Source organism: Tiliqua scincoides, chromosome 2, assembly GCF_035046505.1.
Source record: "Tiliqua scincoides isolate rTilSci1 chromosome 2, rTilSci1.hap2, whole genome shotgun sequence".
NCBI lineage: Eukaryota > Metazoa > Chordata > Lepidosauria > Squamata > Scincidae > Tiliqua > Tiliqua scincoides.
In genome coordinates, this window is record NC_089822.1 from 207,493,850 (window position 1) to 208,070,565 (window position 576,716).

At 44.3% G+C, this 576,716-nt stretch overlaps 8 protein-coding genes, 1 non-coding gene and 2 pseudogenes across 15 annotated transcripts; 7 read left to right on the forward strand and 4 right to left on the reverse strand.

Moving 5' to 3' along the window:
• Positions 1 to 8,114: 8,114 nt before the first annotated feature.
• Positions 8,115 to 23,411, reverse strand: LOC136639746 (putative protein-lysine deacylase ABHD14B). Of its 2 annotated transcripts, XM_066614221.1 has the most exons (6): positions 23,337 to 23,411; positions 22,104 to 22,186; positions 21,218 to 21,320; positions 13,843 to 14,078; positions 12,321 to 12,562; positions 8,115 to 10,937 (listed from the first exon to the last, which is right to left on the reverse strand). In XM_066614221.1, the coding sequence occupies exons 3-6, from the start codon at positions 21,238 to 21,240 to the stop codon at positions 10,755 to 10,757; spliced, it is 684 nt and encodes a 227-aa protein (XP_066470318.1). In that variant the 5' UTR covers positions 21,241 to 21,320; positions 22,104 to 22,186; positions 23,337 to 23,411; the 3' UTR covers positions 8,115 to 10,754. The 2 variants fall into 2 exon arrangements, with proteins under 2 accessions (XP_066470318.1, XP_066470319.1); XM_066614222.1 differs by lacking the exon at positions 21,218 to 21,320.
• A 3,872-nt stretch (positions 23,412 to 27,283) lies between these two features.
• LOC136641400 (protein ABHD14A-like) lies at positions 27,284 to 47,785 on the forward strand. 2 transcript variants are annotated; one of them, XM_066617159.1, is made up of 5 exons: positions 27,284 to 27,393; positions 33,471 to 33,747; positions 36,318 to 36,436; positions 39,413 to 39,648; positions 41,757 to 47,785. In XM_066617159.1, exons 2-5 carry the CDS (start codon positions 33,476 to 33,478, stop codon positions 41,943 to 41,945), a joined length of 816 nt encoding a protein of 271 aa, XP_066473256.1. In that variant the 5' UTR covers positions 27,284 to 27,393; positions 33,471 to 33,475; the 3' UTR covers positions 41,946 to 47,785. The 2 variants fall into 2 exon arrangements, with proteins under 2 accessions (XP_066473256.1, XP_066473255.1); XM_066617158.1 differs by lacking the exon at positions 27,284 to 27,393 and adding an exon at positions 27,443 to 27,464.
• An 11,772-nt stretch (positions 47,786 to 59,557) lies between these two features.
• On the forward strand, positions 59,558 to 92,743 carry ACY1 (aminoacylase 1). Of its 4 annotated transcripts, none has more exons than XM_066614018.1 (16): positions 59,558 to 59,817; positions 61,763 to 61,803; positions 61,923 to 62,070; positions 68,064 to 68,128; positions 73,737 to 73,841; positions 78,136 to 78,230; positions 79,762 to 79,838; positions 81,184 to 81,273; positions 82,311 to 82,367; positions 85,138 to 85,211; positions 85,816 to 85,865; positions 88,333 to 88,477; positions 89,162 to 89,230; positions 89,510 to 89,589; positions 89,942 to 90,002; positions 90,096 to 92,743. In XM_066614018.1, the coding sequence occupies exons 3-16, from the start codon at positions 61,953 to 61,955 to the stop codon at positions 90,258 to 90,260; spliced, it is 1,251 nt and encodes a 416-aa protein (XP_066470115.1). In that variant the 5' UTR covers positions 59,558 to 59,817; positions 61,763 to 61,803; positions 61,923 to 61,952; the 3' UTR covers positions 90,261 to 92,743. The 4 variants fall into 4 exon arrangements, with proteins under 4 accessions (XP_066470115.1, XP_066470117.1, XP_066470116.1 ...); XM_066614019.1 differs by lacking the exon at positions 59,558 to 59,817 and adding an exon at positions 59,964 to 60,019; XM_066614020.1 differs by lacking the exon at positions 61,763 to 61,803.
• A 40,807-nt stretch (positions 92,744 to 133,550) lies between these two features.
• On the reverse strand, positions 133,551 to 133,670 carry LOC136643200 (5S ribosomal RNA; annotated as a pseudogene).
• Positions 133,671 to 155,858: 22,188 nt separating this feature from the next.
• SEMA3G (semaphorin 3G) lies at positions 155,859 to 258,572 on the forward strand. Its single transcript, XM_066618501.1, has 16 exons — positions 155,859 to 156,071; positions 195,253 to 195,413; positions 209,835 to 209,897; positions 218,542 to 218,661; positions 222,568 to 222,658; positions 224,195 to 224,311; positions 225,992 to 226,134; positions 239,416 to 239,530; positions 240,854 to 240,923; positions 241,955 to 242,099; positions 243,855 to 244,086; positions 246,807 to 246,898; positions 248,422 to 248,463; positions 250,341 to 250,566; positions 251,358 to 251,497; positions 254,261 to 258,572. Exons 1-16 carry the CDS (start codon positions 155,954 to 155,956, stop codon positions 254,714 to 254,716), a joined length of 2,331 nt encoding a protein of 776 aa, XP_066474598.1. The 5' UTR covers positions 155,859 to 155,953; the 3' UTR covers positions 254,717 to 258,572.
• LOC136643517 (5S ribosomal RNA) lies at positions 214,636 to 214,754 on the forward strand (annotated as a pseudogene).
• A 19,789-nt stretch (positions 258,573 to 278,361) lies between the features above and the next one.
• BAP1 (BRCA1 associated deubiquitinase 1) lies at positions 278,362 to 301,816 on the forward strand. Of its 2 annotated transcripts, none has more exons than XM_066617085.1 (17): positions 278,362 to 278,500; positions 281,749 to 281,778; positions 281,861 to 281,915; positions 282,963 to 283,095; positions 284,552 to 284,671; positions 285,531 to 285,592; positions 285,680 to 285,822; positions 286,636 to 286,714; positions 287,043 to 287,166; positions 288,020 to 288,128; positions 288,539 to 288,723; positions 290,396 to 290,523; positions 293,414 to 293,886; positions 294,787 to 294,947; positions 296,324 to 296,416; positions 296,872 to 296,944; positions 298,655 to 301,816. In XM_066617085.1, exons 1-17 carry the CDS (start codon positions 278,464 to 278,466, stop codon positions 298,786 to 298,788), a joined length of 2,139 nt encoding a protein of 712 aa, XP_066473182.1. In that variant the 5' UTR covers positions 278,362 to 278,463; the 3' UTR covers positions 298,789 to 301,816. The 2 variants fall into 2 exon arrangements, with proteins under 2 accessions (XP_066473182.1, XP_066473181.1); XM_066617084.1 differs by having other exon boundaries at positions 287,981 to 288,128; positions 298,655 to 301,815.
• Positions 301,387 to 450,115, reverse strand: DNAH1 (dynein axonemal heavy chain 1). Its single transcript, XM_066617083.1, has 78 exons — positions 449,906 to 450,115; positions 449,051 to 449,123; positions 448,289 to 448,463; positions 446,460 to 446,616; positions 446,157 to 446,289; positions 442,521 to 442,682; positions 441,628 to 441,880; positions 437,820 to 437,977; positions 429,550 to 429,761; positions 427,469 to 427,767; positions 426,415 to 426,565; positions 424,596 to 424,789; positions 420,992 to 421,217; positions 418,790 to 418,909; positions 416,084 to 416,166; positions 410,868 to 411,009; positions 408,555 to 408,710; positions 408,211 to 408,409; positions 406,698 to 406,951; positions 405,454 to 405,666; positions 401,464 to 401,628; positions 399,207 to 399,328; positions 397,706 to 397,811; positions 396,453 to 396,632; positions 392,592 to 392,732; positions 390,479 to 390,642; positions 389,157 to 389,270; positions 387,552 to 387,740; positions 385,840 to 385,945; positions 382,662 to 382,775; positions 380,151 to 380,300; positions 378,916 to 379,002; positions 377,453 to 377,639; positions 375,475 to 375,566; positions 374,742 to 374,896; positions 371,136 to 371,313; positions 370,559 to 370,753; positions 369,118 to 369,237; positions 368,174 to 368,332; positions 367,743 to 367,847; positions 365,403 to 365,543; positions 364,943 to 365,103; positions 363,239 to 363,396; positions 362,969 to 363,142; positions 361,258 to 361,296; positions 358,816 to 358,994; positions 357,662 to 357,892; positions 356,339 to 356,535; positions 354,656 to 354,791; positions 352,195 to 352,403; positions 349,987 to 350,158; positions 349,473 to 349,664; positions 348,105 to 348,215; positions 344,637 to 344,822; positions 336,483 to 336,674; positions 326,450 to 326,617; positions 323,958 to 324,149; positions 322,983 to 323,114; positions 320,963 to 321,088; positions 318,847 to 318,966; positions 316,865 to 317,014; positions 316,008 to 316,168; positions 315,562 to 315,787; positions 315,274 to 315,469; positions 313,571 to 313,722; positions 311,996 to 312,192; positions 311,347 to 311,491; positions 310,743 to 310,901; positions 309,734 to 309,865; positions 309,094 to 309,264; positions 308,527 to 308,706; positions 307,992 to 308,168; positions 307,363 to 307,533; positions 306,351 to 306,481; positions 303,905 to 304,049; positions 303,025 to 303,231; positions 302,441 to 302,675; positions 301,387 to 301,516 (listed from the first exon to the last, which is right to left on the reverse strand). Exons 1-78 carry the CDS (start codon positions 450,113 to 450,115, stop codon positions 301,395 to 301,397), a joined length of 12,672 nt encoding a protein of 4,223 aa, XP_066473180.1. The 3' UTR covers positions 301,387 to 301,394.
• On the reverse strand, positions 331,890 to 332,008 carry LOC136642238 (5S ribosomal RNA). The gene has a single exon (XR_010793981.1). It is a non-coding gene; the product is annotated as a 5S ribosomal RNA (ribosomal RNA).
• On the forward strand, positions 340,021 to 344,213 carry LOC136641187 (HAUS augmin-like complex subunit 3). The gene is made up of 4 exons (XM_066616866.1): positions 340,021 to 341,247; positions 342,159 to 342,595; positions 343,129 to 343,345; positions 343,995 to 344,213. The coding sequence occupies exons 1-4, from the start codon at positions 340,021 to 340,023 to the stop codon at positions 344,211 to 344,213; spliced, it is 2,100 nt and encodes a 699-aa protein (XP_066472963.1).
• A 33,253-nt stretch (positions 450,116 to 483,368) lies between the features above and the next one.
• LOC136638927 (kelch-like protein 6) lies at positions 483,369 to 491,128 on the forward strand. Its single transcript, XM_066612956.1, has 4 exons — positions 483,369 to 483,453; positions 484,172 to 484,250; positions 487,563 to 487,790; positions 489,688 to 491,128. Exons 1-4 carry the CDS (start codon positions 483,369 to 483,371, stop codon positions 491,126 to 491,128), a joined length of 1,833 nt encoding a protein of 610 aa, XP_066469053.1.
• The last annotated feature ends 85,588 nt before the right edge of the window (positions 491,129 to 576,716 follow it).

The following is a 576,716-nucleotide window of genomic DNA, read 5'->3' on the forward strand; positions in this document are numbered from 1 at the left end:
GGCTGGCACCTTGATTTGATTTTGCACAAAATTGCAACAATTTTATGGCTGTGGCAAAATACATAGAACTGTTTCCATGAAATAACCTGCCCTGCAAATAAAACCCATATTTCTCACAGGGATCCTGCTGATGCAGTGTCAAAACCAAGTAGGGGTGCATGGAGTTGCTAAAGCACATTGAATACACTTGCAGTCTTTCTGAGACACATGCAGTGGGAGGGGCAGGGAGGCAGCATTGCTTTGCCAGCACCCCCTCCTATCCTGGACAGTCTTATGCCACAGAAAGGGATGGACTCACAGTATAGACAGTGCCATCAACATTACAGCTCTGTACTGAAAAAAAATTAAGTTCTTCAACAATTCTTTTTTAAAAATAAATAAACAAAAAGAGAACTTTAAAAAAAGGAAACAGCAGAAAATTGCCCTGTGACCATACTGTAGGACCCCTGGCTTTATAGAACAGCAGCCCAGCCCTGCAGTTCTTGTAAGAACATAAGAACAGTCTCACTGGATCAGGCCATAGGCCCTGTATGTAAAAAGGAGACTGTAAGAATTTGGAGCAGTGGTTCTCATACATTTAGCCACTTTTTAGAATGAGAATCTGTCAGGACCCACCAGAAGTGATGTCGTGACCAAACATCATCACGGAGGAAAATTTTTTACAATCCTTGGCTGCTATCCTACCCACACTTGCCCAGGAGTAAGTCCCATTGACTATCATTCTGAAAAGAATATACATAATAGACTGTTAAAAATACAGGTCATCAACTTGAATATATTAAAAATAAAATGTTGAAATGAATGGGGGTCCACCTGAAATTGGCTTGCAACCTACCTAGTGGGTCCTGACCGGCAGTTTGAGAAACACTGGTTTAGAGTACAGGACTCCCTTGGCTGAGCAAGGTCCATGGAAATGAATTGCTACAGTCATGAAATAGCAGGGATGTAAAGGAGTTTGGCAGGCAGTAGCAGATGGATCACAAGAAGGAGAACTGATCAGCTATACAATCCAGACAGAGATAGTTTCGGGAAGAGTCAGATATCTATAGCACAAGAATAAGAAGTGCTTGATTAGTTATCTGTCATTCAGGTCTCAGCTGTGCCGTATTGTCTCTGTATTATGTTTTATTAGCTGGGCTACAGAGTTAAAAATGAATGAGTTTTTTCTTCACTTAAAGCAGTGCCTCCTTTTCTTAACCTTTCCTGTTGCATCAACAACAGTGAAGCTGAATATCATGCTATTAATCTCAGGTGAGTAATTCTGTGACTGTTCCTCATGTCTCCCCTTTTATCAGACAATAATAGCTCTTTCCTCTTACTGAAGACTTGAGGTGCTCAGTTATTGGGCCACTATTGCAGCAAGATATTTCATCAGTTGGGGGAGAGCTCTCTAGCACTTGTTTGCAAGATCTCTAACCCAGGATGGCACAACCAAAAACATTGCCCTACTTTGAGGAGGCCTCCATGACTGCCCCCCAACTGCAGGATGCAGCAAATTCCCCACTGGCACAGCTATGCCAATGCTGGGAAGTTGGTTAGGATTGCGCCCTATATTATTTACTATTAAAGTTAAAACTATATTACATATAGTTTATTACATATAGGGTGCAATCCTAACCCCTTATGTCAGTGCTTTCCAGCACTGACATAAGGGCAATGCAGCTCTGAGGTAAAGGAACAAACATTCCCTTACTTTGAGGAGACCTCCATGAGTGACACCCAACTGCAGGATGCAGCACATGTCCTATTGGCACCGCTATGCCAGTGCCGGAAAGCACTGACATAAGGGGTTAGGATTGTGCCCATAATTTATTAATTACAAGAAGGCTATGTGCTGTCTCCAGGGCTCGCTCACTGGGAAAAGGAGGACATTTAAGTTCTTTTCCAGGACATGAGGCTAAAAAAGAGGACATGTCCTGGAAAAAGAGGGCATCTGGTCACCCTGCTCTAACCTCAATAAAGAATAGGAAAGGACCAAGAATTTGCAGTAGAAATAAAAAGGCAACAACAACAACCTGCATTTATTACTAAATATTTGTAATATTAAATTAAATACATTGTTAAAAGGCAACTGCCTTTTAAATGTACACATCTCTTTTCATTTACTGTAGAGCTGGTATTGGAGAAAGGCTCTCTGGGTTCTTCTTTCCCTCAGCGTAACATACTTCAAAAGGTTGCTATCAGGATTAAATCCAGTGTTTGTCTAAATTTTTTTTCTGGTCCTCGACACTGCCAGATATTTGATGCGGCCCTCTGGTCAAAAAGTTTGGAGACCCCTGTTCCAGAATATGGGGGACAAAGTAAAAAATGGGTAGGTAGGACAGGTGGCTTTTGGGGAAAGTGACAAAAGATGGCTAACGAAACATATTGTGAAAAATAATAGACTTCCAGGTCACCAAAAGGCCATGTAGTCTAACCCTCTGCTGTAAGGCAGTGGCATCCATGCACATGTACATACAGAACCTATACAATCTGCAGTCTGTTGTCCCACAAGCAGAGAGCAGGTGCATTGCAAAAAAGTGCTTGTAAAGCATTTACGAACTCAAGCAAGACAAGGCACATCCTGCTGAAAATGCTGAAACCCAAGAGAGTCACAGCCCAATCCTATCCACACTTTCCTGGGAGTAAGCCCCATTGACTCTAAAGGGACTTACTTCTGAGTAGGCATGCATAGGATTGGGCTGTCAGTCATTAATCGGACCTGGATGAAAATTCCATCTCATTCCAGAAAGTGGTGATTTTAAAGAAAGTGAACAAAATTCATGTATCATCTCAAAGAAAATTCTATTGGTCGCAACCTCAGTGTGATATGCACAACCTGTCTCTAGTTACAGCAATGCTTGATGACCCCCCAAAGAAGCAGGTGGGAAAGGGAAAATCCTAGGCAAGAAAACCCCCTTCCCAACCGCACCAGCCCGCAGCTAAATCAGAACAGAAATCTGCAGCATGGATGAAGGTTACAGTTTCCACTGTAACTAGAGTAATGTGTTGCGAGTCCTTTATTGCAACTCACAGTGCAGCCTTGACAGAAGAATGTCACACTTGTGGGATGAGACAAACACTCCACAGTAATGTGAGCTGCTACGCAAACAGAGGAGCTGGGTGCTATGACTGAGCACATAGCCGATTGTGTGAGCACTGAACAAAAGTAACAACTGCTCTGAAGGTGGGGGGGGGGAGTTGGGGTGAGGCTGCCATTGCTGGCTGCCTCTCTCCTGGGTACATTCAGGACTTCGTGCCAGGCACCTGTTGGAGCGCAAATACCCATGCATTCAACCTACTGTAAGGTAGGAGCGTAGCAACCAGAGCTGGCCTCGTCTGCGTCAGGAAATTTCTTCCCTGTGAATGGTACAGCAGAGATGGATGGGTGACAAGGAACTGGAGAAGTGGAGAGGAAGGTGTGAGCTGATAATGGTTTTGCTATGAGAAAAAATGAAATAGCATGGGAAAAGAGAGCCAATGAGAAGTGAGCATGTTGGATTAGGATCAGTGAGAACCAGGTTTGAGTCTCAACTCAATTGTTAAGCTTGCTGGTAACTTTGGCTGTCATGTCTCCCTATTTTGTAGGGTTCTTGTGATGATAAAATGAGGTTGGGGATATGAGCTCCTTGGAGGAAGGATGAGACAGAGATGTAATAAGCAAACTGATCTTCAGGACAAGAGGCACAGAGACCGATGGCCCAATCCAATTTGCCATCTTAAACAGCCTGATGCCACTACAAATGGTGTGCCTCTGCCAAGTGCGAAGCAGCCACCACTGGAAACAGCTGGTGGCTTTCCACATGCACCAATGGCCCACCCAGACTGCACTGGAGCAAATAAGGTGGCCCACAGGGGTAGGCCATGGGCAATTTGGGGCTAGGAGTAGGCTGAACGGGCGGGGGCGTTTGAGGATGTGAAGGGGAGGATCTTGGTGGCATTTGTGCATACTGGATCCTATCCCCCTTTCTTGGTCCAAACCTGCCCCCCTCCTCAACTCAGACTTACACCAGGAAAATAGCAGGTGTGTGTCAGAGGGACCCATCAGTGTCCAGAAGGCCTATCAAGAGATAAGTAAAACAGTTTTGTATGTACCTCTGTTAGCCTTCTGGTCGCTCCACCACTACCACAGCATGCGCTCCAGGTTAGAGGTATGCATGCTATGGAGTGTTGCAAATTGGATGGGGCTGTAAATAGGTGTATTGTATTTCTCGATGCCTTTGATGGTGGAATTTCAAAGTTTCAAAGCAATGTCTGAACAAAAGTTGTGTTTCTCCTAAAATCTCCACCTGCTCTTCCTGCACCCAGAGGTCTCTCCCTTTCTAAAACTGTAAAAGACAAGTTGGATTTTTACCCAGGTTTTGAAAGTCATTATTTAGCAGCTCCACAAACAAGTCTAGAAAAGTTATTACCCTATTAAAAAGACTACCCCTCCCTCCCAGCTCAGACAACTACAATCATGTACTGTGATCATGTATCAGCAGCAAGAAAAAAGCAGGGAGGGAGTGTAGGGACATCAACTCTTCAAATTACAAAATCTTGCCTGCATGGCCACTTCAGGATAATTTACTTGCCATAGATAAGTGACTTGTTGCAAGCTTGTGTTATTTATTTCCTTGAGATATTTGTTCCCCTGTCCTTCAGTTTTACAATTCCCAGGGCTGCTTGCAAACTAAAATGTTTACCATGAAATACTGAAAACATTTTATATTGTGTGGCTTTTTATATTGTGTGGCTCAATCCCTCCTTACCTGGACAGAAACGCACTGCTAGCCCTTGCTTGGTGTAGCATAATGGTTAAGAGCATGAGCTATTGGCTGGAAGCTACCAGTTCAGATTTTCAATTTGTTGCAGGGTTGTTTTGTAGATTACTGAGATAATGCAGCTGAAGTGCTTTGAGTAATTGGAACAAGCATTAAATAAACTTCAAATAGTTTTATTACTTCAAAATTCAGAACCACACATATACCTACTTTTTTGTCTAGGTATATAATTACCTGCCTCTATAATTTGCCTCTCAAGTAGGTGCACTTTATTATTATCATCACTTATATATCACCATCAATGTTCATGACACTTTGAAAAGAGTGAAAAGATAAGTCCCTGCCACAATGAACTTACAATCAATGTATTACCAATATGGAGTTCACAAAAGGGGAATCAAGATAGGTATAAGCAGGGGAATTGCATGTGATTGTTTCAGCTAGACGCACTGGCATCGCTGGGGGTGTGTGGGTCACACCAGGTGACATGCACAAGGGGTGACACCACCATTAGCCAAAATTATTAAAATCTTGGTATTTTTGAATAATACAATCGTGTTATATATCATTTGATATGTAATTTCATATGGAATGCAATGAAACAAACCACGTTGAAATATCTATATTATATCAAAAGTTATAGCTAAAAAACCAGCAAGGGCGCGGCAATGGTGCATCACTATGCCCACTACCCAGGGTGTTGCCCCGTCCACTGCATGGGAGGAGATCCATCATGGGGGTGACGCTTTGGCTTTCCACACCCTAATGATGCCACTGGCTAGATGTACTTAATTACAGTATCCATGGCTGGTCCATTTTGTTCGAAGGAGGCACTGTGAAGTAGTGGACTGACAAATAGTAAAACCATCTGATCTACTGAATGTCTACCAAAGCTGCTGCATGCTCTATGATTTATGCAAAAGACTTAGACTGTGCAGTATAGTAGTGAGAGTTCTATGAACAATCCAGATCCAAAGGGATCTCTCCAGTCATGAAGATGTGTTGAATAGACTGGGGGCCCAATCCTATTCAACTTTCCAGCACCAGTGCAGCCACAATGCAGCCCCAAGGTTTCTATGCCTTGAGGAGGCCTCTGTGACTGCCTTCCCACCGCAGGATGCAGTGCACACCCCATTGACACAGTTGCACTGGAAAATTGGATAGGATTTTGCCCTGGGGAATCTTCTCAATTTAAGAACGGTTCACCCAGTGTCTCTTGTCATGAAAAGACCTTATAAACCATACTGCCATGACAATTATGTTCTTGGGTGTTGGTGGTCTTGTGAGATCTGGATACCTCCTTATAGGAGATACAGTGCACATGTGGCTCCAATTCCAATTGGTCTGATGTGTTCTCATGCTATAGAACCTCAGCACTGAGGACCATGGATATGCCAGGGTACTCTCCCTTCCCTTCATCTGAGATGCAGTCAATCCCAGGGCTTTAGATCCCAGATATAGATAGATTTTTCTGATCATGTGGGAATGATACTTGAGACCAGGCCAAGTCCCTGCCAGCAAATCCTTTGCCTAATAGGATCAAGTGCAGTGTTTGACAGCCCTCCTAGTCTCCAGCCAGTCAGGATAGCCTGGGATGATTAGAGCCCACCTCCCTACTTCTTACTGCTGTCTCCATCTGTCTGGGCTCCATCTGCAGAAAATGAACACAAAAGAACAAGGCCAGGTGGCTCTGGAAAAGCCACGTGCTTGACTTTAACCTGTTCCCATCTGTTCACCTCAGCCATTAACTCTGTAATCCCCCAGGCATTTAAAGGAATCCATTTGTGCTAGTACTCCACTGGTGGGGTGGCATTTTTCTCTTAAACTGTAGAAAACTAGATTATCGAATTCTGTCTCACCAGGAAATACTGGAGAATTCAGAAAGGAACCTTGTGCTGATAATACAGGAAAGAAGATGAGCAGGAGGCATCTCCTGTTCTGCAGTAATTTTCCACGCAAGAGACTTTGCGAACTTCACAAAAGAGAAGCTCTCTGTGTGACAGTGAGTTATGAGGGACATCTCCACTGCACCTGCTCCCATTTGCCCTAATTATGCTTGTGATGCCATCAATTGATCTCACCAACATTTTGCTCCTAATGGTCCATGAGACTGGCTCATTTGCTTGCCAAGCATTTCCAGCCCTTCCTACCTGCTTAAGTCTGAAGATCACCAGGGTAAGGTTCAGCAGGCTTTAAGCCTCTTGATCAGGGTTCTTGGCAATACAGTGCCCTGTCCCTTTTATGTGATCTATGGAACTTCAGGTCAACTAAAGGACTCAGAAGCGGTGGACCTGGGGGAGGGGAAAAGCCCCAGGTTGCCACACCTCTGCCCACCACACCATCCCATCTGCCCATTCAAGCAGTTCTGTGGGCAGACAAGGCTCCACATGGTGTTTTGCCGCAGGCAAGAAGCCTTCTGAAGTTTCTCCCACTGTTTTAAGCAATACAGTTTCATTGGGAAACCAGAAGTATTGTTTTAAACAGCGAGAGAAGCTTCAGAAGACTTCTCTGTTGCTGCCAAGTGTTGTGTGAGGCTCCGTTAGGCCTGGGGAAGTATCCTGGGGAGGGGGATGCAGTGTGCTGGAGAGGGGGCGGCATGCCCAGAGGCAGCATGTCACAGACCTGCCCTGGGTCACAATGAGGGCAGGTTCCACTACTGGGACTCAGGCCAATATATTCATGCTATAGCCAAGCACCATCAAGGCTGAATCAAGGCATATGACAAATGTATTGAAAAAGTTAGTTTAACAGCCCAATTCTATCCAGTTGTGTCAAAAAAGCTCATGATGCATCCTGCAGTTGGGGGGGGGGGGGACAGTCACAGAGGCCTCCTTATAGTAAAGGAACATTTGTTCCCTTTCTTGGGGCTGCATTGCAGCTGCACCAGTGCTGGAAAGTTGTATAGGACTGGGCCAGAAGGCTGCAAATTCTATAACCCTTTCCTGAGAGTAAGCTTCACTGAACACAATGGGACTTACTTCTGAGTAGACACATAGGATTGCACTGTAAGGCTGCAATCCTATGCACAGTTACATAAATCTCATTGAACTTGGTGAGACTGACTTCTGAGTAAATTTGTATAAGAGCATGAAAATTTTGCCATATGCAATACTTAACAAGGAGAATCCCATGCATTCTAATTCCCACATTTTTTGCCTACACCTTGGCAATCCCATCTTAATCTTCACAGCTCAACTCCTGACATTTTTCTTATTATTCAACAGACTCCCATTCTGTTGCTCAAAGGATAAGCCAAGGCTACACCTCAATGCTAGATTCCAAATCACTTCCTTTGCTCCAAGAGAGAGACTGAGATTCCTCTATGACAATCAAACTGTGTTCTACATTTCCACAAGATAACACCAAGAACAGTTTCAAATACAGACCAGATTTATTATTATCATCATCTTCATCATTAAGAATATTTCTGTACCACTTATATAACTACAAAAAGTAGTTCACAGAGTGGTTTCCATAGCTCTCCATATTTTTCCCAGCATTCCCACATTTGCTGTAAATTTGTTCCAGACTCCCATGGCTAAAGGAAACATGGGAAAGAGTCACAGAGATACAGTCTAGCTGGATTGGAAGATTATGTATCAACAAAAACTGAAGAGATTTTTGTTCATTTGATCACAAAAAATTCAATCATTTGATTGATCTCCAGGATTATTCCTCTGTGCATTATATCCAGGCAGTTCCCAGACAGCTGACTTACTTCACTTTTCTGATCCAACCTTATTCTTGAAAGACTGTGTTCTCTTACCCAAAGGTCCCTTTGATTATACCCAGGAGAGAATCATTCAAGTATAGTGCAGCCAAAGCATACACTTCTTGTGTGCCGCGGGGCCAGTGAGAGGAAGGCTGCAACCCAATCCTCATTTACCTGGGAGTAAGCCCTGTTGACTATTATGGGGCTTACTTCTGAGTAGACATGCCTAGGATTGTGTATCAAGTCTGCCCCACATGCTGATTGGGCAGCTAGAGAAGCCCTAGTGAGTGAGGAGGGAGGCAGGAGCAGGCAAGCAGGTCGGAAGGGAGCGCTTCTGCTGAGGCCACCAGACCAAGAACTGGCTGGCCTGGTGAAGGGTCCCTGAAAGTCCCTTTCCCTGCCACAGTTGCCTGCAACTGCCCAAGGCCACCCTCCCTGCCTTGTCTTTCGCCTTTCAGTGGAACGGCTTTGGGCCGCAATCCTATCCACACTTACCTGGGAGTAAGCCCCATTGACTATAATGGGGCTTACTTCTGCGTAGACATGCCTAGGATTGGGCTTTTGGTCACACTCTTTTTTCTTAAATACAGGAGCAGGCAATTGGCACTTCTCCCCACCTCACTCCCTCCCACAGGCACATTCCCCCCATCTCATAATTGCAATCAACACCTCTCTTACTGTCCCTCCCTTCACTCGTCCCCACCTTCCAAAGGTTCAGAATCACTTTCCTCACATTCTCCCCCCTACTCCAGCTGAATCCTGCACTTCTTTCAATCATGTGTCTTCATTTCCCCTCACCCCACTATGTGCTCAGTCTGACCTCTCTTTGCCAGCACTTTCTGGCATTACACTTTAATAACAACATTTTTTCTCCTTTCCAGAATCACATATACTCCAAACTTCATACTCTCCAAACTTCTTGTGAATCTTTGGCTGCAATCCTAACCACACTTTCCTGAGATTAAGCCCCACTGAACAAAATAGGACTTACTTCTGAGTAGACCTGGTTAGGATTGTGCCCTTTGTCATGTAATGATTTAATTGTATTAATTATATTAATTAAAAATTAATTGTAATGTAGTAATTTAATGCAAGTAAAAAACTGGTAGTGTGCCTTGACAATTTTAGTGCCTTGACAGTGTGCCGTGAGCTGAAAAAGGTTGAAAATGGCTGCTCTAGCCCCTTTTTTTATTATTTTGTATTATTACAATGGTAAACAAATAGTGCTATGACATCTCTCTATAGGCCATTCATGAAACATCCAAGATGTTTTCCCCAATTGTCAAATTTAACCACATAAGCCAGAGATCATAATACATTATGTAACACATGAACATCATAAAATAGGCACAAACTTTTGAACAAGTCAGGCTTCCTGGGGCAGAAAGTTGTATTTAACATACACAATGTATTGTCAAGAAATGTAGAAAGGGGTAGCCCAGGAGATGCTAAAGATTTTGTCCCACAAAGAAGGTTGTGTAGAAACTGTGAGAGTAAAGTCGGCATAAGTCCCAAATGTTTGCCCAGCACAAGCACTTGGTTACCTTTGTGTGTTCCTCGTAACAGTTTTGTAGCCCTAAATAAGAAGGCAACAGGCTTCAAAACAGAGAAGTGTGGGTAGAATCCCACAGTGAAATATAAGGTTCTGTTATCAAGAAGAAAGAAGTTTGCTGGAAAAGATGATAAAAGATGCCAAGGACACCACCTGTGTTAAGCAGAGGGTTGGACTCAATGACCCCCAAGATCCCTTCCAACTCTAGAGTTCTATGATTCTATGTCTCAGCAGAAGCCAAGATAGACTAGATCTGAAAGACTATTTGATTTGGGAAATTGACATGACCCTGCCTTTATCATACCTATTTCAGTCAGCCCACAGTGCCAACTTTTATGTACAGTTTAATAAAAAGAGAGAAAACTATCATGATCACAGTGGTAGATTTCATGCCACATCACAGATGGTGAAATTGCAGCATAGGCCCAAAAAAATCTGTATAAAAGATCCTAACATCTTAATACAAAAAGTGTGCATACGCTTGACCTATACATCTCCTGACCACAGGAGTGGAAATTGGGGTGGTAACTATGCAGTTAATTAAATGTTAGGCAATGGGCACATTTTACATGTAAAATCCACTTGCTAATTTTTTAAAAAAATTCTGATATTGTAGAGTACAGTCCAGAAAGGGTGCTCAGACTGTTCACAGAACTTCAGAAAGAGATAATATCCAAAAAGTGAGCATTAAAGAGAGAGAGATGGAACTGCCTGATCACAGGTTGGTTGGAAGGGTACAGCTGCCTCTTCATTCCAAGTGCTTCAGGAAGTCTAGCAGACCAAGGTGCCATTCATCTGGCTTGTCGAGGTAACAGGCATGACCTGCTCCTTTCATCAGCATCACTTTGTGATTGGGTAAATTCTTCAGGTTTTTCAGGCTCACCTCCCCCATCTGGACATCTTGGTCCCCATATACAATCAGTGTTGGTGTCTAAGTGGAGGAGAGAAGAGAAGCCACATGTAATCAAATCAACCAGTGGAAAGACTCTGCCCTTCCCAGATGCTATCAGAGCGAGGACCTCAAGTGAAACACGGGCAGAGGCCTGTCTTCCTTCTTGCAAGTTTTGCCTATTCATGGAATGTGCACCATATAATCAAGGGAAAGCACACCCTGGGTTGCTTTTCACATTATAATACTCCCTTACCCATAAATAAGGGTCAGTCAACTCCCTCCGTGATATACTAGAAGCCAGCCCCTGACACACACACTTTCAGCGAACATTGCTCAGTGGACAAGTACTGGCATTTGCCAGCTACTGTACTTGCTTTGCTCATTTCCTACCAAACTGAGACTTCAGGAAGCTAACATCCCTAGGTACTATCTTTATCTTACAATTAGTGCTTAATCTACTGTTAATGCAATAAAGATAGTTACTGACTAGTAGCAATGGAACATTCCTAGTCTGTTTGAAGTACAAGAGGAAATCTCCTAGCAAAGAAAACAAACTTCTTCCATATTCGCAGAATCTCAGAATCCCCATAGCAGAGACATTCAGGATTCATAGGAGTACAAGGAACCCCCACTGTTGTCAAAGCTATTGCCTTGCTGTGTCACACTGGCTAAAAAAGGGTCCAGGGCACAGTGGAAAGGACAGCAGCACTTAGGAAAAGATGAAACTCCAAAGCTTAGGAATCTGGATAAGGGTCATATCAAGTGCTTTGGCATTTATTAGAGCCTTTAGTATATTAGAGTTCAGGAGATGTTCAGTTATGAATTTCATCCCTCTGCTCCTAAAGTGACATTTTCTTACCACTCAAAAAGCAAAACTCTCTTTACCAAGGCAAAAGATTCTGGCAGAATCTGCCTCACCAGTTCAGTAACAGGGAGAAGTTTATCACAGTGATTTTCAAATCTTCCTGGCTCAGACTAATGAGGAACAGTAGGAAATAAAGGCGAAGGAATTCTTGCATCCCACTATTCCCAGTTCTTGGAGACGTTCACCCAAATGGAACTACAGGTAGTGAGTGCAAAGACAAGCAGCCTCTGTTTGTGGCAGTAAGTAAGCCTAGATATGAGTGTGTGTGTGTTTTTTTTAACTCTCTATACAGTATACTGCATCTGAGAATGCAGAATGGGCAGTGCCCTCCAGTGGCCCATGGAAGAACACTCCTCAAGTTTTATAGCTGATCCATGCCTATTGTATGAAAACACAAGCACCTGCCTACCTAGGTTTCCTCCCACAACTCTGAAATTGCAGGCACAGCTCTCAGTTGACTCCCAGGTTCTCTCAATTACAGTCTGTTAAAACAAAATCTGTCCAAACGGTAACCTCTGCGTACCCCTCCCTCCTCCAAGTCTAGCTTTTAGACATACTTTCACACTGGCATATTGCGCGGCTGAGAATTTGTCTGTGCAGATGGGTGCCACTGGGATGTAAGCCTTGAGCAGGTCACTGTGCTGGAAGAGGAATGGAAGTGAATACATCCCGCTGAGAGATGGGCTGATCACTACGGCCTGGTCTAACTGCAAGGCCTCAAAGACAGACTTCAGGAAACTGCTGGGTGCTGGCTCTCCGACCGGAGCAGGGGCAACAGCCTCCATGGAACGACCTAATCCTAGACCACAAGAAAGAAGGCATTCTATGTTACACATTCTTGGGAAGTGAATAATTATGAGGAACTCTATATAAAGATATAGAGTTCTGAAATGTATTCATTCCTAGGGAACTAATGGCTGCATTTGGGTATAAGCAAGTTGTGGAAAATCTCAAGCTGCAGCTCTCTCCTCCAGGAAGAATCTGGAAGTAACTGCCTTGCGCCATTTGTACACTGCCAGTGGCATTGCTTGGGAGATACAGGTTGCACCAGGTGACATGCACAAGGGGGAGACACCACTACTGGCCAAAAATTTTTAAAATCTTGGTATTTTCAAATAATAGCATCATGTTATATACCATTCAATGCATAATTTCAATGTTGAACTATCTCTATTCTGTCAAAAGCAATAGCCAAAAAACCAGTGGGAGCAGGGCAGTGGTATATCACCACACTCACTACCAGGGGAGCTGCCCTGCCCACTGCATGGGAGGAGGTCCATCATGGGGGTGATGAACTGGCTTCCCTCACTGGGTGATGCAAACCTTAGAGATGCTACTGCTCACTATAGCTTTGCATGCCCCATCCTTCTCCTGTAGAGGCTCCCCAACTGAAAGTGTGATTGGGAGAGACAGCCACTGGACAGAGCAGAAAGGAAAATGGAGCTGTTACTATGGTTTGGAGAAGATGGCGTGGCCAGGCCTGGATGCACAGTGGAAAAACAAGTACAGAACTACTGGGTCTTGGCCAGGGGACTTAAGGGCACAATTTTTCCAGAAGGGCTGCTGACAAAGAGCATGGGAGGAGAGAGGTGTAACTTTTCAGCAGCCTTTTATCCCAGAAGAATGCTATTGAAGATGGGAGGCTTTGAACTCCCTGGTGCTGCATCAACGCCAATTTTTTCCCCCTTTTCTTAATTCCAGGAGGAAATATTCAAGAACAGCAAAGCATAAAGGAAATTATGGAACTATGTCCATATGTATATATATTTTGGTATTGTTACACACCTTGGCAAGTTGAAAGCTAAGAGATCATTAGCTTTCCAATATGTGCATAGAGACCAAAATGTGTTCTCATGTGATCATTAGATTTTTATGTACATACCATTTTTGTATGCGATTTGTACGCATTTTAAAAGTAGCACGAGAATTAGCCTAAGAGTAAGTTAACTGTTTTCTTGACGTCCTGGGAAACCCATATTCTTACACTGCAAATTACACCCACATTGGAAGCCTTGTTTTCCACCAAACAACCTGCCAAGACCAAAGTGCCGAGGTGATCCCCTCACCCAATGGACGTACCTGGCAAATCAATAGCTACAGCGCGATATCCAGCTTCTGCCAACTTGGCCAAAGTCTGCAGGTTGAGCCAGGTCTCTGATGAAAAACGAATACCATGCAGAAGCAAGACAGAAAGCCGAGGGGCCTGCTGAGCTGGCTGGGCCTGCCGGTAGAACAGAGTTTGTCCACCCACAACGATGGTACTCTCAGTCAGCTGTGTGGCAGCCATCTCGTCTGGGATGTCTGTTCCAGGAAATCTGGAGGCCAGACCCCAAAATTAGAAGAAAACAAAACAGAAAAGGAAAAGACTTTAGGCAGCAGCTACTTGGGAGGAAAGAAGCTTGGCTCTTTTACGTCATTCTGTGGGCTCCTAGTACTGGGTAGCAAGAACTAAATCTTCAATGTAAACTTTGTGTTCAAATATGGATGCCCAAGCATGCTTTTTTATTAAGTCTGATCAGACTTTTTATTAAGTCTGATCAGCGTTTTTTAAAATTAATACAGTATTTCACAATTTTATACCACCCTTCCTTCAAGGAGCTCAGGGTGGTGTACATGGTTCCTCCCTTCCTTCTGTCCTCACAACAACCCTGTGAGGTAGGTGAGGCTAAGAGATAGTCAGTGTCCAAAGGTCACCCAGGAAGCTTCATGGCTTACCAGGGATTTGAGTCCAACTCCTGAACTGCTACCATCCTGGCTTTCATGCATGTGTAAAACTCAGTGCTGACCCTTTAATTGACCAAGAAGTAGTAACTTAGGAGAGGATTGGATTCCCGCTTCTTCCTATTTTGAAAGGACACTTGTCAAATTCTAGATGTCTACACAGACATCTTCTTTACTCTGAAAATGTCTCTTGTGCCTGAGTGACTATATTAGAATACAAGACGGTATACATGACAGTATACAGGACGGAATACATGAGTATCAGTTTTCCACCAAACCAGCCGCCTTCGGTGCCCTTTGGGGAGAAAGGCGGAATATAAATCAAATAAATAAATAATAAATTTTCAGTTGTGGATAACCTTTACTGGGCTCTAGGCACAAGGCATTAGAAAGAGAAAACTTAAAAAGGTATTCCCATTATTTGAAAAGTGTTCTGGGGTCAGACCCTTCCTTCCAAGACAATTTCTGTTGCAACTGTAGGGCCTGAAGAAGCAAATGCAGGAGCGGATTTGCCTCCTCTCGCTGCAAGGCCTAGTCTGTTGTAAAACAATCTTGCTAATGCTTCTTTACTTCCAGAGGCCACCAGGTTTATTGGGCAGGAGAGGCAGGCAAGGAAGCTCTGGGATGATGGAATGAAGAAGCTGATTTCTGGGGAATCCACTCACTAGCTTTCTCCACACCCTCCCCTCCTTCACCTTGTCAGCTCCACACACAGACTTGAGACTTAACATAAGAACAGTCCCACTGGATCAGGCCATAGGCCCATCTAGTCCAACTTCCTGTATCTCACAGCGGCCTACCAAATGCCCCAGGGAGCACACCAGATAACAGAAGACCTGCATCCTGGTGCCCTCCCTTGCATCTGGCATTCTGACATAGCCCATTTCTACAATCAGGAGGTTGCACATACAAATCATGGATAACCCATAATGGATTTTTCCTCCAGAAATTGGTCCAATCCCCTTTTAAAGGCATCCAGGCCAGATGCCATCACCACATCCTGTGGCAAGGAGTTCCACAGACCAACCACACACTGAGTAAAGAAATATTTTCTTTTGTCTGTCCTAACTCTCCCAACACTCAATTTTAGTGGACTTTGGGCCCCAGCTGAAGCTGCAAGTGCTGTACCACACTGGAACCTGTAAAGAGATGAATGGCAAATGGACAGCTCACAGGACACAGGGCTTAATGAAAGGGCATACTTCTGGAAACTCCCAAGTGCCTGTGAGAACAGTAGAAGGGAGATTTTGGAGCACACCAAAATAAGCCTCTTTCTGAGGTAGACAAATAGCAGAAGTCAGACATCCATAACAAGCAGCTGGAATGCACTTTCACCGTACTTCATATATATTACCTTTTCATAATCCTTATAACAACCCCATGTGATGACACTCATATTGCAGAGGGCGAGGCGAAGAGGCAACTCCCAAACTTGGGCCTTCTTGAGTCATAGCTCCATCTCTTAGCTACTATGAGGGCAAATCCCAAGACCTCCTGAAGCCTGAGGAAGTGTGCCAAATGCTGTCTCCCTTACCTGATAATGTGCCACCCTCTGCACTTCCCATTCTCCAAAGATCTAGCTCAGTACTCTTTCCCCCACTGCACATTTCCTCTTCCTCCTCCAATCCAGGGAGTGGAAGGAGGAAGAAGAATAGCGGAGGCAAGCAGGTGGTCAGAGACAGACACCCTCCCCCAGGGCCAAGGAGAGGGGGGTAAAGGGCCCAGGGTTAAAAGGGGGGCCCAGGAGCCAAAGGCAGGGCCCCAGAAATTTCCTGAATTCTTATGTTTTCCTATCTACTCAGACTTGTTGCCTGCATGGGATGCTGGGGGCACTACCATGACTGGGAATGCTGGGTACCCTACTGATGCCACATGGGTTAGTAGACCTGCGCTCCAAAGACTTATCCAGCTGTCTCTAGCCTCCCTCCACCCTGTTTCGCCCCTCCTTGCCCCCATTCTGCTCACCCATCACCACCTTCCCCCACTCTGTTTCACCCCTCCTCCTTTGCAAAGGGACCCAAAAGAAACTTTGTACCCCCTGATAAAATTCCTCTCAGAGGCCCTGCCCTCCCCCCAATCTGCAGCCTGAGGCAACAGCTTTAGTTAGCCTCATGGATGGGCCGGCCCTGGCTATTCTACACAAGTTTCCCACATGAGCAAGTGTTCCCATGGAGTACCTAGCTCAAAAGTGACTGGGTACTCAATGGTGAAGGGGAACCTGCACCTTGCAAATCTCATTACCACTTAAGGGCCTCCCTCTATGAATGCAAAATCAAGGGATGCCATGCATGTGCAAATAAGCCATTCCGGATATAATGCCACAGATCAGAATGTTCTGTCACTTCACACACACACAGAGAGTCCTTTCCAGTGGAGTCAATTCACACTTCCAGCTGCCGGTAATCAAGTGAAGCACCTGCATGCCAAACCCAACTGCAGGCTTGCATCCATGCAAACGATGTCAAGTTTGGGGATTGCGTTTGCTATTATTTGTAATTAGTGTGTGAGAACTCCCCCTTGATGTTGCCCGTGTCAGCTGCTATCTGTATCTCGGAACAGAGCTGGAGCCAGTAGTCGTTAGCACATCTCCTGGCAGTCTGTTGGACTTTGCTGCGAGCAGTTCGGAGGACCTGCAGGTTGTGCTCACTGGGACAGACCTTGTATGCTGCTTGAGCTCTCCTCTTTTCCTCAATGACTGGTGTCAACTCCTCAGAGTGGGCTTCAAACCAGTCTGCCGCCTTGTTGGTCTTCTTGCCGAATATGGACAAGGCGGTGTTGTAAACGGTATTCTTGAAATGTTCCCATCTGTTGGATGCGTTTGCGTCGGCCGGGCCTGGAAGAGATTCCTCAAGCGCTTGTGCAAATTCCTCCACTTTTCTCTGATCCCGGGTCTTGCTGGTATCAATGCGAGGTCTTCCTTCCTTTTTCGTGTGATACAGTCGCTTTGTTTGCAGTTTCACTCTGCTGCACACCAGGGAGTGGTCAGTGTCGCAGGCAGCACCATGATAACTGCGTGTGATCTTGATGCTGGGAAGGCTGGAGCGTCTGGTGAGGATCAGGTCGAGCTGGTGCCAGTGCTTTGATCTTGGATGTCTCCAAGAGACTCTATGTTGGGGCTTTGTGTTGAAGAACGTGTTGCTGACACAGAGACCGTGATGACAGCAAAACTCTAGCAGGCGTTGGCCATTTTTGTTCATCCTCCCAGTGCCAAACTGACCTAAGCAAGTGGGCCATGAACTGTTATCAGCACCAACTCTAGCATTGAAATCGCCGAGGATGAACAATGGCTCTTTTACAGGGATTTTCTTGACAGTGGTGGCCAGGTCATCATAGAATTTGTCTTTGGCTTCTGCTGGAGACGACAGAGTTGGTGCATAAGCACTGATGAGAGTGATAGGTCCTGCTGATGACTGGAGCTGCAGGGACAAAATTCTTTCACTTCCCACAGTAGGTGGGATGATGGATTTCAGCAGGGTATTTCTGACCGCAAAGCCAACGCCATGTTCCCTGGTTTCGTTTGGTGGTTTTCCCTGCCAGAAAAATGAGAAATTTCTCTCCTTGACAGATCCGGAATCTGGCAGCCTCGTCTCTTGAAGGGCGACGATGTCCATCTGCAGTCTGCTCAGCTCCATGTCGATGACAGCTGTTTTGCGTGCGTCGTCTATTTCTTGCAGGTCATCAGAGAAGCCAGGTGTCATTGTCCTAACGTTCCAGGTGCCCAGCTTTAGGGCAGTAGTTTTCTGTTTTCTGTTGCATGGTGCAGAGTTGTCGATCCGCTTGTCGGTTTTCACCCTAAACCCCACGCACCCCATGAGGTTAACGGACCGTGGCGAGGCAACACCTTACTGGCTGGGGACTGCCCAGCTTAAGGCGGGCGGTAGCTGCCCAATGAGATGCAATGATCTCTCCCACCGTCGGAAGCAGCCCCTGGCGTCATGCTCTACGCCAATCGAGCAAAGACTTATAACCGGTAAACTGCTGCTTCCCGTGTTGTGCCGACGCCGTATGGCGAAGTTGGAGTGTCCTCTCCAGTGCGCGAAGCCTGGGTAAAGAAGGTATGGAGGATAGGCTGTTACCCATGCAGCAAATCCCCCCTCTCCACGTCGCTGGAATGGTCCAATGGAAAGGCAGAAGCCAATACGGTTGGTTCCAGCGGCGTCGCAGGAGTTGCCAGAACATGACTGTGTTCAGCCATGAACTGCCTAAGGGACTCCGGCTCCTGATTTTGCCTCGAGGTTGACTCCTGAAGCCTTTTCCACAACTGGATGTAGCCACAAGGCAGTGGAGGTTTGAGGTCAGAGTTTCCTTCTCTTAGATGAGCTGCCTTCCTAGGCTGACGAGTCCCATCTACCCGGTGGCTGTTTAGTCGCCTCTTACGACAAGTACAGCCAAACCGAGGGCCTATTCTTAGCCCCAGCCCCCAGGGGAGCAAAAAAGACATAGCGGAAATGGAAAAGGTGCAAAAGAGAGTGACTAAGATGATTGTGGGGCTGGGGCACCTTCCTTATGAGGAAAGGCTACGGCGTTTGGGCCTCTTCAGCCTAGAAAAGAGACGCCTGAGGGGGGACATGATTGAGACATACAAAATTATGCAGGGGATGGACAGAGTGGATAGGGAGATGGGATAGGGATACATCAAGGGGATGTATGATGGTATCAAGCAGGCCCTAGGTCCAACACAGAAGAAAATTGCCCCTCTGAAGTCTGCCACAGGCGAGGTCATCCAGGATCGGGCGCAGCAGATGGAACGCTGGGTGCAGCACTACTCTGAGCTATATTCCAGAGAAAATGTAGTCACCGAAGAAGCACTGAACAACATTGAGTGCCTGCCTGTGCTGGAAGAGCTTGACAGTGAACCAACCCTAGAAGAACTTCACGTGGCCCTGGACTCCCTTGCCTTTGGCAAGGCACCTGGAAAAGACAGCATCCCTGCTGAAGTCCTAAAATGCTGCAAAGAGATCATCGTCACTGAGCTGCATGAAATCCTCTGTCTCTGCTGGAGAGAAGGTGGAGTACCTCAAGACATGAGGGATGCAAACATCATCACGCTGTACAAGAACAAAGGTGACAGGGGTGACTGCAACAACTACCGCGGCATCTCTCTCCTTAGCGTTGTAGGAAAGCTGTTTGCCCGAGTTGTACTAAAGAGGCTCCAGGTACTTGCAGAGAGCGTCTATCCAGAATCGCAGTGTGGATTCCGAGCCAACAGGTCCACCACTGATATGGTATTCTCCCTTAGACAACTGCAGGAGAAATGCAGGGAACAACGACAGCCACTCTTTATAGCCTTCATAGATCTCACAAAGGCTTTCGACCTGGTCAGCAGAGACGGCCTCTTCAAGATTCTCCCCAAGATTGGATGTCCACCCAGGCTCCTCAGCATCATCAGATCCTTCCACAAGGACATGAAGGGCACTGTTGTCTTCGATGGCTCCACATCAGACCCTTTTGACATCCGAAGCGGAGTGAAGCAGGGCTGTGTTCTTGCACCAACCTTGTTTGGGATTTTCTTCGCTGTCCTGCTGAAGCAGGCCTTTGGAACTGCAACAGAAGGCATCTATCTCCAGACCAGATCAGACGGAAAGCTCTTCAACCTCTCCAGACTGAGAGCAAAATCCAAAGTCCAGCTGAAATGTCTGCGTGACTTCCTCTTTGCCGACGATGCAGCTGTCACTACCCACTCTGCCAAAGATCTCCAGCAGCTCATGGATCGTTTTAGCAAGGCCTGCCAAGATTTTGGACTGACAATCAGCCTGAAGAAAACACAGGTCATGGTTCAGGATGTGGACTCACCTCCCTGCATTACAATCTCTGAGCATGAACTGGAGGTTGTCCATGACTTTGTGTACCTTGGCTCAACGATCTCCGACACTCATTCTCTCGATGCCGAGCTAAACAGGCGCATCGGTAAAGCAGCTACCACGTTTTCCAGACTCACAAAGAGAGTCTGGTCCAACAAGAAGCTGACGGAACATACCAAGATCCAGGTCTACAGAGCTTGCGTCCTGAGTACACTTCTGTACTGCAGCGAGTCATGGACTCTTCGCCCACAACAGGAGAGGAAACTGAGCGCTTTCCACATGCGCTGCCTCCGACGCATCCTCGGCATCACCTGGCAGGACAAAGTTCCAAACAACACAGTCCTGGAACGTGCTGGAATCCCTAGCATGTATTCACTGCTGAAACAGAGACGCCTGCGTTGGCTTGGTCATGTCGTGAGAATGGATGATGGCCGGATCCCAAAGGATCTCCTCTATGGAGAACTCGTGCAAGGAAAGCGCCCTACAGGTAGACCACAGCTGCGATACAAGGACATCTGCAAGAGGGATCTGAAGGCCTTAGGGATGGACCTCAACAAGTGGGAAACCCTGGCCTCTGAGCGGCCCGCTTGGAGGCAGGCTGTGCAGCATGGCCTTTCCCAGTTTGAAGAGACACTTTGCCAACAGTCTGAGGCTAAGAGGCAAAGAAGGAAGGCCCATAGCCAGGGAGACAGACCAGGGACAGACTGCACTTGCTCCCGGTGTGGAAGGGATTGTCACTCCCGGATTGGCCTTTTCAGCCACACTAGACGCTGTGCCAGAACCACCTTTCAGAGCGCGATACCATAGTCTTTCGAGACTGAAGGTTGCCAATACATGTGTGAGAACTCCAAAGCTATTTGTGGCATTCACTTGCCAGGACTAAACTATGGAGCTCATTTTACTCTGGGGAATATAAACAACAAAGAGAGCACCTGCAAGCACTTTCAGATTGCATTTCCCTCACCCACTAAGTAAACAACACCTCTGGGATTTGAGAAATGGGTGAGAAGTCCAAGCAGGCTTAAACCTCAGCTCCTTAACAGTACAGGGAAATGGCAGTTAGTTCAGATTTTCACAACTCTGTATATTCCTACACCCAGTAGAAAAGCAGAAAGGAAGTGGGTCAGATCCATTTTTTGAGTCACAATTTAACACAGTGGTTTCCAACCTGGGATATGTGCCCCCCCAGGAGTACTTGCCAGTATCTCCAGGAGTACTCAAAAAAGAATTGAAAAATGGTGGAAAAAGGCAGGTCTGTATTAGAATGTCTTGCAGGGCTGGCATTCTTGCCAGGCAGGAACGAAGGCAGCTAGTTGGCTGCGAAAGCCCCACCAACTGATAGTTTCTGGTCATCAAATTGTACGTATATTATCAGATATGGCTCAGTAGTTGAAAACAGATAAATTTGAAGTAGCAGCAACTGTATTCAACACAAACATTTTGCTAATAAGTGGGGTACAATTTATGGAAATGGGCTGCTAAGGGGTACACAAGTGAAAAAACATTGGGAACCACTGATCTAACATGTTTCACAAGTTACTTCTGGGAGGAGACAAAAAACAATTTGCTCCATGGGAAAGCGCCCATGTGCTTTCACCCTCCTGTGCAAAGGAAGCACTGGGAGGTGGGGAAACAGACATAGGCTGACCCATCCCATGTCATGATGGCTGCAAGAGCCCAGATCCATGCACAGAACAGCTGAAGGGCTCTCTGGGAAAAGGCCAGGACAAGAGGGCATGTAGGAAGGAAGGGGGGAAGTTTATCCAACTTTGTTCTGTCTACAAAGCAAAAAAGGTGAAAGGGATCGGGATATACTACCTGTCAGGAACAGATGACAAAGCGATCACCAAAAGATCTGTGGCTTCCCTGCGCTTCCGGAGTCCAAAGGTGCTAAAGGAAGCCTGACGCACGACACAGAAAAGATAATAACAGAAGAGGAAAGTTACAACATTTCTAGGCAAAAATGCACCAGAACATTAGCGACATCTGGTGGGCACAAGTAGCAACATAACGCTGACATAAGCAAAATTACTCTTTACAAATTTGCTTCCTTGATTTGCAAATTTGCTTCCTTAATTAAGCCCCTTCAAGTGGTTCCATTAATTTCAGTAGACCAGAAATTCCCACGAAGATCAATGAATTTAAGGTGTGTGTATTCGACAAGAGTGATGTGTGGAATGTGAAACATCATCAACCCAGACTCACTTGCTGATTAAAAATAATAATAGAGTTTTAATTTGGGGGAATTGTGACTTTTTTTAAAAACCATGAACAAGTACAGTGTGCTGAAGTATCTTCATTTTTATCTAAAACTACCGCTACTAGAAACTTGATCATCCTTAGGCATATCACATAAACAGATAAAAGAATCACATCATACCTAAAAGACCAGCACACATTTGATTCACTGGGTACAGAAATATTACATGAACATAGATATGGTGAGAATACATTATGCTTGTTCATGCAAACATCATTTAACCATATTCATCATTTGCACAGCACTTTCCAAGTCTGAAAAATGCTTCATATGTATAGACAGATGTTTTATTGATAGGTGAGTTATTATAAGTCTGCTTTGCTGTACAGTTGGAATAAAATCAGCTGATCACACTCCCTGCCCCCTTCCCTGCCACACACTCAACAAGATGGGTGGCAACATGTTATCTTCAAGGGTAAAACCATAGATTGCATGGAAGTAGTGAAGCCTGGAGGTTATGAAATGATGGATTAATCTTGCAAGATGCTCTCTACCCAAGCAGGGACAGAGCCTGCACAGTGATGTGGCTGCTCAACTGTCCCTTTTGCTACTTTTAGTAACTAGGCAGAAATTCAAGAAATTCTGCTTTTCCCATTACTGTAACCTCTATGCCAAGAAAAGCTGACCCTGTTGAATTTCCACTTGTCAGGCTTCTGCTAATGGCATGGAAAGAAACTTTAGTCAAGAAAAAGTGTGACCAGCAACGCTCTTAATATCTATTTGAATCCCCATAACCCTGCTCATTTTGATTTTGGTCGCTGTGGTGTAAGAAGCAAATGAACAGTATGTACCCTTTCTGCCTTGTCAAGAAGTTAGCAGGTGCTGGTGATTATCTCCCAAATCTTGGTGAAGAAGTAAGAAAATATTATTCTCTTGGGAAGAGCCTGAAAAATGCTAATGAGCTACTGCAATGGAAAAAGAAAAAAAGTGGTTGCTATTAGTGCTGCTCTCTTGCTTCCCTGGGGTTGTCAATGATCTGGGTGCTGGGTTGATTTTTGCCAACCAGGAAAGCAGTAGTTACTGATCTTGCAGGGATAAAAACACACATGCCAACCTAACACAGTCAGAATAAATAGGTCATCAGGGACCAAGATATTGTGCTAGCCTAATATTGCAAGGTGAAGCTTGCCCTGATTCCAGGATCTCACTGACATAGCATTGTGTGAGGTGCAAAGAATGCAACATAATGGGCAGATTGGCTTTTACAGCAAGAAGAAATTTAAAGGTTATTTCATTTCAAAAGTGGGCTCTCGTGATTAAGTTGTAAAGGTGCAAAAGAGAGCGACTAAGATGATTAAGGGGCTGGGGCACCTTCCTTACGAGGAAAGGCTACGGCGTTTGGGCCTCTTCAGCCTAGAAAAGAGACGCCTGAGGGGGGTCATGATTGAGACATACAAAATTATGCAGGGGATGGACAGAGTAGATAGGGAGATGCTCTTTACACTCTCACATAACACCAGAACCAGGGGACATCCACTAAAATTGAGTGTTGGGAGAGTTAGAACAGATAAGAGAAAATATTTCTTTACACAGCATGTGGTTGGTCTGTGGAACTCCTTGCCACAGGATGTGGTGACGGCATCTGGCCTGGACGCCTTTAAAAAGGAATTGGACAAGTTTCTGGAGGAAAAATCCATTACGGGGTACAAGCCATGATGTGTATGCGCAATCTCCTGATTTTAGAAATGGGCTATGTCAGAAGCGCAGAGCATCTGCCTCCACTCAGTCTTATTACAATGTGGGGTTCCCTCCTTGAAACACATACATTTCGCTTTGGAGACATTTCATTGGTCAGTTACAAATCACCAGTTGTTCAGATTACGAAATCCCATATATCCAACATGTACAATTTACAGATTTTGACCAGGCAGTAGGTGGTACTGCAACCCCTTTGTTCAAAAGCTGACCTCATCTCATCATGACGTTCATTTGGCCTTCGAAATGTAACTTACTTACCATGGGGTTTTGCGGGCACAGCTAAAAAAATGCAGCCTGATGCATTTCTCTGGGAACCTGACCTTTGCAATGTTAACCGGAAATAGCTTTGATGTTAACCCGGAAATGGCTTTGGTGTGTTTTCTTAAACCCTTCTAATGCTGCTAGACCACTAAAACTTACTTAAAAGATGGTTATGTGTTAGTTATATTTGTTTATGCACCAAAACTGGTTTTAAATGAAGAATAAGAAGAATAAGAAAACTAAACTGACTAGTGTTCTTCTATATGAGATTTGGTGTAAATATTGCCATAATACTGTTTCCAGCATGTGTGTGCAGCCTAGTGCTCTGAAAAGCCTTCGAACCAAAAGTTTCAAACTGCGGAAATATTTTTTTCTCTGTGATTTGAAAACAAAGGCCTATTCATTGTGCTTGCTTAGTCTTATCCGTTGTGCCGAGAACATCTGCAGCATGCAGCCAAGTCCAGCCAAACGCTTGACTTGTAAAAAAACCGAAACCATTTTTTTTACTCTAGTTCAGGGGTGCCCAAACCCCAGCCCTGGGGCCACATGCAGCCCTCAAGGCTTCTCAATGAGGCCCTCAGGGAGTCCCCAGTCTCCAATGAGCCTCTGGTCTTCCAGAGATTTGTTGGAGCCCGCACTGGCCCGACGCAACTGCTCTCAGTGTGAGGGCGACTGTTTGACCTCTTGCATGAGCTGTGGGATGAGGGCTCCCTCCACTGCTTGCTGTTTCATGTCTGTGATGCAGCAGAGGCAGCAAAGGAAAGACCAGCCTTGCTTTGTGCAAGGCCTTTTATAGGCCCTGAGCTATTGCAAGACCTTCATTCATTCATATAAGTTCATCTTTAATATATTCATTTATGTTAACTTATGCAAATTTATTCAAATTTTAAAAGTAAATTAATTCTTCCCCCCCCCCGGCCCCTAACACAGTGTCAGAGAGATGATGTGGCCCTCCAGCCAAAAGCTTTGGACACCCCTGCTCTAGTTTAACACTCAGAGAGGTGGACCAAAAGGATGCTGCAAAAACGTCAGGTGAGCATTCCTTACCTCGCATCAGATTGTAGGCCCTTCAGAACATGCTTGTGTCCCAGCCTCTTTAATCAGATTCTACCCTCAGCCAAGCATGGTCACAAGGGCTTCTTGTGCATTTGCACATGGGATGGAAGAGAGGAGATGATGATAATGATGATGATGATGAAGATGATGATGATGTTGATGATGAAGTAGCTCCCTTAGGGCCCAATCCTATCCAATTTTCCAATGCCTGTGCAACTGTGTTAATGGGGCATGCGCTGCATCTTGTAGTGGGGCAGCAGTCACAGAGGCCTCCTTAAGGTATGGGAACATTGTTCCCTTACCATTGTAAGGGGCTGCATTGTAGTTGCACCAGGGCTGGAAAATTGGATAGGATTGGGCCCTTGGATGAGGCATTTCACCACTCCATGAAGGCTGCAGAGATGGTCTCAGGGATTGAAAGCAGACCCTTCTGAGGGCTCTGGGTCTTCATCAGCTGTCCCTCAGTGACAATCCCAGACACTTGACTTCACTGGGCCCCATAGCCTTTTCTGTTTCAGTGTCCTTAAGATACATTTTGCATCAGTATGCTTTTGACTTCAAAGGTTGAAGAAGAAAGGAAAAGGAACTGACTTTTAAAGGAACTGACTTACTGCTACTTACTGCTTCATGTTTTACTCTTGGTCCCTATGTAATGTGCAGTTTTGTACATTTTGCCTTATCTTTAATATAATTTTCTTGTAATTGTGTTTATATAGACTGGGTGTGCTTTCAACAGAAAAGCCAAGTGTTATGTGTAAAAAAGTTGAGTTTGACTGAGGAGGACCTGAGGGAAAACTGCTGCAGGAGAGGCCTATAAAAGGGGCTGCACAAGACTGGGCTTGGACAGACCACCAGGGAAGCCTTGCTGAGAGGAGCTTTAAGACTGAGCTGGGAGAGACCATGCTGCTGAGAGCTGAAACCTGAGCTGAGGAGAGAGTTGCAGCAAGAAGCCCCTGGAAGAGCCACACAGAGAACCAGGGAGCAATCACCCAGCCCCTTTGCCTCAAGTCCTGCTGCCTCCTGCATGCATAGTGCCTGCCTGCCTGCCTCAGGGAATTTGGAACTAGGTTGTGTTTTTATTTGGTTAAGGTTCCATTCCGAACAATAAAGGCCTTAAACCTTTCGTTGGTGTCAGTAGTCTCTTTGGTCCTGCGTAACACAAGGATTTACAAATGAAGAGGACAACACACCAGGGACAAGCAGTGGGTGGGGAGGCAGGTGAGGCAGAGCCTCCCCACCGGAGTCCTTTAAAGAGCACCGCTGCCACGTGAGACACCCAAGCACCCACAACCCACATGCAGAGCGAGGAGGGAGGGCGTGCAGAGAGCAGAGTGCGTGGGTTGTGGTCCCTTGGGTGCCTCACACAGTGGCAGCGCTGTTTGCAGGACTCTGGTGGGGAGGCTCTGCCTCACCTGCCTCCCCACACACCCTGTGCTGCAACACACCCTCTCCTCTGCATGTGCACGCTGCAGGAGAGGCTGAGCAGGGTGGGCAACTGGTACAGCTTTAAGTCTTGTTTGTCGGACGCATCTGCATCGCCTTCCCCGGTCCGGCAGAGGCTTCCAGGCGTCCCGCGACCACTGGAGATCACACCACAGCAGCATCGCAAGCGGGGAGAAAGCCCCTTGCCCGCCAGACCTGAAGGAGCGACGTCAGGCGGGCGTAGTTCCCGTGCCGGCCACTAGGTGGGGCGCTGCGCCGGGATGCGCAGGCCGCGTAGCGGGGGAACGATTCACTGTGACACAATTCGCTCAACGCCTGCCCGGCCGAGGCGCTGCGAGGGAGGGGAGAGGACGCCGCCGCCGCCGCCGCCCCTGAAGCTGTTAAGCGCAGGTAGGGTTGGCTGCAGGGCTGGCCGTCCTGTGGCGGGGGGAGGAGCGCTGCCTCTGGGGCGGTCGTGCGAGGTGAGTGGCTGGCTGGCTGCAAGAGGCCTGCGCGCTGGGGACGGAGGGGGGGAAGGCGCTGCCCGCTGGGGCGCTGCGTGGCTGGCCTGCGTGCGGTGCCCCGCTCTGTGGGGTGGTTGAGCCGCCCCTGCCTGCCTGCCTGCCTGGGAGGGCTGCGGAAGAAGCGGCCGGGGGCTCTGCCCCGACCCTCCTCCTGGGTGTCGAGGGGAGCTGCTGGGTTGCTAAGCAGCGCTTCATCCTTCAGGATTTCAGGCCCCACTTACCGGGGAGTGAGCCCCGTTGACTATAATGGGACTTGCTTCTGAGTAGACATGCATAGGATTGGGCTCTGAGGCTGCCCTCCCATCCACACTTACCTTGGAGTAAGTCCCTTTGACTATAATGGGACTTGCTTCTGAGTAGACATGCGTAGGATTGGGCTCTGAGGCTGCCCTCCCATCCACACTTACCTGGGAGTAAGTCCCTTTGACTATAATGGGACTTGCTTCTGAGTAGACATGCGTAGGATTGGGCTCTGAGGCTGCCCTCCCATCCACACTTACCTGGGAGTAAGTCCCTTTGACTATAATGGGACTTGCTTCTGAGTAGACATGTGTAGGATTGGGCTGTCAGTCACCAGGTCAAATGGGAGGCATTGAAAGTATCTCTTAGGACTGCAGCACTCTGTAGGCAGGTTTTACCCTATTCTGCCCCCTTAAGTCGGACAGCAAATAACCCCGCTTCTCTCTCTCTTTCCAATATATGGGCTTCTTGAAATGTTGACAGTGCAACCTGCCATGGTAGACACAGAGGGATGCAGACGGTGCCCATGCATATGTGTCCTTGAGTATCCAAACATATACATAAATGTTCAGATATACCCATGCGTATCTGAACATTCATATCTCCTCTGTATGTTATACCTATAGGCTTTTGAAAAGTGTTGTTTACCTTACTCAGGAGTAAGCCTATTCTGTTCAGTAAGACTTAGTGTGTATATTGGCAACCTTCAGTCTCGAAAGACTATGGTATCGCGCTCTGAAAGGTGGTTCTGACACAGCGTCTAGTGTGGCTGAAAAGGCCAATCCGGGAGTGACAATCCCTTCCACACCGGGAGCAAGTGCAGTCTGTCCCTGGTCTGTCTCCCTGGCTATGGGCCTTCCTTCTTTGCCTCTTTGCCTCAGACTGTTGGCAAAGTGTCTCTTCAAACTGGGAAAGGCCATGCTGCACAGCCTGCCTCCAAGCGGGCCGCTCAGAGGCCAGGGTTTCCCACTTGTTGAGGTCCATCCCTAAGGCCTTCAGATCCCTCTTGCAGATGTCCTTGTATCGCAGCTGTGGTCTACCTGTAGGGCGCTTTCCCTGCACGAGTTCTCCATAGAGGAGATTCTTTGGGATCCGGCTATCATCCATTCTCACGACATGACCAAGCCAACGCAGGCGTCTCTGTTTCAGCAGTGAATACATGCTAGGGATTCCAGCACGTTCCAGGACTGTGTTGTTTGGAACTTTGTCCTGCCAGGTGATGCCGAGGATGCGTCGGAGGCAGCGCATGTGGAAAGCGCTCAGTTTCCTCTCCTGTTGTGAGCGAAGAGTCCATGACTCGCTGCAGTACAGAAGTGTACTCAGGACGCAAGCTCTGTAGACCTGGATCTTGGTATGTTCCGTCAGCTTCTTGTTGGGAGATTCTTAGTGTGTAAGCCTATCTTATTCACCAGAAACAAACACCTCTAGTTATACTTGAAAGAGGTTTTCAAAAGGGGGCAGAAGCCAGTAGATCAGGGAACCCCAAAGACCACTCTACAAGCATTTCTGGCTAGAGCTGAATGCAGAGGATTTGCTAGGTGACACGGAGAGGGATGTGGGGATATAAATATCAAGGTGACATCGTTCACTTTTATATTGCTGTGTAAACTGCAAGGTGTCCAATAAGGGGTCTTGCATTGCCCCATCCCTTCAGTTGTTTCGTTGTGCACCCACCTTTTTATGTTACTGAAACGGCTCCAGGAGGGAGAGAAGGAAGGTGTGTGCACAGTAGGAGGCAAAAAGTTCTTGTAAACAAGGGTGTGTCCTGCTGCACTGAAATCAGGCAAGAGCAGTGGGAGGCTCTGAGCTTGTCCCAGCAGGAATAATGCCGACTCTGTTACTTCTTGAAGATGTCAATGTTTCTTCTTTCCTGAGAGGGATTTAACTAATGCCTGAGGCTCCAAGGCATCGAAAGGGCAAAGGAACAATGTCACTCTCAGACTGTGAAAGAGCTTGCCATGTGCACCTCTCTCCAACTGTGAAAACTTCGGTACAAGCGCTGTTGGAGCAGGTTGTGTCTGAATGCAATACCTTGGGCCAAGCCCTGGGTTCTCTCTCAGCTAAGTTGGAGAAGCTTGAGAAGCACCTTGAAAAGACAGACCACCAAGTGGAAGCTCTGGAAGCTAAGGTGATGTCCACCCAAAGCTGTGTGGTGAAACACTCCACTTTAGTGAGGCAGCTGGCAGCAGGATGTGTGGCAGCTGACCGCAGGTTGGAGGCCCTGGAGAACAGTGTGCGAGCTCGGAACGTGAGGGTTACAGGTATCCCAGCAGCTGTAAGAGATGCAAATCTTATCCCATTCCTAGAAAATCTGGTGCCATCCACCTTGGATTTAAATGGGAAAGCGGTTCCCATCAGTATAGAAAGTGCATGTCGTCTCCCAGCAAGCAGTGCCCAGGAGAGTCGTGGCAGTACTGTGCTGATAACACTCTCTGACTTACGGCATCGGGAGAGAATCCTGAAGGCTTCATGGGCTTCTCAGACGACAGAGTTCCATGGATGTAAGGTATCCTTCTTTCCTGACTTCAGCCCAGCCACATATGCCAGGCGGAAGTGTTTCATTGCACTCAAGCAACAGTTCCTGAAGCTAGGAGCTCAGGCTTACATATTGTACCCTGCAAAGTTAAAGGTTGTGCACCAGGGGAAAACCTACATCTTCAAGGACCACATGCCTGCGACTCAGCTTCTGGATAGAATCAGACAAGGTAGTTAGTGAAAGGATAAAAGAAATAAAGATACATCTGGAGGTGTGAAATGATGGCTTTCCTTGCTTGTGGCCTCCTGCTGCTGTGTGAAAAACAGCTCTGGCTCTCTCTCTTCCTTGGTATTTTGAACAGAAAGCCATGGTTTGCACAGTAGATGTCGTGGAATAAGATCTAGTTCAAGTTTCTGGCACAGAGAGCCCTTAGCAACTGAGAGATGTTGAATCTTGAACTATGTCATGGTATATTTCCACAGTAGCTATCTACTACTTGAAAAGAGAGGTGAACCCCTGAAAGGCTGCTGTTCTTATCTGCACCATTGTAGGTGCTCATGGCAGGCTATGTCTCAAAGGTTTAGGTGGCAATGAATTACTTGCTAATAGTGTCGTTTGGATGGATGTGGAAAGTCTAGTGCCTGTCCCAAGCCTGAAGTATGCAGCCTCTGAGGGAGGTACTAACTGACTGGCCTTGGGGCACACTTGCTGTGTGAAGGACTGCCCTGGATAGCTGCTTGGACCAGTTTACTCCTCAGCAGTCTGCCATTCCTTCCATTGGCCTCAAATGGCTCATCTTTATGCAGTGGAGATGAAAGCGGCCGCTGCAATACAGATATCATGCATATTGTGTGTCCTTGGTTTCTGGCTTCTCTTGTCACGCTTCTTGGAGGTTTTTGGTAATACAGCTGTCACCTGGGCCTTCACTACTTTTAGATAGTTTGGGTGCCATTTCATAAGTGGAGGCAGGAGTCTGTAAATCCTTAAATATCTAGCTAGAGAGCCAGTAGAGGCAGTTATGGTTTTTGCAGCAGGTGGGTTGGTTTGGTGGTCTTTCCACTACGAATCTGTCTAGTAGTGCTATGCATTTAAGAAAGCTAAAGCATTTTGCTCCAGAAGCAACCACATGTATCAGGAGAGTCTTTGTAATGGAAGAAATGTCTTGTTGTTATCCCCAATTAAAGGCTGTAGACAAATCCAGGTTGCTGGATTGTTAATTCTTCTTTCTTGTCTGAGTTGGGGGCTTTTGGCAAAACAAATGTCTGTTCAAAGGTGAGTCTTTATGAAAAGTAGAAACAAGCTGTAGCTAACCAGATACTAGCGGCAGATGGTTCCAAAGATTTCAGTACATTGAGGGTTTGGTTGTGCAAAAAATGTACACCTTTTCAGTACCTTAATGGTAATTCGATTCCCTTGGTGTTTAGTACTTAAAAACTAAATCCTGTAGGTTCTGCTGTGCAGAATTCCTATTGACTGAAATGCTTTGCAAGTATCTGTACCACCTTGGTCTCTATAGCAGAACATTGCATTAAGCCAGCCTTGCAGAGAATGCAAAAGAACGAAGCAATCTGCATATATCTTTGTGTTCCAGGGTAGCTTGAATGATGGGGTCAGGCAAACTCTTCACTTAAAGGCCTGCAATTTGAGTATAATACAGTTCCAGTTTGCTTGCTTAGGAGGCAAGCTGAAAATAAGATTTCCCTTTGAGAGAACTTCTTCTAGACCTGTAGCAATGGTCTGTGATGGAAATATTATCCTGATAGTCTTTTTCTTTTGTCTTGGCTGGTCTTAGAAAGGTGGGGAATATTTCTTGCCAATTAAATTGATGAAATGCATTGGAATTGTGGCCTCTGCATTGTCTGAGCAAATCCTCTGTTGATGCGAAGCCCATATAAAGGACATAAAGTCAAGGGTTTGGAGCAGCCTAGATCTGGGCTTCTCAGACTTGTGGGGGAGGGGGGAATGGAAATGGAGTTATGCGATCCCCAGGATCGTGCCACTGTCCGGGGGGGCAGGGGCTTTCTTACACTTCGCAGCAGCAGGCACCTGGAGGTGTGGGAAGTCCTGCGGAAGCCTCTGCAGGGCTCCCCAGTGTGCAGAAAATGTGAAAATAACAAACTTCCAATTTGTGATTGCAAAACCAGAAGTGGGTCACAATCTTTCTATGTTCAATCTCCGTGCATCAGGGAGCCCTGCGTAGGCCTCTGCGGAGCTCCCCCCACCCCGGGAGCCTGCAGCTGCGATGTGTAAAGAAAGACCCTGCCCCCTTGACATTAGTGCGATCCTGGGGATCACATCACTGCGTCCCCCCCTCCCCACCCCTTAAAATGCTACAGGCAGAGGACCTCAGGCTGGGGCGTCACGACACCCCAGTCTGAGAACCTCTGGCCTAGATGTTTACCTAAAAGATGTTCAGGGGTTGAGTGTTAAATAGTCTTTCCCACAAATCATAAAATGTAAAATAGCTGTTTCCTCTGCCAACAATTCTTGCATGGGTTGCTGCAGTTTGTGCCCTTGGGTATAACCGTATACCTGTCCATCACCTCTAAAGGTAAAACTCACTTTCTTCCTAAAAAGTGACTGGGGTATTTTATGGTGGGTGTGTGGGGTGAATTGAATTGCCTGTCTTATCCTCTTGTATAACTCTGATATATTCAAGCATAGACATGAGTAAAACAGGTAATTCCTGTGAGGCTGTTAAATGCCAGTTCTTATTCAGGCTTTGAGTTATCTCATGATGTATTGAAGAGCTTTTATTCAGGGGGCCAAAATTGTAAGGGACTCAAGAGTAATGGACAAACAAAAGTTTGACCAAGCCTAGCCTGCTATTAGAAGTTATAACAAAAGGTGTTCTTAAACTTTTTTCCACAGGTTTCACTTTTTGACAAAAATGAGAAGTTCAGAAAGCAGTGTTATTTCATTATCACTGAAAAATCACACCTCTAGTTAGAACAATGATAGAGAGAATCACAGACTGTGCTTTAGGTTATGCAAGATAGTGGCAGGGTATTACAGTCACAGCTCAACTTTTTGAATGTCAGTTGAACTTGAAAACAGGTAATTTTGGAAAAGCTATTGGAAACAGGCATGAGTATGTCACAAACTTCCTATGGCAGGGTGATGTTGTGGTTGGCAAAAGGAGGTAAATGAGTGGAGACCACTTGCCTCATTGCCCTACCATGGCAAGCGCTGCTCAAACTCTCTGATCCTAGTTGTGTGTTTTCTCTCTCTCTCTCAAACTCTTACAGAAAGAATGACTATGAATTTGATCCGCAACAGGCTGGGGCTGCTGATCCTAGGAGTCCTTGTCACTTTTGTCCTCTACCTCTTGCTCCCTGCAATCCAGCACGAGAGATTCACAGCATCTATAGATGTCCCTAAGCCACGGGCTATGGAGGAAGAGATGAAGAAAATTAAAGGCACTGGCAACACCACCATTTTGACAGGGAATATTCTGCAGAACCCTCCTGTTTTCTTCAGAGAAGCTGTACCAGTACGTAGAGAGAGGGGTCCCACCACTGAAGGGTGAGTTGTCCTCTCGACTGCTGTGCCCTTAAGGAGATAAATGGCCTTTGTTGTCTCAAATTAACCAGCATGTGTTGTATACTGTTGGGGGAGACTCTTTCAGTCTGGGACCCAGATACCTGTCTTCTGGTGATCACTGTTCTTTGCCAAACCAGTGTGGCAGTTACCATACAATCTTTGAATTGAAACCACTGTGGTGGTAACTCTCATTCAATTTTTCTGATCCCTAAAGTGAATCCTAACAAAAATACAGTAATGTCTCGGTGAGAGGGGGACAAGGGAGATGTGGTGACCTCTACCTTGGTGAGAGGGGAACAGGAGGGTGCAGTAACCCAAGTTTCAGTCCTCTACAGCGGCGGGGGGAGCAGCATTATATGGTCTGCCCCTGAAGGCTTATAGATCCAGATGGATTCCTGAGGGCTCTGGGGGACTTTCCTGTTGCCAGAGGTGGCGATTCACCTGGCACCCTGGTTGATCTCTGGAGTGGGGAGATGACCAGGACCCTGGATGAGATCGCTCCTGAGCGGCCTCTGCCCAACCGCAGAGTAAGAGCAGCTCCTTGGTTTTCTGGGAAGCTGTGGATGATGAAGTGGCAGGACTGATGTCTAGAGTGACGGTGGTGGAAGACTTGTGCCAAGTCTGACCACACAGAGGCTAGAGTTCATCTTGGAGCCTATTCTATGGCATTGGCGGCAGCTAAAAGATACTTCTCTGCCGCCATCACATTCGCAGAGAATTGTCCTACTGAGCTCTTCTGTGTTTGTGGCCTACTCGATCTCACCCCCACCCCTTACTGATAAGGAGGAACACATGGAGGCTCACTATGATGAATTTGCTAAGCACTTTGTGGATAAAATCGATCAGATCCGGCATGACTTGGACACCACATTAGGAGTATCTAGTGATGTCCTTGGGACATATGTCTATCCTACTTTGTGGGATTATTTTCTCTTTGTAGAACCTGAGGATATGGACAAGATTCTCTGGAATGTGAGGCCATATTCTTGCCCGCTCAAGCCTTGCTTGGCGTGGCTAATTAGATCCACCCTGGGAGGGCTGGCCAAGTGAACAGGGAGGGAGGTTTGATAACTCCCAGCTCTTTCTCTCCTTTCCTCCTGATTCCAAGGAGGCAGTCAAAGTTGTGAATCGTTGTCTGGAGGTTGTTGGGAGCCGGATATGGGTGAACAAGCTGAAATTGAATCCTGAAAATACAGAGGTTCTCCTGGTCCAGAAGTCTAAGGCTCGGGTATTGGACATTTGTCCTGCTCTAAACAGGGTTGCACTCCCTCTGAAGGAGTAGGTCCGCAGCTTGGGAGTACTCCTGGATCAGCTGCTCCTGAATTCCTACGTAGTGGTTTTAATCAGCAGAGCCTTTGCTCCGCTTTGGCTGATTTGCTAATTGCAACCATACCTGGGACACTCAGACCTGCCCACGGTGACGCATGTCTTAGCGACAGATTAGATTTCTGCAATGTGCTCTATGTGGGGCTGCCTCTGAAGACGGTCTGGAAACTGCAATTAGTGCAGAACGTGGCTGCCTATGAGGTTGCTGGGGCTTGTTGGTTCGACTCAGTCGGGCCACTGCTTCAGTGCTACGCTGGCTGCCAGTTTGTTTCCAAGCTGAATTCAAAGTGTTAGTTTTGACTTTTAAAGCCCTAAGGATGGCTCGGGTCCACGGTATTTGAGGGACTGCCTCTTTTCATGCAATCCAACCCATCCTCTCTGGTCATCAGGGCGGGACTTCTAACTTCTGGCGTCTAACTGTGCTGCTACCAGCAGAGGTGAGGGGGATGATGGCAAGAAAGAGGGCCTTCTTGGTGGTGGCTCCCCGTCTGTGGAATTTCTCCCCCTAGAATTGAGAACAGCTCTTTCTTTAGAGTCCTTAAGACATTTTTATTCAGGGAAAGCTTTGATGCTGCCCACTGGGGGGCATGGCACTTTTTTATTAACATATTTTAGTTGGGATCCAAGTTTTATTGTGTTTTATTATTTTTAAATAATGTTTTTCGTATTTTATTTGTAAGCCACTTTGAGTGCCCTTTGCGGGATAGAAAGGCGGCATATAAATTTTATAAATAATTTTTTTAAAAAATAAAGTGAATCCTTACATAACTACAGTAGTCAACCCCACTGGCAGTTATGCTTCTATTACTAAAGTGACCTTTCAGTGAGAAAGAGGAACAAATGCATTTTATGGTTCTCAACTATGGGTAGCAGACTATGTCAGTGATCATGGTTAGTTGGTCAGATCTAGAACTGGCTTCTGAGTCAGTAGCTATATAGATGTCTTTTATAAAGTACAAGAAAAATGGATGCAACAAGAGGTCATCACTGAGTCTTGCTGATGCTGAAGTTTCTCCTCTCTCTTTGTCATACCAATCTACATAGCCTTTTAAAAATGTAGGAAAAGAAACTTAGCAAAGACCATTAGACCTACCTCCCCATCCCTGCTAGCAATCTCTCTGTAAATGTGCACCCCCAATTCAGACCAGCATTGCTTTCATGCTACTTAAACAAATTCATTGGTGTTCATCTACAAAATGTCAAGTTTTCTTTAACTGTTTTCCTAGTGGGCTGGAGGTGATCTTTCTGCATGGTCAGTCCTTCACTTCCAAAACGTGGGAGGAACTGGGCACGATGGCTTTACTGTCTGAGAATGGATATCGAGTGATCGCTATTGACTTGCCTGGTAAGAAAATGCTGCTCACTTGTCTGTATTGGTGCCAGTCTTTCACCTTCAGCGTTGCGCACTTGTGCAGTCCCGCTGTCAGGAATACAACAGTGTGTATCTAACTCCTTGTTTGATGACTAATTTTTAGAGGAATGGTGAGCAAGGTGGAAGGGCCATCAACATTGGTTCTGCCCACTGACATCCACTGCTGCCCCAAATTGGTCACAAATTCTTAAGCTTCCTCCACCTGTCAGCAGAGGTGAGAGCTCTGCCAGTGCTCCTGTTCATCATTCACATTGGTAAGAAAGCTGTTGAGATGCATAAGGAATGAGTCCTTGGAATATGAGGATCAGGTAAAATGACCCTTGGGCTGCCTATTATTGGTTTCTTTCAGAGTGCCGTGTTCTCTGAAAGCTATGGTGAGCAGCACAGTGAAGTGAAGCACTATTCATATTTCTTGGATATAGTCCTCTTTCAAGCTGCTCTCTGTTCATTGGGGAACAGTGCTCACTCCCTGCTCTGGGATTCTTTGTCATAGTTACTCATTGCCTTGGAGATGTGATGAAACTAGCCTGTAAAAATTTGACTTGCATCATGGCATCAGGTGGCTGTTAATTACTGATAACTAGTGGCATACGTGTGAGAGAGAGAGAGAGGTCTCTCTAATGCAGCCATTTTCAACCTTTTTCAGCTCACGGCACACTGACAAGGCACTAAAGTTGTCAAGGCACACTACTAGTTTTTAATTACATTATTATGTTACAATTAATTTAATTAATATAACTAAGGGCACAATCCTAACCAGGTCTACTCAGAAGTAAGTCCTATTTTGTTCAGTGGGGCTTACACTCAGGAAAGTGTGGTTAGGATTGCAGCCTTAGATAATTACATAACAATGAAAGAAATTCCCGAGAAGCATGGAGAGGGAGGTGTATGTGGTTTCTGGAAAAGTTTTGAAGCAGGTCTGTTCAAACTGTTATCAGTTGATATGCACTGATATACCAGGAGGTGTTGGCAAAGAGAGATGAGACTGAGCATACTGAGGAGATGTGGCTGAAACAAGTGCAGGATTCACTGTGGTGGGGGGAGGGAGAGAGAATGAATGGGAAGCAACTGGTTTTGAACTTTGGAAGGTGGGGAAGAGGGAGGGATGGGGAGAGGCAGTCAGAGGCGTTAACTGCAATTATGATGGGGGGATGTGTGTGCAGGAGGGGAGGAGGTGGGGGGAAGAAAAGCATCACTTGCCTGCTCATTTATTCAAGAAAGAGTGCGACCAACCAAGCCTCTTTAAGTCTATTCAGAAGCACCATTATAGTCAATGGGGCTTACTCCTAAGTAAGTGTGGATAGGACTGTGGCCCAGCGCCCTTCCTACCAAAGCCTTACCAGGGGAGGCAACACAGGGAGGGTCACTTTCGGACATTGCAGGCAAGGAAAAGTGTCTCTCCAGGATACTTGCCAGCCAACTGCTTCTGTCTCCTACCTGCTTCCACCATCAGGCTCGCTCTCACTCCCTTCTCGCTCTCACCACTCTTCCAGGCTTCTCTAGCTGACTGGCTGCCCAATCAGTGCAGGGGGCAGGCACCAGTAACAGCAGGAGTGTCCAAGCCCCTTCGTGGCTGCCCCTTTTTCTACTGCTTCTGGGCAAGGCTCCAAGTTTCTCCAGCGCAAGCAGCTGCTGCTGCTGCCTGACTCCTTGGCCCCACAGCACACATGAGGCAGCCTCACAGCTCACTAGTGTGCCGCGGCACAGCGGTTGAAAACCACTGCTCTGATGCCTAGCTGTGTCTACTCCAAAGGAAAGCAGAACTAATTGTTAGTATGTACATTAGTTAGAGGTGAATTGGGATAACAGGAGATGTGTGTAGTTGTCCTTTTTTGCATTCTCTAGAACTTGCACCATCAGCTCTTCTAGAGCCTTTGTTTCAGAGGGTATGAACTAAGCATTGCGTTTTGTAGCAAGCTTCAAGCCTGCTGGAGTGACTTGTGGTTCTTCTACTTAAAGCTAATGTCTTTTCTTCTCTCAAGAAACAATAATAAACATATGTACAGTGGATCGTCTTTATCCATGGTTTTGGAACCCACTACCATGGGTTCTAAACCTGCAGCTGGAGGACCCACAGAGGACTTCCTGGATGCAACCGGAAGCGCCCTCTGGTTGTGTCCAGGAGGCTTTCTGAGGCCCTGAGAAGCTGCACACAGCCTTTCTGGGCCTCAAAACGCCCCCTGGAGGTGTTGGAAAGGCACTTTCGGTTTTTACAAAGACCAGAAGTGCCTTTCAGAAGCCTCTGGGGGTGCATTCTGAGGCTCAGAGTGGCTTGTGATCGCATCTGGAGGTTCTCTGTAACCCCAAGCCACAGATTGTTATCTGTGGGTATATGCATTCATGGGGGTTCTAGGAAGAGAACCCTTTTGGATGCTGAGGGCCGACCTGTTTACTTTTTGGAGGTTACTAAGCTCACTGTTTCAGTGAAGTTTAAAACAACTCATAAAAAGAGCCAATAGTATTCCCCCCACCCCACCCCAATACAGTAATAATGAAACTGAGACTAGCATGGCTTACTCAAGCTATCTTGTGCTTTCATGGCTGAGCTGAATTCCTGAAAAAGGTCTTCTTGATTATTATGGTGCATGAGTTATAGAGAGCACAAACAACTGGAAAACCAGTTCTTTTCCCCATCATTGGCAAAGGGCAATGAGCTTAGTCTCTGCCCTTCCACCAGCTCTTTTGTTGCCCTCCTTAAGCCCTGATTGGCAAGAGGAAAACATCCTATTTTCTTCTAAATGTGGAAGAACAAGTGTGTTTTTTGTTTGTTTTTTAAACTAGAGAGACCAGAATTAATAACTTGTATAAGACAAAATTTTCTTTACTGCTGGGGATAGGTGAGTAGGTAATTCAGTAGCTGGAATTACCTTAATGGTTTCCTGTGAGCTTATTCTCGTTTCCTGCCTCCTTACATTCTAGTTACTTCAGGTCCTTTTTGTTTCCCAACAGGCTATGGGGATTCTCCACTCTCCAGCGCTGTTGAAACACCACGAGGCCGTATTGCCTTTCTGCAGCAAGTCCTCAAGGAGCTGGGCCTTCATAGGCCTGTCCTTATAAGTTCATCCATGAGTGGCCGCTATTCTATTCCATTCCTCCTGGCCAGTGGGGAGCAGCTGAAGGGCTTTGTGCCTATTGCACCTGTGGGTACCAAGGACTTCACTACTCAGCAGTATCAGCAGGTCAAGGTAAGAGATATAGACCAGTATAATGAAGCCACTTTGAATGTTATGGCCTAGAGCTCCTTTGATAAGGATTTCACAGGGGCAGGCTGTGATTCCCCTGAGGAGGTGGGAGATGAGTAGAGTTGGTCCTTATTCATTGACTTTAATGCCTTGAATGGCGCATGTGCAAAACAGACCTGTACATCATCCGTTCATGTGGCAAATATAGAGTCTGGTATGAAATTTAGCATCCCGGGCAGGGGGGAGTCAACCTTCAGTTTTTTTTTAAAATGCAAGCTCTAATTTCCAAAGGAAAAAAGTGTCTGAGGTGGTGTTTGAAGGATCAGAGACTGGAGGGAAGTTGAGCAAGCCAACCAAAGTTCAGTGGCTATGGACAGCTTCAGGGCTTCAGTTCTACCTTTGTGGGTCTATTTATGGTCTGTTAGTTTTCATTCCTTTCTGCTATCCCATTGCAAAGTCTACAGTTCTTCAAAACTCTACTTATGGAAACAGGATAATTTACTTGGGTATGTAAATACATTCAACCCAGAATTACGCAAGTGAAACACTTCTGCTTGGAAGAATGCAACAGGACTACAGCTTGATGACGACAAAGACAGGATTGTTTTCTTAATTACATAGGTTTAACTATTCCTTGCAACTTTGCTTTGTGTTCATATTTTATATATGTTTGGAGCCTGCTGTAATAAAGCCTTCTCCAAAGTATCTTGCTGCTCACGAGATTATGGACTGTTTTTATTTTTATTTTTTAATATATTTTATTTGTAGCTGTACAAAATTTACAAATTTGTATTTATTTTTTTATTTTTTTAAATATATTTTATTTGTACAATATTTGTATTGTACAAATACAATAAATTTGTATTTATATTTATTAAGCTGCTTTGAGAGCCTGTTCAGGTCAAAAAACAGGATATAAATAAATATACCTTCCTTCTGGCATGATTTCCAGTGTTCCCTCTCTTCTGGAGTGACTCTAGGAGCCTCTGCTTCTCAACATCAGGTGTTCTCTTGCATCATGGGTTACTGTTTCATGACACAGCTGTCCTTGATATATTTTGAAAGGCAAGGAATAGAAGTGAATCTTGGAGGAAGTAAAAAGTGATATGAGGAGCCATTATTCTGGCTTTATGGTCACTGAAGGGAAGAAGCTGATGAAGAGATGCCCATTGTGATGCAATCCAGGCATGCACTGGGTTTGTATTCTTCTTCCTGTGGTAAGGGTAACAGATAGCACAGGCATAGCATTAGCCATGTTGAGTAGCAATATGCCGTAGACTGTGGTTGTGCAATATCCATCATGTGTCTTGATGTTGTCTGAGGCCCTGTTTTGTGTACTGCCCTTTTCTGAGGTCCAGGAGAGTGAAATAGCAGGACCTGTAAATTGTGGCTGCCATTTTTTTTGAAACTCCCTACCAAGGGACTCTGACTGGCACTTCCCCCCCCCCCCCCAGCTTAAAAACACCCTTATATATTTCCTCAGATTGAAGCTAGCTAGGTCTGGGTTTTACTTTATCATTGTTTCTGATTTCTTTATAAAGTGACTTAGTCAGTGTAGTTTTAATCTGCTGTTTTAATAGTACAATGGGGATCCCCATATCTGCGGATCCCTTATCAGTTATCCGCAGGTCAGGTCTGGGGGCCCTCCGCGCACACCCTGCTTCCCTGGACCTCCTAATGCCTTATAAGGCATTAAAGACGTCACTTCTGGTTTCTCCTTGAAACTGGAAGTCACATATTTTGAGCTGTAAAGCTCAGTCTGTCCTCAGCCTCTGCTAAGCTCATAAGCCCCTCTGGAGGCGAGGGGAATGGAGCTCCCCTCACTTCCAGGGGGTAGCCTCCCAGACCATGGGGACGTTCGCCTGTATCTGTGGTTTCAGCTATGTGTGGGGGGTTCTGGAACGGAACCCCCGCAGAAGGGAGCAGCCTGTATTGATTTAGGTGCATTTATGTATGCCATCTTGAGATTTTGCAGCAGTTGAAAACATAACTCAGAAACATTACAAATACAAAGAAAGCTTAAACTGTCATCAGATTTGGTGTATTGTGCTCACTTGCAGAAGCTGCTTGGAGGGAACTTTGCTAACATATTAATATTTTGATCTCTCTAGACTCCAACTTTGATTATTTATGGAGAGCTTGATACTGGTCTGGGCACTCAGTCTCTTCAGCTCCTTCAACTGATCCCGAAATCCAGAGTTGTCAAGCTACTTGCAGCTGGCCATGCCTGTTACCTTGATCAGCCTCAAGAGTTCCACAGAGCACTCCTAAACTTTCTGGATGAGCTCAAAGGACTGTAGAATCCTGTCTTCTATCCCTGCCCTATCCTCTTCCAACGAAAGAATCAAGACTTGAGTCTCTGCTATACAACTGGGGTGTTGTGAGTGTGAATTTGTTACTGTCTTTAAAGGGCTGTAGGGCTTGCTGACTGTTCATGGGAAAAGCATCTCATAGTAAGCGGCTTCTACTATGGCTGCTCCAGGCTTAAATGACAGAATCCTGTACTTGGGCAGAAATACTGGATCCAGGGTGGATGGAGTAGGACAGATTTTTTTTTCCCCCAGGATGTTTGTTGCAAAGAGCTCTGGAGAATTTGATCTGCATGTCATCGCCAGTCTCACCCTCTTTAAGTGCTGATCCCTTTGGATGAAGATGCAACTGCAACTCCAGTTTCTCATTTCAGGAGCACAAGCCGCCAATGTTATGTTGAGGTGGCACTTCTCAGTCACTGACTGACTACTCCTACTGGTGTGCACACTCCTGTTCTAAGGATCAAGTGCTTGCCACATGCCTGTTGCTTTATGCCTCATCTCTTTCTTGGGTGGGGTGCCCTAGAACTTGTGTCTCAATGAAACAAGACTAAGTGGACTGCTGTGCGGAATGATGACTGCCCCAGTAAGATGATGGATAATTTTGTCATTATTTAGAAGATCTACACAGAAACAAACCATGGTAGAAGGTGGGGTTTAGAATTGACTAGGAGGCCTTTGAGGGGTGTAGGATAATTTATATAACAAAAAAGTCTATTTAAATGTTCTCCCCCCCCCCAACTTTTGTTAGTATTGCAGTGCTTTGGGGCTTCAGCCCTAAGTTGGTGGCTGTGTGCGGGTGATTTTTGTTTTGTTGATGTTACAGAGTGTTAAATGGACTCTTGTTTGCAGGGAGGGAATACAGGGAGAAGTGATGCACTAAGCTTTCCCATGGAGTACAGTCCTTATTGTTAAGGAAGGAAACTATTGTTCCTGTTCACTAGGTCATAAGTCTTCTAGGATTTTAAATGTTGCAAAACTGTTAGGGGTCAATAAACCATTTGTATAGTTCTTTCTCTGTGTGGACATGCACAAACTAGATTGAAACTGAGTGGATCAGGAGAGTCTTCTCTGATAAGCAGCATGGACACTTCTTAGCCCATCTTCAGAAAAAGTTAGATATTTCGCCTCTAGATATTAATCTATGACAGAGTAGGCTTTCTTGCTATTTGTCTGCATGGGCAAAATGTGCCTTGATCTATTCTTAGCCAGCGCACAAAGTGGGTGGGAGGCCATCCTACTTCTTTTCAGCCAGACCTAAAACTATCCCACTTCTTTTCAATGGATGTCATTAAGTCTGGGCTAATTTGAAATGAAACCATCCCACTTCCTGCCTCTTTCCGCTCATTTTGAGCCATGTTCTTAGCTGTAGTGTTAATACCAAATTGGACGCTGCTCAGCTGTTTTGAGACTGTGTTTTGAGACATCACAGCAATTGCTCAGGACCAGAAAGCACCAGTGACAAAATGGGTTACTGGCTTTGGCTTGATAATGCCTCACAAAACAAAACAAAATCTCAGTAAGATGCCTGGATATTTTCTTTAGGGCCTGAACCATGTGAACCTACAGATAGGTGCTTCTAAGAGGAAGCATCTCTTTTTTTCTTTAAAACAGCTTGGTGGGACAGCAATCTGGTCAGAACTGGAGCATGCAGAGGGGGTTTCATTCCCCCCCCCATGTGCTGTTTTTATCATGAAAATCAGCCTGATAAAGTGGCAATTTGCTTCTGAAGCAAGTATTGCCACATTACATTTCAGCACGCCGGCACCCTTTCTCTAGTAAGACTTCATATGGTTCATTTCTGCAACTTTTTCTTGTGGTGTTACCAGCTTATTCTCACTTACCTTAGTAACCTCCACCAAACACTGAAATTTATTTCTGAGTAATCTTGCCTAGGATAGAATTGTAAAATACCCTCCAAATGTGATCAGGTGATTGCCTTCCTATATTCCTTGGAACACTGAATTGTTCAATTGTTTTGCACGAGATGAATAAGAAGGTACTGTGCTGACCTCTGTTCCTTGAGTCAGCCTGTCGGTGTAACCAAGTTATATTAAGCTGCAGTACAATCACATCTGTATAAGCTCTAGCGTGTTCAGGCGTTCCTGGGTGATCTCAGGGGAGTGGGGGAGCTTTGTGAGTGATTTGCCATGATGCAGACAGAAGCTGGTTTGAAAAGTACAATACAAAGTACAGGTAGTCAAGTAGGTTTTGTTCAGGGTGGAACTGACTGGTAAGTTTTGTTTTTTTTAAATTTTTTTAAGAGAACAAAATTGAATTGTTGAGTCCTAATTAAGTAAGGAAGTAACAAAGGTAGTGGCTTCTTTGCTAGTTTTCAGGTCTAAATATTGGAATTAATAGGAATATTAATTGGTCCAATTACTTAAATGTTGCAATTAATTTTGGAAGGGCAGTGTCTGTCCTACAGACTCTGGTGGAGCTTGTGGCCTTCCATTTGAGTGTCTTATTCTGATGGTACTTCTGTATACCTCCAGTTTACCTCCCCCCATTCTCAGTTTATTCATGAGGATTTCTGACAGTGGTGGAATAATTCAAACTTGAAAGGGGGTACTGGTGATGGAGAGACTGTGGCCCAAGTCGGAGAGGGTTGGATCTGTCTCCCTGAATCAGTGGTTGTGTTCTTGCTTTTCTGGAGATGGTGGAGATTTGCTTGCCTTTACAGCCAGCAAAACAAATTGCTTACTTGGCTTCTCCAGGACAAAAGCATCTTATTTGCAGGATGACATGGCAAGGAATGGACTGCTTATTACTTCAGTTCTCTTTTTCACAGAGACAGGCTAGAACTGGAGATAAAGTCAAGATCCAAAGCGATGCAAAGTCCAAAGAGCTTTTAAACTGCACAGATACTCAAAGATAATTATTAAAAAGTCATTTAGGTGATGTCTTCAGTGGCCTGTGCAGAAGGCAGAGATACAAAGTCCAGCATTTATTATCTGACCAGCTTACTTTTAAACAGTTTATCGCATAAACTTCTCTTCCCTCTGGGATACCGAAGCAGCTTCTGAGTTCACTTTGGGATGGAAATGCTGGAAGAATTCTCGAACATGGACAGATTGTGATATGGTTGATCTGAGCATGGATTTGCACTTTGTGTTGGTTTACTTACTGTATAAAATCATTATTTACTGTAATAGGTGAGGTGGAGAGGTTGGATTGTCAACACAGCCCCCTGCCAGGTACTGCACATTACTAATATGCTTTTCTGTTTCACACTTTAATGTGTTTGCTGCAGTGATCACTGATTTTCACATAGTAGCTACTGCAGAATGTGAAATAGAGGCGCAGAGAGAGAGAGAGAGAGAGAGAGAGAGAGAGAGAGAGAGAGAGAGTCATTGCAAAGTAGAGCAGCAGCTGTGATTTGCCCTAGTGCTACTCCATATTTGCAAATTAGTTTCAATACTAAAAATGCATTGTGAATGGAAGACATATAGTCATTCATTGCCCAATGTAAATTAAGGGAGAGGAAATTCTGTCATGATACAAATAATAATGGACCACCTTGATCCTATATGTGCATTACTTATGTCTAGAATGTTTTGATTTGTTAATTTTCTATGTCTAAGAGGAATTGGGCAAAACATAGCAGCCATCTAAGATTCCAGTCTTTCACAGCAGAGAATTGTATAGCTCTGGCATTATGTGCTGAAAAATGCAGTATTTTCTTTGTTGTGCAAAGTCCTACATTTTTTGACAGATAAGCCCCTAAGGTGGGTTTTTAACATATAGGAAAGTCTGGTTTAGCATAACCCATCGTACACTCTATCTCAACAGCCTGCATGAACACATTCTGGCCCTTTGCCTCAGTGGGTATCTTTTTTCACTCCTCTTTTGGGAGAAGTGGCATTCCCTGATTGTAGTCTTGGTGGAGATGTCATTGCTCATTTTGCATAGTTAACTACTGAGCTACATGGGGGGGCACCATGGAAATGGGGCTAAACAAGTAGCTGGACCAGTTAAAAATCGGCCATGTGCCATTCTGAAGGCTAAACTAGATTTTATGTGGCAGACATGTAGCAGTCAACCTTTTTTCCTTTTAATGAAAGGCATCTACAATTGGCTGCACACTTGGTTAGAGGACAGAGCTGCTTTACCTGTTGCTTCAGTGTTCTCCATTTTTCTACTCACAGGAAAAATGTAGGCCCCTGTATCTTTTCCCCTAGAAGTAGAAAAGTCACTTGGGGAGTGGGGGAGAGAATGTGTTCAGTGGAGAACTGGCCAGAGGAAAAGGGTTAAGCAGCCCCTTCATCTGTTGTTTGTTTGCCCAAACTTGCAGCCACTTGTAAGTGCTTTTCTTTCCTAAAATCCACTGCATATACATAAAACACAGCAGGGGCCTATTACAAGCCACATAACATCTAGTTTGACCTTGATTAACAGCTGCAGAACTAGCAAGCTGCACATTCTCAAGAGCGTTTTACTGTTGGCTCTGGCTATGACTTCTGGTTTGGATACTTCATAAGCTCATAAAAACAACGGTTTTAGTGCAAAGATGTACTTGCACAATCTGATGGAGCTGCTGTACTATATTACCTACCTTACCTAGAGAACAAGCTGTAAAGAATGCATCTGCAGCAGCACTACAGCCTTAGAGTGAACTAAAAGTTGTTCCCTTTCACTAGGGAGCTCTGTGACCTTTAATTTGGGAGTGGGGGAAACGACAAGCTAAGGATCTTTGAACAGAATTCTCAGCACCCTCACCAAACTTCATTTCCCAAGATATTTTAGAGGGGAATCTATACCCCTGGTATAAAACCAGTATGTTCCTAGAAAAACAATAATTATTCAGGAAGGGAGTGGGGTGGTGCAGATGTGGGGGCACACACACACACAATCCCAGCCTTATCCTTCATAACTCAGCTGGAGTTTTCCCCAAATTCAAGAAGTCAAATGTCTTCAGAATGCTGCTGATTTTAATATGCTAATGTTGATCCTATGTAGCTTCAGAAGGAGCATGATGAAACTCACCAATGAATGACAACTATTGCCAGCTTTAATAACAGTTTACACAAATTGGTGTAGATGCTAAGTGACATGCAACATCTGCCAGGTTCATTACATGCGTGGAAATAATGACTGTGCGTCAGACCTAGGTTCATTTCTCCTTGTGGTTAGCATATCCAACAATGTCTCTGTCATTCTAGCAATCAGGAAATTTTGTGCACTTTACCTGACAGGCCTAAACGAAGATGCTATCTTTTTGTATACCCTGCAGCAGCACACCCTTTTCTCAAGGGCATCAGCCTCCTAACCAGTTCAGCAAGCAAACTCACCTAATTAAAAGCAAAAACAAAACCAAATTAGTGCTTGTAGAACAAACTAGAAGCAGCTGGAATTAGATCCCATGAGAGAACTGCTTGCGAACTGGTTTGCAGAATAGCAAAATGGGCAAAACAAAATCAGAGCCTCGCTGCAGGACTCATGATGGCCATAACTAAGAAAGATGTGGTATAGTACTGATGTCCTGAACAGAGCAATGTTACAGCTAAACACATTGTGCAAGCTTTTTTTACACAGAAGAGTTGATTATCTGCTCAACAAAAAATGTGTTTCTTCTCACAATAGTATCTGATGGAAGAGCTACAAGACATGGAGGGGAAATGACTCTGAGAGGAATGAAAGACATGTTGCATATAACCTGACTGTCAAATCCAGAAATGGCTACTTAAGAGTAAATGGGCACATCATCCCCGGTCAAAAGGTCTCTTGAAAGAACAGTATCTACTTGTAATCGCAGGGAAATTCTGGTGACTTGTCCTGCTAGCTGAAATGCATTGCATTGGATAAAAAAAATGAACAGATTTATTAATAAACAGGTGAAAAGCACTACTGCTGTTCATTTCTGCTTTAAAACAACATGCCTGTATCCCCATTCAATAGGGGCCTGTGCCATGTGGATCTGTAAATGCTGCTAAATTGAAGGTTTGCTGCATTTTCAGGAGTGCTGAACCCTTTGCAATGAATGAGAATGTCAGGTAGCTGCAGCACACCTTCAAAAGCTCTTGAAATGGGACCTTAGAGGACTGTTTTGGAGTCCCAGGAACTGGAAGCAGTGCTCAGGCTTGATCATAGCAAAGCTGCCAGAGGATGCTTAACATTCAGAGCATGGCACAGCTAGTGCTGCAGCACTGAATGAGGACAGTGACCTCAAGAAGTTTTGGGAAACACAACATATAACAATAGTGAGCTTGGGCAGCTTCCTGGAAACTTAGGGTAAGATAATGTGGTGTCAATAGCCATAGAACCCCAAGAGGACTTTGGGGAGGGTAATATTTGTACAAAGATCTATGCCAGTCACAAAGCACTGACCAAGTTTATTAAAAGCCAGGGACTGTTCTGTATATTGCTGCACTTCTGCTGGCATGTTGCCCATCAGTTCTTTTTGTGTGCAGCCTTGTACAGTTCAGGTGTTACTTTGCTGCTTGAGTGTCAGTATGCAAACTGAAAGAAGCATCTGATGGATAGATGACTCTGCTTTTGGGCAGAGTAGATTACCTGTCTCTTCTACCTCTAGTTTTGAGAGCCATCGTACTAGGGCCTAAAGTGAGTAGGGCTGCTAGCCCATTCCAACTGGTAATATCGCAACCACTTTTAGAAATAACATCCTTATTTAAAAGCAGTCTGAGAATTGTTAGCTGCCAGTGATGATTGATGGAGCCTCTGTGTGAAAGGGAAGAAGTCTCCTGCTTAAAAAAAAAAAAGTTGGTGGAGCTGAGTTCTTCAGGGAGGGCTTTCCACAGCCAGCCTGTTTCCAGGGTTCTATAAACTGGGATCAGGAAACCTTCCCAGATCTGGAAATGTCAGTAGTTTCATTTCTGACCCTGCTTGCAGTAGATAGACAGCACAATCATCAGAAAGTTTGGGTGAGGCAGCATTATGTTTTGTGCATGCCTGTGTACACCTGCTCTGTGTCTATGGGTGTGATGGGAACATGCCAGTGGTAGCTGCATATATTTATTATATTTTTTTCCTGTAGTGGCTAGAGGGTACATGGTTCCCCTCCCTTTTTATCTTCACAGCAACCCTGTGAGGTAGGTTATGGTGACTGGCCCAAAGTCACCCAGTGAGCCTCTTGGGTAAAGTGGGAAGACTCCCTGATCTGAAGTGTGACACTCTCACCACTGCATGAGTCTGGCTCCAACTGTATACATAGGCATGCAGTGTTAGACCTGCTATGGTTGCAATATGCATATAACTAGTTGATGGGGGGGTATCTCATCCCAACAGTGCCTCCATGACCAGCCTTCCCTGTAAGCTGCATGGTTTTATAGCTGAAATCAAAGCCCCATGCAGCTCACACTTCTATGGCTGCAGAGGTCAGTGATGGTCGTCGCTGAACACCACACCGTAGTAAAAAAAAAAAAAAAAAAAAAGAGGGCCTGTTGTCCACAATGCCGATTTTCTTTCCAGCACCAGACATTTTTGTGAGACTCTCACATGCTCTGCAGCAAGGCGTTGTTGTGTTTTGATCCACACATACTTTATCTTACGTTATGTGCCCAGAATGCTCGATCAGTGCACATCAGAGTGTTGGTACTAATCTTGATCCAGAGATAATGCAGAAAAATATAACATTAGGAGAAATGTTACCATGCTCTGCAAGAGAGCAAATATAAATGCAGGCAAAGTTTGCTTTCAAAGTGTTTTAATCAAAATGCATACAGAGAGAGAGAGAGAGAGAGAGAGATATGTGATAATTGGTTTTTGGAAAAGCCATAGGACAGAATTCAGAATTAAAGCTGTGTGTAAATGCATTTGTAGACTAAAGCAAAACCCTGAAATGATCCTGCTTACCAAGTGTCCTTGGACCTTGATTGTTGGCCGAGCTGTTGCAATGTGGTCACACTCAAATGCCTTGGGCAGCCCAGTTCACACTTCCTGGTGTTTAATTGAAGAATGCCATTCTCTTCCTCTGAACTTTCAGAGCAAGGGTCATTATAAGCACAGAAAAGGTGCATGCCAGACCCTACCAAGAAGGCAGCACAGTTTCACCATGTGTTTTTCTAAATGCTACAAACATCACATAGACTGGATAATGTATAATCATATGCAGCTCTGTTCAAATGTCCCATTAATGATTAGCAAAACCAGGCAAGCATTTAAAGTTTGGACAAGGAGGCAATTCTGTCTGTTAAGTCAACCAAGGTGGCATACTGTATTTTCATGTTATGGAGTGTGAGCCAAATCCTATGCATGTCTAGTCAGAAGTAAGTCCCATTATAGGCAATGGGGCTTCCAGGTAAGTGTAGGATTGCAGCCTGAATCTCATTGAAAAGGCAGAGTAATTAAGAGCCCAATCCTTGATGTGTCTACTCAGAAGTAAGTCTCACTATAATCAATGTGGCTTACTCCCTGGAAAGTGTGCATAGCATTGTAGCCTAAGGCTGCTGCCCTGAACTAAGATTCTTCCTCAAATATCCTACTGCCCCTCTATCCAAGTATATTGGTCTAAGAGTCAGCATTAGAACTAGAGCACTGTTTCTCAACTAGCATGCCCTGGGTTCACCCTGGTTCCAGATTACATTGCAACATCTTGGTCTTATAATAATAATAATAAATAATAATAATAATAATACAGGTATTTCTATACCGCCTTTCTTGGTCCACAGATTTCGCCTCGACTTTATTCAAAGCGGTTTACATAGGCAGGCAATTTAAATCCCCATAGGTATTTTTACAATTTGAAAGAAGGTTTCTATCTTTCAAGAAACCACAACATTCAGATGTTTCTTTCTTGATCTGGTCGCACATTCTGGCCTCCATCCTCCCACGCTCAGAGCAGATGGAATAACTCGGCTCAGCTTGTCAGCTGCTTCAAGGTCTCGCCATTCACGGTGCCAGTGGCCTCAAATTGGCGACCTTCGGATGTTATCTTCAGGCAAATGGAGGCTCAACCCTCTAGACCAGACCTCCTGACCAGACCTTAAGAGTGAACAAGAGCTGACTCTACTATGAGGCCAAGTGAGATGACTGCCTCAGGTGACAGTTTCAAAACTACTAAGTTAGTAGAGTGGGTAATAGTAGAGTGGGAGAAAAAAACCTGATGCATTGGGACAAAATTTGTTAGAAAAACTCCTCAACAACCCTCATTCAAATGAACTTTCATTTTCATATTCATGGAGCTTCCCAGTCAATTATGCCCCATATTAATTAGTGGAAGGAGCATGCCATTTGGATTTTCTACCCAGATGCTAAATGTTTTGGGCTGGCCCTGGAAAACATAATGTGCACTTATCATTTGCTTATGCTTAATACATTTGCTTATGCTTAATACTTAATACAGTGCTTAAACGACAGCCACTCTTTATAGCCTTCATAGATCTCACAAAGGCTTTCGACCTGGTCAGCAGAGACGGCCTCTTCAAGATTCTCCCCAAGATTGGATGTCCACCCAGGCTCCTCAGCATCATCAGATCTTTTCACAAGGACATGAAGGGCACTGTTGTCTTCGATGGCTCCACATCAGACCCTTTTGACATCCGAAGCGGAGTGAAGCAGGGCTGTGTTCTTGCACCAACCTTGTTTGGGATTTTCTTTGCTGTCCTGCTGAAGCAGGCCTTTGGAACTGCAACAGAAGGCATCTATCTCCGGACCAGATCAGACGGAAAGCTCTTCAACCTCTCCAGACTGAGAGCAAAATCCAAAGTCCAGCTGAAATGTCTGTGTGACTTCCTCTTTGCCGACGATGCAGCTGTCACTACCCACTCTGCCAAAGATCTCCAGCAGCTCATGGATCGTTTTAGCAAGGCCTGCCAAGATTTTGGACTGACAATCAGCCTGAAGAAAACACAGGTCATGGTTCAGGATGTGGACTCACCTCCCTGCATTACAATCTCTTCGCATGAACTGGAGGTTGTCCATGACTTTGTGTACCTTGGCTCAACGATCTCCGACACTCTTTCTCTCGATACCGAGCTAAACAAGCGCATCGGTAAAGCAGCTACCACGTTTTCCAGACTCACAAAGAGAGTCTGGTCCAACAAGAAGCTGACGGAACATACCAAGATCCAGGTCTACAGAGCTTGCGTCCTGAGTACACTTCTGTACTGCAGCGAGTCATGGACTCTTCGCTCACAACAGGAGAGGAAACTGAGCGCTTTCCACATGCGCTGCCTCCGACGCATCCTCGGCATCACCTGGCAGGACAAAGTTCCAAACAACACAATCCTGGAACGTGCTGGAATCCCTAGCATGTATTCACTGCTGAAACAGAGACGCCTGCGTTGGCTTGGTCATGTCGTGAGAATGGATGATGGCTGGATCCCAAAGGATCTCCTCTATGGAGAACTCGTGCAAGGAAAGCACCCTACAGGTAGACCACAGCTGCGATACAAGGACATCTGCAAGAGGGATCTGAAGGCCTTAGGGATGGACCTCAACAAGTGGGAAACCCTGGCCTCTGAGCGGCCCGCTTGGAGGCAGGCTGTGCAGCATGGCCTTTCCCAGTTTGAAGAGACACTTTGCCAACAGTCTGAGGCTAAGAGGCAAAGAAGGAAGGCCCATAGCCAGGGAGACAGACCAGGGACAGACTGCACTTGCTCCCGGTGTGGAAGGGATTGTCACTCCCGGATTGGCCTTTTCAGCCACACTAGACGCTGTGCCAGAACCACCTTTCAGAGCGCGATACCATAGTCTTTCGAGACTGAAGGTTGCCAATACAAAAATACAATGCTTAATACATCAGATGCAATGGAATAGTCCGTAAGAATCTAAGTATCTATTAAAAGTAGACTGTTTATACGATTTTTGTTTCATATCTTTAATATTTTGATGTGAAGGAAAGTAACACTAGTAACAGGGAATGGTATATTGCAAGTTGCCTATTACTCAAATGGGCTGAGAACCATTGTAGAAGACCATAGTTCCAGTCTAGCAAAAGTGATGCCTGTATGTAGCTGGTACAGTTGCACATCATAATGCTTATCCAGTACCCATAGGACTAGAATGATTGCATCTGATGCACTCCTATAGAGCTGTGCATCCTCATCCAAACTATACAACAAAGCAGGATTAGTGCTAAACTGAGGACACAGAGTTCCACAAGCCATCTCTATGAAGTCTGTACATTGTATTAAAGTAGATGTGTGTTTGGCAGCTTCAAGTATGATATGAAATTGCAAATTGGTGTACATAATGTTCTAGTGTTTCAAACAGAGGAACTGTGTCTGTGGTATATCAAATTAAGAATAAATGTGATATATCACAATCATGGCTCATCTGTTTTCTAAATGGACTCTGGATCTGGCCATTTTAATTTTTTTTAATGTGCTATATATATGAATAAAAGCAGTTGCTTACCAGGGAGATTTTCTGTCCCATATCATAGTGGTTCAGATAAAGAAATTGGTTTCCAGCTGCAGTATGTCCCCTTGACACACTCAAGAAGCTCCTATAAGGTTGCAAAGTTTTGTTGCATCCCTCCACATTCACCAAGGTGTGCAGGGGACCCCAGGTCCTGCTGCTATACTACTTGACGTCTCCTTTCATAGTCCTCCACAAAGAAAACCAGTCTACAGGCACCAGTGGCATCACTAGGGGGCTGCATTGGGGGGTGACGCACACTGGTGGGTGACACACTAAAATTGCGGTGGTTAGGAGTAACTCCATCATATTGTATACCATTGGATGTGGAATTTTGAGCGGAATGCAATGCAAAAAAACCTGAGTGAAATATCTCCTATCAAAATTTATGGCCAAAAACCTGGAGAACAAAAATGCATGGATCCCTATGGAAAGTGAACCGTATCGTGCATTTACTTGTGAGTAGGTGAACTTGCCTTAGTCCATCGGAAAGGGCAGGCTGAGAGGAATCCAACAACACCAGAATGGTCCTGATCCAATGAATGCAGCCCCCAAAAACACCTGAGAAGGAAGTCCCTCCCTCCAAGCAGATGAATGTATTGAGCCCTATGGAAAGCGAAACTAAGCCTCACAGTTGAGTTTACTCATGAGTAAGCAAATGTGCCTCGGCTGGTGTGGAAGAAAAGGTGAAGCTAAACAAGTGCTCCAGAAGGCAGCCCCCCCCCCCACTAAAAAGGATCAAAACAGGCTTCAGCTGATAAGGTGAATTTTTTTGAGACTTGCAAAGCCAGGTGGATCCTGACTGATCTGGTTCAAACAGAAGTTCTTAAATTGAACTGGGCACTGGGTAGGGCTGAAAACCTTACTGGTTTTGGAGGGGGGGTGTTATTGTAGGCAGGCTACAGAGGAGATTCACTTGGTGCAACAGGGCTGACTTCTGCTTATTTAATTATTTGTTTTACTTTAATTATTTATACTTATTTATTTTAATTTGCCTGATGATGTCATTATCACCATGACATCATTTCTGGTGGATCTTGGACAGATTTTCATTCTAAAAAGTGGGTCCCAGTGCTAAAAGTTTGAGAACTGCTACAATAAGGTGTTAGTGACACCCGAGTTGTGTGTGTGTGATACCAGTAGTGACCAAAATCACTAAAATCCTAATTTGGAGGAATAACACCATCATGTTATATATCAATCAGTGTGTAATTTCATGCAGAATGTGTTCTCTTTGTTCTATCAAAAGGTACAGCCAAAAAACCAGTGGGGGTGGAGTGATGGTACATCACCACGCCCACCACCTGGGGTGTTGCCCCACCCACTGCATGGGGGGTGATGCGCTGGCATCCCACACCGGGTGACGCAAACCCTAGTGCCGCCACTGACAGGCACTTTCTTCCCTTTCACATTAGTTTTCCCTGTGATAGAGGAAATGGGGGCAGGTGTTGGAGTTGGTACAACTCCGTCTGCTTCCACAGGTGGCAGGATACTGTCCTAAAAAGGGTTAAGCTATAGCCCAGTGTCCTTTGCAATTTACCTGTCCCCGTTGGATGACCTATGTGGGGGTGTGGCCCCAGACCCTATTTAACCTTCCCTTCGCTCCAAGCACACCCTCTTGCTCTCTTCCTCACGACCATTGAGCAGACAAGATCGCCGCTCCCAGCAGGGCTCTGCTGGTGACGCCATCTTGACCACATGGCACGCAGGACAAGGCAGCTTCAGGGCCTTGTTATCTTTTAAGTTAGAGTACCTCTGAACATATTCGGATGCTGTAACCATACTTCTATTGGAACCGTGAGTAAATGACTTTCTTTTGAAACTTCAACAAGCCATTGTTGTCTGTGTTTATTGATTAGCAATCAGCCAGGTGTGGGAGGCTCCCTGGGTTGATTCCCAGCAAGAGGGGGGGTCTGCTGCTGAAGCTACTCTGCTTCCCCCCCTAAAGGAGGAAACCAGTTTTAAGAGATTCCTCCAACACAGGGTGGGCGAGCACAGCAGCACCTGCAGATCTACCAAATGGAGCAACTTGTGCAAGAAAGATGTGACTGGTCCTGACAGCTTGGCCATTTTGAGTGTACCAACCTCTGCTGCATAAAGTTCAATGTATAAATAATTGAGGAGAGAGAGTTTACGTGTCACATGAAATCACATCTCAGAAGTGATGTACTGTAAAAAATACGATGCATTAAACATATGGAGCAGGATTTCACTGTGGGTTATTGTTAGGCTAGGAAATAAAAAAGTAGGCCTTGCAGAGAGTGTTGCTAAAGCAAAATCTGTCCGTAATTAGAGGGTGCACGCGAAGTCTGTTGGTGTAGCCAGCAGCTCAAAATGTGAGCTGTGACTTAGGAAGTTCCCAATTCAAATCTGACATGAGTCATGAATTCATTAGTGGCTTGCCACTATCTCTTGACTTCAACCTCAGGCATCCATTCTTCTACCGGGTTGTTGTAAGAATTACAACACGATAATGTGTCTGGAGTGCTTTAAATATTTCGAAGCCAAATTCTATCCAGTTTTTTAGCACTGGTGCAGCCATGCCAAAGGTGCACATTACATCCTGCAGTAGGGGAGCAGTCATGGAGGCCTCCTTCAGGTAAAGGGAGCATTTTTTCCCTTCCTCAGGGCTGTGTTGCAGCTGCACTGGCACTAGAAAGTTGGATAGGACTAGGCCCTTAAAGTGCAGAAAAGGCCCACTGAGTTCAGTGGGATTTACTCCCAAGTGTGTATAGGGTTGCAGCTCAGGCTACAATTCAACACGCACTTTCCTGGGAATAAGCCCCAATGAACACAACGGGATTTACTACTGAGTAAACATGCATAGGTTTGCACTGCAAAGAACCTGATGAATGCTAAATACTACCAGCAGCAGGTTAGAACAAATATGTAGCTGTTTTTCAAAGTGACACAACTTTCTTCAAATGTATTTCATCATCATTGCACTATAATTTTGATATCAAACTTTGATATGACAGGATCAATCACATGGTTTGTGCCAATACATTTATGGAAATAAATTCCCAACCATAATTTTAAAATGAAAAGCATCCATGAGAGGCTGTGACTTTGGGGTGGAAGGGAGAGTTCTGAGGAATATTTACTTTTTTTCCTCAGCAAAATCTCTCCCCCTGAGCTGTTCTCTGCCCCCTGGGATCATGGTTGGCCTTAGGATCTGTGGGGCCCAACTGGAAACATGTTTTTGTGGGGCTCCAGGTTCACAGCCAAGGTCTGTAGAATTTTAGAGATATAAATAAAATTTATTATGGACTTTGTATCTTTATGGTAGAATGGAAAGCAATCAAAATGTGCGCTTAAAAAATGCATTTGAGTTAATGGACCAAAGGGATCTAATCTAAGCACATTTTAATATTGCATACATGTAAGCCAACAAGTAAACAAACAAAATGTCTAGATTACCTTTGAAAATTAAATAGTTACAAAACCACTTGTTTTAATGACTGTGAAATGATTTAGTAAAAATACTGGGTTTTTTGTTTAGAAAAAAAATTCAAAATGTCAGTTGCAATGTATATTTGACAAGACCAGATTACCCTAGTGTGGGGCCCAGTCCGGAGCAATTGGTCCAATTGGCTTAAAGCTGGCCCTGCTTTGTGTAACTGAATGTTGAATCCTGGAAGCTAATGAGCAACCTAGTGAGTTATGTGTGTGTGATTCTGAGCATTGTCAGCAGGGAAAATGACTAACAGCACAATCCTATGCTTTTCTAATCAGAAGTAAATCACATTTAGTTCAGTGAGGCTAAGTCCCAGGAAGGCAGGTATGGCATTTTAGCCTAAGCATCCCACCTCAATACCTCAGTCTCTGCTGTTTTTGGTTTTTGTTAAAATGACTGAGATTTTGTTTCACACTTTTGCTTATTACATTACATGTGTTTGCTCCATAACCTCCAAAGATAGCAGCACTCCCTTGGCTTAGAACAGGATTGAACAATCTGTGATTTACTAAGGTGGATGCAATCAACCAGTTAGGCATGTATTGCAGTATGTAAAGTACTTCACAGGTTCCAGTATGTGCCATTGAGACAGTTTAATTAAGTGAGCTAATATGCATGGTTAGTGGAAAGTGTTTGGTTTGGTGGGTCACCTGTTGTGCAAACTGGCTTGGAAGGAACTGAATGAAAATAATCTGAAAGGAGGATGTGCAAAATGTAGCCTCTAGACCGAATGAAGTCTCTCTCTCTCTCTCTCACCCTTCCCCCAAAATATCATGAGACTTAAACAACAATAATATGGTCAGGCCATTTAATCATCATGCCAAGTACTTTCCAACAAGTGGCATAAAATGGGTCTGATCAGATGTACCTTGCTCTTGAGTCTGTCTCCCACTCAATGGATGCAAACAAGCGTCTCTCTTCCTCCATTGTCTTTCCTTTGTCCTCACTCCTTTCCTTTATGTGTATAGTTAGATTGTAAAGTTTTGTTAGTTTTACTCTTGTACAGCATCTTCTCTTTTTAGGTATACACTAAGTTCCCAAGATACAGACTAATTCTGGAGATTTGTCTGGAAGTTGGAATGTACATGTGTCAAAATTGCCAGCGATTGCTGATCCAGCACTGTTGTGCTGAGAGGTGTGAAGGATGAACACCAAAGATCCAAGCCTGCGAGATAGTTTTCTTGTTACTGGGTCTAGAATGTACAGCGAAAGGGCCCAAATAGTAATTTTCCCAAGGGCAAAAAGCAGTTCACATATCTTACCTGAAAAGTACAACAAGAGATGATTTAGCATAGCAGCTACTGAGAAAGTCCTTGCTTCAAATCTTGTTTCTACTATGTAGCCCAATACTGTGCATATTTTCTCAGAAGTAAGTCCCATTGAGTTCAACAATAAGGATATATAGGATTGCATCAGTACAGCGCAATCCTATGCATGTCTACACAGAAGTGTTTGGCCCATCATGTTCAATGAGACCTACTCCCAGCAAAGTGTGTACAGGATTTCATCCATAGTGTCTTTGGGTGAATCAAGCTTTCTTAGCATATATATATACACACTGATTTTGAAAAAAAGTTCACAAACCCATTCACACAGTAAGCTAAATTAATAAAAAATGGTTCTTTATATATTAGAAATATACTCTTTCTAAATACTCTCAGCTCCTTTAGAGCAGGGGTCTCCAAACCCAGGCCCAGGGGCCAGATGTGGCCCAAGCATCTAGCGGGCCCGCGGCCAGCCTCTTGTCCCCTGAAAGCCTCTGGCCCACTCGACTGAACATGACCAGAGCTGTGCTCTGATTGCATCTGGAGGGTGTTCTGAGGGCTGGAGAGCCTGAGTGAATGAGCCCATTCATTCATCTAAGTTCCATCTCTAATTTATTTATTTAAATTTTATATTTAAATTTTTTTTCCGGCCCTCAGCACTGCGCCAGATATTTCACGTGGCCCTCTGGCCAAAAAGTTTGGAGACCCCTGCTTTAGAGGTTTGTTGTAAGGATTTCACAAGGTTGTGAAACAAACACAAAGTGCTTGGAACATGCAAAAGCGCTGCACAAGTTCTAGCTATTGTTGTAACTAAATGGTATATCCCACTCATCCCCCCCATGGGTTCTTCCATTCATCTGATTATCTTCACTACAACCCTGCAAGATTGGTCAGTTAGACCATGACTGGTCGTCTATTCATGGTGGAAAGAGTCTGTCCCAGACCTTCCCTTTCTGATTCCCAGTTGCTACTCTGTGCTGGCCTTTGGATTCATGGTCACCTGACCATCAGAACCCACTGGATGGGAGTGGCACCCCCTGTAAGTGTCCCCCCCTGGGAGGCACAGTGGCCAGGTATGCTACTGGACTGAGTCTATAAACTGAGTGGCACACCTAGGAGCACTTTCTGGTCTGGGGGCCCAATCCCATCCAACTTTCCAGCGCTGGTGCAACTGTGCCAATGGGGCATGTGCTGCATCCTGTAGGGGGGGGGGGTCACGGAGGCCTCCTCAAGGTAGGGAAATGTTTGATCCCGTGGCTCAGGGCTGCATCAGTGCTGGAAAGGACTGGGCCCTCCGTTGGCCGAATGCGAACCAGAGACTTGCAGCAGCCCACACCACGCGCACCACCCCCAGTGTGTTCAGTGCCAAGGCTTGTGCCACCGGACGAGAAAGTGCTCACTGCAGAAGGGCTCTGGCTGGACCTGCCAGGCTATTTTGGGACCTGCCCTTTAGTGGAGGGCAGCAGCTGGGCAGGGATGGGGGTCAGGGGGGTGCAGCAGCCCCAGGCCACCCCGAGAGGCTCCCAGTGCGCAGGGCGCACCCCTCGCCCGCCCCCGAGCCGGACTTGCGGGTGGGCAAGCAGCCCTGCGTGCCCGCACCTCTCCTGGCGGGGCTGGTCTACCCACGTGCGGCAGGAGAAGGCCCTGGCCGGCGCGGGACGGGGCAGGGCTGCAGCAGGGATTGGCCCTGCGGGCGGCTGGCGGGCGGCCTGGAGGCAGGACCGTTCCCCAGCCCAGCCCAGCCCAGCCCGCCCCGCCGCCGCCGAGGGTGCAGCAGAGTCGGCGAGGAGGGCGGGAGCGAGGCAGCGCCGCGACCGGAGAGGTGGGTGAGAGAAGAGCCGAGAGGGGGGCGCACGGTGCGCTGCTGGCCCGGGAGCAGCTGCAGCGCCTGGCACCGCCTCCGCCTGCGAGCGGGTGGAGGGAGGAAGAGGCCAGCCCGCTCCGAGGTGCCTGCGGAACTACTTGTTTACTTCGCGGCCGGGCAGGAGGGAGGCGGTGGCCGTGCGGGAGAAGTGCCTGTGCAGGTGGGACTCCCTCCGATCGGAGCAGCCCCCAGGGCAGCACTGCGGGTTGCTGTACTCCTGCCCCCCCACTCCCCAGGAAGGCACCACTCCCCCCCCATTCTTTGCACCCACCCCTTCGCAGCTGTACTGGCCCTCCCCCTCCCCGCCGCAGCCCTGGCTGCTTCCACAGCCCCAGAGTCTCCACCTGCCTCTCCTTCACCCCTCCTTTCACTCCAGGGGGAACGGTCCTAAGCCATCCTCTGCAGCACTCTCTCCATTGCCACAGCCCCACCTTAGGAGTCACTGGTGGAAAGTTCTTCTCTGCCTGGTGTGGGTGCAACTCCTTCTGAGGCACCTAGATCAGGCAAATGCCTATTTAGGAGCCTGCCCTCTTGCCAGGCCCTTTTGCTGCATACGGCACCTTATGTTTAGCGCAGTGAGGGCACAAGACTTAACCAGGTCTACTCAGAAGTAAGTCCTGTTTTGTTCAGTGGGGCTTACTCTCAGGAAAGTGTGGTGAGGATTGCAGCCTTAACCCCTTTTGCCCAGCTCACAGGTGTGCACATTTTATCCCTGTTGTGCATATGCAACGTTGGGCAGGAATGGCGTAATGTTGTCCACTGTGCACCACTTAATGATGGGTTTATGTTCTCCTATCCCCGTTGTTATGCGATTAGGTCATTAAGGGAACATTCAGTCCAGTCTATTGCCTTTGTTGTGTAAACAGACACTCCCTGTCAGACACTAACTGGTTGCACAGGCTGCTGGAGATAGCCTCTTCTTTGCATTAAGAGCCTCTTTGTTGTGTAAACAGACAGTCTTTTGCAGGCTGTGAGAGACACAATTGCCTCATTAAGAGCATCTTTATTGTGCTTTGACCACCATCATATATGCAGCCCATCATTAAGCGAACAGTTGTTAAGTGATGCACGCCTGTATATGAAACACAACTCATGTCCACCTCCCGTCCATTTCAGTCAGTGAAGTGATTTCTCAACAGGGACGGTATTGATTCTCAGTGTCATGTAGCATCATGATATTTCTTTGGAAGACCCAGGCTGTTAGAGTTTTGTACTATAGAGTTCCCACAGTAGGTTTTTTTGAGTGCACTTTTTAGTTTTGCTCTCAACACATTGCCACAATTTTTTAAACAAAGAGTCTCTCTCGCTTTGTTAGTTGCGTGCCAGGCAGAAATTCAACAGGTGCAGCTCTCCCACGCATTACCAAGTAACACTGGCTGTGGGATTTCTGTCTGGGATGTAGCCACTAAAGCCAAAGAGCTTGTGAGTTAAAGTAGAGGTGCAGCCCTACTTCCAATATGTAAGTCTGTTTTCCCTTTTGTGTGTGTTTTTTCAACATTTGACGCACGTGCCTTTTATGTAGTTGTCTACTTGAAGATCTCCATCTAGGTAGAACAGATCACCAGTCATTCTAGTACTTACATCAGCATCTTGTTTCCAATACGAGTTGTCTTCGTACAAGGTATCAGAGAATACCTCTGTGGAAACCATACACTTATTTCCAAATTGGATTCTTCAGATGTCATAATGTGAGGTATTATGGAACTGACAGAAAACCTTGATTAAAACCCTTTTGCCTGGGCATGATGATGACTTTGGTGCTGAGCTCAGCTTCAGAGTCGATGCTAAATGTATGCTTTTGTGTGAATGTTTTCAAACTGTCATGATTTTGGAACTAACCCAGTCACAGATCAATTATTTGTGCCACCTGGTAACAAATGGCAATTTCCTCCTGTTGCTATAGGCTCAGCGAAGTGAGAGAAGACGCAGCAGTAATTCACTGTGGTTTGTATAAGTTAATACTTTCAGCAACAAATTCCAGGCTGAACAGTTTATAGGAAACAGTTGTATTCTTTTTTTTCCTGATCCCCACTTCCTGTCTTCCCCTGTCTTATTTCACACAGGGCTCTAACACTTTGACAGGGGAAGCTAATATGCTGCCAGAGAAAGACCCTAAAAGGCCTGGGGAAAAGGACCCCAAGGAAGACCCATCAGTCACTCTTTTTCGGGAGTATCTGAGAATCAAGACTGTCCAGCCAGAGCCTGATTATGGTATGGAGACCAATATTTCTTTCTTCCTTCATTTTAGAAAGGCAAAGTTGTATTTCAGCCTTCTGAGTACAGTACTGTCTCCCTGCTAGGGCTTTGCAAGAACATTGCACAATTATTTATTATTATTATTTTTCATATTTTTATACTGCCCTTCTTCCAAGGAGTTCAGGGCGGTGTACGCAGCTGCTCCCCTCTTTTTTGTCCTCACAACAACCCTGGGAGGTAGGTGAGGCTGAGAGAAAGTGACTGGCCCAAGGTCACCCAGGAAGTTTCATGATTGGGGGGGTGGGATTTGAACCTGGATCTTCCAGGTCTAATTCCACCTCCCAAACCACTACAATTAGTAGGCAATAGGAGCACATCCAGGGAAGCTGGTTAGCTGTGTTAGCACTTAAGAGGAGATATTCTCACATCATTTACCAGGGTGAACAAAACAAACTGATTTCCAGATTTCCACCTAACAAGGTTTATCACCTGTTCCGACTTTAATGTTTTGAACAGATTTGTCAAATATAGAGGAGGCCGCACAGTCTAAAAAACAAAAATTCTATCCAGTTGGAAAAAAAATGTTCATCCTTGCCTGTTGTTCCAAATAAATTCTTTTAAGTCCAGCTCTGTAGTTTTGTTCATGTGATCTTTATATTTTTGGAAACCTTTTGTACATGTGCATTCTAAGTGCATTGTACAGTTTTGTTCCCATATTAACAGATTTTGCTTACAGTTGCCCCTTAGCACTTTTATGAATAATGGAAAAATGTGTTAAATTGTTCTCTTCTTAGGGGCAGCATTGAGTCAGAGTTTTGTGAAGGTCTGCTTGATCCTTGTCAAGTGATTATGATGACATAATTTTGGTTTCTTGGCCATCTGTATGTTAGAAATTTCTTACCTTTGAGAGATGGGACTTTGGCTGCCCAGAAGTCTTCCTTCTGGTGGTCTTGTTTGGTCTCCTGGCAAGTCTGTTATTAGTCTTTGCAAATTGATCAGCCATACTGACTGAGAGCTTAATTTTCTTGAGCAGTTTTTGTCAGTGTATTTTTTTTAAATTTATCTGTATATTTGTATGTAACGATTTCTCTGAGGAGCCCAAAACTGCATATTAGCCTAATAAGAGCCCTGTGAGAAAAGAAACTTTTTTTTTTTTTGGGGGGGGGGGGATAATTGTACTGAATTTTTAATAAAAACATGCAAACAAAACATGATAAATAAAAGATAATAGTAAACAATAATAGTTACTTTCCGTTAATTCAGAAGGCTTCTCGTTCTCCTGTTTCCAACTCAAATCATAAAACAAGCATGCTTTAATTCAAGGAATGTTGCAATAAACTTCCTGCACATAGAAAACTAGTATGTTAGGAAGAGTCCTTCTCCCCAACATTCATTTATCCATGTTCAGAATATCGTTTGTATGATAAAACAGTCTATCTAATGAGTGCTTACCTGCAATCTGTAGTGGTACAGCCCATACATAGGCTTACCCTCCCCCCAGTGAGAACCAGTCCTTAGTTTCCATTCCCAGCATTTGATGTCCAGAATTCCTTCACTGCTCTGAAACAGTAAATACTAGAAGTAGTAAGAGACATTTAGGAAGAGAAGTGAAAATTGAATGGGCAGGATGCTGTCCAAACCATTAGGGCCACAAATTATAGTTAAGCAACTTATAGCTAGACATGTTTACTCAGTAGTAAATTCCACTATGTTCAGTGAGACTTCTAGGTAAGTGTGCATAGGACTGCAGCTTTGTCCAGAGTGACCAGATACAGTGGAGGACAGAATGCCTATACCTTTAACCACTGTAGAGAAGAGGTAATTTTGGCAGGTGCAGCTCAACAGGTAATGGTTTAAAAAGCTGCACCTGCCAAAATTCCCTCTTCCATGCAATTGTTAAAGGTATGGCACTCTGTTTTCCATTATATCTGGTCACCTAGGCTTTGGCTGATTAAATATACTTAAGCCTTTATTGGATTGTGTTCTAACACCACCTACAAACAAAACGAATTTAAAGAGAAATTCCTTTATGAATATGCAAAGAGTTGAGTGTGTCCAGTGGGAATTTTGTCTTTTTCTCCCCTTGAACAACAGACCAATGTGCTGAATTACAAACAAATTTTGAAACTTTCCTGAGTTTCAAAAATAATTTTTTGTTACATGGGACAAAACCATAAATTCACATCAGAAGCCCCATGATACTTGCAAAGCTGGTTGCATCTCTGAATTGTTAGAACTTTAAAAAAAAAAAAAAACTACAGAAAATGAGATTTCCATAATTACAAGATAGAAATATAATTGTTGTTAGGGAAATGAACCAAGACCTACAAACCCTTTGGTGAACAGAGCCCAAAGTCAAAAGTTGAAATCCCCAAAGCAAGAGTGATCATCTTTTGGAATACCATACAGATTACAGAATTGAGCACAGAACTACTACTAGTGCTCCTGCAACTTTTTGAATCAACAGAGCTTTTTATAAAGTTATATAAAACCTGTGACTGTGAAAAATTACTCATGGTTTCTATAGCACATTACATTTGCAAAGGGCTTTGCAATTCTAATTTCATTACTCCTGGTTGGGGGCGTGTGGAAACCTGTGAAATTTCTTGTTCTCATTGTGTGGTTGGGAAGCTAGGGCTGAGAAAGAATGACTTGATAACTGCTCATATGAACTGATAATTAAGTCAGGATTTGAACCCATGCCTCCCAGGACCATATCTGACATTCATCTTACTAGTCTAGAGGGAAATGTTTCAGAATCTGCAGGGGTATCCTCAAAAACAGTGTTCCTTAACTTGTGGATCAGGACCCCAATGGAGTCAGGAAAGACTTGGCTGCTCTTTGGACTTGGGTGCTGAGTGAAGTCTACATTCCAGACTTTACTTCAAACAAATAATGCCCTTCTGTTATCCTGAAGAATTAATGAGTCACAAAGTGAGGGGGCTTAAGCCTTGTTTTCATGGCAACATGAGTAAATCTGTATTCATTGAGCACTCAAGTGAGTTCAGCTGAAACAAAATTTTTGTTGTTTAAAGTATATGTTGGCTCCCATCCATCTTGCTGAGCCAGATGCTGAGCTGCAGTCATGTGAACTTTCATCCTCAGTGGACTCTAAGTTGGCAAATTTACCCTTGCAAATCATCTTGTAACATAGGTTCCAGTTCCCACATTGCCTAATCTGATGTAGGGTCACTGAAGCCTGTGGGACTGCTGTGAAATAAGTGGCTTGAAGACTGAATCCCTAGTTCACTTGGTACATTTGAACAGCAGGGCTTGGGATATGGAGGGGTGGGTTGTGGCGAGGATAAACCACAGGCAAAGTTCTGTGATATTAAATGTTTTGATTGAAAAGACATTGTCAACATGTGCATTGCTGCATGGTGGCTATGAGAAAGTGTTTGAAAAGCAGGAATGGAGTGCCAGTCATCCATGAGTTAGGCTTATACATCTGCTACCAGGTGTAGGATTTAGGTTTCAGTGTACATTGGGATGTGCCAAAAAACAAAAACAAAACAAACTCGTCTGATTGCATGCTGAACCCTGCATGTAGCAGAGGGTGCACATATCTGGCTTGCCATGGGTGGAGCAGCCTAGCTCAGGCTTTGCACATGCTCACCACCTATCTAGATGCCACTAGATCTGGTGGAAACATGATATTGCAAAGTGGTTTTGAAACAAACTTTAATTTTACACTAGAGATGGACATGAATGGGTTTTTATAACATACATACACTGGATATCAAGCAAACCAGTAACCATTTTTTTTCATTCGTGATATCAATAACTTCCTCAGCGCGGGCTATGTAAACATCCTACAAATTTTGTGAGATAAAAAGAAGAGTGTTTCAGTGTTTCAATGTTTTTTTAACCTCAGTTTGCAGAAGAAGGAGGTCACATAAAAGCCAGTTTAAGTATCATGGGTGAAAAAAATTCTCCATGGAGAAAGTTTTTACATGAATTCATGGGGCGTGCAGGACATGGGGAAGGGCTGAAGTTCTTAGTGTAGAGTCTAGACTCAGTAACCACAAACTCCTGAGATCTCTGAGCTAAGCAGGACAAAACTGTATGAATTGTTCCCTGCGTCCAAGGAGAGGAAGGCTACAGGAGGGTTGCACCAGAGGACTTCAGCAAGCAAAGCTGCAGGAAGAATAGATGTTTTGGTGGTGTTTTTTTTTTCCTGTTTTGCCAGAGGGGCCCTGCTGGGAGGAGAATCCATCAAAAGAGACTTAATAAGGTCTGTTTTCTGTTTGCTTGGCCAAGTAAACTACTGAGAGGAACCGCAGTGTGAAAGCAAAAGACTTTTTTTCCTTTTGTGTTGCCCTGCTGGGTCTAAGAGGCCCACGTACAAGATTCTGAAACAGAGTGAGTTCCCAAAAGGAGAGCCAGCTTTGCAAAAGACTTAACTCTGTCCAGGCACAGTCAGCATTGTGCACTTGTCCCCATCATCCTTGCAGAAATTGCCCTCAGTATTGAACCCCCTTTCCCAAAGAAAGTGGGGCAGCGCTGCTCTGTGCAAGCTTCCAATCTTTGGATTGTTCCCACAGTGCTTGCCGGGGTCTGTCACTCTTGCTGTGTGTGGACATATGTAAGGTTGCAATATATGGCAAGTATATGAACTAACAGCACTGACAAATCTTGAGAACCTTTCAGAAATGAGTGATCTTAATATGGCTCTTGCCCATTTCCTGGCAGTATTTTTTTTAATTAAACTCTCCTTGAAACAACATTCATAGTAGAAGGGAAAGGAGGGGCAGGGGCCTTTTCCCATCTCACTCTAGACTTCAGATAAGAAAAAAAAATGGTGCAAGTCCCTGTTGCTGTTGTTCCTTAACTGTCTGTCATGACACCCTCGAGCATCATGAGGCACTTGCTGGCGTGTTGCGGGACGCCCATTGCGCAGCAGGGAGAAAATGCCTCTCCGAACGGCTCTTGGAGGCTTGATGCAGTGGGAAGAGCTTCAGTAGTTTTAGCAGCAGGCAGTTTTAGTGTACTGGGAAAAGCCCTCCTGCCTGTCCTGATCCCCTTTCTTCTTTTTGTAGCAGTGTTTTGGGCCTCCAAAACTGGACATAACTGGTGATGACTTAGGGCCCAATCTTATCCAACTTTCCAGCTCTGGTGTAGCCACGTGCAGCCTCATGGTAAGGGAACACACGTTCCTATACCTTGAGGAGGCCCAAGTGACTGCCCCTGCATTCTGCCTCAGGATGCAGCGCACACCCCACTGGCACAACTGCACCAGCTCTGGAAAATTGGATAGGATTGGGCCCATAATTGTCAATCACTTTTGGAAGCTGTGTGCTGCATTTGCAGCATGGGGAACAACAGGTTGGGAACTGCTGCCCTATACCATTGTCTGTAGCCATCAGCAAAACCAGGTTGACCATCCCCTCGCTCAGGATGCCCATAATTGACAAGATTTGGGAGGCTTGAGTGTAAGTAAATTCCTAGATGATACCTTAAAATCCTCTGTGTTTATGAAATACTCTTAGCCGCTGTGAAGGAGAATTCAGGTTATATTAACATATCATATCACCCAATTCTTAGATACTATCTTGGACAACAAAAACCATGGTCCAGTAGATAGAATGGATCTACTACCCATGACTCACCATTCACTAGGTGGCTTTAGTCTAGTTGTTGTGTGCCTTTGTCAGGATAAACATCATGATATCTATAAAGCATTTTCCCAATTAAAAGAAAATATAAAGAAAGAAAATATATAACCTAGATAAACAACAAGCTTCGTAGAAAACTGAGGAGTCAAGCAAGTGAGCATTCTTCAAGTTCATATGTGCAAAGCAAAACATATTCTTCAAATGAATTTCATTTAGGTCTGATCTGCTTTATCTTGTGTTCCAGTTTATAGTTCATCTTGGGATAGTACTCTGCTGATAATGCTAAAATAAGGACAAGTTGGGGTTGGTTTTGTAGAGGCTATACAAATGTGATTGAAACAAAGAGATGATGTATTGTGCTAATATTTATGGTGGTTTCTGTCCTCATTTCAGATGCAGCAGTGAAATTTCTGGAGAGAATAGCCTCTGAACTTGACCTGCAGTGTCAGAAAGTGGAAGTAAGCAATGTGAAACTCAGAATGTGCCTGAATCCACCATCTTACTGTCTCCCTATGCTTGGGGAGGGTGGTATCAGTCATCTTTTACACAGGAGGCTTTGTTCCAAAGTAAATGGTTACTTACTAGCTCACAGGGACAGTTACTATTTCCTTAGTAAGAATATTTATATACAGCTTTTCAACAAAAAAGGTTCCCAGAGCAATTTACAGAGAAAATCAAATAATTAAATGGCTCCGTCTCAGAAAGGCTCACAGTTTAAATAAATGCAGAAGAATACCAGCAAAGCCATTAGAAAAGACGTTGTGTGTGTGGGGTGTGTGTGCTACAACACAATGCTTTAATTTTACACTATTTAGTAGTAGTAGTAGTAGTAGTAGTAGTAGTAGTAGTAGTAACTTTATTGTCATTGTGCTACAGCACAATGAAATTTATGCACCATTGAGATACAAGCATAAATATATACTACAATTCCAACAATCACACTCTACACACTCACCCACACATTCTATTGAGGAGAATATCTTAACAGTACTTGCCCTTTACGTCTAATTTAGGCTGCTGCTTGTTCCATAGAACTGCAGGACAGATGTTGCTCAAACTTGTTGCATCTGATTAGTTTTACGGTCATATGCCTGCACACCAAGATGACTTTGGGTGCATGTTGGCTGATCATCCACATGGCTCCTGTGGGGTGGAACCTAGATCACATTTTGAATTCCAGAATCATTTCTGTGTGGCCAGAGAAATCTGTTCTTTAACATACTGCTCTGGACAGGAGACTGTTCCTTCCTTCTGAAGACTTGTGCAGTTGAGAGTCCCGTTCACATGTAGTGTTGTTTGAACCTTATCTCTGTGGTATGATCTCATGTGAGCTGGAACTTCATTTGAATGACACAGCCATGTGGGATGGGTACAGAGGGCATGTGGGTCTTCACTATCTATCTGATCAGCACCTGGCTAGAATAGCCAATTACATGGGAGAGCCCATTGTGATTGGTCCTGCCTACAAGATTGCATCATTCAGCTGCAGTTTTGTAGGACTGCATCATGGAGAAGCTGCTTCCCCACATGAAGGGGGGTTCATTGTTGAAATAAGGGGAGTTATTCAGTCATATTATTTGATTCAATTTCTGAGCTGTTTGAACCAACCAAGCATTCAGCATTATAAATTGGTAGCTATTCTAGGTGTAGGCATTTAACTGGTTATTAGTCTTTCTCAAGATTTAAACTCCTTAGGACCACTCTGATTATGTGGTTTTTATATATGCGATAGAGGCCGGAGTTAACTGTCTGTCATGACAGACAGACAGTTAAAGGTACTCTTTGCAAACAGGGAAATATCTGATTAGTGGCAACCACGTTGTGAGAAAAAATTCTGAGAAAGATGGTGTTCTGATTGGCTGTTTACGGTTTGCAGCAAACCTCTTGCAGTCTGTAATCCCCTGCAGAGCTGGCCATCCCATTAATCTCTTGTTACAGGTTCTCAATCTATTTCTGAATAGATCCATCCTGACCCTTCCAGCTTTATGTTCTGTATTTAGAACGATTCTTTGAACTTGACTATATATTTACTCTTTTCCTCTGTATAGGTAAAGCCTGGTTTTCCTCAGTGGCTCAAATGATCCATTGGAATTTGTGTGGAAACTACTACATAAAACAGTTAATTGGTGGGAACATAGACCAGAAAAAGAAAATGAGAAAGTTAAGATCTTGTGGGATTTTTGAATGCAAACTGATAAGGTTTTGGCGCACAACACACCAGACATTACAGTAATAGAACAAAAATAAAATGGCTATCATCGACAGCAATACCTGGTGATAGTAGGACTGATGAAAAAGAAGATGAAAAAAATCAGTAAATATCAGGATCTAGAAATTGAACTTCAAAGATTATGGCACAAAGCAGCAGTAGTCATCCCACTGGTGACTGGCACATTAGATGCAGTCCCCAAAACACTTGAATCACATTTTAAGCATATCTGAACATTGACAAAATTACTATAGGTCATATTCAAAAAACCACCCTGCTTGGTTCAGTGCACATTATTCGCAGATATATTATGACGTCCTAGGCCCCTGAGTGGGGCCCAACTAATAATTAACACCAAGTCCAGCTAAAGAACTGGCAGCTGTGTCCTGAGAAATCATAATAACAATCTGGGGGGGAGCGGCCAGTCAGCAGCCAAGCAGACGTGTCTTTCTCGAGCTCTTGAAAGGAACTCTGTTTTTCCCCAAAACTGCGGATCTGAGGAGATCCGAGGATTGTTTGTCAGGAGAGACAAACTCCTCCATGTGATGGCTGATCCCTGAGGAGATAAAGCCCGGCCAGGGGGCTTTCCCAGGAGATTCCGCCATCTTGGCAGCAATGGTGAAGAATTCATTTTGAATCAAGCTGAAGGCCCCCCGCAGGGAAAGACGTTGAAAGACTTAAGTGTTATTCCGTTTGTGTATGCCTGGCGTGGACTGAATAATTTGATTGCCTGGTTTGTTTTCTTGCTGTGAGAAGAGCTGTTTATCAGTGTGAAGAGAAATCGTAGAGGAGATTTACCAAGCTTGCTATGGATATATGAAAATATAATTACAACTTTACAACTTTGAATTTCGGTGGATTACAAATTAATTGTCCTTGGAAAGTGTGTGTATTGGAGCGTTTTTTTGCCTTGGTTTGTTACTATCGTTTGGGAGTGCCTGAAGGAGCGGCTGGATGTTTTGACATTCCTGCAGAGGAAGGAATGGCGTTGCCAAGGCTGCAAGTATAAATAAGATAAGAGAAATATAAATAAAACAACAGTGCACCAGTGACAGCTAGTGGATTTTAAAAGACAATGCAAGAACTGGATTTGTGTTTATAATTGAAGCAAGGAAGATAATACGCTGAGGACATCTAGTGGCTTTAAAGAACATTGCGAGCAGAAGGAAGGAAGAACGAAGATGGCGGGCAAAACAGTGCAAGTCTGAGGCTCACCAGTATCGGAGATGGGACTTGGAAAATTAGTACAAGAGGAACCGGAAGGGAAAGACTGGAAACAGACTGTGCAAGACAATGTAGAAAAACTGTTGGCAATGGTACAGCAACTAACAAACCAATCTGTACAAAGTCAAGCTAGTGTGGATGCTTTAACTAAATGATTAGATGATCTTACTGGACAACTGATGGAGGTGAAAATTACATAAGAGGAAAATAAACAAAAGATTGAGAGATTGGGACAAAAGATAAGAAAAGATCAAGCTAAAATATCGGAGATAGAAGAAAATCAGCATGATGCAGAGACAATGTTAATGGAAATTCAGACGGATAGTGCAGCTCGAGTGGTGAGGATACAAAATATACCAGAGGAGAAAGGAGAAGATACATTGCGACGGATTGTCAGATTAATATCAGAACAGATTGATACACTGATGGAGGAGATAGCTAAAGAATTGGACTCAGTGAGAAGAGTGAGCACTTTTTATCTGAGAAAACACGAATTACCAAGAGATATCCATGTGAAATTCATCAGAACCTTTTACAGAGATAAATTACTGAAGGCCTTGCAGGAAAAGGAATGGACAGTGGATGATGACAAAGTAAACATTTTGAGATGCGTTGCATGGAGAGTGAGGAAGAAGAGAAAAGAATATGAAAACCTGATAAAATTTTTAACAGAAAAGCAAATACTATATAGATGGCTTTCTCTGGAAGGTATATTTTTTCAATATCAGACACAGAGATATAATATAAATTCAACAATGAAAGCAGAAAATTTCTTGAGTATAGTGATGAAAGACGTGATGAGAAAGGAAGAAAAGGAGGAAGAGAAATCAAGAAGAAAAGAATTAGAAGAATATAGACTAAAAATGGAGTCGGATGAAAAGAAATCATGACTTAGAAGCAACAGATGAATCAGAGAGGGAAGTGCCTAGAGGAGAGAGTAAGAGGCACTCACCAATAGCAACAAGAAAAAGACAAGAAGAGAGGAAGACTAGTAAAAAGAAACGTGACGACTAATGACTAGGCACTAGGGCATTGTTGGTGAATAAAAAATTTGGAGAAGTTTTTGTGGCTTCAGATAAAAAAAAGAGGTGTTGCCATTTATGTTAAAGAAAGATTGAGATCAAAATTAATATATGCAATATAAGATGGATTATTGGACTTTGAGATGTAAGAAGAAACAGTAAAACAATGCATGATAAAACGGGCATAAAATATAGGCCATAATATCACAATAGATCAATGGGAACAGATCTGGAAGCATAATAAAAAACTTACTAGAGCAACAAATTTTATATTATTTTAGATATTATAGATAGAGAAAACGATGTATACCTAGTTATTATTATTTTAACTGTAGCGAGGATCTTATATGCTAGATATTGGAAGGATTCTACAATATTAATGAAAAATGAATTAATAGAGAAAATAATGAATGTGATGGAAATGGACAGACTTTTAGAAGTTTTGGATTAACAAAGAAAGACACAAATTGAGCAAGGGAAAAAACCCTTTTATGCTTGGTTGAAAATGAAGTTTTAGAAATATATGATAGGGCATTTAGATGATTGTATTACATATATATTATCTGTGATATGATACATATATGATGAATGAAAAATGATATTAAGAGGTAAATTTAGAAGAGGAATTGATTAAGTTATGTAATGATTTATTAGTTTTAGTGATATATGATAATGATATATGATTTCCTGCACCCTTTGTGTTTTTTGTGTCGTGAAGTGTGTTATGTTTTTTGTGTTATGTTATGTGTATTTGTTTATAGTTGTTTTTGAAAAAGAAAAAAATTTTAAAAACTGAAGCTTTGTTAGTTTATTATTTGTCATGAGTGCATTGTTGAGTACATTTTTAAAAGGTGATGCCAACCACTTACTTTCTTTCCCATTTTATCTGATTTTCCCCCCAGAGGTCCTGTAGTTATTATGGACTTGTTCTAATGTCTGCTGCAATCAATCTTAGTTGGAAAATACTGCATTTTATTACGTCACTGAAAATCAAACTTGAGAGTTGTGAATTTGGAACTGTCCGGTTTGACTGCAGGAAGGCTCCATGTCTGTTTGGATTCTGAGATTCACATTGATTCTGTCTCAAATGCTTTCTGTCCCATCCATTTCTTTTTTCAGACTTTTTTCTGTAATAAACAGACTTTTTTCAACTTTGCAAATAAGTCCAGTAAAACTACTGGTCCTTGAAGGCTTTCTTTCTGGCAGCCTGTCCATATGTGCCAATTAAACTAACACTTCTTTAAAAGTTTTCGTGTCTGGTCACCTCAAGGTGACTTTTGTTTTCCACGGGTAACCAAACAAGTGGCTCTGCATACCTGGATTTTGATAAAAGTTATTATATGTCTCCAGTACTTAATGGAGTGATCTTGCCATTGTGAGAAGTAAAAAAAACAATAAACCACGGTAAAGCTCAAAAATCACTACAAAATCCCAGCTAGAAGACTTTGAATCCAAGCAGACAGCATCCTTCTTTGTCCTATGCAACCAGGTTTCTTGCTATCGCTTGTAGGCAGAGCTTTCCCAGTGTGTGGGAACCTTCTGCTGAATTTTCTGTCCATGCAGCTCAAAAGAGAGGCCAAGCAATCTCCAAATGACCGTTTTCTATTACAGGTCTGCCCAGGCCGTGTGATCACCATTCTGACCTGGAAAGGGACAAACCCGCAGCTCCGCTCCATCTTGCTGAACTCCCATACAGATGTTGTACCAGTGTTTGAGGTTAGTAGTGGGGGTTGCATGCTGGGGATTTAGGTAGCAGACTTTGTTGCTGCCTGTTGTGTTGCTTTTAGAAAAAGGGCTTGTGGGATGAAAGTGTCCTTCTCTGGAGTGCTTTGCAACTGCCAGGAAAAAACTGGCTGGAAAGAGAAACTGTGATGTTACTGTCCACCGCTTGGTGGCACTCTTCTCTCCATTAGCCTCTGTTTTGACTCTACAGAGGATGCAGGTTACAGTGCTCTTGTATGGACACATACCACAAAAACCTTTGTCACCTGAATAGTTAGTGTAACCAAACATGTTTTTTCTGGTGATGACATTAGATGAGGAATGGGTTGCATGATACCCTTGATATGAGTCTCATATTTCAGCCAAAGGGAAGCCTTGCCCTTTAGTACATTCCAAACCCCAGGTTGTGTAAACCCAGTGCCACCTGGAGAGGAAAACAAAGAGCTGTAAGCCTTCAGACCAGGGCTTCTCAAACTGGGGCGTTGCAATGTCCCTGGCCTCTGCCCCCTTAAGGGGAAGGGGCAGGGGGAGGCAGCGACACGACCCCCAGGATCATGTCGCTAACTGGGGCGCAGGGACTGGCATGTACTCACCAGTTCCTGCATCAGCCTCCCAGGGGTGGAGGGAGCCCTGCGTGACTCTCCGCAGGGCTCCCCAGCCTTCCAAAAGTGAAAGTGTAGCAATTGCGCTCCATTTCCGTTTTTGCAGAGGCAGAGCGTGATAGCTGTGCTTTCGCTTTTAGAAGGCTGGGGAATCCTGCAGAGGGTCGTGCAGGGCTCCCTGCACCCCCGGGAGGCTGCAGCAGGGACTGGAGAGTACATGTCTGTCCCTGTGTCCCTGTTAGCGACGCGATCCTGGGGATCATGTCTCTGCCTCCACCCCCGCACCCCTGCAAGAACTTACTGCAGCTCAATGAGAACCGCTGCTTTAGACCGTTTCTTTAATAATTAGCAGTCGTTCATAGAATCACTGCTCTGCAAAGATACCCTTATTTCAGAACAGTACGTAACTATATCCCAAAACACCCTGGCTTTCAAGATGTCCTTGCCCCAAAACAGAGCGACATATTAACTCTTATTTTTTAAATGTTATCTGACATTGCTAACCACTGATATCTCCCTGAATGGAAAGTAGCAGGCACTTCCTCATTGTCCTCTCAGTTGTCAGAGGGTGCCAGGATGACTTTCCTGCAGTTGTTTGCTTGCTGTCATTGGACTGAGAAGATCACAAACCTGCTTTATTCCGCAGCCAACCCAGGCTGAACTGCATCCATGTTCCCTGCAGATGTCCTAAGTCAGGGGTCTCCAAACCCCTGCCTGGGTGCCATATGCAGCCTGCAGCAAGCCTCTATCCAGCCCGCAGCCAGCCTCTTGTCCCCCAAAAGCCTCTGGTCCACTTGGCCGAACGTGACAGGAACTATGCTCTGGTTGTGACTGGAGGGTGTTCTAAGGGCCAGAGAGGTTGAATGAATGAGCCCATTCATTCATTTATTCACTCATCTAAGTTCTATCTCTAATTTATTAATAAAAATTTTATATTTAAATTTTTTTTTGGCCCTCAACACCGTGCCAGGTATTTGATGCGGCCCTCTGGCTAAAATGTTTGGCGAGCCCTGTCCTAAGTGACAGCATTTGGCTAACTCCACCCTTGCTCCTGTGGGTGGTGGTGGAGGTGTATTTCAGTTTTAGAAATGATTTGGTGTCAAGATCAGGTTTGAAGGCCTTTGCAGACAAGCTAAGCATGATGGTGCTGTTGATTCACAGCCAGGTGTCCACTCACAGATATGAGAGATGATACTTTTCAAATTAGACAATGGCAGGATGACTGTATATTGATTTGTCCCTAGTAGAGAGCTGCACTCAGAACACGTAGAGCACTCTTTGTCTGAGTAAATGCTTTGAGAGGATCTGCCACTTCACTGATATTCCCCGTCTGCTGCAGGGATAGTTCTTTTCTTCAGTTTGTGCAGAGATTGCTTCTTGACTAGCCTGGTAATTGAAGGTGCCCTGAAATCCATGGCGTTCCCTACTCTGGTCCCTTAAAAGTAGTTTTATCACTTCTAGGGAGGAGAATGGATGTGTTCCCAAACTACTTTCCTTATGCAGTTTTAGTTGTAAGCTGTATCATATTTTGGTTGCTTCTACACTAATCATTTTCTCTGGAACAGACATCGTTGTCCATTCAGTGATTATGGAGAATTCAGAAGATGTCATTGTCAAACCATCACAATCCAGTGCTTTCTGCGTTGTCTGTCCATTAAAAAAATTCTTTTGCTTTGTGGCAGTTTTCTTATTTTGTACAGAATTGCAACACCAGGTTTCCACCTGTGGACCAGCACAGCAACCTTGATTTGCTTAAATTTCAAACATTTCATAAGTTAGAGATGTAAACTGATTCTGGCCCAACTGAATGTGTTCCCAGGGAAAAGAGGACCACAAAGGCATTGATCCAGTCACAGGAAGCCCCATTTTCCCCATAAGTGTGGGTTCTTTAATCCTGGACAGGAAACATTCTGAGGCAGCAAAACTCCCAATTACAAACAAACTTGACTACAGATCTCAGCACAGAAAACAACAAGGTATAAGAATTTAACAGGACATAAGCTTCTACCCATCCATTCACTCTCTGACATTTGCTCTTGCATACTTACTTCAAGCCAGCTGAATGTTAGCACACTGTGATGCTTAAAGTGGAGAGCAAAAGGTCAGTATCTAATTCTAGCTTCTGGGATTTTGCTTCTTCAATCCCTTTTTCTTCCTCAAGGAGTCTCGTAAACATGCATGGGTGAAGATGTCATCCACCATTGGCCATCTCAAGTTTTCTTTTCCAGCCTCCAGTGATGAGCGTAGATTGTTTACTGGAATTTTCCAGATAAATTAAGTAGGTGGTTGACCACAATTTCTCTGTCTCCTCATTCTTGAGACATGTGGACATCTAAACAGGTGTTTTTTGGAGGCCCCTCACTGCTGCAGGACTAATGGTCACCTGTCCCATTGTCTTGAGACAACAGGCAGGATTGTGCGACCTTTTGTTTGTGACCATGACTGTCTGTCATTTGCATTATTTTCACCTTGACCACCTCTTGCTTCACAGGGAAGGACATCTGGCCAGAGTCGCCAGACTGGACATCGTCACTTGCCCAACAGTGTTCTGCCTCCCCACAATAACTCAAAGCTAAAGAAACTGCAGTATCTTAACATGAGGAACGGGGGGGGGGGGGAGGAGAGAGAGAGTTGTTTGCTTGCCTGCAAAGTATCTTTTAGCTACATTCAGTTAATATGGCTACAGTCTGTCTCCCAAAATATTGTAGAGATAGCAGCATTCTGAAAGATGAGGCGGTGGGGGGGGGGAGAATAGAAAGAGAGGCTCTATACTGATATTAAGCCTGTAGTCAATGAACATTGATTAGAACATAATAAACATCATATTTTGTAGGCCACTTAGGATGCCTATGTGGTTGAAAAGCAGGGTATAAATTGAACAAATGACTAAATAAGTTATCGAGCCCTGAGCAGCAATTCAAAATGGAGTCCAGAGACTACCCCTCAAAAGGTAGCACTTTGGTTCTGAATCTGACACATATCTCTTCTCCCATTAAATTTACAATCCTCATTTTGGATGTTTACAATTATATTATTTTTATCGCTTCCTTGTTATTGGGAAGCAAAAGCAAACTAACAGAAACGTCATATTTTTATTGTCCTTGATGGACTTCTGACTGGGGATGGGGAGAGGGAAACAGGGAACTGAATTTGTATCCCTTTAGAATGAATCTAAGCAAACACCCCACTCTGCACTGCAGTTTAGGATGAGCGACAGATATTACTCCATCCTTCTTTTGGCTTAGTTATTGTAATAAAAACAGTTTTTTAAAAAAACTTCCTTGCTGTGCTAGAATGGAGCTGTGTTTATGCATTTTAACAACAGTTCTTTTCATTTTTCCTTTGATATGGCAATGGGCATTGTGGAATTTCAGTGGGTGATACAACACTATTCTAAGTGGAACCACAGTTGTAGTTCCACTTACAGCTGAACACCAATGCCTAAGCCACACTGAAGGACCCTAGTGTGGAAAGGATCCTCCTTATGAAGGGTAGGATGACTGAGCTTGCTGCTCAATTCCAACTAATATAGGTTCTCATGTCTCTGTTATGATGGCAGGAGGTGCCTTTCTTGCCCTCACAGCTTTTTCTTTGCTGCTGTAGCCAGGGTGTCACACTGGCCAAGCCTCTTGTCCTCCATCACCCCCCTCTTCCTGATATGCTCTGTGTTGCTTTCCTCTCTACAGGAATACTGGCACTATGATCCCTTTGCAGCTGTCAAGGATTCTGAGGGAAATATCTACGCACGTGGAGCTCAGGATATGAAATGTGTCTCCATCCAGTAAGTCTAACCACCTGCCCTTGTCACCCTCAGGCTGTGCAGTATAGAATGCATCTGTTAATTCAAAGGACTGCTTTCTAGTTACCCCTTGGAGAGTGATGGGAGTGGAGACACAAAGCTGAGAGGATCATTCTAACCCACAGGGCTCACACTAAGTCCTTGTTTTAGATACGTCTGTGTAAATCTGTAGCATGTGGTGGAAGTTAGCTGACAAGTTAATCCTGATTAGCTATTGTAGATGTGTTCTTGTACCGTGTATTAAGTGGAGGTTGTTGGTCTAGTGTCCAGAAGGGAAACTGCACTAGGTGGGCTGCTGAAACATAGGAGTACTATTCCTGGCTAGATGTGGTTGTATGAAAGCTTGCTAGCAGGAAAGAGATGTAGTCACTTCTGCTATTACAGGTGTTTTCTCAACATATGTTGGCTATAATGCGATCAATAAATACTGTGAAACACTGTGAAATGTGAACACATATGTGTGTTGGGTATTATGTGATACCTCTACTGCTTGGAGGAATACAGTGTTTGCATCAACAGAGTCTCCATGTCAATATCACTTGTCCCTCTGCCTATGTCTGAATAACTCAGCAATATCAAAACTATCCTCTTCCCCTATTAAGTTATCTTCACTTTTTTTTAAAGTGTTAAATTTGCTGTAATTCATTATTAAACATGTACTTAACATTTATTTAAACTGTGCAATCCTTTGTGTTAGGCGAACTCAATGGTTCTCAAACTCTTGTGTAGAGCTTGAGCCACTCGAAATGTTGCAGCGGCGGGGGGATGGTGGCAACGCAATCGAAATGATTGCGCTGCCAGCGGGGACCCAGGGGCTTGATTGCTACTCACCCCATCTGCTGCAATGTCTGGAGGGTGCAGGGAGCCCCGCAGAGCCCTTTGTAGAGTTCCCTGTGCCTCAAAACATTGAAGCAATGTGATCACGACCCTTTTCTGGTTTCGTGATCGCAACCTGGAAGTGAGTCGCAGTGGCATTTCGTCAACGTTTTGAGGCATGGAGAATTCTGCAAAGGGCTCTGCGGGGCTCCCTGCATCCTCTGGATGCTGCAGCAGACAGGGGTGAGTAGAAATCAAGCCCTTGGGTCCCACTGGCAATCACTCCAGTTGCGTTGCCACCATCCTCCTGCCCCACCCCTTACAAGGGGAAATGCAGAGCTTCTTAGGCTGGGGCATCACAAGGCCCCAGTTTGAGAACTTCTGGGCTAACTACTGTATTTGTTTCAATTTTGAGTACAATAATAGTTTTGGTGGTCTGCCCCAACTCTATCTTTTCCTTAAGCAATATTATTTGTATTGCATAATTTTCTATCATACAACTATCATAGCAGAAATGATTGTACAACCTTTGGGACCATTTGGTTTGTAAGGTTGACGTGAACAACTTACTTCCATCCTGCCCTGCAAAGTGTGTCTTTGGATCAAGGAGACACTCATCCAGGCTTCAACTAAATGTAGCCTTGCTGGATCCACCAAGGGTTCTGTCTGCCACTAAATAAAACTTCTCTCTTTTTAGGTACATAGAGGCCATCCGAAGACTGAAAGCAGAAGGGAGACACTTCCCTCGAACAATTCACATGAGCTTTGTCCCAGGTAAATTAAGAAATAAGGAGCATGATGCAGCCGGTGTCTTCTAGCATTAGCCCAAAGTAACAACCTGTGTTTGAGAAAGCCCACAGGAGCTGGCAAAGTGAAATCTTTTTTCAGCACAAATCTGCTACAGTCCGCTCTCTCTGCATTGATCTGGGTGACAGCATTTACCCTCCGCCCCCAAGCACACATTTCTGACCTCACAGTTTAGCTAATTAAATAATAGGGGAACAAAATGGGCTAAGCAAAGAAAGAAATAAACAGTTCTATAGAGAGAGATAATGATAGTGATTAAAGCCTAATTCTTTCCCTTTATTTTACTTGTCTCTAATATTTTCTCCTCCCTTCCCAATTCTTTTTTTCCCTTTCCCCAAGCTTTAAATCCTGGGATTCTCAGCCCCTCCACCTGCAGTACTTTCCTTGGAACACTAGAGGGCACCTGCAAAATGTACGCACAGTAAAACTAGACATGGCCAAACTAGATGTGGCATGTGAAGTCTAGAATGTCTCCCAGCATTCTTTTCTTTTACTAAAAGCAGCTACAGCACTCCTGGGTTCAGATCAAAGCTGCAGCCCTGGAGGAAGGAGGTGTTAGTCCTGGTGTAACACCCCTCCCCCCAAGCTGTTGTAGCCATGGAGGAGGGAAAAAGAGTGGTTCAATATAGCTATCTGTCTTTTTTATTATTATTATTATTATTCAGTGGCTAATAGCAGATTCCAGAGGGAGTGGGAGTTAAATTAGAGAAATAACAGGAAAGTCTTGATGTATGCCCTTTCCTTAATGCCAGAGCTCTCTTTCAAACTATTCCCCTTTGCTGCTTTCCAGCAAAGCAAAAAAAAAAAAAAAAAAATTTAGCCTTCTGTTCCAGCCTAATTAAACCAAAATGCTAATACCTGCTGCTTCTGCTACTTTTTCCACGTTGTTCACATCAGTGGCTTTCGGGCCCTTTGAACAGACAGACAGCAATTTTTGATTTATGTATCTCAGGGAACAGTTTTGAAAAGGTTGATAATGAGTGGCTCTTGGAGAAATTTGGCATATGGAACGCTGATGAAAGCAGCTGTTCAGCCTCTGTGGCTGTGTGCCAGTCCCTAGATGGATCACCACTGTGGGCTGGATTGCAACAAGCAGAAGCTTTCTGGGTTCCTGTCCTGAGCTTCCAGTTGCAGTGGGCGATTGCTTTTCACTCTGGAGTTTATAGATATGGCTCTTCCATAGAACAAAGCCACTGTGAGATACAGGAAGCTGGACTAGATGGGCCTATTGCCTGATCCAGTGGGACTGTTCTTATGTTGAAGCAAGGGGCATATTTGGTGACTTTCTTACTGGATATTTGTTTTTATGCAGATGAAGAGATTGGAGGACACAAAGGAATGGAAATGTTTGTGAAGAGACCTGAGTTTGCAACACTTAATGTTGGCTTTGCTTTGGATGAGGGTGAGAATCTGTCAGCCTAACAGTACTGGGGAGGCTTTCTTTGAAAATATTCTATATGAGAGAACCCGCCTGCCTGCCTGCTTTCCTTCTTGCTGAAATTATCCATGGAGATTATGTGGGCTTCCTCCTTAGCACTAGCCATTGCCATTCTGGCACAGACTCACTGCCCAAGGAAAAAGAGCCTTCAGGGTCTTTTAGAGAATTTTAGTGATATAAGAATGGAGTTGCATTTCCCTGGCAGTGTAGGGGTAACAGTTAGAGCAGTGGTTCCCAAACTGTGGATTGGGACCCACCAGTGGGTTGCAACCTGTTTTTTGGTGGGTCACAAAACTGGCAAGCTGATAGCTGACAAAGAAAATGTATTGAGCCCCATGGAGAGCGAAACTGCACCACAAGTGTGCATTTACCTATAATAGGCAACCATGCCTTGGCTCTTATCAAAGGCCAGGCGAAGGGGAACACTCGGCCACCAGAATAGCTCAACAAATGCTCCAGAGGGCAGCCCCCCCCCCCTCCAACATTGTAAAAAGGATAAAAACAGAGGCATAAATGGCTGGTAAATTGAGACTACTACTATTACTATTAAGTTTCATAAAGCTGGGTGGGTCCCAATATAATATTTTTAAAAGTGGGTTCCAGTACTAAAATATTTGGGAACCACTGCAGTAGAGTGTCATTTTTAAAAGTGGGTCTCAGTACTAAAAAGTTTGGGAATCACTGGGTTAGAGTGTTGAACCAGGAAAACCAGAATTCAAATCTCCACTTAGCAGGGAAGTTTCTAGGATACCTTGGACTGGTTACTTCCTATCAGACTCACCTACCTTACAGGGTTGGTGATGATAAAAAGAAGGGGAGGAACCATGCACACTATTCTGAATTTCATGGAGAAAGGGTTGTGCGCTGTTTGTTCATTTTTTCATATTATAAATACGCTGATTTTGAGAAGCTGCCAATACAGCTTCCCACCCAATGTTGCTGTGAAAAACCTGTATTGTAGCTATTCTGATTTGCTGTTTTCTTCCTCTCTCTTCTCCCAGGCCTGGCAAACCCAACAGACACCTTCACTGTATTTTATGGCGAGAAATGCCCTTGGTGTAAGTAAGAATGCCAAATCCATCTTTTTCTCTGTTTATGGTTTCCTACCACATACCTGACTGTTACTTCTGAGCCTGCATCTTAAGATCTATGTCGAAAATGAAGCCTCACACAAGAAAAGATGTACACCTATCTCATTCACTCATTCAAGGCATGAACCCTTCGGAACATTTTCTGGACTTCTGCTGTATGCATGCTGTTGCTGCAAAATAGAGACGCATGAGCAGTCTTGCCTTTAAAGTATGTGACTAGTAGGTGGAGCCAAAATAGATAACAGGAGGACTGGCTTCCTGTTGGAATTGGATTGGGATTTTATGATTCTTAGGCACAGCTGTTTTCTACTGTCACAGCTGATTAGTACCTGTGGATTCATAGTCACATCACTGGAATGGACTTGAACTTTAAGACTCCTGAAGCTGCATGTTCTTGGTGTGGTCTTGTGCCTTTGAATTTTTGCAATGATGTTGGTATCTGTCTGTGTTATACTGTAACTCAGTGGTACTCAAACTTTTCCGGCCAGTGGCTCCCTTGACCCCCGTGGCTGTTGGCCATGACTCCCCATCATGTTCCTGAGGGCTGGAAGTGACATCATTAAATAGGAAGTGATCAGAAATATTAACTATATTAAATATAATATTATATTTATTATAATGTAATATTAAATATATATTAACTATATTAATACTAATTATATTAATCATATCATTAATTAAATGCAGATCTTAAAAATATATTATTAATACACAGCAATAATATAATTATTAATTATACATGCTTTATAAATATACAATTAATATACATGCTTTATAAATGATCAGCTGCTGATCACTGTTGGAGACAGAATGCTGGAGTAAGTAGATTTTGTCTGGTCCAAGAGGACTCATTTTTTTAAACTTTGTAAGCATACCAATAGAATTGTTTTATCAAATGAACTTTGTGAACAACCAGTCTGACCAACATTACACACACACAGTCCTGTGGACCCCAATGCAACTAGTCATTTTTCCCAATCTTCTTGGATAGGATTGAACTCTTTATTAATTTACTGAAATTAAATTTTTCCAGCAGCTGGTGGGGAAAACAAAAATAGACCATGAAAATATATCAGAGCTGATAAAGGTTTAGTTAGGAAGCTGATTTGTCTCCTATACTAGGGGATGCACAGCTCAAGTCTATGCATGTCTACTCAGAAGTAAGTCCCATTAGAGTCAATGGGGCTTACTCCCAGGAAAGTGCGGATAGGATTGGGCTGGCAATCACTTCATCAATGGCTGATAAGTATTCCCTTCAAATAGCAAGATTCATCACTTTAAAAATATTGCCTTTCCTCTTCTGTCAAACAACAAGATTAATAAATCACTTTAAAAACCGTACCCTATTTCTGCTCCTGGCCAAGTAAAGTGTGTGCTTGCCTCTCCCCTCCCCCTTTGCCAACTGCATGGAGACAACTTTAAGGGGAGGGGGAGGAAAGCGGGAAGGTTTGGAGATTGAAAGGGGGGAGTGGAAGAGTGAGGGTTTGAAAAGCGAGATTTCACTTTGATGAGAAGTGATCCCAGGCTGGGAACTAGGAACCAACCAGACAAGGATCAGCGAGGGTTAAGGACTACAAGCTGAGCATGCTCGGAAGAGGGCGGGGCGGCGGCAGCCACTCTCACAGCTGAGCAACTCCTGTTTTTTCCGCTTTTAAAAAAACGCAGACGAGCAGAAGACGGGCTCCTATTCTGCCCTGGGGTGTGACTGTATCGCTGCGAGAGGACATCCCGTGCCTTTGAGTTCCTGGCGCCACCCTAAAGAGCCACACCTCACAGTTTGAATAACACTAATGTAACTTGATAAAACGTGTATATATACGTGCATGTACACACATTACAGAGAAAAAGGTTGACCTTCATGCATGGCTGTTGACAAGCCCGCATAAATGTGATGAGTAGCTTAGAGCTAGACCAGCAAACATTGGAGTCACCTTGGTATGATTTCCAGGCTCCACTTCTCAGGCACAGATCTGCTGGGTTTTGGTGGGAATGTGTATGGAAGAATGGCCATGCAGATGCAGCTGTAGCTGAGTGGGTTGTTGGGTGCTAGCCACTACTTTCTATCCCTTCTGGCTTTGCCTGATCTTTTCTCCCTTCCTCCCTGCTTCGTTTCCATCTCTGTCACTCTGTTTTCCCTGCCCATACTTCATCTGCTCCCTTACTCCAGGCTCCTTTCATCTTCAGCACTAACTCACCATGTTGGTGAGATGCCTGCAAATGTTAGGAATTTGTGTGCAAATCTTACTTGAAAGATGGGCTGTAGCTGAATGGGTGAATCCACACCATTGCCCATTTCTCACCAGGTTCCTCACCACCTTTCAGTTCCTTTCCCTTGCCTCCAGTTTCCCTTTGCTCTTTGGGCCCTCACTTCTCTCCACTGCTTCTGTTGTACCCTGACCTTCAGAGGGTTGCCTCCTTCCTCTACTCCCTTCAAAGGTTCTGGTTCTTGGATGTTTCTTCATCAGTTACATTGGAGGGTGCAGAGAGGCAAAACCATTGTGTTGGCTGCTAATGTCACACCTATCCTTGGCTTAGTGATAATTGCCATTCACAAAACAGAACACCATGGCAGCGAAATACAGTTCTTTCTTCTGCATGCATAGTCCTAATTTGGATTATGGCACATTTGCTTTAAAAATTATGGTGGAAGCTCAGTGTGGTATCTGGGCAAGAAAATGTTTCTTTGCCTTGCTTCGCTTGTTTTTCATTTTGCTCTGCCTTTTCTTAATATTTGCAGGGATTAAAGTTAAAGTAGAAGGGAATCCAGGACATGGATCCAGATTCATTGAGAATACAGCTGCTGAAAAGATGGTGAGAAAGAGGGCTTTCTTCATGACTAGGAGCAGGGTGGGCATGTGAGAAGGAGACTGCTTGTGAGAAGCAACAAAAGAGAGCCAGAGGTTTAGAATGAAAGGCAATCCTTTCATCCATGTGCTGATAATCAGACTGCTTTCATAGACATCTCCTTGCTCAAGCCAGAGGCTTTGAGGTATATATAACAATTCCCGTAGCATCCTATATAGGTACACTAAGACTCCAAGGAATGTACTAGTGCTGTTCCAAAGATTTGTCCGGAAGTTGGACAAAACAGTTAGCTCTTTCTCACCTGTACAAAAGCACCACAGTGGGCAGAATGCACCTGCACAAAAGCACCAATATAGCCATTTGTTACATGCACATCCATTACTTATGAGCCCTGTGTATAGTTATAACCACATTTTGCCCAGCAGGAGACATTAAAGGCAGAGGTGTAGAAGCACGGGTTGCTGGGAAGCACCTGTTTTCTTTATGCCTGATGTCATCCAGGTGTTGAACCATCTTTGAAAAAAAATCTGTCATTTGCTTGCTAGGATCAACTGTATAATTTGGTTTTGATGTCACTGCATCTACAATTGTGCTCTATTTCTATTTCCAGCACAGAGTGATCACTTCCTTCCTAGAGTTCCGAGAGCGTGAAAAACAAAGGTGAGGAAAAAACAATAACCCAGAGGAAGCCTGACACAGCCTTTGCCTGCATTGTTCACTTTCATTCATTTATTCCACAAGAGGCATTGTATTTGACTGTGGAACCACAAAGAGAAAAAATGCTTGGGTACTTCAGAAAGAAACTGGCTGGCTGTTACATGACCTTTCATAGCGTCATGCTTTGTCAGATGCATGCAGTAGCCCACTTATCTTCCCCTTCTTTAATCACAAATGGCTAAAATCCCATAATCAGATGTCCAAGTTTTTCCTGTTGTCCCTACTGTTGCCACCTTGTGTAGCAGTGAACCAATCACTTCCTTGTTTGTGGAGAAAACTCAGTGTTTAATACAATTAAATCATTACATGACAAAGAAACTCACAAGAAGCTTAGAGTGGAAAGTATATGTGGTTTCTGGAAAGGAGGAAAAATGTTTTGAAGTAGAATGTTCAAATTCTTATCAAAAGTGCCAGAAAGTGTTGGCAAAGAGATTGCAGGTTGATCACATAGTGGAGAAATGTGGGGTGAGGGGCAGTGAGGAGACATGATTGAAACAAGTGCAGGATTAAACTGGGGTTGGGGAAGAGAGAGAGAGAGAGAGAGAGAGAATGTGAGGTGATTCTGGACCTTTGGAAGGTGCGGATGAGGGAGGGGAGAGACAGTAAGAGTTAACTATGATTTGTGAGATTGGGGGGGGGGGGAATATGCCTGTGGAAGGGGGTGGGGTGGGGAAGAAGAGGAGAGGGAAGTGCCAATTGCCTGCTGCTGTATTTGAGGAAAAAGAGTGTGACCAAAAGCCCAGTCCATTATAGTCAATGGGGCTTACTCCCAGGTGAGTGTGGATAGGATTGTGGCCCAATGCCCTTCCTCTGAAAGACAAAAGGCTCTGGGGAGTTGCAAGCAAACTGTGACAAGGAAAAGAGACTTTCAAAGACCCTTTTCAGCCAGCCAGTCCTTACCTTGGTGTCCTCAGCAGACTCATACCTGCTTGCCCGCTTCTAGCTCCCTCCTTCTCACTCACTCCGCAGCTCCCACCTCCTGGCTCCTGCAGGCTTCTCTGGCTGCCCAATCAGTACTCAGGCAGGCGACACCACCCTAGTGTTCAACCCTATGCATGCCTACTCAGAAGTAAGCTCCATAATAGTCAATGGGGCTTACTCCCAAGAAATTGAGAATAAGGTTGCAGCCTTAGTCCTGCTCAGCAGCAGCCGCAACCAGCCCCTTCGCTGGCTGCCCCATTGCTTGTGCTACCTGCCGCATGAGGCACAAAGCAGCTGCTTCTCCTGCATGTGGGTGTGCAGCTGCTGCCTGCCTCCTCTGATCCCACAGCACACCTGAGACACCCTCATAGCACACCAGTGTGCCATGGCACAGCAGCTGAAAGCCACTGGCGTAGTGGCTGAGGCTGCAATCATAAATACCCATTCAAGAGAGTAAACCCCATTGAGGCGTCTTAATAAACACACTAAGGGATTGCACTGCAAGAGGATGTAGAGTACTATGATCTGCAAGTTCCTGGTTCAAATCCTGCCTCTGTCCTGACTTTGTTTCCTGGCTATACGCAAGCCAATATCTCCCATCCGCCTATCTCTCGTACTCTGTTACTAGCCTACCTTAAAAACATGAGAAGAGCCCTGCTGTATAGGCCAAAGACCCATCTAGTCCAGCTTCCTTTATCTCACAGTGGCCCACCAGATGCCTCAGGGAGCACACAACACACCTGCATCCCAGTACCACTCCCTTGAACCTGTATTCTGAGGTTGCCTACTTCTGAAACCAGGAGGTTGCACTTACCCTTCATGGTTTGTGACCTGTGATGGACTTTTATTTATTTACTAAATTTCTATCCTGCTTTATCTCTCTGAACAACATTCAAGTAATCTTCTGTTAATCTGTCCAGTTCCCTTTTAAAGGCACAACAGCTTTAATGCACAATACCTGTAATGATTTCTGAGAGATAATATATATGAAGCACAGTGAACACCTGGGAGAATGTGCTATATAAATACTAAGCATACTTATTAGTGAAGGGCAATTATATTTGAAAATTAACTTCACTGATTATTTAATTACTTATCTGTGTTTATCCATCCATTACTTTTAATGTCCAAAAGGGTTTACAGTCTTTAGCGTGTTCAGTGCCACAGGGGAATTTGAGGCTGAGCCCCTCTCTTAGATCCAGTTCCAGTACCATTCAGTGGATCACCTTGGCGCATGGCTTGCTCTCCTGCAGGTGCTTTTGGCACCAGGTTTAAAATGCAGGGTCCCTGTGGCACAACAGTGTTCAGATTCTGTGTGGCTGAAGGTAAGAGTGCTTTGGTGGCCTCCATTACTCACTCGAGTGGGACATGTTTATGCTCAGCTCAGCTGTCAGGTATCGTCTGAGCCATGGGTGCTTTCTACAGTTCATTTTAGTCCAAATTTCTGAGCAAGCGGGATGAACAGTTGTATGTTTTATCTTTCCTGCAGGTTGAAATCAGAGAAGCACCTTACCTTAGGTGATGTAACCTCCCTCAACCTGACCATGTTGAATGGGGGCATTTCCTTCAATGTGGTTCCCTCTGAGATGTCTGCTGCATTTGACATCCGCATCCCACCCACAGTGGATTTAAAGGTATTGAGATAGGAGAACAGGTAGGGGAATGGTGACCAATGTTCATGTTCATGAGATGTTACCTACAATTGACTGGCTGGGGTGTGTGGGTTCTTTCCACTGCAGACTGCAACATGCAGAACTTCCGGTCTAAGCCCCCTGTGCATTACAACTGAGCGAAGCATTCTGTGAAATACTGTAGTAGATAGTGAAATAAATATTTCTCCTTGCTTAATATTATCTAATTAATAATGCAATTAATATTGGGATGGTTCCTTGTAGCCGTGATTGGTTACAGTCACGGCTAGGAGAACTGATTATGGCTGATTTCACCCTGTAACATAACACCAAGAGCTCTGAATGTCAGTAGACCTGAAGACTATCCAGTTCCACTTTTCTTCCTGCTAGAGGATGCCCTTCCAAAGGCTGTAAGAGGTGAAAAAGTTGCTTTGGGAAAGAGTTGAAATGCCAGAGAGCTAGCATGGCCCTAAACTGCTTGAATGAAAGATTAAAAGCTACTGCTTGCAAAGCATCTGGTTGTTAGATTTGCATTAGAAGGAACTGATTAAGCACACAGGATGACATGCAGGAGTGAATTGTGAGAAATCTGGAGTTCTCAGTTACATAAAAACTGGAATTGCTGCCCAAGAATAGCTCTAATCTGCACTCTCATATTCCATGTTGGTGTGTCTCTTTGCCTTGTAGGCATTTGAGGAGCAGCTCACAGCCTGGTGCCGGGCAGCTGGAGAAGGTGTTACTTATGAGTTCCACCAGGTAACTTCAGGGATTCAGGAATTCTCCAGCAGCCTGTTGCTCTTCCTTAGATTAGGAGCCTAGCTCAATTCCTGGCTTTTCAGCTATCCTGTCCTCCATGCTGCTGCCACTGTCTCTCTGCCCTGAACCGTCTGCCTTAACATGGCTGCCCTTTTGTTCTGCACTGTGCCCCCTAGTCTCTCGCACTCCTGCTGCTGCTTCTGCCATGCCCTTGCCACAGACTGTGGGCACCTTAGTGCCTTCTCAAAGTTTCAGCTTCTACCCTTCTTTTTGGGCTAGAAATACACGGATCAGTCGGTGACCTCCACAGAGGACTCTGACCCCTGGTGGAAGGCGTTCAGTGGCACCTGCAAGGACATGTGAGTAAGACATTAGATCTCCCCGTTAGGCCCCTGTTTTAAGACCCTATTAAGGATATTGGCTATTTCGCCTGCCAGAGATGGAGGGAACTGTACACACAACATCAGCTTCTGGGAAGCCGACGTTCAGGTAAAACTCCCTTAAGACTCTGTATACAGAACAAGATTATTCTTCAATAATCCTCAACCTTCTCAAAATCTCCCTAGCTGTGGCATATCAGGTATACCTCCTGTTTTATTTTAAAATGCTTCCCCCTTAAATTCTGCTCTCAAGAACCTTGGAACCCAGAGGGAAGATAACTGGCTAACTTACATGCTGGAGCTCCCCATCATAATATCTGTCTCTTGTCAGGAACCTGAAGCTGAAGTCTGAGATCTTTCCTGCTGCCACAGACAGCCGCTATATCAGAGCAGTAAGTACAACATATTTCATGCCCTTTGGCTTCCTATGTATGTCACTAAGGCCTTCCTGTCTGATCATCACTTCTGTTTCCACTGTGTTACAGGCAGGTCACCCAGCGATTGGCTTTTCCCCCATGAATCGCACCCCTGTGCTGCTGCACGACCACAATGAATTCTTGAACGAGCAGGTTTTCCTTCGAGGAATTGACATCTACGCCCACCTCATCCCTGCACTGGCCAGTGTCCCTCCACTACAAGCAGAGGCCTGAGGGCAGCAACTTGCGGAAGAGAAACCAAAGAGAGACACTAGAGTTGAAAACTGCTGCTGCTCCCTGTTTGTGACACTGGACCCTGATAGATGTTGGGGTTGAGGACTGGGGGCTTACTGAATGAGGACTGCTGGTACCACCCTCCTGGAGAAATTGTGGAGATTCAGCATCTCTTGAGTTGATTGATCCCTCAGAGGGCAAGGCTTGATGGAAGCTGAAATTTTTACTTACATGAACAGAGCTCTGCTTTGTAAGTGTCAGTACCATTTTCATGCTCCCAGCTAAACACTTACCTTAAAAATCCTTATGTCCATAGTTGCTAGAGCATATCCTCAGCTCCCAAACTTTCTCATCAATACATGTCCACTTTGAAGATAAAAGGATAATGCTTAAACACAAGATTAAAGTCTGGGATTTTCACTGCTAAGGCTTTTTGGGGTGTGTGGCCAAGGGTTGTTGACCTACACCGCTGCTTTTAGTCTGAAACCACTCTTAGTTCAAAGCCACACCCTCTGTCACGTGATGCTCATGGCCAACAAAATCTTTCCCAACCCACTCGACATAAGGGAGGGCAAACTGGAAGAACAGGAAAAGTCAAAACTTGTAGTAAAAGCTCCTGTAGGGAGCTTCTCTCTTGGGGTTCCTGCTTGCTTTGATGACTTATGCTGTTGTGGGGGAATGCCCAGTTTGGCAGTCCAAGGACAATCTGAAAGCATCTGTGTGGCTCAGCCACCATGGAGGAATTTAATTCCAGCCTCACCACCTGTATGATAAATGATGGGGGACCGATCACCTTTTCTCTGTGTCTCAGGTCCCTAATTGATGGGGGGAGGGGGGAGAGGAGAAGAATGATGATGATCTGACATCATTCTGTGGAAGATGACTATTCTGAGCAGAGGATGAAAAGAAACCTAAACAAAGATATTGAAATCATCCAGAGTGCAGAGAGGAAGGCAGTTGGTTTTAGCAGACAGTAATTAACATGGCCTTATAGGGAACCTACCTCCCTGTTTCAGCAGGATGGGGTTCTTCATGAATTTGCACTCCTTGGGACTCAAGGCAGTTTCTCTCAAGTTTCTATCAAACTGTAGTCTTAACAAATCACTATGGATGCATGCCAAGCAGTTTGAAGTTGATTTGACTGAATGAATGAATGAATGAAATATGCAAGTATGGGCAGCTGCTCATGATGGGCTGGGTGTCCTGCACTACAGGGAAGTTGTCTTTCTTCTGGTGTGGGGGCTGAGCTGTGTATGTGGCTAATGCATCAAATGGTTGGTGGATGTTTGTCTTCCTTATTCTTTTCCACCTATTTGGGTTTTATTGCTAAGCTGATAGTTTTCTGCAGCTGGAACAGGTGACTGTTATCAACAGGGTGTCAGTGAACCATCATCTCAGGGACAGGGTGCTGTCATCTCCTTTAACTGCCTCCCAGCAGTGTTTAGCTGGATTTCTCCCCTGGCCTATGCCATCACTTTTACTTGGGCCCGGCAGAGTCTCAGGCTCAACAGGTGAAGAGAATGTAATTATGACTGGCTTAATTTCTGGGCTAGGTTGCTGAAAGTGGAAGGGCCTCATTGATCCCAAAGAGCTCCTTCCCAAAAGAGGAGGGAAAATGCTTCTTATAGGCCCTTGGCCACACTGTTGACTGAGCTCAGAAAGAATTTTTCAGTTATTCCTGAGCTCCCCGCCCAACAGAAAGCATGAATGGCTTCTGATCTTATTTTACTTTTGGAACATCTGCCAGAGCCTTCAGCTCTTTTATCTGCCTCCACATTGTCTATGATTTCACTAAATAAAAGTGTTCTTTTGGACTGAAAAAGAAGGTTGTCCTCCAGATTTTCTCTACTGCACCTCTTGCCTATCTCGGCTCTCTTTCCTTGTTTTTAGTAAATCATCCACTTATCAAGGGGATTATGTTTCACATATTAATACAATACAAACCCTTCCTTGTCTGTAGGTACAGTCTCAAGCTCACACTCTTTTTCTGTCCATTCAAGTGGAAATAAGTAACATGTTCCCATATACTTGCAATCACAATCGCTGGCATCATACAGAAATGTGCACTTAGAGAATGGGGAAAAATTGCACCTCTATCTTCTTTTGTGGCTTGAGCATTATACTGGAGTGAGGTGTAATACTTCAGTTTGCCATGAATAACATCTAGAAATAAAGTATCATCTGCGGAAGTTTACTAAAACCAGGGCTGGCTTTAAGCCAATTAGACAAATTGTTCCCAATTGGGTCCTGGTCAAAGGGGGCCCTGTGCGAGGGTAATCTACTCTAGTTTTGTCAAATACAAACAGCAACACATTGCAACAGACACCTAACACCACATTGCAGGTTTTATAGGGAACAGCAAAGATTGTAATTTTCATAGGTAATTTGTTCCCAATGATGTTGTCTTTCAGTTGGAGATTTTTTTTTCTAAACAAGAAATGAAGTTAAAATTTTTAGTAAATTATTTCACAGTCACTAAAACAAGGGGCTTTGTAACTATTTACTTTTCAAAAGTAATCTACACATTTTGTTTGTTTACTTGTATGCAATTTTATAATAAAATGTGCTTAGATCCTTTTGGTCCATTAACTCACCTGCATTTCTTAAGCACAAATTTTGATTGCTTTCCATTCTACTATAGAGGTATAAAGTCCGTAATAGTATTTATATCCCTAAGATTCTACAGACCTTGGTTGTGACCTGGGGCCCCTCAAAAATGTTTCCAATTGGGCTGTGGAGCTCTTAAGGCTGACCCTGACTAATGCTGTACTTTCAGGCATGTGTCTCAAAATTCTGGGTAGCCCTGTAAACAGACAACTTTTAAAAACTTCAAGAACTTAAGAAACAGGTTTTAGATACCTATACAGGGAAGTGTGGGGTTCTCATATATGGGATTCTAGAAGCTGAGTAATTTCTATCGTAAGTCTTGCACTACAGCAGTATCCTAGAAAGTACGTCTGCATCAGCATCCCTGTTGGACTTCTTCATCCCTACTTTCCATCTTTAACAGCACTCCTCCAAAGGTGGGCTCTTCCAACTCTTGGGTAAGTTTCCTAGAAAAGAACAACCACAGGTAGAATTCCAAAGGGACTGCACTTTCTCAGGTGCAACAAGCACTGTTAGTGATCAATGATCAAAGAATCGAAAAGCCTAGGTTCAGGGCATGGCCTGTAATGTGCAGGGTGCAGTTTTGTACTCTGGACTGAGAATGTTGCCAGGCAGAAATTTGCTACCTGTGGAGGAGAAATGGAGAAGATACCTGATCAAAGCTGAGCCCACAGAGGAAATCACAGGGCAACGAACTGGCAGGACTCGCCTTGCCATGAAGCAATCTGAAATGGTCTCATGGAGCAGCACCATTGGAGGGGAGGCAAACAGATGAACCCCCAGTCGATGTGTTCACTGCCTGCTCCAGCATGCTGCTCCACTGGGTACTCCATTTCTCTTCTGACTTGCTGGGAAGTTGGAAGAAGATAGCAGAAGCAACACCCCCAGGGTAAGGAAAAAAAGTTGCCATGGCTCCAAATCACTTCTCCCTGCCTGCTTGTGGGGGAGGGGGGGAGCTATTTGAGCCTACTCCCTTTAGTTTGCTTGCAGGAGTGTGATATGCAGCCTACCTCTTCCATGCCACTTCTGTTGGCATTGAGTAGAAGGAACCCAGACTGCACCACTTCTGTTTATTGCAGACAGAAACAGAGTAGAGAGGGTGCACTCTGTGCTGCTCTTTGAAAGTAAATGGGGGGGGGGGACACAAGGACACACCTTGTTTGCCCACTCACTCTTCCCCTCCTCCATGTGGGGTGCAGAAACGTGCAGAGGAAATATTTGGGGGAGATTCAGGTGGCACAAGGGCATGTGTTGAATCTGGAGTAGGAACAGGAGGAATAAATTGACAAACCAGGACTGAGGGTCCACCCTAAAGCTCAAGGCAGAGGAGGAATCAAGGGGTGTAGTAGAACCCTGGAATGACCCAGGAAAAAGAACTGTTTGTCTAAGGGCTAGGTGGTAACTCAATCCTTGTATACTACTGGATGAGTCTCCCCCTGGCGCCACCCCTTCCTGCTAAATAGGTTTAAAGACCAATCCTTGGATTTGAAGCTTGCCTGGAACACCATCACCTATCCAGTGGCATAGCTAAGAGGGTGCAGGGGGTAGCAGTTGCACCGGGCATCAAGCTTAAGGGGGGCAACAAGCTGAGCTTGACACCAGTGACCAAAATTGTGAAAATCTTGGTATGTATGAACAATACCATCATGTTATATATCATTGAAAAGGTAATTTAATGTAGAAAGCAATGAAATAAACTGTATTGGAATATTTGTATTCTATCAAAAGTTATAGCCAGTTAACCAGAAAATGAAAACACAACTGCCTTATGGAACAAAAAGTGGCTTTGCTTAACTCAACACTGACCTATGAAACTGATTGTTCTGAGTGCCAATGAGATGTTGTTATGATACAGCATGGAACCAATAACTTTTTATTTATTCACTTAATTAAATTTGATTTTGTCATGGAGGGGGAGCTACAAAATCTTCTTTGATCCCAGGTAGCAGATAGATGCCTTACCTATGCCACTGACTGGGGGAGGCAGCAGAGTGAGTGGGTGGTGAACTGCTGGGGGAAGCAGGTGGGTTCCAATTTTCACTTTTTAAAAAACCCAGGTGTGATGTCACTTCCAGTTGTGATATCACTTCCAGGGCAACATTTTGAGCTTGGTACCGGGCTACGCGATCATTAGCTATGCCACTGCACCTATCTATTGTCTGGCATCTGCAGGGGAATGCAGTGCCCTTGCAGGCAAGGATTCTAACCTCTTGGCAGTGTCTGGTTTGGGGATCTATTGTTCAGGGGGTCTTGGGTTGATAGACTTGGGATCAGTGTTGAGGCCTGATCCATTGCCTCTGTGTTTATGGACGTTCTAACCTAGCTGGTCCCTTTCCCACTGAGTCAGTATCCAGATCACTGCTGGTCATTACATTGCCTACAAGGCTGTGACATGAATAATCTCTGCACCCCCTTATACTATTCATGTGGCCAGGGACAGCAGCTTAGCAGAGCAAGAAGAGAGCAAGATCTTTCCTGTCACATTGCCTGACCCAGTTGCCTTCCAATTCCTTCCCTCTTCCCAGTTCCTCCAAAGTAGCCAGCTGTCCTACATGGGAGTGAAAGAGACCCTTCAATTTGCCTGTTTTGATCTATATGTACTTTACAATTGTTTTGCTAGTTGCTTAGTTTTTCTGTTGAGGAGGAAGGTGGAATGAATATAAATTTAATAAAACAGATTGTAAATAAGCAGATGGGCAGCAAGCAGAGTTCATAACACCTGGAGGTATAGTACATTAGCATGTTTCACTTTAAAAATGTGGAATCCTTACCTTCAAAAGGCGTCCACCAGGAATTTGTACCTACGAATCCCATTAAACTTCCTGGTGGCTTGAGCTCAAAGTGCATGTCTCTCTTACTTACTGCTATACTGTAGCCTACTTAAATATACTGTAGCCTAACTTAAATATGTCATAAGGCATGCACGTGTAAGGCTGCGTCTGTGGGCCTATTTGTTAAGGATTAGGGGTTTACTGTTCCGGATCCTCCTTAGCCTTCTTGTTCTCAAATATGCTTTCTAAATAGAGATACAAGCTTGTTAAGACTTGGAAATGCTAGAACACTTTCAAGTTTACTTATTGTTTCCTGTGTCCTAAAATCAGATGTACCGTATACAAAAGTGGTTTTTAAGAGAAAAATATATTCAGATATTGAAAACACAGGCAATGTGCTGAATTTCATTGGCTTGGAACAAGATGCTTTGACCTTCACTCTTTTTTTCCAGCAGATGGCGCATTACACCTGAAAGTCCTGCTCCAGTAAAGGCTGATTTTGCTTTTCAAGGCAGCCTGGGTTCTGGTGTTTAGCTGCAGTAAACACAGCTGCATGAAATGGAGAGTCACATCCACATCCCTAAATGCTCAGGTAGTTCCAGACAGAAGAACAGTAAGAGGAGGATGAGGAAAGTAACAACAACAACAACAGCAGCAGCAGCAGCAGCAACGTATTTATATACCACCTTTCTGGTCATCGGATTACTCCTCTGACTTTGTAAAGGCGGTTTACATAGGCAGGCCGTTTCTAAATCCCTCAAGGGGATTTTTACAATCATAGAAAGGTTCTTTCTTTCAAGAACCACAGAACATACCTCTGCTAGCATCATAAAGACTCCTCTCTGCAGTGCAAGTCTGTACATAGAAGGCCTAGAGCAGGGGTGTCAGACGCATTTCATATAGTGGGCCAAATTGCATTCATGATGCCTGCTGAGAGCTGGAGGTGACGTTTTTAAGCAGGAAGTGACATTATTAAGCAGATGATGGCCAGAAATAAGCACTTTGTTCTCACATAGAAACTCATTAGCTGCAAATGACAGAAGAGAAAATGTGCAAATCTTGTTCATAATTTCAAGATATGAGAGAGCCCAATTGGGTTGGGAGAGCCCAATTATAACTGGGGCCAGAGAAATTGCTTCCAAGGGCCATATCCAGCCAATGGGCCTTATGTTTGACACCCCTGGGCTAGAGAGGCTGACGTACACCCCCACTTTTGTTTTTCCCAAGGTTATTGTAGGGAGACCTGCTAGCTGGGTTATACGATCAATCAGTTTATATGAGTTTTCTTGCAACTGAAGTGAACCTGACTTTATTAGCCAGGGTAGAATAAAAGTGTCAGGAACGCTTTAGTACCCCATAAATGTGCTATATATGTTGTGCAAGAATCCAAGAAAGTCTTTATCAAAGGAAATTGACCCTCACCCCAAATTTTCAGTCATGAGATGGTGGTTAAGCAAGGAAACCAAAACTGATGGAAACGGCTGGTAGACAGTAAACAGGTACACAACGGAATGACACTGTGATGTAGAGCAGAGTCATTGTCAGCATGGAAAAGGATGTTGAGGCAAAAGTAGAACAGGATACAAGAACATTCAGCATAGAGCCCTCTATCACAGATCAGACAGAGTTTCAGCAAAAATCTCTTAACATTGAGAAAGCGGACCACAAAATGGAACAGATAATGACACATTGGTCAGAGTGCAATGAAGAAACAATGACCCTATCTACCTTTGTTTACATTGAGGGGGAAAATGTAAATCTTAACTCTGCACATACAGTGCTGTGGGGTTCAAAATTAGCTGCTGTAAATATTTGGAGGAAGGGGGAAAAGATCTTGGCATAACTGTGGTCGGCTTGTGGAAAACATCCACTCAATTTGCTGCAGCTGTTAAAAAAGCAAAACCGAATGTTAGGGACTACTAGGGAAGGCTGGGAGAGATGGAAGGGGACCTGAGTACTTTTCTGCTGTTGCTCTGAGATCTCTTGCTCTGATTGATGCATCTGGTACTGGATAAAAGAACAATAGCAAGTTAGGTGTTTGGCCACTGGTGAGCCAGTGAGGCTGCCCTTTTAATCATGTGAACCTGCATCTTACTGTGTGCATATGCTCAGGAGACACTCGCTACCCAGTGCTGCCGAGGTGGGGGATGCTCTCAAGTTGTTGAATGAATACAAAACAAGCCTGATCAAAGCCTCTTGTAATAGGCTCATGGTGCAGTCACATCTGGGATTTGACCTGCATCTTGCTGGGCCTCAGAAACTTGTATGTCATGCTGGCCATTTTCTCCCATCAGATAAATCAAGCCAGGTGTAGAGTGGCATAGTTTTGAGTTCCGTTATCTGTGTGCTCTTTACACTGTGGTGCTGCAATCATCCCCAGAGCGCATAGTGATGTTTAAGGGTGTGTATCACAAGGGAACCGCAGGGACTCTTTCCTAGGGGGGAAAGCTGTTTCCACAACAGCCCATGGAGGTTGCGTGCAAATGTTTGCAGAAGCCCCTTACGCTGCCGCCCTGCTGTCTCCACTCCACTCAAAACACAACAGCAAGCTGAATAACTTAAAGGCAGCCGTCAAAATTGAAATCAGATGAGACGCAGAAGTGTTGTGCTTTGAGTCTGAACTTTCCCTCTTCTTGCAGATGAGATCCATGTCTTCCATGGCAGGGGTTCCCTCTTGGGCCCCCAAACCTGCTTAATATGATAGAAGATGATGACTGAACAATTGTGATGACAGGCCCAATGGAGTGTGATAGATTAGTCCATGGTGGGTAGTTCAGTTCAGTTTCCAGCTAGGTGTCCTAACTCACAAAGGAAATGGCACAAGCCGTTCCTTCATCCTGTTTGTTCTTCTGCCAGGGTGCATTAGTTGGCCAAGAACTAATCCAATTGCCCTACAGAAATTGTTGGGTCTTGGGAAGCAAAAGGGTGTGCGTGGAATTGTGTTTCTATAAAAGCCTTCTGTTCCAAAGAAAGCAATCCATACTAAGTCTATTGTTCCAGCTTCTTGCTTTCAAATGTGCTAATCTGATTCAACATACTAGAATTGTTTAATTTGAAGTCCAACCAACAGTGCAATTCCTAGGGCCCAAACAGTGCAACGGTTAATTTTAGAATTTAAATCATTACTGAAAGGTTTAAAAGGTTATGTAACATATTTTAACTGTAATGGTGTCATGAATAGGTGGTTTCTTTACAAAGACCCTATACAATCTCTTGAATCAGGCAGTGCGCTTCAGTTGGATTTTTAGAAATTTTCAGAATTTTCAGAAATGAATTATTTGCCCATTTAACTGAGTCATAGGAAACTGCCTTCTTTTAAAATAGTCCTAGTGTTGAGATAGTTATTGGGAACTGGAGAAGGGAAGCTAAAACCCTAAATATGCTTACTAGGGAGTAAGCCCTATTGAATTCCTTACTGGAAGAGCTGTCTGGTACTGGAATGGTCTGCCCAATGCAGTTGTGGGTTCTGGAGGTTTTCTAGCAGAATCTGGGCCCCACCTAGGAAGCAGTGATGCTATAGCAGTTGTCTGTACTGAGCAGAAGGCTGGACTAGATAACCTCCAAGGTCCCTTCTAATCAGGGGTGACACAGAATGCTGCCTGATATCGTCTCGGGTCCACCCCTGCCCCCCGCGCGACAAAAACCCTCAACTCCCTTAGCATGTTCCTTGTGTGCTGTTGTCAAACTTGGAAGTGTGGGACTTCCAGGTTTTTTTTTACAGGGAAAGTTTTTTTAAAGCCAGTTTGTAAGGAACACATTAATGAGGGAAGTGATGTACTTCTCACTCATGCAAGTGGGTAACATCATTGCGACTTGAATCAGTGGTGGGCTGGAGGGAGGTGACAGTAGCAGATTCATGGAAAAAGGCGCCCCAAGCCTGCCACCCCTGTTGGTCACCTCACTATCTACCACTGATGCAATCTGCATCAGGTGGCATGAGTGGGCTGGCAGGGCTTCTAATCCTAACGTTCCATGATTCCAATTCTCTCTCTCTCTTTTGCTTGCTCAACAAATTAAAACTGCTCATTGATCCTGACAGTTTTTGCATACTCTAGCTTACAATTCAAAAGAAGAGAAGACCTAACTATCTAACCTACGCCTGACTCAAGAAAACAGGAGATTGCACTCGACACAATAGGGGCTGTGTTTCAAGGGGACAGGGCAGTATTCGACCCTGTGGGTTGTGCGTGAATGTGACCCTGTTTGCCCCCAAACCAGTGAGTATATATCTATACAGGGAAAGCAATGGCAGCCTTTCCATTGACTGGAAGGGGAAGTCATGTCGATGAAAAGAGCATTGTGATTAATTTAAATTTGACTAGAGACTGAGGGCCCAATCCTATTCAGTGCTTGCCCTCTGCACAGGTGGAGCACGAGCTCTGCCACTCAGTGGTCGCAAGGACTGCTGGGTAGCAAAGAGGTGGATGGGAGCATGGGGGGAGGCAGGGAGGAGGCCTTCCAAGGCGGGGGAAGGAGGGAAGGGAGGAAGCATTCGCAGGGGGGGGGAGGGAGTGGAGCTGGAGTGAGGTGGGACCGGTGGAGCTTTGCTGCACCAGATCCTGAGCCTCTGTGTCAGACTGTCCACCCTGACATGGAGGCTCTTAATTCTGCACCGACTCCTGGGTTAGCATAGAATCAAGTAGCCCCATTGCAAGGCTACTCACCTTACCCAGGGAAAGGGGACAAAAGTCCCCTTATCCCAAGGAGGCAGCAGCAGCTGCCTGGAGTGCATTGAATGCTGCAGCAGCCATTTTCAGTGCTGCTGCAGCCCCACTTGCCAGGCAGCTCAGGATCGGGCTGCCCGTTAGCTTTAACTCTCTTTTTATGGAGCTGCTAATACAAAGCAAGACTGAAAGATCTCCGTTTGGGGTGCCCGTGTGCGCATGCATGGACTTCTCATTGGGTATTTCATTTACCTGTTGGAATTAATTTAAATATATTTAAGTTTGAAACTAGCCATTTGCCAGCACTGGGAGTAAAGCTTCTGGATTCAGATTCTGAACTGAGAACCCTAGACTGTGACTTAGCTGTCTGATGGGTATATATTACATATGAACTGTTCTTGGATCACAGTTCAGTATAAGGCTGATAATGAAAAAACAATATTGTGGAAAAGTTTATTTTATTCACTAGGGAAGAGAAACTCCAAGCCTACCTGATTTTGGGGGGGGGGGGTGAGACCTCCAGCTGGCTGCCAGATGATTCTATTACCAAAGCCACAGGACTTTTCCTCTGGAATTACTAGCCAAATAAACCTCTGGCTTAACACAGTGCTAATTAGCTAGCCCTAGCTCAAGAACTCATTGTTGAGCAGTGACAAGGGCATTCATCAAGAATAACAATTTAGCAAATGGGAAGTTAACACCTCTCCCAGCAAAAACTAATGGTGAGCGATCCCATGCTGTGAGGTGGCAAAGCTGGGCCGTTTCATAGCTGTGACCAGTTCCTGGCACCAACAACGGCAACTTTTCAGTGAGCAAACCAGGTCAAATTCCCTCATTGTGTGGACACTTGAACAGATGAGGTGTTGTGCTGGTTGAAGATGACAACACTCCTTGTTAACATGGGAAATGTGGGCAGAAATCCCAGGGACGTGATAAGAAACATAGTCTTTTCCACCCAAACCTTGACTGTCATTAATACTGTCTGTATTGCAGAGAAGAAGTTAAGCTGCAGATCTCATGATCTCCATGTAGATGGTCCCAGGTTCAGCCTTTGACACCCCTATTTAAATGATCTCTGGTAGCAGGGTTGGGAAAGATCTTTGCCTAGGAGAACCACTGCACCATCTGTATTGGGTTAGATGCACTGTATTGGGTTTGACTCAGGCTGGAGCTACTCAGGCAGCAGGGTGAAGTGGTAAAGTTCTGAGATGAATACTGGTGGTATACTGCAGACTGTAGGTAGGCTATTGCATTTTTTAATGATCTCAAATGTAATATCCCTTCCTCCCTGCAAACAGAGAACTGCCACAGCAGAGAGAGGGCTCCCTCAGGTGCTACTTTTCTACTTGCAGAGAGGTTCTTTTGTATTACATGGGGGAACACTCAAATATTCCCCACTTGCAGTCCAAAATGATCAGGTCCAGACAGTATTCTGATTCACCTCCTCTGTTATTACCATAGATCAGCCATTTTCAACCACTGTGCCATGGCACACTGGTGTGCCGCGGATGGTCTGTAGGTGTTTAAGGGTGGATTATTTGTTAGTAGGGTCACTTCGAGATGTGAGCCCCTGCTGTCAGTGCTGTGTGCGCTGTCAATTGTAAAAAAAAACTGATGCTGTGCCTTGACAATTTTAGTGCCTTGTCAGTGTGCCGGGAGATGAAAAAGGTTGAAAATCACTGCCAAAGATACTCACCTATAAGATGAGAAATTTGATGGAGATTTTAGAGGGTTAAAATTCTCTTCTCTAGTTTGAGAAAAATAACTGAAATTGGAGCCAAGAGAATGACTGTTGTTCCCTCAAAAATAGGATAGGAGGGTCATTATGTCAAAGTGACCTAAAGAGATAATGATTGGCAGAACATGTAGATCATAACTTTCCCAAAGGGAAAATTCCAGGATCTTGTATAACCAAAGTTGTGGACCAGGAACATTTTGGGATGCAGGGCAGAATGACCACCTAATTAGAGCCGAGACCATGCACCAAACCTGTCATAATAGGCCCAATAAGGAGGTGGAAGTGACATACAGTGTCACATGGGTAACTTGTTTATTCCACGTAATTAAATGTGATTTTCTAGGTGTGGTTCTTTGAGAAACAGGATGGGAAACTGGGAGGAACATTTGTATCCAAACTGAATCAATTGGCTTGTGTAATTCACTTACGATTGTAGAAATAAAGCCTCCAACCCCTTTTAAAAGGTCTGTGACTGTTTGGCATTGCATCAGCGAAAAGAATCTGAAAATCTTTCCAACAATTTCTGCTGATAAATCAACTGTAAATCATCTCCTCTCCTTATCTGCAGGCAGGTGAGGGCTGTTCAGGCAGCCTAGGAGAGCAAGAGGACAATGCAGAGATAATTAAAGGGCTATTTGTCTCCAGAGCAATGAAGCTGATTGCTGCAGCCAAATTTAACCTTTTCAGTTCTCCTTAAGTCAAGGCTCAAGGCTTCCATTTAAATCAAGGAAGCCTCATTCTCTTTGGCAGGATCACGCCCAACCCTTCTGCACCATTTTGCAAATGTTTGGCAGAGGTCTGATTTTTAAAAACACCAGGATGTAATCCTCTTTTCCATCTGAAACAAAGCCCAAGGCAGTGCACCATTACTTAAGAAGCCATGAAAAACATGCCATGGAAAACCATGAAAAACATGGATATTTTCATGGATAAGCCATGAAAAACTTGGATATACTTCTGAGTGAATCAGGTTGCAATTATGTATAGCTGCGTTTGCTCACACTCATTCCTTGTCTCTCTGCTGTGAATTGAATTGCACGCTCCCAGTTATGTGTTATAAGTCGTATGTTATATGTTGAGCCTCTGGCTTAACACACCAGGCACCTTAAAGAAGGATGATTAATGGTTCTACTGGTATGCTGTTTTCAGTGCACTTATTCTGATAGTGTTAATAAAAAAGTTGGGAAGACCAGGATTTAAAAAGTGAATGAATAAAAATGTATCTTATGATTTTTTACTATATTTTCAATAAATTAGAGACTGTATAGTTCTTAGGTAACAATTATTAGTAGGTTATTTTTTCAGGATCTGGCCTCAGGTGAAATCAGACAAAATTATAGTCAGACACCCCCTTAAGTTTAACCCCCAACTTATCAGAGGGTCATAGAAAATTCCATGATTTTAGCTCAAAACCGGCCCTTGACTTAGCTGTGAGACTGACTTATGCTCTAGGATCTGCAGTATTTGAAGGAGGTGCATGACTACACATCTACCCCCCAGTTGGTGCACGTGTGCTATCACCTGATTTAAACACCATTAAGGTTGGGTTTAAACCACACATAGAGAGCTGGTTTGGGTGAACCACCCCTCTGCACAGCTAGGTGCTGCTGAGCCAATGTGTGAGGTGGGGGGGGAGAAGCATGCAGCCACACAGATTCCATGTGCAATCAAAGGAGGCTAGTTGGAGTATTGTCTAAACTGACCCAGTAGGATGTGACACTCTTATTACCTCAGGATTCTGCTGCCTGATTCTGTTTGGTTCCAGCTAAAGGCTCTTTCTGACACAGTGGTGGACCTTAAAGTTGCCAGCAAATCTGGCAGCAAAAAACATGCAAGTACAAAGGAGAAAGAAATGTCCAAAGTGGGGGGGGGGGGAGCGGAATACACAGATAAAAGGACCAGTCTCAAAAGATAAAGTCAAAGAGCAGACACTGATAAGTATGAATCCAGCATATTTGGGATGCTGGACTTCTTATGGACGTGCAGTTGTGACAGCACCCAGAACCAGCTCTAAATGGATCTAATGGATGATCCATCTTGTGTCCATCGATTTCACCACTGTTAAAAGTGTGATAAAGAAGTAAAGGCTTTGCCAGTTCTTTTCAGAGGCAAAAGAACCTCCCTACTAAAGTGATATCTCTGTTTGGCTGTCATGTTGGTCAGGCCCAGATCCAAGCAAAACACCAGCTTTTCTTTTCATGAAACCCAGAGCTTAATGAGATCAGAGTGAATGAAACCAGGCCTGGGTGCTAAGCAGAGTCTTTACTTTGGCACTTGTCTCTTGGCACAGAGTAAAGGGGCCTATCTTAAACTACTGGCTTTGACCTTGAATCCCCAGGAAACTGAACACTGGACTTGGAGGTTACAGAGCAGGAGAGAGAATTCCTGGGGAGCAGATGACTGATTTGGGAGTTCAGGGGAAGCAAGCTCCTAAAAATTAGCTTCCACTCCCATCTACGCATTTGCCTTTTAATGGGCAAATCAAATGGGTAAGCATATAGGGCAAATTGCCTCACAGGATCAGACCAACGTGTATCTAGTCCACAGTTCTGTTTTCTTTACTAGTCAGGTGCCTCCTGGAGTTCACAAATGGGTCATGAAGGTAATGGCCTTGTCTTGCTGTTTATCCCAACACCACCTAGTAATCAGAGGTACCTTACCTCTGTGCAGGTAAGTGTTGAAGACAACATATAAGACCATTTCTTGAATGTGGTGGCTTAATTACTGTTAATTCCTGAATGTTGATGTGCTAGGTAAATCAACAGTCTGACGCAGAAGAGAAGATGGCATATTGGAACTGGGATTTCTTGCCATTAGGTCTGCAGAGTCAAATCCTTTGGCTATTATGAAAAATGCGAGCAATTCTATCACCAGAGCACCCTTCCTGATAGCTGCACAAATGTGTCTTGACTGCATGCCAGCAAGACTGTAAAGCACCAGGGAGCTTGAACTGAGGAAATTTGGCAACAAGGCCCAGGTCATGGACTTTCTCCATAACTAGTGCAGCCTTCAGGCAGAGGGAATGAGTAGCCTGATCTCTGCAATTCTGAAGATGCATTCAGCTAATGGCTAGAGGGTTTACAGCACTTCATTAGTCCAGCCAGATGGGGTCATATGGAGAGCCAACAGAGGCTCAGCTGGCCTTGTATACCTGCCCCCTCAGGGCTGGTTCCTCCTGTCAGACTGTCAGTGTAGTTGTTTATATGCCTTTCTATGTCAGATTATGTCCCCTCCTTCCAAGCCTGTGGCCACCGCCTTTGGGAATCTGACTTCTTGATTGACTAGGGCTATAGTGCTTGACTTTGGCCACCTTGACTGGCACATTTGGAAACTGACCTGTTGCTTGCCTTTGACTATGCTACACACTTTTGGGCCTTCCAGCCACTGTCCTTGAGGATTTGGAAGGTGACCGTTGTAGGGCCATTCTGGGCACTGCCAGGAACATTAAAAGTTCAATTCCCTCATTCTTTCATAGTCGATGGCAAAATATTAGTTAATAATGGATCACCCAAAGGGTCGTGACATGTTGGGGCCACTGGATGTGGTGTCTGAGTTTGTTTGCAACTGCCTTAGGCTAAATTTCAGTCACTCTTTTAGAAACAACAACCAAATAAACTTCTTGTCTAAGAAGGTCTGACTTGCAAATATTACTTCTTTGCGGGTCACTTTGAACCCCCTGACATTTTAACAATTGAGCTATATGGATTCTCTTTGCCTGATATCCATCTCCAAATATCCTTTCCCTTAAACATCCTCTGCTTGAACCTTGCCCACCACCACCAATGGAGCAGAAAATTCAGCCCTGGCATCTGCTTCCTACTTTCATCTCCTTTCTCTGAAGAAGCCATTGAGTGTAGAACAAGTGGGTGTGGGTGAGGGAGATCTGACCTGAGGTATGCATGACTGCAAAGACATTTTGGGCAAGCTCAGCGTCACTGGAACAATAACACCATTGGTGGTGTTGCTTGGGGGGCAAGCTGACTCCTGTCCCTGGATCACTGACTGGCAATTGAAGGCTCCATTGATGGGTAAGGAATGTTAATGGACTGGGCAGGAGTCCCTTCACATGGGTAGATGATTTTCCTCCTTGAAGGAGCTGAAACCTACAGGATTGTCTCTTGCATTGAAACCAGAGACCAGCTCCTTCTTGGCTTCTGCATTTAGACAATAGGAGTAAATGAGGCATCTCCCTGAAGAATAAAACCTGGCTTTTATAGCTCTCTCTCTGCCACACTCTTCTGCCAGTTCAGTGAAGCTTTAAACTGTAGGCCCTCCACGTCTCATTTCTAACCCTCAGCTCTTCTAGCCACTATGTTCCTTCCACCCTCATGCTTGGGCCTCACATTTTTTTCCTTCCAACCTTGATCTCCAGCTCTCATTACCACACTGTAATCTTCCTTCTTAGCCAATTTGTACCACATTGAGGCCTCCAGGAGAGAGTTACTAAAGCATTGCCTGCCAAGGGTGTACCTGCCTTTTGTTTATGCCACCATCATCTTTTTAAATGCTTTGTTTGATGATGGGTTTGTTAATACATTCATGTATAGTCACAGAGCAATACATACAGGGTGATCAGATATAATGGAGGACAGAGTGCAATACAATCTTTAACCATTGTATAGAAGAGGGAATGTTGGCAGGTGCAGCTTTAAAAACCCTTCTGTGTTGACCTGCACATGTCGACATTCCCTCTTCTATCCAATGGTTAAAGATTTAGGCATTGTGTCCTCCATTGTATCTTGTCACCCTGAATACATATTCTGAAAGTACACGCATTGTATGTTCTCAGTGACTCCAACACAAAGTGAAGATCTTACCTGCATGTGTGAAACAGCCATCAATAGCTTGAATGCCACAGCAGAACTTTCACGCCATTTGATCTCATCCCCAAAGCACCATCTCTTTTTCACAGAGGCAGTTCACATATTCAGTTGTGAACTGCAGAGTCATGAGATAGTGAGCCACGTACCTCCATATGTGAATCAACTCTGTATCTGGCTGAAGTGACTTGAGCTGCAATCCTATACACACTTACCTGCGAGTCTCACTGAAATACATTGGACTTGCTTCTGAGTAGACATGCATAGGACTGTGGTGGTGTACTTGCAGTGAACATAACTGGTATGGGAAAGCTCAGGATTTCCTTGCTGTTTCATGTGGGAACAGCATTTGTGTGCAATACTGTTGTAACAAAGTCAATACTAGCCTTGGGGCTTGGGTTCTAAATTGGTGGTTCAGGATTCTGATGGGAGGTTGGGACATTTTTGGCATGGTTGATTGTAATATGTACTTTAAAATCTTATTTTGTACATAGCGAGAGAACAGTTGTACCGTTGTTGATTTACCATACATCAAATAGCACACAGTACACAATGGCTTGTCAGTTTCCAACATACTGTACCCTTTCAAATAATCTGTCCTTCAAAGGCCTGCCATAAATAGAACCATGCAGAAGTTGATGAAGACGATCTGCTTGAGAACAGAGAGGCAGGGAATACCGGAATGGAGTCTGCAGCAGTGTCAGGAAAGCATTGCTGCCTAAGATTTCTTAACAAGAAGCTTCAGAGTTGCCATGGACAATATTGTATATCAGGAAGACCAATCTGGGTCAAAATTCCATGATCTTTTCTTGACCAACATACTGTGAACATCCCTTGCTGTTTTCCTGTCCTAGGAAATGTGGTGAGTGCCATTTTTTCCACTGCCCCAAACAATGGAGTCTAAAATTCATGCAGAAAGTTAAGATTTGAATACTATTAAGGCCTCGAAGCAACCCTTTAGTTGGTGGTGGTGATGGTGGGATTCATTCATTCATTCTTCTCTAAAAAATGTTTATACTGCTCCTCCTGGGACTTCAGTGGTTTACACTTTACAGTAGTAAAAATAACATCAAGAATACGATACTGTAAAATGAACAATGACTATTAATAAAACTGCATAATCCTATGCATGTCTACTCAAAAGTAAGTCCCATTTTATTTAATGGGGTTTACTCCCAGGAAAATGCTATAGGATTGCAGCTACAGCCGAACAGCTCCAGAAAAAAAAAGACACAAGTTCAGCCAAAGACTTGTTGCTAGAGGGAGGTGTGACGTTCTCTCCAAAATGTTGGTAGGCATGACTCTTTTAATCTCTTCAGGGAGAAGCATCCATAGTTTGGGAGCAATAATGGGAATGATTAGGCTTTGTTCTGTTCCCATCCTCAGCTGCTGTGAGTGGAATGGATAACAAAACATGTTGACTGCATTTCAGGTGGTGAGTGGGCCGTTATGGGGAGAGGTGATCTGCAGGTTATGAAGGTCAAGGCCATGCAAGCCTTTAGAATTAAACTCAGCACCTTGAATTGGGTCAACTGCTTGTCTTTTGCAAAAGTCTCTCTCCTAGTGGCACTGACCTTTAGGATCTTGGATTACAGCATCCTTGGCATGAACTGTGGTACGTGGCATCTGTGCTGTGTGTTGCACGTCCCATTAAATCTAACAGTAGGGACCACGCTGCTCCTGCTGAGGAGATATGCACTCACACAATAGAGCCAATGTGTGCTGGTTAATGAAAGCATCTGACTCCAATTACTGCTCCCATGGATTTGCATTTCTGCTTAATTGAGGAAGTGAGACTGGGTCTGGTATGGCTCCTTGCAAGCCCCAACAGCCTTTTATCCGACTAATGTGTGTTTAATTAGCCTGCAATGAGTGGGATGCAGTTATCCCCAGAAGGACTTTATGAAGTCATCCCTCAGCTGGATACATTGCTACTTTACAGAATCCCTGGTTGTCATTTCCAGTGTGGGTGACGGGGCCCATTTGGCACCTATTCTTATGAGTTGGTCACAAGCTTCTGGGGAAGGTATCTCGGTGCTTGTACTTGGATGTTGCACAGCACAAGGAGCGGCTCTGGACTGAGTGTATAAGCCTGAGCCTCGTCTTGTAAAACAAACATGACAGCCTCATCTTGTTTAATATCTTGCATCCTATAGTAACTTACCTTTATGCCAGATAATGTGCTTAGGATCACATAGCATTACATACTCTATGTACACAAACACAAAAGACAGACCAAGGCTGTGCTGACTTTAATTGGTGCTTCACCTTCTTCTAACATCACTATAGCTTCCCACACTATGAACTAGAGAGAGATATGAGATGTAGCTCCAATATTACAATATTGTAAATAAAATGCATGTATCAGTTGCATGACTACTCTCTATATTTCCCATAATGTTTGAAATTATTGTTTAGCTCAGTGATTCTCAAACTTTTAGCACCCAGACAATAATAATAATAATAACAACAACAACAACAACAACAGGTATTTATATACCGCCTTTCTTGGTCTTTATTCAAGACTTTATTCAAGGCGGTTTACATAGGCAGGCTTTATTAAATCCCTTATTAAATAGGGATTTTTACAATTTGAAAGAAGGTTCTTTCTTTCAAGAACCACTACATTCAGGTGTTTCATTCCGATCTGGCTTCACATTCTGGCCTCCATCCTCCCACGCTCAGAGCAGATGGAATTGCTCGGCTTCAGCTTGTCAGCTGCTCCAAGGTCGCACGGTGCCGGTGGCCTCAAACTGGCGACCTTGTGGATGTTATCTTCAGGCAGATGGAGGCTCTACCCTCTAGACCAGACCTCCTGCCCAGACCCACTTTTTAGAATGAGAATCTGTTCAGGACCCACTGAAAGCGGTGTTATGACTGGAAGTGACATCATCAAGCAGAAAATTTTTTAACAATCCTAGGCTACAATCTTACTCACACTTACCCAGGTGTAAGTTCCATTGACTATCATTGTTAAAAGCATATATACAGTAGTAGCCTGTTGAAAGTACATATCTGTCACATTTCTCCCAATGCAGTCACATACCATGGGAGAAACAAAGCTAATAAAATATTGAAGTGAGTGGGGACCCACCTGAAATTGGCTCACGACCCACAGTTTGAGAAACACTGGTCTAGCTGATACAAATTGGTGAGCTGGTCTGATACAGCCACTTTTTGTTTTTATTTTCAAAAAAGGAAAAAAAATGATTGTGCCACAATCTTCCAACTCCTTGCTCAAACAGCCTCAAACAGGCAATATAAATAGGCTTACGGATTCCTGTTTTGTAGGGCTAATCCATCTGTCCCTTGGGGCTGGTCTTTTGAAATGCATGCTGTTGACTAACCTTGAGACCTATAGATGAGTAACATAATTCTAGAGTATCCATTCAAACAGCCAGGCTTTGCTTATCTGCACTAGCACTCAGAAAGCCTGGCTCTGGGTCCTGTCCAGACACCTTACATCCCCATGCAGGCTTCTGCCATCACTATACTTACAGGGCCTTATCGCACCCTCTATAAACACCTCCAGGAAAACCATATCAGTTCTTGCCGGTGCTTATCCTCTGATAGCCCCCTGTGATCCCAGCTCAAAGGGATGCAGATCCCTGAAAAAGAACAAGGGGCTTTTCACAAACTCAACTTCAAAGCAGGTGGACTCTCTCCTGTTTTGCGGAGGGTAGGGATTGCAATTGTTTGTGATGCATCAGACACATCATGATTTTTTGCCCTTTCTGCATGCCTAAACACTTTTTACTAACCCCAGAAAGCAAATGACCTACTTGACTTTCTTCTAGGGCACTAGACAGCCAAGAACCATCTCACTAGCTCAGTGGTTCCCAAACTCCTGAAACCCTGTAAGACTTGGCAGAGGCAGGGGAGGCAACAGTGCTACGGCAATGGCAAAGCCACTGTGATCAAGGGTCGTTTAAACTTACCTGGAGGATAGTGCTAGACATTGGAGGGGGGGGCTTGTGGCCCCCTCTGCAGCCCACCGTCCTGCTGCAAATGGATTGGAGATTGCAGCTGCTTCGATGCTGGAAAGTTGGATGGGATTTGGCCCCCAGGCAACCAGCTAGGTATCCTTCTTTCAGGCCTCGGGTCTGTTTCCTCCATGTCCTCCCATCACAAACCAGAATACATGTTTTCCCTTAGGATGCCAACAAATCAGCTTGCTTCTAGACCTGTTAATCTCAGTCAAAATATTCATAGCTCAAAAGTGAAAGTTTCCCCTTTTATTTAATCCTCAGGTATTTTCTCTCAACATGACATGATGTCTTTATTCTAATTATTCCCCAATTGCCCCAACTTCAACCAGACTTCCTAGTCAGAAACACTGTACAGTGGTGATTCCCAAACTTTTTAGCACAGGAACCCACTTTTTAAAATGAAACTGTAGATTTACCAGACCTTTAGACCACTCTAGGTTTACCAGATCTAGAAATAAATTTTATTTATTTATTTATAATAACAAGAAAAACAGACCCTCAAACATTTATCTCCCAATATTTACACCTGCTTGCAAACTGCAGGAGCTGAGCTCTTTGCAGGGGAATTAGCAGCTACAGTATCTGATTTTTGAACAGTCTCAGGGCTTGAGGCAATTAGTTTTCTGGTCTTTCCATCACCCTTTGGGAACCCACCAAGAATCAGGTTGCAACCCACCAATGGGTCCTGACCCACAGTTTGGGAGCCACTACTGTATGGGATAAATTTAGCTACACACTTTTTCCCCCCTGGCTTACAGGGTAAGCAAACCCTTTCTGCCTCATCCACATGGTGAACCAAAACGGAAAAGCTAATTATTGTAGCTCATCCTATGGTAGAGCTTTTTCCTATTAGTTGTTATGATGTCACCAAGTTGGTTCTATTTCATCTGCCTCTTTTCCATCTTCAGGGATTCAATAATACATGAAGAAACTAGAAGAGCAGGCAGAATTTTAGATGGAGGTAAAATCAGAGCAGGGAGGGATGAATTGAATTATTATACCTTGTTGAATCTTTTAGGATGAATTGTTATGTGCAGAATAGTTTAACAGAGATGGATGAGATCATGCACGCTGTGGAGAAAGTGAATTAGGAACAACCATGTGTCCTTATTATAAAAGAACTAAGGGACACATTATGAAATTAACAGGAAACAGGTTTACAACAGACTAAGGAGGAAGTACTGGTTCATACAACATCCAGCATATTTGGGAAACTCACTTCAAAGACCCATGTGAAGACTGTTAGATTAGCAGGAGTTCTGAAAATGATTGAATAAATATGTGGAGAAGAGGTTCATCCATGGCTATTGGCCAAGATACTCAAGGGACAGAACTTTCTCAAGGTATCACTAAATCTCTGATTCCTTGGAATGAACCGTGAAAGACGACTTATTTTATATTTGCTCTGTTTCTCTTTAGATATTCTAGTCCCATGGTTCTCAAATGAAAAGCAGGCTCCAGAGGCGTAAGGAACAAGAATTTTATCTTCTGACTCTTTCCAGTCCTTACACTGCCAATCTGCTGGAATGGACCAAGAATGCCAAAGTTATAGATTCATTCACATTTTGGAGAGAAAGATTTTTGCAGACTTTGAGGTTTTGCTGAAATGTTCAATGTGGAGGAAAAAAACCACAATAATTTGGCTTTTGTTTATTATCAGGTTTGGGAAATGTAACAAGCACCAAGAAAGTTACTTTCTAAAACAATAATAATGATAATTTCCTCAGATAATGTTGTGTGGTATGCAGGAAGGAAAGCATGGAAACAAGATTTACTGTATATATATTCCTTCTAAATCATCAAGTGCAGTTTAAATAAAACTGCTCAGATTAACGAAGCTGTCCCCTTAAGCTTTGAGCACAAGAGTGAGGGGCTAGTGCCAGGCTTGTGTTTTTGAATGGCGTCAAACTTTCCATTTAGTAATTGAGTCCTCCTCCCCTTCAGGATAATAAAGGCCCCTGCAGATAATAATTCCTCACCCAACTCCACCATGTGCATTGAAATGTCGCTAGCCTCCTGACCTGAGCGAAAGAGGTACTAGGGAAGGTTTAGTAAGTGCTGTTATCCTTCCCGACACAGAAACGTGGACAATAAACTGAGATTGACACGCAAATAAGAAAAGGGGGCTAGGTTACAGCTTTATTTAGAAGGACATTTGGCCACCTTTCTGACCGTTGCAGTCTTCATTGTGCAGTTATGTAACTTATATGGTAGATATAAAATACTGGACTGTGTCCTAGGAACTGCAAGGCTCACTTTTGTTTGGGACATAACCAAATAGTAAGTAATCCTATATAGTAGAAATCGTGTTAAAAATGGATGCAAAATGTATTAGATGTAAAGCATGGCATAAATAATATGCCACAAATATGGAAAGGGGCCACACAAGGGACGACGGAGGGCAAGCCCCTACTCCTGGGCTATGCTAGTTCCTAGAGCTACAGAGCTGTGGGGCACCCATGTGCCTGCAAACCCTGGCAACCCTGGAAAAGCAAGCCCCACAGCTCACCCACCCATTTTCCTCAGGGCAGGCCAGGCCAGGCCAGGCCCTTATGCAAAGACAATAGCAACAATCCCTCTGAAGGGAGACAGGCCAGTGGCCCCAGAGAAAGAGGTATTCTGGAGTAAGTTTGCAGTAAGTCTGTTTGGGGTCCTGCCGCCATGTCCTTTTCCCACCCCTGCAATGTGGATCTGGTGGGGGGCAATGCTACAAGGTCAAAGACTTGATTGCTGATGATTACGAAGAAGAAGGTGGAATTTTCGGAATTGTTAAATTTTGGCTTGAATATATTAACCTACAGTCTACTGTCTGTCTTCCAGGGTTTCAATTGAACCCCAGAACCTGTTTTCACCACTATAGTTAAGGTTTGGGCACATGTGAAGCAACACAAAGAAAGAGGAAGTCCCTTAGCATGTGCCGTTTGCCTTTCCTTCATAGCTGAACAGCCACAAGCAGCTACCTATCACAGGGATTATAGGGACAATAATCTGGTTAAAGGATGTAGGAAAGTTGATGGACTTGGGATCTGTGACACCTCACTGTGGGAGTTAAAGCCTGCATAACAGAATTTGAAAATTGTGTCTATTATGTGGTAAAATACAAATAAGAGGACTATTTGAACATTGCACCCATCACATTTGTCCAAAATTTCACAAGACCTGCTAAAGCTGTGAAGTATGAAGTCATCCAGAAACTGTGGCTGTGCTTGTTATAATTTCTTCAACATACTCGTTCGTTGGCACTGTGCTCAAACAAACCTTCTGGCAATTATCAGCATGTGATCGACTGTAACCCATGTAGCACTGTTTTCTTTTCTTTGTAAAGTACAGTGGTTTTATTTGAACTTAGAGTTCAAGTTTCTCTGAAGTAAAAGGACTCAATCTGCTCCTAGTCATGTGTACTCAGAAGTAAACCCCCCTGAATTCAATGGGACTTACTTCCATCACAGCCTTAAATATCAACTATTTCTTTTCAAGTATATAGTTTGGGTTTTAAATAGAGTTTGGTTTTTTAGTACTATTTTAAGTACGAGTAGTTGTGTAGAAAAAGCAGAAACTCATGCATAATAGTGGGAACAGGAAAGGAAAGTTTAAATATTGTTGTGTACTGTGCACTACCTCTTTAAGAGGAAAGCCCATAAAGAGACAGGACCTGTGAGACATTTTATATATTTAAAAGTTTTATATACAACTTTTCTGGTACTCAGATCAGTGTGCCACATAAAAGTTAAACACACAGAAGGTAAATACATTTCAATAAAAACATTAGAATAAAACCATTAAAAGTATTTAAAAATCATACAAGAGCATTAAATATACATAGAGCATACAATATTCAAGAGCATACAATTAAAATATAAGGGCCTGATCCCAAATTCTCCCATCACTGGCACTGAGCCCTAGCGCCAGCACTAGTTGCCATAAACGTGCCATAAAGCATTTTTATGGTACCCAGGGAGTAGGGAATGCTGGTGCTGGGCCCGTGCCATTCAAGTGCCAGGCCCAGAGCTGGCAGGAGGAGGATGTATTGCCACGGGGGTAAGTGAAACCTGCTGGGAAGCATAGGATTGGGCTGCCCAATAGCTATAACAGAGCATGCAGTCAGTTGTCATTATCCACTAGGTTCCTCGAAAACCTAGTGGAAACCTAATTAGCAGATACCGAATCACTGAGCCTATGGGGAAAATGGGGTTAGGTTCCAGGGGGACCCACTTCACCATGCACTCTATGAACCTTATGAATCTGAATCTTAACTTGAAATCTATGGGGCTAGGTGACAGCAAGGGCTCATCAACTTCTCTAACATCTGATGCTTCCTCCTCCATGCTGGATATCCTTTGATGCGTTGAAGGTTGTGGCAATGACTATTTCTCCATGCTGGCTATCCATTGAAGGTTGCTGCCCCAACAACGAGGCCTCACTCCTGCAGTGGGGAGGGGATGCTTCACCTGTCCTCCGCCTCCATCTGTCTCTTGGCTCCTTCCCTTGGCTTATCCCATCCCCAGAGCAGCCCTCAGGTAGCCTTCTAGTGACCTCTAGAAGCCTCTGATCACTGTTAGGATTGTGAAGGTTCAGCTGGAGTCAATGAGATGGTGTCCAAGACGGTGAGACAAGTCTAGAAGCAGACACAAACGTGTCCAACCTTTTTCCACGGGCCAATACCAATGCCCATTTGATGGAGTACTAGCACAGTATTTGCAGATAAAGAGAACAGAGTTGCAGATAATAAGGAGGCAATTCTGCCCTCCCATAAGCAAATTCACAGATAGCAAACTCACATATAAAGAGAACTGAGTGTAAAAGCAACAACAGGAATCTAAAAGGGGGTCCCTAGGTGGTTCCCACCTTTTGGATGTCGTTCTGCCGCAGTAATGGTGGTAGATAAGAAAACCCTCTTCACTGCCATCGCTGCTGCAGAATGGGCACTGAATTGTAGTCCTGCCTGAGTTCAGTAAGATTCATCCCACAACTTTCTCCAGTGCAACTCCAGGCATCTCCTGAGCCATTTCATAACTCAAAACTCCTTGGTAAACCAAGGAGTCAACACGATTCTGCCACCTGGCTTAGGTCATCCACTGTTCTGGTCACTCCCCCATGGCAGAGGTCAACCAAAGCACTGGGTGAATTGCAGGCCCTAGTATCAGGGAAATCCCCTAAAGGAAACTATTTGGATCTATCAGTATTTGAGGGCAGACCAGACCAATAGGTCCCCCATCCTTACAGAGGTTAGGCATTGCCATCAACCTACACTTTACCAGTTAATGATCTGTCCGTGATAAGGGCAAAACCATAATCTTCTCCACCACCAGGTCACCCTCTGCCCAGCAGTGAAAATCAGGTTTAACATACTCAGGATGGTGTAGCGGTTCTGGTGTTCGATCTAGAAGATTCAGGTTCAAATTCTCGTTCAGCCATAAAGCTTCCTGGTGACCTTGGGCCAGTCACTATCTCTCAGCCTAACCTCCCTCACAGAGTTGTTGTGAGGACAAAAGGAGGAATTATGTACACCACCTGAGGTTCTTGGAGGAAGGGTGGTATAAAAATGTGAAAAATAAACATTTTCACTTTTGCAGCAGAGATTTGTGTGGATGGTTGAGTCTATCTGACCTCTTCAGGACCCTGACTAGTCCTTAGGACTGACTGACCAGTAACTAGGTAATGGCCCAGTCCTATCCACTTTTCCACTGCCACTGCAGCTATGCCAATGGGGTGTGCACTATAACCTGTGGTGGGAAGGGCTGTGACAGAGACCTCCTCAAAGAACGGGAACATTTGCTCCCTTACCTCGAGGCTGCATTGTGGCTGCACCAGTGCTGGAAAGTTGGATAGGATTGGGCCCTAAGGCACCCCCATCAACTTGATCAGCTGATTGAAACATGGTGCTAAATGTATCTAAAAACATTTAGCCATGCAGAGCACTGGCGGTCCCAGAGGGGGGGAATCAGGAGGGGAATAGTTCTGGGGTGCTGTTCTGTGGGGCCTATGAGTGAGGCACTGCTGTACCCACTGCCACTGCCATCTGCATCTGCCCTTCAGAGCCCTTCTGAGGGCCAGGGAGGCCCCGCACTGCATCTGCTGGCCTCCAAAAGCCTTCTGAGGCTCCAGAGGGCCATTAAACAGCACTTCCAGTTTTAGTCGGAAAACTGAAAGTACTGTTTAATGGCCTTCCAGAGGCCTCAGAAGGCTTTCAGAGGGCCAGCAGATACTGCATGATGCTCTATAACGGAGGTAAGTCTCCTTTCTGGGGGGCAGCAATTTGTGGTCCTTTGCCCCCAGCAGGCACAGGGGCCAAGTCCACAATTGATGCAGAGCTCTTTTATACCTGGCGTCACCGACTCCTGCTTACTCAGCATTAACATGCCAGCACAGTGCCCATCTAAACCAGGACTTCTGGTGCAAGCAGGTCAGGCTGCCTGGTTTAGATGTAGCACCAGATGCATGGAACTCTGCATAGGTAAATTTTTTAACTTACACCTGATAGATTGTTTAAACAGGGTCTTAGCTGTTTGGGTTGAAGGGAATGAAAATCGGGCAGGAAAAGTGGAGAGGTGATGCTTGTTTGTGGAGGGGGGGAAGGCAGGAGAGTCACATTCTTGTTCAAACGGGAGAAAGGTTGGGAGGCATTTTGTCTCAGGGTCCTGACTGGTACTGTTTGCACAGCATCAGCAGAATGCAAATGTTTCTCTCTGCGAAGAGGCCCTCTCTTCATACCGTGATTCATTTCTAACTCCAAGTTCAAGCACAAGAAACATAATCCAGAGATACCTCTGTGATTAATGGGTCTAGGCTCCATTCTCCTCACCAATCTATTCAGATACACCTAGATGGAGTGAGATGTATATGGGTAGTGAGATATGTAGAGGAATTCTACATATGTTTGCATAGATAACAACGGGGGAGGGGGGAGATTAGGAACACTGGACTCCGAATTTCTTGGACTCCTGTTGTTTGTTCCATTTCTGAGGCATAACAGCCAAGAAAGCTCCCTTCTCTTTAAGCCAAGATTCAGATAGAAGTTTTGCGCATCTCCCAACTGAGCACCGGAGTAGGAAATGCGGGGAGGAAGAACCTGGAACTCCACAGGTCCACTTGCTCTACTCCACTTGCTCTAGGTCCAGGTCTTCAAATCTTCTGTTCAAGAGCTATGCCTACAAGATCCCATGTGCATCCCATGCCATTTTAACTTGGTTGCAAGTGCTTCCTCGTAGGAACGGATTCCATGTTAAGCACACTTAGGGCCCAATCCTATCCAACTTTCCAGCGCCGATGCAGCTTCGGTGCAGCCTCAAGGTAAGCGAGCAAACATTCCCTTACCTTGAGTAGGCCTCTGTGAGACCTCCCCCCACACCCACAGCACACCCCATTGGCACAGCTACATCAGTGCTGGAAATTTGGATAGGATATGGCCCTTAGACCTTGGCAAAGAGAATAAATGACAGATAATTTCAACCGGCACTAAATTATCTAAGCTGCTGAGTCTGGACCATGCAATTTCACTGGCCTCTGTGTTATCATCAAGCATATTACCCACTTATTTTGCCTGGAGGCTCGTGAAGGCATGCCGACAGGAGGAGTTGTTGAGGCAGCTGACATCCTCTGCTCCATCCCACCTTGACCCCTCCCAACTTCTCAAGCATGTCCCGGAGGCACCTCAAGAAGGATGAAAGGATAGCTTGAGGGCCAGAATCAACAATAGTTCATGACAATGCAGTTGAGGTCAACAAGGTCATAAATAATTGCGAGGAAGAATTTTAATAGGTGCAATTTGCCAAAAACACCCCAGGTTGAAATTCCTTCTTCCATTAGAAGAAAAGGAAACTTTTACTACATAATAATTAATTAGCATTTATATAGCACTTTCTGACTGTGCAAAATGTTTCATAAATATTGTTTTGATGCTGCCCTTACAAAACCTTGCAAGTACAGTGTTATTATTCCCATACTGCAGCTGGAAACACTGAGGCTAAGAGGGAGTGGCTTGCCCAAGGCCACCTAATAAATTTGTGGCAGAGGTAAAGGGATTCAAATAGGGAGAGTCTTGACTTGCAGTTCAGTCTCTTAGGGCACGATCCTATCCAACTTTCCAGCACCGAAGTAAGGACAATGCAGCTCCGAGGTAAGGGAACAAACATACCCTTAGCTTGAGGAGGCCTCTGTGACTGCCCCCAACTGCAGGATGCAGCTCATGCCCCATTGGTACAGTTATGTCAGTGCTAGAAGGTTCATTAGAATTTGTGCCTTAGGTGGCAATTCTAGAGAGTAGGCACCCATTGAACAAAACAGGATTTAATTCTGATTGAACACCCAGAGAATTGTGCTGTTAACGTCTACACTACACCGGCTCTCATTGTTCACCTGGTCAGTCTAGCAATCCACATAAAGGAAGCACAGAGGGATGGGGAGAATAGGATGTTATTCATATATAGACACTGTTTAGAATCCTACATTCCATGACCAGATCTTGGCTCAAAACTCCCACTATTGTTCACGGCATCAAGGTTCTGAGGTTGGACAGTGTTTCAACAAAACATGACAGTACAACAGTTGCCAACTGTGACTGAAGTCTTTCCTGGAGATTTCTTTCTCAGTCTGATGTAATGTTGGAAATTGGTGGAGGCCCTCTTCGAATCTCCAGGATTGCTTTAAAATAGTCACTTGCATGTAAGTGATTCCTGGGGACTCCAGGCTAGTACTGGAGGTTTGGCAACCCTACAATGCAAACCCACAGCCCAACCCTAACTAACTTTCCAGCGCGGATGCAGCCCAAGGTAAAGGAACAAATGATCCCTGACCTTGAGGAGGCTTCCATGACTGCTCCCCCATGGCAGAATGCAGCACATGCCCCATTGGCACAACTGCATCAGTGCTGGAATGTTGGTTGGGATTGGGCTCTAGTTTAGCATCAGAGGAACCCAAAATTGGCCAACATTTCAGCTTTTGGGGGGAGGGGAGCTGGGATGAAAGCCCTGCAAAGATCCCCCAACAGTGTGCCCCCATGCTCTGGAAAGCAGATGCTTGTGTCAGCTTTACTGTGCTCCCCCTTGATGCCCAGGAACCAGGCAGCAGGCAGATCCACATCCTCTTCATGATGCCACCTTTAGCATGATTTAGGGCCCAATCCTATCCAATTTTCCAGTGCTGGTGTAGCTGTGCCAGTGGGGTGTGCGCTGTATCCTGTGGTGGAGGGGCAGTCACTGGGACCTTCTCAAGGTATGGGAACATGTGTTCCCTTACCATGAGGTTGCGTTGTGGCTACACCGGAGTTGGAAACTTGGATAGGATAGGGCCCTTAGTTGGCTAAAGACCATCAAACACCAATACATCTGGGATAAGTGTGTGATGGGGAGGGGGGTGCATTTGATAATTTAACTATAGTCTAATTTTAGCTTTAATAAAACCAACCTGGAGAAAAATACTTCACGATGTTGGCTTAAATCCGTTTCTTTGGCAACCTTTAGGCCTCCAAGCCCCTAAATTAAATACCTTGAAAGCTATGGAAAATTTAATACCGCCCCATCAAATATACAGAAGTATAGCCAAATCAGGGTTGGAATTACTTTGACATTCCTAAAAGAGTAACCACTGCCAGGAAGAGACATCTTCTATATAATCTATTTATTGTGTTTAATCTGCCGTTACTTGCTGAACTGAGGCATCTAAGCGTTCGGTGATCTGAACTATGAATGGAAAACCAAACGCTAACAAGGAGGCATCTCCCCTTGTCTATTCCTCTCTTTTAAGTTCTCTTCAAATTACAGTCCCCTGTCTCCTCTGAAAAAACCAGCAGGATCAGAGGCAATTTTCACTCACTCCTTGCAGCTGTGAGGCTAGGATGGATTACAAAAGCAATATTGAGAAATGTGAGAGCAAGGTGGTGGACGGGGTGGGGAAAGAGAGCAGCTTCTTGCTAGGACAAGCCAACTGGGGGATTGGGCTCTGCTTGGGGGGCTGACACACCATCAGTCAGTGTTCACCAAAGATCATATAAGTCAGACATGAACCTCATGCTCTTGGCTTTTATTTTAATTAGGACTGCTGAAAACTGAAGAGGGGGTCTGGGAAGGAGGCCCTTTAGTATTAACGAGGCTTTCATGAAGTCGGTGGTTGGGAGAACTAGTCCCAGGAGAGGATGAAAGGTCAGGGAAGCCCTGAGTGTTTTGGAGAAAGAGAAACTTTTTTGTTTTTCCCTTTGACCTTGCAGGCTGGAAGCTTTTAATTACCTCCCTGCCTGGGGCTCTGGCAATTAGGCATCTAGCTTACAAGGCAAGCAGAGGTACCCAGCAAAGACAATCTTGCCTGTTGGTTATCCAGAACACATGGGGGAGAGAATCTAGAGCAGCCATTTTCAACCACTATGCTGTGTCACACTGGTGTGCCGCAGATGTTCTGCAGGAGTTTGGGGGAAGGATCATTTGTTAGTAGGGCCACTGGGTGATGTAAGCCCCTGCTGTCAGTGCGGTGTGCCTTGTCAGTTGTCAAAAAACTGATGGTGTGCCTTGACGATTTTAGTGCCTTGTCAGTGTGCCAGGAGATGAAAAAGGTTGAAATTCACTGATCTAGAGTTTTGAGCAGGTTGCCCATGACTTGGGAGGAGGTATTGAAGAGTGGTCATTGCCTAGTAGTGCAATGTTTTTCAACGTTTTTCTTCTCACTGACCTCTGTAGTTTTCTCTATGGTCTTTGCCTCTTATGATGTCACTTCTGGCTTCCAGAAGTCTCTTCCAGGTTCTGTGGCTCTGTTTTTATAGTGTCTGTCATTACAGTCACTGTATTGTCTGTCCCTGTTTTTAGGGCAACTGTCTGTAGTAATGAATTGTCTGTCCCTCTTCCCCTGCCAGCAGATCCGGTGAAAGAAGGGGGACAGACAATTTACTACTACAGACAGTTGCCCTAAAAACAGAGCTACAGATCCCAGAAGAATTTTTCAGCAATTTACAACTGCTGTACTCCAAACCCCTGTGGCACATCTGTGGATCTTTTATGGCACAACTAAATTGTAGAGCTGAAACAAATATTCCCAATCTCTTTATGCACGTTTTGAGTAAGGAAAATGGACTTCAACATATAACTTTATGGTCTGAAAGTGATTGTTTTTAATCTCAGTTCTAGTTGGAATGTTGAGCAGAGCTACCCTACTATATCGGTGGCTCAGAAAAGCCAGCATAGTGTACGGGTAGAACGGTTAGCATCCTATGAACTTCCAGCACAGAAGTCAAAGAGAAAATGAGACCATTTCAAATGAGATGATACACATGATCAAGAGTACATTTATTTATTTCACATTTTTTATGCTCAGTACACGCTCAGTGCCGCTTCAGCAGAGAAATCTGCGTGCAAAGTGTTCCCTTCAGGTAGAATGTTTGAAAACCACTGCGATATGCCATTGCATATCAGCCATCAATAGTCAATATTTTGGAAAAGAGTACTGTCACATGAAGGTTGAATGCTTTACAATAAATAAATGGGCACCCCACTCCTATGGTGCCTCAATGCCCAGAGGAACAGTGGCATCAAAATGGCCGCCACTGTATCCACCACTCTGGAGACAGCCACGAGAGTCCTCAGGGTAAGGGAGTGTTTGCTCCCAGGTAGAATGCAGCCAGCAGCAATGGGTCTCTTCCCCCTTTCCGGCCCAATCCTCCCCTTCCCCAACCCAGTTCCACCTCCTCCACCCCCCACCCCAAAAAGCCGCATGGGTGACCAGCGGTTAAATTTACCATTGGCTGCTCCCCACATCCCACCTGCTCCCCAGGTGCTGTGAACGTGCTTTATGGCACATTTGCGATACCCAGAACCAGCAGTACATGTATGGAGCCAGAACTCTGGCCCATAGGACTGAGCCCTGAGACTGTTAACTGCTTCTTCTACACAAAGTGTCAGTAAGGCCAGCCAAAGTTCTTCTGACGCCTGAGGCGGCATGCACCTTAACGGATGATGTGCCAGCCTCTGCTCTTCCCACTTTCCCATGTTCTAGTTCAACTCTTACCTCCTATCTACATCTCTTCTTCCTTTTCTAATCCAGGGAGTGGAAGGAGAAAGAGGAGCAGTGGAGGCAAGTAGGGAAGATGTGTGTCCCCCACAACCTGCTGCCTGAGGCAACAGTTCCAATTGCCCTCATGGATGGGCTGGCTTTGAGTGCCAGCTATAAACAGTTGAAATCAAATTGGACGTCAGGTACAATGATTCTGTAGTACTGTACTCAACAAATATTCCACTGTTCAGCAAAAGGATAATGTCTGACATAAAATTAAAATTACTTTTTATAAGCACACGATAAGAGCCTTTACTGAAAACTAGCAATATAAAAAGGCACTGAGAGTCTTGTTTGGTTTTGTAATTTTTTGTTTTTCAGAGTCCTGAAATTCCCTTTCCGGTTTCTGAGGGCCTTGCTGCCTGGTTGCTCACTATGTCATCAGCAGCCATGCATGGACAAGTTAATCCAGCCCACTGGAAGGTTAATCTCCAGCGTGAGCTACACAGGGATAAAGATGTCAGCATCAATGACTTCTCAAGCTTGATTCCCAGCATTTGGCAATCACTGTCTTGGAGCTCTGCTCTTGGCTTTGGCCAAGACAATAAAGATGACTATTTTTCCCTGCCAACAATTTGTAGAGCACAGGCCCCAGGACTTTGGTAACTGAGGATGACACGAGGCAGAGGGGACTACTAAAAGAGAATTTCCCATACTATCTACCTAGTTGTTTTGATTTGTTTTTAAAATGAACTCATGTTGAGGACTCAGACTGGTAACCTCATTTAAAGTAGAAACTCAAAAAATCCTGCACCCATTGAAGACAGCCAAGCAAGGTAGGCCTCATGAAAATTCTGTTTCAAGGGAAAACAAATTCCACAATTACAAGGCACCCCCGCCCGCTTCCTGTAGTGTTTTTTGCTAACTGAGCCTAAGCTTCATAACTCCCTAGAGACGCCCATTTGGCCTGCATCTTACAGGCTTTTCAACACTCAATGGATGTAGTTTCATTCATTAGGCTTTTGGCTTGGAACAGTCATTCTCACCCCCATTGCGGTGTTGCTGTTGATTTCTCTTATTTCGATTTGCATATTGGTTGTTTTCTTTATTGTGATGTTTTTACTTTGCAGTTTTGGAGGACATTTACTTTGCAGCACATGCAGTTTTGGAGGACATTTTGGTGAGAAAGTGGCCTAAAAATAGAAATTAAGTACCAAAACCCATCAGGAATATGTCCTAATGTGCCCTGGTGTTTTGATAGTGCAGGGATAGAATAGCAGTCAAAGGGACATTCTCTGCTGATGCAGGAACTTTTGAGTCGGTGGGGAGATAGTGGTGGGGCGTTGTAGACTGCTAATTTCTAAAGAGAATTGCCAAGATACAAGCCTGTCTGGTAATCTTTTTTTTTTTTTTTTTTTTTAAACCTGGAAGAGAATGCAGATGGCCCTATCCTCTTACCTGTAAACAGTGGCATAGCTATTAAACTTGTAGCTTGGTGCTGAGTGCAAAGTGATGCCCCCGAAGTGACATCACTTCCGGAAGTGATGTAACACCCAAATTTTTAAAGAAAAGGAAAAATGGTGCAGTAGCATAGCTAAGGCGTCTGCTATCCCATGTCAAAGATTTGTAGCCCCCCCCCCCCCAATCAAATTTAGGCACAAATCCTAACCAACTTTCCGGTACTGGCATAGCTGTGCCAATGGCGCATATGCTGCATCCAGCAGTTGGGGGGCAGTCACGGAGGCCTCCTCAAAGTGAGGGAGTGTTTGTTCCCTTTCCTCGGAGCTGCATTGCTCTTATGTCGGAGTTGGAAAGTAGGTTAGGATTGTGCCCTTAATTTATTAAGAAATAAATAAAAAGTGTTCTGGTTAATTGGCCATAACTTTTGATAGAATGCAGATATTTCAGCATGGTTTGTTTTATTGCGTTCAGCTTTAACTTACCTTTCCATTGATATGTAATATGATGGTATTATTTGTACCTACCAAGGTTTTCACAGTTTTGGCCAATAGAATCAAGCTAAGCTTGTTGCCCAGTGCAGTTGCTACCCCCTGCACAGCCACACCACTGCCTGTAAAGGCAGATTGTGGCTTCTCAGAGGAAGTGTGAGTACTGCATTCTGCATGAATTGTGACAATGATGCTCTTGTCTTTACTACTACTTCACAGTCCTGGCTTGAGCCTAGCTCAAGTTCTGTATGTTTTGTAGGGTTATCTGTGAGGGTATAACCTAGTGATGCAGAGAATGGTGACCCAGACTCTGCTTCTCCAGTCCTGAGTTTCTCCATCCACCCTCTTCCCATGCCTGCTATGGGGCAAAAATATAATCCTGCTTGCTCAGGTACATGGAGAAAGAAGGTACACAAAAGGATTGAGGGGCAGAATGGTGTGGTAGAATCGATGGCTATGTTATCCCATTTTTTTCAGCATTTAAAAAAGCATATACTGCATTCTGGGGTTGTGACCTGGCAACTTTACTGTTTTGAACAGTGTGGGTCAATACTGGTGCCACTTGTGTCCTCAGAGTGTTAGGGTTTCTTTGCCATTCTTGGGACTCTCGTGAACTCTGTCCCTGATGTGAACATGTGTTGATCAGGAGAGAAATTCCTGCACCAATCAATCTGCACTGGCTACAGCTTCTGAATCTGAACAGTCATCAAGGGTAGCCCCATGAGGAGTGTGTTGCCCTAACTCAGCCATTTTCAACCACTGTGCCATGGCACACTGGTGTGCCGTGAATGGTCCCCAAGTGTGCCGCAGGAATTTGGGAGAGGGTCATTTATCAATAGACCATTAGGGCATGTGAGCCCCCATTGACAGCACAGTGTGCCTTGTCAATTGTCAAAAAGCCTTGACCATTTTAGTGCCTTGCCAGTGTGCCGCAAAATGAAAAAGGTTGAAAATCACCACCGTTCACCAAATCCATGTCTGGTACCTAATGGGTAGGTACCACATAATTCAACTTCTAAGGATATAGTCACAAGTGATGAGGTGCATTTTTATATACTTCAGTGTAAATAAAATGGGAAGTCTCTCTTAACTGGAATGTGCATTTGATTTGAAAATGGCCCCCTTCCACTTTCCCTCTCTACAGCAAATTAACAATATTCAAAAGTGATACATTCCAGACTAAAGTGCATTCTTATGATAACTTCCTCCAGCTGGAACCCAACCAGGCTGTAGTGTGCCTTAAGAATGACTTCAGTGATGAGTAGACTGTTGTGTTTAGTCCTTCAACAGAAAATAAAAATGTGGAATTGTTTTATATTGTTTTATTGTTCTGTTACACAGAAACAGGAACCAAGACCATAAAGAAAAAAACAAACAGAACATTAAATCTTCAGCATAGCTGCAGATAGCTCAGATACACACGTAGGTACCAGAAATGGGTCCCATGGTGAAGCTGGACTTGTCTAAAGGTGTATTTGTGAATGTGAATAGGAGGGGAACACACGGGCCAAGTGACCTGCTTGCAATTTCTTCTTCATGTTATCAAATGGAGCTGTCTGGCTTTGAATGACAGGCCCCTTGTTCTATGACAGCATCTTCTGATCAGGAAGATATGTTCAATTTCAACCTTCCTTGCAGTGTTAAAGGCACAGAGCTTCTGACAGAAAAAGAAAATGGTCACAAGAGGAAGTTGGCTCAACAAGGGTGGGTAGGTATTGAGAGGACCTCTCTTTATTACATTACACTGGTTTGTTTTCATTTCTTCTTGTAAGCTACCATGGACCTTTGGAGACAGGGTTGGGTATACATTTTTAAAATAAAGAATACTTATACCTATGCTATGAAAAGCTTCAACTGCTGATTTCTGCAGATCAGGTAGCAATTAAAGGCACAGAAGCAGGCTAAAGCTGACTATTTGTGATGAATGTCCCCCTCTAGTTTTTGGCCTTTCCCCCCTTATTTTTGGAGACTTCTAACTCTCCAGGTGCTCCAGTGCCTGTTCAGCAGTCTTAGAACTGCTGGAAAATCCTCCTGCTGCTTTCTTGTTCGTTGTTTGGAAACTTCATTATTCACCAGCCACATATGGATTAGAAAAATTCTTGCCTGTTTAGGGCACCTATTCAGCCTAGCAATAGGCCTGCTCTGCCATTTGGACTGCAAGCTTAACTGTCAGGGTAGAAGGGGAGGGTTGGAAAAGCCAGGTGAGTTCCTCTCCTCCAATCACGTAACTTTTTGACATCATCAAACCTTTTTGTTTTTTAAGGCCAAGCACAGAGATGCTTGTGTGTGTTTTTTCTGCTGGTCTGCTCAGTGATGGACCTCCCCAGCCATGCACCCTGGTGCAATGGTATGCAGCGGTGCCCCTCGCAGGATGTTGCTGCCCCAGTGCACAAATCTGCCCCTCCCCCACTTACCTTGAGCTCATGGAGCCTCGTACAACTTCAGGATGTGTCAGGGAAGCCTCCTGAGGGTTCCCCAATGCTTTGAACTGCACTTCCGGAAAACTGACCCTGTTTCCGACCCCATCGGGTGCCTCAGAGAAGCTTCTGCAGGATCCTAAAGGTGCACAAGTCTCCGTGCCCAAGGCATTTGCCCCACTGACTAAATGGGAGGTCTGCCACTGGGTCTGCTGTGAAAACCCTAGTGTTGAGGCACAGAAAATGGTACCTCCTTACTCTCCAGTAAAGTGCAAGGACAGAGGTTTCCTTAAACAATGGGAGTAGCTAGGATAGGAATTATATTTCTAGCTAGATGTGTTCAGGAAATTAATTTGTTTCTCTTAATTTGTTCCTCTTAATTCAGGAAATTAATTTGTAACTTGTGTAAAATGCAAGTCGTAGAATGCAACTAATGCAGCCTCTCCTCCATCTAAGCTGCTCTAAGTCCATTTTGAACATTGCTCATCAACACAAGCAAGGTTACCACAGAGTGTACACTCACTAGGGAGTGAATTATTATTGATTCTACAGACATTTAGTTATAGAAATATTTATTTCTATACTTTTTTTCAACAGCCGAACATGACCTCTTGGACCTATCAGATTTATACCAGCAAAAGAGCTGGCATAGATCCGAGTAGGCCCATTGGGGACCAGGGAATAGCAGAGAAGTTAAGTAAAAAAATTATTTACTTCTCCCCTGCTGCCCAAGCCCCAGGTCATTAATGTATTAGGGACATTAATGTATTAGGGCTAGGGAGAGTGATAACTATGGTGTGATGCTTCTACCTAATTGTGAAGTCTGCTGTGTTTTCATCACAAAGGTCCCCTGAACCAATCAGGACAAGGCTCTTTGTGATGTCATAGGTATTTTCCAAGGAGAGTCAAGGTCTGGTCCAGAAACTGCCAGAGCAGCTCTTGCTCATTGGACACAAGGCAGCATCATGTTTGTGTTCATGATGGACATGCCCTACTGTGACTTTGTTGCAGGGCTGGAGCAGTCTGTTTCTCTTCCCCTTTGGGGTTTCAGATTGGTTTACCACTCTTGGGTAAGGGAAAACCTTAAGTGTGAGTGGAATGATGAGTCCTGGTCTGATTTAGGGGTCTCCCTGCAGGATCTGTCAGTACCTCACTCAAGGAGAACTGGACTTGTTCACTAGTGTTCTCTTTTGAACGTAAGAACTAGCTTTTTGGCTTAGACTTGAGGACCATGAAGGAGGGTTGCCAGGTTCAGACCCCAGGTCTGTTCACACATGTAAATAAGTGGAGAAGGGCTGGTGGGTGGAGCACCTAGCAGTCAATGACTAACGTTTAACTGGGAGTGAACAGGGAAAAGGTAGCTCTCACACTGCCATCACCCAATATTAGAGAGCCTACATGGAAGGAAGCCTCTCTGAGAAAGCCTCCCCCAAAGGTAAAGCAGCTCCCAAATCTGGGGAATCCCCTAAGAATTAGCGGAAGAATCAGCAACCAGCAGCGGAATGTGTGTGGCAGTCTGAAAAATAACATATAAATTTAAAAGAAATGAAGACCAGATATCCTGCCTCTCCAAACATGTCCTCGATGTTTTATTCTTTTCCTGTTTGTATAACAGGCTCGTGGCCCCACAACCAGGTGCTCAACAAAGAAAGAGATATGGACTGGTGAACAGCCTCTCTCTTAGTCGGAGACCTCACAGGAAGGGGAGGGTCCTCTAGTTTCTTCAGTTTCTCACATCAGTTCATCATGGTGCCTTCATCGTGGCAGCAGTATGGATCTACTCCATCCAAACCCCTACTTGTAGGGGTGCCCAACCCCGAAGTCAGACTTCTGGGAAGAGCTGATCTGCCATTTGTCTAGCCTTTAGGCATCATTGAGATTCACTCAAGGCCTATGTCAGGCTATTTTGTGCCCTATACAAGGCTAATGGCTTACACACACACACACACACACACACACACACACACAGTGGATATATTCAAATACTGACACAGCCCCCTCATATGCCCATTCCATCACAGGTGTGTGTCACTTACATTTTCCAATCCCCACTGTTATGTGATTAAGTGAACATTCAATCCTACTTAGTGTCTTTGTTGTGTAAACAGACACTCTCTGCCAGGAACTAGCTGGCTGTACAGGCTACTGAAAAGATGGCCGCTTCTTTGCATTAAGAGCCTCTTTGTAGTGTAAACAGGCGATTGCAGTGGTTCTCAAACTGGTGGGTCACGACCCACTAGTTTGTGTAACACTTCCCCCGTCCCTTTAAGGGGCGAGGGAAGGGAAGGGAGGCAGCGACGCAATCCGCAGGATCACATCGCTAAGGGGGGTGCAGGCTTTTGCAGGAGGTGCTTTGCACCCACTTTTAGCTAACATTCCAAGCCTCGGGGAGCAGTGTGCAGGGCTGCGCAGGGCTTCCCACACCACCTGTAGCCTGCTGCAGCCCTGCCTACTGAAAGTAAGTGCAAAGCACCCCCCTCGCCCCCCTTAGTGACGCAATCCTAGGGATTGCAGTCCCTGTGCAGCGACCTTAGCCTCTCCCCCACAAGAACTTACTGAGGGAGTAAAGCTCCCTCAAAGTTTGAGAACCACTGTGCTATTGGACACCTGACTGCCTCATTAAGAATCTCTTTGTTGTGCTTTGACCGCTGTCATATATAGGGTCCATCATTAAGCAGAAGGTTGTTCAGTGACACACACCTGTACTTTAGTTTTTGTGTTTCTTCCTTAAACAAAGCGAAATCCTTGCTAAACTGAACAGCCAACAAGCCTGCACACTACAGGCAGGAGATCAGAAGTATAACTAGGACAGAGACTGAGGGGCACCTGTCCTGGTCGCTATGCCAAAGGGAGGCACATGACTCCCCCTCAGGCTCCAACCGAGTTATGGAGGTGGCTTCTAAACCCTTAACTCACTGCAGCCCCGTGTGGTCCTACTCCTCCTCTTTTCATTTCATGTGCTTCTCTTGTGCAAAACCACCAAAACAGAGAGAGTGTTTTTCTAGAAAGCCTTGGGGAGGCTCCAATCTTTCTTCTTGATTTGGGAAAGTGAAGAGCCCCTGCTCTAAAGCAGCAGCAGAATCCTGTTCTGTGGCCTGGGTGGTGGTGGAGACACTTGCATCCAGGTGAAAGGCAAGGTGTGCAATTATATTCAATCTAAACCTGGGATTACACAGTCATGGGCCTTGAATGATGTGTTGGAAACTGCTGACCTGTCTGTGGGAGTGCTGGGTGGCCTCTGGGTGAACCCTGAAGGCAGAGTAGATGTAACTGATGTCTGAAGAGAAGGCAGAAAAGCTGATGGAATTGTTTAACCCTCTTGCTTATAGCTTGACTCCTTTGTGCAGTCTCTGGTGGGGGTCAACGTTCTGGTTAGCATCTTGTTTTATAAATACGTTTTATTTCGAATTTTCTGCATCATGCTACGGCTATTAACTTTTGTAAACACGTTTTCCATTCTTTTCGGAATCTTTTCATCAGGAGAAACTAATACCTTGTTTTAAAACAGCTGTGAGGTTAAGACCCTTTCTCTTCCTTAAACTAAATGTTATTTATTTAGACTGTAGCCCTGTAAGCAACAGGGGACAAAAGGCTTATACTGGTATTTCAGATTCTCATCATTGCCTTAGTTAGATTTCTGATGGTGTTTTGGAGGCAAGAGATGCTAGCTCTCAGTAGAGGAAGAAACAAGGCAAGATTTGGGCACCATACTTAATAATAATAACTATTTAATAATAATAACTACAGAAAAGTGTTTCTTCATTGAAGCTCACGGACCTAGTCAGGCCCTATGAATTCCTTCCAACTCTATGATTGATTTAGGCTGTGAAAGTGAGAGAAATGAAACAAAACAATTCTACTTCACTGAATAATCCAAATTAAACATGCTCCTTTAAATAGTGCAAGATAGTAAGGGATGCCTGTGTTATTTTCTCTGAAGCCAATGTATCAGCTGTTGATAGGCAGAAATCCAAAATGCAGATACTGGGGAATGCTTCATATGTTGAATTTCTGCCAGTGACAAAATGATTACAAGCCCCGGAGCCCTGCTTAAAAAAAGAGACAATAACCCTCTCTGCCTGTGAGAGAAATATAACATCATGCTATAGAAAAGGCATCTGCTGGACTAGGAACACAAAATGTAAGCAAATGGGCTATCCGTTTGCCCTCAGCGGAATACCCCTGCATTGAATTGCCTGTACGGTGTGCTTGTGACCATATTTCCATTCAAGATTCTTGTTATGTCTGCCTGGTCCCAGCAGTCATGGATGAGGCTGTTAACTGCTGTGCCACTAAGAGGAAGCTTTCAGTGATAATTCATCCGTCAACATAAAGTCTGAGCTGCCAAGGAGGAGAGAATTGTTACAGGAAACCACCTTTGCACTTGTCAACAGCATTAAGTGAGGAGGTCGGGTACATTCCACCATTTTCCTCTGATGATGTTTTAAATGGGTAGGGAAGGGACACTGTCCATTTGAAAGGACTGGGCCTATGGTCACTCGCTAGAAAAGAGATGGTTCCTTGGCATGAGGTTTGGCCATGGCACTGACATCATATTATTCCTCCTCTTTAATACTGGACCCAGAGCCCAACCTTTCCCTTGTCAGCCAATGGCGGTAAGGCTGTAAAGCAGTCAGTGCCTGTCGCAAAAGATGCTCCAACAGTGTGAGAGTTAGCATGCTTCCGGGAGTGCCAGCAGGAAGGCCTGTGCCTTTCCTCCCCCACAATCATCAGAGTCCCCGCTCACTGGAGCAGGTGAGATGACAGGAGAGGTGGGAGTCGGTGGCAGGAGGTCAGAAGAGAGGTGGGAAGGGGGTGGAACTGGATGGGGAGGGTGCATAACAAAGCGGGGAGGCTGCAGAAGGCCCCCGCCAGATCTTATCCTCTCGGGCAGCCCTTTCTCTCCTCAGACTTGTGCTGGCAAACTTGCTGCCGCAGATCTGAGGAGACCCATTGTAGGTCGGGAGGCTACACAGCCTCTCCTTTTAAAATCCCCCTTCCTCGATGAAGCCTCCTGACCCCTCCCCCTGAACGCAGTGTTCACCAATTGGGGAGGGGAGAATAAGATTGGGCTGCTAATTACGACATATTATAAATAGAAGGTGATACAAGCTTTTGTACTTCTCCTGTTTATTCCTGTATCTTTTGAGTGGCCATTGGCCTAGTTTTAAACCAGATTGGCTAATTCTTCGTTTAGACATGCAGTGACTGGGTTCATTTGCATTCACATGAAGGAATTTGCAGATGAACCGTAGTAATTTTTTCTCCTCCAGAGAAAGGTGGTGACCTTAAACTGACAAGGATTACTTCACGCCACGTGTTTTTTTGTCCACAGGGCTAAAGTCAACCGGAAGCAGCTTGTCCCAGCAAGACTTCCAGGTGATTTAGCTGCTGTGCCTCCATGGTTCATCCTTTGCATCTTTGGAGGGAGGGTGGTATAAAGATGTGAAAAATAAATAAAAAATGCTTCCAATTACATTTTTCAGTGAAAAAAAATTGAGTTATAACAAAAATTCAAGTTTCTAATTCAAAACATAAAACCTTGTCAGGCCTACAGTCTACAGTTCCCTGTTTGTTTACTTGGAAATAAGTCCCAATGATTTCAGTGGTGCTAACCCTTACATAAGTGTAGATAAGAGTAAGCAGTGGTTCTCAAACAAGGGTATCACAACACCCCAGCCAGAAAGCCATGGCCTCTGCCCCCTTAAGGTGCGGGGAGGAGGGAAGGCAGTGATGTGATTGCCAGAATCATGTCACTTTTGATGGGCACAGGGGCTTGCTTTGACATATCAGAGCCTGCAGCAGGTTCTTGAGGGTGCGGGGAGCCCTGCGCAAGTCTCTGCAGGGCTCCCCAAAATGTGGAGAACTTCAAAATAGTGATTGCAACCCACTCCCAGTTTGCCATCGCGAAACCAGAAGTGGGTCACGATTGTTATTTTTACATTCTCTGCATGTTGGAGAGCCCTGCAGAAGTTCACACAGGGCTCCCCCCCCCCCGGGAGCCTGCTGAAGGCTCTGGTAAGTCAAAGCAAGCCTCTGCACCCCTTGAAAGCGACACGATTCTGGTGATTGCGTCACTGCCTTCCCCCCACAAGAACTCACAGTGGGGCTCAAACTCCCCAAGAGTTTAAGAACTGCTGGAGTACAGTCATGTCTACTCAGACATAAGCCCAGTTGAAGTCATTGGGACTTTTTCCGGGGTAAGTGTGCATAGGAGGAGGACTGCAGCCATAGTGATACAAATGCAGTGAAATCTTCAATAGACCTGGAGGTAATCTCCTTTTGTTTTAATTAAATGATGATGATTGCTAATCTTACAACAAATGGTTGGTTGGCAACCTTCAGTCTCGAAAGACTATGGTAGAAGCCTACAGCACCCAGTATTCCCAGGCGGTCTCCCATCCAAGTACTAACCAGGCCTGACCCTGCTTAGCTTCCAAGATCAGACGAGATCCGGCATGTGCAGGGTAGCAGTTGCTGTATACAACAGTGATCATTTTTTCTAAAAAGTACCAGCTCCCCTAGAACTGGGACAGAGGACAGTAAGAGAAGAAAGTAATATAGGTTTAACAAAATACGCTTTATTAACCGAGACTTTTAACTAATCTTATGGGAGTTGGGGCTCGTTATTTTTGGGAAACTTTAACACAGGTAAGGTGATCTCTTTTATTGGACTGACATGTTGGGTGATTAGATGTTGCCGGTTTTACTGCCCCTAAGCCGATCTAATAAAAGGTATCCTCTTTCGTATTTTATGGTGAAGCAGCATGTTTTTGCTGTGAATTGCTCACAGGGTGAGGGCCTAGCCAGACATTGCATTCAGGTGGATTTAACTTCAACAACCGACAACCGTTTAGGAAGGGATAATGCAAAGTAGAAAAGTGAGTGTCACGGAGGGTCCTGCACCCTTTCCACGCCTACTATTTCTCTTACTCCTACCCTCCATAGGGGGCCAATGCCCATTTATCCTGGCACATTTGGCTCTCAGATATGCAGTTTAAAGAAAGATGATAATCCATAAATCATACAAGTTTTCTCAGCTGAATTCATTGGGGGTTACTACCAAGTATGCTTAGAGTTGCAGCTTGACATATGATATCAAATGCAACTGTATTTTAAGAGGTAGGGAAAGCAGGGTAGAAACAGGACTGGTGAAGGAGCAGGTCTCTGGGTTAGCTGTTAACTTTAAAAGAACCAGAACAAATCTCTGAAGTTGTATAGCAAGCTTACATATATGTCCAGGTCTCCTGTTCTGACATGGTAAAGTAATTCTGAGCTGACTTTCCACAGTTATTTTGGGTAGCAAGGTGATAATCCGGCATAGACCACGAACTATACAGCTTCATCTTCAATAAGTAGTATGAAAATTAAGATCTTGTTTCAAAGCCAGAGATGGGAGTTGCACATTTGCCGTGGACCCAGGGACATCGGACAGCCCATGGTTGACCCCTGGGCCTTGCCCAGTGCCCACTTTTGTGTGGTGGGGGCAGCACCAGTGCAGCTCTCTTCCCATCACTGCTTTGTCCCAGCACACCCATCATTAATCAATTACAGTGGCTGAATGTCTAAGGCAGCCATTTTCAACCACTGGACCGTGGCACACTGGTGTGCCGCAAGTTGTCCACAGGTGCGCCACAGGAATTTGGGGGAAGATCATTTATTAGTAGTGCCAATGGGAGATGTGAGCCTCCCCACTGGCAGCATGGTATGCCTTGTCAATTGTCAAAAACCTGGTGGTATGCCTTGACCATTTCAGTGCCTTGTAAGTGTGCCATGAGATGAAAAACATTGAAAATCACTGGTCTACGGGATGTTGAGAACTGTTATTAAAAAATGTATTTAGAGCAATTGGTAGCTGTGTGTCAAAATCCATTCCCAGTACATTGTGGTGGGTACACAAACTATTGGTATAAGCAGGGCTTTTTTTCTAATGGAACGCAGGGGAACGTCGTTCTGGCACCTTTTTGCGGGGGCCCCTTCCCTTCGGAGGCATTCCAGGAGGGGGGGAGCAAAACAGAGGCATTCGCTGGGGGGTGCAGAGTGGGTGGGCACCTGGCCCCTGCCTGACCGCACAATGACCCCCTCCTGCCCCCATCTCCAAGCTCTCACCTGAGCCCAGCCCGCCTCCCCTCCCCCCGTGCAGCTTCCAAGCCAGTGAGGGCACAGAGGACGCGCGCCAACGCCAAGGAGGAGGATGGACAGCCAGCCAGCCAGCCAGGGAGACAGGCTGCAGCACCCACAGAACGCCCAGGTACTGGCTTGGCGGAGGAGGAGGGGAAGGAAGCTGTCTGGTGTAGCCCCCATGCCAATCTGCAGCATGAGCCTAGGCTTGTCTACTCAGAAGTAAGTCTCATTGTGCTCAATGGGGCTTGCTCCTGGGAAAGCGTGCATAGCCTTGCAGCCTGAGAGCCCAAGCCTATGCATGTCTATTCAGAAGTAAGTTCCATTGTGTTCAATGGGGCTTACCCCCGGGAAAGTGTCATAGCCTTGCAGCCTGAGTAGACAGGCGGAGGAGGGGCTCTGAGGCTGCAGTCCTCTCCACACTTTCCTGGGAGGAAGCCCCATTGACTCTAATGGGACTGACTTCTGAGTAGACAGGCACAGGATTGGGCCCTGAGGCTGCCATCCTATCCACAGTAAGCCCCATTCATTATAATGGAACTTACTTCTGAGTCGACAGGCACAGCATTGGACTCTAAGGCTGCCATCCTATCCACAGTAAGCCCCATTCACTAAAGTGGACTTCTGAGTAGACATGCATAGGATTGGGCTCTTAGGCTGCAATCCTAGGCACTTTCCTGGGAGTAAGCTCCATTGACTAGAATGAGACTTACTTCAGAGTAGACATACCTAGGATTGTGCTCTTAATCCTGGCAGAGATATATATCTGCACCCATTTTCACATGCTAAGGGCAGAAAAGGGATTCTACATGTGTACAACATGCTGTCCAGCCTTACCAGAGATCCTCCTCGTCCTTCCCCCACAAGCATGCCCTCCGCCAGCCACATTTGCAGCTCCTCTCCAGAAATGCAAAGCAGCTGCTCAGGGCAGCAGAGAACATACAATTGCATGCCAAGCGACTTCCCAAAGACACAGAGTATTCTGATACCTGAATTAAACCATATTTAATTGCTTGTTTGCAAACGTAGCTGTTTCTATGTGCACCTAAGGACCCCTCTCGTGTAAGAATTCCTTTTTTGTTCTTACTCCCACAGTTGCTTAGAGTAATTTTACTACATGGAACTCATGTAAGCCATTTTTTGGAATCCATTCACTGCTTCCTCTCCTCAAAGTAGTGCCACACTACATACTACATGCTACAAGTGCACCTGTACAGTATTTTTCCCCACGTGTAGAAAAAGTAGCTGGGGGAAGGGGATGTGGAGATTGAAAGCCCAATCCTATGCATGTCTACTCAGAAGTAAGTTCATCTTTAGGGGGGAAGCACATAAAAAATATTTTATTTCTCCAATAAAAATGGTTTAAAAATAAATAAATAAATAAATAAATAAATAAATAAAAAATTAACAAGTTGTGAGTTCCTGCCCTTTTTTTTTTTTTTTTTTTTTTTTTTTACAAAAAAAGCACTGGGTATAAGGGCTAAAGCAGCTGGAACCCAACACAGGTTAATGTTTCTAATCTAAGTAATAAGCATATGCACTGGCAAATAAAAACCTGGCAGGTTCAGCAGCCATTTGCTGGTGAAGCACAATGTTTGTAAAGTTTCATTTCAGATGTTGCGTTACAATAAATTTTGTGTCTTTCCTGCCCCCCCCCCGAAAATGGGTATGTGGTTCATGATGTGGTTTGAATTTGATATATAGAACTGTGTCCTGATCATGCACAACAGCTTTCATTCAAGTATCTTGAACTTCAAAGGAGGTGTTGCATTCAAGTATCAAGCTGTAAGGCCACAATCCTAACCAATTTTCCAGCACTGACATAAGGGCAATGCAATGCGGAGGTAAGGGAGCAAGCATTACCTTGAGGATGCCTCCATGACTGCCACCCGACTGCAGAATGCAGCACATGCCCCACTGGCATAGTTATGCCAGTGCTGGAAAGTTGATTAGGATTGCGCCCTTAATCACATAAACTTAAAAATGGAATGCTGAATGGACAAGTTCATGCAAAACCTTCCTCTACCCTCTTTGCTTGGCCCCAAGTAGTCAATTTTGTTCTTTGTCCAATAATTTGTTGAATCAGCAGACCAGGTAAAAGGATGATATATTTTCAGACAAAGTACCTTTGTATAGTGTATCGTCTTTCTGGGTACATGAAAAATGAAACAGAAAGCAGCTTGTGAGCCTGCCTTCGTTTGAAGATAGAAGGCAAAGAGAGAGGGATTAGAAGGGATTCCCTCTCCTTAGGAGATCAGTAACAATACAGTCAGTTCTAGTTAATGCCTGATATGTAACTCTGTGTTTGACCTCTGACTTACTATGACCCTGAGGTCAAAGCCTGGCAAGTTTGGTGGTTTAATTAAGAGGGTAAGGATTTGGTAGGAAAGCCCCTTTCCAGGCTTTGTCTCATTTAAATGATTTTTCTTACCAAATCAGTGTATTTGTTCAGGTTTTCCCATCCCCTCCCACTCCTGTAATGTGGGGATGCAGTGATCACATGGGAAGGATTGTGCCAATGCAGCCCTCCTGCAGGCCTCTGATTCAGACATGGTTTTTTGCATGTATGTGCTCCCTTCCAATTGTCTTTGCAATATTCAAGCAGTGTGGGATGGTGCCACAGGAAAGCAGCATCTACATCATTTTTGTAACAAATCACTGTTCCTAAGAGAGTTGTGGACTAAAGATATTCTCATTAGTTGATCTTGCCTATGGGAAACATTTCTTCTTTTAGCCACAGCATCTGTCCCTTAACTGTGTGAGATGTTTCAATGCATTAAATCGTTCTCTGTAAAATCTTTCATAAAAGGGCAAGTATTGCCCTGTGAATTAAGATCATTCAGTGAAACTTTGCTCTGGGAAACAGTTTTAACTCATGGGACATTAGCTTCTGTGAAGGGCATGGCCTGTTCATCAGTGCCAGTTGTGGAACAACTTCTGCAGTGAAGCTCTCTCCCTAGAATCTTCCCGTTATTTTAGGCCTTTGTTAATCAACTGCCTTTCCTCTGCTATATGCATTTCAAAGAAGCATGAGTGTTTGTGTATATCGATATTGTTGTTTCAACTCTTTCAGTATCAGTTTTATTGTGATGTGGGCCTGCTGAATGGAAAACTGGAAGATGAACTACAAGTTTAGTATACAATATTAATTTAGTATAAATGGAGACCAATTATTTAATATATTGGTTTGACCAGGGCGTCATTACCAAAGGCTGTCTTTATACATGCATTTCTGGAAATCTGGAAATCCACAACTGGGCTTACACCAACCTATGCCCATCCTGCCTCCTCTTCAGGGTTTCCTTTCCAGCTGGAAGCCCCCTTCATCACCTCGCTGCACTGGAGGAATAAAGTTCTTTTCTTGTGCATTGAACCCAGGAGATCAGACAGTCTGAACTAAATGATGGGTATAATTTATTGGAGCCAAAGGCAAAACAAAAAGGTTTTTGTGCTTAACAAAAAGGTTGACTTAAAACGGAACAAGCAATAAAGTCCTAATCTCTACAGCAGCGATTTTCAATCTTTTTCATCTCATGGCACACTGACAAGGCACTAAAATTGTCAAGGTACACGATCAGGTTTCTGACAATTGACAAGGCACACCACACTGCCAGTGGGGGGGCTCACACCCCCATTGGCCCTACTAATAAATGAACTTCCCCTAAATTCCTGTGGCACACCTGTGGACCACTCACGGCACACCGGTGTGCCATGGCACAGTGATTGAAAATTACTGCTGTACAGTGTCCCTAAGAGAAAGTCATAGTATAACAAATGAAGCATACAATTTTAGACACCTAGTGATAGTATAATTTATGTTCTATAACTCTCTGGATAAATTTGCACACAAGGAAGCAACATGTTTTTGTTTACAACATGGTATACTGGGTCCTGTTCAACTATAAATGAAATGAACACGTTTAGTGCTGGGTAGTTTCAAGGCAGCCCCACTGTGGGGAGTTCTTGAAGCTGATATGACATGTGCCAAGAACTAATGATTGTGTCAGTTACTTGGCCAAGCTTTCCAAGGCTTGTTGCTCCTACCATATCTTCCCCCTCTTCTTTGCATTCAGTCTCTGACCCATTTTCTATTGCAGACTACTTAGGTGAGGGATTCTCTGCAGGATCATTTTGTTTGGAAGATTTCACGGAAGGCTGGGTATGTGTAGCTCTGGATACTTAAGCACTGAATATGCTGCATTTGCAGTGGACTTTGACTTACGTATCTCTTCACTCGCTAATGCAGCTATATGTACTCGTTTGTATTCACTTCCAGTCACAGGTGCTTGCTTACTTTTTTTGTTTTTTTTAGCCAGTGATACCAACCCTTTGCTTGCACACCTGTTCTCTCACCAACGGACCTTCTGCAGCAGTGGTGTCGCTAGTGGGGTGAGGGGGATGCGGGCCACACTGGGTGACGTGCACTGGCGGGTGACACCACTAATGGCTAATATTATTACAATTGCAGTTTTTAGGAATAATACCATCATGTTATATCATTTGATATGTAATTTCATGCAGAATGCAATGAAACAAACTGCATTGAAATATATTTATTCTGTCAAAAGTTATAGTCAAAAGACCAGCGGGCAATGATGCTTTGACATGCCCACCATCCTGGGTGTTGCCACGCCCATTGCATTATGGGGGTGATGCACTGGCTTCCTGTACCGGGTGACGTAAACCCTAGTGACACTCCTGTTTTGCAGGCTTTAAAAATATCCTCACAAATCCTGCTCTTTGGCCTTCTTTAAGAGTCCCTATGTGGAAGGACCATGGGTCAGAGGAAGAGCCTCTGTGTTGAATACACAGTGATTTTTAACCTCTTTCATCTCATGGCACACTGACAAGGTACTAAAATTGTCAAGGCACACCATCAGTTTTTTGACAATTGACAAGGCACACCATGCTGATGGTGGGGGGGGCGCACATCCCCTAATGGCCCTACTAATAAATGACCCTCCCCCAGACGCCCGCGGCACACCTACAGACTATTCGCAGCACACCAGTGTTCCACGGCACAGTGGTTGAAAATGGCTGGCACAAGGTCTGAGTTTCAATCCCTAGCATCTCCAGGTAGAGCAGAGAAAAATTCCTACCTGGAACCTTGGAGAGCCACTGCCAGCCTGACTCAGTATAAGGCAGCTTCCTATGTTGATCCAACTGACTACTGAAAATTAAACGCAGAATAAGTAGCTCCCACAGAGAAAGATCCTTGTTTCTCTCTCTCCGTTTCTTACTGTTGTCTCTGTTGGAAGAGGAATGAAGTGCAGCAACCCTGCACAAGCATCCTGCACCTAAAGGGGGGTTAATATAGCTAGTTAGCAGGGCAATGAGGGGTTTCCTGTCTTATTTTATTTCTTTCCAGTAAGTCTCTTCAATATGCAGATTGCTGTTCTTGGGCTCTTCCTTCCACCTCCCTCTCTGCCCAGCTAGACAGACAGGCTCTCTGTCTCTCACTCTCCTAACCAATTATGTAGTTCCTTCAGTTAAGTTTTTCCTTTCAACCACAAGCCTGGCAGTGGTCTTCATAACTGAGGTCTCGCAAAGCACGCTGTATAAACCAGCTGAGCCAAGTCTCATTGTAGGCTACATTCATGCATTATCGGCTCTTCCAGTAAGGCTTTTTTTAAAGCCTAAGTGCTGCATTATGATTCATGAAACCGTTCTCGCTCACGTTCTGTTCTGCATTAACCATTGCAGGAAGCTTTGATTTTTGGCTCAAATATACTATAGGACAGGAAGGGTTTTGCAAGACAGCAACTGTTTTGCTGTTTTGCAAGACAGCAACGCTCTACAGCTGTAGGATGACCATTCCTGGTCCAAGATCATTTATGTCTAGTTTGAAGTGGAATAGTACCAACTCTTTGAAATCAACCTTATAAAGCCAAGGGACAAGTGTTAAGCTTTTTGCAGATGGTCAAAAAGTGTACAGGTTCATCTTCCTTATCCACAGATTTAACACACCACAGGTTCTGACCCAAGGTGGAGCTCCAGATCTGAGCTCCTGGATGCTCCTGAGCTACCAGAGGTGTTCTCTGGTTGCATCCAGGAGGCTTTCTGAGGCCTGCAGAGTGCTGGAAAGACACTTCCATTATTTTTTTGAAAACCTGTGCCTTTCTGTCACCTCCAGAGGCCTGTGGCCTCTGTAAGCCTCAGAAACTCCTCCGTATGCAACCGAAGAACATCTCCAGTTGTGTCTGGAGGTCCTATGAACCTAATCTGTGGATTTGCTTATCAGCAGGTTTCAGTGTCTGTGGAGGATCCAGGAATGGATCCCCCACAGATACCAAGGTTCAACTGTAGAAATGAATGGGTGTGTAAGATTGCACTTGCTAGTCCTGCCTCAACTTCTACCCATTGCCTGAAATGTGTGCATAGGGACCTCTATACATAGGATCTGAATCCATGATTTGTGTTCTGCAAAGACAGAGGGTACAGATTGTATGTTCAGAGCTTGTGCATCTTGGGAGGCATGTATGTGCACAAGGTTGGATAAATGTATACAAGTTGATAATGTATACAACATGGGGCCAACAGATGCAGTCCTGTTTCCTTCTCTCATCCCCCTCCATGGCACACATTTCTACAATCTTTTGATGATCTCCACAGACCTACTGTATTTTAATATTGAGCCCAATTATTTGAGAATGCATAGTATACTAGAATAGTGGCAAAGGCAACTTCTAAAATGCAAGCTGTTCGGTCTTTGATTTGGAAACCAGAGTCTCTAATTCAAGAAGTATGGAGGCAGGCTGTGGTTGCTCGGGGATTCTGGCAGGCACAGGCTTTTAAAAAAGAGATTCCAGGCATGATATGGCACTCCCGATAGAACACTTTGATTAGTAACTGCATAGTATTTTTTTCTCCTTCTTCAAGCTGTTAGAAGTCAGACCTTTCCAAGGCCAGTTTCCTTTTAGAGGAAAGAGCAGTGAAGTCTGATAGCATACTTCTGAAAATCTGCTTATATGTTTCACAGATTGAAAACGAATGGTTGGATACAGGCTCCAGCAACATTCAACAAATTCAGAGCACACCAGGCTCCTCCAGACAAATCTCTGCCATCTGCAGGGAACCAGATCAAAACTACTTGCCCAGATCAGAATCCCATTATCGGTGTCTAGGGCTTCCAAGACCTCATCCAGTCAGGCTGTAGCAATTTTGAAGTGCAGGAATTTGCTGTGACACCCATAGCCATGGAAGCTCATGTTATCCTAAATGCTTAGAGCAGGTTGCAATTGTATACAAACTGAAAAATGGAATTAAAAAATATCCCCAATAAACATATCAGGCATGTTAGCATGCTAGCCTACGAGTATTTACTCAGGTGTAAGTTGCACTATGTTCAATGGGACTTTCTCCAAATAGTACTGTAGCCTTAATACTGTATAACATGATCTACTCACTTATTCCTAGGGAGCACTTGAAAAACATAATGGCCTAGACATCAATCCATGCCCCAGGCAAATTTCTCAGTTTACCACCTGCTGAACCTGATGCTTCATTTTGACTAAAGTTCTTTTGGTGTGGGGGGGGGGGGAGAAAAAGATGAAGAACTAAGGCAGCACTTGAGCACTTCTTCTGATGACATCACTTCACCTGCTGTAGAAGTCCCTGCATTTTGCTCTCTCCCACCCACCCTGGCAACACTCTTGATCTCACCCATTGCTAAAGGGCAGCCAATTAACAGCCCAATCCTATCCACATTTTCCTGGGAGTAAGCCCCATTGACTTTAATGAGACTTACTTCTGAGTAGACATGCATAGGCTTGGGCTGCCAGATGTCTGGCGTGCCAATGAAGGCAATAAACTCAGAGCTTTGGGTAGAAGGTTTTGCCCTAGTGACAAGCCTCAGCTGCCTATTGGTGCCCCTGTGATCCAGAAAACATGCAGCTCTGGCATAGACTTGGCCATAATCTAGTGATCACTAGATCACAATGCCACTAAGTCCCATGCGTGGTGAAAGCCATGAATTTCTAATATCTAATAAAGGAGGGGGGAGAGGCCCTCACATTCCCACCATACCACAGAAAGGGGCTGTACTTCATTCAGTACAGAATCAATAAAGTGATTTCCCCTTAGAACATATTGCTTTAACCTCTCTCCCTTCCCCCTGTCCCTTGCCTACACACACTTTGCATTTTTATGTCTTTGCTTCCTTGACCAAAAAAGTTGCTTGTGCAGCTCCTATTCTATCCCATTGTGTCTTTAGATAAAAAATGAGATCAAAGGAACAATGGTGCAGGTTGCAGATGACAGAAGCCTGCCTAATGAAGGAAGCCCATCAAGAGCGGAGGACAAAGGTCAGGTATTGTCTTGATCTCAGGAGAAATATGATCCTCCATCATAATGTTGTGACATGTGCCTGGGCAACCTGGATGAGGTCACTTCATTTGTACAGGCTGCAGAGCTTAGTTCACAGAGCAACTCTTTAGATGGAGGAAGGGGATTATATGGGATTCTGAAAGCCTGGCTGAGATTCAGATTCAGCTGCTTATTGCTAACTAATGCTGCCTTTATTAAAAGGATTTGTGGGAAGAGGATTGAGAGCTTGGCCAAAAATAAGCTAGAATTGAAAATAAACCCTGGAATGCAAAAGTGAGAAAAGTGTGAAAAAGAGGAGGTGAAAGGCAGGATGCAGAAGGGCCAGTTGGGAGTATATGAGGCACAGCATCAGGGTTTCTTGTGTTACAGTACTGATATTGTGATTGATTCAGTGGGATGCTGGTCCCTATATGGGATCCCTAAAACTATTATAATCCTGAAGACCTGTTGGTGGCCTACCTTTTTGCCAGGTTTGTGGCTATGAATATTGATTCATCTGTGAGAAAGGAACTAGAGATAATTGGTGCGTTTATGGGTGTGTCTAGTGTGGATTTGGGCCACTTTAGAATTGATAGGGAGTGGTGGGTGCTTGGATCCTCAGGGATGTAGCTGCAGCTCAAGGATAGGGCACCTATGTTGTCTGCAGAAAGTCCCAGGTTCAATCTTGCTCTCTCCTGGTAAGGTTGAAACCCTCAGGAGAGAGCCCCAGTCAATTTAGATCAGGGGTCTCCAAACATTTGACCAGAGGGCCGCATCAAATATCTGGTATGGTGTTGAGGGATGGAAAAAGAATTTAAATATAAAATTTAAATGAATAAATTAGAGATAGAACTTAGATGAGTGAATAAATGAATGAATGGGCTCATTCATTCAACCTCTCTGGCCCTCAGAACACCCTCCAGACCCAAACAGAGCACAGCTGGTCGTGTTCAGTTGAGTGGGCCAGAGGCTTTCAGGGGACAAGAGCCTGGCTTGAGGGCTAGATAGAGGCTTGCTGCGGGCCGCATCTGGCCCCCGCACTGGGGTTTGGAAACCCCTGGTTTAGATGGTAAATCCTGCTAACTGGGCAAAGAGGCACCTTTTAATGTGGTGCCATCTTATACATATTTAGCAGGGGAAGAGCAATTGTCCCTCTTTATCCCAGCAGGGCATCTACCACTCCAGCAATGGCTGTTGCTGGTGTCTCTTCTGTATTTTTATATTTATTGTGAGCCCTTTGGGAACAGGGAACCTTTTATTGATTTATTTTGCTATGCAAACTGCTTTGTGAACTACTTTTATTGAAAAGTGGTATAATAATAATAATAATAATAATAATAATAATAATAATAATAATAATAATAATAATAATAATAATAATAATAATAATAATAATGAGTTAGGTGGACCACTGATATTTATTTTAAAACATTTCTAAACTAATGATAAGCCCAAAGTGCTGCCAACAATACATTAAAAACATAATGACCATTAAAAATACAAATATAATTTTAAAAGTAGCAAATAAAATATAACAATAGTAGTAGTAAAAGTGATGGAATAGGCAAAACAGCAGCAGAGTTGCAAAAGAACAAACCAATTATTTAGCTGCAAGCAAAAAAGATCTAATCAAACTAAAGAGCAACTTGAAGCAATAGAAAACCCATTTGGGAAAGCCAAATGGAAAAAGAAGTCTTGTGCCCTGCTGGAAGGTATAACATGGAGGCACAGATCTTGTTTCAAAAGGAGGGAGTTCTAATGTTGTGGCGCTTCCACTGAGAAGACTCTGTTCCTCGTAGCTGCCAACCTGGGCATAGCTAGGGATGGCACACACAGAAGGACCCTCTCCAATGAACTTATGGGATGGGCTTGCCAATATGGAAGAAAACCTTTAGTCTTTGGTCCTTTTGGTTCCAAACAATGAAAAGCTTCAACAGTCAAAAAGCAGCACCTTGAATTGTGCCTGGGAAAAAACCCAGGAGTCAGAGCAGCCACCAGAGTAGCAACTCAGCGGAGTCCAACTGCCCTGCTTCAGTTACCACATGGGCTACTCATTCTGCACTAAGTGCAAATACTGGATAGTCTTCAGTGGCAGCCCCATGTAAAGTGCATTACAATAGTCGAAGGTCACCAAGGCATGGACCACTGGGGTTAGGACACAGCTAGTGCACAAGTAGACAAAGGTCCATCTGGCCACTCTCCCACCCTTGGTTCAGTCCACTCCCCACCGCAATTCTTTCCTAAACTTCCCCCACTGCCACTTTGCCTGCTCCAGTGGGGTGTCCAGGAGCGGATGGCACATGCGCTAGACTTCCAGCTGTTTAGGCTGGCAAACCAGCATATCCTCCGTCAGATGGGCTTTCGCAGATGGGCTTTTGGGAAGGAGGTCTGATCTAGAGGGTAGAGCCTCCGTTAGCCCGAAGATAACATCTGAAGGTCACCAGTTTGAGGCCACCAGCAGCTCTGTGAATGGCGAGAACTTGAAGCAGCTGACAAGACGAGCTGAGTTATTCCACCTGCTCTTTGGTGTGAGCGAAGAAACGTCCTGGCTGCCCTTCAAGTGAGGGATGAAGGAGCTGCTTGTCAGCCAGCGTGGGAGGCAACTGGGAGCCAGAAGTGATACCAGACCATGAAAGATCCATCTGAAATGTTGTCGGTTCTTGAAAGACAGAACCTTTCCGTTATTGTAAAAATCCCCCTGGGGATTTAGAGATAGCCTGCCTATGTGAACCGCCTTGAATAAAGTCAGAGGAGTAATCAGATGACCAGAAAGGTGGTATTTAAATACCAGTATTATTATTACTTTGCGCCTTTGGTCCAGGACTTATCTCTTATATGCCCCGATCACGAGATTGCAGTTTTCTTAGTGGACATGGCATCCATCCATCTAGCTACAGTGGAAGCTTAAAACCCTGTTGACAAAAACTTCTTGGGAGGGGAAGGGCCAATCCCTTTTCAAAGGGATTGGCGCTTCAAGACATGTCATTTGCTCAATGTTATTTGCAGCAGTAACCTGCCCCCTCGCAATGTTGGTTAGTATTTTGTTCACTGACCAAGCAAAGTCAAGCAAATTAGTGCTGAATTTATTTCTTCTTCCTCTGGTAAAAGTGTTTCAGCATTGCTGTGAAGGGCAGAAGAGGCTTTTAAGATTTTAAAGTATTTTTCTGCTTTCTTTGAGGTTAATCTCTTCTGAGATGTATACCAATGCAGTTGCCTCTTCTGAAAGCCTTGGCGTGTCTACTACTGGTACAAGAGCTGCCCCATCGGTTAAGCTTGGAGGAACCACTACCCAGTTTGATTGTTGGGTGATTTTTTCCCTCAAAATAATATATGCAATGAGGCAAGATAGTAGCTGCTTGTAAAGATAATTGAGCGCAAAGCACGTTAATGCTTACATGGTCAATCTGCAACATTGAGGCAGCTGAGAGAGATGGGACAGGATATATCCAAATGATCCAACAAGAGCTCCACCTACATTTTACACTGGCATGAAAGCCTCACAAGCCCCAATCCAGTGCCATTGGGGTGCATCCTATTGTCACATATTGTGGAGATGGCAAATCCTACTATCTGCGAGTTTGAATAATACAAGGGATCATACCCTCTCCCTTCTGATGACAAGATGTGAGACCAAAGCACACAGGGAACTTGTCTACCCCCACATATCTCTCTAAGCTGCTTTTATCAGCTGGACAGCTGTAGAAGCAATCTTGACTTCTTCTTTTTTTGAAATATGTTAACTGGAATTTCATAGCTGTGATACCTTTCTCTGAAGATGTTGTGGTGTGCTCTGGAGAACTTCTCAGCTCTGATTTGGTCTGCAAGTTAAATCTTGCCTCTGAAAATTTCCTGTATTGTGGGGATACTAGCCAGTTCTCACTTTTGCAACAATGCTGAGGCTTACACAAACAGAAAAACTTGTACCATAATTCTCTTTACATGTGCATCTTTGAGCATCCAGCACATTCCTAAGCAAGTCCTCTGTTATTCAAGCATGCCTAAGATTGCAGTTTTATTGAGATGTGAATGGTTGAGTGAGATCTGCTATATGCCATTTTTATATCCCATTTTGAATTCCAAAAATGGGTTGTTGCTATATAGTACAGTACGTATTTTTTACACGAGGAGTGACAGATTCGGCTTCTCTTCCCATCTAGGAACCCATCTAGGACAGAGCTAGCACTGGAAACAGATACTTGAAGGTACAATATTTACATGGTGTGAGAATCTGTGATCTGTTTGCTGGAAATCAAAATGGCATAATATTACATTATTAGTAAGACTGACAATGCTGCTCCCCTCCTAATATTATTAAGGCTGCCACTATACTTACTTGGAAACAAGCCCTATTGACCTCTGTGAAATTCAGCTGCATATTTGAAATTCAGTTGCATGGAATGTAATGAAATATTGGGACCTTCACTACAAGATCTTCATTAAAAATGAACAGATCCCCACATTTTCATTTATTTACTGTCTTCTTAACGTCTACTCTTTTTTTCCTGGGCGAGGTTATTCACAGAGCCCTTTACAGGAACATTTATTGGCAGTTTGGAAACTTTCTCTTTCCAGTAGTGTACCAAGGGTGGAGTGGGGGGGGAGGCGTGTGTGTGTCAGCTACCCTAGGTATGCCACTGTCTCTTTCAGCTGCATCTCAAAAGTGGAACACTTACTATAGGAAGGTCTGTTATGGTGACTTGACAAGGATAAATACGTTAATTATCAAATTCCTTGTTACAAAAACACACATGGCTTCCTTCTTTTGTAGCTGACCAAGAACCCCCGGCACATGTTCAAGTTGTACAGTTGTTGATCTGGCCAGGATCTCTCCCTTCTTGGATGCCTCTCCTGCTCCTCCTGCCTACAATCCAAGTCCTTTACCTCCCTCTCCTTCCTTAACTCTTCCTTGGGGATCCTAGGGCAAGCCCTGAACTAATTCAATTCAATTAACACTCCCTCCTCTATGACATGCTGTAATTGATTGCATGCTGGGCCCCTCCCTTGCCCGCTCATGACATCTGTTTAAAGCATTTTCCTTGCTGTTTCAGTCGTGTCTGTGAGCATTCATGTCTCCTATTAACTGTGTTTCGCAGAATACAGCACTTGTGCTCTGCTCCTACGGCTTGTGTGAATGTGTTCTGTTTCTTGCTTGCAGGCAAATGAACTTTTCAATAATCAATTAGCATGTAACTAAAAGTTAGCCTTTGAAAGGAGGACAGAGCCTTCCGAAGTTTGATTCTAGGTCAAAGGGAAACAGATGTAAAGTACCTTGGCAGGGAGGGAACCTGAACAGGTTTGGAAATTTCTCTAAGAGTTTCAAATTCTAATTCAAAGGCTACTATCTCTGCTTGCCTCTGAACATAGGCTTCCTCTAGCGATTTTAAAACTGGCCTGCCTATTTTTAATCTACGCCGTTAGTTGGCAAACTTCAGTCTCGAAAGACTATGGTATCGCGCTCTGAAAGGTGGTTCTGGAACAGCGTCTAGTGTGGCTGAAAAGACCGATTCGGGAGTGACAATCCCTTCCACACTGGGAGCAAGTGCAGTCTGTCCCTGGCCTGTCTCCCTGGCTATGGGCCTTCCTTCTTTGCCTCTTAGCCTCAGACTGTTGGCCAAGTGTCTCTTCAAACTGGGAAAGGCCATGTTGCACAGCCTGCCTCCAAGCGGGCCGCTCAGAGGCCACGGTTTCCCACTTGTTGAGGTCCACTCCTAAGGCCTTCAGATCCCTCTTGCAGATGTCCTTGTATCGCAGCTGTGGTCTACCTGTAGGGCGCTTTTCTTGCACAAGTTCTCCATAGAGGAGATCCTTTGGGATCCGGCCATCATCCATTCTCACGACATGACCGAGCCAACGCAGGCGTCTCTGTTTCAGTAGTGCATACATGCTAGGGATTCCAGCACATTCCAGGACTGTGTTGTTTGGAACTTTGTCCTGCCAGGTGATGCCGAGAATACGTCGGAGGCAGCGCATGTGGAAAGCATTCAGTTTCCTCTCCTGTTGTGAGTGAAGAGTCCATGACTCGCTGCAGTACAGAAGTGTACTCAGGACGCAAGCTCTGTAGACCTGGATCTTGGTATGTTCTGTCAGCTTCTTGTTGGACCAGACTCTCTTTGTGAGTCTGGAAAACGTGGTAGCTGCTTTACCGATGCGTTTGTTTAGCTCGGTATCGAGAGAAAGAGTGTTGGAGATCGTTGAACCAAGGTACACAAAGTCATGGACAACCTCCAGTTCATGCGCAGAGATTGTAATGCAGGGAGGTGAGTCCACATCCTGAACCATGACCTGTGTTTTCTTAAGGCTGATCGTCAGTCCAAAATCTTGGCAGGCCTTGCTAAAACGATCCATGAGCTGCTGGAGATCTTTGGCAGAGTGGGTAGTGATAGCTGCATCGTCAGCAAAGAGGAAGTCACGCAGACATTTCAGCTGGACTTTGGACTTTGCTCTCAGTCTGGAGAGGTTGAAGAGCTTTCCATCTGATCTGGTCCGGAGATAGATGCCTTCTGTTGTAGTTCCAAAGGCCTGCTTCAGCAGGACAGCGAAGAAGATCCCAAACAAGGTTGGTGCAAGAACACAGCCCTGCTTCATGCCGCTTCGAATGTCAAAGGGGTCTGATGTGGAGCCATCAAAGACAACAGTGCCCTTCATGTCCTTGTGGAAGGATCTGATGATGCTGAGGAGCCTGGGTGGACATCCAATCTTGGGGAGAATCTTGAAGAGGCCATCCCTGCTGACCAGGTCAAAAGCCTTCGTGAGATCTATGAAGGCTATAAAGAGTGGCTGTCGTTGTTCCCTGCATTTCTCCTGCAGTTGTCTAAGGGAGAATACCATATCAGTGGTGGACCTGTTGCCTCGGAATCCACACTGTTCCGAGATACAGATAGCATAGATACAGATGTATCTGTTCCGAGATACAGATAGCAGCTGACACGGGCAACATCAAGGGGATGTATGATGGTATCAAGCAGGCCCTAGGTCCAACACAGAAGAAAATTGCCCCTCTGAAGTCTGCAACAGGCAAGGTCATCCAGGATCGGGTGCAGCAGATGGAATGCTGGGTGCAGCACTACTCTGAGCTATATTCCAGAGAAAATGTAGTCACCGAAGAAGTGCTGAACAACATTGAGTGCCTGCCTGTGCTGGAGGAGCTTGACAGTGAATCAACCTGAGAAGAACTTCACGTGGCCCTGGACTCCCTTGCCTTTGGCAAGGCACCTGGAAAAGACAGCATCCCTGCCAAAGTCCTAAAGTGCTGCAAAGAGATCATCATCACTGAGCTGCATGAAATCCTTTGTCTCTGCTGGAGAGAAGGTGGAGTACCTCAAGACATGAGGGATGCAAACATCATCACGCTGTACAAGAACAAAGGCGACAGGGGTGACTGCAACAACTACCGTGGCATCTCTCTCCTTAGCGTTGTAGGAAAGTTGTTTGTCCGAGTTGCACTAAAGAGGCTCCAGGTACTTGCAGAGAGCGTTTTTATCTATGCCATTTTTCTAATTTTATTATTATTTAGATCCTGGTGATGCAGACAGTAGACACATGCATGTCAACATGGGGCCCAACTCCAAATTTGATCCATATTGTCCATATCCACTTGAAACAGTAAAGTAGCAAAAGCACTTTGCAGGTTATAATGACATAAATTCCACTTTTGGCTTTTAATTAGGAAGCCTTACCAATGAAGTAACAGAACCAGATGAACAGGGAGATTGCGGGGTTCAGTACATGTCGGAACCTCTTCAGCTATCTTAGGGCGCAATCCTAACCACTTATGTCAGTGCTTTCTAGCACTGACATAAGGTCAATGCAGTTCAGAGATAAGGGAACAAACATTCCCTTACTTTGAGGAGGACTCCGTGAGTGACACTCAACTGCAGGATGCAGCACATGTCCCATTGGCACCACTATGCCAGTGATAGAAAATACTGACATAAGGAGTTAGGACTGCAGCCTTAGTGGTATAAAAAGGGGACTTTCCACATGTGCAACTTCTCCCTTCACCAGTGGCGTCACTAGGATTCATGTCACCCAGTGCGGGAGGCCTGCGCATCATCCCATGCAGTGGGTGGGGCAACACCCCAGGTAGTGGGCGTGGTGATATACCATTGCCCCACCCCCACTGGTTTTTTGGCTGTACCTTTTGTTAGAACACATATATTTCAATGTGGTTTGTTTCATTGCATTCTGCATGAAATTACGCATTGATTGATATAGAACATGATTGTATTATTCCTCCAAACTCTGATTTTAGTGATTTTGAAAACTTGTAGAGTCTCACACACACACCCCGTGTCAACTCACTAACACCTTATTGCAGCAGTTCTCAAACTTTTAGCACTGGGACCCACTTTTTAGAATGACTGTCCAGGACCCTTTGGAAGTGATGTCATGGCCAGAAGTGACATCATCAAGCAAATTAAAATAAATAATTATAAATAATTAAATTAAAACAAAAGAAATAATTAAATAAGGGGGAGCCAGTCCTGTTCCACCAAGTGAATCTACTCTGAAGTCCCATAGTGGTCAATGCGGCTTACTCTCAGGAAAGTGTGGGTAGGATTGCAGCCTGTGAGCTCAAGTCTATGCATGTCTACTCAGAAGTAAGTCCCATAGTGGTCAATGGAGCTTACTTTGTAGTCTGCCTGGAATAACTCCCCCCCCCCCCCAAAAAAAAGAATCTGTGAGATTTCCAGCCCTTCCCAGTGCACAGTTTAAAGTTCTTCTATTTCAGGCATATCAATACAAAGACCCACCTGGCTTTGCAAGTGCAAAATAGAAAACTTCCCCTTAACAGTTGAAGCCTCTTTTTGGTCCTTTTTAGTGGGGCAGGGGAGGATGCCTTCTGGAACAGCCTTCTGGAGCGGCTCCTTTGGATCGGGACCATTCTGGTGTCCTCACATTCCCCTTTGCCTGGCCTGACCACCAGCCAAGGCTCATCTGCCTACTCGCGAGTAAACGCAACTGTGAGGCTGCTTTGCTTTCCATAGGGCTCAATAGGGCAGCTGGGAGGCAGGGAACTCTTTCTCGTGTTTTTGGGGACTGCATTCATTGGATTGGGACCATTCAGGTGTTGTTGGATTCCTCTCAGCCTGCCCTTTCCAAGGACTATGGCAAGTATGCCTATTCACGAGTAAACATGCGATACGGCTCACTTTCACTTTCCATAAGGCTTCATGCATTTTTTCTTTCTGGTCTTTTGGCCATAGCTTTTGAAGGAAAGGAGCTATTTCAATTCTGTTTTTTGCATTGCACTCCGCTGGACATTCTGCATCCATCGGTGTATGGCACGATGGGGTAGTTCCGCAAGCCACGAAGTTAGCGCGTCCTCCCCCAGGGTGTGTCACCCCCCCGGTGCGGCCCACACCCCCATGTACCTCCCTAGGAACGCCACTAACCTTCACTGCAACATTAAGACAGATGTCTGCAAACAGTCTTTCTTCTAAAAAAGATTATGAAGACACAGTATCCCTTATGAAGTCTGGCAGCCTTAGATTTTCCTGAAACTGTATCCTTTTTATTACTTGAGGGTTTTATATTTTATGGCTGTTGTTTTTATGTTTTATTATTTACAGCTGCTGTTTTAGGTTGTCTGTTTTTATGGCTATTGGTTTGTGTTTTGTGATTGTCATTATGTGTTGATTATTGTAAACCATCTTGGGTTCAAGGTTTTGTTACTTGGGGAAAGTGGTATATAAATGTGCAAACAAATACATAGCAAATGGGCAAGTACAAAGCAATGACTTTTGAGCCTCTGGTACAATTTTTTAAATGACCAGACATTCACATAATATGGCATATAGACTGATTATTTCAGCAGCTATTTTAGCCAGGAAAAATTTTAGATGCTCATTAGAAATCAATTCAAGAAAAAAAAAAATTACATTTCAGGTGTGGCTGCCTAAATGAAAGATTCTGCCTAGAATATTTTCAAATATGCACAGTGACTCAATAAACCAAGACCAGAGATGGAGGTGTTGGTTCTTGGAGAACTCCCTGTAGTGGCACAACCAACACTAAAAAGACAAAAGCCACAATACGGTATTACCTTTTATTGAGATGAGCTAAAATGGTCAATGAGGTGAGCAAGTTAAGAGTTCTTGAGTTTTGGATTTATTTTTTCATGAAGCCACACAGTTACTACAATTTGTATGTGTGCCTTGGAGGAACCAACATTTAAAAAAGACCAGCTCAAAATCTCTGGAAGATAGCAATATCAATGGTCAATAGCATAGATGCCCAGAGCTTCCTAATGTTTTCTGTGATCTAGAGCAGGAGTCTCCAAAGCCCAGCCCGGGAGCCAAATGCGGCCCATGGCCAGTCTCTATCCAACCCGCGGCCAGCCTCTGATCTTCTGAGAGCCTCTGGCCAGTTAACTAAACACAACCACAGTTGTGCTTGTGGGGCGGGGGAATATGGGTCCATTTAAGTGTGTGCTTTATTTCTTGGGCTGTGTTGGTGCTTGGAGAAATCCTGGGCATTTGAGCCCATTCATTCATTTACTCATTCATCTAAGTTCCATCTCTAGTGTATTTATTTAAATGATATATTTTTTTTCCGGCCCTCGACAGTGTGCCAGATATTTGATGCGGCCCTTTGGTCGAAAAGTTTACAGACCCCTGATCTAGAGGCTGGGCACAATGATGCACTAGTAGTCTAGGAAACCTGTGCTATTAAACAGCTTCAAGCATCTGGGTTTGGCTCTTGTTAGAGATGCTGGCCCGACTGAGCTAGTGAGCGACTGTAGGACCTTTTATAAAAATGATAATAATGCTGCAAAATATTTGCACCACTGTTACTATCTTAACAATAGTTTTAAAGGTGATTTGTAACTGGCAGCAGGTTTGTTATGCATATTTACTTGGAAGACCCAAAGTGTTCAAGGGGACTTGCTTCCAGGCAGTGCCTCTGAGAGGAATTCTATCAGGGGGTAAAAAGTTTCTTTTGGGTCTCTTCCCAAGGGGGAGGGGTAAAACAGAGTGGGAAGAGGGTGGTGATGGGGATTGGCAGAACAAGGGCAGGAAGGGGGCAGAACAGGATGGGGGGATGGTTTTTAAATAAAGAAAATTTTTTACATAGAATAACTTTTGCACAATATCATTGTGCAAAATTAGCATCATTGTATTTAGGCTCACATTAGAGTGGAAAGTGTCCCGTGTGCACCAAACCTTACTTTTGCAGCAGGTGTAGTCCTCTGCCTGTGTCCCTGAGCTCCTGCACGCTCCTTCATGGTAAATGGATCCACAAGCCACAAGAGCTACTGTAGCAGGCCAGTTTCACACCCGCTGTGTTAAGGGAGTGTTATGCATGCATTCCCCGGCCTGCTGCTTGTGGGTTGCGGCAGCCCCCAGCATCCCACGTGGGAAGCGAGTGCAGGTGTCGATCCCAGGAAATTTCTGGGCCCCCTCCTGTGGCTCCTGGGCCCCCTTTTTGACTCTGGGCCTAGGTGCAAACCCCCCTGTCACAGGCCTACTTCCAGGTAAGTGAGCCTAGGATTGCAGCTCTCCGAGGTCTGTTCTTGCAGTCTGTGGCTGGGCTAACTTGTGCATTTCTGGCTGGGGTTTGGATGCATCAAGCCAACATGAGTCGGGCCATTGCTCGGTGCTCTTTTATCATGTGCAGGGACTGGCGCCAGTGTAGGGTGTGTTTGAGATCCACTGCCTTTCAAGAGACCGAGGGGAGCAGGTGTGGGGCAATCCAAATGGACATTTGGCAGGGAGGAGTCCCGAAGGGACACTGCTGGACTCTTTTCATTTGGCTTAGTTTAAAAGGGGGGGAGGAGGGAGGAGGAGGGAGGCAACAGGTCTTTGGGACGGACAAGCTGTTGCAGGCAGAGAGAGAGAGGTTCATGGAGTGATGTTCCAGGACATCTGCCTGGCAGCCTCTTGCGTGGAGCAAAGCCTGCGACCAAAGTTCACCTACGACCCACCCCCCTTGAGCGTGGCTGGAAGGCAGTGCGTGGCACAGCAGGGAGCCAGAAGCAGCAGGCAGAGCGGGAGAGGGCTGAAGCACGCGCGCTGCTTCCCAGAGGGTGGCTCGTTCCCTGGCAGCCCGCAGTGGGCAGCTCGGCGCGTGCAGCTGCCGGGAAGGCGGGCTGGGCTGGGCTGGGCTGTGACAGTCTCCTGGCGGGAAGCTGGGTGGAGCCGCCCCTGAAGGAAACTTTGCGGCGGAGCGCCTCAGCCTTGGGCAGCGGAGAGGGGGGCAAACGGGCTGGGTGCGCGCGCCTCCCCTGGCCAGCTGGGATTCCCGGCAGCCCCCCACTGAGCGGGCAGGAGCAGGAGAGGAGGGCTCTGGCCGGAGCACCGGCAGTGGGAGCGAGCGCTGCCCGAGGGAGGCTGGAGCGACCATGCGGCGCGGAGGCGGCTCTGCCGGCTGGGCGGCTCGGGGCTGGTTCCTGTGGACTCTCTTGGCCACCTGCGGCGGCACCAAAGGCAGCGTGCCCCGCCTTCGCCTCTCCTATAGAGGTAAGTGCTGCTGCTCTCTTTCAGTGGGAGCTGCACTCCTTGAAGTCCTGCTCTCCCTCCCTGCCCTTGCCGTAGGGCTTTCATGTACCCATTTTGCAGGGCTGAGGCCAAGCCAGTGCCACTTACCCAGGAGCACTGACTGAGCCCAGGGAAGGGTTTGGTCAGCGTGTGGTTGGTCTGTGGAACGCCTTGCCACAGGATGTGGTGACGGCATCTGGCCTGGATGCCTTTAAAAGGGGATTGGACAAGTTTCTGGAGGAAAAATCCATTATGGGTTACACGCCATGATGTGTATGTGCAACCTCCTGATTTTAGAAATGGGTTATGTCAGAATGCCAGATGCAAGGGAGGGCACCAGGATGAGGTCTCTTGCTGTCTTGTGTGCTCCCTGGGGCATTTGGTGGGCCGCTGTGAGATACAGGAAGCTGGACTAGATGGGCCTATGGCCTGATCCAGTGGGGCTGTTCTTATGTTCAGTTTTGAGTCATGGGTCTCCCCTGGCCAAGTCAGAGCCCAATCCTGGGCAGATCTACTCAGAAGTAAGTCCCATTAGAGTCAGTGGGGCTTACTGCCAGGAAATTGTGGGTAGGATTGGGCTGTCAGTCGCCCCCTGTAGGGCTTCCATCCTTCTTTGCTTACCTGTTCTATACTGAGAGTATTGCTGCCTTGGCCAGAATATGCATCAGCCTTATCAAACATTGGCCCACTTCTGTGAGCCCCCCCCCCGTACATTCACCTGCTGCACAAACATGCAAGAAGGGCTCAGAGGTGCTAGTTGGATACATATCATGTATGATGAACATGTTATCTTTTGGGACACATTAGCAGTGTTTGGTGAGTTTCAGGCTGGGGTGCCCTCCAGCTCTCTCTTTGCTAGGTGCTTGTGTGCTCTCAAATCTCACATTCTTTGAACTGACACCAAATTCTTAAAAGAGGTGGGATGTGACAGACTCCATATACTGTGGCAACCATGATCGGGACTTATCCTTGGAGTACAGTAAAAAAAGGGGTAGGAAGTGGGTTGGCAGAAGGAGATCTTGGCAGGAATGAGAACTTGGTTGGGCTTGTGAAAGAGTGTGCACGTTTTAGGAATTAAGAATGCAAGAGTGGTGAGAATAAAGTAGTGTAGGTAGAGCAAATCACAAGGGACTTGAGAGAGGGTTTTGCAAGTAGCCTTCCTTGTCAGAATTAATTTTTCCCCCTGTGTGCAATGTCTCTCACTGTGCTTGCAAGCGTGCATTCACTTACTACATACGTATACTACAGCATACTGTACCTATGAGACACCAAATTAAAAGTGTATACAAATCCACTGGGGCTGCCCATTGACTAGAAAGAAAAATCTGCCTGGTTTTGTCTTGCACATTCAGCAGCTACGTGATATGTAGGAATCCGCTGGTGAAGCGTTTTGCCACATGGAGATAAACGTTAGCAGTTGCTAACACCTGTGGGAGTGCTTCTATAAAGACAGGGCTACCGGGATCAGTTAAAAAGTTGGCAACCCTCAAATTCTAAGTTGATGTGTAATTTCTATGCTGCATTTTTTTTTTCTTCACTTCTCTGTGTTATACCAATATGCAGCATCGGTGCAGTGGAAGAGATGTCAATAGTTCACCTTCAAAGGTATAACATGCATCCCTGAATTTTGTATCATATGCATGAGAACCAAGCTAAACAATTTTAAACACCTTTGAATCCCACCTGTGCATGAAATTCCCAATGTACTTAATTTAACTAAGAGTAACCATCAGGGCCCGATACAAATCAGGACCACAGTCTGGATTTAACACTTTTCACCACAGAAAATCTTCTTCAAGCTAATACAGTATTTTCAGCAAATAGCTGGGAGGGGGGAGGGAGATGTACAGTGTATTTGCAACAAGAAAATAGCTCCTGCTCCTGATCAGTCCCCACTACATTGTTAGGCTTCCTTTGGTTAAATTTGTATGCCACTTGGTATGCAGTGAGGGAGATAAAGCAGGCTATAAATTTGCAAATGATAAAATGTATGTATTGTGGATCCCAGGCACAGATTCAAAGCAATTTTTAAGGTTATATCTAATTTCAACTTAAGCACATCTGTATTGTTCATGTCACTGCACAAAGGGCATAAAGATGGCCCCCTGCCAGAGCTTCAGGAGTGAGTTATTTCACTGGTGGCCTTGTCACTGGACAACACTCATGTGGCATTACCACTGGTGCAAAATGGTGTGGACTGTTTACGAAGCTGATGCAGGTTGCACAGTTGCAGCCTTGTATATAGCCCCTTTATGAGAGCTCTTACCTACACGTATGGCAGTGCAGTCTGTCATCAAGCAATATTAAACACAGTTCATGACAATAGATCCTTTATGACAGTACCTTGTGCAGAATCAGGCTGTTGGTCCACCTACCAAAGGCTCTCCATTGTCTTTGGCAGAGACCTTCCTATGAGAGATCTTCCTTAATGGGAAATGCAGTCGGACTGAACCTGGCACCTTCTGTATGTAAAGCCTGTTCTCTTGACACTGAGCAGCATAGCTCCTCCTGCTGTATGTTCCCAGGAGAAAGTTGTAACCATTCTGGCCTGTTTTGTTTCAGCTGTCAAGGCTCTGTTTTCTTTGACCTGATAGGTTGGGATATTTTATCTCAAAACAGGTGGCATTAGGAACAAGCAGGAATGTCTCAGGTGTCCCAGTTGCTTTTAAGGTTCTCTGAACTCTTTGAGTAGCAGCTCAGCCAAGGCTTACACTACATGTGGCCTTAGTTTGGCTGCTGTTGCCCTTTTGTTCTCATTATGAGTTAATGAGCTTGATTCTACTTGTCAAGGCAGCAGAGACAGAGCTTCTGTGTCTAGGAATGGCTAAAGGACATGCATATTTTGAAAGCCTACTCTGCACTGTTGCATGCTGTGACTCCTCACCAGTGTAGTACTGGAGTGTTATGTGAACTGTCAGATCAAAGGATTGCAAGAAATATTCTCCCACTTAGCTGAACATCTCCATTACCCCAAATAATGATTTCTGCCACATCCAGAGTATCAGTATTTGGGGCATAGAACAATGACTAGTTGGCAGAGTTATGAAAATTTTGGATTTTCAGCTTTGGGGATCTTGGTTTGCTGTAGCTTTTAATTCTGTTACTGTCACTTGACAAGTGTCAGAGACTTGTATGAATGATGACTGGCTCTGAGCATATAAACAGGAGCCAGGACACAGATGCAGCCTTAAAGTCAGCATATTATATATTTGTAGCAGGGTTTATGAAGCTCTGCCATTGCTTATTAGAATTTCACTCTGAAAACTCTCATGGGCAAACACTGTGTTGCTGCCCCTTCCTCAATAAATGAGTAGAATGGAAGACCACTATTTACTTATTTATGTTGAAAATCAACATTTCTTTCCTCTTGCAATCTGCCTTTTGTATGTGTAATAATATGTTGACTGTTTTTATCCATTTTGGACACAAAGTCTGAGTTATGTTTTGAACTAATGGACAGGAATTCCCGGTGCTTCCTGACACCACAAGCTTGGCAGGCTTCCAGTAAGGAAGAGTACAGCTTGGAAGTTTTAGAAATGTAGTTTGGACAACTTTTGTCACAGAGTCACTTTGATGTCAGTATCACGGCCAGGGGCCATATAATTCTGTCCAGAGAATTTATTTTTTCACATTTTTATACCGCCCTTCCTCCAAAGAGCTCAGGGCAGTATACATGGCTGCTCCCCTCCTTTTGTCCTCACAACAATCCTGTGAGGTAGGTGAGGCTGAAAGAAAGTGACTGGCCCAAGGTCACCCAGGAAGCTTCGTAGCTAAGGGGAGAATTGAACCTGGAATTTCTAGGTCTAAGTCCAGTTCCCAGACCACTACACCACCCTGGCTCTCAGAATGGAGATCCTTGGGCCAAAGATGCCACAGGCACAATTTTTGCCTTGGGAATTTCAGCATCTCAGCTTCTTGAAGTAGAAATGGGAGCTAAGAGTGCAAAACGCAAAAACCAAAGACCACATTTTGGGCTTGAGTCCTAGCAGAGGGGTGAAACTCTTTCTTTGTTTTGTTGGCAAGCTCCTACGGAAGCCAATAGCAAAATCCACACTGAATCTCATGGGACTATGTATAGGGGCCCATGTTTGTGAGTAATTTGGAGAATGACATCCCAAAGATATTGCTACAGCTTAAAGCAACAGCTGCATATATTTAAACCAAAAAAAGTCACCTTCTAACTGGAGACTCTCTTCCTTGCTCCAAGATCCAAATGCATGCAAAATGAGAGTATATGGCCAGCAAACAAAGTCTCCTAAACCTGAAACAGGCTGAGGAAAGGGGGGGGGGGGAATCTGCCTTGAGGAGAAGGCAGGAAACGCAAAACAGAAGAGTGGGTTTTGTCCTGGCTCAGAATGAATGCTCTTGTGGATTTCCATCAGAGGACAGATGTGGTACTGGCTAAGTCCCAGCCTGATGGGTTGTAGTAGTTAACAAGCTTCAGAAGTGGAAAAAGTAATGCCTTTACACAGATTCCTCGGTGGAGTTATCCTGTAAGGACTGTGCTGTCACTGCCATTTGCCTCTTCATAGAAGGAAAGCAAAATAAGTCTTGTTACAAAGTGTAAGGCAATAGTGCAAGAATTAATTTGCAAGTTTCAGAATTATGATACCTTGGTCTTCAAGCCAGAGAGCATTCACAGTAGGGAGGCTTGTATAATGTGAAGGATATTGCTCTGAATATTTGCAAGGAGATTCAGACTAGAGGAACTGGCTTGCAAATGTTCTCCAAGAGCCCAATCCTATGCATGTCTTCTCAGAAGTAAATCCCATTATAGTCAATGCGGCTTACTCTCAGGTAAGTGTGCTTAGGATTGTGGCCCAAATCTGTTTCAGCCATAGTCCAAAGCAGTACTTTTTATTTTTGAAAACCTGATCCATGTTTGGGCAGGGAGATGGGAATTCAAATGGAATTAATAGTTGTGCTGGTCTGTTATTTGGCTGTGTGCAGGCTATATGGGTCTAGAGCAGGGGTGCCCAAACCCCAGCCCTGGGGCCACTTGCGGCCCTCGAGGCCTCTCAATGCGGCCCTCAGGGAGCCCTCAGACTCCAATGAGCCTCTGGCCCTCTGGAGATTTGTTGGAGCCTGCACTGGCCTGACGCAACTGCTCTCAGCATGAGGGCAACTGTTTGACGTCTCACGTGAGCTGTGGATGAGGTCTCCCTCCACTGCTTGTTGTTTCACGTCTGTGATGCAGTAGCAGCGGCAAAGGAAAAGCCAGCCTTGCTTTGTGCAAAGCCTTTTATAGGCCTTGAGCTATTGTAAGATCTTCATTCATTCATATAAGCATCTTTAATATATTCATTTATGTAAACTTATGTAAATTTATTCAAATTTTAAATGTAAATTAATTCTCCCCCCCCCCCCGGGCCCCTGACACAGTGTCAGAGAGACAATGTGGCCCTCCTGCCAAAAACTTTGGACACCCTTGATCTAGAGTGGTGTGGAGGCAGGATTCTTGGAGGCCGTACCATTCCTGATTTCAGGGGCACAGTGTGTCATGTGGCTGCCTCCTGTCTGCTTCCTATTTGAGCAGCTGCAGGAGGTGCAGATGTGGCCTACCCATTCTCATGTAAAAAGCCAAATTTTAACATTTTTATTTAATTTTCAGCAAATGCAGGCCATGAACTGGCAGCAGGACACTAGTGGGTTCCGTTATGTTGCTTTGGAATGTCCTCTCTCCATCAGGCACTTTCTTGTGCAGAAGTCTGGTTTTCACACACACTAAAGAGTCTTATAGCACCTTAAACATAAGACTCTTTTTGTGTGTACTGTATAAGTTGGCTGTAACCCCTTTGGAATTCCACACCCATTATTATCTTGAGCTACTCATTCACATTCTTAGGCATTGCTCCAAGTGTCTTGATTGTTGCAGTCATTTGTGGTCCTGTTTTCAGTAACAGCTCCTATTATTGTTTCTGTGAGCATTCACAGGCTGCCATACAAATCACAGGTATTCCACAGGTACACTTTTGGACAGATGTTAAAAGAACTTATATTTAAAAATCAAATTGTAACGTAGGGATTTTTAGCAGGTCATAGCAAGGACCGTTCTTCTTTCAGTCTAGCCCTTGAAAATATCCAATATCTATCTTTTCTTATGCCAAAGACTCAATTTGGATTCAAACATTACTTCAGTGGCAGGGTAGCTGCTGCAAATCACTCACAGGGCGCAATCCTAACCCCTTATGTCAGTGCTTTCCAGCACTGACATAAGGGCAATGCAGCTCTGAGATAAGGGAACAAACCTTTCCTTACTTTGAGGAGGCCTCCATGAGTGACACCCAACTGCAGGATGCAGCATATGTCCCATTGGCACCGCTATGCCAGTGCTGGAAAGTGCTGACATAAGGGGTTAGGATTGCGCCCTTAATGTCTGTGGTAAGACTTGAACCCGTTTAGTAAATGTTTAGTAAAGCAGGTGATCTGCTTTACTAGGAAGCAGATTCCAAAGTTACTACAGCTATGTGGAGTCTCAACCAAAATACAGTATCTGTGTTTTGACCTCTAGTGTGCTTTCCCCCCTATAACCAGTCATCTCTATAATAACAGGAATAGCAATAACTGCTAAAGATACACAATATCATAACAATATGTGACCTGTTCTAATTGATTGGTTGTCTACTGCCAGGCTTATTTGAATAAAGGATGTAGAGAAGTGTTTCTCAAATTGTGGGTCACAACTCAGTTTCTGGTGGGTTGCAGAATGCTTCCCAGAACCACTAACCCTTTCAGGTTACTGACCTTGTTCATCTTTTAATGTGAAAAGCACATCTCTGGGGCATATTCTTGCTGACAAGTGTGTTTTTATCAGTGAGAATGCAACACAACTCTACCCAGAGCAGACCAAAGACCACTGGGCAGAGTTCTGTTTTGGTTTCTCCTGTTTATGACTTGGCTTGTTTGTTGCTTAAGTTCTCTGGATTATTTTATTAAAGTTGTTTCTTGCAGACACCTCTAACATGGAGCATCTTGTTTCACATGATATATAGTGTTCTCTTGTGATGTGAGTTGATGCATTGATCTGACTTTCTTACCCCTCTCCATAGCCTCTGTTCTTTGCTAGCCTTCCTTCTTTGCTTGAGTTCTCCTGTTGTTGCCTGCAGAAAGCATTGAAGAGAGAGAAGAATATGGTGTCTTAAGCATGATGTAAATTTTTCAGTGGAGGACATTTAAATTTCACATTATAGTGATACAATACATTTTTCTCTTGAAATGCATCCTAGCATTACATCCTCCCAACTTTTCTTTTCAGAGGAAGGGGACCTTAGCACATAGACCACTGGGTGGCTCTTCCACAAGCCTCTCCGCAAGATTCATTAGAACACTTACATAGCACCTGTCACATGGGACCATAAATGCCTGGAAAATTCCAGCTAAGTGCTGAGTCTTTCCAGAGACATGGTATGGGATGTTGTGCATTGGACCCCACACTGAGCAGATGGTGGATGGTTGTATCTGGAGATTATGCAGGTAGATGAGTGTTTATTGCATTTCACATTCAGGATGACCTCCTTTGTTTTTGTTGTTTCAAAGAAGGAAGACCAAAACATCCTTGCCTTTCTCCCTCAACACACTGAAGTCTCTTGCTCACCTTCCTGTCCTTTGTAGTTTATTTTTAAACAGTTCATCCTTTCATGCTGTCATTTATTTTTTAAGTAGGACTCTCACGGTCAGACTTGCAGCTCCCCACCCCAATAGAGAATGGCCAGGACTGTTGCAGATATAATTCGTTTGAATTTTTTTTTTAATGAATCTTTCAGTGTTTGTAGTAAGCAACTGTCAGGTCCCAGTTAAACAAGAGTGTCAGTGAAGCCTCCCGTGGTAAGGGGATCAGGCCCCCTAACACAGGGTTTAGGGGGCCTAACACAGTTTCCTAACACCATTTGCTGGGAACGACAGTCCCTGGGGAGCCACTCTCCCTGCAGATGACCCCACCACAGAGTACAGGCACTTGGGGGATCTAGTCCCTCTCCCAGCTAAGCATCTGTTGCAGACCAGAGTCTGCTTCTATTATCTGGATCAGCAGCAACATTGAACATGGACTGAGCTTCAAGGTCAACAGAAGAAAGACCATCTGGGCTTGCCACCTAAAGAAGCTACCACTATCCCAAGATCTCTCTCCTGATCCATCACAGACAGCTCAGAACCCATTAGTGTTTATGTGAAATTTTGATTTCTTGCCTCAATGTTCATTACTTTACACTTACCTTGAAGTGCATCTGCCATTTTGCTGCTCATTTCCCCAGTTTGAAGAGATCCTTTTTGGAGCTCTTCACAATCCCTTTTGGACTTTACCACCCAGAAGAGTTTAATGTCATCCACAAGTCTGGCCACCTTGCTGCTTATCCTCAAGTCCAGGTTATTTATGAATAGATTGAAAAGCACCAGTCCCAGGACAAATCCTTGGGGCACACTGCTTTTCACCTCTCTCCTTTGTGAAAATTGCCCATTGATACCCATTCTCTGTTTCCTGGTCCTCAACCAATTCTTAATCCATAAGAGGACCTGCCATAAGAGGACTGTGGAGTCTTCTAATCTCTAGCCTTGCTTCCCAGTTCCTTAGTTGCTACTTTGACCTGCTGACCTCGCCCCGCTCTTTGGACTTGGCTGTCACCTTTAGCCTCTGACCTTGCTTCCCTGCCTACACTCCATACGCTGACATCAACAGCTGCTTGATTCTCTCCCCTCTATAGGAATTATATACAGGTTGAGTCTAATTATTAGTGAGAGTTCCCTTCCAAGAACTCACATGGATAGCAAAAAACTAGCACTATAGCAAATCAATTTAAAAAACAAATCTTTGTTCTGGTGATTTAAAAACAGTCTTGCTGACCTTTGTAATGCACACAGAGACAATCAGTCTTTCTCCAGGAGCTTAGGCTTCACTAGGAGGAAGCAATCCCTCCCTTCACTAGGAGCCCTAGCAAGGGGGAAAGAACAGATAAGGTGATAATCACTGCCATTTAGCCTTTGTTCATGTGCTCAGGGGGAAGAGAGGAGTGAAGCCTGCAGAGAGAATGATTGATGGATTGTCAGCCAGCTGCCCTCTCTGGCATTATTAGACTGTTTTTCTTTAATTTAAAAGGCCCTTCTCATCAGCTTTGAGATACAAAAATCTGTGGATACTTAGGGTATACCACAAACACTTGCATGACTGTCTCTCTGCAACAGTATAAAACAGTTTTTTAAACTGTGATTTTAAAGGGGTGCATTTTTTCCCTTCTCCAGCGATCAGCCCATTCCTTCTCATTTGCAGGGGCCATTTGTGTTGAATCAAATCCTTGTATTAAAAAATCTTTGTATAACATGGCTGGACCTGTATTTTTCTCCTTTCCACTTGATAAGTGTCCTGTGTGACTTGAAAGCTTCCGCACTCCATCATTTGAGCTTTGTCCAGCATAAAGTAACATTTATGTTGTGTTCCTTGTGAACATCATTCAGAACCCCAACACAAGTGAACAGATATTATTTTGCAAGCTGATTGTGTCATCTGAGAAATTGACTCATTATTTTGGCATATTTGAGGTTGCCCATCCCCATTTCAAAATATAGTGTCATGTTATCATCTGTACTTTTATATGAGTAGGCAGCACATAAAAGCTGTGATCACTTAGCAATACTGTGATACTGGAGAGAGAACCAGGAATAAAAGTCAGGAGCAATAGAACCTTACTGTCCAGGCTATATGTGTGGGGAGGCAGCTTGTGAATAAAGGAAGTGGCAAAAAAATGGGGAAATAGGTTAGGAGTTCCTTGTTGGGAGGTTATAATTGAATGGAGTATGAAGGAAGAGTACAGTCTTGAAAGAGCATGTGCTGGCTGTGCAGCAGTGTGATGTGCCAAATCAGTCAAAAGTGTGAATGGCCAAAATTAGATTAATGTGAGAGAGGTATAATCTTTCCCCACCCCGCAGAGGTTTTGAGAGCATCTCTGAATAGTGCTTTCCATTTCCTAAGACTTGTTGCTTCCTGTTTGCATTGTTTCTTAATATGTAGGTACACAGAAAGAAATAGTAAGCTTACCCTGATAATGGCTTTAAAAAGAATCTTTGATTTACACGTGGCACCAAAGCTCCTTATTTGTTTGGGGAAACTCCACCATCTAAGGGAGTTCCTGCTTCAAGAGACACTTGCTCAACCCTCCTCACATTGTAGACTCTTTTGCTCCCAAAGGAAAGGTGATGTTTTCTGCTGGAATGCTGCCTCACTCTGGTAAGAAGCCTACCTAGATCACATGTTTACTCCTAGTAGAGAGTTGGTCATGGACACTGCCATCCAATAATTCTGCAGCACCAGGTGGAGGCTGAGCTCCCTGCAGTTGTAATCAAGTGCAGTTATTTGTGTTCTTTTCCTCTTGTTACACTTCAGTGCACCATACTTGTTGTTTGAATTCTGGATAGGGAGTGTGAGAGAGTGATTTTTTTTCCGCCCTTTTAATGGTGGCCAAAATCTGCTGCCTGAGGTAGCCACCTCATCTCATGCTAGGACTAACCCTGACTCAAATACATTCAAATTCTATTGTGTATTTAGCTCTCTTACAGAGCTCAGGATGTCACACCGACTTTCTCCCTCCACCCCCTTTCTATCCTCACAATGACTCTGTAAGGTGGGTTTGACTAAAGCAGGGGTGTCAAACTCGTTTCATAGAGAGGGCCAAAGTTAGTGTTCAGGGTGCCTGCTGAGGGCCGGAAGTGACATCATTAAGCAGAAAGTGACATCATTAAGCAGCTGATGGCCAGAAATCAGCACTTTGTTCTCACAAAGAAATTCGTTAGCTGCAAATGACAGAAGAGAAAATATACAAATCTTGATTATATTTCAAGATGTGAGAAAGCCCAATTTTCATGTGGGCTGCTGTTTCAGCAGTAACACCTCAGCACTACTCAGTAACTGAGAGCCTGAGGGCCGGATAAAAAGCTTCTGGGGGCAGCATCTGGCCCCCGGGCCTTTTGTTTGACACCCCTGAACTAAAGGATAGGTAACTAGTCCAAGATCAGATCTATGCCATGGCTTCCACATGAGGAAGCTACTCAAGCCATTCAGTAACAAAGCTATGCCATATATCTGAAAGTAGACATGATAGGGCAAAACTGATGCCATATTTGGAATCAGCACCCCAGATTCGTATAAAACCACCATAAATTTTGGAAAATGTTTTTTCTGACCCTCAGTTTCACAGGCCTTTGTAATGTTTCTTCTATAAATTCAAGAAACATAGCTGCTTAGCCAGGTTTTTGTTTTCTTTAAAAATGGGATCTGGGTAGAGCAATTTTAATAGTCATTCCTGAAGTGGGGGAAGGGCACACACTCCTTGAATGGTATGTACAACCTCTGTAACTTTGTCTTATTTACCACAAAGTGGTGTTATGGAGCTGTGTATGCCACCTTTAGATATGTGAAGGATCCCTGTCTTAGTACAGTGGGCTCCAACAGAAAAGATGGTGTCCCTCAGCCTTACAATACTATGTCTCTGGGTGGCTAATGAAATTCCCCTGATGCTTTAAAATATTGTATTCCGTTCCATACGACCATGGTGTATCAGGCCAGTTCCTGTCCAGAGCAGTTTTTCTCTTATTTGGAGAGCTCTCGGGTCATGCAGATTCCTGTTTTTGCAACATTTGAGCAGCTAATGAAGAAGACAAGTTAGGATTATCTTTCCAACGCCTACAGTTTCACACCTTTTTCCTTAAAACCTGCAAGAATTTCTCTGATGCGAGGGAAGGTAGCGAAGGCAGGCCTGTGCAGTCCTGTCAGTATAAGCAAAGCAACTGTAGCCCATTCCTCTGCTGGTAATTGGAGTGTGTTCCCTGGCTGCTGTTGAGTGGTGTTCTGATAAAGAATCTCAGTGCTCGTTGACATTTATCTGCTGTGGAGCGAATTGTGGCAGGCACTGCCAAGATTTTTCCCACAGAAAGGGAGAGGCAACTAGAGTATACAATAGCCTTTGCTGGACACAGAAATAAAAATAAGGTTTTGAAAATATCATCCCTGTTCAAACAGTAAAAGTTCCTTGCTGTATGCAATATTGATCAATTTTTAAGTCCCTAAATTAGGAAGCAAAAAAGTTCTCCCCACATTAAAAAAAATTGCTCCACATTTAATTTGCTGTCCAAGTATGCCTTTGCAACATTGGGGAATTAAGAGCTCTGTTGCTGGCAAAAAATTAAATCAAGCAGCTGGAAAAGCAGAGTAGTTGCAGTGCTTGAATGGCTGTAGCTGGAGTCTTGAGTTAAGTTTGTGATTGCTATGTGCAGATGCTGCTAAGCTGTGATAAACTGTGTGTCCCAGTGAGCACACTGTTTTCCCTGTTCTTCTCAACTGAGCTTGTGGCATGAAGATACTAAGTCAAAAGTCCCCTGCAAAGGCTATGTAGTTCCATGTTCAAAGCTTTCTGGTTGAGATAGGGAGACCTCAGAGCTTGTGCATACGCAGAAAAGAGATTTTTCATCCATGTTCAGTTGGAAAGACTGAAAAAAATCTGGAATATTTTTGGGTAGAGCATGACCTCTGTACACTTAGGGTGAAAGTGATTAGTACAGTACTCCTAATAATTTCTAATCAGGAATGGCCCATCCATGAGGCCAACTGAAGAGGTCGCCTGAGGCAGCAAATTAGCTGAGGAGTGCCCACATGCCTCTTTTGTTCCTTCTCTTTCAGCTTTCAGCTTGGAAAAAGAGGGGGGACAGAATAGGAAAGGCAGTAGGAAGGGCTAGAGCACCAGAGAACTTGAAATAATTACCCCACATACATCATGACTATTGTGAGCTGATTGGAGTAGCCTGAACAACTGAGTTGTGTTGGAAAACCGCATTTCCTTGCCTCTTGTTTTCATTCTTCTCTGGCCTCTTCCTAATCTCTTTAGAATTGTGACCTGCCCGCGTGCACCTGTATTTTGGTCCCCCAAATCTCTGGTGTGTCAAAGGTTGCTAGCTCCTAAGTAGATAGGGATCGGCCATGAGGAGCCCTGGGCACCTGGTATTGGTCTTCAAAATAAGCTGATCCAGTAGGATAGGGATGATAAAAGGAAGGAAAGAGAAGAGAGGGTGGCAGGAGGGGCAGAAGAAAGCCAGAGAACAGCCAGAAGGGGGGAGGACTAGGAGGGGCAGGAGAGAGAGGAATGAAGCAAGAAGAAGGCAAAGCAGGAGAAGGGAGATGAGCACAGGCTGGATGATGAATACTACCTCCCTGATCTTGGGAAACAGGAGAGGAAGAGGGCAGGGAGACTGCCAGCAGCCTTCTAGCCAAGGGGCTGGGTCCAAGGCAGACTCTGTCCCATGCACTTGGCTCTGCAGATCCAAGCATCCTGCTAAACTGCCAGGTGGGGTGAGCTGTGCGTCATCCATGTTGCCTTTTTCCTAGCACGTGCTGATTTGACTTGAGCCATGGGAAAAAGAGCCAGTCTCACAGTGAAGTGCCTCAGGGAGGAGACCACTAGATTGGATTTATTACATGTGAGAAAAACCAGCTGACCAATTTTCTGATGCCATCCTTCATGTTTGTAGATATGCTGAACATTAGGAAATGAAGACATGACTTCCCATGGCCATGTGGTTAAGCATTTTTATACTAGATATATCTGTATTCCCCCTCACCCCCAGGACTTTCTTTCACTTAAAAGGAAGTTTGTACATATGGTATTTTGGTTTAAAAATTTTTGAACGGGAAAGGAAGGAACCCCCTCTTTTGTGAGCCTTTGGGGTGCACCTGAAGTCTTGTTTAGCATGCAGTGATGATTGTAGGAGAGCATCTGTAATCTTTTTGGAGCTGTTCCAGAGAAAAAAGTGAGAAATGATTGCCCGAGGATGGAATGCAGTGACAGGGTAGGAGAGGTTGGGTTACCAGTTCCCATACTCCCAACCGTCCTGCCTAGACTATGGTTTCCCAGACTAAGTGGGGCCCTTGCTCTGGCAATCACCCATCTGTCATGCCAACAGCAGACTCTGATCAGTTTGTGGTTATGTGAGATGAAAAAGAGGTTGTTTAAGCAGAGCCAGGTTTCTGTCTTTTTCCCAAAGTACCATGGAGACACAATAATGTGGCAGGGAGAGGGGCAGCATGGGGTCTTGTCATAAGCCAAGTAGAGATTTTACAGAAGAGATGTGTCAACAGCACCACCGAGCTGGAAGAAGTGGCTCTTTGCTTAGCTGCTGAGGTTTGGGGAGACCTGACAGCAACAGGACTGGGTGGGTTAGTGGGGGTGGTGGGGGTGCTGTCTGTATATGAAGGAGCTCTCGGCACAGAGCCCAGGCTCTCTTCACTTAGTGGCAAATTAGGTGATGAAGAATGAAACCATTATTTTGACTAACAAAAAAGGCAGAGAATAGTTATTGAAACAGCAGACCGTGAACAGAAAGGGTTATAGAACTCTCCGGGAAGTGGATGGAATTATGAACTTCTTGCAGTTTAGCCATAGAATCCTGTTTTATAGATCAGCCTGTGAATATCCCTTCAGTTCAGGAAGCCACCGAGTCAGTGCTCTGGTGGTGATCAGCACAAAACCACAGATGGTTGGTGTTCCACAACCTCTTGCATCTCTCCTCATCCATGTAACCACCCATTATAAGTTCCTCTGCACTAACTAGCACTTAAAAAAATATATAGTGTTCTACTCTGTATCTTGTTGTTGACTATGAAATGCATCTGTGCCATGAAGCACGTGTATCTCTTGTTCCAAATATAGTATACTTATTGGTGGATGTGATACAACTGAACTCTGAAGCCCTACTTGAGATACAGTAACCTGAATTCCCATGGGAAGGCCCATCTTGTCTAGGATTTATATTGGTGGATCACCAAGGAATTCCTATTAGCAGTAGATATTCATTCATTCATTCATTCATTCAACAAAGAGAGACAAACCCATTTTTATTTTAAGACATTTATATCCTGCCTTTCTGCTACACTGTAGGTACCATATACCTTAAAGTATCACAATCACAATCGACCTTTATTAGGCATAGAACTTAACAGTTGCCTGAGCAGCTTACACAAGAAGTTACATTCAAGCAGGTCATCAAAACAGAAATAAATGTAGATTAAATAAGATTTCCCTCCATTTTACGTTTGGTTAAAATCTCACATAAAAAAATCCGCCATTGGTTTTACCATTTTTTCATTTGCAAGTAATATCTGTAGTTTCAATTCATCATGACAGTTGGAATAATTGGCAAAAACCAGGTCCAAATGCATAGATCTAGTCTTCTTGTAAAGCGGGCAGTGGAGCACTGTGTGGGAATATACCTTAAAGTATTTCTTTATGGAGACTTTACTGCTCCAGAATTTGAAGGAATTTGTGGTAACTTGACAGCCACAGGCTCCAGGCATGAGAAACCCTTTCTGAATGTGACCTAAGTAATGAAGATCAAGGAGCTGTCAAGAATTGGAGATCTGGTGCATAGCTGCAAAAAAGACTCTGATTATAATGGTGCAGATTGTGATAGAAATATTTAGCACTCCATGATCTTGCAAAATCCATCATTCTGCTCCCCAAGAGAATAGATTTCATTGAATCATCATACTCTCTGAAGGGAATCAGGCGTAGTCCCTGAACCTCACTGTTGCAGTTGACCTGCATCTTTCCCCCCCTCTACTTTTCACCATTAATCTCTTTCTTCCTATATGGCAACAACACTTGAGCAGGAGGAAAGTCTTGCCAGATTAACATAAATATAAAAGCTCCCTCCTCAAGGAGGAATTTGCTAAGGGAAGTTTTCTGAAACAACAAAAGGCTGAGAGACTGTGCCAAAGCTTTTCTGAGATGGGAAAATATTATTTCCGTTTAATAATAGAAAAATAGATGGTTCCATCTCAAGTCGCCACTTTGGCACTTGTATTGCTTGAGAGACCCCCTTGAGCTGTAGGAGTAGACAAGAGTGCCTAGCTAACCTTTTTTAGGTCCCCATCTTACATCTATGTAACTTCCTTTCCAAATGTTTGGTATGTATCATATGCAAAAAATGTGTGTTAGTATCCGTGACAGGAATAATAACTAGCAACACAGGTCTTCCCCCCCCCGCTGCCCCAGTTATGTTTAGCAAACGTTTTGAAGGTTTAAAAATATTTTCCTTATTTTGCACAAGAGTGCTTACCTACAGTCTGTGCATAACCTCCTCTCCAGCTTTTTCCCATTGGATCAAAGCTCCTGCTCTCCAGGTTGTGCTGGAATGAACAACACTTGAAGATTTTTAAGGGCAAAAAACAAGGTCATTCCTTCCACAAAGCAAGCCCATTCTGTTCTATAATGTATTTCAAAATATGGAGGAATTTTAGGAACTTTGTATTACACACCAATAAAATGCAGTTAGAAGGTAAATGGAATATATATTTTATGTTGCCTTTTTTTTTTTCTAAAGGTAGGAGGAGGTGTGGGGAAGCAACTGCAAAGTTTGGAATTGTCTTTCCCAGAAGATCAAGATGTGATACACAAGTTTCATACAATCCTATTCAAACCAATTTTCAGGTTGTTGGAGTGTAAACGTTGTGATAACCAAAACCAGAACATGTTACATAGGGGTTGGTTTGCTTTCTGTACTTCCAGCTTTGCATCTCTTAAAACTTGGCCCACTTCTAATTGCTTTTAGTTCTTCCAGTGTAGTGCTTTGTGCTTTGTCATGGTTCTTAGAAAAAACTGGGTTGTTTGTATCCAGGGATTTAGCACTGCTAGCTGAGGCAGTTTGGGTCCCAGCCTGGCTTATGTTGCAAATTCCTCTCCTTAATATCAGAGTTTTTATTTCTTGTTTTATGCCCTTCATTCCTGCATGTGTGTTCTGTTGGAATCCATGGGAATGAGGAAGAAGGGCAAGGGTCTGTCTCTCTTACGAAACAGCTGCAAGACCCCTGTGCTGGTCCATTGCCCTTCAATAATAATTCTTTGTGTACTGAGGTAGCAAGGAAGTAGACTGGATGCCATACGCACAGCAGGAGAAATGGGGTTAGACCAGGAGGGTGGCAGCTGTCAGCAAGCAGTACATGCTGGGAATCCATGAGATCAGCCTCTCACATAAGAAGAAGGTTTATGACCTGGGTGTCTATTCCTGACAGTGGGAACTAGAATCCTCAGAGAGAAGGGTTAGGCTACTCATGAGATGGGGAACTGGGGCTAATGTGCTTAATCTCTCACTAGGCTTTAGTATGCAATTTGTATCATTGTACTCTTTGGTTTCTTTTAATGCAAGAACAGTTGTTGAGATGGAAATATATTAAATGTCAGTATGTATGTGATATCTTTCTTTGTGAACTGAGTTGGTCTTCTGAACTGACCATTGATACTTCTTGCTCTGAATAGTCTTACTATGTACAAACATTAGACTAGAAGGAAATGGCTACTTTTTGCCAAAATTTCAATGGCTCCTGATAGTAATTTTGTTATTATTGATAAATAACAGAATAAGCAACTATATAGTGCTCTTAGTGTCCAGTGCGCTTCACATAATTACTAAAGTAGATCAGTGTCCTCTGTTTCGAATCTACAGTTTGGAGATGAGATATAGCAGCTTGCTTAAAAACACTTGACTTGGTGCGTTTCCTGATTTAGGCAAGATTCCATTTGGGGATTTCCTGAATCACTAGTTCATTCTCTAGTGCAGGGGTGCACAAACCCCAGCCCTGGGGCCACTTGTGGCCCTTGAGGCCTCTCAATGTGGCCTTCAGGGAGCCCCTAGTCTCCAATGAGCCTGTGGACCTCCGGAGATTTGTTGGAGCCCGCACTGGCCAGACGCAACTGCTTTCAACGTGAGGGCGACTGTTTGACCTCTTGCGTGAGCTGTGGGATGAGGGCTCCCTCCACTGCTTGTTGTTTCACGTCTGTGATGCACTGGCAGCAGCAAAGGGAAGGCCAGCCTTACTTTGCGCAAAGCCTTTTTATAGGCCTTGAGCTATTGCAAGACCTTCATTCATTCATATAAGTTCATCTTTAATATATTTATGTAAACTTATGTAAATTTATTCAAATTTTAAATGTAAATTAATTCTTTTTTTTCCCTGGCCCCCGACACAGTGTCAGAGAGCTGATGTGGCCCTCCTGCCAAAAACTTTGGACACCCCTGCTCTAGTGCAATAGTTGTGCATTTCTACTCAGAAGTAAGGCCCATTGTTCTCAAAGGGGCTTACTCCCAGGAAAATAGGATTGCAGGCTTAGGGCCCATCCTATCCAATTTTCCAGTGCCAGTGCAGCCGTGCCAATGGGGTGTGCACTGCATCCTGTTGTGGGGAGGCAGTCACAGAGTCCTCCTCAAGGTATGGAAACATTTGTTCCTTTATCCCAGGGCTGCATTGCGGTTGCACCTGTGCTGAAAAGTTGGATAGGATTAGGCCCTTAGCCAGGATGTTACGTAGTGATCTGAATATAAGGGTTTTAAAAAATTTAATCAACTAGTCCCATTTTCTGCAAATACGACCACTAAAAAGAAGCTAATTGTTATGACAATACTGAAACTGCAGTCTTACATATGGAAGTAAATCCTCACATTTTCATACTGATCTGTGGCCATGGTTTGGGTGCACCCCACCCTGTGGTTTTGATGTAAAATGAGTAGGCAGCAGCTCATGCACTTCCAACTCTTGCATTTATGACTTGTCCCTCACAATGCAGACAGCTGGGATTGTGAGACCAATGAAGGTTATGAACTCATTTAGAAAAGTACTTGCTTTTTATTAATACCATCTTCAATTTTTCTCACTTAGTACATAAGTCATGGTTTAAGAGTATGGAAGTGACTTCCTCTTCGGAGCAGGTCCATAACATTTGTTTGTTAAATAGATGACATGCGCCCAGCACTGTTTAATCTGCAAGGGGAGAAACTTGTATGTCTGGCTATTTGCTACAAGTAAGCTAGTAAGGATGTGTCTATGCATGCTTCCCGTATATACATCATGGTATTTTTACGAGAGGTGTGTTTTTCTAGACATTGCTGTTCATTGGTGTGGTTTCCTATCTGGTCAGTGGTAGCTGGAGGTGACTCTTCAAATAAGGAAACAAATTATATTTTTGATCTATCTACAGGATAAATAGCACAAAGAGGGTCTCCTTAGAGACAACCTTTTTCTTGGCCTCCACTACCTATTACATGGTTTAGACTGTGTTAAAGGATATATCATCATTTTCACTTACTTGCATGCAATAAAAGTTAAGCTGCCATAACTAATCTTTGGACTCAGAGCAGCGTTTGCTGTACAGCACTAGAATTTCCTTCCTAAATGGCCTGAATAGAACTTCTGAGAGTGTTTGAGGCCTGGCTTCTGTTTATCATACAGAGAATGTATAAAATGTCCTCCATGCGATGGCCGGGAGGACAGGACTTGAAGATATATAGTCAGCATCAGTGGTGGACCTGCCATTAAATGAAAAGGCAAATGCCCCAGGTGCAGAACCTCACGCAACTCTGGGACCACGCAGAAGTCTCCCTGAGGCTCCCGACACAGTAGAAAACTGTGCTTCTGGTTTGCCGGAAGCAGTTTAAAACGGCGGGGAAGCTTCAGGAGGCTTTCCCAACATGTCTGGGACTCACTCAAGGCTCCATGCACTCCAGGTAAGGGGGGGGCAGCATCCTGTGGGGGGGCACCATTGCAGACCTTTGCCCTGGGGTGCGGGGCTGGGGAGGTCAAATGCTGCTCAGCATGCTGTTCTTCCACTTCGGTTGCGTTGTCACCATGCCACCACCACACATTCTGGCATGCAGATATTCCATGTGATGTAGCGATATAAAATGGTGACCAAATTTGTAAATGGTGGGGATGAGGCACTATATGGAGCTGATCTCTGAGTAGTGAACATGAGACATGCAGACAAGCTTTGAGACTTTGGGAGTGAGATGTAGCCCAATCATATCGTAAAGAGCACAAAGCTATGTTATAACCCACTTGAAAAAGACATCCTGGTAATAAAATTCATTTCAGTGCTATAAAGTTCTTATGAGCCAGAGCGAGAGAGAGGGAGAGAGTCATGAAATTGGTACACAGGATCTAGGTGAGAGCAATAAATAATTAAACAAACACACAAACTCTAATAAAAACTAGCTTGAGGTTACAAAAACAGTCCAGCCTAAGAGAACAGAACCAGGAGGGTAAGAACCTAGGAAGGGCCAGTTCCCAACCACCCAGGCAATCTAGCATAGTCCATTTCAGCAATTTTAGCATCACCACCTTTAGGAGGTGATAAGAGCCCCATTAGGCTAATCCAAGCAACCCATATAGAACCTTATAGAACCTTATAGAATTCTTTGAAAAGGTCAACAGGCATGTGGATTTGGGAGAACCCGTGGACATTATATATCTGGACTTTCAGAAGGCGTTTGACACGGTCCCTCACCAAAGGCTACTGAAAAAACTCCACAGTCAGGGAATTAGAGGACAGGTCCTCTCATGGATTGAGAACTGGTTGGAGAACTGATTCTGGTTCTCCAGAACCAACTGGTTCTCCAGAACCAACTCAATCAGTTCTGGTTGAGAACTGATTGAGAACTGGTTGGAGGCCAGGAAGCAGAGAGTGGGTGTCAATGGGCAATTTTCACAATGGAGAGAGGTGAAAAGTGGTGTGCCCCAAGGATCTGTCCTGGGTCCGGTGCTTTTCAACCTCTTCATAAATGACCTGGAGACAGGGTTGAGCAGTGAAGTGGCTAAGTTTGCAGATGACACCAAACTTTTCCGAGTGGTAAAGACCAGAAGTGATTGTGAGGAGCTCCAGAAGGATCTCTCCAGACTGGCAGAATGGGCAGCAAAATGGCAGATGTGCTTCAATGTTGGTAAGTGTAAAGTCAAGCACATTGGGGCAAAAAATCAAAACTTTAGATATAGGCTGATGGGTTCTGAGCTGTCTGTGACAGATCAGGAGAGAGATCTTGGGGTGGTGGTGGACAGGTCGATGAAAGTGTCGACCCAATGTGCGGCGGCAGTGAAGAAGGCCAATTCTATGCTTGGGATCATTAGGAAGGGTATTGAGAACAAAACGGCTAGTATTATAATGCCGTTGTACAAATCTATGGTAAGGCCACACCTGGAGTATTGTGTCCAGTTCTGGTCGCCGCATCTCAAAAAAGACATAATGGAAATGGAAAAGGTGCAAAAGAGAGCGACTAAGATGATTACGGGGCTGGGGCACCTTCCTTATGAGGAAAGGCTACGGCGTTTGGGCCTCTTCAGCCTAGAAAAGAGACGCTTGAGGGGGGACATGATTGAGACATACAAAATTATGCAGGGAATGGACAGAGTGGATAGGGAGATGCTCTTTACACTCTCACATAATACCAGAACCAGGGGACATCCACTAAAATTGAGTGTTGGGCGGGTTAGGACAGACAAAAGAAAATATTTCTTTACTCAGCGTGTGGTCGGTCTGTGGAACTCCTTGCCACAGGATGTGGTGCTGGCGTCTACCCTAGACGCCTTTAAAAGGGGATTGGACAAGTTTCTGGAGGAAAAATCCATTATGGGGTACAAGCCATGATGTGTATGCGCAACCTCCTGATTTTAGAAATGGCTTATGTCAGAATGCCAGATGCAGGGGAGGGCACCAGGATGAGGTCTCTTGTTATCAGGTGTGCTCCCTGCGGCATTTGGTGGGCCGCTGTGAGATACAGGAAGCTGGACTAGATGGGCCTATGGCCTGATCCAGTGGGACTGTTCTTATGTTCTTATGTTCTTAGGAAAACCCATTCAGGGGCCTGCAGAATGGATTAAGCCCACCAGCAGCCTTTTGTCTTCCTGAGCTTTTGTAAGCTCACCTGGGAAGACCAGCCCCCCTTTCAAACAGCAAGGAGGGAGGGAGGAGGAGCTAGCTAGGGGCATAAAGCTAGGGCCTGCCACTGCGTGAGCCTCTCTGCAGGAGCGCATGGCCTCTGGGACACCCAGTGCCTCTGGCAGCTAAGTGCCAGGTAAGGCACCGCGAGTTTAGCATCTGGCCAAATTCAGCAGCAGGGTGAGGAGGCCAGGGCCCCAGATACTGCCCTTCCCTTTCTTTGAGAAGAGGGCAGCAAACCAATGTAGGGTTTTTAAAAGTACCCCTAAATAAAAACAACAAAAAAGCTATGCAGTCAGACAACCAGCAGCAGGGTGGGGGCTATCCAGTGTTCTGCATCGAGTGCCACATGTATGACTCTCTGCCTCTGGGGCATAAGTCATGGGTGTGTCCTTGGTGCAAGGAGCTCCAGGGCTTCAGGGAACGCGTCCACTCCCTTGAAGCCTTGGTGGCCAACCTGGAGAAGCAGAGGCAGGCAGAGAAGGACTTTGGGGAGACTTCCGGGGACGATCAGGCTTCATCCCAACCTCAGGCGCGCAGCTCCTCAGCTGCCTGGGTAGGAAGTCTTGGGGCTGGAGGACGTCATCCTGGAGAGGAGGGAAACAATCCCCTAGGGGGGACCCTTTCTCCAGGGGACGGCCCCGTATCTGAATGCACTCAGGATACTCCTCGGCGGGAGGGGGTTTGGGGGCTTCTTGTAGTGGGGGATTCGATTATTAGAAACATAGAGAGGGGGGTTTGCGACGGATGTGAGGACTGCATGGCGACTTGCCTGCTTGGTGCGAAGGCTGCGGACATCACTTCTCGTCTAGACAGGCTGGTAGACAGTGCTGGGGAGGAGGTAGCGGTTGTGGTGCATGTCGGCACCAACGATGTGGGCAAGTGTAGCAGGGAGGTCCTGGAATCCAAATTTAGGCTATTAGGTAGGAAGCTGAAAGCCAGGACCTCAAAGGTAGCGTTCTCTGAAGTGCTACCTGTTCCACGTGCAGGGCCAGCTAGGCAGGCGGAGATCTCAATGCGTGGGTGAGACGGTGGTGTAGGGAGGAGGGGTTTAGATTTGTTAGGCACTGGGGAACGTTTTGGGACAAGCGGGGCCTGTACAAGAGGGATGGGCTTCACTTGAACCAAAATGGAACCAGACTGCTGGCGCATAACATTAAAAAGGTGGCAGAGCAGCTTTTAAACTGACCCCTGGGGGAAGGCCGACAGGAGCTGAGGGGCATCCGGTTCGGGACTCCTCATCCCTGTGGGATGAGGATAGGGAGATTAGAGAACAACAAGACAAAGGCAGAGTAGGAGAAGAAATTGGGAATGGTAGCGTGATGGGATGTGATAGATGGTTTGGCACAGTGAGAGGATGCGGAGACAAAGGAGTGAATAAGCAGCCCATCCTGGGTCATTCCATGTACAAATGCTTTTATGCAAATGCCCGAAGTCTCCCAGCAAAGATGGGAGAACTGGAATGTCTGGTGACTAAGGAAAACACTGACATAGTGGGCATAACGGAAACCTGGTGGAATGCGGAGAATCAGTGGGATACTGCAATCCCTATAAACTCTACAGGAGGGACAGGCAGGGGTATGTTGGAGGTGGGGTGGCCATTTATGTTAAGGAAGGGATAGAATCCAGCAAAGTAGAGATTGAAGGCGGGTCCGACTCCACCGTAGAAACTCTGTGGGTTAAATTACCAGGCCTGTGGAGCGATGTAATACTGGGGGCGTACTATCGTCCTCCAGAATTCAGAAGGGGACCTTGAAATGAGGAAACAGATCAGGGAGGTGACAAGGAGGGACCGGGTTGTAATCATGGGGGACTTCAATTATCCTCATATTGACTGGGTCAATTTGTGTTCTGGTCACGAAAAGGAGACCGGATTCCTTGACGTGCTAAATGACTGTGCCTTAGAGCAGCTAGTCATGGAGCCCACCAGAGGACAGGTGACTCTGGATTTAATATTGTGCAGTACACAAGACCTGGTTAGAGATGTCAGTGTTACGGAGCCGTTGGGGAACAGTGATCATGCTGCGATCCGTTTTGACGTGCACTTCAGAGGAAAAATACCGGGCAAGTCTCTCACAAAAACCCTTGACTTCCAATGGGCGGACTTCCCTCAAATGAGGAGGCTGGTTAGAAGGAGGTTGAAAGGGAAGGTAAAAAGAGTCCAATCTCTCCAGAGTGCATGGAGGCTACTTAAAACAACAGTAATAGAGGCCCAGCAGAGGTGTATACCACAAAGAAAGAAGGGCTCCACTAAATCCAGGAGAGTGCCCGCATGGCTAACCAGCCAAGTTAGAGAGGCCATAAAGGGCAAGGAAGCTTCCTTCCATAAATGGAAGTCTTGCCCTAATGAGGAGAATAAAAAGGAACATAAACTGTGGCAAAAGAAATGTAAGAAGGTGATATGGGAGGCCAAGCGAGACTATGAGGAACGCATGGCCAGCAACATTAAGGGGAATAATAAAAGCTTCTTCAAATATATTAGAAGCAGGAAACCCGCCAGAGAAGCGGTTGGTCCTCTGGATGGTGAGGGAGGGAAAGGGGAGATAAAAGGAGACTTAGAGATGGCAGAGAAATTAAATGAGTTCTTTGCATCTGTCTTCATGCCAGAAGACCTCGGGCAGATACCGCTGCCTGAACAGCCCCTCCTGACCGAGGAATCAAGTCAGATAGAGGTTAAAAAAGATGTTTTAGACCTCATTGATAAATTAAAGATCCATAAGTCGCCGGGCCCTGATGGCATCTATCCAGGAGTTATTGGGGAGTTGAAGAGTGAAGTTGCTGATCTCTTGACTGAGATATGCAACTTGTCCCTCAAAACGGCCATGGTGGCAGAGGATTGGAGGATAGCAAATGTCACGCCTATCTTTAAAAAGGGAAAGAGGGGGGACCCGGGAAACTATAGGCAGGTCAGCCTAACATCTATACCGGGTAAGATGGTGGAATGCCTCATCAAAGATAGAATCTCAAAACGCATAGACGAACAGGCCTTGCTGAAGGAGAGTCAGCATGGCTTCTGTAAGGGTAAGTCTTGCCTCACGAACCATTTAGACTTCTTCGAAAAGGTCAACAGGCATGTGGATGCAGGAGAACCTGTGGACATTATATATCTGGACTTTCAGAAGGCATTCGACACGGTCCCTCACCAAAGGCTACTAGAAAAACTCCACAGGCAGGGAATTAGAGGACAGGTCCTCTCATGGATTGAGAACTGGTTGAAGGCCAGGAAACAGAGAGTGGGTGTCAATGGGCAATTTTCACAATGGAGAGAAGTGAAAAGCGCTGTGCCCCAAGGATCTGTCCTGGGACCGGTGCTTTTCAACCTCTCCATAAATGACCTGGAGACAGGGTTGAGCAGTGAGGTGGCAAAGTTTGCAGACGACACCAAACTTTTCCGAGTGGTGAAGACCAGAAGTGATTGTGAGGAGCTCCAGAAGAATCTCTCCAGACTGGCAGAATGGGCAGCAAAATGGCAGATGCACTTCAATGTCAGTAAGTATAAAGTCATGCACATTGGGGCAAAAAAATCAAAACTTCACATATAGGCTGATGGGTTCTGAGCTGTGTGTGACAGATCAGGAGAGAGATCTTGGGGTGGTGGTGGACAGGTCGATGCAAGTGTAGACGCAATCTGCAGCGGCAGTAAAGAAGGCCGATTCTATGCTTGGGATCATTAGAAAAGGTATTGAGAACAAAACGGCTAATATGATAATGCCGTTGTACAAATTGATGGTAAGGCCACACCTGGAGTATTGTGTTCAATTCTGGTTGCCGCATCTCAAAAAAGACATAGTGGAAATGGAAAATGTGCAAAAGAGAGCGACTAAGATGATTACGGGACTGGGGCACCTTCCTTATGAGGAAAGGCTACGGCGTTTGGGCCTCTTCAGCCTAGAAAAGAGGCGCCTGAGGAAGGACATGATTGAGACATACAAAATGATGTAGGGGATGGACAGAGTGGATAGAGAGATGCTCTTTACACTCTCACATAACACCAGAACCAGGGGACATCCACTAAAATTGAGTGTTGGGAGAGTTAGAACAGACAAAAGAAAATATTTCTTTACTCAGCGTGTGGTTGGTCTGTGGAACTCCTTGCCACAGGATGTGGTGATGGCCTCTGGCCTGGACACCTTTAAAAGGGAATTGGACAAGTTTCTGGAGGAAAAATCCATTACGGGTTACAAGCCATGATGTGTATGTGCAACCTCCTGATTTTAGAAATGGGCTATGTCAGAATGCCAGATGCCAGAATGAGGTCTCTTGTTATCTGGTGTGCTCCCTGGGGCATTTGGTGGGCCACTGTGAGATACAGGAAGCTGGATTAGATGGGCCTGTGGCCTGATCCAGTGGGGCTGTTCTTATGTTCTTATGTTCATGAAGGCAAAGAACAGACTGTTCTGCCCAGTGATTTTCCAGCATTGCCACATCTGGAATTAGAACAATATAGCTATCCTTTTAAATTTGCAGATGTCCATCTGATTGCTTAGAGACTATTGGGTACCTAAACAAATACTATAAAACTTCGTTATAAAAATAGGGGCACCATGCCCAGACTCTCTCCCTTGAGTGAATGCAGAAGTCAGTCAAAGAGTATAACAAGGGAGTTTGATCCCAATGTCTGTCCATAGGTAATAAGAAGATAGGCAGGAGGTGCCAAATTTTTCTTATGGCTCCTAAACAAGGTCAGTTTTTATGGCAAGGGAGGACTCTATTCCTCCAGTGTTAGAGCAGCCCATGATCAGCTTTATTCCCACGCCACATTTGTGTTGTCATTTCTATGTTAAGAAAGCAGCCCAAACTTAGTGGAACTTAGTTCTCCCCCCCTCAACATTTTGGTTTAAATAAAAAACATGCATTGGAGAGTGCTTTCAGAAATGGAGGAGGGGGGATTGGAAGGTCATGTTTGTGTGTGTGTGTAATCCTTTCCCTGCTCTTTGTCCTTCTGGTCAAAATAAACCCTCTCAAACTGCTTTTTCTCTGGAAGGGATGGGGGCCTGTCTGTTTAGGGCAGCTGCAGTCTCATGGGTACCATAATTGTGCTTTTCAACCTCTTCATAAATGACCTGGAGACAGGGTTGAGCAGTGAGGTGGCAAAGTTTGCAGATGACACCAAACTTTTCCGAGTGGTGAAGACCAGAAGTGATTGTGAGAAGCTCCAGAAGGATCTCTCCAGACGGGCAAAACGGGCAGCAAAATGGCAGATGCGCTTCAATGTCAGTAAGCGTAAAGTCATGCACATTGGGGCAAAAAGTCAAAACTTCACATATAGGCTGATGGGTTCTGAGCTGTGTGTGACAGATCAGGAGAGAGATCTTGGGTGATGGTGGACAGGTCGATGAAAGTGTCGACTCAATGTGCGGCGGCAGTAAAGAAGGCTGATTCTATGCTTGGGATCATTAGAAAAGGTATTGAGAACAAAACGGCTAATATGATAATGCCATTGTACAAATCGATGGTAAGGCCACACCTGGAGTATTGTGTCCAGTTCTGGTCGCCGCATCTCAAAAAAGACATAGTGGAAATGGAAAAGGTGCAAAAGAGAGCGACTAAGATGATTACGGGGCTGGGGCACCTTCCTTATGAGGAAAGGCTATGGCGTTTGGGCCTCTTCAGCCTAGGAAAGAGGCGCCTGAGGGGGGACATGATTGAGACATACAAAATTATGCAGGGGATGGACAGAGTGGATAGAGAGATGCTCTTTACACTCTCACATAACACCAGAACCAGGGGACATCCACTAAAATTGAGTGTTGGGAGAGTTAGAACAGACGAAAGAAAATATTTCTTTACTCAGCGTGTGGTTGGTCTGTGGAACACCTTGCCGCAGGATGTGGTGATGGCATCTGGCCTGGACACCTTTAAAAGGGAATTGGACAAGTTTCTGGAGGAAAAATCCATTACGGGTTACAAGCCATGATGTGTATGTGCAACCTCCTGATTTTAGAAATGGGCTATGTCAGAATGCCAGATGCGAGGGAGGGCACCAGAATGAGGTCTCTTGTTATCTGATGTGCTCCCTGGGGCGTTTGGTGGGCCGCTGTGAGATACAGGAAGCTGGACTAGATGGGCCTGTGGCCTGATCCAGTGGGGCTGTTCTTATAATGGCTGACAGGTAACATGGATGATAATGCAATAACCATCAAGACCTTGGAGAAGCGCAGAGACAGCAAAATGCGACAAAGGCAGAGAGCACGAGTTTCTAACTGGAGTCAACTGGAACTAGCCTTTTGCTGGGGTAGGGGGTAAGGTTGCCAACTCTGACTGAAGCTATTACTGGAGATTTTTTTTTTTTTTCCAGCATGATGTAGTGTGGAAAATTCCTGGAGATTCTGTTAATAATTTCCAGAATTGCTTTCCCTATGCAGCTGAATATTGATGCTGATTGCTGGAGACTTCAGTCCAGTTCTGGAGAGTTGGCAACCATATTGGGGGGGGGGGGCAGGGGTGTGCTCTTGCTGCTCCCTGTTGTAGCAGTGCTTGTTTGTTTCCATTAAGCTTTCCTTTTATATTTGTAAATAAAGGGAATATCACAACTTATTGTGTGGATTACCATAAGTCTCCAGTGCGTGTGCACTCTCACTCTCGTCCTAGCAATTTTGCCCCTGGAATCTCTTATCACTCAGGAGAATGGGGAGAGCATAATCATAGTTTCCCTTCCAGGTATGAATGGCAACACACAATCATTTTGGTTGGTTCTCCCATTGCCTCCTCCAAGTACAGTTCTGGACATCAGGAAGTTGTCCTACAATTCATTAAGGCCAGATGGTATTGTAGAACAGCCCTAGACTCCTTAGTATATGACTAAAACCACTGAAGGTGTAGCTGCTTCATCTGGTGTGAGGCATCTGGTGTGAAAGCATTGAAACGCTTTCGAAGAACAAGAAAAGAGAAAGCTATTTGTTTCAACTGAGCTGCCACCTTTACTGCTTTTTGTCTCCCCTTGATGTCATCACTCTCTTCATTTAATTTATAACCTCTTAGGAACTGTCTCACCCTGTCTCTGGGAATTGTTTTCATTACTTTTCCTTCTCCTTCACACATTTCTTGTTTATGCTTCTCTCTTCCTCTCTACCTCCCCCCCCCCCGCCCTGCACTGCTTGCTCTCTGTTCTGTTGACAGGATGCTTGTTGAGATCCCCAACTGGGTTATAAATGGTTTTCTGTGTCTCTGGTCTCTCACAGGATCGGGTGACTCTGGCCCTGTCAGAGTCCAGCCAACTTCTCTTGAGAAATAATTATACAGCCCAATGCAAATAAGCAAAGAGTCAACTGGAAATAAATGACACCCCTAAAGAAAACAATAATGGGATGTGGGGAGAATGTTGGGCTTTTAAAATAAACTTCCATCAAAAGGAAAGAAGGAGAGGAACTGAAGTGGAGGATTTGGGAGGGGATGAAGATGACTGAGTGAGGGGGCTGAGGTAGGTTGGAAGCAAAACGGGCAGAAGAAAGTAGCAGTAGACAATGCTACTGTTGTTGAGCTTTTATTAATACTGGCACTTCTTGATTTACATGGTCTTAATTTGCACATTTCTGAAATAGGGGGATTTACAAATTAAGACCGAAAGTGCAATCTGCATGGCCTCTCTAAAACGAAGCTTCCTGTGCTTCCGCATGTTTGGCCAGCAGCAGAGGCCTGTGTGATATTTGGTGCATTTGTCAGTGTGAGACCATGTCTGGAAAACACCCCTCATGCAATCAGGCAGGCTCTACCTCATGCTCAACATGCTGCCCAGCCTGGCCCTCTCTTGGCAGGGAATCACCACTGATGCCTCTGCCTCTGATCTCCCTTCCTGCTTCTCCTCACTCTGCGGGTACCCCCTTTGTTGTATGAAAGGGACAGGAAAAGAGGCAGCATCTCCTTCGGCCCAGGCAGTGGAGAAGCATGGTTGACTCTGAAGAGTGCCCCAGATGGGAGAAAGAGTTTCCCCAGTGATGGATAGGTGTTGCAAGGCTGCCCTAGCCAGCTTGAGCATTGACAGCCACTGCTGGTTATTCATTAGTTCTGAAGAGCTGAGTTAGAAAGTGGCATGGGGGAGGCAGCAACCCCTTCCCCAGCACATCATTCTGGTTCCCTCCTGAGCCCCACTGTCACCCATGCACCTTGTGGACTCAGGATCTGGGGACACACATGCACACAGCCAAAGTGCCCAAGTGCCTCTGAAGGCAGCACAAACTACTCTGTCCCAATCTGCTCCTCCTCCTTCCCCTTCTCACTGTCTCTGTCCTCTCTGCTAGCCATGGCAGCATGCTTGGCTATACAGTGTTACTGAGAGATTTTGGAGGGGAAAAAATGAGAGCAATCTCAGCCATCAGCATCAGCAGCCACCTTATCCCACTCCTAGTAGCCTCCCTCCGTAATTGCCAGTTGTCAACATGAGTGCTCAGTGACTTTTCCTAACCCAAAGCAATGCAATTGTTTCCTATAGAAAACCTGGTTTTCATACACATGTTTTTGGAGTGTGTGTCATTTTCCAGGAACTTAACTCCTGTGTAAGTTGAGAGCTGCCTATATTCCTTTCATAAATTTATCCTAATTGGAATCTGAGCTTGTGTTGCCTTTAAGCCTCTGCTAAAGCACTTTGCCATCAGACTTCTTCTGGTTTTCCAGCTCCTTCACCACCTCTTTCGAATCTAGTCTTCAATTCTAGCCATCTGATGGATTTCAGGGTACAGTAATGTTTTAGATGGTACATGAATATCTGCAAATCTGCTTGATTCTTAGACTAATAATTCACATGTTGCTGCCTGAAACAGAACATTCCTGGCCTCTGCTGTCTATACTGACTCTGGGCAGAAGAGAGCTGGTTCCCTTCTTGCAAGCAATACAGGCGGTAGCAGCTGGGTATTGTTCTTCCTGCAGGTGAACATGGTTGCTGGGAGTGATCCAAACCATTGCCTGTCATGCATCCTGCCATCATCCTCCAACTCATTCGGACAATAGCTCCTTCATTAAGCAGTCAAATGGGTAGGCTGCCTTCTCAGCTGTGGTGTTGCCTCCTCTGCCATTGAGTTGTTGTCTGCACACAGAGGGGAGGCAAATGCTGCAGGTGTCTCCAGCTATCCACCTATATTGCCTTCTGGTTAAGTTCTCATTAGGTAATGTGTGAATTGTCGCTCAGACCTCAGGTCCCATGGAATTCCATTCAAATGCATGAAAGACTCCAGGACTTTTGCAGCATGTGGCATGCCTACCTGTGTTTAGTCTACAGAGGGACTTTGTGGTCTTTGGTGGAAGGAAGTGGTAATGATTCTTTGGGGGTTTGACAGCCGAGTTTCTGGCTTTCCCACTGAATTGTAAACCCTCTGCCTTTGCCATTTTAATATCCTTCTTCCCTGTGATATCCTAATTCGGGCTTGACAGCCGTGGAAAAAGGAGCAGTGTGTCTTATAAGGCTTGGCAGTGAAGCATGAAATATATCCCCTTTTATTGGAATTAGAATGTGGAGACTATCAAACCCATTCCAGATGTGTGGTAAAGAGGGGCTTTCACTGCAAAAGAGTCTTCGTGTATTGGAATTGCGGAAGATCTGGCAAGGAGGTAGATGTGGTATCAGCAGTGGCCACTTTAAGGGTAAGGCCTGGGCATCCAGCAGAGTGTGCTGCACAGCTGCAGCCACTTGAAGGCAATAGGGCCCTCAGGCATAAAAGCACCAATGAAGGGAGAGTTTGGTGTGGGTAGCGGAAGGAGAGCTGGAGACCAGATTAATGGACTGAGGAACTGATGGCTAATGGACTGCTGGAACTGCTAATGGACTGATATTTGAATGGACTTTGGAAGCTGCTGGAGCAGAAACTACTGGAGACACTAAGACTGGTGTTTGGTTGCTGTGCCCAAGACCTACTGAGGACCAAGGGGCTGCTGTAGTGGCAGGAGGCTACTGGCAGGAAGGAGGACCTCTGTAGGTTAAACAGGCGAGCTACCCTGGTGGTGGGGTCCAGCAGTACTGCAGGGCAGAACCAGGGTCATTTTTGAGGAAAGAAGGGGAGCTAATTAGCTAGAAGCGGGCATAATTCTCCAGGCGGAGCTTGGAATCTGGCAGAACACTGTACAACTGGGGAGTTCAGAGAGGGGGCCCGCATATAGTCATACTTGGTTTGGGGGGAAAACATTCCATTGGTTTGAAGGATGGAGAGGGATGGAATGATAATCTTTGCTTTCTGTCCTTTATGTTCAGCAAAAAATGCAACTCATGAAGAAAGGAGACAGGTTGAGAAGCGGGAGCAGCTGCTGCAGTAGTAGGCACTGATACGGCATCTTGGACCAGTATAGTAGAGCTCTGTCCCAACTAGCCTATATAGAATGAGATCAGCGTCCATCAGCGCAGCTGAACATTCCAAGAACTGTGGGAGAACAGGAGTTCTACAGATGGTGTTTTAGTTCCACAAATGGCTTCTGCCCTAATGATGAGACTACTATCCGAGTAACTTTTTGGCAATTAGTCAGGGTGAAACACCAAAGGTCTTTGTCCACCACAATCCCAATACTGATCTTGTTCAATTAGCATAGCTTTCTCCTGTGTAAGATAGGGTTTTCCCACTGCCTAGACTTCGGCCCCAACAGTACTTGCTGTCCCATTTGCTTTAATAACCAAATGGTCAATTTTAAATTTGGACATCTGGTGTAGAATTGAAGGCTATTTATTTAGCAGTAAGTTCAGAACAATGCAGTGGAATCTGAATATCCAGGTACATATGTCTGCAGTCTTATTGTGTAAATATATGGGCAGCTTCTAGGAACAGAATAAAATCAGTGTCACTTTAGCTCTCGTAAATAAGGATTGTCAGGCACTTTAAACATGGTGTTTCTCATCATTGGGACCACTGTGGTTGACTGAATAGACTGTGGAACTTGAACCAGGGAGATCTGAGTTCAAGGAGACTCGTTTTCAAACCATGCCATAGCTGTGGATTTAGCAAAATAGGAATATTTAATAATAGATCTTACAGGGTTTTTTATGACATTGAATGTGATAAGCACTACATGCTATATTCACCACCAGAAATAGGGGGAAAAATGTTTGCTATCAACTGATCTTTCCCACACAGAAATTAATCCTAAGAACATAATAAGAGCCTTGGTGGATCCGACCAAGTGCCCACCTAATCCAACTTCCTGTATCTTACAGTGGCCCACCAGATGCCTCTGGGAGCACACAAGTCAACAAGATTTTGCATTTGGTGGGCCGCTGTGAGATACAGGAAGCTGGACTAGATGGGGCTATGGCCTGATCCAGTGGGGCTGTTCTTATGTTCTTATGTAAGATACCTGTATCCTGCTTCCACTCCCTTGCATCTTGCATTAAAAGATGGGCTACCTCTAAAATCTGGACTCTGCATAGAGTAATCATGGCTTATAACTTGTGATGTACTTTTCCTCCATAAATCTGTCCATCCTGTGGCAAGGAGTTCCACAGACTAATCACATGCTGCATGCAGAACTTCCCTCTACCTCATACATAATTTTACATGAACTCAATCATGTTCCCCCTCAGGTACCTTCTTTCTACACTGAAGACCCCCAAACATTTAACCTGTCCTCATAAGACAGTGCCCCAGCCCCCTAATCATTTTGGTTATTCTCTTCTACACATTTTCAAGCTCCCCTAGGAGATAAGTTGACCAGAACGGGACATACTCTGCCAGGTGTGGCCTTACCATTGATTTGTACAATGGCAGAATAATATTGGCTGTTTTATTTTCGATCCCTTTGTAAACTATCCAGAACATGGAATTTGACCATCTTTACAACTTCCAGAGACTAGTTTGACACTTTCATTGAGCTGCCCACAAGCATTTCAAGATCTCTGTTCTGAACCATCACACAGAACCTATCAACTTATATGTGAAACCTTGATTTCTTGCACCAGTGTGCATCACTTTATACTAACTCTGAAGCGCATCTGCCATTTTGCAGCCCATTTCCCCAGTTTAGAAATATTTTTCTGGAGCTCCTTTTCATCCATCTGTCTACCTTTCCTTGGAGCAGAGAATCAGTATGATTATATGTAATGGCATCCCATGCTTGCTGTTGCTTATGGCTCATATCTGCTGTTAGTCTATTATTTTACAGGCACCTATGGAATGGGGTTGAGCTCTGAACAGTTTCTTGTTCATCTGTTTTTATAAACCATGTTCCTAACTCCCTTTTACAGTATTTTCCTTGTTCTCCCCCAAAATGTCTAGCAGTTCCTTCCTAGTCTTATGTTGTTTTTGAATGACAAGGAGTCTTGAGTATCTGGCAGCTGTTATCTCGTATTATAAACAAATTCAGGGCAACTCATTCTCCAGAGTTGTCTTTAGATTCAGCTAGCTGCTGCCTCATTGCTGTGAGGCCAGACAAGGAGGTGTGTAGAATTACCTAGAGCTGAGCCAAGATAGTGGGAAAGAAATCAACTCATCCAGAGCTGAATCTGGAATGGGGGGAATATGTGCAGGTCAGGTTTTAGTATTTTTTTACTTTGGCTGGCTGTCCAGCACATAATTGTTCAGCAACATCTCCTACATGCTATTCCCTTTCTCTTTCTCTTCCTCTCTTTCTCTGGTTTATACATTTATGCTTATTTTGGGAATACTGCTTTGAAAGGAGAAACTTTTGCTGAGAAATAATTGGTCTTGGAAGATGGTGCGTGATGGCATAAAGCAATAGTGTTGAATTAAACATAACTTGTCTGCGTTAGGAAATTGGGGTTGTCAGATTTGGTCAGTGATCTTAGGACTTCACAGAGAATACTTTTGAAATAAAATATTTAGTGGCCAGACACTTGTAGTAAGCACGGACTAAAATATGTCTCGTGCTTCATGAGAAGTTACAATTAGAAATACCAGTAGCTGCAGCCTAGCCAGTAGAACAGGGAAACAGCTGGTGAATGCTTAGGGAACAAAGCCAAAAACTTTTCCCCAATAATCCTTTCTGTATAGTATTGGCTTGTACTGTATGTTATTTAACAACTGGGGAATTACTCAAAATGAGCAGCACCTGACTCCGCCCTGGGAGCTAGGAGTTTGCTGTTGAAACGGGAAAGGCGGCCTCCTACATGAGTGCCAGGCGGACAATTTCTTTTGGGATTTATCTTCCTCATATTTTATCATTGCTATACAGCAGAACTATTACATTGCAGGATTGACACAAACTGTCTGACCTGGTGGGGGCCAGCTGTTTATGTGAGACCTTGTGGCTTTGTGCATCTTTCTCATCCACACACTGACCTCTTCTTAGTACGGGTATGTCTCTTCTAAACTTTTTGCCATAACATTTATTAGCTGCTACAAGGGAGTGCTGGTGATCCACTTACCATTTTGTGTAAATCAAGTCTATAACACACGGAGTCAACCCTAGGGAGTTGAATCATAAATATTTGGGTTTAGTTCCAGTTGAGGTTCATTAGTATTTATTAACTTTCTGGTGGGGTTCTGGCTCAGGCACTTAGTGTAAAAAACGTACTTTTGAAATGGGTTTAGCCATTTTGAATTAGTTTTTGAATTGCTTCTGATATGTTTCATATAGTTTGACTGTATATAACAGTAGGAACTATACATTATTCTGTAGGACTTCCATAGTATTGATTAATAATTTGAGAAAAATGGTTTTGTTTTTAAGTGTGTGATATTTGCAAGCATTAATGCCGCCTCATCCAGAACTGCCAGTTATATTTGGCTGCCTAGGACAGATGAATTTCAGCTACTGTAAGACCAGCCCATCTGTGAGGCTGAGTGAGGTGGTTGCCTCAGGCATGAGATTGACAGGTGGTGCCCACTCAATGGAATCGCTAGGGGGTGCTGGTGGTGTGGGCCACTCTGGGTGACATTCACGCGGGGGGGGGGGTTTGACACAACTACTGGCCAAAATTTTTTAATTCTTTGTAGGTTAGAATAATGCTATCATGATATATATCATTCAATGTGTAATTTCATGCAGAATTCAATAAAACACTGCATTGAAATATCTCTATTCTGTCAAAAGTTATAGCCAAAAACCAGCTGGGGGTGGGGTGATAGTACATCACCATGCCTACTGGCCAGGACATTGCCCCCCCCCCCCGCTGCATGGGAAGAGATCCATCATGGGTGTGATGCACTGGCCTCCTGCACCTGGTGACACAAGCCCTAGTCACATCACTGTACCCAGTTGCTGCTGCTTCTTCTTCTCCTCTTCCCACTCCCTCTGTTGGAGTGGAATAGGGTGGAAGAAAAGAGAGTTGTGGGCTAGAGTGTCAGAGACATTCTGTACTTGCTCTTGAACTATGTCCCCTTCTTCCTTTTCTAATTGTGCATCACCAGGCGGGGGGGGGGGAGCACTTGGCACTGTGCCAAGCCCCCAAATATTCCTTCTATGTTGACTAGTGCAGCAGGAATGGAAAACAAAGGGAGAGTGAAAGAGGTGTTCTCTTCAAACACTACAACTTGGGAGCACCCAATGATGTTGATCAATAGGGCAGATAAAGCACGAAGACTTTACATTGTGCTTATGTAACTTGTGGTATCTCAGAATGCGGTGCTAGCTCAAGCTCAAGCTCATGCAGACATTTAGCGGGGTCAAATGAGTATGCATTGGGAGAGAAGAGCATCATTATGACTGCAGTTTTCCAGCAATGACCTTCATGCATTTATCAGTAGTCGGTTGTGGTGCATAGAATTGTACATGTGGAGGGACCTCTTCATGTGATCAGGAAGCCTGTATTTTGCATGGGGGTGTTACAAATTTTCTAATGAATGTTGAGAGATCAGGGTTGGAGTCTGATGCTACAGTGCTGCTCCCTGACACCTGCATTCATTTTATCCCTGTTGGACATCTATAAATGGCTTGGATGACTTTTAAAAAGGATCAGATAAATTTATGAAGGTTAGGACTATAAAATGCAGTCAGCCAGGAAAGTTATGTGGTTCAAAGATTCCTTCAAGTACCAGATGCTGATGGCAAAAGAACAGGAGATAACAACCACGTTTTTGCTCCCCTTGGCACTTTCTAGAAACATCTGGTTGGCTGGAAAGAAAATGCTAGGTTACAGATTTTAAACTTGGCGAACAAGAGACTTCCTATTATCATATTTATTCAGATTCAGCACACTGATGTTAGAATCCAGGTAAGGACTAATAGATATGCAGGTCTTGCTTTGATCAAAGATCTTTTGCTTTTTGAAACCATGTGTTGAAATTGTGATGTGAGGTGTAGTGCACATCCACCAACTAATATTCTTTGCTCCCCATTTGGCAAAATAGTTATTCTTCCTTGGAATTCATTGATGAGGCATTAATAAGAGTAGCCATCCCATGAATTTCCTGGCTCAGAATGTCCAAAATGTATTATATTGCAGGAAATACGCTTATGTACTCTCAAAAGAAATTGTGCGCACACATTGCTGTTGTCAGACAATGGAACAAAGATCTGGAAAGAGGCAGGGAGCAGGAGAAATGCATTTGACATGGATTTAATTATATGGCAGTGTCAGGACTGAGCCTTTCCGTATTCCCTTTTTTAATATCCAGGAGGATTTCCAGTCACTGAGCATGCCAATAGCTCTGAGACATCAGTTACATAGACACATCATATAAGATACTTAGCAGCTAGTTTATATGAAAAACCTATTGCTTAGGAGTCCTGGAAGGAGCCATTTCTTTTTAAATGAGATGCTGCCTTATTTTTAAAGAGCTGTTCACTATTTCATTGGTGAAATAGTTTTGATGGGAGCGATCTTGGCTTTCTACCTCATTATTTCCTGAGGCTGCAATCCTATACACCCTTTCCTGAGAATAAGCTCAACTGAACACATGATCCACTATTCAGACATGATCCTGAATGAGTACTTTTCCAGATCCAGTCCTGGAGGTTCTAATATCAAAATGTGCATTGCCCTCAAGCTCCATGAGGATGTATTGGCATTGAGATGTCATAAATCCTGGCATGTGGGAGAAAGAGAATGCAATCATGCAGATTTATTAAATTAGGTAATTCATCTCTACATTTCCTCTTTCCAAGGCCACAAGGAATCTATTTCCCCTTTTCCCACTTCATTGGTGCTTTTATGTTTTTCCTCAGTGTCTCATACTCAAAGGCCTTGAGTCCACCCCAGCTTACAGCAGCCATTGATAAAAGTCTGTCCAGGGACTTTTCCCTGTCACACTGACAGATTCTTTTTTATAGAGCGTTTATCTTTAGCCTTTTTTATCAGCAGTAAAGAGCCCTTCTGTCTTCACTCCCAGGCAATGACAGCTCCTTCCAGCCCTTCAGACAGAGCATTGAATATTCCTAACTTTAGAAATTGCTTGGTGACCAGGGTCCCCCCTGACTGGGTGTAAAAGGATGAGCCTCACAGGCTGATAAGATTAATTCCAGTGGATTAGAATGATTCTTCACACACCAGCCTCAGCACTGTGAAACTAGGATGGATGTTTCAAAGGATTGCCTTTTGTCATGATTGCTCCCTGGCTGCAAGCAGAGTTGCTTTTTTGTAACTCAGGGTTAGGTGGAAATTTGAGCTGAAGTTCAAATCTGTTTGTACTTTATTCAGTTTGACTGACCGCTCTTTAAGGAAGTAGGCAATTTGAGTCTAGAACAACCCAACACAGATCAATTGCAGAAACTGTGCTGGTAATGAGAGAAGGATTTACAGAAACCTCTACCCACTAATTCTATTCTCCTTTGGACAAAGGTTGGGGGAATTCATAAAGTTGAACTAGACCTGCTAGTTACTGCCTCTGCTAGCCTATACGACCAAATCAGATGTGGCATGTAGGGGTTGCCTTACTGGATCTCCCAACAGCTTCTCCTTTAAAAGCAATCCCTTCTCCAGTTGGATGAGGGGGCCCATAACAGCTTTGGGTGCTACTTTTAGCAGGAGAAACGAACAAAAGTAATTGGTTTAACATTCCCTGCACCTACATCTCTGCACTGTAGTCTGGATCCAGATTGGTCCCGCACTCAGCTATTTTAAAGTGAAAATAAGCCCCAAACTAGACATATTTAACATCATGTCTAGTTTGGCCTTCAATCCTACTAAAAGCATTTAAACACAGCTACCATTCTATTTATTTCAGTGGCACTTCATTCTTACTAACTTTTATGTGAATTGGGACTTCTGTTCAAATCTTGCCTTTGCCATGAAACTCACTAGGAGGCCTTAGGCAAACCACTCACACATGGCCTTTACTGCCTTGTTGTAGTATAGGGATAATACAGTATTTACCTTACTGTACTGAGTTGTCATAAGGACAAAAAAGTACATGTGAATTGCGTTGTACATTCAGATAGTGCTACACAAATGTTAAGCATTAACTTTTGCTGGATTATGGATTGTGCTCTGTTCCTAATTAAATCTCTGGTTTGTCCAAGTTTGTAGGTGCATGGACTGAAAGTTGATTTTAACAGGGGAGCATGTACCTTGTTCTTTATGTTGAAGATATTTGACGCTTTTCCATTTGAATCCTCCATTTTAGATCTTTTAGCCACTAACCGCTCAGTCCTGTTTCTTGGCCACCGGGGAATTTTAGACTTCCGCTCTTTATACCTTGATGAGTACCGTGACCGACTTTTCATTGGAGGAAAAGACACCCTATACTCTCTTCGACTGGATCAGACCAACATGGATGCCAAGGAGGTAATGCTCTTACATAGATATACGCTGATAGATATATGCACTGCCCTGCTAACTGGCCAAAGAGTCACTTTTTCAAGTGATGCTCCTGTTATATTTAGCAGGGGGAGAACTAAATGGCTCCTTGTCCCAAAGGGCTCACAGACTAAAAAGGTGCTGAAGAACACCAGCAGCAGCCACTAAAAGAAAAGTGTTGAGGTGAGGAGGTACAGTTATTCTTTGATTTTGCCTGTAAACTGCTTTGTGGAATTGAAAAGTGGTAAATTGTGTAAATATTCTTAATAGTAACAATATTAATCCTACATATAGTAAAAATGGTTAAAGCTCATATAGCATTTTCCAAAGTACTAGGAGTGTTACATATATTGTCTTAGGGCCCAATCCTGAGCTGGGGCAGTGCTGGTGGCTGCCACACTGCCCCGGCAACCACTGTCACAAAACTGTAATAAGGCACTCCTACACCAGAGGAGAGGATGAGGCGCAGGCACTGAGGCCTGTTCCAGTCAGCACTGGGTCTCAGCGCCAAGAGGATGTAGAGTGACTGGTAGTAAGTGCTCCTGCTGGCTGACAGTGAGGCCTTTCATGGTGGGATAAAGACAGAGAGGGGGTAGAACTGGGTGGGGGGAGGGCAGGCAGGAGAGAGGGTCCGGCCCGGGGACAGTGGAGAGGGTCCACCAAATCCTTTGCTCCCTCCTGAGCCAGAAAGCCCGACAAGGACCTCCTAAGTTCTGTACCTGCAAAATAGGCACATTTTGGCACTGCTGTGCCTTGTGGTGGCCCCGGGGTTTAGGATTTGGCTGTTAATGATGTTCTTTACAGCAAACAGTTAACGTACGCCAGTGTTCTTATCCCTATATTGCTTGTGGGCTACAGGCTGCAAAGATCTCATGGTTTTTGGGCAGAGCTAAAAGTTTTCTCTCAAGAACTTTATGGCTCCAAATTTGGGAATGGGTGACAAAAGGGTGAGTGAAATCTGCAAATTATGCAACTGCTGCCCAAATCCTAACCAACTTTCCAGCTCCAACATAACTGTACCATTGGGGCATGTATTGTATCCTACAGTTGAGGGGAAGTCATGGAGGCCTCCTCAAGTTAAGAGGATGTTTGTTCCCTTACCTCAGAGCTTAATTGCCCTTATCTCAGTGCTGGAAAGTTGGTTAGGATTGTACCCTGCCTGTTTTGTTGTGGAAGCAATTTTTATTTCTTTATTAAGAGGTTTATATCCCACACTTTCCCCTTCTATTAAGGAGGTGGTCAAAGTAACTGTTTTTCCTGATAGTTGCCAGCCACCATATTTTTTGTAGAATGTCATGATATAGCAATTCTTAGAGGGGTTCAGAGAAAGGGGTACAGGGCAGGGGTTCAATATGTAGGTACAGTGGTGTACCAGTATGGGTAAACAAGTTTCAGTGGCCTGCATGTGGACTTCATAAATGCACACACCATCCCTCAGAGGAACTCTTCTGCCATTGGAAGCAAAAACTTGAGATGAACAGAAGGAGCTCAGCAAAGCTTAGACCTTATGCGTGTTTAGAGCCCAGGGCAGAGAATATATTAAATAGAAGCCAGAAATATGACACCAGCCAAATGGGGAGAGGGCTGTTTATGCAGGTTTCTAGCCCAAAGGAGATTAACTTACAATTAAATGCAGTTGGAAGCATGGGAAGTCTGGACATGTGATCAGGTTATGAGCAATTAATATGTTGTTACAAGAGGATCTGTCTATCATAGATGTGAAATGATTAAACCAACTGTTGGGTCAGAACTCAGCAAACATTGTGACAGGAAATGAGATATTTGATTGGACAGATGTCTCTGGTCATTTATTTTAGTATACAAACTGTTTTTACAGTAATTATACAATCTGTTGTTGCAGCAATTCTGTGAGACGCCATTAAGCGCCAAACTACGCATTCCTTTGGAACTCTCTAACATAATTTCCTTTTTGTGGGGGGAGGGGATCTGATTACGGTCAGGGCTGTGGAGGGAGAGGAGAGGGGGATTTCCAGCTCTTCCCCCTGTATTGCAGCCCCAACCCAAATTTGTCCCCTCAGCTGCTATCAGTTGCAGAGGGAAAAGCTGACAGACACAATTTTACTTGTGGGTGTGTTTTTGTAGTATATTAGTTGAGTTATGACAAAATGCAAAATTATCCAGTACTTGATCTGATGTCCTACTTGAATGAGTTGCAGAATGTATTGTAGTGTCTGTTAGTTAGTGTGATCCTTCCTGTAGTGAAAGCAGGAATGTTTAGAGGAGCAAGACAGGCGTTTCTCCCTAACCTTATACTTCTTGTACTGGTCAGACTGGGATTAGTGAGGAATTGGTAGTATTTGCTGCCACCATCGAAGGCTAGGAAACCCAGATCGAAAGAGACAACCTTGGAAAAGGATGTCTCCCAGGATAACCAAAGAACCCCGAGAATCTGAGGGCCACTCTTGAAGCCAAATAGTTGTAGAGCTGGGGCTAACAGACAGGTTTATTAATCTGTTTCTTTATGAATTGAGGCCAAGGGAGTAACAAAAACACCAAAGACTTTAAATAAAGCGCTGAAGGACCAACACCAAAGGGGAGAGGGACTGCAAAAAATCAAAGCAAGACAATGTATCAAATACAGGTAGGAAGGGCAAAGGGGATCTTTTAATAAAATGTGGCAAAGAGATTAAAATGCAAGCAACAAAAAGAACAAATTCCTGACACAAATAACTGAGTATTTCCCCCTTACTCTTCCTTACCCACAAAGTTCCAGGAAGTCTGGTCCCTGCACTCACTCAGTGAATGTGTGCGCCTTTTGATAAAAACATTAGCTGTTTATAACGACCAACTTGCAATACACACAAATATCCTTGTGGGTGATGTTGTCACAAAAACTTACAAAACCTTGGGTTGATGATGCCATTGGTTTATCCAGTTGGATAATTTACAATCACCTGGACATGTCTACCCTCTCCCTGACCCAATCAAGCACTCTGTGAGACGCCATTAAGCGCCAAACTACAAGTTACCTGACATATGCCAACCCCAACAGGAGGGCTGGCTAAGTTCTAGGAGACATCTGGGGACACCAGTCAAGGAGACAGTAAAACCATGTTTGGACCTGGCTGCTCTGAAACATGACTCTTTTGTAATGTTCCTAACTCCAGAAAGGTTCTTCAGCTGGCTGTTTCAGCAGCCTTGTTTAGGTGGCTGAAACACAGAAGCCCCTGGAGGGGTGGAAGGGTAAAAAAAGGTAGGAAATCATGGATTTTAACCACACCACCTTCTTTGTATTGCCAGTTCCTCTTGCGTGGGTTGGACTGAAGACCCCAATGTTTGGAAATGATTTAGTCATGTTGATAGCCACCTGTGTGGCTCCTTCCTAGAAAGCATTTAGTAAGATTCGGAGCTCTAGAGCTGCTATGGACTACTACAGTGAGCTGTTGCTAACTACCCTTTTCCATTCCCTTCCAGTGTCAAGGAAGCTGCTGAGGAAAGTATTTATAATTGAATCTCATTCTCTTCTCTTCTCTTCCTGAAGGCCTCCTCAAGGTAAAGGAATGTGTTCCTTTACCTTGGGGCTGCATTGCAGCTGGAAAGTTGGTTAGAATTGGACTGTAAGTCTTTGAAAATTTCAGTTTCCCTATGTCCTGTCTTCCTTGTACTATTTTCACAACAGGGCTGTATTCTTTGTGCAAGCTTTCCCCAATCCATTTCGTGAAGTCTGCATATCATACTGTTAAATGGGGCTATCCTAGATTATTCAATAAATTTAGGTGAGACCTCGGTTTCTACTGATTTGACTTGCCACTGATACTGAGGTTCACCTCTAAATGCCTTGTAGCAAGGAAAAAAGCACCAAAATCCAATTTCCAACCATTGTGTTTTCAATAATTATAATTTCATTCCACTAGATTTCATTATTCACCCCATCTAGTGGCTGAATGCGGTATATTGTCTTTACCAATGTATTCTGGGGCAAAAATAGAGGAGCCAGAAACCTGGAAGTTGGTCTTTATTTTTCCACTGATTTGGTATCCACTGATTTTTTTTTTAATCCACTAGGTGTTCCACAGTGGATACACTTGGGCAAATCTAGGGAAGTGCCTGACAATCTAGGGAAGTGCCTAACAACAATCCTATGCTTGTCCACTCAGAAGTAAGTTCCATTGAGTTCATGGCTTACTCCCATGAAAGTGGGCATAGGACTGGAGCCTAAGGAACTTCTCCAGATGCAACTGTTATGCAAAAGCACCTGTGGGAAGTAAGAGGCCAGTTCACACAACTAATGAGTTAATGCAAAGTGGGAGGGGGAGAATGAGCTTGTGGCTGCAGACCCCATCCCAGGCCTAGATGCATTCATTTGGTGGTTGGAATAGAAACTGTGCACCTACAACTGTCCATACATAGCTCTTCTCCATGCAGGCAGGAACCTGAAAAAGCAGGGTTTCTTCCAATCTCATAGACAGAGGCTCATGCATGTACAGTTGAATACTTGTAGGCTCTATTCCAACCTTCAGATGAACACAATATTGGCAAGAGTAGGGACAGTGTATGTAAACCTTCTTCCCCCCGCCCCAAAAAAGTATGCTGCAGGGATACAGCTGAATACTGTAAACAGCATAGGTTCCAAAGCAGGAGATCAACTCTAAAATTTGATCTGTTCTTCTCAAAGCAGGAGAGTTGCTGCTGGGCATCTAGCAATTTGATCCTTTATTTGAATGCCTGTATATGTATATGTATATGTGGAGTGAATAAGCAGCCCATCCTACGGCATTCCGTGTACAAATGCTTTTATGCGAATGCCCGAAGTCTACGAGCAAAGGTGGGGAACTGGAATGTCTGGTGACAAGGGAAAACATTGACATAGTGGGCATAACGGAAACCTGGTGGAAGTCAGATAGAGGTTAAAAGAGAAGATGTTTCAGACCTCATTGATAAATTAAAGATCAATAAGTCACCGGGCCCTGATGGCATCCACCCAAGAGTTATTAAGGAATTGAAGAATGAAGCTGCAGATCTCTTGACTAAGGTATGCAACTTGTCCCTCAAAATGGCCACGGTGCCAGAAGATTGGAGGATAGCAAATGTCACGCCTATTTTTAAAAAGGGAAAGAGGGGGGACCCGGGAAACTATAGGCCGGTCAGCCTAACATCCAAACCGGGTAAGATGGTGGAATGCCTCATCAAAGATAGGATCTCAAAACACATAGACGAACAGGCCTTGCTGAGGGAGAGTCAGCATGGCTTCTGTAAGGGTAAGTCTTGCCTCACGAACCTTATAGAATTCTTTGAAAAGGTCAACAGGCATGTGGATGTGGGAGAACCCGTGGACATTATCTATCTGGACTTTCAGAAGGCGTTTGACATGGTCCTTCACCAAAGGCTACTGAAAAAACTCCACAGTCAGGGAATTAGAGGACAGGTCCTCTCGTGGATTGAGAACTGGTTGGAGGCCAGGAAGCAGAGAGTGGGTGTCAATGGGCAATTTTCACAATGGAGAGAGGTGAAAAGCGGTGTGCCCCAAGGATCTGTCCTGGGACCGGTGCTTTTCAACCTCTTCATAAATGACCTGGAGACAGGGTTGAGCAGTGAAGTGGCAAAGTTTGCAGACGACACCAAACTTTTCTGAGTGGTGAAGACCAGAAGTGATTGTGAGGAGCTCCAGAAGGATATCTCCAGACTGGCAGAATGGGCAGCAAAATGGCAGATGCGCTTCAATGTCAGTAAGTGTAAAGTCATGCACATTGGGGCAAAAAATCAAAACTTTAGATATAGGCTGATGGGTTCTGAGCTGTCTGTGACAGATCAGGAGAGAGATCTTGGGGTGGTGGTGAACATGTTGATGAAAGTGTTGACCCAATGTGCGGCGGCAGTGAAGAAGGCCAATTCTATGCTTGGGATCATTAGGAAGGGTATTGAGAACAAAACGGCTAGTATTATAATGCCGTTGCACAAATCGATGGTAAGGCCACACCTGGAGTATTGTGTCCAGTTCTTGTTGCCGCATCTCAAAAAAGACATAGTGGAAATGGAGAAGGTGCAAAAAAGAGCGACTAAGATGATTTCGGGGCTGGGGCACCTTCCTTGTGAGGAAATGCGAAGGCATTTGGGCCTCTTCAGCCTAGAAAAGAGACGCCTGAGGGGGGACATGATTGAGACATACAAAATGATGCAGGGGATGGACAGAGTGGATAGGGAGATGCTCTTTACACTCTCACATAATACCAGAACTAGGGGACATCCACTAAAATTGAGTGTTGGGCGGGTTGGGACAGACAAAAGAAAATATTTCTTTGCTCAGTGTGTGGTTGGTCTGTGGTCCTTGCCACAGGATGTGGTGCTGGCGTCTAGCCTAGACGCCTTTAAAAGAAGATTGGACAAGTTTTTGGAGGAAAAATCCATTATGGGGTACAAGCCATGATGTGTATGCGCAACCTCCTGATTTTAGAAATGGGTTATGTCAGAATGCCAGATGCAAGGGAGGGCCCCAGGATGAGGTCTCTTGTTATCTGGTGTGCTCCCTGAGGCATTTGGTGGGCCACTGTGAGATACAGGAAGCTGGACTAGATGGGCCTATGGCCTGATCCAGTGGGGCTGTTCTTATGTGTATGTATGTATCTCCCCTCTCCACCCCCATTGTTGCTAGCTATTTTAGGTTTTTAAAATGGCAGCTTGGAGAACAACTTTGGTTCTGTCAAGTGTATTTTCAGGCTCTTGTTTGCTGTCCTACTGTTCTGAAATACTGTTCTGAAACCCACCACAATCCCCAATTGATAAAACATACCAGGTAGACCTATGAAATGTTCTACATCCAAATAGCAAATTCGTTATTTTTAATCACATGGTTTGGCTGCTTGAGGCCATTTGAAAGGAAGATTCTACAGTAAGTACTACTGATTGCAGCTTTAAGGGGTGAATGATATTTTTTGCTTCCATTTAGACAGAGCAAGAAGATCAAACCGTTTTGCATTTCTATGTCCTTGAGGGTATGAGGCAACATAAAGGGGATATGGAAGGTCAGAGGAGTCTCTTCTCTCAATCCTCTCTTTTAAAAAGAGAGAATGTTTCTCTACAATTCACTGCCAGCACATCAGTCTGTAAAACAAACTTTATAAATCAGTCCTTGGCTTGCATAAACAGTTGCTAGGGTTATGGATAAAGAGCCAAGTTGTAAGGCCAAGTTAGGGTTAACCAGATGTCTCTTATTTAAAAAGCTCTCTCTTGATTCAGAAAACTGCTATGCATTGTAGCAGCATGGATTTCTCTTGTTTAAGAAAAAAAAACTTCAGAATGTCTTGTTTTTGAAATATTGATCTAATGTGTCTATCATTTGGTATATTAGAATAAATGGAACCCCTGGGGCTGGGGGATAAGAATAGGCCCTCAGTTTGGCTGTACTTGTCATAAGAGGCGACTAAACAGCCACCGGGTGGATGGAACTCACCAGCCTGGGAAGGCAGCTCATCTGAGAGAAGGAAAACTCTGATCCCAAACCTCCACTGCCTTGTGGCTACATCCAGTTATGGAAAAGGCTTCAGGAGTCAACCCTGAGGCAAAATCCGGAGCCGGAGTCCCTGAGACAGTTCATGGCTGAACACAGTCACATTCTGGCAACTCCTGCAATGCCGCTGGAACCAACCATATTGGCCTCTGCCTTTCCACTGGACCATTTCAGCGATGTGGAGAGGGGGGATTTGCTGCATGGGAAACAGTCTATCCTCCATATCTACTTTACCCAGGCTTTGCACACTGGAGAGGACGCTCTGTTCCAGAACCACTATTCAGAGCGCAATACCATAGTCTTCCGAGACTGAAGGATGCCAACAAGAATAAATGGAGTAAAACAGCTATTAAAAACAACACAATAAGATTTTGTTTTGTCTCTTACAGAAATACTTCCTCTTTCTTTTATCTTCTATGCTGTTATATCTTCTTGGGTGATTTTAATATTTGTTATGATTCATCTTCTTTCAACTTTTTCTTTCCACTTTGATGAACAAAAAGCCTTGACCTTGTTCAAGTTCTCTCTTGGAACTCTGTTGTCCCACTTTATTCTTTCATTACTCTCCATATTCTCCCATTTTTTTTCTTTTTGTGATTAGCAGTCAACAAAACCTTTATTAGGCATAAACTTTTGATGGGTGAAGACTCTGTACAGAAACCGTAGTGAGAATAGAAACCTAAGCAGTACACAAATATATGTATATGTGTGCACCTTCGTGTACACACAGATACAAACATACAATTCAATTTCGAGAACCTTTATTGGCATTAAAACAAATATTAAACAGGACACAGAAAGCATAAAAAAATAAATACAGTCTATACAACAAGGTTCTGTTCACAACATAAAATTCAAATTGGTGGAACACATGAAGGTATTTTCCTTATAACGGCTAACAAATAGTCAGCAACCAAATCAGTGGTAGCCATAGAATTGTCTTCCAAAAGGGAACGCAGGAAATCATCAGGTGAACCAGAGAGGGCAGACAGAATTGGATCTATAAAGGTAACACGAAGTGTTTGAAGAGCAGGACAATGGCACAGAATATGAACCACTGTGTCAGGTTCCAGGGAACAGAATTTACAAGTCCTATTATCGAACAGAACATTGTAGAATCTTCCCTCGAGCACTGCGGAGGGAAAAATATTGAATGTGGCAAGCATAAAAGCCCGCCTCTTACTTGGATTGATCAGTTCCCTAAAATAATTGGCAACATGGTCGGGAGATGGAAATAGGCCAAAATAATGGGGGGAGCAGGTGGGGTTGATGTTAGAAATGGCTGGGTTTCAGCTTCAAAAAGTCTGGTCTTGATAATGGAATGGGCCTGGTTAAGACCAGTGTTGGCAAGTGATTCTAGGGTAATATCCAAGGATTGAAGCTTGGCATCAAAGAGTCTGAACCAAATAGAGGTATAGGAATCTTTTAGGAGATCGTAGAGAAGGGAATCAGGTTGGGAATTTAAATGAAGACGCAACCAGTATTTGAAGACTAAAGACCACGCCATGATGGAAGGGAGATGAATCCTAAGTTCCAAGGCCATGGTCGATAACCTGATTAAATTAGGCACGCCCAAAATGTGCCTGAAAAAAATGGACGCTACCTGGTCCAGTTCTTTATTCACGGCCTCAGTCCATATGGGAACTCCATACAGGAGTTGGCTAAGAGTTTTGGCTTGAAATATCTGGAGGGCTGCAGGGATATATTGGTTTCCACAATTGAAGTGGAAACGAGCTATTGCATTAAGGTGAAGTGTTGTTGAGGAGATAGCCAGATACAAACATACATTACATTATGCATACTCACATGAATTATTTAAAGGACAGAAAGCAATCAGTTACTGTATAGATATTGCCAAGATGTAATCTACTCAGTGGTTGCTTGGTACTGAAAGCTTGATTCAAATTATTTAAATTTAAGAACTGTGCGACTGAGAGGGTTGCATGTTCAACGCCACCTGCTAGAAGGAATTGAATTATAGCGTTCTCAGAATGCCCTGTTTTAGCATTGAGCAAGAGAGAGAGAAATTGCTGTCTTAGCGCTTGATATCTGGGACAGCGCAACATAATGTGTATGGATGATTCTACTTCACCTAAATTGCAGCTACATAAACGATCTTCCCAAGAGGCATTTCTTTTTTTTTTTTTTATAATGTTTTATTTATTTATTACAGATACAGGTAAGGAAAATTGGATATACTTAGGGCTAGGACTACATAGGTTACACACGAGGGTGGTGGCCATCGATTACAACAAACATTAATCCACACAAAATTAATAATCAATACAAAAATTATCATATTCTTTAACCCAACTGGTTAATACTTTAACATTCCATATTTTTCCTCTAACCTTATCTATCCCATCATAAAAAAAACACTTCAAACTTTTACTTATACACTCTTCGTACCACTAAACTAGTCTCTAAAATAAAATCTTTCTTATCTAATTCTTAATTTCTAATATGACATCTAAAAAAGAAGTCTCCGATTACAATGGTATTACCTCCTTCAATATCTCTTATAACATGTTATACATCATTTTCCATAACTATCCAATCAAAAAAGGCTTCAAATTTTTACTCATAGACTCTTCTTACCGCTAAACTAACCTCTAAAATACAATCTCTTATCTGATTCTTAATTTCTAATACCACATCTAAAAACAAATATCTCCAATTACAATAATATTATACTTCGCTTATCCACCACATATTTATTAACCCAAAATACAGGTTTAATATTTTCTCAAAAATAAATTGACATCTATAATTTATTTTATTTACCTTCCTTTTTTATAAAATAGCCCTTTTATTTGTCTTAATACCACTAGAATTTACAGAATACTTATATTCCAAAATTGCAATTCCATTTCATATATTTACCACTTTAATTTTCATGATACTTATATTCCAAATTCCCTTTTCATCCACTTTAATTTAATCTAATAAAATATTTATCTTAATACCACTTAATTTTCGCAATATTTATATTTCAAATTTTTATTTGCATCTATTTTAATTTAATATGTTTAAAAAAAATTATATTTATTATTCAACCATTTTGCCCTTCTTATTGTTTACTTTGTACTCTATCTTATTGGTGTTCCCTCTTAGTCCTCCTACTGGTTCTTCCACTTCTTTTTCTTCTTAAGTCCCCCCCTCTGTTTTTCTTTCTTCTTTTTCATTCTGTTATTCTTGAATTCAATCCATAAATTCTTCCTCTTCTTGAGACAGCTTGCTCTCTGAACATTTCGTCTTTTTTCTTCCTTAAGATTCTCAGTTATTATGACAGTTGCTTCTTCCATCTCGTGTCCCATTTCAAAATACTCCACTTCTTTAACTTCACCCGACATCTGATCCATTCTTTTTTCTTCTCTATTGTTTATAATCTGTTCCCGAGGGTTTACAAGGGAGGAGCTTATTTGCCCAATTTGTTCAGAGAGTTCTCTGACTTGTTGCTCCATTTCTCTTCTAAAATCCATCAGAAAGTCCACCAACAAGGCCTGGCTTTCACGATCATCTTTTAGATTTTCAAAAACCATTTTTATCAACACCAACTTGAGCCACTTCCTGCAGGGCTACTTTCTAATTTTGTATCCAGGGCTACTTTCCAAATTTTTATATCCAAAAAAAGTCAATCAAATCCATAGTCAAATTAGGTTAGTATGCCTTTAAATGACCAAAAGAAGAGAAAAAAAAATTCAAGCCTCTTGCTGAGAAACCGAAACCGAAAGTATCAGTGTCCAGGCTTAAATAAAGCTTTTTGCTGGGAAAATGAAAGTAGACTTTATTTCCTTCGTTGAAGATTACTTATTTATTTCTCTTCGGTACATACCATTAAAAAAAATATAATCTTGCACTTACTCCAGCAGGGGAAATACCAATTCACCTATTCCCCCCCTGGGTGGCTAACGGCCAGCATGAATAATCTTGAATTATCTCCTCCTCCTCCAGACTTCTTACTTACAATTCTCAGTAAAACTTTTTAACGAGTCAAGTTCACTCACTCTTAATAGCTTTTTTCGCTGCGATGTTGTTGTATCTAGGCCGTGGGAGGACGGATTTTCAGCTTTCCGAGCTTCTCAAAGATGGCGCCCGGGATAGATATGCTTCAGCACAGAGCAAAACAGAGAGAAATCCTTGAAATTGCCTGTTTCTAAGGACCCTCCCATTCAAGCTCTCAGCTCTTCGTACCGTCTTCCTGGCACTGAAGCGTGCCCTAGTTGTTTAGGCACATGAAAACATATCTATTTCGCAGTCTCTTCGGGAACCCCCAAAGTTCACTGCAACTTCGCTGAAAGTTAGCTCTGCCCCCCCCAAGAGGCATTTCTGAATCTGTCATTAGAGGGGGTCACATTACAACGTGCCAGTTGTGATTATCAGTTTTTGCTATGTTGGTTAAATTTTGATTATCAATTGATTGGATTGGGCTCTTACAGCTCAATACTAACCACTTTCCAGCACTAATGCAACTGCAATGCAGCCCTGAGGTAAGGGAACAAGTATTCCTTTACCTTGAGGAGGCCTCAGTGACTATCCACCCCCAACAGGATGCACTTTGTGCCCCATTGGCATGACTGCATCAGCCCTGGGAAGTTGGATAGGATCGGGCTGTTGGAGCCCAATGCTATTCATGTCTACTTAGAGGTCCCATTATAGTCAATAGGGCTTACTCCCAAGTAACCATGGATAGGATTGCAGCCTTAAGTCCTTCATTCTTTCTGATCTTACTAGTTTTAATTTTAGCTTTCTTTCTTTCTAACCTTCCTTCCTTCGCTTGTTTTTCTCTCTCATTCGTGTTTCTACTCATTTTCTTGTCCATGTCCTATTTCTCTTTTCATCTCAAGTTCTTCATCAGTTTATTTTTGTGGATTATGTTTTTTTTTTCTTGTTCTTTATCACTTCTCTGGCAAGGGTTTTGCTGGCATTTTCTTACTCCCAGTTTGGTTGATGATCTTACTTTGTCTCTCTTCTTCTAAATCAATGTGTGTGATCTTTTTTTCCAGCCTCTTTATTACTAGTTGTTTTGTCTGCTATTTTTCCTTCTCATATTGCATATTTTAAATGTATCTCTTCTGCTCTTTACCTTTCTTGCTATTTATCTGCTTTCTTCTTTTGTAGCCTTAATAATAGTAAACTTCTCTTTCCTCTTTGATTTCTTTTTGGCCATTTCTTTTAATACTCATTATTGTTTCTATGCTAAAAATTTGCAAGTCCGCTTTTCTTCTTCTGATTTATTTCTATCTTCTCTTACGATTGTATCTCAACTTCTGTTGCTATTTCTGGCTAGCTATCTTCTTATGATCTTCTGTTGAAATGATTGAAAACTGAGCTCTTAGTTTGTCTTTCTTCCTTCTAATGTTTCTGTAGCTTCTTTTCCTCTCTGTAATACTTTTGTTCTTTCTTTTCCCCCAATATAGGCTTGGGGTGCTCTTTAACTTTTCTCTTTTTCTACAAGCTACCACAAAAACTTGCTGTTTCTAACTTTTTAAACATTGGTACAGTTTTGTTCATTTTTGTCCCCAACTACTGCAAAGAAAATAGTTTTTTTCTCTAATTCTTTCTCAGCTTGATTACTGTACTTCTTGATTACTGTACTAGTTTTTATCTGACTACTGTTTTTACAATATGTTACAATATGTTATTTTTTATCTGTTTTAAACTATGTTTTTTAATGTGTTTTAACCTTGTTTTGTAAGCCGCCTTGAGTCCCTTCAGGGAGAAAGGCGGGGTAAAAATAAAGTATAATAATAATAATAAAAAATACTTCTAATTTGCTTCTTTGTTTCATTCCCTCTCTTTCTCCATTCTCTGCCCATTTTGTTTTTCTGTATTGAGTTTTGAACTTATTTTGCTTTTTGTTACTGTCCTTCATTGGCTTCTACTACTTTTTTAGATCTAGGTTGTTGCTATTTCTTTGTTTTAAAATCTCATTTTATGGGTCCTCTTAAATCTTTCTTCACTTTTCTCTTTTGCTTTAATACTGTATTTCCATTCTGCAGATATTCTTCTTTGCTGAAACCTTGGATTTCTTCCACTGTTTCACAGCTCTCTTCTTTCACTCTTGCTGTCCCTTCCTCCAAAGCCCACTTTCTCCTGGCACCTGCACCTCTCTGCAGATGTTTAAGCAGTATCTGAAAATGAATTGTGTTGCATTCAGGCTGTGTTCTCTTAGACAGAGTGCAGTCTCCAGGCTACCACACTCTTTGAATCAGGAGAAACCCTGCTGCAGGCATTCCTTTGCATCCTGCCAGGGATCTGGAAGTTACTCTGTTATGTTGCCAAGAAGGTTCAATGCTTCATAATCTTTTTCCTAAGCATTTAACCTTTCATCTTTGCCTCTCTTCCTTCCTCTTCCTGTTGTGTCCCTTTCTAATAGTTTTGTCTAATTATAGGCTGTAGACCTGCAGGCAGGATTAGTTATTTTTAATGTAATTATTTCACAGCACCAAGTTTTTTTAGGAACTTTTAAATAAGAAGTTATTGTTTCAGGCATGGGCCAGAGGTGGAGCAGTAGAAGTCAGCCAAAAGTGAAATAACTGAATATAATGAACTTTACAGAAAGATCAGGAGTCAAGCGGGCTTCTAGGTGGTAGAGCAGGATTGGGCTGGAGTAAAGGAGAGCATGTTGGTAGGTATAACAGAGAGCAAGTTGAGCTCTGCCCCTGTCTGCCCACCCAACTCTATCTGCTCATACTAATTGCTCATATTTATGATTATCAAGGCAATTTGTAAGTTTACTAACCAATGTTCTCGCAGAAAAATTCCAAGTGAAGAAAAAGTTCTTTCTAGTAATCTAGGAATCAGCATAACGAAGAATGTTAAATGTTTCCAAAACCAGCAGTGAGGAAGCATCCTGAAAGTCTGCAATTTTGCTGTACCCAAATCTGCCCAAATCCTGCCTTCAGGATGTTTTGCACTCAGATTTCTACCTTATATTACAGATTTATTGGCCACCTCTACCTGGACGGAAGGAAGAATGTTTTCGAAAAGGAAAAGATCCAGTGGTAAGCCACTCCGTTGCTTGTAAGAGATGCTAATTTGCTTGTGCTTTCAGTTCTGCTCTGTTTTGAAATTAATTTGCTGCTTCTTAAAAATGGCAGATTACATCCTCTCTGGTATCATCTTGGGCGATTCTTTCTATTTCCCTTCACATAATTCCTTCTCCTACTAGCACTGATTCCACTAACAATGCAAGGGGTAAAACAGTGCTTATGGTGAAAGCCACTGCAGTAAGAGGTATGGCATATTTTGCTTACCAGCCCTGTGGTGTCTTTAAATATCACTTCACAGTCATACGAGCAGTTATTTAAAAACATAGTCTGAGACAATGGGGAAATTGAGGAGCCTAAGAGGGGAGGCGAACCCCTTGTTGACAGTCCATCCCAAGTAATTGCTCCCAAGAGTGGCCATCACTCAGTTCTACCTCCACTTGTTTATTTTGCAATCTCTCACCAGTGGCTGCTGGCTTTGGGGCAGCCTGTTTCAATTCCTGTTCCTTGCTATTTTATTTGGATTTTTTTTTAAAGGTTGCTACTTTTACAGAAGATAAATAGAGAACCCATGAAGCCACGGTAAGCTGTACAGTGTCCCTGCTCATAAGAGTATGGGGAACTTAACCAGTGTCATTCTAGAACAGAGCAGTGGAAGCCTAAATAAGTACTTATACTGGACATGAGCAATCTGCCAATCTGATTGAGTTAACATACATTTTATCTTCTCTCATCGTTCTTCTTAGTTCTAAGGAATTTGTAGAGCTGATAATGAAATGTCAAATTTTAATTGAATTTGTAGTCTGTAGCCTGTGGTGCTGCTAAGTCTTTTCACTGACCTATACATTATTTTTTTTTATTATAGGATTATAATACTATAATATTAATAGCGGCATCCTAACTTTAAAATATAATCCACCCACTCATGTAAAAGCACTGTAATAAATGTGACTTGCATACATTCAAAAGCATTAAAATCCATTTTTGCCTGGCCACAGATGTACACATTTAGTCTCATTTGCGTATATGCAGTGTTGGGCAGAAATGGCTTAAAAGATAGCAGAAAAGATCATGGGCTTTTTTCAGACCACAAGAGGATTGTGTGAGAGTCATCCCATTCTGATTTGTCTCTCTTTAATTCCGTGGTGGCTGATCAGCTGTAATGTGTGGTGGTAGTGAATGATGACTGAATGAGGAAGTAGAAATTATCTGTGCTCAGTGTGATTGGCTACTGACCCTTCCACCAAGGAAAGCCCGACAATGAGTCTCCTCACGTCTGCACCAGCTATTTTGCCAGTGCAGATGCTAGAGCCTCCATGTCGGGCCTTCTGGCCTAACACGGAGTTCAGGATTCCACCTCCCTCCTACCCTGGTTCCTCACCCTGTCCCGCACTCATTTTGCCCTCCAGAGGCCACACCGTCACCCATCAGTCTCACCCCCTCATCCTCCTGCCAACACTGGGTCTGGCACCTAACTGGCATGGGCCCAGCGCGCCCTACTCTCCAGGTACCGTAAATGTGCTTTACAGCATGTTATCACACCCAGCGCTGGCACGAGGGCTCAGTGGCGGTGCTAGGTAAATATAGGATTGGGCCCTTATTCTCAGTTCCTTTCCTGATGACCCCTTGTAGTGCTTTTTCCTCACTGGATTGAAGTTCTTATTAAGCTATCTTCCATAGCCTTCTTTGCTGATTCATCACCAACAGCTCAGACTCCATTTGTGTATATGTGGAGTTGAAATTCTTTGTCCTAATGTTCATCACTTGATGCTCTTTGACAATGAACTGCATTTTCCATTTGCTTGCCCATTCACCCATTTTGGGGAAGTCTCTTTGGACACCTTACTGCCATGAATAGTTTGGTATCCACTATATACTTGGTCGCCTTGTTGAACTTTCGATCATGGTCCAAATTGCATGTTGTCCAGATCATTTATGAACAAGTTAAGGAACTCTAGTTCTCCATGAGCTGCATGGTAGTGCAGCTCCAAGTCAAGCCCTGCACAGCACAGAGTTTGGCAACCTGGAAGTTTTGTGATGTTGCATGACTTCATCACCAAGCATTTGGAGATGGCATCATGACGCAATCACAACACCATGCAGCAGAGAAGGAACATTGGTCCCAATATAATAATAATAATAATAATAATAATAATAATAATAATAATAATACAGGTATTTCTATACTGCCTTTCTTGGTCCTCAGATTTCTCCTCGGACTTTATTCAAGGCGGTTTACATAGGCAGGTTAATTAAATCCTCGTAGGGATTTTTTTTACAATTTGAAAGAAGGTTCTATCTTTCAAGAAACCACAACATTCAGGTGTTTCTTTCTTGATCTGGTCGCACATTCTGGCCTCCATCCTCCCATGCTCAGAGCAGATGGAATAGCTTGGCTCAGCTTGTCAGCTCCTTCAAGGTCGCATGGTGCCGGTGGCCTCGAACTGGCGACCTGCGGATGTTATCTTCAGGCAAATGGAGGCTCTACCCTCTAGACCAGACCTCCTGCCCTCCTCCTGGATTCATGGGGGGGAGGGGCACTTCTTACTTTTCTCCACTGTGAAAGTTACCCATTTACTCCTCCTCTCTGTTTCCTGTTCTTTAATCAGTTACCAGTTTGTAACAGGACCTGTCCTGTTGTTCCATGACTGCTAAGTTTACTCAAGGGATTTAATGAGGGACGTTGTCAAAAGCTTTTTGAAAGTCCAGATATACAGTGCCAACTGGATTGCCTTATCCACATAATTGTCACTACTGAAGAACTGTAGAAAGTTAGTGAGGTCCAGTGGATGAAATGGGGGGAGGGACTGAGTGTTGGGCAGGGTACCCATAAGGGTCCTTTGTGTTTGTGACTTAATACACCCCTTCTGCAGAGAATTGGCTGACTGGGCATGGTCTCTTGACCTAAGCAAACTCCCACCAGTCCTGTCCCACCCCATTTGATGCAGACCTACCCCCTTGGGAAGTGTTAGAGAGGGCGGGGTCCACCACAGAGGGATTAGACAAACATTTCACAACAAATAGTGAAGACAATGATAAATTTTCTCTGGCTCTACTCAAGCTTTTATGTGTATGGATATAGGAAAGCCAATTCCTTATTTTCTGTATTTCTAAAGGGGCCATATGGGGTGTGTGTGGATAGGAGTGGAATTCTACACATGGTAGAGACCCTTTTGCAGTAAAACACCAGAAGTTGGAACAATCATTCCCTTCTTCCAAACTTTGTAAAGGGTTGCGTGTATATGCTTCCCTCATGCAGCCAATGGATACAGTTCACATGCAATCATTGGAGGAGGTTGTTCGTTTTGGAGAGAGCTTTCTCCAGTCCAATCTTTGCAGTGATTGGTTTTGTTGTGGGAAAAATGTTGGCAAGGAAATAAAGTATCTTTTCCATCTTCCTCTCCACACAAGTCCTTTTGAAGGTTTCTACTTCTTCAATGAAACCATTTCATGCATCCACTCTTCCATTTGAAAATTCATGCCACAGTAAGATTCCCCAGAAGAGAGTGGTTTAAAATTAAGCTAATTTAGTTTTTCTGTTGTGCACTGTAGAGAAGTCTGTGTAAATCAATTAAAGAAGCTTTGATAAGGAGCTAGTATCATGATCTTCCCAATGACATTTAACACTTCTTGAGCAGACTATAGATTGTGTGTTTTTCTTGCTTCCTTTAACAGTTAACATTTCATGGTGCATTTTCACAATTCTGCTCATTCTTTGTTTGTTGCTCTCCTTGAATTATTTATTGCTAATATGACGCCCAGACATTGGGCCATCATTTTATAACTGTTGGCTGGCTTTTCTCCCAAGACAGTTCATTGGACGCTGAGAAGATAAAGAGGTTGAACCAATTGGCTGAATGAATGTTTCCAAACATGGCTGTCTCATGGATGTAATTTTTACATGCCTGGTAGCTAAGCCAATAATAATAAGAATGAATAGAATTCGGGAGGTAGAGATCAGAATAAGAGTTCTTTTGTTTTCAGGTGCTGCAGTTGAGTTTTCCCCCCATATAACACCGTTGCCCTCTTGCCTGAGAAAAAACAGTTGCTCCTGAAGTATGTGTGCAAGACTAGTAGTGTCAGAAGGCTTCTCTAAACGACATAATTCAGCCAAATGAAAACAAAGATTAATCATGGTTGACAGGATTAAATAGACTCATTAGAACTCCTCATGCCACTAGAAAAACAACCCTGTTAATGCTAAAGAAATGGAAGCAAGGGCTTCAGAGCCAACCTTCTTTGCATTAGGGAAAGAGAAATGGAAGCAATTAGATTATTGGCAAGGAGCAATGGTTGTTTATCTGGACTATGGACCTCAGTAACTTGATACTTAACTGCTCTGCTTTGGTTTAGCTTCACATAGCAATAGGTGTATTAGAGAAGGACTTTGTTGGAATAGTCTTCCAGTATTGCTGTGCCAGGAAGCAACCTGAAATGGTTGCCTGAAGTGGCATCCTTGGAAGGGCAGCCAACCAAGGAGCCCCCACCTGATTCAACAGAGAGCAAATCAAAAGAGGATCACAGCAGCCCTCTTCTCTGTTGCCAATCTTAAGTTTCAAAAACAGTCATTGAGGAGCATATAATGGTAGTACTGTCTTTGTAAATCTTAATAAATTTTACTACACCATGAAAAGCGTATGGTTTTTAAAGCGGGAACATTAATTACCAACATTTTCAAATTACTGCTTCTTCCAGTATGTCAGAAAACATCGTAATCCAAGAAAAAAATCAGCATGTGAGAAATTAATTTCTTGTTCACTATCAAAATACCCTGCACATGCCTGATCTCGTCTGATCTCGGAAGCTAAGCAGGGTCAGGCCTGGTTAGTACTTGGATGGGAGACTGCCTGGGAATACCAGGTGCTATAGGCTTATACCATAGACTTTCGAGACTGAAGGTTGCCAACCAACCATCAAAATATTATAATACATTATTAGATCTGCAATAAATCACAATTCATGAAATCACAATAAGAAAGAAATCACGCTTCCTGGGGGAGAAAGATATTGCTCTCTAATAAAATGTCAGTGTCTGGCAATATGTATCAAAGTATGGATGTCTCTTTCTGTGCTTGCAAATCTAAAGAAAAATAATTTTATAGTTCTGTATCAATAGCATATAGTAAGAGTTTAAAAAAAGATGTTGCCCTAGTTGAATTTCATATGTTTTAAGGGAATTGTTAGATAGGCAATTAGAAAAATCCAAATATATGTATATATAGTATTCCTGGGAGGAAATAACATTTTCTGATTAAAAAATAATTACATATTATCCTTTTGCTGCTTAATTCACTGTCTTGCAGTACTTGAATGGGAAAATCAAACCAAGAGCCAAGAAATTGATTGATGTTTCATTAACCTTTGCAATAATTCCAAGTTGTTCAGCTTTGGAAGCAAGTGAAGTAAGACGGAAGCAGAATCATTTGGTTTCTCGGGGGGGGGGGGAGGATTGGCTGCTTCTATCACATTTTGGAATGAAAGATATTCCCATTTGAGAAGTTTGGATGTCTCCTGTCTTCAGTGTGAGAAAGCGGCAGAGGGTGGCATACTCAGCCCGTCAGTTATGGTAGCAGGTTGGGGTGGAATAGCAGAACCTGAGATAGTTCTATGTTGTTAATGTGCTCTGACAATATCTGGAGTGCAACTGAGGCCTTTAGTTGCCCTTGGGCAGCATCCCCTTCTGGGCAGCTTTAGAGCGGTAGTCCTCTGGCCTAGGGCCTGCCTCGTTTGTCCCTGCCTGGGACACTTTTAAAAATAATTTATTGCTTTGGAGCGTATTGAGGTCTAAAACTTTTTCCTGGATTGTGCTCTTGACTTTAGTGATGTGACACCCCCCCTCTGTAAACAGGACTTGTTTCTTACTATATGTTAATCCTTGTATAGGTTTCTGTGGGTACCAATTGTGGCCAGAATTTGAACCCATGTACTACCAGCACAGGGTTATGTAACCCATTATTCATTCCCTAAGAGGCATACAATTTGTCAAAGCAAAACAGTGTGGCTAAGATGAGAATCAGAGTTCAGATATATTATGACCAGTTTAATAAGGTGATGTACAGGGAGAGGCTGAAGCAAGATAGAAAGCTATGTTAGGCGTGGGAGTGACTAAGGGCCAGTTTCTCAACAGCAGTATATATCCTTCCTTTGTGTACTGTGAGATGGATAGATCTTGAGAGGCCATCAGAATCTGGACGAGGATCCAACAGTCTCTGCCTGATTTCTCTGTTCTTATCTGCCACTGATCACTGCTCCGGAAAAGGGAGCAATTAATCCAGGTCGAACTCATGAATGATCATTTGTCATTCTGCTGTGTAACTAGTTAAATTTCCTTTCTAAATGCCTAGTTTCTCCAGATCAAGCTTGTGTGTCTCCTTCACTTCCTGCCATTATTCCCACACACATATCTTAACCAGAACAGGAGGGCAGCTGAACTTAGATCCTTAACTGAACTTTGTTTTATTCAGTGTCTTTCCTTCTTGGGAGATAAAGTAAAATGGAGAAGGGGCATTTCCTTGGTAAACGTTTGGATGGCAAAACAGACAAATGAGTGGAGAGTCTTGCTCAGGTTTTAAGGAAGGTGGGACTATCACACATTCGTTAAGGGTGCAATCCAAACCTTGACTTCAGCCGGCCCAAGTCCCTTGGGCCAGCCTGGGAGGGTCACAAATGTGCTGTAAAGCACATTTGCACCAGTGTGGGAGGAAGCCAGTTCGGCGCTCCCAGAATTGCCAGCCTGTGGAGGCCAGTGGAGGCCTGTGAGCTGACTTCCTCCCAGCTCCTTGCGTCGGCTTGGATGAGCCGATGCAAGGGTGACAGGTAGGTGTGGAGGAGGTGGGGAGTGGGTGGGAGTGAGGCGTTCCTGGGCAGGGGGAGGGAGGGCGATGGGCAACTCTGGGGGTGGGTGCGTGGGGAGCCTTAGGCGGGGCTGGGATCCGGCAGTTATGCCAGATCCCAACCCCCATCCCTGGGGAGAACGGAGCGGCTTCAAGCTGCTCCACTCTCCTCGGACTTGTGCCACCTCAGGAGGTGGTGCAAGTCCAAGGAGCCCCAGTGGGGCCAGCAGCCATTACCCAGGCATAAAGGGAAGAGTTTCCCTTGCCTCTGGCTAAGCCGCTTCTGGCCACAATCCTGTGCTGGATACAGCGCAAGCCTCCTGGCTTGCGTGTTCCAGCGCAAGTTAGGATTGCACTCTAAATGTCTAGCAGTGCTTCTGTAAACTGGCAGAAAGAATTGGAAACCCCAGTGAAGTTGTTGTTATAAATATTCATAATAGATAATAATAATAATTTCATTGGGGTTTCTGACGGTTTTTAATTTCTGTATCTGATCCTGATAGTTTGGGAAGCTAGCACAGGATCTAAACTTACTCTCATTTCATAATGTTATTGGAAGAAACCTTGGCATTATGTGTTCCAGCAGTCTACACAGAGGCAGCATTTGTTGTTCCCAAACAGTTTGTTCCATTGCTCATTAGTGTGTTATCTGCTTTCCCTTTTTTGCCTCTTCTTTTTAATGTCTTTGGAAGGGGAAGAAGATGAATTGTTCCCTGTCCTCTCTGAAGATGGTTATCCAATCCTCTTTTGGGCAGGATTTCCAACTCTCATGATTTTATTGGGATTTTGATAGTAACTTAATTTCTAGTAGTTATAATATTTTTTTTAAAAAGCAAATAACTGCAACAGTGACCATACAGAGGGCAAAGCCCATCATAGCATTTTGTTCTTTAAAAATTAGGGTTCTCACAAACTAATTATTTTTTATCATGAAACAGTGCCAGCTCTACTTCTTGGAATTTCTAAATAAAAATGCTATTTTTAGTCCCATTGTAGTGGTTTCTTCCTGTTTTCTGTTGACTTCTCAATTCTGCGGAGTGAGGACAGATTACGTTGCCTGTATCTTGACTAATACAGGAAATCACTGCACAAGGCAATATGACGACCTCACTTCCTGGCCTGAGATAATAGTACAATGGGATTGAGGCAGAGGGGAGACATGTATAGCCTGATGAGGGGAAGGACGTACATTGGTTACCCTGGAATTGCAGAGGATGTGGGATACGTGCCAAACAGCCCAGAAGTGAGCAGGAATTTGCTGCCTGCTTCTGCAATAAAGCAAAGAACCCATTGCCCTGCTGGCGATAATACAGTGGGGGTTGATAGCATGACCTTGATAGCATGACCTTGAATACAACAAGGAATCTTATGACTCAGGGAGACAGTAGAAACATATGCCTCATGGGAATTGTTATGTGTCCTTTAATGAGAAACCAGAGGAGTCCTTGAATGTTGTTGGTTCCTGGAAGGTGGAAAACCCCATTTGCCTTACTCTGACATGTATTGCTTCCTACTACTTTGGTACCCAGGAGAGGGAAGAAGGGACTGACAGGCCCCAAGGTTCAGACCTGTGGCACCCCATACTTACAGACACTGATCCAGGGGCCAATGCTCACAAATTCTGGTGTGACATTAGTAATTCATGGTGTATCATTTCGGCTACACTGCCTGCTTTGTCCCCTCATTGTTATGCCTGCCTCTGACCCAGATGCTCGCCCATCCTCCCTCCTTCATACCACTGGCTATTGTGCTGTCCTTGTTATGGTCATTTTCTGAGGAGCTAATAAACCATCGTGCAGAAAAAATGATCTGTCTGTCTTTTCCAGACGGAATGTGCCAACTACATCCGAGTGCTTTATCCTTTAAACCGGACCCACTTGTTGGCTTGTGGAACTGGAGCTTTCCATCCCATCTGTGCTTTCGTCTATGTGGGACACCGAGGAGAGGTAAGGAAGGGCGCACAGAAGCACTTTGGGATGGGATCAGCCAGGCTATTAACAGTAGCTTTTGTGAACCTACTTTTAGTTCTCAGTGCAGTGATTTTCAACCTTTTTCAACTCTCTGAACACTGACAAGGTGCTAAAATTATCATGGTACATCACCTTTGACAATTGACACACTGCTCAGCCAGTGGGAGGCTCACATCCCCCCAGTGGCCCTACTATTAAATGACTCTCCCCCCAACTCCTGCAGCACACCAGTATGCCACAGCACACTGTTTGAAAATTGCTGTCTCCATGGGATCTACCAATCTAAGGGGTCAAACAAGACATGACATTAATAATTTGAAAACTTACATGTGCCCATAATTATGTGGCTATGGCAGCATGTGGTCTGTCTTGCTATATATTTGGACATCTGATCTGTTTCTCTTTCTCTTTGACTATAGAATCATGTGTCTCATGATTTTGCTATTTGAGATATGGTTGTATTATCCTGCCCTGACTGGTATATTTTTTGCCATGTAATTATATAGGGTGCAACTATGCCTATTTTTGCCTTTTGTACCTGTAAGTTAACACCTAGTTCCTGTCATTCATGTCTGACTTGGATGTTCTTCAGCACCTTCCTAGTGCACCTTGCTTAACTCCTAGCAACGCCCCTTGCTGAGTTCCACAGTGAAAAATTGTTAAATGTTAAATTTTGTTAAATCCTGTCAGAGAATCCTTGATAATAGCATTAACAGCAGTATTATCTTTCTCGGTAATAACCATTGGACATGGCTGCCACATTATGACTTCTTTTTCTGTTTAAGAGAGAAGGGAGATATGGGCACCTAAATCAGCTCCTCTGTCTAATATGGCATTGTAAGTGTATGATTCTGGCTTTCCTAAAGTGTTCCTGTATGCATGGGAGGTGGGTGAGCAGGGGCAGGATGAGTATACCAGTAAGCCCTGCCCCCTTTGGTGATGTGTATGTGAAGCCCTGTCTCCACAAATGAGAAAAGATCCTCCCTGTGATTGTCACCCTGGAGCATTCCAAACAGACACTGATCTTGGAGAGGAAAGGGGTGGGGCTTCATGGTGTCATTGGTGGGGGATAGGCCTTTCTGGCTTGAGCATTCTGTTCCCTCCCTTCATGCATCCAGGAACATTTTGCGGCTAATGTGCAACAAGAATGTCAGAAAATGCAAAGCTGGATTGTTCTTGAGCCCATCTCTTGTGGAAAATCTGAACTGTTCAACTTTTGACAGTGTATCATATGAAGGAAGTGGTTATGTATGTATGAAACTTCATTGCACAATAATGAATAGTCTCTGAAATCCACTACACCATGTTGTCTTGCTGCTTCAGTTTTACATGCCTTCTCTTATGAAAATTGTCCAACCTTATTAGCATACAGAAAAGGAATGGATGTTGGATCTTTTAAGTTGCCTGGTTGGTTGATATTCCTCTGCATGTCTATCCCCAGCTCATAGTACTTTTCCTTTCTTTTAAAAGAAATCTCTCTACCCTCTTTCCAATCATATTCTGTCAGTTCCAGGTCTTGTTGAAAGGAAGACTGAATGAAAAGAGGTCAATACAAAAAGTGAAAGCTTAAAATGGGGATAGAGTCAAGAAGAAGGCAACAGGCAGATGAAATTGAAACCTCAATGACTCAGAAGAGGAGCAGCCTATCCTGTATATACTATCCAATGTATAGATTAATGTTAACCCACCTGTGGTCCAGGGGTGGGTGGAGTGGATAGCAACTACTTTGCTTCTCTTAGACATAGCTTGACTGCTTTACATAAGAGTCAGTAGTACAGACAACCAGCTTTATAGCAAGGGAACATCTGTCACTTATGAGTATATTGAGGAATATACCAATTGGGATCCAGATAGCATAACCAACCTTCTAGGATTGAACTGGAGCCTCCATGAATTGGCATCAATCTCCAGGTAACTCCTGAAAGCAACCCTGTAGATCTTAACAGAATCTGCAGTCATTTCCAGCATTGCATTATGTTGAGGAGAAAAGCTTCAGGGATAGCTTCAGTAAATGTTGGCAACCCTTGCTGTGGATCCCTTCTTTGGTGGAGGTTCCAAAGCAAGGACCCTCCACAGTCTGGCTATGTGAAAGCCAAACTGTGGAGGCTTTCCCATAGCCAAACTGCAGCTGGGCATAGAAGTCTCAAGAGCTCTATTTGCTTGACATAGATCTCATTTTCTAGCTCAACCCCTGTGTGATTCATTTCTGGATGAATCCCTAAAGTCCGACAATCTTCAGGGATTTAGACAATGTTCGCTCCCTGCTGGGGGATAATATACATGTACGTGGGTGGCATTTCTTTTTTCCCTCTCAACCTTTTGCTTTCTCTCCAAGTTGTTACTCATAAATCAAGCTGGCCTTAGCCGGAAGGTCATCCAACATCACCCTGTAACCCCTTTCACTCTGGAGGATTCAGGGCTCAGAAGGTTTTATTGAGTGTGTGAGAGAAAGGGGCCTTTCAGCACAGCTGTTTATCATGAGTGAGTGAAAGGGATGATCACAGATTGTCCCCCTGACCTCTTGCACCATAATCCTATCTGCCACCCGCACCCCACCCTGGTACATGTTCACAATGATTTAACCCTGGCAATGAGACTCACAGCAAAACACAATTGGGGCCCTGTTTATGTTGCTCAGAAATTTTAACAAAGTCTCTCCTTGGCCTTATCTTGGCATGCAAGCTGCACTGGGAATAGTATTAGGCCTGGGTGTAGGCGGACAGTCAAGTGGGCCTGAAGTAGACTCATAATTAGGCAGTTTGAAGAGGTTGCTTTGTCTGACCGAGTGGATAACTGGCAGGCAGACAAGCAGATGTCAAGAGCTGCGCATGCTGTCTTGGGATTATGAAGCAGGAGGTGAATAATAGGGATTCCCAACATCATTAGGTCCATATTCTCATGCATGCCCCTTTAATGAGAGTCAGATGCTAGATTTCTACAATACAGGGCTGTAGGGAAACTTGGAATTCTAAGCACTGAAGCCCTGGCTCGCAGCCTAATCCAATCCTCGGCTGGCTTGCAGGACACAGCGGTCCACGTGAGGAAGGCTTGCTGTATGTGTCCATGCTTTCAAAAGTATAGGAGAAGCATGCCTTCGGGGGGTTCTTGCAGGGCTTTTGTCCAGTGCCTCCCGAAAAGCTGTATAAGTGTAGAATTTGTTGTGAGAAGATTGACTGACCAACGGGAGAAATGGCAGCTAAACGGAACTCTACTGCAAGCAAGCCTGACCTGAAAAGAAAACCTTACGCAGGCAAAATGTTATTTGTTAGGCTCTATCTTGAGTGTCTTTATTAAGCACTATTCTCGAGTGTTATCTTCATGGCTTTGAAATTGTGCCTGATTGAACTTATAGGAAGAAAATAGCATAGATTAATGATATTCAGATCACTGCTTAACCCATTTTTTGCCCAGCCCACAGGTGTATACATTTGGTCCCTGTTGTGTATATGCAGTGTTGGGCAGAAATGGCTTTTAATTAATTTTCTTTGTCACCAAAACTGAATTAAGGTGCTTTCTTTATTGCAGTAGCACACCAGAGTCAAAATGGTTTCTGAAATAATAAAAAAATACAAAACTCATAATTACTGAGACTACAAATTTAAAAAATGTCTTGACACTGACTTTCACTTAACAATACCTATGTAAGTTATTCATGTTTCTTATTGTTAGAAAGGAAGCTGTAGTTACTTCATTCTACTAAATGTAAGCTAAATGTATGCAGATGTGGCATCCTCACTCACATTCTCTGATGCATCTGTCTAGGTGCCCTTCATTGTTTCCACATAAGCATCCACCCAGTATATCCTAGTCCATCTGTTCAGCCTTGGTTTGTTTAGATCAGTTTTGTTGCTGTATTTATCCCTTGTAACATTCTCTCTCCAGCATGTGTTCAGCTTGGATCCTACAAGTATAGAAAGTGGCCGGGGCAGATGTCCTCATGAACCCAACAGAGCATTTGCAAGCACTTTTGTTGGTAAGTGTCAAACCAGTTTAACACAGTCCCTGCACCCTAAAGACAGTGTATAGCAGACCTGCAGGAATTGTGCGTTTAACTTTAGCAGTTTTGTATTTCGGTGGGCAGTCTCTCAATGTACCAGTGTACTTATCGTGGGGCTGTTTCACAGAGAATACATATATTACCCTAAAGCATTTCACATTTTCATTGCTTCCAAGAGGCAACACACAATATGGGGAAGCTGTGTCAACCTCTTCCCTGCATTTGCTACCAAGTTGTGTTAGAGTGTTTACAGTACTTCAGCTTTACCCATAATTATGCCTCCGAAGTGTAAACCACTGGATAAAAGTGATCATAGTGCTAAGGCAGTGGAAAATCAAGACTGAGTGAAAAAGTAGAACTATTGTTGGCTCCAGGGACAATGCAGCATCTCTAGGATGCCATTATGAGTTAAACAAATTGACATGCCTTATATCCTGAAAAAGTGAAAAGAATACCCATGCTGGAACTGTGGTGAGTGCTTTCCAGCAGGCAAAAGTGGCACTGCAATCTCTTTAGTCCTATAATATTTTTTTCATCCAGTATTTACCATAAATATGTTGTCTGGGAATTTTTTTTTAATAAGGGTTCTTAGATGTCTGTTTTAATTATTTTGGGGGCCTATCTTGCTTATTTATTTCAATTGTGGTATATTTATTTTGGGTTGCCATCTGTCATCTTTACATTTTCTCTAAACCCAGTATCCTAACCCCATTGTTCTGGTAAGGTTTAAGTTTTTAAAATTGTGCTTCTATAAAACCTTCTACTTAGAAATACATCACACTGACAATCTCAGACTAATGTGAACCTAATTCTAAGAATTCATCTTTCATCAGATGAACTTATTGTACCAATTCAGGTTCGCTTAAAATCCATTTCTGCTTTGCACAGCTGAGGTTTTTCCTCTTAGTTGAATGAATGAATGAAAAAACCTTTATTAGGCAAAGATAGAGAAATCCTAAAAGCAAACATAATTAGTCCTAATCCCGTTTATCAAAAACAGAGTTAAGATACTAAATTACTAATAAAACATTTACAGTTCAACATAAAATATTAACATTTTTGACAAATTACATTAAGAAGGCTTAGAAATCACCAAAAGTAAAAATTTAGAAATTCCCTCTAGCACATCTGGTGAGCAGTCATTTAGGAGACACTTCAGTTTTGCCTCATCCGTCCTCTTAGTTTGATTCCTAGTTGATAAGTTTTGTTAGGGATGATACATTTTCATCATTTGTACTCACCTGAAAGTAAGAGAACAGCAGCAGATGCTCTTTTTTATGGCATTTCTGCAGAAAACTTTGTACTAGAATATGTGCAACAGGAAAATAGAAAGCGATGTGAATATGTGAATGTGCAATTTGAAACTGAAAGCACAGCACCTTTTTTGTTCTTTACTACTTGAGAAGCTGGTCCTGCAGACTAACATGCTTTATAATGGTATCTTTACTGTGGCTTTTACAAGTATAGAAATGTACAAGATTTTATTGCTTTTTTGTGGTGCTTCTTTCCTAGGTGGAGACTTGTATACTGGACTGACAGCAGATTTCTTGGGCAGGGACTCTGTAATTTTTCGAACCATGGGACACCGCTCTTCTTTACGCACTGAGATGGACCAGCGTCTGCTTAATGGTAGTAGTATGTTACTAGTATGCAGTGGTGGCCAATTGGTCTGCTACCCAATGCCACCCCTGACCCTCCGCCATGGTATGAGCACTTGCCTCTGCTCCCATACAGGAGGAAGAACACCATGTCCTTCCTTACCTTGCTCCTTCTTCGTGTGGGACTCCTGCTGCTTTTACTTGTTGTGGAACTTCCTGTTTTATTTAAAGGAGCTGTGTTTTCTCATGTGGTCCCTTTAAATAAAACAAGAAGTCTCACAACAAGGAAAAGGACTCCTGCACAAGCAAACTAAGGAAGCAGATCAATGCACCTGTCAGTGGAGGGAAGTGGTGGCAGACTCATAGTGAACAGCAGCTCAAATATGCCATCCTCCTACAAATAAACAAATAAAACTCTCTTATATTAAGTAAAACCATTGTTCCATCTATCGCAGTATTGTCTACGCTGGCTGGCAACGACTTTCCAGGGTTTTAGATATGGGTGTTTTTTTTGTGGGTGGGGGGAAGCCCTACTCTGTGACGTAAGGGATTGAACCTGGGACCTTTTCCAAGCAATGCATGGGCGCTACCTCTGCGTTCTGGCTTCATCCCCATGTGTGTATTTTCTGATAAAGTTATGTGACAGATTAAGATATATATGAGATATAAGATATATGATATTTAATTGATGAAATTAACGTAGCCATATTGTAGTAATAGGTAACATAGGCATGTTTTGCACTTGCTAATCTACAATCGGGGTGGGAGGATTTTCCCTCTAATTTTAGACAGGCAAGGAAGTAACACATGCCTTTCGCATTTCTTGGTCACTGAATCATGAGCTTGATGGGAATGAGATAGAGGAAAGGTGAATGAATAACACACATATATTCCACACAATGGTGAATGAAAAAGGAAGTGTTTGGCAATGTAGTTAAGAATAGAGTGAGAGGTAGGATAGAGGTCAGGGTCATAAGGATAAATGTGTAATTATAAAGATGAGGTGAGGGGGTTTTGATGACAATGCTTCTTAGAATATAATATCACATCTCCGTTATTAAGGGCACAATCCTATCTCGTGCTTGGGCTGGTGCAAGTCCCTTGCGCCAGCCCAAGAGGGTCACAAACGTGCCATAAGGCATGTTTGCACTTCCTTGTGAGTCGGCTGAGCTGGCGCACAGAGGTGTGCTGGCCCTCGGAGGCTGAATCCAGTCTCTGTGCAAGCGGAGGGAGTGAGCCTTGTGTCGGCTGAGCTCGGCTGATGCAGGGCTCTGTGGAGGGTAGGGAGGAAACAGGAGGGAAGCGTTCCGGGGTGGGTGGAGTGAGATCCTGGGGGCAGGGAATGGGAGGCAGGGCTGGGATCCAGTTGTTATCGGATCTCAGGAGGTGGCAGAAGTTCGAGGAGACCCATAAAGGCTGCAGTGGCTTACCTGCGGGTAAGGGGAAGAGTTTCCCCTTACCTTCAGCTGAGACACTCTGGTGCCCTATCTTGTGCTGGATACAACGCAAGCCTCCTAGCTTGCCTGTTCCAGTGCAAGAGAGGATTGTGCTCTAAGTGTGTCAAATCCATTTTTTCCAGTGTCTCCATTGGAGGTAGTGCCACCAACTGTGACAAGAGGAAATTGGCAGATTTGTATTTTTTAAAATTGTGCCAGACTGTAAGCTGCTTCTGGTCATTGCCTTCTAACATGTCCTGCAATCTTTCTCATAGCCCCCAAATTTGTTGCCGCTTATCCAATCCCAGACAATGATGATCGGGACAATGACAAGGTCTACTTCTTCTTCACTGAGAAAGCTGCAGAAGCGGACAGCAAAGGACGTGCCATCTTTAGCCGTGTTGGGAGGATCTGTGTGGTGAGCTTACCAGTCTATTTGTATGCAGAATATGGGGAACAGTGGGAATCAAAAGTATGGAAACTCAGCTAGATTGCCTTAGAAATTTCTTTTGAGATTTAGTTTGTGAGTGAGAGAATTCCCTAGTGTTGGTGAAAGTGTTTTTGGAAGGTGTGCAGATATGAGAACATGCAGGGTGAACATGCCAATATGAACATTTGAGTTAAACAGATCTACAGCTCTTGGGGAGGACTCAGCTGGCAGCTTGGTTTGTTGTGGTCCTTGCATAATAGCTCATTATGCTTTATGAGTTGGTGTCTCCATTAAAGAGACATGCAGGGAATTGTGGGGCAGAAGCCAGATTAAAGAATATGCTGACCCATTGGTGAATGTGTGTCCTCAACCTATAGGTAGTAGTTGGCAACCTTCAGTCTCGAAAGACTATGGTATCGTGCTCTGAAAGGTGGTTCTGGAACAGCGTCTAGTGTGGCTGAAAAGGCCGAATCGGGAGTGACAATCCCTTCCACGCTGGGAGCAAGTGCAGTCTGTCCCTGGTCTGTCTCCCTGGCTATGGGCCTTCCTTCTTTGCCTCTTAGCCTCAGACTGTTGGCCAAGTGTCTCTTCAAACTGGGAAAGGCCATGTTGCACAGCCTGCCTCCAAGCGGGCCGCTCAGAGGCCAGGGTTTCCCACTTGTTGAGGTCCACTCCTAAGGCCTTCAGATCCCTCTTGCAGATGTCCTTGTATCGCAGCTGTGGTCTACCTGTAGGGCGCTTTCCTTGCACAAGTTCTCCATAGAGGAGATCCTTTGGGATCCGGCCATCATCCATTCTCATGACATGACCGAGCCAACGCAGGTGTTTCTGTTTCAGTAGTGCATACATGCTAGGGATTCCAGCACGTTCCAGGACTGTGTTGTTTGGAACTTTGTCCTGCCAGGTGATGCCGAGAATACCTATAGGTATTCAACCTATAGGTGAAGCCTGTTTATCTGCAGATTTTATATCCACTGATTTGGCTCGATGAGGGTCCCCTGGACCCGCATTGAGCTGGACTTGACCCTGCCTGAACTTTCTGGAGCTCAGTTCCGGTTGCCTCTGGAGAGCTTTCTGAAGCCCACAGAGAGTGCATGTGTCTGCCTGTGGCTGCTGCGGGCTTCAGAATGGATGAAAAGGCTACTTCCGGTTCCCAAAGGTAAACTGGAAGTAGTTTTTTTGGCGTTTTCGGTCATTCTGAAGCCTGCAAAGGCCGTGGCAGGCATGTGTGCCCTCTGCAAGCTACAGAAAGTCCTCCAGAGGTGACTGGAGCACATCTTTTGGTATCCATAGTTTTTGGTATCCATGGGGGGGGGGGGGTCCGAGAACGAATCCTTCGCGAATATTGAGGCCCCACCTGTATATGCCTTTTGGTTCTACTGGATGCATATACATACATTCACATGATCTCTCACCAGGGATGTGTACTGCAAGTCAGAGAATGCAACGATTCAAGTTTTCATGCTGGGTGGTCCACACAGGGACAGACTTCATATTATGAATTTGAAAGAAAGCAACATGAGCATGCTGGTGCCACCAGGAAAGCTTTTGCCGCAACATCAGGTTCCATTTCATTTTGGCCTTACTCTGTTGTTTCCTTTGGAATCCTAGTTGCATCTGCACCAGTTCTTGGATTGTGGCTAGTGTCCAAAACCTAACTCTTAGCATTGGTTCTTGGATTTCAAAACTAACATGCTTCCTAGGAATAGCAACTGATTGTGCTGGACACAGGCAGCTGATCCAAAGCCCAAGAGATGTGCTGCAGTGGTCTAGGATGGGTTTAGGTTAGGGCTGCTTTGAATCTTCTTTGGTGAACACTTTTGGTACAATAGCAATGGGTTTTCTCCTTGGTACTTTTTTTCTTGCAAGATTTGCCCAAGCTTGCTTTTTTTGCAGTGGTTCACTGCTATTTACAGTCCTGATCAGCTCTGCAGCCCCATTTTATTGTTTTTTTTTTTAAATAGCTCTTTTTCCTGATACCAGTGATGGCATCACACAGCCAATCAGATTTAGTGATATACACCATTCCCTCTAAGCTGTGTTGCTGAAATCAGAGCCTTTTGCTGCTTCTGTCAGCGTGCTCCAGAGCTTGGTGATGGCGTCTTCACCAAATGCTCCACAGCTGCCCCTGCACAGCCACTGTACAGCTCCACACACTTCCTGTAAAAATTACAGGAAACATTGGTGATGTAATGCCACTGTTAGATCTCCCTCCCCCCCCCAAATACATAGGGAAGCTGCAACTGATTGTGACTTCAGAGTGGTATGAACAGTGCTCCCCTGTGTATATGCAAACACAGCCAACTACATATGACTAAAAGTTCTACCTCCAAAGATTACAAAAAATTGTGACTGTCATTTCATGCTGGAAGAAAATGCCCTCATTTTGACTGCACTCTAGTTTGCCTTGAATTGAGCTTTGAAATTGGATCTGCTTCCCCATTGCCTTTGGTTCCTGATGCACAGTAAGTACAGCATAGGAAATCTGTTTGGCACACATTGCATGTTTTAGGCACTTCAGTCAAGACCTCATCACCAGTAGTGCCTGGCCTGTAAGGGCTATATAAATCTCTCAGGTGTGTAAGTGTTTATTTTCTAGCGGAAGGAATGGAGCATTTTTCTTTTTGGTGACTTTTTTTATTGTGGTTGGCAAAAGAGGGGGCAATCCCCTCAAGCATTTAAATGTCAGCTTTAAATTAATCTGTCTTTCATCCGAATGGAATCTCTGCAGTTTTCCATACATGCCATTTCCAATTTCAAATTCCCTTTCTTCCCAGATCTCTTTCTCTCTCCACAGCTGTTTGTGAGTTATATTCCAGTACATGAGCTGTGTACCTTAATTGAACGGAAAACTTCAGTTGCATGGAAGTGGACTAACTGCAGAAATAATGAAGGAGCCAATTCTGATACCTTGACAAACTTGCCTCACATTGTGGCCATGTTCGCAGTGATGCTGTTTAAATAATAAGCTAAGAACATAAGAAGATCGCCGCTGGATCAGGCCAAAGGCCCTTCTAATCCAGCTTCTTGTATCTCACAGTGACCCACCAAATGCTTCAGGGAGCACACAAGACAGCAAGACACAACCTGCGTCCTGGTGCCCTCCCTTGCATCTGGCAGTCAGAGGTAGCCTGCTTCTAAAATCAGGAGGTTTCACATCCCCATCATGGCTTGTAACCTGTGATGGACTTCTGGAAATTTGTCCAATCCCCTCTTAAAGGCATATAGGCAAGATGCCATCACCACTTCCTGTTGCAAGGAGTTCCACAGACTAACTACACTCTGGGCAAAGCTATTGGAGAATGTCGATGTTCAGTTCTTTCTAGATGAGAGAAATTATCACTAAATTCAGGAAAACAGATAGATAGAAACTGCTTTGGTCTTCTTAGAGAGTTGTATTTGAAGAAATACAATTCTTATTCTTCTGGATCTCTTTGCAGCATTTAATACCATTGACCATATAATTCTGATGGGGTGGGGTCCACCATGGTGGTATGGGTTTGGGTCTGCCAAGGTGGGATGGGGTTGAGTCATTCTGCTTTGGGTCTCTGATCATTCCTGGAGGACAAATCCTAAAAAGTGGTGCAGGGGGACATGCTACTCCCATGGACAGAGCTACTGGGATGCCTAAAGTGTATGTCTTGACTGCAATGCTTTTTAATATCTATGTGAAACTATTGCATGATGCTGTCCAGAGACCTGGGCTGAAGCATTATTGGCATTTTGATGACACTCAAATAATCTCTCTCTCTCTTTGATCAGATGTTAGGAAGGCAGAAAAATTAAATGAGTTCTTTGCATCTGTCTTCACGGCAGAAGACCTAAGGCAGATACTGCTGCCTGAAAGGCCCCCCCCCCACCAAGGAATTAAGTCAGATAGAGGTTAAGAGAGAAGATGTTTTAGACCTAATTGACAAATTAAAGATCAATAAGTCACCTGGCCCTGATGACATCCACCCAAGAGTTATTAAGGAACTGAAGAATGAAGTTGCAGACCTCTTGACTAAGGTATGCAACTTGTCCCTCAAAACGGCCACGGTGCCAGAGGATTGGAGGATAGCAAATGTCATACCAATCTTTAAAAAGGGAAAGAGAGGGGACCCGGGAAACTTTAGGCCGGTCAGCCTAACATCTATACCGGGTAAGATGGTGGAATGCCTTATCAAAGATAGGATCTCAAAACACATAGATGAACAGGCCTTGCTGAGGGAGAATCAGCATGGCTTCTGTAAGGGTAAGTCTTGCCTCACGAACCTTATAGAATTCTTTGAAAAGGTCAACAGGCATGTGGATGCGGGAGAACCCGTGGACATTACAGTATATATCTGGACTTTTAGAAGGCGTTTGACACAGTCCCTCACCAAAGGCTGCTGAGAAAACTCCACAGTCAGGGAATTAGAGGGCAGGTCCTCTCCTGGATTAGGAACTGGTTGAGGTCTAGGAAGCAAAGCGTGGGTGCCAGTGGGCAATTTTCACAATGGAGAGAGGTGGAAAGTGGAGTGCCCCAAGGATCTGTCCTGGGACCTGTACTTTTCAACTTGTTCATGAATGACCTGGAGGTGGGGCTAAGCAGCGAGGTGGCCAAGTTTGCAGATGACACCAAACTTTTCTGAGTGGTGAAGACCAGAAAAGACTGTGAAGAGCTCCAGAAGAATCTCTCCAAACTGGGAGACTGGGCAGCAAAATGGCAGATGCATTTCACTGTAAGTAAGTGTGAAGTCATGCACATTGGGGCAAAAACTTTACATATAGGTTAATGGGTTCTGAGCTGTCTGAGACAAATCAGGAGAGAGATCTTGGGGTCCTTGTGGACAGCTTGATGAAAGTGTCAACCCAATGTGCAGCAGCAGTGAAGAGGGCTATTTCCATGCTTCGGATTATTAGGAAAGTCATTGAGAATTAGACAGCTAATATTGTAATGCCGCTGTACAAATTGATAGTAAGGCCACACCTGGAGTATTGCGTCCAGTTCTGGTTGCCACATCTCAAAAAGGATATAGTGGAAATGGAAAAAGTGCAAAAAAGAGCAACCAAAATGATTACTGGGCTGGGGCATCTTCCCTATGAGGAAAGGTTACAGCGTTCGGGCCTCTTCAGTCTAGAAAAGAGGCGCCTGAGGGGGGACATGATTGAGACATACAAAATCATGCAGGGAATGGACAGATAGAGACACACTCTTTTCCCCTCTCACATAACACCAGAACCAGGGGACATCCACGAAAGTTGAGTGTTGGAAGAGTTAGGACAGACAGAAGAAAATATTTCTTTACCCAGTGTGTAATTAGTTTGTGGAATTCTTTGCCACAGGAAATAGTGATGGCGTCTTGCCTGGATGCCTTTAAGAGAGGATTGGACCAATTTCTGGAGGAAAAGTTCATTATGGGTTACAAGTCATAGTAGGTATGTACAAGCTCTTGGTTTTAGAGGCAGGCTCCCTCTGATTGCCAGATGCAGGGGAAGGCACTGGGATGCAGATTGTGTCTGTTGCCTTGTGTGCTCCCTGGGGCATTTGGTGGGCCGCTGTGAGATACAGATGGGTCTTTGACCTGATCCAGCAGGGCTCCATATTAAAGTGTGGCTTTAGGGCCAAATCCTAAACTTTGTGCACCGGCTCACCACTGGCATGCGCTGTCGCAAACATGCCATAAGGCATGTATGCAGGCCCTAGCACTGGTGCTCCGCCAGTGGTAGCCCAGCTCTGGCCAGCACTGGGCTAGTGCTAGGCGAGCACTGGAGCGCCGCTGCTCGATGGTGGTACGGACCAGTGAGCAACGGAGAGGCAGGTGGAGGCATGGGGGAGGTAGGGAGGAGGCGTTCGGGGGGGAGGCGGAGGGGCAGGGGGTGAGGTGTGCCGGGGGGAGGAAGGGAGTCAGGACTAGCTCCACCTGATCCAGAGCCTCTGTGTCGGGCTGGCTGCCCGACATGGGAGCTCTTGATTCTATGGCGACCTTTGGGTGGACGAAGAATTGAGTAGCCCCATTGTGGGGCTACTCACTTTACCTGGGGGAAAGAGACGAAAGTTCCCTCTCCCAAGGAGCCGCTGGCAGATGCAGGATTAGGCAGAAGCCATTTTTGGCACCGCTGCAGCCCCACACGCCGGGCAGTTCAGGATTGGGCTGTTAGTCTTCCCACCTGTTTGTTAGTTATTTATCAGTATTCTGCTTTTGCCTTGTGGGTGGGTGGGGGGAAATCACAATTATTCAAATGTGCACTTTCTAATTACAACCACTCAGTGGTGGGTGTAGCTAGGGGATGCAGGCCACACCAGGTCTCACACACACACGGGTTTGTGTGTGTGACACCACTAGTGACCAAAATTGCTCAAGCCACAGTTTGTAGGAATAATACCATCATGTTACATCAATCAATGTGTAATTCAATGCAGAATGCAATGAAACAAACTATGTTGAAATATCTGTGTTCTATCAAAAGGTATAGACAAAAAACCAGTGGGGTCAGGGCAATGGTACATCACTACACCCATGACCCAGGGCATTGCCCCACCCTCTGCATGAGAGGAGATCCATCATGAGGGTGACGTGCTGGCCTCCTGCACCAGGAGACACAAACCTAGTGAAGCCACTGCAACCACCCTGGAATTCAAAGCACTCACTGCATTCATAATTGCCTCTTCCAGCTAAACAATTTATTACTCTCTTGAAGACAAAGTCAGTTTTTGTAATTAAGATTTAAGTATTTCTTTACTCATCATGTGGTTGGTCTGTGAAACTCCTTGCCACAGGATGTGGTGATGGCATCTGGCCTGGACGCCTTTAGAAGGGGATTAGACAAGTTTCTGGAGGAAAAATCCATTACAGGTTACAAGCCATGATGTGCATGTACAACCTCCTGATTTTAGAAATGGGCTATGTCAGAATGCCAGATGCAAGGGAGGGCACCAGGATGCAGGTCTCTTGTTATCTGGTGTGCTCCCTGGGGCATTTGGTGGGCCGCTGTGAGATACAGGAAGCTGGACTAGATGGGCCTATGGCCTGATCCAGTGGGGCTGTTCTTATGTTCTTAAGTAGGCCTTGTTTAAACAAGCCTCTGGTTGTGAATTCTCTTTCAGTGCTGAGTGATTAGGTGCTTGTTTTCATAAAGCCAACCTGATGTTTAACAACTTCACTTTATAGATGTGACCAAGAGCTAAGCAAAAGTGTTCAATAAATGGAGATGGCTTACACAAGGACTCTATGATACACTTCTTTCTCAAGGTATGGGGAGGTGGCCCTCGCTCAGTAATAGGGCATATGTTTAACAAGCAGAAGGTCCTCGGTTCAGTCTTTGGCATCTACATTTACAAGGATTTCAAGTAGCAGGGCTAGGGAAGTCCTCTGCTGGAAACCTGAGAGAGTCAACAAGAGCCAAAGGGCTATAAAGTTCAATGATCTGAAGGCTGCTTCATCTGTAAGCTACGTAAATAAAGATATGTCCAAATTGTGACGTTGATACTCACTGGAATGTTAACAATTCCAGACAACAATTAAAATCTTTATTGGTGAATATTGACAGCCACCTAAATATGATTGTTGGCATTCATGGGTGTATGTCTGAAAAGTGGGGAAATGTGTATCTATTTTCAGATATTCACAAAATCCATCTGAGATTGGTGCCAGAATTCCTATATGAGTGTTGACATTCAACAGATTTTGGACATTCACTGTAACATATACACTGTTATTACCAATAAAGACTGGCTGGTGAATATTTCTTGGTTCTTTGTACTGTACCTTATATACAGTACATAAATTTATACTTTATATCTTAAAACGTACACTTTGCCTTTTAACATAAATTTTGAAAAGGAGGAATGCAACAGTGAGCTCAAGAAGCCACTACTGCTGTAAAACACTTGATTTAAAGTACAAAACATACTAATACATCTGGCCAATACACCTGGACTAGATGCCTTTAAAAGGGGGTTGGACAGATTTATGACAGAAAAGCCCATCACAGGTTACAGGTCATGATGACTGTATGCACCCTCCTGGTTTTGGATAGCCTATCGCTGAATGCAAGACGCTTGGGAATGTCAACAAGATACAGGTATGTTGTTGTAATGAGTGCTCCCAGAGGCTTCTGGTGGGCTACCGTGAGATACAGGAAGCTGAACTAGATGGGCCTTTGCCTGATCTGGCAGGGCTCTTCTTGTGTTCTTATCTTTAAGACCCATAAACCCCAACTTCAGCATAAAAATCACTCCAGAGACCTGGTATTGCAGCCAAGAAAGCTTCACTCTGGATAACCACAAAGGCAAACTCTCATTTAAGAGCAGGGCACTTTCTACCAGCATTGCCAGGGAGGGGCTCATATGGTGAAAAAGTGATCTATATGCTTTTAGCTTTAAAAAAAATAAATCCTGTTTTTCTGTTGTGAAATGTAATGTCTGAGGTGGCTTACAGCTATTAAAAACATAAAATAACAGGCAGATGCTGTTTCCTTGGGCTGCTCTCATTCAGTTGTACTGAATGTGAGAGAGAATTCTTTTTCTCTGTGGGAAATATAAGGTTACTGATATGATAACCCATTATTTTTGTTACGGAAGAGAACAGCACTTGGATCTAGTTGTGCAAGCATGAAAGAGGGACAGATTGGTCTTGGCAGATGAATGGGAGTCTGAATATCAGGGATATTGAGGAATGTGCAAAGGACGTGAGGATATTAGAGATGCTTCTTGCATGTTGAGAGAGGCCCCTGTCACTAGATATGCATCATATCTGCATCATACGTTTGGAATGTTGATGAGAATCTTCACCATATGGAACAGTGAGTGTCTACCCCCTGCCTAGCTTTCCTTCTTCTAGAATGCCATTTGGTTGGGATTATTCCAGTACATTTGGATAATGAATTTGCAAAATGTACTTATTCTTTCTTTCCCCTCTTTTGGTCTCCATGGATCTCACAGCTATTGCATTCACTGTTAGAGGGACACTGTCTGCTTAACATCTCAACAACTACGCTAAAAGGTCATCAGATCTCATAGCTGTTGACGTGTTACTAGGCATGCTCAAAAGCACACTTAATAACCTGCACACGTGGGGGAACAGATGTGTGTAGTCTGTGGCTCATTACATACCCTAATTAGAACAATCTCCTTTGTCCTTGGTAGACAAAGGTATAGGTGATAATAAATGTGCTTTTTGTTTATTTATTTATTGTAAGGATAAATGTACAATAAGAGAGAGAGGAACTCAAGGAAGAACAAAATAGAATAGAATATGTACATGCAACCTCCTGATTTTCGAAATGGGCTATGTCAGATGCAAGGGAGGACACCAGGATGCAAGTCTCTTGTTGTCTTGTGTACATTCTGGAGCATTTGGTGGGGCACTGTGAGATACAGGAAGCTGGACTAGATGGGCCTATGGCCTGATCCAGTGGGGCTGTTCTTATGTAACCCCCATTGTGCATATACAGAAACAGCACACAGATTTTTAGAGAGGTTCAGGGAACAGAGGAGCTTCGACAAATTAAGGGGAAGAATGCTAAGCCACCTCACCGATAGGCTACCGGTGATTGGGAGGGAAGATCACATAGAAAGAACTTTGCTGCCAAATATATAACTCTCTTGTCTCTGCTGTGACAGTTTTTCTGGAAGGTGGAGCATGGCAGTAGCAGCAAGGGCTAGGTAACAGAGATTCTGTGAGCTCCCAGGAAGGAGAAGCAGGTTCAGGTGGGAAGAAATGGGAAGTGAGACAAGGAAACTGAGCCAGTTTTCAGTGGGGAAGGCAAGGAGGGATTTTGTGAGCTGGCTCGATGGGCACTGAGCTACAGCTTATCTGGTTTCAAGGAGGAGAAGAAAGGGAGCAAGAAGATGGGAAAAGAGGCTAGTTACCTTTCTATATAGCAGGGCTGGCATGCAGTTTTGTGTGTTGGTTATAAAATGTGAATGTGTAACTCAATACAAGCAGGTTGGTTCACACCAAAGTTAGAGGAAAAGAGAATGTTGACTTTGGGGGAGGGGGTCTATGACCAAACTCTTTATATTATTTTATATAGAGTCTTTTATGACATGAGCCCATTCCAGAACATCCTATTGTTCAGAGATGGTTTTTGATAGATTCCTATTAAATATCCTTGGTGGAGACAGTCATTTTCTTTTTGTGTCAGACCTTAGGACTAGGTGCTTCTTGATTGCTCATGAGACCTGTGCCTGAATTAGCGCAGGGCTCTGCCTGAGCTGGTAATGAAGTTGGAGAGGGGAAGTTAGGGTTCAGAGGGACCTTCTCTTGGGCCAAATGGTCCTGTGGTCATGTTTATCTTGTGACCAGGAAGCTCCCAGGACCATGGCATTGTTTTGCATGGGATTGCAGTGTGTGATGAGGCCCCATGGAGTCTTACTAGAGGCTTCTCCTTTACTAGAGGGAAGAATTTACTCCAAAGAGCCAAAGTTTTGCTTTTTACCAGATTCTTCCTGATTTAGCCTGGACTGGGTAACATACTCTCTCAGCATGTGCCCATGTCCATGTATTGAAATGTGTGCTGGGTTACTGATGCTTCGCTGCAACACTGATGGATAAAAATATTAATTTAAGCCACTCAGACCTAACCTGCGTGTTAACAAGAAGTTACATTAAAAAGATTCTTTGAGTTGGTTCCTTCTCACTGTATTGATTAGCTAGGTGGAAATGCCTTAATAAATACTAATTTTAAAATGCAAAATCTTTTCTGTCAAAAAATTTAAATATTTAATTTTAAATATTTAATTTTAGAGGCCTAGGTATTTTGGATGTTACACTGGAGATTTCTGAGAGTCAAATCTTATTCTCCCCCCCCCCCCATCTTCACAGTGACGCCAAACTGGTGAACGCTGCATCTGTGTTGGGGGTGGGCGGGCCAGGAGACTTCAGCAGGGAAAGCAAGTTTGTCAGTATAAGTCTGAGGACAGAAATGGGGTGGGGAGGCTGCTGCTGGAAGGGACACGATCCATTGTGGGCTGCCTGCAACAGATCCCTTTCCATGGCTTCCCCATCCCTGTTACGCTTCTGTCCCCACCCAGTTCCTCCCCTTCCCTGCCTCCATTCTGCCCTCCTGCCTCCCCCATTTTCCTACCTCCTCCCTTGCTGGTGGGGGTGGAAAGGCACAGGCCTCCCCATCAGAGCTCCAAACAAGTGCGCTAACTCATGCGCAGTCAGAACACCTTTTGTGACAGGCGCTGACTGCTTTATGGTAGTCAGCACTGTCCTAGGAGGCTCACCTCCATTGGGCAACAAAGAAAAGATTGGACTGCAAGACAGCAAACAAGATAGTAGAGTTAGCATTTCAAAAGCACACTAGACTGATTTGAATTCCCATTGGAACTTAGTGGTTCAATCCTCTCCATATTAAATCCACATGTCCCTTTGGCCTCTGGGAAACTTGAGAGGCAGCCTAATGGACTGCACCTAAGATCTGGATTCAGTTCCTACCTCTCCCATTCATGTGCAAAACCTCCCAGGCTACAGTGATGCTGGTGAGAAGCATGTGTCAGCTGGAAATTATCGTGGTGACGCCTGCCTGCAATAGCTCAGTTTCTGTGGAACAAGCGCCAGGCAGTACACATCAAGCCAGGGATAGAGAGGAGGAGATGGCAGCTTTCCACACAAGCAGAAAAGTTCTGTTGGCTGTGAATTCCTCACTCTCCTCCTAATCCGAGAAATAAACATTAAGACACAGAACTGAAACAGTTATTTATTAGATTCATCAATTCCTGCACAAAAAGGGATTCTGTGTGTTTGAAAGGCAGGAGTGGAGATGCAATCTGACTACCAGAATTGACATGTTGCCAAATGAGTCAAAGAAGATGCTCTGCTTAGTGAAGCCAAAACAATCTGTTATCTTCTCCAGTGTCTTTGGCAGTCAGAAAATACACACAATGAACAGGTTAAGTTATACCACCCCCCTTGATCTCTCAGAAGGATTTGCACACAATAAGCTTGTGCCAGGGGGATTCAGGGCTCAATTAGCAGCTGTGTTTAGCTTGCATCTCCTAGGGCTTTGTCTAAGGAAAATAAACATCTTTCTTTGGCATATTTCTTATAATCCCCGAGATTAGCACTATCACTGCAACCTGGTGGCGTGTGATTGTTGAAATGCAGATTGATCCCGTTTTCTTTGCTTAATGGAATGGGGAGAGGGAAGTGGTTTTATTACAGAGGTGCAGAGTAATGCACAGGCTCCAGCCAACAAGAACTTCCAATCTAGCCCTGGCCACAGCTAACAGTTCAGTCCTCAAATCCTTTTGCCATGCATGTGTGCATGCTCATACTGTTGCCACTCATGCTGTTACTGTTGCATGCTCATACTGTGCCCAAATGTAGCAGCCTCACTTCCAGAAGCAGCGTTGGTGTGTGCTCATTTGGGAGAAGGGTGCAGGCTTCCACCACCAACGGCTTGTGCCAGCCCTGGATAGAGCAAGAGCAAGTGTGTGTCTTCTTTTGAAGGAAAGGTGCAGCTCTAAAAGAGTGGACAACAAACAAGGGAGAGAGCAAAAAAGGAAACTTTCTATTTCCTCCCCAGAGTGCCTCCTACCCAAAAAAAAGGAGTGCTGCAAAAAAAGAAAGAAAGAAAAGGTGAATGTTGTGTATTCAGAAAAGGATGAGATGCAAAGTACTGGTTTTTTACAGAACTAGAATCAAAGTTATCATAATTATAACAAGTATGGCCTTGTGGCCCATACTTTATGCATGCTCCAGTGTGGTCATTGGGTCAAAATGCTCACTCATCTTAGCAGTAGAGGTTTGCAGAGCCATATACCACCAGTGAGTGAAGAGTGTGTGTGTGTGTGTGTGTGTGTGTGTGTGTGTGTGTGTGAGAAGATGCAAATTCCCTGAAAGGCAGCCAGCCTAGCATGCTTCCAATCTCTTCCCCCTCCCCACATCCGATCTATACGCACAGGGAGGTGCTGATTGTGTTTCAGGGCATGGTCTTGGTTCACATGGGGCAATAGCAAGGTCCAAAAGATCTGATTGTGTCAGCATAATGTGCCCTCCCCAGTCCTGTGCAATAAAGAGGGGTGTCCATCATGTCCTATGTGCAGGGGTTAGTTAGCAGACAAATCAGAGTAATGGTAGAATGTCTGATAATGACTTCTCTGAAGATCAGAAACCAGAAGGATCTGAGTGTCCACCCTGTCTAGTTCCCCAGTTCTTTGTTTTGATCTCTCTGGAAGGGTTCCCAGAGCACAGCTTTAACATATTAACTGTCTTGTTTGTTTATTTGTAAAGAGGCCTTTTATCAGAAGGATCAGCTGCCTTCACTTCTGAACAATGTTTACTCCTCTCCTTTTAGAATGATGTTGGGGGACAACGAGTGCTGGTCAACAAGTGGAGCACTTTCAACAAGGCCCGGCTGGTGTGTTCTGTCCCAGGGCCAGACGGCATTGACACATACTTTGATGAACTGGGTAAGGGGAACTCATATTCCATCCTCCCCACAGGAACTTAGGTTGTAATCTTATCCACAGTTTCCTGAGAGTGAGTCCCATTGAATACAACAGACTTACTTCTGAGTAGACGTGATTAGGATTGTGCTGCTAGGCTTAGTGGCTTTGTAGTGAATTAAAGCCTTGTTCTCTGGGAAGGAAGGGCTGGCATTCCTACTGCTGGGATGCCCCGCCTCTTGGGAGGCAGGAAGTTCTAGTACCAAAAGTTGGTAGTTGTGGAACTGTTTGGTCCTTTGGATGAGAGACAGTTAGGAGTCCGAAGCATAAGTTATAAGCATAAAAAATAAACATTTTTTCAAAACTCAATATGATAATAAGATCCTTCTGCATTTTAGGAATTGTTGTAGCCCTTGTAGCAGAGAGATCATGAAATGGTTGGAACTTACTGGTATATTGTAGTTTGCAGTTATATACAGGATATGCTACTAGATTGCAAGGATTGGGTTCTGGGAATATTGTGGAAAAATGGGCTCCTAGATCAGACAGTTCTGCTTAGTAGAATGCTGGGTAATCACCATAGCAAAGCCAAAACATTCTCCCTCATCTTGATAGTTGTCTGTGGTACCAGAACTCATCAGCTTAGGGCGCAATCCAAACCTGTGCTGGAGCAGGCACGTCAGGAGGTTTGCGCTGCATCCAGCGCAGGTTTGTTGTGTGCAGCAGCTTAGCCACGGGCAAGGGGAAGCTTTTCCCCTTACCCCTGGGTAAGGGCTGTGCACCCCTATGGGTCTCCTTGGACCTGTGCCACCTCTGGAGGTGGCGCAAGTCCAAGGAGATTGGACCGTTCTCTCTGGGGACAGGGCTTGGGACCCTGCGCGCCTGCCCCCAGGGCCGTCCATTGCCCGCCCTCCCCCACCCAGAAACGCCCCCTCCCGCCCTCTCCCCACACCCCCCCATGCCTACCTTTGCCGCCGATGCAAGCGGTGGTGCAGGAGCCGCTGCGGAGGCTTCTGTCTGCCTCCACATGTTGGCGCATCTGAATGCACCGACGCGGCTCCCACCCACGGAGGCGCGAACGTGCTTTACGACATGCTTGCAATCCTCCAAGGCCTCCTATGCTGGCATAACTGCCGGTTAGGATTGCGCTCTTAGTAACCTGCATGTCCCCAGTAATTAATGGTGCTTCCACTAACCCACTTCTCATGGGAAAAGGAATGAATAGTCTGGAACAGAATATTAGTTTCTTGGGAAGTGTATTCCAATGGCCAGAGTAAGTGCCTGGAATGGATTCTGCAGAAGGTGAGAGACTATCACATGCTACAACTCAAAACTTCTCCTTAACAGAGGACATCTTTCTCCTGAGGACTAAAGATGGGAAGAGCCCTGAGGTCTACGCACTGTTTAGCACCATCAGGTAAGATTTTGTTGATTGATTGAGACCTTTATTGGCATAAAGGTAAGATTTTATTGTTGTTGTTTGATCTTGTGTGGTTTTTATTTCTTAGTGCAGACTTTGACAATCTTATTTGCTGATTACAAATTATGTTAGAACAAGTGGTGACTTACAAAGAAGTTAGAGCAATCCTTTTGAAAATATTCAGTCCTCTCAGTGTCTGTGCTTCATGAGCTGGAAAATAGTTATGATAACTGCTGATTTTCAGTATTTATGATGATAAATTGGAAGACTGAGAAGATGTGCTGCAGTTTGGAATTCTGAATACTTTAAGAGGCAGAGGCCTCCTAGATGACTGAGAAATTGTGGGTGCAATCCTACTCTGTGCTGGAACAGGCAAGCCAAGAGCCTTGCGCTGTATCCAACACAGGACTGGAGCCCAAGGCAGCTCAGCCAGAGGCAAGGGGAAACTTTCCCCTTACCCCTGGGTAAGGTCCTCTTGCCCCAATGGGTCTCCTCGAAGTTGTACTACCTCCTGAGGTGGCACAAGTTCAAGGAGAGAGGAGCAGTTTCAAGCCTCTCCAATCTCCCCAGAAACAGAGCTTGGGATCCGGCTTAACTGCTGGATCCCAGCCCCGCCTCCCGCTCCCTGCTCACCCACCACGCGCCCTCTCCTCGCCCAGGAACACCTCCCTCCTGCCTCCTCCCCACCTCCTCCCCACCCACCCCATGCTTGTGTCAGCTTCTGCAGGCCGTCACTCCTCTGAGCGCCAGCCCGTTTTCCTCCCGAGCAGGCATTTGTGATCCCCCTGGGCCAGCGCAAGGGACTTGCGTCTGCCCATGGGCGCTTCAGAATTGCACCCTAAATTGAAAGCATTTGCAACTGGGAATTTCACTACATAATTTGCTTCACCACCTACCATACCCGTATTTTGAACAGGCACTCTGGAACACATTACAGCAATACTTTGGCAAGGTTATATCTGTGGTTCTACAATACTTTAATACTTTCTCTAAATAGGGCCTAACTGGTTAAACCTCTCTCATTTCAGCAATGTTTTCCAAGGCTTTGCTGTCTGTGTATATCGCATGGCAGACATCTGGGAGGTTTTTAATGGGCCGTTTGCACATAAAGATGGCCCTGACCATCAGTGGGCAGCTTATGAGGGCAAAGTGCCTTATCCGAGGCCAGGAGTTGTGAGTAACTTTAACGTATATTTTGAAAAGCATTTGCATGTGACTGGAGATGATAAATGAAGGATAGATCAATCCTAAACATGTTTACTCAGAAGTAAGTCCCACTGCATTCAGTGGGATGTACTCTGTGGACAATACGCACTGGATTGCAATCAAAGTTCTTAGTAAACCACAGTTGTTACAGGGCATTGCTATTTCAATTTTTTGACTGTCTGGTCTAGTGGCTTTCCACATGGTTTTACCTTGCACTTCTTTTTCATGTCTATCACACACCAATCCAAAATGTTGACCTTGGAAGAGTTCTCTTTCTCTTTCAAACTTGAACCCTGACTGTGAGTCCTAAAGAAGAGGGAAAATACTCCAAAACTTTAAACAGCCATTATTTAACCCTCTCCCAAGGCCCCTCTTCCTTTATACCAGGGGTGCTCACACTTTTTTGGCTCGAGAGCTACTTTGAAACCCAGCAAGGCCCGGAGATCTACCAGTTTTTTTTACAATGTTCGCGCCATCATAACATATAACATTTATGTGTACAATGTATGTTGGTGTACCTTGAGCCCCACTGAGTCTAACAGGATTAGGCTGTGAGGCTGCAATCCTAGCCACACTTACCTGGAAGTAAACCCCATTGAGTACAATGGGCCTTACTCCCGGCGTTTCCTCCCAGAGGCACCTGAAGGGGGGGGGGTTGGCACTCCGCGATCTACTCATTTTACCTCGCGATCTACTGGTAGATCACGATCCACCTATTGAGCACCTCTGCTTTAGACTTTGGTAGTTCTTCTGTCTTCCATTTAAAATGTGAAGGAAGCCCAATCTGATTTATAATGCAGTATTTGTTCTAGATTAAGGTCTGTTCCTTGGCATTATGTACCCAGTTGCCATTAAAAAAAAAAAAAAAAAAGCTTTAGTACCGAAGAGCCACTTGGTAGTTTGTGATTTGCAGTATTTTAAAGTTTAAGGAGCATGGAGTAAACTGGAGTAAACATAATTCAAATTCAGAATGAACAGCAGGACTTCCAAGTACACTATTCCTTAGATTTCCTGGCAGATATATGCCATTAGGACATTTATTACACACGAAACATTTGCAAACGAAGTATCTCTGGCAAATCAGAGTCAGGGCTTATGCCAAGGCAGTAACTCAAGTTGAAAAGTTGCAAGTGATTTAATTTGCAGGAGCAAATTCTCTTTTTGACTTGCAATCCCATGCAAGGCTTTGTTGCAGAGCACTAAAGTGCCTCCATCCTAATCAGAAAGAGAGCCCAAAAGATGAAAGCAGGAGCCACATAAAATGAGATTCACAGAAAAAGAGCATTTTCTCTGAATTTTTGTTTTGAAAGGTGTCAAAATCTGGAAAAAGGGGGTTGAATGGCATTGATTCTATCTAGTCAAAACCATTAGTTCTTAATTGTCCAGTGTGGCGAGTAGGTACTTTTCTAGAATGTGACGCTTAGGTAAACAGTGAGGTTCCCCAATGAATCTCTGTTGGGACCTGTGCTGTTTGGCTAACTTATAAATTATCTTCTCAGGGTCTTCTGGCTGGTAGTGGGTGGAGATGGTGATGAACTAGCTTGATATTTCAGCTTGCTCCACCAAGGTCATTCTTTCATTCTCATAAGTTCTAGCTAAGGTCATTTTGCAAGGCAGGACTCGTTTTTTCCTTCATGGATTTTTCTTGGTGCCAACTGATCCTGTTCCCAAATAGATTACCACCATTTGGCTGAAACGGTGTGCCTTCTCCTTCCTAACCAGTGCCCCAGCAAAACAACCAATCAACCAAGCCGGCAATATTCCTCCACTAAGGACTACCCTGATGATGTCCTTCACTTTGCACGTGCCCACCCATTGATGAGCAAATCGGTGTACCCACTGCATCGCCAACCTGTACTTGTGAAAACCAACCTGCAGTACCGCCTGCGACAGATTGTGGTGGACCGTGTTGATGCTGAGGATGGGCAATATGATGTCATGTTCATTGGCACAGGTGCAGTGTTTTATACTGACAGTGACAAGTGTTGGATCAACCCTCAGAGTTGCATGTTCTGAACAACTTCTTTGTGATCTTAGATGCATGTTGCTAATTGTTATTGAGAAAAAGAACATTGTATATTTTGGAGCAATCTCTTTAATGTTGTTATATATGTTACAAGGCTCAACTGTGGTATACAAAAGAGGTTCTGGGCTATATGGGGCTAAATAATCAACTAGGAATCATTAGGACAGGATCAAGAAAACTGCAACAATGATAATGCCCCCTATGCAAATCTAAGGTATGGCCACATTTGGAATAGTGTGTACAGTTCTCATAACTGCGTCTCAGAAAGGATATAGAGGTGGAAAATGTGCAAAAGAGGGCAACCAAAATTAACAAGAAGTTAGAGCACTTTCCTTACAAGGAAATTTTACAACCTTTGGAACTTTTTAGCATAGGAAAAAAGGTAATTAAGGAAGATTTATGAAATTATGTGTGGAGTGGAGAGAGTTTTTCCTCATGAGAATAGAACTGGGCTCATTCAATGAAAGTGATTGGCAGGACAAAAGGACATGTGCCCACATAGCACATAATTAGTTTGTGGGTGTTGTGGCCTGGAGATGGCACCAGCCACCCCAGGGTTGCCAGTCTCCACGGGCTCCATGAGGGGTAGCAACGGGGTTGCAACAGGACCGGATCCCACCCATCAGACATAGGCTACAGGCCTTCTCCCCAGTTGTGGCTTTCAGAAAGCTCCCAGGCTAACTGGCTTCCTCACCCGGCAGCAGCCTTGCCACTACTGACCCCCATCACTAGCTGGGCTGGGTCTTATATAGAGAAGGTCACTCCTGCCAGCCCCACCTCGTCGTCCTCCCTCTGAGTCATAAAGTTTCTCCCAGGACTCTGCCCCATGGTGGCTACTTTCCTCCCTGACCCCCAAGCCGAGCTGCTTGTGCGGCTTCTCCTCTTCCCAGCACCCGGGCTGATCTCCTGAGGCCGAGGCCCAGGAAGAGCTGCGTCTGCGGCAGCTGCTGCCCTGCCACTCTGGCAGCCAAGGCAGAAGAGACAGGTCCCAGACCTCCTCAGCTGCTGCCGGAAGCTGCTCTTGCTGGTTCAGCACTGGCACTACCCTCTTTAGTCCCTGGTGGTTCAGTGCCTCAGCTGGGAATAAGGCCCGGATGTCTTCTGTCTCACCGTGCACCTTTTCACCATGGTGCACCTTGCCAGCCAGCGAAACTCATTGTGGAGCTCCAGGGGCTCGTCGTCACTGCCGCAGGTTGGGGTAGAACTGCACAGCGCCCCCAACAGCCCTGGTAAGGTGGGCATCCAACTGAGACCTGGACAGTGGAATTCATTGTTCCAAGATGTAGTGATGGCCACAAGCCTGGATGATGTTAACAAAGGATTGAACAGTTCATGGAAGGCAGTTTGATCAATGGCTTATAGTCATAATGACTATGGGCTAACTTTTGGTTTAAGAGAAGTATGTCTCTGAACACTTATTGCAGAGGTGCAATGACAGGAGTATGCCTTTCTCTCCTACATGTATGTTTTCTAGAAGCCACTGTGGGCCGCTGTGGGGAACAGGTTGGTGGACTACATAAATCTTTGGCCTCATCTAGCAAGGCTGTTCTTATTTTTTTTAAAATATATTTATTTTGAAAATTCTAACCCACACTTTCCCCTCCTATAAGGGAGTTTCTCAAGGCAGCTTACAATAAACAATAATACAATAATACACTAAGAACAAGCTAAAGTCAAATAAAGAAATCAGTTATAGCAGTAGAATCCACAATGAGAGCAACCCAACAAAGTAATAATGCAGAAGTAGTCATAAACTATGCGCTCTCTCTCTCTCTCTCTCTCTCTCTCTCTCTATATATATATATATATATATATATAGATATAGATATAGATATAGATATAGATATAGATATATATAATGTTTTAATTAGCTATCACTGGGTTAAGTAAAGTCTCAGTGATAGTTTCAACAAAGCTATCTATTCTCTGACAAAACTACTCCTGAAGTTTCCCAGCTCCACATGTGCACATGCTCTCTCTCTCTCCCCCCCCCCATTGCTTCTTGTTGGACTGTTGATCACTTCAACCACAATTTTCCTTTCTGGACTCCTCTGTAACTGCCATGTACTATCAGTGGCTGTCCTTTTGGGTTCTCCATTTGGCTTAGCTTTTCTCCTGTTGTTATTCTATCCTAGCCTGTGTTGCCCTTTATGTTGCCCGTCTTGCTGCACTGCATTCTGTGGTAAGATAAGGTATGTGTGTTCAGCTTGGTGCAAGAAGGGTCAAACTACTTTTAAGGGTCCAGGTTAATAGAGACTTTTCACTTCCGTTTTTACTCAAGGAGTCATTGAAATTGCATAAACATTTTTTTTTTTGATGGAGAGTGGGCAAGAAGGTCTCTGTCCAGAATCTTATTTTTTGTCATTGAATTTTCCACCCAATAGCTTTTAGTTAAAAGAATTTAATGGCAGAATAAGTAATAAAGATACCCAGACTATGTGTGCGTACAGTAATCAGAAGTCAAAACTCAGGTTCTTTAATTTCCAAGACAGCACCTTGTGTCCTTAAGTGCTTATCTTTGGGCATGGCATAATCTCCAAATGTGCCTGTGGAAATATGTTCAGGTTTGCACCTCTCTGGATTTCAAATGATTGCAGAGATAGTCTCCTTTATTTCATGGTGATTTTTCTTTCTTTTTTGCCTTCTAGATGCTGGCTCAGTGCTGAAGGTCATAGCTCTTCAGAGAGGGAACTTTGCAGCTGCTGAAGAAGTCACTTTGGAGGAGCTGCAGGTGTTCAAGGTGAAATAAAAAGGCAACATGTATGCAAATTGATGTGTGTCATGTACAGAATGCCAAAGCAGCCATGTCACATGGGTTCTAATGACTGCATTGACATAGGCATCTCAGGTTACAATCCTATCCACACTTTCCTGGGAGTAAGCCCCATTGACTATGATGGGACTTCTGAGTAGACATGTATAGGATTGAGCTCTTACTGGCTTCATCATTGCCCACAGGCAGTTTTGCATGTATTCTTCTTGGATATACTAACAGCAAGGATGCATTTAAGTGTATTCATGGATATTATCTGTCTTACTCCAATCATTTCAGTCATAGAAGAAGTGTGTTTTTTGCAGCCTAGTTACCACACAGACTGTCCTTCTAATTCATGCTGCAGAGACTCTTCCCAGCTTTGCTGCTTGGTCTCTTTCAACTGGTAATGCCTGGAGTTGAACCTAGGATTTTGTACATGCAGAGCATATGATTTGCAACTTAGTCTTCTCTTCCAGCACATATACTTAAAATTCATCCATATTGGGAAACTGTATTACAGAGAGCTCAGGAATGTACTATACCTTCACTGTTAACTGGAAGCTCCTATGCAATAAGCATTTATTATGTGCAAAATATGACACAATAAGAGATGAAGCTTTCCTGTGGTAGCTGAAACATGAGTGCCAAAATGAATAGGAAAAGATATATTTATTGGGACCAACTAAATATCACTGAGTAGTAGGCCAAGTAAACTACGCATTATATTTTAGTGGTTTCTAATATAAGTATTTCCCTATTTTGATTTATTTTCCAGTGTACCAGCATGGCTACGTACAGCTTCGACAGTGAATAGAAATGGTTGTTCTCAGGCTTGGCTCACATAAGCTTAGTGAAATAATGCCCACTGTTCCCCTACATAGCAGGGATAATCACATATGTTTGAGACTATGTAGACATGGATGATTAATTTATCATTTCTTAGCACCTCTAATGGGGAAGTTGTTTTAAGATCATTATCTCAATTATCCTCACAAGAGGTCTGTTCATCAATGCTTCCAGTTTATAAAAAGAGAGGCTAAGAAACGATAACTTGCTCAACTCCACCCAGAGCATCCATGACTAAGATTGAGTGGATTTTCAATGCTATTATCTCAGGTCACAAGTCTAGCTCTCTGTCCATTGTCACAGGTTTCTTAGAGTTGGATCTGTGGAGAACAAACTGTGATTAGTGTTAACTGTTCAGTAGTGCAGGGAAGAAGCCTAACTAAGCTTCCCCACAGGGCATTTCTTTCTTTCCAGTATTAGTTAAGCTCTGACCTAGACAAAGTTCTTTGCCCAGTCGTGTGTGTGTCTCTGTGTGTGCATGTTTGTGCCTTTTGTTTTTGTGTAAAGATAGCTGGGGGCTGAATGACCCGCTAATGGCTGTATGAAATGCAAGGCAGAAATGTGCAGCTGTGGGATAGGGGCAGGGGTCATTTTTGTGACACACTTTTTTTTCCTCCTTTTTTCTTCCCCTTTTCCCCCCATTTTTTTTTTCTTCCCTTCAGGCGCCAATCCCCATCACTGAGATGGAAATCTCTGTCAAACGAGTGAGTAATGAATGGCTTATTTATGGGACAAATTTGGTGGTAGAGAATCCACTGTGCAGGAAGAGGTTGACTGGCTGTAGAACTACTGTAGGCTACAGTAGTCAGGTGCAGCAGGACTGATGTACTAATTGCAATTACATATGTCCCTCTATGTTGCTTCCTCAAATCCCTACATCAGGACTTTTCAAACTGGGGCTCCCCGCACCCCTGGAGGCTGCAGGGGTGTACCCAAGCCCCTGCAGCCCCCCTGAGTGGCGAGATTCTGGGGATCATGCTGCTGCCTTCCCCCACCCCTGCTGCCTCCCCCTTCCCACCCACACAAGAACTTAGTGGCTCTCAAACTCTCCCAGAGAGCTTGAAAACCACTGCCCTACATTATATGCATATTCAAATGGTAGGTCCCTTTTTATATGCCCATCGACAGCAGTCGAGGAAGAGAGATACCAGTCCTTTTGTCATTAAGCTGTTTGGCTTAACCTTCACAGCTGAGCTCTGTGTAGCTTGAGTTCCCAGAAGTCCCGTGAGGACTTTGACAATATCACCATGTATCCAGAAATGCCAAGGAGCTACAGTGTAGCAAGTGAAGAGTCTGCAAAACAATACAGATCCCTTAGCAGAATTTTATTATTATTATTATTATTATTATTATTATTATTATTATTATTATTATTATTATTATTATAACCATCTCCAATTATGGTGTTCAGAGTAAGGCTGCCTCTGCTTTTCTAGCAAAGGCTGCAGTTCTCTGACATACCACATGTGTAGAGGTAACCTTGGGGAACAGAATTTCTAAAGATATCTCCTAGGTTCTTGTTAATTAGATGCATGCCAAAGATCCATCAGTATCAGAAGGCTGGGACGGGGGTTTCATCACAAAGATGGATCCTGGTTTGAGATTGCTAGAGAACCACCTGTTGGAGATGTTTTAGTTCTGAATTTATTGCAATGGTTAAACTAGATGACCTTCAAGGCATCCAGTCACGTACATTACTTATCTATTGTGTTCTTTACTCTTCTTCACTACCTGATTCTTTTCTGTTCAAACAAATGAAATGCCTCTCCTTCTATAATATTTGTCTAGGTTTAATAAATAACATTTTTAAATATCTGTCCTTCACTCCCTGTCACTTCACTTCTAGTATATCTAGAAGAACTGGTTAGGGACTTTGTGTCCTTTACAAATTCTCTTAAATCAACTGGTTCTGTGTCTCAGTCCCAGCTTGCAACACACCCTTCACCCCTCCTGATTGAAACACTCCTTTTCCTCCTAGATTCACATATAACTCTTTTGCTGGACTTCTGTTGTGGCCTGACATATTCCTTTATAACTGTGTCCCAGCTGGATTCCCAGCATATATCTGTTAAAGTATTTTACTATACACATAGTCTTAGTTTCCACAAATCCTATTTAATTCAGTGGCTACCAATCATATGGTGCAATGGTTCCCAAACTCTTTCAACTGGTGGTTCCCTTGACCTTCTGGGCCATTGGCCGTGGCTCCCCATTAGGGCTACAATCCTATACATTGTATAGAGTGGTGGGTTTTTTGCAAGGATTCTGCAGCTCCCCTGGCTGGTTTCCATGGCTCCCTAGAGAGCCATGGCTCTTAGTTTGGGAACCACTGAGATAGTGAATTTGGAATATAGTGGCTTTTACAAAATAGTGGCTATTATGGAGGATGACTAGTCTTTAGACCATTGGCTCTGATACGTTTGGAAAGCCATTTATACTGGAAAACCCGTAGGAGTTTCTAGTGGATGAAAAGGTGATTATTAACTTTCATAATTCTCATGGGAATAATATTGAAACTATTGTTGGAGGCTGTCTCAACTACTGATTATCATCTAATAAACTGCCACTTTTGTTTTGACAGCAAATGCTTTATGTGGGCTCCCGTGTGGGTGTTGCCCAAGTGAAACTGCATCAGTGTGAGACCTATGGCTCAGCCTGTGCTGAGTGTTGCCTGGCACGGGACCCTTACTGTGCTTGGGATGGGCTCTCCTGCACCAGGTACCAGGCACTGGCCAAGCGTCGTTTCCGCCGGCAAGACATTCGTAATGGTAACCCCATGCATCAGTGCCTGGATCAAAATTTGACAGGTAAGGAAACTTAGTGTTATGGATAATGAGGAGAATGGGATAGCTGACTATCCATGGAGGGACCTTTCGTATGCCACTTGTATGGCTCAGAACTCTTGAAACATAGGAAAGGTAAAAAGGACAACAACTTGATCAGTCGGTATCACCTGAATCTTTTTGTTACGTTGGTTCCAAATCTGGTTTGAAGGCACCTGAGGATTGCTGAAGCTAAGCAGGTCTGGGTCTGGCCAGTGCCTGGATAGGAGACTGGCTGGCAACCTCACATATGCTGCTTTAAATTCCAACGTGGAAGAAAACTGGGATAAAAATTAAATCAGTTAAATATGTTTTTGGTGTACCACAGGGACACCTTGTATTTTGAAAGTTCCATGTACCTCAAAAATGTAGTTCTCAGAGATTCCAGGTACATGCGGTGAACTTTTGCTCAGAATAGTATCTGTTCTGTGATCTGAAAAATATAAAGGCAGAACACCATGGGTGGTATGCACTGTGGAGTAAGGAGTCTTGGACTGGAGTATGGGAAATTACAGAATGTTACCCATATTCTGAGGTACAGAAAAACACATTGTCCTCTTTTTGATAGTCTGAGGTGCAAGTACTTTGTAAAACTGAGCATGGGCTCTTTATTGTACATGACTCTATTCTCTCAAGTTCTGAGGAGTCACCCACCCACCCCTATGTTCAGCATCCGTATTCTGTCCTCTGGGCATCTCTGACCACCCCTTCCCCCCGAAAACATGTAGTTTCTGTTGAGCTATAGCTCTCTGATGTAGGCACTCCTGTTTCCATAGTAGATGACTTTGACAGCACGGAGGAGAAGGTGGTATATGGAACAGAGCACAACAGCACCTTCTTGGAGTGCATCCCCAAGTCGCCTCAGGCTACGGTTCAATGGTTCATGCACAGGTCCTCAGAGGAGTTACGGGATGAGGTGAGGCGGCTGCTATTTCCCACTTTCTCAGTTTTCTTTCCAATAGTGAAAACTTTTTTCTCTCTTCTATACAGGTATCTATCCTCTCCCTGTAAATGCCAGCTGTCAGACCTAACTTGTTCCCACTTCTTTGGGTTGCCACCTTTTTCTGGCAGGGCTTCTGTGCCTTTAATGGCTGTATGACAGCTTTTGAAATTCTACAATTTTCTTCCTTGGAGACTGTAATGTGGAGAGCTTTATTGACTAAATGCCAGCATGCTAGGCAATTTAAAGGCACAGGAGCCTTGCCAGCCAGGGCCAGCCATTTATGAGGCCAACTGAACTCATCTCAGGCAGCAGATGGGTGTGGGGCACCCATCTCTGTTGGCCTCTTTGCTTCCACTTCTCCTTCTTCTCCTTCCATTGCTTGTATTCAAAAAGGTAGGGGGTACAGAGAGGAAAGGGAGGAGAGTGCTGAGCTAGTACATTGGAAAGTGGGAGTGGCAGAGACTGGCATATCATCAGGTAAGGGGGGCAGCATTTGGCATGCTCCCTCAGGAGAGCTTGGGCTGGCCCTGCTACCTGCAAAACAGCTGGCATCTTTGCTACTCATGTGGCTTATCTTAAGGGCTATTCTTGTCCCAGATTCTTTACAAAAGCTCCCTGTTCGATGAATTGGGTCCTCCTTCCATCAAGCTAATGGTACATATGCATTTTTTTTTCTTCAGAATTTGGATAACCAGCCTGGCTTAATGTTTAAACATCACTCTAACTGAATGAAATACTATATTTATAGAATTATGGCAGGTTTCTGATTATGCTCAAGCTTCTTTTCTACTGTTTCACGTGTCCACAGGGCTGGAAAATGTATTTAGAAGGTATTTATATTTCTATTCTCATTGTGGTTGGTTCCATGATGGCCATGGAAGGCTGAAGCTGCCATCTTTTCATAGAATCATACAGTTGGAAGGACTTTCATTGCCAGCCCACTGCATCCAAGAGTTTTCTATATTGTTGTCTTTTCTGTTTTTCAGATGTGATTTGTGGTGGTTTGTGCTTTTTTAATTTTTTTTAATTTTTATTTTTTACTTAAAACACACAGTAAAGGAATGCCAGCCTTTCCAGTGTGGGCCTGCAAAGTGCTATGGAGACTCTTAGCTTCCTCTTCTATTAACCTCCTTCATTTACTTTCTTAGCTTTGCCTACGCCACAGCACTCCACTAAGAATTCTTGAATGAAATGGAATATAGAGAAACCCATGCTCCTACTGTGTGAAGTCTCACCTCCCTTTCTCCCTAGGCTAGCAGGCCAGTTCAGTTCCCAGGAAGCTGGGTTGTGAAGGGGATGCTAATACTGTACCACTTGAGTGGAAATCCCTAGAGCAAAAGGGACATAGAAGGGGAGAAGGACCTGTAAACACAGCTGTTTAGTTCTGGTCTAATAAGTTGGTTGCAAATATGGACAGCATTGGTGTCATAGGAAGAGTGGAGGCGGGTGTTAGACCTCTCTCCCATACCTCCCTCCAACCCCTGCAGCTTTCTAAAAGACCACACAGAGCAATGGAATGTGCCATTCCTGCTGGGTTCTCTTGTTCCATATGTAAGGCAAATAAATACAAGTCACTCATCAAAAATAATACATGTAAAAGAATTCCCATGTGCTCCCACTCTCTTTTCCTCAGGTTAGATTTGTCAGCAACAGCTTTCGTTTAAGAAACGTGGCTTGTGCTATAAGACCTGACTGAAAGGGATTTTGACAGGTGGAAGGTGTTAGCAGGGGAACAAGATGGAGCCTGTTGTGCCCTGCACTCTTCTTCTTCTTCTTCTTTTTTTTTTTTAAACAAAGGCAGCTTCTCTGTCTAACAGCACTGAGCACTTTGGGTGGCCGTCCTGGGTGGAGCTGTTTGTTTGTTGTGCCTGGAAATATCCTTTCTATGTTAAGAGTTGTGAGTAGGAGTGAGGCACCCAAAGAAGTTCACAAACTAGTTGCAAAGATGGGGAATTGCAAGGACAATATCAAGATAATAAATGTGAAATGCTTTGCATATGCAAAAAGCACTGTAAAAAGGTATGCATTATTAATTCAAGGGAGCCTATAACTTGATCTGCTGTTTTGAAAGATGTAATACAGAACAAAATAAATTTTTCCTCATGATAATGGAAACCACCAATGGAACTGTTCACATTTTTGGGACTTGTTTGGGGTTCCAGTCAACCTGGCTTCCACTTTTTCCTTCTCAAATTCTTCTGCAATGCCTTTGTTATCTGGAAGTATATTTTGCATTAAAAAATTTTAGCACCTAGAAAACATTGGATTTTGTGACCTTTATACATTATATGACATGAGCAAATTTGTCTTCATTTACTCACTTTATATAATTTATTCTAGTTATGGGGAAAGCTGGGTAGTGTATTGAAGCCCCTGTTCTGACTGCTGAGAGTTCATATATTTACTTTTGCATGTATGCAAGCATATAGGCACCCCATTTTTGAAACGTCATCAAGCATTGATCGCACAAGGATCTTCACAGCTATCAATGAGAGTCAGAAGGTGCTGAATTTACTCCCTATGATTTGTTTGTAGGGAATACTTGCAGGCTTGCCATTCTTTCCTTCTGCTAAATTGGCAACCCGTTCTCATGTGATGCCTTGAGTAAGTCATAGTGCACCACTAAAAATCTGGTCTAGTTTTGCAACCCGTTCTCATGACTCCTGTAATGCCTTGAGTAAGTCATAGTGCACCACTAAAATTCAGGTCTAGTTTTGCCTCTATGTCTTCTTCCAGGTGAAAACTGATGATCGGATCATGAAGACAGAGCAAGGACTGCTGTTTCGGAAGCTCTTCCGCCAGGATGCTGGGACTTATTACTGCAAGGCTCAAGAACATGGCTTCACACAGACCATCACCAAAATTATCCTGGAGGTGATTGAGAGTGAGCAGTTGGATCAGGTTTTCCAGCGGGAGCAGGAGGAGGAGGTGCCTCGCTCACCTTGCCTGGTGCCTGATCCCCGCCTGTTACATGGACAAAGGGTGTGGTTCAAAGATATCATGCACCTCATTGGCTACGCCAACCTGCAGAGGGTGGAGGAGTACTGTGAGCGTGTGTGGTGTGGGGACCGCCAGCCACGGCACAAAGGCAGGCCCTCTAAAAGCAAGAACCTGTTGGACGGTGGCAAGAAAGGAAGGGGCAAGCAGCACAGTGAGAGGAACCGAGTGCCCAGGCAAGTAGCAGCCACATAAGAAGAAGGGGAGACAACACATGGCCAGAGGAGAACATGAGAGGAGGAAGGTCATTACGGACCAACCTTCCTCCTCGTGAATGAGAACCATCCTCTCTGGCAACTGTCCTTCTGACAGGACTTGTCCAGATTGGAGGGGTGTCGCTGACCAGCTGAGCCTGTAGACATTTCTTGCTCGGAGTACATCATTTCCTTCTGCTCCTAGCATTGGAGACAAGGACTCAGAGGACACACCAGAGCTGGAGCCTTCATATCCCATATTGATGGTTATTTGTACTAGGCCTGAGACTCATGGAAACCATGGTTTCCAGTGCAGTTATGTAGACCAGCGCTGTCCCCAGTGGGCATGATACTTAATATGACACACATGATGCAGAGGTGTGGTGGTGGTGGGCTCTAACCACATGACTGGCTAAAGGCAAAGGGAGTCTATCTGCAATAGCGACATAACTCAAGCCAACACGTTGCCTAGAAGACTGGGTGGGAACGGTGGGGAGTTTCTGCTCAGGTACAGACATACGTTAGAGACACCCTGAAACAGACAAGTGGCAGAACCATCAGAGTGTATGCCAACTGACAATATCAGGACTTTGGAAAGAACAGGCACCCCATTCCAGTGGAGTCCCCTGTACAATGTGGTCTGAGGGAATAAATGGATGTGACTGTTGAGCTATGGATGAGATTGTCTAAGAGGGAAAACTGTTTGTAGATCTAAGGAACCTCATTGTCCCAAGCTTACCTTGGCTCTGACTAGCAGGCAGAAAGTATATTAAACTTGGTGGAGGTCCAAGGTGGGAGAGTTCACACATGAGACTCATCATGGCAATTATTGCTCCAGTCATATTGTAATGTGATTTTTTTATTGTTCAGGGTGTTTGTTTATGCCTCCTACTTTCTTTCCCATGTGTACCACAATCAGATGTTAACATACTTAGTGCAAGAGGGGCACTTCAGTAATTTAAAGGCCAAACTACATGTTACATTGCTGCTGCCTTTAACATTACCTTAATGGATCCTTCTTAGTTGTAGAGCTGGGGGGAGTTAATTTTGGGGGAAAGTGAGAGTCAGGACAGGAATGAAGCACTTTTCCTTTCCCCCTTTCACTGCAACTTGCCTCCACAAGAGTGCTTTGTAACAGAGAAAGACCAACCAGGCTAATATTACACATGGCTGTGATGGGTCCAGGCATCTCCTGATTGGAGCTTCCTTAGCGAGCCTTAGGAAGGAGTGGCACAATATGATACTGATGGCTGTCCAAGCCAGTTGGATGCTTGTGGGAATCAGTCAGATTGCACCAGGGAAGGGGTGCCGCCACACCTCTAGACTGAAGCCAGCTGCTCCAGAAGGGTGCTTTATGAACCAGGCTCCTAATGCACAAAATTTGTGGTTTGCTATGCATTATTTGAGGGCTGGGAGGCAGAACAATGAGGAGGAAGAATGGCAGCTGACAGCCTGGAGAGGTTCCAGCTTTGGAAACGGGGAGAAGGAATAGTTGGTGGTAGACCCCCCCTTCCCTCCATTACTAAGGCCACAGGATGGGGGGAGGGGGCTAGTGGCTTCAGTGTAACATCTAGTTTGGTCCTTGGCTGACTGTATGTGAAAAACCCTGTGCTTTGCACACAGCCTCGTAGTACCCAGAACAGCCTTAGACTTTAATGTACTTGCAGGCTCCTCCCAGTCCACATCTTTCAGCCATTCTTAGCAACATTCACCAGGCCAGGCAACATTTCTGTGACCCGGTGTCAGAGCCCTATAAGGCAGCTATTTACCTTAACTGAGCTCTGTCTTTCATTCCTGTGTCTCTGAAGCTGTGTTGATCTCTCAGATGAAATTGATGAAACACCAACAGCTGAATGAAAACCACCAGTTTGCTCAACAAATAAATTAAAACCTTATGCAGCAAGCTCAAGCTTGGGGGTGAGTTACCTCTTTTGTTTGCAGTGATTTGGCATTCATCAGCACAATGAATGGTCTCATAGCAAACTGTGCCTGGGACTGAGATTTATTGCTAAAATCTCTTCCTACAATGTCCCTGCAGTTGATTGTTTTCCCCAAACACTTATAGAACAATGTATGTGTCCAGAGGCAAGAGAATAAAATTGAAATTGCAATGATTTTGTGGAGAGATTAGGGAGGCTAGATATGTGCTTATTTTCTCCTGAAATGAGAGATCCTTCAGGTGACCAGTTTCTGGAGAGAGTTGCCAACACCAATCAGTTCTGTAATGACTTAAATTGAGCCAGAAGAGACCATTGTTCTTTGCCTCAGGAGAGCATTACTTCCAGCAGAGGCTTCCTGCCTTATGAGTTATGCAGTTCAACACTGAATTGGACGCACAGCCCCCAGAAGCAGTAAACTCTTTCCCCAAAAGAAGCTCAAGTGGAGTTTTGGCAGAAGTTCTGGACAATCCCTCACTGGAGCTATATCACCTCTGTTCACCTCAATGAGCAACATTTTTTCCCCACAGTGGCCCCACAGCTGCCTCAGGAAAGCCCACAAACAGGATGGAAAGGCCTCCCTTTCTCCTCCCATTGCTTCCCTGCAGCTGGTACTCAGAGGCATGCTGCTGCTGGCTTGGATGCAGTATGCCCCTCTCACCATTGGGGATGCTCTTCTACAGAGGATTTTCCTGCTTCGATCAGGGTGTTGGACTAGATAGCCTTGAAGGTCTCCTTCCAATTATGTGATTCTAAGGGCGCAATCCTAACCCCTTATATCAGTGTTTTCCTACACTGACATAAGTGCAATGAAGCTCTGAGGTAAGGGAACAAACATTCCCTTACTTTGAGGAGGCCTCCGTGAGTGACACCCAACTGCAGGATGCAGCACATGTCCCATGGGCACCGATACGCCAGTGCTGGAAAGTACTGGCATACGGAGTTAGGATTGCACCCTAAGATGATTACATTGGGTCACATTAGGGAAATGAGTTGATAAAGCAGTCAAGAAGCTTTAGGAGAAACTATGGTGGACTTGCTGGGGGATCAAAGAGAGAAGAGGAGAAGCAACAATGAATGTGGGTACAGTTATCCTGTAACAATAAACAAATTCACAACCCAATCCTACCTAAATCTCCATGCAGCAATGCAGCAGCCCTGGTGTGGCTGAATCCCACCAGATTTCTGGCTGCTGGAGGTCTCCTTGGGGTAAGGGGACATTTGTTGCCTTGCCCTGTGATAAGCTCCAGCAGCCGCAATGGGACACCTGGAACCTACACCAGTTCAATCACTGGCACAAGTCCGAGTTGATCTGTGAAGATAGATCAGGCCCAGGAAGGGTGTCAGGATTTGGTGTGTGCCACCGCTACCGAAAGTGTTCCCTCCCACACCTGATCCGCCCTCCTCCCCACCTGCATCGCCCCCCTGTTCTGCCCACCCTGACCTCCCCCCTGTGTCCTTCCAACCCTCTGTGCTGGCTTAACTGGGCCAATGAATCTTCAGCCATCTGCCAGTGCATGGAGGTTGCTCTAGCCTTCCGCCACTGGGTCTGCTGCACACATTGGCAGAAGCTGCTTTGCAACTGCAGTAAAACAGCCTCCACTGATACACTAGTTACGCCAGTGGCCACAAGGGATAGGGTTGGGCCGTAACACAGTTGTAGGATACAGTCTACTTAGTGATACTGTCTGGTTCCGAGGCTGGATTCCATGAAGGCAGCTTTGATATGTCCTATGTATCCAGAATCTCTGTCTGGAGTTTTGCAATCAATCACGGTGTGTTCCTGCTTTGTGGGTTATCTACTAGTCCTGCAAAAGGACAGTTGTTCAGTTAAGTGTGATGATGGATGTTCCATTTGTATACAAAGCAATTTTCATGCATTGCCAACTGCCCTCTGAAAATATCCGTCTAACTTTCTAAGCCTTAAAGTCTCCCTGGGCAATTGTGTCTTTGGTGCTCCTTACATGGGTGGGATCTGGGGAAAAAGAAATGCTGATGCCATGAATGTTGTTGTCTATGGGCATGAACTGCAGCAAACTTCACTTTTCCTCAAATCCCATATTAGAGCTGTTGAGTAAGCCCAATTAGAAGATAAATCTTGGGGGTCAAATGGCTGTTTTACCAACAATGACTGTGTAGGAATGGCAGGCATTGCCATTTGTGTAACTGGATCAAAGTCATAGTTAAATGAGGAGAAGGTGAAGATGTGGATCACTGGGGAAAAGGATGGACATTCTGTCTGCCACAGGAAAAGGGAATTGACAGAAGAGCTCTAGGTGCAAGTGAGCTGAGATAGTGGTTAGGAACATAACAGGAGTGGCGGTCATCTCTCGAAGTCAAATGCTATACATGTGATTACATGTCAGTACAATGCTGTGCAAATTGACTGGGGAAAACTTGTTATATAGATGTTAATACAGTAAATAGGTTTTACTTCCTGCAGGCATGGAGATATGTATTCCTGACTGTCACTGGTAATAATTTATTTCCCAGTTTGAGGCTTATGAAGATATACAAAGTGGGAATTCTCACAACCCAGCATTTGAGCCTATCTGTGTTGTGGCTTCACTTGTTGTCTACAGTCCTGACTGCTTCTGTGAGACAGATGTTTAGGGATGGATTTTAAGAGGGAGATACCACGCACTACTTTTCAGACTCCACTAGAAACAAAAACAGGTTGAACAATCTGTGTGCCAAATGTTGACTTTCAGTTGTGGAAATATCTGAATAAATTTGCATAGCCCAGTCACTGAGGTCTATCCACTGACTAACCACATACTCTACAGGTTGGCTTAATACCATTTAACCTCAATTTTAATGTACCAGTAAATGGGTCCCTAGCACATGAAGCAGCTGTGGGGCCTTAGGAAAAATGTGTTCCCCCCCCCTTTGCATTGGACAATTCTCCTAAATTGTTTATTGATTTGAGCACTTTGAGGTGCTAGAGAAGGCCAAGCTGTGCAATGTAAACATTTCCAAGGCAGCAACGTGAGTGATAGGAACAACTAAGATTATTTCATTTGCTGGGGAAGAGATGAAAATTTCAGCCTTGTGTGTATAGTGCATGCTTGACATCTGTCCAGAGCTCCCTCTGAAAAGAGGCATTCTTTGCTATCTTTGCCTTCTCCACTCCCAGCCCCATGAGCTCATGTGCAGGCAGGTCTTTGAAGCAGAGTGTGTGAAAGGATCAAGGGAGAAGACAAACGGACAATGAACTTCTTTCCTGCATCTGTTGAATTATAATTACCCGCAGTTTATTTTTGCAAAATGCCTACAAAGTGGAAAGTGAGCATGACATGAGGTAAAATAACAAAGACTCTGAAAGAGCTGGGGAAGGGGGTTTTGGGAGCCTGAGTAAGTAAGTGCAGGCAGTCGACCTTTCTCTGGCACCAAGTGCTCCAGATGCCTCAGTTAAGAAACAGGGATAAAAACTATTTAACTCAGTGAAACTTGCTTCCAACATGCATGGGATTGGCCTACAAGACTGCCTTTCAGCCTGGCTTAGATGTACTTCTGATTGGCTGCAGTGTGGGTCTCAATTACTATAGGCTGTTTAAACTGGGTGGAGGGTTTGGATGGAAGATACGTTTACAGTCCAATCCTAACTAGGTCCTTGGACAGCGATGCAGCAATGGTAGTGTGGCTTCTGCTACATCTGGCAGGGGTTTCGGCTGCTGGAAGGACATTTGTCCCTTTGCCTTGGGGTAAGCCCAGCAACCACTATGGGGCAACTCAAGCCTGCACCAGCGATATTGCTGATGCAAGTCTGTGTTGCCCTGTGCAGGTGGATCAGGTGTAGGAAGGGTCTCAGGATTCAGTGTGCACCGTTGCCTTCAAACTCCTCCCTAGGCCTTGGGGGTAAGAAATAGGCACATGATTCCCCTCATGGATACTGGGGCTGCTCCAACCTACATTGTCACCTCAGTTAGCAAGGCAGGCAAAAGAAGTGGAGGAGTGGCTTGCAAATAGTTTCATTCCCTTGCACAAAAGGGGTGCACAAAATATACAGTAAAACTTCCTATAAGCTGCGGATATATTCTTGAAAAACAGAGCGCTGTGTGAAACAGCTCTTTACGAGGTTCATTGCAGCACTGTTTTAATGTAGATGTTTTGACAGTTTTGCATTGTATTGTATTGTGCTTACCAGCAGCTTGGAGCCTGCTATATAACGGACCACTACTGCTGTCACTCCTTTCACACGGTAGTAGTGGAAGGCGAGGGGAATTGCTGCTCCCAAGAGGGTGAGCCAGATTGTGATGGCATCCTTGGGAACTACAGGCTTCTTGTTGAATCTTGGCTAGATTGCCTTGCCTGCTGTTTCCTCTCCCAAACATTTCCTGGTAGGAAGCAATTAGCTCCATGCTGGTCAGAATATAGTGCTGGTCAGAATATAGAATATGGTGCAGTGCTAGTCAGAATATGCAGCTTCCATTGGCTACAGCTACACTGTTCTGCACCAAGCTTTTGAAGTGTTACGGATTTTAACCTTTTGATTTGTGGCAATACTGTGAAAATTACACCCAGGACAAAGAATGCTATAATGAATCAGTTTTATAGGAAGAATATCTTTTATAAGATATTACTGTCTTGCATACAATATAACACAGGAATCTGCATTTGTCAAAAGACAAGGATCAGCTGGCAGCTCCCACAACGTATCATGTGGGTCTACAGAATCAACAATGGCTTAACCTCATTCCAACACAGTTTGCTAGCTGTGCATGAGCCTGTCCATGGAAGCAAGAGTAGAGGTCTGAAGGGCATTTCTGCAGTCAGGCAAAGGACGGGAAATGAGTTCTGTTGTAGCCAGCAGCAGTCCTGCCTGGAAAAGGCAAGCATGCTTTTATGGGGACAGCATGAGCTCACTTGTTTTGTGAACTCTCTAGGCTTGATAAGGATCTTGCTTCTTCCTGCAGCCCATCAGGCCTCACACAATAGTGTGAACCACTGGCACTGCCAGGAACAACATTTTTACTGAAAGAGGAACAGAGAAAAATTCACACATACATACACACACCACCCACCTACCCACCCCTGCTTGGAATAAATACACTAGAGGGCATTTACGGACCCTCGCACTTCTAAGTGAGTGTCTACATACTGAGACAAAGGATAGGACAATGAGGTTTTGTTCCATGTTTACAGGTATCTATTCCCCACAGAATGTGAGGATCTCATTTATTACATCAAAAAAATCTCACACTTTTCAGTGCTGAGCCAGAAAGGATGCTGCTTAGTTATTGGTCAGTCATCTTGTGAGGCTGGCAAGAGAGAACAATAGACAACCTGGGATGGAGGCCCAGATTAAACTATCTCCTTGGCAGAGATAAACAGGAGATTTTGCTAGAGACTAACAGCCCAATCCTATCCACACTTTCCTGGGAGTAAGCCCCATTGATTCTAATGGGACTTACTTCTGAGTAGATGCGCATAGGATTGGGCTGTTACACCCACACAGTACATAGATGGTTCTTGGACTGGGTCTCTTTCCAGTTATTTACAACACTTACAGAAGTTACCTACTTTTGCCCAAGTATGCCTTGTCAGAAATAAGTCCCATTGTGTGGGGAGTTATAGACATGATTGGTTATATAGGAACAAAAGAGACCCCAACCAAGAGCCCCCTCAAAGCAAAGCTATACAGCTGTCATTGTTTCTGACTTTAATATCTGGCTACCTTTACTCCTTAATTTTGATGAACTCTGGATGAAGCTGGTTTCTGCCAGCTCCTGAATCTATTTTCTTGCAAGACACCACAAGCTAAATTATTTTCACTGAAATGTCCCTTTTCACTCACTCACTCACTCAACCAAGAAGACAAACAACAATAACACCAGAATACATGAAAGAATCCCAGCAAATGGTGCATATCTGCAGGTTTGCTTTAGAGAATATGTGTCAAACGCCATTAAAGTGGGGGAAATTTCTATCATTTTAAGCTGGAAAGCTGCTGATATGCTTCTGAGAAATAGCTGTTTTGCAAATACTTGTTGAAACCTGTGATGCCCTTTGGCACTAGCTTTGCTCTGAGCTTCTTTATCTATCAGGGAGCATGCATTCCTGCCCTTTCCAGTGATTAGGAACACTCATCATATTCCAGAATCTTGCTAAATACAAAAGAGACTCCCTTTGTCCCAAAACAGACGGATCTGTGTGTATACTGTATTCATATTTATATGTACAGTATTTATTTGTAGCTTTTATTTAAATTTACTCTGGTGTGAACAGAGGTGGCGCAACCCAGGATGCTACCTGGGGTCTGCTGCCTTTACATAATTTTTTTTAAAAAAGCAGTCACCACATTCCTTGTGTGGTTTCTTCCATCACCCACCTTTTTACTTTGCTACTGGTAGTTTCTTCAAACACAGAAGTGCAGGACTTCCAGTTTTATTTAAAGGGACTGCACGAATGAAGGAGCTTCAGATCAAATGGGAAACTCTGCACTTCCATGTTTGAAGAAACCAGGGCCTCTGAAAGGAATTTTATCAGAGAGTACAAAATTCCTTTGGGGCCCCTTTTCTTCTCCATTGGATCATAATTTCATACAATCATTGGATCACAATTTCTATAAATTACAATATATAAAACTATGTAGGCTTATACAAAATGTGCCAGTCTTCACACAATATATGCAAACATTTCCTGAGATCCCAGGAAATTTCCAGGTCCTCGGCCCCCTTTTTGACCCCAGGTCCAGGTACAATGTACCCCCTGCACCTCCCTCTCGTGGTCCCTGGAAGAAACTGTGCCAGTAGTAAGGTAAGGAGGTGCAAGCTCCACTTTCCATTTGCTTTAATTTGGTGGAAAGCAAATCAGTACAGGTTGCATCTGCAGCAGCCTGAAGGGAGGCAGTGCTGGAAGTGGCAGACACCTGAACCCCTCACCTTTCAGGCCCCTGCAATCTGCCACTGATGCAACCCACATCACTTTGCCTAATGGACGAACTGCTCCTGGATGTGACACATAATTGCATTTTTCTGACCCAGAAAAAAAATTAATACAATATATAATACCCCCAAAGTATAGTGCAATAAATGGAAATTAGTATCGCTAACATGAATTAGAACAGCAATTGATCCAATGCTGTATTTTGATTCAAGTGCACATTCCAATGTTTATTTTTTTAGTACATTTTTTAAATTTCCCTACAAGGAGCTAAGAATAGCATATACAGATTGTTCTCTCCCCTCCCTCTTAGCTCAGTTTAAGGTAGGTTAGGATGAATCTTAGCAACTGGTGCAAGGACATCCAGTGAACTTCATGGTTGAGGGAGGATTTAAATCTGGTGTCTCTGCTTGCAGTCCATCATCAGCATCTTTAATTTTGAACAGGATCCCAAATGCAAAGAGGTATCAAAGACATGTCTACTACTACATCTCACCATCTAATGCCATCTATATTCCTGAATTTGTCTGAGAGCTTCAGAAAAGAAAGTCCCTTCTATCCCAATCTTCTTGGGCTTACTTTGGGCTCAATTGCACTGTGTCATTGCTGATTTCTATATCAGTGCCACATTGGGAGTAAGCAGTGGCTGCCTCTTCTCCCATAACTTCATTGAGCATTCCATGGAATTGTGTCTTGGCTGCTGTGTGCAAGTGAGTAGGAGTACAAGCTTTAGCAATTGCCCAATACACAAAAATCATTGAAGCTTTTCCAGCTGTGGAGATGAAACAATGGGTAAACTTAACTCTCAGCTTGTATGTCTTCATCTTATATGTCTCTCAAGCAGCTGTTAAAGACACAAGAGTCCTGCCACAAACACCACTTGGCAACTGTATGAGTGAGTGTATGGAAGGCTTGTACAACTTGTATAGAAGTCTGAAGGGATTAAACAGCTTTAATAGCTGCATAGGTAGAAAATGCCATCCTGTGTGGTTTGCTCTCATCCAGGCAACAGCGGTGAAATTCTGCCTTACGTACAACTTCTAGAGCAGAGGTATCAAACTTAAGGCCTGGGGGCCCAATGCGGCCTGCAAAAGCTTTCATCTGGCCCTTGGGCTCTCAGCTGCTGAGCAATGCTATCACTGCTGGAAGGGTGGTCCGCATGATAATTGGACTCTCCCGTTATCTTGAAATATGATCAAGATTTGTGTGTTTTCTCTTCTGTCATTTGCAGCTAATGAGTTCCTATATGAGAAAAGAGTGCTTATTTCTGGTTTTCAGCTGTGTAATGACATCAGTTCCTGCCTATTGACATCACTTCAGCCCTCCACATGCTCAGAATGCTATTTGGCCTGCTGTATGAAATGAGTTTGACACCCCTGTTCTACAGGGTACAGGTGCCTTCCCAGGGCTGTATGATGAGGCAGCTGCACTGCACATCTTGCAAGCTTATATGTGACTGAAGAAATGCACGAGAAAGTCTCCTGGGGCTGTGTTTTCATGTTTCCATGTCAGGAGCAGCACAATGGAGCAAATGGAATCCGCAGCTTGCTGCCAAGATGGAAAATGTAAACAATGCCCAAGCACCAGTGGCTTAGTAGAAATGCTAAGCGTTTAGTCCCAAGATAAAGATAAATGCTCTAGGAAGTACATGGCCAATTAACAACTCTAATTACCTAGATGTGACTGTTGCGTTCTTTGGCACAAAGCCTGAACACATTTGCTAGGGAGGAAGCCCTACCGAAACCTGTGGGACTTGCTTTTTGGTAGACAGATATGTAAGACTGCACTGCTAATCTCAGAGGTCTAGATCCACATTTCCCTGGAAGTGAGTACAGACTGTTTCCCTTGCTCCAGATGTAATGGGAGCTAAATGGTGCCTTCCATTGACACAATAAAATGCTTTGCTTAGAATTAGTTCCATGGGGGAAAGTAAATGTAGCCAAGCTACTCGATGGAATCTCCCTCATTATTAGAATGGGCAAACAGAGTGAAAATGCTACCAAGAGGCCTGTTTGCATTCTGTTTAATTAAATGGAGTTAAGCTAATGTTTGCTGTAGGAAGGGGCATTGAAAAAGCACTCATTATCTACTGATTTATAAAAGTTGTTAGTTGCGCTCTTCTACAATACCCAAAGTGAGGTATATAAATGGAACAGTTCTCTTCAAAAGCAAAGCACAAGCAACATGCAAAATTCCTGGCCGAAAAATCCAATTAAAAACCAGCTCAGGCTGTTCGTGGCAACTTTTGTTATTCTGAATAGCCCCTCAAACTTAACTGATGCCATAAAGACAGGAGTGCTGGGACCTGTTGTATATTCAGGAGCTGACCCACAATAAAAATCCTGATGATCCATGCAAACTATGGGGACATGTAGGTGTCTTGTATACATCCCCCATTTTTCCCTGCTGTGGAATCAGCCCACTACTATTTGAGCATCCTGATCTAGGATGATAGATTAGGCTTGAAAGGCCATCCAGTCTACATCCCTGTGAAAAGGTAGCACCCTCTCCACCAAGTACATGAGATACAAATCACAATGTATACGTATTTCAGGCAGAAAGCTGGCATGCTACAAGAGGTGCTTATAGAGCGGTCAGGGTGAGGACCAGCACCTTAACTGAGCCATTTAACATGCAACAGGATGGCAACATGCAAAGGAGAGCAGGTTTCCCATGAATCTCATCATTACACAGAAGAGGGAATTTTTGGCAGATGTCGCTTGTCAGGCAGGGAGGAGAAAAGTTGCACCTGCTCAAACCTCTTCTTCAACATCACTATTCCAGACACAGGAGTCTCCTTTTTCTTTCCTTCTTGTCACCCAGCTTTGGCCAGCCTCTTCTTCTGTGGCTCCAATCCAACCAAGTGTATATGCATAGCCCTTTTTAAAAAAAATGCCACAGATCAACTGCGTGGTGGGAGGAGGTACAGTGAATCCAGCCCTCTCTGCAGAACAGTAAGTCAGTGGGATTTCAGTAATGGGCTCCATGCACCCAGATGTGGCTGTTGGACTGGGACAAGGACTTGCAGATACAACACCTGTTCATACGTGTGATTCTCCATCCAGCTAAGATTGCATGTATGGACATTAACCTGCACGTGCATAGCCCCTGGTGGGACTGAAGGTAATGTCTGATCTGCCCTGAGGCTGTGTCTCATCCTTATGCATGTTTTTGTGTGTGTTGATCCCCCCCCCACATTTTCTTCTCTTCTGCATGTTTTATTGGCATAATAAAACATGGAACAGGTTGGTATGTGATATATAATTAATTATTTAATATGTGTGCGCGCGCGCGCATGTGTGTTTAATAATATAGTGCATTCATATATAGCATTTTTGAAGATTTCATGGTCAGATGCAATTCTTTGTACGCTGCTTCTATTGTTATCATCCATAGAATAATCAATAACAAAATAACAGCTTGGGAAGAGTCAGATGCATGTCTCAGACACAGAACTGGATGGCCAGCTATGGTGAGGTTTGCCAAACACATGTTTGAGATGTACGGCTGACTGCCTTTCCCTGAACTTACAAAGATGCACGTGTTCTGATATGGATGTGAAGTCTTCTCCTTTGGAGGACCTGGCATCAGTGGAAACAGTATTGAGAGTGGAAGTAAAGAATGCAGGGTCGATTCCTAGTCTGCATATGTCCCACATTAAAGGATTGCTTCTTATTCTATTGTATGTTCATTACAATTTTGTCCCAATCTTCCTTTGAGGAGCTGAGGGAAGGGTACAGTACTAGGTTATCACCCTCCCATTTTATCTTCACAGCAACTCGGTGAGATAGGATAGACTGAGGGCCCAATCCCAAGTACACCCCCCTCCCGCCAATGCAGCCTTACCAACGGGGCACAAGCTACATCCAAATGTTCCCTTACCCTGAGGAGGCCTCAACATGCTGAAACTCCCCCATAGTATACAGGGGACACCATAATATTGCTTAAAAGAGGGGATGCAGCAGGGCTCAGAAATACTCAGAAATACAAGGAACCTCAGCATGTACTGAAACAGGCACACGGACCTGGAAGAAGCTTTGGGGTGGAGTTGGTAACCGATAATGACAGAGCATCTTGGGTCACTGTGTTATGGGGAGCATTACACAATCACTTGTAAGAGCGAGTTAGCCATGATTTTACCCGAACATTTGGCAACCCCATGAATTAACGGAGTGCAAAAACAGAGGGTGACATGCTGTTTTGATGAGCTGCCCCTAGAGAGGAAGAGAGAGGCCTTTCTCTTCCAAGTGCTGCAAGGAATTTCTATGGATGGTCAAGAGCTGGCTCCTTCCTTTCTGACTACGAGAAGAGGGGGAGTGGGGAACTTCCCCCCCACGTGAAATAAACAGACCATTAATCATTGTGCTGCCTCCTGTCCTCGCTTCCCTCCTCCTGTTTCTGAACTAAGATACAACTAGGCAGTAATGCAAGGGATTGGGCAATGGAATTCCCACAGTGCAGAAAAATAATTTGAAAAAATAGTCATTGTGCCATGCTAGGTTAGTCCTGTTGAACAAAATAATCAGCCTAGTGGTCTGCTTTGGATGATGCAGGGAATACAACCAAAGAAATAAAATTTAAAAAAAAAACTATACAGGTATACCTTCACAGATCAACCTGTGCTCTGCTCTGACCTGCCCTGCTTCCTTGAGTTCTTTTGCAGGAGACAGGGAGAAAAGTAGCTACAGTATATTCTCCTACTCATGCAACATATAAAGGTACTGAAACCTACTCAAGGCCTGAACTGGGCACATAAAATATACCTGCTTCTCCGTCTTGGACAAACTTCATCGTGTGAACAAGAAGGTGGTCCAGTGTGTATATTTTAAAGGCACAACCCTAACCCACTTTTCAGCCCTGACATAAGGGCAATGCAGCTTCGAGGTAAGGGAACAAACAGGCCTCCATGAGTGCCACCAAACTGCAGAATGCAACACATGTCCCATTGGCACAGCTATGCCAGTGCTGGAAAGTTGGTTAGGACTTGGGCCTACAATAACCAAACTGTTTTCAGTTGAATACACCTGGTCTGGTGAGATTTTTGTAGCAAAATCCTGCAAGGTCCTACACTATGTCATGGTGCTTTCGTAGTGGGCTAGTGTGCCACACAGCCCTGAATATAGGGATTACTCTGGCTTCTCAAGCGCTTAAAATGACTCTTTCAAGATTTCCTTAAGCAGCTGCTTCATTGAAAAGATTTGCTTCAGTACAACCCCAGCAGCTGTTAGCTTCAAATGAGGCTTGCAGTTACCTGGAAAACGGGATCACTGCACATTTCCAGAGCCAAGAAATGACCAGAGCTGGATTTCTTTCCCCATAGGCTAAGCAACTGCCTATGTATTTCACAATATGATATGTGTAATTCCTGGCACACAGACCCAAATGTAATGATTGCACAAATAATATTTATTCATAGGAAAACATTTGCTTGTAGCATTAGGAAGCTTTAATGGAAATCTGTAATAAAAATGGGGGAAAATATAGCCTCAGTCTGATGTGCAATTCCAATAGCTTGGCTGTAATCATTAGATTGTGAGCCCTTTTGGGACAGGGAGCCAGTAGTTATTTGATTTTTTTTCCTGTAAACCGCTTTGGGAACTTTTTGTTGAAAAGCAGTATATAAATACTGTTAATAATAATAATAATAATAATAATTAACTTACTCATAAGTGTCAGATTGTCCATCCTTTAAAGCCACCAATTGTTCAACAGAGTTCCCCTTCTTTTGATTTGCTGTCCTTTACTTCAGAGCAGTCCTGATTTTGGTGCAGCTGCCATTTGCTGGGAGTGGCTGTCATTGTCACAACTATCACCCTTGGGGTCAGTGAAAGATTAGAGGGGATTCCCAAAGCCAGGCAGGATGTAGTCCATACCCTCTTCCACCAACCTAATCCACCAAACCCCCAAGGATAATGTGATTTGCTTATACTACCAGAAGGATTTTATTATAAAACTTTAAGAGGGCTGTAATTGCTCCAGTGACATTAATACATGCATTTCAATAGCAGAATAAAACAAGAAAGGTTAACTAACTTAACAGACTAAAAGTTACCAACATTACAAGCAGGTCAGCCATATAACATTTCTTCCAGTACAAAGACTACTAACCCCCAACTTCCTTCCTCCTGCTGTTCCTGTGTCTTCTGTCTCTGAAACCCCACACCCAGGTTTTATCCTCTAAATTATCAATGGACTACACCTGGACATTCTCAAGTCTTCTGCCCAGCAACCAACTTAAAACCTCTTGAAGGAAAAGGCACTTGCCCCACCCGTGACAGTCATGACACCAAATTAAGTGGTTGCCACATCCATGTGGGTCATGCGATTCTACAAGAGAGGATAAATGGTGCTTTCCAGTATCAGGCTACAGCAACTGCTTGATTTATCAGTCTTAATTTACACGTTTTTGAAATAGTGCAATTCCCCAAACAAAAGAGAAACAATTCTTGACGTATTCATTTATTTAAAAAAAAATGCAGTTGAGTCATGTGTGGTGCTATGCATTATGTAAAGACACATCAAATTACAAAAATGAAATACTAGTAAAACAAACTCAATTGTTGTTGAGTGTTGATGAATGCTGGTATGTCACCCAAAATGCCATGGCGTGTCACCTTTGACGTGTGTCATAGGTTTGCCATCACTGTCCTATGCCATTGTGGCCAAGCAGAACTCATCAGTGTAAGTGTTCAGTGACTGTTGTCCAAACCAAGCCATTTACACTGGTGCCTATGGGAAAAGTAGTTTTAATTCATGTGTTTTTAATATATGCACAGATTTCCAATAATACAACCCTTACATAAATTGAGAGGTGCCAGTAGTTCCAAACCCATTGAAGTGTGCAGCTATTCTTGCTTAAGAATCTGCACACTGCCAAAACTTGGCTTTAAAGCCCATTTCCTTCCCAGCCCTCAAATAAGCCTGTCACCATGAGCAAGAGCCATCTATCAACACTTCCTTGGGGAGGGGAAGGGGGCAGAATTCCAACGCTCTTGATCATTTTAATGATTCTTGTGGAAATAACTACACTGCAACTTGTTACACCCACCTTAGAAACATAAGTGTAGATCCTCCCACTTGATAATTCCATGATGCAAATGTATGAGTCAAACCCAAGATTGCCATAAAAAACTTCAATGTCTCTTTAATAAGAATAACATTGGTTTTCTTTCATTTAGCTGGCAATTCCTGAACTTTTAAGATAGTGTCTTGAGGCTTTATAGACTGAAAATGCATGACTTAAAAACAGCTACCTTAAAAACAACATGTCTTAAAAACATGCCTTAAAAACAGTCTATGGGTCAATAAACCTGACCCAAATCTGGATCCCTGAAGGATCTCAGATGAACTTCCAGTCACCAGTCTAGTGGCCCAAAGGAATGTGGAGAAAGTGGAATCTGTGGCAACAGATCAGGACTGGCTGTAAAGAGGGCCAACACGACTGCTGCTTGATGGGTTACCCAGTTTATCAGGCCCGGATTACTTGTCTTCTCCTATCAGTGTTTACTTATATGGAGACATTTGCTACTCTGCTAATATGCGAGGAGCAGCAACTATTGGATTATTATGGAATTCTATGAAAGATACAGATTGACACGCAGGTGCTAGTAGGTAATTGTCCTGCCTTCAAACAGAGGGTTGAGCTAGCTGGTCACTAGGTGATCTTTGATGCTGTCAACACTGATGCTGTGGTTTTTCCTCTTGTTTTGTAAATTATTCCATGTTAACTTACCCCAAAGAAATTGGTGTTATCTGGCAAGACATTCAGAAAATTGGCCTGGGAGCATACTCTGAGGTAGCTCCAAAAGTCTTTTGATAGTTGCTATCAACCTTTCGTCTTTGGAGAGGCTGCCATCATGTGGTCAACTTGATACTTTATTACAATATTGTCTTCTGTTGTCTGCGTATCTGCATCCTTATTTTAGGGGATGGGGGCCTTCTTGCACCACAATTCTATGCATGCCTATTCAGAAGCCTCATTTTTACCCCATGTGTACAGGATTGAAACTTTGAGGGTGCAACCCTAACCCACTTTCCAGCACCAACCTAAGGGCAAAGCAGCTCTGAGGTAAAAGAACAAACATTCCCTTACTTTGAGGAGGCCTCTGTGAGTGCCACCCAACTGCAGGATGTAGCACACGTCCCATTGGCACAGCTATGCCAGTGCTGGAATGCTGGTTAGGATTTGGATCTGAGTATCTTATTTTCAAATGAAATGGAAAAAATATTTCATGTATAAATGAACCAGTTTTCTCAAGTGTTGACATTATAGGATTGAACAAATATTTCCCATTCCTATATGCCACACCAGTATTAAAGCAGGCTCACTGGAATTTTCCTGTTAGGATAGAGCCCTGATCCAAAGAAAGGTAATTGTTACATTAGTTTCATTTAAATTAATGGAATGAGGGGCAGCCCAATCCTGAGCTGCCCGGGGCACCCAGGCTCGGCAGCACCGAGAATAGCTACTGCCAGATCCTGCGCGCCCCAGGCTACCGCTAGCTAGGAGGCGCCTCAGGAGAAGGAGACTTTCATCCCCTTCTCCTGGGTAAGGTAAGCAGCCCCACAATGGGGCTATTCATTAAAGGCGCTCGTGTAGGGTGCGGAGCCCTCCACGCGTGCCTTGGATCCTGTGAAGTGGAGCTCCGCAGACCCGCCTCCCTCCCTCCCCCGGCACACCTCCAGCCTGCCCCCCTCCCAGCATCACTCCTCCATGTCACACCTTCCCCCTCCCTCTAACCCCCACCAGCCTGCCCCCACCCCCACCTACCATGCCACAGCTCTGCGGTCCAGGAGACCGCTGAGCCGTGGAAGCTGTGCGACTGCCCCGCGCTAGCCCAGCACCAGCCGGCGCTGGGCTAGCATGGGCCGGAGCCTGGCGGTGAGGCTAGCAAATGTGTCTTACGGCAGGTTTGTGACAGTGCTCGGTGGCACGGAGCCAGTCTTAGTGGCTCTTAGTCATATCAATTAACTTTACTGTATACTGGGGTCAAAGTGTCTGATTTTCAACTTCTTTACCTGAAATAGGAAGCCTTCGATTGCCCAAGCAACAATATTCACTAATGCCTTAACAAACAAGATCATTCAAGGTAAAATTAGTTGTGATTTAGATTTTAAAATATTAGTTGTACTTTTTATTCTAATTATTTTAACATTAGAGCCCAATCCTGGGCTTGGCGGCACGTCTCCGTGCTGCCGAGCACTGTCACAAATGTGCCATAAGCCCTCTTGGAGCTGCTGAGCCTAGGTGCCCCAGGCAGCTCAGGATTGGGCTGCCCCTGAGTCCTCAGCAATCAAAAGCATGACACATCTTGCAACTTCAGATACTGGACATTCTAGGAGAAGGGATGGCAGCCCAGGGGAGTTGTTGAATTCCCCCCCCCCATTAGTTAGATTGGGTGCTGTATTACTTTCCAGCTGTGTTTGCATCATCATTCTAAATAAAGTCAGTTAAGACTTTTCACAGGCACTGCTTAGACCAGTGTTTCTCAAAATGTGAGCCAGGACCCACTAGGTGGGTTGTGTTGCGGGAGGTTTGGGTGTGTGTAGGAGTCTCCAGCAGAACAAAATCAAATGGCAGCACAACAGAAACTCGAGGCTGATGTCCAAGGCAATCTCTCAGAAGGCAAAGAGGCACTTGACACAAGAGTTAGGTTCCATCACCAAGATATATTATATACAAGGATATTTACAGCAACACTGGTCAGTCATACAGCAACACACATATACAGCATCCTGATTCCTATTCCTTAACACTCACCACCCTATACGCTCACCCTCACTCACAGAGGAGTGTTTGTCTTGGCCTTGGTATATGCACAAGGCACACCCACAATCAGCTGCACAGAGTCAGCAATCAGGAACAGCTGCTCCCTGTTACTTGCTACAAACTGACTGTTCACCACAGCATTTGTTGCATTCCCTCCTGTGCACAGGACCTGAGTGATTTCCCAGGTTCAGACCTCAACAGGTTGCAAGCCCATTTCAGGTGGATCCCCATTCATTTCAATGAGTATTTTCTTTTTAATATATTAGACTTGATGCTACTGTGGTATGTGACTGCATTTGGGGAAGTTTGCAGATCTGTACTTTGAACAGGCTACTGTGTATATGCTTTTAACAATGATGGTCAATGGGGCTTACTCCTGGGTTAGTGTGAATATGATTTCAGGCTTAGACAAAACGCAGGAATGGTTTTCAAGGAACAAACTTAATGTACTGTATTAATTTTCAGCTGAGTTAGGCTGCAGAACTATCCACACTTTCCTGGGAGTGAGCCCCACTGACTGTGATGGGACTGACCTATGAGCAGGCAGGCAGAGGATGGGGCTCTGAGGCTGCAGTGCTGTCCCCACTTTCCTGGGAGTGAGCCCCATTGACTGTGATGGGACTGACCTCTGAGTAGACAGGCAGAGGATGGGGCTCTGAGGCTGCAGTCCTGTCCACACTTTCCTGGGAGTGAGCCCCATTGACTGTGATGGGACTGACCTCTGAGCAGACAGGCAGAGGATGGGGCTCTGAGGCTGCAGTCCTGTCCACACTTTCCTGGGAGTGAGCCCCATTGACTGTGATGGGACTGACCTCTGAGCAGACAGGCAGAGGATGGGGCTCTGAGGCTGCAGTCCTGTCCACACTTTCCTGGGAGTGAGCCCCATTGACTGTGATGGGACTGACCTCTGAGCAGACAGGCAGAGGATGGGGCTCTGAGGCTGCAGTCCTGTCCACACTTTCCTGGGAGTGAGCCCCATTGACTGTGATGGGACTGACCTCTGAGCAGACAGGCAGAGGATGGGGCTCTGAGGCTGCAGTCCTGTCCACACTTTCCTGGGAGTGAGCCCCATTGACTGTGATGGGACTGACCTCTGAGCAGACAGGCAGAGGATGGGGCTCTGAGGCTGCAGTTCTGTCCACACTTTCCTGGGAGTGAGCCCCATTGACTGTGATGGGACTGACCTCTGAGCAGACAGGCAGAGGATGGGGCTCTGAGGCTGCAGTGCTGTCCACACTTTCCTGGGAGTGAGCCCCATTGACTGTGATGGGACTGACCTCTGAGCAGGCAGGCAGAGGATGGGGCTCTGAGGCTGCAGTCCTGTCCACACTTTCCTGGGAGTGAGCCCCATTGACTGTGATGGGACTGACCTCTGAGCAGACAGGCAGAGGATGGGGCTCTGAGGCTGCAGTTCTGTCCACACTTTCCTGGGAGTGAGCCCCATTGACTGTGATGGGACTGACCTCTGAGCAGACAGGCAGAGGATGGGGCTCTGAGGCTGCAGTCCTGTCCACACTTTCCTGGGAGTGAGCCCCATTGACTGTGATGGGACTGACCTCTGAGCAGACAGGCAGAGGATGGGGCTCTGAGGCTGCAGTTCTGTCCACACTTTCCTGGGAGTGAGCCCCATTGACTGTGATGGGACTGACCTATGAGCAGACAGGCAGAGGATGGGGCTCTGAGGCTGCAGTGCTGTCCACACTTTCCTGGGAGTGAGCCCCATTGACTGTGATGGGACTGACCTCTGAGTAGACAGGCAGAGGATGGGGCTCTGAGGCTGCAGTGCTGTCCCCACTTTCCTGGGAGTAAGGCCCATTGACTGTGATGGGACTGACCTCTGAGTAGACAGGCAGGTGACAAGGAAGGACAGGGTTGTAATCATGGGGGACTTCAATTATCCTCATATTGACTGGGTCAATTTGTGTTCTGGTCACGATAAGGAAACCGGATTTCTTGACGTGCTAAATGACTGTGGCTTAGATCAGCTAGTCAAGGAGCCCACCAGAGGACAGGTGACTCTGGATTTAATTTTGTGCGGTACGCAGGACCTGGTTAGAGATGTAAACGTTACTGAGCCATTGGGGAACAGTGATCATGCTGCGATCCGTTTTGACGTGCACGTTGGGGGAAGAATACCAGGCAAATCTCTAACAAAAACTCTTGACTTCCGACGGGCGGACTTCCCTCAAATGAGGAGGCTGGTTAGGAGGAGGTTGAAAGGGAGGGTAAAAAGAGTCCAGTCTCTCCAGAGTGCTTGGAGTCTGTTTAAAACAACAGTAATAGAGGCCCAGCAGAGGTGTATACCGCAAAGAAAGAAGGGTTCCACTAAATCCAGGAGAGTGCCCGCATGGCTAACCAGCCAAGTTAGAGAGGCTGTGAAGGGCAAGGAAGCTTCCTTCCGTAAATGGAAGTCTTGCCCTAATGAAGAGAATAAAAAGGAACATAAACTGTGGCAAAAGAAATGTAAGAAGGTGATAGGGGAGGCCAAGCGAGACTATGAGGAACGCATGGCCAGCAACATTAAGGGGAATAATAAAAGCTTCTTCAAATATGTTAGAAGCAGGAAACCCGCCAGAGAAGCGGTTGGCCCTCTGGATGGTGAGGGAGGGAAAGGGGAGATAAAAGGAGACTTAGAGATGGCAGAGAAATTAAATGAGTTCTTTGCATCTGTCTTCACGGCAGAAGACCTCGGGCAGATACCGCTGCCCGAACGGCCCCTCCTAACCGAGGAGTTAAGTCAGATAGAGGTTAAAAGAGAAGATGTTTCAGACCTCATTGATAAATTAAAGATCAATAAGTCACCGGGCCCTGATGGCATACACCCAAGGGTTATTAAGGAATTGAAGAATGAAGTTGCAGATCTCTTGACTAAGGTATGCAACTTGTCCCTCAAAACAGCCACGGTACCAGAAGATTGGAGGATAGCAAATGTCACGCCTATTTTTAAAAAGGGAAAGAGGGGGGACCCGGGAAACTATAGGCCGGTCAGCCTAACATCCATACCGGGTAAGATGGTGGAATGCCTCATCAAAGATAGGATCTCAAAACACATAGACGAACAGGCCTTGCTGAGGGAGAGTCAGCATGGCTTCTGTAAGGGTAAGTCTTGCCTCACGAACCTTATAGAATTCTTTGAAAAGGTCAACAGGCATGTGGATGCGGGAGAACCCGTGGACATTATATATCTGGACTTTCAGAAGGCGTTCGACACGGTCCCTCACCAAAGGCTACTGAAAAAACTCCACAGTCAGGGAATTAGAGGACAGGTCCTCTCGTGGATTGAGAACTGGTTGGAGGCCAGGAAGCAGAGAGTGGGTGTCAATGGGCAATTTTCACAATGGAGAGAGGTGAAAAGCGGTGTGCCCCAAGGATCTGTCCTGGGACCGGTGCTTTTCAACCTCTTCATAAATGACCTGGAGACAGGGTTGAGCAGTGAAGTGGCTAAGTTTGCAGACGACACCAAACTTTTCCGAGTGGTAAAGACCAGAAGTGATTGTGAGGAGCTCCAGAAGGATCTCTCCAGACTGGCAGAATGGGCAGCAAAATGGCAGATGCGCTTCAATGTCAGTAAGTGTAAAGTCATGCACATTGGGGCAAAAAATCAAAACTTTAGATATAGGCTGATGGGTTCTGAGCTGTCTGTGACAGATCAGGAGAGAGATCTTGGGGTGGTGGTGGACAGGTCGATGAAAGTGTCGACCCAATGTGCGGCGGCAGTGAAGAAGGCCAATTCTATGCTTGGGATCATTAGGAAGGGTATTGAGAACAAAACGGCTAATATTATAATGCCGTTGTACAAATCGATGGTAAGGCCACACCTGGAGTATTGTGTCCAGTTCTGGTCGCCACATCTCAAAAAAGACATAGTGGAAATGGAAAAGGTGCAAAAGAGAGCGACTAAGCTGATTACGGGGCTGGGGCACCTTCCTTATGAGGAAAGGCTACGGCGTTTGGGCCTCTTCAGCCTAGAAAAGAGACGCTTGAGGGGGGACATGATTGAGACATACAAAATTATGCAGGGGATGGACAGAGTGGATAGGGAGATGCTCTTTACACTCTCACATAATACCAGAACCAGGGGACATCCACTAAAATTGAGTGTTGGGCGGGTTAGGACAGACAAAAGAAAATATTTCTTTACTCAGCGCGTGGTCAGTCTGTGGAACTCCTTGCCACAGGATGTGGTGCTGGCGTCTAGCCTAGACGCCTTTAAAAGGGGATTGGACGAGTTTCTGGAGGAAAAATCCATTATGGGGTACAAGCCATGATGTGTATGCGCAACCTCCTGATTTTAGGAATGGGTTAAGTCAGAATGCCAGATGTAGGGGAGAGCACCAGGACGAGGTCTCTTGTTATCTGGTGTGCTCCCTGGGGCATTTGGTGGGCCGCTGTGAGATACAGGAAGCTGGACTAGATGGGCCTATGGCCTGATCCAGTGGGGCTGTTCTTATGTTCTTATGTTCTAGGCAGAGGATGGGGCTCTGAGGCTGCAGTACTGTCCCCACTTTCCTGGGAGTAAGGCCCATTGACTGTGATGGGACTGACCTCTGAGCAGACAGGCAGAGGATGGGGCTCTGAGGCTGCAGTGCTGTCCCCACTTTCCTGGGAATAGGCCCCACTGACTGTGATGGGACTGACTTCTGAGCAGACACACCTAGCCTTGCGCTCCAAACGCCCTCCATGTGGCATAGCCCATCCAGTACAGAAGGAGCGGGAGGATTCCATTCCCTTCTCTTTCCCCCTCCTAGGGCGGCTTGATGTTCAAGCGCGTCTCAGCCAATGAGAGCAAACGGAGGGCGCGAGCCAAGGCAGCAGCCTCCTAGATACAGAACGCCCTTAAGCCCCGCCCCAAGAGAACGAGGTGGTCAAGCACAGAGCAGAAAGTGCCGGAAGTTCCTGAAGCATCCATCCGGTCTGCCGCGACTTTTCTCGCGCGCCCGCGACTTTTCTTTCGGCCTTTCCGTCCAAGTGCGCACGCGTCGGATTTGACGGTCTTTGTTCAAGCACTAAGGGGTCGCGCGGATATGACGTAGAAACTAGGCGGCGCTGTGAGTCTGAGCGGTGGGCGGGGGCGGATGTCCTGCAGCTTGGGCTTTGCAGTGGGTGGCTGAGGGGTCCCGGGGCCGGTCATGGCGCTGAGCCCTGACCCGGGGGAAGATGAATAAGGGCTGGCTGGAGCTGGAGAGCGACCCCGGTGAGTGAGAGCGCTGGGCAGTTGCGGGGGGCCGGGGCCAGGGCCGTGAGGAGGGGGTGGTGGAGGTGGAGACCCTGAGGTCTGCAGGCTTGTGGGGGAGGCTGGCTCCCCCCCCCCGGACAGGTGAACTGGGGGGAGGGGACAGTTTTGGGATTCCAGCCATAAGTTAGCAGGGCTGGCTTTGGGGGTCCACTGGAGTGTGGTCAGGCACCTCTGAGGAAGGGCCCCCCCTTAAGGGCTTGTGGGCAGAAAGCTGGGGAAGAGCTGCTGTGATGCCTGCCAGTTGTCTGCGGCAGGAGCTCTCTTGGTAACCCAAGTGTTGCCATGGGCAACAAGTCCTGCATGGTGTCTGCTGGTTCTGGCTTTGGAGACTTTGATTTTCAGGTTCACACTGATTCATGTTCATGTTTATTACTCATCAGATGCCAGAGTCCTTTGTCCTCACTGTGACAGCATTTTATTCCCTTGTGTTTATCCTACCACGAACCCCCCCCCATGTCATAATTCATAAATGAACATAAGAACAGCCCCACTGGATCAGGCCAGGTCTTTAGGGGCCCAGCAGGCATGTGCGAACTAGGCCAGTGTTTTTCAAGGCTTGCCCTCCACTTCACATGGTCCACCTATTCAGGACCACCAGAAGTAAGCCGCAATGAGATCATCGCCAGTTACTTCTGGGTTGGGAGGCCAGATGTGACGTGACAAACATCAGTAAGGCGCTTAGGTGGACAGAAGAGGTGGTAGAAGTGGAAGAGGTAAGAGGTGAACATAAGAACAGTCCCACTGAATCAGGCCACAGGCCCATCTAGTCTAGCTTCCTGTATCTCACAGCGGCCCACCAAATGCCCAGGGAGCACTCAAGACCACAAGAGACTTGCATCCCAGTGCCCTCCCTTGCATCTGACATAGCCCGTTTCTAGAATCATGAGGTTGCACATACACATCATGGCTTGTAATCCGTAATGAATTTTTCCTCCAGAAACTTGTCCAATCCCCTTTTAAAGGCATCCAGGCCAGATGCCGTCACCACATCCTGTGGCAAGGCATTCCACAGACCAACCACACGCTGAGTAAAGAAATATTTTCTTTTGTCTGTCCTAACTCTTCCAACACTCAATTTTAGTGGAGTGGAACCAAGTGACACATGGTTTCAGATGCTTCATGTGAAGACTCCAGACATTTCATGTGAACTTTTGAAACTGGGGGTCAGAAACGCATTGAATGCCAAAATGTTTTGGGAAACGCCATGTCAGTGTGCAGGATATTACTTTGAAAATGTGGACAGCTACAATACAGAGAATTGGCGCTGCTCTTGCTATAACAGGCACTTTCCATTAAAAAAATACTGACGTACGCAAATATTATTCACATTTGTATTCTGCTTGTCTTCCATGGTGGGACTTCAAGTCGCATGACTTACACCTCACCAAATTAGGAGAATCTTTAAGTCTGCACACAATTAGCACGCCGTTTAATATCTGTCCCTCATCTCAACTTTCAACCAAGAGCTACTTGGAGCCCATTTTCCCTAATAATAATAATCCTGAGGTGAGACACTTTAGAAGAGTCTGCCTCTTTCCATATACTTCAATTCCCAGGAAAAATGGGAGATGTATTTACCCTAATTATCCACAAGGCTTCAGTCCTTGGTATGTATAACTAAAAATAAAAGCCACTGGAGTTAGTGGAATTTGATTCTGGATAAATACCGTTAGGATTGGGCTGTACAATGGTGGTGGTGGGAAGACTTATTTTTTTCTCACTTTCTGTAATGTTGGAAGCCCAGGGAGATTCAGTTACCACTCTAATGTATGTGTGCACACATATATTCTTTCAGAGAAAGGATCCTCCATACATGCTGTCTGCCCCAGTTCAATGACTGACAGAGAAAGGGGTGAGATTTTATAGGCCACCCTTCCTACTCATGCACTTCAGACTGCCCCAAGCCAGCTCCTCCACATGCATCCCAAATGGACAATGTTTGAAGTTCAGAGTGTGCTTGTGGCTGAGCCTGATGGCTTCATCTTGCTTGCTTGCTTCAGATAACTTTTGCCATGTTCTTTCTATCCTGATCCTCTCTTAGCTCACTTATTATGCCGATTCAGAGGGAGAGGGACACGTGTTTCTTCCAAGGTCAACCACTTCTGCTTCCTTGTGCTCATTCTCTGAAGGTGCACACGCTGCTGACTCTAGGATTTAGCTAAATCATTTCTCAGGATTCTCTGCTGAGCTCATGGGTGATTGACATGTGAGGTCAACTGCCTGCCTTGTCCCTTATTGATTGTGCCTGGCCACAGATTATGGGATTGAATCTACCACAAAACTTGTGGAATCTACAGCAAAACTTGTGCTACTATTACTGCTGGATGATGGGTAATAATAGCACAGTAACACACATGCACTGCATTTTTTTTTGTTGGCATCCTTCAGTCTTGGAAGACTATGGTGTCATGCTCTGAATGGTGGTTCTGGAACAGAGTGTCCTCTCCAGTGCGCGAAGCCTGGGTAAAGTAGGTATGGAGGATAGGCTGTTCCCCATGCAGCAAATCCCCCCTCTCCACATGGCTGAAATGTTCCAATGGAAAGGCAGAGGCCAATACGGTTGGTTCCAGCGGCGTTGCAGGAGTTGCCAGAACGTGACTGTGTTCAGCCATGAACTGCCTCAGGGACTCCGGCTCCGGATTTTGCCTCGAGGTTGACTCCTGAAGCCTTTTCCATAACTGGATGTAGCTACAAGGCAGTGGAGGTTTGGGATCAGAGTTTTCCTTCTCTCAGATGAGCTGCCTTCCCAGGCTGACGAGTCCCATCTACCCGGTGGCTGTTTAGTCGCCTCTTACGACAAGTACAGCCAAACTGAGGGCCTATTCTTATCCCCAGCCCCCAGGGGTTGCATTAAGCCCCCAGGGCACTGCATTAAGACTAAAGAAAAAGACAAAAAGAATAGCAAGCATTTGTAAGAAAAGTGGATGGGTGTGTGGTGCAGCTTCCTGAACTATTTCAGCCCAGGCAACTCCTTTTATTGCCTGTGTTGTAAACTGACCCTGATTGTTCAGTTAATTGAGGTAGTACACATCTGAATTCTGCGTGAAGGTATCCAACACTTTTCTCTGGCTGCAGAATTTTATATCTTAATTGTGTGTTTAACACTTGCAATGAATCTACTGGACTGAAATCGCTGGCAAAAGGTGTTTTCTGCAGAATACATGTTCTGTTCAGCAGGTAATAATCTGTCTCATGTTCCTTTGCAGGGCTGTTCACACTCTTAGTAGAGGATTTTGGTGAGTATAGAAGTAATCTGTAAATCTGTTTCTCCTTCTGCAGAACGTCCCACATGCTAACTCCTACCATATCTTTTTGTAGGTGTTAAGGGGGTTCAAGTTGAAGAAATCTATGATCTACAGAGCAAATGCCAAGGGTGAGTTAGTTATGTTGATGATAAAAATAATTATTCTTGTGATGTTTGACTAGTCCTGATATTTGTGAATAATCATGTTACTGAAGTTAATGTGAATATTCCAGGTCTGGCTGATATAAAGTGACATGAACCTTATAGGCTGGATGACTATGAACCATAGTAGAACCAATTACACAATGCGACCATTCCCAAGAGAATTATGAGAATTCTTTATAACAATTAGGAGAAATATGTAATGATGGAATAAAGATCTACTCCTGTTACACTCAGGTCACTATAGCCTAGGCCAGTGGTTCTCAAACCAGGGCATCACAATGCCCTAGCCCAGGGGTGTCCCAAGCCCCAACATGGGGGCCATTTGCTGCCCTCAGGGACTCCCAATCAGGCCCACAGGGAGCCCCCAGTCTCCAATAAGCCTCTAGCCCTCCAGAGGCTTGCTGGAGCTTGCACTGGTCTGACACGACTGCTCTCAGCATGAGGATGACTGTTCAACCTCTCGCGTGAACTGCGAACAGAGGGCTCCCTGCGTTGCTTGCTGTTTCATGAATGTGATGCAGCAGCAGCAACAAAGGAAAGGCTGGCCTTGCTTTGTGCAAGGCCTTTTTTACTCCCTGAGAGTCTGAGAACCGCTGGCCTAGGCTACACTCAAAACCTTGTATACTGCAAAATAGAGCACCACAGAGATAGTGAGTGAAATATTTGTTGCACATTAAATTGCAGATAATATGTTTGGTTACTGTCTGAGTATTGGTAAGGAAGTTGTAATGTGTTGGTAAGGAAGTTTCCCATAATGTTGCTCCCTTTTAGCACTGTTACGTTATAATGCTCTTTGTCCTAGTGTTACTGATAGCTGCTGTAGCCAGTGCGTTATGGGAATCGCCACACCAATTAGCACCAGTTTCTTGCTTTAATGATGTCTCCTCTAGCACCATTTCACATAGAGCACAACTTTCTGGGAATATTTCCCCTCGTTATGGGAGATATTGCTGTGCTTCCAAACTGATGCAGCTGCAAACATTACACTGAGATCTCCATCCCCTTCTCCAGGCCAGTCTATGGATTCATCTTCCTCTTCAAATGGATTGAAGAACGCCGTTCTCGACGGAAAGTTTCTACGCTGGTTGATGAGACATCAGTCATTGATGATGACATTGTCAATAACATGTTCTTTGCTCATCAGGTATTAATTTACCATATTTTTATCTTGCCTTTCTCCCCATAAGGGAACCCAGATACGGATAAAGAAAGAAGGGTGTCTCCAGTGGGATAGAGCCAGGGTTTAATGTTAGCTGATAGTATTGAAAATCAATCCCTAGACTCAGTTGTGCAATATGTGTATTGTTAAAGAAGACTACTTTTAAGCATATGGAGAGTGCCTTTGTATAATCATTAAGTAATTGCAATCACCTTCAGTGTATTTGGAATAAGGGCCATAGCCTTCTTGGGTAGAGGACATGACACTAGGCAAACTTGAGCTCCAGCACTTTTCATATCGGAGTTTAGGTAAAGACCAGAGCATCTTCATAGTCATAGGGGAGCTCCTTCTCCAGTGCATTCGGTTTACTGCTCTTGCAGCTGGCTTTGAGTGAGTCATCCATCCCCATGGCCTGTTTTTAACATCTGTTCATGCTGCTCAGTAATGGTCAGAGATGGCATCCATAGAAATAAAAGGAAACAAAAGGCTATAGAGTTCAGTTCCCTGCTACAAGTCCCTTGAACCCATCAGCCCTGCAAAGATCAACCAACAAAGACCATTAGAATGACAGCATTGCACTATTTTCAAAGAGTAAGTTTTCCATGAGAACCATTACTTTGCATGTCAACTGAGGATGAATACTACACCCACTGAATTTTCTTCCCATTTCCACCAGCAGTCATGTCGCATGATGAATGAAGAGCACACAGGGAGATAAAATTAGAAAGCATTTAGTTATTCAAAGAAGTATCTTTCAAATAATTCAGCTCATGAGAAAGCAGGACAGTTTGTGGAGCTGATGAAAAGATGCTTTTCACTTTTACCATTTAAATGTGAATGCAGCTGCCTATTCCTCTGCAGCATTTGTATCTATAGCAGGGAACATGCTGTAAAATACTATACCAGCCATTTTCAACCACTGCGTGTGGCACACTGGTGTGCCGTGAATGGTCCCCAGGTGTGCCGCAGGAATTTAGGAGAGGGTCATTTATTAGCAGGGCCATTGGGGATGTGAGCCCCACATTGGCAGCACAGTGTGCCTTGTCAATGGTCAAAAACCTGATGGTGTGCCTTGGCCATTTTAGTACCTTGCCAGTGTGCCATGAGATTTGAAACTTTGAAAATCACTGTACTATACTGTAACTAGAGTCAAACATGTTAAGCAGAGAAAAAGCACAGGTTCTACAGTGGTAGAAGTCAGCAAGCTAATAAAAAATTGACCTAATCTGAATACGCAGTCACTTGTGGAAAGGTGACTTTCTGCTTAAAAAGGAGAGTTTTAAGGGAGGGAGGCAGGCAGTGGGTGCTTAGGGAAAAAAGAAAAAAATGTAGCTTGGAAGCCTAGACTTGCATTTTCCTCCCATGGGATAGCCTCTGGCTAGCCTGGTTGACTGCTGGGCCGATTTTCATATTGTATGTAAATATGCTGTGTTTTCTTTAGCTGATTCCCAATTCTTGTGCTACACATGCCTTGTTGAGTGTCCTCCTGAATTGCAGCAGTGTGGACCTGGGGCCAACTCTGAGTCGAATGAAGGAGTTCACCAAAGGGTTTAGTCCAGAGGTATGGCGCAGCAGTGTGCTGGTGGGAACATACTGAGGCTGTTGTAGGCTAAAGATCTTAAAGTGTGATTGTCAAATCTGCTTTCATAACGGCATCTTCTTTAAGGGAATCTGCTGTCTCTAGGTTATTGGATGAAACTTTGGTGGTGATCTTTAAGCAAACTTCTATACTCATGGTTTGGAGATAAACTTTACGTATCTCTGTGACAGCAATCCTCTTGGTTAAGTGCAGTGGTGCCCTAGCTGTGCCACTGTGTAGACCAGGGGTGTCCAAAGTTTTTGGCAGGAGGGCCACATCTTCTCTCTGACACTGTGCTGGGGGCTGGGGGGGGGGAAGAATTAATTTACACTTAAAATTTGAATAAATTTACATAAGTTTACATAAATGAATATATTAAAGATGAACTTACATGAATGAATGAAGGTCTTGCAATAGCTCAAGGCCTATAAAAGGCCTTTCACAAAGCAAGGCTGGCCTTTCCTTTGCTGCCACTACTGCATCACAGACGTCAAGCAGTGGAGGGAGCCCTCATCCCACAGCTAATATGAGAGGTCAAACAGTTGCCCTCACTCTGAGAGCAGTTGCGTCGGGACAGTGTGGGCTCCAACAAAGCTCCAGAGGGCCAGAGGCTCATTGGAGACTGGGGGCTCCCTGAGGGCTGCATTGAGTGGCCTCGAGGGCCGCAAGTGGCCCCAGGGCCGGGGTTTGGGCACCCCGGTGTAGACTATACTAAGGCCTTTTTTTTGGCCTTCTGAAAAGGAAGAGAGATGTCCTTTGGGGAGCGGGAGGAATGGTGGAAATACATCCATATGTGTGTTTTACCAAATTTTCCCTTCCTCTTGCATTCTCACATTTTCAGAGCAAAGGCTATGCCATTGGAAATGCCCCAGAACTGGCTAAGGCGCATAACAGCCATGCTAGGTAAGTGGGATGGTGGCAGAATGCTGTTTGCTGGGCAAAGTATGCTGCATCTGTTCTGTCTCTTTGTAGACTTATTCTCATTTTCAGGCCGGAGCCCCGACACTTGCCAGAAAAGCAGAATGGGATCAGCGCTGTGCGGACCATGGAGGCATTTCACTTTGTTAGCTATGTTCCTATCAAGGGACGGCTCTTTGAACTGGATGGTCTGAAGGTTTATCCCATTGACCATGGTAAGGGACATCTCCACTGTGCTTTAGCTTGTCCAAAGCACAGATGATCTTCTGTGCCTGGTTTCCACGTCTTTCTCTTCCACCTTAGAGTATATAAAGGAAGAACTTTTTCTTTTTCCTGTTTCCAAAGGTATTAGCAATGTGCAAAGCATGTCACAATCCTGATCTTGTTTATCAAGAGGTTATCTTGTGTTTCTCAGCAGTATTCTTACTTTGCTGTGACGGTTGCCTGTTGTCTTGTAGTTGCAACCAGTGTTCTTCTTAAAAAACGAAAACTACTTGGAATTGTTAATGGCTCACTGCTTGTCACACACCAAATTTTGCTCCAGTTAACACATTTTACCCCTTTGCATTAGCAGCAGTCAGTCCTTATCTCCCCAGAGGTTCATAGGGCAGCATTTGGAAAGTGTTGGTTGGGAATGCGAGGTTGTATGTATGGTTGATTTCCATACCTTATATGAGTTGATCTTGCAAGTGGCACACTTAGTTCAGAATCTACCTACGGACCCTGTGAGCAGCTCAGGGTATCCTGTTCCAAATAGTTGTATAGTATATAATGGGCTTTCTAGTAGGTGGCATGTGCTTAACCTCTGTGTTATTGCCTTTACACTCTCCATTGTATTTGCACAGCTGCAGTTCAAGCCCCATTAGTGAATTAGGCTGCAATCCTATACACAATTTCCTGACAGTAAGCCCCATACCCCAAGACTGTGACTTACTTCCAAGTAATCATGCATAGGATTGCACTGTTAAGCTTTCAGCAAGGACTATTTTTCTGTATATCTCCATATTTTCTGTCTTGCTTTTTTTCAGGTCCTTGGGCAGAAGATGAGGAGTGGACAGACAAAGCCAGGAGAGTTATCATGGAGAGAATTGGACTTGCCACAGCAGGGTATGTGCCTAGCTAATTCTGGTGAAAACATGGTGCAATTGGCATGGAGGTGTACTTGAAAAGAGGCAAAGCGTTTCCTTGAGATTTAATATTCTGTAGATCCTTTTCTTCTTTAGTATAATAGCGGTGGTTGCATTTCTACAGAGGCTTAACATCTGGTCCTAAGACTTGTTGTACCTGCACAAGAACCAGCAGTGAAAGATGTACGCAGGTTCATCAGCCCTGTGCCACAGATTGTCATGTTATGCCAGTCTGGGAATGACAGTGTGGTGGCACAGGGAAAGTCTTTAGGATGGGGGTATTTACACCTGGCGTGTATTTTCTACAGGGAGCCTTATCATGACATCCGCTTTAACTTGATGGCAGTAGTGCCTGACAGGAGGGTGAAATATGAATCCAAGCTGCACATCCTAAAGATGAACAGGCAAACTGTCTTGGAAGCTTTGCAGCAGGTAAGGGAGTAGAATAAGGCCAATGTCTGGATGTTCCCATTTGTTTAGATTGCATCTGGCTATAGAAAGAAGTGGTGTGTGTGCTCTCAGCACTTAACTGTTCTGTTCTGCAGGTTGTGGTTAACCTTGGAAGAAATTCTTTGGCTACTTCTGCAGACAGAACTTGACAGCACATTTTTTGTCTTTGGCCTTCAGATACTGTGTTCTTCTGTTGGAGCATTTAGGCTGCACCCAGATGGAGCAAGCGAAACAGCAGCATTATTCAATTGCCTAGCAGACCCACCTCATTTGCTGGGCCAGAAACTATTCATTCCATGGTTTACAGCTGCTAGAAAGTCTAATGCCAGTCTGCTGGGGCCACTTCTTTAGAAATGGTGTTAACACTTTAAGGTGCAGTGCATGTACAGGTGATCTGAGGAATAAAAATCTCTGAAAACCCGATTAGTTGGTTTAGTTTCTTGAAGCATTTTTCAGGCAGCAGCAACTGTATTCCAAGAGAATTCTGTAGAAGAGAACCCAAGAACTAGTAGCTAGATAAATTCATGTGATGGAGTGGGTGGATTCCCTAGCACATGTCTTCACAGTTAGGAGTCTTCTAAAAGCAGTTGCTTGAGCAACTTATTGTATTAACATAATAGCAATAGGAAGTAATGTAATTGATATGCTACTGTAGCACTCTGTAACCTAAAAGGAAACCAGTCTTTTTCAATTTGTTAGTGGAAGCTTGTAAGTGTAAAGAACTTCACTGCTTTCCATTTCACAGTTGCTTTTTCATTTTAAATATTCAGCTTCACTTTTGCTTTCTCCTCATAAGCTAATCCGAGTGACTCAACCAGAGCTTGTTCATACCCAGAAATCCCAGGAGTCCCAGACGTCTGAGGAGCCCAAGTCTGCCAATAGCAAAACCCCTGCTGTCCTGGAACTGGGGAGAGTGCAGCTGGTCCCTGAGAGTTCACAGGCAGGTATGGGACTCATTTACAGCCTATTAAGGTGGGAAAACACAGGCAGTGTTGCTGTTTAGGATGCAGCAGAGGCAAACTGCAGAGTAAACAAATTATTGGGTTCAGAATTCAATAAAGAAGTGACTTGTTAAGAATTGCCTGTTGCAACTGAAGGCTTAGATTTATTGCTAAAATGAATTACATGGTCTGTTTTTGTATGCAAGCAAATTTGCAAACTATAGGCACATGTCACTAAAGTAAATGCTCCTGTTTGCCTTTACTACGTTATGTGTATGGAGTTCTAGAAGCAGTGTCCAGTGAGGTGTCTGTGACAATGCCTCATTTCTTCTGGAGAAGTAAACACTGACTTAACAAAATAGCCTCTACAGTTGAAGGAGCTGCCTGTTGAATATAACAATTGTTCTTTGCAGAGAGTACTGTAGATTCCACAGGCCAGGATCAACCTGCCTCAGTGCAGAGTCTTCCAAGCAAGTCCAAGTTGGGTGCTAAACCACCTGTCAGTAGTATCAATGGAGCACTGGCTAATCCCAGTTCCATTGTGCCAAGACTGCCAGCTTTCTTGGATAACCACAACTATGCTAAGTCACCCATGCAGGTAAGTGAGGTGTTGAGTAATGTGGCTGTTCCATGTAGCAGGGTACAAACTGCTTGAACTGTGCAGTCCAGAATGTAATGTGAGTTCTGCCCCTACAGAGGAAACAGTTGCTTTTCTCAATAGGGAAGGTATTGTGCATTACTGCTTTTGCGTCCGGGGCATAAACATCTAGTTTCTAGAAATGGAATGAATTGTGTAAATTCCGATTTACACAACTATTATTGAATGCTAAATCTGCAAGGCAAAAACTGATCTTTTTGTAAAGAGTACAGAAAACATTTGCATCTGATTCTGTGGAAAAAATAATAAAAAAGTCATCTACTTCTGAGTGTCTGGTGGCAAAGCATACTATGTCAATGTGTGCTTCTCATGCTAAGCTGCTTCGATACCAGAATCCATATGGCTCATTGCTATAATGAAGTGGATTTTGATTGCTAGCAAAATATGGAAGTATAGTTTTAATAATCCTTTGTTTCTTTAGTAAGGATGATTTCAGTTCAGGCTGTTAAGGAGAGCCTAGAAATACTCAAAACAAAATACTGGTCAGCATAACTACCAAGATACTTCTCACAGGGGACTGGGGAGACAATATCCCTCTCCTTTGGTTTTAGTATTGCTTTTGTGTTGAACCCCGTGAATCACTTGAGCAGAAACATAGATGCTTGTTCCTTGAAAGGCTAGTGTAGTCTTTGCTGCCCCGTCCATGGCAGGTCCAAGAGTGTGGCACTGGCTCTCATGTGACAAATGGGCAAGGGAGGTAAAAGAAGATCGGGAAAAGTGAAAGGGGAGGTGGGAGCTGAAAGATGGAAGAAAGAGAAGTAGGAGAGAGCAGGGAGGAAAAGGAAGGCGGGAGAAGGTGGCAGAAGCTTGAGGAAGAGATTGGGAGAGGAGAGGAGATTGGGAGGGGCGAGCTTGGCTATCTGAGATAGCAGAGGACAGAGAGAACAAACTGGACAGAAATGGAGACAGTTGTAAGATGAAGAACTAAGGCAAAAGGGAACACACGGGCAGGAGGAGGAGACTGATAGACAAGGGAGAGGACAAGAGGCCAACAAAGGGAAAGAGGAAGTTTGCAATGGGGAGAGTTGAAACAAAGTGCTGGAGGACTGGAGGAGGAGCAAGGCTGAGGCATGGGGCCAGGAGACATGGGGGACTGGAGGAGGTGACTTTAGAAGAAAACGGCAGGAGAAGCGAGTGGGGAAGATCAATGAACAAGAGGGGTGTAGCACAAGGAGGAGACAAGACCTAAGGTTATTGGCAGGAGGCAAACTTGCCACGGAGCCAGGGAGACAACGTATACCTATGCAGTGCAACTCTGTTTAAAACTCAGGGGGACCAAAAACAGGTGAACAACTGGCAATCATAACATGTTCCGAATAAAAGAAACTGCTGTTTGGAGCTTCTTGCAGTGCAGATTTCCAGGAAAGGCATCTTGGAGATGTAGGAGATTTCGTGACCCGCCTCAAATGACGCCAAGTTGCCCTCATTGGACAAACCCCCAGATGGGGTGGGGAGAAGCAAGCACCACTAGTCAGTGCTCAGATGATGTTGCATTCACAGGGATTTCTTTGCTGAGCACTGTTGTTGAAAGATGGATTTTGAAGGACTGCAGATCTCTGTGATACAATTTCTAGAGCATGTTCTGTAGGCAGCCATGTGCTTTGTGTTGCAGGAGGAAGAGGACCTTGCAGCTGGAGTGGGCCGGGTCCCGGTGCGGCAGCTTCAGCAGTACTCGGATGATGAGGATGATTATGATGATGAGGATGAGGAAGAAGTTTGCAGTGCTAATCCTGCCATGAGGTAATGGCTTTTGGATGACAGGTCTCAACTGTGGCTTATTCTCGCCTTGTTTCTATGTAGACAGAGAATAGCCCAACTCATTGGTGCTCTTCAGTGCAAAAAGCATGACCATAAGAACAGCCCCACTGGATCAGGCCATAGGCCCATCTAGTCCAGCTTCCTGTATCCCACAGCGGCCGCACCAAATGACCCAGGGAGCACACCAGGTAACAAGAGACCAGCATCCTGGTGCCCTCCCTTGCATCTGACATAGCCCATTTCTAAAATCAGGAGGTTGTACATGCACATCATGGCTTGTAACCTGTAATGGATTTTTCCTCCAGAAACTTGTCCAATCCCCTTTTGAAGGCATCTAGGCCAGATGCCGTCACCACATCCTGTGGCAAGGAGTTTCACAGACCAACCACACGCTGAGTAAAGAAATATTTTCTTTTGTCAGTCCTAACCCTTCCAACAGTCAGTTTTAGTGAATGTCCCCTGGTTCTGGTGTTAGGTGAGAGAGTAAAGAGCATCTCTCAATCCACTTTATCCTTCCCATGCATAATTTTGTATGTCTCAATCATGTCCCCCCTCAGGCGCCTCTTTTCTAGGCTGAAGAGGCCCAAACGCCGTAGCCTTTTCTCATAAGGAAGATGCCCCAGCCCAGTAATCATCTTAGTTGCTCTCTTTTGCACCTTTTCCATTTCTACTATGTCAATATGAGCCCGGCAGAGGCCATGGTCGGATATCTACAGCCTCTGCTGGGCTTAGAGAACCCTCTGGAGGCAAGTAGAGCAAAACTTCTCTGGTCTCCAGAGGGTGGAGGCAGGCATTCACGGTTTCAGGTAACCGTGGGGGGTTCTGGAATTGAACACCCAGGGATGCGCAAGCTGAAGGGATGCGCAGCCTCTCTTTTCTAGGCTGAAGAGGCCCAAACTTCCTTTCCTCATAAGGAAGGTGCCCCAGACCAGTAATCATCTTAGTCTCTCTCTTTTACACCTTTCCATTTCCACTGTGTCCTTTTTGATATGTGGCAACCAGAACTGGACGCAATACTCCAGGTGTGGCCTTACCACTGATTTGTACAACGGCATTTATAATATTAGCAGTTTTGTTCTCAATACCTTTTCTAATGACCCCAAGCATAGAATTGGCCTTCTTCACTGCTGCCGAACATTGGGTCGACACTTTCATTGACCTGTCCACCACCACCCCAAGATCTCTCTCCTGATCTGTCACAGACAGCTCAGAACCCATTAGCCTATATGTGAAGTTTTGATTTTTTGCCCCAATGTGCATGACTTTACACTTACTTACATTGAAATGCATCTGCCATTTTGCTGCCCATTCTGCCAGTTTGGAGAGATCCTTCCAGAGCTCCTCACAATCACTTCTGGTCTTCACCACTCGGAAAAGTTAATGTTGTCTGCAAACTTAGCCACCTCACTGCTCAACCCTGTCTCCAGGTCATTTATGAAGAGGCTGCAAAGCACCGGTCCTAGGACAGATCCTTGGGGCACACCACTTTTCACCTCTCTCCACTGTGAGAATTGCCCATTGACACCCATTCTCTGTTTCCTGGCCTCCAACCAGTTCTCAATCCATGAGAGGACCTGTCCTCTAATTCCCTGACTGTGGAGTTTTTTCAGTAGCCTTTGGTGAGGGACCGTGTCGAACGCCTTCTGAAAGTCCAGATATACAATGTCCACGGGTTCTCCCGCATCCACATGCCTGTTGACCTTTTCAAAGAAGTCTAAATGGTTAGTGAGGCAAGACTTACCCTTACAGAAGCCATACTGATTCTCCCTCAGCAAGGCCTGTTCGTCTATGCGTTTTGAGATTCTATCTTTGATGAGGCATTCCACCATCTTACCTGGAATAAATGTTAGGCTGACTGGCCTATAATTACCTTGATCCCCTCTCCTTCCCTTTTTAAAAATCGGCATGACTTTTGCTATCCTCCAATCCTCCGGCACCATGGCCGTTTTGAGGGACAAGTTGCATATTCTAGTCAAGAGATCTGCAACTTCATTCTTCAATTCCTTAATAACTCTTGGGTGGATGCCATCAGGGCCCGGTGACTTATTGATCTTTAATTTATCAATGAGGTCTGAAACATCGTCTCTTTTAACCTCTATCTGACTTAATTCCTTGGTCAGGCGGTATCTGCCCGAGGTCTTCTGCTGTGAAGACAGATGCAAAACTCATTCAATTTCTCTGCCATCTCTAAGTCTCCTTTTATCTCCCCTTTCCCTCACTCACCATCCAGATGGCTAACTGCTTCACTCGCGGGTTTCTCTTTTTAAAAAATGAGTTCTGGGATATTTGATTTTGACCTATGCATATGTTCCTTGTGAAAGGTCAGTTGAGGGAGGGATCCTAATTGGATGTCCTTTGACATAGTTAGCAAAGGTTGTGTGACATGTGGGACCTTCTTGATCTTATCAAGCCCATCTCTAAGCTATTGGAATGGATAGCTTTAAACAGAAATCTATGTTTATTTTATTTATCTTCTCATTGGCAGGCTAGGCAAACATTAGCCAAGAGGACTATTACTTGATCCTTTCTGAATATATGGCACTGTTATTGAGGTACGGCATACAAGGGGAAGGACCAGTTAGTAACTTCAACTGAGGTTTTGAGGCTTTAGGAGAGAAATTTTCTTCTTGTGCTGGTTACAACAAGAAGAATGGCCAAGGATCTCCTGATAACTTAAGACATCCTAAAAGAATATCCTATGATTTTAGAAAAGTACTCTTATTTTTACAGATTTATGCAAATATATGTATTTTAAAATTTTTAAAGTTTGAGTTCTAATGATGTTTTGAATTTACCCACTGATGCCTGAGGTTTTGTTGCTTCCATTTTCTTTCTGCCTGATCTTTCTCTTCTCTTCCCTGATTTTGAACAGATACAAGAGGAAGGGGCAGGTAGCTCAGGAGCACCTGGTGGGGAGTGCAGATGGTCAGCTCTCCGTTCTCCAGCCCAACACCATCAATGTCCTGGCTGAGAAACTCAAAGAAACCCAGAAAGACCTTTCCATTCCTTTGTCTATCAAGACCAGTAGCGGAGGCACCGCAGTTGCTGTCGTGGCCCATTCTCAGCCATCTCCTACGCCCAGCAACGAGAGCACGGACACTGCCTCCGAGATTGGGAGTGCTTTCAATTCCCCACTCCGCTCACCCATCCGCTCAGCTAACCCTACCCGTCCCTCCAGCCCTGTTACCTCGCATATCTCGAAGGTGCTGTTTGGAGAGGAGGACAGCCTGATGCGTGTGGACTGTATGCGCTACAATCGGGCTGTGAGGGATTTGGGGCCCATCATCAGCACAGGCTTGCTGCACCTCACAGAGGATGGAGTTTTCTGCCCTATGAGTATCGCAGGTAAGGCTCAGGAGAGAGGCCATGGCCACTGCAACCCTGGAAGCTGCCCACTATGTGATAATGTTGGCTTCGTTAACTATGGGCTGACCAGGGGCCTCTAGCAGACAGTCCTGGCGGCACAGTGAGAAAATCGCCAGCTGTTTCCAGTTAGTTGTGACAGTGACAGTGTGTGAATTGGAACAAAAAACTCTTTGGCATGGATTTAAATGTCTTGCATAAACCCAATGCTAGTAAGGTAAGCATTTCTAATATACCGCTGGCAGGGTCATGCACTCAGTAACTGGTGATTAGTATACATGCTTTTAAGTCCTGTGCCATTCAGTTTGAGAGAAGAGGCCAAATGACAAAAGAGCAAATGTAATATTTTTGTGGACAGAAATAATAAAGTAACTTATGCAGTGCTTGTTGGTGAGAACATTGCATACATTGGGCCTTCCCTTCCCAAGGTGTAGCTTTGTCCATCACTGAGAGTGACTTCTTGTACTGTTCAAAGCAGAACCAGTAAACTCTGGGATTACAGGGAAATGAAACAGAATTATGTGCTCCTGTTCTTAAGGCACACGTGAACATTGTAGAAGTGAGATGTGTCCATATTTGTAGGATCTGCAGAAGTATCTAGAGTTATATTCATTTGAGTGCAACCTTGAAACATGAGCTCTCTGCTTGTTTTCATTGTTGGGTACCTGCTTGGTGTGGGTTTGGGGCTCATTTTTTCAGTGGTAAGAGTTTGGCCTTGGTTTGCATATGTAGTCTTTCGGGGGTGGGGTGGTCATTATGTACTCCATTTTCTGAATGAGTTTAAACGGTACAAATGTACTCAAACTGTTTGTGGGTGATTATATGGATGCATCTCTTGGTGTTAATGTTTTCCTTTTTTGTCACTTTCTGCACTGATATTAGATGGTGGGAAAGGCTCCCCTCCTTCTAGCAAATCAAGTGAAGAAGTCCAGTCCACTGTCAAACTAGAAGAGAGAGATTCAAGTGAACCAAATGACAGCAAGGAGAAGGCTGGACCTGGCCACTCTAGTGATCAACCTTGTGGGGAAAAGTATTCTCCTAAGGTTAGTATTTCTCTTCCCCGCATTCCCTGCCCCACCTCAGCATTTGTGCCTTGAATGTGTGATAGCTGACCTTTTGGTTTGAGCCTCTTACTTAAACTCCAGTGCATCAGTCTGAGAAGAGGGCTGAGGCTGGCTCATGAGAACATAACACTAGGATTATTGATGGGAGTCTTGCCCTGGCATTTGATTCTTCAATCCACTGGAGGCGCAGGGCAACTGAGAAAGAAGAATGATTCTTCCTGCCAAAGTTAGCCCATACCTGTGGCCAGAGAGTTGAGGTGTCTCTAATTTCACTGGAACACAGATATTGTGGTTCCTAAGGATGTTCTCAGGTTGCAGTTTCCTGTACTCTTAATGAAATGCATGTGCACTGAATCAGAAACATGGGGAACCATTGAAGAGGTTACCTACAACTGGAGGTACATATTTGAAGAGATCAGCACAAACTGGAGACACTAATTTGAATACGACCTATGCATGCAGTCTGTGGGTAGTAGGTGGGCACATGAATGGACACCTGAATCTAGTTTGATCTTAGATGATAGTACACCATTGATGGAAGCAGCAGTGGGACTTTAGGGGCATGTGTGTTAATGTGCTTAAGTATGCAGCCACTCCTGTGTCTGTAGTTACTTTAAATAGCATCATGAAACTGTTTGTATATTTTTTATAAACAAACTGAAAAATGTATCCTAGTTAGTAAGTGAAGGGAAAAAATATGTTTTGCATTGTCGCTTATGTGTAATGGTTATTGTGGAATTATCATTGGACTCAATACTACTGATTATTCACATATAATGGATCAAAACCACTTTCCAATTAGCACTATACTTTGTATTAACAGTGCCTTCATATATCACATGATCCATAATTGGAGTGAAGTCAAACCTCAGTGTAATCATTGGGTGAAGCTTGGTTTTTAAATTAACTCGACTCTGCTAGTTGCCCACCATAGAAATATGCAATCTGCATGATGTAATGAACAGACACAAAATGCACTGAAACAGTGCAGTGTCCATGAGCTTAATTAAGGCTAAACTTTCAAGCTTAACAGTGGCGGGGGGGGGGGCAGGGAGAGAGGAGTTGATCTAATGAACATTTTTTACCCTACTTGCTAACACTACTTTCTGCCCTGGCAGTTTCTCTTAATCCTGCAGTGCTTTTGGGACTATGAGAACCATTTTTCCACTTGATTAGTCACAGGATGGGCTATGCTCGTGCTGAAGCTTTAATAAGATCTACATGGTGCTTCAAACTTGTGCTGTGATATCCATTCCAGCAGTGTCATTGCCTGTTGCTTGTCCGTCTGTCTCTACTAGTGAGGGTCGTCCTTGGGGATTGGGAGCGCTCATGTTGTCTCTGTTTGGCTCTGGCAGGAGCTGCTGGCGCTGCTGAAATGTGTGGAGGCTGAAATTGCGAACTATGAGGCCTGTTTGAAGGAAGAAGTCGAGAAAAGGAAAAAGTTTAAGGTACGTTAGTGGGGTGTGGCATAGGAAGGCATCTGTGAGGGCTTTGCAGGTAATTTGGGAGTGATTGTTCTTTGGACCAAACAGGAGCAATTATTTGGCCTCTAATACTTCTGCTGATTCTTCCACTCTGAAGATGGACATTTTAAGTATCCCAGAGGCCTCTCAAGTCATGCTAGCTTCATATTCTTTTTTAAGCCTTGTTAAATCTGAATAAGTACATCATTTGTGCTCTCTCTCTTGATTGAAGATGGAAATTCCACAGTGTCTTATCTGTTATGCATGAAGGACTTGGGGCTTTGCCATCGTGCCTGCTTAGTAGGCACTGGTGTAGACTGAATTGGCTTTATTCTTTCTAGTCAACCAAAGGATTGTTAATGTTGGCTATCTTTGTCCTCTAACCCGCTGGAACTCAACTGCTGAATAGATATACCTCTTGCCCTTTTTTGTCCCTTTAGATTGATGATCAGAGAAGAACACACAATTATGATGAATTCATTTGCACCTTTATCTCCATGCTGGCACAAGAAGGTATGATGCTTGTTGAGTAAAAAAAAAAAATTTAGGTGGGCCAATAATGGGTGAAGTAGATTGTGAGTGGGTACAAACAAAAAGCTAAACAAATGCTTCCAATTCTTATCAACCCTGAGATCTTGAAAATATGTGCTCAGAAGTTATTTTAGTCTTATTGAAATCAGCATCTGTTTGGATTGGACTCGTAATTACTTTATAATATAAGATTCCATTCTTTTTTTAAAGAAGTAAAATTAGTTACAGTCTTTGGGTGTTGCTGAAAATGAATGTGTGCATTTTTTTCTGAATAGAGAACAGTAATGGAAAGTCTTTTTGATCTAGCACGCAGGAGGGGGTTTTGTGCAGGTAGAATGACTTGCTTGTAATAGCTGTATGATAGATTCCCCACAGGAGAAACTGTTCATTGCTTGAAAATGCTTTGCTGCTTGAATTTCAGCTGTTAAATTCAGTTACAGCTTTGTGTCTACAGTTGCGACCTTTTTCAGTCATGGTTCCTGAAGTGCCTTGAGAAATGGTCTGTAAACTATTAAGATGATCAAAACAGTGAGCCAGTCAAGACAGCATATCCCTAAGGAAGCCCTTGAAATAGATACCCAATCCAGACCAGGAGGCTGTGTTGAGGTGAAAAGGCTAAAAATGCATTAAAAGGATGGCAGAGAATTCATCTATAAGGAAGATCACCAAGTATTGTACCCTGGAGCAAGTTTTTCCTCCCACTTGCTCCAACAGGCAGGGCAATGTTAGACTAGCAAACTTCGTCTCTGGTTGTGCAGAGGACTTCCTCCCCCCAAGCTCTAGCCCTGTCTGCCTATGAGGAGCTCAGTCCTGCTTCATTCAGAGTTTGAGAAACCTGACTTTGTCTTGGAGAAGCAACTGATCCAGAGCATCTCATCCTGATTGGCAGGCTTCTGAGGGAGGTGGAGGGAGGGCATCTTGAATAGCAGCTGCAGGATGGGGGAAAGAGGCAGGTCCTGGCACCTCAGTTTGAGATACTGCCTAAGCAGCATTATCTTAGTGGGGCATTGCAATTAGCCTGTTTTTTTGCCAATCATATTGGGGTTGAGGTGCACAAACGATGAAGATAGTTTGCTCACTCTTGGCAAATGGATACCCTTCAAATGGATACCCTTCAAATGGATAGGGATGCTTGTCTGGCATCCAGGTTCTTAAAAAAAAGTAAATGGATATACTGAAAGGTTGCTGGAAGATATTCCTGTTGCCTTATCTCCTGTGTGGAGATGGCAGTTGCTATCAGACTCCTACTATTCAGGGCTCAGTAGTCTGCTCTCTTTGGTTATTGCTGGGGTAAGATAAAGGCATTCTCCGACACTTTATCTTGGTCTACACTTTTACTTTGGAGAAAGAGTTTGGACTCCCCAGAGCCTTTTTTTCCCCCAAGACTCAGTCAGTGACTTCTTATAGACATTGTGCATTTGGTGAAACAAAAAGCCTTCTTGTGGCACTGTCAAGACCATCCTGTTTCTTCTGTGGCTGATGTTATCTTGGTCTAGAATTATGAAAGCTCTAGTTCAGGAAAGTTTGTGGCACTATAAACCTGTTCATCTCTAAGCTGCCACAAGGTTTCTTTTTGTACTTGTCACAGACTAGCATTGCTACCTTCTCTGGCATTGGTATTGTAATGTTGAAGTGGAGAAGGAAGAGATCCTTGTTGCTCTTGAACCAACTGTGCAATCTGTCTTCCTACAGGAATGCTGGCTAGCCTCGTAGAGCAAAACATCTCTGTACGTAGACGACAAGGGGTCAGTATTGGGCGTCTCCACAAGCAACGGAAACCTGACCGACGGAAACGTTCCCGGCCATATAAAGCCAAGCGCCAGTAGTCTCAGCCTGTGGACAGTGCTTTGTCTGTGCTGCTTGTGTCTTTGCCTGTCTCGTACAGGTTCCTGGCACTTTTGTACCAGCCAGGCAATGGTGAGGAGTAAAGCTTTGCCACAAACTCCTTTGCTCAAGTCATCAGTGTTAGTGTAAAGTTACACATCAATCCACCTTTGTTCAACTGGGCTTTAAATGTTTGCTCAGTAATGGTTTCCATGGGGACATTCCAGCATATATGTTTTGGAAGCCTAGACTCAGTTGAGGGACATAGCGATGCGACACTTTTCAATCTGCTACTTGGTGTCCTGAAGCCATCAGTATGTCTTGCAGTAACCTGTGCTGTTCTGTATGGACACTGCTAAGAAAGGGATAAGCCAACCCTCTGCTATGCTCTGGAAGGGCCAGTGCACCTGCAGTTAGTGCAGTGTTTGGGTTCAGTTTTCCCAGAGTGGTAATTGAGTTCATAAGTGCTTTTGGCTCTGCACTTTGCAGGGAGGTTAATTTCTGTTTCCTGTATTAAAATGTATATTTTTGTTCTGAGCCATGTTGCCATCATTGTAATGAGTACAGGTGGTCCTTGTCCCTCCTTATTTCAGGAGTCGGCTATTCTATGCATTGGCTCGGACGGAGTCTGCTGTTAAGTCCAGCTGCTCCGTCATTCCTCCTTTGCAGATTGGTTTCAAGTTCAGTATTGGTCCTGTTTTTTCCAGGTGCTGCCGTCTGCTGTTGCGACGGGAGGGAGGGGGATTTCCATTTAGGGGTGCTTGTGTACAAAGTAACAGTGTTGCCTGTAATTCCAGTTGCATAGGCCTAGCAATGCAAGTGCTACTTTCTGGTATTGTGTTGTGCAATGGAGGGACTGCAGAAATGAAATGATACAAATGGTAAAATTAGTTGAGAGGGTGACACAGTCCTGATCTTGAGGTCGGTAAGTTCTAACCTCAGGTTCTCTTTTCAAGTCAGTTGCTTTTGTTTAAATTATGTTACATAAAATCATTGGGGGGGGGGAAGGCAGACAATGCTGAGAAACAACTATACATGGCTGGAGAAGCGGCATGAGATTCACGTAACAGTCACTTTTTCAGAATTTTTTTCTTGCTGAAAAGCAGTGTATAAACAACCTAAATAAAATGTTGGGATTTTTTTTCACACTTGCACATGATTGAAAAATTGGCCAATAGTTGATTTAATCTATAAATCTCTTGCTGTGGTGATTGATGCGGCAGTTACTAAATTTGGGGGGTGATACACTTAGCCTCAAGGGTGTGACTGTTGTCGGGTCAACCATGTCCACTGTGGGCTGATGAGCTCCCACTCTCTTGCATGTTACAATCAGGCACCTTCACTATACTGACCTAGGTGCTCATTGCCTCTGGTGCTCAAAAGTGCTCTCTGTTTCTCCTGCTGAAAAGTAAGATCAGCTTTAAATTGCCAACATGGCAACTCTGCTGTCACCACAGCTCTCTTGTGCCCTCTACTCCCTTTCCTTGTGTTGAGTCTTGCAAAAATGGACCACATTCTGAAATTATATACTTGGAATATGATTAATATAACAGCATTTTGAGCATGTTAAAATGGCAGGATGCACAATGCAAGTTCTAATTATAGTAGCCAATGGCCATAGGGCACCAATGTCTTTGAAATCGGAATAATCTCTCCTGCCTTTCCCAACCTACCCTGTCCCTGCTTTTACTCAACAAACACGCATAAAGTTTTTATTTTGTACTCAAATGGGAGAACATCTACTAGCATAAAAATATTTAGTAGTGGAATTCCAAAGACAATGTCGGGCTGCAGAGAGAGAACAGTGGTTCGTGAGGAGACTGTAATGCCGCTGAAAGCAGAACTACATTTGCTTCCTCTGCAAATATGTATAGATGCTAACTGTAGAATTCTTTTTTATATATTGACAGAATCATCTGTCCCTTGGTTTATCAATTTCAAATGCTGTATATATCACTTCGGGATCAAAAATAAAATGTATACCAGTTACCCTTGTAGATCCCATTAATTGAAGTTATGCAACTGAATAGTTACGCTGTGATCTGGATTTCTGCATAGAGTACCTGAAAACCTAGCAGCAAGAAACTTGGAAGCATGTAGTATAGTTGATGAGTAATGCGCATCAGGTGACAATTGGCACCACCTTTCTTTATAAGGTGAAATAACAGCAGTTACACTGTTTCATCTCAGATTTGGGATTACTCTTAAATTCTTTGGGGACTTAATTAGTACAGAACAGTGTATCTTGCTATGAGTGGGTTGCCAAGAACACAGAGCCAGTGCTCCCCTGGTATCTTCATTGCCCAAGCTCTTAATTTTATGCAGCCCTAACTGGCTTCTGCCTTCCTTCTATTGCAATCAATAGGATCTGTTAAGAATGCCCATTAACCCATACAGTCACTTATGAAACTAAAAAAGACAATTGACTTTATTAAACTGTTAGCTTTATAAAACTAAATGGGAAGACATCCTTTTTCCAGTCTTAGGGGTAGCACCCTGATGGCCCTTTGTTTCATGCAACTGAGAATTCAGCAAGTCCAGTGTTGTAGAGCAGTAAAAGAACTCCAGTTCTTATAGGTTGAATGCTTTGAGTCCACTGAATCAAGGGCTAGAAGTCCAAGGCACAGATCAAGGCAACACCGCGTTTGATCCAGTGCCTCTGAGACTTGTTGCTGGGGATTTCTACAGCAATCACGTAGTTAGTAGAATGACCTGTTGTTGATAATGTCCCTAGAACGAGTAAAATGAGAATAGTTCTAGTCTGTGTGATAGGGGGGGGGAGAAAATGTTTTATTTTTTTTCACAAATTTCAGTGTTTTCAAAATATGAGAAGTGCAGAAAGCTGAATTGAGTCTGTGTTTAGTCATGTAACAATACTGATTGCAGCACTCTTTGGCCTTGACTCTTCTCAGTTTGCAAGTAAAATGCTTGATCACTCCATAACATGAACACAAACAGTGGGTAGAGTGATTGTAAACAGCAAACAGCCTGTTTCTGGTTTTAGTCCTTTATATAGTGGGGGGGAAAATAGCTGCTTGGGTCAGTAGTGCACATAACTCTGTACAAAACAGATCATAACTATGGTCTCAGTAATCCTAGTTTAGGCTGCCTACCTGGGGCTGTATGTATTCTGTGAAAAACGTGTTAAATGCAGAGAAAGTGGTGCTGGCTGCAGAATTTTGCTTTTCAAAATTTCAGATTTGTATTAAACATTCTACCCCTTATAGAGGCAATGACATTCTGAAAGCAGAAGGGGGACTTAAAAAAGACAGTAGTAGAGAGTCAGTGCCCTGCATGCCTCATTCTCCCTCCCCATGCCTAGCAAGAGCATGTGAATTAGTTTAACTTGCTGAAACCACCTGCAGAATTTGGGGAAGGGAGGGGAAGTGCATGAGTACTCTCTGCCTTGAGCATGTGAAACCACAAGTGTACACTTGCCCAGCTGTAAGTAGTGTTCTGTGTTCCTTTGCTTTAAGGGGAGAGGATGTGCTTTTTCTAGATCCCAACACTAGCTTTCAAAATGAAGAAGCACCTTCTCCTCCTCTCTGTAGATGAATGGGAAGAACTTCTAGGAATATTCCTGGTCAGGTTTTTTAATTTATAGAAATCCTCCTCATCCACCCCCTTAAGGTTTTAAGTCCAGAAAATGCTTACCTGCACGAGTGAGTGTTTTGTAGATGGGGCATAGGTAGATGCCTGTGGTTGGCGGTTTGCGATTAGGCACAGGAACTAACCAGATGACTGCCATCTCTGTATATAACTCCTTAGGACGTGACTCTGTGAGCTGAAAGTACACAGGGTCCCACCGAGCCCCTTCCAGAAATAAGCCATGGATGTAACATCCCTGATCAGGACGATGAGTTATCTCGTGCACAGATTGCTTCATCACCTGAATTGAGAAGGGAAGGAAAAGCAGTCTTTACCAAAATGTAGGACTAGTGGAACTCACCAGTTTGAAATGGAAGAAAACACGTGGATACATTTGCTAAAGGTTGTGTGAACTAGGCGATGCCTTCAACTGCCTCACTATAACAAAGGACTGGGGTAGGGTAGCCTGAGACACCTGCCTTTCACATTCTAGTGCCTAAGTGGATAGAGGACGTGGCATGAATTGTTTAACTTCCAATATAACCTGACTTCCAATGTAATCCTATGCATGTCAACTTGGAAGTAAGTTGCTCTGAGTTCACTGGGCCTTACATCCATCTTAGTTTGTATAGGATTGCAGACTTACTCACCTTGAAGTCAAAAGAGATGGTATCTATGGATATGATGCACTTTCTGGCAAAGTTCTGCAGGGTCCCTGTTAAAAATGCCTGGGGGAAGAAGAAGCCGCTGATCCAGAACACTGGGGGTATCCCCCGATTGATCCACTTATGCAAGAAGTCAATGCGGAGCAACAGATCATTCACCCAGGAGGCTAAGGGCTTCAGAGAAGGGTAAGCCTATGAGAGAAAACACTCACAAGGTTCTTTCCTGGTGCATTCACCTCTGCACAAGGTTTAAGTACCTGTATTCATAAGCAATACGAAGAACTAGTTTTATAAGGAAGGCATTCTAATATTCTGGTTGGTTTGTGAACGCATAACTCCGAATGCATAAGCCTAGATTTCTGCAACCCAGACAAGAGCCATTCTTGGTGCTCTTGCACATTTTGCTATGCCTTAGGAAATGACTGAACAGAGACAGTGGCCAAGCAGAGTCAGAAATATAGGCACACGCTGCTTAATGACATGTTGCTTAACAACAGACTGCATATATGATGGTGGTCAAAGCACAACAAAGAGGCACAACAGTGAGGCAGTCAGGTCTCCCACAGCCTGCAGCAGAGTGTCTGTTTACACAACAAAGAGGCTCTTAAAATCAGAGGCGGCAATCTATAGTATCCTGTGCAGCCAGCTAATGTCTTGCAGGGAGTTTCTGTTTATACAACAGAAGCACTAGATTGATCTGAATGTTCACTTAATGACATAATTGCATAACAGGGATCGGAGGAGAACATATCCCTGTCATTAAGTGGCGCACATCTATATTTCTACAATATGCTTGCAAGATGACTTGGAGTCAAGATAACCTGGTCTGTTATGATGATGAAAACATGACATCTGTTGGCAATACCTTACTATTCCACATCTCTGGGACCATGTTGTTGTACAAACTGTTGGACATCAGTTCTAACTGGGATGACATCACCACAAGGCCTTTGAGGGCTTTCAGTAGATCTTTTAAACTGTCTGCAATTACGTTCAGCAGGCGATTGTACCTGTAACAAAATCAAAGCAAAAGTTCAAGTCAAAAAAGCCCAGTAATCTGTGACCTTGACAACTCCCTGTTAGTTAATGGAGAATATCTTGCACAATATCATTTGTCTTTGTTGAAGGGTGCCTAAATGCAGTTCTGTATGATTCCTTTCTTGATGTGGGCTGGCAGAACTTAATATAGAGGTCATATGGGAACTCAAATCTCAAGCCTGCTACCCAACAGTATGTTCCTTCATTATAATTTGGATATTTTGGGGGGGAGGAAACAACTATAGGAAAACACATTTTCCACCAAATTAGAATTTTTCAGAAAAGCTCTAAATAAAGCTCTAAAAAAAATTCAGGTCTACAGTTTGAGCATCAACTAAAAAAGTGTGACTTTCTGGAGTGTTCCAGGATGCCAGTAGTTGCCCACAAGCTCAGCTGATCTGTCAACATATTTTACTGTTGCTGCAGAGCTTCATAGGATGTAAACATGTTGGGAAACAGCACATTCAGGCCAGAGTGATCACAAACAGTCAGGGCTACACTCCCAATTGGGCACCATAATAATACATCCCATGAGTACAGAGCTTTAGCATCTACCAATCACTTCAGGTGTATTATTTGATGCAGCCCTTACATGCATTTTGATATGTTGTAGCCTTTATTGTAAGGTAAGCAAGTATTCCCTCCTACTGTTGTTGGGAAGCTGAGATGAAGAAGAATGGTTGTGTAGTGAGTGAACTGGCATAAAGTGAACTGAGGGAAGCCTCAGAAGTAAGTCCCATTAAAGTCAATGTGACTTACTCACAGGAAAGTGTGGATAGAATTGCAGCCTTTGTTATGTGAAAATCCCCTTTTGCCTTTTAGCTTCTTATCTGGTTATAATATCATGCAAGCTAAACTGTTCTCCCAGCATAGAGGCCACATTTCCAGGACTCTGGTCAAGCCACAAGCTCATGGTTACACAACCACACCCCCGCCCCTATAGTCACACATTAGGAAGTCTTGTGTCTTAATCCAATCACTGTTTTACATTACTGTATGCAAATGATTTTGGTGTTATTGATTCATTGTATTGTACCTACACAGAAGCTCATGGTTACACAACCACACACCCCCAGTCACACATTTTGGGAGGAAGTCTTGTGTTTTAATCAAATCACTGTTTAAGCATCTCCTACATTACTGTATGAAAACTTGAACTGCCTTGTGTTGCTGATTCATTGTATTGTTTCCACTCAGTCTTTGTTAACTTCCCCCTTCTAGGAAGCCAGCCATTGACCCCATTGAATTTTGCTGATCACTGATCCCCGTTCAAATGTATACATACTCCAAGCACCCAGCCTTGTGTTAGCAATCCAGCTACCATCCAGCTCAGCACTGTCTCCCAACCCCCTTATAAGAGAGGGCTTCCTCTCACATGCTCTCTCTCCCCAAGACCCAACCCATCTGTGTTGTGTCATAGGGTCCTCTCCACAGGCCTACAAGGCCTACACAGGCCCCCCAACTGCTCTACAAGACAAGTAATTATCTTGCCCCTGGAACTCCTTCCCTTCTTGCCTCCCTTTTTCTCCTCTTCCCATCTTTAGTTAGCAGCTGGGGTTGGCAGAGCGAGCAGGGACCCTTAAAATCCTTCCCAACAACCCTTCTTTTTTCTGATTTCCTTGGGTGCACCAAATACTCTTCACACGCAACCACCATGAAAGCTAGGTACATTGGATTTAAGCATTAGGACCGAGAAATATCATTTCTCCATGTGCATTATTTTTACCTTTGTTCTTCTGTAATAAACCATAATCTTTTGTTGAAAGATATCTTTCTCTCAGTCTCCTTTTTAAGCAAAAGGGAATTTCTTGGCATTACGCTGTCTTGTTATCCAGCCTACGATCCTAATGTTCCAATAAGGGCAGTGTAATAATTCCCCTAAACAAAACAGCCCTTTTGGTAACACCTTAGTCACTTCCAATTTAGGGCTACATTTTCAGAAAACTGTAGGTGGTTTCAACAACGGGGCACTTATGGATAATTTCCTATAAATAGGCACACTCTTTTGTGAAGGACTGAGGGAATAAACTAGTTTCAACATTTTGAACTGCATCTTTGACTAAAAAGTGACTAAAGTAGGCACTCAGAAGAACACAAGTGGTTCTTGCCCTTCTTGAATGTCAAAAGGGGCGTAGAGAGGAAATTCCCTTCGATGGGGCTGTTTGCAGCTCCATTTATCTTTCCATTCTGCATGTCAGCTGCAACTTGACTGGTTTGAACTTTGCACCTCACCATCTGAAAGATAGAGCTACACTAAGTTCAAGGAGCTGTACCTGATCACCTCCTGTGCCAGAACAGTGTTCATGGACTCCTCATACAGAACTGGGTATTTCAGCATGACTTCATGCAGGTCGATCGGCAAAGGCACCTTCTCCAGTATGTCCCTGGAGGTCTCCTCCACAATCTACAAAATGGAGGGAAAGGACATGAGAAAGACTTCCAAGCAGAAAATTGCAGAACTCTCTTCTTAGCTAACTGGATGACAGAAGAGTGTCCTCCGGCCTAGAGGAAATTACTTTCCAAGCTCCTTCTTTACAGGCAGGAGAAAAATACAACAAGGTTCTGAGTAGCCTTCAGCTACAAGGCTGTTGCCCCATTTCATTCTTCAGTTGTAATATCTGTTATTCAGAGATCCTCACATGGCAGAAGAGCTCTATAACCACGACCGTATGTATTGTAATTATGTAGCAATTTTTTTACAACCATGCATCCAGGCAATCCAAGCTCTGCTCCAAAAAGCGTTGAGTTCTTTTATCTAAAAAAAAAATTGGGTGACTTCCCCTATTCTGCATAATTTACATAATTTTAATTATGGCAGAGCTCTGTAGACCATGGAAACTAAGTCCCAAACCGTTGCAGTTAGGATTTTGGTACCCTTCTGATTACTGAGATTCCAGCAGGTACTGAAGCTGCCAGGTTGTAAGTCCTGGGGTTAAAGCCCAGCTGTACCGCCCCTCCCCCGGCTACTGTTGCACTATGGGTAGTGGGGTTTCACAAGGATTAATGAGGTAGCTCTTCCACTGGGCATGGTCCTTGGTCAGTATCCCACATTCCTGACCCCTAACAGCAAGCACTGCCCACACGTTTCTGACATATACCATTACAGCCATTATAAGGGCTAGATGTTTGCCAGTGCCTGCAAAATGAAAGCAGAGAGTCTTCAGAACCCTGTTCTATGCCCAACCTCATATTCTCCATTCCTGTAGAAGGGCGGCATACCAACAGCCCTGTCTATAACAGATAATTTCTGGACTGAGTTTGCCAAACAGCCACAGGCGTACAAACCTCCTCTCTACTTTGTCCTCCCGCAGTAGATGTCTTTGGCTGAAGTTGAATAATGGCCCCAAGTAGTGCGAAGGTCTCATTCTGAGCAAAGGTGATGTTCGCATTGTCATGCAATCCAAATATCTCTGGCATGTCATTGAGGGGCAGGCTCTTGATGTACTGGAGGTAGCCCTGTGGCAAAACCAGCGAGCAGAGAATGAGGAGAAACCTCTTTGCAAAAGACTGCAGTTAAGAGAAGTCCAAAAGGAAAAGACAGAAAAAGTTCCAGTACCAGTAACAGCACACGTTCTTGACCCAGCTGAGTGGAGAAGTGAACATAAATAACCTACATTTTCATGGCTGACATGTCTCTCTAGGTTTTAATCAAAATTTGCAAGTACCATGAACTTTACTTAAGATCTCCCTTAAGTAAGGCTCCTTCTGAACAATCCAAAACACACTTTCAAAAAGGCAATTCACTTTTGGACTTATTATTTACAGATGCAGAAGGAGAACAGTAGCAGTTTCAGTTCTAGTCTTTCAGCTTTTTGTTGCGATTTGCAAACCAAAACAACTCACAACAGTCTTCGTCAATAAGTGTGCGCTTACAGTACACAACAGGTGTTTGACTGGTATTTTATTTGACTTACATTAAGGTCATAAGCAGTACTAATTTGCTTGTAAATGCCAGATTCAGAGTAACAAAACTCTGGTGTTAAAACTTGTGGATTGTAGAAATCTTCTAAAATGTTCATGATGCAGCGCCTGTCCCAGTCATCGGTCACTCGGCCTCCATAGTTGATCTCCCCAGCAGTGTACTTCAAAACCTGCAAAGAACCACGGCACAGAAAATCCTTCAGAAACCTTGGGGTGGATCTAAAGATCCTGATGCAGATGAGGGACGCACTCCCAGGAGTGCCCCAGGGCTTTTCCCTGTGCAACCTCTTGCAGCCCTCGGACATGCCACTCCAGAGGGATGAAGAGTATCAACACACAATACAAGATGAACATGTTTAGCCAAACAGCAATTAAACTCCACTTAAGAATGCTCTCAATAATACATTCTGCCTCTCTCCCATCTCTCTAGTCCCAGTCATCTCAATCCTCCCTCTGTCTTGCTTGGAGGGTTTTCCACCTTCATACATCTATTCCACAATTCTATCTTTGCACGCACTGGTATCCTACCTTGTAGGGAATGTCTTCATATTCATCCAGGAACATCTTCAGTTGGCTGATGCAAATGCGCAGATCTCCATCAGTGAACTCGTATGGAATGTTGAACCCCAGTGGTCCAAACTTCCTCCTTTCCAGGGCATTCCCATGGAAGAGGCAAAGGGAAAGTAGCAAAGCTTTGAACTCATTCACCTGCAGGGAACGGAAATAATGCAGATACCTGCAGCAAATCTCCATTTTCAAGTCTAAAATGAGAAGTGCCTCTTACCTGCTGTCATCATTATTTATAATTTACACAGTGCAACCAATGTACGTGGTCCCCCCCCACAGTCTATATGATAATTGTGTACATATTCAAAACATATCTTATTGCTGATGGTTGTTCGCCAAGTAAGGTGAGAGAAAGTAGCATTTCCGTTAAAAATATTCCTTCCAATAAGCAAGAAAGCCATGGACAACAATACTGGAGAGAAATGCTGAGGCCTGTTTTAGACTGGTGGAAAGAAAAAACAGGTTGGCTAATTGGGTGCTCGGCGTGGAACACGGCTAGCTGATGACTTGAGAGAAAGGATCTTTTACCTTGGAGCAGGAGTGCAAGAAGTCACCGCTCAGGCTATTATAAGACTTCAGCAGATTGGCCTTTACTCCTCGTGGGGGTTCAATGGTCATCTTGGATCCATTCTGGAGGATGGACACTGGAAACTTGTTACTAGGCAAGCTGGTGAGCCAAAGTCGGAAGTCTCGGTGTACCTAGACAAGCAAAACATGACCCATATGAAATCAGAGGGAAAGAGTTTCTTTTTCTTTTTCAACTGAAAATCTTTTCTCCCCTGCATTCTTCCACCATATAAGTATTTCCATCATGAAAATACCAAAGAAGATGTTTCTGGCAGTAAAAAGCAGACAACAGTACTTGTAAAGATATCCTGTGTCACATTGTGGGCTTTCATGAAACATCTTCCATCAAAAATGGGTTTTCCTGAGTATTCTTGGCACAGAGTGACACTTGGTGCACTGAATACTACTTTTACACTCACTCACTGGAGCTCCTATTTCATCTTGCAATCCTGCTCCAATATGAAGCTTCTGGATTCTTCAACCTAGGCAGCTTTTTTCTCTTTTTAACCATCCAGGTTTGATTATTCATGAGAGATTTTTGCAAAGAAAATGGGGTGCTCTGATAACCTGACTGGTTAGAAGGGTGCTTAAAGGATGTCACCTTGTCAGGGTTGATGCCTTCAATGAGTCTCTCCAAAGAAGGCATCCAGCTTGGGGCCAAGTGGCAATTCTGGAAGAACACCCACTTCCCACGCTCCATTGCACTGCGCATCATGGCTTCTGCACGGGGACCCTAAGAAACAACACAGAATTACACATCATTCAGAGTTATGAGATTCTTGGATCTGTGATCCCAACTATAAGTTATGGCCCTCTGTAAGGTGTGTGCACATGCACATGTTTCAACTAAACAGAACCCCAGAGTAAGAGGAGGGCTGATCAAGACTGGGGGTGAAATGTGTTGAGGGAGTATTTAACCCTTTCCCCTCATACCTTGGTCCCAATGATAATGGCCCTCCAAAAGCAAGTAGTAACCTTAAGAAGGAAGTTACCCTCCATGCCAGTGGATAGAAGCTCCCTTGTGGGAATATCAGCTTTTGAGGTGCAGTTTTTGTTTGGACTGTGTGTGTGCGCGTGTGTGCATGCACACATATACAGTACACACATACATGCAGACAAATTACACAGTCAACATAATATGTGGTCTGGCCCTGTGACTATTGCACACTAGCCACACCACAAATTTGATATTGGGATCAAAGTTAAGCAATTGTGCTTCAATTAAAGGGTCTCAAATTGTGCGACACTTGGTCAAAGCTGCGAAGCCAGACTGGGGCAGTAAGTCATCAGCTGGAATTTCTGAAAGTAGAAGTGACTGAAACTGGCTTACAGTACAATATTTAGGGATGCTGTGCCTACATAGAGGGTAGGAAGTGCTGTTGAACCATCCTGATCAGGTAAAGAACTAGATTCAAATCCATAGGGGTCAAACTCCTTGCTCAGGCATGATTCTGTGAGCTTCAGTAAGTCCCTAGCCATTAACCTTAGATTCCCACTTGTAAGATGGCAGTGGCAGGGATCTACTTCACATACTTCAGACAAATAACATACTATTGCTAGAGTGAGATTAATATGGCAAGTTTTTGTTTTAAAGAGCATTGGGCTCTTACTTGTCCTTGACCAAGAGAAATGGCAGAGAGCTTTTTAGAGAACTTCATTTCTTCAGCAAATTTGTAGAGATCAGCAGCTGGGTCAGTTCCTGGGGAGAGGACAAATATCAAGGGGGTAGTAGGAGCAGACTCCTTGAACACCAGAGAAAGATTTGCAGTCTGAAAAAGAGAGAGAGAAAAGAGATTTCTCCGTTAACAGCTGATTGCTAACAATGGAAAGGTCCATTGTGTCCATGCAAATGGTTTCTTACACATTCATGCCTACTACAATGACATGATGTGAGCCCATTGTGCATTGAACACACTGCACACACGCACAAGGCCTAGGCAGCATTCTGTTTGGGTTTTTCATGCAACAAACATCATTTCTGTGCATGCATGCCCCCTTCTGCATGTAGAAGGATAACTTAGGATACAACCCTATGATATGACCATCCCGCCACAAAAAAGAAATGCTTTATCATTATTTATTCTTACAACATTTTTATTTTGCCTTTTTTTTTTTGCCAAAATGGCAAACCACCCCAGCTGACAACCATCATAATAAAAATACACACACGTCTACAGCTTCCCTACATTGCTGTACAAAACAGTTGCTATGTACCTGTGGTTCGATAAAGCTTTGCCCCAAGTTTGCAGACACAAAGTCTTGCATTGCGTTGGTGACTTTGTCTCCTCGTAAACAGCGCAGGACCAACAACTTTTGGAAGGAGTCAAGTTTGCTGTCCCACTTGCCAGGGAGATGCTCCCTGCAAGACAGAAAGGATCTAAGTCAGGTGTTAATGCTACTGAAAGATGTGTGATGCCAAGTCCATCTCTTTAACAATTTTCTGGGCAGAATTGTTATTTTTAATCGGTGTTAATAATTGGCAATATTATCTGCAGGTATACTCTTTAATGTGCAGGTGTGCCCCAGTATCCTCAGGGTTCCATTCTGGAAACCCTGTGGTTAACTAAAATGGCGGATACCAGGGAATGCCTCCCACCCTCCAGAGATGAGGGGAGGGTCCTCTGAACCCAGCAGAGGCCACACACATCTGTCCATGGCCTCTGCCAGGTTCAGACTGAGCCTTACAACAACAAAGTGACTTCCAGTTTTTCCGTAAAACTGAAAGTGACGCTTTAATGCCTTATATGGCATTAGGAGGCTTGGGTAAGCTGCCTGGGGCTGAACTGTCAAAAGTCTGAGCCTGAACTGAGCCTGGCAAAAAGTCAGAAAACACAACCATAGTGGGGAAGGAAGGAACAGTCACCTGTGAGGTTCACTGCTGTCAAAAATTGCACGAAAAGCAGACAAATTTGTCTCAAACTCATCTGCAAAGCTGGAAAAATTGTGCAAGTTGCTTAAGGCCAAGATATCATTCCACGCTCTCTCATATAGCCACTCAGGAGCTGGATTCTCTCGCATGACCTTGACAGCACCACCAGAGATAAGGTATCGCCATTCATCCTGTATGTTGAGATCAGATGATATCAAGAAAAGTTATTATTGAAGTTATTTATATGCCCACTTGCCCCCCCCCCCAAATTATTGGAGTGTTCAAGGAAGCATATAGCAAAAATACAGTAAAATATAATATAAAACAGTATATTAAGTACAGTAAATAAAAATAATCCTAATATTTTATTTATTTATTAGATTTGTATTCCATCTTTCTCCCTGAAGGGCACCCAAGGCGGCTAACAACCAAATATAAACAAAGTAAAATACAAATAAACATTAAAAAAAGAAAACAATTAAAACAAGATAAAATACATATTAGCAGCAGTTTAAAAGCACACAGTAAAAGACATAATTTTAAAAAGCAGCCCTTATAAAGGCTCGAAGGCTTTCCTGAATAAAAAAGTCTACATTAAAAAAGATACATTAAAGTAATGAATTACATCTGCATATTGATGCCATTGATGGAACACTGCAGACCCCGTACACCAAACGCTACGGTACCAAATAGAAGTTCCCCCTCCTGTCGGCTAAGAAGGCCTGGAACCACTGTAAAAAGTGCCCTCCCCCCAAGCCCAACCTAGCTTAATGCCCCAGAAGGATACTGTGATCAATGTATCAGATGCTGCTGAGAGGTCCAGCAGGATAAAGGACACACTCCTGTGTCTAGTCCCCAGCATAAATAATCTGCTAGGGCAACCAGAGCAGATTCAGACCTGAAGCCAGATTGAAAAAGGATCCTGACAATCTGTTTCATCCAGAACTCTCTGAAGCCGAGATGCCACCACCCACTCCATCACCTTGCCCAGAAATGGCTGACTGGAAACTGGCCAGTAACTCCCCATCACAATGGAATTCAGGTAGGGTTTCTTCAGGAAGGGGATCTATCACAGCTTGTTTTAATGACACTGGTGATAATCTCTCCATCAAAGGTGCACACTTGAGGATCCTGTCCTCAGGCTGTACAAACTGAAAGGAATCCAAAATATCAGGACCAACAGATACTGAAGGAACATCAGTGGACACCATCAATTTGGAGTCTAAGTAATGGGAGATGCAAAAGTTAGGCCTTACCTTGTGAATGTTCTGTCTTGGAGTCTTAGCCAGAAGTATGAATAAACAGAGATGGTCCCTTTTCTGGCCCACAGGTGGCAGACTTGTCAAAATCCAAGCTTTTGGTGTGATACGAACAGATATCCCACATGTGTGCACTCCTGTGTTTGCTATAGGAAACATCAGCATAACACTGGCATTCCCTGTAGCAATGTTAACATGTGAAGTTGCCTAAAATAACCATGCTCTGTAGTCTGTAAAGCACATGATTTGAAATGTAGTGTCAGCGCAGCTACTCGCTTGAAAAGGGCTGAGGTTGTTGTTGCTCACTCACCATGTCGATCTTGCCTTCATTCATCATGATCCGGATGCACACAAGAAATGCAAACATAAGCTTGTGCTTCTCGAAGAGGCTGCGGCACACATTGCTGTAGAGGCTGAAGGTGAGGTACTTGTTGATATTTGCTATCCGCTTCTTCAGTGTGTCTGAAAATAACCCATCACCAAACAGTGTTGCAGAGAATGAAAACAAAAAATTACTGACAATAGGGTCACACTCTTTAACAAACCTTCACTTGGGAAAGTGCAAACCAAGGGGACTGAGGCCAGCAGGGGCGTGCTTTGGAAGCTTGCTCCATAGCTTCCCTCTGATGGTTGCCTGCTGAGCACTGCCTCAAGATATGGGGAATGGTAAAAGGTCTGAGGCCTTAACTAAATATGCTTTCTGTAAGATGACCAGACATATCTTGGTAAGGAGACCATGAGAAGTCAGTGATTTAAGAGAGTGTGCCTATCCACAGCTCTTTTAATAGGAGCATCACTTATGTCGAGTGAGAGAAGGGCAGAACAAATGTGAGACTGCGTCAGGAACATGTACCATTTCTTCCCTAGTTTCACATATGATAGATGAATGACGCCACAACCATCAACCCAGAAACAGTGCCCCTATTTGTTAGACAGATTCAGGAAACAAAAAATCATTTCTAACTCAAGATAAACATAATTTAGAACCAAGCTGGAGTTCAATGACAACCCAAGCCTATCCCCCACCAGCCCATGTAGTCCCATCAATGGAGTGCATACTATGGGGGGGAGGGAGGAGGGCAACAAAACACTCTGGGAGAACCAAGTAAAAATCTTTTTTTACCTGCTTTTCTATAAGCCACCTGGCCACCAACAGGTTTCTTCAGACCTGTGCCAGCTAAATACCTGGCATAAGTCCAAGGAGCCTCAGGGCTCAGTTGCATCAGGCCAGAAAAAGGATCTTGGTATGCACTGCTAGGCATGGTCCCCACCTCAATCCTCCCTTGAACCACCCCTGCTACCACTCTACCTGCTCTAGCAGAGTGTCCTGGAGCTGATGGCATGCCCAGAGCCTCCAGCTATTTGCACCAGTGGTTCTGAAGCACACAACAGAAGCATGGCCTTTGCAACGCTGGAGTGGGGCTTACAGCAGCAGATTGCGAGATCCGTAGCCATAGGCCCTCAATAAGACTGGGTTGTAAGATCCTGGAAATAATTAAGTGCGGCCTGGAATGAGCAGGTGTAGCTGCACTCCTTTGAAAAAATATGTCTATGCCTATTTTGGTCTAATTCAGAAGAATTCTACTGAATCTTTAGAAGTCAAGGCTCACACAACAGATTTTCCAATTCCAAGGATCAAAGCCAAAGTCTGAGCATCACCCAAGTACTGCAAGGTCTTTTTGGGGATGGATTATAGTGACTAGGTCTAGACTGCAACAATATTTGGAACTGAAATCCATTTTGTACAGTATGGATTTTTTATTTTGATCACAGATATGTTCCACTTGAACTGGTTGCTTTCATCTTTTTGCTTATGTAGGTTAACTCTTTCTAGTCTTTCAAAGCTGGGTAAGCGAAGTGGCTAAAGAAGAAATCCTGCACAGACTTATATTCTACAGCTAGTGACTTCATATATCATTCTTTTCAACTCTGAATATTATAGCAGGGCTGAACTGGAGCTGATTAGAAAATGTGAAAAATGAGGGGTCTTGGCTACAAAGCCACTGTAGGTACCTGCTCCCTCGGAGTTTGCAATTCCTGACAGAAATATGTTGAGGAACCATTCTAATGAATACTGGTACATGGGGTCAACGTTGGACAAGTCTGAGACACAAAAGAACAGGATCTGGGTGCGGACAGCCACAGGCACATACTCCAGTCGAGTTATATCAATATCCTTCTCTGTTTGCTCAGCTATCTTCACTTTGGCCTGTAGGGGATTCAAGATCATAGTAAGATGCACATTTCATAGCAATCAAAAGGAACAACTGACTCAGATGGAAGTACAAATTGGTCACCTACCTGGATCTCACCCGCTTTTAACTTGGATGCCTCCAACACTTTAATGAGCTCCAAATCATCGACAGGGTTCCCCTCAGAGGAACTCAGGCGGTACAGGATCTGATCCTCTATCTCCTTCAGCTCCTGTCGCATCTTGGCATTACTTATGATCAGCTGGTTTTTGGCTTCTTCTAAGTCAGGCCTCTCTTCAGCAACTACTTGGCCTAGCAACTGGTCCTCTAAGCCACTGTAAGAAAACAAACACCACGTATTATATCAGGTGTCAGAGACCTTCCCAGATGCAAAGCCCAACTGGGCTCAGGCAAAAATACACTTGAAAGCAGAGGTGTAGTCCCTAAGATGAAACAAAAGATGGGAAAGAAAACCACAGCTAGTATGATCCACAGAGATGTAAAGAGAGGAGAATGACCTTTAAGCCCAGGGCAGCATCAGAATGCTATGTTTACCTGGGAGAAAGGGTGAAGTTGATCAGTGTAAGCTTGGTGGATAGCTCTGGCGTGTAGTGGGGATTGGGTAGCTTGGTAGTGATGTACAACTTGAAATCATCATGATACGGAATCACTGTGTCTCCCAGCTTCAGCACTGTGCTGCCTTGCTGTTTGTAGGTCTGTATGTCAAGGAAACAAGTTTAAAAAAAAACATAAATGCCTACACAAAAAGAATCAAAACTTTAATCTTAGACAGGTATCATCATCTCCATTTATGAGAAAAGCACTGGTAAAACTATTTAGTCTATGATTTCCATAGCCAACTCTGTCTAACAAATTCATTCTTGTTTGAATGTGCGCATGGACAAAACTGGGTTGTAGTAGTGATAAGGAGGTACATGGTTATTAATGAACACTGAATTTCTGCAGAATTTCTCTCTCTGCTGTGGATGTCCCCACCCATAATCAGATGATTTAGGACTGTATGCTTCAGCATTCTCCCTGCTTCCCTGGAGTAATCACTTTGCAGACAGTGTAGCCCCAGCCCCTAGCTGGCATCTGCCTTTCCTTTATCTTGATGGGCTGCAGAAAAGGCAATTGGTAGGGGGAGTATTATGGGGTAAATCAGCAGGCTGAGAAGGGTTAAGCGCACTCAAAGTTTTTTGACTGTAAATTGTGTCCTTCTGGTCTTGATTTGCATATAAGAAATTGAGGCTGTGTTTTAAAGGCAAAAGGCTAAGATAAAATGTGTAGTTCTGCCCTAATTCTGCCACTAATATTATGTACCCAGTCCTGGAAGAAAGACTGTCAGTGCCCATTCATCTTATTACCCCCCCCCCCCCCACACACACACACACAAACAAAAGAAAAGGCACCTGCTTCAGCAAGACTGGTTCAAGAGCTGGATCTAGTTCTTCCCCAACGTTCTCCAGGAGAAATGGCTTTCCAAAGCGAATAGCGTTTTCCAAGCTGCGCAGGAAGTCCCGGTCACTGAGTTTAGCTGCATCTAACCCATTCTCTTTCTCCTGAAAAACAGCAGGATGGGAAGAAAGGTGACAACAAGGTGTCCACTCTGTGTGAATGTGGAAATCAGAGACAGAAGACAGATTTTCCCCTCACGTTAACCAATGTGTAAATGTATACCCTGCTAATAAATAGCAAACAAGAGGCACCATATGGTGAAGTTCACTGACATGAAGTGTGAGGGGCCAATTCAGCAAAATATGGACGCAACAAAGCAAATTAAATGCTTGCGAGATGAGCAAAGTGGCCAGTTTCATTCTCAGTATTTCTTCTATAATTACAGCTCAATATCCATATAAGCTGTTGCTTTATGTTTACTTTATGGATTTCACATCAGGAAATCCATGCATGCAGGGGCTGTATCTCACGGGCAGGGTGCAAACTCAGCATGCAGACATCCCAGGTTCCATCCCTGGCATCTCCAGGCAGAGCTGGGAAAGCCTTCATCAGAAAACCTGGAAAGCCACTGCCTACTAGCACAGAGCCTGGCTGTAGTGTAGAAGTTTAGTATAGACTACTCAGCTAGACAGATCAATGGTATGACTCGGTATAAGGCAGCTTCCAATGTAACCTATGTAATACAAAACTCCCCCAATACTTGCTAAGGGATAAGATTTGGTCTTCTGCCTTCACACTTTTAAAAAAAATATCTTCTGTAGAAGAGAGTGGAAGAAATCAGAAGAAAAGGAAAATACAACTTACACATAATATACAGTAAGCTGCATCTTACGAGTGATTAGTACGAGTGATCATCAGTACGAGTGATCATCAGTAAGCTCGTACATGTGATTGTCTCGCATGAATTCAAGGATATACACTCACTCCTGCCACCACCCCCCCAAGGCAGAGAATAAATGCATTTAAATAGTGGAGGAGATTCCACCCACCATACCATTCACCCCTGGAGCAAGCCTGAAATGAGAGAATGAGGCTGTTGTTCCCTAAGTCCCTACATATCTCTGGTACTCTGTTTCTAGTTCTTAAAGAGACAATAAGTATTTGTTGGATTTAAGGGAGTTTCAACTCAGCTGCGTTCCTGAGCTGAATGACGTTCCTGAATGACGTCACCACAATTACTTCCTGCATGTTTGAAGTGGTTGTGCACCACTCTGAATGGCCACCTGCTTTTTTCCTGCTTTATTTTCATTATTTCTTTATTTTCAAGTAAAGTGGAATGGTTGTGCGTCACTCAGAAAAGCCCTGCCACTTTTTTTTCCTTGAAAGAGGTGGGCGGCTGCTCCAAGCAAAGCACAACCACTCCACTTGCCTGCACTGAGCCTCCCCATATATGCTAGTGTTTTGACAATACACAGTTTTGGTTTTAGACGCTGACCTTGGAACATAATACTTACGTAACATGCAGGCAGACTTTATTCTGATGATCAGGTATTCAGATATATAAGAGTAGTATTTTCTACAATGGTATTTTCATTGTAGAATACCATTCTACAATGATATTTACAATCAAACAACTGTGAGCAGAAAAATGATCATGGAAGATACCTCCACCCAATTTGAGCAGAATATACCCTTCTTCCCTTCCTCTTCTGCTCTCTGCTCCACCTGCTTTCCACTTCCCAAGTCACCCCTGATCCTCTGGGGGAGGCACAAGAGGTTGCAGTAGGGAAGAGGGAAAGGAAATTCCCCTTCTGTGATCTTACTCCTGCTCATGGTTATTTGAGCTGTAACTAGTTTCTATATTTGGAGTTTTAGAAAAAAATAAGTGAAATATGGTCCTTTATATGAAATCTGATCATTTTAATTCCACAGACAGAAAAATTCCTCTGGTACTTGTGAATTTGGGTAATATCTTGTCAAAAGCAGAAGTTCTTACCAAATTTTTTACCCATTTGTTGGCTTGTCCCTGTGGATCTATGAACAGACACCAACGCTGAGAGAACTCTGTTATCATTCCATTCTCCACAGATAAGGCATCATTGGGTAGTCCAGCAATCTGTATAAAAGAAGAAATGTAAAATGTTAACAGTAAGTAAGTGATTCTGTAAATTGTGAGCCCTTTAGGGAAAGAGAACAATTTATTGTACAATGTAAACCATTTTGTGAACTACAGGTCTCGCCTCCTTATACACAGATTGGAACCCATGGTTTTAACTAACCACGGGTTCTGAACTTCCGATGGAGGCCGAACCTAAGCTCTTGGATGCAACTAGAGGTGTTCTCTGGTTATGTCTGGGAGTCTTTCTGAGGTTCCAGTTGCATCTAGAGCCCCTATTGGACTGAAACCCACAGATTTAATCTTCCACGGATTACGGTAACTGTGGGGGTCCAGGAACAGATCCCCTGCTGCTCAATCCTCCACCTGTACATGGCCTTTGCATCCCTGATGCCTTTTTTAAAGTTTGCTCTGGCCTCACTGTACTGTAGTGTGTTTGCAGAATGGAAAGTAGCATTCCGGGCACTTATCAAAAGGTGCACATTTCTGGTGACCCAGGGCTTATTATTAGGAAACACCCATATTTGTCTGGTGGTAGTGACAGTGTCCATGCAGCTTTTGATATAGAACAGTACAGTCGAGGTATAGATGTCGATATTGTCCTCTGCCAATAATGTCCAATCAGTACGCCTGAAGCAATCCCGAAGTTGCTCCAATGCATCTTCTAACCACTGTTGTATTTCTCTGACAACAGGCCTAATTCTATTGACAAGAGGTCTGTATGATGGTATCAAAAACAGAGATATATGGCCAGATTGTCCCAGATGGGGCAAAGGTATAGTCCTATACCCGTTCACAATATTACTATACACATGATCTAAGGTATTTTGCCAGCCAGTGGGACATTGTACATGTTGACTGAACTTAGGGAGGACAGTCTTTAAATTAGCTTGATTGAAGTCACCTGTAATTACATACACTCCATTTGGGTGGGCCCATTGTTGTTTACTAATAGCAGTTAGCAGATAGTTCATAGCTAGAACAGTATTTGCAGCAGGAGATATGTAAACTGCAGTAAATATAACTACAGTAAACTCACGAGGCAGATAGAAGGGGCTGCATTTAAGTATATAAGTATATAAGGGGTAGATAAGAATTATTATTATTAATAATAATATACCCTTAAAAATTGCATCAGTTGACCACCTATAGGTCAGCAGAGAGTGCTCAGGCAGTACTTAGACATGACCATTTCACCATATCCTTGAACTATTTTAAATATGATCTGTGCTCAATTTTAAAACATGTCTAAGCATTCAGTGGACAAAACAATTACAGCCAAATCCTAAAATGCACTTAGGAGGTGGCTGGAGGTGACTGGAGGTGACTTCAGGGTAAAGGGATATATTTCCCCTTAAAGATCAGTTATTTAGCTGGTGCAAATCCGGGAATTCCAGTGTAACACTGGGAGCACTGGTGGGGGGAGGCTTAAGATATGGCAGGGGCCTGTGATGCCAGTTGCGACCCCTCCCAGGCCCAATCTACCCTTGATCTGCCCTCCCACGCCCAGAAAACCCCCTCCCCACCTCCAGAATGTCCTCCCACCATCCTTTCCCACCCCAGTACAACCTTACCCATGCTGGCTGATGCTGCTCCAGGATACAAGGCCGGCAGGCAGGCAGGCCCATGCCCTTGTGCCAGCGCAGCCAGCTCACGAGTTATTGCAAATGTGTTTTATGGCACATTTGCGACTCTTCGGCAGTGCTGGGAAGGCTGTGTTAGCTCAAGGACCAGCTAGGATTACGCCGTTATTCTTGGGCTGTTCCAAGCTGTTCACAACGTAAATTGCCTTCAACAATTTCCACAGCAGTGGGATTTAGAAACTTCCTGAAGCTTCTTAGACACTCTGAATGTGTCTCCTCCATAGGATCACTGTCATGGGTGCCCTTGCCTTGCTGAGTTTTTAAAAATCACATCTATTCAAAACATACATAAATACTGAAAGATGCACCAGTCAGTATGCACAATTTAATGTTTGCCCCTCTGTCCCACATACCTGCCATGATCGGATTTTCACAGGATCTCCAAGTGTGGTTATCAGGTTTGGTTCTTTGGTGTGTGGCACATTATATGACTCTAGTTGACCTAACCACTCCTCACAGAGCGATATGCGGTATTGGCCCTATCAAGAGATACTATGCACAATTAATATGATGTCACTATTACTGAGCATTAGTGAAATTCAACCCTTCTCTGATTATTTATGTTCAACTTCATCTCTCTCCCATGTCTTAATAGAGTTTTTCACGAAGGAAGCCTTGAGGAACATATATTTATTCATTCAATCCATTTTATTTTTCACATTTTTATACCACCATTCCTCCAAGGAGCTCAGGGTGGTGTACGTGGTTCTTCACCTCTTTTCATGGTTCTTTTCATTCTCACAACAAACTCTGTGAAGTAGGTGAGGCTGAGAGATAGTGACTGGCCTAAGGTCACACAGGAAGCTCTATGGCTCATCATCCTGAACCACTGCACCAACACTAAACATATGAAGATGTTTCATGCATGGCTAAATTTAGGCATCACTTATTGTGGGGTCTTCTACTTCCATTCCTTTTGTGCACAGATTTCCCCTTCTCTTCCACAGTTTACTATAATCAAAGCTCCTTATTACATCCAAGTACGATGTGACTATGGTTATGACTCACCAGGAAGTGCCTCTAAACTATTGTTCAAAGTGAGTTTGCAACCGATGATTGGGTTTGCTACCCATAGTGGCTCCAATTCAGACATAATAGTGGAGTATAGTTACAGTAAACTATAGAAGCGAAGGGAGAATCTCTGTGCAAAAGAGGTGGAGGGATGCTGGAAACTTAATTCAGCAATAACTGAGAAAAAACTCTTTCAGCTTTTATCACTGGGAAAATAAGCAAACAAGCAGACCAATCCTATGCTGTTTGCCAGCCCTATAGTACAGCAGTGTCGAAACAGCCACTGCTTTATCCTGCAAGGCAGGAAAAGCAGCTCATAGTCTCCTCAGGGTAAGGGAACATTGGTTGGGTCATCCTTTATGGGTCTACTCAGATCTGCACCAGTGAAACAGCGGGTGCAGATTCAAGTAGCCCCACTGGGTATGGGGGGGGGGGATTGGATTCAGTGGCAGCCTCTATCACCGTCCCTTCCCTTCTTCTGGGCTTGAATCATCTCCCAACCTGCCCTCAACCTGCCCAGTTTCACCCCCTCCCTGCCTTTCCCCACCTACCCCCTGCCCAGAAATGCTTCCCTGCTGCTTGACAGCCCACTCACCACTACAACCTCCTGCCAGCTGTCTAAGCAGTGCTTCTTTCTTCCCAGCCACCACAAAATGTCATACAGCCCATTTGTGATGGCCGTTGCCAGGGCAGTGAGTGGGCCACTGGGGCTGCCCCGGCTCAGGATTGGGCCCAGACAGTCCTAACCTGATATGTCTTTGAGAGCCTCATTACTAATTGAATTAGGTCACTATAAATAGATAAAATTACTAGATGCGATGTTAAAATTATGATAAATTCTGCACCTTCAGGCCAGGCACCTGACTGTTTTCTCATTCAGTGTAAAGTGCTACATACGCACAGATGGCTCTAGCCAAATAAGTGATAAGAATTATATGAACTGTACTAAATATGCTAGTTCTTCTATAAGTGGTATAGCCTCTTCTATTCATAAAGACTTAGGGTGAGCAATAACCATTTGAAAATGAAGCACCAGCAGAAATTAAATTCTACTTAAAAAAATAAACAACTGTAACTGGTCACACAAATGGTGCCCTTTAGCAGGCAATCCCAGGTAATCTGGAATATAGGAGTGGCGACAGTATGTAAGGCATGTATGGCCATGCCATTTAATATACGGAAGGTAGACAAATTCAGCACAGTGGCACTGGTGTCCAACCGTAACATCAAGACAAGCTGATAGAACAGAAGAAGAATTCAATTCTGATGCAAGTTTTCCCTCCTGCAAGCAATCCCTGGATGAGACTTCAGTTCAGAGGACTGTTGAGAGATTTTGGGAAAGGCAACTTTTCTTTTGCTCACCGTAAAAGCGCCCAGGTATGCCAAAAAGCCAGCTGAGACCAGCACATCCCCTGCAATGTTGTTGATCATATAATCCAGGTTCTGGACTGTTTCCTGCCAGCGAACCTTTTCATCAGCCAGGCCGTTAATTAACTGGACAAAAAAAATATCCAAATTGCTATACAGCTTTTTCCTCAGAAAGTCTATCCTGTCCACCAAACCCCTGCAGAAAATGCCCCAGGGCAACAGTGACTGGGAGAGGGGGGATTGAGGTCAGGTAATAACAACATCATCTAGCATATAAAAATCACCGACAAAATGAGACACTATACAGAACATGTATGAAGACAGACACTACAGCAGTGGTTCTCACACTTTTAGTACTGAGACCCACTTTTTAGAATGAGAATCTGTTAGGACACAACGGAAGTGATGTCATAACTGGAAGTGACATCGTCAAACAGGAAATTTTTTAACAATCCTCCCCAAACTTACCCAGGAGTAAGTCTCATTGACTATCATTGTAAAAAGCATATACAGAATAGCCTGTTCAAAGTACAGGTCTGTAACAGTTCCCCAAATGCAGTCACGTACCATGGTAGCATCAAGTCTAAGATATTAAAAAGAAAATATTGAAATGAATGGGGACCCACCTGAAATTGGTTCGCGACCTACGGTTCGAGAAACACTGCACTACAGAACTAGGCTTACAGTTAAAAATTCAACAGGAGATGAAAGTGAGCAAATGCCATTGAAAGTATGCAATAGGTATTTCCTTCAGAAAGAGATGCACACTAAGGAGCTGAGCTACTCAGACTATAAATGAGCTTTCTGTCTTTGGGGTACTTTAAACCTGAAACTCAAAGATTAATTTGGGGTTTTCACACTGTTGTTGGAATGAGGCAATGTATTTGCCACTAGGTCTCATAAGTCCAGAGTCACTAATTGCAAGTCATACCCGCACAGTCAACTTTGTCACCATTCACCATCTGTTACCTTATCAGCCCGGTTCAACCTCTGCTCACACTGATCGCATTTCATCTCCAGTTCTTCTTTTGTGGCTAAGGTGCCTTTGTACTTGGCCTGAAGTTGGGCAATGCCCTCCTCCACTTCTCTCAGACGCTCCTTGGCCTCGTCAAGGACCTTCTGTGTAGCCTGCAAGTCTTCTTCAGCCTCTCTCAGGGCTTGCTATTGAAACAGGAATATTTGTAAAATTAAAATTCTGCAGCCAAAATCTAGTAATACTGTACATTTATTCCAAGTAAAAGTACACAAAATCCTGTGCAGCAAGCTTAAAAGCTTAAAAGCTTAAAAGTTATCTAAAATTTTTAGATAACTTGTAAGTCTTATGATGGAGTAAAAGAGAAACTATGCAAACTCATGTTGATTAACCTCACTGAATTATAGATGTGGATCTAACTCAGCACACAGGGCTTCTGGGATGAAGCAGAGTGAACAACATTTCTGTTCCCCCATTTTTAGGAAATATAAAGTCCAGTAGTTGCTCTGTTCTACTCTAATCTAAAATGATTTTTTGTGTGTTGCTAGGAAAGCAGCATTGTCGAAAATCCATCCTAGGGCTTCTAGTATTTGTGGAGATGCCATAATGCTTCCAGACCTTCTTGCATATTTAGTGGAACAGTCCACCGACTGAGAATTTTTGAAGAAAAGTTCTAAATGATACTAGAGCTATTATTAATTCTGATATTCTTATGGAACCACACATTCTTTTCCTTTCTTCATGGTCATGTGTGGAAAGATAATTCTGTACTGTTTACAATATATTAAGAGTTACCAGGATCCGCACGGGAAAGAACAATAGCTTTCTTTAGTTGAGTACTGGCTCAGACATGGCTTAATATGCAATCAGTGGCGTATCTAATGAACATGTAGCCCGGTGCAGAGCTCAAAATGATGCCCCAGAAATGATGTCACAACCAGGCTTTTTAAAAAGAGAAAATTGGGGAAAAACCTGCCTCCTCCCCCCAGCAGTTCACCCCCCACTTAATCTGCCACCTCTCCCCAGCCAGTGGCATAGCTAAGGCATCTATCTGCTACCTGGGATCAAAGAAGATTTTGTAGCCCCTGCCTCCACGACAAAATCAAATTTGCTTAAGTAAATAAATCAAAAGTGTGCCCCTTATTGGTTAGAGACACTGTGCTGGGGTAAAGAGGGATGGCTATTCTCTCCCTGCTAAATATAAGAGGAGCCCCACTTGAAAAAGTGTCTTTATTCAGTTAGCAGGGGTAACTGTATTATGATACATGGAAACTGACTCATCCCACCTTATTGGTTCCATTCTGTATCCTAATAACATCTTTTTGGCTCTCAGAACAATCAGTCTCATAAGTCAGTTTTGAGTTAAAGAAATCCACTTTTTGTTCCTTAAGGCAGTTGCGTTCTCATTTTCTGGTTAATTGGCCATAACTTTTGATAGAATACAGATATTCTATTGTGGTTTATTTCATTGCATTCTGCATTAAATTACCTTTACAATGATATATAACATGATGGTATTATTTGTACATACCAAGCTTTTCACAATTTTGACCACTAGTGACAAGCTCAGCTTGTTGCCCTCCTAAAGCTTGTTGCGCGGTGTGACTGCTACCCTCTGCAACCCCTTAGCTATGCCACTGTATGCAATAACGTTCTATAAAATAACTGCATACAAATGCTTTTGGGAAGGCAGATTACTGAGATTTATTTTATTAGCACTGCTTCTTTTTCATTCTTTATTGGACTGAATTTATGACCACTGAACTAATCCAAGAAGACATGTTAACTGTGAAGTTCCCTCTTTTTTCTTGCCTCGTTAAAGATGCTTTAAGGATAGTCTTCTCTTTACCTTTCAGCTTCAAGCTGAACATGTTTCTGTGTTATCTGTATTACATGCAGCACAGGCATGTCTACTCAGAAGTAAGCCCCATTAAGTTCAGGGGGACTTACACTCAGTAAAATGTAAGAACATAAGAAGAGCCCAAGGCTCTTCTTATGTAAGAACATATGTAAGTTACCTCACTTACATACAGTAAAATGTAAGAACATAAGAGCCCAAGGCTCAGGCCAAAGGCTCATCTGGTCCAGCTTCCTGTATCTCACAGTGGCCCACCAGAAACCTCAGGGAGCACACAAGACGACAAGAGACAACAACATGTATAGGACTGCAGTCTTATTTACTGTATATGATTCAATTCAAGATGGGGATCATTTTCAATTTTTTAATTATTAACAGGCTGTATGCTCTGAATACATTTCACCATAATTCTCATTTGAATTACTGTATTCAGTTATATTCAGCCTGGACAGTTGAGATTTTATGTTGTGTGGTTTCTTTTTCTTTGTATATTTTAAATATTATTGTTTTAAGTTGCTTTCAGCTGCCATTGCTTTTGCTCAGGCTCTCATTAGGAGACCTCTACAAATGAGCTCCTTTTCTTTATAGGCATATGCTAGGCAACTGCAGAAGCATCCCGGAAGTACTTACTCGCTTTGGCTCCACAGCTTTTGCCACAAAGTGATATTTGTGCATGGCCCTGACCCACTGGCAGATAGAAGTGCAAGCTTTGGACACTTTGGCTATGGCTGTTGGCTGAAATTCATCACTGTCAATATATGGCTGGATGGATTTAATCACCACATCCGCAATGTTATCCTGAAAAGAATTAAAGAAGAGACTGTGAACGCTGGGGGCCTGAAAGGATGAGAGGTGAAGGGAATCAGCTGTGAGACCAGGCAAAATCCCATGACAAAAATATATAAGAGGTATATAATGAAAGACTCAGCTCCATTTTACTTTCTCTTCTCTGTGCCTGAAGCCAAACTCAGGCATTGATTGTTCATTCCTTCAAGAAGACTTTAGAATCATGAAACGGCAGTTTGGTAAAAGGACAATGCAGACTCTAATATTTGTGAATCTCTTTACCTTGGGTCCTACTTGTCACCATACCAAATGCAACTTCAGCTGTCTCCTCTCCCAAAGGCCAACCCTCATTTTCACCATCTAGTTCAGGGCAGAAACCAGAAATTGGGTAACCTGAATTTGATGCCCAACCACTGCCAAAGGGACCACCAGACATCTGCCCATCACACTCCCCTTTAAAGGACACCACCACCATCTTTTGCTTCATAGCCAGTTTGGCAGGCTAGCTCTAATTACTGATAGACTAGGAGGCACCTGTGGCAAAAGAAAAAATGGAGAGAGAGAGGGATGGGAACTTGAGACAGGTGACTCAAGTCCGAGTCGCGAAAATTAATGTTTTCGCTGACTCCTGGAGACGCAAGCCACACACAAGGAAGACTCAGCAAAACACTTGAGTCAGGGGCCCCTGACTCATGCACATCTGCTTGGGATAACTGAGTTGCCCGTCAACAGCTACTGCTTGTGCTGCCTCCATCTCACCCACAAAACCTCTTGTGACAATCTGGAAGCTGGGTTTGCATGCGCGAGCAGCAGGGTATGCTATGTTCAGAGACAGGGACTAGGGGGTGGAGCGAAATGGTTAAATTTTTTTGTTTGGGTTTAAAAAAACTTGCAGGGTCTTGTGATGCAGAACTTGTAGCAATTTTTGCAAAAGTATCGATTTTATCTGGCTTAGCTGACTCAATAATCCACATGAGGTGCCAAGACCTGTAGACAGAACCCAAGACAGGGAGGTGCCTCCTCTGATCCCCCGGAGTATCCATTAGATGGAGGATGTGTCTCCCAGAGATGGAGAGAGACAGACAGAGCTGTTTTCCCCATAGAGACAAGTGGGTTTTGCAAGCAGGAAGAGAGGGCTGGGGTGGGTCAAGCAAACCCTCTGACGCCTGCAGTCCACAGTACGGGTCAGGTGTGTCTCTGAGCAGTGCAACACATGCTGGCTAGGCTATTTAGATGAAGCAGACTGCAGAACTGAGGTGTGTCGTTCTTCACTGCCTGCATGCTGCTTGTTTGACATGCAGAATGTTAATCTCCCATGTCCAGGCTGTGCTGTTATTAAGGGATGCCTGGATGGACAGTGGGTATTGTGGCCCCCCAGAACACCCCTCCTTTCTTCTAGAAACAAACCTGAAAGTAATTGTCAGTCACTGTGTGTCTGAGCAGCATGTTCCCTCTCCAGCCTCCCTTGATTCAGCCTGCCTGTGCTGCTGGGTCCAATGAGGTCATATGCCTCACCTCCCTTGGCTTACCTGTGGGCTTCCTGCCATCCCGTCTGTCCTGTCCTGTGCTTTTCTGCCTTGCAGAGCTGGGATGCGCTATCGCTCCCTCCCTGCCGTGCCCATGATGTAAAGGGAGGGTTTCCTTTCTTGTGGCTGGGGTTGGAAGGGAAGGGATCTGCATGTTCTGCAGGGCTGCCTTAGACGGAAGAGGCGGGTACAGCAGGGGAGTATTTAAAGGGAACTCCAAAACATGCACACAGCCCAGCAGCAGCACCATTTTTTTCTACAGAGATGCAGCAGGTTTTTTAAAGGGAATGACTCAAGTCTTTTTGAGTTGCAAAAATGCTCAAGGGTGACTCCAAAAGTCTGCCTGTTAGAACTCATTTTCAAGTTGAGTCATGGGGGGTGGTGGAGACTTGTGACTCAAGTCAAGCTGCGCCTGACTTGCCGATCCCTGGGCAAGAAGAGAGGGCAATATAGTGCTTGCATCTCACCCAAGGATTAGACATGGTCATGAGGAGTGGAAAGAAAGGTGGTGGTCCTAGAGCAGCTGCCCAAAGGATATGTTATGCCTCTGAAGTACCTGTACAATCACTAAATCAAGTATAATTAACTAAAAAAAGGGGAGAAAGAAAACCACTTGATTGACCAAACACCACAGAAATGATTTTTTAAAACCAGTTCCTCCTTCTGCACAAACATCCGCAGATATCATCAGCAATTGATCCATACCATAATGCTGTGAAAAGCATCATTCGTTTTTTGCTGTTAAACGAAAAGGAGCAGACAGGGCTGTTTTTCTTCTGGTCAGTTGACAACTACTAGTATTCTTTTCATTATTGAAATGTAAAAGGAGAAGCTGAATGGAAAGTTTGTTAAGAGTGGGAAAAGAGTGGGAAAAGAGTAGGAATTCCTTACCTGGGAAGTCTTGTTCTCTGTGGAGGAAGGATGCATTCCTTAGTATGGGTTTGCCCTTGTGTTGCTAGGCAGGGTCTAATCAAGTCGCATGACCTCCTCCACACAGAGGGCTCTCATTTCCTAGATGGTATGTCGAGTTTAAGAACCAATCCATGGTAACTCCTGATAGGAAAATAAATCTCCAGGCACAGTCAGAGTAGAAACTAGGAAGAGCCTTGAGTCAAGTTAAATGGTGCATAGAATAAGAGAGGGGAATAGAGGGGGAAGTACCCTACTATCTCCCGTCCAGTTACTAACCAGCAGGAATGAGATTTTAACAACTAACATGGCAAAGTACCTTTATTGCATTTATACAAGAATTGACTCAATTAAGTCTAATTGAGTCTAATGAATGCATATGGACATTTTTCTCTTTAACCCCCTGGTTTTATTATTTATGCCAATAAAGGTTTTTGACTTTTTCCTGGCCCCCAAAAATCCCAAGGAGAGCGAACATCCCCAGTTTTAGGAGGTGCGTGGAATGCACCCTTCCTCCACAAAGAACAAGACTTCCCAGGTAAGGAATTGGTCTTTTCTCCAGTGGAGGAAAGGTGCATTCCTTAGTATGGGATATTCAAGAGCAGTACCCCCTCTGGGTGGGAGATAGGGACGTTCGCTTAGGGCAGGGGTGTCCAAAGTTTTTGGCAGGAGGGCCACATCAGCTCTCAGACACTGTGTCGGGGGGCCAGGGGAAAAAGAATTAATTTACATTTCAAATTTGAATAAATTTACATAAATGAACATTTTTGAGATGGAACTTATATGAATGAATGAAGGTCTTGCAATAATTCAAGGCCTATAAAAGGCCTTGCACAAAGCAAGGCTGGCCTTTCCTTTGCTGCCGCTACTGCATCACAGACATGAAACAGCAAGCAGTAGAGGTAGCCTTCATCCCACAGCTCACGCGAGATGTCAAACAGTCGCCCTCACACTGAGATCAGTTGCTTCGGGCCAGAGTGGGCTCCAACAAATCTTCAGAGGGCCAGAGGCTCATTGGAGACTGGGGACTCCCTGAGGGCTGCATTGAGAGGCCTCGAGGGTCGCAAGTGGCCCCAGGGCTGGGGTTTGGGCACCCCTGACTTAGGGATTAAGGACCCTTTTTGATAATCTTTCTCCCAAAGGAGGCATCTGAAGAAGCAGTAGTATCAATTTCATAAAGTTTGGTGAAGATGTGGAGAAGTCCAAGTCAATGCTTTGAAATACACCTCGCAAAGGTAGCCTCACCTGAGGTAACTGCGCCTCTGAGAGGTTGTGTTCACCCTCCGGAGGAGAGACCTCCAATGTTCTATATAGCACTTTATTATGCATTCCACTATCCAGTTGGCTAAAATGTGGAGCTTCCCTGAAAGTCAATGAACAGAGCTTCAGACTTATGAAGCAACTTAGTATGTTAGATATAAAAATGGAGTGCTCTTCTCACATCCAACCTGTGCCAGATTTTCTCTCGTGGATGGGTTGGGTTGTTGCAAAAGAAGGGAAGACTGATTTCCTGCTCTCTATGAGATAAAGAGTTTACTTTGGGAATAAGTGTGGTCAGTACATAGCATTACCTTTTCTTTATGGAACACACAAAAGTCAGGAAGCACAGATAGGGCAGCCAGTTCTGAAACTCTGAGAGCAGAAGTGATTTTGACCAGAAAGGAAACTTTGAAAATGATTTCTCTTGTAGGAGTTTTGGCCAGGGGTTTGCAACATGGGGGAATGAGAACCTGCAAGACCCTGTTAAAGTCCCAGTAGGAATTTTCTTGACAGGAGGAGGATTCAGGAGAGTTATTGCCTCTCAGGAATCTCTTAACATGTGGTTAACATGGGGAGATGAAATATTTTAGTTCCTAGACCCGCTCGTATGGAGCCCTGATAGGCTACTCAATAGATCCATTCCTAAGATGCCCTGAAAGGCTGCAGCCTGTCTGTGGTGTTAGTCCGCAGGCCCTTGTCCAAGCCATCTTATAAGAAGTCCAGGTCTGTGGGCACACTGGGATTGGATGGTGGAAAAGCCATGTAGAGGTACCAGTGTCTAAATATTTCCAGATACCATAACTTTCGTGGAAAGGTGTCTAGATGCCATTAAGGCAGGAATCAAGAGTAGCCAAGATCAGCTGGTCCTCCCCTGTCAAACGGCACACAGTCAGGTGGAACTGCATAGGTTGTGGGTAAATGAGGGGCCCCTGGGAGAGGAGGTCTTGATGGGGAGGAAATTTCCAAGGATCTCTGATGGATAACTTGAGAAAATCTGGGAACCAGGGTCCCCTCGGCCACCTCTGCGCTACTAGAATCACTTGTGCATGTAGTAGACAGATGACTTTGAGAACCAGAGGGAGAAGCGTAAAAGGGGAGGAGAAGGCATACAGAATGGGCCATTCAGTGTTTAGATAATCCATGAAGATACCTTGAAAAGGATCACAGAGTTGGGAATTGTCACTTGATGTGAACTGGGACTGGAGTGCTCAGGTGAAGAGTCATGTCTTTGAAAGCCTGAGGTTACAAACCTCCACTCCACCTCCCTGAGCCTTTGGAGGCTGAGCTAGTGCATGTCAGGGTACTGGACTCCTGCTAGGTGTTCTGCTTGTCAGAAGAGTAAATTTGTCTCGGCCTAGTGAAAAAAGAGTGAGGTTTCTAGAGCTAGGCCTCAGGCCTTGGTGCCTCCTTAGTGATTTAAAAGCTTTGGCTGATATATTGTCTGTTCTGCCAAGTTTATGGTGATCTGGTAGGGAGCTGTGGAAGACTCTGAGAGCTAGGTGAATGGCTTTCCATTCTAGCTTTATGCTCCACAGAGCCTCCTGGGGTGTCCACTTGCGCTGAGTGAAAAGACCCTCAGTGTTTTCTTTTTTCTACAGCACCCGCTATTCCCAAGCGGTCTCCCATCCAAGTACTAACTAGGCCTGACCCTGCTTAGCTTCCGAGATCAGACGAGATCAGGCGTGTTCAGGGTAGTATGGCTGTAGATGCTGTGCATCCCATTCTAATAAGCTGGCTGTGATAGTTCTGTGTGGAACCTCCACACTCACCCCTTTCATAAGTCGTTCCTTGTGCAAGCATCAGTGGAAGCAGGGGAGAAGCAGAGGAATTCTGATGGGTAAGTGAACCCAGCTCTCTATTTGTGGCTGAAAGGGATGGAGGATTTTTTAAAGTCACCTTGTGTGAAACTGAGCCCAAGTTACTAGGTCCTGGAGAGAGAGAAGTATTCCTAGCAGCCTGGATAATTGCAGCACATCCAAGAAGCTGGATGTGAGAACTAATTTCAGGAGTCCCTTTAGCTTTAGACAACACTCCTGAAATGGTGCTGCCTGAAAGGATCTTGTATTGATGAGAACTCTGAGGTGTTCCAGGGTCTAGGAAGAAACAAGGGAACTCTTTGTACGGTTGATCACATATCCCAGGAATTTCAGGGATTTAATCATGGTCAGGACATTGTTCAAGACTTGAACCCTGGAGGGTGCCCTGAGTAGAAAATTGTCCAGGCAGGGGTAAACAAAGATCCCCTATTGGCACAGATGAGCCACAACTGTCACCAAGATCCTGGTGAAGACCCTGGGGAATGATGTCAACCTGAGTGTGAGTGCTCTGTATTGAAAGTGATGCCAGTGCAACAAAATCTGAGATAATGCTTGTGGGCCCTCCTGATTAAATATGGAGGTATGCCTCTGAAAGTTCTATGGGACAGAGGAAATCTGCCTTCCCCAGGGAAGCCAGAACTGATTTGATATTTTTCCTGTGGAATTTGTGGTAACTATGAAACAGTTTAACCACTTGAGATCCAGAAAAGCTGTTTTTTAAACAAGGAAGAATACCGAGTAAACTCCGGAGTACACACATCGAAGTACACAGAGGACCACCAGTGTGCAAACTTGAGGAGATTGCCCCCACCAGCACTGGGTCTTTGAGCAGGATGGCATCAGGTAGTTCTGCCCTTGTCCTGTTTAGATGACCGGCTGGAAGATGGAAAGTTGGAGGACTTTGTTGTGTGGTGATGCAATATAAATTTGCTCAACTGAGCTCTAATTCAGGTTGTCCTTTGGGGCGAAACGACCATCCTTGGCCTCAGAAGACTGATGCTGAGTGTTAACATTCTCTTTGCGATTAGTAGGCAATATTTTCCTATTATCCTTGTTTTTGACTGAAACAGCATCAAGAACTTCGCCAAAGAGTGTATTGCTAATAAAGGGAGTTTTCAAACACTCTTTTAAGTGTCACTTCAACTTTCTTATTGCATGGGTCTTTAGGACCCTGTTCCCCCTCAGAAGGAATGATGGCATGGGATGATAAAGCAGCCACCGGTGCATCTACTTTGGAAATCTGCAGAGTGTCCAAAGCTTTCTGTGGTAAAGAATAAAGCTTACCAAACAATTTTGGTGCGTGCTTCTTTTGTGCAGGTACTGCTCACTCTGCATCCATGACAGATTTAAAAGCATCAGGAAAGGGAACCTCTGCTGTCCTACGAGGGCCCTGAAGAAACAAAAAACTTCGCCCCCAGCTCTGTTAAGAGTGGCAGAAGAAGAGGTAGTAGGCCCAGTCTCGGGATTAAGGCTAAGAGCTCTGGTTGCCCTGGACACAATCTAAGGAAAGTGTCCACAGGAAAGAGCCTAAGTCAGTGGTACTCAAACTTTTCCGACCTGTGGCTCCCTTGACCCCCGTGGCTGTTGGCCATGACTCCCCATCATGTTCCTGAGGGCTGGAAGTGACATCATTAAACAGGAAGTGGCCAGAAATATTAACTATATTAATATTAATTATATTAATCATATCAATTAAATGCAGATCTTAAAAATATATTATTAATACACAGCAATATACATGCTTTATAAATGATCAGCTGCTGATCACTGTTGGAGACAGGATGCAAGAGTAGGTAGATTTTGTCTGGTCCAGGAGGACTCATTTTTTAAAAACTTTGTAAGCATACCAATAGAATTGTTTTATCAAATGAACTTTGTGAATAACCAGTCTGACCAACATTACACACACACACATTTATCCCTTTCTCCTTGGATAGGATTGAACCCTTTATTAATTTAATTAAATTTTTCCAGCAGCTGGTGGGGAAAACAAAAATAGACCATGAAAATATATCAGAGTTGATAAGGGTTTGGTTAGGAGGCTGATTTGTCTCCTATATAGGAGATGCACAGCTCAATCCTGTGTATGTCTACTCAGAAGTAAGTCCCATTAGAGTCAATGGGGCTTACTCCCAGAAAAGTGTGGATAGGATTGGGCTGGCAATCACTTCATCAATGGCTGCTAAGTATTCCCTTCAAATAGCAAGATTCATCACTTTAAAAATATAGCCTCTGCTCTTCAGTCAAACAAGATTAAATCACTTTAAAAACAGTACCCTTTTTCTGCTCTTGGCCAAGTAAAGTGCGTGCTTGTCTCTCCCCCACCTTGCCAACTGCATGGAAACAACTTTAAGACCCCTGGTGGCCGTAAAATAGGAAGTGTTTTATTTGGGAAGGGGGAGGAAAGCAGTAAGGTTTGGAGATCAAAAGGGGGGAGTGGAGGAGGGAGGGGGTTGAAAAGAGAGATTTCACTTTGATGAGAAGTGATCCCAGGCTGGGAACTAGGAACCAACCAGACAAGGATCAATGAGGGCTTCTTTCTGACAGTCAGCAAGGGTAAGAACTGCAAGCTGAGCATGCTCGGTACTTGCCAGCTGGGGGTTGGAGTCGAAGAGCTTTGGAAACAACATGCAGCAAACACAGAAGGCGGCAGCCTCGGAGAGGAGGGAGAAGAGGGTGGGCGGCGGCAGCCACTCTCACAGTTCCTCTCGGAGGGAGCAGTTGAGCAACCCCCGTTTCTTCTGCTTTAAAAAAGCGCAGAAGACAGAGGGGCTCGCATTATGCCCAGGAATGGTGGTGTGACTGTATCGCTGCAAGAGGACATCCCGCGCCTCCCCTCTGCGCTCCTGGCACATCCCCAGGGAGCTGCGCCTCACAGTTTGAATAACACTGGCCTAAGTGGTTGCACACACTGGTATCTTTTTTCTGGAGAGTCTGTCTTTCTCCCTTGAGGAGGAGGCTGAGAAGCCTGACTCACCAAGCCGTCCACCCCCAGACCCCTTCAAGCTATGTTTCTGTGGGGGAGTCTTGCGCCTGGTGGACATCATAAGTGAGAAAGACTTAGTGCTTAGGGGATGATTCCTCTGCCTCCAAAGGGCAGGAGAGCGAGGAGTCCGAGGAAGGCTCAGGTCATTTAGCTTTCTTACTCAGGGGCCCAGTGACCGAGGCTCCCTGCACAGGTTCTGCTGCAGGGCCTAATTTTTCTGTCACAGCTTTGCCTACCAGGTTCTGGGCCCACAACATAGCATGGGCTTCCTGAAAGACGGGGATCCTCCCTAGAGAAATGGGTGCCTCCCCTGCTGAGCCTGAGAAGCCAAATTCTCCCCTCCCCTGGGGTAATGGAGGCTGAGCCTGCAGAGTCAACTGAGGCCATTATTAACACTTACCGAGGTCAAACGGGGGGGGGGGTTGTCCTTCGCACCTACCAGTCCAAGACTGAGCGTGCGAAAGGAAAATGGCGCCCGAGACGTTCGCCTCAGAAGCCTAAGGTCAATTACTGAAGCTTGGGAGCGCTGGGCAGGACGGGCGCTCCATTTATAGAAGGTGCCTGCCTTGCCCCCAACGAGCAGAGCTCGAAGCGTGGGCAGAGGAGGCCTGTCAGCTCCTTCACTTCTGCCACAACATCTGTGTGGCGCAAAGTTTTGGGACCCGTTTGGGTCGCAGCGGCACTTGGAGAACGAGGCAGTGGGCACCATGATTTCTCTGCACCATCGCTGCCTTCACCACTTGACAAACTCGGGGAAAAATAATGCAGGGGAGTCAAGAAGCTCCCGGCACAAAAGTGCCTCATGAAAACATTTAAGCCCCGCACCGTATCTCCCACAACCCAGCTTGCCCTGGCTGGAGTATATACTTGCCACAGCCAATCGGAGTGAACTAGAAAGTGCTTAGTCACTCTGATGGCACATGGGGTGACATACCTGGTGACAGTCACCTGGTATGCATCACCAGATGTTGCATCATCTCTTCCCATGAAGCTGTGCGCAGTCAGGCCAAGGCCTCAGGGCCTGATACTATCCAGCCTGCAAATTTCCTGCAGGCCCGGGGATGATCTCTTAACAGAGCCCCTGCTTCACCACATTTTCCCTCCAACGCCTTAAAAGGACTGGCCCCCTCAAGGGGGGAGGAAAGCAGAAAAACAGTTTACTTCAGTGAAAAAAGAAGAGTGAAACAGCCCCAAAACAAGGGAGCAAAGTGACTTGCGACCTCTTGCCAGTGAGGCAAGGACAAACTGGGAAATGAGAGCCCTCTGTGTGGAGGAGGTCATGTTACTTGATTAGACCCTGCCTAGCATCACAAGGGCAAACCCATACTAAGAAATGCACCCTTCCTCCACTGGAGAACGACCACCACTGTTTTACTTACCTTATCGTATTTAAACAGACTTTCAAGAAATTTTCCTGGGTCCTGGAGAAGACCTTTGCCAGGCTCCCAGTAGTCATCTATCTTAGAGCCTGGCTTCTCTCCCGCCACTTTCTTTGGCTTGACTCCTTTCATAATGCAGACTGCTTCCATCACCATTTTGACTCCAACTGGAGGCCTTTGCATTCCTCGCACCTAGACAAAAACCATACAGAGTGCACTCATAAGGACGGCTCCTCTCCCCCCAGCTTAATATGCATATTCCCTAAGCACCCCGCTCAATGCAGAATAGGAACATTCATTCATTAATGCTTAGGTTAGGTTAATGCTGTATTTGTGAAATGTCAGTATCCAGACTGCATAAGAAATCAAAATACCTTCCCGTATTTTAAAATGTATAGTCTGGCTTTTAAATATGACATGGGGGCTTGCAATGGTAAAAAAGGAATCACTCTCTTATGAACTGAGAACTCAACACAGTGACATGATTCAATACAGCACTTACAAAGAATGGTGGATCCTGAGACGCTGAATTCTTATTGTTGGAAATTAAGGTGCCACCTGCCTGCAGGACTCTGGAGGGCAGTGTACTGTCCTGTCACCTGAAACCATCTACCTGTCCTCCTTGCAGGAGGTGTGTCTGTTAACTTTATTTCCTTCCTGCCCTTTTACCCACATGCTCTCTCTTGATCTTCAGATGGATGTGCCCTGCTGTAGCTCTCAGCTTACATGCCCCTCCCCAACACTTGCACACAAAGGGAACAGCTTTTACGGTTCTCTGTTCCCCAAGTTTAGAAAAGCCTCTGGTCCTAATGAGAAGATACATGTAACCTATTATGTATGACCTGTAAGTAAAGCTTTTTTTGTTTTTTTGAAACCTTTAACCTTGGATAAGCCTCAGTCTTTGTGTGTGTCTTACTGATAGCCAATTGGGTGGCTAGGATCTCCTTTTACCACAGGAGAGGGGGGTCTTCCATTTATTATTACTTTGCTGCAGCCCCCTCCTCATCCATCACTTATGTGACATTTTAGAAAGGAAATGGTCTCTATGGGCTTGAACAAGAAGCCTGATCCTCTCAAGACTTATTCATCAACCACTCCTACATAAGTGAGGCTGCTTGTATCTAGGCCTTTTCTGAATTCAGGCTAATTACCATAATAAAGCCAGTTTCTTTTTATGAACAGAGTCTGCTGGTAAGGCTTCTAGCTGACTTTGAAGGTGCAGCTTCTGCTTCTGAGAATCAGTACTTGTCTCTTCAAGTTTGAAATACTGCCTGTTAATGTGATTTAGGGTGCAGTCCTAGCCACACTTTCCTGGGAGTAAGCCCCATTGACTACAATGGGGATTACTCTTGAGTAGACATGTCTAGGATTGGACTCTCACCTATCTACAGGGTGGCCAAAGACATACAGGATTCCTGTACCTTTAATAGTTGCAGAGATTAGACCATTTCTAGAGGGAAAGCCTTTTTCCCTCCTTGCAGAAAAAAGCTGCAATTGTCAAAATTCCCCCTGCAACACACCTATTAAATGTTGAGGTGCCTCTTTCTGGTTTGCTTGATATCTCAGTTATCAGTTGCCTGTGTAAACAATTACATTTGAAATTGTTGCTCTGACTATAGTAACTGATTTTTGATCATTTTAAATTTGTAAATTATTTATTGTTCAATGTCAGAGTCACTAGGTGTGTGAGAAACATGTGCATGTAAATGCACATTTATTCAGATTTCTTCTAAGAGAAGGGTTACCAGAAATGGTGGGACAGAGTGCCTACACCTTTAACCATTGTTTAGAAGAGGGAATTTTGGCAGGTGTAGCTCGACAAGGAAGGGTTTAAAAAACTACACCTGCCAAAATTCCTCTTCTAAACACTGGTTAAAGGTACAGGCACTCTATCCCCTTTGTATACTGACAAACATATCAAGCATGTATACATAAATACCTAGAAAATGAAAAGGGTGGGAGTAAGTAAAGAAACAGGAAGGCTACAAAGTTTACTTGAAATGTTTATAAAGGTATTTATTTAGAAGCCCTACTATGTTTACTTCCAGGTAAGTGTGCATAAAGCTTCAGCCTTAATTGGATAGAGCCACCTGAGGCTAACAAAGGCTGATGTGCCCAAATGTTTGTAAATGGGCAGGTAAGTATGCATGTGGGAAGAGGAGATGTGAATTGGGCTACTAGATTTTATGTACTCAATGCTAACCTAATTCTGATTGGGTAAAAGCTGGGCCAAGTGGCTAGATTATACTCTTCTTTTATCTCCCCTGGGAGTACCAAGCCAGATCTGAGCTCTTACTGATAGTCAGTTCCAACAGGGAGCAGCCAAGCCAAAGGTTTGCTTTTCTCTTCTTTCAGAATATCATAGTTGGTCCCAGCAGAATTTCCACCTTTGACTGAAGCTATTCCAGGAAATATTTTGTTCAGTGTTATGTCATTTAGCCAGGGAGACTTGGTTAAAACCTCCAGGACTCCTTTCTGTAGTCTCTTGGAGATTCAGCTTGGAGTCTCTCAAATTCAGCATGAAAGTGGAGGTTTGGCAGCTCTGAGTCCAATACACAATAAACAAGTACTCTTATTTCAAGATAAGAGAAACTCTAGCGAACAAAAACACAGTGGCTCTGTCATCACCTCAAACTGAAAGGCTTGATCCTTGTCTAACATGCAATTCTAAGCAGGTTTACTTGTAAATAAGGCTCTCTGAGTTCAATGGATTTTATTTCCATATAAGCACATGAATGATTGAAACCTGTGTCTATTTACTTATGGGTTAACAACACTGCAACTGAGGTGCTGTGGCAGATATTCAAGGTGCTTACAACCTAATCCTAACAAGTGTTTACTTGAGAAGTCAATGAAATTTAATTCTTAGGAATTAAGTTTAGGGCTCCAGCAGCTGAATCAACTTTATGTTCCCCCATACAGGGGGCTGAAACAATACCAGTAGGTAAGGAGTAATAGAAAGCAGGTGCTGGTTGCATAGCAGAATACAATGCTCTATGGTAGATGGAATGGGTTGAGGAGAGATAGCGAGAGACAGACTTACAGTGCAATCTTATAGATGACTGCTTGAGAGTAAGATTCATTGAATTTCAATGGGTCTTCTGAAGAATGTGTAAGATTGCAGCCTAATTGGGATGAATTATTCACCATGTTTCAAAGGTCTGCATTTTCTAGGATCGTGGAAGTTTAGGGCAAGGCGAGGGAAAAGGAAAATATGGGAATTTGGGAGGGGGGAATATGGGTGTGATGTAGAGGCAGGGACCAGGGAATAGTGTTCATGGGGTAAAACAAATAAGGCCCTGAAACCCATTCACCTGACCATTGGGATTCCCGCTTGACATTCCTTTATATTCTGGGATATAATCAAATATTGCTGGTATGTTTTTAAGGTCTAGAAACTGTGTACAGATGCACACATGCAGCTGAGATTCTTTAAATAGTTCCATGCATGCACAAATAGGCAAATAATGCACCCTCTCCCATGTGCCTATAATCCAGTTTTGTCTATTTCCCTTAGCATTAAAAGAACAATCCAAATATGTTGACCAGGAGACGGTCCAGCGCTTTCTTACTGGATACTGTTAACAAAGGAGCTGAGTTTGTGCAGATTCTGAAAATTGTCTACCCCAAGGCCAATGAGCTTCATGAGAAGGACTTTGATTGGCTCTTTGACTGTGCGGAGTTGGAGCACTTTCTAGAGTGGTTCTGTAACACCGTGGGGGAGGAGAATGTATTAAGCGCAACAGAAGTGGAGGCCTATGAGAACTTGCTAATCTCTGGAAAGCCTTTGCTGGAAAAAGATGCACTGGAACAGGTGCTGAAGACCTGCCACCAGTCCCCCCAGTTAAGGGATACAAAACAGGAGAATGAAACCCCGCCCCTTGAGACCCTTGAAAAAGAGATGCAGATGTTGAAGAGCCAAAGTGCCTGTCGGATCAAGCGGTGCAACAAACTTAGGATTCACGAAGCGAGCACAAAACAGGAATTCTGCCATCTGGAAGAGAAGATGGAGAAAGCAAGCAGATGGTTGAAGAAGGCACACCTACAACTGGAGCTGGACAATTTCCAGAGTAATGATGTATTCAGCCAGACCTGTAAGATAGCAAAGGAGCTGGTGCAGTGGCACAGGAAATCTGGAAATGAATGGATGAAAGCATCAGTGGCAATGACGGACCTAAGACATTATTTGGAGTCGGAAGAAAAATTCACACAGGATTTATTGGGGTTCTTTCCAAAGGCCCTCAAAAGTATTATAAATGAGGCGGAGGCTAAGATAGCACTTTTGGCAAAGAAAACATGGGGAGGCTCTCAGAAAGAGCTGAGTACAGAGAATATAACAAAACTAGATCAGAAAATACCCCTAGAAAACAAAGGTGTAATTTGTAGTGATGATCACAATCACTTCATGGGAGTACTGAAGGGGCAAGGTTTTTATTGGGAGCACGTGGTCAGTAAGGATGAGCCAGATCTTGCTCATACAATTGTACCAAAAGAAACAGAGCATCCTGAAACAGAGAAGTTCTGGACTGAAGCACTGGATATTCACTATGGTAGTCAAAGAAGGCTGAAGACAAAGGCACCAGCTGTCCAAGTGGGGAATTGTAAAGATGGCAACCTGGGCAGCTACCAGGAAGAACTGGGGAATATGGAGTTAACTTACCTGCACAACCAGAGGTTGCTAGTTATGACTTCTGCAGAAATTGAGGGAACATCATCCGCCTTGCAATGGGCAAGGAAGGCCTTGAAGGCTGCTAAAAAGAACAAGGTAGGAAGGTTGCTAGGTTGAAGCCTACTGAACAGTGGCTTTGTGGGACATGAGTCTCCCTGAAGCAAAAATGCCCTGTATAATTTTTGACATTGCTACTCACCTGTTTTTCTGTGGCGACTGTGCTTCTAGATGAGCAGCAGATTTACTGGCACCAAATGCTAGAATACTGAGACTTGGTTTACACATGCATCAGAACGTGAAAGTCTGGACTGTACCACTTCAGACCGCAGGTGGTAGATATGTGAATGCGAAAAACTCTCTGCGAGTACAAAATTGGCACCAGAGACTACACTGGGTTAGAACTCTTCTCCCTCATGTGCTAGTTTTTTAATTGTGGCAAGTCTGTGTGCTACAGGAAGGAAAACTCAAAAACAGTAACCCCCTACTCAATTGGAAGTGGTATATCCTACCATCTCAATCTGTTGCCTGTATAAACTAAACTGATTTAATATATTTATATCTTAAGCTGGATATGGGGCTCTGGGATTAACAACAGTTAATGCTTATATACCACAAAATATTAAAACTTGGGAATCAGAATTGAACAACTGGAATCAGGGATCAATCAGCATCCATGAACCAGAACTTATTGCTGGAGCAATCTAGTGCAGCCTATTTGTGTTCTTCATTATGTTCTGCATAATCCTGATTTTATGGGTCACTTTTCGGTGTTCTAGGGTCCAGAGATGGTTTGCTGTCACTCTCAATAGTCTCTTTGTTATATTCCTCTGCTTTCTACAGAAACCTGTAAGCATATGGTTGAGAATCTTTTTGGTTGGGGCAAATATACTTTTATACTTTCCAGTGAAATGGGCATAAAAAATAGCATCAGTGTATCTTCTTGCAAAGTTCAGAAAGGCCTACAATACCTGAGGGTGCATAATATTTAATATCCTCATTTTCCACAGATAAAAGAAGAGGAGGAGGATGAACTGCGCTTCCACATAGCTGCCTGCCAGGAGCAGCGGTCTATCCTTCAAAATGAGTTGGATCAGGTCACAAGTCAAAAGCTTGTGCCTTTGCTCCAGGGCAATGCCCGCCTCCTTCGTTTGCCTGTGATACGCGGGAAACTTAACTTGGAAGCCATCAAACTTGGGCATGTTGAATCAATTCAGGAAAAAACCGCTGCCCAGCTGATGGGTCAGCTGAGTCATTTGGAAGTGCTAAGGCTCTTGCTGATGTTGGAAGACGAGAATCTGCGCCAAATGAACACTGAGATGCTGACTATTGTGAATGAGTCTGAGACGAAATTACAGAAATGGCAATCCTGCTTGGAGGGTTCCACATTCTCCATTAAGCAACGCCCACAAACACTGATTGACCCCAGTGATCTTGCCACCTTACGGTAAAGGTTGGAGGGAGGAAGGGAAGGAAAGGGTAGTGGATGTCTGGCAGTCAATAGTTGTTCTTAGTTCAGATTTGTTTGTAAGGAATAAACAATTTAGAAAAGGAAAATAAGACCATATATAACTAACTTCCACCCTAGAGAAGACAAAACTCTGGCTAGTACTTTCCCTCTTACCTGCTTTTTGTAGAACAATTAAATCTGACAGGGGAAAAAGAGCCCAAGTAGTTTTGTACGCTGTGAATTTTAATATAGACAAATCAGTACCTTCTGCTATTTATATCTTCTGTAAACAGATATCATTTGTACCTAGAAGACTCTCCATAAATCAGATTTTCTCTCAATGGCAGAAACATAAGAATTGTGATATTGGTCATGCAGTCTTGTCACCACTCAACCCATTCTTTATGAATATTTAAGCATATAAATATTTTTATGGTTCACTTCTCTCACACACAATTACAAGGACAAGCTTCTTTGAATGCAGTCCCCTAATTGTCTCATTGATGGTTGTCTTACTGTTTTCCTCATAGGGTGTGGAAGATGTTGGACAGACATGGTCAAGAGAAGCAACTCTTCCGTAGCTATGAGACCTTGGCAGGCTGGGGCTCACGGCTGTGTCAAGAACTCAAGATGTTACAAGTACAGCTGGTTGCACCACTCTCTCAGCTTCCTAAACTAGAGTCTGACCATGAGATACTATACTCTAAGATGTATGGTGATTCTAACCAGTTAATGCTTCATGCTCAGGTATGTTTAAAATTACAAGTGTACTGGTTATATAATCAAATTGTTCATGTATCCTTAAGATTAAGAACATAAGAACAGCCCAACTGGATCAGGCCATAGGCCCATCTAGTCCAGCTTCCTGTATCTCACAGCAGCCCACCAAATGCCCCAGGGAGCACACCAGATAACAAGAGACCTCATCCTGGTGCTCTCTCCTACATCTGGCATTCTGACTTAACCCATTCCTAAAATCAGGAGGTTGCGCATACACATCATGGCTTGTACCCCATAATGGATTTTTCCTCCAGAAACTCGTCCAATCCCCTTTTAAAGGCGTCTAGGCTAGACGCCAGCACCACATCCTGTGGCAAGGAGTTCCACAGACCGACCACGCGCTGAGTAAAGAAAAATTTTCTTTTGTCTGTCCTAACCCGCCCAACACTCAATTTTAGTGGATGTCCCCTGGTTCTGGTATTATGTGAGAGTGTAAAGAGCATCTCCCTATCCACTCTGTCCATCCCCTGCATAATTTTGTATGTCTCAAATTGTATGTCTCAAAGATTCTTCATTGTTTAGTTGTAAAGCACTCCTCCTTGTGAATTTTTCATATGACAAGTCAGGAGAAGTGTTTAGCTTCTTTTTGAAGACTATTTTCATATGTTCCTTACAGGAAGTGTCAGAATCTCTGGCGCAGCTTGGCACCACACAAGCGAAACTCTACCAAATGTTAATGGACACCTTGAGTGATTGGAAGGTCAAACATAAATCCTTGCGGAGCCATGTTCAGCATGCTGAGCGCAACCTCTACATGCACTTCTTCAACAACCCAACCCAGCTGAAAAAGCTGGTAGAAGAACTTGAGGAGAAAGCCAACAGGGTCTGTTTCTGATAGGTGTAGGTACAGTCCAACTTGGAGTTATTAGTTCTGAATAAACATGCAATTCAAAAAAAATTATCTTTGTGTTAACGGTTGTGACTTAGCTGCCTAGAGACTGTTTTGACCATCAAGACAATAAAACAAAACTGCCCTACATGATGAGGAGATCCTGCTTTGATCTGTCCAGCTGCATTTGCTATGAAACCATTTTATTCTATAGCAGCTTGTAGGAGTCAAAGAATAAAACTGCATAAAACTGCTGAAGTTCAATAGCAATCTACAGAAGAAAATAGTTGGGAAGTTGGAATATTTGTGTTGTCCACTGGATCTCATAGCTGACTCTATTGCTTGTACTGTAAAGTGTGGAGAGCAATGCAGGAAGAATGTTGGTCACACCAAGCTTGTGCCCAAAAATGCTTCCTTCCATTCCATTACCTCAGTAACATCATTTTTGTTGAGGTTCCTTAGGCTTGCAAGAGCAGCATCCAATGCAGGGAGGGCTTCTGCCAGGTCCTTCTGGGCATCATCAGCAATAGCCTGAGCTGTCTGAGCTTTCACTTTGGCTTTCATCTCCTCTGCCTGCACACTATTTCGCGTCTCCTCAGCCACAGCTGTGTCTACCTGTAGCACAACAAAAACATATAGAATCACAAGCCTGCTTTTTGGAGTGATGGTGAAAATCCCAGCTATCTCCTTATTTTTGCCTGTTTTTTACCTGCTTTAGAACTTTTGATCACCTTAGAGCAGTGGTTTTCAACCGCTGTGACGTGGCACACTGGTGTGCCGTGAGGCTGCCTCAAGTGTGCCGCTGGGTCAAGGAGTCAGGCGGCAGCAGCAGCACCAGCATACGTGGGAGAAGCAGCTGCTTGGAGCCACGCTCGGCAGCAGGAGAAAAAGGAGCAGCCACGCAGGGGCTTGGATGCTCCTGCTGTTGCTGGTGCCTGCCCCGCGCGCTGATTGGGCAGGCAGCCAGAAGAGCCTGGAAGAGCACCAGGCGAAACATGGAGGGAGTGAGGGCGAGCAGCGGGAGGGAGTGAGGGAGCTTGAAGGCAGGTAGGAGCCAGAAGCAGCTGGAAAGGATCCTGGAGAAACCCTTTTCCTTGCCAGCAATGCCCCAAAGTGACCCTCCCTGCCTTGCCTCCACTGGCAAGGTTTTGGCAGGAAGGGCGCTGGGTCACAATCCTATCCACACTTACCTAGGGGTAAGCCCCATTGACTATAATGGGGCTTACTTCTGAGTAGACATACAGAGGCTTGGTTGTACTCTTTCTTGAATAAATGAGCAGGCAAGTGATGCTTTTCTTCCCCCCACCTCCTCCCCTCCTGCACACACATCCCCCCATCATAACTGCAGTTAACCCCTCTGACTGCCCCTCCCCACCCCTCCCTCTTCCCCACCTTCCAAAGTTCAAAACCAGTTGCCTCCCATTCTCCTTCTCTCCCCCCCACTCTAGTGAATCCTGTACTTGCTTCAGTCACATCTCCTCACTGCCCCCCCACCCGTTTCTCCAGTATGCTCAGTCTCATCTCTCTTTGCCAGCACCTCCTGGCATCTCAGAGCATATCAGTTGATAACAGTTTGAACAGACTTGCTTCAAAACTTTTCCAGAAACCACATACACCTTCTTCTGCAGGCTTCTTGGGAATTTCTTTCATTGTCATGTAATGATCTAAGGCTGCAATCCTAACCACACTTTCCTGAGAGTAAGCCCCACTGAACAAAATAGGACTTACTTCTGAGTAGACCTGGTTAGGATTGTGCTCAGTGTATTAGGCTGCAATCCAACCACACTTTCCTGAGAGTAAGCCCCACTGAACAAAACAGGACTTACTTCTGAGTAGACCTGGTTAGGATTGTGCTCTCAGTGTATTAGGTTGCAATCCAACCACACTTTCCTGAGAGTAAGCCCCATTGAACAAAATAGGACTTACTTCTGAGTAGACCTGGTTAGGCTTGTGCCCATAGTTATATTAATTAAATTAATTGTAACATAATAATGTAATTAAAAACTGGTAGTGCGCCTTGACAATTTTAGTGCCTTGTCAGTGTGCGGTGAGCTGAAAAAGGTTGAAAATGGCTGCTTTAGAGGCTTCTGTGATTCTTGTCCTGAAGGGGCGGCTGGGTTGTTTAAAGGTAGTGGCTATGTCTGCTGTGCTGTGATGATGGCTATTGTTTCAGCAATTTCATTTTCCCGTTTCCCCCAGTTAAAAGAACCTGCCTTTGAATCTGGCTCACAGATTAGTTAAGCCCACCTGAGCAGCAGGAATGTTGGAGAGCTCAGTTGACCTCCCACTACTCAGTTCCATAGGTGGAAGCCTGGTTAATGGCTACAGACTAAAAAGTGGAGTTGCACACATTTGCCAAGTCCAGCATTGGGAGCGTATGTTACTTCACAGGGGTTTGCTCATCCATCTTGCTAAGAGTTGGCTCAAGGACTAAAAAGCTGGGACAGGGTAAGCAAAGTACCTGAGGAAAGTAGCAGTGGGTTGTCTTATTTGTTGTTTGCATTTTAACATCCTTGCCAGTCTTGATCACTCCACTTCCCCTTTACACCTCTTATGGGGATTATCAGTGCCTTACTTCTTATCTTTGCATTCCCTCCCCCCATTTTTTTTGGATATGTTCTGCTATTTTCTGATGGTAAGGGGACACTGCAGATTTTGGGGCTCTCTGTTAACTTGGGAGGGAGGCTTTTCCTAAGCAGCCACCTTCCATCTGGGCATTCTAGCTTTAGATGGCAGCAGCAAGAACTGTCTTTTCCTAGTTAAAAGCAGGGACTGGGGGAGGGGGTCAGTTGCTAACCACTAGGAGCTTCTGTCTTGCCCTCCATCTACCCTTGCAGGAGATCTGGCTGGAGGTCTTTTTTCTCCATCAGCCAGAGTCTACCTTTAATACAAGCCCAACATTTCCTATAAAAGAACCTGCCTACCGCTTTCCAAATAAACCTTTGTTTAGCTATGGGCTTCACATCTCTTCTGTTGACTGTTGGTATTTTAGCTTTATATGTATTTTTTTTCCCCTGTTTGGGTGGGGGAGTTTTATCCACCAAACCATGGGAAAACCTATCTGTAAAAAAGGGTACACAGCAAAATAGTACCATATGGATGCACTTGTATATGTTTTTCCAACTTCAGTTACCCCTATATAACCCCAATGTAGAGAAAAATGTAATGTGTGAATTTGGAGGAATCTATTTTGTTTTGGAAAGAATCACTAACTGTACCCATTATTTCATTAAAATAAATGACTAGCTAGAGCTACAGTAGTTGGGCAAGAACATAATTCAACTTGATCACAATTCTAACTCCTGTTCAAGCAGATATTAAAACTATCATCATCAATCTCCTTGTCTCTGGATGCCCAGATGACACATTTATAGTAGCAGTGAAATGAGTTCATGTTTACTCTGTAGAAGTGTACAGATTTAACTAGATTTTAATACATTTTACCCCCCCAAAAGTACAGTACTGGTAAGTAAAAAACTGCATTTTTTTTTCCTATTCTGTGCTCCTATGCTAACCACCATGCATGAAGTAAGCTCCATATATCAGCTTATATCATGACACTAAACATTTGTGGTTGAAAGTGGAAGCAAGGTCAGCTCAAGCCATTTGGCATGAAATTGAGAAATCAAATGGCATTCTCTCAGTTGCATGAAAATATAATTTATAAATGACAATTCACTGTCCTTTAATGTCATTCAACATTTGCTAGTCCACTCTCCCTTAACTGTCGAGCCATTACAGTATAGAAGCTAGGCTACAACACAAGTGCGACTTTGTCCAACATAGAATTAACAAAGCAGCAACCACAGTGCAGTGATTAGGGTCTGCTCCTTCATGTCCTAAAAACTGGCATCATCTGCCTCTCTTTGTATCAATTTCTGAATACATGTTGCTTACCTGTATTTGTTCCATAGTTGACAATGTGTCTTTGGCAGCCTCTGCCAGCAGGGGGCGTGCTAATTCTAGCTCTTCCTGCATTTTTGCAACATCTTCTGCTGTTCGTAAAAGCTAGAAAGTAGGGAAAAAACCAAAACTTGTCTTTATATGCTTCACATTAGTGAAGAGAAAGAAAATATGTTGGCACAATATTTAAAGGCTGCACATTCCTAAATAGGCTGCATGATGGAGACTGCCTTTGATAGAAGGCGGTCTCTCCATGGGCTGCAGGATTATAACTATTTTGAGAGTAATCAAGTTCAAATGAAGCATTCAAAGTTAGATTCAATTCAATCATAGTGTTCTAATGTGTTAAATTCTCCCGTTGAACTAAATGGCATGTAAAAGTGTTGTACTTCATGTGGATCATACTTCCTGTTTTGTGTTTATTGTACCATACAGTAGATTATGTAGCAAGCAGCTGTTTCCATTCACTTAAGTCAGCAAGCAGGGCCCATTAGATTCCCACAGTCTTAGAGTAAGACAGCTAGCCAAATGCTCACAAAACCAAAAAGAAAGTCCAGAGAGTTATATCTTTACCAGAAAACAAAGCTACATAGCACAGATCAGGTAGCTTGTATGCAGAAAAATTCAGTAGACACATTTTAACTATGAAGTGAACACTGCAAGACATGCATGGGGGGAGCCCTTACTTGAGCATGTACTGCTGAGTGTGGTAAAGACCAGAGGGCATTATACTGTACTCTCTCTATATGTCTTGATTTGAGCTTTATATTTTAAGATTATTTTCTCCAATAAGTTGTCCATTGGGTTTAGCTGCTAGTGCCAGAAATGATTCTGTAAAATCGCACATTTATTATTTTGAAGCAATATTTCATAAGCAAGAGAAAACAACCTGGTTTTAGCCACAGGAATTAGCATGCATGTGACACGAGAGATCATAGGTTTGCCCTGATCTCTAGAATGGAAATAATACCTCAACATGAGAACAGGAATGTGAGATTCTGAAAAGGCTCACCTATAATATTGCCTCTTCTCTCTCGTAACCTAACTCTGATGGAAGAGCTGTCTATGAGTTTGAGGTACTTCCAAATATTGGCCTTCATAGCAATTCTGTCTGGTGACACACCAGGCAACTGCCCAACGTGATTGTTGCTAGTTCAAAAATAGTGGGAGGTGGGGATTCAAGTTTCTTTCTAACCCAGTTAATGTAGCTCCAAAGCTCTCTGGTACATTCCTAAAAGGAAGTAAGCTGATAGACATCAGACATCAGCCCTCAGGAAAAGGGGGACCAACATGGGGGTTTGGTTGCTCTAAAATCATACTCTGAAACATCAGTGCCAAACACCAAGATCTGAAGGAACCCACCTTGTCCAATCCACTTTTCATTCTCTCTTTGGCACCTTTCAGCTCCTGTTTCTTTTTTTCTATTAAGGTGGTGAAGATGCCAAGCAGTTCCAGATAGCTCTTGGGTGTGACATAATTATGTCTTGCCAATTCTGCCAGATACTCCTTGCATTTACGTGCTACACTCTGATGGATTTCGACGCACATTTCAATCTGAAAGGAGCACGAAGCAAATGCTGTTCAACATTTTTCAACCTTAAGAAGGGGAAAGGGCATGACTGTGAAATGCGCTACATATGAGATGCACTTAAGTTAAAATACGACCAGAAGAAATTTGTCTGCTTGTGAACGGAACATTCTAAGGAATGGATAGAAAATGCAGAAGCAGCACCAGTTCCAAACATGGGTGGATCAAACAATCTGAATTCCAATTACAGCCATATTCAATTATCATGAAGTTGATTATCTGTTTTATGTAACTCCCCAAACAAATGTTTTCAACTTTGGACTTACTTGTTCTAGGAGAAGCACCTACCATTCCCTCTATAACTTCAGGGATAGCGTCACTGTCTGGCATCTCATATAAGAAGGAAGCAGCCACTGATTCCAGAGCTTCTGATGGCCACTCATTAAACCAGTCAATGGTACAGCAATTTACTAGGGATGGGAACTGTCTGAGCCGTGCTCGGAACACCTCTCCTATAGGGCTGAAAAATGGAGAAGCAATAAAGAATAGAGAAGAACCTTATACGAATAGATGGTGACCAAGGCTTTCCTCTCCAGTTTGAATGCATGGTGGGCAATTTCTTTAGAAGCAAAAATGGTCCTGGAACAGACAGTAATTAAACTTCCTTGCAGTTTGCAGAAATATTGTGTATATTAAATAATGGGGATGGACAAATCTCATCTCACTAGCTGAGGCTCCCAACTAATTAAGGTTAACACATGCAATGCGCTATCCCAAACGCTGAAATTAAAGGTCTCCTTTTTAAAACCATGAGATTAGCCTGAAATTATGAGAATTTAAATCCTGAATCCTGTGACATTGGATTATTTGCTTTGTTATTAATTCTTTCAAAAGTATTTCCCTTTTAAATGTATCTCTGCAAACAGGGTAACCAAAGATGTATTTTGAATATAAAAAGGAAAACATGCAGCCAGTGCTGTCACTAGGGGATGTGGGGCTGCAGGCTACATAGGGGGACACACCACGACTGGCCAAAATTTTTTAAAACTTAGTATTTTTGAATAATACCATCATGTTACATATTATTCAATGTGTATTTTCATGTAGAATGCAATGAAACAATCCCTGTTGGAATATCTTTATTCTATCAAAAGTTATAGCCAAAAACCCAGTCGGGGGCAGAGCGATGGTGCATCACCATCCCCTCCACCCAGGGCATTGCCCCACCTACTGCATGGGAGGAGGTCCATCACAGGGAGTGATGCACTGACTTCCCACACCAGGTGACATAAATCCTAGTAATGCCACTGCATGAAGCAGTACAACAAAAATCTTTGGTCAGCACCTACATTTCCATTGCACTGAATTTTGTTTAAGAGTTCTTACATTGCACGTTCCAGTTTATCAGGGTACCTAACCAGAGGTGACAAAGGTGTTCCCTTACAGTTCTTCCTATAGTAAAAAGGAAACACAGCAATGGCAAATATGGCAAACACAGAGCTTTCTAAGATATAGATCTCTACTCAGTTCTTCATTCTGCTCAAACGGTTGTAGGAAGTTAGTAATTACTTCTTAGAACAATGGGTATAAAGGTAGAAGGGAAATCATTACAGGAAATTTCAGGGTTCCTAATAGTGCCTGAGAATTAAAACTGATATTCAGTTTTATGGCAGCTAAAAGACATTTTGCATCCCCTGCCACAAGAAACAAAGCACATTTCTGGTTTATAGCATCTCTCTCCTCCAGTAACTCTATGACTGTGAAGTACCTCATGAAGAAAAATCTCTGCTTGATTGGAGAAATGGAGGCAGCACTGGCTCCTAATATTTTGATGTGGGAGGCTGAGAGACATGTGAATGAGTAACAAAGAGGCCTATACTTCATTCCAGGTACCTCTAGGGTGGGGAGTGACAAACATTTTTTGAGAGCATGTGACCAAAGTGGTGACAATGTTCAAAAAAAATTATCTTGAGTGCCCATGGGAATTTTGAGCAGCAGACCATTTATTATTATTATATGTGTATTTACAATTTTAAGGCAGCACAACCCCAGCCAACGTCCTTACTGTAGAGAAGTAGAGTCAAAACTGGAACTAACAGTCAGCACCAGTGTGAGGAGATTCCTTTATCCAGTTGACCCTACCTCGAGTTGCGCATGGGGCATTCTCATTCCATTCAGAATGCTCTTTTTCCTATACCTGGGAAAATGCTTGAAAGCATTCTTAAAGTCTGTTCAGTCAACCAGTTTACTGCTTCATTTGGCAGTATTGATAAACATTATATGTATGCATGCATGAACGTATGTATAATTGTTGTTTGTATGTTATGGATGGGACTTAAAAGATCAAGAGGTAGTAATGCTGCAGGCCAACAAAATTTTTCCATGTGCCTACCTTTGGGTATGGGTGTCAGAGGTTTGCCATCCCTGCTCCAGGATGAATCTAGCCTTCGATCAGCAATATTAAGAGTCATCACTGAGCAGTGACAGAGAGAAAGACGTTGCTAGCTTGGAGAGCTTCCCTTGCCATCTGATCGTATGGGCTGAACTAGCTCGTACCTCATGCATAGGACTGTATGGATATTACTGCGCACTCTCCCTGCATATGCAGCTATCAGGTTGGCCTTGGTAGGTTGAAGGCCCTGATCCTGAACAATAGGTTTCATAGTGGTCAAAATCTGGTCCTGTTCATCTGGAGCGTACAGGTTGGGAATGTCTCCTGAATTCAGCAGGTTGTTGATATCCTCAAGAAAGGACTCACTTTTAATCTGAAAATTAAAAGGTTACTTTAACAGTAGCTTTATGTGTTTGCTGCATTAACCCCACAATTTATATCCTAAAGGTCTAATATCCTGACTAGATAGGGAAATACAATAATTTTCAACAGAAAAATCCAAGTCACAAAGACAGCATCTGTGTAGAAATATTATTAATGACTAAGTTTAGAGTAGTTAATGGGGTGAGCTCTGCCTAGCTGAGATAATAGTGTGAGACACCTACTTTGTTACACTGAAGTGATAATTCAGAGACTGGACTAACACATGAAAGCTGAGTTCCCATTTCTGGGTTGACTCTTAAACTAATCAACTTTACAGGCATTCTATTTTTAGGGCGATAAATGCTCAATGGCTATCTATTTGTAGCTTGCAGTTCACATGCCTTCCAACAACACTGTACATTTGTTTTAGTGTTATCACATTTCCCAATAGCAGATGCATTACATTTTGTACCTGGGAACATATTCTTCCCTCTGATAGCACATCTATTGCTCCTGAGAGGCAACAGGGTACCCATTAGATATTGCTTGCAATGTCAATGCTGAAAAACAACACAACTTCCTTCCTCCCCCCCTCCCCTGCCCAATGCTTGTGCTATTCTATGATCTTTAAAATATTATTTTTACTTATTATTAACAGTATTTTAATGCTTCAAAGGTCAAATGTTCTTCCACTGTATGGCAAAAACAGCCCCTTCCTTACATTTCACAAACCCACTTTTGTTTTTTTATTTATCTAAGAACCAGTATGGTGCATTGGGGGCATCAGGGTGTGCATCAGGGTACAAGTTCAAATCTCCCTGAAGCTCACCGGGCAGTCATCATAGGTAAGTCACATTGTCTCAGCCTACCTGATGAGCATTGTTGCAAGGTTAAAATTGATATGTCCAACAATCCAGCAGCATGGTTATCCTTCTGAAACAATGCTAGCCCACTTCCCACTATAACTCAGGGTAAAATGACACACTGTGTGAATAGTTTGGGCTTTGACTGTTTGTGTTTTGAAAATACTGGTTGTGAGAGGATCTGATCTGCACTGGGACTGTGGTATGGGGGTCTTTAACTCTTTTGCTCTTGTTCTAGTCTTGATTCAGATTTCTCCTCCCCTATTGGTACCAATGGGAATTTCTCTGCCAGGGTAAATGATACCTACTCTGCATCCCCAATCCAATTTGAGATCATTGTGGGGACAAAGGCCTACAGCAACCGCAGTCATCATCTGGACTGAGAGCCCCATAGCTGGCAATTACCAAAGGAAAACAAGCAGGTAAGGGCCAAACCACACATTTAATTTCAGATGGAATGGATACCAGCCTCTGTATGGGGACTGGTGTACAACTATCACACAGAAACTAAAATGAGGCTTGGGGTACCTGCCTGGATAAACCCTAGAAGGAAGCAGAGGAACTGAATCATTTATCCTTTTCAAGAAGTACCCAAATATAAATTCTGGAAACTTAGTTCCCAGCAACTAGGTTTGCAGAATTTGTACAGTGCATAAAATAATAAAGACTCCTGTAGATGTAACAGCCAAATCCTATGAAATATCCCCCCCCCCTCAATGCAGCTGTGCCACTGGAGCATGCATCCTGCATCTTTTGGGGGATAGTCCTGGAGATCTGCATAAGTGAAGTACTTCTTCTGGAAGTAGATAATGTAAATCCTTAACTGCTAGAATTCTAGCTACCACTAATGGAAATGATGTGCAAAAATCAAGTGTACCGAACAGTATACTATGTCCCAGCACCTTCATAAACGAGGTCAGCTTATTGGTATAGAATGGACACATTACTGCTTACAGATCCAATTCAATATATATCCTGCAATGGTTTCTGACTAGTAAACTCCTTCCCCTTTAGTGCAGCCAGCTAACCTCAGATTTTCCCAAGGGTAGGTGGGTTGGGCCGTGATGCCTCCTGAGCTCAGAATGCCAAGCCTGAGGTTCACGCAGCAAACATGCCACCCTAAGCTCTGCCCTGAAAGCCCAGTGCACCAAACTTGTGCAGTCCATCCCTGCCTTGTGCTGGGAGGGGCTGGGTAAAGTTAGTCCCCGCCCTAAGTAGCTGACTGGCTGCATTCTTCTGACACCAGAAGTTCTTTTGCAGTCTTCCAAGCTGGCACTGTTTTAGCATGAAGGTTGAGAAAATAAAGAAAACAAAAAGGGTGACAATGGTAAGGCAAATCTAGCTAACTAGTATGCATAACGAAATGCAGATCTTTCACTTTGCCAATGGATCAGATTACCTGTGTATCTGTGAATAGAAATGTAATGGGTAAGCTCTGCAGACCTGCCTTCAGCATAATTTTTTTAATGTCATCTCGCCACTCAGTTATTCCATAGTTTTTGGAAAGTTCAATCTGAAAACATTCATAATCAGCTCTAAAAAGAAAAGCAACAGAATCATTAGCTAAAACTAAAGATGTAATACAAAGATTTACATAGTAGTACAAAGATTTACATAGAGAAGAACTGTAACAGAGATACAATTTTGACATTTTTATCACAATTCTGACTGTCCATGAATGTTCCACCAGTGTTAAAGCTCAATAGGGTTGGGCTGTGAAAGAGCTCGGAGTGAGCGCCCTTGTCTCAAGAATAGGCAAGGCCATAAGTGAAAGGAACTCCCCTCACCAAACAGTGACAACAGAGCTGTTAAGCCTTGCCTTCAAATGAGTGGAGAGAACCCACTCTGGATACCCTCTTCTACCAACAGAATAGTTCTTCCCTGCAAGACTTGTGGAGATGCTAGAGCAGGAGCAGAATGTGCCTTCTGAGGTCTCATTGTTGTGACACTTGCTGCAATCCTCCCCATTTGCCTTTTTGAATGAAAAAAATCCTCTTTGCCTTCTTAGGTGGCTAGGGAGAGGGCCTGATGACTGGATGTATTTATTTTTACAATAAATCCCTTTTCACCCTAATTAACTATGAAACGGGGAAGAGAGGGATCTGAACACAGTAAGACCAGTGAAAGCCAGCACTGAGTGCCCTGTCTCTAGAGCAGGAAGGCCCAGATCTGGGAAGTGTTCTCCTCCCAATGGACTCTCCAAATCTACTCATTTGCAGAAGCCTTGCACTTAAGAATTAGTGAGAAAAGTTGTACTGAATATCCTTCTCCACAACAAGAAAAGCCACTTTTCAAATGAAAGAAAGTCTTGTATCTTTGGCTTTAAACATTACAGTGGTGAAACCATTAAATACCTACACAATCACTTTCTAGGTATGCATGTGATTCTCCTTGATCTACATATCATTTCTTTGCCTCATGGCCAAAACTGTGCCTGTTTCACTACTTCTGGAAGGAAGTTCACTAAAACCTGTGCTGCTGCTAGTCAGTTGCTAGTCAGTTTCATCAGTAACACTGGAAGAGGCTAATTGCCCATTATTTTTCCATCAGTCAGAAAAGGAAAGACAGGAACAAGCTAGAAGTAATGACTTTATTTCTATTTCAGCAGGTGGCAATGAGCTAGTTGACAAATGGTGTATAGCACCTACACACATGGGGGAGAGTAGGTTTATAAGTACTGCCTGCCCTGTTCATCAAGTGCACCTTTTCCACTTTTGCATCTGCCTGATATTCACATATTGGGATGTCATATTGAAATAATATGTACTCAGAGAAACCAATGTGTGCGGTCATGACCTGTTAAACATGTACTCCCACATACACTTTTGAAGGGTAGTAATCACATGGACTGGACCTACGCAAGTTAGACTGCATGAGTCTATTTCAATGTTGTATTCAATATGTGGACATCAGGTGAGTCTGGAAGTGGAACCTGGTATGAACAGGCACAATGCCTCTTTTTGACATGATGAACACAAACTGAACCAAGAACCAGGAACATCAGTGAAGAATAATGCTTGCTTCAAATGACCTGCTTTGCAGCAATCCTGGCACAGCTTGTGTGATATGTGTGATATCTTACATGTGAGATGCCAGCTTGGTGAGAGATTGCCTTCCACTGCCACCAACACCCAAGAGGAGAGCATTGCCCAGTGCTTGACGCAGAATACGAGTGATACGGCAGATATGCTTCATAGCATCCATGAAGAGCACTAGCTTCATTTTGGTAGTATTGATCTGATTGTACTCCTCCATGTACTCCTCAATCACATGCATAAGCTATGGCCAAAAAGAGAGGAAGAAAAATGAAAGCAGTAGCTCAGAATACCATTCTTAGGAGGTCTTCCATGGAATAGGCCACGCCCACCCACCCCCCCCCTCCTGATCCCCATCAGCTCCCATAGGCTAATGGGGGCAAAAAATTATTGGAATAGCAAGAACATTCACTTAAAAGGAAAATCCATGCTTTGAGATTTGCACTCTTCAGAAAAGAATGTACAGTGTGACTTTAATATGTCAATCAAAATGTTGCACAAATAAAAACACCACTTAAATAGCTTGCACTGTAAATTTTAAAAGAGCCCAACAGGGGTTAGATCAAGATACTAGTGGTTAGGACTTCTTAGCATAAATCTTACTGTGGTCACAGTGTCATAGTATGAACTTAGTTAAGATATTTCATCCATCAAACACAATTTATCTGCCTGAGCTATGGGTGTGACAAACATCTGCCTACCTAAGGGGCTGGATTAATTAATAACTGTAATTCACTTAACGATCATGAAAAAGGGCCTGCTGTTATCATTATTATCTTTGACTACATAGTAGTGAATGCAAAGTATACTGTTCCTTATTAAAATCTTTATACTTTTACCCTTTGCTTAATTAACATTTCCTCAGTACGCGCAATGTTCTTCCAGTTGGGAGTTCAGCAGGAATGGTAATTACTTGCAAAGGTCAGCTGTAAAGATTTTAATGGCCTCCACTGCAGTACTGTGAACATAAAACCTGTTTCCTTTCCTGGTTTATTGCATTTTCCAAGCCGAAGCACTGTGCTCCAGTCATCTGCATAGCTGATTCCCAACTGTTCTTTATTACTTGCCTGAACACCAAAGAAAGCAGGGGGCATTTGGAGAAAACAGCATCATGTGGCCTGTTCTGTCCTCCTCCATCAAGGTTCATATATCATTCTCAGCATGCTTCTAGGACTCAGCCTATCCTTGTACAACCTTAGCCTTTTTGCACTGGAATTCATAACCACTTCTAATAAAGGCCTGCAATGTTAATATCATGTTCCAAAGATATTCTAGTACCTTTGCTCATATGAACTGCAGCCATATTATATTTTGATGATGAATGAAAGGCAAAAGGAGCAAAAAATGGAGAAACATCACAGGTATCCTACCTTTTCTTTATCATCAATCAGTTCATAAAGTTTCACATCAGAACCTGGTGACATGAAATCCCCATAAAGAAGGGGCTGGAAAGGAACAACTTCATCAAAAGTGACATCCCATTCCACCATCATGTTCATCATCAGGCCATCAAACCAAGTTCGGTCCTCCTCATTAACCAGGCGGTCACAGAACACTCGGCAGCTCTCATGATACCATAGCCTCAGCAGGGTTACTTTGTCCTGACAAAAAATTCCAGCGACAGCCTTAAAAACAGTGTTCTTCCTTGGTACTCATATGACCTAAAGTAATTTCTAATTTGCTGTTTCTGAAGATATTGAGAAGGAAAGTGGAAGCTACAGGTTGCCGTTTAAATAGCATTTCAAACTACAGCTTCTACAGAGAAGGTAACTAATGCTGCAATAAAAACACGGACCATATTTCTCCTAAAAAGAGATTTGAAACAGTTTTGTAATTCTGTCATGTTATCTCTTCTTAGAGACTGACTTTTCCTCCTTGAAGTCCTGACCCAGGTGCAATGCTAATACAAAAGAAACCCTAGTTTCCCTACCCAATCTGATCTACATAGAAATAATATTTACAAACCAAGGATAGTGCAAAAAATAGAGTGAAACTAGAGATGGGAAAACTCGAAGATATGAACAAAATGCACACAAAGCTTGGTGCCAGATATCTGAGGTATTCAGGAACACCTATATGGATTATTTCTGGGTCAAGGTTACACTGTGCCATGAATACAGTATACCACAGTGTCTGAAAAGCAAGATTACTATAGATTTACTTGCTGCCAGCACTAGATAAAAGATATCTCAATATTCAACTCCAGGTTCACATGGAATTCAGCCACACCCCATAGGTGAAAGCTGAACACTTCTTGCTTATATTGGGTGGCATCAAATGCCCAAAAAAGGATAACTATTTGGCAGGTCAATTTATCAGGAAATAGGATGCCATTGCTGTTAACTCTGAGCTTTTTTAAAAGATTGTGAACACTTTGGGGGCAGGAAGCCATTTATTTGATTTTCTCTGTAACAGTTTTGTGAACTTTTGTTGTTGTTGTTGAAAAGCAGTTTATAAATATTCTTATTATTGATATTACTCATACAACATACGATATACCAGATATACTGAAGGCAGCACTCACCTCAATTTTGGCAGGTTCTGCCATGAGCATCCCCTGGAAAACCTTGGAGAGATCCCTCAAGTTAAATGTATAATGAGACTTTGCTGGGGTGGGCAGTAGTTGAGATGTGATAGTGGAATACACTTGTATGGTAGCAGACACCAGGGGTTCATTCAGATGTTCCACATCAGGACATCCAGCTAAATAAAATTAAAAGATGCTGATCAGTATTGCAGTGAGGACTTTTCACAAAAGAAAGGACCAACAATGGGACTTATTGGCTCAAGACATAGAAAGCTCATGGGTACAGACACAGATTTGTCAATAACTTTACCCAAGTTGTTACCCATTCTGACAGCCTACTAAAATAATGGAATCTGAAGGTGGCATGTGACTTCTAGCTTCCAAAGATTTTGTTCCTGCTGTGTTAGCAACTCTGTACATATGAACCTTAAATCACGAAGCCTTCAACTGAAGAAACTTAATAACTACTAATCAGTAATTGTACAGAGTTAGAGAGGAGATAATGAATTAGGATAAGGAACATTACCTGCAAAGGTCTAGTGTCTATGGCTAGCTTATTTAGATTGTTTATATATTACCCGTTAACACACTTCAATCACATTTTTGCCCATATAATCATAGTTGCTTACCAATGATTAAAAAAAAAAGTGACACTTTCTAACCTTCCAAAGTGTTATTGGACTATGGTGATTCTTATCTATATTAGGGAGAAAATAATGAAGGACCTGTATGTATTTTACTCTAATAAATCTAGAAAACTAGTTGAGGAAAGTGCAAGGTAATTAATTTGCTGACAAAAAAGGCGATGTAAAAGGTTAAGTGGATTTTACCTGGAAAGCTAGAAAAGTCTTCTGCTATTTTTCAAGTCTAGAAATGCATCACTGATAGAAAATCTCTTGGATCAACAAGAACACTTTTGCCAACCATGCACAGATTTCAGCCTTATAAAGTTTGAAGCCAAAAGACTTTTGAATGATTGCCTTCAGGAATCTTAGAATAATCATAGAAAGGAAGAATTCCTCTAATCCTACATAAAGCACCTTTAAGTCCATTTTTATAACTTTTGTTACTTTTATAGCTTTTGTTATTGATGCACCTTTCTTAGGGCAGTTCTATATTTGTGTGGCACATGTTTTTGCTATGTGCATGCTGGTACTACACAAAGTAAAGTTGAAAAGCATGAATGTACATATACCTAAAGACCCCAGTTCAATCAGGTTCCCAGACACACATACAAAAGTACTTAAAGGTATGTGTACATATATGCATATGCTATATGCTTCCAGCAGGTGCAACACTGATGTACATGCAGCAAACATGTTTGTAGTGTACAGCAGCAGTCCTCAACCTTTTAGGCATGAGGGACCAGTTTCGTGGAAGACCATTTTTCTATTGGGGGGGGGATAGGGGATCATTGGGGACCTGCCTCTGCTAACAGCTGGGAAGAAGGGGGTTTCTCTCTCCAGGGAGACCATGGTGGGGTGAGGCTGCCAGGGCACTTCAGACCAGGCTGCGGGGAAAGGGGGTTAACGTCTCCCTGCTTTCATCCCTTCAGGGGTTACACCCCTGAGATGGGTTCTAGGCAGGTGATGGTTAGCTTCACAACCTCCTACCTCACCATACTGCCTGCTCATCACTGCCCCCCGGGCTTTATGGGACTGGTCAGCATCCCTCAGCCCCACCCATTCCTCTCTGGTGGGGTCATAAAGGGGCCCCAGCTCCCTTTCCCTGTCTTTCCCTGGAGACTAGCGGCACCTTCCACCTCCCCCCAGCCAGCCATCTCCCTCCTTGCCGGGATGTGCCTTCGGCAGTCTGCGGTGTTGGAGAGACTTCCACTTTGTGTCGCCTGCAAACGGCAGGTCCCTGAGCCGATCTTCCCCTGGTGGGAGCAGCCGGGGGCCGCGCCACCGGGTCACCCGCCTCCTCCAGCGTCATCAGCCGGAGATGGCCCAGAAGGCCCTGAGGTTCCCCAGCACTTCCCTGCTAGAGCGGTGGGGCCAGGTGAGGCACGGGGAGGCCGGATGCTTGCTCTCTGACAGCTGCCCCTTATGGTCTCTTGCCCTCCTCCTGCTGCGTTTCCCCTGCTGAGGCTGATCTCAGGACTTTACCCAGACAGCTTTGCTCGCTCACCTGCCGCTCACCTCCTGCTGTGCAGCCCGGTTCCTAAAAGGCCACGGATCGGTACCGGTCTGTGCCTCGGGGGTTGGGGACCCCTAGTGTACAGTATTGAACAGTTCTAAGTTAGCTAAATTTTGCATACTTAACTTTAATCATATTGGTACTGGAAAATGAACTATTAGAGGCAGATGGTGCTTAAAACAAACAAACAAACAAACAAACAAAACTCCTCAAACTAAAACCTTTAGCAACTTTGAGAAAAGAAGACTTTTCAAGCTTGATACAGATTACTATTTAACATAATCAAACTCCTTTACTTACGGACTGGATCTCTGTAACAGTATTCTCCTAATTGTCCAGCTAAAAATTTTTTTAAAAAAGAAATATAAAGAATATTTATAATACAATATAAATATAAAATTTTAAAAAAGAAATATAAAGATATAAAAATATAAAGGTCAGGGCACCAGGATGAAGGTCTCTTGTTATCTGGTGTGCTCCCTGGGGCATTTGGTGGGCCGCTGTGAGATACAGGAAGCTGGACTAGATGGGCCTATGGCCTGATCCAGCAGGGCTCTTCTTATGTTCTTGTTTGCAAAAGATAAGGAAATTCATGTCTATAGGTTACAAGGTTACCTATACAGAAATTTTTACTGTGTAGGTTACATATACAGAAATTGGTTACATATACAGAAATTGTTTATGTGGTATATGTCAGTGGTTCCCAAGCTTTTTAGCATCAGGACCCACCTAAACAAACAAAAAAAAAGAAAAAAAAACTTTGTCAACCACTCAAACCTCAGTGGCTAAAAAGGTTATTTGGTCATACTGCTCCCCCCAAGTAGCAGACTGTTTAACCTTGATGCACATAATCTAATCTGTCTACTCATCATCTAGTCTCATTGTCAGTTTCATGACCCTCCAAAAATTGAATTGAGACCTACTGGTGGGCCATGGACCCACAGTTTGGGAACTGTGCATTAGTTTACATAGGTTACACGTACAGAAACTGTTTTTCCCTCACAATGGATTAAGCACTAGATAAACAATGATCCATTAAACAGTGTGGGAATCTGTTAATAGTCTACATATACCTAAAATGGTGCGACTATAGCCTCTCCCTAAATTAAAAACAATTTTTTAGAGCCGGTTCTCTTTTTACTTGCATTGATGCAATTTTGCTGGTATCCTATTTATTTGCACCAACAAAAAGTGAAAAAAGGATCTAGTATAAAATATTTAGGGGGAATATGTGCAAGTATTCCACCTGACAGTAGGAAAAATGGAAATGTATAAAACTTGTGCATTGGGAAAACCACATAGTACATTCCATCTAGAATCTCAGCCTTGCCCAAATAGCTCTGGAAAAAGTCTGACAACATTATTTTATAATAATTGAAAGGTTTCCTGAGAATCCTGATAGAACTGGAGGGTAAGATACCACATTGTAAGAAAAAATATACTTCTTATTCGGCTAGTTATGACAGCAGAACAGAGTTCTACTGTTATAACAGGTCATATAGCATCACACACAGCGTGCTAATAGCAGCCATTTTGGAGCTGCCACCACAAATGGTGGCAGTGACCCCACTGCCACAGCTGGCAACCTGCTCCAGAGTAGGTAAGCTGGCATAGGAGGATCATGGGTTGGGAAGGGGTGGAATTGAGTGTTCTGGGGGAGGAAATAGGGGTGGGGCAGGAGGCAGGAGGGTAGATCCAATTGTGCAAACCAGGTCTTATCCCCTCTTTGAAAAATCTCCCTGTCCCTTTTCCCTCATTGGACATATGCCATCAAAATAGGTAGCTTATGTCTGAGGAGACCCACAGGTGGTCCCTGGACTTATGTGGAGGTAAGTTAAATATGTTTACTCAGCTCCCATTTGCCTTTGAATTGTCCTCCCACTAAAGGATGCAGCACACACCTTTTCGACTTAGCTGCATTGGCAATGGTGGCACAATATAGGACTGGGGCCTTAATCACATTGAATTCAGATAGGAACAACAAAAAGAATTTGATATGCTAGAGACTCACACATCCAACTGCCTAGAATGGTGGAGAAGATCTTCTTCTTGCTGCTGTCCTCCATCTCAGTAAATGAGAGATAGTTGAAATGGCGGGTTAGGCGTGGGGTGATGGCATTTCGTCCTCCACCAGGTGGTCCCATGGCACAGATAAAATTAATATCTACCAGTTTCTTAAATTTGCCTGACAAAACATTCCAGAGAAGAATGAAAGCATATGTAGATGCCTACGCACTCCAAGAGTTAATAAGAAATGTTCAGCAAGGAGCATATGACCTACCAATTTGTTTCCTGTCATACCAGCCTTTGTGATCCATCCATTGTCGGAGAAGTTCAATAGGTGGTTGGGCTCCATAGGTCTCTAGTGCTGGCATGTTCAGGTCATCAATAAAAAATATGAAGTACCTGCCAAGTGGAGGGCCAAAGACTCCCTTGCGCCTGTATAAAACCAGACAATAAAAATGACTGAAGAGACTCCAAAACAAATCAAAAGCTCTGTTGCATAATTTGGACATGGAGCTACACACCTGAGTAAAATTCTAGCTCTCTCCCACCCCTTTCTGGATAAAGCACAACCACCAACTAGGGAAGTCCTGGGACCCATCCAGAGTTCCACCAAGAAAACTCTGTCTTCAGAAATACTGATATCTAGTGGATGTGATAGTCTTGAACAAAATTTAGTGGGATGAGCTGCTAGTTTGATTGGTGAATCCATATTTGGTGAATCTATTAATAGTAATGAAAAATGCTTTAATATCTCAAATGTAGTATGTGCTCTTTGGTGTTTCAGCTGGGAGAAATGCAAGATGTAGTTGTCTATCTATGAATATAAACAAAATATATTATATTTGAGTTTCCCACTAGAGGTCAGCAGATAAAAAAATGAACTTTGAATAGTAAAAGGAAAATATGTATACTTCCACAAACTTCACTGGGGATAGTCAAAGCTTTCAAGGAATGAATCAATACATGTCAAAACACTGTTTATAAATGCTCAGTCTCTGGACTCTGTGAACATTTATTAAACAAGGTCAAATATGCAGTGGTTTAGGAAAAAGGAGGAATTCTCAGGTAGAAAATCTATTTTGTCCATTGTGCTAGTCTCCTCAAAGCCAAAGCACCTTCCAAGAGCCATGAAAGACATTTACTTAATTTGGGGTGAATGTTGGTAGCCATGAATAAGGATGCAAGGGAGTGGAATTTTCATATCTGTTAGGATTTTCCATTATATTTCAACTTTGTTTACATATAAGTTTTCTTAACTTACTGTTACCTATCCCAATCCTTTGAGGCAAGGCTCAAAATAGGAATCAATTAATTTATTAGCTTTAAGGTTTTATAGTCTGCCTTTTGCACTGACTTCCAATAGGTTAACATAACAGTGAATAAAAACAGCAGCAAATAGCATATTTTTAAAGCAACTAAAATTACATAAAAAGCAATCTCCTCATTTTGTATTGGCAACCTTCAGTCTCGAAAGACTATGGTATCGCGCTCTGAAAGGTGGTTCTGGCACAGCGTCTAGTGTGGCTGAAAAGGCCAATCCGGGAGTGACAATCCCTTCCACACCGGGAGCAAGTGCAGTCTGTCCCTGGTCTGTCTCCCTGGCTATGGGCCTTCCTTCTTTGCCTCTTAGCCTCAGACTGTTGGCAAAGTGTCTCTTCAAACTGGGAAAGGCCATGCTGCACAGCCTGCCTCCAAGCGGGCCGCTCAGAGGCCAGGGTTTCCCACTTGTTGAGGTCCATCCCTAAGGCCTTCAGATCTCTTGCAGATCTCCTCATTAAAGTAAATCAATAAAATATATGGGATGGCCAAACATACAGTTGGGTTTTTTGAATCTTATTTTAAACTGGTAAATCTTTTCGTGCTTAATTTCTTCAGCAAATCTGAAAATGGTGGCTAATACATGCCAAAACAAAATAAAACAAACAAATATGAACAAGGTGGTATATCAAAAGCAGACTATATTACAACAGAGATTTGCCTTTTGTCCAGTTTGCTGTCAATGAGATCTTGGGTTTGGTTTGCTGAGGTTCGAGCAGAAAACATCAGGAAGTGGCTGATAAATTCTAGCGGCAGGTTCTTCAGAAGCTTGTCTGCAACAGTGAGTGTCTTCCCAGTCCCAGTTGGACCGACACAAAGAACCTAGAGTTGGAAATGAAAACTGGCACCAATGGAATGATTTATTGCTATCTATCATCATTCTTTCACAATTCTGTTTTCCAACCATTTTGCTTCTTGGCAAACCACTGGCACTGTGCCAAACACACGCTACTCTATAGGGCTTTTCAAATTGATGTTCAATTTTAACTAAGGTTCCCACCAATGCAATGCACATTCTGCCAGAGGAAGTGCTGGCCTGGCAGTATTGTTGCTGGCTTGAATGAGAAACAGAAAGTTTGAATTCTACTAGTTTAATCTCACTTGAAATTCAGGAAACTTACTGGTTTGTGGTTGGTGAGTAACATTTCCAGTAGATATGCCATCTGAACTGTGTTCATTGTGGGGACAATAATGTCACAAAAGCTGGTATCAGGCACCATGGTGAACACTGTAGAGGAATCCATCCAGCTCAGCCAGCCCACCTAAAAGACAGATAAATTGCCAAGCACACCCTGTAATTTGTATCCTAAGAATATCCTATTTTTAAGAATATCCTGTATCCTAAGAATATCCTATTGATACAGAAATGGAATTCAGGGTGATACAGAAATGGATTTCAGGATACAGAAATGGAATTCAGGCATGTGGATGCAGGAGAACCTGTGGATTTTATATATCTGGACTTTCAGAAGGCATCTGACACGGTCCCTCACCAAAGGCTGCTGAGAAAACTCCACAGTCAAGGAACTAGAGGGCAGGTCCTCTTCTGGATTAGGAACTGGTTGAGGTCCAGGAAGCAGAGAGTGGGTGTCAATGGGCAATTTTCACAATGGAGAGAGGTGGAAAGTGGAGTGCTCCAAGGATCTGTCCTGGGACCTGTCATTTTCAACCTGTTCACAAATGACCTGGAGGCAGAGCTAAGCAGCGAGGTGGCCAAGTTTGCAAATGACACCAAACTTTTCCGAGTGGTGAAGATAAGAAGAGATTGTGAAGAACTCAAGAAGAATCTCTCCAAACTGGGAGACCGCGGATGTGTTTCAATGTAAGTGTAAAGTCATGCACATTGGGGCAAAAAATCAAAACTTTACATATGGCTAATGGGTTCTGAGCTATCTGAGACAGATCAGGAGAGAGATCTTGGGGTCCTTGTGGACAGCTCGATGAAAGTGTCAACCCAATGTGCGGCAGCAGTGAAGAGGGCTAATTTCATGCTTGCGATCATTAGGAAAGGCATTGAGAAAAAGACAGCTAATATTGTAATGCCGTTATACAAATCGATGGTAAGTCCACACCTGGTCTGGTCACCACATCTCAGTGGCGATCCAGTTCTGGTCACCACATCTCAAAAAGGACATGGTGGAAATGGAAAAGGTGCAAAAGAGAGCAACCAAAATGATTACTGGGCTGGGGCAACTTCCCTATGAGGAAAGCCTACAGCGTTTGGGCCTCATCAGTCTAGAGAAGAGGCGCCTGAGAGGGGACGTGATTGACACACACAAAATTATGCAGGGGATGGACAGAGTGGATAGAGAGATGCTCTTTTCCCTCTCACATAACACCAGAACCAGGGGACATCCATGAAAGTTGAGTGTGGGGAGAGTTAGGACTGACAAAAGAAAATATTTCTTCAGGCCTTTAGCCTGATCCAGCGGGGTTCTTCTTAGGTTCACATCTGCAAGGGACCAATCCTACAAAGCTCCAATTCTCTGAATACTTCCAAAGGTATAGTTCTATTTATGTTGCTGTCTTGGGGTCCCTCTTTTGGGACCAAAAGATGAGATATATACACTATCAGATGAATGAATAAATTACTACCAAGTTCAGGGCTAACGCCTAAGGACACTTTATGTGTTGGGGCTCTGTGTGTTCCTGCCCGCCTTCCTGCTCACTTATATGTGTCATTGTGAATAGCTGGGGAGCCACTCCAGCAACCAAAATCAGTATCCCCAGATTATAGATTTGGTGGGAAAGGGACACTTTCTAGGGCAAATAGTTCCACAATGAAAGTTTGTTTCATATATTTGCTAAAAATATTATTCAAATTATTCCTTCTACTCATGGAACATTAGGGAAAACAAATAATTTCTCTCTATTATCAAGCCATGATAGAATAATGATATATTAACTGGCCCAATCTTTATCAAGATTTGGACTGCAAAAGATGAACCCTGTGTCCCGTAGGAAATCATTCTATGATTCAGAATCACTGTATTCTGATGTGGTCTCCTTCCCTGACCATTTTTGTTCCTCAGCAGACAGTGCAATTTAGCAATGACAATACATGCATCAATTTTCTAGATGACAATTTGTTTCTAGAAAAACAGATACATTTTTTATGCTTCCTATTTATTCATACACAGATTATGTATTCAAAAGGTAATGTGGAAAGAGGTCCTGAGTTTTTCTTTTTTAAATAGTTCCCATCTCTGCACTTGCAAATAATCCATCCCATCTCAAAATGGTGTTGCAGTTGAAAAAGACTATAGAATTCCTGGATGTTGAATGAACAGAGATAATATAAGTTCCTTTGATGGGCAGAAATATTAAATACTTCTAGTTCTTATCTAGCTTCAGAAAGAGAAAGAAATATGACTGCTGAAGGGATAGTATCTCAGTTCCCTCCCATCTCTTCCAGGAATCTACTCCAAAATCAGTGCAAAGAGAATGATAATCTCACTTACTGTTCTTTCAATATCTTCATCCTCATCTTCCTCAACGCTGCTAATTCCAGCATCATCTAATTTATAGTCATAGACTAACCCCTCCTCTGGGAATGGTTTACTCATCTGTGGGAAAGAAAACAGACTGTAAGCATGACAGCTAGTATCAGTTAAGAAAAGGCTAAGAAGATAATGTGAGAGTGATGAGATTCTAATCGGTTGATTTAGCTGGCAATATATTTTCTTGTATTTCCCAAAATGGTGAGTTAGGAGTAATTTTTATGCTTTAAGAACATCAAAGTCACACATATTCTGAAAACACAGGAGCCCTACAGCTGCCACACACAAGTTTAATATATATATATACTTCTGCAAATATTCTGCATATAGGCTTCTAAATTTCTATTTGTAGAATTCATAGAGGAACAGATATCTCATTTTCATTCACTTACTTTCTCATTTGACATCTTCTCTCTTAACCAACTGCTGAAGGCAACACGGCTTTGGGCATTCCCAGTTGCACCCACACTCCAGAGCAAAGCGAATATGAACCAGGGTTCAATCAGCTCACCAATTCGGGCTGTCTTCTCTGGGGGGATACCTTTAAATCCCTGAAGATTCAATTAGCAATACAAACATAGTTAGAATCACCCAGATAACATAGGCCAACACACATTTTGCTTCCTTAAACGTTACTCCAATTCCTGGGTATATTTGGGGTGCCAATTCCAAAAATGGCATCTGTATTGCCCTATCACATCTAGTTTTGGAGACATGGCATAGCCTCTTTAGTGAAAGGTTCAAGCAGCTTCCTCATGAGGAACATGAGATTGTCTACTGAATTTCTTTAACTTCCCCATTTATTATTTGGGTGGCTTTCCTGAAATCCTGTAAGGATTCCAGTCTCTAAAAACAAGAGGCCTCTGTATCCTAGCTGGTATTATTCACACCAAATCTTAGACTCCTGACAATTTCACAAGATTAATGTAAATGTTACTCAGTATCTGGGTTTTAGTTCTGAAACAGAACCTGATCCTGTCTTGAACAATGAGAATATAACATCAAAGCTTATGAGCAATTTTTTTCTATCTGCTATCTCGCTACCACTTTCTATTATCAATAAATGCTAGACAAATCTCAACATCTTGGAACAGTTATTACCCTCAGGCAATTGAAATACACATGGAATTCTAGTATGCCAGAATAATCTGCAGCTACCAACCAAAGACAATGAATTCTAGTGCAACTGTCTAAACTGTGCAATTAAATGAAATTGTCTCTTCCACATGGAAGCAGGACGGAAAAAAACCCACTGTACATTTGTTCTTCCAAACCCAATGCCTATTCCAGATTACTCTTCTAGGATCTTGAGCATCAACAGCTACAAAAGTCCTACCTCAACAGGAATGAAGGGATGAAAGAAACAGTCCAATAACTTGAGAAGACTCATTGTAAGGTTAGCATCTGTAGAGGCAATTGTTTCTGACACTGCACTCCGGACAAATCTGATAGAATCCTGCAAGGTTTAGGAAGATACTACTCAGATCCAGAGTTAACTGACTTCATATTTATGTCTATCATGAGAGTCTAGGTTCCCAATTCCTCACAACAGCTTACATAGCAAAAATCACTTCAAGGTATCCTCCCAAGAATCTTATTACTGGTACAAGTCCAGATCAGGCCCTGAAAGGGGTTAGGATATGGCAGGGGTTTTCAAACTCTCATGGAGAGTTTGAGCCAGTGTAAGTGCTTGCGGGGGCAGGGGAAAGCAGCAGGGGCGGGGGGAAGGCAGCGGCGTGATCCCCAGGATTGCGCCGCTCAGGGGGCTGCAGGGGCTTGGGAGCACTTACCCAAACCTCCTGCAGCCTCCCGGGGGTGCAGGGAGCCCGGTGCAATCTTCAGCAGGGCTCCCCGCAGCAGTGAAAGTGAAAGCGGAGCGATCGCGCCCTGTCTGGAAGTAGGTAGGTTTGTTGGCAACCTTCAGTCTCGGAAGACAATGGTATCACGCTCTGGACTCTGGATAAGTAGGTAAATAGGTAAGTAGGAAGTAGGTAGGTACTTCCTGGGTAAGGGAAGTAGCCCCACAATGGGGCTACTCAATTCACCGCTGACCAAAAGGTTGGCGGTGAGGTAGAAGTGTTCATGTCAGGCAGCGAGCCCTGCACAAAGGCTCAGGATTCAAAGGAGAAGAGCTCCACCGGTCCCACCTCCCTCCCCCTGGCATGCCTCCCCTCGCCCTCTCCCTGCCTCCCCGTCATGCCTTCTCCCCGCCCTCCTTCCCAGAATGCCTCCTCCCCACTTTCCCCCACGCCTCCACTTACCTTACCGCAGCTTGATGGTCCATGTGACCACCGAGCGATGGAGCTTGGGTGCCTGCCTGGTGCTAACCCAGCGCCAGGAGGCGCTGGGCTACCACCAGTGCTCGCCTGGCGGTAAGCCTCGCAAATGTGCCTCACAGCATGTTTGCAACAGTGCGCGCCAGCAGTTAGCTGGCGTGCCGATCCCAGAATTGGGCTCCAAGTCTTATTTGCAAAACTCATGACAGACTGTATTAACTTCTATGTATATACAACTGTGTGGGCAAACTTGGTTGGTCTTGAAAACAAAAGACACAGGGCTTGATTCAATGAAAATGTTCCCACTGCAACCTCAATTAAAATGAACTGAAGTTGCACAAGAATTTAGCTTTTGTATAGAAAGAGTTCCTGATTCATTGTGTCTCTTCATTAGTCTCAAACTACTGAAGCAAAGTGTGACAGATTCCCTGACTGGCTAAACCGACGTCTGACTTACAAAGTTTGCATTGACACAAGGTTAGGAACACTGCAGTAGTTCACCTCTAAGAATATATTGAAGAAGGAATCCAGCTGTTCTGTGAATGGCTTCATAATGTCTGGAATCTTCTTCAGCCAGCACTCAACGAAGGGCTTTAAACCTAAAATGCTGGGCTCCAGGTATACCATGCCACACCGGGAGACAGTGGCAGGAGAGGCAACAGCTAAATCCTGCACTTCGAACATCATGGTCATGGCCTGGAAATCAAGGTCAAGAAGAAAGAGTTTTCACCACAACACTGAATATGCATGTGTGATTTTTGCAGCATGTATTTCGAATAGGATAATAGGGACGATCCCTTCTAAAATCTACCCTCTGTAATCCACTCAGGCAATTTGAGAGTCAGTATTAATTTGGTGCTACCCAGCCGCATCCGCTATAAACACAGGAGTTGTGATCTTAAGCACACTCACTTGGACCACTAAAACAATGGGGATGTTTTAATATTTTAACCATACTCTTAGGGAGACATAAACCATTCATATGGGTAGCAAAATATACACACAAGCAAGCATGCACAGATTTTTGTAGACTCCAGGAGACAAAGAGAAAAATAGTAAAGGGAAAAGAGAAAGATACCTCTGTCAGCTTAATGATTTCACCCGAGCTAAGACACAATTTCTTGTTATCATCCAGCACAGTGTTCATATTTTCAATCCAAACTGCATCAACTGGTCCATCAAACATATACCACCTCTTGTTGTGATCGGCAGCAATGGCTCCCACTCGGATGAGGGCAGGAAGAATCCCATCTGTCCTGCAAAGTGGAGAGAGACAGGCAGATACCAATCAAGTGGATGCACAGACTCATCTAGCTATCCCCTTGCACAATTTATAAGAGAATCACATCAGTAGTCACACAACCTGAAACATTGCCTAATGCCACCGTGGGTCCACCACCACTGTACCATTACAAAAAAAGAAGCAGTGTTTACCATGTTCCTTGCACAGCTTCTTCAGTTGTAGAAGTGAAGGGCTTCCCATTTGATTTAGAGAGACTGTGTGAATGAAGGAGCTCCATAACTGAATTGGACAATTGCTCAGTTCTTTTACCGCTGACAAAGTCATGCCAGGAGCAAGGTAAGGACGTATGTGATCCACTTTCCACTCACTTTTAGGGGGTAGAATGCAAGTCAGTGCAGGTTGCATTTGTGGCAGGCTGGAGAGACATGATAGTGGTAGCAGATTCGGGGTGACAGGCATCCCAAATCTGCCACCCTTTCACTCCCTGGAATCTGCAACTAATTTTAATTTTTAATTTTAAGATATTTATACCCCGCCTTTCCCATGCCAAAGCAAATGTCCAAGGCGGTTTACAAAGCATTGTAAACAAGTACAAAGTAACACAATGAGTAAAAACATCAAGCAAGGCATTAAAACATAATTTTAACATTACATGGTGGAAAAAAAATATAAATTTGTTAACAGGTAATTTGTTTAATTGTTAATGCTACCTGCATCACTTCGCCTAATGGATAGGACACCCCTGCATCACACAGAGTAATACCTTTCATAATGGTGCTTCTTTCAGCATTGATGTGTACAACACTCTATCTCAGCATGATTGACAGCTATTCTAGCCCATAAGAGTAGTGCACTCTGAGAAGCATGGGGTCAATCAGCACCAGTATCCTGCCTTGTAAACACTGCTAAACTCCTATAGTACCATTTCACATAGCCCTTGACTTTCCAGAATGGACTCTTTGTATTGTGAGGTATTATTGTATGTGAACATAAATTTTCTATCTTTATTTCCATGTCCCGCTCCTCTTCCACTCTGTCTTACATAGATCTGCAGACTCCAGATGTTTTAAGGACTATAGTCTACCTCCTTTAGGACAAAAATCTCCTATTATTATTTATTCAATTATAAATTTATTATTTATTCAATTATAAGTTATTATTATTTAATAAATTGGTGGGAGCAACTGAGGAATAAATACATGTGGTTATTCCTTGCCAGAAATACAAAGGTGAATGGCTACTGAATGGAGTCCAACACTTTATTTCCATCAAAAATTATCATTACCAATGTAAACATGTTATAATTATTATTCATTTTTGTTGAGCTAGGCTTTGAGGACATGTAAGTTCCTTTTTACAGGATCAAAAGAAAATAGACTCCTTTGAAGCCCAGCTGGAGAGAACAGATGGTTTTATGCTTGTGAACAAGTTTTTTTTATGGATACTGTATTTTTTTCTCTCACTCTGCTGCGTGTGTATGCTGCCCTTTGGGCAAAATCTGTATCGTAAATAAGCTGTCACACTTAACCAGAATATGGCATGGAAAAATCTTCCATAAATATACACTTTTGCCCAGATCTAGCAAGCTTCAGGGTAAAATGCAGAAACCATTTACTTGGAATAGCTACTCTTTCAGTATTCACAATTGGTTTTAATACCTTTATGGAATTATGTTTTTAAGCTGTGTAACTAAGTACTTATTTGGCACAGGAGTTAGAAAAGCAGTATTACAGTGCAGTTCCTCTGTGGACTGTAGCTTTATGGACATCCCTACTATTTTATTTCTGAAGAGGGATTTGTAAGTGTAGAGACTGAAGAGCTTCGCCACATCATTCTAGCGAGCAAACCCTGCAATCCAGAAGGGGTGAGATGAATGAGGTTGAGGGGGGAAAGCCATTAGAAGGTTCTGACTTCCTCATGTTCGGGGTCATCAGAATAGAGATGATGGTCCAGTTGAATAATAACTGTGGATCACTGCAATGCATTTAAGAGCTCAATCCTATACCTAACCCCTGCAGGTTCAGGTACACCAAAAAGGAGCACGATGTATGTAGCGGGGGAGGAGGAACTGGAAGCATTTGGATGGGAAAGGAGATTTCAATCCCCTTCCTCCTCCATAAGCTTCTCACTCTGCAATGGGTCTCCTCAGGTTTGTGCCATTCCCTGCCCACAGCTGGACTCCACCATGGCAGCCAGAGTAGGTAAGGCAGCGGAGGGAGGGGGGCCGAAACTGGGTGGATAGAAATGGGGTGGGGAGGCTGTGGGATGGGGTGGATTCAGCAGCAATGGCATGCACCAGATTCTATCCTCCATTTTTGCAGCTTTGCTGCCCCCTTTTCTCTCCTTGGACTTGCACCTGCTAAAGAACTGGTGCAGGTCCAAGGAAACTACTGCAAGGTGGAAGGATTACAGAGAGGAAAGAGGTTTTTAATGTCCTTTCCCTTCCGAAGGCTTCTGCTCTGCCCAGTGGCATTCCTAGGGGGCTCAGGGGGGAGCGCAAAAGCTCTGGGGTGCCACGTCTGTGAGGCCAGTGCGGGCGCCACCACACTGCCCACCCTCTGGAGCCTTTCTGAGGGCTGAGGAGGCCTTGTGTGGTGTTGTCTGGTCTTCCAAAAGCCTTCCAAGGCCTCTGGAGGGTCGTTAAACATTACTTCTGGTTTTTCAACAAAAACCGGAAGTAATATTTAAAGGCCCTCAGGAGTTTTCAGAAGGCTTTCAGAAGGCCAGAGGACATTGTGCAATGTTCTGAACCTACTGGTAAGGAGGGGAATGGCAGTCTCCTGGGAGGGGCATTCTGCGTACCTGGCCCCAGGCGGTACATGGGCCAGGATTGCAAGTGGACCCCCCCCCCGGCACTAGTTACAGCGTGTGCCTTTTTGGCATGGCTGCACCAGTGGGGGGGAGGGTGTGAGGATAGGATTGGGCCAAAAGGCAGGATAATGTTTTTAAAAAACAACAATTACGTACTAGTTACAGCACAGGCTTTTTTGGCATGTCTACACTGGCTGGGGAGGATAGAATTGGGCAAAAAGGCAGGATAGTTTTTTTAAAGTAACAGCAACAATACCAATTGAAAATTAATAAGGGGAGACAACTACTCATGCAAAAGGATATTATATACCCAATTCTCATTTGGCTTCAGTGCCCTGAACATCTGATTCACTTTTTGTATGCAAACCCATCAACTTAAATTCAATGAGCATTACTCAAAAGACAGGACACAGGTCCAGCAAAAGTTAAGCATTCTGTCACTGTTTTCAAAGGAAAAAAGCTAAACCCAGCACTTAACTTTGGCTGAATCATGCCCATTATTAATCTGATCACCAAGGTACAAAACCAGCTTTCTAGAATTTCAATGTACATATAATTCATAATTTCTAGAAAGAGAACAGGAATAGACCACAAGCCATCCAGAAAAGAGGACAGTTTTGTTTTTCTTACCATTCATGAGTTAACAAGTCAAATTCTCCATACAGCTGGCCCATTGTAATAGATTTGGGATTCAGTATATAATATTTGACGGCTTCATAGTTTCCACCACTGACTGAAGGTCGACCTTTCAAAGATGTCATTGCAGCTGCCAAAACTTTATAACACTGAAGAAAAAGAGTGCAAGGGAATGAAACGCTATGGCATTTATTCTAAGACTGAACACAAAAGGAAATGCAAATTTACCATGAATCTGCAACAATGAAGAATGCGAAGTGTTAACAAAGGATTCTGTCCAAGTGTTTCACATGATTAAGGAAACAGGATTATACAACGCAAATACTTATCACAAATATAGCAGAGGGGACAGCCTTTATTCTTCCAGAATGTTGATGAAAGGCCTGCAAACAGCACACTGCAGAAATCTCACTAAAGCTGTGCAGGCTCAAAGTCAACCACATCAGCCTTAATGAGGCTCTTCTGCAGTACATGGATGTTCATTAAAACAGTTGCAATTCCCTGTGTTCTCATTTCAAAGCTTTCCTATGCAGGGTGCTACAGTACTTTACAAGAAAGGGTTTTCTGTCTTGGAACAAAATCTCTACGCCCCTCAGGCTAAGCACAGTAAGACTGCAAGTGTTCATGCGACAGGCATCAGTGCTGGAGGAAATTTTGAAGGTTATTTTCCTATCCTCCATTGACATCATCATCATCATCATCATGCTGTATCTTCTGCAGTCCTTACCTTACTTTTTCCAGAGCCGGTGGGCCCCACCAGCATCAGGCCGTGCCGCACCACAGTAGTTTCATAGAGTTGAATACACTTTGTCACAAAACCTGCAGCAGAAAGTTTCAGAGTGGGAATACTTCCCAGTTTCTGTCATTGGCCTGCAGCTGCAAGCATTAACTAGATTTGAAGGATATGTGAACATATTAAAACCCATTTTGCTTTATTGCCCCTACGCACTATATGAGGAGCACATCTGAAGAGACATACAGTCAGTTCTGTCTACACACTGATTTACTACCCGCAGATTCACTTATTCACAGAGAGCAGGATCGCCACCTACCTCTCAGCTATCTGTGGCCATCCTGAAACTATCATTGGAGACCCTCAGTAAAGCAGCAGAGACCTTCAAAATGGTGCCCGCAACTAGTGTGTTCTTTAAAACAACCATGGGAAGCTTCAGAATGCCAGTGGATAGCTATCCACTGGCATTCTGAAGCTTCCAATGGTCATTTTAAAGGGCTCTGCACTAATCATAGGATTTTTAAAGTCTCTGCTGCCTTGCTGAGGGTCTCTGCTGGATTTTGAGGGTCTCTGCTGCTGGCAGGTAAGTAATCCCTCCTTAACCCCATTGATCCCATAGGATCAATGATTTCCTATCTGTGGATTTGGTATCCACTGGGGTTTCCAGGAACCTAATCCCTACAGATACTGAGAACTGACTGTATCAATATACAATCTGCTGTGCTGTCATTACTCATTTAACACTTAAATATTTATTCTACATTTCATAATCCAAAGAATGATACATATACACCTCACATAAACACACAGAATAAATGGCATCCAATTTCATGTGTGTACATTTACTGTCCAGTACCCTGCCTGAGTGTTACAATAAACAGAATCCCGACACCAACTGCAACTAAGAAAACAAAATTAAAATGTGCTTGTGTTTTTCCTGCAAGATATATGAAGATTTTCCTATGGCTATGGCTCAGATTTTGCAGTATAAATATTTGGGACCGACCGACTTGATTTTCCAATAAAAACATTTTAGAGGCTTTGGGGCACACCTTCATAGTGGAGGATTAAAAAGGATGTCCCAAGATGAAAGGAATGTTTTTTATCCTGCATTTATATCTTGCCTTTCTTCCACGGAACTCAAGATGTAGTACATAAGTTTCCTAGATATCTCCAATCCAAGCACTGAACAGACCCACAGCCCAATCCTATGGATCTGCTGCTCTGCCAGAATTCATGTTCTGGCAGCACGGCATGCTTTACGGAAGTTGCAAAGCATGATAAGCCATGGAGCACAGCCTGGCAACGGCCACAAACAATGAGCAACAGTGGCCAGGCAACAGCGGCCTTACTGGAGCCCCCTCCCTAGAGGGAAAGAACAGGGGGCAGGCAGAGGTAGGTGGCGTGGAATCCAGTAGCAGTGGTACATGCCAGATCTTATCCCCTCTTTTTAAAACCTCCCCATCCCTTTTCTCTCATACACCACCAAAATAGGTGGCATATGTCCAAAGAGACCCATTGACAATCAGGCAGGCAGCCTGGCTGTCCAATAGCCAGTGGGGGGCCTATACAACAATAATCAGCAATCTCAACTCACCAACCAGTACAGTTATGTGAGCATGGCATCCCAGTCCTATCCCCTGCCACCAGTCATGATGCAACCATGCCAAAAAGGTACACTATGGTAGCTCCCCCCCAACCACAGGATGCAGGGTGAACCTTTTTGGCATGGCTGCATCATCACTGGTGGCAGGGGATAGGATTGAGATGCAATGCTCACATATTGGTCCACGAGTTGAAATTGCTGACTATTAAGTTGTAACCGGCTGCTATGAGGTAAAATTTCCAAAGTCCTCCAGAGTGATATCTATATTTACTGTACTTTACTGCATGAATGACAATTTTTAATAATACTACAGTGGCCCAAACATAGGGAAAAAACAGAGAAAAAATTTGTTCTCTGTCCACTTACCATCAACATCCTTCAAGTTGTCTCTGAGACAATATTTGTGAATTGCTTCCTCCAGGATACCATAATCAATAGTTTCCTCTTTGATCATGGGAAAGAGGTCAGAAATTATACCATTGAAAAGTTTAAGATCATCCTGTAGGAACTTAGGAACATTGACATCTTTGATAGCCCTTAGGCAGATCAGTTCCTGAAAGCAATTAAGAAAAGAAGATAATGCAATTATGCTTTTTTCTCTTTTCTTACAATTAACAATCACAGCCACCACATCCAACCTCTGTGGCAAAGGTTACAGAAGAACAAGCTTTGTCAAGCCTTGCTGAGGGAGAATCAGCATGGCTTCTGTATGGGTACATCTTGTCTCACGAACCTTTTAGAATCTTTGAAAAGATCAACAGGTATGTGGATGCTGGTGAACCCATGGATATTATATATCTAATGTGTATGACACTGTCCGTCATCAAGGCTTCTGAAAAAGCACTATAGAGGGCAGGTCCTCTTATATGGATTAGGAATTGGTTGAAAACCAGGAAACAGAGAGTGGGTGTCAATGGCCAATTTTCACAATGGAGAGAAGTGAAAAGCAGTGTGCCCCATAGATCTATTTTGAAACTGGTGTTTTTCAACTTGTTCATAAATGACCTCGAGTTGGGGATAAGCAGTGAGGTGGCTAAGTTTGTAGATGACACTAAACTTTTTTGGGTTGTTAAAACCAGTGGGAAACATGAAGAACTCCAGAAGTCTCTTTCTAAACTGGATGAATGAGCAGCAAAATGGCAGATGCATTTCACTGTAAGGAAGTGTAAAGTAATGCACATTGAGGCAAGAAATCAAACACATATACGCTAGTTTGGCTGGTTTTAGTTTCAGCACAAGTTGATGAGTCAGGGCTTCTAGATCATGAGGAAGAGGATAAATCCAATGTGTTGTGATTGCAAAGGCTGACCCACAAAATTTTAGTCTTCACAAAGGCAGCACAACATGGAGGAATGATATCAAGGTTTTGCAATGGGTAAGCCCACCTACCGTGCAGGTGAGCCTGAATGTAAGAGCAGAAGAATGGCTTTTAACCATACTAGAGTTGTCCAGAGGCACCTGATTCGCTAGTGCAGGAAATGGTTGGCGGGAAATACCAGTCTTGAAAGACAATGGTATAAGCCTACAGCACCTGGTATTCCCAGGCAATCTCCCATCCAAGTACTAACCAGGCCTGACCCTGCTTAGCTTCTGAGATCAGACGAGATTGGGCATGTGCAGGGTAACAGTTGCTGCCAACTGCGGGAAACAAGTGGACTATTGGAACAGGTGGAAACAGGCAGAAACAGGTGGACAGGCGGACTATTGGTCTGATTCAAAAGCAGCTCTTTCTTCATTTCTCTGGTCAGTCTCATGAAGTGCAAAGGCACATCCAAGGGGCAACACAACACTGCTTAAAGAGCCTTTTCAAGAGAGACAATCAGACTTGCCTCGTCCATTGCTGGATTTTCTCTTTTGAGATTGCCAGCAGCTGAAATCACAGTCTTCACAGCTCTCATTCCAAAGTCATAGTGGTCCTGCAGCAGATACATAGGAAAAAAGAACGGTGGAAGATGAACATCAGTGGAATTGCAAGCATCTAATCAGACAATGGAATGGAACACTCTGTCAATCTTGCCATCTGCCTGTAACCCAGACTCTTTCTTAGGGAAGCAAGAGGAAAAGAATCCTTTAAACAGATTGTCCTATGCTTCAGTGATCTGACCATATTCAAGGAGATAATATTAAGAAAAGAAAGGCAGAGAGTAACACTACAAAAAAAAAGCATTAAAAGTTTCAGCATTTATTTATTTATTTATTTAGTGCCTCTGTCCTCCTCATAGAGTAGCTCCTTGGTAACAGCTGAAAGCAAATGGAATGAAGGATAAGTGATAGCATTGATATGAATACCTGAACATGCATTCCACCAGCATAGCAAGCTTTGAGGTTGATACAGATGCAACTCTGCCAGAGAACTCAACATGGCCAACACCGGAAGCAGCACTTGGCTGGGTTCATGTGGCAATGGACACCAGATGCCCACTGCCTCAGGAAAGTCTATGCAGGGGGTGGGAGGGAGGTGGGGAAGGGGCAGAATAGGATGGTGACAGGGGCAGGGAGGAGGTTGAATTGGGCCCAGGAAGGGGGGTGGATTCAGCAGCAGCACCACCTTCCCAGGCCTAATCTGCTTTCATGGGTCAACACGGACTTGTGCCAGCAATATCACTGGCACAGGTATGACCCACCTGACCTGCAGGGGCTTACCCCAGGGTGAGGGAACAAATGTTTCCTTATCATGAGGAGGTCTCCTGAGGCCAAAACTCCCCTGCAGGATTCCACAGATGCTGCATTAGTGCTGCTGTATCACCAGAAGTCACAGTGGATTGGGCAGTCATTTGGCCCTTTTGCGGTAATGTGAGGCAGTGTTCAGAGCAGTGAGGAAGCAGAAAAGAAAGAATCAGCTGCAGATTTGGCTGAGTTTGGGGAGGGAGTGGTGCTCTGTGCTCTGGGAGAGCCATCAGCATAAGTCTATGATAGACATTGAGGCAATAGTGAAAGTGAGAAAAATATGTGGCTGTAAGATATCTGAACAAGCAACAATTTTGAATTGCAAAGATGTACTTTACAGAAAAAAAGTACATTCTTCCCATGTTAGACAGTCTAGGTAGCTAAAAAAAATACTGACCTGGGAACTGAGCTGTTCAGAAGACAATTTGAAAGTGGTAGTGATCTTCTTTGCCAGAACTTTGGCTTCATTGAACCCAAAGGAATATAGAGAAATTTCAGCAATCATAGAGTAATCTGGAACCATCATAGCCACAGGTCGAAAGAGAGCCTGGAATATATATGAGAACAGGATGAGAGAGAGGTTGGAAAACCATGAAAAGGGACAGCACCACATGCATTTACACGAGAAATCCACTAGCAGCAGCAACTATATAAATTCCATACTATAAACAGTATCTATGACATTACTCAATGGTACATACATTTATGTCTCACATACTCAACTGTGGCTAAATCAGCGATCTTCTAGGCCTTTCTAAGGGCATGTCTTCACCTACTTTTATCAGCAGGCAGGTTGAACATCAACTGCAACTGATGTCAACTATGTCAACTGATGACATATGAAGTCCAGCCAACATTGAATATTGGCCCAATCCTAAGAGGGACTTATACTTGCCAGAACTAGCTTTCCAGCATAAGGTCTTTTACAATTGTCGCAAAACATGACATACTGTTTTGCACAGTCCAGCTGCTGCCACAAGTGATAAGTAGTCATGACATTGTGCCAGTAATCTGTCCACATCCCCTGGCACAGGCAAGTAAGAATGGGGGGGGGAGGGCAAGAGGGAGGCAGGGGATGAGTGGTACAAGGTGGTAAGGAACAAGGAGAAGACTGGAGCAGGGAGGGGGTGGGTTGAGGACTGGAACCCATGGCAGTGGCCCCACCAATATCCTATTCCCCCTTCCCCACCTCAGTCTGGGTCTACTCTGACTTATGCCAGCTATATAGTTGGGGCCACAGACCTAGTGGGGCTGCAAGAGCTTACTCTAGGGAGCTTACACCAGAGCTTACCTCTTGAAGTAAGGGAATAACTGTTCCCTTACTTTGAGGAGGATTCCACAGCTCAGAACTCCCACACAGGATGCAGCACAACACCTCATTGTCTTCTGTTCCCATTTACCTTACCTTGTTTGGAGATTGTTTGGAGACTTACCTTGTTTGGAGATTGTTTTAACATATGGCAGGAGGAATTTGTGGGGAGGAAATGCCCACTGTTAAGGAGATGATATAACATTCTTTCATGGATTAGGACTCAATAGTACTTAGAATCATCTGTCCTTGCCAACGTGAACACTGATGAAAATCTTTTTTAAAAAACAAAAAAACCCTCGCTGTGTGGGGGTGAGATGGAGTACACTAAACTTTTTGAAATTCCAAAATCTGGTTACCTGGCCAATGCAGATTTTGGACTTGATGAGGCACAGTAATGTCCTAAAATTAGGAGAGGAGTATATTATAAAAGCTCAGGTGTGAGCATTTATCCTTGAAGAAGAACAGTCCAATGCTACTTAATTCTCTGCTGGTGGAATGTGTGTTCTGCCAGCAGAGCCATCAGGATCTAGGAGGAAGTGCCTGGATCTTGCACAATTGTGTCACATGCTCTGGCACCAGCCATACGCTACCAGTGAAAGATAAGGTGATGGTAGGGGTGGGTGGTGGGAGGAACGCAAATGTGAGGGAGAGGAACAGGGTAGTTTGTGGGCAGAGAAGGGGGCTGGGAGGAAGGCAGAACAAGGAAGGGAGACGGCAGGTTGGCAGCATGAGTGTGCAATTGAATACAGGTGGTGCCTCTTTATCCGCGAGGAATCTGTTCCCAGACCGCCCCCCACAGATACAGAAAACTGTGGATAACAAAATCGTGATTTTTGGAGTCCAACTGAGCTCCAAATGCAATTGAAGCCTTGCTCCGGTCATTTCTGAAGCCATTCTGAAGCCCACAGAGGCTGCATGCATCCACTAGTGACCTCTGCAGGCTTCAGAATGTCTTTTAGAGTCAATTCCAGTTTTAATGAAAAGTCCATTCCAGTTTTAATGAAAAACCGGAAGTGACTTCTTTACCTCTAAGAGGCATTCTGAAGTTCGCAGGTGGACGCGTACGGCTTCTGTGGGCTTCAGAAAGCCCTCCAGAAGTGACTGGAGCACAGTTCCGGTTGCTTTCAGGGAGCTCAGGTTGGGCCAAGTCTGGCTCAACACAGGTCCAGGGAACCTACGTTGAGCCAGATCCGCAGATGGGAAATCTGCAGATAAATAGGCTCAAACTGTACTATCCCTTTCTGTTGCCATTATACACCTCAGTCCTATGCCAGCAAATATCTGGTACAGGTCCAAGGAGTCCCATAAAGATTATGGGAGCTTTCCCTGGGGCACGTGAACAAAAATTCACTTACCCCAAGGAGACCTCTCCAACTGCCCACCATCACCAAAGGATGCAGTACATAACTTCTTGGCACACCTACATCAGCAGGGGGTGGGGTTTAGGTTGGACTGGGCTGTAATTATATTTTCTAGCCTGGTTGTAAAATACTACGAATCCAGGCATCCTATCTTATGTCGTTGCGGATCAGTGATAGCTAACTCCATTACATATGAACAGACTACATTTTGCAATGTCCAGTGACATTTTGTTACCTTTAAGTTATCAGGCAATTCTGTGCGTCCAGCATAACCAGGGTTCATTGTGATGAAGACTGCACAAGATGGGACCAGAGGGATCTCAGCTCCTTCAAACATGAAGCGATCCACCTAGGTAGTAAAAAAAAGGGTCACTCATGATGGGTTGTTTGTCATTAAGGAGACCAAGGATTTAAAAAATGTAAAATATTTGGGTTGGGGGGGAGGGTTAGAATCCTTGTCAGGGGAACTCAACTGAGAGGTTTATACCACCAGAAAAAATTCCATGTGTTTCAATATAACGGAACCAAAATGCCTTTGGGACCTAGAAGGGTCAGAAAATCCACTGACATGCATTGTAGCTGTCAAAGAATGTTGCTTTGATTTTGGAACATTATAGTTGCACAAAAGAGGATTACAGTACATTCTTATACCTGACTACCTAGAAGTAGGTCCCTTGGGTCAATAGGGCTTATTCCTTGCTCCCAGAAAAGTCTATAGGACTACAACCTTATTTATAGCAACAGGAAAGAACAGACCTAAATAATGAAATACAAGATACAGATCCAGCACTCCCTCTCTCCCCCTCAACTGCATCCTCAAGGAAAGGAGACCTCTCACTCACACCTGGATCAGCCAGATGGGTGCACACCTTCTACCTGTCCTTTGTTTCCTTCCCTTGGATGTGGTTTTGGGCTTGTCTGCTTGAAATTCTGTGCCAATGAGGTTCATTCAGTTTTTCAGATTCATCTCAGCTGTGCAAGCCATTTGACCTGAAGCACCTCAACAGTTGGGTAGCTCATCTTCAGCATCCCTCACCAGCCCTCAACATCAGCACCATGACTTTCTGTCCAAAGTGCTGATTTTGAGATGCTTATAAAAAGCATATTCCAAAGCAGGTTTCACCTCAGCATCCCAAGCAAAAAACAACAATTTTTCCTTCACTGAGCACACAGCAAAATAAGCCAAACTTCAAAATAGGCCAAACTTGGATTTTTAATTTCAGTGTGGGAGGGGGGACACTGAATGATCAAAGTGGCAGTGGAGCAGGGGACCAAAGCAGTAAACTTTGCTCCCCGGTGACCCTAGGGTCAAAATGGGGTGACCCTAAAAATCTGAAAAAAATTTAAGGGAACTAGCTCTATCCTTCTACTATCCACAGTAGAAAACATCAGATCAATACAGTGATTCTAAGTACCCTTTTACACTCAGATATTAATGGCTTATTTACACACCTTTGGAAAGAAACAAGCAAGCATTTTCAATTCCGTAGGAAAAAAATATTTTGTATAACAAAACTGATCAAACAAATCCTAGGAATCCAGAGATGTGGACTTACTGGGCTAGTCAAAAAGTCCAGTAACCAGTTTGCAAATTCCAGTTTGGAATTCACTGTGACATGCAGCAGTTTTACTCCTCCTATAAAAACTAAGTTCTCCTCCACTAGTGTTACTGATTGACAACTACCTATTTTATTATTATGAAAATAACAGTTCTCCAGCTACACTTCAAAGCAATTCCACGGGTTTAGTAACTAAATTATGTGACGAACCAAGCGTGAAAACATGGTCCTTTTATGTCAAAAAAACCCAAGTCAAAGAATCTCAATCAAGATCAATTTCTAAACAGTATGGAATGTTGTCAGACATGACTGGAGCATCCACATGGGGTCAGCAGAATAACTTGGACCTCCTTGTGTATACTGTGGCTTTATCCATATATAGCAAAAAAAAAAAATCTTTCTGTCACTTTTCTTTGGTAAACATTAAGCATTCACAGCAGGGGAAATGATGTTTGCTAAGCACCTGCTATATTACACCCTATTGAGGAAGCACTACAAGGTTAACTATTTTTGTTTGCGATATTGAGTTGGCTTCCTGCTTGGAACGCAATGCTCTGCTAGCCATGTGATGTGAGGGACTTAGAGCACTCTGCACTGCTCATCTTTAGCTAGCAAAGTAAAAGCAAATGGCTGACCAAACCAAACAGCTAACCCTTCCTACCCTTGCTAACTAAATCTTGAGGAAAGAGAGAGACGTTATCCCAGTCAGAAAATGAAACAGGCAATAAAGCCCAGACTAACAGCACCAATAAATGCTCTATCCCTTGAGTGAGCAGCACTAAAACTAGGGCAGGCCTCCCTATAATAAGTACTTCAAACTTGCCTAATTTGCAAAAGTCATGCTTTAAGAGTGAATGGGAGGAAAAAACCTGTTCTGGATACAACTCCCTCTTTCACTGACAGAATTAATAAATTCTAGCAATAAGATACTAGCAAAAAAGTTTTATTTACCCTACTTGGTGCCCACACTGATCTCATAGTTGCACAACCACATACATGCCCTTGCTTTGTTTTTAGCATCTAGACCACGGGTGCCCAAACCCCAGACTTGGGGCCACATGTGGCCCTCAAGGCCTCTCAATGCGGCCCTCAGGGAGCCCCCAGTCTCCAATGAGCCTCTGGCCCTCTGGAGATTTGCTGGAGCCCGCACTGGCCCGACGCAACTGCTCTCAGCGTGAGGGCGACTGTTTGACCTCTCATGTGGGCTGTGGGATGAGGGCTCCCTCCACTGCTTGCTGTTTCATGTCTGTGATGCAGCAGAGGCAGCAAAGGAAAGGTCAGCCTTGCTTTGAGCAAGGCCTTTTATAGGCCTTGAGCTATTGCAAGACTTTCATTCATTCATGTAAGTTCATCTTTAATATATTCATTTATGTAAACTTATGCAAATTTGGTTGGCAACCTTCAGTCTCGAAAGACTATGGTATTCCCAGGCAGTCTCCCATCCAAGTACTAACCAGGCCTGACCCTGCTTAGCTTCCGAGATCAGACAAGATCAGGCATGTGCAGGGTAACAGTTGCTGCCACTATGCAAATTTATTCAAATTTTAAATGTAAATTAATTCTTTCCCTCCCCCCCCCCGGCTCCCCACACAGTGTAAGAGAGATGATGTGGCCCTCCAGCCAAAAACTTTGGACACCCCTGATCTAGACAGCTGTCCTGGGATTGCCATTTACTGTCACAGAACAACAAATGCAATGGAAAAATAAAGCCATGGTCTCATATGAATCATTTAGGATCATTCATTTAGGATCAAGATGACAACCAGCTAAAGGGAAATGAAAGGGGAGCTCAGAAAGCCCCCTTATGTCACTTCTTTTTTGGCAACAACCTGAAGATAAACTCCCTTAACTTACCCGCTGCTGCTGAGCCTTCTGAATTGTTGTGATCTGCTGGGCTACGACAGACAACACTTCAATGTCAATGCGGTTGAATTCATCAAAGCAAGCCCAGGCTCCAGAGCTGAGCATACAGAAGGAGGACAGTGTCAAGAATTCATAGGGGCTAACTTTCTACTAGCAATTCATTCATAGCCCAATCCTCCGTAACTCCCCATACAGCAATGCAGCCATGAGTGTGCTGAATCTCGCAGGGAGTTTTAGGCCTCAAAGGTCACCTTGAGGTAAAGGAACATGAGTTAAGCCCTTACCAGCCCTGTGCCTGCAATTTAATTGGCACAAGTCAGCATGGACCTGGATCAGGGGATCAAAGCCAGGAAGGGGGATAGGATAGCAGTGGCACTGTTGCTGCTGCTACCGCCCCCTTCTCAGACTTGATCAACTCCTCTCCCCACGCCATCTCCTCCCTGTTCCTCCCCTTCCTGCGCCATTCCATCACCTCCTCATCTCTCTTCCACCCCGTGCTGATTTACTAGTGGTAGGAGGAGTCTGCCAACCATTGATGCATGAACCTGGCCGCTCACCACTTGCCAACTGATGTGTTGCATTTTGCAAGAGTCATAAAGGGCCTGATGCCACTGGAACTCATGTTTTAGTGGCATAAGGCCATATGGGCTGGCCTTAAAATCCTGGGAGATGGACAAAGGAGGAAAAAGGAATAGTATATTGATCTCTTCTGCCATTAAGACAATTTTTTTCCAAACACAGATGTTTGTGAAGACCATATCAAAAAAAATAAAAAACACTGGTGTGCAGAGACTATCTTCAACTCAATAGGCCTGGGTTGCCTTTTGTTTGCAGTTCTGTAGGTATAAAACTATGAGCCAAGTCCCAGAACCTGATGATCCATATGATAAATGCTTGGTATGGGGGTTCCTTACAGTTGCACCAGTGCAATGCTACAAAACATACTAGTATTTCCCCCATATACCACTATATATATCACATGTGTGGATAAAAACTCAACAGCAATTTGCCACAGCTAGCAAATACAAGTATTGCTTTAATGACATTGCAGCAACTATGCCTATACCACCCCAGCACACGCTATACCGCACTTATGAGGCTACAAACCCTTGAATTTAGCCCAAATGACAAACTGGCAACCAATGAAGAAAAAAAAAATTGATGTTAATCTGAGCTTGGTGACCAGCTCCAAGTAGAAGTTTAGTTGTCACCATTCTAGACCAGTAGAAGTTCCCAAGCTTTCTTTAAGAACAGTCACAGTACACTACATTATAATCAAAAACTTACTATAGTATGAGTGACTGTGATCATATCTTTGATTCCAGAAAAGAATGTAGTTAATGAATTAACTGAAAAGGCTGAAAAACTTAAATGATCGCAGGTCACGCCTGTTATCTGGATGTTTTGTAGCAATACTAGATCCAGGACTCACAAATTGTGGTACAATTAGATGATTGCTTATACTCCATTCTATGGGGTCAATATACTAATACTTTCTATATACCTTGATAGGCCATGTAAGAACATGTTATTTGTGTGAAATTGCCATAAACCACTTATTATGAGTCTCCCTAAACTCCTTCAACACTCTTCATCTGACGCAGCAGTACCTTCATGGATACCATCTTCATTCATTCCCTTTGGCTGCTGTGTCAAGATACGCACCCAATATAGCATGGTCATATGTGAAATTGCACAAATACCTGGCTAATCCTTTCAAGAATTTTCCCATTGCCATGAAATCAAGCTGATCAGAGCAATTAAACACCACCGTCTGGATAGCTAAAGCTTTCCCCAGATCCTTTGTTGTTTCTGTTTTGCCTGTCCCAGCTGGTCCTGCAGGGGCGCCTCCAAATTTCAAGTGCAAAGCTCCAGTAAGTGTCAGGTAGCATCTATCACAAAGGATCAAATCATTTTTAGGTTGGAAAGGATCCCAACATAATCTAGTCAAATCTCACCATGCATATTTAAAGCAATACCAATTAGCTCATTTATGTTAATGAGAGAATGAGAATAAACAAAATATAAAAGAGTATGGTTTGTAATGACTCAAACCATCATATGCCAAAGTTGAGAGCAACATGGTTTACTCTAAGGCTATTGTGCCTACCGAAAAAGGCCCATGTTTAGTAACATATCTGTAACATACCATTTCATGTGTTTGGATCAGTACAAACATATGAATAGGATACACTGCAAGAAACAGTCTTGGCAGCCTGCATGAGCTAAATATCCTTCCTAACCCTTAATGTGGTGATAAGAAGCATGATCTATTTGATATCCCCTGAGAACAATTGTCTTAGCACTACAGGAACCCATCTGATATCTCCTCATCAGCTCTGCTAAAGTACCAATGATGATAATAGTGCTTCATCAAGCAGTGTTGCCACACTAGGGGGTGCAGTCTGGCACCAGGTGACATCCTCAGGGAGGGTGACACCACCACTGGCCAAAATTGTGGAAGCCTTGGTATTTTTGAATAATGCCATCATGTCATATATCATTCAATGGATAATTTAATGAAACAAACAGTGAAACAAACCACATCAAAATATCTGCATTCTAACAAAAGATACAGCAAAATAACCAGAAAAGGAAAACACAATTGACTCATGTAACAAAAAGTGGATTTTTTAAACTCAAAATTGACCAATAAGACTGATTGTTCCAAGAGTCAATGACATGTTTTGACACAGCAGGGAAGCAATAAGGTGTTAGCATGAGTCAGTTCTCATTTTCATATATCAGAGCTAATTCTAGAACTCTTATTCAGTTGCACAAGTGTCATCAAATTGGCCACTGAATTTCTGTTGGTTACTGATTTGTTGGGTGACCTGTACTACTACATATTAAAATAATTAAATAAATAAAATAATGGAGGTTACATCAACCCTAATGATACCACTGCATTTAGCTTGTGCATATGATATTGCAATTCATTCTGTATGGTCTGGTATGGGAGGAGGTCCATTAAGGGAGTGACGCAATAAACTCTCGCACCAGGTGATGCAAACACCTCTGTCATCAAGTATAAGGATTTTCTTAAAGCGTACAGCCTAAGATATTAGTCTTGGAGAACTGCTTTATCTACACAGCTTAATGATGAAAATCCATCATTCCATATGAATCACAGAGGACCACCTGCTTAAACTGCTTCTATTACAATTATTGAGGCTTGAACAGCATGGTTCAGTTTCTTACATACGAGCAAACAAGCAAAACAGACAGACTTCAACTTCTGACGGGTTCATTTTTTCAGGACTATGAAAATATCTGATTGTTTTGTATCGTGTAGTAAATGATTATACCTGTCAGTCAGAGGTGTAATCACCAGACGACCACTGTTGCCCAAGTACTCATAACCATAGATAAATTCAGCATTCACTGCCCGGATATACAAATCATTTCTTGTCCAGTAGTATCTAATGATACAAAACATATATAAGAGAAAAGCTGCAAGTGATCATGGAGGTATGTGTCATTTTTAATGTCAAAATTCACATAATTTATGTAACCATATCATTTTTGACAGTATTTTGCTCATATTAAACAATTAACAACTCAATTCTATCCTTTTCACTGGCATAGCATTCAGCTGCACCAAAACAGGCTGTGCTACAAAGCTTTGGGGGGGGGGGAATTGGGAGGGGAGAGGGAAAATATTTTATTTTACCCATCTGTAAGTCCCCTTGACTGCCAGTGGGAACTGTGTCAGTTCTTTAGCTGGCACACGTCTGAGGAGACAAAGGGGTGTGTCGGCTTGCTCCAGAGTGGATAGCATCCAGCACAAGTCACCCACAATGGGTGCCACCCCCTCCCACTTCTGACATGCCCCTGGCCCTACCCCCATTCCACCCCTATCTTCCCATTCCCTGCCCCACCCACTACATCAACTTTAGGCTCAGACCTATCCAGCTTTTCAACAGTGATGCAGCCATGCCAATGGGGCATGTACTGCAGCCTGAATTAGGGGCAGCCACAGTGGCCTCCTTAAGGCAAGAGAATGTCTGTTTTCTTAACTCGAGACTGCATTGTAGCTGAATCAGTGCTGGAAAGTTGGACAGGATTGGGCCCTTAGTGGCATCAGCAAGGCTCCTCTTTGCCACCACTGCATTCAGAGTCCTCCCCGCAACTTGTGGAAGTGGCCTTGGAAGCATGTGGCTCAGCACACTTCTGGAAGGTCTTTCGCAATGCAGTAAAGCGTTAACTGCTGCTGGAACACTTGTTCTGAAGATAGAACTTGATAGGATTGGGTCATTAGTCTATGGTGAAAGTTGCCTGTTTGCATTTTATTGACGAAGTGGACATTTTGCAATCAAATATACATACATGCCCTTTACATGCAAAAAAAAGTTTTGGCTGCAATCCTAACCACATTTTCCTGGGAGTACATCCCATTGAACTCAATAGTACTTACTTCTGAGTAGAACTGCATAGGATTGTGCCCTTTGTGGCATGAAGTGGATTTCATGGACATCTGCTACAGCCATGAAAAATTAAAGTCAATGACACTGCAGCAATTGTGCTCTACATACCTCATGCGTTAAAAGAGCTATATATCCTCAAGGGTCTATCTAAGTAAACAACACTATCAAATTATAACCATAATAGCTAATGGGACATCCCTCACCTGAGCTGAGATATCCATTCAAAATCATTCTCACTCATGACATTCTCTTCAATGAGTTTAGCTGTCACATCCTTCGCATGGACTTCGATCACAATGAGAGCAGATAACACGCCCCGCTGCATCCGAGACAGTTTCCCTCGCACAAGTCCTACTAGATCTCTCAGCTGCACAAAGGAAGGAAAACGAGACATACCAACTTCTGGAGAAAAACAAATTCACATCTATGGATATTCTTTACTCAGAAATGTAGTGAATTGTATAAGAAAATTGGTGTTCTTTTAACGGTAAAAAAAAGCAGCAATACACCTTGCTCTAAATTAGCTTCCAGAATAAGTCACAAGAAGCATCTTTTGACTTTGCAATTGCCATATCTCATACAAGGCATCAACATTTCACTTGCAGTATCCTATGGTATCATTTACAAGGATAATTTGTTGGAGGCATCACACACAAGGTACCACACAATTATTCTGTGCTGGCAGCATACTTGAATAATCACACTTACATCACTGGGATGAAAAATCACTGCTTTCCCCCTAGTTTTCACTGACTTTTCACCTGCTTTGAAACTTTTTATCACGTTCAAGACTTCAGTGATGTCTCAGCATCCTGAAGGGGCTGCTGAGTCATTCAAAGACAGCAGCTGTGTTTGCCTTATTGTGTTGTTAACTGTAGAGCATCTTCTTTTTCTCTGATGGTGAATAAAGGTTGTGCCTTGAGTCAGCTCACTTAGACTGTGAAGTCCACCTGACTTCCAGGAGCAGAAAATTCAGAGACTTGGGAAAACCCCCAGTATCGAATCCCACAGGTAATGGCAGGATGCCATTGTGCACTTCCAGGCTGGTGGTGTACCCAGCACACAGAAGTTGGTGGGGGAAAGGATCGGGCCATCAGTCACTTCATGATTATATTACTATGACATGCTCATGGGGGGCTAACCTTGAAGACCCTTTGGAAACGAGCTAGTACAAAACGCAGCTGCCTGAGCATAGACGTGAGGTAAATATGATTATATTTTGTTTCAGTTTCAACTGCATTGGTTACCAGTTTGCTTCCAGGTGTGATTCAATAAGCCAGTTATTACCTTTAAAGGCATGTGAATCTGCCTGTCCATTAAGACGAAGGGGAGAGGCTCTCTTGTGTGTCCCGCCACCCTCTGAAATTCGATTAGTAATGACATGCCTGAGGTCCTAGTGGTGGCCTCTAAGAATGGAATTTGCTACTCTAGTTTGTCAGTAGTCACTGAAAACCTGACTCTTTACACATTTTCCTAAGTTTGCTTGATTTGCTTATTCTTCATTTGGATTTTAGCATCTGCTGTTGTTTTGCTGTACTTTTGTACCAATAATGCCTTTAAATGATATTGTAAGCCACCTTGAATTCTCCAAGGGGAGAAAGACAAGTTAAAAATGTGTAACAAAACAACAATTTACTACTACTACTACAATTGTTGTTATATTTAGGCTCTGCTTCTCTATTCTGGATGTGAGCTAATCCAGTTTGTAAGTTTCCTCTGCCTGAAACTCAAGACTACTGTTGCTTTGGTGGGTGGGGGCTGGGGATAAGAATAGGCCCTCAGTTTGGCTGTACTTGTCGTAAGAGGCTAAGAGGCAACTAAACAGCCACCGGGTAGATGGGACTCGTCCGCCTGGGAAGGCAGCTCATCTGAGAGAAGGAAAACTCTGATCCCAAACCTCCACTGCCTTGTGGCTACATCCAGTTATGGAAAAGGCTTCAGGAGTCAACCTCGAGGCAAAATCCGGAGCCGGAGTCCCTGAGGCAGTTCATGGCTGAACACAGTCACATTCTGGCAACTCCTGCGACGCCGCTGGAACCAACCGTATTGGCCCCTGCCTTTCCATTGGACCATTTCAGCGACGTGGAGAAGGGGGATTTGCTGCATGGGTAACAGCCTATCCTCCATACCTACTTTACCCAGGCTTCACGCACTGGAGAGGACACTCTGTTCCAGAACCACCATTCAGAGCATGACACCATAGTCTTCCGAGACTGAAGGATGCCAACAAAAAAAATGTTGCTTTGGTGGGTGATATGAAAAGCAGGTTTCCAATACAGAAACATATGAACCTATATAGTTGAATAACATTTTTACCTGAGCACTTAGTTGTGGAAAAAGCCTGGTGGATAAATCTCCTGCTTCCAGGGCTTCTGATACTTCTTTGGTCCAATACGTTTGACAACCAGCAATGACCACCTGGCCTGGCCAGTCCAAGACCCATGAAGTCCGTGGCCTCTTTATGAAAAACACATTACCTTAATAATAAATATAACTCTTATAATTCTTTCCTTTTCATCATTGTTCCATGACCAGGTACTAATCAATTCTACATTACATACACTCTGTTTTTACTGTAGTTGAATATCTATCAAGAATGGAAGTGATATGAGAAAGGCTGAAGATTGATTGATTGATTGATTGATTGATTGATTGATTGATTGATGGTCCAATCCTATGCCAGGGCAGTGTAGATGTCAGGGTAGATCCACTTCCTTATCTTTAAGGACCTGGATGTCAGACAAGCATCCCTACCTATTTAAGGGGTACCATCGCTTTCTTTCAACATAAGGGACATGAGTGAGCAAACATTCTCCATCTTTTGTCTGCCCTAACCCTGACACGTGACTGGCAAAAAACCAGGCTAACTGCAATGTCCCAAGGGGAGCCCCATCATACGTCAGGATAACATCAGTGACCTGTGTGCTACCCTGGCAACAACTGTCACAAATGTACCATTAGGCACATTGCAGCAGCCAAGAGGAGAAAGGCTTTGGTGGGGAGGACAGTGCCGTCGATGCTGGGCTTCCATGCCGTTCAGCAGCCCAACAGGAGCCTATGGCGGTAAGTATCCCCATGAGTGCCAACAAGGCATTCTGGGCAGGAGAAAGGCAGGGAGGGGGCAGAACCAGGTGGGAGGAGGGCAGCCTGGGGCTGGTTCAGGCCTGGAAAGGTGGAGGGGTTGGTTCCAGATTTTTTGTTGTTGCTCAGTCGTTAAGTTGTGTCTAACTCTTCGTGACCCTATAGACTAGGGGTGTCCAAACCTTTCGGCAGGAGGGCCACATCATCTCCCTGAAACTGTGTCGGGGGCCGGGAAAAAAAAGAATTTACATTTCAAATTTGAATAAATTTACATAAATGAATATATTAGAGATGGAAGTTATATGAATGAATGAAGGTCTTGCAATAGCTCAAGGCCTATAAAAGGCCTTGCACAAAGCAAAGTCGGCCTTTCCTTTGCTGCTGCTGCTGCATGACATACATGAAACAGCAAGCAGTGGAGAGAGCCCTTGTCCCACAGTTCACGCGAGAGGTCGAACAGTTGGCTGTCACGCTGAAAGCAGTTGTGTCAGTCTAGCGCGTGTTCCAGCAAGTCTCAGGAGGGCAGAGGCTCATTGGAGACTGGGGGCTCCCCACGGGCCAGACTGGGACTGCTCGAGGGTCGCAAGTAGCCCCAGGGCCGGGGTTTGAGCACTCCTGCTATAGACCATAGCAAGCCAGGCCTCCCTGTCTACCACTAACTTCCAGAGTCTGTCCAAATTCATGTTCATTGCCTTGGTGACAGTATCTAACCATCTCAGCCTCTGCCATCCCCTCCTAGGCTGCAAACAAATCCTATCCATCCTTTCAATGCCTGAAAGCCCTACAAGGGCTACTCAGTTCTGTGCCAGTGACTGAGCTGGTGCAGATCCAAGTAGCCCCACAAGGGTTGCCGGGGCTCTACATGAGGTAAGGAAACCAATGTTCCCTTACTCCAAGGAGATCTCTGCCTGGCTTACTGGCCCTACAGGATACAGCAGTGGACATTTTGTTGCCACTATTCCGCAGCACCAGCAGCCACCATAGGATTGGACTTCCTGTGTGTGTCTGTGTGTGAGAGAGAGAGAGAGAGAGAGAAAGGAAATACATGATAGAAATCAAAACATAGGTTTCCCTCCAAAATAGTTTAAGTTTTTAAAAATGGAAAGGGTAGATTTGTTGGAATTTCCCTCCCAAATTGCTATCAGAAAAGGGGGAGAAAGTTAGGCAGTCGTAGGTTGTATGCAAAAGCAACCCCTTCCTTATTCAAATCTTCTGAGGTTGAAGAAGTCTTGTCTTGGAGTCATATGGGAGAGACACACTGGGAGCACAATCCTAATCTGCGCTGGAACAGTGCAGGCTGAGTGGTCTGTGCTGTATTCAGTGTGGGTATGGTGCAGGCTGAGGATAACTAAGCCCCAAGAAATGCCCCAGGCAACCCAAAGGGGCTACTTGGATCTGTGACCATGATTTCGCAGACACAAATCCGAGCAGCCTAAGTAACGCCACTTGGGCCAGGGATGGGGATTGGGATTTGGCCAACTCCCTCCCGGGTTCAATTTGCGCCCCTGGGTCACCCTCCCCCTGCCCAGAAACGCCCCCTCCCTGCTTCCCTCTGCCCTCTCTCACCCCCTGTGCCACTCTGTTTGGGCTGGTACAAGCTTACCACCTCTGGTTTTGTGAGGCCAGCGCATGTCCGTGCACTGGCCTGTCCTACTCTTGAGTCGTTGCAAAACTGCTTTATAGCACATTGGCGACAGCTGGGAGCCGGCACAAGAGACTTGTTCTGGCTTGGGGGTAGGGGGTTTGGATTGTGCTGCCCTCACTTAAGCTACACCGAGTTACTATGCTGAAACAACTGAAAATTTATCCTGAGAATAGCCTTAGCTAATAAACTTTGTTCTGTTGGAAAAGTGACAATGTCTCATTAACTCTCTGGCCTTTGGTCTTACAGAATGCCAAGTTGCTAAAATGCCAATTGGACACTGGGTTTTCAAAGCCCTATGGGGACTTTGGCATTGTGGACTAGTGGCAGTGAAGACATGACCAAGAGCATCAGTAGAGTCTCAGTAGAAGCAGCTCTATAGAAAAGGTGGTGCTCAGAGATCCCAATTATCACATGGGCCAGATAAAAAGCTTCCACAGGCCATATTCAGCCCACAAGTCTTATGTTTCACACTCCGGGTTTAGCATGACATCCAAACCCAGTCTCTATGTAACCCTTGCTAATTGGGTAAGAGGCACTTTTACAAGTGGGTGCTCCTCTTTTATTTAGCAGGGGGAGAGTAACTGGCCCTCCTCACCCCAGCAGTGTCTTTTCTAGTGGTTGTTTGCTGGTGTTTTGTATCTTTTAGATTGTGAGCCCTTTTGGGATAGGGAGCCATTAGTTATTTGATTTTCCTCTGTAAACTACTTTGTGAACTTTTGTTGAAAAGCGGTATATAAATAACAATAATAACAACAACAATAATAATATTTAGAGATGCAGTTATATACTTTTGTATTGGAAGTCTCTCCACTGACATGGGTTATCTCCCGCAGCCAGGGCTACTTCTCATTTCATGGAAAGCAGGGCAGCTTTATTGAGATCACAACAATTGCCAAGAAAATTCATTTTAAAAAAATCTTTAAAAAATGTTTTTATTTTGTTCTAAAATAGCAGCATGGGACAGGACAGAAATACAGATACTAATATGATCGTTAAGAAGTTTTATATGCTTCTTATCTATAAAAAGTTCACAAAGTGGTTTTCATAGCTAAATAAATAAATAAATAATTCCCTGTACCACAGGACCCTCTGCTGGGGTGAATGGGGACAGTTGCTCTCCTTCTGTTAAATATAAGATGAACATTACATTGAATGGTGTCTCTTTGCCCAGATATCAGGGATAATACACAGTATTGTGCCAAGTATGCAGGTACTTATTTGTTTATATCCCACCTTTCCATCCAAATAAACAGAACACTCAAGGCAGCAACATGCAATATTAAGATCCAAACATACAGCTAGAAAGCCACAAGGCTATTAAAAATGCCCTTCAACCATTTGTCAGCAGAGATGGCACCAATTAGTCCTTGAGATGAAACATTCTACAATCCATATGAATAATGTGTGCATTTCCAAGGTGAAGTCTAAATGGTTGGAGGCAAGACACTTACCTTTGGATAAGCCTTGATTGCTCTTTCAATGTTGTCCCGCACACTGGCCTTCATGATCCTCTCAACCTGCAGTAGCCAGTCCTCCACATTGCCCGTGGGATAAAGGGAACAAAATAACTCCACTTCTTCCCCTTCTGCAGAGTACATATGCGTAATTTTGAGGTCTTCCTGAAAGAGCAGCTAAGGAAAGGAAGTGCAGCATGAGCAATCAAGTGAAAAGTTATCCTCAGGTTTCTGTCTCGGGCAAGACAGTAGATTCTCTGCCGTAAACTATGATATGCATATTTCAGCATCTAAGCACTTTGCCGTGCAAAGTACTATTGTGAACTAACAGTCAAAAAGTTTAATCTCCTTGTGTATACCGCTTTACTTCTATAAGAGGTAAAACAGCAAGTATTTAATATTAACCTGCTAGCAACTTCCAACCTGGCAGAAGAGGGGATATGTGCACCAGAAGCAATTGTAAATCACAATTCAGCACAGTTTGGTGGGTTCAAGTCTACTGACATCAATGGATGTAAGCTAGTCTAACTGTATGGCTAGATGACAGCTAAATAAATCTTTCAGTTAGTTCATGATCTTACCTGAAGTGACCAGTTAGCTTGCAAGCTGTGGTGATGGTGTGCCCACCATCGCAAACAAGCAATAGCCATCGCAAACATGGTGACGCTGGGCCTCTGCGCTGGACCAGCAGGAGCATGTGCCAGTAAGTTCCCCTCAAGTTCTGGGGTGGAGGGGGCAGGGATGGCAACAGAGGCTGCTACCAGATACTGTCCCCCATCCCAGGCCTTAGAATCCCACACAGGTCCAACAGCTAAATAGCTGGTACAGCTCGGAGTAGACTCATCGGGGCTGCTGGTAAGTTCTCTTACTTCTCTTACCCCAAGGAGATTTCCAGCTGCTTCCCCGGCCCCACAGGACACAGCAGCAGCCATTTTGGTGTGGTGCACTGTGGTGGGGTGGCCGGGGTCCTAAATCCAATCCAACTGGATTGGGCCCTAAATCCAATCAATCAATTGCAGCGAGGAAAGGGGCCCATGCTACAAGATTGTACCAGGCCTAAAGACACCTGAGTTGTGTGCAGAGGCATTAAGGTTTCCAGTCCATTTTCATTCCCACATCTAGATATGCATCAGTTGCTATCAGAATCATGCAAGATCCTGCCTTGTAAGTATATCTCTGACTCTCCATAACACAAGCATGTCAAAAGCCCGATCGGCCTGCTGCTCCAAGAAGAAATGGCTACTATTCACCCGTGCAATATTCTCAAAACACTTGCGGAGATGAGGCTGCACAGCTGTAGGGTCCTTGGTCTGAGACAGTATTTCTAAGAGTTCATCATCAGAAAGGAAATAAAATCTGGAAAGAAAGAAGGCTCAAGTTTTATCTCTCTGGTTTTGAGCACTGGGGTGAAAAAGAATACAGTACTAGAGGACGACATATGAAAAAATAATCGTTAAGTTTTGACCATAATCCTAAAAGTACTTTCTCCAGACTAGTGTCCCTTTATTGCTATTGCCTACTATTTGCGGCTTGTGCTAATTTTTCACCTTAAAAACCCATGAGCACACAGAAGCCCAAAACAGCTTCACATAGAATCCTGTGGGATACTAGCCCCTTCTTTGCCTTGAGTTTCCTGGACATTTTTTGAAACAGGCACAGAACTGTCTAACGTGGAGTGGCCACTCTTTCACCTTTAGGGCTCTTGGACCTTTTAACAACTGTGTAGAGGAGAGAATTTCAGCAAGCACAGCTTGTCATCTGTGAGATGACAAGCTGTGTCCTGCTGAAATGCCCTCAAATATGCAATTGTTAAAGTACCAGGAGCCCTAAAGTTGAAAGGTTGGCCACCCCTGGTCTAAAGTACAGAATTACTGTGCTGAAGCAGGACCTCCATCCCCTCTTCCTATCTGCACAAAACAAAAACCAATAAGCAAAATTGAGGGAGGGATTTTGTGGCCTCAGAGCCACAAGGAGCTTGAGTGAACAGTAGCCTGTTCACTCAAGGGTGGCAGGACAAAAACTGAGAAAGAATCCCTCCTTCTTGTAGCTCTGGAAGCTGGGATTCCAGAGGCTTCTAGGAGTAGAAGGGAGGAGTCACTTATCACAAGATATTCTCCCTCTTCTCCTCTGCATAAAAAACCCTACCCTTACTCCAGAATTGAATCCCTTTATTAAATAGCTTTAGAACAGTTTTTTAAAAAATTTAGCTCAATTAAGTCTTCCAGATGATTTGTTTGAAGGCAAGAGAAATTGAATTATAGTACATTTAGTTAAGAACTATCCTGTCCTCTGCAGTAAAAGGACCTCCATGCACTATTTTCCTAAACATGCATAGCCCTTTACATTGTAAATTAAATACTATGCACATGAGAATGACAGCATTTTAACAACTTCCCTATATGCAGCCTAGTAAGGTGATCGGCAACAAAGAACCAAGCCTAAACGTTACTGCACTTCTCCCAAACTTTCTTCCACCTTCTCTGCTGTTGTTCAAAACTGCAGCTATCCAGTGATGCCCTCAAATGATCCCCCTCCCCGTTGCTAAATTGTGAGCTGCCATGTTGAACATCACATCTGCACAATTGGTCTCCTTTTGAATTTCAAGGCTGAACGGAACAGCTTCAAACTGTAACTGTTCTCAAATGAGAGTGAGAAGGAACCCCCTGAGTGGGTATACGCAGAGGTACACTTCAGCTCCATCCCTTCTGCATTAGAAGTGTCTTGAAATATAACCTTAAATCATAGAGTTACCTTGGGAACGCTCCTCTTTTGGTCTCCAGGTATTCACTTAGACCTTTCTGCACCAGATCCAACAGTTTATTACATTCCCGAAGCTTTTCTAGCAACCTGGGATCAGGGCATACTTCAATCACCTGAAATGGCAGAAACAACAACAGTTAGCCCTGCCGGCACCTAAATAAATTTGTCACTGGAACATATATGAAGCAAAGAATGAATCGTAACATTCAAAATTGTACTGCCGCTTTCAATCTGGAGCCTTTTTAGCAGGATGAGACAGAATTGTCAGGGATTGAAATTCAGAGACTGGTGAATGGAGAAATGAGGAGGATCTATGGGCACAATCCTAACCAGGTCGACTCAGAAGTAAGTCCTTTGTTCAATGGAACTTACTCTCAAGAAAGTGGGGTTCGGATTGCAGCCAAAGTGTTTTATAGTGTTAAAGGACAGAAAGTATCCTCAGAGTGTAATCTGAGAAAAAATATTCTATCCAATTTTTCACCTAGGCCAGGGTCAGACTCTCTGCCATGCTTAAAACATATCCAAGTTGTACCCTCTCTCGTGGATGTACAAGTTACTGAGGCTAAGTGGAGATACTGCCAAAGCTGACTCATCAAAGGTAGTAGCAGGTTACACATACATAGGGCTTGTTTATTAGTGTGAAGGGTTTCCATTCATCACACCTCCAAATCATGGTTTGCAAAATGTCCTCAAGTCATGGTTCTTCTTATGTTCTTTGTCTGCAGGTTAGTGCTAACCATTGTTTGTTTGTTTACAGCAGGGGTGCTCAATAGGTGGATCGCAATCTACCGGTAGATCGCGAGGCAAAATGAGTAGATCGCGGAGCCCTGTCTCTCCAAACTGTTAATATGTCAGTTTCGTCTAGTGACTAGACGAAACTGACATATTTAGCTAAATTGACACTGAAACTGACACTTTAGCTGCTCTTCAGGCATGCAGCAACAAAACTGACGAAACTGACTAGACTCCAGCAGGGGCTCCAAACATTAAAGGGGGTGTCTGTCAGACGCTTCCTTCCCCCCTGGTAGATCTCCTGGTCTTGCTGGGTTTCAAAGTAGCTCTCGAGCCAAAAAAGTGTGAGCACCCCTGGTTTACAGCATTTATACCCCACCTTTCCAAAAGCTCATGGTGGTTTATAATGCCAATGGCGGACCTCCCCAGCCCTGTGCCTGGGGCAAAGGTCCGTGATGGCGCTGCCCGCAGGCTGTTGCCGCCCCCCTGCATGAAAATCTGCCCCCCTACTCACCTGAGGCTCACGGAGCCCAGTGCAACCCAGGAATGTGTCAGGGAAGCCTCTCTGAGGTTTCCCAACACTATAAACTATGCTTCCGGAAAACTGGAAGCACAGTTTCCGACTCCGTCTGGAGCCTCAGAGAGGCTTCCACGAGGTCCTAGAGGCTTGTACCCAGGGCTTTTGTCCCATCTAAGTCTATGGGAGGTCTGCAACTGTACAATGCTTAATAAAATCTACTAAAAATTCAAAATTGCATAAAAATAAGTTTAAAATTAATTAAAAGCATACAAATTTAAAATACCTAGTCAGAGCAGCAAGTAAAAGATGACTTGATAAAAAGCAATAACATTTGAATTCAATTCAATTAAAATCCCTAAATGGTAAAAAAAAAAAAAAGCATTAAATAGCAGCACACAACAAGCTAAAAGAACCGAAGAAGCCCCCCCCCAAAAAAAGGGGGGGCTGGCAGATAAGTAATAAAAGAAATGGACCAGAAGGAAGCAGCCAGGGGCATTCCACCCCTACCCAACCTCAAAACCCAGTGTGAACCATTGTAGCTAGATGTGATACCAGATCAAAAAGATCCATCTGAAACGTTGTGGTTCTTGAAAGATAGAACCTTTCTTTGATTGTAAAAATCCCTATGGGGATTTAGAACAGCCTGCCCATGTAAACCGCCTTGAATAAAGTCTGAGGAGAAATCTGACGACCAAGAAAGGCGGTATATAAATACATGTATTATTATTATTATTATTATTATTATTATTATTAGATCTGACAGATATAGCTGTAGCTGGTGCACAAGCTGAAGCTGGATAAAGGCCCCTTTGGCCACAGTTGCCACTTGAGTATTTAATTAATATTTTATCAATTTTATCCATATTTTAACCCACCTTTCTCCGCCTAAGAGGAGAAGGGCATCCAGGAGGAGCTGTGGGTGCAGAAGGACCTCCAGGAAGCACACCTCTTCCTTCAAATTGATTGCAACTCCATTAAGAACAGACATAGCCTCACCTCTCTGTTCTCATTGGCATTCTTCATGATCTTTCTCCAGATCCTCTCCATGGTTTGGTAGCGTTTGCTTTCCACTGGCAGTTGCCTAGTTATATCTTCAGAGCTGAAAATGGGCTCCAGATACAGCCAGGAACGCTGACAGGTCAGCCACTCCTCTAAGACATCCTGGCAGGAACACAGATATAGCAGGAATAATACTGACTAGAAGAATTCGCTCAATATATTTATGTTCTGGGTTAAGACTGAACAGAAGTGAAAATTGACAAAATATGCACTTTAATATTACAATGCTCAAACTGTTGGGTCTTGTTTCACAAGCAGCTGTGAAACCATCCAACGTATTAAAGCAATTACCCACTGGATTCATGATCAACATTCTAAGTGTGATGAAAAGGAAGGCTGTAACATTTGGAAAGGCTGTATATATATTTTGGGGTTAGGTACATCCTTCGGATACAATGAAAAAAAGAACCCGGATATTTCAATGTTCAACTAACAACATTGAAATACAATATTTGAATTGAATTCCAAACCTTTATTACAGAAAAAAGGACAGCAAAAACATAAGGAGATGAACAAACAAACTGAAAAAACATTTCACTGCATTACTGAATATGCCAAGTCACAGTGCTTCTGAATGATTATAGAAACATGCCCAAAGTTCAGTGAGGTTGGTACCTTCAGCAGCTGGCAACACTTTTTATTTATATTGAACCCTCAATTGAATGGACCTTGATTTAACAGACTTTGGAAACAGTGGGCATTTTCTGCTTCATTAGAAGCATATATATGTTTTGCACATGTGCATCTCCACTTCCTTAAATGCATTTAGAGTTAACAAATACCCTTACTAGTCCATTAAATTAAGGGTTCACTGTATGTATACACACATACTCACACCTCTCACCCTTCCTCCAACAAGCTCAGGGCGGTATGCATGCTCCCCCCCCATCATCACATCAATCCTGTGAGGCAGATCAGAAGTAATGAGTAGATCTAAATCATCCAGGAAATCTCCAGTTTGTAGCTATTTTAGTTGCAAGTTTATATACAAGCAGTTATGCCGCTTAAATCCCACTGAAGTCAAGCCTTTGTTAAATACTTCTACAATACTTCTAGTTCTAGTGTGAAGATGTGTACTTTACTAATTAGCAGCACTCAGATTATGTTTGTATAAGAACACACCCATCACTTCAGCCATGCAAGCCAGGTGCTCCATTCTGAGGCTGCTTGGAGTTAGACCTTACTTATGTGATTTCTCTCCCTCAAAAAGGATAGGGAAGAAATTGCACAAGTAGGGTTTCCATAAAGCATCCCACTCAAATATTAAGTTATTGGGGTTGCAATAGAAGAGCAGCTCTATGCGGGGGTGGGGGTGGGTTTGAATGTATAAACTGAGGTTCAGTGTACCATTGTTTCTTCCTGACATATGCAATAAGGCCCCAACTATCCTTGAACGATGTCTTTAGGCCAACAGTTGGTAACTCCAGGTACAGTATAGTAATTCATTTCTAGGGTCTCTAGGAAAACTGTGAATCAATTTACACTTGTTTACCACAGTCCTACTGAGATTAAAGTTTATAACTAATGGATAATTACACTGCTCAGCTTGGGCTAAATGTGGAACAGTTAGGCTCTACAAGTCAAATCTAGCTCACATTAAATTAGTTAATGGGCCAATTGATGTAACTTCATAGAGTTCTTTATGAACAGTGAAACAAAGTAATTACTTGCAGAACAGCCCAGATATTTATTTATTTAAAGAACAGTTTTTGAAGTATCATAGCTCAGGCAGGTACAAAACACCACTTCCTTGGCACCTAAAGATGCTCTGAGCTCTTCCAGCTTCATTGGTACTGGCAGGTATACAATATCTCTCAGAGTCAGGCTGGAGGTTAAGAAATTACTTTTGCTCTCTGCTCTTCAGATTTCGTGGGCAGACAGGTGTGTAATTAAGTGTCTTCTTCAAAGCAGGCAGCGCTCAGACTTGTGTGGATGGTCAAGAAGCTATACAGAAAAATAAATGTGCGTTGAGACTTTCTGAGACTGAAAATGAAGGGCATCTCAGTCCGAAACATCTGTACTGATGTCTTTGCCTGCAATTCCAACATAGTGGACTTGCAACTTAACCCTTTGCCTCTTATACTGTTGCTTCTAAGAGCAGGAAAGAATTGGTCTCTATCCTACCTGTATCAATTACTTTAGTAAATTGAGGTCGATGATATATTTGCTGTCTAAATCTGTCATATTCTATATTGCTCTCTTTCCGTTCTGTACACCCTAATAAGCTACATTACTAAGATAAACTGCATGTAGTACGTAAACTACATGTACTAAGACACAGAAATTATATGAATGGCTGAAACAATGACTCTGTAGGGCGAATTTATTTCCTGGTAAAAATCTCAGTGCACCTAACCATGTGGAAACTCAGGGCCAAACTCTGTAAGTAATATTAAACATGCAATACTCTACTAATGAACATGGAGTTGGGGCATACAGTTTAATCAGCAAACATGGGGAGGGATAATCCAAACTACAGTGAAGGGACGGTTTAAACCAGGGCATCAGACATAAGACCTGGGGGCTGGAGGTTTTATCCAGCCCTGAGGCTCTCAGTTGCTGAGTAGTGCTGAGGTGTTACTGCTGAAATGACAGCCAACACGAAAATTGGGCTCTCCCATAGCTTGAAATATGATCAAGATTTGCATATTTTCTCCTCTGTCATTTGCAGCTATTGAGTTCCTGAGAAAAAAGTGCTTATTTTTGGTTATAACTTGTTTAATGAAATCACTTCCTGTCTAATGACATCACTTCTGGCCCTCAGCAGGCATCCTGAATGCTCTGCATGAAATAAGTTTGACACCCCTGGTTTAAACCATAGACCTAGTGAGAATCCACCCCACATTCCTGTTGATATTAGCCCCAGCAAGAAGCTTCTGTTGGCTCCAAGAGCAATTCTCCTTCCAGGGTAAACAATAGCTGGAAGGCCAATTTCTGTAAAGGCCATTGCCCGCAGAAAGGGGTGAAAACCCTTTCCCTTCCCCCATATTCTTGCTGTAGTCCGATCCTTGCCAATCCTGTCTCCTCCCTCCCAGCAGCTTCTATTTAAAGAAAAAAATATTAAAACTCATGACCAAACTACAGATTTAACATCATGTATTGTTTGGCCTTCAGTGATTTTTGTAAAGGAACAAGAGAGGAGGAAAAGCTGAGTACAACTGTACATGCACACTCACAGCAACAACAACAAACCAGACTCTCATATCACCTGGTTCCTTAGAGCCTTGGGTTCTGTCCTGTTGTTGTGGGAAAAGCAGAACATACTTGGTAGACTCACATTCAAGCACAGAAGAACAGTTAATGTCCATAAATAAAACAGAAGAATTAAAAAAGAAAAATCTAATGTTCTGCTTTGTCACAAATGAACTCCGCAATAACCACACCACCCTAATATCAGCGGATTGCGAAAAGCCAACTTGTTTTCTTTGCAACTAAAAATGCTGTTTTTAGGTTTTGGGTACAGAAGGAACATGTGTAAAAAAACATGTCCTGTTTTAATCATTTTAGAAGCCAAAACAAAATCAGTTGAGGGAAAGACTAGACATAATGTGGCAGAATGCCAAACTCCTATAAAACCAGATGCGTTTAGGTACATCAATGGCACATGTCGCTTGGCCAATTTGTGCCACCACTGTCATCAATACTGGAGGGTTCAGGATGCCAGTTTGGCCACCTGGGCCCTGACGTGGGTGTGGTTCCAGATGCTACTCCTGCAGAGCTGTCCGCTACCACTTTCACTGGTATTGGGGGATATTTCTCTCTGCTAAATTAAATTCCTTTATGGAGAACAAAACACAACTTGGAAATTATTACTATTATTAAGAATGCTTATATACCACTTTTCAACCAGAATAGTTCACAAAGTGGTTCACATAATGAAATAAAACCAATAAACAATAGATAAACCCAGGTACACTAAATTAGTACCTGGGTCATTTTCAGCTTATTTTCCCATGTGTTGATCCTTTCCTCAAATGGCTTCTTGAATGGTGAGAAGGACATGCTTTGAGTCATGACAATGTGATCATCCAAAAGCTGAGAAGCTTCATCAGGGCTCTTCAGAATGAATGTTTCTGTTGCTTTATAGGGAACTACATTGAAGAGGATGGACTCCCATTCCTTCTCCATCTTATCCAAGGCCTAGGAAATGAAAAACAATAAATCTTTAGACTTTATTGAACGTATACTGCAATAACATTTACTCAAGAATGACAATTACTGAAAAGTTAATGGAGGTAATGACATAGTAATTGACTGAGACCACCAAAAGAGAGAACAAAAATTTATAAAATAGAATTACTTTCCACCAGAAGGCGTCATATGGTTAGGCAATCGAATGAATGAAAGGCATATAAATAAGATTGCCAACTGATTTCTTCCAAACACATCCAGTATCCCAATCCCTTCCATTGCTTTTCGAATTGACCAAATCAATAAGGGTCTAAGAGTCTGACCCTATTGGGCTTTAGTGTTGACAATGAGCTCCAGCGCTGGCACTAGGTGTAGTAAACATGCTATAAAGCATGTTTACAGTACCACAGGTGGAGGGAATGCCAGCACCTGTGCCAGGCCAGTGTCATTCAGCACTGGGCCCTGCACTAGAAGGATACTAGCCAGTGGAAAGTGGCACCACCAGCCACCTGTGCGGCTGTTCGGGGTGGGGGAAGGACAGAACAGGGGTGGGTGGGGATATGACCGGCGGAGGCCTCCTCTGCCAGATCATATCCTCCGTGTTGGACTGAAAAGTCAGACACAGAGGTTCTCAAGTCTGTACCAGCAAAATAGCCAATGCAGACTCAAGTAGTCCCATTGCAGGGCCTGCACCCTTACTCGGAGGAAGGGGATGAACAGCCCTTTCCTCCAAGGAGACCTCCGGTGGCCTCTGCAGGGCTGTTGGATAAAGTGGAACCATTTTGGCACTGCACCTGACAGTGCTGGTGACCATAGAATTGGACTGTAACTTCCTAGCACCTGTGCAGAAGGTCAATCTACTTTTTTGAAGTAATTATTCCCAGGTTGCCAGTGCTTTTGTTAGGCAGTTTCAAAAATATTTAGGGCAAACTTCAACATTTCTGGGTAAGGAACAGTCATAACAAAATCACTCATCAAAGAATGTGTTATAGCATTTTTAAAAAAATTGCAAAGAAAATTTGTTGGAATTGTCTTCTCACGTGCTCAATGGAGTACTCCTTTCCTGCAATCTCAGCAACTTTTGCTATGCTCTCAATGTGATCTTGAAGCTTCATCTCCAGACAGCGTGCAAATGTCAGATTGGCTTTGGGCTTCACGTTGATTTTGATCTCCTCAGAAAGCATCTCCCAATGACGGTTCCGCATACCAGGATTCCGCAAGCCCTGAATCAGGGGTATGTAAGGTCTGAACTCCTCAATCTTGCCACGGATTTCCACAGCCACATCTTGACATGCTGTATAGAACATGAAAAATGTACCGTCATTCAGGAGTTCTAAGGATGCCACTTTTCATAATACAGCACAAACCAGCAACATTATGAACTGGGACAACCCACTGCTGGCATGCCAGTTAAGCATGAGGTCTGATGCAGGTGCTGAAGGTGGCAAAGAGTGTTCTCAGTTCACCTCTGCCATTGGTGCTGCCTCTCCCTTTTATCCTTTATCCAGCAACACTGTTGCAGCAGCTCCTCCTCCAATTTCTCTTGCTTCTAGCCTTTTAAAAGTGCAGGGGGCAAAGAAGAAAGTAGAGGAAGGTTGTGGAGAGACAAGATCATGGGAAGAAAAGGTGAAAGATCAAGGCTGAGAGGAGGGAGTAAGATCACAAGGAGGAGGGGGAAATTTGCATGGGAGAAGGAAGGAGGGAGAAGGAAGCATTACACAAGGGCTGAGAGGGAAGATTGCTGGAAAGTATCAGATGGGAATGCAGTTTGCTTCCGGGGGAGGCAACATCTTACCTGGGCCATACTTACAGACCAGGCTTAATAAAAATAGCAAGAGCTAAATACTAAGATCAAGCAAACAACACTGGAAATGCAACATTACACAACATTACACAAAGTGTCAGGCTTTGCCCTTGCTAGGCAGTACTTAAGTTTCATATTTATACATTTGAATCAAAATTAAGTTCATTTTTTCCTCTAAACCCATTCTTACTATTTGAGATTTTTTTTTCTCTTTTAAATTTCAGGCTGTGCACAGAGCAGGAGATATTTACTTTGAATTGCTTACAATGTGGAAACTCTGATATAGCACTGTGTAGCCTCAAGTTGCAATAGAGGAGTAGTAACACCCCAGCACTAACTCTGACAAGATCAGAACATTACAATACAAGAGAATTCTCCACATTTTTGAAGAAAGATTCCATTATACAAGAGTGTATTTTTAATCCTCCTGCACCCTGAATGACTCACAGTCACTCACCCATATTCCCTCATCTCCTCCTCTCTTGAGGCTGATTCACTGTCACATTTCGAACAGAATTCATCACTTAGAACAAATCATAAGTTAAGGAAAAAAAAAATCAAGATCCCCCACTATGGAATGTATTACAATATAAATACAGTATAAAGCCATTGAAAAGATAGTTTTAGAAAGAGTTTGCAATTCTGATATATATCTAAGATTTCCTGAAGAAAGCAAGTGGAAGTATGATCTGTTAACTCTTTTTCATTTTTGCTTGTTCCTTCAAAACAATTCAATGCGCTACAGTTACCTGGAATTTCCTTGAAATGCTTCACACACTTGTGCATTGTCTTAAAGGACTCGTTGACATTCTTCTCTAGCTGTTCTGCATCAATTGCAGACAGAGGGTCATTCATCCAGCTGTCAGCCCAGCGAAGCCAGTCTGATGCTGTAGTCCACAGATCATAGAATGGCTGAAAGTCCTTAACCATCTTGTTCAGCTTGTCATACTGGTCAAGTTGTCAAGAAAGATTGTGACAAATTTAAAAAGAGAGAGAGAAAGATTGTGACAATAGTTGGTGAAGTTTGTGGTCGTCATTAGCTTAACAGGAGTACACAAAATGCAGCGACATTGCAAAGAAGCTGGATACTTACATTAGTCACTGGCATGCCAAAAATTCGCTCCCTGTTGTTGTAGAGTAGTGCCAGTTGCTGGGAGTCCTTCAGCTGCTTTTTGACTCTTCTTGCTTCATTGGCAACCTCGTGGGCCCGGTTAATGTCCATGTGTGCAGAAAACCCAGCCACAGCAAGCTGTAAAACACCACCACCAGATATGGCTTGTAGGCAGGTAGACTTGATAAGACATACACATATATTTGGAAGGATATTTCTGAGATATTTTGACTTGGGGCAGTTTTTATCACCATAGTTTATCGACCCAATCCTGGGAATCTAAGCTTTCACATTGTTATGACTGTGGCTTTCTACCATTCAAAGTAGAAAATATCCCTCTCACTGAATGATGGAACTTGCTAAGGAATGGGAGAATCGAACCTGATTAAGGGGCAGTTAACTGAAGCAATACAGGCGTGCTTGCGCATCCCTGGGTGTTCAATTCCAGAACCCCCCACGGTTACCTGAAACCGTGAATGCCTGCCTCCACCCTCTGGAGACCAGAGAAGTTTTGCTCTACTTGCCTCCAGAGGGTTCTCTAAGCCCAGCAGAGGCCGTAGATATCCGACCATGGCCTCTGCCAGGCTCATATTGACATAGTAGAAATGGAAAAGGTGCAAAAGAGAGCAACTAAGATGATTACTGGGCTGGGGCATCTTCCTTATGAGGAAAGGCTACGGCGTTTGGGCCTCTTCAGCCTAGAAAAGAGGCGCCTGAGGGGGGACATGATTGAGACATACAAAATTATGCATGGGAAGGATAAAGTGGATAGAGAGATGCTCTTTACACTCTCACATAACACCAGAATCAGGGGACATCAACTAAAATTGAGTGTTGGGAGGGTTAGGACAGACAAAAGAAAATATTTCTTTACTCAGCGTGTGGTTGGTCTGTGGAATTCCTTGCCGTAGGATGTGGTGATGGCATCTGGCCTGGATGCCTTTAAAAGGGGATTGGACAAGTTTCTGGAGGAAAAATCCATTATGGATTACAAGCCATGATGTGTATGTGCAACCTACTGATTTTAGAAATGGGCTATGTCAGAATGCCAATGCAAGGGAGGGCACCAGGATGCAGGTCTCTTGTTACCTGGTGTGCTCCCTGGGGCATTTGGTGGGCCACTGTGAGATACAGGAAGCTGGACTAGATGGGCCTGATCCAGTGGGGATGTTCTTATGTTCTTAAAACATGTGACTTCCAGAGCTAGAGCTTAAAATATGTGACTGCTTTTACTATTTAGTATTTTAACTTATTTTAAAGGGTATTTTTTTGTGTCAGCTTTTCTTTTTAGTACTCCAAATTCCTTGGAATGCAGGTTTTCTACAAAAAGGTGACACAAATCTAAATAAATAAATGACATCTCCAATGTATCTGAAGGATTATTATTTCCAAACTATGGTAGAAATTGTATAAATAGTGACTCATCAGGAAACAATTGTCAGACATCATTTGATTATGTTCAGGTAGAGATGATGCACATCAGGGCCAGATCAACGTGTGTCCAGGGCACAGGAATGCATGTGCACAGCTCTTGCCTAAGCATAGCTCTCTATATACAAGACAGGCTGAAGCAAGAGCTAGGTCAGCATTATGGGAAGGAGGACAGAAGAAAACAGCAAATGAATACAGCAAATGAAAACAAGTGACATGGCTCCACTGGTTTGCTACACAAATCAAGTTACTAAATATGTAGTTTATTCCTTCTCGCTAGCTAGATGCCTATTCATATGGCTCAAGCAAATAAAGATCTAATCGCGCAATCCTAGGCATGTCTACTTGGAAGTAAGACCCATTGATTTCAGCAGGACTTACTCCCAGGTAAGTTTGGCTGTACTTGTCGTAAGAGGCGACTGAACAGCCAACGGGTAGATGGGACTTGTTAGCCTGGGAAGGCAGCTCATCTGAGAGAAGGAAAACTCTGATCCCAAACCTCCACTGCCTTGTGGCTACATCCAGTTATGGAAAAGGCTTCAGGAGTCAACCTCGAGGCAAAATCCGGAGCCGGAGTCCCTGAGGCAGTTCATGGCTGAACACAGTCACGTTCTGGCAACTCCTGCGACGCCGCTGGAACCAACCGTATTGGCCTCTGCCTTTCCATTGGACCATTTCAGCGATGTGGAGAGGGGGGATTTGCTGCATGGGTAACAGCCTATCCTCCATACCTACTTTACCCAGGCTTCGCGCACTTGAGAGGACACTCTGTTCCAGAACCACCATTCAGAGCGTGACACCATAGTCTTCCGAGACTGAAGGATGCCAACAACAAGTGTGCATAGGATTATAGCCTATCAGTACCTGAAGGCCATCCAGCCGTTCCAGAAAGTTGGTTTGATCCATGAACTGAATTTTACGGAATCTTTCCTCATCTTCCAGATGTTGCTGCCTAATTAGGTCAATTTGCGTGGTTATCTTCAAAGGCCAGTTGCTTGCAGCCCATCTGGAAACACAACATGTTATACAAATGAAGATACCAGCAGAACAGTGGTGTAGCTAACAAGGGGTGGGGGCGGTTGTGCCGCAGGTTCCACCCTTGGGGGGGTGACACTACAAGTGACCAAAATTGCTAAAATTATAGTTTTTAGGAATAATACCATCATGTTATATACCATTCGATGTGGAATTTCCAGCAGAATGCAGTGGGAAAAAACTGGAGTGAAGTATCTCCATTCTATCAAATGTTATGGCCAAAAAACCAGAAAACAAAAATGCATGGCGCCCTATAGAAAGTGAAACTGAGCCATATTGCTCATGGGTAGGCTGAGAGGAATCCAACGACACCAGAATGGTCCCAATCTAATGAATGCAGCCCCCAAAAAATACCCAAGAAGGAAGTCCCTCCCTCCAAGCTGATGAATGTATTGAGCCCTATGAAAAGCAAACCTAAGCTACATGCTCGAATTTACTCATGAGTAAGGAAACGTGTCTTGGTTCATGGTCATGTTCAGCAAAGAGGAATGCAAGGCCAGCAGAATGGTCCCAATCTGTTGAAAGTGGAGCTCAATAAATGCTCCAGAAGGCAGCCCCCTCCTCCCACTAAAGATGATAACAACAGAGACTAGGCCTGGAAAGATGAATTTTTTTCTATTTTAGGTGTGTCCTGATAGTAATATGGTTTAAACATAAGAACTTAAATTGAAACAGACACTGAGTAGGGCTGAAAACCTCACTGATTTTTTTTTGGGTGGGGGAGCGGCTGTTATTGCAGGCAGGCTATGGAGAAAATTCACTTGGTGGAACAGGGTTGGCTTCCCCTTATTTAATTATCTGTTTTTCTTTAATTTAAGAACATAAGAACATAAGAACAGCCCCACTGGATCAGGCCATAGGCCCATCTAGTCCAGCTTCCTGTATCTCACAGCGGCCCACCAAATGCCCCAGGGAGCACACCAGATAACAAGAGACCTCATCCTGGTGCTCTCCCCTACATCTGGCATTCTGACTTAACCCATTCCTAAAATCAGGAGGTTGCGCATACACATCATGGCTTGTACCCCATAATGGATTTTTCCTCCAGAAACTCGTCCAATCCCCTTTTAAAGGCGTCTAGGCTAGACGCCAGCACCACATCCTGTGGCAAGGAGTTCCACAGACCGACCATGCGCTGAGTAAAGAAATATTTTCTTTTGTCTGTCCTAACCCGCCCAACACTCAATTTTAGTGGATGTCCCCTGGTTCTGGTATTATGTGAGAGTGTAAAGAGCATCTCCCTATCCACTCTGTCCATCCCCTGCATAATTTTGTATGTCTCAATCATGTCCCCCCTCAAGCGTCTCTTTTCTAGGCTGAAGAGGCCCAAACGCCGTAGCCTTTCCTCATAAGGAAGGTGCCCCAGCCCCGTAATCATCTTAGTCGCTCTCTTTTGCACCTTTTCCATTTCCACTATGTCTTTTTTGAGATGCGGCGACCAGAACTGGACACAATACTCCAGGTGTGGCCTTACCATAGATTTGTACAACGGCATTATAATACTAACCGTTTTGTTCTCAATACCCTTCCTAATGATCCCAAGCATAGAATTGGCCTTCTTCACTGCCACCGCACATTGGGTCGACACTTTCATCGACCTGTCCACCACCACCCCAAGATCTCTCTCCTGATCTGTCACAGACAGCTCAGAACCCATCAGCCTATATCTACAGTTTTGATTTTTTGCCCCAATGTGCATGACTTTACACTTACTGACATTGAAGCGCATCTGCCATTTTGCTGCCCATTCTGCCAGTCTGGAGAGATCCTTCTGGAGCTCCTCACAATCACTTCTGGTCTTTACCACTCGGAAAAGTTTGGTGTCGTCTGCAAACTTAGCCACTTCACTGCTCAACCCTGTCTCCAGGTCATTTATGAAGAGGTTGAAAAGCACCGGTCCCAGGACAGATCCTTGGGGCACACCGCTTTTCACCTCTCTCCATTGTGAAAATTGCCCATTGACACCCACTCTCTGCTTCCTGGCCTCCAACCAGTTCTCAATCCACGAGAGGACCTGTCCTCTAATTCCCTGACTGTGGAGTTTTTTCAGTAGCCTTTGGTGAGGGACCGTGTCAAACGCCTTCTGAAAGTCCAGATATATAATGTCCACGGGTTCTCCCGCATCCACATGCCTGTTGACCTTTTCAAAGAATTCTATAAGGTTTGTGAGGCAAGACTTACCCTTACAGAAGCCATGCTGACTCTCCCTCAGCAAGGCCTGTTCGTCTATGTGTTTTGAGATCCTATCTTTGATGAGGCATTCCACCATCTTACCCGGTATGGATGTTAGGCTGACCGGCCTATAGTTTCCCGGGTCCCCCCTCTTTCCCTTTTTAAAAATAGGCGTGACATTTGCTATCCTCCAATCTTCTGGCACTGTGGCCATTTTGAGGGACAAGTTGCATACCTTAGTCAAGAGATCTGCAACTTCATTCTTCAATTCCTTAATAACCCTTGGGTGTATGCCATCAGGGCCCGGTGACTTATTGATCTTTAATTTATCAATGAGGTCTGAAACATCTTCTCTTTTAACCTCTATCTGACTTAACTCCTCGGTTAGGAGGGGCCGTTCGGGCAGCGGTATCTGCCCGAGGTCTTCTGCCGTGAAGACAGATGCAAAGAACTCATTTAATTTCTCTGCCATCTCTAAGTCTCCTTTTATAATTATTTATAATTATTTATTTTAATTAGCTTGATGATGTCACTTCCAGTGGGTCCCGGACAGATTGTCATTCTAAAAAGCGGGTCCTGGTGCTAAAACGTTGAGAACCACTGCTAACTGAAAACAGACCAATGAGACATCCTCGGGGGTGGTGACACCCTAGTGACCAAAATTGTGAAATTTGGGGCTTTTAAGAATAATACTATCATGTTATATACCATCTGATGCAGAATTTCATCCATTGCTTGGGGGAAAATATTCATTGCATTTATTTTCATGTCATGACTTACTATCTCTCAGTCTCATCTACCTCACAGGGTTGTTGTGAGGACAAAATAAGGGGAGGAACCATGCACACCACCCTGAGCTATTCAGACGAAGGGTGGAATAAAAATATTAATTATGTTGTATGGGGGTGACAAATTTATGGGCCCTGGGTATCAAATGACCTAGCTACGCCACTTTGGCAGAACACTGCAAAAGGACTGTTTGCATTGACCATGCTATTGCCTCTCTTCCTGTGGCCTGTTTGTTAAGAAGAGGGAGGTACTATAGCAGAGACTGTGCCACAACAGTAATTTGTGTTGTGTTGTCCAGCAAGTCTCCTAGAGAAAAAGAAGGCCACAACATTTTTTTTTTTTAATGAAATAGATGTGCCCTAAGGGCCAAACTAGGTATTACATAATTGACCCACTCCTATTGGCATGCTACACTGCCAGAACTCTGATTCTGGTGGTGTAGCATATTTTATGGTGGCTGGATACGGTGGCGTGCTGTTCAGCGCAGCCAGGCCACTACTGCAAGTGACGAATGGCCATGAATCAGCAACCTACAAAGAAACCCACGCCAGTAAGTAGACATGAGGGGGGGAGGTGGGGGTGGACAAAAGAGGGTTGGGAAAAGAAGGGTGGGGAAAAGAAGTAAGGGACCAGAAACCAGGAAGGGAAGAGGGTTGTGTTGAGACCCGAAAGTGGGCAGTATCAACAGAAGTGCAACCAATATCCTATCTCCCTTCCCAGGTCCACTTGAACTTGTATCAGCAAAATCATGCATGCAGGTCCAAGTAGACCCATTTGGGCAGCAAAGTCTTACCCTTGGACAAGGGAGCAAATGATTCCTTAGCTGGAGGAGACCTCTAGGACTTCCTCTCCCTGTAGGATGCAGCATGCATTGGGGGGGGGGGAGATAGATTGGGTTGAAAGTGTATCATTAACACTGATACACTTATGCTGCAATCCTATACACACTTTCCTAGGAGAAAGCCTCACTGGACAGAATAAGAAGGCCCAATTCTTCAAGTGTTCCAGCAACACAATGTGCTTTCCAGCAGTCACCAACAAATGACCCGTCTGAGTTCAACTGCTGGCATCTGCATAAGTGGTGAATGGTTAACTCCATATGTACATCCATGACCTGCTTCCACGTGTAGAGGGTGGGCAGAACTGAGTGGGGTGGGCAGTACTGGGTGGTGATGAGGTGGGGAGAAGGGCAGACTAGGAAGGGTGTGGGTTTGCTGGTAGTAGTGCCCACAAAGTCCTATCCCCTTTCTTGGGCCCAATCCACCTTCATGGATCCACATGGACTTGCACCAGCATATCACTAGCGCAGGTCTGAGTAGCCCCATCAGGCCAGTGTGCACTTACACCAGGGTGGGAGGGGAGTTGGACAGGTGGAGCAGAGCTCCACTGGATCCTGCTCCATGTCAGGCCAGAAGGACATGGAATCTCTCAAGTCTGCGCCTGCAAAATAGCAGGCACAGACTTGAAAAGCCACATTGCAGGGCTTGAGGCTTGCCCTGAGGAGACCTCTGGCAGCTGCCGCAGGGCCATAGGATGCAGAGGTAGCCGCTTTGGTGCCGCTGCACCCGGTGGCAGCAATGCCTTTAGGATTAGCTGTGAATTTCCTGGGGGACAGGAACTCTCCTTATATGCAAGGCATAAATAGCGTCTTACAAAGTAGGTGTCCGACTTGCTATATTACAACCCAACAGTGAAAATGCGGCAGCATCCTGGCAGGCAACTTACAACCATGAGCAATTGTCAAATCCCTGTGAGTGCTATACAGTATAGCTGCAGAGGAATATGCAGTCTCACACTGTGCAGCCAATGAATTCATTGGTTTTTCATGAGAAACAAAGCAAAAATAAAGGTCTCCGGTTAGCTAAAAAGGTCAAAAACGACAAGATTGCCTCAGCACTTGTCCTGGAAGCTGGTTCCACCACAGCTCCTGCATCCGAATAAGGTAGTTCAGTGGGCACCTACTCTTCCTGCCTGAAGAGATTTGCTGAAGCCCTCTGATGTGTAAATAAAGCCCCAAGGCAGATAATATGGTAACTGAAGCCAAAGGTCTTGCTCTGACTGCAGGGAAAATGCCTTGTGCTTACTTGTCATTGAAGTCGTCTTGTGTCAAATTGTAGAAGAAATCCTCCATGACTTCATATTCTTCCATGACCTTGCTTATCAATTCCTACAAAGTGACAAAGAGAGGGAGGAGCAGAAGGGCAGGCTTTAAGTACCTAATGAAAATGTCATTCCATTTGGAGCATATTATTGCACAAAAGAGTCTACATAGCAGTAGCCATTGTATTCCCCTAATACTGAACTAGTGTCAAACAGGAATATCTCCACCAACCCCCACCCTCTAGTTCAGTGTTTCTCAAACTGTGGTCAGGACCCACTAGGTGGGTCGTGAGCCAATTTCAGGTGGGTCCCCATTCATTTCAATATTTTAATTTTAATATATTAGACTTGATGCTACCATAACATGTGACTGCATTTGGGGAAAAGTTACAGACCTGTACTTTAAACAGACTACTATGTATATGGTTTTAACAATGAGAGTAAATAGGACTTACTCCTGGGTAAGTGTAGGTAGGATTGCAGCCTAGGATTGTTTAAAGTTTCCCTGCTCGATGATGTCACTTTTGGTCATGGCAAAATGGCAGATGCGCTTCAATGTCAGTAAGTGTAACGTCATGCGCATTGGGGAAAAAAATCAAAACTTCACATATAGGCTGATGGGTTCTGAGCTGCGTGTGACAGGTCAGGAGAGTGATCTTGGGGTGGTGGTGGATAGGTCGATGAAAGTGTCGACCCAGTGTGCGGCGGCAGTGAAGAAGGCCAACTCTATGCTTGGGATCATTAGGAAAGGTATTGAGAACAAAACGGCGAATATTATAATGCCGTTGTACAAATCGATCGTAAGGCCACACCTGGTGTATTGTGTCCAGTTCTGGTCGCTGCATCTCAAAAAAGACATAGTGGAAATGGAAAAGGTGCAAAAGAGAGCAACTAAGATGATTACGGGGCTGGGGCACCTTCCTTATGAGGAAAGGCTATGGCGTTTGGGCCTCTTCAGCCTAGAAAAGAGGCACCTGAGGGGGGACATGATTGAGACATACAAAATTATGCAGGGGATGGACAGAGTGGATAGAGAGATGCTCTTTACACTCTCACATAACACCAGAACCAGGGGACATCCGCTAAAATTGAGTGTTGGGAGAGTTAGAACAGACAAAAGAAAATATTTCTTTACTCAGCATGTGGTTGGTCTGTGGAACTCCTTGCCACAGGACGTGGTGATGGCATCTGGCCTGGATGCCTTTAAAAGGGGATTGGACAAGTTTCTGGAGGAAAAATCCATGACGGGTTACAAGCCACAATGTGTATGTGCAACCTACTGATTTTAGAAATGGGCTATGTCAGAATGCCAGATGCCAGGGAGGGCACCAGGATGAGGTCTCTTGTTATCTGGTGTGCTCCCTGGGGTATTTGGTGGGCCTCTGTGAGATACAGGAAGCTGGACTAGATGGGCCTATGGCCTGATCCAGTGGCGCTGTTCTTATGTTCATGACATCACTTCCGGTGGGTCCTGATAAGATTCTCTTTCTAAAAAGTGGGTCCTGATGCTAAATGTGTGAGAACCACTCCTCTAGTTACATCAATATGTTATCAGATTAGTATGAATATGGAGTCAAGATCAATACCTTTTATGGTAGACAATTTATTAATGTGCCAATATCCATAAAAGAGTATTGAACTGGAAGCTCTGATAACAGGATAAGAAATTCAAAAATTCTAGCCACTTTTGCTATTGTCGCCACCCCTCCTACCCCCATGACATAGGCATGTGCTATACTGGAGTCTGTGGATATTTTTGGTGATTAGGCAGCTGCCTGCCCAATTTGAAGGCAATGCAGTTCGCAAACATGCATCCAGACACATGCAGATGCCTGAAAGTCATCTGGGTGAAATGTCAACATGATGGCTTAAAGCAGGGCTGTCTAAACTTTTTAGCAGGAGGGCCCCAACACTGTGTTGGGGGCTGGGAAAAAAGAATGTATTTACATTTAAAGTTTGAATAAATTTACATAAATGTATTAGAGATGGAACTTATATGAGTGAATGAAGGTCTCGCAATAATTCAAGTCCTATAAAAGACTGCACAAAGCAAGGTTGGCCTTTCCTTTGCTGCCACTACCGCTTCATAGATGTGAAACAGTAAGCAGCGGGGGGAGCTCTTGGCCCACAGCTCGCATGAAAGATCAAACACTTGGCCCTCACGCTGAGAGAAGTCGCACTGGGCCAGCATGGGCTCCAGCAAGTCTCCAGAGGGCCAGAGGCTCATTGGAGACTGGAGGATCCCCGCAGGCTGGATTTGGGGTCCCCAAGGGCTGCAAATAGCCCCCGGGCCAGGGTTTGGGCACCCCTGACTAAAAGTCTGCTTTCCATAGCTTTGATAGGCATAATACGCATGAGCAGCACACATCTGCTGCACTGTTTTTAACAGTCCACATCAGCTTAAAAAAAGAGAATATGGAAGTAAGCAACCTCTCCAGGGTTTATCATTTAAATGAATATGCAAAGTCTGTCATTTTGCTTGCTAAAATCTTCTGTGTAACTGAGAAATCGTCTTGCATGTTCTTCTACCAACATAAGAGGATTCAGTTAAATGTGTGTACTTACTGGATCCAGAGGGTAGACAGCTGTTGAACTGTAAGACACAGTTCAACTCAGACACTCTGTTGCCTTCCCATTATCCACCACATTCTAATTATTTGATCCCACCTCTCTGGTCACATGAACCTTACCTCCTGGGCTTTCTGTTTCTCTGGGATTCCTTTCATCCACTCCCGCAGCTCAGCTAGTTCCTCAATGCTGTTTGGTTTCTCATAAATTTTTCGGCTGATGGCTTTGAAGACTTCGCAGATCTGCAGAAAAAAGGTGGTGAATCTGTGAATGCTAAGGTTAAAATGAATTGTAGATGTGTTCAGTGAATTGAGTAAAAAATATAGGAGTTCTAGTCCTATAAGTCCACTGTTTTTAACTAATGACTTACAGCCCAATCCTATCTGGCCTGGCAACCAGGGCTCCAGTAGCACTGAAGGGGCTGCAACTGGATCCTATGGATGCCAGGCTAGAGCTGGGAGTCTCCTTGGGGCAAGGGAGTATTTGCTCCCTTTCCCCAGGTAACGCAGCCGAGGCAAGCAGGCACAGAGTAGGACATGTCAGGCCACCCAGCTTGGGAAAGAAGACAGGATACGGTGCCAGGATATGGCCCCCCCTCCAGGGCCCAATCCTCCCCTCCCCCCATCCAGTTCTGCCTTCCTCCCCAACCTCCCCTGGCCCTGAAACACCTCACCACCGGGTGGGGGTGGAACTCAGCACTGGCTGCTCCTACGGTGTCCTCTTTTGGCGCTGGGCCCAGCCCCAACTGGCACTGACCAATGTCAGTGGCCCTTCCTCACTAGGTGCCGCAGACATGCCTGACAACATGTTTGCAACAGCAGGAGCAGGCAAATATGGATGTAACACGGGCACCAGACCAGATACAATCAGGCCCTTGGAGCCCAATCCTGAGCCCCTCAGTGCTGGTGGTACAAATGAACCACTGGTGCTGGATGTTGCAAACGTGCACGTCTGTGGCACCTGGACAGGAGGGGCCACCCATGCCAGGCCAGCGTCAGTTGGCACTGAACCTCAGCACCACTCAGAGGCCCGGCTGGGTTTCCAGCAGCACTGGCTGACAGTAAATATAATCGGGGCACAGGCAAATGGGGAGTGGGTGGAACAAGGTGGGGGGTGGGCAGGGGGAGGAAGTAGGGCAGGACTGACAGAGCTCTGCTCTGCTGTATCCAGACCTCTGTGTCAGGCCTTCCGCCCAACACAGAATGTCTCAACTCTGTGCCAACAAAACAGCCGGTGCAACTTGAGAAGCCCTATTGCGGGGCTTGGGGCTTCCCCTGAGGAGATCTCAGTTGGCTGCTGCAGTGCCTCAGGATGCAGCTGTAGCCACTTTGGTGCCGCTGCACCCAGATGCACCGCTGCCTTTAGGATTGGGCTGTTAATGACTTCCCATGACTTCATGACAAACACCTATGACTTTGCTTGCCTCCACAATAAGCACCAATGATGAAATTCACATCCACTTGGCAGTGTAAATTCCTGTAAGACCACTGTTTTTCACCAATGTCTTAAAACAATGTTAATTCCTCTTTTCCAGTTGAAGGTACTGCCATTCAATGGAAAGGATGAGTACTCAGAATTCCTGAAATGTAAGCCGAACTGTTATGAGAAACCTGGTTATTGCCCAAAACAGCAGTTCCATGTACTCCCTGTGTCTCCATGGTAACACTAGTGAAAGAAGGTGTGTAAGGTGATGCCATCATGGTCAGTGTTTCCTTGCCCTCAGGCAGCTGTCAATGAAGTGGGGTGGGACCAGAGAAACATTGACCACAACAGTACCACATCATGCATCTTCTTTAATCAAAAAGCATTAGTGAGGGGAAGTGAGGAGAAACATGAAGTGAGGGCCAACAAGCATTCTCATAATGTGTGGTTTGGGCAGCAAGCCTTGAACATCTACTGTGTAAGCCTTCATTTGAAGACAGCAAGCTAACTGTAACTCTCAGATATTTAGAGACAAAATAAGAATGGCATATAGCACATTACAAACGCTATATTAAAAAAACAAAGATGATAATTTTAAAAAGAATGGTTTTGCAAATGAATTTGCTTAGAAGATGACAACAGAAGAACCACCAGCATTTCTATGCTATTTTTCTCTACTGACCCTGTGGTGCAGAAGCATTTGATTTGATTGGTTTGTTATATCTCCAACCCAAACAATTCCCACATTTATAAATACATGCCAATAGAATTCAGGAAGGGTTGTTATGACTGCAGCTATAAATATTTTCTTGTATCCTTGCAACTGTAAATTTCTCAAAGTAGCTACAAAAGAATTTCTTTTGCTTCTCTCCCCAATGATGAGCACCAATGATGAAACTCACATCTTCCACTTGGCGGTGTAAATTCTGAGCAAGAAGATCCAGCATAGAGGTGGCCAAAGCTTTGCATTTCTTGGATAGATTTTGCCTTACACCTTCAACACTGAGATGGAAAGGACCAATAACGATGGAGCCTGGCAAACTGTTGTCCAGAATCTCCTTTTGTGTCAAGTGCTCGTTGACTCTCTCTCTCACTTCTTGAGCAGGGGGACACTGAACTTCATAATCCCTAGAAAGAGTCAGAAATCCTCTTAAAGAAAGACTCAGTCTCACACTACAAGTGTGGATGGGTGAATTGCTCCAGAATATACGCATGCATTTACATTTATAGAAATACTCCATGTGAACAACATTTTATTTATGAACAGAATATGCAAAAAAAATTCCTTTCTAATGAAAGGCTTTGAGGTCCAGCAGATTTGCAATTGCAACTCAGATGCCACTCAAAAACCTTTAGCCCTCATGTGCCATTCAATAACCCATGATATATTGTCAGAGACAATGGGTTAGACATGTATATTGAGAGGTGAAGTCAAGGGGATTTGGAAAGTGAATATAGGAGTGCTGCTATAAGTTGCATTAAATTTCAACATTCAGCTTCTAAAGTATCCAATGATTATCTAAGAACTAAGCTGCCTGGAACAAAGCTGGCCCATTCCTTGGTGACTCCAGAACAACTAAACCAAGGGCAGCCAGACAGGCCATGACTCCCAAGACAACAGAAGATCAGTGATATGGAAGCAGATCAACTAGTGGCATCATATGAGACAGAGAAGGAGAAGACAGAGGCACAAAAGGAGAAATCAAAGTGCAGGAGGAACAGCAGAGCGCAGGATTACCTGGAAAGTATTTCAATGACACTCAGAGCCCGTCATACTTTTGCTAGTGAAAACTGAACAGCAGCCCCATTCTATTTGTTTGGGAGCATAGCTGCCATGTACAAATCCAGGCTGCTAGCATGCCATCTACAAACATGCAGAGAGAAGCAGTCAATCTGAAAAATGTACTGTCCACGATACAAAAAGGAAATAAGCACAAAGCAAACCACTAGGTAAGTATTTAAAGCAGAGAGAGAGAGAGAGAGAGAGAGAGAGAGAGAGAGAGAGAGAGAGAGAGAGAGAGAGAGAGATGACTTTGATCAGTTTCTAGATGGAGAGAGCAAGGAGTTATGGGACAGGCTGTTTCAGGTAGAGAGGTGGAGGAGGGGCAAACTTTCTATTTGCCTGTATGTAACAAACTTCAGAAACAACAAGTATCTTCTGCTTCCTTAAAAAAGCTAGTCATATACATTTTGCAGATGTCTCTATTGACTGCAACGCATTCTGATTAAATAGATTTTTGGGATTAATGTATACTTCTCCCCCCCCCCCTTTAATCAGGTAATTGAGGGTTAACTTTATAGACAAACGAAAGGATAAGAGAATTAAAGAATTATCTTATTTACCAAAGAACAATTCAAAGAACAAGCAGGAAATTAGATTGTGTGAGAGTGGCTATGATGATGATTTACAATGATATAAGTTTTTGGTTATTAGTATAAAGAAATTGAATCTATTCTGCTGCAGCTCAGGATTGCTCTAACACAAAAGGAGAGATAGATCTTTACTCCTAACACTGGGCTGAAGAAAGGTGCTAAGTACAGTACTCCTAGAGGAAAAAACTACTGTTGGTGAAAACCAAAATGGTTGCATACAGCTCCAAAAAGATCAGTCCAAACTGGGTGAATAGTCAATAAAATGGCACATGCTGTTCAACATACACAAGTGTAAAGTGAAGTTCATTGGGGCAAAATGTCCCAACTTCATATACACATTGACAGTAATGCTGCCAGGTTGCTGTGGGGTACCACCCAGCCCTAGGTCCACCCTCCTCCATGGCTTCTGCTGCCACTAAATACTGTGACTTCAGCTATCAGTTGCCAGCCCCATATACTGATAGAGTCTGAGCTGTCAGTAACTAAACAGGAAAGAGATCCTGGGTTGTAGTGTATTGTTCAATGAAAATGCTGACCCAGTATGCGCTAGCTGTTACAAAGGTAAAGTGCACAGTAAATAACCTAGGGCGCAATCCTACCCTGCGCTGGAACAGGCAAGCCAAGAGGCTTGTGCTATATCCAGCGCAGGATAGGGGCCCAAGGCGGCTCAGTCAGAGGCAAGGGGAAACTTTTCCCCTTACCTCCGGGTAAGGTGCCTTTGCCCCAGTGGGTCTCCTCAGACTTCCGCCACCTCCTGAGGTGGTTCAAGTCCAAGGAGTGCGGAGTGGCTTCATGCCGCTCCAAACTCCCCGTGAATGAGGCTTGGGATCCAGCATAAGTGCTGGATCCCAGCCCTGCCTCCCATTCCCCCCACCTTCACCTGGGGCTGCCCACCACCCGCCCTCCCCTCGCCCAGGAATGCCTCTCTTCTGCTTCCTCCCCGCCCACGCCAGAGCCTTGCGCCAGCCCAGCTTCCTTGCCAAGGAAGCCGGTGAGGAGGCTTGTGTCAGCCTCCGCAGGCTGGCACACCTCTAAGCACCAGTCTGGTTTCCTCCCAAGGAGGCGCAAACATGCATTAAGGCACATTTGCGACCCTCCTGGGCCGGCGCAAGGGACTTGCGCCAGCCCATGGGCACCTCAGGATTGCACCCTGAGATAGTTTGCAGTTTCTTTTTAAGTACATTTGGGGGCAAACCCAGCTGGGTTGTTGATAATGTGTGAAATGAACGTAACCGTTTTAGAAAAGATAAAAACATTCCTTTGCACAAATTATGAATGTTAATATTCATAACGGAAGTGTCAGGCTGCAGTGTATTTGCATAACTCTATGGAATTTAGGAATGTGTTTTTTGTTAATTGCGCCGAGTCACAGAATGGAACTAACGCGGATAAATAGGCTCCACCTGTACTTTATTCTTAAAATTAAATCCATAAGCAGGGTCATATATTTGGCATCTTCAATGCTAATGATACATGTACCCAGGTCAATTACTCCCTGAGCACAGAGTGGTACATACTTTATACCCCAACCCAGTGCAAATTCCTCTGTGTTGATGCAGTGAGACTAGCGCGTGCTGCGATGTGTCCCGTGGGGGAATTTAGCAGGTGCTAGGTCTCCTTGGGGTAAGGGAACATTTGCCTCCTTGCCCTGGGGAAAGCCCTAGCCCTGCAATGGGTCTACACAGACCTGCATGAGCTATATGGCTGAGGCAAGTCCATGTGCACCAGTATTGGCAGCTCAGGCCTGGGAAGGGGGATAGGATGCTGCGCACACTGGCATCGCTGATCCTGCACCACTGCTGGGCCCAATCCGCCCCACCCCCATCACAACCCCCACTGTGTCCTGCCCCTCCCCGCCCTTCTACTGCTCAGCATGGAAATTTCTGAGTCGGGCATGTGCTGCTGTCCTTCTGCTGGCATGTGTGGGCATATGTGGGCCAGCATGTGCCAGCACCAGCAACTGCTATGCCATCACAAAGTGCTTTAAGGCACTTTTGCGACAGCAGGCACCTGTGCAGCATGTGCTGTGCTGCACACAGATAGGCCAGGGTTGTGCCATCAACAATCCACCCATCATGTTTCTAAAAGAACCTCTTACTCCTGTCCCTGTTATTCCATTTGAACTCTACTCACTTTAGGAGACTGTGGATATCTTGGTTATTCAATTCTAAGTACTTTTCATAATTCATGGCATATGCTTGGAGAGGAATCAGTGACTTGCGGATGCATGTACAGATGGTATTGCGCTGTTCTTCAACAGCTGGCTCGTGCAAGCCCACAGACTCTAACAATGGCGTGCCACAGATGAATATGTTTTCAAGCACATACTGCAGAGTGACAAAAGAACAGTCATTCAGCAAAAGCAGAATTGCAGCCTGCTTCCATTTTTGCCATCAAGGCAAGCTGTACGACATGAAAACCCACTGACTACTATACTATCGAAGCTCCCCCTTTTTACCGCATACTTCAGTGAAAACTCATTTATCCAGAGGAACTGTAGGGCTTAATCACAGTCAGGATTTGCTACATGATAAACACTGTTCACTACAAAGTTGGGATGTCACAAGCTTCATTTATTTATTTAAAAATCAGCCCTGCTTGTCTTTTAAGATTCAGAGCAGCTTCACAATATGAACAACTAAGGATCCAATCCTATCCAATTTTCCAGTGCCAGTGTAGCTGTGCCAATGGGGCATGCACTGCATCCTGTGGTAGGGAGACAGTCACAGATGCCTCCTTAAGGTTTGGGAACATTTGTTCCTTTACCATGGGGTTGCATTGCGGCTGCACTGGTGCTGGAAAATTGGATAGGAATGGGCCCTAAAACCACAAGAATTAAAATACTTAAAACAACAAATAGCAGCAAAACTAAAAAAATAACAAGAGCAAGAGATTACAGAATATCATTCACTAGGCAGGTCCACAAAGGCTTGCCAAAGATCTTAAACATGCACTGAAAGGTCAGAGTCAGGGTCCTCCTGCACCTCACAATACAAGGACCCAGCAATAGTGTACGGTGCCCCAAATGAACCCCTCATCATGCTATCCACGGTCTGTATTGAATGCGACCTCATCTCTGAAAGCTGCACGAGACTGCAAGCTTCGTAACCCAGCTCTTGGAAGAACCAGCACTGCATTTTCCTCAGCGTTAAAAATGTTAGCTGAATAAGCTTTTTCCTGAAAAATCCTCCTCAACATCCACTCTGCTAAAAGCTTTCAGATTTTATGTCTGTATATGAGCTGCTCTATGAGGTTTGCAGCCCAAACTGAGCTTCATCTGACATTTCCTGGAGCCAGAAAATAGCAGGATGTGAAATCAAAGCAATTTTTCCTTCCCTGCATCTCAGAACACATGAATTAAAGAACGGCACAATCCTCCCGTGAGGAATGGGGCCATAGCTCAACAGTAGAGCACCTGCTTGGCATGCATATTTTCCTGGCTCAATCCCTGCCATCTCCAGGTAGGGCTGGAAAAGTCTCATGTCTGAAGCCATAGCCACTGCCAATCACTACAGACAATGCTGACCTAGTTGGATCAATTGTCTGATTCAGTATAAATCAGCTTTATATGTTCAATATATGAACATAAACTCTTTCATAAGGCAATGACAATCAGTAACTCTGCTAGGTTGCCTTCCCATAAGCATCCATTTCACATGGATGATAAACAATAATACCATTTTTGAAATGGTGAACTGGCCTGTAAATCTCTGGCACCCCACTCCTAAATATTGTGCTGATTTACAGTGTTGCTCCTTGCAACACTATCTCTGAAATGCAGGCATGATATCATGGTACAGCAACTGACAAGCAAAGCCAACTTCGTAGTACCTCTTCCTGATATAAGCATCTATCTTTAAAACAACAGGCCATTGTATAACTGTGTAGTTCTTACAGGATGCGTCTTGTCACCACCGTGAGAAGGCATCTCAAATTCCCCAAGGTAACTTACTTTCTCCAGTTGTGGAATGGTGTGAGTAGCCAGGATGCCCTTATTAAAAAGAGAAACAAGTGTTGTCTCAAAGTTCTCCAAAGGTGTGCTGAAATGGACACCAGTATTGTCCAGAACCAGATCAACAATGAAGAGGGGATTTTTTCGTGGCCTGCACAAACAGAGAATAAAAGAAATCTGAAACATAAGAATTGTTATCAGCAAAAATTTATTTTCAAATTTAATTAAAAAAAAAAAAAGATTGAGCTAAGCAGTCTCAGAAACATTAAGACCCTGATCCAGTTCTACCTTTTGTTGACATACCATTAGGACAGGACTTTTCAAACTGGGGCGTCACAATGCCCCAGCCTGTGAGACCTGGCTACTTTCCCCTTAAGGGGCAGGGGCAGGGGAAGCAGCAATGTGATCCCCAGGGTCGCATCGCTAAGGGGGCTGCAGGACTGGGATGCACCCACCAGTCCCTGCAACAGCTTGTTGAAGTTGCGGAGAGCCCTGCGCGAGTGTCTGCAAGGCTCCCTAAGGCTTAAAAAGTGAAAGTGCAGCAAATGCACTCCACTTCCAGTTTTGCGCCACTCACTTCTGGTGTTGCCCACTCACCATTGGGCAACAACAATGTGCAGGAAACACTGTGGTTTTGCGAGCACCTGCATGTTGTTGTTGCTGCCCAGAATGGCTACAACTGTGAACGGGAGGGGTTGCTTACATGGTGCATTGTGGTCTATGGTACTTACTATTTTGCCCACCCAGAGCTATGTTACTGTGTTGACAGACCGCAGAGTGCCAAAGGGCACTGCATGTGGCAGTTGTAATGTGAAAACTCTTACATTACAGCTGAATCTACATTGCCTTGAATTAAGAGTTTCACTTTGGCATCTGTCAAACAGGCACTAAACATGGTGTTAACTCAGGACAGTGTCAGAGAGGCAATTGTAAGAAAATGATGGAGCAAATGAATGTCCTCAAGATCAGAAACCAAATGTTCAGTCTATAATTAGGATACAGTTACAAATATACTTTTCCTATAAATGAAATGTCTCTTCATTTCTCTCCTTACTTGTATGGGCTGTTAACAAGGTCATCTGTCCACACCATATTCTCAACACAATTCAGAACGCTGTGGCAGGCATCTACAAAGAGCTGGGTGAAGTTGGTCAATGAATCCTGGATCAGGTAACGTACAGAATCCTGTAACATAAACTTGATAAGCTCCATCAGTTGATGCAGTTTGGACATCTCGTATACTTCCCATTTGGTCTCATACAGGTTGTACCAGCCTTTACCGATCTCCCTCAAACTGCTTCTCACTGCTATCTTTAGAGTATTGATCCAAGTATCCTTGAGAAACATCGAAATCTAAAGGAAATGTTTAAAAAAGTTAACCACAGGGCCAAACTACAGGTAGAAAACATAATAAAAGACAAAATTATAGATTAAATTTATAGAAATTTATGAATAGAAATTATAGATTAAAAAACTATAAAGAACAAGCTTTGCTGAAGGAGCATCAACATGTTTTCTGCAAAGGTAAGTCCTAGTCCTGTCTCACTAACCTTCTAGAGTTCTTGTAGCCCAATCGTATGCTGCTTGCCTGCCCCATGGTACAGCAGTGCTGAAACAACCGCTGTTATATTCTGTGGGACCAAGGAGGCAGCCTGAAGTCTCCTTGGTAAGGAAACCGATGTTCAGGGTAAGGGAAATGATGGTCCCTTACCCCATGTCAGCATTAGCAGCCCCTATGGGAGTACTCAAATTTGCACCAGCTCCATAGCCTGTGTAGGGCTTTCAGGCACAGGAGAGGGAATAGGCTTCGGTGGCAGCCTCTGCCGACATCTCTATCCCCCTCTCAGACCGAAACCACCTACCAGGGCGCCCTCCCCTGCCCAGTTAGGCCCCCTCCCCGCCTTCCCCCCATCCTACCCCTGCCCAGGAATGCCCAGCAGGGAACTTACTGTCCATTGCTCCCACTAATCATCCCACCAGTGTGGAAGCTCAGCACCAACTAGAGCTAGCCTCTCTGCTGGCACCATTCATCTCCTGGCCACTGCAAAGTGCACTTTTGCAATACAGCACTTTTGCAACTGCCATTGCATGTCAGTGCGAGAGAGAGCAGTACTGCCCAGGCATAATATTGGGCCCTCAGAAAATGTCAACAGGCAGGTGGGTAGGGGCAATCTAGCTGACATGGTATACCTGGATGACGAGTTTTCAAAAAGTCTCTCACCAAAGGCTCTTGAGACTCTTAGCATTTTTGTAATAAGAGGCTGGCCCTTTTATGGATTGGTAACTGGTTAAACAATAAGGAGCAGAGAGTAGAAATAAATAGGCAATTTTCATAAGAGAAGTGGGGTCCTCCATTGATCCATATTGAGATTTTTTGTCCCAATAAATAATTCTGGTCGCCATACCTTGAGAAGGATATAGTACAGATATGAAGAAGTGGAAAAGGTGCAAAAGAGTGCAATCAAAACAATCAGACGCCTGGAGCACCTTCCGCATAAAGAAAGTCTACAATGTTTAAGAATTTTTCATCTTAGAATAAAGGCAATTAAGAGAGAACGTGACTGAGTCACAAAATTATGTATGGTGTGGAGACAATGAAATAAGAGAAGTTCTTCTCTCTCACAATTCTAGGAACAGGAGTCATCCAATTATACTGATTGGTGGAAGATTTAAGATAATAAAAGGAGGACGGTTCATAATTAGTCTGTGGAATTCATTGCCACTAAATGTGGTGATGGTCACTAGCTTGAATGACTTCCAAAGAAGATAGAACAAATTTGTGAACGACAGGTTTGTCAACGGATACTAGTAAAGATGGCCATGTACTACCTCCAGAAATATGGCAGTATGTTTCTTAAGATCAAGTGCAAGAGAGCAATGGGAAGAGAGAAGTATGTCTTCCTTTCCAGCTTGTGGGCGTCCCTGAGGCACCTGGACCATCATTAGGGGAAACAGGATGTTGAACTGAATGGGCCTTTGGTCTGATCCATAAAGAGAATGGAAAACACTGACTGAAATAAGTCTTTAGCGAAGCTTAGATACTTAATCAGGAGTTCTCATGTACAGCTGCTGCCTGTTTGGTTTTTATACTTTGCATAGGCACATCTCTGCAGAATCATTCCCCCACTGTCATACCTGGGAAAAGGTCTGTGTCTGGATCTGTTCAAATTCCTCTAGTCGACCATACTTAGTTAGTGTGGAATGGAACAGTGACATCGCTGCAGTTTTATTGCACTCATCCCGTACTTGGCATAAAGCCATGATGACTTCTGGTCGTGTCAGGAGGGAGATGAAGGTAAAAGCTTCTTTTTGCTCATTAAATGGGTATTCTGGGACATCAATAAGACCTAGTGATAAAAGTAGCAAGACCTATTGAAGTAGCAAGAGTGGTCTCATAACAGTTTTTATAACAAGTACAATGGTTAAAACAATAAATACTGATTTTCTTGGTGCTAAGAAAGAGCCTCCTGCCTTGGTTCCAATATGAAGCAGGCCTACATGCATGCTATTTACATTAGAAAAATCAAGCATGTAAACCCAACTCGTACAATAGGTTTTTTGTGTGATTTGATCCTTCATTGTTAAGTACAAACTGGTTGTGTTACCTACAGTATGTTTTTCAGAGTACAACTTTGGTCCCTATCTACAGCCTGTTTCCTTTAAAGCAGAGATCACACCACCAGTATTTCTCCTCCTCACCACCAACCTCGTGTATATTTCTCTTTTCTTTAAATTAGCCTCTTCTTCTCCATTATTCCAACCTGATACCTGAAAAGTTTCTTAAGAACAAAACTTCAAGGCACATGCCTAAATGGCCCAACACTACCATTCTCCTTGTCCTGTAGACCAGTGATTTTCAACCTTTTTCAGCTCACGGCACACTGTCCAGGCACTAAAATTGTCAAAGCACACCATCAGCCTGTTGACAATTGTCAAGGCACACTGTACTGTGGGCAGAGGGCTCACATCCCCCAATGGCTCTATTAATAAATGACCCTCCCCCAAACTCCTGCGGCACACCTGCAGACCATTTGCGGCACCAGTGTGCTACGGCACAGTGGTTGAAAATGACTGCTGTAGACAATGCCTGCTGTCCTTTTGCTGTGTAACTATTATAACCAACATTCTGCGCCAAGAAAGGTTGGATTTAGAAGCTTATATAACTTATGAAACTGAAATGAAATTGCATATATCTTATATCTCATTTTTCATAGAAATGGATAAGGAGCCAAGGTCAAGCACTGAAGGACCTTTCCCTAATCACGGGAAATTCTAATTATCCCTCTCTCTGACCTCTGAGTTTTCACCAATCATTGTCCATAAGCTTTAAGCTTAGCTCAGTCCCTTGGAGGCTCCAGGCAGGGACTTGCTTGATTGCATCCACTGGATGTCATACTAAACACCTATGAATACCATAAAACCTGCTTTATCCAAAAATTGTGGTGCATATTAAAAAAAATTCTTATTACTACATTTGCAAAAAAGGAATACACAATACTCAGAGTTACACACTGATATGGACCTATATAATCAATAGTCTATATCAGGGGTGTCCAAACATTTTGGCAGGAGGGCCACATCATCTCTCTGACACTGTGTCGGGGGGGCCAGGTAAAAAAAGAATTTACATTTAAAATTTGAATAAATTTACATAAATGAATATATTAGAGATGGAACTTATATGAATGAATGAAGGTCTTGCAGTAGCTCAAGGCCTATAAAAGGCCTTCCACAAAGCAAGGCCACCCTTTCCTTCTCTGCTACTGCTGCATCACAGATGTGAAACACCGTAGTGGAGGAAGACCTCGTCCCATAGCTCAGATGAGAGGTTGAATAGTTGTCCTCACACTGAGAGCAGTTGTGTCGGGCCAGTATGGGCTCCAGCAAGTCTCTGGAAGCCAGAGGCTCATTGGAGTCTGGGGGCTCCCTGCGGGCCAGATTGGGAGCCCCCGGGGTTTGGGCACCACTGGTCTATATAGTTGATAGTCTATATAGACTAATGTAGGAACTCAATCCAATCCTCCCCCCCACACACACACGGGGGGGGCATGTGGATCAGTAGGCTTCGGAGGGGAAAGGAGATTTAAATTCCCTTATCCCTCCATAAGCCAACCACTGTGTGATGGGTCCCATGGACTTGCACCAGCTCTTTAACTGGTGAAGGTCCGAAGACAGAAAGGTGATGAGGAGACTACTGATGGATAGGATCCAGTGTGAGCCATCACTACTGGATCCACCCCCTCTTGCAGCCTCCCTCCCAGTTTTGCCCCCTCCCTGTCCTCATTGCTGCCTTATCTACTCTGGCAGTTGTGCCAGATCCTGGTGACAGATGGGGAGCACTGCCACCTCTTGCAGTAGTGCTCCCAAAATGATCACCAACTGAGCACTCTGTGCGCAAGAGCCAGCATAGGTCCCATTACACAAAATACTCTTTTTTTACGTATCCAGGCATTTCTACCCACCTATTGTCTCCCAAAGGGGTCCCCAAGGTAGCTCACAATTAATAAATAATAAAATTCAAAGAGTAGGTACTCCAGCGTATTCAGGAGCAACAGTTACCACAGTCCACCTGTCTTGTTAATTGAGTGCAAAAGATACAAATACGTGATATACAAAATCTCTTAATAACAGTCATGTCCAGTACATATAACCAGTTTCCTGCTGACATTTGATACTTCTATAATTCCTCTGACTCTGGTCCGGATTAGACTATTTCCTGCCATATTCAAAACAACAGCAAAGAGAGTTTTCTCTGATACTTTTGATCCTCCCCGAGAGCTCCTGCCCTCCTCCAAGTATAACCTGAAGCTTCCCACTGTTGCATCAGTCTCCAACTCTGTGGCATGTGATTCTTGGCTACCTGCCCAGACAACTGATAAGCTTGCAACAACACTCCCTTCTAATGAGAGAGCACTATCTCCTAATACTGAGCACTATCTCCTAATACTGAGCACTATCATTTCGATACCGAGCTAAACAAACGCATTGGCAAAGCAACTACCACGTTTTCCAGACTCAAAAAGAGAGTATGGTCCAACAAGAAGCTGAAAGAACATACCAAGATCCAGGTCTACAGAGCTTGCGTCATGAGTACACTTCTGTACTGCAGTGAGTCATGGACTCTTTGCACACAATAGGAGAGTAACCTGAACGCTTTCCACATGCGCTGCCTCCAACGCATCCTCAGTATCATCTGGCAGGACAAAGTTCCAAACAACATAGTTCTGGAACAAGCTGGAATCCTTAGCATGTATGCACTGCCGAAACAGAGATGCCTGCATTGGTTTGGTCATGGATCCCAAAGGATCTCCTCTATGGAGAATTTGTGCACGGAAAGCACCCTACATGTAGACCACAGCTGCAATACAAGGACATCTGCAAGAGGGATCTGAAGGCCTTAGGAGTGGACCTCAACAGATGGGAAACATTGGCTTTCAAGCGTCCTGCTTGGAAGCAGGCTGTGCAACATGGCCTCTCCCAGTTTGAAGAGACACTTGGCCAACAGACTGAGGCAAAGAGGCAAAGAAGGAAGGCCCGTAGCCAGGGAGACAGACCAGGGACAGACTACACTAGCTTCCAGTGTGGAAGTGATTGTCACTCCTGAATCGGCCTTTTCAGCCACATTAGACGCTGTTCCAGAACCACCATTCAGAGCACTATACCATAGTCTTCCAAGACTGAAGGTTGCCAACAACAACAAATCTCCTAATAAACAAAAAAACACAGAGTCCAAAAATCCTGAGGAACTCAATTGAAAAGGATTCAGCTACTCTGGAAAATCTTTCTTTGGAAAAGGCTCTAGGCAAGCTAAAACATTTTCCCAACCTGCGAATTATGGGGACTGATCAAGCTACTGGTGGAAAACCTTTTAAGGCTGTCCCTCTAGAGCAGTGATTTTCAACCTTTTTCATCTCGTGGCACACTGGCAAGGCACTAAAATGGTCAAGGCACACCATCAGCTTTTTGACAATTGACAAGGCACACAGTGCTGCCAATGGGGGCTCAGATCCCCCAATGGTCCTACTGATAAATGACCTCTCCCAAATTCCCGTGGCACAGCTGGGGACCATTTGTAGCACACCAGTGTGCCACGGCACAGTGGTTGAAAATGGCTGCTCTAGAGTCCCAGTTCACGTATGTGTCTCTTGAATGACAGGAACAAGTAAGAGAGCTCAAAACGAAGGCAGTAAGTCAGCCTTCGAATCTGTTTAATGCTGACGAAACAGATGACACGGTTGCTTCACATTCCATGATGAGTCTATGGAGGATCTTCCAACGCAACCGGAGGCTGCTGGGGAGGAATTTACGGAAGTTAGCTTGATTCAACAACCTCCTGCTAACTTCAATGATCAACCTGCAAGAACGAACCTCATGGGACCTTCCCCTTTGGAGTGCCCAGGGAGAGATAGTCAACCAATCACAGAGCCATAGGATGAGACCCCTATAATCCTTGTAGAACATGTCAAGAATCCTCTGAGGAATGCTTTGCCCGGCCCAGAGGAGATTGTAAGTACTGGAAATGCCAATCAGTGCCTCTCTATTGTCTCGCCACAAAGCAAGAAGCCACCTCAGAAAGCTGGCTCTCCCCAGTGCGTGACAAGCTCCCGGGCTATAGATCTCTTGTTGGAGCTTGATATTGGTGAGGATACACTAACCAGTGAGGCCCTGGAGGCGTTTGGTGTCCTCTCACGACAGGCCCAACTGCAGATGATGTAGAGAGTAGAGTTGGTCTGGCATGAAATGACAGCCATTGCACTAGCTGCCTGCCCCACTATACCAGCTAAGAGTCTCTACCTCCTTCTTGGGACGCTCTCCTTCCCATAGCTGTGCGACCAAGACAATCAGGATGGAAGTGGATGTGCATTGCCCTGGCACGAGTTTGGCGCTTCCAGCAGCACCAGTCACTCCAGTGTTACCCTCCTTGAAACCAGCTGTTCAAGAGTCTGCTGATTCTCCTTAGGAGGACATTGGGAAAAACTAGCACCATTGTCGGATAATTGACATTTAGCCCCTTCCTCTGTTTCAGAGGCCAGGGCCACCCTTAAACTTTTATCTTGAAATGTGGCAGGTTGTATTAAGAAGCTAAATGACTTGGATTTTACATCTTTTCTGAGGTCCTTTGATGTAATCCTAGTCCAGGAAACCTGGATGGTGGAGAGTGTCACTCTGCAGGGGTATATTTCTCATTCTCTACCAGTGCTAAAATCTAACCCTAAGGGCCGTCCCTCTGTGGGTCTCACGGTTCTGGTCTCAGACTACCTAAATTCAGATCTGTTACTATTGGTGGACAATCTTTGCAAAATCCAGGTCATCAAAGTGGTATTACCTAAATTAGTAGTTATAATTGTAAACATGTATATGCCAATTATGCTAACTAACAGCCCAATCCCATGCACGTCTACTCAGAAGTCAGTCCCATTTGAGTCAATGGTGCTTACTCCCAGGAAAGCATGGAAAGGATTAGGCAGTAAGGCCCAAAGGGTTCAACAATGGAGCTATTTAGGCCAAACCTTGGAAGACCTGGAGTACAGATTTCCATGAGGAACCTCGATAGTTTGTGGAGATATGAATGCGAGGGTAGGACAGGGGGAGGGATTTTTTATAAAGCCTTAGACATTCCTAGAGATTCACTGCTCCCCCCCCCATAGGTTCCTTTACAAGACATTGAAAAGATAAATTGATTAACCCAGCAGGATTGTCTCTGGTTAAACTAAGTGGCTAATCAAATCGTATATGGCTTAATGGCCTACATGACTTGGGTGATATTGGGGAGTTTACATACATCTCTCCTTTGGGCTCTAGTGTAATAAATTACATGATGATCCCTATCTCCATATTGCTGCATGCTACAGAATTTCGGGTGGGGGAACCCATATTTAGTGACCACCTGCTGCTGATATGCCACTTTGATTTCGAACCAAACCCTTTGAGCCAAAAACTGCTGGGATCTATGAGACACACTTCAAAAATCCTTCCAAAAATCCAGCTTAACCACTCAAGCAATTGTAAAGCTTTAAGAGTTACTCACGAGGGAAGTAGTGGGCACAGTGGGATCTATTTTATCAGACTCAGTTGAGCCTGGTAAAAAGATTGAGTTGTATGAGGAACTTGTTGAGGTTATAGTGTCGTCCCTGGGGCAGGCACCAAAGCAGTATGAGCCTCGTCATTTTTCTCACTGTCAATTCCTGCTTGACAAAGAGTGTCTTGCTCTAAAGCAGCCATTTTCAACCACTGTGCCGTGGCACACTGGTGTGTTGCGAATGGTTCCCAGGTGTGCCGCCGGAATTTGGGAGAGGGTCATTTATCAATAGGACCATTAGGGGATGTAAGCCCCCATTGACAGCACAGTGTGCCTTGTCAATTGTCAAAAAGCTGATGGTGTGCCTTGACCATTTTAGTGCCTTGCCAGTGTGCCGCCAGATGAAAAAGGTTGAAAATCACTGCTCTAAAGGCTAATTGTAGGAAGCTCTATAGGGAATTCAGGGAATCTGAGCAAGCCGTGATGTATGATTAAGGCTTGTTTCAATGTAAAGTACTGGGCCCGGTACCCTGTTCTTATGAATGATATCCTGGGCCTGGAACAGGCGGGATTCAGAAAGGGCAAATTCATCTTAGATCACTGTATGGTCCTCTCTCATCTTATCAACAGTCATCCCAGGCTAATGGCAATCTCTTTGTGGCCTTTTTGGACTTAAAGGGTGCTTTTGACACTGTTGTTAGAGATATTCTGTGGCGCAAACTTTCCCATTTGGGAATGGATAGAAGACTCCTCATACTAATTAGAAAGTTACATTCAGATAATAGCTGCCAGGTAAGAGTCTCCCTCAGAGGCAACCTTTCACAGCCAATTCCTGTTAATAAGGGGGTGAAACAGGGTTGCACTCTGGCTCCAATCTTGTTTAACTTATTTATGAACTACCTCAATAAACATCTTAAAGAGATCAGTGCCCACAGCCCCAAAATAGGCTCCAATCATATACTGCTTCTCTTATATGCTGACGATATGATTTTACTGTCAACTTTGAGGGGTAGGTCTGATACATTTGATAACTTGCTGTATTGACTATCTTAAGAAAAATGAGTTACACCTAAATTTTGACAAATCTAAGATAGTTGTATTTGGCAAATTTCGGAAACTTCTCAATTGGTCTTTTGAAGGGAAGGTTTATGGAATAGGTAAGAGAGTTCAAATACTTAGGGATTTATTTCCACCATAAGCATTCTTGGGCTATGCATTGCAAAATGGCAGTGAATTTAGCCAAGGTTATGACCCAAGCGATCATGCGCTTCCATTTGACCAGGGATAACTCTTACATTCCAGCTGCACTGCTTGCCTTTAATGCAAAAACTATCTCCCAGCTCTTATATGGAATTCCAGTTTGGTTATCGGCCCGATTGCACAATCAAGAGAGTGCAGGTGATGTTTTTACATAAGATCCTAGGGGTGCCACGCTGCGTAGCCTATGCAACTCTTTGTTCGGAAGCAGGACAGCACAGATTGAAAACTCTGGCATGGCTTAGACTTTAGATACTGGTTTAGAGTGTATCACCAGTCAGATCAAGCTAACCTGATACGGGGTCTCTTACCCGATCCCCCACTTTTCCCAGGCTTAACTTTATTGAGTAAGAAAATCTGCTCTATGGGGCTCTCCACAGACTTGTTAGGCGCATTACCCGCAGGACAGGCCTATAGAGCCTTGAAACAAAGGCTCCTTGACATTGAGCAGCAGGACATTTGTAACAATGCCTTCAAAATCTGCTCTCCATTACATCTCCATCTTTCTATTCTATCCGGAAGGAGGCCTATACATTTTGACTTCTTGGAATGCCTCCAAGAACGAAGGGCGTTTACCCTAGCGAGATGTAATGCCATTCCATATGAGCAGCTATTTGGAAGATATAGAGGTATTCCAGCGGCAGACAGAGTTTGCCTTTGCAGGTTGGGTAATATAGAAACACTCTCTCATATATTATTATATTGCCCAATGTATCAGGATCTTCGTATAAGTTACTTATCACCAATCTCGGCCGCTCTCTGGGGTCGGAATGATCAGAATAAAATTGTGTACATACATAGTGGGGTAAATGAGGAGCTTTCTGGGGTGGTGGCCAAATATATGAGTATGATAATTAAGAGACGTATTTCTATGATGGTCACCAATGGTTGATACGTGGCAGCAAGGTCTGGTTGGTCAACTGATTCATGTATCCCTCCATCCAATCTTTTGTTTTATACTACTTGGATTTTAAACATGCCAATAAAGGTTTCTTGTATCTTGTAATAACAATCAACTTTCTCTCCATCATTTTAAGTCATATCCTGAAGTTAACTACAACAAACAAAGCCATTTTCCTGAGAAATGTATATAGACTGGAAATGGATCTTTTTCTGCTATGCCACTTACCCTTCTCTGGTATCTTCTCCTCCTCTTTCTCAGGCAAGGTAACATAAAAGAAGGTCTGAGGCTTGGAACTGACAATTCTGTCAAAGTTAATCTTGTTCATGGTACGTTCATAGTCAAGGGACACTTCCTTACCCAAGAGGTCCAGTTGACCTAAAAGGCTGAGGATAATTTAAAAATGAATTAACAGAATGAATGTCGACCTCTCACAATGACCTGGAATGAGACAGTAAATGATGCTGAAGGATCAAGAGCCAATGGAGCAGGGCAGTGTGGCACTTAGGTCTCCATTGCTACTGACCTCAGGGAGACAAATGGGAACAGCAATTCAATTTTTCTTTCATGCTCCTCTCTGGAGTTATTTTAATTGTCAGGCTGCAAAGTTCAGTGGCAGCACTGGATGCCAAGGGAGAGAGGTAAGCCCTAACCATCCTCCTCTTGTGTGCTCCCATACAATAGAATGGAGCTGGTCCCAACTCACAGCTGCGATACAAGGACATCTGCAAGAGGGATCTGAAGGCCTTAGGGATGGACCTCAACAAGTGGGAAACCCTGGCCTCTGAGCGGCCCGCTTGGAGGCAGGCTGTGCAGCATGGCCTTTCCCAGTTTGAAGAGACACTTTGCCAACAGTCTGAGGCTAAGAGGCAAAGAAGGAAGGCCCATAGCCAGGGAGACAGACCAGGGACAGGCTGCACTTGCTCCCGGTGTGGAAGGGATTGTCACTCCCGGATTGGCCTTTTCAGCCACACTAGACGCTGTGTCAGAACCACCTTTCAGAGCGCGATACCATAGTCTTTCGAGACTGAAGGTTGCCAATACAGGTCCCAACTCCATGGAGGAAGCAGACTGGGCAAGGCAATGGATGGGCATAGGGTACTCCCCACCAACTTGCTGTCTCCCCCAACTCACCAACTGATGCAAAGCTTTCAATTTGTGTCATACACAGGCTGTCCCTGCAAAGGGTGTACTGGTTTATATGTGTTCAGGACTACAAGCTTTTCTCTTCAGTGACTATTCCTACCTTATCCCATTGTTTCTTATAGAAAATCCCCCTCTTTAAATCTTGGACTTAAAGACTGTATACATGGACAGTGGTCCCTATTAACCCTTAATTACTGTATATTATTTTTTTAATTGGGGAAACTCCCCTTTATAAGTTATTTCACTGAAAGACTATACTTCCCAGTTCCTAACCCCAGCTTATAAAGGGGACTCCTTGTATTAATTCTCCTGATCTGAACTCTATACCGTTGCTAAAGCAGCCTAGCAATGCATTAGCATTTTTGGCAGTCACATCACACTGCTGGCTCATGGTTAGCTTGTGGTTCACTAAGGCAACTGGATCTTCTTTACACATGCTGTTATCAAACTAGGTTTTCCTTGTCCTGCACATATACTTCTGATTTTTTGCCCAATTGTGTAGAACTTTACATTTGCCTCATCTGAACTTCATCTTGTTGGTATAGGGCAATGATTGAGGGCGCAATCCTGAGGCGAACTTGGGCCCTGCGCCAGCCCAGGAGTTTCACAAATGTACTGTGAAGCATGTTTGCACCAACCTGGGAGTCAGGGAGGCTGGCTCAAGGAGTTGCGTCGGCCTCCCTGTACTGGAACCAGCCCTGGCGGGGTAAGTTTTCATCAGCCAAGCTCAGCCGACGCAGGGGTTGGGGGGCATGGGGAGGAGATGGGAGGGAGGCATTTCTGTGTGTGGGAGGGCATGCATTCCTAGGGGCAGACAGGTGGGGGGTGGGAGGTGGGGCCAGGATTCTGATTCGTACCCTATTCCCGGATGGCACAGAGCACCCCCTGGCTGCTTTATTCTGCTCAGATCTGCGCTAACTTGTCAGATGGCACAGATCCAAGTAGACCCATTGGGACCTCTGCAGGGTAACACGGGGTAAGGGGAAAGGTTTTCCCTTGCCTCAGGCTGTGCCACTTTTGGCCCCAAGCATTCACTGGATGCAGTGCAGGACCGCTGGCCTGCCTGCTCCAGTGCAACTTAAGATTGGGCTGCCCAACTCTCAAGACTATTTGGAATCCTGCTTCCATCTTCCAGGGTGTTAGGTATGCTTCCCAGCTTTGTGCCACCTGCATGTTTGACAAACATTATGTCTACTCCTCATCCAGGTCATTTATAAGAATGTTGTACAGTACAGGGCCCAAGACAGAACCCTGTAGTACTCAGTTCAATATCTGCCTCCACTTTAATACATATACTTGAATGCTAAGAAACCCAGAATTTGGGATGGGATGGACACTTTTTAAACAACTCCTTCAGAGATTTTCTGAAATTATAAAATGCCTAACGGAGATACTTCTGCAGATCTAGATCTCAATCTATTATTATCAAACTATATTATTGCCACTTATAGCAACAGAGTATTTTGGTCTGGTCAGAGTGCTATTCATAGATAGTGCTGTTCATTACCTTCTATGAGTTTTATGGCCCAATCCTATCTAAATCCCCTGCCCTGACACAGCCACATCAAAGGAGTGCATGATGTATCCTGCGAGAGTCACAGAGGTCTCCTCAAGACAAGGGAAATTTCATTCCCTTGCTCCAGGGCAAGTGTCCACTGCTCCAAAGGGTCTCCTCAGATCTAGGCCAGCCTGTTTGCTGGCGCAAACCCAAGAAGAGTAAGGAAAAGTGGACAGGGAATGGAGTTAGGATCCAGTACACACTGGTGCCATTGAGATCCACCCCTCTCAAATTCCTGTTCCACCTCCTGCTACCCCTCCCCACCCAGAAACTCTCCCATTCCTCCCTCTCCCAACCCCATTTTGCCCACCCTTAGCCGCTGTTCACCCCTCCTGCTGGTTTACCTTGGCTACTGGAGATAGCTGGCAGCAACAGCAGGCCACCAGCACTGCCACCATTTATGGCAGCAGACTTAAAATGGCCACCAGCAGTGTGTTGCACTTGTGACTATATGGCCATCTGTGACAGTGCAACTGTATTCTGCTATCATAAAGGGCAGATCAGTCCTATTTAGTATTGGTCTATTAATTCATTAATCTAGTCATTAAATTTGCATATGGGTAAAAAGAGCTCTAAAGTAGGAAGCACATTTTCTTTGTTTCTAGATGACTCGCATGTCCTAACAGTCTTCATCTTAGAAGGAGCATTCCCCCTAATTGTGATTATCAATTATCAAATTATCCCCCTAATTGTGATTATCAAAGGGGAATGCCTCCTTCAAGATGGTACTTGTTATCTGCAGATTTTGTAAGTTCATCGTATTTAAAATAATATATTTCAGTGTTTCGCAAACTGATATCACTTCTGGCCATGACACAACACTTCCAGATTAATGACATCACTTCCAATGGGTCCCTTCAGATTGTCATTCTAAAAAGGGGGGCCCAGTGCTAAACAGTTTGGGAACCATCAATAGAAAATATTATATTCTATTTTAAATCTGCTGCCCAGTTAATCAGGGTGTGTTTTAGTCAATTAAAGATTTTTAATTGATTCATCTAACTGATTAAAGTTGTAGTCCTAGATTGCACCCATAATGTATCAAATTAATTGCAGGTTTCTGCCTGAAATGCCTTTACTAGATGGCTCCTTAAAAATATCTGCTTACTTCTGGAGACCACACTTCCCAGGATGCACAGAAGAAGTAGGAAAAGACAAAGTAGGAAAGACAGATCACAAAGGATGAGGAGAAGAAAAGGGGGGGAAGAAGATTAGGGCAGTTTTATTATCATCCAGACTGATGTGTGTCATAAACATGATTCAAAAATCACAGCCATGGTTTGAGTGCTTCAAGAATCACACTTACCCACAAAGGATAATTGCAATACTTACGAACTCCCTTTCCTCAGGCGTGAAGTTTCAGTTGCCATCTGCTTCATATGTTGTAAACTGCTTTCTTCAATGCTTTGCAATCCATCTACAGGCATGCAGTCCACATAGAGATTATACAACAGCAGTGCCTGAGTTTTCTTCCGCAAGTTATTAGCAGAAACCACTCGCTGGGCAAAAACACGGGGGTCCTCTGCGAGAAAAAGCAAACGGATCCTGGGCACCCAATACTGGCAGGGCAACAGTGGAGCTCTTCCTGGTAGAAATCAAATAAGAAATAATGGTTGGCAACCTTCAGTCTCGAAAGACTATGGTAGAAGCCTACAGCACCCAGTATTCCCAAGCCATCTCCCATCCAAGTATTAACCAGGCCTGACCCTGCTAAGAAATAAAGCACAGGGGTTCTATAAGAAGTGCTAGTACGAGGTACAAATTAAAATTATGCTTGGGCTCCCAAAATGGTCACCGTATCTATGAACATTCTGGTATCAGGCTGGCAGACTAGTAGCTGTAAAAAGAATGATAAATGGCAAATGAAAAATCAAAACTGAGAGTGAGAGGATCACTGAGCAAAACTGTCAGCATGCCTAACGTGAAAAGGATTGGGCTGGAAATTAGCATATGTGAGGATGGGAGGCATTTTACAAATAATCTGAAATATGTTTACATAGCCCCTCAAAGGGTCATCAACAAGAGGAAAAATATTAAGTGTCTTATTAACAGTACCAGAAGATTCCTTACAATTAGTCAAAAGCAGGAATTGAGAATTGCTATTCACACAAGATCTGCAAAGCAGTGCTGACGCGACAGGCTACCAGGGAAGAAGGGTGCCCATGACCAAGGTAAGTTTGGAAACTGCTGCCCATGACACTATAATAACTGAACCTAAAACCCACCGTCTTCAGTCATTCCTCCATTGAGTATACGTTTCCCATTTTGATCCCGGACCAGGCCCATCTGGTTCGTCTTGTGTACCAAGTAGAGTTTTGTCTCCTTGTCATAATCCAAGACACCAACATTGATCCACTTATACAGAAGGCTGCCGTTTTTGGGATCTTCTAAGATATTAATGACAGACAGGATTTTACATTTCTAATAAAAATACAGCAAGTCTTCTTCACTGCCACACAAGCCTAACAATTCCCTTTCTGTTCTTGGTCTAGGTTCTCTTTCTCCTTTAATTTTCAATGGCATTCGGACTCTTAGGAAGAAGTCATCTGGATAAGTTTAATTAATTAAGGTTTCTAACTGAAGCATATAAGCTTCAGGGCTTCATTTTTGGAATTGTTAAGGCTAAACTCAGACTTTTCTCAGGTTGCAAATCAACACTGTGAAGGCTGGAGACTAACATGCTGGAGGTGCAGGAGGATGAATAAGGCATCAGAACACCAGGCTTTGCTATGCACCAGGAATTGCTCTCAGTCCATTACAGAGAATCCGGGGCTGTATTTGGGTGCCCCATCCCCTTTTCTCTCTTGATACTCTTGTTGCTGTCCACCTCACGTAGCCAGAGGTCAATAGATGAAGGCGTGTCACTTTCTGGTTCCCTTCTTCTCTCTGCCCCTTGAGTTCCCATCTCTACTCCCCTTTCCAAACTGATTAGCATGCTCCCTAGAGTTTCGCTCTACTCCCAGCCTTAGGACATAAGCATCCTGTACAGCCCCCTTCTCTTTAACCTTCCCTCCTTGAGTCTGTCCCTTCTATCTTCAGTCCCTGAGGCTCCCTCTGTCCTTCTTGCCATCTCTTGCTGAGTCTTTACCTTCTTCACCTGCCCCCTGTGGGCTTCCTCTGCACCTTTTCTTTGCCAACCCCAACCCTTTCTCTCGCTCTTCTAGCATCCTTACTAATACATTGCCACTCCAGTTCCTTTCACCTTTCTTCTGCCTCAATTTTACCTCCTCATCGTGCCTCTCAGGCTTACCTTGTCAGTCACTCTGCCGCTCCATGCTTCCCTATCTCTTGTTGTGTCGACTTCTCGCCCTCTCTCTGTCTCTCTCCCTGGCTTCTGCCTTTCCTCCCCTTTGCCTCCCAGTCCTCTCCTTAAACTAGCAATGTGAGTTACACCAGTTAGGGAGGGGGACAGGATGGGCAGGGTGACCAGATTTCATAAGAACAGCCCTACTGGATCAGGCCATAGGCCCATCTAGTCCAGCTTCCTTTATCTCACAGCAGCCCACCAAATGCCCCAGGGAGCACATCAGGTAACAAGAGACCTGCATCCTGGTGCCCTCCCTTGCATTGGCATTCTGACATAGCCCATTTCTAAAATCAGGAAGTTGCACATACACATCATGGCTTGTAACCTGTAATGGATTTTTCCGCCAGAAACTTGTCCAATCCTCTTTTAAAGGCATCCAGGCCAGATGCCGTCACCACATCCTGCGGCAAGGTGTTCCACAGACCAACCACACGCTGAGTAAAGAAATATTTTCTTTTGTCTGTTCTAACTCTCCCAACACTCAATTTTAGTGGATGTCCCCTGGTTCTGGTGTTATGTGAGAGTGTAAAGAGCATCTCTCTATCCACTTTATCCTTCCCATGCATAATTCTGTATGTCTCAATCACGTCCCCCCTCAGGCGTCTCTTTTCTAGGCTGAAGAGGCCCAAACGCCGTAGCCTTTCCTCATAAGGAAGGTGCCCCAGCCCAGTAATCATCTTAGTCACTCTCTTTTGCACCTTTTCCATTTCCACTATGCCATTTTTGAGATGCAGCGACCAGAACTGGACACAATACTCCAGGTGTGGCCTCACCATAGATTTGTACAACGGCATTATAATATTAGCTGTTTTGTTCTCAATACCTTTTCTAATGATCCCTACCATAGAATTGGCCTTCTTTACTGCTGCCACACATTGGGTCAACACTTTCATCGACTTGTCCACCACCACCCCAAGATCTCTCTCCTGATCTGTCACACACAGCTCAGAACCCATCAGCCTATATGTGAAGTTTTGATTTTTTGCCCCAATGTGCATGACTTTACACTTACTTACATTGAAACGCATCTGCCATTTTGCTGCCCATTCTGTCAACCTGGAGAGATCCTTCTGGAGCTCCTCACAATCACTTCTGGTCTTCACCACTTGGAAAAGTTTGGTGTCGTCTGCAAACTTTGCCACCTCACTGCTCACCCCTGTCTCCAGGTCGTTTATGAAGAGGTTGAAAAGCACAGGTCCCAGGACAGATCCTTGGGGCACACCGCTTTTCACCTCTCTCCATTGTGAAAATTGCCCATTGACACCCACTCTCTGCTTCCTGGTCTTCAACCAGGTCTCAATCCATGAGAGGACCTGTCCTCTAATTTCCTGACTGTGGAGTTTTTTAGTAGCCTTTGGTGAGGGAACATGTCGAACACCTTCTGAAAGTCCAGATATATAATGTCTATGGGTTCTCCCGCATCCACATGCCTGTTGACCTTTCCAAAGAATTCTCTAAGGTTCATGAGGCAAGACTTACCCTTACAGAAGCCATGCTGATTTCCCCTCAGCAAGGCCTGTTTGTCTATGTGTTCTGAGATCCTATCTTTGATGAGGCATTCCACCATCTTACCCAGTATAGATGTTAGGCTGACCGGCCTATAGTTTCCCGGGTCCCCCCTCTTTCCCTTTTAAAGATTGGTGTGACATTTGCTATCCTCAAATCTTCTGGCACCGTGGCCATTTTGAGGGACAAGTTGCATATTTTAGTCAAGAGATCAGCAACTTCATTCTTCAACTCCTTAATAACTCTTGGGTGGATGCCATCAGGGCCCAGTGACTTATTTATCTTTAATTTATCCATGAGGTCTGAAACATCTTCTCTTTTAACCTCTATCTGACTTAATTCCTTGGTCAGGAGGGGCCGTTTGGGCAGCGGTATCTGCCCGAGGTCTTCTGCAGACAGAAGACAGATGCAAAGAACTCATTTAATTTCTCTGCCATCTCTAAGTCTCCTTTTATCTCCCCTTTCCCTCCCTCACCATCCAGAACTAACTTCCAAAGAGGACAAGGAACCCCAAAATGTAGAAGGACATCCAAGAAAAATGTAGGACATGACAAAATAAAAGCTAAAAACAAAATACAAGTGTTTTTACAAGTGAAATCAATGTAGATTTCATGTGGTTAATTTAAATACTACATTGCATATTAAAGCTATATTACATATAATTTGTTACATATAATTTATTAATTACTAGAAAGCTATGCCTTGCCTGCAAGGGCCCGCTCACAGGGAAAAAAGAGAACATTTAAGTTCTTTTCCAGGATATGATGCTAAAAAAGAGGATGTGTCCTGGAAAAAGAGGGTGTCTGTTCACCCTGAGGATGGAACATTAGAAACTCATGACTGAGGAAGTCCCACTTAACTCAAAGAGATTAAGTCATGACTAACTAAACTCAGGATACAACCCTATAAAAACAAAAGAGAATTTGATACTTGAGCCTGAAAATAAAAATATTCAGAAGGGAAAAAACAACCTTTCCATACTTCATTATTGTTTTGAAACCATGGTCACAAGGAGCAATAACCCAGGTTCTTTGAGACAATGCCTTACCATGTCCCAGTATATCATCTGTAGGAAGAAGTGCTTTTCCGGGAACTGGTTTCCTATCAGTAGACCCAGGCTCCACTCCTAGCAACAGCCATTCTTCTGGAGTCCGGCAATCATATTCTTCATTATCAAAAACCTAAAACAAATAAGAAGTTGAGAAATGAGTGTTCCATGAAAAGAATGGCTAGGCTGAAATCCTTTGCATTCTCAAGCACTTCTGCACGTGCACCAGGACTGTCAAATACTTGGGAATCCCTGAAGTAGAAAACACTGAAAATTCAGAAAACACTGAATCCCTTGTCTTACCTGCAATGGGAGATAGAGGGGGAAGAGAGGGTCATTCTTTTGTTCAATCGTTGGCATGCTGGCAGGGTCTTGATGTCTCGGCATCAACGCATTGGAATCTATCCCTCTAATCTCTAACAACACAGCAATATCTAAGCTGAGATATAGTCGTCTTCTCCTAGTTAAAAGGTAAGATTAAATGGTTCACATTTACCTTAATTTAATTCAACCCATTACTTGGGTTAAATTGAGTCTTTAATTTAACCCATTAATTGTATTTTATCAGTTCTAGTGAATGACAAACATGCAAAAATGAATAGTAGGATGCATCAACAGCAGCCACTATCTAGAACACAGAAAGGTTAATGGAATTTCATTTAAACTGGACTAAGCATTGAGAGCCATTTATAATTGGACATATCTATGTCTCCTTGCTAGTCAATAATGGCACACCAAGCTGCTTCTTGTATTCTTCTCACTCTCAAATACATAAAATACATTTCCATATCATATTCAGTTCAGTTTCAACTGAACGCAAGCTATGTCAGAATCAGTGATGATAGCTTTTAACATTGATTAATATCATCTCCTATTAACATAGATCAACATTTATTTTGCTAATTGTTTGATTTTGCTTTCTCTGCATTAGTGAAGGAATAGTCCAACACTTTTGAACATGTCACTAATCCAACACTTTCAAAAATAAGTAACCAATTTAAAAGTTCCCCATTATGCAGGTGAGAATTCCAAGTTCATTCCAATCTGTTAGTATATACCCACCCATGTCACAAAATTACTGCTTTAGGCAATGAATGGCCACTTCCCTTGGCCTCCCACTGCACTTCTACACACACACACACACACACACACACACACACACACACACACACACACACACACACTCCAACTGTTACAGGATGAAGGCAGTTGTCATGGCTGCTCCTCCTGTCCTCTTTCAGGCAGGAAAAAGCAGCGTGGCAGGATGGGAATTGGAAAAGGAATCAAAGAGAAGTAAGATGATGGCTGCTCTTGCTATAGCAGCCACCACTGTACTCCTCCTCACTCCTTTCAATGATCCCAGCTCTGCCTCTCTGTCTGTAGAAAAGGCACAATTGTGGAAGTGGTGCAACAGGGGGGATGAGGAGAAGATGGGTTGTAGTGGCAAGGAGAAAGGAGGAGGGAGAGAAGGGGTGGGGAAAGGTAGGTTCAGAAAGCTGCTGGGGTGGAAGAGAGTTCAGGGGGAGAGTTGCCAAGGGATCAGAAGAGAAAGGAGGAAGAATTCACAGGTCAGATCAGGGGAATTCTGAGCAAACCTATTACAGTGCACATTGTGTGCCAAGGGAAGGGGGGGAGAAATCCTTGGGGGGAATCAGGTTGCAGCACACATTCCCATGCTGTTCTGCCCACCCCGCCTCCTCATTCTGCTCACTCAAGCCAACCTACTGACACTGATAGGGCTTCTCTTTGCTATGCATGGGGTCCGTTATGACATTTGCAATGCTGTAAACTGCACTCCACCACCAGGATGCCAGATCCTGGCGGAGCTGAAGATTAAGATTGGGCCATAAAGCCCAGGTATTGTGCAGCAAATCCTGTACAGCCAGGCACTCCTAAATCCACATAATTCAACGGATTTGAATGCATTTATGTGTGAAGCCATACAGCTGATCCTAGGCAGTTAGGTGCACATAAGCTATCATTTTCTAAGGTGTTATATGCACCTAACTCAGAAGAATGGAACAGTCATTTAAATAGAAGCGTTGTCATTGCACAGCCAAACATAGCAACCAAATCTTTCTTGGCCATGCTGTTAGCAAGCTCTTTGCATCCTCTGGCCCTCTAGTAATTACCTCTCAATTGCAATCTTCCGAGGACACTGTCCTGGAAGCACCTCAAAAGGAACTTGCACTTTTGGCTTATATGCTTGCAGTGGAAAGTCTGTCTCTTTGATAATTTCTGTTGTTGGTCCAATCTGTTGGCTGTTCAAGATAAACCCAATATTCTGAGGAGTTTCAAATGTGGTTACTGACAAGAAACAAACATTAAGAAAAATCAGAGTCATTTTAAAATGTTGTATGTTAAACTATTTTCAGAACAGAGAAACTAATTGTTACACATAGGGCGCAGTCCTAACTCCTTATGTCAGTGCTTTCCAGCACTGGCATAGCAGTGCCAATGGGACATGTGCTGCATCCTGCAGTTGGGTGTCACTCACGGAGGCCTCCTCAAAGTAAGGGACTGTTTGTTCCCTTACTTCAGAGCTGCATTACCCTTATGTCAGTGCTGAAAAGCACTGACATCAGGGGTTAGGATTGCACCCATATATGCCTAATGCTCAGTATGTGTCAAGAAATGCCTCAGCATTTTTCTATTTATTTATGGGCACAATCCTAACTGCGGCTCCAGGCTGCTCAGATCTGCGCCACCTCTTTAGGTTTATTCTGCCCTCATTGTACTTGACTGCTTTGCTGCTTTTGACACTGACCATAATCAACCATTCTCTCTAGTTGGTTTTTTTTTTCCAGTTTTTCTGTTCTAGGAACTTAGTTTTCAACTTACTTTCTATTTCTCAGTGAGAACATTGATGATTACATTATCTTCTGTATATTTACCATTTGGTGTGTGCTCCTCAAGCTCTGACTGTCTCAGCAAGCCCTTCTGCACGGTGGGACCAGCACACACATCCTGTAATTGAGAAGAAAAAGATTACAAGGAAATCTAAAAAACATAAAGAGAATTCTATGTGCAAAATAAGATTTGGCTGCAATCCTATGCATACTTTCCTAGGAGCAAGCTCCACGGAATACAGCGAGACTTAATTCTGAGTAAACATGCATAGGATTGGACTGCAAGTCACAACAGGAGAAAAAAAGAAACCTATAAGATAATGGTCATCATAACTAGGAATCTGTATATTAACAACCATCATCTATGTAAAATCTAGTAGTTTATACAATTCCCTAAGAATCTCAAATTTAATTAAAAAACAAACCCACTTCCAACTTTGTAACTGAAGAGTAGCTATTTAAATAAATGAATTTTAAGCTCTCTTTCTGTACAAGCCAGTAAACTGAAGCCAGTATTATAGTACACAGAACAGCTTTACATATATTGCGCCAATAAGGACAAAACCCAGCCATTTATTGAAACATCTGAGAATTCATTATAGAACTACAGAATTGGGATTGTTGCATTCATGAAAATAATTCATATTCCTCAAAAGATCCATAGGAACTAAAATCCGAAACGCATTCCAGAAGAATACAAACTGGTAAACTGAAATAATAGAAACTGAAATCCAGCATCCTATCTCTGTATAGCACAGGAATAGCTATGTATTTAGAGGGGAGGCATAGACTGAGCAAAATATGCCCCCAAAAGGCCCTCCTCAAAAAAATGTATGACATGTATATGGGACCTGTTTGCAGAACAAACCAAGAGAGAGAAGTGAGGTTCTATATACTTACCCCCAAAAGATCTGAGGCTCCTGGTGTAAGGACATCAGAGTAAAATCCCCTTTCTTTGATTGCAGGATATTTCCTATTAATCGTTCGATTCATGCTATCTGCTGGAGTTGAGCTGGGTCCTGGAGTGGAATCTGACATCAGACTACTGGGATAGGGTGGATAGGGGCTCCTCCCCAGTGAGTTTTTCAATTCCTTCTTTGCTTTATCCATCTTACTCTTTATCGCAGTTGGGGGACTGTGAAACACTCTTGCACATCATGTGGAGGAAAGAAATTGCTATAAGTTTCTCTGTACTGTTAAGAACTTCCAACTTTCAGAACAACCTTTTTTTAGTCAGATGAAGGGATGAAAGGTCACCCCTACCTACTAAAGATCATGCTTAATTTGTAAAATAAGAAGAGTTGATTCAAGAAGAACCCTGCTACTCTGACTTGGAACTTTTGTGTGGCTCCCACCAAAATCCCAGAGGGATAGGAACCAGTTAAAGTAACTCAGTGATGAGGCACCATTTTATAAGACTTCAGTACCTGAAAATGATTTCTGAAATACATTTCAGATTAGTATACTAAAAATGCAGTAGGAGTTGTTCCCAAATCTCAGATGTTATTATCAGCTCCATAACTGAATCAACTGCATAATAAAATGGCAGAGGTACAACAATTGCCACTGTAGTTATTACAGTTTTCATGAAAATGTACTTTAAAAGTATGACTTTAAAACTTTAGATATAGGCTGATGGGTTCTGAGCTGTCTGTGACAGATCAGGAGAGAGATCTTGGGGTGGTGGTGGACAGGTCGATGAAAGTGTCGACCCAATGTGCGGCGGCAGTGAAGAAGGCCAATTCTATGCTTGGGATCATTAGGAAGGGTATTGAGAACAAAACGGCTAATATTATAATGCCGTTGTACAAATCGATGGTAAGGCCACACTTGGAGTATTGTGTCCAGTTCTGGTCGCCACATCTCAAAAACGGCATAGTGGAAATGGAAAAGGTGCAAAAGAGAGTGACTAAGATGATTACGGGGCTGGGGCACCTTCCTTATGAGGAAAGGCTACGGCGTTTGGGCCTCTTCAGCTTAGAAAAGAGACGCCTGAGGGGGGACATGATTGAGACATACAAAATTATGCAGGGGATGGACAGAGTGGATAGGGAGATGCTCTTTACACTCTCACTTAATACCAGAACCAGGGGACATCCACTAAAATTGAGTGTCGGGTGGGTTAGGACAGAAAAAAGAAAATATTTCTTTACTCAGCGTGTGGTCGGTCTGTGGAACTCCTTGCCACAGGATGTGGTGCTGGCGTCTAGCCTAGATGCCTTTAAAAGGGGATTGGACAAGTTTTTGGAGGAAAAATCCTTTATGGGGTACAAGCCACAATGTGTATGTGCAACCTACTGATTTTAGAAATGGGCTATGTCAGAATGCCAGATGCCAGGGAGGGCACCAGGATGAGGTCTCTTGTTATCTGGTGTGCTCCCTGGGGCATTTGGTGGGCCGCTGTGAGATACAGGAAGCTGGACTAATCTAGTCCTATGGCCTGATCCAGTGGGGCTGTTCTTATGTTCTTATGACTGGAAACTGCTGAAAAGCTTTCTATTAACTAGCATGATTATTTCATATCAGTAGCCTGTTCTACCAAAGCATGATCATGAATTTACTTTCATTGAGAAGGCCTCTCGCTATTTGTCTTGCCTTTCTTAAGAGCTGCTTCTTATGTGACTGACTGTAGACACTTGTTTTGACAGCAGATCTTTAAAGATGGGCAGGTTGCAGACTTTAGTGCAATGCTTCCCAAACTTTTTTTTTACTTAGACCAGCCATTTTCAACCTTTTTCAGCTCACTGCACACTGTCAAGGCACACTCCCAGTTTTTTATTTACATTCAATTAGTACATTACAATTAATTTTTAATTAATATAATTAATACAATTAAATCATTACATGACGAAGGGCACAATCCTAACCAGGTCTACTCAGAAGTAAGTCCTATTTTGTTCAATGGGGCTTACTCTCAGGAAAGTGTGGTTAGGATTGCAGCCAAAGGGGGGGACAATGGGGGGGGAATGTGCCTGTAGGACTTACTTCTGAGTAGACATGCCTAGGATTGGGCTTTTGGTTGCACTCTTTTTTCTCAAATACAGGAGCAGGCAACTGGCACTTTTCTCCTCCTCTCCCCCACCCACCCCCTCCCACAGGCACATTCCCCCCTCCTCTCATAATTGCAGTTAAAACCTCTCTTGTTGTCCCTCCCCTCACTCAAGGTACAGAATCACTTGCCTCACATTCTCTCCCCCCCCCACTGCCAATTGCCTGCTCCTGTATTTCAAAAAAAGTGTTACCAAAAGCCCAATCCCAGGTGTGTCTACTGAGAAGTAAGTCCCATTATAGTCAATGGGGCTTACTCCCAGTAAAGTGGGGCTAGGACAGGAGCCTGAGAGCCCAGCCCAGGCATGTCTACTCAGAAGTAAGTCCCATTATAGTCAATAGGGCTTACTCCCAGGAAAGTGTGGATAGGATTGTGGCCCAGCGCCCTTCCTCTGAAAGGCAAGGCAGGGAGGGTCGCTTTGGGGAGCTGCAGGCAACTGTGGCAAGGAGAAGGGACTTTCATGGACTCTCAGCCAGCCCACCAGGATGAGGTCTCTTGTTATCTGGTGTGCTCCTTAGGGCATTTGGTGGGTCGCTGTGAGATAAAGGAAGCTGGACTAGATGAACCTATGGCCTGATCCAGTGGGGCTGTTCTTATGTTCCTATGTTCATTCTGAGGCTGGTGGCCTCAGCAGACTCGCTGGCTTCCTACCTGCTTGCCTGCCTCTGGCTCCCTCCTTCTCACTCACTCCTCCCAGACCTCCTCCAGGCTACTTTGGCTTTCTCAGCATGCAGGACAGGCAACAACGGACTTCATACCCAATCCTAGGCATGTCTACTCAGAAGTAAGCCCCATAATAGTCAACGGGACTTACTTCCAGGTAAATGAGGATCGGGTTGCAGCCTTCCTCTTGCTCACAGCAGGAGATGCAAAGCAGCGGCTGCTCCTTTTTCGCCACTGCCACGTGAGGGTCAAAGCCGCTGCTTCTCCCACGCGCGGCTGCTGCCTGCCTCCTCTGGCCCCACGGCACACCTAAGGCTGTCTCACGGCACACTAGTGTGCCACGACACAGTGGCTGAAAACCACTTCGACCCTTGTAATGGCCAATGTAAGGCCCAGAAACCATCTTCCATCTGGTGTGCTTGTCAACCATCCCCTGTGTCTTCCAGCACCCAGAAACTGTCTGCATGTCACTGAACTGTTCCCATGAGAAGCCAGAGAAGTTGGACTCAAACCAAAAACCTCAGCTGCTGCACCTGCTCAATGTTATGAGGGTGATAAGATGTGTACCCACTTCAAAACCCCAAGCTATGTTTATTCTTTACATGAATTAATTTAGCTGCACCTGCCAGATATTCCCCCTCTCCCCAATGATGGGGCATCTCTTGCTGGTATCAGCCTGGCCCATTATCTGATATATGTGTCTGATAAGATGTCTCCTAATGATGAGAACCTGGGACGTATGCCACTTTGTTATCAAACTAGTCTATTTCTGGCCAATTAGCACTGATTTCCTAATAAATCAGAACAAGTAAGTAGCTTGTCTATATATGACCCTGTATTTTGCCATTGCTTTGCTCTTGGGCCTCACTAGATACTGACAGACAGTGTCATCCATAGAGCTGCCTGAAATGCTGTAAGCCTATGCCTAGAGATACCTCTGGATGCTTGGAGATGCTCCTGTAAGTTGATGCAGTTATGTTTTAGCCAAAAAAGCTCTTTTATGACAATCTTGCTTCTTCCTCAGAGCCCACCTCCAGCCCATGGTCACAGTCAGGGGCCAGAACAACCCTAAATACAGTTTTTCTCTCAGCCCAGCATGTACCATGGAGTTGGTACATATTAACAACAACAACACTTGGACATTCTTGGCCTTGAGCAAATTACACCAGCTCTCCTCCAGAAAACAATCTTGCTTGGAATAGCACAAATCCTACAGTATTTTTGTGATTCCTAGAATCTTGGATGGATTCCAGATTGCAGAACATAACCAGACCAGTATAGGCTGTATAATAACAACACTCTGGAGTGCTAAAACGGAAGGTGCACAGGATCAATTCCAGCTGTGCGGCCATGTGATTGTGCAGCTTACAGGAAACAATGCCTCCTGCAACCATAAGGAATATCATCCACACAACTCACATTTGGGTTGCAAGCCTTGGTTTGGGAACCAAACTCAACAGCTTAGCTCAACAATTAGCTCAACAGCTAATAACTATCTGCAAAGAGATATCTCAGAAGAAGTGCCACTGCTGAAAGGCCAGCTCACATGCTAATTGGGCTCCCCCAGCACCTTGGCAACTTCTCCCTTTCACTCCCCTCTTGCTTTGCCTCTTCTCCTGTACTGTTCCGTGCCTTCTATCCATCTCTCCCTCACAGCTCCTTGGCAAAAGTTGTGCTGCTGAAAGGACAGCATTGGGATAACCCAATTATCACAATGGCCTGCATGATCATTGGGCTCTCTCAGTGCCACCCTTTCAGCAGTGCTGCTTCTGCCAATGTGTCACTCTGCAGCTCAATAACTGAGAGCAGCTGATGGTGGTGGTAGGAGAGCCCAACTATCATCCGGGCCAGATAAAGCTTCCACAAGACGCATCTGGCCCATGGGCCTTTTGTCCTATGCCCATGATCTAGCCCATTTGTCTCCAACAGTAGCCAATAAGATTGCATTTTGAAATATCAGTTTATCAAAATGTATTTCTGTACATCAATCATTTATTACATGATGAAGTATTAAATGGTTCTTTTAAACAGTAATAATAATAATAAAAGCTAAATTTTTTTTATTTCAGCATATTTGGTGTTGGCTGCAAGAGTCTTTTTGTTTAGTTGTCTGGCTGGTGCCTTTTTTCTCGAGTGATCTCATCTCACAATTTCTATTCAATTGTCAGGTTAAGGGTAAGCACAAGCAATTATTATGAGCCAGGCTATCCAAACTAGAGAAAGAAACTTATGTAAATGATGGTGTTAATTAAGTGCCGCCCTGAGCATTCTGGCAAGTGACTAATTCAGCTTTCTGTTGTGCAGAATTTAGCCTCCAAAGCTATTCTTTATGTGCCCAACTTAACCTCTCTCACAGCAATATCTTTCCTGATTGGCTTTAGCTACCACACATGGATGGTTGCAACATAGTGGGAAGGTATCCGAGAATGAGGCTTGGTGATCAGTGACTGAGCAGATGCTGTATTGCAATTATGAAGGTGAAATGGCAATAAAAATCAGAGCATGAGCAAAATCTACATACCTTTGAGGGGTCAGCCTAATCTGTTTTGTGCTGGCTCTGCAAATAACTGCCACATTTTGTTCTGTTCTCTGAGGAACTTTCTGAACTCTTGAAAAGTGACTTTTTTCTTAGAGCTATACTCATGCTCGTTTTAGCACTAGCTGGATCCAGGATCCCTCTTTCTGGAGGCTGAGTTTACTGTTACATTTTACATCTTTACTATTTATTGTTAACAAGGAAAAAAGAGGTACACCTTAGGGCTGGAGAATGAGGGCTGCATCCAGCATAGACTTTTAAAATGGTAGAAGGCTAATGCGATGTCAAAGCATTGTTGTGAGAAGGAAGAGTTGACTTTGTTCGCCTTTGTCGCTTTGTTTGTATGAGAGCCGAGTGAGCACTGGCCTGGGGTAGAGGTATGACAGGGAGCACAAAAACAGTTCACAAAATAACATGAGCCCCCCAAAAAGGAACTTCGCCACATTTCACCAGAGACATATTGGGCAGTATCCAACAGGTGTCTATGACACTTGCATTACTGCCTTTACTAGGCTGCATTTACTACTGTAAGTGAAGCACTAGATGGGAGGGATGGATTTTCCAAGCAATGAGATATTGAATGCTGTAACATGTAATTCCCCCCACCACTACCACAACAGTTCCTAGACGGAAAGAAACCTTGATTCCCCACAACTGAGAAAAATGTATAACAGTTATGCATCTCATGCGCAAAAAAACCCCTCTACTACTTGCGCTAAAAAACCACTCTATTACTTAGAAGGCTCTAACTTTCCATTCCCCAAATTTCTGCCAGTGAAAGCTGCTGTCATTCTTCTATCTGAAAGGATTTATTTTTCCACATCAAAGAGTAATGGTGAGCTGCCCTCACAGGACTCAATCTCATATTTCTGCTCGTTATATGCTCGAAACAGCAACTTTTATTTTTTGAGTGTGTCTCCTGATTAAGAAGAAGCAAGATTGGAGCAATGACTCCAGGACAGATGCATCAGGCAGCCTTCTGGAAGTGAGTAAGATGACAGGAGTGATCAGTTGAGCCAACCACATCCAGAGGCACACAGTTTGGAAGTTGCTATTACAATCAGTTCAGGCTAATACAAATATCACTACAAAAATGATGTTAAAAATAGACTTCAAAATGTGAAGGGAATGTATGTTGATGCCTGACTGAGGTGTGCAGAGATCCTGAAGCTACAGCCCTGCATGAGGTGCGAATAACTCCTTTTCATCTCCATGGGGAGTCAGCTCTGCAGTCTAATGACAACCTGCCAATATCACCACAATTTGCTAGTTTACTGCTGATCTAATCAAATATGAAAGAAGTAGGGCAGTTGGTACGTATGAATTTCTGCATTTGCCATTGCTGGAGGAATTCTGTGTTGGACAACTAGAGTGTTTAAGAGGTCAATCTGAGGATCAAATTGCAACCTTCTTTGGTCGGATTCTAACATAGTGCTTCTAAGAAAAACAAAGCAAAGCAAAAGGTTGAAAGATACATTAGTCCAAAGGATGACATACAGTTCTGAAAAGGAGAATAATAATAATTTCTTAAGATTCAACTTTGCATTTCAATAAAGGCTAACAAGACTTTAAATTTGAACCATGAAAGTACAAAAAAGCACTGCAGGACTCCTAATTATCAATTCCTCACTGGTGTGCCTGGCCACACTAGCGAGCTAGAAGAGAACTGCTAGTGTGTTGCATGACTTAATTACATAATTATAAACTCATATAGCACCCATCCGCAGAGGATTTTTGATTAACTGCTCTGACCTCCCCTCTTTTCATTCAACCTCAGGATCAAACTTACCGATCAATCACTTTTGATTGATTGCAGTGAAACAGCAGATCAACCACCTTTAGAGAACACAGTTCAAAACAGCAATTCACACAGAAACACAAGAAGCTGAATCCTTTAACACGCTAAGAGAAAATATTTTCAGATGTAGAAATGAACTGTTGCTCTGATAGTAATTAAAAATATTAATTTATCATTTGCTTTTTATCAAACCTTGTATTGGTCTGCAAATATTCAAACAATACAAAATAACACATTGATCAACAACATTAATTTTGGGCAAGAGATTTAACAGCAGTTCAATAAACAATCCAGTACATACAATTCATGCAGTGGCATCACTTGGGGGTGCTGCCAGCACTGGGTGATGTGCACTGGGGGGTGATGCACATGGGGGCAGAGTGAAATTGCGGTTTGTAGGAATAATACCATTTGAAGTGGAATTTACAGCGGAAGGCAATAAAAAAACTGGAGTGAAATATCTCCATTCTTTCAAAAGTTATGGCCAAAAACAAAATGCATGGAGCCCTATGGAAAGTGAAACAGTCATATCATGCCGTTACTTGAGAGTAGGCCAACTTGCCTTAGTCCATTGGAAAAGGCAGGCTGCGAAGAACTCAACAACACCAGAATGGTCCCAATTCAATGAACACAACCCAAGAACACACGCTGCATACTACAGTGGGGGGAGGGCAACCAGAAGGTCAATAAGGGGGTAAGGAAACAACATTTTAACTTACCCCTTGGTAGGCCTTCTGGCAGCCTATGAGTCTCCTTGGACTCAGCTATTTTTTCTGGCATATTCCCAAGGAGAGGAAGGGGATGGGGTGGGTTAAAAAATAGGAGATAGGATCTGGTATGTGCCTTTGCTGCTGAGATCCACCCCCTCCAGCCCACTCCTCCACCCTCACCCTGCCCACCCTGAAATCCTCCAAACCGCCCCCACTGCCATGTTACCTAGGCTGGCAGAACATCTGAGTGGGTTTGGCATGTGTGTGGCACCACTGGCCATTTCCACCAGTAGGTCCGTTATGGGTGACGGCAGTGAGGCTTTCACACCTATAGCAGCTAATCAGAAGATCCACTGCCATAGGCCCTTGACAGGACTGGACCATAATTATTGGTCCAGAATTGGTCTATTCTAAACTTATCCCTCCTCATCTCTCCAACCATTCTACTTATCCCTCCTCATCTCTCCAACCATTCTACTAACATCACATCTGTATGTTGAAACATTCTCTTGAATGGAAATACAATCCCCATTTCTTTTTCCTCTACTGATAGGGAAGTGGTGCAAACACTCTTCTGAAATTAGAGGCACATTACAAATTCAGCTGTCTGTCTCACTGTCCATCTTTCCACCTACAGCACACATACTGTTTGGTCTCTAGAGCCTTTTGCTGACAGTTAAAACGCTGTAAATAGTTCATGGCTTCAAATCAAGCCAACCAATGGCTGAAGAGGCAAAGATGCTCATTTCAATATACAAAAAAATGAAAGTGTTGGCAGCTCTGTCTGCTTGTGTCTGTAGCATAACAACAGCTCCGTCAATGGCTTGGGAGTGTTTGCAGACCAGCAGCTCACAATTAGTTTTGTCTCCTATCTCAGATTTTGTCATTAAGAACATAAGAACATAAGAACAGCCCCACTGGATCAGGCCATAGGCCCATCTAGTCCAGCTTCCTGTATCTCACAGCGGCCCACCAAATGCCCCAGGGAGCACACCAGGTTCCCTGGTGTGCTCACCATTTTTAAAGTTCCTTAGATCTTTCTTTCTTTCTTTCTTTCTTTCTTTCTTTCTTTCTTTCTTTCTTTCTTTCTTTCTTTCTTTCTTTCTTTCTTTTGCAACATGGTAAAAACTTAGAGATAGAGGTATATGTGCTTTAAAGTGACACCTCATTCATATTTCCACAGTATGTGCCCTAAAATGACATCCAGAGTGGGAAGGGGGCCAAATATGATATATAAATGATTAGCAAGCTCTGCTTAGAATTGTAACAACATATGCTGCGGTGGGACAGGGTTGAATTCCACTGACAGCTGTGTGGAGGAGGTGAGCAATACACCTACCCACTGTGGACCTGCATCTTCACTGCCGTGCAGCTGGTGCAGTCATTGGCACTTCACTGAAGTTCTGTGCAATCACCAAATCTATTCACCAATTAAAATAAACTCCTGCTCAGTATCCTGATCAAAAGAGTGCCCATCTGTCAGATGCACAGGAGGAAACACTCATGCTTGTTCTTGACTATTGTGAAATTGGCACAGGCTCTCCAGAATATAGGAAAATAAAACAGGCTTTGCTAAGAATTTCCCACATACCTAGTTATTTAACTCTATAGCAACTGACAGTGCGCTCACTAAACCAGCCACCCAGAGTGGCAACTTCAATGGCACTAGGACAGTATCAGGAAGTAAAGGGAGTCTGCTCAGGCATCCTAGTGCCATTGGGGGTTAAGAACATAAGAACAGCCCCACTGGATCAGGCCATAGGCCCATCTAGTCCAGCTTCCTGTATCTCACAGCGGCCCACCAAATGCCCAAGGGAGCACACCAGATAACAAGAGACCTGCATCCTGGTGCCCTCCCTTGCATCTGACATAGCACATACACATCATGACTTGAGGTTGTCGCTTTTCAACTGGCTCAGGGACTGATCTGGATTTTTGACTTCTTTTTGGAGAATAGGAAGAAACACCTGCTTGCCTCCATACCATAGCAGCTTTTAAAGGTACCAGAGGCTGAAACCAGTGAAGAAGTGGGAACACTACATGGTGTTTATTCATTTGGACCTTCAATGAAATGTCATTGCTCTTTCTGGGCAATCCTGATGTAAGCACTTTCACTTTCTGATATAAGCAAGAAAGGTCTTGACTTCTGGACTTTCCTCACCTGTGTTGCTTAATAGAAGGGAGGGATAAGAAAAGTTATTTTCTATTGCTCAGCAGCCTACAAGGTTGGGGTTAGCCCTCCACATTGACATTATTAGTTTATACCAAATAAGGGGACAGGTCTCTACTCAGAAGGGCTAATCTAAAACAGCAAAGTAAGGGGAAGAAACTTGAGGCAAGGGGAACAATATGTGACTATTTCATGTACACATAATTTGTTACAGTGGGAGAGAAGATGAAGGTGTTGCACCAAAGCCTTCATGGAAAAAGCATGTTTAAAATTCACCTAGATAAATAAAAGCTATAAACTATGCATTGTTCATAGATCCAAAGTGCAGCAAGGGTACAAAACAGATATTATTCCAGACAATTTTTCTGTATCCCCAAATAATTTAAAACATGCCTCATAGGCACAGGTACCAGTGTTGGGTAGACTGGAAAAACTACTGAAAAAAGCACAGATGTATTTGTTCTCAAGTGCCATTTCAAAATATCTTCTCCCCATCCAGAAGGATAAGGCCTCAAATAATTTTAAAGGTGGGACAGGTCCAAGGCCACAAACAATGCTGAATTTCAATCACAATTGGGTACGTAATTATATTTTACTTCAAAAATGTCTTCCTGAAATCTCACAAATTTCTGATCAATGCTCAAAACCATACCAGGAACAAACCATTCAAAGCCATTTAACAGCTGCTGACACCACCTACTTGCTGCACTGCAATTTATCCACAGATTCTATAACCAAAAGCATTCATCAAGCTATACCACATGTTCTTCCACATTCCAATGGGACAATTGTGGATAAACTGGGAATGTTATTCTTTACAAAGGTTGTTTAATGGCAAATGAGATTATGCTATAATTGAAATATTGACACAACACAAACCACAATGTGTATCATGATGGCAACACTACAATTTCAATTTCTCCATCAGAGCCAGGATTACAGATCCAAGACAATGTACACCCACATTTTTCTTACTCTGTGGCATGAGCTTTTGATCTAATGCTTTAGCTTCATTTCTTTGAAGCCATTGTTGTTTTTTGAATGAGGTTCAAAATAACTCCATGGTTTTTGCAGACAAAGAGAAAATTACTTTTAAAAATCAATCCTAGTAACAACAGAAGGCTAACAGGGGCACAATCAGATTGACTGAGATAAATCTGAGAGAAAGTAGTATAAGCCCTCTGTTGTCTGCTTATGCATTCCTAATGTTCCACTTAAATGGGGAGGAAGCACAGTATGCCAAACTTTAAAAAGAACTACCCAACTCCAAATACTGGTCCAAACTCAGGTAAATAGCATATTATGTAAGGCAGCATTCCCCCCCCCCCCAAAAAAAAAACCTCCAGACATTTAAAGAACTGGAAAAGACTTCATAAACTATCTAGTCCAATAATCTGTCTCAAGATAAAATATAATTTGCCTAAGGTATTCCACACAGGTGCCCCCCTTTCCCACAAACTCTCAAGCTAGAAGCTACCACAATCACTTGGTACTTTGTTCCAATGACTTCAAAATTAGACCTTGTGACCACCATAATGGGTTGAAATGGAAATTAGGGTACAGAATTGAATTGAAAGGAGACTGCCACAAACCTATATTTAGAGCCTACGGCCATTCTAATTAGCAAAAAAACTGAGATAAGCATTTCATGCTAATGTAAAATCCAACCAGCTATGTCTTCATGTGCATAACTCAGAGACACAGTATATTCTTGTTGAAATACATCTAAGCAAAGAAGATTTTATTATGGCTGATTGTCGCAGATGCCTCCACTGGATTTTTCAATGGTAAGTGGATGCTGTGACTGAGTCAGGTTAGATAATACAACTTTGTGACTCAGTGCCCAAGCATCTTTTGTTGTTGTTGTTGTTGTTGTTGTTTGAGCCCAGTAAAACTTAAAAGACTCAGGGCCCAATCCTATCCAACTTTCCTCAATGCAGCCCTGAAGTAAGGGAACAAACTTTCCCTTACTTTGAGGAGGCCTCCATGACTGTCCCATCACCACAAAATGCTTTGCACACCCCGTTACCACAGCTGCATTGGCCCTGGAAAGTTGGTTAGAATTAGACTGCCAGGCTGCAATCCTATGTAGATTTTCCTGGGAGCAAATCCCACTGAACAGAATGAGACTTACTTATGAGTAGACATGCATAGGATTGCACTATTAAGGCCCAATCCTTAAGCAAACATGGAGGTCTCCTCAACATAAGGGAACTTTTGCTCCCTTATCTCAGGGCTACATTGAGGCTGCACTGGTGCTCGAAAGTTAGATAGGATTGGGCCCTTAGGCTGCTGCAATCCCCACTAAGCTCCACTAAATACAATGGAACTTATTTCCATAAGGATTGCACTGTTAGTACCATGGTGCAATAGGTGTCCCCTCCTGCAACACCCACCCCATGCTGGGGTCCTGATCTAACACATTGGTTTATATTCAATGGTTCACAAAGATTCCCTTTCCTTAAAGTGTCTCCATGCACTAGAAACAGGCACAAGCATCACATGACAGGTACAGAGTGACCAGAAACAATGGAGGACAGAGTGCCTACACCTTTAACCAGTGTATGGTAGAGGAAATTTTGGTAGGTGCAGCTCAATATGGAAGGGTTTAAAAAGCTACACCTGCCAAAATCCCCACTTCTATACACTGGGTTAAGGTATAGGCACTTTGCCCTCCATTGTTTCTGGTCAGCCTGTACACTCAGGGCACAGTCCTAACCAGCTTTCCAGACACAGCTGTGCCAATGTGGCATGCACTGCCTCCTGCAGTGGGGAGGCAGTCAAGGGGGCCTCCTTAAGGTAAGGGCATGTTTGTTACCTTACCTTGGGGCTACACTGTGGCTAGGTCAGTGCTGGCAAGTTGGTTAGGACTGCGCCCTCAGAGTCATTTCGCACCTCACAGTCCTCAAGCATTGCAGTCATTTCCCTATAACAAAATGTGTAACATCTATGCGCAAATCCTAACATGATGCAAGGACCGCCCCACACAGGTATGCATTTTTCTCCCCCTTCTCTCTCTTCCACATGCACAAGGGCATTGCAACTGGTTGCTGGTTCCCAGTCCAGGGACTCTGTGCTGCACAGTGAATTTGAACTCGGCCAAGTTGGTCCCAGGGTCCATGCAGGACAACTGTGACGTGTGAAGGGTTGCGTGTCTGCCCAGACCAGTGTCTCAGAGCAAGGAAAGGGGAAGAGCGGGGCGCACAGTCTCTTCCAGGCGGCCTCCATTTCCCCAAAAACACCTCTGCCCTTCCCTGGGGGGCCCCAGTGCTGGCCCACTCCTCAGGCTTTCCCAACTCCTACCCCAAGCCCAGTGCAGTCCAGTCCAACCCAGTAAAAAGGACAGGCAGCCTCACGGGTACGCACCAAACTGCCCAACTTCCCCCTCCTGCGCCGAGCAACTTCTTGGTCTCCAAGCCACAGACGCTTGATACGGTTGCTAAGGGGGGTTAACCCATTCCTAACTGCGGGGGGAAACCTTCAGTGCCTTTTTCCAAAAGCTTTTTCTTCTTCTTTTTTAATCTGGTCCCTTCTTTGATATTTCACAGAGCTGCCTCTGAGCCTGCCTGCCTTCCTCTCAGTCTGTCTAGAGTTCCAGGTTGCAATGTTTTCTCTCTCCCTCCCACCATCACCTCCCCCCGGAGGAAAAGTTGGTTGCGTCCAATGAGAATGAACGGGAGGAGGCTGTTGGCAAGGGAAGCTAGTGGGAAGGCAGGGACCTGCAGTGAGTGGGGAGGCAGGGGAGGCAGAGCCTCCCCACCAGAGTCCTTGGAAAAGCACCGCCGCTGTGTGAGGCATCCAAGCACCCACAACCCACGTACTCTGCACTCCCTCCCTCCCTCCTCACTCTGTGCATGGGTTGTGGGTGCTTGGATGCCTCACAGGGCAGCGGTGCTTTCCAAAGGACTCTGGTGGGGAGGCTCTGCCTCATCTGTCGCCCCCCCCCCCCGCCCACCGCACGTCCCTTTGGGAAGGTGTTGCTTGCTGGAATGTCTCCTTGTGGGAGGTTTGCTTTTCCTGCAGCTAACCAGTGGTTTTCAACCTTTTTTGTCTCACTGCACACTGACAAGATGCTAAAATTGTCAGGGCACACCATCAGTTTTTTGACCATTGACAAGGTGCACCGTGCTGTTGGGGGGGGGGGATCATCACATCCCCCAATGGCCTTACTAATAAATGACCCCCCACTGAATTCCCACGGCACACCTGTGGATCATTCATGGCACAGCAGTTGAAAACAGTTGATTTAGGAAGAAGACCTGGGAAGAGCCAGGACCTGTGACAGAGGGGTTATACCCAGACCCAGGTTCAAAAAGGGGGTTAGGAGCCAAAGGAGGGGGCTCAGAAATTTCCTGGGCTATCTTCCATTTTCTAATCAAACCCCAACACTAGTCGCTGCCTGTGTAGGGTGCTGGGGGGGGGGGAGCTACCACAGTGGTTGTGCGGCAGTGGCTGCTGCAGCGAGACATATGCACCGGGCCAAGGAATGGATACGTGACACTCCTCAACAGTGTCAAATCTGGGAAGAAACTGGTCTGCTACAGCAGCTCTTTGGCTTGTGCATCTGCTTACTATGAAAGAGTGTATAGGAGCTTACAGAAGCAGCTGCAGGGCTACAACTGCTGCAGAAATATGTTTTGGTGCACTGTGGATACCTTCCTTTCTAGTGTGTGCCAATGGCGTGTGCGCTGCACCCTGTGGTGGGGCGGTAGTCACAGAGGCCTCCTTAAAGTTTGGGAACATTTGTTCCCTTAGCTTGAGACAGCATTGCAGCTGCACTGGTGCTGGAAAGTTGGATAGGATTGGGCCCTAAGAGCCCGCAATCTACTCAGAAGTAAATCCCATTATAATCTATGAGGCTTACTCCCAAGAAAATGTGGATAGGATTGCAATCTTAGGAGCGTTTTTTGTTTTCCATATTACTATATCTAGTTGCCATTGCTGCATGGGCAGGTAGACCTGGGTTCCACACTGGGAAGTCTGGTAGACCAGATGTCACCACCCTCAATATTGTTTCTTCTGACCCCAATTGTTCCTGCCCCATCACTACCCTCCCCTTGCTCTGTTTCATTCCCTCCCTCCCCTCCCCTCCCATCCCCCTTTGGAAAGGCCCAAAAGAAACTTTGTATCCCCTGATAAAATTTCTGTCAGAGGCCCTGGGAAGAGCAATATGGAGCTAATGAGAAGAAGATGAACAAAAGATATGAAACAGGAAAAGCCTCAGAGGAGCTAATTGTCTAAAATATCCATAAGCAGATGCCCAGACAAAAATGATTTGAAATGTTTTTGCTTGAAGTTAATAAACTTGCAGTCCAGATAAATGTTTCTACAGTTCTGCAGAATGGTCTCCTATCATTAATTCAGGGTATGCAAAAAGATGGTCATGTCTGATTTGGGGGATAGTGTTAAGTAGTGAACCTTCTGCACCTCATCCCAACTGCCAGAAGCTAGTAGATGACTCTGACTGACACTGAACACTTGTGCTGCAATATAACAAGCATTAAACATTTAAGGAGGGACAATGACCCAGTTAACAATGCAATCCTATGTATGTTTCATCAGTAAGCACCACTGAGTTCAGTGGGACTTCTCCCAGGTAAGTATGTACAGGATTGCAGCCTAAGGGTCCAATCCTACTTAGCTCCCAACATGGCTCCCACTGAATCCTATGGGGGTGTTTTGGCCTTGGGAGGCCTCCTCAGGGGAAGGGATATCACTGGCACAAGTCCACTTTGACCTGTGAAGGTGGATCAGGCCTAGAACCCCACTCCATCACCTCCCTATTCTGCCCACTCTCTGACCCCACTTCTGCCCTCCCCTGCCATCCTACCTGTGTCGGTGGGCCTTCTCCAGTCCACTGGTGCATATGAGGAGGCTCCCCAACAGTACTCTGGAAGCACATGATGTCACATGCTGCTGGAATGGTTTTTGCAACTGCTGTAAGGCAGTTTATGCTGGAGGAAAACATGTTCCAATAGTGAGGCAGCCCAATAGGATTGGGCTGTAAATAATCCATTAAACCCTTGGTAATAATGAATAGTCCTGTGGGTGGTGTTCTTATGCATTATTTACCATTCAATTTGCCAGCTTTGAAGATTTTGTATTAAAATGCCTTTATGCTACATGTTTAAAGCTATTACTGTATTCTATAGATGCAGCAGTGGCTGCAAGGAATTGTACATGAAAATCAGCATTGGTTGACACAAGTGACAAAATCAGGGTTGCCATTGCCAATCTCTTTATAGATAACACATTAAATTTTCAAATAAATAAAAAGCCTTCTATCTCGATTCCCCCCAAGTCACAAAGTGCTATGGCAATTCTATGCACTTACCTGGAAATAAGTTCCACTGAACATAGTAGCTTATTTATAAGTAAACATGCAGAAGATTGCATTGCAACTGATGTGCCATGAGTTTTCAGAAGTAACACAGCAAAAAGTGGATCAAGAAAGTGTATGCTCGTATATACAAATAACTTGAGATAGAAGTGAGGCAAAACAAGGTAGTAAAGATAAGAGCTAAAGACAACAGGACTGAAAAGAAGAGTTACATACATGACAGCTACACACTGAAGTAATGAGACTCAAATATGTTTCACTGTGTGTAGAACTGCTTTCAAAATAGACATTTTTATTTGGCTTCTGAATCTGTATGGCCAAGCTTTCTGCTTTAATCCATGCAAATGACTAAAAAATACTAATCAGAGATATTATTTTAATTGAGGCATCACAGGTTTTGGTATTACTTAACTTCTAAAACATTGCCTATAGCAATAAAAAAAAAAGGTAACTGTTCATATTATAGTTCTGGTTAAGCAACTGCAGTTTCTATAGGTTTCATATTGAGGAGAGCAGGGGGCAGTAGCTTTGCCACAAGAGGGCAGTGGTGAACCAATTAACCTCAGGCAATGGCAAATCTCTGTTGGGATGAAGTGTATGTTATACACTCTGAATCCGAGTGAAGTGCTTGTCTTAATGACATTGACAAGGAAGAAAATGCCAAGATGCATGACAGTAAAAGGGACACTGCCCCTGAGATCTGGAGGCCAGAAACCTTTGCTCGTGTGGCAGTAAAGCATCCTTCTAAGATCACATAGGAAATTGCCCTATACCATTGGGCCATTGGGACATCTAGGTCAGTACTGAGCATGATTGGCAGAGGCTCTGTAGGATTTCTCCAGCACTCTACCTGAAGGTACGAGGGATTGAACTTGGGGACCTTCATCAAGCAAAGCACACAGTGCTCTCTCAATGAACTACACCTCTCCCCACTACGTCTGTGTTCATTGCTTTGATTAATTTCCAACTAACAAACCAGATTTCATGTTTGAACCTCTGCTAGCCAACATGTCTACCTGAATACTTTGGATGAATCCTTCAAGCATTTATTTCTGCCTAGCAAGAATGGAAAAAGCACCTTTATATGCTTTTATTACCTGTACTTTGTCAATCCCAAACAAGGTTGGCGCAAGAACACAGCCCTGCTTCACTCCGCTTCGGATGTCAAAAGGGTCTGATGTGGAGCCATCGAAGACAACAGTGCCCTTCATGTCCTTGTGGAAAGATCTGATGATGCTGAGGAGCCTGGGTGGACATCCGATCTTGGGGAGAATCTTGAAGAGGCCGTCTCTGCTGAACAGGTCGAAAGCCTTTGTGAGATCTATGAAGGCTATAAAGAGTGGCTGTCGTTGTTCCCTGCATTTCTCCTGCAGTTGTCTAAGGGAGAATACCATATCAGTGGTGGACCTGTTGGCTCGGAATCCACACTGCGATTCTGGATAGACGCTCTCTGCAAGTACCTGGAGCCTCTTTAGTGCAACTCGGGCAAACAGCTTTCCTACAACGCTAAGGAGAGAGAATTGTTTGGGATTTTCTTCGCTGTCCTGCTGAAGCAGGCCTTTGGAACTGCAACAGAAGGCATCTATCTCCGGACCAGATCAGACGGAAAGCTCTTCAACCTCTCCAGACTGAGAGCAAAATCCAAAGTCCAGCTGAAATGTCTGCATGACTTCCTCTTTGCCGACGATGCAGCTGTCACTACCCACTCTGCCAAAGATCTCCAGCAGCTCATGGATCATTTTAGCAAGGCCTGCCAAGATTTTGGACTGACAATCAGCCTGAAGAAAACACAGGTCATGGTTCAGGATGTGGACTCACCTCCCTGCATCACAATCTCTGAGCATGAACTGGAGGTTGTCCATGACTTTGTGTACCTTGGCTCAACGATCTCCGACACTCTTTCTCTCGATACCGAGCTAAACAAACGCATCGGTAAAGCAGCTACCACGTTTTCCAGACTCACAAAGAGAGTCTGGTCCAACAAGAAGCTGACGGAACATACCAAGATCCAGGTCTACAGAGCTTGCGTCCTGAGTACACTTCTGTACTGCAGTGAGTCATGGACTCTTCCCTCACAACAGGAGAGGAAACTGAGCGCTTTCCACATGCGCTGCCTCCGACGCATCCTCAGCATCACCTGGCAGGACAAAGTTCCAAACAACACAGTCCTGGAACGTGCTGGAATCCCTAGCATGTATTCACTGCTGAAACAGAGACGCCTGCGTTGGCTCGGTCATGTTGTGAGAATGGATGATGGCCGGATCCCAAAGGATCTCCTCTATGGAGAACTCGTGCAAGGAAAGCGCCCTACAGGTAGACCACAGCTGCGATACAAGGACATCTGCAAGAGGGATATGAAGGCCTTAGGGATGGACCTCAACAAGTGGGAAACCCTGGCCTCTGAGCGGCCCGCTTGGAGGCAGGCTGTGCAGCATGGCCTTTCCCAGTTTGAAGAGACACTTTGCCAAACAGTCTGAGGCTAAGAGGCAAAGAAGGAAGGCCCATAGCCAGGGAAACAGACCAGGGACAGACTGCACTTGCTCCCAGTGTGGAAGGGATTGTCACTCCCGGATTGGCCTTTTCAGCCACACTAGACGCTGTGCCAGAACCACCTTTCAGAGCGCGATACCATAGTCTTTCGAGACTGAAGGTTGCCAATACAATAAAAAAAATACTTTGTCAATATCCAGTACAGTTTTGGATATACAGTATTCCCTTCCTGAAAGATAGTAAAGGATGGTTAGATGAGCCTCAGGTGAGCATATTCCCTGTGGAAAATCCAGGTGATTTATCTGAGACTCTTCAAAGCCTGAATTCACAGCAAGCCTCCTCTGTCTATGTGGTTCATCTCATCTAATTTTTCCTGTGTGTTTCAAGGCTTGAGACAAAATGCTTCAGTGAGTCAGAAGATTAAAGCACAGAAGTTTAAACTAGTAGAGCCTTCAAGAAGCTACTGGGCCATAACAGAACCGACAGTTTCTGAAAGACAGGTAAAGTAAGCATCTGTGCCTACAATTTTGTCCTTTTGCTTGCTGGCCTTTACAAAGAGTTGAAATGTTATGGCCCACAAGAGAGGATGTAGATTCTCTACATCAACCAACAGGCTATTGATTCATCATTTATCTCCAAAAACGCCCCAGTTCTCCCATTTATTATGACTACTTACTGCATGTAGCTTTGTCAAGCTATTTCAAACCTGCTGCTGTTGGTAGCCTTCAGTCTCGAAAGACTATGGTATCGCGCTCTGAATGGTGGTTCTGGAACAGCATCTAGTGTAGCTGAAAAGGCCGATTCGGGAGTGACAATCCCTTCCACACTGGGAGCAAGTGCAGTCTGTCCCTGGTCTGTCTCCCTGGCTATGGGCCTTCCTTCTTTGCCTCTTTGCCTCAGACTGTTGGCAAAGTGTCTCTTTAAACTGGGAAAGGCTATGCTGCACAGCCTGCCTCCAAGCGGGCCGCTCAGAGGCCAGGGTTTCCCACTTGTTGAGGTCCACTCCTAGCTGAATTCTCATTCTGCACTGCAACCCATCTATAGACTACAGTACTAAAGGATAAAGAGATTGAAGGATGGAGGCCCGCTTAAGTTGAGCCATTACCATGCTATATGAAAAAAATGGAAGACAAAAGAGATATTAGTTTGCCTTACACTTCTTTCATATCTTTAACTTAAAGTACACTAGCATTCATTATAGGTTACTTTTTAAAAAAATTATCTTGGAGGTCTGTTAACATTGGGTATAGAAGGAGTAAACTACACTGAATGTGAATACTGACATTTTATATTTATCATGTTATTTTCTCAGCAGAAGTACTGTATTATGTGTTAGCCTGGACTACTAGCAAGCCTTCCATTTCTACTGGTACACACCTACATATCCACCCACAAGATATAGTGCTAATCTGCTGTAAATATTACATATTACAGAAAAAAAGCCTTATAATACATCTCACAAATCACTTAATCATGTTTCAAAATATGGTATTACAAAAATAGCCTAGTATTGGGGGTGTGGGAGAAGAGAAGGCTGTTTATGGAACAATTCAGTGTTGTCTGCTCTGATAAAAACATATGACCATCATATTTATCTAATCAAAAATGTTACAGCAGGCTAAGTTAACCAGTATGGCAGCCCATGGCAGTAGGAAATTGAAAACGATTACGTGGTGCTTGCCATTCTCCGATGAGTTGCTTCCTCTAAATCTTCCATTTTCCAGGCCCTTGTGTCACCTTTTTCCTTAGATTGTAAACCTTAGGTTGTAAGCCTGCTGGCTGGCAGGGACTGTCTCTTTTAATCTCAGTGAGGTCTGCTTTTAAATTTAATAAAGTGCTTAATAAAGTGCATGGAGCGTATAGATTTATGTGCTGGTGCTGGTGATGCCATGTAAACACTCTCCCTATTGAGCCATAACCTTAATCAATCTTGGTCAATCTGAACCTCGTGGCTGCAATGCCAGTGTCTGTTTGGGGGTATAATAAAGTGTCCACTGTTGCTCCATCCATTGAACTGAAATAGCCACCCCGGGCATTGCAGACTAATGGCCCGATCCTGACTAAGTGGCACACCAGCAGAACACACCGTAAAGTGTTTTGCGACCATGTGAAGGACAGGCGTGCCAGTGGGAAGGCCAGAAACTTCCTGCTGGTGCCAGCAACTTCATGAACACCTACTGGAGAATGTAACTCTGGTGCAGGGGAGGGGAGGGAGGGTGGAATGGGGTGGGAGCAGCTATGGGTCAAGAAGTGATGGAAATTGGTGGCACTGGCACGTGTCACATCCTATCGCCCTTCTTGGGCCTGATCCCCTGACATGGATCAGACTTGCACTAGCGATATCCTTGATGCAGGTACATGTTGACCCAATGCAGGGGTGTCCAAAGTTTTTGGCAGGAGGGCCACATCATCTCTCTGACACTGTGTCGGGGGTCAGGGAAAGAAAGAATTAATTTACATTTAAAATTTGAATAAATTTACATAAGTTTACATAAATGAATATATTAAAGATGAACTTATATGAATGAATGAAGGTCTTGCAATAGCTCAAGGCCTATAAAAGGCCTTGCACAAAGCAAGGTTGGCCTTTCCTTTGCTGCCACTACTGCATCACAGACATGAAACAGCAAGCAGTGGAGGAAGACCTCATTCCACAGCTCATGCAAAGAGGTCAAACAGTTGCCTTCACGCTGAGAGCAGTTGTGTTGGGCCAGTGTGGGCTGCAACAAATCTCTGGAGGGCCAGAGGCTCATTGGAGACTGGGGGCTCCCTGAGGGTCGCATTGAGAGGCCTCGAGGGCCGCATGTGGCCCCAGGGCCAGGGTTTGGGCACCCCTGACCCAATGCAACAGCTGGTGCTTACCCAGGACAAGGAGACAAATGTCTCCTTACTCCAAGGAGACCTCCAGCAGCTGAAATTCCTCTTCAGGATGCACTGGAAACCATTCCAGGGCTGCTGCATTGTTATGAGGAAATTATTTCTTTAAGAAATTTATACCCTGCCTTTCCACCCCGCTTAAGGGCCCTCAAGGCAGCTTACAATAATATTTAAATACGCTAAAAACAGTGCTAAAAACATTATAACAATTAAAACCACACTACACCAATTTAGTTAGGATTGGGCTGTAACTTCCTGAATTCCAGCAGTGGGTAAGACATTCCGAGTCTGTGTTGGTAGAATTCTTCCTACTCCTGGTTCGATACTTAGAACCAAACTGGAAATTCCAAATATTTTTCTGCAAAAGTAGGTATAATGAGCTGCAGGACAACCTTGTACCAACACAGCCTTGGTTCATGCAACAGAGCACCCCACCTGCATCAGCTCACTATGGTTCTCATTTTGGGGGCATATCAGCAGTTTAGGGCACATGGTGAACTGCCCTAATTACTATGGTGAATTGTATTTGGTGAAAGAGCTGCATCATTAGGTAAAGTCTGTGACTTAACAATCAGGAAATGATTAACCAGGAGGGAAGTTGTTTTGCCCAATATTGGAATTTGCCCTCCAAAATGAAGCTAAAAAGTGGGATTTTGTTGTGGGTGTTTTTCTGGCTTGACTAAGATCTGCATCTGTCCTATCAAAATCATATAATATGTGGTAGAAAAATACACACACTGAAGGAACATTTGCCCCAATTGTTCTATTTAGCATACTAGCCACCCTGAATGTGCTTGTTCACACCACTTGCTTTCTCTCCCACTATGAGGAGCTACACTCCCATATAATGTAAAACAAGCATTTTGCATTTGACAGATGGGTTTGCTGTTAAAACTGCACACTTCCCATTCCCTAACAGCCATGGCTAAATGCAGCTATAATAAAGGATACTAGAGCATCAGAACAGCTACCACAGACCCTACTAGGGTGGAAGAGCGATCGATAGATGTTCACACAGCTATTGGGTGGCACTGAATGGGATGACTTCCAGCCTAGTGAAGAAGACACCCACTTCACATGATGACTTACAAACTCTGAAGTTTGTGCATAACAATTGAGACAACAATGATCGGGCCCTGGCAGATCTGAAACTCAGTTCTCTGAGGATAAATCAGACATCCATTTCCTGTATTGCCAGCATTTAAGTGACAACAGCAGAACTGCACCTAACTCACCCCAGTCATCCATTGACTGAGATCCACTGACTTTGCCGCAGAAGCGTCTGATTCAGCTTAGGAACAACAAACCAATGAAGGATGAGTATTACTTGTTCATTTCCTGTCCCCTGACTGCCTTGTTTGAACAAGGTGAAGTGTAATGCCTTGAAGATCAAAGCCTATTTCCTCCTCTTCTCTAACCTGCCATTTCACAGACCCTTGTAGGTGTACTTCCTGCCTACCTGAACCACCTTCTGTGTGCCTCTTGTCTGTCTTGCTGCTGGATTATCTGGCTCTGAGCACTTGCTTTCTTCCCTGATCCTGTTTTGCCCAACCTTTCTTTTATAAGACCGTGTTCTCAGGCAGCTATTCTTAGACCTCTTTCTGTAAGCCAAAGAAACTGGTTCTCTTTGTGAGGGATCAGCACTCTGAAGATGATCCACAGCATTTTGCCCAGATGCCATCAAAGGCTTGTCACCCTATTCTGAGATTTTACTGGGCATAATTAGTGTCATTCAGTCAAACTCAATCTCACACTTTAGACATGCAGTTTCCATGCTTCCAGAAGTGAATCCACCAAGGGATATATGAGGAAAGTCCTGATGCACCTGACAAACATTGGCAGAACAGAAGCACACAGCCAGTCACTCCTGTATTGGAAATGTGGAAGATTCCCCCTGAGGAGAAAGTGTATGGCAGTGGTTCTCAAACCTTTAGCACTGGGACCCACTTTTTAGAATGAGAATCTGTCAGGACCCACCGGATGTGATATCATGACTGGAAGTGACATCATCAAGCAGGGAAATTTTTTACCAATCCTAGGCTGCAATCCTATCCACACTTAACCAGGAGTAAGTCCCATTTACGATCATTGTTAAAAGCATATACACAGTAGCCTGCTAAAGTACAAATCTGTAACATTTCCCCAAATGGAGTCACATCCCACAGTAACATCAAGTCTAATATATTAAAAATAAAATATTGAAATGAATATGGACCCACCTGAAATTGGCTCATGACCCACCTAGTGATTCCCGACCCACAGTTTTGACACATCTGGGAAGTATAGAGTTAACACCAGAACTTTGACTTGCAATGGGTGTATGCCATAGCTTAACCTAGCAGAGATAATGAGGACCCTGGGAATAAAGGTGAAAGAATCACTGCCAAACAGATGTGGGAGTTGAAGGAAAGAGATAGGACAGTGAGTGAGCAAAGTGTTTGGTTTGGTGGGAGCAGTGTTTGGTTGGTTGGTTGCCACAACTCAGAAACAGAGACTAAGGGTCCAATCCTATCCAAATTTCCAGCACTGGTGCAGCTGCAATGCAGCCCCAAGGTAAGGGAACAAATGGAGGAGGCCTCCGTGACTTCCTCCCCATCACAGGATGCAGTGCACACCCCCACTGGCACAGCTGCCCCAGTACTGGAAAATTAGATAGGATTGGGCCCTAATTCAGGAAGCTAATTAGCCACACTGGGCATACAGTTTTTTTAGTTTGAAAGGGGAATTTGACAAGACATTCCCAATGATTGCTTTGTAGAGCCATTTGTGACCAAAATGGCTCTTTTAAAGACATTTCAGTCCTTCAGAAAAACAACCTTAGTCTATTCTGGTGCACCAGTATTGGATTAGCCTCAGCCCAGGCTCAGTTTGTTATATGGTGGGTCCATGCAAATAAAGGAAGGCATAGCAATAACAGCTCAATACACTTATTCAATCTTCAGAACCTGGCAATGAATCTGACACAAGGTGAACACCGCTGGCTTTTATACCCACTCTGCCCAGACTCCCCATGATTGGTGCAGCTTAAACCTTAACTAGAGGGCCAATCAGATAGTAGAATTTCCATCCATCACCCAATTGGCCAGCCATAAGTCTGGGCCAATCAGTTATGCAGGATTTTGATCCTGCATAACTTGCATATGTAACACAGCTTGTAATACTTTTTCATTTAGAGCATTGTTTCTTAACTAGTGGTACTTGAGGTAGTATCCAGTGATACTTGTGTGACCCTCAAACCCCTTCCACCTGGCAATGAGACCAGCAACACAATGCAACAAGCAGTGGTAGGAGGCAGAGCTCCACCACATACGTTTCTCATAATCAAAAAAGCCCTCCTATCTGCCCAGAGCCTCTTACTGCTGTTTGTCACATTGCATCTGGCCTCCCAATCTGGAAGTAAAAGATGATGACATCATTGCCAGCTACTTCAGGTGGTACTTCCAATAGGTGAATAATGTGAAGTAGTATAGCAGGGGACAAATGTTGAGAAATGCTGCTTTAGAGCTCTAAACAGTCTACCTAAGGATTATATAGGCTACCTGTTATGTATGCAAGTTATGCAGGATTGCAATCCTACCATCCGATTGGCCCTCTAGTTAATGTTTCAACTGCACCAATCATGGGAATTCTGGGTGAAGCTAAAGGGTATAAAAGCCAGGGGTATTTGCCTTGTGTCAGATTCATTCAGATTCTTTGCTAGGTTCTGTTCTGAAGACGGAATAAATGTATTTAGCTGTTATCTCTATGCCTTCCTTTATTTGCATGGACCCACTATATAACACTACCTGAAGGACCACCCACTTCCATATGATCCTCCCAAAGGCTGAGATCACAATTGGGCACCTTTCACTAGCTGCCCCTCTTCCACCCCATGAAGTTAGGTGAGGGGTGACTGGAGAGTGGTTCTTTTTTGTGGTTTTACATCCATTATGGAACTCTCTCTCGAGGGAGATCCAATTGGCATTTTCACTGATATATTTTAGGTGTCAGGCAAAGTCTGTTCTGTTTGCTCAAGCGTTTGGTGGGTAATTTAGTTAATTTGCTGTGGGCTTTCTCTCACTTCCTCTCTGTGTGTTTCTAATATGACTTTAACTGTTGCCTTAAGGGCTTTTATGTGGCTTTTTATATGGTATGGTTGTGTGAAATTGAACCTGTTTTGTTTTAATTGGTTGTTTTATTGTTGTGAACTTCCTTGGATCCTATTCTTAGAAAAGTGACCCATATGTCCCTTAAATAAATAAATACAATGCACTCAAGTGGGAAGATAGCTAGCGTATGATGGCTAGAGGAAACTCTCACTGCTCACTGTGCAGTATAATCCTATCCTGTGCTCCTGTTCTTCCCCTCCTAATATAAGGCTGAGACTTCAGTCGCCACTTCAATACCTGCCAGGTCCTCTTAAAGAGCTGACATTTCCAATCCTGACATTTTCCACGGCTCCATCTGGGAATTAATGGCCGGATATTAACAGCAATGGGGCTGTTTATCATAATTAGTCTCACGAAGCTATTGAGCATTCAACTCTCCCTCTTTTTTTTTTTCTTCCTTCCCTTATCAGCTCTGAGGAAAACTGCGGAATGGAGCAGAAGAGATGGCTGATTTATTTATCGATTGATTTATTTTGGTCTGTCAGGTTTTCATCTTTAGAGTTTGCCAAACCGAACCACTCTTCATGGCAGTGACGCCTAGGTTGACCTGACTTGGGCACATGCATGGAATTACGGGAGCCATTTGGTATTTTGAAAAGACATTTATTATTCTGACATTTTCTGTAATTCAGACCTCTTCCAATGTAAACTAAATAGACAGCTGTGACAGGGATATACCAAGCACTGCAGTTTTACCTGTAGGTATGCAGAAAGAAAACCTAGATCAAATACAGCAGATCTTCTCATTTCCTTAAACTGTGATTCAAGAATTACTAGACCAACATTCCCCCCTCCCCCCAAAATGTTGTTTGCACTAAGAGTGTATCCTCTGGACAGGATACACTAAGCATAACAGAGTGGCATTCATCATAAGGCTGATGCATAAATTCACACATTGATCAAAAGTAGAAATGCCATGTATGAGAAGGAGCAAAGGCATCCAAAGACACATTAGATATGTGTTAAACAGGTGTATGCACATATATCTGTACACATTACGTGCCATTCCCATTGTCTGTTTGCCTTAAGAAAAGCTTGGTGGAATCATGGGAATTGATCATATCAGACACGAACATATACCCACATGCATCTAATTTACATTTTACACTGTACAGCACATGCAATGGTGGGCAAGTTCATATCTCACTGCATACATGCTATTTTTGCATTTGGCAAAGATGTGAACCAACTGTACCATGTTCTAAAAAATACAGACTAAATTTTGTAGCCAAAATTGTGAAAAAAAGTTGGTATGTACGAATAATACCATCATGTTATATATAACTGGAAAGGTAATTTAATGTGGAATGCAATGAAACAAACCCCATTTGAATATCTGTATTCTATCAAAAGTTACAGCCAATTAACCAGAAAATGAAAACACAACTGCCTTATGGAACAAAAAGTGGATTTTTAAAACTCAAAACTGACCCATGAGACTGATTGTTCTGAGAGCCAATGAAATGTTATGATATAGCATGCAACCGCTAAGATGTTAATATGAGTCAGCTCTCATTTCCATGTACGAGATGTCATTTCCATTTCTCATGTCATTTCCATTTCTCATTTCCATGGAACATGTTCCATGTTCCTTGTATCATAACACAGCTACTCCTGCTAACTGGTAAAGAGGCACTTTTTCAAGTGGTGCTCCTCTTATATTTAGCAGGGGGAGAATAACCATCCCTCTTGACCACAACACAGTGTCTCTAACCAATAAGGTGCACACTTTTTATTTATTTACTTAATTAAATTTGATTTTGTCATGGAGGGGGGCTACAAAATCTTCTTTGATCCCAGGTAGCATATATATGTTTTAGCTGTGCCACTGGCTGGGGAGAGGTTGCAGATCAAGTGTATGGTGCTGGGGGAGGAGGCAGGTTTCCCCCAATTTGCACTTTTTAAAAAGCCCAAGTGTGACCTCACATATGGTTGCGACATCACTTCCGGGGCATCATTTTGAGCTTTGAACCGGGCTACATGTTTATTAGCTATGCCACTGGTACAAAACGTACTAGATATTTTGGCCCTGTCAAAAGTGTGCTTAAGACAGCAAAAAAGATTTGAGTTCCTCACCTGTGCCATTTCTCACAATTGTTTAGCTTTCTCTCTTTCCTTGCTTTTTCAGGTCTTACCCTCTTGCAGCATTTTGCCATTGTTTTCCTGATTTAACTTCCAGCCATTCTACCCCTGATTTTCTAGCCCAGTAGAAGAGATTATCAAAAGCTTGCCATCCAGATGTTTGATAGGTAAACATAAAAGATTTTGTGTTTACATATTACCCATTAACATTCTTCTGCTGATGTGAAGGTAGTAATTATAGAGCCAGATGGGAACTTGCACAGAATCTTTGACACCAAGCCCACACGCTGCTGGGTGGCATTTTTTAACGAGAGGCCAACTACCAGCAGGAAGATCAGCAAAGCTGACTGCAATTAAAAACTGAATTTCTAAATCTACCTCATGGCTTATTCCAGGTGAAAACTAATGGCTTTTGGCTGCAGCATTTGGCAAAATGATTGCAATACATGGGATGTACTCCAGACGAATGTGCTTGAACCTGAGATTCCCCTTGTTACAACATGACGGTAGTTGTATGATAATTATATGCCATCATCTGCAAGGATAATGGACAAGACAACGTGCCCGTTCCTGAAATCCTAATTCATGGGATAGTGTTCTATGCAGGGACTGTAGTGTTTGAAATCCATTTACTGCATGGATGGCAGCAACTGTGTGGAGGGTCTCCATGCCAATACTGCCCATTCCTGGAGGCTGATGGTGATAGTATGGAAATTTCCATGCAACTAGTAAATATTACAGCCTTTGCATGGGACACAGGGATGTGCAAGCATTTTTTTTGAACAGTCTCCACATGGAGGGGGTATACCATTGGACCAAAGCAACAGCAGAATGCTGACAGGGATATTTTTCCAAGACCCATAGGCAAAGCTTGTGCTTTGCATGTGTAAGGTCCCATGCTCAGTCCCTGTCATCTACATTTAAAAAGATCCCAGGTCATTTAATGGGGACCAATTCCTACCTGCAATTGCTGCCAATGGTATTGGTATTACAGATCAGGCCTCCGTATCTGCAGATCCTGTATCTGCGGATCTGGCTCAATGCGGATCCCCCGGACCCACATTGTGCCAGGCTCGGGCCCCACCTGGACCCTCCGAAGGGGACCCTCCTGAGGGCTTTCTGAAGCCCGGAGAGGCAGCGCATGTCCGCCCACTGCCTCTGCGGGCTTCAGAATGGCCCATAGAGGTGAAAAACACTAAAATTGAATATTGGGAGAGTTAGGACAGACAAAATAAAATATTTCATTAACCAGTGTGTAATTAGTCTGTGGAACTCCTTACCACAGGATGTGGTGGTGGCATCTGGAGGGCTTCTCAGGGCCTCAGGAAACCCCAGAGGGCTTCTCAGGGCCGCAGAATGCCTTAAAAGGCATAAAAAAGTCACTTCCAGTTTCCCTCAGGAAAAGTGGCGTCTTTTCGCCTCTATGGGCCATTCTGAAGCCCGCAGAAGCAGTGAGTGGATGTGCACTACCTCTCCAGGCTTCCGAAAGTCCTCTGTAAAGCACAGCTATGGTCCCTTTCAGAGAGCATAAGGGGTCGAAAATCACAGGTTCGCCTATCTGCGATTTTTGGTATCCTCAGGGGACCTAAGAACAAATCCCACACGAGTATCGAGGCCCTACCTGTACTGTCCTACTATTACTAGATTACTACTGGGTGAATCAATAATTTGACACAACATAGATCAGCAAGATATGGGATTTAAATTAATTCTGCAAAGAAGCGAATGACTGATCCAATGGAGTTCAAGGCTTCACAAATGTCAAGTGGAAGCACAGTAACAGGAGAAATAAACACTTATGACATTCATAAATGAATATGTGAATTAAAATAAATAATGACACAGAGAGCACACATACTCACGTATAATTCACAAATAATTTTGGCACAAAAACAGAAAATACAGTTTTTGAAAAAAAGGACAGCTATAGATAGAGAGCACATTTGGGAAATGAGGATAGAAACTAATGAATATTGGCTACTCCTGGTTTAATGCAATATACAATCTAAGCCTTTACATATCTACTTATAACTAAGTCCCCAGAAGTTCTATGGGACTTACTCCCAGATAAGTGTGTCTAGATTGTAGTCTTGGAAGGTTGGAAACCAGGTCCAGCTGTGAGTTTTGTTGGTTCTTTTTTAGTAAAAGAACCCGCATGTGCTGAAGCCCAAAGAACATATGCAACAAGGAACTTGGCTTGGGACAGTCCAAGAGCACACACTGTATCCAGGCAAAGAGAGAAGCGCCACAGATGGCACTAGAGCAGTGGTTCTCAAACTTTTTAGCACCAGGACCCACTTTTTAGAATGATAATCTGTCAGGACCCACTGGAAATGATGTCATTAACCTAGAGGTTATGTCATGGCTGGAAGTGATATCATTAAGCAGGAAAATTTTTAACACTCCCCATATGACAAAATCAAATCAGTTAAGTAATGGTGCAATCCTGAGGCGTCCATGAGCTGGTGTAAGTCCCTTGCGCCAGCCCAGGAGGGTCACAAACATGCCGTAAGTCACTTTGCACCTCCTCGGGAGGAAATTGGGCTGGCGCACAGAGGTGTGCCAGCCTACAGAGACTGTCACAAGACTCTGTGCCAGCTTCCTTGGTGAGTCTTGCATCGGTCTGGGCCAATGCAAGTCTCTGGGGTGCGTGGGGGGGAAGGTGGGGAAGGTGGGAGGAGGCAGGAGGGAGGCATTCCTGGGTGGGTGGGGAGCGAGAAGTGGGGCTGGGATCCAACACTTATGCTGGATCCCAACTCTCGTTCCTGGGGAAAGCTCTCCTTGGACTTGTGCCACCTCTCTCTCCTTAACTACAAAAGCAGGAATGACTTTGAACCAGGGCTCTCCAGGGTCGGAAACCTGTCTCTCAGTATCATGGCTTCCCACTGGAACATATAAACAATGATTGAAAAGGTACAGCATACCTATCTATCTTCAGTGAACATCCGTAGTCTGCTCCTCACCAACATGGGCACACATATCTTGGAGAAGTACTTTCAGGTCAGAACACATGCACTTGTGTCTGATAGTCTTTCATCTAACCTAGAAGCTTGTGCCATTTTAAAATGCATGTAGGGAGTTTCAGCATCTTAACAAGAACACATGAACTGCATATCACACAAGACCCATGTTTCCAGTGCCCATTCTTCGGTGGTAAGGGATAATGTAATACAGCAATATTGTCAAATAGATTTTAGGGGGCTCCTGTTTGGCCAACACACAGTGCGATTGGGAGGGCAGGTGTGAAAATTAGTCTAGTTCTTGTGTCAAAGGGAAGATGGAGCTAATAAACTCTGCTTGTGGATAGACATTCTGCAATTGATTTCTATGGTGTGATTTAAACTATCAGAATATTATATTTGTCATTCTCCTGAGACCAGTTCTTTCCAAAGAAATCTCACTGAAAGAACTTGAAAAAACAACAGCAAAAAATGTGAAAGGGATTGTTTGAGCCAGTGAAATATGGGAGCCTATGTCTCCTGTAAGGAGTTTTTGCCGTTCCCTTGCTGTATAGAGTAGCAAAACTGCAAGGAGATGCCAAGTCCAGATGCTCTATGATTACGTCATGCATCATCACCCACCTTCTGAGCTTCGTGAGAATGAAGGAAAACATGTGTAGTGTTTACTTTTTCTAATGGCTCTTTTAGACACACGTTTAGAACAGCCATGAATGTTTGCAGCTTGCCATTCCTGTGGTGTACTGCAGCCACACACTACACTGAGCTGACCCATTGCAGATGTTAGGGGCTTGCTTATTTGTTTATTTATTTATTTACTTACTTATTAGATTTTGCACACCATCTTCTCTATGCTCAAGATGTACAACCCAAGAATAAAACAACAGATAAAAACATGACTAAAACCGTGAAAAACAATTAAAAATGATACTAGAGCTGATTAAAAATATAAAACATAAATCAGCAGCAACCTATAATTATAACACAGATGCAGCAACAGAGTATAAAAATGATTCCTAGGAGGTTCCTCATCCCTCCTCAAATGTGAAATGGAAATGTGAAGACCAGAATAACCTAGAGTTGATAGTAGGATTGGTGGACATTTCAGGGGTTCAAGGTTGGGCTCTTTATTATAGATTCCCAAAATATTTGTTCAATTCAGGACCCAGTTCTTAAACTCGTCCCCTTACTTGAAAGCCACCCATCCACAATCTTGATTTGTCTCATTGTCTCCAACATCCATTGTTAGCAGCCCAGGCAACCCTCACCCAAGGCTCCCACAAGCCAGTAGAGGAAGACTGAACCAGTATACGAATACTATGTCCTTGAACACCAGAGCTGCATAAAATACAGGTTGACCCTTCTATTGTGGAGTCGAAGCTCCACAATATCTATTATATTTACATTTTTTTTCTTTACTTGTAAAGATAAAACTCCCAAAAGGGACTACATAGGAAAGGGCAGATTGTGACCCCACCTCTTTATGGTTATGCCACCAATCCAGCCAAGAGCCTTTAAAGTATGCCGTTTTCAGTCCCACAATATGCAAATAAGAAATGGAAGTTGTAGCATGGTAATAGCTCATTGGCTGCTGCTAGTCTGTTTCAAATATTAGAGTCATAATGGGGGTGGGAAAGTCCAGCTACCTGTATTTATTTAGAGTTGTTCTTATGCTCTGCTTTTCAGACTTTTTCCACAATGGCCTAAACACCTTGGCTTCCCCAACCACCAGCAAAACAAAAGCTCTTTTCTCACATGAAACCATTTCATACTATGTTCTGAAAGCCATATTCTGCAGCATTGGAAGAGCATTGGAAAATACCTCTTGTATTTCCTCCAGTGATTATAGAGATTGCTTCTGCACTAAGATTTGTTCCAGGCCCCATAATAACTCAGTGCACTTACCAGGAATAAATTCAAATCTCTGGTACAGGCACTATTTTGAAGCCAGGGTGCACAGTAGACAGATGGACTTGAGATCCTTTTGAGCATCAGTGGGAGCTAAGGAGGGAAAGGGCAGGATTTGTGAATCTCTACACCTTTGAAGGATTCCAGTTACCTCTGTCTTAGTACCACTCTTGATCCATAAAACCAGGGATCCTGGCTTCTCAAGGGATAGCAAAGAAAGAGTACCTGTAAATGAATGCAGGACCCAGAGAACATCATTTCTAAGGACTTGTGACAAGAGAAAAAACACAGTCAAGAGCACATTAAAGGATTAGGTCAAGCTTCAAGGTTATTATCAAAATGGCTTATTATTGGTCATGTTGTTCAGAACTTCAAGATCAGACTTAAATCAAAAAGCCCCAGGGTCCCAATGTATTTTATAACAGTAGGCCCCAGGATAACAGAATATCTGCAACGATTATTTGGCTCGACGCTTGTGTGTCTTGAAGCCTGACATCAGTGTTCAAGCTCACAACACAGCTGTTACTATCTTATTGCCAATTGAAGGCTCTCTCTTCTTCCCTAGAAATGAATGGCTGATGAGTCTCAAAGAAGGAATCCTTTGTTGTGGTGATTCTTGAACTTTTAGATGGATTATGGATACCAAAAAAGACCAGAATGGTGGTGTAGAGGATAACACAAGTAAAAAGCCTAATTGTTTAGGACACCACATGACTCAGGGTAAGTTTATTGCAGAAACATGGAAACAATGGCTGACTTTCACTTCACTATGCAGCATCTATTTTGTCCAGTATTTTTTTCAGTGGCAGAGACTGGCATCCAATAGCTCATAGGAGGTGCAAGGTCCACATATCTGCTCAAACAGGCTTCATCATAATTCAGATATCCACAGTTTGGCTTTACCTCTGAAGCAAGAGGTTTCCAATATTATTTTCTATAACAATCACACTTCTTAACTATTTCCATCAAAATGTCTATTGCCCCATGAAACTCACTCATTACTGATATCTGACAAGAGCAACATCTTAAGGTCATCTTATGATCATTGTTCTGGCACACAGTGAGAAACACTATGTGTTCTAGTGAGGATGTTTGGAAGTGGTCTAGGGTTGCGTTGCTGAGCACTGGGGAACACTCAGGAACAGTCTGGATTTATGCCCTGAGTGTAGATGAATCTCTTCAGTTGGGTATTATGATGGTTCTACTCTTTTAGCCCTCACCAAAGAAGACACAACAATTGTAAGTCAAGGAGTTTGTAGTAGGACAATTACATTTCCAGAACCTAACCTACCTGGTAGGATGGATCTAGCCTTAATACACTCTCAGGAGCAGTGGTGGTAATAGGAGGTTGAACATCACTCCTACACAACCAGTTGCCCTTCTTGTTTCTGGTCAGGATTTAACATAAAGACTTGGCTTTGTCTCCCCACTCATACAGGATTAAGACAGCTTTATGAGAACCAGCAACTTTGTGATGCCACTCTGGTGGCTGAAGGAAGGCAGTTTCCCTGTCACAGGTAAGTTTTTGGCCTCTCCTGGTCTGCTAACCTGGAAGTGAATGTTGGCCTGATGAACTAGAAGTCATGGTGTTAAAAGTCAACAAGCAGGGACTTTATCTAGGGAGGTGATGTTGCCTAACCAAGTAGATAGAGCACGTGCCAGCATGTAGGGACTCCAGCTCTGTGGTCAGCACAACCTATGACACAGAATGTAATAAGCTTCATCACAATGGATTGTCACATTGGTTTCTTCTGACAAGTCAGTGACACAAGTTCTTGTCTTAGTCATATGCCTGCAAAACTTACATTTATCACTCTTGTTTGACACAAGCTCAATAGTTTTTGAATGATTAGCACACATCCTACTACTGGTAGTAGTAGGAGGTCGATGAAATTATAGGCTGTGATTAAGGTTGATCATAGTTTATAAAGTTATGCACTGGAGAAAGTGGATAGAGGTGTGTTTTTTTCCCCACCCCTCATAAAACTGGAACGTGCAGTCATAAAATGAAACTGATTGACAATAGATTCAGGACAGACAAAAGGAAGTATGTTTTCATAGAAAACAGATCCTCGTAAATGGCTATAGGGCAATTTGTGCAGAGTACTACCAGCGGCTGTTCCAGAACTGCCACTGCAAACAGTGGCAGAAGCCTGCTGCTGGCTATTGGTAGGAGCACAGGTAAGCTGATGGTAGGTGGGTGGTGATAGTAGGAACAGGATGGGGAGGGAGAGGAACGGGAGAGTGCCTGGGCAGGGAGGGGTAGGATGGATGCAGAATGTGGGAGGAAAGGGGTGGATCCTACTGGCACCAGTGTGCACCAGGATCCTATCCCCCTTCCCTCACTCTCCTCTGACTTGTGCCAGCAAAATGGTGGCACAGATCCAAGAAGACCCATTGGGGCAGTGGACTTGCACACCTGCATCTGCGGGGGAGTTTTAGTTAGGATTGGGGTGTTAATTTATGGACTTTGCTGCCACAAGATAGGAGTTATGGCCTGTAATCTAGATGGCTTTAAAAGGAGATTAGACACATTCATGGAGGATAGCCCTCAAGATTCAGAGGCAGTATACCACTGAATATCATTTACAGAGGAACAACTGTCTAATGGTGCTCCCTAATGGTGGACTTTCTGGAAACATCTAGCTAGCTACTGTGGAAAACAGGATGTAGGGATCTTCTTACATTTTTACAATTTTTGTATTTGTCCTGCTCACAACCTTGTAAAGCAAGTTACATTATTATTTCCATTTTACACAAGAGGAACTGAGGCTAACAGATAATGACTTGCCTGAGACTGCACGCCAAGTCCATGGTAGCGACGAGGCTTGAACTCAAATCTAAGTCAACTTCCTTATTCACTAGATCAAACTTGCTCTCCCCCTTATTGTATAGATATAGATAATGTCAAGAATGCGTCAGTCTCACACTGAATTCCCAGTGTTTGGACAGAATAAATAACATCTGAAACTATTCTAGTAAAATAACCTTGATTTATTGACTAACATCACAGAATAGCACACTGAAAGATGCAGAGCCCACTGAGGGTGGGGTTGAGCATTTATTGAGACTGGGATGACATTTATAGCACATTCATCTGTAAACAAGCAGAATGGTATGTATACCAGAGATCATAATATACACTAGCCTAGCCTAAACTAACCTGATTTACAATGGCCATCAAATAGCCAGACATTGGCCCATTTATTGGTCATGATAAGTTTGCTGCCTTTTTTAAAGGTAGGGAATTCCTTTAGGAGCTGGCCAGAGGCACAAAATCAACCTAAGAATGGAAGTATTGTCTTGCTGGAGTAGATTATCAACAACCCCAATCCACCAACAACTCAGCCCCCAAACTCTATGACATCAGATCGCTACCTGACATTTTCCAGCATGATATCAACATAATGTAGCTATGATTTTGTGCACTCCCAGTAGCAAAAGAGAAAGCAAAATGAGACTGGGAGAAATGAGAGATAATGCAGTAACACCAACAGGTAATTTCTCAGTATTCATGGCAACCCTGCCCTTTCCTACCAATCACAGCATTGTGAGCTGCCTATGCTCTCCATATTATCCGTACAGAAAAGGCACCAGCTAAAACAAACCAATGACAGAACAACCCCATGACATTGTCACCATACACAACATGACCCACACACATCACACAACCCAACAGCCACAAAGACACTGTAACATCTTTCCAAGTGCACAATCTCAGAGTATAGCTGGCAGGAACCCTGCAACGGACGTACTCTAGAGTGCATGAGATACAAGGGTTTGAGTTCTCTTGTAGCACAAATGCACACAGCTTGCAAATAACTGTACATTCCACTGAACTTTTGTACCAGTGTTCTGCTGGTGCAATCACTGTGCTTTGCCAGATGGATTCCCAACACTGACACATTTTTGGCCTCTACTGGTGCAAGTGCATTTGGAAATAATTCCCATTTCGTCCAGCTGGTATAATTTAAGGTTAGGATTGTACCATTACTCTGCATTCTGTTTCCAACAAAATATTTGTTTCCAATAGTGGCCTGCTGGATACACAATAGCAGCAGAGGATCAAATGCTGCTGAGCCACATCAGGAAATTTTTTACAAGCAGTTTTTACTACAGATGATGAGTAAAATGTTCCCATGATACAGAAATGCTTTTGAAAAGGATCAGGAACGCTATCAATCTGTGTAGCTGTCTTTTGTTTGTTTGGTGTCTGCCAGATGTTTCTAGGTACTCACAAGCAGGGCATGGAGGTGATTGTCTTCCCCTGTTATTTTTCTTCAGCATCTTCAGGTGCCCTTTGAAGCTTTTCCCTACATAGAGTTTACTCACGTATCTTCTGTCTCCTGCAACTATTAAAAGCTCAGAGGCTCTGTCCGTGCAAAAGGTGACATATCTAGCTGTTCACCTGCACAAACATGACCAATTCAGTCTGCAGAAAATTGTAGTGCAGACGAGGTGAAGTCCCAGTCAGACTACTCATCCATTTCATAGCCTTGGCTTCTTTTGTCCACGCTCCTGGAATTGCTTCCCTTCAAAAAGAGCCACTACAGGAATGAAATGTGAAATGAAAAGGGCGAGGTAACCTAACGCAGCAGCTGTAGTATATGGGAGATGACAACCCCCCCCCCAAGCTTCTCCCAAACAAAGCTGGAGAATTGAGATAGCTGAGCCTTAAGTGTCCTTAAGAGTTTTTCCTTCCTAAATGGTAGCCATTGCTATTCAGAGGCGGTCACACTCGAGGCTATGAAGAACGTCAGGATGTAAGGATTCTTATACTTAAAATTGGTGACATCTTGATTTGATTGCTTTGCTGTCTCTCTTTGTAGGGCATTGTTGGCCTCATTCAGTGCTTACTTCCGTGCCATGTTCACCAGACCCTTCAGAGAATCCTGGGAAAGGCAAGTTGTGTTTGAAGAGATGGCCTCCTCCATCCTTCAGAGCATTTTAGTTTATCTCTACACTGGGGAGCTGCTGCTTACACCAGAGACTGCTCAAGACCTCTTCACGGCTGCTAGCAGACTTGTGATTCTCCCGCTGCAGGAGATCATTGGCAGGTAATCCAGGACTAGCAGTGATGAACACTGTTTGGGGGGCTGGAACTGTTTGAGTAGGTGGATGAGAACCTTGTGAGACATGAATGTGTGAGCTCCTTATTTCTTCAGAAAAAAAAAACAGTGGTCCCATAAAGCAACATTTAGTATTTAATAAAGGTGCTTCCACTCTAGCTAGCCTCTTTCACTGGAATTGCTATATTTCATCACTCACTTTCAAGGAAGCATCCAAGTTGATACTATGTATTTCCAAATCATGGACTTCCAGTGTTTTTTTGTGTTCCCTTCCTGTGTTTTTTTTTTTTCTCCTTCAGATGGAGTTTTCTTGGTAATAAAATGCCATTGCAGCCCCGGCCTATGCAGGCAAAGTACTGTTAAAACTTCTGCAGGCACCTGTGTCTTTAAATTAAGCATTTTCTCTGTTCATATTCAGCTTGTTTTTTGTTTCTTTTCATCCCAGCTGGTGAATAACTGCCCCTTGAAAATCACCTCTGAATCACCCCGTGTTAGTTTCTTTTTGCTGTTAAGGAGTGTCTTTAATGACTGATTTCTTTCCCCCCCCCCCCAATTTTCTTTTTTGATAGAAAAAGAAAATGTTAAAGAGATGAAATCAGTAATTAAAGGAGTCCTCTGCTGCAGGAGCAAAAACCAACAAGGGGCAATTCAGAGAGGTAATTCATGGGGCAATTAGTGGCTAATCTCTTAGTTGGGATCAATAGGAATCAATTAAACAGACTGAACCTACAAGCAATAAGCTTTTATTTGAAATTGCCAGGAACGCTTGCTGAAGGAAACTTGTTGTGATAGACCATAAGGATCCTGGCAATGGGGAAACATATTGCTGGTTAATCTAACACTATATTCAAGGCTATGTTGAACCTCCATTTTAATTTGACTTGTAGCCCTTGCTGAAAAGTGGAACTTCAGCAGTGCTAGAGGAAGCTAGGGGTGCTAGAGCAGTGCTTCCTCTAGTGTGGAAGCAACCCAAACCTGACATTGACAACAAAAGTTCAGGATAACGAGTTCTGCAAAATATTTACTATGGAAGATTTGACTTTTGTTCAAACCAAGCCCCAATATTCAGGAAATGTAGCTGCTTGTGTTAATTTTCCTCACAGGTTTAAAGTGAGGTTGAGTTTTCACTCCTATTTGTAATGTGTTTTACACCTTGATCTTTTTCTATTTGGTCAAAGGGTTCACAAATCAAGTTTCACTAGGGCCTCAGGGCACATTAGATGTGTATTTTATGCATTTCTGCACCATTATCAAGTGTTGTTACCGGGTATGCTTTAGGACACACATAACATGAATGCAAGGGGGAAAACTATTATGTGTACAGGGATCAAGCGCAGTGGCCTAGGGCACAACTCTGTGGAATAGCTTATAAGAAAGGGGGAGGTAAGGGTAAAAGTGCAACAATAACAAAGAGCTTTTATTGTGAAGATAATAACAGCAGTAGGGAGGAGGGAATCAAGAGTGAAAAACAATCAATATACTCAGGTGTCGCTCTCACAGTTGGGCCTTAAACATGTAATTTCTAGGTAGAGGGGAGAAAGAAGAAGAAATTCTTACATGGGAAATGGCACAGGCAAGGAGGTGAGAAAGGAGGAAGGGCTGTAGGGAAATCGGGAGGGTTAACTGGGGAGAAGGAAAGAGATTCTGAAGTTCAGGACATGGCAAAAGACCATGGCAGCACTGCAGTTTTCTATACCCTGATGCAAGGCCACAGAGGAGTGACCAGTTTTTAATCTCTGGTGCAGGCATAAACAGGTAGAAGTGCCAGTAAACAGGCCAATTCAGTCACTGCTGATCACGGAGACCAAGTCTCCTTCACACTCTGGAGGGAAATATTCCTCAGCAGGTCCCTATTGATTCTTGTTTCATTTCTCATTCTTCACAGATTCCTGGCTGACAGCATTTCTATGGACAGCTCCTTGGGACTTTATGCACTGGCATACGCCCACAACCACCAAGCTTTGCTCCGTGTGGCCACAGACCACATCACCCAAAACTTTGAGCCTCTTTCTGAACATGAGTCCTTCCCAGATCTGGATCTCAGTACAGTGATCAGCATTATCTCCTCGGAGAAACTTCTAGTGTCTTCTGAGCTGACTGTCTACCATGCTGTGCAGCGCTGGGTGAGGTCTCAACCAGCTCAGCACCTGTCCTTGATCAAGAAGCTGATGGGACAGGTCCGTCTCCCCCTTCTGACTTCGGAGGAAGTCAGTGTAGTCCAGGAGGATATCACTGAACATTATGGGCATGCTCATCTGCAGTGGGAGCAACTGGATGGGACAGGGAGACTACAGAAGAGTGGGGGTCTCAGGCAGGGCATGTATGATGACTGGATTGTGAGTTTGGGCCTTTTTGTAAGCAATATGCAAGGAGGAGTAGTTGAACGTTTGAAAACTCACTTTCTGGGGTTCAATCTACAAACAGAAAGTTGGGAGGAGATACCACCCTTGATGTATCTGGATTCCTCTGGCTTCTTGTCAGTGGGGCATAAGCTCTACGTTTCTGGAGGGCAAAGACTTAATGGCTCTGTCTTGAGCAATCTGCATGAGTATGATGCCCTAATTGGCAGGTGGGTACAACTGCCTTCCATGTCTGTACCCCGGCGAGAACATGGCTTTCTAGCCTGTAAGCAGAAGCTATATGCTTTGGGGGGACGGAGTGGGCGAAGTGTGCTTGATTCTGCAGAAACATTTGACCTGATACGAAAGGCCTGGTCTCCCATTGCCAGCCTGCCGTTTGCAGTGAGTCATTTTGCCTCTGCCACTCTGAAGAGCAAGCTTTACCTAATTGGAGGGTTCTCTCACACAAGGGCAAGCGGCCTGGCTCACAGGGGCATTCTGATTTATGATACCAGCTCAAATGTGTGGAATCAGGTGCCCCTGGCTTTCCAGTGCTACAAATCAACAGCCGTTACCATGGACAATGGGATCTGTGTCATCGGTGGACTTGTTGAGGAGAGCAGCCGGCGAGAGACACCCGGTACTGTCATCAGAGCTCTGATTTCCGGCACCCACAAGTGTTTTTTTCTCAGCAAGGATGGCACAGTGAGCCACGATGTTGCCATCCCAGAACTTCCCATACTCGTCTTACCACCTTGTGCAGTGCAGTGGCAGAGAAGAATCCATGTGTTGGTAGGGAATACAATTTACCAGTGGAAACCTGGGGAGTCAAGCTGGACTCGCAGTCGCAAAAGTGCTCCCAACACGAGGGTGACATTCCTCACAGTAGTTAATGGTGTGACACTGAGGGTGCCGAAGAAAAAGCTGCAGCCCCTTTTACGAGAAGCCTCAGCAGCTCTGACAGCAGTTTGGGTGGCAGATCATTAACCACCTTACTGACACTTTCCAAGCCCAGACACTCCCTCAGTCTTGGTGTTACTTTCTACCCTGGGTATAGGAATCCACCAGACCAAGCTGCTCCCTGTAATGTCATCAGTGCTGATTTCTTTAGCATCAATACCTCGCACTGGTTTCTCTTTACTGCACTTGAGACAGGGACACTACAGTTCAGACACAAGACCAGGCTGCTGAATAAACTTCATTCCTGCCTCCAACTTGCTTTAATTATCATAGAGTTGTTCTGAGTACCATGTGCAATGAGAAAAACACGAGATATGAACCGAAAACCTTCCTCCAAGTATGGCGGGTTTGCCACCCCTCACTTAGAGTAAAAGTCCCCTAACTTCACATTAGAGTTCAAGAACAGGCCCACTTTTGGGCTGTATTGGGAGAGGGCAATAAAGCAGCAATGAGAGGCTCAGACTGATGTTTATATGGGATAAAAATTGGTAGCTGTTACTAATAGATGTTAGTACCTATGGCTACCACTCCTTACTCCATTTTGCTAAGCATAACAGGTGTGCAGACACCAATGCATATTATATAGAATGAGTATTTTCTGTTTTTACATTGAAACATTGATGGGGGAGACAAAGAGTTCATATAAGCCCAAGTTTTAAAGTGATATTTGCATAATGAGAGCAATTTTAAGTAAAACGAATTTCTGAGTAAATTAGCTTCTGCTAAAATCAATTTTCCATTGGTCACCCCCCCCCCCATGGCAATCCACATCAATTTCAAGTTTGTAGTCTTCACATCCTCTTCTTTGCCTGCCACTGAGCCATTCTCTTTGCTTCCTCCTATGCTGATCTCTGTACCGTTTTGAGCCATGCTACAGTCTATACGTGAATCGGTGTCCTCCTTAGTACCAGTCATCAAACTCTACCTTTCCTCCTCAAAATCTCTTTGTTTACTATTCTGCATAGGCCTTCTGTAACCTACTCAGGGTGACCAGACGCAATTGAGGACAGAGTGTCTATACCTTTAACTTTTGTAGAGAAGAGGGAATTTTAGCAGGTGCAGATCAACATGGAAGGGTTTTAAAAGCTGCACCTGCCCAAATTCCCGCTTCTCTACAATGGTTAAAGGTAGAGGCACTCTGCCCTCCATTGCATCTGGTCACCCTGTGTCTACGCCCAGCAATGTCTGGAATAGTTGTGGTAGCAGATACTGTGAATAGTCTATTGAGTCCATATTTAATTCCATGCTGTGTCCTGAGTGTCCCATGCTCTACTGCTGAGTTTCTTCCTCAGTGATAACATTGTTTTTCCATAAACCAGTTGTGGATCATACCACAGTTGTGGTTCCATGTTACAGATGGCTATGTATGCAGTTTTTCCCTAGCCATAATTTAATTCTTCTTATCCACTTTCATTGAGGCTGTGCAGTCCTTTAAAAAAATGATCTGACTATGCATGCATCCACCAGTCTACACTTAATGCCTTGTTTTCACCATCTCCCCAGGCTTAACCAACTCCTGGCTAAGACAATCCTGCACAGATGTTTGTTGCCTTTGCCTTCTCCCCACCCTTTTGAAATGCCTACATGTTAATATGCAAAGCAGCCAACAAAGTCCACAAGGTATAAAAGAGGCTATAAAGTATTCAGAACAGCAGTGTAGGAAGTGAGGGAGTGCCAGGTGGTAACTTGTTCTTACCCTTTCCTCTGTGTTATTTTATTGGACTGCCTCCTGCACCTCTACTCCTTTCCTACCCATTTTGATGCCAGTCTATGCAAGTAGCAGAAACCAATGGCAATGAATTTTTGGGTAAATGAACCCTCTCTTTTTTATAGTACAGATTGGGCATCCCTTATCTGAAGTGCTTGAGACCAGAAGGTTTTTCGATATCAGATTTTTCTGTATTTCAGAATACTTGCATATACATAATGAGAGATCTTGGGGATGGGGCCCAAGTCTAAACACGAAATTCATTTATGTTTCATATATCCCTTTTACACATAGCATGAAGGTAATTTTATATAACATATTTAATAACTTTGTGCATGACACAAGGTTTGTGTATGAGACAGTTTGTAATTTTATTTCTTTAGGCAAAAAAGTAAAATAAAAATCAGGTTGGCGCTCAAAAAAATTCCGTTTTTCAGAATACTCTGTATTTTGAAATTTCAGATAAGGGCTGCCAAACCTATACATACCACTTTAATGTCTGAGCATGAAAAAGAACATGCACCAATTCCTACACACAGAAAATGAACAAGGCTATTTACAGTCACATTCTGAGTCTTTGCAGTGGGGAAGAGTGGGTGTGTCCAATTTCCATGGTGCTAAGTACAGTATTATTTTATCACAGGGTTGGGAACTTGAGTCAGGTGACTCGAGTCACAAAAATGTGTGATTTGGTGTGACTGGGCGACTCATTAGTTGCGTGCGTGGAAGTCTCTAAAAAAGACTCAAGTCAAGACCCCTCTGACTTAGCACTCGTTCCCACGCATGCTGACTCGAGTCTGCCAGAGCAGCAGGGAAGTTCCAGCAACAAGGCAGAAAAGGGTTAATGTGAGCAGGAGGGAGAGGCGGGACTGAGCTCTCTTTTCCTGTCTCTGATAGGAAGGAATGGATGATCATTGGACAAAGGATGGGCATTCTGATATTTTCATTGGCTGAGGGAGGAGGAGCCCAAGGGACTTCTTGCCTTACAATTAGCTAGAGGAGGAAAATGGAGGTGAGGAAGCAGGGGGGAGGTGGTTTATAGCAATCACAGACTTTGTGGCTTCTATGGATTGTTGTTATTTGGGAAGCAGAAGCCTCATGGAATGACCAGCTACAGTGGGACTATTTCTGAGTAGGGCTGCAAAGGATCGTGTCATCCTGGTAAGCCTCACAGCTGCTGTGCATGACCCTCCTCCCTCTCACTGCTTCTGTCCCGGCTCTCTTCTGCAATCTGCAGTCCCTCCCACCCCTCCTGCCCTCACAGATGGGTGGGGACAACAGGGAATGTTCAACGTGAACACACACACACACACACACACACACACACACAGAGCCCAGCAGCAGCAGCAGCCCCAGTTTATCCGAAGTGGGCTTTTTAAAGGGGGGGGGAGCTTGACTCAAGTCTTTTAGCATCACTAAAGGGTGACTCAACGACTCAGAAAGTGCCCCATTAGAACTCTTTTCTGAGTTGCGTCATGGGGGGGAGGGGCGCTGACTTGGCAACTCGACTTGAGTCAAGTCACAGTGGATTTTCCCATCCCTGTTTAATCATTATTTAAAATATTTCTATCCTGTCTTTTCTCCCATAACAATGGAAAACCCAAGGCAGTATTTTAATAACAGAGGGGAATAACTGCATGAAACAAGAATATGTTGGAAAGGAAATTTTGGTCTGTGGTCCTGACTCATATCACCAATATTGCCCACTGATTTTAATAAGCCATGCTAAGTTTTGAATACATCCAATGGGAGCTTCCCTCTGAGATGAATAGCCAGTTTGGAGGGGAGAATTTTATTCAGGCAGTGGCTCAAGAAAAAAGTGTTGCATGCCCCTCTTTGTGTGCCAGGGTCTTGATTCTGATTATATCCCCTCCCCTGTGGCTGCTACTATTTTAAAAGGCAGAAGCTGTAATGATGCTCCTAGTGTCATGGTTTGACCCTCAATAGAAAGATAATATGCAAAGCCCTTGGCAACAGCGTAGCTGCTCTCAGTCTAGGATCAATGACAGTGACTCCAATCAGAAATGCTTCACTGCTACTTTCTTCTCCCCAAAACTCTCTTTGTTGAAGCCACCTGCCACGTTTCTTTTTAGGCTGCTGGATTTTTGAGAGCAGAACAGCCAGTCCATTTCATTATATGCACATGCACTGTCTAGGGCAATGGGGCTCCTACGACCCTCTCCAGGCATCTCAGCAGTACAAATAAGTAATAACAGCACCAATTTGAAAACTGGAGCAGGAGTTAATTACATTCAATAAATTACGCCCAACAGAGCAGCCAGCCCCCACAGTGAGCTGACTGCAGGTAGGCAGGTGAGATCTACAAATTGTTCTGCCCTGTCTCTTTGATTCCCAACTTGCCTTTCTGTATTTGCTTTGACATTTCATTCCTCTCCTCCCAGTCACTCTTCCCAACATCTCGCACAAAGAAAACGGCAAACTGCCATGGCAGTAACCGTTAACAATATACACTGAAATCTTGGCTAACAACCATAACCCCAGTTGCCTGCTGGAGTCACTGGAAGCATGATTCCCCAGGAGAGTTGCCACAATGCATCCCCAAATGTTATATCGCTCAGCTTTATGCAGCCACCTGCATAGCATAGTAATGGCCACCTGCTCACCCCTTCAGCTATATAAAACATATCCACATCAAGATGCTAAGCAGAGGTCTCTGTCTTTATGGCAGAAGAAAAAGACAAAACAGCAACAGGGGAGATCTTCAGCTTGGGTAGAGAATTAAAGTCACCAGAAACCCAATTTGAAAGCTCCACAGGGTGCATGGAACGACATTTTGAAAAATGTGAACATTAAATTCTGCAAAACTACTCTTCCCCCCCCTTCACACATAGCATATTTGGCCCTTGAAGCAACACATGCACATTAAGCGAATGCATAAATTGCATAATGTGTTCTCAAAAACACAGAATGTGGTCTTCTTCATTGCAAAATTCAGGACGTTTAATCCTGAATTTCTGAATCAATGGAATATTTCAAACAGCAGAAGTTGGTACCAGTGAGCTGAGGGTTCGAGAAGGGGCAGGGCAGGAATTCTACTTATTTGACTGAGACATCAAAGCACACAACCACTGACACTGTGTTCTCATTGATAGTTGGATATTTATTGAAACAGATCTCAACTTGCTGCACCAAGGCACAGATGGTGGATCACCCTGTTGTCATTCTGTTATTTGCAGCAATGCAGTTGTTGTGTAGTGTTTCTTTGAGAGGCAAGCCAAGCCGGCCTTTGGGTGAGAAAGGGTCATGTGAAAGAAAAGGATAAATGATTTTGCAGCAGAAGTCTGTGTGAGTGGTTGACCTGTATAAGCTCTTCATGGACTACACAGATCTGGACCCATATGATCCAGTAACTGGACCTAGTAACCAGAGACAAACTCCAGATAAGTTATGGGTGTGTGTGTGTGTGTGTGTGTTTCCTCACCAGTCTAAGTAATGTGCCCTGAATTTTTCCACTGAGAAACAAACGATGCAGATACTAGGATTCATCTGCTATATTTTCATATCCAACAGTGATGACTCTGTGATTTCTGTATTGGTGATGAAATAATTGGACATGCATTCAACAAACAGCATGAAGAGTCACCAAAACCACTCATACCTGGATGAATGGTTTTGTGGATTGGTCTTATGGGATGGACCAGGGAGAAGAATACAAGGGAAATGGAATAGGATCAGGCAAACAAATAATTATAAGGGCAGGGCCTTCAATAAAGTAACCCAATACCTCAGAAGATCTCTACTATATGTTAGGAGAATCAATGAGCCTCTCCCCACATTATTTCTCACTGCATCAATTTTATTTTTGATCTTATCTAAGAAGAACTGAAAAATTCTGTGGGCTTCCAAGCATTTCCCCAAGGAAGACATAGGTGTCTTTTTAACTACAATGACAATAATAATCCTATTAACAGAAAATTATTTTCACATGCAAGTATAAATCAGTCTTGTTTACAAGAATCAAACAGATTTATTAACTGGAATGTCTCTGAAAGCTTTAGGAAATAATGGGGAATTTCTAGGAACCAGCATACGTTTGTCAAAACCAAGTTGTGGCAGACTAATCTTACCTCCTTTTTTAATAGAGTGACTTGTCTACTAGAGAATGCTGTGGGCATCGCATTCCTCAATTTTGTCAAAGCATTTGACAAAGTCTCCCATGAGAATAAAAATAGTAAAATGTGGGCTTCAAGGTTGGTTGAGCAATGAGTTCAACCATTCCCAATGAGTAGAGGTGCTTGTTTGCAGTGAGTAAGGTAGGATTACAACCTAAGTCTTACTGAACGCAATGGGCCTACTTTTGAGTAAGGTAATGAGTGCTAGCAATGAGTGTTAATAAATGGCTCCACATCAACCTGGAGAGAGGTATCAAGAGAGTTGTCACAGAGTTATGTCTTATACCCTATGCTGTATAACACTTTTATAAATTACCTGGATGAGGAGATAAGGGAATGCTTATCAAATCTGCAGATGCCACCAAATTGTGGGGGATTGCTAACACCCTGGAGGAAGAAGCCACATTCAAAATGGTCTTGACAGATTTGATACCTTGGCCCATACCCACAAGATGATGTTCAATGAAGATAAATGTAAAGTCCTGCATCTAGGTACAAAAAAAATCTGAGGTTCAAGTAGAGGGTGGGGGAGCAGCACATGGGGAAAAGGTCTCCTTTTCTAACAGTGCAATACTATGCATGTCTGCTCAAAAGTAAGCCCCATTGAGTTCAAGATAGATATGTATAGGCACAGAGCCTGCCCTCCACTAGTGCTAGCCCTGTAGCACTTCTTTCACATCTGAAGATCAGAAGATTAATTCCTCCTGTCCCAGCAGGGCAGTTGCTCCCCGTCTATCCCTTCTGTGCCTCAGTCAGGTGTAGGGAGAAGGAAGGGGGTATACTGTATCTGCTTCCTCCTCTCCTCAGGGACAGCTTCCCAGGGCCTCTGACTTCGTCTCCACAGGCTTCCCAAGAGCGCTCAGCCCTAGGTTCTCCTCATCACATACACAGGCTGCTTTTAAATCTCTCCTGGCAGCTGTCAAGTAGGCGCTGGGCCCCTACTCCAATATCAGGTATTTTTGTTGCCTTAGCAAGAGGGATGCTGGCCTCAAGAGGCAAAGTTTTCTTGCATCGCCTTTTGGTTCCATCATGCTTCTCACACTGCTCCCTTCCCTTGATGGAGGGATTCTTGCTCAGGGCATGGGACAAGTGGCAGTGCCCTTGAAGGCTACAGCTCAGGTGGCAGTGATGGAAGTAGTGTGGTGTCTGAGGCACCAGGAGTTCCAGCAGCTGCTGTGGGAATGGTTTCCAAGAAGTTGAGGTCTCCATTGGCTGTGGTAAGGATCCTGGACAACAGGACTGTAGCATTAGTGAACCACAAACTTCACACGAGCCACTAATAGTGAAGAGGAAAGGGAAGACTTACCCTCTGCAGCCCCTGAAGGCAGGACTAGAACCAATGGGTTCATATGATACAGAAATAGATTTAGGCTAGACATGAGGAAGAATTTCCTAACTGTCAGAGCTGGCTGGCACTGGGACAGTCTGTTTTTCACAATAAGAGGCCCTCCCTCATTGCAGGTTTTCAGGCAGAGTCTGGATGGCCAATTGTCAGAAATGCCACAGTAGTTGCCTGCACTGAGCAGAAGGTTGGACGGACTAGATTATCTTCAAAGTACCTTCCAATTCTATGATTGTATAAACATATCACTTATTTTCAAAATGGTGGAACATGTAGCTGTTGGGAAATGAATAAACATAGTCCTTTCTCACTTCTTTTATTCAGCAATCAGCAGAACCAACCAGGTATTCATCACCTTCTTATATAACAAGATCTATTTTTATTTTATTTTTGCTTTAACCACTACGTCTGATGAAGAATTCCTAGTTTGAAATCTTGTCCCATTTTAAACTACATCTGCACTAGATGAGCAGAAGTTCCAGCAGAAGATACCATTTCAGTTGCTCTCAAGCTCTTTTATTGTTTTCAGCAGTGGCAGGAATGTAACACAAAATGACTAATCTGCTGTCATTGACTTTTCCTCTTTACTCAGCATACACAAAGGGAAAAGAGGCCTTTATTGTTCTGGTTTACACAGTGTCCCCAAACTCTTGGGATCAGCAGAGAGTCAAGCCTAGCAATATTTATTCTGGATGCTTAGATGCCATGGCAACCAAGAGGTCAGGAGTCTAGAAATTAATCCCATTTTCACCCAATAAATTAGACTTGGAGGCCAAAGTGCATTCGTGTACACAACAAATGGATAAACATATATTTGCCTAAATGCTTGCATACAGATACAGGATAGGTGCATACACAACTTCACAACTGCTCATAGAAACATAAACAAAGCAGATGTGTGTAGGCCTCCCCAATACACACAAGCATGCAAAATGTTCATACATGCATAGACAAAGATTAAATGAACAGAATGCTATTAAGATCCATAAATCAAATGTGAGTATTAATTTCCTTTGACAAACCCTCAAATTCAAATTTACATCCCTTGAGTACCTCTGTGAACTCTGACTTGGAATAATTTGCTTCATTTACATTTTAATGTAGGCAAAACTTTGACTTTGATTAGTTCAATTACATTGTTCTAAATTGAACTAATGAAAGTCAAAATGTGATTCTGAACCAAGCGAAGGTTATGAAGCCATCGCAACACGCCCACTGGCTTAAATGGACTCAGGATTTCAAGTGCACAATATCCATCAGAGGATCCAAAGGAAACTCTTTCCTCAAAAACAGACTGATACATATAACAACTCTGATCAGGTCAGCCCATCTATGAAACCAACTGAGGTGGTCACCTCAGGTAGCAGATTGGGGGAATGACGCCTGTCTCTGTCTGCCTACTTGCCTCCACTTCTCCTCCTCCTCCTTCCACTCCCTGTATTGGAAAAAGAAGAGGGGGACAGAGAAGAAATGGAAATATGAGGAGAGGACTGTGCTGAACTAGAAGAAACACAGGCTGGCATCTTATCGAGTAAGGAGGGCAGCCTTTGGGGTGCTGCCTCAGACATCAGGAAGTCTTGGGCTGCTCCTGAATACAACCAAATGCAGTTTTTCCAGGATATTTTCATCATAAGACCCTTTTAAAAAAATTATGTAATTGTATCATACTAGTTCATATTCGTTCTAGGACCAAGTCACACACTGCTCACCCACAGCAAATTCTTATACACCAGAGGTTCTCACATAATTAGCATTGGAACCCACTTTATAGAATCTGTCAGGACCCACCGGAAGTGATGTCATGACCTGAAGTGACATCATCAAGCAGGAAAATTTTTAACAATCCTAGACTGCAATCTTACCAAGAGTAAGTCCCATTTACCGTCATTGTTAAAAGAATATACATAGTAGCTTGTTAAAAGTACAGGTCTGTAATATTTCCCCAAATGCAGTCACACATCAAGTCTAATATATTAAAATTAAAATATTGAAATGAATGGGAACCCACCTGAAATTGGCTCGCGACCCATCTATGGGTCCCGACCCACAGTTTGAGAAACACTGTTATACATGCTTACCTGAGAGGAAGCTCCACTGAACAAACTTGGATTATTTTTGAGTATTATTATTATTATTATTATTATTAACAGTATTTATATACCGCTTTTCAACAAAAAGTTCCCAAAGCGGTTTACAGAAAAAAATCAAATATGTAATGGCTCCCTGTCCCAAAAGGGCACACAATCTAAAAAGTTGCAAAAGAACACCAGCAGACAGCCACTAGAAAAGACACTGCTGGGGTGGGGTGGGCCAGTTACTCTCCCCCTGCTAAATAAAAGAGGAGCACCCAATTGAAGAAGTGCCTCTTACCAGTTAGCAGGGGTAACTAGTAAGTATGCATAGGCTTACACTGTTAATAAAGGAAGTTGGGAAGGAAGACATGATGAAACCCATTGTGGCCTATACCAGTACAGTTGATGCTGGTGAGGCTTGAACTGCTCATACAGGTGGTAGAATGGATTTTCAGACTGCAAGTGGATGACATTTTTCAATCATCCCCCTGTTAAAAAAAAAATACACACACACAACTCAACTGAAACAGTAAACTAAGATGTCAGGGAGAAATGTTCTGCTATGCTAGATTTGTTTATTCACAGATTCATTCACAATATTTATAAGCCATTTTTGCTTTGGTTTTTTTAAATTAAGAGCTTTTCAAAAACATGAGTTTTTTAAAAAAATGTGACAACCCACCTAAAGAAAGGGCCAACCAAAGCAGCGCTGCCCTGAGAAGTTGCATGGCAACATGAAAATCACCAGCTTACACCTGGACCAAGCCGGCGACTGACACAATTTCAATCCAGAATAGCAACCCCACCACCATACGGGACAGAAGAACAAGAAGAAGAAGAAGAAGTCACAACCCACCTACAATCTGTAGTGCTAAATCCAGCCTACCTCCTTGAGAGTCTGCTCCACTTCATTCATACCTTATTCTGTTGTAGGCATAAACAAGGCCTGAGAGAGCCTCCTTCCATTCTTGCATTACCTGCATCAAAAGATTCCCCCATTAACACAACCCCACTGTGAACATATATCCCTCTTTACAACAACAGCACTTTGTTAACTCTCACCATGGCTGCTCATAAACCTGAGTAGACCAGTGGGGTGGACTCCTTCCTCCTCTACTGAAAACATCTCACAAGATATAAGGCAGAGATTGATCTTCTCAGGGAAAAGCAGGTGCAGCCAGAGTAGTCAAGGCATGACTGCTACCAAAGAGAGCTTAATGTTACACAGTTTTCCCCGCCCTGGGATTACACTTGGTAGCCCCATCACAGTTGATGGTGAATCCTACCCGCTGCTCTCCCAGCATTCAACATTCATCTGCTGAGGCAAACACAGCAGTGTACCAAGGTCATTTGGCACCTGAGCCCATAAATTTTCGGCCAGCGAAGAAGTGCAGCTAGTGAACATGTTCTTTTATTGACCTGTGCCTGTTTGTGGGTGTGTGTACACATACATATACTAACTTTGTAAGTTTGTATATTTGTATATTTATATATAACTTTGTAACTTCATATATACTGTATAATCATATCAATAAACAATTGAAAAATAAGTTTAAAATAAATGTTTTCTTCTTTAAATAGACATCCTGGGGCAGCCTCTCAGAGAACCCCCTGCCCAGCAGCCTGGCACTGGGCCCCTCTTTGTATGCCACTGTGTGAGGAGTATTTGTCTTTGGGATTGGAACCCTCAAACATTCCCTGGAACTTTGGAATATTCCAGCATACCAATCAAGGAAAGAAAGTCTTTCTGCATTCTGTGTTTGCCGCCACAGACTAGGGCAGGAGGTGCAGGGCTAACTGGTGCATCATTGAGAAGCCATGGGAGAAGGAGCACCTGAAAAAGCCTCTAGTCTAGTGGGTGTGCATGGCAGTGCTCAAGGACCTCCTCTTCCTGGGAATGTGTGGTAAGGTAAGGTAAATGCTTGCAGGATGTTCATCAGCAGCTACCTCCTCTGTTGCCTGCTGAAAGAAAGATGCCTGTTTCTTCCTCTTCCTGAATTCTAATTCAAGAGGTGGAGGGTTCACCTACACTCATTAGTAATTTCTTTATATACCTCAAAGGTTTTTTTTATGCTTTCCTTCTATTTAATATAATGTAAAAATGTCACCCAGTTCATTTAATTAAAAAAAAAAAACAATCTAGGTTCTTTCTGGCTTTTCATGATATATATATATATATATATATATATATATATATATATATATATATATATATATATATATATATTCACCTTATATATATGTCATATTTCCCTTCTCATGGGATTCTAAAAGACTACAGGTAAAATGCTTGTTAGCTACAGTGTGGTTAATGAACTGAGAAGTTCCACTGAGAGAAGTGAAGTTTATCAGCAGCTTCACCATCTGTAAAATATCAGGCCCTTGCTGGAGAAATGGACAGAGAGCCTTTTAGAGGTCGAGTTCAGCTGCCATCCATGACTTACCAAGTCTATGCAACTGTTAAGAATTGCTAAACTGAGAACGGAGTGAAAATGCTTCCACTTGTGGCCTCTGTGGACAACAGGGAGTCCTGGGTCAAGCCTTTGCTTGTTCAGGATTGCTATTTCTCAACTAATTAGTTTAAACTTAACTCTGTGTGAGAAACTCAATAGAGAAATGAGCAAACGGGGTCCCTGACCTGAAGCACTAACTGTCTGACATCATGTAAACAAGTGAAGAGTAACAGCCATAGGACTGAGAAAATCTTGTGTCTTACTAGGTTCACAAATGCACATAAACATCCGTGCTCAAATATGTGCAATGATACGACATCCAGTAAGCATCTTGGTAGCAAGATAGCCTGGTTCACTTCAGATACTGTTGTTTGTTTGTTTTTTTAAAGTCCTCTGAGAAACTGTCATTTTTTCCCATCATACAGGGGATACTGTCCCATCAGCATTGGCTGCATTCTTTGGGGTTCAACTAGATAACCAGAGTTCAGGGATGTGCAGTGTGGGGGCAGCAGGTAAGGCAGAACTGCTCCATTGTAATCCATGGAAAAGTACCACAGCTGCCCCACCTGCTTACACCTGAGGAGGCTCTCCTTACACCTGAGAAAGTAGGTGTAAGAAGAGCCTCCTCAGGTGTAAGCAGGCGGGGCAGCTGTGGTATTTTTCCATGGAGTACGATGGGGCAATTCTGCCTCACCTGCCACACCCTCCCCACCGCATGTCCCTGCCAGAGTTTCTTTAGATCTAAAATGTCACCTATTTTAAAGATTGTTCTTTAGGTTTTTTGGTTTTGTTTTTTGCATGGAGCATCAAAGTAGCTGCTGAATACACTGGAAAGGTGTATGAGGAATGATTACAGAAACAACAGGAAGTACGTCATTAGGCAGAGAATGCCAGCCAATCATTCCACTTTCTACTGCCTCGTTCTGCAGTATGGGTAGACCTGGCCAACAAGGTCTTTTGGCCTGCAGGCTGATACGGTAATTGCAGAGAGGCACCCATTTCCCATGCAGATCTATGTGTTCAGGAAACACATGCATAGGAGTGAAATTGCACCTGCTAAAACACAACCCTTCGCATACCCATGCCTGTTGGCCACACCCTCTAGAAGCTGCACATGGAGAGCTTCTGCCCATGATTTAGAATCCTGGTCAGCCAAGATTTCACATCGCATGGGGGAGCTGCCACGTGTACAGCTCAGCCCCTGTCACTGAACATGGGGGTGGGGGTGTATGTGAAGACAGCTTGGGAGACCACAGACTATAGACAGGGGAAACTATAATTTTATGAGTCAGAAACGGTGCTCATTCTATACAATGGTCAACGCCAATCGAACTTTACTCCTGTACCTGATTCCAGTGGACCAATCGGCCTCATGCTCTCTGTTTTCTATGTGGCAAAACCAAAAATGGGACCCCCAGCTTTTCCTGGTGTAAATGGCAATGGACAGTGCACACAGGGAAGATCTCTTTCGCCTCTCCCTCTGCTCTTCTCCACTCTCTCTGTATTGCAGTGCAAATAAATTGCTTCAGATTCCTGTAACTCAGGCAGAAAGCTGGGCCCCTTGCTGATAAAACCAGCTGGCCTGGATGGTGTTGCTATGGTAACTTGCACTTTCTTTCCCCATCCCTTTGTTTAGCGGTGGACCTGGACTTTTGTGCACAGTCATAATGAAGCCAGGCTCTTGGGATATTTGAGGGGTGAAGGGAGAGTAATTTCATGCATTGGCATGTCACTTGGCCCATCTCCTTCGGCGAGTTGAGCATGGAATGTTATTGACCAAGAAGGCCCCATGCAGGGATGGAGGCCAGCAGGAGAAAGCTCTTCAGGCTTTAGGGGGAAATAAGTTTTCCTTCCTACCAACACTTAGTCCACATCAAATGCACATGAAAGACACCTTTTGTTTCCTTATCTCATATTCCTTTCTCACCCTCTCCTTGAGCACAGGGAGTTGTCTTAATAGACAAATCCATGAAGCATATTCAGAGAGAGAGGAGAAGAGGAGAAAATTCTCTTCAGCATCCTTTCCTTTCCACGTTTTCCTCAACCAATCTGCGATTTATTAAGCCACCAGATAACTTTGCCCTCCTGTGACTCCCTGCCATCATAGAATTTCTCACTAAGTCCACCCCCCACCAAGATGCAGCCACATCAATGGACCACATGCTGCATCCTGCAGGGGGAGGACTCGCAGAGGTCTCCTGAAGGTGAGGGAACATTTGTTCCCTTACCCTGGATGCCGGGACAAGCCTCCACTGCCCCAATGAGTCTCCTTGGATCTGTGATAGCCATTTTGCTGTCACAGAAGTGAGGAGAGTAAGGGAGAGGGAAGGAGAGAGGAACAGGGATAGAATCCTGAAGCACACTGATGTCACTGAGATCCACACACACTCTCACCTGTTCTGCCTCCCACCCGCTCCCCACCCACTCATTCCCCCATTCCTCCAGTTCTGTTCCTCCCACAGCCCATCCCCTGCTCTGGTTTGCCTGCAGTTCTGCCAGTAGCCAGTTGGGACAGCGGGCCACTGACACAGCTATTTGGCCATTTTAATGCACACAGTCTGATGACAATTTACAACAGCAGAACCTATGTTCTGCTGTTATAAAGCCTGGCAGACAAAGTGCCATGTAACCCTGCTGTGATGCCGACTCACACCAAGGGGAAGTGCTTTTTGAAAACATGTTGGTATGCAGGATGCTTCCAAAGTCTGGAAGTAGGAGATTCTGGTTCAGATTACAGTATACGGATCCAATTGGAGTCACTCATTTTGGAGCCGCAAATATGTTTGCCAGAAAAATGTTGGTCAAATTTCCAGGGGTGTTTTAGACAACCTGCATGCACATTCACTTATTTGTCTCATTCTGCAGTATGCAACACATTCTAAGGCACACTGCGTTCATGCCAGGACAAGACACAGCTGCATTCTGCATTCTATCCTCTTGCAAACACTCTCTTTAAAAATCTTGGTCAGTCATGTGAAAATAGTTTGCTAATGTGAAAAACAGATCTCACCTTTCCACTGCACCTTCATTACCCTATTTTTTGGGGGGTGGGGGGGGAGCCAAGTTTTAGTGCCCAGTGCCTTTTTGTTCCAGATTTTGGAATCAGAACTACTGAAGAGCTAACTACAGTACTGTATACATTTCTCAGAAACTCCCAGATTTCTTGACCCCAGGTACTGAGCAATGGACTGTGATGCCTTCTGCCCTGGGTGCAACTCTGCATCAAAAGTCTTCATAGGTAAGTATGGAAGGCATTACTCTTTATTTTGGTAAGTAAAGGTAAGTATGGAAGGCATTACTCTTTATTTTGGCATTTCCAAGTCCAAAGGGATTGCAGTTGCACCACACTACTCCATTCATGCTTGCCTGCTGCATTACTGAGGCTAATTGAAGTAGTCGGCACTACTGTAATTAACACTACTGAGGCTAGTCCTATGGTTGGAATGTGGTGATGGGTCTTGCTATCCATCATTGCATCTTACAGGCCACTGGTATGGTGGCAGTTTCAGAGAACTGGCACCAGCACAAACATGCAGGGGACATTTGTGGGCCCAAGCAGACACCTGAACATGCGCTGCACCAGTAAGTTGGCGGGGGGGGGGGAGGAACAGGGGTGGAATGGGACAAGGAGCCGGCTGGAGGTTGGGGGTAGGCTGGGGACAGGAGGGGAGGATCTCAGCAGCAGCACTGGGCACTGAGAACCTGTGCCTCCAGTCTGAGCCCAACATGCCTCCGTGCACCTACTGGATTTGAGGCACGGTGACCCTTGACCCTAGACTGTAAAGTCACTGAATAGCCCAGTATAAGTATAAGCAAAGAAAGAATCATTTTAAAAGCAAAAGCCACACTGCAAAAGTATAGAAAAACACAGAATAGAAGAAGCTGTATGACTTCATTTAAAGGCAAAATTGTATTCTCACAGAGCTGCTTAGGCGTAAACACCTTGGAATACAAATAGATAAGATTGCTAGGTAACGAGCAGATAGGCCCCAACTTGGCAGAAGTATACCCTTCTTAGCAAGGACAGTCTGCCTGTGCTTGTTTATAGTTTTAAATTGTTATTCTTCTATGCTTTCAAAGGAAAAGACACATATAGTCTTTGCCCTAAAGTGTAACCAACATATATGGGGACATATATGGGGACGTAGTAGTCATTAGAAGTAAGTCTTAAGCAACCTTTGCTGCTTGATTTTAGAAAAGTCTTAAGAACAGACAAAAGCTTTAACATTGCAGGAAGGCTTCACAGGTGTTTCAATGTTTGGATTAAAACAAGGGAAAGGAACACAGAAGAGATAAGATAGGCTTGTACCAGGCCATCCTAATGAGGGGTGAGTCAGTTCTGCCAAGGAAATATCTTATGAAGTCGGCCTTCACACCTGTCTTTGTGTTCTACTGCTCTCTTTTAATGATGTTGATAAAAGGACCTGTCAAGGCAGTCCTAATTGGACTGATGGATGTAAAGAAGGGTCAACACTGGGTCAATACTGGATAAAATGATATTATAGCACTCCCTGCTGGCTTTTGAAAACTTTGTAATTCAATATGTTTAATTGTTTAATTTTACCATTTATGGGAACTGTAACCTGAAACAAGCCTATCAGATGTCTCTAAAGTTATCTATAGCCTATTAAGCGTCAGCCCCATCTATGATGTCAAACTTCAGCCAGTGGGAAGTCTAAATTTTCAAACAAAGAACCCAGAATGCTATAAGGGTCCAGTTAATATTGGGAAATTGCTCTCAGTGCTTTGAACATGAGTCCCTTGAGATGCCCATTGCTTGCAATGAAATAAAGCCTGCAGACTTTCACTCCTGAGTACCGAGATTTCTTGAGTTGCCTTCCTTCTACCCTGCAGCAGATTTATACCAGCAAAAGAGACAGTGCAGGTTCTAGTAGGCCCAGTGATGACCAGGGGAGCAGCAGTGAATTTAAATAACAAATTTCTTTACTTATGTCTTTGCCACTGCCTGGTTCCCAGCTGGCCCACAGGCTGTATCCAAGGCTGTGTTGGCACCACTACATCATGCAGGCCAGCCAAGCATAGGATTGAGGCATTCTTGTTCCCAGGTAAACTGTGCCATAGCCGCCTGCCCCTTTAGTCCAGGTCCTTCTCCTTCAGGACTTTCCATAGCAGATGCTGTTGTATTTAAAGGCATAGGCTGCTGAGATCAGGTTATGAAAACTGTGTAATTGCAGTGGGCCTGGAATGGGAACCAGAACTGGATTGACTGGCATGTTTACTTGGCACGTCAGTGGAAATGACCACAGTCTGGCAGCTCCAGTTAAAAGGATCTCAGATAGCAGAATTGGGAAAGATCTCTGTGTGGAAGCCTTGCAGTGGTTCCTCCAAGGTCAGCCTGGGCTACTGAGTACTTGATGCTCTGCCTGGGGAGGGCTGCTCCCCAATCCCAACAGTGGGTGGCTCATCTCTCACTAACTCCTTTGTGACTTAGCCAGGTGTACAGTGGGGTACACCAGTACTGCAGGAAGGAGAGGAGGGCAAGCACTACTGTGGCTCAACATTATCTCTCCCATCCACATGGTGCTTATGAAGCACCAAGTGGGCAGGAAGAGACTGGAGCCCACCCACTCCCTTCTCTTCCCTTAACTTACCAACAGCTTGATGCATAACCTCTCTCATCCATACAGCTTCTGTTGTTAACAGAATAGAACTGGGGCATTCTGAGTCCCAGCATGCACAGCTTTGGTTAATCAGGAACAGAAGCAATGCAGAGGAGGGAGGTTTCATGCCAAGTTTGTATGGTAAGTTCAGGGAAGGGGATGAGAACATTTCTCTCTCCCTCCTCCCTGTCCATGGAGAGCCATGATCACTCATCCATCCCATAAATGGAAACATTATGAACATGTGAATCTGTGTTTTCCAGTGTGGGTCCATCTAGCTCAGTATTGGCTTACACAGGCTGGCAACAGTTCTCAAGGTTTTCCAAACTCTACCTATAGATGTCAGGGACTGAAACTAGAGCTTTCTGTCACTGAGATTTGACCCTATCCTCCAAGAAGCTGCTATGACTGCTCCAGAAAAAAAGATATGGTTTGCAGACTGATTTAAGGCTAGGCATAAATAGACTCTAAATGAGAAGACCCTTCCCATCCCTCACCACTTTCCAGTATGTTATTTTGTAAATGTTTTCAAGCTTTTTTCTGCAACCAGGACTATAGTCCTAAAAATAATTTACATCTTGCTAGCCCTATCCATTTTCATGGGATTTATTTCCATGCAGGTGTGTTTAGGATTTGGATTATAATTATCCCCCCCCCCCCCAAAAAAAAGGAAGTCTTCCAGATATTATAGGGCTCTGTCATTTAAAAGCCTGATTGTGAACCCAGGGACTTCCAACGTACAGCAGACATTAAATGAATTGCAGTAAGGCTTCTGCATAAAATATTTGAAAGGCTGCAGTTGAACAGGGGGAAAAAAGGTACAAAAACAATAAGTTTAACATTGAGCTGCATGTAATTTGTAGGATAAGGACTGCACTCTTGTTTATTCATAACTGCCTGTGTGTTCAGAAAGCACACAGCACCGTCACAGAGATGTGGAAATTTAATGGGAATATATTGAATATATCTATATACTGATCTCCTTCTGTGTTATATATTTCTGTTTTTGTCAGCCCTCAAAGGCAAGAAGACAGAAAATTGCAGAGATTTTTAACTCAGAATTTACTTATGTGTGGTTTGGCTCATACTTCTTCCCAATTAGTAGAACATTTGTAGTGAAAACATACAAATTACTGCAGACAACTAGATTATGCTTTCAATTGGATACTATAAGCATCTTTCTATTTTGCAATGAGCAGTTGTTTAAGGTTGCTGATTGCTGTGAAAAGCGGCTTCGTTGCTCACCCCCCCCCCCAAAGGTGCCTGTACTTCAGTGGTGGCGGGAATGATTTATATCTCTTTCTGCTCTATAAATGTAAGATCATTATCATTATTAATGAAGTTAATTGCCATGCTGCAGCAAAACAGCCTCATCAGTTCCTCGATTTGCTCTTCAGCCTGACGACAAGCAGATAAAAATGTAACAAACACATCAAACAAATGAAAAATCCAGACACATAAACAACATCCCATTTCTAGCAAATGGCACACTTTGCATTTTGTGACTGTAATTCCTTCTCCTCAAGCCTGTTGGGATTTTTAGAATAAATGCACAATCCCTCGTATAAGGGACACTGAATTTCTTTTTTACTTGGTGATTTTTATGGCTACACAATTGTTTTACTAGTCTGTTCTGTAATGTCACGAAATTATGTTTAAGTCAGATGGTTTTGCATTTCAGGCTTCCTATGGCCCACAACATCCCCATCTATCAAAGAAGTGTCAAAACCGCCTCTGTTCAATCTCATTATTTTGACTTTGTATTTCCTCTGCATCAGAGTCAGCAGCTGAGAATAACACAGAATAATAATAATAATAATTCTGTGTGTCCCTCTACCTTTAATTTCCATCATTTTCTTTTGGTCAGTATATTGAGTGGGAGCCCAATTTTGTCATTACTTTTGTGTATCAACAGCATGTGCAGGGGAGCAGCTGAGCCTCAAACAAGGGCATCGGTCCTTGCTTGTTAGAGGTGGTTTATGATGCGATATTGTAACTCATAAAGATAAATGGCCTCCCCAACCTGAGCCAGCATCACACCCTATGGAGAAAAGGAGGGTATCTGGATGTGTGACTTTGACTCAGCTGTGATCTCTGTGCAGGTCTGCCATTATTACATTTCTTGTGTACTGTATGCTCCTAGTGGCTTTAGGCAAATTCACAACGTCCATTTAGAAGATGTTCTAGCAGCAAGAGCTGGTAATTAGGCACAGTCCCAAAACATAAGCACTCACTTTTTTTTTTTTTTTTTGGCACTCACCTCTCTTGAGGAAAAGACCTGCATATACAGATGGGCCCAGCTGCCTCCCCTTCAAGCCAGGGGATGCAGCAGCAAGAAGGGTAATTACGATCAGTAGAGCACTACTGAACCAAAGAGCCAGCCTAGTTCAGGGCACAGGATGCCAGATCTCAGGAATTGCATGTCCCTGGAAATGGGTTGACCGAAACTGTATGATTGTTGTTCCATCTTACAGACATGGGAGCTAAATAAAACCATTGACTACTGTTCAGTGGGTCCATGCACACATGGGAGTTCTGGTGTGGTCAAAGAGCTTCTTAAGAAACCTGAGGCATGGAATCTGGTACATTTCCTGAAAACACTGTCTGACACATTGTGGTTGAGTTGCTAGTGCATAAACAAGGAGTTTGAGCTCTGGATGGGCACCCTGGTTCACCAGTTACCCATCCCTTTAGGCTGTTCTCTTTGCTGCATTCAGTGGCTGACTGATCATTATGTTAGAAGAACAAAAAGGAAAAAGGTTAAAGAGGTGATAGAGTCTGGTAGAAAGAGAACCATTTTGGATGCCAAATGTAAAGGTATGTGAATATGATGCATACAGTCTATGTAGAATTCAGTGGTATTACAACAAGGCAGATTGCAGAACATCTGTAACCAATACTCAGGTAGGTGATGGAGATACAATTGGGAATATAGGCTTGCTCATACCTGGCATAAATTACAGGTGTGTTTCACTTAGGGATTCTCCATTCCCCATTGTTATGCAATTAGGTTGTTAAATGAACTTTCAGCCCAATCTGGTGCCTTCGTAAATGACCAGAGGCACACAGGTGCCCCCACCCACTTTTCCTTCACTTACCTGGAGTTCAGTGCACACCTTTCCTTCTCCTTGCTTCTGCTCATTTCAAATGAACAAGAGCAGAGCATGCAAAACAAAAGCAGTGCAGAGGAAGGAGGGTGCACACTGAGCTTCAGGGGTGGGATCAGGATCAAGATTGTCTGTAAGCAGTGGCAGCTTCCTACCTCCTCCTTCCTCCAGCAATACTGCAGGGAGAAGGGGACTGCTGCTGTCAAAATCTTCTTCCTGCTCACTCCCAGTGAACAGGAGGAGAATTGGGGCACTGACTGGAATGGCAGGCTGGAATTCTCTAGATTTTGTTACCTCACTGTTTCAATTTTTATTATAAGCAGCCAAACTAAAATATAAAGCATGAGGGCCAGAATCTTCCTTATATAATTAAAGTCTCTCTCTTTCTCTCCCTCTCCACTATTCATACCGTATACTTATTTTCAACAGAGTAGTTCACAAAGCAGTTTACAGAGAAATAAATCAATAAATGGTTTCCTGCCCCCAAAGATGTTACACTGTAAAAAAAAAAATACTGTAGAGACACCAGCCACTGGAAAAGATGCCATGCTGGGATAAAGTGGGACAGTTGCTCTCTCCTGTTAAACATAAGAGGACACCACTTTAGTTGTGCCTTGCTTCCAGCATGCATACACTTCAGAATAGCACATATAGAACTCATCACTGTTCTACGGGTGCTATTCCAATGTGTATGCATGCTGGAAGCAAGGCACAACTAAATTGGAAGGCAATTAAGATTTGATCCATTATTGCTTGCTCCTTCTATGGCAAAGGGCCAAATCCAACTTTCTAGTCCTGGTGTAGCCATGCCAATGGGGTGTGTACTGCATCCTGACATGGGAGGGTAGTTATGGAGGCCTCCACAAGGCAAGGGAACACTTGCTTCCTTGCCTCAGGGCTGCATTACAGCTGCACCGGTGCTGGAAAGTTGGATAGGATTGGGACCTAAGGCTGCACTCCTATGCGCTCTTACGTTACATTAACCACAATGGGGCTTTCTTCTGCGTAGACATACATTGATTGCACTGTAAGGTTGTAATCCTATACACACTTACCTGAGTGTAAGTCTCATTGAAATATATGGGACTTATTTCTGAGTGGACATGCCTAAGGTTGCACTACAGGACTGCTTCTTGAAAACACATGTAGGTCCCATTTGGTTGGTTGGTTGGCAACCTTCAGTCTCGAAAGACAATGGTGTAAGCCTACAGCACCCGATATTCCCAGGCAGTCTCCCATCCAAGTACTAACCAGGCCTGGATCCTGCTTAGCTTCCAAGATCAGACAAGATCAGGCACGTGCAGGGTAACAGTTGCTGTTAGGTTCCATTTTGGTTAGCAGTAAAGTGTTTGTGTGATTGCTTCAATTCAGTACTCAACTCCCAGTTAGCTCATGTGTCTCCTCACCTTACTGTGATGCCAGAAAGGCTTTGGAGAGGGGGTCAGTCCATCCTGACCCTGTCACATGACCTCTTTGCTGTACAGCCAAGCCCAGCCCACATTCTGTGGTTCAAGTCATGTTTCAATACACTTTCATGGTCATAGTCTTGGAAAAGTCATATTGCAACCTCCTCTTGAAGATCTTTAAAAAAATACGCTTATAAGAAACAACTTGCAATGCAAACTTATGTATGTCTATTCAAAAGTGAGTCCCACTGTTTTCAGTGGGGTTTACTCCCAGGAAAGCGTTATAGGATTGCAGTCTTTGAGAACTACAGAGCATAAAATAACTCTTATATGAGTTGTCATTCAACTTCTAAATTCTGTTTAGCCTGATTTTATTTGTCTAAACCACTAAGATATTGGGAAGATAAAAGACATTTCCTCTATCATTTTTCATTTTTCATTTACTTCCAGGCTGATGCATTTTTCAATTGCAACCCAAAGTGAATTATTCCAGATGAATTACAGACCTCTGGAAATAGGGTTCTAATGGGAATGGCGACCTAGGCCTTAAGTCCTGGTTACTGTGTTGATGGAGTTGCCTGTTATTATCTGTGCACCAAGTCCACAATGCAGATTCATGGAAAGAGGCATCCTGGCTGACATGTTATTTTCTTTAAGCTTTCCAAAATGAGTAAAATGAGTTCCATAGACCAGCCATTAAAACAAAAAGCGCCCCCCTTCCCAGAATAGGGGAATGGCTTGCATTAATAAGGTAGTGGCTCTCCCTTTTTAACTAATTTACAAGATATAGCCCATGAATGAAATGGTTAGGACTGTCATCTGATTACAGAAATCTTTGTCTATTGATCATATGAATTTTAGTCAATCAATTAATTCAGTTCGCTGTACCTAAGTTTGCCAGTGACTAAAAATAAGACTTCTTGAAGGCTTGGCAGTAGAGTCAGGGCCAGCCCTAGAAACGATGGGGCTCATCTGGACACATTTTTTTGTGGGACCCCAGGTTCACAGTCAAGGTTTGTAGAACGTAAGAACGTAAGAACAGCCCCACTGGATCAAGCCATAGGCCCATCTAGTCCAGCTTCCTGTATCTCACAGCGGCCCACCAAATGCCTCAGGGAGCACACCAGATAACAAGAGACTTGCATCCTGGTGCCCTCCCTTGCATCTGGCATTCTGACATAGCCCATTTCCAAAATCAGGAGGTTGCACATACACATCATGGCTTGTAACCTGTAATGGATTTTTCCTCCAGAAACTTGTCCAGTCCCCTTTTAAAGGCATCCAGAGCAGATGCTGTCACCACATCCTGTGGCAAGGAGTTCCACAGACCAACCACACGCTGAGTAAAGAAATATTTTATTTTGTCTGTCCTAACCCTCCCAACACTCAATTTTAGTGGATGTCCCCTGGTTCTGGTGTTATGTGAGAGTGTAAAGAGCATCTCTCTATCCACTTTATCCTTCCCATGCATAATTTTGTATGTCTCAATCATGACCCCCTCAGGCGTCTCTTTTCTAGGCTGAAGTGGCCCAAACACCGTACCCTTTCCTCATAAGGAAGGTGCCCCAACCCAGCAATCATCTTAGTCGCTCTCTTTTGCACCTTTTCCACTATGTCCTTTTTGAGATGTGGTGACCAGAACTGGACACAGTACTCCAGGTGTGGCCTTACCATCGATTTGTACAACGGCATTATAATATTAGCTGTTTTGTTCTCAATACCTTTTCTAATGATCCCAATCATAGAATTGGCCTTCTTCACTGCCACCGCACATTGGGTTGACACTTGGGTCGAATCTTAGAAATACAAATAAAATTTATTATAGACTTCATATCTGTATGGAAAGCAATCAAAATGTATGCTTAAAAAGTGCACATGAGTTAATGGACCAAATGGTTATGAGCACATTTTAATATAAAATAGCATACATGCAAGCCTACAAGTAAACAAACAAAATGTATAGATTACATTTGAAAAGTAAATAGTTACAAAACTACTACTTGAAATGATTTAGTAAAAATATTAATTTCTTTTTATGTAGAAAAAAATTGAAAATGTCTCTTGCAATGTGTCATTTGCATTTGACAAGACTAGGGTAGATTGCCCTACCATGGGGCCCCCTTAGGTGTGGGGCCCAAGTGGCAGTGATTGGTCCAATTGGCTAAAGCCGGGCCTGAGTAGAGCATCCCAGGTTCGGGTTCTGCAGTGCCCAGGTCAAACTGGAAAGACCCCTGTCTGAAATTCCGGAGATCTGCTATCTATCAGTGTATGTAACACTGAGCTAGAATGACCAGTGGTCTGACTCAGGAAAAGTGGCTTCATATTTCTATTGGGGCTAAAGGCTTCAATTGGTTCAGCACACCATATAAAATACAAAAATCTAGACTACGAAAAAGTCAATCTAAAACTAGTTTAACATTTAAAAAAACCACGAGAATGCATGAAAATAAACAAATATTCAACAATGATTTATTGCCTGTTTGGCAGTAATTTAATTGCAAGTAAGAATACAGAGTACTACTATACTTGGAATACAATATTTAGAAAACAGAGCCTTTATGTTTTAGTAGACCTGATCTTAAAAGTAAAAGTAAAAGTAGAAGAATGGCCTAATTCTATACTTACCAGCTGTCATCACTGCACCTCTTCCACTGGCACTGACTTTACTGCCATAAAGCAGTCAGTGCCAGTTGTAAAAGGCACTCTGGCAGCCTGCTACTCTTTGTGCTGCTAGGGATGCTCCTGGAAAAGTTGGCACCTTCCCACCCACATTGTCAGCTCTCCCACCACCTGCCAGAGCAGGTATCAGCAGGAGAGGTGGGAAGTGATGAGGGAGGACAGAAGGGGTGGGGAGGGGGCAAAATTGGGTGAGGAGGGGGCATAGTGGGACAGGAAGGCTGCAGGAGTGGGTGAATTCAGCAGAGATGGCATGTTCCAAATCCTATCCCCCTTTCTGCAGCCTTCTCTCTCCTTTTCTTTCCTCAGACTTGCGCTAACTATACCCTTTTTTCATAAAGGAGGTGCGCCAACCGCTAATCCTTTTGGTTGTTCTCTTCTACACCTTTTTCCTTTCCACTACATCCTTTTTGAGATGTGGCATAACCCAGGACTACGTCGGGGAAGCCTCTCTGAGACCCCTGAAGGGGCCGGAAACTGTGCTTCCGGTTTTCCAGAAGCACAGTTTATAGCTACCACACGTTGCTTGACACTTTCATCAAGGTTTCCATCACCACCCTAAGATCTCTCTCCTGATCCATCACAGACAGCTCAGAACCCATCAATATATATGTGAAATTTTGCTTTCTCGCCCCAATGTGCATCACTTTACACTTACATACACTGAGACGCATCTGACATTTTGTCGCCCATTCCCCCATGCTGAAGGCCAGAGCAATCTTTGTCCTGAGGTCTATACAATGTCCAGAATAATATCAATGCCAGGTTATCCAGGTTATCTTGCAAGCACTTCATAACCCTTTCTTTTGCTTCTTGCCACTTTGTGAAGGATAGACATAGCCAGGCAGCTGAATCCTAACCTGTGCTGGCACAGGGAGACTGGCAGGCCTGCCCCATATCCAGAGTGGGATTGGGTCTGGTTGTGGCTCAGTCTGGGGCAAGAGGAATTCCTTCCCCTTCCCCTGGGTAAAGCCGCAGCAGCTCCAATGGGGCTACTTGGATCTGTGCCACCTAAAGAGGTGATGCTGATCCAAGCAGACTGGCGCTGCCTGGGACCAAGGTTAGGATCTGGCACAAGCGCCGGATCCTGGACTCACAACCCACTCACCCGTTGCCCACCCAACTTCCCCCCACCCCGAAACACCTCCTTCTTGCCCTCTCCATGCCCCCCAGGCCCCCACACTGGCCTGGCTCAGCCAGCACGGGCTTACCTTGCACCAGCCCAGTGGGACTTGGGCCAGCCTCTGGAGGCCAGTGCACATCCACGCACTGGGCTCCCTGCTCTCCCAGTGGCACGAAAGTGCTTTACGGCATTTTTGCGACACTGTTGGGCCGGCTCAAGGGACTTGTGCTGGCCCATCTCCATTTCTAGATTGGGCCCTAAGTGACAGATGGCAATGTACAAATGTACACAACATAAGGGACCATGATGAAAAACGGAGAATAGGAGGGTGGTCGCAGGAAAGACTGAGGCTGAGAACATGCACAGGAAGTTCTGAGTTGAAGAAATCTCACGGCTGCTGTTCACATTACTTTTTTCTGGAATACCAATATCTACCTCTGTTAGAAAAACAAAAAAAACCACATGCAAATGGAAAAGAGATGGAAGAGACTGCAGGGGGAGGAGTGTTTGCTTCCCTTTGGAAACATGTGTCAAGAAGCCATGTCAGGAAAAGGAATATGAGAAGCAGCCATTCGCTGCAGTAGAAAGAGAGGCCCTCAGAAAGGGTAGCAGAAATATCCAGCCTGTCCTAATTGCTGAAGAATCGCTGAGAGGAAGAAAGGGGGGGCAAAGGCTGCACTTGCTGCAGAAATGAAGTTCACAGCTCAGTTGTCAACACAAAAGGCAGAAGCTTCTCTTCTCCCCCCCCCCCCCCCCGCCGGAGAGGGACTGAGCAGGGATGCACATGTCTTTTGCCTTCTGCTCACATCGGTGGTGGTAGTGGGGGGAGAAGCAGTTTCATTTGCTGGTCTGATTGGACTGATGAGATTTCCATATTCTTCATTAAGGGCCTGCCAGCCAGCTCGGCTGCCCTGCCATTTCCCATTACTCACAGCTGATCCATTATGCAAAAGGAGAAGCAAGCGAGGGGGTGGGCAGGAGGAGGAGAAGGACCCCGTCTAGAGACTGTAACGATCCTGTCAGCATCCAGGCTCCAGGGAAAGTGGAATGCAAGGAGACCTAATATTCCGGGGTGGCAGGGGGGTTATATATCTGCTTGCGCCACCTGCTCAGTATCTCTGCTGAGGCACATTCCTTCCCTTCCCTCAACCCCTCCAGAAGGAGTGCTCTCATTGTGATATGCTGCATACGTGCCGCTGTCTTTGGTACCAACTGCCAGACACAACAGTCTGATAAGAAGGAAACAGCCTTCCAAAAATGCCTTCAATTTCCTGTGTGAAATATTTCTTGTAATGCCTCTGCAGAGCAGGTAGCCCATCCGTTGCTGAGGTCTTGCAGTCTGACCCAAATTTTCCCATAATTTTTTTGTGGGCAAACCCAGGGTTCCATATATTATGATAAGAGTCCAAAGCACGCCAGTGAGCTGAAGTATATTAAAACAAATGTAGTTTATTTTATAACTTCCAACGGTAACTTCCATAAAAATGATCTCAAAAATGACCTGCTCAGAATATCTCATGGGCCCTGAATCTGCCTGACTCAATGTTTGTCACAGAGATCTCTCCATAGGCCTGTTGGAGGAACAGTTACCATACTCTAATCTTGGAATGGACAGCCTAGCCCTCAATCTTTCTGGGAAGGAATCTGAAGCATCCCACGGATCAACCAAGGCTGTTCATTTTCCTGAAGCTTCTCACTGGGAAATGAAAGGGAAGCTCTTGACATGGCCACAGGACATGGCTCCAAGTCCCAGCTCTGTTCTTTTAAAACTTTTGCCCTGAACTTGAGGGCCTGGGACCTGGCAGTTATCAAGCTCTGCCTGGGGCACAAGGATGCCATTGGACTTTGGCCTTCATTGGATCAGCTCCACCAGGTGATGGCATCTGGCCTGGATGCCTTTAAAAGGGGATTGGACAAGTTTCTGGAGGAAAAATCCATTAAGGGTTACAAGCCATGATGTACATGTACAACCTGCTGGTTTTAGAAATGGGCTATGTCAGAATGCCAGATGCAAGGGGGGGCACCAGAATGAGGTCTCTTCATGGATGCTCACAACAGGAGAGGAAACTGAACGCTTTCCACATGCGCTGCCTCCGACGCATTCTCGGCTTCACTTGGCAGGACAAAGCTCCAAACAACACAGTCCTGGAATGTGCTGGAATCCCTAGCATGTATGCACTGCTGAAACAGAGACACCTGCGTTGGCTCGGTCATGTCGTGAGAATGGATGATGGCCGGATCCCAAAGGATCTCCTCTATGGAGAACTTGTGCAATGAAAGCGCCCTACAGGTAGACCACAGCTGCGATACAAGGACATCTGCAAGAAGGATCTGAAGGCCTTAGGAGTGGACCTCAACAGGTGGGAAAACCTGGCCTCTGAGCGGTGCGCTTGGAGGCAGGCTGTGCAGCATGGCCTTTCCCAGTTTGAAGAGACACTTGGCCAACAGTCTGAGGCAAAGAGGCAAAGAAGGAAGGCCCATAGCCAGGGAGACAGACCAGAGACAGACTGCACTTGCTCCCAGTGTGGAAGGGATTGTCACTCCCGAACTGGCCTTTTCAGCCACACTAGACGCTGTTCCAGAACGACCATTCAGAGCGCGATACCATAGTCTTACGAGACTGAAGGTTGCCAACAGTTCAGTTCCCTGGGGCATTAGGTGGGCCACTGTAAAACACAGGAAGCTGAACTAGATGGGCATATGGCCTGATCCAGCAGGGCTCTCCTTGTGTTCTTATGTTCTTAAGCTTTTGACATGTGGGCTGTTTTCTGTCTGCTGCAGCTGGTGGCATGTTTTAATTTTGTGTCTGTTTTAATTTCTACTTTAAAATTGCTGACTTGATTGTATTATAAATTGGCTCCCTGGGACTGTTTAGTGAAACATGGGATAGAAATGAAACAAATAAATGAATTGGTTTGTTTTTGCAAAGACCACTGTATTTTTCCAAAATATTGTATCTGCAGATCTAGTTATATACCTACGGGCCCAATCCTATCCAACTTTCCAGCACTGATTCAGACGCAATGCAGCCCTGAGGTAAGGGAACAAACATTCCCTTATCTTAAGGAAGCCTCCATGACTGCCTCCCCCCCCACTGCAAAATGCAGCACATGCCCCATTAGCACAGCTGCATCAGCACTGGAAAGCTGGATAGGATTAGACCCTTAGTAATGTTTTTAAAAAACATTCATACCAGGTTTCAACCTATATTCCATCATTTCATAGATAACACTTAAATCTTCCAGAACCACCTTTCAGAGCATGATACCATAGTCTTTTGAGACTGAAGGTTGCCAACATGCCAACTTAAATCTTCCTTGAAGACTGTTCAAAGAAAAAGAAAGCTGTCCTACTATTAATGAAACAACCATTCCAGACCTTGCTAGAATTCAGACTATACTGTAAATATCTGAATTTTAGGAAAAACTACTTAACACCTTTTTTCTGCTGTATCTATTGCATTTTCTCTAAAAATTGAAAAGCATATTTGGTATAGTAGAAATAATTGTGTAGGTTTCCCCCCACCCCCCAAAAAAACTCAGTACACTAGGAAGTTTTTAAAAAACAAAGAGAAGAGTCATACAGCATGACAGACTGCCCTTTTCTGCGGGTCCTGTCACATTTCAATTTCTTAGCTCCACCAAGGGCCCTTGCAGCTGAATACTCCATCTGAAAGTCACAGGCATGTTCCATAGACAGCGCTGAGAAGCATTGCTCTCCTGCATTGCGACTGGTTCTTACCTCTGCATCCTCAGGTTCCCAGTGGCCTTTCCTTGCCTAGCACTCATCCATCATTTCCCAAAGTCTGCAGATATCAACTGCCAGCTGTGTTAGAAAATACACCAGCTCAGCATATTTGTGCAGGTACTCAGAAACTCACACATCCTCAGCAACTGTGATGAAAGGAAGGGAACATCACCCCAACCCAACCCAACCCCATGCAATTATATTTGCTGCTCGCTTTGCCCAGTGCTAGCTAGCAACACAAGCTCCCATTCGTCCCTGATTTACTGCACAGGCTGTGCTGACATTGCAGAGAGGTAAATCCAGAGATGACATAAAGTTGGGAATTGCCACTGACAGGTGCCTCCTTGGTACCAGCTGTTATGTGGGGCAGGGCAGTTCCACTCCTCCTTAGCATTATATTATAGGAGAAAGTCCAAGAATGTGGCTTGGATCCTTTCACTGCAGCTAAATCTCATTACTGTGGATCTAGCAGGAGAATGAAGAAAAGAAAGGCCTGCCTTTGATCAGTGAAGAGTGATGGTGGATAATAGCGGTACGATCAGTTGCTGAGCCTTCCCGCTGGTCTGAAGTAATTAATCAGCTGAGTGCTATTTAATGGTGGGCCCTGTTTAAATCCATCCCACAGTGCCTTCCTTATGGCGCTTCCGTGAACACTTCTGCCAATGAAAGAGATCATCATAACCCTCAGGCAAGGAGAGAAGCCAGGTGGAAGGTTATATTTATGGCATGTCTGAACAGGATGTTTCTTGTGCTTTTGTATTTGGGGTGTAGCACTAAAACGGGGCCATAAGAAAGTTCTCGCCCACCCCAAAAGGGCAATATAGTACGAATCCTATGCAGGTAGCACTCCTCTGAGCATCCACATCATGTTCATTTATTATGTTTATATCCAACTCTTCCCAGAGTTGAGATTTCAGTTTGCAGAGGCCCCAATCACTTCACAAACCGAGATATTCAGTTACTGCACTGTCACCACCTTGCACTTTCCCTCTTGTCCCAAGGCACTGAACAGGGTAGGGCATGCTGGAAGTTCTTTTGCGCAGAAGGGACCATGCAGGGACCAAAGGATGGTGCAGGTGGGATTTATTGTTTCAGCAGATTGCATGTGCCAAGAACAATGAGAATCTCTGAGCCCCTTATTTTCACCTAGTTGCCATCATGGAGGTGTCACAGCACACTTCTCACAGATATCGTCAGTGTAGCTACTAAAAAAACTCCACAGTCAGGGAATTAGCGGACAGGTCCTCTCATGGATTGAGAACTGGTTGAAGACCAGGAAACAGAGAGTGGGTGTCAATGGGCAATTTTCACAATGGAGAGAAGTGAAAAGCGGTGTGCCCCAAGGATCTGTCCTGGGACCGGTGCTTTTCAACCTCTTCATAAATGACCTGGAGACAGGGGTGAGCAGTGAGGTGGCAAAGTTTGCAGATGACACCAAACTTTTCCGAGTGGTGAAGACCAGAAGTGATTGTGAGGAGCTCCAGAAGGATCTCTCCAGACTGGCAGAATGGGCAGCAAAATGGCAGATGCGTTTCAATGTCAGTAAGTGTAAGGTCATGCACATTGGGGCAAAAAATCAGAACTTCACATATAGGCTGATGGGTTCTGAGCTGTCTGTGACAGATCAGGAGAGAGATCTTGGGGTGGTGGTGGACAGGTCAATGAAAGTGTCGACCCAATGTACGGCGGCAGTGAAGAAGGCCAATTCTATGCTTGGGATCATTAGAAAAGGTATTGAGAACAAAACAGCGAATATTATAATGCCCTTGTACAAATCTATGGTAAGGCCACACCTGGAGTATTGTGTCCAGTTCTGGTCGCCACATCTCAAAAAAGACATAGTGGAAATGGAAAAGGTGCAAAAGAGAGCAACTAAGATGATTACGGGGCTGGGGCACCTTCCTTATGAGGAAAGGCTACAGCGTTTGGGCCTCTTCAGCCTAGAAAAGAGGCGCCTGAGGGGGGACATGATTGAGACATACAAAATGATGCAGGGGATGATAGAGAGATGCTCTTTACACTCTCACATAACATCAGAACCAGGGGACATCCACTAAAATTGAGTGTTGGGAGAGTTAGAACAGACAAAAGAAAATATTTCTTTACTCAGCGTGTGGTTAGTCGGTGGAACTCCTTGCCACAGGTGTGGTGATGGCATCTGGCCTGGATGCCTTTAAAAGGGGATTGGACAAGTTTCTGGAGGAAAAATCCATTACGGGTTACAAGCCATGATGTGTATGTGCAACCTCTTGATTTTAGAAATGGGCTATGTCAGAATGCCAGATGCAAGGGAGGGCACCAGGATGCAGGTCTCTTGTTACCTGATGTGCTCCCTGAGGCATTTGGTGGGCCGCTGTGAGATATAGGAAGCTGGACTAGATGGGCCCATGGCCTGATCCAGCGGGGCTGTTCTTATGTTATGTTAACCCAGTGCAGCCCAGGTGAAAGTGACTAGTTCAGCAGGGAACCCCAGACAGGTTGGTCAGTCGAGGGGGATCTGCCCTAGTCTGTTCTTGGGGTGTCAGCGGAGTTAGTCCCAGTAGCCTTGCTTCCATGGTGGGTGGGGGCTTGCACATTCTGAATGGGGTGGAACCTGAGTGTGTCTTTGACCCTTCCCTGATCCTCCCTCTTATCTTCCTCTCCTACCTCTTGCCCTCTCCTGATCTCATCAGCTTCCTTTCTTCCCCCAGACATCTTATTTCTTCAGCCTTGTTGCCTCCTGCTTCACTGGGCCTCCTTCCTTCCTCTTCCATTCTTTCGCTCAGCCAGGGCTTTCCCTGCTTTGCTATTCAGTACCTGGCTCCAGGCTTCATGTCTCCAGGCACTCCTCCTCTGTGGTCCCTCCATCTCCTTCTCCCCCAGTCCCCTCCTCTTGGTCTCCTCCCCTGCTTCCCTTCTCCCTGCATTTAAGGTTCCCCACCCCTGCAGGCTCCACCTCCTCCCAATCAGGTAGCCAGGTCAGGCCCTTTTGACCTCCATGGGCTCCAGGATACCAGGCAATGACATCCTTGCTGGCCAGAGTCACACTGATTGCCAGGGCAGCCCCTAAGAGTCCTCTGCTCTGCGGAGTGGGGCTCAGTATTACATGCACCATGTCTCTACAATGCTGGGGTGCCATGTGGCCCAGACCCACGATTCAGATTTTGAGTTTGTACACTACTGGGACTTGTTCAGATAGCAGAAAAGGATGCAGGAGATCCTTTGGGTTGTTGAAGGTGATATAGCTAGAAGAGTGGCAGGATACTACTGTGAAGAAGTAAGGACCTGGATGCAGGAGCAGACAGGAAGCCATCATGATCACAGCAACTAGAAAGATAAATTAGTTGGGTGGCAGAATGCTCGATGGAACTGAGGAGGTGGAGGTGACAGTGGGAGGCCAGAGAGAACAAGGCTGCAGTAGACATGGTGAGTGATGACCAGTGTGTGAACCAGCCTCTTTGCTGAGGGAACAAAGAAGGACGTATTTTGTGATGTTGCAGCGGGAGAAGGGACATGATTTGGTGATAGACTAGATATGGAGGTGGAGGGAGAGAACTCAAGATGAAGTTCAGGCTTTAAGCCTTTCTGTGTGACCGATTTCTCTTCCATCAGAAGAGTTGAGGCCCCTAAAAAATGTGAGACCTGAAGTATAAATTTAATCTGCCTATTGGTAAATCTAGCCCATTTCTTCAGAGAAGCTTGCCAGGGGCTTCTAGGCACTCTCTCACATTGGCACCAAGTAGACCTAGACGATTAAAGAATGTTTGTAATTACGTAAGCCATTCCTTAATCCAGTCCAGTACTTAGAATCTCCTGGATTAATCACAGCCTAAACATGCAATCCTATGCACCAGTGGTTTTCAAACTTTCATGGAGAGTTTGACCCACTGTAAGTGCTTGCGGGGGCAGGGGGAGGCAGCAGGGGTGGGTGGAAGGCTAAAGCGCTAAAGCGCTAAAGTGGAAGTGGAGCGCGACTGCTCTGCTTTCACTTTCACTGCTGCGGGGAGCCCTGCCAAAGGTTCGCACCGGGCTCCCGTAACCCTGGGGAGGCTGCAGGAGGCTTGGGTAAGTGCACCCAAGCCCCTGCAGCCCCCTGAGCGGCTTGATCCTGGGGATGGCGTAGCCACCTCCTCCCTACCTCTAGGCTGCCCCGCCCCTTAAGGGGGCAGAGGCCAGGACCCACAGGCTGGGGCGTCGCGACGCCCCAGTTTGAAAAGCCCTGCTATACACACTTACCTGGGAATAAGACTCACTGAAATAAACAGGGTTTACTTCTGGATAGACATGCATCAAATTTGCTATTTTCCACTCCAGGACTTAGTGCAAGCTGAAAAGGGCAAGGAGGATTCTATAGGACTAGAGAGCTGTCTGTTTTGGGCCATATGCCGAAATGAGACTGATCCTCAACATTAGACCCTACCATTCTGCATGCCTCATCTCGTTCTTAAGAGTCCCTGGCACTCTGCTACAGGGGCATCCATGCTTCAACCATTTAGGCTGCAATCCTATCCACTGTGACCTAGGAGTAAGCCCCATTGACTATAATGGGACTTACTTCAGAGTAGATATGCCTAAGATTGGGCTGTTAATCATGCACCTTCAGACCATTCTCTTGTCAGTAGTGCTGTGAGCTGGGACACCAATGTGAGCAACACCTGAAAAGAGTGTTGAGATACACAGAAGCTGAGTTTACACTTAGGTAGTCAGTTCCCAGATCTCCCTCCAGACCTGCAATTTTATGACACATGGGCCCTGTTCATGTTATCATTTTTCAGACTTTTTCTCCTAAATTGACTTTTTTTGGTGACATTTATCATAGCAATTGGCCTTGTCAGTACTCTGACACCTGTCAAAATGGCAGTTCACCACAACCTGAATAGCCTTGAAATGGGAGTTGAGCCAAGAGGCAGTAAGTTGTAATTTCAACACGTGTTAGAGAATCGACAGAATCCATCACAGTGCCAAAATCCTCCCCAAAGGGCAAAAAAAAAAAAGTCTAGTTCTGGAAATTTGCTCCGCAACCATCTCTGCACACGGAATTCTCTTGTTGATCTTTTTGCATTTACCTTTAATAGCTGCAAAAAGCGCATAATTTTATTAGCATGGAAGGAGAGAAGCATGAGGTAAGACCATCTGTTCAGAGATGGACGAGTTTCTGAATCCAGCTATTATAGAGAAAGAAGCAGGGCATTCAGCTGCTGTATCAGCCAGCCTGCAGAGCTGTATGGCTTCCCAGTGGAATCCTTGAGGAAAACTGAAGTTATGGGACAAGAACTGCATCATAATCCAAAGTGCGAAAAAGGGTAGGTGAAGGGTAGGCAGGGATGGAGCTGTTCGAGGATGAGGACTCAGATATCAGAGCGCTTTGATTCTGCTCTTGTGCACACATCAACTCCTGTGCAAGGGCCGTGAGGGAGAGTGCTTGTAGAGACTGGCTCCTGTACTGAAACGATATGAGAGCTCGGAATTGACACTCACTTTTAGGATTCAAGAAACTGTGTAGGATCCCACAATTATTAGGGGGAATCTTTGAATCAAAGCATTGAGGAACCTGCATCTTTCACCCTAACAGCTGTGTGCTGTTTAGGGGTTTTCATTTCTTCCTCATGTGAATTCCTTTGAATGCAACTACAATACATCTCTGAACAAGCTCTTTTCATGCCCAGAGGGGTTTGGAGTACTCATTGAGAGTAACTAGGATTGCCAGCCTTTGAACTGCCCTTTGTAGCTGTCTGCAGCTTGGTCTGCAACAGCAGCAACAGCAGAAGTGGTCTGCAGAAGTGATCGTGTGTAGCTCCTAGCAAGGAAAAGCATCAGTTTCGGTCTCTGTGGATCAAACCTCTTGAAGGTGCAGGAACAGGCCAGGCCAGGACAAGACCATTTTGTCTGGCCCATTACCGACCTGAGAACTAAGGGTCAAGCTACACATTACAAAGACTGCATCACTGAGATGTACTTAAGACTGCAAATGCCTCCCTGTTTAAAAGAAAGAAAGAAAGAAAGAAAGAAAGAAAGAAAGAAAGAAAGAAAGAAAGAAAGAAAGAAGCAGTTGTTGTGGAGGGAGGGCACATACTTCAGATCAGGACTGCAGTGCATAGAGGCTAACCCTTTCCCCTGTGCCATTTTCCAACTGAAAATCACTCCCTCCCAGCTCTTATTTGCCTCCATAGTAACTATTCGCTTCAAAGAGCTGCTTTGGAAGCAAACACAGGTGGGACCTCGGTATCCACTGATTTGGTGTCCACTGATTTGACTCACCGCTGATACCCTGGTCCATCTTTAAATGCCTTGCAACAAGGAAAAATGCATCAAAGTCCATTAGAAAATTGGACTCTGTTCACTCTGTTCTCTCTGTTGAATAATTATAATTCCAATCCACTAGATTCCATTATTCACCCCATCTAGTGGCTGAATGCAGTCTATACAATGCATTCTGGGGCAACAATGGAGGAGCAAGAAACCTGGAAGTGGGTCCTTAAAGCTATTTTTCCACTGATTTGGTATCCACTGATTTTTTTTATCCACTGAGGGTTCAGGAACAGAACCCCAGTTGATAAGGAAGCATGACCTGTAGTTGCTCTCAGGGGGTATTTTCAACTGGAAACAGAAAGGGGAAAGGGTTAATGCACTATGCTCTCAATATGGATAAGATCATCCATGGCTCATCCGTGGCCAGGACCCCTGAAAGAAATGTTATCAGGGGGCACAAAGTTTCATTTGGGCCCCATCCCAAAGGGGAGGGGAGGTGTGAAACACAGCAATGGAGGGTGGTGATAAGTGTGGGAAGAACAGGGGTGGGGAAGGAACCAAACAGGGCAGGGAGAGGGTGGCAACGACTGGGAAAGTCTTTGGAGCCCAGGTCTACCAGGCTTCCAATGCAGAGCTCAGGTCTACCCACTTGTGCAGCATCAGCAGTTATATAGAAAAGCAAACACGCTCCTAAGTCTCTCTAAAATCTTTTAAATATAGAAAATCATTGCAGGAAATTAGCATCATAATATATAAACCTCACAGTAGAATGAAAAGTGTCCTGTGTGCACCAAAACTTGCTTCCGCCGCAGCTGTAGCCCCGCAGCTGTGTCCCTGAGCTCCTATACCCCTATGCACCCCTTCATGGCAAGCAGATCCACAAGCTAAAGAGCTACTGTAGCAGGCTAGTTTCCTCCCAGATTTGACACTGTGATAAAGAATGTCATGTATGCATTCCTTGGCCCAGCATATATGGCTTTCAGTAGCAGCAGCAGTAGCTGTGGACCCAGTATCCCAGGTGGGCAATGAGTCCAGGGGAGATAAGAAAAGATTCCAGGAAATTCCTGGGCCCCCCCTTTTGACCCTGGGCCTGGGTACCCCTTTCACACACCCCTATGCCCTGTCCATGGCTTTTTCTTAAATTGAAAAAAATGAGGCATTTTTAGTTTTAGTATCATATGCTTTCTAACATGTAGTTTGGCCCTCACTGCCTCCCTTATAGTACATTACTCAGAAGTAGGTCCCACAGGGTTCAGCGGGGTTTTCACTCAAGTAAGTGTGAAGAGAAGTGCAGTTGTAGTGTGTTACTGTATTCTTGTTGGATTCACATCGATTGTCCAGCATTTTGTGGGTATACAAAATAGCCTTAAAAATATGGGTGACTGTCTGTTAATAGTGTTTTGTTAGAGAGCCCAATGCCTTGTTATTTGAAATAAAAGTCACGTTGGAGGAAGACTTAAGGGAAGACACTCATTCTGATAGCAGCAAGTAATCAGCACACACAGAGCCTACAGGAAGTTTTGCAGTGATCACAAACAAGAGAGAGTATTGATTCCAACTTATCTATGAACTAGCTGTACCCAGGGGAGAGAAAAAGGTGGTCTTCTGAGGTCAGATACCACATAGGACAAGCACTGATGATTTCAGCCAGGATGCACAACCATCCTTTAATGATGATAGAGGTGTTTCTGCAATCAAGGATGGTATATTGATTGCAATGTTGCTGTGAAGCGGACAGAAATGCTGGGGATAGCTCCTGCATCCAAGGCCAATGTTTAACACACTCAAGTGGTAGAGAAATGACTGAATCTTCCACTCAGCACCTGAGCTGTATGGTTACTGGGACATTGGGGTCAAAGCCATTGAAGCCAATAAGTTCCAGTCATGCCTCATCACACCCTCTGCCCTGAAAGCTCTTCTCCCCATTCTCTGATGTAGGCAGGCTGTTTGGGCCACTCAATCTGCATATGCTTAGAAACACTTTTCTTTGTCATTATCTCATAAGGCCAAGTGCTGGGAAGTGGTTTGGGGGCAGAGGCACAACTGAGATGCTTGCTACAAGCTTGTGATTGAAATTAACTGCAGAAGCAGACCAGTCCTTGTTTTTTATTCAGTGACTATCCACTGGATCATGGTGAGGAAGCAGAACAGACGGCAGGGAGATGAGGAGGAATTTTGGCCCGTAGAGTTGGACAAAAGTGTTGTTGCCCGTGGGGTTGGGGTGGCTAGGTGCCACTGCCAAGTGGCAAGGTAGTGGCTCCAATCTGCTCCCCCCCCTTTTTTTGCTGCTTGAGGTGACTCAGTTCACCCTGCTGCATAGTAGGACAGACCCTGAATGGGAACTTCTGTTTTGAACATAGGCACAAATTAAGCCTCAGCTAGAATGCACAAAGGCAAGAAACAACAGGAGTAGGCTGAAGAGCATAGAGAAGGGTAGGATGCCTGGAAGGGCCTGGTGCCTCTTCTGACTGAGGCCTGCCCCCAAGATAAGAGAACTTCTGCCCTGTACGGAAGGTGTCCTCAGTAGAAGCAGACAAACAGATCTGTATCAATGTGTAAAGCCCTCATGAAAGAGCTCACATAATAACTCTGAATTTCTGGGTTGTTTTCAGTCAGGTATCAAATAATGGCTTTGTGGGATTCCCCCCTCCCCGAATTGTTGCAGCTGTAAAACAGAGCAATGACAGGCAGGACTATCAGAGTCCCGGAGCAGGGAGAGACTCCCTGAGATGCCAGTCACGCCTGACCTCGGTTGTCACCAGAAGGCAATTATCTTGCTGCTGAGAGATAGCGGTCTGCAAGTGTAACAAGGCAGTGAGGCCCCCTAGAACTCTCCCCTCCTCTCTTCCACCCCCCCCCCCCCCGTGCCTCCCTCCCACTTCCTACTCCATCTTACAGGACTGTCACTGCCGGGGCTGTAAAAGGAGCAGTAACTTTCCACTGGCCCAAATGTGAAGACTAGTTGTCCCTTTGGGATGCCATTGTGTGTGCTGGCACTGGAGTGCCGATTATGGATGAAGCTCTCTGGGAGGCTCCTGCCTCATCTCACTCTGATTCATTGCAGGGGTAATGGGGAGAGAGCTGCTGAATGCTGATGAATAAGTGGTATCCTCGCCTGCCTCTTCCGCAGCTCACACCACTATTTCAAGGGATAATTTTGGATTTTCTCCATTGAGAGGGAGGGTTGGTGACCAGCAACACCAAGCTCTGCTTTTACCCATCTTCGGCCTAGATACAAACAGACTTAGAGAGGATCTCCAGAGGGCCATTAAAGCTGAAAGGGACACTTTATATAAATTGCAAAGACAAAGCCCAAATTTATTTTGGATTTTCCAGATAGGTCAGCCAGCTCCCTTTCAGAAATAGAAGTGAGAGTCAGCAATGAATACTCAGAAGCATCCTGGTTTGCGTTTATGTTTAGGAACCTCAGGCTTGATCAAAGGGGATGGCGCTTAACTCTTTCGTGCTGGAAGACCAGCTTTGAGTTTTCAGTAACTGAATAAGATGTTCAGGTTTGCACAAAGCATATCCACCCGGGGGGGGGGGGGGGAGAGAAAGAGAGAGAGAGAGAGAGAGAGAGAGAGAGAGAGAGAGGTGTAGCTAATGATCGCGTAGCCCGGCACCAAACTCTAAATGTTGCCCCAGAAGTAATGTCACAAATGGAAGTGACATCACGCCTGGGTTTTTTAAAAAGTTAAAATTGGAACCCACCTGCTCTCCCCAGCAGCTCACCACCCACTTGCTTTGCTGCCTCCGCCCAGTCAGTGGCATAGCTAAGGGATCTATCTGCTACCTGGGGTCAAAGAAGATTTTGTAGCTCCCCCTCCATGACAAAATCAAATTTAATTAATTAAGTAAATAAAAAAAAAGTTATTGGTTCCATGCTGTATCATAATAACATCTCATTGGCACTCAGAAAACTCAGTCTCATAGGTCTGTTTTGAGTTAAGCTAATCCACTTTTTATTCTATAAGGCAGTTGTGTTTTCATTTTCTGGTTAATCGGCCATAACTTTGGATAGAATACAAATATTGCAGTACAGTTTATTTCATTACTTTCTGCATTAAATTACCTTTCTAAGGATATATAACATGATGGTATTATTCATACATACCAAGATTTTCACAATTTTGGTCACTAATGTCAAGCTCAGCTTGTTGCCCCCCTTAAGCTTGATGCCCGGTGCAACTGCTGCCCCCTGCACCCCCTTAGCTATGCTACTGAGAGAGAGAGAGAGAGAGAGAGAGAGAGAGAGAGAGAGAGAGAGAGAGAGAGATCATCAGTGATCAAAAGGGGCAGGAATAAGTATGTAGGTAAGGAATACAGACATGGCCCCAGTATCTGCGGGGGTTCTGTTTCAGAAACCCCTGCGGACACCTGAAACCATAGATACGGGGGACACCCCCCACCGTCCGCAGACATGGGGGACACTGTGCTCTCTTTGCCTCTGGAAGCTTTTCCGAGCCCCACAGAGGCCACGGACATCTCCCTGCAGCCTCTGTGGGCCTCAGAATGGTTTTTAAGTCGAAAATATGCGACCTGGTTTTTTGTAAAACTGGAAGTGACGTTTTTATGCCTTTAAAAGGAATTATGAGGTCCAGAGAAGATTTAATTGGCTTCCCTGGTTCATAACGGCCTTTTACGGGCATAAAAACATCACTTCCAATTTTATGAAAAAACCGGGTCACTTTTTTTTTGCCTGAGTGGCCATTCTGAGGCCCATAGAGGCTGCAGGCAGATGCACATGAACTTTGCAGGGCTCAGAAGAACCTCCAGAGGGTGCCTGGGGGCACGTCTGTGGAACTGTGAATACATAAAACTACAGATATGGGATCTGCGGACATGGGGGGCCACATATGAGCAAAACACTTTGTAATGCCAGAGGAATATTTTACCCACCATTGCTGCTAAGCTGTGAGTACCATGTCTAAGAATGTGAGAGTTCTAGAACAGTAGGCAAATGGCCTCTAGTCTACCTCACTTCCCAGCCCAGTTGTCTATATTGAGGCTTTCAGCAGGACAGTGTTTGTCAAAGGGGTTTGCTGTGGGGACCCAGGAGCTGCAGGAAAATGGGTAGGGGGTATTGAGCGCCTCAGCACCTATACAGGTCAGTGCCTGGGCAATTTGCCTTAGGGCACAGTCCTGACTTTCCAGCACCAAGGTTAGTAACTCTCAAAGTCCCATGGCAGCTCCATTATAAGGGAACAAACATTCCTTTACCTTGAGGAGGCCTCCATGGCTGCCACCTAACTGCAGAATGCAGCACATGCCCCATTGGCACAGCTATGTCAGGGCTGGAACATTGGTTAGGATTTGGTCCTTATTTACATTTAACTTTAAATGTATATTACCCTGTGAGCTCCAGCAACTTGACAGAGCCTGACGAGGGTTGTGCAGAGCTGCTGTGCTTGGCCACTTCCTTCAGCGAAACTCAGCTTTGACACAATGGCTGAGAGCCAGGGAGCCTAGAGATGCTGTCAGCATTCCAGTTGACAGCAGTCTCAATGGGGTGCTCTTGAAAAGGGCTGCCCGCAAAGAGTGGGAGGGGGAGGAAAGCAAGAGAAAAGAGCAAGGTAGGAAGAAGCAAGGAGGGGAGAAAGAGAGACCAAGAAAGACACAAGAGGGAGAAACTGCTAGAGAAGGGAGTGAGGGGGGAGGAGAGCTGGAGAACGGAAGAGCCAGCAGGAGAATGAAGAAGGGAGGAAAAGCTGGGAGGAGAAGGACAAGAGGGAAAGACCTAACCAAAACATCCCTGGTCCCTGAAGGGGATGTGGAGCCCCTCAAACAGGGAAACAAACCTCCCCCCCAAAGGGAATGGGCTTGGCCAGGGACGTCCCTTCACTTGGACTCCACATAGAAGGGCTAGGAGCTGAGACTGAAGACACAAGTCATCTGGGCCCTACGAGACCCCCCATTTGTCTCTTAGGATGAAGAGGGATGAAGTCTCTTAGGACTTCACCTCATACCCAAGGGAAATATACATCCATGAGACCAAAACAAAAGAGTAGATTTGCATTACAGATACTCTAGTTAATCCCCGTGTATTATGTTTTACCTTCAATAACCCCCGGACATGAATATCTGGACCTCTGCCTCTTTTATTTGAGTATGCCCTCCAGTTTCCTACTCTGTGTGTCCTACCCTGTGACATAGACCTTCTTCCCTGGGTGAGATCAAGGAGGGTGCAACTCTGACTCCCCCATTTCCAGAAGAATTTGTGCTGAAAGCTGCTTACCTTGCTTATCAAAACAAGCAATAAGCGCTGTGAAAACAGTACAACATTTAAAACAGATAGCATAAGAAAAGAACTCAGAATACCTGAAAGGCTGGGATGGGGGGAAGAGGTTAACCTAGTCCTGAAAAAATGTCAGCATCTGCACCTGGTAAACCTCCCTAGCCAGATTGCTACTGCCAAAATGCCCTCTGTCCAGCCACCACTCGCTTCATATCAGGCAAACTGGGCCACTGAGATGAATTTTATCAGGGGGCACAAAGATTCTTTGGGGCCCCCTTCTCCTTCAAATGTGAATTTGATTCCCAGGCCCCCTTTTTCTCTCCATTTGGCTCCTCGGGCCTCTTTTTTTACCCTAGGCCCAGGTACGATGTACCACCTGACCTCCCTCTCAGAGTTGCTGGGATCTGGAGAAGGGTATCTGAGGAGGGTTTGAATACTGTACACTGATCAAGTTCATATGGGGCAGGGAGGGCAGGTGGTTTTTGGAGTCCCTGGATCCCATGAAGTATAGGGGTTGAAAGATCAACACCACTGTGATCAGGAGCCAATGTAGTAAGGAAGATCCCTGTACCCACTCCCAGTCAGTAGTCTAGCTGCTGTATTTTGTACCCAGGGTAGATTCTGAATTTTCAGAGGCTTTGCAGTCATCCAAATGGATTTTTACTAGAGCATAGATAACTGCAGTCAGGCTAGCTCTGTCCAGGAAGAGGCAAAGCTAAGGCACCAGCCTAAGGTGGTGAAAAGCTCTTCGTGTAACTTAGGCAACTTGGACCCCCAAAGGTAAAGCTAATAGTAGTCCCTAACTGCAAACCTGATCCTTCGGGGGGAGTATAACTCTGTCCCAACTGGGTTGAAACCACCTCCCAGATCAGACAGAACACCAACCATCTGCCTCTTGTCTGTATCGGGCTTCACTTTACTGACCCTCTTCCAGAAAACAGATTGAAATGGATCCAGATAATTAGTGTCATCCAAAAGTGTCTGGAATTAGGGAGTGGGGCAGCAGGGAGTGGGACCGGCAGAGCTCTGTTAGATGAGAATATGGCCTGGTGAGGTGAGACATGGTGGAGTGCAGTGATCCAGAATGCACACCCAGCTTCTCTATCTTGAGCTCCAGCACTGCCTTTGTTTGAAATAAACAGGATGAGCAGAACATGCTGGGAAGTCCAGGTGGAAGGGGTGGGCTTCTGCTGCCTCAATCCTCTTCCTGCTCACTTTCAGAGAACAGGAAAAGGATTGGGGAGCTGACTGCAGAAGACTGATGGGCTGAGGGCAGATGCGGGGTGCAGGGCACTCCCTGTCAGTTTGCTGTCGTCATCCGCAACCTTCCACTTGAAACAGCTATTTCAGTCAACCTCATTGCTAGGCCAGCTTGGAGGGAACCCATGTCTCATCCCCTCCACACTGGTTTTCTATTTCAAAGTGCAGTTTAATTGAATGACTCTGTGTGTGAAAAAAGTCAGGGTGGGGGGGGGGATCACAGAAATACATGTGACAAATAGTTCCACCTAGATACACACACGTACTACAGAACACTGGCTTCAGCCCCCTGGAGTTTCATCAGCCCCGAGTGGAAGATGCCACCAACCAACCAGAGACCACTGAAGAAACAACTTCCAAATATTGGTATGTGTTCAAAAATGGAATATACATTCCCCGTTCTGTCTGGGGAGAGAAATTTCAAACAGACTTAAATCTCAGGTTACTAGATCTCAACAATGATGGTTTTCCTTTTTTCTCCCCCTCTCCTTTTTCCTCACTACTGACAAAAGACTGGTATTTTACTGTCACTAGCTGAAGAAAACAAAGGAGAAGATTTCCGTTACATGTCCCTTCTCCTTATTAGACTATGGAGTTTTCAATACCCTTGGGCTGCTCTCTTGGTATTGTGTCCCCAGTTTTACTATGGCACAGAGCCAGCTCTGGGAAATCACATTAGGCTAAAAAACAGTTACCACAACAGAGGGTTTTCCACCACTCCCTCCTTATTCCTTTTAGTAGCATCTAACGATCATGCATGTTCAGGGTGCAGTGAGGGCTTTGACATGACAAAAGCCAGCAGAGGCATCCCAGATGTGGGTTTCACCTGGTGCAGTGCTTGTCTCAAGAAGCTCAGTGTTCCAGAAGTTCAGGGGTAATGTAATGATGTAATACTGTCTCCCCTGACCATCCAGGCTGTTGCATTGCTTTTAATGCAATAAGCCTCCTTTGGACTATCTGTTTGGTGATCTTCAGTCCACTCCAGGTCCAGTCACTTCATGTTCTTGCTGGCGAGTGGTGAAAACACACTAGTCGGCAAGAGCATGAGGCAGCTGGGCCCAGAGTGAGCCGAAGATTGCTGGAGGCTCAGGTGGAGTGGTGTCACCCCCGTGACACCTGGTGCTGCCTGCACCAGCCACCCATTGTGTCACCACTGAAAGCTAGGTGTATACATTTGAATAGGCAACCCTCTCTGTGCTCCTGGATGAAATGATGACTGTATGCAGCCTCTGGGTTTTAGAGGTACCCTCTGATTGCCAGTTGCAAGGGAGTGGCAACTTGTCTTGTAAGCTGCAAGGGAGTTGCAAGTTGTCTTGTGTGCTCTCTGAGGCATCTGGTGGGCCACTGTGAGATTCAGGAAGCTGGACTATATGGGGCCTTGACCAGATCTTTCTTATATCCTTAAATGATGTCACCTAAAAATCTATCCTGGGAGGCTAGTGTTGTGTAAATTGGCTTCAGAGTATGAACAAACCAGAACTACACCAAGGACAATCTGAACATTTTCCCCAATTACCCTTGGGGAAATACACTTTTTCCATGATGTCCACTGAAGAAATATCAATAGGTCAACATTTACCATTAATGTTAAATTCGTTTTCGTTTTCAGTCGTTTTCAGATTGGGGCATCGCGACTCCCCGGCCTGAAGGCGCTGGCCTCTTTCCCCTTAAGGGGTGGAGGCATGGGGAGGCAGGGAGGATCCTGTTAAACATGCTGTAAAGCATGTTTGCGCCTCCATGGAAGTAAGCTGCACCAGTGCATGGAGTGGGTGCCAGCCCACAGAGGCCAAAGTCCATGCCGGCCAAGCTTGGCTGCCACAGGGGTCTGGAGGGAGCGGGCGGAGGGTGAGGAGGAGGGGGCAGAAGATGGGGAGGAGGCGTTTCGGGTTGGGGGAGGGTAGGGGTGGCTGGACCTGTGGGCGGTCAGGCAGGGAGTGGGAGGTGGGGCAAGGACCCAGCAATCATGCCAGATCCTAGCCCCTGTTCCCAGGCAGCACAGAGCTCCTGGCTGCTGCTCAGATCTGTGTCACCTCGGCAGGTGGTGCAGATCCAAGTAGACCCATTGGGGCTGCTGCAGCTCTCCCCGGATTAAGGAGAAAAGTTTCCCTTTGCCTTTGGCTGAGCCACAGTCAGCCCCAAACGTGCGCTGGATACAGCGCAGACCCACAGGGCCGCTTGTTCCAGCGCAAGTTAGGATTGTGCTGTGAATTGCACATATTGCATGTGTTACATTTTCATCATGCTATTCCCTTTCTTAGATCACCCACCTCTCAATCATTTCTCAGCCAGCCCAAGCTCCTTCGGATGAGAAGTTCTTTAGCTGTATTCCTGGTGGATTTTGAGCCAGAAGACAGTCCCAGCTTGAAGCCTCACACAGCTGCTACTCCTGTGCTCACCGGCAACCTGTTCCTGGGCAAGCGCCTGACACATTTGCCAAGTAGGTCAAACTGCGTGCAACAGGTTGAAAAGTGTCACAAAAATTATTTTTACACATCATTGATCTTTAGGCCTTGCTGCACTGGCATTCAGGGGTGGCAATATTCCAAAAATGGGCCAGAGAAAATCCTGGAAGATAGCAGAGCTGGCAGCTGTTCGAGAAGATGCATTGATCCCTTTTTGCATCTTGACTCGCATTGAACTGCAGGAGGTACTGAGACTATCCATGTTGCTCTTTGCCTCCTTTCCCTAATTATGGCAGTGTAGGGGCCAGTTCACACATGTATACCACTTGATGACATGTAGGCCTGAATGTGCCAATGGCTTCCACTAAACAGTATTGCTCTTGAAAGAATCTGAAACTTTTGCCTGTGGCATTTCATCTGTGATGGCTCTTTTGCACATGCAAGCCATCACTCAAGCCTGGCCAGCTATAGTCATATGTAGAATTTGAATCCATCAGCACCAAGTGACTGTCCCAGGAAGCTTACTGCATCCTTACAGACACTAGCAGCACCCTAACCCGGTTTCCTGGTTAGTAGCTCTTAACCTTCCAGTCTATATCTCTTTTACTTTTTCCTTCCCTTGAACCTCCAATTACTGCACTAATGCTGAGGCTCTAAGTTGTCCTTTGGCTGGTGACATTTGCTGGAAGTTTCCTGGCAGATAAAGGAAGGCATCTGATGTGACATTTTGAGCAGTGCCGTGATGGGCTCCCGGATGGAAGATTGTATCTCTGCTGTGAAGTGAGCCGAGCAGATTCCAGCAGTTCAGACTGGCAGGACTTATCCTCATGTGGTTTTGTGTCAAAGCCACAAAGTTAAACTGTGATTGTTGAGAACACGCCAGCTAGACGCAGATTTTTCTTCTGATCCTCTGTGTCCTAAGTGTTTACTGTGAGCCCACACAGCTGGACACAGAGATCCAGTTCAGTCCCAACTGAATGTACACTGAGCCAACATGATGTATTAGCACAGACCACCAGCTGGCCATTTTCTAGGGGCATCGAAATTGAGAGACCTGCTGAAGCTGACATCTGGTCTTCCCCTGAGCAAGTGTAAAATATGGCAGACACATTAGTGTGGCAAGTGTAAAAATAACTGACTACATGGAAGTTTGCTGATTCCATTTTGTTCTATAGGTGTTTTGTAGTCCTGCTTCCTCGAAAGTGGCTTATTAGAACTTCTTCCCCCAATTACCCATTGCCACACAAAATGGGAGGGAGATTGTCTTTCTGTTCTTGTTGGCTTTCCTTCCTACATATGCACTCATCTGGGATGTTCACTATGGTGACAGTAAGCATGCTTCAAGGGAATGGTGCAACTTGGACACTGCCACATGTCGACCCCTAATCTTTAAATAACTTAACTATGTACATCTCAGATTAGCTGCTAAAATTCTGTACTTCTCCAATCAATTGGAATTAATTTGTCATTAGAAAGTCAACCTTCATGGCAAAAATCTAATGGTAACTAATAAATTTCACTGCCAGGCTGGCCCATCCATAAAGTAGGTCATATGGCTCACATCAAGAGGGAGGGGAGCAGATTTGGGGTACCTTTCATGGATGGACCACATTAATCCACTTTCCTCTTACTAAACAAGCAGAAAGCAGATTATCCACTTCCTTGCTCCTTCCTCATGCCCTTCTTTTCCTCAACAGACAAGTAGGGAAGTGCTCCTTCCTCATGTGGTTTAAAGATTAAAGGGATTGCAGAATCCCATCCCATCCCATCCCCTCACCTCACTCTTTTCTCTCATGGTCCCATTAAATAAATCAGGAAGTCCTGCACTTCCATTTTGTAGAAAATGTGAGGAAAGAGAGATGTAAGGAGGTAAACGCTCTTCTTCCTGCTTGGTTTTTATTTTTTTGGGTGTGTGTGGGGTGTGTGTGCGTGCATTTGTACATGCACACCATAGTGCAGAAGCAGTGGGTCAAGATAGGCTTTGGGAAGCTGACCCAAGTGGCCCGTTCCTCTTTTACTGTATATTTCAACAATTTAGCATATCCAGGTGGGAAGACCATGGTTGTATCAAAGGATTAAAATCCATGTTGTTAAAAAGGTCCAAAAAGATCCAATGTTTCATTCTGTAACTTTTCCAGAACTTCATCAGGGAATGGGTCTCAATAGGACACATTGCCCATGGACATTGTGGATAGGACATTGTGGATAGGACATTGGATAGGACAACAAGGTCAGGATAGGACATCGTAGATAGGACATCAAGGCCTGTTCCCTGATGAAGTTCTGGAAAAATTACAGAACAAAACATTGGACCTTTTTAATAACATGGGTTTTAATCCTTTGACATAACCATGGTCTTTGCACCTCTTTGCCGATGATGCAGCTGTCACTACCCACTCTGCCAAAGATCTCCAGCAGCTCATAGATCGTTTTAGCAAGGCCTGCCAAGATTTTGGACTGACAATCAGCCTGAAGAAAACAAAGGTCATGATTCAGGATGTGGACTCACCTCCCTGCATTACAATCTCTGCGCATGAACTGGAGGTTGTCCATGACTTTGTGTATCTTGGCTCAACGATCTCCAACAATCTTTCTCTCGATACCGAGCTAAACAAGCACATCAGTAAAGCAGCTACCACGTTTTCCAGACTCACAAAGAGAGTCTGGTCCAACAAGAAGCTGATGGAACATACCAAGATCAAGGTCTACAGAGCTTGCGTCCTGAGTACACTTCTGTACTGCAGCGAGTCATGGACTCTTCGCTCACAACAGGAGAGGAAACTGAATGCTTTCCACATGCGCTGCCTCCGATGCATCCTCGGCATCACCTGGCAGGACAAAGTTCCAAACAACACAGTCCTGGAACGAGCTGGAATCCCTAGCATGTATGCACTGCTGAAACAGAGACGCCTGTGTTGGCTCGGTCATGTTGTGAGAATGGATGATGGCCAGATCCCAAAGGATCTCCTCTATGGAGAACTCGTGCAGGGAAAGCACCCTACAGGTAGACCACAGCTGTGATACAAGGACATCTGCAAGAGGGATCTGAAGGCCTTAGGAGTGGACCTCAACAGGTGGGAAACCCTGGCCTCTGAGCAGCCTGCTTGGAGGCAGGCTGTGCAGCATGGCCTTTCCCAGTTTGAAGAGACACTTGGCCAACAGTCTGAGGCAAAGAGGCAAAGAAGGAAGGCCCATAGCCAGGGAGACAGACCAGGGACAGACTGCAGTTGCTCCCGGTGTGGAAGGGATTGTCACTCCCGAATCGGCCTTTTCAGTCACACTAGATGCTGTTCCAGAACCACCATTCAGAGCGCGATACCATAGTCTTACGAGACTGAAGGTTGCCAACAACAACAAGGTCTTTGCACCTGGATATGCTTAATTGTTGGATTATTGCTAGCCGTGTAAACCTATGAACATACATTACTGTACATTTGTTTATTCACTCACCCTACACACATTTTTGGTTCAATCACTGTCAGACCTACTTAAAAGCAATGGCTTGAAGAATGTATAGTCTCTACAATTGCATAGGCTTAACAGCATCCCATGCTCATCTGTTGTTCACCACCATGGCTACAATAGCCCATTTGATAAAGGATGCCTGCTGGAATTCATATGGTTGCAAGAAATTAAGATTGCAGTCTTCTATCTACTCATGCCAGGATAGGCTTATGGAAGTCACTGAGATGACACAACAGCAACTAACCTACTTTAAACTTGCCCTACGCTGTGAAAAAAAGCAGCGGCAGCTGCCCCATGTTTTATTAAAGGGGCAGCTCTTCTCTTCTGCTGGCAGCAGCAGCTCTCTCCTAAGCAAATGAGCAGAGCATGAGTGAAGCAGGATGAGTTTATGAAGGGCAAACTTCAAAAGTCTTCCTTTCTTAGTGGTGTGGAGAACTGGGGTGTTCCCATGGTTCCTTCAGGTCTGGGGAGGCAAGGCCAAGATGAGCCTCCCTGTCCCCTTCCTGCTCCTAGTGCGTAGTATGACCCGGGCTGCCATCTTTACTCACCGACCCTGTCCTTTGTGTTTAACAGCAGTCTGACACGGAAAGTTTTAACAGAGGAACGTTTGCCTGGCAAAGAGTTGGAAAGCCCTCTCAGTTTCTGTGTGTCAGGCTGCTGAAAGGCACGGGATCAGGGACAGCAAAAATATCTGCGTGGAATTATGAACACCAGGAACTTATGAACTTCCTCATAAGAGGAAGTGCTTGTGGACAGGAAATATATGATGTTCAGCAGTGAGGTGGTAAACTGTGGCACAAAATGAAAATCCATGATGCTTAAGAGTTAAAGTGTTCATCAGGAATTACCCGTACAGTGCTGTCCTGTGTGTGTTCACTTGAAAGTAAGTTCTGCTGTACTCAATGGAGCTTACACCCACAGAAGTGTGCATTGTATTACAGCCACAGTATCGAACTAGACATGTGCCTAAAAAATTTCCAGCAAAAGACATTTTGCTCTCTCAGTTGATGCCAATTGCTCACCTGCTGCTTTGAGGAGCACTGGTTCTGGAGAAAGTTCAAGCCCCCCCCCCATGAAGCCACCAGTTCAGAGCTCCATCATGTAGGTCTGGTGATGGTCTGCCCCACCAAGCACCTTCAGTGGTCTCCATGAGTTCATGGTCAGAAGACTGTGTGGCATGGATATAAAATGGCACTGGAGAGCCAGAGCTTGGACTGGACCCAAGGTGTTGGCTTAGGCCTCACGTCTCTATGTCTGGCTGACTGCACACAAGAAAGGGTTAAGTGTCCCCATTTCCCACATGGCCATCATTAGGCAGCCATTAGCTAGTCACTGTTGCATCAACAGTGTGAGACGCTGAATACCTTTCCCTTTGGCTGCATTCCAGCCGAAGGGAGGAAGCTTCTGAGGAAAATGCAATTACAGCAAACAACAGCCAAGCGAGAGAGAGAGCTGCAATCCACACCTGGCACTAATTAACTTAATTAGCCCTTAATGAGCTACACTGGTCGGAAGGCCTATTTTTACTTAATTATCCCCTAATGCGCTTGGCAGAAAGCGGGAGCCCTGATGGATGGAGCGGCTGTGTCTGGTTCCTTCCACCCAGTCAGGCCCTGCATCCTTAATACAGGGATGAGCCTGGCTAAGTGACAACAGGGAGGGCCTGGCCTGGGGAATGCAGGAGCCTGGAATCCCCACCTTGCTGTCCCACCTGAATCACTCAGCGGCACTGTGTGATGCTGGACTTGCTTTCCGCAGCATTTGTCTTACGTGCTCCTCCTCTGGGTGTCTCCCAGGGCAGAATTAGCCTCCTGAATTTCATGCATCTCTCCAACGACATCATAAGCGCTTTATTCATTAGCACTGATATTGCAGCATCTTCCCCTATATAATTCAAGAGGGGACCTGGATGTTTCCCTAGTATCCGTTGTGCTGACCTATCCGAAAACGTACGGCCAATGAAACATCCAAATAAAATATGTGGGTTGGGCTTAACATTTGAACTTGTAAGGGCTGTGTCAGAAGCCGGCTGCCTTAAACAAGGAACTTTAGGTTGGTAGCTAACTCTTTGGCTACTACAGAGTAAAATTCATCCCAGCGAGGACTGACTGGAGACTCTCTAAACTATTTGTGTATCCCCCTCACTCTTACCATGCTGCTCAATGGTTTTTGCTCACTGAACCATGACTCTTGCCTGAACAATGGCTAAACTTTTCTCGGAAAAACTGGGGGGGGGGACCCATTCCTTTGAAGAGGGGGGTAGGGACACTTGAGCTTTTCATCCTTTGCCTCCATGGGAGCTTTTACTTCTCCTGTTTCCTTGTCTGCTGTAGCCTGGCATGCGCCTTCCGACCTCTCCTCCCATGTATCCTGTGTAGACTGAATGGCCGGTATTTCTCATTGCTTCATCCAGGACTGTGAGAATCCTTTGGTTAATTTGTCTTGGCTCCCTGCAGTCTGCCTTCTGGAGCAGCTTCCTGTTGGACCCTGCTGAGTTCCTTGTCTTGCTCCGGACGGAGTTTGTTTCAGTGCTTCTTTTGTAGTTACATGAGTACATACCCCTACTGCAGCAGTTCCCAAACTCTCAGGAGTATTCCCAGATACTCTCAGGGGGAGTTTGGGAACCTGTAACTGCTTGCCGGGAAGGAGAGGGGTGGCAAAATGATCCCCACGATTGTGCTGCCACCAGGGACAAAAGGGTTTTTTCCGACTTACCTGGAAGTCACTATGGATCTCTGGAGGGTCCAGGGAGCTCGTTGCCTCCTCTGCAAGCCTCCCTGCGCCTCAAACTGCTGTAAACAGAAAAAGAAGCCACTTCCAGTTTTGTGACGAAAACCTGCCCAGTTCTGCCCCCCCCCATATTTTGCCCTCCTCCCACTCCCTCCCTTCTCTTTCGCTGACTCTCCTGGCAGCAGGAGCATTGTCAACATGGGTGGGAAGGCTCCAGCCTTCCCCCCAACGTCCCCAGAAGCGTGCTACTGAGCATGCTGCTGGAGTGACTTTTACGACTGGTGCTGACTGCTTTACAGCAGTCCATGCCAGCAGAACAGGCAGGAGAACATCAGCCAGCCTGATAGGATTGGGCCATAAATAAATGTTAAATGGAACACCCTCGATGGACACCTGTTCAGCCACTGGAGATGTTCCAACTGCCTTAGGAAGCTTGTTCAATTGGTAAACCAGATTAATAATAATAATAATAATAATAATAATAATAATAATAATAATAATAATAATAATAATGCATTAATTTATATACCGCGTTTCTTGGTTGTCAGATTTCTCCTCAGACTTTACTCAAGGCAGTTTACACGGGCAGGCTGTTCTAAATCCCCATAGGGATTTTTACAATCGAAGAAAGGTTCTATCTCTCAAGAACCACAACATTTCAGATGGATCTTTTCAATCTGGTATCACATTCTGGCCGGTTTCCTCCCACGCAAGCTGACAGCAGCTCCTTCATCTCTCACATGGAGGGCGGCCAAAACGCTTCTTCGCTCACACCAAAGAGCAGGTGGAATAACTCGGCTCAGCTTGTCAGCTGCTTCAAGGTCTCACCAGATTAGGCAGTGTCTTGTATCATTTAACCAAAGAGTTTAGGACTCACTAAAACTTTTTGTATCCTCAAATGAAAGTACAATGGATTCGTGTTTGTTGGAGGTGGAAAGATACCATTATGCATCTGCCTCCCTAAAACACAACACCTTCCCATTCTAGTCATAAGAACATAAGAACAACCCCACTGGATCAGGCCATAGGCCCATCTAGTCCAGCTTCCTGTATCTCACAGCGGCCCACCAAATGCCCCAGGGAGCACACAAGACAGCAAGAGACCTCATCCTGGTGCCCTCCCTTGCATCTGGCATTCTGACATAACCCATTTCTAAAATCAGGAGGTTGCGCATACACATCATGGCTTGTACCCCATAATGAATTTTTCCTCCAGAAACTTGTCCAATCCCCTTTTAAATGCATCCAGGCTAGACGCCATCACCACATCCTGTGGCAAGGAGTTCCACAGACCGACCACATGCTGAGTAAAGAAATATTTTCTTTTGTCTGTTCTTTTCAATTGTCAATTAGTTGGTGGGGTTGGTATGTTGTACAAGATCACTTTGTATCAGTCCTAAGAGCCATTTGGAGTTGATCAGTCTGACTTGTTTCTTTGGCATTCTTACATTACTCACACCTTGGGCAAGGGCATAACTTTCTCCTTTACTGTAGTGATCCTTTATCAGACAAGCCTTTTGGTCAATAACAGACAACAGGACAGTAAAAGAAAATATTTCTTTACTCAGTGTGTAGTTAGTCTGTGGAACTCCTTGCCACAGGATGTGGTGATGGCATCTGGTCTAGATGCCTTTAAAAGGGGATTGGACAAATTTGTGGAGGAAAAATCCATTAAGAGTTACAAGCCATGATGTGTATGTGCAGCCTCCTGTTTTTAGAAATGGGTTACATCAGAATGCCAGATGCAAGGGAGGGCACCAGGATGAGGTCTCTTGTTATCCGGTATGCTCCCTGAAACATCTGGTGGGCCACTGTGAGATACAGGAAGCTGGACTAGATGGGTCTATGGCCTGATCCAGCAGGGCTCTTTTTATGTTCTTATAAGATTTCCAAAAGGAATTGCAAAGGAGAGCTTTTTGGAAATGACATGTTAGAAATTAGCACAGGCACAGACAATGAAAAGGTATGAGGGAGAGGGAATGAATGAAAACAAGGGCACTAATAATGAAGCTATGTTGAGTTATAGCAGGTTACATGTAAGTAAGATGTCCGATGTGCCCTTCTTGTCTTGTGTTTGTGTAGCACTTTATGACTTGGATGATATGGCAAAGACATATACAGCCCAATCTGATCCATTGGGTTCCACTGGCAGAATGCACATTCCACTAGCAGAGCTGACAGGACCCAGGCGGAAGTACTGGGATCCTGGTGAATACTGCTTGACAGTGGCATGTGCTCTGGCACCGCCAGCAAGTCTGAGGAGGCCACCCTGTCACTGGCATCTGTGCCTGCAAGCTGGTGATAAGGCCTCCATCTGATGGTGAGAGGTGAGTGAACCTTGTGGGAGTGATGGATAAGGGAGTGGGAAGACTGAGGGTGTTCCTGGATGGGGAGGGGGAGGAAATGGGGCAGGGAGGACGGAAGGAGGAGGCGGTGGATCCAGTGGCAATGGATTCATTGCCACTCACACAGTCTACCAGGAGATAAATAGAAAATATTTCTACTTACCTCCTGCAAGATGCCTGAGCATGCCCCCCCCCACCAGTAGCATAGCAAATAGGGGCAGGGGGTGGTCTGCCCTGAGTGGCATTCAAGCTGGCAACACCACTACTCCCCACCATAGACTGCAGTGCACGCAGTTTTGGCATGTGTGCATCGGTGCTGGTGTTGGGGGATAGGGTTGGGGCCTTAGCATAGGAAATTCTGACTTGGGGAGGTGGCCACAGGCCTACATGACCACAGTTCCGAAGCCATGCTACATCCTAACTTCCAATGGGTATACTATATTCAGCCAAAATACTATTCTACATCTGCCATGGGCGCTTGTACAATTATTACTGAAATTCTCCTCTTAGGAGCGTAAAATCTTCTAGGAAAAGTTGGAGAGGCAAGAGATGGCTTTGATTTGCATTTCCCGTCCTTTTGTATTTTTTATTTTTGCGGCATCCTTGAAATACGTAATGGCTACATTCCTTCTGCAATCAGTGTAGACTGAACAGTTGCCAAACTGCATGAGATTTCCAAAGTCATTAAAAGCTGATACAATCTCAATTGGGATTCCACCCCCAAGCTGCTTGTTTGAAGCATTCCAATCTGGCATCAGTATCTGCTGATATTATCTTTGCTGGATGAGACAGCACCCACCTCTGTAGTGAGGAGGAGTTTTTGACAATGCAATTTGCAATGAAGTAGAGGAGGAGGAGGAGGAGGACAGAGGAGGAGAAAGAGCGCTACATGACAATGACCTTTACTGGAAAAAAACAAGCTGTTCCTTCAAACATTTTGGATCGTTCTCTTTGATGAGAATAGTTCAGGACAGCATCAGAACAAGATTTTTTCTTGCTTGTACAGACAACCTCTTAAGCTATTTCTGTATTGTTTTCATTGTTTGTGGTTCGTTTTCTATTAGCTTTGGGAAACTCAGGAAACCCTTTAGAGCAGGGGCGGCCAACCTTTCAAATTTAGGGCTTCAGGACCTTCAACAATTGTGTTGAAGAGGAAGTTGCAGTAGGTGCAGCTTGTCATCTATGAGATGACAAACTGCACCTGCTGAAAATTCTCTCCTCTACAAAATTGTTAAAGGTCCAGGAACCCTAAAATTGAAAGGTTGGCCACCTCTGCTTTATAGGGTCAGTTTCCCTATAAAGAAGAATTATACAGAAAAATTATGGTGTTCTATGATAATCTGTTATAAAATGCACAAGCTGCCCAGATATGATGCAACGCACACATAAGCAATGTACTCTCCCAGTAATGCCAGTCCATCCAAGTTCTCAGCAGAAATACATCAAATTCTTTTTGCAAACTCTTGGCCATTTACAGTGCAATCCTATGTGTGTCTACTCAGAAGTAAATACCATGGAATTACAGGTGGAAGACTTCAGCCTCAGTGTGGCTTCAGCTTTGTGGTTAGGTGTCCTTTCCAGAGAAAGACCACACATTCCTAGCACATTCAAGGTGGCACTAGGAGGCCATTCAAATAAGGTTGAGCTGTGCTTGCTGCCGCTGATTGCCCCTTAATTCACTTTGATTATCTTCATCAGCTATGAAGCTGAATGATACCAGAGAGAGAGAGAGAGTAATCTCTCTACACTACACAGGGGGACAGCTTGGCTACAAAAGTAGTGCTTCTTTAAAAGGGATTCCATTCTGACAGGTGAACCCTGTTTTAAATATAAGCTAAAGGTTTATTTTCTTTATCAAATGCTCTGTCTCTATTTACCTTCCCAAAGGATAGATTTTCAATTGCTGAACATTCTAGAGCAGACAGAAGCCAATTTCTCAATATTTCTCCTGACAGGCCTGCCCAAGATGTTTTCCTTTGCAACTACTATGCTGTTTGGCTCCTTCTTCCCACAGAGTGGTGAGAAGTTCAGGATAGCTTTTGACAGAAAGAGTACTGGAGACGTACCAATCTTTATTTTTGTTGAAGCTCATTTATTGATAAATGCAAAGGCTGAGAAGGTGTTGTGTGTGTGTGTGTGTGTGCCATTCCAAAGCTACTCTAGTTTTTAAAACCAATCAGCTCTCTGTACAGGAGCAACCAAACTGAACCTTCAAGTGTTTCTTAAGAAGGATTGACCCAGAAGGAGGCAAATGCTCCTGGCTAGCTCTCTGCTTCTCTCTCCTGCTCTTTCTCTGGTTTCCATCAGTGGAGGCCACAAAAAAAAAAAAAAAAAATTGGCAATGCTTTTTCCCACTCAGCCAATGGTCATTTAATAATTCTGAATGAGTCTGCCTTGATCATCATAGCTCCAGAGAAAAAGGGTTTCCTCCTAGGTGTTTTGCCCAGCCATAGCGATATCACTATTGCCACTAACTCCAAGGTCTCACTGAAGTGTGCAAACAACTAATTTTCCTTGCAGAGTTAATATGTAACGCTTGTCTTGCCTATTCTGTGCCTCTCATTGTTACTTTCCTCTTCCCCAAGCATTTTATGGTGCGACGTTGCAGAGGTGTGCTCTCATTACAGCAGATGCTGTAGTAATAAATCATCACAACAGCTCCACACTCAGTAATAACTACCATCATCTCTCCTTGTTTGAGAGATGGAAGCTGATTGAGTTGTTTTGAAAATCTGGGTCTATGGTATTTTTTTTTTTTTAATTTTGTCCACAATGCCTGGCCCAAACATAGCCTTGTACATAAGCATACTAAAAAAAATGATTATTGGACTGCAAATGCTTTCACTAGCCAGAATTCTCACCACTCCCCCAACACTCCCCCCCCCCCCCCGATATGGTTCTTATGCCTTTTAGGCTTTTAACAACTGTGTGACAGACAGAAATTTAGCAAATGAAGCATGCTGATGCAATGATGCCCAAAATGTCTCCTGCTGAATTTCTCCTGCTTGTGCAGTGGTTAAAGGCAGAAGAGCTCAATCAGGAAAACAAAGTGGATCGACTGCTAATAAGGGGTTGCCAATCATTTTATCAGGTCACCTCAAAGAGCGTAGGACTCATGTCCGTGTAATAATTGTGCCAAAACAGGCATTTCAGCAAGTGCAGCAGAGGTGAAAAACATGGTTTCCTACAGTTATGAAAAGTACAAGAGCTCTGGTCATCCTGTGGGTGGGACCGTGGGAGACTGGGTGGGTGGGAACCTCAAGTGTCCAGCTTTGAGATCCTGCAGAAATGGATACAAAGATGATATGTGCATACACATATCATCTTATCCTGGAAGAATTTCTCTTCTTGATTGTTTCCTCAATCCCCTTAACACCTCTTTCTCGAAGACTCATTCAAAGCAATTTCTTTGATTCCAATAACTTCCACAAGTCTGACTGACCTGGAATCAACCTGCTAAGCTGCAGTGCATACTGAAGGAAAATCTTTCAAGCACTGGCACCTAAGAGTGCAATCCAAACTTGCCCTTGGGCCAGTGCAAATACCCTGCCCAGGAGGGTCACAGACATGCTGTAAAGCACATTTGTGCCTTCTCTAGAGCTGTCTGGGCTGGCACAGGGACGCTCGCCAGCCCGTGGAGGATGAATCCAGTCTTCACACTGACTCAGGCAGGGAGGCTTGCATCAACTGAGCTTGGCCAATGCAAGGGTCTGGCGTGGGCGGGGAAGAGGCGGGGAGGAGGCGGGAGGGAAGTGTTCCAGGGCAGGGGAGGGCAGGTGGAGGGTGGTCCCAGGGATGGGTGGGGAGTGGAAGGCGGGGCTGGGATCTGGCAGATATGCCAAATCCTAACACTCGTTCACAAGCAGTGCAGAGCAGCTTCAAGCCACTCCGCTCTCCTCGGACTTATGCCACCTCATGAGGTGGCGCAAGTCTGAGGAGACTCATTGGGACTGTGGTGGCTTACCCAGAGGTAAGGGGAAGAGTTTCCTCTTACCACCGGTTGAGCCACTTTGGGCCCCTATCTTGCACTGGATATAGCGCAGGTCTCCTGGCCTGCCTGTTCCAGCGCAAGATAGGATTGTGCTGCGCATTTGCTGTTCCCCCTTGCATCCTGAGTCAGCTTGACCTGGGGTGCTGTGGCTCTTACAAAACAGTCCTGATGCAGCAATTCATGCAGAACGTGGCCAATAGTTAGCTACATAGAAGAGTGTAGTGCCCGATCTCCCTGCAGCTTGACAACACTAGCTTAAGATTGCCTGATATCACCTTGTTCGAGGAGAGAGCAGCAGCAGCAGCAAGCAAGACAGCTGTGCCTGGATGAGACCATCAACAGCTTGATGCAAGAGTCCTACCCTCCTCTGGACTATTTTTGTGATGAGTCTTTTTTCTCCTGGTGAGCTTGCAGTGAAGGGAGGCGGTTGGCAACTGGATGGGGGTTAACAAGTTGAAATTAAATCTGGACAAAACAGAGGTTCCCTTGATCCAGAAATCCACAATGTGGGTGCTAAATATACCCCTGGGGGCTGGGGATAAGAATAGGCCCTCAGTTTGGCTGTACTTGTTGTAAGAGGTGACTAAACAGCCACTGGGTAGATGGGACTCGTCAGCCTGGGAAGGCAGCTCATCTGAGAGAAGGAAAACTCTGATCCCAAACCTCCACTGCCTTGTGGCTACATCCAGTTATGGAAAAGGCTTCAGGAGTCAACCTTGAGGCAAAATCCGGAGCTGGAGTCCCTGAGGGAGTTCATGGCTGAACACAGTCATGTTCTGGCAACTCCTACGACTTCCGCTGGAACCAACTGTACAGGCTTTCCATTGGACCATTTCAGCGATGTGGAGAGGGGGGATTTGCTGCATGGGTAATGGTCTATCCTCCATATCTACTTTACCCAGGCTTCGCGCACTGCAGAGGACATTCTGTTCCAGAACCACTATTCAGAGCGTGATACCATAGTCTTCCGAGACTGAAGGATGCCAACATGGGTGCTAAATTACTGACCTGTTCTGAAAGGGTTTGCACTTCCTTTACAGAAACAGGCATGCAGCATGGAAGTCCTCCTGGCTTGACAACTGCTCCTGGATCACCAGGTGGAGGCTGTGACTAGCAGAGGGCTTTTGCCCAGCTATGGTTGGTGTGCCAGCTGTGGCTGTACCTGAGTCAGCCAGACCCAAACATCGTGGTCCATGCCTTGGCCATGCCATTTTGATTACTGTAACATGCTCCTCAACTACTGTATTGGCTGCCAGTTAACTTCTGGACCCAATTCAAAGTGCTAATTTTGACTGGCTTAAGACCAGCATATCTGAGGAACCACTTACTCCTGTATAGTTCAGCCCATCCCCTGAGATCCTCTGAGGAGGCCTTTGTGGGTATGCTACTGATGAAGATGAGAGGCAGTGGTCAAAAGTAGGGCCTTCTCTGTAGTGGCATCAGAACTCCCTCCTATATGATCTATGAATGGTCCCTCCCTTGAAGTATTCCAGCAGGGCTAAAACCCTTGTGTTTCATTTGGCATTTTCATCATGATTTAGGTGCTGTCTGGGACTCTGGCCTTGCTGCTTCTTCCCAATCTCTTAATGTTCTCTGCTTATTGTTCTTATGTACTACCTTTATTTTATTACCAATTATTGTTTGTTTTTTGGTTTTAGTGTGCATCCCTGCTTTGCTTTTATGTGTCCACTTCTGCTTTGAGGGTGTGATCTTTATTGCTGCTCTTAATTTGCTGCTTTTTATTGCTCACACATTATGGTTTTATGTGTGCTGATGGCTTCGTTGGATATATTGATTTTTAAAAATTGCTTTAATGCAGTTTTTTAAATGTCTTATTGTTAGCCACCTTGAGTGCCCACATAAGTGGGGGAAAGGTGGGATAAAACAGAAATAAATATCTATTCCACTGCCTATCAGTTATGAATCTGAATCTATCCATTCCATCAGATCTCCTGGGGGGGGGCTCTTCTGTGTCCCTCAATTACCTGATGTGAGGCTGGAGAAGATCCATAGGAGGACCTTTTTGGTGGCAGCCTTGTGGAACACTCCTTTGGGAGGTCTATGTGCCCTCCCTCCCAGCGCCCTTGCTGGAGGTGGCATCACCCAGCATGGAGCTTGGAAACCTGAAAGTTTGCTGGTGACATGATGATGCCATTACATCACATGTCACTTCCAGGTTTCCAAGTTTTCACTACTGGAGAGAGAAGAAGCTGGTTGTGGCATGAGGGCTGCACGTGCTTATGCAGGTGTGTGTTGGCTCTGACATGGTGAGTGCCGCTGACTCTGCCCACTGCTCTTCGGTGACAACTGTCAGCCCAATCCTATCCACACTTTCCTGGGAGTAAGCCCCATTGACTGTAATGGGACTTACTTCTGAGTAGACATGCATAGGATTGGGCTGTAAGCCTCCTGCTGGCCAGGCTGTGGCATGTCTGAGACTGGTGCAGCTGGGATGGGAGTGATGCTGGAACTCTCTTAGCATCTGTCCCAGGGTGGTCAACACACCCCGTCACTCCATTACTATGCCACTGCTCTCTTCTTTCCTTCCAGTATTCCTTGACGGAATACTTCAATACTTTTGTCTAGCTTTCTATGGTTATGTTTAGTTTAAGACACTCTCTCTCTCTCTCTCTCTCTCTCTCTCTCTCTCTCTCTCTCTCTCTCTCTCTCTCTCTCTCTCTCTGCCTGTTTTTATTATATGATTTGTGTACCTTTGTTTTATTTATTGCATTTTTTTAAAAAAAAACTATGTTGTGAACCACCTTGAGCCTTATGAGAGTGAAGTGGGAGATAAATCTTTTAAAATAAAGACATAAATTGAGAGTGAAAACCCATAGTATCTCAGATCACTGAATCACTGGCATCTTCATACATCTCTTGTCTTTGGTGTATTTCTGGCAATATGAGGGAGAAATAGTCTGCTGTGCTGAGGGTAACATGCCTACAAGGAGGAGGGAAATAATTAGCCAAGACAGGAAGGATGAGGGGATAGAGGAAAGTGTGAGGAGGATAATGCTAATAATCACTCCCTTTCCTAGCCAGCAGCTATGGGGGGGGGGGGGGGGACAACAACCTGAAGTTAATTTGTGACTAACTTATTGCATTGAGCTGCTCAAGAGACTCTGGCTGTGATATTGCAGCAGCCCAGCTGCACACAGTACCCTCTCAGCCCCTGGGCTGCCTCTCACACAATGCCAGCTGATGCCAGTTGAAGAAGGAAAAGGAGGGCAGGGGGCATGCTACATTCAGAGCTGAAGGACCTGCACTCTCATTCACAGGGCCTGGGAAAGGAAAGGATGGCGACAGTACGGAGCACAGACAGGACAGGTGTGTGCAGAAAACCCGTGGGGTCGACTCTGGCAAAACGACAACATGAAGCCAGCAAGCTGAAACAGGACGATGGGAACAGCTTGCTGTGGTAAAATGGCTAACTCAACCTTTTGCTCTTGCCTTGAGGTGCCCTTGGAGCGACCACATGTGTGAACAGGTGATGAAAATCCATTGTGGGATGCTGCGTAAATGTGCGCTTGTTCGCTACCTGATGACTTCCACCTCGAGCGATTAAGTTGCACGAGTGAATGAGCCAACACAAATGAAACAAATCACCTCCAATACTGATGTTGTCACACATTGAACTGCATGTTACCAAGCCTTGAAAAATCAAATAAGATGCAGGTGTGTGTGATTTGGCCCTGTGTATCAGCCTCCTTGTTGATTACATTGATTATTGCAATGTGTGTTATGTAGGTTGCAATTGAAAACCTCTTGGAAACCCCTCTTGGTACAAAAGAAGTTAACAGGGCTAAACTGCTGCCGTTCCAGCTGCACTGACTGCCAATAAGCTTCTGGGGGCACTTCAAACTGCTGCTTATTACCTCTAAAGTCCTAAATGATTTAGAACCACAGTATGTAAAGAACTGTTTCTACCACCAGCTTCTGGTGGCCTTCCTCCATATCTCATTATTCAATAGGGTCTTTTCCGTGATGGTGCCTAGCATGTGGAACTCTCTGCCATGGGATGTACATCTGGCTCCTTCATGAGCAGTTTTCCATCACAAATTGAAAAATGTTATTCCAGGAAGCTTTTTTTTTTTTTTTTTTTAGCAATTATAGGTTTCAATTACAGCTGTTACTCTCTTTTTTCCTGTTTGTTGCTGCTTTTTTTAAAAATTTGTTCTAACTGTGTAATGTTTTTAATTGATTGTGTGACTGTCAATTGATGAATACCTCCAGGCTTGAGGGGAAAGGTGGGATATGATTTTTTAAAATCATAATAATGGTTTTGATCCATTTCAAAAGAAAAATTGTACAATAGGGAAAGGTGCATAAAAGACAACTACAATTATCGAAAGGATGAAGCATCTTCCTTATGAAGAAAAGTAGAGAAGCTGAAGGGAGAGGAGGAGAAGCACTAAAGGGAGGACAAGTTATATGAAATCATTAACTGTTTAGAAAAGATAAATAGAGAGAAATTATTCTTTTGAAACACTATAATTCAGGAATTATCCATTGATCGATAGTAGGTGCTGGAGAAAGTCCTTATTCATGAAGAACTTACTTAACCTATGGAATTCATTGCTATAAGATATGGGTGTGTGTGTGTGTGTCAGAGTTCTCTTTAAACACTCCCCTGATGTCTCCATCCCATCTGTAAACAAGGTGGGAGGTGGTGGGACGGACTGCATGAGAGCACGGACAGAAAGAGCAAGAGAAAGGAGGGTCACACACAGCAGCTTAGAGACTTACCAGAGTGACCCAATCCTTTGCAGCTCTACTCAGATGTAGTCCCATTTGCACCAGTCACTCAATGAGGCTTCTTCCTCCCAAGTAACAAAGGAGCCATCCATTGGAAAACGTCATTGCTATGAACTGCCTCCCCCTCCTTGGCTTCTCCAGCCAATCCTAAGGCAAGAACCTCCTTGGGCTACCCTACCTCATCCAAAGTAAAAAAAAAACAACAGATCGTTCATCCTTCGTCCAATGACCATCATTTCCTTTAGAGATGGGCAAGAGAGCCTACTCCCACCTCCCACCCAATGCAAAAGCAAAACATTAATCCTTCCCTGCCTCCTGGCTGGAACTTCCCTGCTGCTAACCCCATCTGAATGATGTCCCCAAAAGGTCTTTCATGCCACAAAAACAGTAAGTAAGTACACCCAGACACAGACTCGAGTCTGCATGCGTGGGGACTGAGTACCAAGTCAGTGACCTCAGACTCGAGTCAGTGTCTGAGTCATTGTCGCAGGTGACTCAAGTCTCCATGAGTCAGCGAAAAGCAATGATTTTTGCGACTTGGACTCGAGTCACTTGACTCGAGTTCCCATCCCTGCTGAGAATCTGTCAGATATGCCTGTCATATATATGCCACCCAGGCTTCTCAGCATCATCAGATCTTTCCACAAGGACATGAAGGGCACTGTTGTCTTCGATGGCTCCACATCAGACCCCTTTGACATCCGAAGCAGAGTGAAGCAGGGCTGTGTCCTTGCACCAACCTTGTTTGGGATTTTCTTTGCTGTCCTGCTGAAGCAGGCCTTTGGAACTGCAACAGAAGGCATCTATCTCTGGACCAGATCAGACGGAAAGCTCTTCAACCTCTCCAGACTGAGAGCAAAGTCCAAAGTCCAGCTGAAATGTCTGCGTGAATTCTTCTTTGCCGACGATGCAGCTGTCACTACCCACTCTGCCAAAGATCTCCAGCAGCTCATGGATCGTTTTAGCAAGGCCTGCCAAGATTTTGGACTGACAATCAGCCTGAAGAAAACACAGGTCATGGTTCAGGATGTGGACTCACCTCCCTGCATTACAATCTCTGCGCATGAACTGGAGGTTGTCCATGACTTTGTGTACCTTGGCTCAACGATCTCCGACACTCTTTCTCTCGATACCGAGCTAAACAAGCGCATTGGTAAAGCAGCTACCACGTTTTCCAGACTCACAAAGAGAGTCTGGTCCAACAAGAAGCTGACGGAACATACCAAGATCCAGGTCTACAGAGCTTGCATCCTGAGTACACTTCTGTACTGCAGCGAGTCATGGACTCTTCGCTCACAACAGGAGAGGAAACTGAACACTTTCCACATGCGCTGCCTCCGACGCATCCTCGGCATCACCTGGCAGGACAAAGTTCCAAACAACACAGTACTGGAACGTGCTGGAATTCCTAGCATGTATTCACTGCTGAAACAGAGACGCCTGCGTTGGCTCGGTCATGTTGTGAGAATGGATGATGGCCAGATCCCAAAGGATCTCTTCTATGGAGAACTCGTGCAAGGAAAGCGCCCTACAGGTAGACCACAGCTGCGATACAAGGACATCTGCAAGAGGGATCTGAAGGCCTTAGGAGTGGACCTCAACAGGTAGGAAACCCTGGCCTCTGAGCGGCCCGCTTGGAGGCAGGCTGTGCAGCATGGCCTTTCCCAGTTTGATGAGACACTTGGCCATCAGTCTGAGGCAAAGAGGCAAAGAAGGAAGGCCCATAGCCAGGGAGACAGACCAGGGATAGACTGCACTTGCTCCCGGTGTGGAAGGGATTGTCACTCCTGAATCGGCTTTTTCAGCCACACTAGATGCTGTTCCAGAACCACCATTCAATACCATAGTCTTTCGAGACTGAAAGTTGCCAACAACATATATGCCAGCTTTTGAAAAGCTAGGAGGAAGCCAGACTACAGCTGAGGGACTCTCACAGGAAATAGTTTTTTTCACCTTACGTCTATCTGCACTTTTTGATAGTTTTAAAAGAATTAAAACACTAATCAAGGTTACATGTATCAATGACCTTTAGCTATGATTACTAGATAGTGCCCCTATATTCAGAGGCAATATACCTCTGATTAACAGAATGTGGAGACAAACAGCCTGAAGATGGCTTTTTTCTTTGTGTCCTGGTTGTAAACTTTTCACAGACATCCAAATAGCTACTGCTGGAGAGATTGGACTAGCTGGAAGAGGCCTGATCTAATAAAGCAAAACTTATGACATATAGCAAGTATAAACTGGCATCAAGAATGTTAGCATTTGGAAATCAATGCATCTCAATTGTCCACTTTATCCAAAGGTATATATTCAGTTTACCAAGTCCAGGGCAGGCAAACTTTTTGAACTATTAATGAGGATGCTTAAGATACGTTTCATTCCCCCCTTAATTAAAATTCGGTTAACCATGCTTGATAGATTTATGCCATCCTGAAAACGCACACGCACATCAGTGCTTCTGGCAGGAGCCAGTGTCTCAAGAGAGAAAAAACAAGCCCTCTTTCCAAAACACACAGAGAGGAAGCCCTACAACAAGAGCATCCTCCATGGGGGATTTTGCATGGGGCTTTTGTGACCAGGATATGAATTGTAGCATTTCTCATTTTGAAAGCAGCCGATCTGTCCAGAGGCCTTCACAGTTCAGTGTTCTGTTGATAAATATCCCTGAGCAAGTATCTGACAGAGCTGAGCAAAGACTGGAGCTTATTAGCTGAATGAATGCTATTATATTGCCTTTTGCTGCGCTAAAGCATTTCTGGGGAAACTAAGTTAATCTTTTGCTACTTTTGTGTGTGTCTAGCTAAGCTCCTCTGAACATCAGAAAGGAGGGGGAATGGTGGCGGCTGAGATGACGTCATCTTTGCAGAGTCTCAAGACAGCAGAGTCCCTGTTTCCAAGGCCCGCCACCTTTGGCATCATTACTTGCAGGTTGCCGCTAAATAAGGAGACAGATAGAGTAGCCTGCATAGCAGTCTATCCAGCCGCCTGTCTCTCTGTCCTGCTGTATTCTTTAGAAGCACTCACACTGCTTGTCATCTTGTCAAACCTGACACTGTGGGATGCAGTGTTTGGGCAAATTAACACAGGCACAAACACACAAAATGAAAGCAAACCACTCCAGTCTCTTGGGCATTAGGCTGCTGTCAGATTCAGCAAGCAAATACCCAGCAGCAAGACTTTTATATGCAGACAGTGTTGGGGGTGTACTGTGGAGGACTCAGAAGGATTAGCTCTGCTTTCTGATGCTGCAGAATCTAGATTTTTTTTTTTAATCCTAAGAATTCTGGCCTTCCTCTAAGGTACAGTTTTCATGAAGTTGGTAAACATGTATATGGGCTATACCACTTCAGACTGTGATTAGGAGACTCACAAAATGGATTACCTTCTTTTGTACAAAAACAAATAATTAGATGCCAGGCGATGGGTCCTAGTCTAAACTCTTCCTCAGTGTGCTAGTTTTCTTTTGGGGGGATTATTTTTTTTCCTCTTATGAAGGAGTATTCCATCTGTGGAATAAAAGACCTCAGGGTCTAACTTTCCCCCAAAACTATGAGCATCCATCTGCAGTGTAAAATGGTTCAGTACAGGTTTACTGTCTGAGCTAGAACCACAGCTTCTAGGACTGAAGCTTGAGGGGAAATGCACTCTTCTCACACATCACAGTTCTGATCCTAACAGGAAGGCATCCACCATGGCTAGAGAGAGATGGAGCAAGCCACCTCTTTTCCCCTACTTCATTTGAACTCTGCCATGAGAGAATGCCTGTATAACCCCCCCCCACTCCCTTCCTAGGGGGACATTTGCTGTTAAATCTTTCACCTTATTCAAGGTCATTACCTAAACGCCAGAATGTGACCAAAAGGGAAATTGAGATGGTCACACTAGTGATCAGAAAAGTGCTTGCTTCTCCAGTGAGCCTATCTGGGGGTAAAGGGGCTTGTCCGGTCCCTTCCTACTCTAGGTGCACGTCATTCCTACCATCAGATGCAAATAGTACATGCATGTTAGCCACTTCTTTTGGGTCCTCTCCATGGGAGAAAGGTAGGACAGAAATATGGCAAATAAAATATGTGAATGTAGCATTATGAAAAGGATTACTACCTGCTTCTGTGTATTGTTCTGGGTTTAGCTGAGTTTAGTTGTCTACCATAAGGGCTTTGCCTGACAAACTTGATGGGTGATCATAAAAGGACATTGATGTTCCTTGATAGCCTGGACTTTCTTTCCAGCCTTGGGAATGGGAACTCACAGGGGTTTAGGGGAACAGAGGGGGGCAGTTGGAAGGAACTGCTGTTCAAATTTGGAATCGGATGAAATCTTGGGAGCTTTTAAGCTGGAGTTTAGCCAGTGTGGGGAGCAATGGGAGTCCTGAGAGTTGCTCTCTGGGAATCACACATGCAGAATCAAGGGCTTTGCTACAACCAGCTAGTAGAAATCTGCTTGCTTCCACTATGCCCTGCTTGTTAAAGACACCTTACAACTGCTGTGCCCTCTCTTCCAAAGAAACAGAAACTGAACGGCACTGACCTAGAATTTCTCACCACTTGGGGAGGTAGGGAGCATATCACACTATTATTTGCCAGGAACAGTGACAGCAGTTTCAGCATGTGTATCCCATGCTCAGCTGCCATGTGGTGTGTGTAGTTTTTTTTGCCGGGCATACCTTACACATACAAGCTCAAGCACAAAATGGAAAGCAAGAGGCATCATGTAAGCCTGAATGTTCAGAAATACCCATTCCTATGTTTCCAATATAAGTGTCATTTGGCCAGTGGTTGATGACTAAATGAGATGGTTGGGTGCACTTATAAAGCCTTAGAAAACCAAATCTCCCACACTGATGAGCTTTTGCCTTGCGCCTCTGAACCGTTTAGCAAGCTTTCCTCTCTGGGAAAAGCTCGCTTGAACTTTGAGGCTCCACACAGTGCCAAACTTAACAGGTTGGTTGAATTTACTGAACTCACCTTCTCCGTCTGAATGAACCGCCATAGGAAATAGCTTTCCCCTTATTTGTGTGGTGGCTATGCTGATGGACCTATGCCAGAAAGATAATTTGCACTAATTGGCACCCTTGTAGCAGGCTCAGTGGGGAAGCTGAGGACAGAATGGACCAGGGAGCCTGAACCTGCCCTCCTACAAAAGGAGGTGGAAAGAAATGAAAAGGGTAGGAGAAACAGATGGGAGGAAATGAGCAAAGAATAAGGGGTGAAGGGAGATGCGGCAGATGGGAACCATGGGGAAGGGGGGCACCAGCAGTAGGTTTGGGTGGGAAAGAGCAGAGGCAGGAAGAGAAGGGGAAATGGGCAGGGAGAAAGGCAAACACTGTGGGAGAAGAGGAGTAAATTAATGGGAAGATGGAAGATCAGGAGCAGAAACTTCCAGCAACTTGCCTCTTGTGTGTTCTCCCCCCCCCCCAACACTTTTGTCCTGCACCTGAAGATCAGGGAAAAGCAGAGCTGGGCCTCCACGTCAGTTCACACCCACTCCAGTGCCTGTCCCTGGAGTGTTTCTCAGGCTGCGGACCCTGAGCAGTGGTGATTTTGATGCTGTCGCTGCCTCCATCCTGAGCTGGTGTGTGAGCTGAAGGTATTATTAGGATGCTTTAGTTCATGGGTTCTGGCTCTCTGCGGTCTCCATGGCAACCAATCCAATTCAGCCCCCGTTCTGTTTAGCTATAGCAACTCTCCAGAGGTTTCTTGAGAAAATGTGTTTGTCAAAACAATTTTATTTCTCCCCCTTTGGGCCCGGCTTAGCGACAGCCCCAGTTAAAGATGCAGGAGGTGGATTTGTGTCGTTGCCTTGTAAAATGCACGTTGAGGTGGGATCCATTTTGCCAATGCCCTGAGAGGCAATAAAACCTTGAATTTTTCCAGCAGGAGAATCCAACAGTCAGGCTCAGTGGCATTCCTGCTCAAACTGCACTACCATCAATGGGGTTGAAGAACGAGGGTCCAAATTCTTTCCATGAAACCTGGCTCCGTGTTTCATTGACTGCTGCACCAGGGGTTGATTCATAAGTGCAGACAACAACATGCTTGACTGAAAAGCACATAGCTGCCCAGGGGCACTTTCCTACTTGCTCCATAGCTTTTCATGTGATGAAAGAATAAGGCAATAGAGTTGCCTAATTATCTTTCAGATAAACAAACCTATACAACCGAACTGTTCCTTGATGTTCTAGCCTTTGTAGGCCCCTTGTAGTTAAAGCCCATCTTCTGCCTCACACATCCCACACACGTCCTACTCATCCCCCCTTCTTTCTTGCACTCTTCTATCTCTTGTTCTATCTATCAGCCTTTTCAGCCACACTAGACGCTGTTCCAGAACCACCATTCAGAGCGCGATACCAGAGTCTTTCGAGACTGAAGGTTGCCAACATGACTGTTGTTCAGCTGGTTTTCTTTTATTCTCCTAACCATTTTCCTTCTTCCCTTCCCCCCAACTTCTAATCTGAGTTTAATTTCATTCACCCCATTGATCCTTTTCCTAGCCTTTAGAACCTCTTTATGCCTTTACTGAATTGTCATAGACTGCAAAATTTACCTTGAATTCTCGTATTGATTCTATCGCATAACAACTGAGTAAAACATTTATTTTTCTCCACAAGAACTGAGGAAGGTGTAAGCCAAATATCTGACTAAAATGGTTTTAAAGATCTGTTTTGTCATGTGCTTATTTCATTATCTATGTTTTAATGTTAATATAAGCATGGCTAAATATCAGTCACTTAAGACTGAAGTCTCTTCCTTTTTTCTCATCCAGAAACTTAGGTCCAGTTGTGTTGTCTTTAGTGGCAGAAGTCTACTTGAGGGATCAAAATCAAAGAAGGAGGTAGTAGCTGTATCACCCTGACCTGGGCAATAAAACAGCACCTTCACGTGACCCACGAGAAGGCAGCCCTGAGAAAAGAGGCCACCACTGTTCGCTTGCAGGTCAGAAGCACTTCCCTGCCCCTGCCAGAGGACAAGATCAAAAACAGACCTGGACAATGATCCTTCAGTGACCCCTTTGTAAGGGGTAGCACAATGTGTACAAAGCAGAAGTCTGGTTACAGAGTTATCATGGAATAAAATAAGTACTGTATTTGTTATTATAGCAGCATAGGATATCTATAACAACCAATGCCCATCTATTGCACTCCAGCATAGTGCTTTTCTACCACTTTTTGGCTGAGGAGCCCCATAACACGCCATGACATTCTGTGGAAACCCAACCCCCTCCCCTGCACACACCCCCAAAGTAAAACAACAAACTGCAATAAATATATCATGACATATACAGTACTACCCATTTTGTCATAACATGCACAAATAAAGTCCAATTTGTTGCATATTCAGCCCTGAGGGTTGCAAGGTGCACTATGACATTACACTGGGCATGTGGGTGGTGGCTGCAGGAAAGAAAAGGGAGATGCCTGAGGTGGGAGGTTGTGAATTTTGAATTTGCCCTCCCCAAGGAATGGTCATGGAACCCAAGGATTCTGGGTGAACACCTGTGTTAACCTGACCAAGAGAACCCAGGAAAGGGAACCAGGCAGATAAGAAAACAGACTTGATCCTGAATAGTTGGGAATTGAAGCCATCAGAGCCAGGAAGCAGGTTGGACACACACAGGCACCTTTCTTAGTATCCCCCTTTACTTTCTCCCATACTACTGAATGGTTGCCAACTATTTTCCTGAAGAGGGAAAATAAAGTGAGTTCACTTGGAGACAGTAGCCTCATGCGCAACTTATGCCCTGTCCTCCACTCATACACTGAATGGAAAATAGCAGAGGTGGTAGTATTTATGTATTTATTATTGTATGGATGTATGTCTTTATTCATTGCAAAAGTATAATAATAAGATAAAAACAAAAATACCTGAAAAACTAGCATAACTAAACATAATTTGAAAAGGCATGTTTTAAAGATGTATCTTAAGAGAGAGAGAGAGAGAGAATCTTCTGAAACTGCAGGAAAAAAGGGGCCAGGCACACTTCCCGTGGCAAAGAATTCCACATAGAGGGTGTTATTATGGAGAAAACCCTCTCACATGTCCCCACAAACCACATATTGAGGGCCAAGGGACATGAAAGAAATCCAGAGATCTCAGCGTACGGTGGATTCATATGGGTCATGAATCCATAATACGTATGGCCTACTTGGATACCAGCATAAACAGGTACAAATGGATATTGCTTTATACAATCAAGAACCCTGCTTTTTCAGGGGTCCTGATTCTGTAGAGTACTTTCTATTTGCAGACAATTGAATATGCAAAGGTACACATCAGACATGCATGACAAGGGTTGGAAACATCACTCCCCGTTTGTGTGTTCACTGTATGTGTGGAAGATGGGGTATATTTTGTGAAGCAGTAATTCTGCCCTCACTGAGGGGGGAGTCCTCACACACAGTCTGCCCATGATGGGTATTTTGCTCATATATTTTAAAACAATTTAAATTGCTGAGATTTTACTTAAGTTGCCTATTTTAAAAACAGCTCAATTCTTTTTCCCTCTTCAGTGAAATAGCCATCCATTTGCATTACACAAGGGATTCCAAGATAGTGAGGGGATGAATAAAAGGTAAGACAGGTATCTGATATATATCAAAAGCTGAATTTCCACCTTGTAAATGTTCTTGGCAGCTCATGCTGTCTTCTGTTGTGTGATCTCCATGTCTAGAGAGAGTATCACCAGTCAATGGGTGGGGAGGTTACTCAAGCAAATGAAAGACAGAAGGGATAGTTTTGTTGCATGGGGGTGAGTGACAAGAAAGCAGAAGGTCAGAAAACAATTTCAGAGGATAAACCATTTCAGAGGATGCTCCCAATGGGCACTGCAGTGGTGCTTAAAAAGAAGCTTATCTCTTGTTGTAACACCGCCTCTTGCGTTCAGGGAGAAGCATTGCCACATCACAGTACTTACATATACAGTACTGAAAAAAGCCAAGCTGACACTTGTGTACACATCCCTTGAGTTTTTACACACTAGACTTCAGTTATCACTAGACCTACATCGGACATGCTACCCCTACTTTATCATAATTCACCCTGTTCACAGTACTGTCTCTTTGTTTCTAAAGTTAGCTATCTTCCAGGAACTAGGTTCAAGCTTTCACAAATGACCTTCCTGCTCTCAAAGAATTCCTCATGCAACTGACCTAGACTTTCTCTGAGATAAATTCAAAAGTAGAGTATATTATATTTGCCAGACTTGATGTGCAGGTTATTGGGCAGTTGAAAGCTATCCCTTTTGGTTGCTTAGACTTTTGTGTTTTGACTGTTACCTTCCTGATTGTTTCCGAGTGTATATATACTGAAACAGGCCAAAAGATCCTTCTCACAGCCCAATCCTATCTAAACAGCCCTGCTGGCAGAAGTACCAGGTTCAAGGTGAAAGTGCCTGGATCCAGTTGTTCTGCCATATTCCAATCCAAGCTCTGCCTGGAGAATTATGCCCACTCTAAGCTAATTAGCTCCCCTTTTGTTCCCCAACAATGGCTCCAGTTCTCTACAGCAGCACTGCTAGACTCCACCACCAGGATAGCTTGCCTGTTTAAACTGCAGGGACCCAGTTCCTAAGGCAGCAGTCCCTCCAGGTATAGCAGCAGCTGTCCAGCTCTCCGCAGCCTGTTCAAGTAGTCCTTTAGTCACAAAGTCAGTCAGAGTATCCAAGTCAAAGTCCAAAGTCAATAAGGCAAGTCACAGTCTGAGGTCAGATTCCAAAGTCACCTCACCTCCAACCTGTACTCCTTCTACAACCCACACCCCCTTCCTGCCTCAGGTGCTCCTTATATCCCTGAGGGCCCTATTGCCTTCAAGTGGCTGCAGCTGTGCAGCACACCCTTTGCTGAAAGCCCAGTCCTTAACTCTTAAAGGGGCCACTGCAGACACCACATTCTGTCTCCTCACCGGATCTTCCGCTATTCCACTACACTAGTGCACCTTGCTCAATATTGTCATGCTCACCAATGCTGGCAGTGAGTACAACAAGGCCACCAGTGACATTACTTGTGACTGTGCATATGGGGCAGCAGCCACTGGCACCAGGTGAGTTGGTGGATGGGGGTGGGTGGTGAGATAGACAGGAGAGGAAGGAGGAGGAACAGGGTGTTTCTGGATGGAGAGGTAGGCAGAACAGGAGAGGGAGGGTGGAACTTGTGTGCAGCCATATCCTATTTCCCTTTCCTAATAATGAATAGTTTTGTACTCAAATTCTCCTTTCATTTTCCCTGTAGTCTTTAGGTGTTCTTCCCCCACCTTCTGATCATGCTAGTGTTTTCATATTTTTGTTTAGGATTTTAAAAAAATTTCCCATCTTTTTAATGTTTTAGATAATGAAGTTGCAATGAGTGTGCATCTTTTATTTTATTTTCTTTTACAAGAAGTATAAATTCCTCCAAATAACAAAATCACCAATAATATTACACCACAAAGCATCAGAACCCCCATAACACATTTAAAGTGAGCTAACTAGATGATGCATGCAACTGACTACTTTGCCTGAATATAAAGGTTGGTTTCTGCACCCAATTATAAGCTTTGCAGGAGACTGCTGGTCATTCAAAGGTGTAATTTTAGTAAGGATCATTAGTACGGTGATAACAGCCACAATTTCATTTCCCTAATAGGTACAATGCAATGTTCATTGCAATTGTTAGAGCATTGATTTCCATAAGCACGCAATATGCCATAGCAATGGCATCGAGCAGGCTTTAGGAACCCTGCTAATTCACTGGTGATTATCTACAAGCAGAGAGGTGTCACAGAGGTCTTCCATAGAACTCACAAGTTCTGCAATAAGTGTCGTTCTTTAAAATGAGGACATGCCCCACAAATAAGTTCTTGTCAGACTTAGCCGTTTACTGAATGCCAGTATTGATCCATGTTTCTTTGCAAAGTTTGCTTGGGCTGACTTTAGTAAGAACATTTCAGAATTTGTGCAGGCATATATCTACATCACTGTGTGGTGTAAAATTTAAGAGGGGCAAATGTCCTGGTAGTAACATCACTGTTACAAACATTCTGCAAATTGGTCATTACATTGTTCAGTTGTGAACAGAGAGCAGATTCTGTCCTTTTTTGTTGCAGCTATCTGGTCTTGGTTTTTGTTTGCTTGGTTTTTTCAGGATTGCACTACTCCTGTACTTCTTAAAGATAAACAGTGTCATTGTGGTAAGAGTTACAGTTCAAAAAATAGTAAGTAACACAAGGGACAATACAAATACATCCCTGCAAATCTCACATGTCAATACATGAGGACATGGAGAGAACAAAGATAGACACTAGATACGTATGCAATGAATGACATGAACTAATACTGGATTGACATTTGCTACTCTGGATCTGTGTTTGGGCAACTTTGGGTGAAATCTGTCAATTTATTTGTAAAATCCCCCTCCTCATGCTGATAGGCTTGTAGCCAAAATGGAACAACTCACAAAGATATTGGAGATTTCTGGGTACTCAACTTCAGAGAGTTGTAAAGCTCTGCAACTTTAAACACACACACAGACACACAAATGAGGGAAAAGGCCCCAAAAAGCTTTTCTTCTTAGAGAATTTAAAGGAGGAAAATACAAGATTCCTAGAGATTTTTCCTGCCAGGAATGGGGCCAGGAAACAGAAAGAACTAGGGATGGGAAAACCTACAACTCGAGTCTAGAATCTCTGCCCCCACAACTCAACTCGGAAAGAAGTCATAATGGGGCACTTTCTGAGTCACCAAGTCACCCTTTCACGACTAGATAAGATTCAAGTCACCCCCCTTTAAAAAGTACGCTGCGGCTCTGTGAAGGCAAACAGGGCTGCTGCCAGGGTGTGTGTGTGTGTGTGTGTGTGTCAGAGTTCACTTTAAACACTCCCCTGATGACTCTGCCCATCTGTAAACTGGGCGAGAGGGGGTGGGAGGAACTGTGAGAGAGTGGGGACAGAAGCAGCAAGAGGGAGGAGGGTCACAAGCAGAAGCTGCGAGACTTACCAGCACGACCCAATACTTGGCAGCTCTACTCAGAAGTAGTCTCACTTCAGCTAGTCATTCAATGAGGCTTCCTCCACCCAAGTAACAATGGAATACCTCACAGCAGTCATGCAGTGAAAAGTGTGATCACTACGAACTGCCTCCCCCCCCCCACTTCCCTGCCTGCTCCCTCTCTCTGGGCTTCTGCAACCAATCATAAGGCAAAAACACCCTTGGCTCCTCCTTCTGCCCTACCTCAGCCAAAGAAAATACCAGACTGTCCATCCTTTGTTCAACTATCATAGAAGGAAAAGAAAGCCTGCTCCCATCTCCCAGCAGCTACCCTCTGCAAAAGCAAACATTAACCCTTCCTTGCCTCCAGGCTGGAAACTCCCTGCTGCTCGCCCACTCTGAATAATGGCCCACATGGTTTTTCACACTGCAAAAACAGTAATCAAGCACACCCAGAGACAGGCAGACTCGCATCTGCATGCGTGGGGATGAGTGCCGGGTCAGGGGGGCCCTGACTCAAGTGTTTTTCCAAGTCTTCCACATGCACGACTCACAAGAGTCCATAAGTCAGCAAAATATGCAGTCAAGTTCCCACCCCTGGAAAGAACTGTTTCCTGATTGCCCCATCCTGAGCTTCCCAGTGCCCAGAGCTGCAGCGGCACCAAAATGGCCACTGCTGCATCCCATGGGGCTGGAAAGCAGGGCCAGGGCTACCCCGTGTAGCAAGCAGGCAGCCCCAATGGGTCTCCTCGAATCTGCATCACTATCGAGCAGGCACAGATGCGAGGAGAAGACCCATGTTGGGTCTTTCAGGTAAGCAAGGGGGATAGGATATGGTGGCAAGGCCTGCCGCCATCTACACCCCTACCCCGCTATCTCCCCCACCACACCCTCCTCCACCTTCCCACCCCAACTTACCATTCTGCCATCTGGCATTCGCACGGAGCACCAGGTGGCATCTAGCCAGACTTTGACTGGCGCTGGCCCAGTGCAGGCTCACACTGAGCCAGCTCCAGCTCTGGGCCAGCACTGACTGTCGCAGGTGTGACTTATGGCACATTTCTGACAGCACACGCTGGCAGTGGGCTGGCTCAAGACCTTCAGGATTGGGCTCTGAAAGAGCTGCAGTTTTTGGAAGATAAAAATAGGAGACTGGATTGTAAACATATGCACACACAAGTACAGAAAGCAAAAGAATTGGAAAGCTATCGACCAGAAAGAAAGAAAAAGAAAGAGTGATTAAAGGTAAGGTGGGATGCCCAATGTCGAAGGTTCACTGCCACCCATCCCAGCAGCCGAGCAATCTGATCCAAGGCATCCATACTCTAAAGTAAGTCTTACTGAGTCTGGTGGGACTTACTGCCAGAAAGATGTTTATACTGCAACATGCTGCAGTACCCCTCTTATTTTCTTTACTAAACCATAACCAGGTACATCATTCTGGCCACATCTCAAATTTTGTCACCAATCCATTGTCAAGTGCTGCAGACTGCAGCTCCTTGGTGACTCCACACCACCAATTCACCCCTCATTTTCAGGGGTCTTGAACAACCACTGGGCCAAAGAACAACCCCAGATCCTGACTGACATAACAGAAATGCCTCCAGCATCAGCCCACTCCAGATTCTGCTGCAGCATCCCGCAGCAACACCAAGTCCCCTTATAAACAAGATATAACCGGCATGTCCTGTAGACAGACATGGTCTTAAACCTCTTTTGGCCGGGGGGGGGGGGGGGAGTAAAGAAGACTTTTGAGAACAATTTATTGAAATGCCACTGAGAATTTGTGAAGGAAGCTAAGGGGAGAATCAGTTGAAGTGCTAGAAACTGGGTGCAGTGGATCCTGTGATATCTTTTTCCTTCGCTGCTTGATCAAATAACCTGTGCATACAGAAGTCATCACAGGATTTTCTCTAGAGGAGAAAGGAAGAGGAAGGCAAGTGGTGGTGGCTCAGTTGGGGGGGCAATCAAGCCTGTCATATATTATCATCATCTCCTCCTTGATGCAAAGACTTTCTAAATTAAAAGAAGAGCCAGAGCTAGGCTTGTAGCATCTATATTTCCCAGCACATCAAACCACTCCCTAGACGAGCATCTCTGTAAATTATAGATCAAACTCTTCACACTTTCCATCAGATGTGGAGCAGCAAAGACCGTGATCTGGTTGCAAATGGAGCATGCGTGTGACCCCCGAGGTTTGGAAGGAATTGGGGTAGAGCCCTGATCGCGCTGGAAATGCACCTGTTATATAACAAAATCAGAATGGAAAGGATGTTAAGGAAACATCATGATCCTTTAGTTATTTTATACACATTTTATACTCCACCGAGAAATTTAATTTCATTAAATATGCCCAGCTTGATGGGAAGTCTTCTCAGACTCAAGCAGATCCAAATGTCCTGATCCACAATTAATTGGATTGTAAATAAAATTATTCTGATGTGGTGTATTCCACTGTCTTAGAAAATTCAAGTCAAGAATAAGTCACTACTACCACCACGTCATGCTTGTGGCTCTTTGAGATTTGATTGTGATTTTAGAGCATTCCTAAGTTTAAAAACTCGAGCCTCAAACAATACCCCAAGAATCTTCACTTTCACTCTTTTTTTAAAGGAATAAAAAATTTCTAAATCTGGCAAGTGGAAGAGAAAGTTTTAAGATAACGACAGAGCATAGCCTCAAGGCTCAAAGCTCTGTAAGCATTTGAAAAGAATATTTTGTGGTTTTTTTTAAAACATCCATTATCTCAAAGACAAATGTATGGTTTTGTGAAGGGTCTGGCTCATGCTTCTTTCAAAGTCTTTTACAACCTCACCACTCATAGCTCCCTGCCATAACATGAATGGGCAACTCCAAAAAGCTCTTTAAAAAGGCATTGCCAAAGGGTTTTGCAAACACAGGCCTATCCTGCAGATTTTTCATGACACATATCACCTCTCTCTATGACAGTGGGGACCTGGAATGGTGGATTTAGCCTTTTAGAGGCCCCTTACAGTATTTGTCCTGAGGACCAAGAGCAGGAAGACAATTGTGCCATCCTCTGCTCTCTTTGCAATCAAGGTTTGACAGGCCTAGTTTTCAAAAATGACAAGCTTCAGTGGCAGGCTACACTTACCAATGCTTGTGGGTCAGATATATGGGGCATGATGGCTGAAACCCTTACTTTAGAAGCTTGGCTAAGAGAAATCCATGTTTTAGCTGAATGTTCAAGTTCTGCAAAATCAAGTGATTAACGTCAAGTAAGTGGGATTCTTCGGCATGATTTTACTTCCATCTCTGTGTGAGGTCATCTTTCTGTGACAAACCCATGCAATTATAATCAAGATGAAAAAATTATTGACCTGAGCCCAAGTACTAACCTGAGCCATAAACAGGTGTCGAAAAAGGCTATCCAATTGTGAAGATCCAGCTTTTTACATGGTCGATTACAGAAAGAGAAGATAGGAAATCTGAATGTAATCTTTGCCTTGCTTTTAATTATGCTACGCTCAATTCACAAAGTTGTCTTTTGGGCTTACTTTCCACCTATCACGACTTTTTCTCAATCCAAATGGAATATACAGGTGGTTTTGAGTGCATCACTACAGGTGTCATCAATGGAAAATAATCCCCAAATGCAGTTATAAACCAAAACTGGTTTAAATGCAAATACTCCACTTTAATTAAGATATGGATAAGACTGAAAAGTTGGTCAGATCCTGCTTTTATGGGAAACCTTTGATGCTGCTTTGATGCTAGATTACTGATACATAATAAAAGTATGTAGTTATCAGCCTCAGAGGGAAAACAGAGGCAGAGAAACATGAAATAATTCACCCAGGTCCCAAAAGAGCACAGCCTAGCAGAGAACAAGTCTAGAGTCTCATATTCCAGAGAAGAAATAATTTCTACTCCCTTGTTATTGTACTCACACAACTGTGCTTCTTCATTATAGGGCAGAATAAGGGGTACAGGTTGGCAGTCAGGGGCTGGCGGGGGGGGGGGGGGAAGAGAACAGAACTCTGGGACTTCTGCTACATTAGGAGTAGGGGTTTCATCAGCAGGAGGGCTCAGATGCTACCTTTGAAATTTTTTCAAAGGAACTTAGCAGAGAAGAAGCAAAAGGCTCAGCAAGAGGCAAACTGAGACATTTGCCTATGGGTAGCTGTTAATGTCTATCTTTCCCAAAGGCTACCTCAGAGACAGTAAGGTGCTCACATTACACTAGAACATTACACATTACACAACATATTCAGGACAGGACCAGCAGCCCCAAACAGCTACCGCTGCATCCTGTGCTGGATCTGAGCAGGCTGGACTGGTCTCCTTGGAGTAAGGGAACAATCATCCCCTTACCTCAAGTAAAGCCCCAGCCTGCTCAATGGGGCTTCTTGGAGCTGAGCTGAGCTGGCTAAACCCACTAATGCAGACTGGAGAAGCCCTGTTTTGGGCTTTGAGCCTGGGAGGGAGGATCAAATTCAGCTGTCAGTCCCACCCCCCCTCCTGGCCCCCCCTCCTGCCCTCTCCCACCCAGAAATGCCTCCCCCATGCCCTCCTGCCACCCTCCCCATGCCACCATGATGCTTACCTTTGATATGCTGGCAGCCAGGGCTCCAACTGTGGAATCAATAGGGTGGCACAAACATGCCTTCCTGCATATTTGTGATGCCCAGCACCAGTGCTAGAGCAGCAGTGGATCAGACTGCCCAGCTATAATTCTATGCAGACTTACCTGGGAGTAGTCTTATTGAACATAGTGGAAAATACTTCTGAGTAAATATGCATAGACTATTAAGGAGCCAGTCCTATCCAACTTTCCAGCACTGATGCAGCTGTGCCAACAGGGTGTGTACTGCCTCCAGAGATGGGGGGATGAGTCATGGAGTCCTCGTCAAGGTAAGAGAACATTGGTTTCCTTACCTTGGGGCTGCACTGCACGGCCCCACTGGAAAATTGGATAGGACTAGGCCCTAATATACTTTTCATATTTATCTGGGATATATTTTTATTCATTTTTCCCATTTTCATGCACTTGTTTTAAACTATTGCAAACCACTGCAAGAGTTTGGTAGGAAATGAGCAAGATCTTTACATGGTATGATAAGCTACAAAGCAGAAATAAGTGGCAGGAGAAGAAAGCACAGTAATTAAATTTTCTGGCAGCACTGAAGGTAGCCCCCCCCCAGCTCACTCATTCATTGTCCCTTTTTACCCTTTTCCCCTACATTCTCACTCTGCCTGCTTTTGAAACAGAGTGGCAGAGCATGGTTGAAACAAGGGAGTCATGAGTAGTACTGCCTGACTTCCGAAAAAGGAAGTTTCAAAGCAGAGAACAGCACAGGTGGAGCAGGAAGCAGGGCAAGTGTGTGTGTGTGTGTGGGGGGGGTGATGCAAATGACTGGGGAGATGGCCAATGTAAGCAGGGTGTTTGTTATCTGTGCCCATCTGTTGCCCAAGCAGAGCCGGCCTCAGGACCAGCAGGGGCTCCCCTCTCACAAGGCAGCCGTGGCAACAGCAAGACAAATTCTTGTGGTGCTGCATGCAAAGAGTGGCACCTGGAAATAGTTGGTGGTGACATAATAATTCCGGGAGGCTCATTTCAGGCCAAAGAGTCCTAGGAGAGAGCAAGCAAGCAAGCACACAAGCTCCACTCGGCCCTCCCAGGCTGCCAGATGCTGGCTGCAGCAGCGGGAGATCTGCCCGCCGCCCCACAGTGGGGTGCCTGAGAGGCGGGGCCCAATGTCACGACATAGGGTACATTGCCCTAAGCTGAATCTGCCAGACAATTTGCCTCACCTCACTTCATGCAGGGGCCGTCCTTGAGCTTAGAAGATCCTGTCACTGTGCTACAATCGCTTCCTCAAGCCTGCCTGACAACTTTGTTTCTCCAGCTTTATGGAAGAGCATTTCAAATGAGCTGATCATGCCACGATTAAGGGTGTAAAGTACAGAGTCATTAACGAGACTCACGACATTCTGTTCTCCTGTATGAAGCTACCTTGCTTTAATTTCAATTTGTTACCAAGCGAAGGTTTACTCCCCACTGGGGCTGTGTTCTCTGAGTCACTGCATTGCCGCTTCCTGTTATTGGCACATCGCTTGCTGTTCGCATCATGCTGATGGCCTCCGAGTTTGTTGTCGCCACTGCCCCCTGGGTCCCCCTCGTGTTCATTATTTCCTTGAGTAGATTTATTAAACAGTACAGTGCAGTATATTACCTTTCCTGGTGGCTTTTTTTCCCCTGGCCGTTTTACCTTCAATTGCTTCTCATTTCATTGCTTTTCCAGCATTATATCCTACTCTTAATGCTATTTTAATAGAGTTTTTGTATCTAATTTCCTTGTCATTAAGTTATTGCTGTCTAACTCATTGAGGCTGTTGTCTGATGTTTTCCATTGGGGGCCTCAACAAAAATCTCTTTGGAATTAGTATGCAAAGCAGCAAGGCTTGTTTTCTACTAGAATGTTTATTTTTCTCCAACCTTTAGAAAGAAGTGGGGGTGGGGCGGCAGGCATTCTAAATTTGCTCTACTTTCTGGGGTCCCCCATCTCAGCACAAATTTCTCTTCCCCAGGCAGAGTGCAAGAGAACCTTGATCAAATTTGTACCTGTACTGTATTGCCTGTTGCTGTGAGCAAGAATCTATTGATTGGGATTCCAATCCAGTATTATAAGAGGAGCCAGAGGGATCACACTATAAAACATTGCAGTATGAGCATCTTTCCTGAATGATTGCCCATAGTCTTGGGCACTATGGTGTTACTTCTGAGTAAGCAAGTTCATGGTTCTCATTGACAGGCTGTAGTTAATGTGTTGAAGTAGCAGCAAGCATGGAACTTATCGTTGTGTCCCATTTTCCCCTCTAAACTTGGGTCCAATTTGAACAACTCTTTATTTTTCTCTTTTCAATTTCCCCTTTTTTTCTTTTGTCATTTTCTCCCTGTATTCTGTGTGAAATATTGCAAGATATTTTGCACTCTCTCTCTCTCTCTCTCTCTCTCTCTCAGGGGGTTCAGTAGATGGGCCAAGAAGGGTATGCGCCTCTACAGAAGCACACGTGGCCTCTGGGACACCAAGTGCCTCGGGAACGAAGTGCTAGGTAAGGCACAGCGAGTTTAGCCTCAGTGTGAAGAGAGGAAGAAGGCAAGTGGACCTCTGAGTTATTGGAGAAGGAGAGGGAGGACTCTGAGTTGGGAAGAGGAGAGGACGACAACAAGAAGGAGAAGGTAAATGTACTCTTTCTAACTCTTTGTCTTTCTAACTCTTGTCTTCTAACCTTAAATCAACATTGAAATTTAGCTTACCTTTAGCTAGCTTTACCTAAGTTAGCACCTAACCTAACCAGAGGGAGGGAGTTTAAGGTCCAGCAAGCTGGGGCACAGGAGCTAGGTGAGGGCAATAAAAATATATACTGTACATTAGTGAGTACATAGGTCTACTCTGAGCAGGGGCAGAGTCCTACTCGTGAGTAAGGGCCCAAGGTACAGGCACTTGGAAAAGTAAATAAAACATAGGAGGATAAAGCAGAAAGCAAGTTTTTCTACTTTGTTTAAATTAACCCTATACTTAACCCAAGTTAAACTTAATCCAAGTTAGAACATAATCTAAAGGTTCAGTAAATTTGGACACAGGATCTAGGTGAGAGCAATAAATAAATAAATAATTTAGATAAAGGTGCACACTTAATAAAAGCAGGAGGTATAATTTAGATAGGAAGCTGTAGCCTAAACTAAACAAAGAGAGTAATAGGGGAAGAGAGTACACTTGGTGTCTATTTTATAAACAGGGCAAAACAGGATTTAAACCTTTAGTGTGTAAGTTCTGCCAAGCCCAAAAAACTCTTAAACCAGTGTAGTTTAAACTCAAATAAAAAGCAGCTTGAGGTTAAAAAGCAGTCCAGCCTAAGAGAACTGAATTAGGAGGGTAAGAAGCTAGGAAGGGCCCATTCCCAGCCAGCCGGGGCAATTTAGCTTAGCATAGTCATAAACTTAGCAATTTAGCAAATTAGCATAGTCATTGTCCTTTAGGAGGTGATAAAAGCCCCATTAGGCAAATCCAAGCACCCCATTCAGGAGCTTGTAGAGTAGATTAGGCCCATCAGCAGCCTTTTGTCTTCCTGAGCTTTTGTAATCTCACCTGGGAAGACCAGCCCCCTTTCAATCAGCAAGGAGGGAGGGAGGAGGAGCTAGCTAGGAGTATAAAGCTAGCGCCTGCCACCGCGTGAGCCTCTCTGCATGAGTGCATGGCCTCTGGGAGACCCACTGCCTCCTGAACAAAGTGCCAGGTAAGGCACCGCGAGTTTAGCCTCAGTGCAAGTTCAACAGCACGGCGAGGAGGCCAGGGCCCCAGACACCGCCCTTCTCTTCCCTTGAGAAGAGGGCAGCAAACCAGTGAAGGCTTTTTAAGTACCCCTAAACAAACAAACAAACTATGCAGTTAGACAGCCAGCAGCAGGGTGGGGGCCATCCAGTGTTTTGCATCGAGTGCAACATGTATGACTATATGCCTCTGGGGCATAAGTCATGGGTGTGTCCTCAGTGCAAGAAACTCCAAGGACTCAGGGAACACGTCTGCTCCCTTGAAGCCTTGGTGGCCAACCTGGAGAAGCAGAGGCAGGCAGAGAAGGACCGTGGGGAGACTTCTGAGGACGATCAGGCTTCATCCCAACCTCAGGTGTGCAGCTCCTCAGCTGCCTGGGTGGGAAGTCTGGCTGGAGGACGTCATCCCGGAGAGGAGGGAAACAATCCCCTGGGGGGACCCCTTCTCCAGGGGACAGGCCCATATCCAGACACACTGAGGATACTCCTCGGTGGGAGGGGGCTCGGGGGCTTCATGTAGTGGGGGATTCGATTATGAGAAACACAGGAGGGGGTTTGCTACAGATGTAAGGACCACATGGCAACTTGCCTGCCTGGTGCGAAGGTTGCGAACATCACTTCTCATCTAGACAGGCTGGTAGATAGTGCTGGGGAGGAGGTAGCAGTTGTGGTGCATGTCGGCACCAACAACGTGGGCAAGTGTAGCCAGGAGGTCCTGGAGGCCAAATGTAGGCTATTAAGTAGGAAGTTGAAAGCCAGGACCTCAAAGGTAGCGTTCTTGGAAGTGCTACCTGTTCCACACGCAGGGCCAGCTAGGCACACGGAGATCAGGGGTCTCAATGCGTGGATGAGACGGTGGTGTAGGGAGGAGGGGTTTAGATTCGTTAGGCACTGGGGAATGTTTTGAGACAAGCAGGGCCTGTACAAGAGGGACGGGCTTCACTTGAACCAGAATGGAACCAGACTGCTGGCACATAACATTAAAAAGGTGGCAGAGCAGCTTTTAAACTGATCCCTGGGGGAAAGCCGAGAGGAGCCAAGGGGCATCCGGTTCGGGATTCCTCATCCCTATGGGACGAGGATGGGGAGGTTAGAGAACAACAAGACAAAGGCAGAGTAGGAGAAGAAATTGGGAATGGTAGCATGATGGGATGTGATAGACGGTTTGGCACAATGAGAGGATGCAGAGACAAAGGAGCGAATAAGCAGCCCATCCTGGGGCATTCCGTGTACAAATGCTTTTATGCAAATGCCCAAAGTCTCTGAGCAAAGATGGGAGAACTGGAATGTCTGGTGACAAGGGAAAACATTGACATAGTGGGCATAACGGAAACCTGGTGGAATGCGGAGAATCAGTGGGATACCGCAATCCCGGGCTATAAACTCTACAGGAGGGACAGGGAGGGCGTGTTGGAGGTGGGGTGGCCGTTTACATTAAGGAAGGGATAGAATCTAGCAAAGTAGAGGTTGAAGGTGGGTCCGACTCCACCATAGAATCTCTGTGGGTTAATTTACCAGGCCTCAGGAGTGATGTAATACTGGGGGCGTGCTATCGTCCTCCAGACGAGAAATCTGATGGGGACCTTGAAATGAGGAAACAGATCAGGGAGGTGACAAGGAGGGACAGGATTGTAATCATGGGGGACTTCAATTATCCTCATATAGACTGGGTCAATTTGTGTTCTGGTCATGAAAAGGAGACCGGATTCCTTGACATGTCAAATGACTGTGCCTTAGAGCAGCTAGACATGGAGCCCACCAGAGGACAGGAGACTCTGGATTTAATATTGTGCGGTACTCAGGACCTGGTTAGAGATGTCAATGTTACGGAGCTGTTGGGGAACAGTGATCATGCTACGATTCGTTTCGACATGCACGTTGGGGGAAGAATACTGGACAAATCTCTCACAAAAACCCTTGACTTCTGACAAGCAGACTTCCCTCAAATGAAAAGGCTGATTAGAAGGAGGATGAAAGGGAAGGTAAAAAGAGTCCAATCTCTCCAGAGTGCATGGAGCCTACCTAAAATAACAGTAATAGAGGCCCAGCAGAGGTGTATACCACAAAGAAAGAAGGGTTCCACTAAATCCAGGAGGGAGCCCGCAAAGCTAACAAGCCACGTTAGAGAGGCTGTAAAGGGCAAGGAAGCTTCCTTTCATAAATGGAAGTCTTGCCCTAATGAAGAGAATAAAAAGGAACATAAACTGTGGCAAAAGAAATGTAAGAAGGTGATACGGGAGGCCAAGCAAGACTATGAGGAATGCATGGCCAGCAACATTAAGGGGAATAATAAAAGCTTCTTCAAATATGTTAGAAGCAGGAAACCCACCAGAGAAGCAGCTGGCCCTCTGGATGGTGAGGGAGGGAAAGGGGAAATAAAAGGAGATTTATAGATGGCACAGAAATTAAATGAGTTCTTTGCATCTGTCTTCACGGTAGAAGACCTCGGGCAAATACCGCTGCCCGAACGGCCCCTCCTGACCAAGGAATTAAGTCAGATAGAGGTTGAAAGAGAAGATGTTTCAGACCTCATTGATAAATTAAAGATCAATAAGTCACCCA

Coding starts and splice junctions, on each gene's coding strand:
- LOC136641400 (XM_066617159.1), top strand. CDS start 33,476: ATGACTATGAATTTGATCCGCAACAGGCTGGGGCTGCTGATCCTAGGA. Junction 33,748..36,317: donor AGGGGTCCCACCACTGAAGG/GTGAGTTGTCCT, acceptor CTGTTTTCCTAG/TGGGCTGGAGGTGATCTTTC. Junction 39,649..41,756: donor AGCAGTATCAGCAGGTCAAG/GTAAGAGATATA, acceptor TGATCTCTCTAG/ACTCCAACTTTGATTATTTA.
- LOC136641187 (XM_066616866.1), top strand. CDS start 340,021: ATGTTGACCAGGAGACGGTCCAGCGCTTTCTTACTGGATACTGTTAAC. Junction 341,248..342,158: donor AGGCTGCTAAAAAGAACAAG/GTAGGAAGGTTG, acceptor CATTTTCCACAG/ATAAAAGAAGAGGAGGAGGA. Junction 342,596..343,128: donor AGTGATCTTGCCACCTTACG/GTAAAGGTTGGA, acceptor TTTTCCTCATAG/GGTGTGGAAGATGTTGGACA.
- DNAH1 (XM_066617083.1), bottom strand. CDS start 450,115: ATGGATAAAGCAAAGAAGGAATTGAAAAACTCACTGGGGAGGAGCCCC. Junction 449,124..449,905: donor GAGCCTCAGATCTTTTGGGG/GTAAGTATATAG, acceptor TCTCAATTACAG/GATGTGTGTGCTGGTCCCAC. Junction 424,790..426,414: donor CCATTCCACAACTGGAGAAA/GTAAGTTACCTT, acceptor GTCACTCTGCAG/TATGTGCTTGAAAACATATT.
- BAP1 (XM_066617084.1), top strand. CDS start 278,464: ATGAATAAGGGCTGGCTGGAGCTGGAGAGCGACCCCG. Junction 281,779..281,860: donor ACTCTTAGTAGAGGATTTTG/GTGAGTATAGAA, acceptor ATCTTTTTGTAG/GTGTTAAGGGGGTTCAAGTT. Junction 290,524..293,413: donor AGTGCTAATCCTGCCATGAG/GTAATGGCTTTT, acceptor GATTTTGAACAG/ATACAAGAGGAAGGGGCAGG.
- LOC136638927 (XM_066612956.1), top strand. CDS start 483,369: ATGGATACCAAAAAAGACCAGAATGGTGGTGTAGAGGATAACACAAGT. Junction 483,454..484,171: donor AGGACACCACATGACTCAGG/GTAAGTTTATTG, acceptor CCACTCATACAG/GATTAAGACAGCTTTATGAG. Junction 487,791..489,687: donor CTGCAGGAGATCATTGGCAG/GTAATCCAGGAC, acceptor CATTCTTCACAG/ATTCCTGGCTGACAGCATTT.
- ACY1 (XM_066614018.1), top strand. CDS start 61,953: ATGCTGCCAGAGAAAGACCCTAAAAGGCCTGGGGAAAAGGACCCCAAG. Junction 78,231..79,761: donor ATGAAATGTGTCTCCATCCA/GTAAGTCTAACC, acceptor CTCTCTTTTTAG/GTACATAGAGGCCATCCGAA. Junction 88,478..89,161: donor CACCCACAGTGGATTTAAAG/GTATTGAGATAG, acceptor TTTGCCTTGTAG/GCATTTGAGGAGCAGCTCAC.
- SEMA3G (XM_066618501.1), top strand. CDS start 155,954: ATGCGGCGCGGAGGCGGCTCTGCCGGCTGGGCGGCTCGGGGCTGGTTC. Junction 226,135..239,415: donor GTGTTGGGAGGATCTGTGTG/GTGAGCTTACCA, acceptor CTCTCCTTTTAG/AATGATGTTGGGGGACAACG. Junction 244,087..246,806: donor TGTCATGTTCATTGGCACAG/GTGCAGTGTTTT, acceptor TTTGCCTTCTAG/ATGCTGGCTCAGTGCTGAAG.
- LOC136639746 (XM_066614221.1), bottom strand. CDS start 21,240: ATGCAATCTGAAAGTGCTTGCAG. Junction 12,563..13,842: donor TGTAGCTATTGATTTGCCAG/GTACGTCCATTG, acceptor CTTGTGGTCTAG/GATTAGGTCGTTCCATGGAG. Junction 10,938..12,320: donor CGCAATATGCCAGTGTGAAA/GTATGTCTAAAA, acceptor TCCTCCACTTAG/ACACCAACACTGATTGTATA.